This window comes from Arvicola amphibius, chromosome 11 (genome assembly GCF_903992535.2).
Source record: "Arvicola amphibius chromosome 11, mArvAmp1.2, whole genome shotgun sequence".
NCBI classification, from domain to species: Eukaryota; Metazoa; Chordata; class Mammalia; order Rodentia; family Cricetidae; genus Arvicola; species Arvicola amphibius.
The window spans coordinates 95459877-95961954 of NC_052057.2; the positions used below are offsets into that span (position 1 = coordinate 95459877).

General features: G+C 44.1%; 14 protein-coding genes and 1 pseudogene across 28 annotated transcripts; 6 read left to right on the forward strand and 9 right to left on the reverse strand.

Moving 5' to 3' along the window:
* Positions 1 to 765: 765 nt before the first annotated feature.
* Positions 766 to 10484, reverse strand: Fancg (FA complementation group G). Of its 3 annotated transcripts, none has more exons than XM_038347544.1 (14): positions 10021 to 10484; positions 9771 to 9861; positions 8772 to 8903; positions 8328 to 8530; positions 5616 to 5751; positions 5345 to 5475; positions 5110 to 5256; positions 4693 to 4853; positions 3524 to 3590; positions 3067 to 3353; positions 2884 to 2930; positions 2231 to 2386; positions 1718 to 1835; positions 766 to 1580 (listed from the first exon to the last, which is right to left on the reverse strand). In XM_038347544.1, exons 1-14 carry the CDS (start codon positions 10111 to 10113, stop codon positions 1472 to 1474), a joined length of 1878 nt encoding a protein of 625 aa, XP_038203472.1. In that variant the 5' UTR covers positions 10114 to 10484; the 3' UTR covers positions 766 to 1471. The 3 variants fall into 3 exon arrangements, 2 of the variants coding, with proteins under 2 accessions (XP_038203472.1, XP_038203471.1); XM_038347543.1 differs by having other exon boundaries at positions 9771 to 9864; XR_005287397.1 differs by lacking the exon at positions 766 to 1580 and having other exon boundaries at positions 1719 to 1835; positions 3080 to 3353; positions 9771 to 9864.
* An 8378-nt stretch (positions 10485 to 18862) lies between these two features.
* Positions 18863 to 27306, reverse strand: Pigo (phosphatidylinositol glycan anchor biosynthesis class O). 3 transcript variants are annotated; one of them, XM_038347992.2, is made up of 11 exons: positions 26687 to 27306; positions 26086 to 26597; positions 24920 to 25063; positions 24612 to 24735; positions 23967 to 24126; positions 23349 to 23525; positions 21588 to 23115; positions 20930 to 21136; positions 20500 to 20717; positions 19899 to 19969; positions 18863 to 19748 (listed from the first exon to the last, which is right to left on the reverse strand). In XM_038347992.2, the coding sequence occupies exons 2-11, from the start codon at positions 26594 to 26596 to the stop codon at positions 19577 to 19579; spliced, it is 3312 nt and encodes a 1103-aa protein (XP_038203920.1). In that variant the 5' UTR covers position 26597; positions 26687 to 27306; the 3' UTR covers positions 18863 to 19576. The 3 variants fall into 3 exon arrangements, with proteins under 3 accessions (XP_038203920.1, XP_038203919.1, XP_038203921.1); XM_038347991.2 differs by having other exon boundaries at positions 23349 to 23528; XM_038347993.2 differs by lacking the exons at positions 18863 to 19748; positions 19899 to 19969 and having other exon boundaries at positions 20538 to 20721; positions 23349 to 23528.
* A 3773-nt stretch (positions 27307 to 31079) lies between these two features.
* Stoml2 (stomatin like 2) lies at positions 31080 to 34450 on the reverse strand. Its single transcript, XM_038347703.2, has 10 exons — positions 34296 to 34450; positions 33933 to 34070; positions 33369 to 33468; positions 33176 to 33234; positions 32985 to 33086; positions 32710 to 32844; positions 32455 to 32599; positions 32247 to 32326; positions 31923 to 32051; positions 31080 to 31342 (listed from the first exon to the last, which is right to left on the reverse strand). The coding sequence occupies exons 1-10, from the start codon at positions 34338 to 34340 to the stop codon at positions 31214 to 31216; spliced, it is 1062 nt and encodes a 353-aa protein (XP_038203631.1). The 5' UTR covers positions 34341 to 34450; the 3' UTR covers positions 31080 to 31213.
* A 960-nt stretch (positions 34451 to 35410) lies between these two features.
* On the reverse strand, positions 35411 to 48281 carry Fam214b (family with sequence similarity 214 member B). 4 transcript variants are annotated; one of them, XM_038347971.2, is made up of 9 exons: positions 48205 to 48281; positions 39716 to 39859; positions 38503 to 39471; positions 37901 to 37959; positions 37613 to 37718; positions 37328 to 37486; positions 37042 to 37110; positions 36780 to 36955; positions 35411 to 36681 (listed from the first exon to the last, which is right to left on the reverse strand). In XM_038347971.2, exons 3-9 carry the CDS (start codon positions 39394 to 39396, stop codon positions 36528 to 36530), a joined length of 1617 nt encoding a protein of 538 aa, XP_038203899.1. In that variant the 5' UTR covers positions 39397 to 39471; positions 39716 to 39859; positions 48205 to 48281; the 3' UTR covers positions 35411 to 36527. The 4 variants fall into 4 exon arrangements, with proteins under 4 accessions (XP_038203899.1, XP_041911918.1, XP_038203900.1 ...); XM_042055984.1 differs by lacking the exon at positions 48205 to 48281 and adding an exon at positions 48045 to 48117; XM_038347972.1 differs by lacking the exon at positions 48205 to 48281 and adding an exon at positions 42959 to 42980.
* Positions 48282 to 63812: 15531 nt separating this feature from the next.
* Unc13b (unc-13 homolog B) lies at positions 63813 to 264625 on the forward strand. Of its 5 annotated transcripts, none has more exons than XM_038347211.2 (40): positions 63813 to 64139; positions 106466 to 106495; positions 111869 to 111968; positions 117013 to 117130; positions 118113 to 118236; positions 120831 to 120904; positions 128924 to 128981; positions 166430 to 166465; positions 171062 to 171296; positions 184830 to 185144; positions 187018 to 187108; positions 231916 to 231962; positions 233489 to 233567; positions 235806 to 235880; positions 236310 to 236529; positions 238275 to 238502; positions 239105 to 239246; positions 240789 to 240958; positions 241344 to 241459; positions 241754 to 241917; positions 242543 to 242693; positions 244934 to 245002; positions 246783 to 246872; positions 247497 to 247625; positions 251752 to 251882; positions 252488 to 252573; positions 256192 to 256318; positions 256508 to 256604; positions 256813 to 256956; positions 257393 to 257470; positions 257916 to 257993; positions 258477 to 258565; positions 258782 to 258934; positions 259049 to 259172; positions 259271 to 259327; positions 259491 to 259571; positions 260082 to 260229; positions 262445 to 262537; positions 262715 to 262874; positions 263037 to 264625. In XM_038347211.2, exons 1-40 carry the CDS (start codon positions 64118 to 64120, stop codon positions 263320 to 263322), a joined length of 4815 nt encoding a protein of 1604 aa, XP_038203139.1. In that variant the 5' UTR covers positions 63813 to 64117; the 3' UTR covers positions 263323 to 264625. The 5 variants fall into 5 exon arrangements, with proteins under 5 accessions (XP_038203139.1, XP_038203136.1, XP_038203140.1 ...); XM_038347208.2 differs by lacking the exon at positions 166430 to 166465 and adding an exon at positions 174534 to 182540; XM_038347212.2 differs by lacking the exon at positions 166430 to 166465.
* Positions 129170 to 129532, reverse strand: LOC119826150 (cytochrome b-c1 complex subunit 7). Its single transcript, XM_038347213.2, has one exon. The coding sequence runs from the start codon at positions 129517 to 129519 to the stop codon at positions 129184 to 129186; it is 336 nt and encodes a 111-aa protein (XP_038203141.1). The 5' UTR covers positions 129520 to 129532; the 3' UTR covers positions 129170 to 129183.
* Positions 264626 to 270753: 6128 nt separating the features above from the next.
* Positions 270754 to 358902, forward strand: LOC119826289 (phospholipid-transporting ATPase FetA). Its single transcript, XM_038347492.1, has 28 exons — positions 270754 to 270792; positions 280117 to 280197; positions 299905 to 299960; positions 301930 to 302043; positions 303057 to 303155; positions 304912 to 304973; positions 308660 to 308732; positions 309043 to 309113; positions 313749 to 313831; positions 315051 to 315209; positions 317282 to 317370; positions 324626 to 324822; positions 330083 to 330291; positions 331743 to 331786; positions 341431 to 341593; positions 342658 to 342846; positions 343894 to 344009; positions 347047 to 347211; positions 349133 to 349244; positions 350435 to 350540; positions 350860 to 351007; positions 351531 to 351714; positions 353196 to 353419; positions 354826 to 354909; positions 355755 to 356000; positions 356138 to 356276; positions 357685 to 357815; positions 357911 to 358902. The coding sequence occupies exons 1-28, from the start codon at positions 270765 to 270767 to the stop codon at positions 358094 to 358096; spliced, it is 3558 nt and encodes a 1185-aa protein (XP_038203420.1). The 5' UTR covers positions 270754 to 270764; the 3' UTR covers positions 358097 to 358902.
* Positions 358903 to 368261: 9359 nt separating this feature from the next.
* On the forward strand, positions 368262 to 420273 carry Rusc2 (RUN and SH3 domain containing 2). Of its 3 annotated transcripts, XM_038347182.2 has the most exons (13): positions 396744 to 397129; positions 403264 to 403332; positions 407528 to 409624; positions 414884 to 415531; positions 415712 to 415897; positions 416043 to 416183; positions 416862 to 416938; positions 417085 to 417259; positions 417349 to 417454; positions 418055 to 418101; positions 418467 to 419256; positions 419345 to 419482; positions 419561 to 420273. In XM_038347182.2, exons 3-13 carry the CDS (start codon positions 407596 to 407598, stop codon positions 419754 to 419756), a joined length of 4533 nt encoding a protein of 1510 aa, XP_038203110.1. In that variant the 5' UTR covers positions 396744 to 397129; positions 403264 to 403332; positions 407528 to 407595; the 3' UTR covers positions 419757 to 420273. The 3 variants fall into 3 exon arrangements, with proteins under 3 accessions (XP_038203111.1, XP_038203110.1, XP_038203109.1); XM_038347183.1 differs by lacking the exons at positions 396744 to 397129; positions 403264 to 403332 and adding an exon at positions 368262 to 368386; XM_038347181.2 differs by lacking the exon at positions 403264 to 403332 and having other exon boundaries at positions 396745 to 397129.
* Positions 420219 to 442668, reverse strand: Fam166b (family with sequence similarity 166 member B). Of its 2 annotated transcripts, XM_038347186.1 has the most exons (6): positions 442570 to 442668; positions 421553 to 421776; positions 421256 to 421452; positions 421038 to 421089; positions 420689 to 420886; positions 420219 to 420456 (listed from the first exon to the last, which is right to left on the reverse strand). In XM_038347186.1, the coding sequence occupies exons 2-6, from the start codon at positions 421740 to 421742 to the stop codon at positions 420368 to 420370; spliced, it is 726 nt and encodes a 241-aa protein (XP_038203114.1). In that variant the 5' UTR covers positions 421743 to 421776; positions 442570 to 442668; the 3' UTR covers positions 420219 to 420367. The 2 variants fall into 2 exon arrangements, with proteins under 2 accessions (XP_038203114.1, XP_038203112.1); XM_038347184.1 differs by lacking the exon at positions 442570 to 442668 and having other exon boundaries at positions 421553 to 422352.
* Positions 436325 to 436760, forward strand: LOC119826134 (annotated as a pseudogene).
* On the forward strand, positions 438178 to 448274 carry Tesk1 (testis associated actin remodelling kinase 1). The gene is given in 18 exon segments (XM_042055955.1): positions 438178 to 438387; positions 444303 to 444380; positions 444382 to 444411; positions 444413 to 444426; positions 444554 to 444587; positions 444589 to 444603; positions 445133 to 445151; positions 445154 to 445278; positions 445582 to 445664; positions 445813 to 445903; positions 446047 to 446130; positions 446257 to 446314; positions 446317 to 446345; positions 446468 to 446597; positions 447087 to 447301; positions 447303 to 447695; positions 447697 to 447813; positions 447815 to 448274. Coding segments are annotated over 18 exon segments (1890 nt in total). The 3' UTR covers positions 447980 to 448274.
* A 479-nt stretch (positions 448275 to 448753) lies between these two features.
* On the reverse strand, positions 448754 to 455944 carry Cd72 (CD72 molecule). Its single transcript, XM_042055956.1, has 8 exons — positions 455793 to 455944; positions 455599 to 455706; positions 454977 to 455048; positions 454462 to 454551; positions 453693 to 454025; positions 450607 to 450761; positions 450002 to 450090; positions 448754 to 448907 (listed from the first exon to the last, which is right to left on the reverse strand). Exons 1-8 carry the CDS (start codon positions 455872 to 455874, stop codon positions 448754 to 448756), a joined length of 1083 nt encoding a protein of 360 aa, XP_041911890.1. The 5' UTR covers positions 455875 to 455944.
* A 24464-nt stretch (positions 455945 to 480408) lies between these two features.
* Positions 480409 to 486534, reverse strand: Sit1 (signaling threshold regulating transmembrane adaptor 1). Its single transcript, XM_038348098.1, has 6 exons — positions 486485 to 486534; positions 481790 to 481993; positions 481533 to 481668; positions 481398 to 481456; positions 481215 to 481276; positions 480409 to 481124 (listed from the first exon to the last, which is right to left on the reverse strand). Exons 2-6 carry the CDS (start codon positions 481830 to 481832, stop codon positions 480891 to 480893), a joined length of 534 nt encoding a protein of 177 aa, XP_038204026.1. The 5' UTR covers positions 481833 to 481993; positions 486485 to 486534; the 3' UTR covers positions 480409 to 480890.
* A 785-nt stretch (positions 486535 to 487319) lies between these two features.
* Ccdc107 (coiled-coil domain containing 107) lies at positions 487320 to 489856 on the forward strand. The gene is made up of 6 exons (XM_038347911.2): positions 487320 to 487513; positions 487596 to 487747; positions 489156 to 489216; positions 489304 to 489394; positions 489466 to 489572; positions 489645 to 489856. Exons 1-6 carry the CDS (start codon positions 487408 to 487410, stop codon positions 489839 to 489841), a joined length of 714 nt encoding a protein of 237 aa, XP_038203839.1. The 5' UTR covers positions 487320 to 487407; the 3' UTR covers positions 489842 to 489856.
* Positions 489857 to 490708: 852 nt separating this feature from the next.
* On the reverse strand, positions 490709 to 494272 carry Arhgef39 (Rho guanine nucleotide exchange factor 39). The gene is made up of 9 exons (XM_038347953.1): positions 494015 to 494272; positions 493787 to 493881; positions 493456 to 493576; positions 493172 to 493290; positions 492403 to 492473; positions 492034 to 492162; positions 491482 to 491711; positions 491183 to 491271; positions 490709 to 491061 (listed from the first exon to the last, which is right to left on the reverse strand). Exons 1-9 carry the CDS (start codon positions 494150 to 494152, stop codon positions 491046 to 491048), a joined length of 1008 nt encoding a protein of 335 aa, XP_038203881.1. The 5' UTR covers positions 494153 to 494272; the 3' UTR covers positions 490709 to 491045.
* Between the last annotated feature and the right edge of the window lie 7806 nt (positions 494273 to 502078).

A 502078-nucleotide genomic window follows, 5' to 3' on the forward strand; every position in this document is an offset into this window, starting at 1 on the left:
CCCCCAAGCTTCACAGTTTTTTTGGGCTTTGGGAGTCCATACTCCCTGCTGTAGTGTATAAATATCACCTGGGGAGGAGGAGCACTAAGGTTCAGAGAGGTCAGTGACTTCTACAGAACACACAGCACTTCAGCAGTGCCTTAGAGCAAGAAAATCAACCCCAGGCTAGGCTTACGGTCCTTAGGTCCCAAAAGACAATGAATTGGCACTTATTGTAGTCCACAGGCTGTTAGCTCCAGTGGAATCCTGATTCCGTTTACCCTTAACTTCCTACCCCAGACTGATCTCAGACAGTTTGGCTCTAGAGACGGAGCTACTCTAAGAAACATCTCTTTCATTTTTGTTTTGATTTTTTTTTAGACAGGACCTCTCTACATAGCCCTGGCTGTCCAGGAATTCATTGTGTAGACCAGGCTGGCCTCGAACTCCACCTGCCTCTGCCTCCCGAGTGCTGGGATTAAAGCTGTGCACCACTTGTCCCTCCCTTAAGTATCATGTACCCACTCTTCCTTAGTGGCCTGTCAAAATCATTCTTCAGACCTGACCTCACTCACTGTCACCTAGCCCAGATTCCTGTGCTTTCAGATAACAGAGATACAAGATGGTTCCATGGCTAAGAGAATGGAATTGCTCTTCCAGAGAACACAGGGTGGATCCCCAGCACCCATCAGTGGTCACAACCCCCTGTAATTATACTCTGAGGGACACAATGCCTCTGGCCTTCAAAGGCATCCACGCACATATGGATAGCATACACACACATGATTTAAAATAAGTAATTGAAAATTTTAATAATTTTAAAGGACTATGTCACTGCTTCCTTGAAAGGATTAATGTAACATTTTCCTCATATACCTCGAGCGCTTAAGTTAGATGGAGAGGGGCCTGGGTGAGGGATAGGGACTGCAGATTATGTGTGAGAATTTGGAGTTCAGTCTCCACAATCCAACCTTCCAAAAGGAAAGTGGGGGGAAGAGGGGATCTGGGAGGCGGGGAAGGCAGGCAGAAATGGATGTTGGAAAGATAGCATCTTAAAAAACAACATCCAACTAGTCTGCCATGAGCCTTCCCATTCAACCATGTGTAGTAAGCAGATAAGAGATAAATATGAGATTTTACTCAACACACACACCAAAAAGAAAAAGAAACAGAAAGGAAGGAAGGAAGGAAGGAAGGAAGGAAGGAAGGAAGGAAGGAAGGAAGGAAGAAAGAAAGAAAGAAAGAGAGAGAGAGAAAGAAACCGGAAAAAAAGTGTCACGACCAAAGTCAATGATTTGCTCATGAAAGCATTCTGGAACTAGACTGGCAGTAAGCAGACCAAGGTTCATAAGACACCAACCTCCTCAGTGGAAGAATTATTTGGGAACAGTCAGCTCCAGCCATATTATCCAAAGAGGATAAGGCAGAGAAAACCCCTCCCCGCGAAGATGGTCCACAGGGGCCCTAGCTCAAGTTCCTGGGAACAAGGAAACTATAGGTCACAGGACTCCAGCAGAGATGTTCCAAACTCCTCAAGGAGAGCTTCACAGTTAGGGGGATGAATCCAGCTCAAACAGGTTTCTAAATACAGTGGAAGAGACCTGAAAAGCAAGAATGGTGATGCCTAAGAGCGAAAGATGGACAAAGGTTTGACATCCTTCCTTCCTTCTGCTCCTCAATCCCCACCACAGGATTCCAGCTCCCTCCACAGCCCCAAGCCAGGAAGACTCAGTCTTACCAGGTGGCTTCTTCCTGTGTTGGCTGAGTTTGGGCCTTCTGCCAGAAAGCAGCAGCCTCATTCTTCCGTTCCAATCTTTTCAGAGTCTGAAGCAGGTAAAAGGAACCATCTCTGTTGCCTATAGCCCCACCCCAAAGTACAAAGACTTAGTACCTGATTTACAGACCTGGAGAGAGGAAGCATCTTGTCTACACACACACACACGAAACCAAAACTAGATTATTTATAACCATACTCTCCCAGAAGCCACCGCTGCCCAGTACAAAGTGTTCAATTGGCCCTGTTCCTACAAACCCACCCCTACATAGTCCAGATCTTTATGTCTGAGGACAACAGGGAGACCAGGGAATTCTTAGGAGCTTGCATACATGTTTGTTTGTATATGCATACATGGGTACCTCCTGGGTAATACAGTAAAAACCTACCCAGTCTTCCTATATGGGCATACTATGCTTATACTTCTGTCCAAGTACCACCCCTCCTGTACAGCTAACATCATACAAACATACTTACCTGGGCATATCTGCACACTAAGGAGGAAGTCACTTAAGGCTTTGGTATCCTGGTTACTGGCTGCCCATTCCAGCCCACGACTAAGCAGAGCAGCTACTTGAAGATGTTTCAGCGCCACATCAGGCCTACACTTCTGCTCACAGTTGGAGCCTGCCCCTAGAGATCACCACCAAAGTCAGCAAGTATCTTCCTGTCATCCCAGACACAGTCACTAAACTCCCAAGTCCCCATTCTCTGCCTTCCCCAACTTTTTTTTTTTTTTTTTTTTTTTTTTTGAGACAAGGTCTTACCACATAGTCTTGGCTGACCAGAACTCACTATGTACATCAGGAAGGCCTGAAACTCAGAGGCCTACCTGCTGAAGGGCTAGGAATAAAGGCATGTGCTACCATGCCCAGCAGGTCTCCTGAAGTCTCCCAGTCTAGTGGACTGAAGTACAATGGAAAGGGAATCCACAAACCACTTTCAGGAGTTAAGAAAAATTGACAATCTAAATTAAGAGTCAGGCATGCTAGCAAACATTGAGAGGTAGAGGCAGGAGGAATAGAAGGTTATCCTTGACTAAAATAGTAAACTTAAGGCCAGCTGTTCTATATGAGAACCTCTTTTATAAAAAAGAAAAGGAAAAGAGAATTTTTTTTTAATTAAATCACCTTGTTCTTTGTCCTCAGGCAGGGCCCGAAAAAGCAGCTCGAGGCACCTGAAGTAGGGTATAAACAGGGATAAAGAGCTGACCTCGGACATTAAGGTGACTACTGAGAACAAAGTCCACCAACCAAGGTCCCCACCAGAAGTCATCCTTCCACACCTCCCCAGTGCTCTGCTTCCTGACTCACTGGCTAAACTCACTAAGTGCCTCTTTTTGAGCCTTTAGTTGTGACCAGGCCTGGCCCTGAAGCAGGTGGGTGGCAGAGACCCAGATTGGGCAGTATGGTAGTTCTTTGGTTCTTTTTCTGGCATTTTCCCACAAGGACATCTTGGGAAGCAGAGATGAGGTTCGGCTGAGCAGCTCCTCACACACAGTCAAAGCATCTGGGGCCCGGCCTGCCTGGATCAGCGCTGCTGCCGCCTCCAGACACAACTCTGGTATACAAGATCCTGTAGAGGAGGTGGGTGGGGAGAACTGGGGGGAGGGGGGAGACAGTGTCTTGAAGTGGCATGACACCATTCCTGAGCTCATCACCAGGCTCCAGTACCATGCAAAGAGAACTGGTCCCCCAGGGAGACCAATGAATAGGGTGGGGGTGTCTCAACCCACCCACCTAACTACAGAGAACCTTAAGACACACCTACCCCTGGCTCTGAGCCGCCCAGCAACATAGCTAGCAGGTCCAGGTAATGTTCCGCAGCATCTTCTGCCCTGGAGAGGCAGGCAGCCCATGAGTTTCACCAAGGACTCTGCCCCCCCAATAAAGGTTCCAGTAAGAATACTCTCTTTGCTAATGGATGCCTTTGGCCCTGAGGAGTAAAGGGGGAGCAGGGTTTGGGAGCTCCAACCCTGGCTCAGTATAGATCTATCCCATTTCAGGAGAGATGGGGGAGGTTACTGTCTGCATGAGGACTTCTCAGTTAAGGTCCCGTTTTAAGGCAGGAGGCTATGTCTTGCCAATGCTTTAATCACAGGGATAAGCAATCACACAAGAGAAAAGAAGGAGTCTGGGGAACATGGTTCAGTGGACAGTGCTAGTTATGCAACTATGATGAGTTTAGAGCCCCAGTACTCTTGTAAAAATCCAGTACTGCAAAACACTTTTTTCTTTTTCTTTTTTTCTTTTTTTAAGATTTATTATGTATATAGTGTTCTGTCTGTATGTATGTGTGCAGGCCAGAAGAAGGCACCAGATCTCATTACAGATGGTTGCAAGCCACCATGTGGTTACTGGGAATTGAACTCAGTACCTCTGAAAGAGCAGTCAGTGCTCTAAACCTCTGAGTCATCTCTCCAACCACTTGTTTTTGTTTTTATGAGACAAGAGTTTCTCTGTGTAGCCCCGGCTATCCTGGAACTCGTTCTGTAGACCAGGCTGGCCTCAAACTCAGAGATGCACCTGCCTCTGCCTCCCAAGTGCTGGGTTTAAAGGCACACACCACCACCACTCTAGCCACTACCACTAGGCTACAGTACACATTTTTAACCATAGCACTGGGGATGAGGGAGGAGTCAGAGACAGGCAAATCACAAGGCTTCATTGGCCAACCAGTCTAGCCAAAACTAGTGAGGTCCAGGTTCACAGAGAGATCCTGTCTCAAAACTTACAGTATACAGCAATAGAGGAAGATAGAGGAGAAATCTCTAGCTTTCACACACCCCAAAACAGCCAAGTGGAAGCTCCCCCATCCCTGCACACACAGGTATACTACACATACCAAAAATAAATAAAATCTTAGAGAGAGAGAATCACAACCCAGCAAAAGCATCAGAAATGGGAAGAGAGGCTCAGGTGAGCAGCTGGGAGACTCACCTCCCTGTCTGTAGACATCGACTTGCTAGCAAGTGCTTGGCCTGGCTCTGTGTGCCGCAATGAAGAGGAGAGGACGGGCCAGGTTGTGGAAGTAGCAATTCTACCTCAATAAGAAGTTTGAGTGTTGAACTATGGATGGGACTATGAGTGGCACTCAAGGCCTAAAAAGAACAGAAAAACTTTAAATCTTTTTTTTTTTTTTTTTGGTTTTTTTCGAGACAGGGTTTCTCTGTAGCTATGGAGCCTGTCCAGGAACTAGCTCTTGTATACCAGGCTGGCCTCAAACTCACAGAGATCTGCCCAGCAAGAATTTAAATCTTTGAGCCCCACACATCTGTGTACTTCTGTCTTGACGAGTCACCCCAACACAAGCACCTGCGCAGTCCTCCACAAGGTGTCTCCACTGAAGCTCCTCACCTCAACCAGCAGCTCCAGACTCTCCAGCTCTGCTGCTGTGTCTCCTAGTTGCCGATATATTCTGGAAGCCTCCAGAAGTGGAAGGGCACAGGTGGCTCCCACCTTCAGGGCTGCAGTCAAGTACAACAGCGCTCTCTGTGGATTTCCCTATATGAATGGGAAGAGACAAGCCTTGGCTACCCTCACAAAGCATGCTTCCCATGGTTTCTCCCAACCCCTATAGCTTTATCTTTACCATCTTACGAAGACAAGTCCCCAGTGCTGTGTACACCTGGACTAACACAGAAGGTGGACACAGGCCTGAGGCTGCTTCATGCAGGCTGCTTAGTGCACGGGGTAGGCTCCCTGTGATTAGCTCCTGGAGGCCTGGGGGCAATCATGGTACAAGATTTAAAAAGGCAGGAAGCATGATGGGAAACAAGAACCTAGAGAACTCCATGAAGATACAGAGAACATAAGCCCAGAAGACTCCTTAGGAAAAGAAGAGATGAATCAGGTTACTAGACCTTGGCGGCAGGCAAATGCTGTCAAAAAAACATCCCTCAAACTCTCAGCATCCTGTATACTCAATGGGGCATCTGCCTTCTCAGCCGGAGGGCTCCAGGACTTTAGCAGTGGCAGCAGATCCTCAGAGGTCTCTGTCTGGAGAGAGAAGGATAGTCAGAGGCTCTAACCCTATGAGCATCTTGTCTCCTCCTGCCACTCTATCTCTGTGAGCATCCTGTCTCCTGTCAGTCTGTCCCTGTGAGCATCCTGTCTCCTCCTGTCAGTCTGTCCCTGTGAGCATCCTGTCTCCTGTCAGTCTACCCCTGTGAGCATCCTGTCTCCTCCTGTCAGTCTGTCCCTGTGAGCATCCTGTCTCCTCCTGTCAGTCTGTCCCTGTGAGCATCCTGTCTCCTGTCAGTCTGTCCCTGTGAGCATCCTGTCTCCTGTCAGTCTATCCCTGTGAGCATCCTGTCTCCTCCTGTCAGTCTGTCCCTGTGAGCATCCTGTCTCCTGTCAGTCTACCCCTGTGAGCATCCTGTCTCCTCCTGTCAGTCTGTCCCTGTGAGCATCCTGTCTCCTCCTGTCAGTCTGTCCCTGTGAGCATCCTGTCTCCTCCTGTCAGTCTGTCCCTGTGAGCATCCTGTCTCCTCCTGTCAGTCTGTCCCTGTGAACATCCTGTCTCCTCCTGTCAGTCTGTCCCTGTGAGCATCCTGTCTCCTCCTGCCACTCTATCCCAGTCTTTGAGACCAAGAATCCTTCTGATTACTGTTCCCCCATTATAAGAGAAAGATAACTATGGGGAAATGATGTGGGCAGGACAAAAAAATCCTAGAAAGTAATAACTGAAGTTCCCTGTCACTCACATGCCCAGGTGGACCTGGGACATGGAATGTGCTTGGGTTACTATGAAAAGACTGAGGCTAAGGTATCTTCAGCAGTCACAAGAGCCTTATCCTGACTTGGATTTATTAAGCTATTTTTAAAACAGCCCTCAAGAAAAATCCCCCAATGAGGAGCTAACCAAAGAAAGGTCACTCCAAAAAAACAAACAAACAAACAAACAAACAAACCAAAAAACTGGTTTTAGCTGGGCAGTGGTGGCACATGCCTTTAATCCTCCCATTCAAGAAGCGGAGGCAGGCAGATCTTGGTAAGTTTGAGGAAAGCCTGGTCTACAGAGTGAGTTCCAAGACTGTTAGGGCTACACAGAAAATCCCTGTCTCAGGGGGGAGGAAAAAAAACTGGTTTGGTTTTTGTTTTTTAGGGTTTTTTGGGGGGGGGGGGGTATTTGTTTGTTTGTTTGTTTTGTTTGCTTGCTTTTTTTTTGCCAACCATCATAGCAGCCTTCCCAGCATATGACGCTGTAAACTGAGAATGGTGGTACAGGCCTGTTACTCTAGTGATGCAGCCTCTGAACGGTGGTTCTCAAGTTCCTAATGCTGTGACCCTTTCATACGGTTCCTTATGTTATGATGACCCCCCACCATAAAATTATTTTGTTGCTTCTTCATAACTGTAATTTTGCTACTATTATGAATCATAATATAAATATCTGTTTCTGATGGTCTTAGGTGATCCTGTAAAAGGGTTATTTGACCCTCAAAGAGGTCACAGCCCACAGGTTGAGAACCACCACTCTAGCGGCTAAGGCAAAAAGGATCATCTTGAACATGGGCTACAAAGTAAGTTCAAGGCTAGACTGAACAACTTAGTAAAGTTCTATCTCCAATAAAAAACAATGAGAGCTGGGCAGTGGTGGTGCACGCCTTTAATCCCAGCACTAGGGAGGGGAGGCAGATGCAGGCAGATCTCTGTGAGTTCAAGACTAGTCTGGTCTACAAGAGCTAGTTCCAGGACAGGCTCCAAAACTAGAGAAACCCTGTCTTGAAAACCAAAAAAACAAAACAAACAAACAAACAAACAAAAACAATGAGAATCGAGAGCTGGGTATGGTGATTCGCACCTGTAAAGCTCGGCATTGGAGGGGCTGAGCCAAAGAGGACGGCAGCAAGTTTGCGGCCTGGGTATACAGTAAGAGCCTGTCTCAAAAACGATGAGACCTGTCATGATGGCGTAATCCTCTAAACCCAGCACTTAGAGGCAGAGGCAGGAAGATCTTTGTGAGTTTGACACCAACCTGGTCTGCCTTGAGAACTAAGGCTACACAGTGAGACTCTGTTTCAAACAAGGGTGGGTGGGTGGGTGGGTGGGTGGGTGGGGGTGGTGTGGACTGGAGAGATGGCATTTGTTCTTACAGAGGACCCAAATTGGGTTCCCAGCACCCACATGGTGGCTCACAACTATCTGTAACTCCAGTTCCAGGGAATCTGACCCCTTCTTCTGACCTCCATGGGTACCACGTATGAACACTGTTAAATACATACGTATAAGTCAAACACTCCTACATATATACATATAGAAATAGATTTTCTTTTTTTTTTTTTTTTTTTTTTTTTTTTGGTTTTTTGAGACAGGGTTTCTCTGTAGCTTTGGAGCCTGTCCTGGAACTAACTCTTGTAAACCAGGCTGGCCTCGAACTCACAGAGATCCACCTGCTTCTGCCTCCCCTCCTGAGTGCTGGGATTAAAGGCGTGTGCCACCACCGCCCAGATAGAAATAAATTTTCTGAGAGGGTGGGAGGGGAAATGGAAAATGCATGTCTGAGCCCTAGGTAAATACCACAGCTATGAAGACAGGAGGGTAGGCAAGTTCATCTTCATTTCCCCAGTTACCTGGCTGCCATTTAGGGTTTGCAACAGCAAGGCCAGATCCCCCAGGTGGTCAGTACTCATCCAGAGGATAGCCTGAAGGCTGGCCAGGCAGTGTAAGGCAGGTAGCAGCTCCGGCAGAAGGGAGGAGGCAGAGAGGACAGAGTGCCACAGCTCCGGGAGTCTCTGCTGCGACTTGGGCTCCAGCTGATTGTGGGTCTCCAGCACTGTAGAGCACACACACACACACATCCATATCTCAGCTCCCCACTCTCTCTGGTCTAAAATCCCAAAGAAAAGAATAATGCGGCTGGTCTGAGGAACATGCAGAGGACTAGAAAGGGCATCATTCTCAGCGAAGAAAGGGCATCATTCTCAGCGAAGGTTTTGGTGCCTCTCTCTCCTCCTCCAGCCCCTAGCCTCACTTCTAAATCTAAACTGGATTGTTAGGGGCATGGGAGGTCTTACCTCTCTCTAGGCCCCTTTGGACATCCTGGGTAAGGTCTTCAGTGAAATCCTGGGCCAGGCTAGCCCTCAGGATTATATAATTACAGGTGACAGTCAGCTCCAAGGGGAGAGCAGGAACAGCAGCAGGGAGGCCTGGAGCAACAGATGCTGGTCTCTCAGGCTGTCCCATCAAATACAGCCCGAATGCTTTCCATCCCAGAGATCAAGCCCACTCCAACCAAGATGGCTTCAATAAGGAATTCATCTTTTGGTCAGACAACTTGGAGAGAAGATCTCAAAATCTCCTGAAAATCATTCTTCAAATGTTGCAGTGTGTGTGTGTGTGTGTGTGTAGGGTAAGGAGGCATTCACCTATTGAAAGACAATTCCACCCCTGTCTCTTTTGTGCTTTAAACAGTGTAGGGAGACGATTAGTCGAACCATTCGTTGTATCTAGGGTAAACACATCAGAATGAACAGTTGTTTTCTAGAAGTTCTTAGACTTTGAGGAAAACATGTGGAAACAGTGATTGTTCTCTTATCTACAGAGCTGTTTTTTCTGAAGGAGCTGTACACCCTTTGCATTGCTCTGTCGCCCGAGACAGTCCTGGCACACTTGGAGCACCTAGAATTATTGGGCACTACAAACAGTACACAGTAGGGGCTGAAATGACAAGGGTGTGATGCTGTCCTCCAGAAGAGCATGAAGATTAAACCAGGGGCTATTGTATGAGGAGCTTGTTGTACCCAAAAAAGCAACTATTGTGTAACAGTCAACCAATATGCCTTTGCACGGCTGTTCGAGGTTTCGTCCATTGGAGGCTGGACCTCCCTACTGCAAAGAGGCGAAAATTCATCTTGAAGTGACCTTTCTTTCTTTGATCGTCCGCACAATACAGAACACCCTACAAAACAGGGGTCCCTAAGCCCCAGAATACTCACAGTTCCAGAACCACGTAAGAGAAGCTGATCTTTGGCTGCTGGGGAGAGGAAATGAACCTCCTGGAAGCTCTGTCTTACCTTGCAAAGTGATGAGGAGCTCCTTAAACCCTTCCAGTGTGTCTTGAGCCAACTGTTGTCGCCTCAAAGACGGACGAGAATCCCCAGTCAGCTGCTGAAATTAGAAGGTGATGGACACATTTTCCAGCCCCTTCTGGTTCTTCGGATAGAAATCAAGCTCTGCTCCTTTCCCTAAGCTAGTGTGAAATCATTGCAAAACCGCTTTCTGGGATCTTGAGGACACAGGACGAGGGTCCCAGCAACATCTTACCTTAGCCTGTCTAACGAGGTGGTCATTCTTTTCCCTCCACAGGTCCAGGATACTAGATGTTTTGGGGAGGGCTGGAATGATCTGGCTGGACATTGTCGCTGAGGTGGCGCCCCGTTACCCGAAGGGGTTTTCTGATGGGTGAGGCTGGTCCCACCGACGCCTTCACCGTAGCAGCGAGGAGGGTGTCCCTCTCGGTCGCAGCCGGCGGGCTCTCGGTGGCCAGAAGTTCACTCACTCCTCGCCGCCGCCACCGCGGCTCTGGTTGGCCAGGCTGCAAAACTCTCTGCCGCGGTTGGTTCACTTCAAGAGTCGGTTCCCGCGGGAAACTGAAAAGAAACCCGGAACAACGAGTTGGGGAGACAGGCCAGCCACAGGCCAGGTACAGACTGTTGGCCTTGGCGGGGGCCAAAGTAGTGAGACTAGGTTAGAGAGCGAGCCTTGGCCCCAGAGTCTCTGGCCCCCGCTCTGCCTGAGCACCAACGGCAGTCCAGGTTTTCCCCTCCGTGGCAGGCTGGCCCGCGCGATGCCTGCTGGGGGTTGTAGTACTGTGGAGAGAGCCCAAGGAAGGGTTCCCCACCCCCACCTTCACTTATCCCCTCCACCCACCCCCCCCATCAAAGAAATGTCTCCTAAAAGTTAGGGATAGGGGACTGAAGTCCTTGGTAATCTTCCCATCCTTTCTTTTTGAGCAAAAAGCCAGGGGAATCGGACATCCCAAAGCAGAGAGGAGAAAAAAAAAGTACACGACACTGTTATAATTCAAAACGATTCACAGAAGAAATGCAAAATCTCCAAATATAAAGCTTAAAAAACAAGCGATCACCTTCAGGGGTTTAACAAGTTTTGGTTTTGCTTCGCTGTAGTTATTTCTGAAGACTGGTTTTTGTTTTGGTAATGATGTGTATGTGTCTGTTATGAGTAGGTGCATGTGAGTACGTGTACATGAGGCGGCCAATGCCCTGAACCTGAGCTTCAGGCCCGACCCGCCCGACATGGGTACTGGGAATAGAGCACAAGCCTGCAAGAGTACAATATACTCTTACCCCGGAGGGCCATCTGTCCAGCCCAGTGTTATTTTTGAAAAAGTCTCACTATGTAATCCTGCCTGGCCTGGTACTGGCTTTGCAACCTCCAACTGGTGGTAGTCCTTCTGCCTCAGTCTCTCAAGTGCTGGGATCACAGGTGTGTGCCACCATGCCCAGCAAGCAATGAGGGTTTTGTTGTTGTTTTGTTTTCTGAGACAAGGTCTCTCTATGTAGCCTTAGCTACATGGAATTCTCTTCAAAGATTCTCAAACTGTGGTTCTTAACCTATGGTCAAGACCCCTTTGGGGTCCCATATCAGATATTTATGTTATGATTCATAACAGTAGCAAAGTTACAGTTAGGGGCTGGAGAGATGGCTCAGAGTTTAAGAGCACTGGCTGCTCTTCCAGAGGTCCTGAGTTCAATTCCCAGCAACCACATGGTGGCTCATAGCCATCTGTAATGAGATCTGTATGTATGTATGTATGTATACAGACAGACAGAACACTGTATACATAATAAATAAATCTTTTTTTAATATTTATTTATTTATTATGTATACAATATTCTCTCTGCATGTATGCCTGAAGGCCAGAAGAGGGCACCAGACCTTATTACAGATGGTTGTGAGCCACCATGTGGTTGCTGGGAATTGAACTCAGGACCTTTGGAAGAGCAGGCAATGCTCTTAACCGCTGAGCCATCTCTCCAGCCCCACATAATAAATAAATCTTAAAAAAATAAAAAAGAAGCCGGGCGGTGGTGGTGCATGCCTTTAATCCCAGCACTCGGGAGGCAGAGGCAGGCGGATCTCTGTAAGTTCGAGGCCAGCCTGGTCTACAAGAGCTAGTTCCAGGACAGGCTCTAGAAACTACAGGGAAACCCTGTCTCGAAAAACCAAAAAAAATAAAAATAAAAAAATAAAAAAGAAGTAACAGTTAATAATAATTTTATGATTCTGGGGTCACCACAACATGAGGAACAGTATTAAAGAGTTGCAGCATTAGAAAAGGTACGAACCACTGATCTAAAATATCTGGTCTCAAACTCCTAAGGATTTCGCTGCCTGTCTCCCAGTGCTGGGATTAAAATGTGTGCCACCACCTGCCAAAACATTTCTTATTTGGTTCATTCACTTCTGTCTTATGTGTGAGTATTCTACATATTTATGCTATGTAAACCTCAGGCAAGCTTAGTCCTGAGGAGGGTTAGAGGAGGGTATCAGTTCTCCTTGTACTGGATGGATGGTAGCAAACCAACATGTGTGCTGGGAATTGAATCCATATCCTCTACAAGAGCAACAAGTGTTCTTAGCCACTGCACCAACCCTCCAGCCAACAATATGTTCTTAAATCAATTAATAAGCATGAACATTAAATAAGAATGAAAAATGAAGACTAAAAAGTTGAACTTCATTAAAATGGAAAATATTTAAACTGGGAGTAGTGGTGCATGCCTCTGATGGTAGCAGGGTAATGGGAGTGGTGGACCAAGATCTGAGGCAGGAGGATCAACAATTTAAGGCCAGCCTTGATCCACATGAGAGACCCTGAAAACCAAAAAGCAAGCAAACAAACAAAAAAGTAAATAAATTTCATACTCCAAAGAGAAAGGTATCTATCTATAACAAAAATCACACCTTCAATCCCAGCACTCTGGAGGCAGAGGCAGGTTGATCTCTTTGAGTTTGAGGCCAGCCTGGCTGGTCTACAAAGTGAGTTCCAGGACAGCTAGGGCTGTCAAAGAGAAGCCCTGTTTCAGAAAACAAACAAAGAGGGAGGGGGGAGGAAGAGGAGGAGGAAGAGGAGGAGGAAGAGGAGAAGAAGGAGGAGGAGGGGGAGGAGGAGGAGGAGGAAGAGGAGGAAGAAGAGGAGGAAGAGGAGAAGAAAGGGAGAAGAAGGAAAAGGAGAAGGAGAAAAAAAAGAAGTAAAAACTAGGTCTGTGGACAGTTCAATGATAGAGTTCTTGGGTGTTTTTTATTGTTTTGTTCTTGAAACAAGATCTCATTATGTACCTTTGGTTGCCCTGGAACTCTCTACGTAGACAAGGCTGGCCTGAACTCACAGAGCTCCACCTGCCTCTGCATCCCAAGTGCAAGCACCACCACACCTAGCAGTGGCAAAGAAAAAAATTAGACAGAGGATCTGAATGGACATTTCTCTAGTAAGCACAAGAAAAATATTCTACAAGTCCTCAAGAAAAACTAGAATGTAAAACTAAAACACATCTGCTAGGAAGACTGAAAACATCACTAGGAGACAGATAACAAGTATTACACAGATACAGAGAAATCAAAGCCCACATCTGGAGATATGGCTCAGTAGCAAAGCCATTATTCTCAGGAAATGTTAGTCAGTGTTGTGCTGTAGGACTGTAATCCTGCTGTGGTCGGTCCTGCCGAAGCCAGGGTTTAAGTCCTGAGATGGGGAAGGGGCTTTGGTATGAAGAAATGAAGTAGTGTCCGACCTCCAGATGAATTTCACACAAGTGGCTGCCCTGAGTAGCTCTAGGCATCTTTATTTCTTTATTTATACTTCAAAAAAAGGCATATTTTTCCATATTAACAAACATGTTTGTGGTGATATTTTGTTTGTGCTTTAACAAATAAAGCTTACCTGAAGATCAGAGTGTGGAGCTAGCCACACTACTCAGCCATAGATAGAGGCCAGACCTTGGTGGCACGCACCTTTAATCCCAGCACTCAGGAGACAGAGGCAGATGGATCTCTGTTAGTTTAAGGCGATCCTGGGTTACACGAGACATGAATCAGTCTAAAAGAGAAAGAGTCAAGCAGTGGTGGCTCACACCTTTAATCCCAGCACTAGGAAACTGATATGGCTGGGCAGAGAGAGGGCTATAAGGCGGGAGGAGACAGGAGCTCGGGGCATTCAGTCTGAGGACTTGTAGAGACAGGATACCCCATTTGGTAGAGGTAAGAACTAGTGACTGGCTGCTCTGCTTCTCTGATCTTTAAGCATTTACCCCAATATCTGATTCTGGGTTTTTATTAAAACCAATTAGAAATCACACAACACATGCTTTTTTCCACCCTCCAACCTTAACTCCAGCAAAAACAAATACATCAACTGTGTTTTTTTCCAATCTTTACATCAAAATATCTTTTAAATCAAAACAACACTTAAAATTTTGCTAGGCCAAATATCAAGCCACATAATCCTGTCTTTACAAAGCTAAAAGGTAGTAAACATAGGCACACATTCTCAAGAACAGCATCATTCAAAACTTAACAAAGCATATATACAGAAATATTGGGTGATCTATCGCAGATCCTGTCAACACTGAATCAGAACAGCTCCGGAGGTCTGGAGTGACAGCTGTTACCCCCAGACAAGAACCCCGAGAAGCATCAACTCCCAAAGGATTTTAGAAAATATGAGGGAAAAAATGGGTTTTCCAGGAATGATCACATCTGTCCCATGCATGACTAACACTAAAAACCAAGAAAATCATCAATATTACGAGAGAGAAGAGAGCATGCAGGCGGTGCAATCCCAGCAGTATTCTACTGGGATTCTCTGTCTTGAAGTTCACTGGTTCTTGCCGAGTGAGATTGTCTCCTTGGGTTTTGCCTTGGGGAGACCCGTTGGACCAGCACTCACATGCTGATTCAAAGCCAGGCGGAAAGGCTCCCAACATAATCCCAACACTCAAGAGCAGACAAAGGATCAGTAGTTCAAGGCCATCTGTGGCTATAAAGAGAGGTGGAGGCCAGCCTAGGCTCTTGGAGACACTGAGCAACAGAAATAAATGCATACAATGCTGGAGAGAACATAAAAGGGTGTGCAACTTTACAAGAAGTTCTCTGATTTATGCTTTGTTTTTAAGAGAGGGTGTCCTTGAACTCAGGATGAACTCACTTTAATCTCCCAACTGCTGGGGTCACAGGCACGTGCCACTATGCTCAGCAGCCAAGCATATACGACAATCTTATTATTATTATTATTATTATTATTATTTTATAGCTTTTACTTTAAATACTTATTACTTCCTTAAATTTTTTTCATTGGTTTCATTCATTGTACATGGTACTGGCTTCCATAAAGACATTCTCAAACAAGTATAGATGATACTTTGAGCATCTCAGGCCACTCCATACTTCCTATTCTTCCCTCTCTCACTCCCTCCTCTTAGTTCCCTTTGTTTCTCTACCAAGTAAGCTGGACAGGGCTGAGGGCCACATGTGCTATAGGGTAACTATGAATATGGCCCAACACAAAAATCACAAACTTATTTAAAACATTGTGAGATTGTTTTTGCATTTTTTTGTAACTTGGTTATATGGTTCTGAAGTATGGCTTTTGTTGCAATATAAAAAGAGTGAATGAATCTGTGTGGTGACACACACCTTTGAATCCAATATTCCATAGACAGAGACAGGCTTTTCTTTAAGAGTTCATTACTAGTTTGGTCTATAAAGCAAGTTTCAGGACAGCCAGAAGTGACACCCTATCCAAGCGTTTCAGTTTTTGGCACATGTGCATGTGCGTGTGTGCATGTGTATGTGTGCATGTGTATGTGTGCATGTGCTAGCTCAGATTGGCTGAGGAGCAAGCAGCCAAGCTTCCTCCTTAGCCAGTGTCTCAGAAAGACGACTTCTGTTCCGCTATCCCAAATTAAAAAAAAAAAAAAAAAAAAAAAAAAAAAAAAAAAAAAAGGCTGCTAGACTCAAAGTTCCATCTCACTACTTCCTGTTCCTTTCTCTATCCATTTCCTGGCCCCCTCTCAACTCTCTATGGTACTTCCTGTCAGCTAGTTGCTGGCTCCACCTCTTGGTCCAAGGTTGATTTTATTTAATTGATGCAATCTTTGTGTCCACAGTGTGATCAAATATCCACTCAACATTCTACCTCATTCCTTTAGACCAGTGGTTTTTCAACCTGCGGATCTTGATCTTTTTGGGAGGTGAGATGACCCTTTCACAGGGGTCACCATCAGAAAACACAGATATTTACATTATGATTTATAACAGTAGCAAAACTACAGTTATAAAGTAGCAATAAAATAATTTTATGTGTGGGGGTCACTACAACATGAGGAATTGTATTAAATGGTTGCAGCATTAGGAAGGTTGAGAACCACTGCTCTAGATGGTTTCTGTTCTAGAAACTGGTTGTTTGGCTAGACTGCATGGTTAGGAGAGTACTTACTGGGCACAGAGCTTCCTTGGGGGTGAACTGTTCTGGAATTGATAGTTGTCGTCTTTGCTAATTACATACTTATGACCACGGAACTCTACATTTTTTTCTGGTCTTCTGAGACAGTTATCTCACTCTGTAGCTCTGGGTGGTCTACAACTTGCTATGACATTCCAATGGCCTTTTTTTTAAAAGATTTATTTAATTATGTATACAGTGCTCTTCATGCATGTATCCCTGCAGGTCAGAAGAGGGCATCAGATCTTATTACAGATGGTTGTGAGCCACCATGTGGTTGGTGGGAATTGAACTCAGGACCTTTGGAGGAGCAGCCAGTGCTCTTAACCTCTGAGCCATCTCTTCAGCCCCCAGTGGCCTTTAATGTGTGGCAGCTATCCTGCTTCTGCTTACTGTTTGCTGGTAATTATCTATCTATCTATCTATCTATCTATCTATCTATCTATCTATCTATCTATCTTAGATAGATAGATATCTATAGAGATAGATAATATATATTAGATTTATTTATTTAATGTATTTATTTATGTATCTTATGTACTCTGTCTGCATGCCAGAAGAGGGCATTAGATCCCACTATAGAAATGGCTGTGAACTGTCATCTGGTCCATGGGAATTAAAATCAGGACCTCTGGAAAAATAGCCAGTGTTCTTAACTCCTGAGCCATCTCTCAGCCTAAAATTTTTATTTTTTTGAAATTTTTAATTTTCCTGGAGTTTTCATTCTACTTCATTTGGCCATGGAAACTGCACGTATGGGGGTCAGAGGGCAACTTGTGAGAGTCAGTACCAGGGTTCAAATTCACTCTACTTGCTAAGCCATCATCTCTCCACACCCCCTACCCTGACACCTTAAAAAAGTACATACTTCTAAAGGGTGATTTTTTTTTTTTTTTTAATAAATGGATTGGCCCAGTATCTCAGGCTTCTTATTAACTCTTACAACTTACATTAGCCCATTATTCTTATCTGTGTTAGCCACGTGGCTCGGTACCTTATTCAGTGAGGCAGTCACATCTTGCTTCTTTTGTGGTGGGGTCACAATTGCTGAGGAATGGGCTTCCTTCTTCCCAGAATTCTCCTGTTCTCACTGACCTGCCTCTACTTCCTATCTGGTTGTCCCGCCTATACTTCCTGCCTGGCTACTGGCCAATCAGCATTTTATTAAAATATAATTGACAGAATACAGACCATTGTCCCACATCACATCCCCCTCTTTTAAAAAAGAAAAAAGAAAAGAACAAGTCTGAATTTAATATCAGACTCAGAGATCCACCTGCCTCTGCCTTCCCAGTGCTGGGAATAAAGGTGTGCCCCACCACCACACCCAGCTCTAAGTTTTTCTTTTCTTTTCTTTTTTTTATTTTCGAGACAGGGTTTCTCTGTAGTTTTTGGTGCCTGTCCTGGAACTAGCTCTTGTAGACCAGGCTGGCCTCAAACTCACAGAGATCTGCCTGCCTCTGCCTCCCAAGTGCTAGGATTTAAAGACACACGCCACCACCTAAATTTTTCTTTAATTCCTTTCCACAAATTGGAAACTTAGCTAGGTGGGATCTTACCCTGAGGTCACCACTTCCTTTATTTAATTACATAGTCCATTTATCTCCTTGAATACAGGGTTTAGCTCCCTTCCACTTCCTGATGCTCTTTTTCTCCTCAAAATATACTTTTTGTAATTTACCCTGTTCAGCTTGTTTCTTTTCATGGTAAATCATTAGAGTTACCACTAATAACCACATGCAGAGTCTATACTAGGCTGTTTTGAGATTTCCTTTGCCGATAGAAGTAATCCAAATCTCTTCACTTTATTCTCAAGCAGACATTTCAGACAAGGGCAAAAGGCAGCACTTTCTCCACAAAAAATGATTTCTAGACAACATACTAAAATTCCTCTCTTCTGAAGCCTCTTGAGTGAGTCTTTGACAGTTCAAAGAACTCTTAGAACCTCTGTCTTTGATGTTTCTACTAGTATAGCCCATTAAGCAATGCTTAAAGCATCCTATTGTTTTCATAATACAAAGCACCAAAGTCCAAATTTCTCCAAACAAAAGCATGGTCAGGCCTATCACAGAAGTACCCCAGTCCCTGGAACCAACTTTCTGTCTTAGTCAGGGTTTCTAATGCTGTGAAGAGACACTTTGACCATGACAGCTCTTATATGGAAAACATTTAATTGGGGTGGCTCACGTACAGTTTCAGAGGTTCAGTCCATTATCATGGTAGGGAGCATGGCAGCATGCGGGCAGACTTGGTACTGGAGCTGAGAGTGCTACATGTTACAGGCAACAAGTGAACTGTCACACTGGGGGAACTGGAAGCCCGCCCCCAGTGACACACTTCCGCCAACAAGGCCACTCTTCCTAATAGTGCCACTCTTTTTAGGGGCCATTTTCTTTCACACCACCACAGTCACTGTACCTAGCTGTCCCCGTTTTAATATCTGTTCATCTGTCATATAATAGTCCCATCTCCTCCTGACTGGAACACAAACCTCAAGAGCTGTCCCAGCCCCTATCTCCAGAGCCTCTTCCCAAGTCCACGGGTGGACATTTTCAGGACAATGTCACACTGTAAACTTGACATGTGAGTGGTGGGATAAGCAGAGGCACGGGATGAACATAAAAGAGAATCATTAGCCAGGTGTGCTGACACACACCTTTATTCTGACAGGCAGAGGCAGGTGGGTCTCTATGATTTCAAGGCTAGCCTACTCCACATTGAGTTACAAGCTACAGATACACAGCGAGATTGTTTTTAAAAAAGACACATTACATTCATTTCATTTTGGCTTTCAGTTGGGAATAATCAATAGGCAGGTAGATGTGATAAAGGTGACATGGGCTGAAAAACTAGAGAGAGGCTTCTACGGCCGTGGAGGAAAGGTACCAGAGGAAGAAACAGTGCTGCTTAAGGCTTCAGACGCAGACAGACGTCTGCGTGCTTCACGATGCCGGGCTTGTCTTTCTGCTATCAGTTAAAGCACAGAATGACCAAAACCAAACAAACAAGGAGGATGCAGGACAAATGGGATGACTAGAACATTTGGGAAGAACCCGGACAGCTTCTCGCCAAAGAGTTCTCGGGTACAGCAAACCCCGCCTAAGATGACAAAACTGATCGTGCCTGGCGGGAGGGTCTTCCACATCTCAGATGCACACTTACACTGCTATTTGACTCCACCCCTGTAGTCCATCAGATGCATCCACATAAGGAGCAAGGGCTCAGGCTCCACAGTGATTCTGAATTATAAAATGAAGTCCCAGGGTAAGCAGTCTCTGGTTACATGATGGTAAGAGGCGTGTCTGAGTCTCTCTTGCAGAACATCCAGCACCAGTACAGGTCAGGCCAGATGATTCTTTAGCCCTCTCCATGGCCAGGTGCCAACACGCAAGGCCTGGGCTCCCTCTGCTGAGCCAGAACTAATCGTCTGAACCAGGAGCTCACAGCACCATCCACTCGCATCACCAAAGCTATGCCCAGGAGAAGCCCCACACTGCTCACAATGAAACCAATGGCTTCAAAAATGAACCTGTGAAGAAAGATGGAGTATTTCAGGACTCAGGCAGCAATAGGTCGAACGCCATTCCCTAAAGAGGCAAAACCTCGTCAACTTAGGATAGCCATGGTTTCCTCAAAGTCTCCCCCTCCATACCACTTCTTCTCAAGCAAACCCACTTACTTTGGGGCAAACACCTTCCAGACCATGAGATGCCTTCGGAGGATGGAAGCTGCCAAGGCACAGGCTAGAATCTACGGGAAGAGAGGCGGGCAATTACTTTGGAGGAAGCAAGGCAAAGGAGGAAAGCAGTCCCATATCCTCCTGATACCATTGGAATACACCCTGGATTGGGAGTTAGGAAGCCCAGTTCTTGTCCTGGTACAACTACTGACTCCTGTGAACTTGGACCAGTCACTATCACACTGTCTGTAAGGCTGACATTAGTGCTCTGCCTTCCAGCAGGAGGAGACATCAGTAACTCATCTCTGCCTCTGCATCAGTCTGGAAAAGAATTCTGGCCATACCCACGACTTTTCCATTATGTCTGAGAGGCAACGAACAGGACCCGGATCTAGACACAGCAGAGAAGAGATGGTCCAGGATTGGAATAACAAAGCCCAGGCCAGTACGAATCTGCCCTCTGAGGTCTGAATGTAAGCAATCACATCACTGATCTGAACCTCCATCAGGGATCATTCCCCAAGGGATTTGAAACTAAGGAAGAGTGTAAAGTGCGCACTGGGGCAAAGGTCATCAGCTCCCATGTCTCCCCTGCACCCACCTGAACTCCGAGGACAAAGAGGTACTTGAGGCCAAGCTGCAACAGGGCTGCACTGAAGTGATGCGGAGCATCCCGGAGGCGCATCTCCATCAGTGGCTCCTCTTCCTCCTCCTCAGGCCTGACTCTGGCCTCGGCTTCATTCCCTGAGAGCTGCTGCCTCTTCCTTGGCCCCTGACTCTCACACAGAAAGGGCCAGAGCAGGAGCAGTGGGCAACCTACTGCCTCCGGGAGGACAGACTGGCATCAAAGGAGGACCCTGGGACCCGCCCATCCTGATCCCCAACCCCGAGCTGGCTTGGGCTGCAAGGAGCTTAGGGCCGAGGGATTGCAATGAGCCAACAAAAACTGCATCCTCCCTTCCAGATTCAAAGTTTCCCTTTCTTTCCACAAAGCTGGAGTCAACAGAAGTTAGGGAGAAAAACAGAGGTACCTGCAAAGAGGATGTGGGAGGCAAAGGTGTTTGCTCCCACTAGTAAAGCAGGCAACCAAGTAGAAGAGCCATGACCCTCCGGGAATCCCACAAACGCTGCATGCCAGTGGATGGCTGAAAAGACAGGCTGGTGGCCAGTGGAGTAGAAAGTCTGGGTGGCCAGAAGAGCCCACGCTGAGACTGCCTGCCACAGCACAATAAAAGGACCTAGAAGAAAAGACGCATTTCTTTACCATTATATCTCATCAATAGCCTTCTCTTCTGGGACCATCCACTCCAAGTACTTGAGCAGTTTTGTAGATAGTCATAGCTACCCCAACCTTCCTTACAGTCAACATTGCTATTCTCATTGCCTCAGTGTTGCAAGTTATAGCACAAGACCGTAATGTTTGGTTTCTTTTTTCTTCCTCACAAAGCGCTCACCATGCCATAATAATACTCATAGTGTATCACATTTGTAACTGAGGTGCATTTCTCTGAGAAGTGAGTTCTGAAACCCCTCTCTCCCTCTCGGGGGTGGGGAGGGATGAGTACAGTGACGGCAGAGAAGGGAGGACATCAGGAAGATCTTCCCAACTGCAGGGACGTGGGACTGTGGGTCAAGGTGAGAAACACCTGCCTCAAAACAAGATGCATCATGGCTAAGGTTCATATTTACCAGTGGTGGTGACTGATGTCCCAGCAGCAAGCAGATGCAGGAGAAGGAAGCTCTGCAGAAACAGCAGCAGGAACACGAGGCTGACACGCTCTGCGTGCAACAGCAGCAGCGGGAAGGCCAAAAGGATGAGGGCTGTGACCATCGCAGCGGAGTAGACACTTCCCAACTGGTATGCGGCTACAGTGACAGGACCCTGAGATTTGGTCCTCTCTAGCCGGCCCTGGAGCTCTTCCTGCATGTGGCGGTAGATTTGTGGGACCACATAATCTAGGTCAGCCTGAGAAGTAGGGGGACCTGAGAAGGGAGTGAGGATAGTCCTGGTCCTTGAAGCACCAGCCCCAACCTTGACCAGCACCGTCACAGGCCTCCACAGCAGCAGCACGAGCCCTGAGGCAGCCAGTCCTACCACAGCCCGAGGCAGCACGACTGACGCCCCAGAAACCAGGGCCCGGAGACGTGGTGGTGCTTCATCTGCCCCTGATGCCAACGCCCAGTAGGCAGCCGTGCCTAGTACCATGAGGGGCAACCCCCAGCGCACAAAGAGCACAGGAGGCTCAGGACTCTTGAGATTACCATAGCGGCGAAGCCACAGGCGCACAACAACTAACAGAGTCACCAGTGCCCCCACGCAAGCTCCATACCACAAATTCTTGGCTCGACCGCCCACCATAGACGCCAAAGGACTCAGCCAGGGAGAGGAGTGGCAAGCAGGTGTCTCTTCAGGGCAGCGATGGAAAAGCCCAGCTAGCCTTGTACATAAAAGCAACCCAATTCCAAGCCTCAGGGCATATGTGCCACTGTGCCGTGGAGGGCCTGTTGGGGCAGAAGAGCCAAGGCGGGACATTGTAAGCAGTTTAGGTGGCAGTAGCTGGCCCTCCCAGTGAAGATGAGCAACCAGGAATAGGATGAGAGAGCCCAAAAGGAAGGGAGTAGCCCTGGCCTCAGCAACAACAAAACTATCAGAGAAGAAAGTGGCCCAGCGAATGAGCAGGAGCAAGAGAACAGGTCCAGGGACAGGGAGCAGGGGTACCAGGGGCCTACTGGACCCCCAGCTAACCCACACTTTCCACAGAAAAGGGAGGAGTGACCCTGCTGCAGCTACAGCCCCTAGAACCACTGTATCCACCTTTGACCCTGCAGTTACGGCAAGTCCAGAATAAAGTACGGCCCAAATTAGGCCCCAGGCTACAGGTACTAGCAGTAGCGGGCGGAAGGGAAAGCCTGGGGATACTGCCAACTGGGATGCAAGCAGACAGAGAAAGCAGGCAGCAGCCAAGAGAGCAGCACCCCCTGCCATTCGGACCAGAGAGAAACGGGCCCAAGACTCGATGCATATGGCCCGAGCTCCCCGCAGGAACCGCTGCAACTCAGCGGTCAATGTCTTCAGCGATGTCTCAGCCTCCTGGGGATCCTGCAGGAGCTGCTGGTAGCTAGCAGAGGCCTTGGAGAAGAGCTGCTGCAGCTGACGAAGCTCTTTAACCTGGAGATCCTGAGTAGCAGCTGCGTAAGTATGAAGAAATCGCGACACCTGGCAGGAAAGGTCAAACAAACAGGAATGGGTCAGGGAACGAAACTGGGACAGGGGTAAGGACGGGGTAAGGACAGGGGTAAGACTGAGGTACTTGGAAACCTGGGGCCCAAACTCTGTCCAGGATGGGAGAAGGACGTGGCTATGTTATGGAGGCGAGGTGAGGATGGGAAGGACAATGGTGAGTTTCACCCTCGTACTTAAGCACACACAAGTCTAGTCCTTTCACCTACCTGCTGGGCGTTGATGTAAAGGGCTGAGACTTGGGCCAGAGCAGAGGCCTGAGGATGGGAGTCGCTGCCACCCGAGAACAGCTCAGTTATCACTTCCCCGATGTTCCCAAACGGGATGGGCAGGCCCAGCAGCAGTGCTAGTGTGGGCACAAGGCTGACTTGAGGAACAGCCTCTGGCTGCTGGAAGGAGAGGACAGGCATCAGTGGGTTCACCAGGCCTAGGGAAGAACGGTGGGAGGGAGCGTCTGGAGACGGTGCAGCGGGGGAGCACGTTTGCTGCGTGAACAGAAGGACTGGAGTTTGGGTCACAGAATCCATGCATGTCTGCAACCTAGTGCCGTGGTGGGCAGACAGAGAGACCCTGTGTCAGTGGAAGAGGTGGAGCATGCGAGAGCAGGATCCCCCATGTCCCTTGGCCTCCTTGCACACAAGGCATACCAGCACACACATGTGCACATATACCACATACATATACTACACACACACACACACACACACACACACACACACACACAAATAAATAAAATAAATGAGAGTGGGGCCAGATCATGGTTTGGGGAGCCTAAGATGAAGGGACCGCAATGTGGGGAGAGCAGAAGAGGTACAACCAGGCCTCACCTCCGGTGGGACAGTAGGAAAAATGGGGGTGGGGCTGTACAGGAAGAGTGCAGCTGAGACCTCCAGCTCACTGTCCCCTCCATGGTCCCCATTCATGGTCATCCCATGGTCACCGGCTACCACCAGCAGTGTGTCATTCTTCAGACGTTCCAGAAGTCCCCTGAGGGCCAAGAAATGTGTCAGAGGGTAGGGAGAGATAAAGATTCTCCTCGGGGGCCCATTCAGCCCCACCACTGACTTCCATAACAGGCCTCTGTCAAAAAGACATCTCTTCAATCATAACCCTGTAGCCCAGAGCCACACGCCAGGTTATTAAAAATGGATGGTGCCCCTAGGTTTTGGGGAAAATAATTCAGAGCCAGAGCGTGGTAGTACATGCCTTTAATCCCAGCACTTGGAAGCCAGAGGCAGGTGGATCTCTGTGAGTTTCAGTCCAGCCTGATCTGGTTTATATTGCAAGTTCCAGGTCAGCCAGGGCTATATAATGAGACCCTGTCTCAAAATACATACATATATATACATACATGCAAACATACATTTCATCCAGGAAAGAGGCTCCAAATAAGGGTTTTTTCCCTCATAGTATCCTATGTCCCGAGATTCTCAAACGTAAACCCACTCCCCTGGCTAATATCCCGTACTCACTGGATCACCTGGTCCATCTGGCTAAGTTTCTTGGCCATTTCAGGGTGGTGAGGGCCATGCTTGTGACCACAATGATCCACGCCCAGGAAGTGAGCAATCAGCACGTCCCAGGCACCACTGTCCACTGCGGAGGGGAGAACACTGAGCACAGGGCAGCAAGGCCCACTCCTCACCCGAGCCCAGCCTTGGCATTCCTGTATGCCCAGGAGACAGCCACAGGCTCGGCCACAGCCAGCATCTAGAGACTAAAGGCACCCTCTCTGACTTCCAGGGTTGGAAGGCACCAAGCGCTCTCTCCCCATGCTCACTGGTAGGATAGAGGTGTTCTAGGATGCCGTTGTCCACTGTGTGTAGGTCTCTGACATTGAAGGAGGAGAAGAAGAAAGCCTGGGAAAACGCTCCAGGGAAGAGGTCTTTCCAGGTATCATCTCCCATGAACACGATACGCCTTCCTGTAGAGACAAGAGGGGAATCAGAGCAGGGGAGAACATGGGAGAAGACTCTAAAAAGCCCATCAGAGAGCAGGTGCAACAGCTCAGTGGGTCAAAGTGCTTGCCACCAAGTCTGACAACTTGAGTTCAAGACTCAGAACCCACGTGGTGGAAGGAGAGAATCGACTTCTAAAGCTGACCTCTTACCTCCACATGTGGGCCATGGCATGTGCACTTGCACATAGTACGCTGTGTGTGTATATGTATACACACATATCCAATAGAAATGTCTCTCTTTTTATTTTGTTTGAGACAAGGTTTCTCTGTAGCTTTGGAGCCTGTCCTGGAACTAGCTCTTGTAGACCAGGCTGGCCTCGAACTCACAGAGATCCGCCTGCCTCTGCCTTCCGAGTGCTAGGATTAAAGGCATGCAGCACCACCGCCCAGCGTTCCAATAGGAATCCCAACCACACAAACCCAAGTATAGGCATTCATTCAGTATCACCTAAAATTTCCCATCAAGCTTTCTCTGACAACCCCATTCCCTAGACCACATTCCACTCCTACAAAATGATCTGCTACTCCTTGGTCCCTAGGGTTCTGCTGACATGTTTGTTTGCTTTGAGACAGGTCTCACTATACAGACCAGGCTAATCTGGAACTCAGAGATCCTCTTGCTTCTGCCTCCTGAGTGCTGGGATTAAAGGCTTATGCATTATGTTCTGCCTTTGACCTATTTTTTTCACAAGCAGTCAGTGAACACCTCTATTCTTTTCTGCACACTTGCAAGGCAAGACTCCTGCCTTCTTTTCTTCCTTAATTGGGAGTGCCCAAGAGTTTAACAAACATTTTGTGTATATTAGAAGCTTCATCAAGGACAAAAAAAAAAAAATCTCTTGAGCTCTCCACCAGCAAGGTCCCATCTATTTCTACTCCTCAGTTTCCCTACACCATAGTCAAACTTACAGCTGGGTACACTAAGTCCTGGTTCCCCAACTTCTAAAAGCCAGTTACGCCTGGCTTCCAAAGAGGTACATACTGACCTGCACTGTTGAGCTGCTTAATGAGATTATCTTCCACTATAGCATGGCTGGCAAAGTTACTGCCAGCATCAATAAAGGTAGGCAGGGAACCAGTGGTGAGAGCTTTGAGACGCTGCATGGTGGTCGTGGGGGGATCCACCTGAGATCGGTATAGTCGGGCATGGTGGGGTTTATTCTCTAGGATCCTCTGCAAGGAGCGTAATTTTCCCAGAAAAGGCACGGAGTCAGGACGTTCCCCAGATACATGTGAGCGCTGGGGCTGGGCAAAGTCAAATCGCAGAGCGTCTATCAGCACCAACACAACCCTGGAGAACCGGGATGGCATCCAGCAGGCCCCAGATTTTCCTTGGCTCCCCCATGGCAGGGAACCAGGGCCGGGGGGCTCTTGACAGCTGCTTTGGTTGGTAAGCTCCAAACGGGTGAGAAGGAAGCCACTTGTGAAGAGCGCAATGCCAGCGTAGAAAAGAAAACAGACCCAGGCTAAGAAGAGGAGCACGGAGACCTTCTGCATCCTGGTAGAGAAGAGGAAAGTTTTCATTGTGGTGCAAAGAAAGAGTGGACATTTTGTCCCTCAAAACAATACCCAACAACAACCACTTACTGCAATAAGTTTCAGGATGTAAGCAACTCATAGCCAACTCATTCCAGCTGTTTCTACCAATCATACCATCTTGGGCGAGAGATGCAGAGACTCTGGATCTCAACCTGGAACCCACGCTACACCTACTGCTTCGGGCTCTGGGCGTGAGCACAAGAACCTGGGCATATACAGCCAGGAGATCTAATGCTATCAAACCACAGTCTAGAAGCAAGACTATTCCAAACGGCTGGTAGATGGTTCTCTGTCAGTTCATTTCAATGAATCCCTTCGGACTATCTCAACATTGCTAGGGTGGCAATGTTAACAGATAAGTAGCCACACGGAAAACCGGATTGAGTAAACGGCGCCGCCTGGCGGGGGTGGAGGAGACGAGGGGGAGGAGTCACGCGCCGCTTCCGGGCGGCCAGATCAACAGAAAACAGAGGACCAGCGTCCCCAGGAGCCCTGGTCTTGAGCCCGTTGAGCTAAGCTGGGGTCCAGGAGTCCCGGCGGCTCTGTCTCCTCCGGTGGAAACCCGGCCAACACGTGAGCATGCTCACTCCGTGCCGGGCACCCCGGCAGCAAGCTGAGGCACCTGTACTAGGGATGGCTGTGACAGAGGGTTCTCGGGAGACCTTGGCTCACCTGGATCCACGCCCGGAAGTGCAGCGGCGGTGCCTGTAGCCTGACACCACAGAGGTGCGCACGTCGGACAGAGCGCCCTGTAGGAGATTCGTCGCCACCTGCTGGCCGGCGCCAGGGTGGAAGGCTGGCAAGTTTGATCGTAGTTCTGAGTTGGGAGAATTGGGAGGACGACGGGTGTGTACATAAACATGAAAAACAAATTCAGGGAACACTTTTTTTTAAATCCATTTATTTTGTGTGAATGTGTTTTATGTACCTGAATGTATTTGTATACCAAATGCATTTAGTGCTGCAATTGCTCTTAGCCACTAAGCCGTCTTTTGTTCATTTTTTGAGATAAGGTCTATTCTATTATGTAGCTTTGGCTGTTGTGGAACTTGTTATGTAGATCCGCCTGCCTCTGCCTATTTTTTGTTAGCACTTCTGGAGTCAAATTTGCTTAGCTAGACTATTCATATTGTCAAGCTCGGAGTTTAAATACCAGACCCTCCTTCAGTGAGTAAGGTGGACTAAAGATGGAGGATTATTCCACACACATACAAAAACATGGATGCACGCACATGAGACATGGAAAAGACCTTTTTTCTCCTCCGTGTTTAGCTGATTCCACTTGATAGCATTCGTCACTGCTCTCAAAACTATTAGCTGGCCGGGGGGTGGTGGCATACAAAAAACTGTTAGCTGAATCTAAAAATATATTAATAGGGGCTGAAAAGTTGGATCAGTGGTTAAGAGCACTTATTTTTACAGAGGACCTGGGTTCAATTCCCAGCAACCACATGATGGCTCAAAACCATACAGAACTCCAGTTCCAAGAGACCCAAAGCCCTCTTCTGACCTCAAAGGCACCAGGCACACATATGGTGCATATCCATACATGTGAGCAAAAGCACTCATCACATAAAAAAATCTAATTAATAAAAACCAAATAATGCAATTTAAAGATGAACAGCGGGCCTCTAGATACACATAGCTAGTGAACACATGAAAAGATTCTCAATATCATTAGCTATCTGGGAGATGCTAGAAGTAGCATTTTAACTATCCTAGTTTGGACTAGGGTTGTATCTCAGCAGTAGAGTACTGGACTGGCATACACAAGTCTCTGGATTCAGTTCCTATCACACCAGAGAAAACAATAGCTGGAATGGTTGCTTGCAATCCCAGGACTCAGGGAGGAGGATCGCCACATGCTCAAGGCCAGCCTGTGCCAATAGAGACCCACACAAGGAGGAAGAAAGATGGTGACAAGTACTAGCAAGGATGTGCAGAAACTGGAGACTTCACACATGGGCGGAACTGTGAAAGGGCACAGCAGCTTCTCAAAAGGCTTAGCTGCTGTATTGCCCAGAAATTCCACGCCTACATAGATACCAAGGGGTGATGCTTAATGGTAACTGTCAACAGAACCTACAGTCACCTGGGGGATGGGCTTCTGGAGGCGCCTGTGGGGGTTATCTCGGTTATGTTAGCTGAGGTGGGAAGACGATCCACTGTGGATGGCACCATTCCTTAGGCAGGGGGCCCTGAACAGAATAAGAGTAGGCCAATAGTAAGCAGGCTACGAATGCGTACATTCATTGTTCTCTTCTGATTACAGATGTAATGTGACCGCTACAAAAAAACAAAACAAAACAATAAAACTGCTTCAAATTTGTTTGTTTTTTTTTTTTTTTTTAGTTTATTTTTAGTTATATGGGTTTGTGTGTGAGTGCCTCATGGATGGCTTGTCAGGTTCGGATGGAGCTGGAGTTATGTAAGGCTGCCGTTTCCCTGCTGTGGGGGCTGGGAAATGAACTCTAGTCTTCTTCAAGAGCAGTACGTGCTCTGAACCACTGAGCAGTCTCTCCAGTTCTCACTGCTGTGACTTTCCGGCCACGGTGGACTGTGACCTGAAATTGTTCGCTAAATAACCTTTCTCCTTTAGATGTTTTTGCCAGAGCACTTTATCACAGTCACAAAGAGAGAAACTACACACCAAGATAAAAATACATCTAAATAAAAACCTATATGTGCCAGGTGGTGGTGCACACCTTTAAGCCCAATACTTAAGAGGCAGAGGCAGGTGGATCTCTGTGAGCTTGAAGTGAGCCTGGTCTACAGAGCTAGTTCCAGGATAGCCAGGGCTACACAGAGAAACCCTGTCTCCAAAAACCAAAACACCTATATGTAAACATCCAAAGTAGCATCTGTAATTACCAAAAGATCAAAACTCAAATTTCCATTAGTGAATAAACAAAACCCGGCATGTGCAGGCGACAGTGTGCACAGGGAGGGGTCTATGTTCTAAATGTGTGCTCACACAATCTAAGTATATTAAAATTACTGGATTTATTGGTTAATGGAAGATGTACAGAACCCTGAATTAGATCTCCAGCACTCCATAACCTCTGGTATAGTTGCACACATCTGTAATCCTAGCACTTGAGAAGTAGAGGTGGGAGGAACAGACATTCAGGGTCATTCTAGCTTGTTTGGGATCAGTCTGGGATACAGGAAACACTGTCTCAAAAACAGTAAGTAGTTAGCTAACTAAAAGCCTAACATACATAGAATGGGTAAGCTGGCTGAACACGCGGCACATGCCTGTATTAGCACTTGGAAGGTGAAAGCAGGATACCACAAGATCAGCCTGGACTACACAGTGAGCCTACCTCCAGAAACAACAAAAAGGGCAATCTGTATATGTGAGTTGTATCTTGGCAGGAAAAACAACTCAATTTTCTTTTGGTTTCTTAGTAAATATGGGGCACTTTATCTACAGTCCTACAAATGTATTTCTTCCTTTCCCTTAAATATATCCAGTTGCTGCTTCTTGCTTCTGTTACCTGTCCCATCCACAGCAGTTCCTTTCTCGTGTTTATAAGCCAGATGCGCTCCGCCTCTCAGCATTTACACACTGCTTTTACCTTCATTTCCAGATCAGCAGATGGGTCTCTTTCCCTCCTTCATATCTAAGCTATGGTATCATTTTCATTGACGTTTCCTGGAACCCAAGCTAACTTACATTAGTTCTTTCATCAGAGCACTATGACTTAAAGATGACTGTGTGTGCGTGTGCCCTGGTGTGCGTGTGGAGGTTAGAGAACACCTTTTGTGAACTGGCTCTTCTAGCTTTTGCATGGTTCCAGGGAGCCAACCAGGTCATTTGGCTTGCACAGCAAGAGGCTGTAGCCCCTTGGTGACCAGCCCTGCTTATGACTTTATATCACTGTCTACTTCCCTACCTGACTTTGTATTCCAGGAAAGCAGAGGCCACTGGGGTTCAACTTTATTTGCTGTTGCTTTTGGGACAGGGTCTCACTAAGTACTTCAGTCTGGCCTTGAACTCACAATCCTGGTGGGATTTTAGATATGTATTGCCATGGCCGTCTCTTTAAACCCTAGTTGGTATCTTAACATTCTACTTGGTACACAATAGAGATTAAAAGGGTTTGAATGAACAAGATGCACCCTCAGTCCTTCAAGACCACTGAAGTACCATTCTGCCTAGGTAGTCCTCTTTCCCCATGTTTACCCAAACACCTGCACCACTCAGCAGGAAGGGAGGGAACAACTCTCCAGCTCACAGTTCAGTAAACACAAGCTTTAATGCCTCTCCGGTGTAGGCTTCCCTTGAAAACAGGATGATTTCATGTCATATGAAGTTCATTCTTGTGGAGAATCAGCTCCCCAGACCTGCCTGGGCTGAAGGGTGGGAGTGGCCATCCAAAGAAAGCATGAGTGATTTTTCTAACTTCATTCCCTAATCAAAAAGGACAGTTTCCAATTTGCCGCTGATAAGTTTATTACATGATTATTAAGTTCAAATAAAAAAATAAAAACTAAAATTTTAGCAGGGAGGCTAGAGCCAGAATCTGAGAGTAGTTTCCTGTCCCCAGACTCCCTGGCCAAGCCATCTCCTTAACTGAGCTTGACTCTACCCAGTTCTTCCAGACTTGCATCTGTGCCCTGGACATCTCTGCTGTTCTCGCTGGAGTTCTGGGCTCCAGGCACTGGGGTTTTAGTGAGAGCCCCATATACACCCATGGCCTGCGGAGAGAGGGAGAGAGCCATCAGGACACTGCAGAAGATCTGCTCCAGATTTCAAACCGGAGCCACTCCTTTGAGTTTCTTTTGTTTTCCCCTTTCTCTCTCTCTCTTTTTCTTCCTTTCCAGACAAGGTTTCTCTGTAGCTTTGGAACCTGTCCTGGAACTAGCTCCTGTAGACCAGGCTGGCCTCGAACTCAGAGATCCACCTGCCTCTGCCTCCCGAGTGCTGGGATTAAAGGCCTGCGCCACCACCGCCCGGCTCCCTTTTCTCTTTCATCCTTCTCTTCCCCTTCTTCTGAGCCAAGGTTGCATTAGGGAGCCTAGATAGGTTTCTTGCTTGTGAACCTCCGGCATCTTCTCCTGAGTGCTGATATTACAGGCATGTACCACCATCCCCAGCCCCTTGTTTTTTCTTGTTCCTTCAAGTTTCCTAAGCATTGCAGTCAGTGATAAGAATCCTGCAAACCATCACCCCGGGGTGACTCAGAACACTGACACAGGTATCTGCAGGACTGAGTGGAGATTTCCATTCTTAGCTCCTGACACTGTTATTGTATGCTGGTCTTCAAAGAGCTCTAACCTGAGCCACCATACTCGTGACGTCACTGGGGTTGGAGGGCAGGAGGACTGTGTTGGAGTCCTTGGCAAGCTTGGAGAACGCGTTGACATACTGCTCAGCCACAGTCAGTGAAGCTGCTGCATCTCCATTCTGTGGGCACAGGGAGTTAAAAATCAAAGGTCACAAATTTAAGGAGAAAAGAGAAAGGCCAGGTTCCTGGAAATACAAAGCCCATGTTGTCTGTCTTAATGGAGTCCACAGTGTCAGGAGCCATCCATAAGGGTAGAAGAGCGGAACCCTTTAATTGTCTATTCCTACCCCCCATTCCACCCATCGGCCTCTCACATGTTGGGTCAAAGCTGAAGCCAGGATTCGAATCGCTTCAGCTTTAGCCTTGGCCTTGGCCAGAACAGCACTGGCCTCTCCTGGAAAGGGGAAAAAAAAAGACAGTTTGACGCAAGAAATGAGAATACCCCAAAGTTCCTGCTTCAGCACTTACCTCTCAGACCCATGCTGTGTTCCTCCCCCAGCCTCTATGCTATTCACAGCTCACCTGCTGCCTGGTTTATCTGTTCAGCCTTTTCTGCTTCTGAGGCCAGAATCTGGGCCTGCTTCTTCCCCTCTGCCACATTGATAGCTGACTCTCGTGTCCCTTCAGACTCTAGAACTGTGGCCCGTTTCCGCCGCTCTGCCTCCACCTGGAAGCCCCAACAACCCCCATCAAGAAGAAGCCAGGGGAAACTCTACCGAGGACTTACAACTCTGTCTACCACAGCAGGGGATTCTGATCCCACTTCCTGCCCCCCACCTGCATCTGCATAGACTCTTTCACTCGGGGTGGCACATGGATATCCTTGATCTCATAGCGCAGGCAGCGGATCCCCCAGTAGTCAGCGGCTTGGTTGATGGCATCCACAATGTGGGCATTCAGGGACTCCCGCTCCTAGGGATAAATGTGAGCAGGTACAAGTCACTGTAGCTATCAAGAGCCTAAACTGGGAAGGTCCCAGGCTAATCTTCATCTCCAGAAAAGAGCTGGCAGGGCGAGGAATGCGCCAAGCCCTCAGGCCCAGATCTGCTTACTCGAAAAACTTTGTCCAGAGAGAGTTTGCCGAGCTCTGATCTCATCGTCGTCTGAGCTAACTGGGTGACAGCATACTCAGGGTCTTCCACGCCATAACTTGCCTGAAAAAGGCAAGTATAGGGTAAGAAATGAAGATGCAAGATTTTAATGAGGGGCAGTTGAGAAGGCCGGATAAAGCCAGGGCAGATACCTTGTAAGGGTCCATAATCCGTAGGTAAAGGACTCCATCTATTTGCAGAGTTACATTGTCTACAGAAGCAAAAGAAAGAAAAGGAAGGTGGTCAGGCCTCTTGTCCCAACCAGCTCTTTTTACCTAAGCCCCAGATAATAGCAATCACATCCCTAATGCACTTAGTGCATCCCCATCACCCCGCGTCTCTCACCAAGGGTCACAGCTGACTGCTCTGGAACATTGATGACAATTTCCTTGAGACTCTGCACGTATCGGATTCGGTCTAACACAGGGATGAGGATATTCAAGCCCTGGGAAAAGAAGTCATAGATTCTCAGTGGGAGTAATAAACCTGAAATCCAAGCTAAGTTTGGAGTAGGAGAAAGTCGTGTAAGGAACCCAGGAAAGCGATAGCTTCTACCAGGACATGTCCTCAAAGGCTGAGGTGTCATTGATAGGGAAACCTAAGAGCACAAGAATGAAAGACTAGGCCTCTGAATGTCAAGAGAATGGGAGGCAGCAAGAATAGCCATTTTTAGGCAGACAGGTGAGGCTGAGAGGATAGGTAGCTTCAAGAAAGCAGCCTGTTAAATACTTGGGTAAAAGGAACACGGATTGATGGTCAGGGGCTCTGCCAGATCCGGTCCCTGCTAGGAATGGTCCCCTAGTAGTCAAAAGGCAAAAGTGTAGGCAGGGCCCCGGGTAAGTCCCACTCCCACAGGAGTAAGCGACCCGATCACTTGGCTGGCTGGAGGAGGACAAAAGAGGTTCTCACAGGTTCCAGGATCCGGTGGAAACGGCCCATCCGCTCCACCACCCAGGCCTCCTGCTGAGGCACAAACAGCACCACGGTGTTTCGGGGCAGTCCAGAGGAGGCGCGGCGCGGAGCGCGGCCAGAAGCCTGCACAGAGCCCTGAAGAAAGAGCAGAGTCGACTGAGGACGCGGCGTGGAACCCCACTTCTATTCGGAAGGCATCTCCCTAAATCGCGACCCCCAAGGATCCCCGGAGAATGACTCACGTGGGGACCATGACCTCTGACCCCAGTCCTTCCCCAAAGTTGGAATCCCGCTCCTTCCCAGCTGAGGACCCAGGTGATTTCTGTCCCGGGCCTCTGAAGAAGGTTGCCTCGTCCTCACCCTCAGCAGAAGGGCTCCAGTGCCCCGCGCCGCGCGCGCCAGCATTTCCCACAGCCTCAGTGACCTCCGGAACCAACGAGAGGTGGGGCAGAGCGGCCTCGCCTGAAGCCTTCACCCGAGCCCTTCCTCCTGATGTTCCACTCCGCCCGACGTACTTCCGGCGTCTCATTCCACTTTTGCCCTCGTCCGTCCCGCCCCCCCACCGCCCCCCAATCGGTGTACTTAGCAGAGCGTACGTCAAATCGTTCCCTGGGAAACATAGACTTTGAAGAGAGAGCCCGAGGCTGCAAGTTTTTTCTGGGTCTCAAGAAGTTCCTGGGTATTGTAGTCGAAACTGAGGTAATAGTCTGTCTGCAAGTGGTACAGAAACACCTCCCACCAAATTCTGTACCCACAGCCGTGGCTCAGTTTACTCCCCAGCTCGTATAACTGCCCTAATCTGTCACCATAACAATCAGTGGTTTGGCGCTGACTAGTTGCCGTGGTTGCCATAGTGACATTCTTTGGTAGTCTTGCTGTTGTGCCCAACCCACCCACTGGGGACTGACCCCATTCCCGTTGTCATGGTAACTAGGAGGCCTAACTTTGCTTGACGTCTGGGCGGAGATTTTTTTTTCCTTCTTCCCTCTTTTCCCAAGGCGTCAACAGTTCTTTCCATATTTTCTGAGTCAGATACTGTCGGGCGTGATTTCCTACGTTCAGAGGCGAGCAAAGAGCCTCAGTCTTTAATTTTGTCTGCAGCATGTCACCTTGCTCAATCTCTGACACCCTCGAATACATCCCTTAAGCGGCCTGTATTATCATCATGCTCATCCTTGTTTGACATACAAGGACAATGAGGTTCTGAAGGGCTAAAGTGACCTAGGGAATTAGTGCAAGAATCCAGATCCTCAGAGGTTAGCTTCTATAGCTTCACCTTACCTCCCACCCCCAACACCTTATCATATGAAGAGGTATAATAAGACTATGCTCCAAGAATCAGCCCGACCTCGCCGAAGATCCCACGGGGTTAGCAGCCTGTTGCTTCCTCTTTAGAAGAGAGAACAGTTCCAGCTCCAATTAGGCCCTACCTCTCCTTCCACATCCTCTGAACACACACAAAAAGTAGAACTTAGTTCAAGTTTCCAAACAAGAATTTATTTTTTTTTCTAAAAAAATGTACCAGGTACAATTTTTTCCTGTTTTTTGTTTTGTTTTCAAGTTTCAGCAAATGCTTGTTCCCCTCAGTCAAGCCCCAAGAGACAACAGTTGAGGCTGGGTCAGAGTCTTTAGTGGGGAATGTGGTAACTGGAAACCACATGACCGAATAAGAGGGGCACCCCTCATCCCAGCTGAGGTAGGTGGGTCAGAGTCTGGTCAGGTGAGAGGAGGCTCCCCAGTCCTTAGGCCTGACTCTGTCCCTGGACACCTTCCTCAGTCAGGACCGCAAAGCAAGGAAACACAGGCAGGAGGAGAGGGACAACTGAGTCTGAAGCCCCAGGTAAGGGGTGGTTGAACCCCATGTTACACATACATGCACATTCTCTCCCGCACACACATACCCACACAAACCCAAGTTTGTGTGCATGCATATATTTGCATGAGCACTTGCACATGCGCAAACACACACACACACACACACACAATCACATTAGCTTTCAAAGATGGATAGGAGGGGAGGGCAGGTTAGGGAATAGAGGAGAACACGGGAAGCTGAGTCTTTGGCTAGTGACTCAGTTCCTCTGGAATCCACTCTCCGCCCTCAGCCGAGGGAGAGCAGTTCTTCCCTCGCCCCGACATCAGCTTCTTCAAGTCCTGAGGTTGGAGCAGTATCTGAGAGTGGGGTGATGCCAATGATCAGGTTTGGGAGGTCACCAAGGCCATCCAATTTGAATAAATTATAAATTAAAAATAAATAAAATAATAAGTGGCCCCTGCCCAGGACGGGGAGGCAACACTGGCATTACTTGCCTAGGAACTTGGGACAATCTCAGGGTAGCTCTGGTTCCTCCCTGCTACCTAAGCTGGCCTGGAAAACCCAAGGGAGGGGACAGGCACATGGAGGACCCAGAGTAGACAGAGTATGGAAGGATCAGAAGCTTTAAACACCCAAATAGTCAATTTGGGCGTGAGCGTGGTGAGGACTTTTAATTCAAGCCTGAAGGGGCTCTCACCATTTCTCCACGGTTTACCCTATCCAGGATGGAGCAGGCTAGGCAAGCTTTGGGCCCACCTAACTTAAGATGATGTCAATCAGGGCAAAGGTGAATAACGTGGATTATGGGGGGCCTCAGTCACAGCCTGCAGTTCATAGGGGAGCCCTGTGTCCAGCTCCAGGCTCCGGCGGGAAAAAAGCAGGCGGATATCTCCATGCAGGCTTAGGCGGCCTGAACGGGAGCTCCGGAACCTAGGGGACACAGAGCAGACCAAGTCAGCATCCAGACGACTGAGAAGAAAGGAGAGATCCTGACAGTATGGGACAGATTCCCAGGGTCCTGTATTTACCTGAGGTGCAGCAAGTAGCAGAGGAGGCGGTGGGTGGGGTTAGCATTTCCCTCCTCACCTACAGGCACCAAAAAGAGGCGATGGCGCAGGAAGGTCATGTGGGCAGCAGGCATGTCCGAGAAGTCAAAGGTCACAAGGAACATCTTCACCACAGTCTGGTTGGGGTTAAATAAGGTCTGGGGACAGGACAGTCCAAGTCGGTATGGGTTAATTTTCCTCTCTTCCCACATCAACTCCCTCTGGGTACCACTCTCTCACTCACCACTTGGATGGTGCCCACCTTGGGCACACTGTAACCCTTCCTCCCCAGAGGATTCAGGTCCACAACACCCTGGGAAGATCAAAATCCATTAGCAAGGCTAGGAAGTAGAGAGCCATGCACACTAAACCCTGGCTGTTCTGTAATGTCTCCCCTTGGACTTAGCCTCACCCCATAGTAGAGTTTTGCCCACATGACCCTAACTAACTCTTAGAAGAAGAACAAGTAAGGCATACCTTTCCCCACTCCTCCTACCCCCAACCCCTCTGAGGTAACTCTGGGGTCATACCAAGAAGGGGGCCGGGGCATTTTGCTCAGAAACATCAAAAAAGGTGACAGTGACAGGCAGCGTGACATGCTGGGGACAGTAAGACCCACTGGCTCCAATCTCCGCAGTAAAGCCCTCAATGTGGCCAGATGGTGCAAAGCGTCCTCGAAGCAATGATTCCTGGTATTGGGGTGGAGTAGACACAGTCTGAGAGTGACACCAATTCTTTCCTTTGTCTGTTTGAGCCACACTCCACCACTGAATTCCTCCCAGGAACCCCTAGCTACAAAGGCCAAAAGGAGTTACCTCAAAGTTGCCCAGCAGGGTACGGCTGACAGCAGGGGTAGGAAAGGGGGAGGCACTGGGAGGGCTCAGCAGGCCTGGCCCCTTCCGGAGGCTTCGAAGGGAGCTTCTGGTAAGAGAAGGGACACATATGGGTTGGTCCGAGTAGTCTGGATAGTCCTATATCCAATCCTTGGACCCCACTCTTTGCCACTCCCCAGGGCTCCCTACTACATATATAGCGTTGGGAAAAATGACAGACTTCTGCCTGTGCTTTCTCGGCCAGGGTAGAGGAAGAATCTGGTCACTTACAGCTTCAGGCGACGGGCACCTTTCAGCCTCCGCCCCATGGGACTGCAGTCTGTTGGGTCCTATGGTGAAAATATTGAGAAAAGAGACTGCATGAAGACCTGACATATATTTTGGGATAAGGACTTACTACAAGTTCTCTGAAGAACATCTCTGTAGGTCTCCGCCACCTTCACCTACACAGATGTCCACTTAAAAGTGATGAGAGTACGCTGGATGTGGTGACATATGCCTGTAATCTTAGCACTCAGGAGACAGAGGCAGGAGGATGAAGAACTCATGCTTGGCTGCATAGGGAGTTTGAAGTCACTCTAGGCTATCTGAGACTTTGTCTCAAAAACCAAGACCAAGAGACTGGGGATATAGCTCAGTTGATAAGAGTGTTTGCATAGCATGCACACAGCTCTGGGTTCAATCTACAGCACCACAGACACTATGGTGGGGTGGAAGTGGCACATGCCTTGTGTAATCCCAACACTGCAATTGGAAGGTGGAGAAGTCCAAGGTCATCTCTGGCAACCTAGGCTTGCCTGGGATACATAAGACCCTGTCTCCAAAGAAAGAAAAAGAAATAAAAGAATAGATGAAGTCATCCACTGGCTTACCAAAACAGGCTCCTTGGGCCCAGGCAGCAGGTGGCTCCAGAAGGGTGTGGCTTTGGCATCAGAACTATTGGCAGCAAGAGGGCAGCCCAGGGTTCCCCGGCGCCTCCGAGGGGCTGGCCCCTCATCCTCAGAGCTGACATCCAAGGCTTCTCCAGCAGGCAGCAGCCTTCGCTTGGTGGGACAGGGGCCTGGAGGTCCAGGGCCAGGGGGGGTGTGCTCGGGACTGTGCCCATTGGCAGTTTCAGGGGACTCCCTAGGCCAGGGGCTGCTCCCATTGCCCACCCTAGCCACTGGGCTCTTACCCCCTGTTTGTGCAAGATTGTGCAAATCAGTGTCAAGTGTGTGCAGCTGGCCTGAAGGGCCTGGCCCTGGAGACTCCCCCAGGTACCCCTGTCCCCCTTGATCTGGGAAAGCCCAGTCTCTGGTGTGCAAAGTATTGCAGGAAGCATTTGAAGAGGGCCAGGGGGTACTTTGGGTCCCTGAAGTCCAAGGTGAGGTGGCACTACCTCCCTGTTCCACAACACAGAGGCCATGATGGGAAAAATGCTGGCTGGCCACACCCAGTCCCAGACCCAGTCCCTCTGGGCTCAAAGGTCCCACAGTAGATGGTTCTTCAGGGGGTAGTCTCTCTCTGGTCCCCAGCCCAGGGCCTCTCTTCAGCTCCCGGGGACCCTCAGTGGGAGGGGCGGGCCGTTTCAGAGCCCTAGGAGGCTCAGAGGCACCAGCTGGAGGGGAAAAGATGGATACCTGGTAGACCCCGGGGGATGTCGCCCCCCCTGCTGGGCTGTAGCCCATGAGCAGGCCACCCTGGAGGGTCCCCTGTCTGACTGGAGGCTGTGAAGGGCCAGCCTCTGGCTCTGAGGTTGGAGACGGCTCCGCCTGCACGTGGCGCATGAAGCCCCCCTTGGGTCAGGGGGGGCCCCCCACACGGCCTTTATGCTGGGCCTGGGCTGGGGGGCCTGGGGACATCTGTAAAAAAGAAGAAAAGGAGGTCAGGGGAAATCAAGAAGTTTTCTTTCTTCCAGCTGAGTTTCAGACCCTCCTCCATCCTCAGCAGGTGACCTTGAGCAGTGTGTGTGGAGGAAAAGTTGACCAATCCTGGGACAGATTAATATAATTCAGAGGCTACTCTCAGAATTGCAGGCCGAGGTGGGGGCCACGTTCGGCTCCAGATTCTTACTGAACTTGCTATTCCCTCCTTCCTGGAAATTACCCCGATGAAGACGCCTCAAGCCTAGGTGTGTGTCTGCTCTTCCTGTCTGATGTCTTGTCCCTCTAGCTTGCAGTCTGGTCCATGCCCACTGCACTGGCAAGGTGACTGCCACCATTCCGTGCAGCTCCTGGGCTCAGCTGGACCCTGAAAGCAAAGAGAAAATATAAGTCAGGATCCTTGAAGCCAAGGGTAAAGATCCCTCCATTGATCTTGGGCTACTATATTAGCACAGACATTAAGACATCCTCCCCCTTTGCCACAAGCTCTTCTGAAACAGAAGAGGCAGGCTTGAGACCCAGGGCCCAGGTAGAAGAGTTGGGCTACTTGAGGAGTCAACAGAGAAGCAAGTCGTGCCTGACTGTATTTGGGGTGTGAGAAGTGAGTAGAGGCAAGATGAACCATTCGTCCGGGTCACTATCTTGGCAACTGGCCAATAGGGGATAAGATGCCCCAAAGATCAGAGATACCATGTCAGCTAGTAGGTGGATAGGGCAATAATTTACCTCTGTTACTCAAGGCCACCCAGTTACACAACCCACTTCCATACGGCTATCCCAAGGGGCAAGTGCCACCTGAGAGCACTATGGGCAGAGGGGGCAGAGGTCGTGAAGACAGTCACACCCCATCACACGCCTACAAGCCTCAAGTCAACTCCATGCCAGCCTTTCATATCTGAAACCCCAACTGCTCCCAGCAATCTGTCTTCTTAGCAAGAGAAAAGAAATCCAACCAAAAACAAGTGGTAGGAGAGGACCTGGTAGGAAGGCCCTTTCTGGTTCTCACCCTTCCCCCCTAGGCCCTGCACGCCAGAGATAAGGAGGCAGCAGGCAGTGGACTGGAAACAACAGGAGAATCTCTCCACGCCCCTCCCCCAGCGCACAACCAATACTCAAAAAACCTAAACCATTTCTCTGTGCTGCCTGGGCACAAAAGTGTGTTCCTGGGCCAGAAGCCAACATCACAGTGATGAGACCGTCAAGTTGAAGGTCAGCCATCCCAACTGTCATCCTTGTTTGCTCAGAAGCCCGTGAGCACTACCAACCACAACGGCCTTTAGAGGCTGAGGCAGGAGGATCTTGAATTTAGGTCTGGTCTAGCTACATTTTGAGGATCTCTCTCAAAATCAAACAAAACAACAAAAAAGAAACAACAGAAACCAGGTTACATCCAGCCTCCACTACACCAGAGGGTTCAAAGGTCATCTGAGGCTACAAAAGACCCTGTCTCAAACAAAACAAAACAAAAAAAGCTGGGGCAGTGGTGGCGCACACCTTTAATCCCAGCACTCAGGAGGGGGGCAGGCGGATCTCTGAGTTCCAGGCTGGCCTGGTCTACAGAGCAAGTTCCAGGACAGTTAGGGTTACACAGAGAAAACCTGTTGAGAGAGAGAGAGAGAGAGAGAGAGAGAGAGAGAGAGAGAGAGAGAGAACAAGAAACAAACAAATTCCAACAAACTAAACAAAATCCTCTTTCCCACTCCCCTTCCTTGGATAGCTCAAAGCCCATCTACTCTGAAAGTCTCTCCTCTGAGACTTCCCCGTGATGGTCACCACATCCTGCAACCCAATAATACTTCTGTTCACCTTTGATCATGCCAGACCTAAGGACAGGCCCAACTTTAAGCTCAGGAAAAACACACAAGCTTGGAAAAAGCCTAAATACCAGCCCTAGTGAGCTGGGCAGCAGTTCTGACAGAGCAGAGAAAGCCTCCCCGAGTACAGGGAGAATTGTGACAGCAGATGTGGTGGTAGGAGGCAGAGAGAAAGGAGACATTTACACTCAGGGACTGGAAAGCTCTCCTGCGTCAACAACCCCCATCATTGCAGGTCATACGTTCCCATTTCCCCAGACCCTCTTTAACATGGAGATCCTACGAGCATTCTGGTCCTTTATGGTGGGTGGGATGGCTAGAAAAAGGAAGAACACTAATAATGGCAGTGTGTTAAGAGAGTACAATCTGTTCTCATCTCTGCTCCTCCTATTCTCCACCCAGGTCTTAAAGTTCAAGAAGGGCATTTTCCTTAGCATCCCAATTTCCAGGTCATCTCAGTTGGCCTCCCGAGTCCTTGCCTCGAGGAAGTCAGGTGATGGCATGATGCTCTACTTGACCCCAGCATGCCTAGCATCTGCTCATTAACCCAGAGCCTATTAGTTCCCTCCCTGTCAAGAGACGCTCTAAGATTCACTCCTCTGCCACCTAGCCGGTCTGGCTTTAGACCATGGCTTCAAGCTGACTCATGGGGCAGGACTGCAGGGAGGGGGACAGGCCAGGATAAGCCAAACCTCACCCTCCATGCAGGGGATGGGCAGCAGCTGGCATTAAACAGCTGTGCCAGACTGTGGCTGCCAAGGACTACAGCTCCCAACATGCTGAGAACAAGGCCAGCAAAAACAACAAGTCCCAGAATACCATGAGGTCTGTACCCTCAGATACTTGTTAGGCCCAGGAGGTGGGAGAGGTTCTAGTATAGGAAGAATACCTAGGCTCACTCTTTCCTTCCCTTCAGTGTTCACGACACCCATTTCCCCCTGACCAAGAAGTGTTCCGGGAAGAATTCCTATCCATGTGTTTCTCACTCTTATCCTATGTAGAGTACTGCTGCTCACTGCTGTTCGTTTTGTCCTCACACAGGGCTACACACGCTACAGTGTCTGTTTTAAGACCACCACTGTGAGTAGGAAGGTCAGTCTCTGCTTTCGCCCTCCCTCTGGCTCCTGACCTAGAGTCCTTCACCCTTAAGAGAGAGGGAGCCGACTTCAGCAACCCCTTCAAACTCAAACGAGTAGACTCACCTTGGCTCCTGGACTCCTTGTTCTGGACGATCCCCCACCCCCTGTTTAACCTCCCAGGTCGGTTCTCACTCCCTTCCTCTTCACAGCCTGGGGCAGGCCCCATAACCTGCAGAGGCTTTGAAGATCTGCACCTTCCACCTAGTACACACTCACCCCGCTCCCAAATTGGCTCCGCTGCGGTGGCCGCTGCTCCGGGCCCTTCCGTCCCGTCCCGGTCCCTCCCCTCGGATAACCAGTCTCCCCTGTTACGGGCCCCCAACCCAGACAAAGGGTGGCTTAGGCTGAGAGCCTTGCTCTTGCTTGGCTCTTCTCTGATCAGCTTCGTGTGCAGCACTAGCGGGCCCTGGCGTCCGAAGCCCCTCTAGCCGCTGTTGCACCCCTCCCCGCGACGGTCCCTCCCCGGGGCCGCCCCGGCTCCGCGCCGCAGACTCCTCTGCCCCTCTGACTCACAGGCCATTTCCTACCAGCTGATGGGGCCGCCCGCCCCGCCCAGCGCCCGGCCACCCCCGCCACTGCGACCACGGCCGCCACGCCCCCCTCAGACCACACCCTCTTTTGGCAATAAGTATGCTCATTGGCCCAGTGGAGGCCAGCCTCTCAGCAACCTCAAGTGTGAGTCACGCCCTCTCCAAGGGGCGCACATCTATTGGTCCACATAAGGGCAGGCCTACTCAATGTTGCCCCGCCCACCCTCTTAACCCTTTTTTTTTCTGTCCAAGACTAAAGTAATTCTCCGTCCTGTCATTTAACCCTTTCAGACTTCATCCTCACCCGTCTCAACAAACGTTTTTCCTTCACCCTTCCTGTTCTGAGGTAAATTAATAGGAAGCTCCAGCCTATTCTTCTCATACCAAAACCAAAAACCAAGACTAGATAGGTTCCAAGCCTATTCACCTCTCCCAGCATTCCTAAACAGAGCTCCAAGTAAGAGGGTTGTTGCTATCCAGTAAGCTTCCTACTGGTCAGAGGGGAAGAAAAAGACCTAACATCAGAGGCTATCTCCCATACTGAAAGATGACCCCCTTCTCCCACTTTTTTTTTTTTTTTTTTTTTTTTTTTTTTTTTTTTTTTTTTTTTTTTTTTTTTTTTTGGTCTTTGTTTCTAATCCCAGGGAATTCCTGAGACAGGGACTCAGGCCTTATTCTTTGTATCTTGAAACTCTTCTCGGATTGGGCTTTGAAGCACTTTTTGCTGAGAGGCCTCTGCTCTGTTTGAAGAAGCACAGCACCCTAAGAAATGAGTTAAAGAGGCTTCTGCCCAGAGTCACTCCTAAGACGAAGCTGGTCTCCATGACTCAGCTCTCTCAATCTCACCAACCTCCCCCTGAGTCACTGGGTCCCAGGCCCAGCCCTGTCCAGCCAAATCAAGTGGGAGCAGAATTAGCATCCCTAACCTTTGCCCTCTGGCTCTGTACATAACCAGGGTGGAATCTTTGCAAGGACCAGGCTTTCACAGACACGTTTTAGAGGGGCTGCTCTGGAGATAACCTACGAGAATGGATAGCCTTGTCTACTTGTCCTCTGAACTCAACAGCGAGTCAGACAGGTCTTCGTCACCAAGTCAGACCTTTCCTCCCGGTCAGTCACAGAAACAGGAAACAAGAACCAGAGCCAAAAGAAGTAGAGTTCATTCTGTCATAGTTTAAAGGCCCAAGGTCCTTTTCTGCTGAGCCTATGATATGAGTCCCCAGGACCATCAGTTGAAGCTGAACTGTAAAAAGAGACGCCCCCTTACCCCCTGCTTCCTCTCTGTGCTCTACGATTAGCTACAGCAAATAACAGTTTTCTAGGGTTCTTTCTCCTTACCTCTGATGAGCAGGAAGCCCCCACAAAAAGACGTACTTCCCTAAGATTGACCTCCCTGCTACAAGCAGCAGGATTGACAAAATTGCCAAAGCCCTTGCAAAACTGCAGCATATCAAAGTGTGAACCTATTTGCCTTAGTAAAGCTCTCTGGGCACACAGAAGAGACAGAGACCATCATAGGAAAGCCCTCAGCAGCTCTGCCTGGTTCTGTCTTACTATCCTACACTCTCGGTCCTCAGCTTTGTACAAAAATCAGGGGGTAATATTAAAGGAGTCAGGATTGAAAATATTCCAGGCCTCAGTGTGCCCTGGGGAAAGAAGTTCAATCATGCATGAGGTCATACCTAGCTGCGCTAAACTCTGAGTTCAATCATGCATGAGGTCATACCTAGCTGCGCTAAACTCTGAGCTTGCATTTTTGTTGTTGTTTTGAGTTTTAGAGCCAGGATCCTGCTGTGTAACCTAGGCTGACCTTGAACTCATGATCCTCTTGCCTTAGCTTCCAGAAGGTTAGGACTACAGGTTATTGGGTGCTTTGTTTATTGTCTTTGCTTTGTTTCTTTGAGACAGGGTATCTAGTAGCTGAGACTGTCTTTAACACTGGTAATCTCTTGCCTCTGCTGCTGGAGTGCTGGGATTACCTAGACACAGCCTGACATTAAAAATTATATTGTTATTTGGTTATGGTTGTTAGGGCTTTGTGTGTATGTGTGTGTGTGTGTGTGTGTGTGTGTGTGTCTGTGTGTGTGTCTCTGTGTGTGTGTGTGTGTAGCCTTGAACTCACAGAGATCTGCCTGTTTTTAATGAGTTTGAAGCCAGTCTGGTCTACCGAGCAAGTTCCAGGACAGCAGGGTTACACAGAGAGACCCTTTCTCAAAAAGCAAACGAACAAAATTATTCACTGCTGGTAATGGTTACACATGCTTTTATTCCCATCTCTAGGAAGGCAAAGGCAGGCAGATCTCTGGGAGTTTCAGACCAGCCTAGCCTACACACAGAGCTCCAGGCAAGCCAAGGCTATGTAATAAGACCCTCTCTTAAAAAAACAAATATTTTCTACTTTGTTATGATGATGCATGTATATGTGTATGATGTGTGAGGGCAGATCAGAGGACAACCTGGAGAATTTCGTTCTCTTCTTTCACCATGAGGTCAGGGACAGGAATCCGGTCATCAGGATTGTACAGCAAGTGCTTTCCCAAGCTGACTCACCTTACTGCCCACTCCACTTTAAAAATAAATAGCAGTTATCACTAGTTTAGTTCTTTCTGGGGGGGTTTTCTGTTTTGTTTTTGAGACAGGGTTTCTACCCAGAGAAATATGTGTCTCCCTGACTGTCCTGGAACTCATTCTGTAAACCAGGTTGGCCTCAAACTCACAGAGGTCCACCTGCCTCTGCCTCCTGAGTGCTGGGATGAAAGGCGTGCGCCTTAATTTAATTTCTCACAAGTATACTCATTTGTTTGTTTGTGTTATTTCTCTCTCTTTTCCTTCTTACTGGAAACTCCATGAGAACAGCAACTTTGTTCTTAGTGCTAACATTCTCAGAGTCTGGCACATAGTAGGTATTCAATAAAATTTAGTGACGGAAACAGTGGGCCCAGATACTGAACAGCAGTTTGAAAACTTGAATCTTAATTCCTGCTCTCTCAACAAGTAGCCTTAGGAAAAAAGCCAGTTTCTTTGACCACAAATTTGCAAATTTAAAATGAGAGGTTCTGAGCTGGGTTTGGTGGCGTGCATCTCTAATCCCAACATTTGGGAGGAAGACACAGAAAGATTAGGAGTTCAGAGTCATCATCGGCTACATGTGAGATAGTGAGTTTGAGGACAGTCTGGGTTACTTAAAACCCTGTCCCCAAGTCCAAAATAAAAATAAAAAAAAAACAAAAACAAACAGACAAATAAATAAAATAAGGATTCCATTAAACAGTGACCGCTGGGGACATCTACAACCCTGATCTTATAATCCTAATGCACACTCACGTCCATCACAGAGGATAAGCAACTGAATTCCCTGCTGCTGGGAGCAAAGCAGAAAGGCTATATACTCAGCATAGCAAACTGGTGGCTTTTCTCTTTATGCCCCACCCACTCACACAAAATGCCCCAGCCCAGAAGCTTGAATGCCTCTGCCCTAGGCCCGCCCCCCTCTGATAAAGAGCGTCTGGGAAGCAGTGTTGCCATAGAAATCAGTGCCTCCTCAAAAGGCTTCAGTCTGCCCTTCTTTACCCCACCCTACCCCATGGCTTTGTCTGTCTTGAGCACCCCTCCCTTCCTCAGCCAGGCTCTCAGCAACTGGGTGGCTGTGTGAGGAGGCTGGCTTGGGGCCCCTTTTCAGCAACACTGTCACACTCGTTCAGTCACGGTGTGGAAGGCAGCCCTTTCCCACCGTCCCCAAGCCAATCCAGAGGCAAAAAGAACGGTGGCACCACATTGATTCTCTCGGCCCCACTTTGTGTTCTGACAGTCTACTTCCAAACCCAGAGTGTAGGGAGCCACTCTGTTCATCCCCTAGCTGGGCTAGAACCTTTCATCCCTCCCCAGGTCACGCTTGCCACAGTGGCCCACCTTTCAAAGCATACAGGACCTTCACTACCTCTCAGCATTTCTCTCTAGAGAACCCCCAGAATTTCTGAGGATCCTGTAATTCCCCTCACAGGGAAGGACAAAGGTAGAGAAATCAGTTTCTGGCAAGAGGTAAAATGTGGCTACCAGTCACTTGGGATTTCCTGGCAGAGGTGTTGGTGGTAGTAGCATGGTGGGATCTGAGCCTCCATGCTGGTCACCTGGGTCTCTGAACATTAAGTACAAAGTCTGGAACAGGTCACAGATCCTAGACTGGCAAGAACCAGGCCAGGCCCCAGTGTGAGGAAGGAAGTGGGAAATGAGCACACCCAGAGCATAGGGCAGGGCAGGGGGTGGGGTGGGGTGGGCAGAGACCAAAGCAGGCTTCTGTAGGAACAGGAACTAGATTGGGGATTGACAGGAACCCAGTGACAGAAAGGGTCCGGAGAGATACTAGCTGGGGGAAAGTATCGTAGCCTCAGCTAGACAGATTCGAAGTAGGATCTAAAGTCACAGTCACACAAACCCTTGAGGCAAGCAGGGCCTGCCTGCTCTCTGTGTACACAAGTCAGAAGGAGGGGTTAGGAGTTCAGCATCCAGTAGCACTAGATTAGCTTCTTGTTCTATTAAGTTCAGCACCCTCACTCCTAGAACACAGACCACAAATGTCTTCCTGGAGGCCCTACAAAGCAGTAGATTGAATATTACTCTCTAGAAGTTTTAGGGTTCTCCCAATAGGGGTGCCTACAACTCCTGCCCTTCACATAGTACCCTACAACCCATCCCTCTTTCTCCACACAACCCCACCAACTCTCCCATATGCTGGACCACCAGCCAGTTTTCCATCACATAGACGCCCATTCTCCTGAAATTCCTCCAAATCGCTCAAGTATCACCTCTAATCCTTCACATCAGACAGCGATCCTTTTCTCTACCCCTAACCTCCAAATTCACAAAGCACTCCCGCCCTTCCCCCACAACAACCCCTAGAGAGTGCACCTCTTTGCTCACACACTGAACCCCTAACTGCTCCCCCAATTCCGCATCATCCACTCCACAGCAACAATCTCCAAATTCTTTTCTTCGCTAATGGTGGTCCTACTTCAGGTCTGCCCAAGCCCACCCTTGGCCTTTCCTCCTTTTCCACGCGCACCCCACCCCACACCTGTAGTTCCGTGGGTCCTGTTGCACTTGAGAAGGTAGTAGATAGGAGCAGTGACTGAGCAGCCCTAGCTGCAGCCTGGGCCTGTAAACCTCGCCCCTTGGGTCCGAGCCCCGCCCCCGCAACGCCCAGCCCACCCTCTCCCTTGTCCCAGCTCCCACCTTCCCCGGGTTTGTCCCCCTTGCCCCGGTTCTTTAATCCTTCAGACTCCTCCTCTGCAGCAGAAACCACGCCTCTTCCATAACCGCGCCCCTTTCGTCTTCTTTGCATTACCCCAGGATCCTCTGCTTTCCTGAGCTCCACCTCCTGATTCCCGCCCCCTTTGGTTCTCTCCGCCTTTCATCAGGACCCAACCCCTTGGATTACAGCCTGGTGGAACTCCTTCCAGGTCCCTTTCACGTGAACACTGTCCCCTCTGACTGCGGTGACTTTTATCCCCCGCCCCTTCTCCCGCCTGCCTCACCAGAGCACACACGCTCCTTGGCCCGGGTCGGCAGGCTGTGATTGGCGGCGGCTGCCCCAACAGATGACGGAGAAGACAAAGTGACGGCTGCAGGTCGTCTGAGGTCCCACCCCGGCCACGTGCGGCTTCTGTGATGACAGGTCCAGGAGGGCGGGGTTTTGCCTGACCAGTTACAACCCCCAAATGACCAGATCCGGCTGCGGCTGGGGAGCCGGAGTGCCGGCGAAAACTCAATAAACTCTCTCTTTCTAGGTTCCTCTCCCCTCCCCTCCTTTTCGCTCCCGTCCCTTCTCCTTCCCTTCTCTCTCTTCTTCTTTTCCTTTAAGTGACCCATTTTACTGTAAACTGGCCTCTAACTCGCCGTTCTTCTGCCTCCCCCCTCCTCCCAAATGCTTGAGTTCCTGATGTTTTCTTGCTGGTGTGGAAGAGCTTCTTGAGGATCTTGAGCCTCTGTAAAGACTCTGAGTTAGTAATGTGTATTTGCCCTACGAATATCCGGGAGGTTTGCAACATAGTGTATAGGAATCACAGGGGTCTAAGAAAAGTGGAAGAATCTGAAGAGTGGGGTTACAGTTTAGCTAAATTATATGGTCGGGTCTGGGTCCAGGAATGGTCAGTAGGAGTCACGTCTGTTCCTGTTGAGGTGGCTCAAGGAAATGTGTGACCTTGTATCGAAAGTAGGGAGGCAAGACACAGAGGGAATTTTTTTTTCCAGTAGGTTTCTCTAGCAAAAGAAGACTCTCAGTAATAAACAGAGACCTCCCTCAAAGTAGAAAAACACGAATGAAAATACATGGTGCTGTTACTTGAAATGTGAAGTACTGAAATGGGACTATGGGAGCCTGAAACTGATGAAGAAAAATATTGTGCTTTGCAAAGGTACTGAGTGAACTATCTGAAAGCCAGAAAGTAGATGCGTTGCCATGTGGATTTTTTTGAGTCTTCCGGAGGAGATCCAGGAGCGCAGAGAGATGTAGCCTAGATACCGGTAGGTGGCAGCACAGGACACTTGTAGAACTCACTGAGGCTAGCCGCAGAGCCAGTTGGGGGCCTTCCTGGTGCTTTGACAATGTTGGTTCTGATTAATAGAGAAAGAAGTTCTTGGGGGCTTTGATTCTATAGACTCCGTGACTTTAGTTAATGTGTGTGTGTGTTTATTCATTTGTATTGTTTTTGCTTTGAGATGGGGTCTATCTTACTCCAGTGGTACTGGCTTAGAACTCATAGTGTAGCCCAAGCTGGCTTTGAATGTGCCACGATCCTTTTGTCTCAGTCGCTTGTGAAGTAGGATGGGGGGACAGTGAGTAAAGTAAACTGGTCAATTCAGTGCCGAAGGTGTGCTACACAGCTACATACAAAAGAAAAAAAATCTTCACCTTTAAGAAATTCACTTATGCAGTCTGGAGAGTTTGTAGTGACTTGAGCTCAGAACTGTCTGTAACTCCAGCTCTGTAGGACCTGACACTGGCTATTGGCTTTTGCCAGCACGTGCAGGTACAAATGAATAATTATAATCTTTTTAAATTTTTTAAAAAATTTTTTCGAGACAGGATTTTCCTGTGTAGCCCTGACTATTCTCGAACTCAAGTTGTAGACCAGGCTGAATTTACAGAGATCTGCTTTCCTCTGTCTCCCAAGTGCTTGGATTAAAGGTGTGTGCTACCACTGCCTGCTAAAATAAATCTTTAATCCCAGCGTTTGGGAGGGGGAGACAGGCCGATCACTGTGAGTTTGAGGCCAGCCTGGTCTACATAGTAGGATAGTCAGGGTTACATTAAGAGACTTTGTTGCTGTTGTTGTTTTTTAAAAAAAGGATCGTGCTAGTGGAGTTGTGTGTATGCATGTATGTGTGCACATGTGTGTGAGTACAAGCCTGCATGCATGCTCATACCACATGGCATGTGTGAATGTCATAGGAGTCTGTCCTCTTGTACCACCATGTAGGGTCTAGGGACCAAACTCAGGTTGTCAGGCTGAGTCATGATGTGGAATTCCCCTCTGTATGCTGTGAATATGTTTTATTACCATTGGTTAATAAAGAAGCTGCTTTGGCCTATGGCAGGGCAGGATATAGCAAGACGAGAAATCTAAGCAGAGATAAAGGAGGAAAGAAGGCAGAGTTAAGGAGGTGCCATGTAGCTGCCGAAGACACTAGAAACTTACTGGTAAACCATGAGTCTCGTGGTAAAATATAAAATACTAGAAATGGGTTAATTTAAGATGTAAGAGCTAGCTAGCTAGGAGTATGTCTGAGATGTTGACCAAGCAGCATTGTAATTAATATAGTTTTGTGTGATTATTTGGGTCTGGGTGGCCAGGAAATGAAATTGTAATCTCTGATTGCAGAGCCAGCCCACCAGTCCCAGAACAACGTTGTTTTTAGATTTACAGAAGTCTTGTGAAGATGGGATAGTTTCCATACATACCTCAAACCCAGTACCATTATTATTATTATTTCAATACTGGGAGTTAAACTTAGGGCACTGTACATGCCAGGCAAGCAATCCACCACTGACTATTATCAAACTCCGTTTATTATAAAGACCATACAGTATATGGGTCATTTATTAAAATTAAAGAAATAATATTGGTACAGTATCATCGATTAACATTGATGTTTCATACAGCTTTTCTTAGTTTCTTTTTTTCCTGTGTTAGGATTCCTTCCAGGATTGCACATCATATGAAGTAACCTCAGGCTTCTGTTTGGCTGTGACAGCCTTTCAGATTTATTTGATTATTGATGATCTTTAACAGAATCTCAATTTGTGTTCTGACTCAGACTCCCAAGAGCAGGGATTACACATGTGCCCACCACATCCGGATCCTAAGATTCTCCTTTAGTCAGTAGGAACTGAACATGTATTAGAACCTGTAATCCCAATGCTGGGTAGATGCAGAGGCAAGAGGATAAGAGTCAGGGCTAGCCTCTGCTACTTAGACCAGGTGATACAAACCTGCGTTATATATGGCCCTGTTCCAAAGGGGAAAATAGCATCTGGGGAGGGGCTCAGTGGGTAAAGTGTTTGCTGTGTAAACATGAGGGCCAGAGTTTAGACCCCAAGCACCCATATAAATGCCAGGCACGCATGATGGCTCTGCCAATACATTATTTTTTTCCTATAAGACCCATTTTCTGGGTGGTGGTGGCCTTTAATCCCAGCACTTGGAAGGCTGGAAGGATATCTGTGAGTTTGAGGCCAGCCTGGTCTACAGAAGGAGTTCCCAAAGCTACACAGAAACCGTGTCTCAAAAACAACAACAAAAAAAAGACAACCAACTTGGAGTTGGAGAGACGGCTCAGCAGTTAAGAGCACTGACTGCTCTTCCAGAGGTCCTGAATTCAATTCCCAGCAACCATATAGTATATAGTGGCTTACAACCATCTGTAACAAGATCTGGTGCCCTCTTTAGGCCTGCAGGCAGGCATATGGGCAGAACACTGTATTCATAATAAATAAATCTTTAAAAAAAGACCCATTTTCAGATTTCTGAATGAAATAACTTATGAAATGATGAATGTGTGATGTTTAGGCATAAAGTTGTTGACTATTCTTTAAAATATTACATTTTCTTTCTTTCTTTCTTTCTTTCTTTCTTTCTTTCTTTCTTCCTTTTTTTCCTTCTTTATTTATTTTGGTTTTTCAAGACAGGATTTCTTGCCGGACAATGATGGTGCAAGCCTTTAATCCCAGTACTTGGGAGGCAGAAGCAGGGAGATTTCTATGAGTTCAACATTGGCCTGGTCTACATAGTGAGTTCCTAGCCAGCCAGGACTATATAGTGAGACCCTGTCTCAATTTTTTTTTTACTAATAGTAGTAGTATTGGCATTTTATGTGTCTGGGTGTTTTGCCTGCATGTATGTCTGTGTATCATGTGTGTGTCTGGTGTTCAAGAAGGCCAGAAGAGGGTATTGAATTCCCAGGAGCTGGAATTTCAGGCAGTTGTGAGCTGCCATGTGGGTGCTGGAATCAAACCTGAGCCCCTGCCAACATATTTTTTTGAAGAATTTGTAGCAGTTTCAATTCCTAAAGCAACATATGAGAGCTGTACTTTCTTTACACTTTTTCCACCCTTTTCCTCTTGCCAGTGCTTGATGCCAATCTTTTTTTAAAAAAGATTTATGTATTTATTTATTACGGATAGTGTTCTGCTTGCATGTATGCCTGCAGACCAGAAGAGGGCGCCAGATCTTGTTACAGATGGTTTTGAGCAAACACGGTTGCTGGGAATTTAACTCAGGACCTCTGGAAGAGCAGCCAGTGCTCTTAACCTCTGAGACATCTCTCTATCCCCAATGCCAATCTTTTAAATTCAATTATAGTGTATATGTAGTAGTACCTCACTGAGGCTTTAATTTTATTTCAGATGATTCCCTGGAACTGAAGTTACAGACATTGGTGAGTTGCCTTATAAGAGTTCTGAAGAACAACCAGTGCTCTTAGCCAACTCTGCAGCCCCGTACAGGAAACTTTTTTATATATTTTAAGTATATATATATATATATATATATATATATATATATATATATATAGTTTCCTTTGTCATATATATATATATGTCATATATATATATGAAACATCTTTTTTCCACTCTTTGGCTTGTTCCTTTCCTCTTTTTGGAGATAAGAGTTCACTGTGAGCTGGGCCTGTGGAGGCAGAGGCAGGTAGATCTCTGTGAGTTTGAGGCTAGCCAGGACAGAGAAACCCTGTCTTGAAATACACACACACACACACACACACACACACACACACACACACACAAATTGACTGTGTAGTACAGGTTGGCTTTGAATTGAGATCTTTCTACCTCAGCCACTGAAGTGCTAGGTTAGAACTGAGGTTTAATTAGGTCTTCCTCTCTCTCTCCCTCTCTCTCTCTCTCTCTCTCTCTCTCTCTCTCTGGTTTTCTGAGACAGGGTTTCTCTGTATCTTTGGAGCCTGTCCTGGAACTAGCTCTTGTAGACCAGGCTGGCCTCGAACTCACAGAGATCCGCTTGCCTTTGCCTCCCGAGTGCCGGGATTAAAGTGTGCGCCACCACCGCCCGGCCTCTTCCTCTCTCTTTTTCCCTGTCTTCCTCTTCCTCTGGATGTGGATAGAACCCAGGGCCTTGCCCATTCTAGCCATATACACTACCACTGAGCTATAACCCCAATCTATTTAATGGTGTCTTCAATGAACTTAAATTCTCAACTATAATGATATCAAATTGTTACTGAAATCAGGTCTGCTCTGTTCTGCTGAAAACCCAGAAGTCAGATACTAGGGAAAGGAGCAGGGTATGGTAACACACACCTGTAATCTCAGTACCTGGGACATTGAAGCAGGAGGATTACCATAAATTCAAGGTAAGTCTAGAGTACATAGTGCTTGATCAGCGAGAGTTACGTAGCAATAAAACAAATGAGTGGGAGGAAAGCAGGACTAATTAAAGTTGGCCCTGAGGAAAATGGAGGAGACATTTCCAGTGCAAATTTCTATCTTCAGGGGCTCAGGAAGTGCAAGTGGCTGCTATGGGCACAAAAATAAGACAACAGGTGGGAAAGCTGGCTGAATGGGTCTTTCTCTTCAGAGCCATTTCGTCCTCCTTAAGAAAAAAAGATTTATTTTCACTGGGTGGTGGTGGCACACCACCTTTGATCCCAGCACTCAGGAGTCAGATACAGGAGGATCACTGTGAGTTCGAGGCCAGCCTGGTCTACAGAGCTCTTCCAGGACAGTCTCCAAAACTGTGTGCAGAGAAACCCTACCTTGAAAAACAAACAAAAAAATTATTTCATTTTATACTATGTGTATATATGCAGGTTTGTGTGAAGGTATGTGCATGTGAGCCCAGGTGCTTGAGGAGTCAATCCAGAAGAGAGTGACAGATCCCTGGAGCTGGAGCTACAGGGAGTTGTGAGCCACCCCACATATGCTGCAAACCAACCTTGATCCTCTGAAGGAGCAGTATGACCTTTCAGCCCCTCTCCATCTTCCTGAAGCTGGTCTGCACCTTAACCTCCTCTAGCAGTATCAGTGTTTCCTTTTCGATAAAGCAGTTTCTATGAACACGAGAGGAGGAGGCTTTATAAGCAAAGTCCTATGAAAAGGACAGGTGGGGATGGAGAGATAGCTCAGAAGTCAAGAGCACTGGCTGCTCTTTCAAAGGACCTTGGTTTGATTGTCACCTACATGGCAGCTTGAAACTGTAACTCCAGTTCCAAGTGATCCAGTGCCTTCTGGCTTCTGTGTACACTGCATGCAAATGGTTCATAGACATATTTTCATGGAAAACAGCCATACACTATACCACACACACACACACACACACACACACACACACACACACACACACACACACATATATATATCCTTTTTTTTTTGTTTGTTTTTTTCGAGACAGGGTTTCTCTGTAGCTTTGGAGCCTGTCCTGGAACTAGCTCTTGTAGACCAGGCTGGCCTCGAACTCACAGAGATCCGCCTGCCTCTGCCTCCCGAGTGCTGGGATTAAAGGCGTGCGCCACCGCTGCCCGGCTATCCTTTTTTAATAATATGGGATTATAGCATAGTGGTGCCTGGCTATAATCCCAGTGTTTGTGTGGAGGTTAGAGAACAATGATGCTGTCTAGGGATGCAGGAACACATTTGTTTTTTCTGCCAATTAAAATGCAGGAAAGGTAGGCCAGTGGTGGTGCACGCCTTTAATCCAAGCACTCAGGAAGTAGAGACAGGCAGATCTCTTTGAGTTTGAGGCCAGCCTGGTTTACTAAGTGAGTTCCAGGACAGCAGAGCTACCCAGAGAAACCCTGCCTCAAAATAAATAAATAAATAAAATGCAGGAAAGAAGTTTTACTGAAATCTTGGGGGAATACTAGCAGAGCCATCATATAATATCAAAAAAACCAGGGTCCTCGTTCAGGGTTCTTTGTTTCATTAATAAAATAATGCAAAATGAACTTAAACGGAAGCTCATGTACAATTTATTAGAGTTTAAAAAGAAAATCCCAGGGTAGGCAAACTGCAAAGGTTGCAGCATCCGGGGCAGAGGAGGGTGGAGAAGATTAGCTTGGAGGTAAGCCCAGGTGGCAGGCAGCCCCACCTGGAGGAGGGCTTAAGAAAAAGAACGGAAGCACAAAACACTAGTTACAGAGTTTAAAAGCATATTTAGGCTCTGGCCAGTATGTGAGCGAAAAAGACAGAAGAGAAGAAAAAGAAATGGTCAGGCCTCAGAAAGGTGGGCAGAGCCAGAAGAACCTCTTGGTGGCTCTTAGGGACTGCACTAGAGAAGGGAATGCTGGGAAGGAGAACATATTGTGTTAAGGTGAACCTGCCTTCATAGCCAAGACTCTGTCCGGCTCCACTGTAGCAGGGAGGATAAGGGAGCACAGCTCCATCTAGAGGTAGATTCTATTATTTGCAGGAATATGCCGAACTTGGCTTTTCCTTCTTTGAGTCCCAGGTTTGAACTCAGGCCATCAGGATTGGCAGCAAGCCCTGCTACCCACTGGCCCGTCTCACCTATTTCGGAGTTTTACATAAGAAGACCCACCTTGAATGTAGGTGACTCTGTTCCTTGGTCTTAGAGAAAATGGGAAGAATACTCCCATACATACATCTCTCTGAGTTCTGTTCTAGGTTGTGGAGGTAACCAGCTCTCTCAACTCTGCCACTGTGACTTCCCTGCTATGACGGACGTTACTTGGAACTATGATCTAAAATAAACCTTCCTCCCTCTGTGGCTTATTCACTGCAATTGATCACACCAACAGGAAACAAAACTAATAGGTCAGGTGTCCTGTTCTGTCATTCCTTTCTCATTCCCTTGAGGTGGTGTCTCTTACTGAACCAGAAACTCACATTTTACATTTTGCCTGGCTGGCCTGCAAGGCCCAGTGACTCTCTTGTCTCTTTCCCTACCATTTCATACACTCCACAGACACCTGGAAGACTGCTACAGAGGCCATGTGGCTGCTTACTCTGGCTCCTGTGGTGTAGCCTCAGACATGACCGTTTCAAATAGTTTGCATCAGACTTTTTGCTACCACAAGTCTTAGGGACCATACAACAGTTTCCACTCAGGCAAAGTGTGTGTGTGTGTGTGTGTGTGTGTGTGTCTGTGTGTGCACACGCCCTAGCAGATGGACTCTGGTAACTAGTGAAAAGGAACAATGCCAGTAGTGTAAACAATTTGGCACAAAGGTTTTGTTTGGCATGCTTAGTACAAATATTTGTGTTTTTGTTTTGTTTTGTTTGACACAAGGTCTCTCTGTATAGCCTTGGCTGTCCTAGAACTCACTATCTAGACCAGGCCAGCCTCAGTCTCACCGAGATCCATCTACCTTTGCCTCCCAAGTACTGGGATTAAAGGCATGTATCATTGTGCCTGGCCTTGTTTTGTTAGTTTTTCTTTTTGTTTTTTAAAATGTAGCTGGGAGTGGTGGCGCATGCTTTTGATCCCAGCTCTTGGAAGGCAGAGGCAGGCAGATCTCTGAGTTCGAGGATAGCCTGGTCCACAGGATAAGCTCCATGACAGCCAGGGTTACAGGGTTACAGAGAAACTTTGATTCAAAAAACAAAAAAAAATTACATTTAATTAATCTTTAAAACTTAAATTAACGTTAGCTGGGTAATGGTGGCACATACCTTTAATCCCAGCACTCAGGAGGCAGAGGCAGAGGCAGGTGGATCTCTGTGAATTCAAGGCCAGCCTGGTCTACAAGAGCTAGTTCCAGGATAGGCTCCAAAACTACATAGAAACCCTGTCTCAAAAACAAAAAAAATTATTTAAAAAAATTACATTTAGTTAATTACTTAGTTAATTTTGTGTGTGTATGATTGAGGGCAGTTTGTGAGAGTTGGTTCTCTCTATTCACTATGTGAGTTTTAGGGTCATCAGGTTTGTCAGCAAGCCACGTTTAAAGGCTGAGCCATCTCACTAACCCTTGCTTTGGTTTTTTTGTTTTTTGTTTTTTTAAATATTTATTTATTTATTTATTTATTTATTAATTGTGGGTACAATATTCTGTCCTGCAGGCCAGAAGAGGGCACCAGACCTCATTACAGATGGTTGTGAGCCACCATATGGTTGCTGGGAATTGAACTTAGGACCTTTGGAAGAGCAGGCAATGCTCTTAACCTCTGAGCCATCTCTCCAGCCCCTTGCTTTGGTTTTTATTTGCTGGCTAGATAAGAAAGTAGGCCCCCGGGTATTACATTCTTGTTCTTCCTCCTTGACATTGTAACAGAAAACCCTTTCTGATATTTTCAGGAGCAGGCTGAACAAGTAACGTGAAGAAAGAAGCTGCTAAATGAAGTTGGCCATGGTGGTGACACACACACACACATGCACACACATGCACACATGCACACATACACACGGAAGCTGTTGCAGCAGAGCGGCATCTGCAGAGAAGACAGCAGAGCAGCCAGTTCTGATATCCACAGAAGTCGTGTTGTCATAAAAGTGGCCCCAGGGCCGAGGAACTGTGCAGCCTTTCCAGTGGCAGAGGCAGAGCCACCGGAGCAGTGGCAGAGCCACCAGAGCAGTGGCAGTGCTGAAACAAGGGCCCCTGAAGTGCCGGTAATCAGTGCATCAGCAATGACCGTGGCAGAGACAGCACGGTAACTTCCAGAGACAGGGTCTCAGACATCCAAGCTTGGGAACCAGTGCCACTGAGTGCTGTCAAGAGTAGACAAATCAGCCGGGCAGAGGTGGCACACACCTTTAATCCCAGCACTCGGGAGGCAGAAGCAGGCAAATCTCTGTGAGTTCAAGGCCAGCCTGGTCTACAAAGCTAGTTCCAGGCTGGAACTAGCTAAACAGTTAGGGCTGTTACACAGAGAAACCCTGTCTCGAAAAATAGAGTAGACAAATCTCAGGACCCTAGACTTGGGAGCTATAATGAGAAAAGCTGTAGACACAAGCAACTCCCCGGTGCCCTAGACCTGGGTGCTATGATAGCATGAGCTGAGGAATTCTGACACCCCAGGTCTACATACGTGCTCTAAAAATTTTGCTAAAGGTCTTTTATACCCCAGGCCTACAAAAAGAGTAATAAGGGCTAGAGAGATGGCTCAGTGGTTAAGAACATTGCCTGCTCTTCCAAAGGTCCTGAGTTCATTTCCCAGCAACCACATGGTGGCTCACAACTGTCTGTAACGAGGTCTGATGCCCTCTTCTGGAATGTGGGCATACATGTAGACAGAATATTGTATACATAATAAATAAATATTTAAAAAAAAAGAGTAGTAAGATTTGTCATTGTAAGCCTAAGGGTCCTGGTACCTCAGGCCTGCACAAGGAACTGTAATACTAGTATGTGCTAGTATTACCTACTGCTGTTCCCTACCGTTTATTGCCACTATGCTACTGCTCTCTGTCAAAGGCCAAGGGACACAGCAGCTGCCAAACCCAGTACTGTAAGAACTTCACTTACACTTTTCATCCAGGCAGAGGATCCCGAGCCAACTGCTTGACAACACCATGAGGCCTGGGCAGGTTCAGGCAGAGTATGAGGGACTCTAAGTGCCTTTCTCTGGTAAGAGCATCACAAGGGAGTTTGATGTCCTCCAGCGAGTTGACTGATACTTAAGGCAGGGCTTCCTTGTAGTCAAAAGGTTTAGAACTTGGCCCTCGAGCATCGGTTCTCAACCTATGAGTTTTGACCCTTTTGGAGGTTGCATATCAGATATCCTGCTTATTAGGTATTTAAAGTACAATTCATAACAGCAAAAATTACAGATATGAAGTAGCAACGAAATAATTTTATGGTTGGCGGTCACCACAACGTGAGGAACTTTGTATTAAAGGTTTGCAGCTTTAGGAAGGTTGAGAACCACTGCCCTAGAGCCATCTTCCCTATAGAAATGTCTGAAGAAAGAATAGAAGAAGAAAGATGCTTCAAGGCCAGCCTGGTCTACAGAGCTAGTTCCAGGCCAGCCTGGTCTACAGAGTGAGTTCCAGGCCAGCCAGGACTATACAGAGAAACCCTGTCTCAAAAAACCAAGCAAGCAAGCAACCAACCAACCAAACAGAAAGGAAGGAAAGAAGGAAGGGAGGGATGGAGGAAGGGAGGGAGGTAGGGAGGGAGGGAGGGAGGGAGGAACGAAGAAAGGAAGAAAAAGAAGAAAGATGCAGCAAAAGCCCAAGTAAGCTAGCTTGAGTATCCATGGAGACTTCAGGAGCAGCACATAGATGCTGAAGGTTTGAGATGCTGGTGCAAGTTGTTGGACTGGAAGTTACTGTTCATCATTGTCTGATCACCAAGGCCACTGTGAGAGCCTTAGCTTGTTCATCACCCAAATGATTCCTGTTGGTTCTTAGTCCCAAAATGTGGCACTATGGACTAGTTCTCATTTGTGGCCAAGTGAGATGCATTTGCAATAATAAATCATCTTAAGCCAGTGCAGTGCATGCACTTTCCCTCCCTCCCTCCCTCCCTCCCTTCCTCCCTTCCCCTTTCTTCCCTTTTTGGCTCTCATTCCTCTTGATATACAGTTCAGGGGCTGGGCTCACACTTTGATTCTCTTGTTTTTGTCTCCTGAATGTTGGGATCACAGGCATATACTATTTATCATGCCCGGCAGATATCTAAATTGTCCCTTCAATGACTTGGTCTCCTGACAGCATTCATGCATTTGTGCAATTCTTTCTTTTTAACTTGTTTGTTCATTTGTTTTTGCCTTTTTGAGACAAGGTTTCTCTGTGTATCCCTGGCTGTCCTGTAACTCACTCTGTAACTCAGCCTGTTCAAGATCAGGCTGATCTTGAACTCATGAAGCTCCACCTGCTTCTTCCTGCCAAGTGCTAGGATTGAAGGTGTGCGCCATCACCACCTGGGAACATTTTATTGTTAGTGTGTGTGTGTGTGTGTGTGTGTGTGTGTGTGTGTGAATGTACGTATCTCTGTGTGTGTAAGTGGAGGTCAGAGGGAGACAGTAGTGGGAAATAGTTCTCTCATTCCACATTGTGGGTCTCAGGGATCAAACTGGTTATTAGTATTGGTAGCAAGCACCTTTACCCACTGAGCCATCTTGCTAATCCTGTGAGCCACTTTTGATAAATAGAACACACAAAATAAAGAAGGGCGTTGGGGAAATGGATGACTCAGCACTTATGTACTCCTCTTGCAGAAGACTCAAGTTTGGCTCCATGCATCCATGTTTGGTGACACACAGCTGTCTGTAACTCCAGCTTGAGAGATGTTGATTCTTTCGGCCTCTGAGGGCACTTGCACACACACATAATTAAAAATGAAATAAATTGACCTGCTGGGTTCTGCTCAGCCTGGGTAGGTGGAAGACACTCACAGGCCAGTTCGGCACCTTAAGGTGCTGGGCAGGCACCTTTACAATGAGCAACTGTATGGTGGAGAGATGGGAAAGAGAAGCTGAGTGGATCATGTGCTGTGGAGAGGCAGGACTGAACAAGAAGGCAATGGGGAAGAGGCTGAGTGGGTGGTCTGTGCTGCCACCTGGAGTCATGGTGACATCTAGCCAAGGCTGATGCCAAGGGCCATGTCTGGATTGGTGGCCCTAGAGCAGCCAGGGTCTGCATGGATATCTGTGGCTCCTATTACCACCAAAGGTCCTGCAGATCCCCTGGGATCTCTGCTTCCACCTGCTGCCATGTTGGTGTCTGAGAGCTGTTAACTGAGATTTCTGTTCTGCCCGGTCCTGCAGCTGTTCAGTCCCAAAGAAACACACAGAGGTCTACATTAATTATAAACTGATTGGCCTATTAGCTCAGGCTTCTTATTAACTCTTACATCTTAAATTAACCCATAATTTTTTTTATTTATTATGCATACAATATTCTGTCTGTGTGTATGTCTGCAGGACAGAAGAGGGCACCAGACCTCATTACAGATGGTTGTGAGCCACCGTGTGGTTGCCAGGAATTGAACTCAGGACCTTTGGAAGAGCAGGCAATGCTCTTAACCACTGAGCCATCTCTCCAGCCCCAACTAACCCATAATTCTTGTTTGTGTTAGCTACATGGCTTGGTACTTTTTATCAGTGATGCATTCTCATATTGTTTCCTCTGCATCTAGGTGACAACTTCAGACTGAGCCTTTCCTCATCCCAGAATTCTCCTGTTCTGGTCGCCCCGCCTATACTTCCTGCCTGGCTACTGGCCAATCAGCATTTTATTAAACTAGTATGAGTGACAAATCTTTACAGGGTACAAGACCATTGTCCCACAGCAGAGAGCCAGGCCGCCACCTTGCCATGCTGATCTGAGTGGCCTGTACCGTCACCCAGAGCCATGATGACATTTGGCTCGGTCTATGTGTGGGCCTCTGATCTTACCACAGCTGAGGTCTGTGTTGATGTCCGTGGCCTGTGTTGCCACCAAAGACCACATGGATGCCCGGGTTCTGGGTTGCCACCTGCAGCCATGATGATTTCTGAGGGCTTTGCCACCATTGGGGCCATGAAGGTCTGAGTAGCCTTTGCTGCTATCCAGGATCACGATGGCATCTGGCCCGAGCTGCTGCCAAGGGTTATGTTTGGGTCCATAGTCCTGCTGCAGCTGGGGTCTGTGTTAGTGTTCATGGCCAGTGGCCATGCAAACTACATGTGTTGAGATCTGAGGGCCATGCTGAGCTGGCCCTGCCTCTCTCTGGCTGCTGCAGTGGGAGAGCAAGGCCCTGACACACACAGCAAAGCTTGCCCCATGACCCCGGCTCCTCAGCACGTTCACAGGAGAGCTGTCCCTGATGGTGTGTACACAAGAGTGCTGTCTCCACCCCTCTCCTGAGGGAGCTGGTTCCTGCAGAGACCCGGACTGACCAACTCAGCTACCACCCAGGCCCATAACACACCCAGTGCCTGGAGTTGGTCTACCCCAACATCTGCTCCATCTATGACCTGCTACAGCGCTGGAAGGGAGCCATCCTATGGAATCAGAGCTACAGGATCTCTTGACTTGAGGGGGCAGCAGGATGCCCGAGAGGAATTTCAGTGAGGGTCCAGTAGTGATGACGTACCAGAAGCCAGAGGCTTCGAACTGGACCCACAACTCACTGCAGTGACCATTTGCAATTGGACAGGGAGGTTTACTGTGTGACACACCACAGCTCCTAAAGATGGAGAGCGAACCAAGAGGTGATGGAGAGGCAGGAAAGACAGAGGAGCCGAGTGGTTTGTTGTTGTTTTTTATTTATTTATTTTTATTTTTAAGTATTTATTTATTTATTTACTTATTTATTTATTATGTATACAACATTCTGTATGTATGCCTGCAGGCCAGAAGAGGTCACCAGACCCCATTACAGATGGTTGTGAGCCACCATGTGGTTTCTGGGAATTGAACTCAGGACCTTTGGAAGAGCAGACAATACTCTTAACCGTTGAGCCATCTCTCCAGCCCTCAACTCCTTTTGTGTGTGTGTGTGTGTGTGTGTGTGTGTGTGTGTGTGTATGTTTTTGAGAGAGGGTTTTCTGTGTAACAGCCCGGTTGTCCTAGAACTTGCTTTGTAGATCAAGCTGAACTTGAACTCTCAGAGATCCCCCTACCTCTGCCTCCTGAGTGCTGGGATTAAAGGTATGTGCCATCGTGCCCAGTTTAAACTCCTTTTTCAGTTCCTGCTTGCTCTAGAAAAACTATGATAAATAGCTAAATACTCCGACCACGGGTCTTTGAGAACTCTTGACTAGGGTGCCGAGTTAGCTTGCCCCAAATCTTCCCCAGATTTGTAGTTTTACCATTAAGAAAATCAGTCTCTCTCTCTCTCTCTCTCTCTCTCTCTCTCTCTCTCTCTCTCTCTCTCTCTCTCTCTCTCTCTCTCTCTCTCTGTCTGTCTCTCTCTCTCTCTCTTATACAGGGTATCGTGGTTTCGTGTAGCACAGGCTGCCCTCAGATTTACCATTTAGCCTTGAATTTCTAATTCTCAGCCTCCATCTCCGGAAGAGCTGGAATTTTGCCTCACAGCAGCCCAAATGCAATCTTGTGTAATTACTATGGGAAGTACCTCTTCGGTTGTAAGGTGTAGTCTCATTAAAGAAATCCATTGCAAAGTCTTCAATGAAAAGAATCTGTTTTTTTTTTTTTTTGTGTGTGTGTGTGTGAAAAACCCACACGCGCCAAAGGAGCGAAAGGATTCAATTCCCGCCGCTCACAGGTGAGGGTTAGCTCCGCCCACCCTTGCTTTAAAAACCCTTTCAGTGGGCGGAGCTGCTTTCAATCTCTCAGATTAGGAAAATGAAGCGGACCTCGTTGTCGACGCGCTCCTGAGGGGGCGGGGTCGGCAGACTGGGCGCGAGCGGATTGGCTGGGGGCGTGGCCCTGAGGCTTGGCCCCGCCCAGGCCATCGCACGGATCCCTGCCCGAGTGTCGGGAGGGAGCTCTGGTCGCTCCCGCTTCGCAGCTATGGCGCCTCGGGGCCGCGCCCAGTCCTCAGTTGGCCGGCGGAGCCTCAGCCCTTTCCTCTGCTCGCTCCGACCGTGAGAACCCGGGTGGCTCCGAGGGAGCGGGGAACGCGGCCGGCGACGGGCACCATGAGTAGCGGCCGGCCCCGCGAGGCGGACAGCCCGAGGCGGCGCGGCACCTGCTGAGAGAAAAGAGGGAGCGGCCCGGCGCGGCGAGCGGCTGAGGTGTGGCGGAGGCTGGTCCGCGCCTCGGCCATGTCGCTGCTCTGCGTGCGTGGTGAGTGCGCGGCCGGCGGGACCCGAGTCTCCCGCGCCTGCCCCACGCGCTTCTCGGAGCGTCCGGGCACCGCCTCTCCCGAACTTCACTCCTCGTGCGTCCCGGGGTGGGTGCCCAGGAAGGGGATGAGTTCCTCGTCCCGGGTAAACATTCGGCGAGTTCCCCCCCTCTCTTTGACCTCCCTTCTACAGTGGACTGCTGCTCTTCATTCTGACAGCCGGTGACAGTGTTGGCTGGCTTGTCGGGTGCTGTAAACAGTAGACGGGGTCCAAAGAGAGTGGCTTCGTTAGGGGACCGCCAGCCTGTCCGGAGCCGGCAGCCTCGCCTTCTTCCCCCTGCTCTGGGAAAGTATTGGGCTGGAAGCGGCTTCTCTTTGATCGCTCTGGCCGTGTTAGTGGTACAGCTGTCACGTCCCTTAAATTTATTTCTTGATTTGCATCTTACTCTTGTCTGGCTCCTTCCCTTGTCTAGGCTGAGATTATTTTTGCATAACGCTTTGAGGAAGGATATGCTGCCCTCTCTGCTTTGGGAGCAAAGCAAGGCGATATGGTTTATTGTAGTTTAGCTTCTGTCCCTTTCTCTGAGGGCACTTGATCCATCCAGGAAGGGATGTGTGTTTGTGAGTGATTTTTGTTGGTAACAAACAGTATTGTTATGTAGCCCAGGTTGGTTTTGAACTCATTGTGTAGCTCAGGCTGCTTTGGAAGTCGTGATCTAACCGCCTCACCTCCTGGGATTACAGGAAGCTTTGGAGTTTAAGTCGTATGAGGTACAGTGCCCTGGTTGGACGTAGATCTGTGTGAGTAGAGTGTATTCCGAGAGCCAGACTCCGTAAACGTTTTGAATGAATGCAAGAACCGTGATTTTAGAGAGATTATCAGGTCAGAAAGAGTAGGGGCTGGATGACTGAATTTGATCTTGAGAAGCTCAAGCTAGAAGCCAGTCGTGTCTGTGAACAAAATAGTGTGCTAAAGTGGCCTGTTGCGAGAGCACATTTACCCGCTAAGGCCTCCCCAGAGCCTTTTCCTGTCACTTTTTACGGGACAGCCAAGAGTTCATGTTGCTTTTGGCCGTCCAGATTAGAAGCATTGTTGTTTGTGAGCCCTCTGATTACAGGGCTTTCCCCAGCTGCTGGCAAATGGGGCCGCTTTGGGTTGTTCTCTTCCACTGTCTAGTAAAGCTGCGCTAACCCCAAATAGGATTTGGTTACTTCCGGGGATTATGAAGCATACAGTTTTTCTTCTTTAGTGGTTGATTTTTCATTAATGAGAATTTTGCTTTGGTTGTAGGAAGGCATTTTCCCGCAGCAGCTGGGAATCTATTTATTCCTTTAGATCCCTGCTGCCGTGTATCAGGGTTTGGGAGAGGTTGGGTTTGGGAATGCCTCTTGGACAGTTTATTAATTCCCTGCTGCCACACCATACAGAGCTAGACCTTATGAAAGACTCTGTAGGCAGGGGCATTTTAAAACCAGATATTTTCTATCTGAATTTAAATAAGTAGAGAAGCTGCTGTGGTTCTTGTTTGATTGTCTGGACATTCAGCTACCTAGTCTCTCACAGTCTCCAACCCCTCTGCCCCTTCTCCAGCTTTACTCTAGAGTCAGGTCCTCCTACATCCCACTTTCTTGGATTACAGGTTTGCACTACCGTACCTGGTTTGCTTCCTGCTTGTTTGCTGGGGTTTGAATTTGTGCCCTTGGCACGTTAGGCCTGAACTTAACCAAGGATCTAGACCCTTAGCTCCTCTGCTTTTTGAGAGAGGGAGTGGGCAGGGCAGAGTCTTACTTCATAGCCTAGGCTGACCTTGGTCTTCAGAGTTTTTCAGTTGTTGGTGTGAGCTATTACACCTGACAAAAACTAAGTTTTATACAGTGACATTCCTTGCATTATATTCTGTCAGCTGGAATTTGTATTTTTGTTGCCTTTTTATTTTTTGAGATAATGTTTCATTTTGTAGTCCACAATAGCCTACATAACTCATTATGTAGCCCTGGCTGGGTTTGAACTGGTGGTGACTGGTGGTGATCCTCCTGCCTTAGTCTTCTAAATACTGGGATTTGCTATACCTCATCACATACACATTTAATTCCAGAATTTGGGAGGTAGAGACAGGCAGGTCTCTGAGTTTCGGGCCAGCCTGGTCTACATAATGAATTCCCTGCCTGCTGTGGCTACTTAGTGAGACCTTCTCTCTAAAATAAGCAAACAAAACCACAACAAATCCACAAATAAATGCTGGGATTATAGACATATGCCCACCCAGCACCCCTCACTGGGAGGAGCAATGTTACTTATTGTCTGAGAGCATACTATCTAGTGATACTTTTTTAATAACTCAATTTCAATTCATCATGGAGTGGAATTGGGTTAAAAACTTTTCAGTCTGGCATGGTGGCACATGTCTTTAATTGGAAGGCTGAGGTAGTTGGACCTCTGAGTTTGAGGTCACCCTGGTTTACAAAGCAAGTTTCAGGACAGCAGGGCTACACAGAAGAACCCTGTCTCCAAGAGAGAAAAAAAGAGAGAAAGGAAAAAAAAGAAACTTTTCATGTATTTAAATTCAAACTGTAGTTAGCGATATATAAATTGGTAAATTGTGTTTTTTTACTGTTTTGCCTTTGCCTTTATTAATTTATTTGAGACAGTGCCTCTACTTCCAGCCTCTACCTCCTAAGTGCTGGCCAAATTGGCTTTGACCCTTCAATCATGTCTCATTTCCCACAGGTTAAAGACTCTCAGTATCTTGATTCCTGTGTTCTCTCTCATATGCTTATCTTTTAATTTTTATTATATTAGTATGTGTATGAATGTTTTGTCTGCATGTATGTTTGTGTACCACATGTGTGCCTGATGCTGTGGGAGACCAGAAGAGGCCTTGGATCCCAATGGAACTGGTGTTATAGATGGCTGTAAGTTACTATGTGGGACCTGGAATCGAATCCTTGTCCTTTGGAAGAGTAGCTAGTGCTCTTAACTGATGAGCTATCTCCTCAGTCCCTAAAAAGTATTTATTTAGAGTGTGCATATGTGTATGTTCATGCCTTTTGTGGAGGTCAAATGACAACTAGCTGGAGTCAGTTCTTGCCTCCCACCATCTGGGTCTGGAGATGGAAGTCTGGTTATTAGTTTTGGCAGCAAGTGCCTTTGCTTAGTAAGGCCTTGGCTGGCCCTAGCTCTCCTTTTCATATATGTGTTCTTTTTAAGAATGTATTTTAACTTATGTGTATATACGTATGTCTGTATGGGGGTATGTCCCCAGAGTCCAGAATGACAGTTGGATGCTGGAGCTTGAGTTTCAGGAGGGTGAGACACCCCTGTGTGGGTGCAGGCAACTGAATTCAGGTCCTCTACAAGAGCTACAGTATGTGCTCTTAGCTGCTGCAGCATCTCTTCAGAGATGACACTTTTACCAGCACTAACTTTGTTCATTCCTGCATCTACTTTGTTCTGTGCTGGTACCCTCTAAAAGACTTATATCTCCTATTTATCTAAAATACTTCCTTTCACAGTTCAAAGCCTGCCTTTGTTGAAAACTTCCTCAGTCCTCAGTGACCTTTTTCTCCTTTAAACCTTAGAGAACTTGTGGTCTGGGCAGCAGCACTAATTTGGATGTGAATCATGTACTCTGGCATTGGTCTTGTATTATTACACTTAAGGTGACCTGAACAGAGAGACAGCATTGGTCAGATCAAACTGGAATTGTCTTGATCTGGAATAACCCCTTGTAAGAGGCACAATGAAAAACTAGATTGAGGGAATTATTGTTATTATTGAAGAGGAGATTGGTTAGACTAATGAACAGTGTAGAAGCCATTTGAATAACACAGAAAGTTTAATTCTGAGTAGATATAAGATGGAAAGTTTCATAATAACAGATGGAAAATAGTTTAAAAGGTTTTCTAGATCACTTTATCAATAAAAGAATAGAACCAAGATAAATGGGTTAGTGGTTTAAATGATAGGATTTTGTCAGGTGGTGGCTCGTTCCTGTAATCTTAGCACTTGAGAAGCAGAGACAGAAAGATCAGGAGTTCATGACTAGCCTAACAGTTCTGTGAGAGCTTTTGTCAGAAGACCAAATATAAACAAATAACTAATAACTAATAAATTGTAGGAAATTTAATTATAGCTTAACATAAAGAAAACCTTTATGCTAAGGGCTGGGGTTATAGCTGAGTGGTTGAGCTGCCTCCCAGGTCCAGCTCCTGGATTTGATCCCTAACACCACAAAAATGAACACAAACCCCAAAAGAAGAACGTTGACAGTTAGGGTTTTTGTTGAGAAAGAAATATAATAGCCCACTATGAGAACTACTGTATATTGTAAGCAGTAAGTGAGGCAATTGAGGAGTGTCCTAAAAAGAGGTCATCCTTTGGGTAGGGGGTTAGTTTTAGTTGTTTTTTTTTTTTGAAATTTTTCTTTTTTTAAAAAAAAGTCTTATTTTATATACCAATTCCAGTTCCCTCTCCCTCCTGTCCTCCTGCTCCCCCAGCCTTCTCCCCACCCCACCCTCCATCCACTCCTCAGAGAGGGTGAGGCCTACCATGGGGAGTCAACAAAGTCTATCACATCACTTTGAGGCAGGACCAAGACCCTCCCCCTGTATCTAGGCTGAGCAGGGTATTCCTCCATAGGAATCATATGCCACCAACCTTGGTGGAAGGTGAGAACAGACTGAACTCTGGCCTCCACATGTGCCTGTGGCATGTGTACCTCCTACAAGGAAACAAATATATATACATAATAAAGTTTAAAAACTTCTATTCTTCTAAGTGTGACTTGTGATTTATCCATTCTTTTCTGTTTTAAAAATCATTGGTTATTTTGATGTGTATGTATCTGTGCCTACATGAGTTTATGTGTATCTTGTGTGTGTAGAAGTCCAAGAAGAGAACATCAGATTCCTGCAACTGGAGTAATAGATGGTTGTGAGCCACTATGTAATGCTGGGAACCAAACCCAATCTTCTGCAGTAAGTACCACTGAGCCATTTCTCCAGGCTCTCTCTCATAAAAATATAAATATGAATATATATACACATATGAAATATATATAATATATATCATAATATAGGACAAATTATAAATATAATTTAAAAATTGGAAACATGTACAGTGTAGTGCATCTGTGTCACTTCTGTCTCAAACATACAAAATAGATGAATAATAAATGCTTTTAAAAATTTGTGCTTGGTACTGAGAGGAGCTCAGTGACAGAGTTCCTCTCTGTTTCCCCAAGGCTGTGGAGTCATCTGTGTACCACAATTTTTCACATATTGCACAAGTATTGTTTTCATTTTTAAAGTAAAACAATGGTTTTAGTAATGTTAAGTGAACATAGTTGATTTATGTTGCAACTTGCCTTTAAATAGCTTATGATTTATTGTCACTAATTAGTTACCCAATTAATTTAATGGGAAACGCGTAGGTTAACTTTGATGGCTCAAATATTTATAGGACATTTATAATCATCGTGTCCATTCTACTCAGAGATGCCCTGAGGATAAATTTTGGTTTCTAGCCACTCTGGCAAAGTAGGAATGATTTTAATGTTTTAGGCATAAGAATAGATTGATAAAACATTTCTCTTACTTTTCCTTGACAGTGTTGTCATCTGCTTCATCTAGTTTGTTTCTTTCCATCACATTAGAATTCTGGTAATCCCTGTCTTTATAAGTAGAGTAGTTACCGGATTCCTTTTACTTAACCAAGTCACCAGGAAGTTGACGCTGCCTCGTCCTTTCCAGGCACCAGGACAGGGCCAGCTTCCTCTAATATGGCTCATGTCATAAACTGTGTAAGCAGTACGTTCTCTAACTTCTTAGGTTTATTTGCTTGTTTTGTGATAGTCTCATGTTCTTAAGGCTAGTCCTAAAGTCCTGATCCTCCTGCTTCCAATTTCCAAATATTGGGATTCTAGGTGTGTGTCATCACTTTGGTTTAATTTCTTTGTTTATAAAATTATGGTTTCTCTAAGATTCGGGCTTTTCAGGCAAATATGCTAAAGATATGTATAAAATGTATTCCAAACCTAAAGAATTATGTTTTAGCTGAATTTTCAAATCTTATTTACCTGTGCTGTGTGTTTCAGACTTACTTTTCTATAAGTTTGTTTAAAGTTTGGGCTGTGTATCATTTGTAAATATTTGTTGAATACCATCTCTGTGCTTGCTTATGATAGAAATTTGTATTAGATAAGAGGCCATTGACTCTACATGGGTTTTAAAAATAAGTCCTTAGCTGAGTGTGGTAGTGAATGCCAGTAGATAAAGGCAGGAAGACCAAAGACTGCCTAAGCTACATAGCAAGTTCCTGTCTCAAAACAAAAACAGCAGTCTCTGAAATGTCTCAGAAGTTAAAAGTGCTTTGCTGTGCAAGTCTGATGACCATGGCTCTGAATCTGACTCCTGGAACCTGTGGTAGAAAGAAAGAACTGAGTCCCAAAGTTGTCCTCTTATGCACACATACATAACAATGATAAGTAAAATAAAAGTAAAATAAACATTTAAAAATAAAGATGAAAATGTCTATAAATTCAAAGACTATTCTTTTAAAATCTGAGTTAGGATGAGCAAAATAATGTATTTTTTCCTGTACTGTATTGTCTTTTAAAAGCTTGTTTTGTTCTGTTTTCAGTGCTGAAGATTGAACTTGAATCCTTACTCCAAGTGCTCTACCACTGAACTACATTTTCAGCCCTCTTTTCTAATTTTATGTTTGTTTTTGTTTTTGCAACAAGGTTGGCATGTAGAGTGCTAAGATTATACACATATGCAACCTGGGAGGTGTCACACAGATGCTTCCACTTAATGCATATTACAGTAGTGCACTATGCTGTATTCACTGTGCGAATATACCATGGTTTTCTGGATGTACTTATTAGCCTGGTGACAGTGTAGATTGGATGAGGTGGGCAAGTTACTGAAACTAGTTAAGTTAAAACAGGAGTAATTTAGGTTGTCTGTAAAGTTTCTTCTGCTCTCACTGTGTTGCCCAATATGGTTCAGGACGTTCAGTAGTCTGCTTCAACTTCAGGAATTACAGTTGAGTAGCAGCATATCCACATTTTTTTCTTTTTTGCTATACTGTACATTGAACCCAGGGCCTCACACATGGTAGCTATGTAATTTATCACCTCAACCCTTTCTAATCTTAAAAGATGTATCTTACATGTGAGTGCTTTGCCATTTTATTAGCATATGTTGACTATACAGAATAATGGGCGTCATGTTTTTCATCATTTGGAGTCTCCGTTATTTTTCTTCTCCCACCTTAGCTAATCCCTGTAGCCTTCGTTCTACTTTCATGCTTTTGTTGTTGTTAAGTTACCCAATGAGGATCATCAGGATCACTTATAGTAGCCCATATACCCTACCAGTGATTATACCATTGAAGAAAATACACTGCCCCCCCATCAACTGCTAAATTTAAAACTGAAGGAGGAGGGATTGTGTCCTATGAGCCGCTCCTCCTTCTATGACAGAATGTTGACAGGTAGATCTAGTGCAGATAATCATAGCTGCTATTAAGTTCAAGAGTTCAGTACCATGTCATGTGTGGAAGTCAAGTGTTTCACACCACTCCCCAACTTCTTTTGGTTTTTGTTTATTTTTTGCCCCTTCTGTGATATTCCTTGAGCCTTTAAGGAAGTGAAATAGATATTACATTTATGGATTCATTTGTTCTTCCTTTGACCACTATGAATTTCTTCAATCACTGAGAATTTCTGCAGAAAGAAGTTTGTATGGCCAAAGCTGACAGCTTCATGAATATGTAGGCATAAATATAATTATTTAGAAGGCAATTCAACAGGCCCTATTTTAACCTAAAAAAAATCTTCCTTGAGACTGGGTCTTGCTAAATTGTCCAGGTTGGCCTTAAACTTGTGATCCTTCTGCCTCAGCTTTTTACATAATTGGGATTACATTTATTTATTTGAAACATGGTCTCACTGTGTAGATGGACCTTGAACTCCTCATCCTCCTGCCTCAGTCTCTTGAGTAGCTAGATTACAGCCCTTACTCCTGGTCTGTAGGTATAATGATGAGATTTGAACTATCATAGAAAAACTGTGAAATCTATCACTCCCATCTCCTATTTCCCACCTCCCACTTAGTCTCACGTCACACAAGCTGGCCTTGAACTCAGTACATAGCTGAAAATGGCCTTGAACTACTGATCTTTCTGCCTCCTTCTCCCCAGTGCTGCAATTATAGGCATACTCCATTTTTGTTCCTCCCTTTTAAGATTTATTTATTAATTTATATGGGTGTCTGCATGTATATCTGCCTACCAGATGAGGGCATCTGATCTCATGGGACTATAGTTACAGATAGTTGTGAGCCACCATGTGGGTGCTGGCAATTGAACTTAGATTCTCTGGAAGAGTAGTCAGTGCTCTTAACCATTGAATAATCTCTCAGGCCGCTATTTATATAGTTTTTAAGACAAGGTCTTACTGTATAGCTTTGACTTAGTAGTTCTGGCTGTCCTGGAACTCACTCTATAGACCAGACTGGCCTTGAACTCACAGAAATCCTCCTGCCTTTACCTTCCAAGTGCTGAGATTAAAGGCACGTACCACCTTGCACAACCCTGATTTAGCATGTGTTGTTCCTCTGCCCTGACAGGATTTCTCTGTGTAACAGCTCTGGCTGTCCTGGAAATCTCTCTGTAGACTAAACTGGCCTCGAACTCACTGAGATCCGCCTGCTTCTGCCTCCTGAGTGCTGGGATTAAAGGCGTGAGCCACTATTGCCTGCCCTGACTTACATTTTTAAAAGATGAATTTAGTGTTGTGTGTGTATGTGTATATGCATGAGTGTGGGTATGTGAGCGTGTGTTTGGAGGCTAGATGTGATATTTATCTCCTGCTGGTATTTATCAGGAGGGCTGTCTGCCTTATTTTCTGAGTTGATTGCTGATACCTGGGATTCACTTACTAGGCTTGCCTGGTTGGTCAGCAAGTCCTATGGATTCTCCTGTCTCTGCTTCTCCAGTACTGGGATTGCATGGCTTTTTTATGTGGGTGCTGGGGATCAAATTCAAGTCTCCATATATACATAGCAAGTACTTTTTAGTAGATTTTCTCCCCCCATACCCTCATAGGTTTCTCTGCCAGCACAGTAAGCCAGATCAAGCCAAATTGAAAAAATATAACAAGTTTATTCCAGGTGTGTTCTCCAGGCCCAGAGATCAAGGAAGCTGCACCCACAAATGAAATAGGTTGTAGGCAAGGGGTGATGACATGTCCACCACAAGCTGGGTTTGTGCCAAGTATAGTCAAAAACTGGGTGCTTTAGATGGGGGCTTGGGTGGCAACTTAAGGGGAGGAAGCTGCAGTAGCCACTAAGAATGGAGAACTGGGCTTGGTGCCTTTCCTTTGTTCAGAGACTCTCTGAGAGGTGGGGTTTAGAGAGAGAGAGAGAGAGAGAGACAGACAGACAGACACAGAGAGAGAGACAAAAAGACAGGAATGGGGCTTTCTAGATCATGCAGGGGTGAACTGGAGGTTCCAACCCAACACTTTACAGACTGGCTTTTTTTTTTTTTTGCTTGATTTTAAGAGTCTATTTTTTTATGTATGTGTTGATTTGCTGGTACAGGTGCATACAGTTGCCCATGGCGACCAGAAGGGGGTGTCAGATACCTTGGAGCTGGAGTTACAGATAGCTTGAGTCCTTTGCAAGAGCAGCAAGCACTCTTAAACACAGAGCCATCTCTCCAGGGCTCCTGGCTTACTTTTTAAATAGCACTTTAAATTTATTTATTGTGATGTTGGAGGCCATTCTTACACATGTTACATAAGAGCTCTTCACTGACCAATTGGTGGTGATGCACTGACCTTTAATTCCAGCACTTGGGAGGCAGAGGCAGGAGAATTTCTATGAGTTCAAGGCTAGCCTGGTCTATAGAAAAGAGTTCCAGGACAGCCAGGGCTACACAAAGAAACACTGTCTTAGAAGAAAAAAAAAGAGAGAGAGATTTACTACTGGGCCATATTTCCAGGAGCTTGTCCCCCCCTTCCTTGTGCCTTTTGAAAATGGTATCACTTGTAGCTTAAGCTCTCCTGGAACTCAAATTCGCTGTAATCCTTCTGTCTTAGCTCCTGAAGTATTAAGATTACAGGTGTGAGCTACCACACCTAGCTTTGTAAAATTTACCTTTTAAAGAGCTTTACAAACCTTCCCTTTGTACACACTGTCTAGATGTAGCTGCCTGAGGAAGGCTCCTGGCCATCTTTGCATTCTGCTTTCTTGTGATCCTTTCTGTGATTCCTGGGAAATGCAATCAAAATTTAGTCACTAGGTACATTTCTTTTTCTTTTTTTTAAAAATATTTATTTATATATTATGTATACAATATTCTGTCTGTGTGTATGCCTGCTGGCCAGAAGAGGGCACCATACCTCATTACAGATGGTTGTGAGCCACCATGTGGTTGCTGGGAATTGAACTCAGGACCTTTGGAAGAGGAGGCAATGCTCTTAACCTCTGAGCCATCTCTCCAGCCTTTTTTTTTTTTTTTTTTTTTTTTTTTTTTTTGTGTTTCGAGACAGGGTTTCTCTGTAGCTTTGGAGCCTGTCCCGGAACTAGCTCTTGTAGACCAGGCTGGTCTCGAACTCACAGAGATCCGCCTGCCTCTGCCTCCCGAGTGCTGGGATTAAAGGCGTGCGCCACCACCGCCCGGCTCATTTCTTTTTCTTGAGACAATATCTCATGTACCACAGGTTAGCCTTCACTATGCAGTTAAGGATGGCCTTGAATTTCCGATCTCCTGCCTTAACCTCCTGAGTGTTGTTATTACAGGCATGTGCCGACCACCTTGCTGGTTATGTAGCATTCGGGGTTGAATCCTAAACTGCATGCATAGATAAGTACTTGAACAGCTGAGCTACATTCCTGTCCTCATGTTTAAGTTAATAACAACCTTTAGTTATTATTTAGTGAAAGTGCAATATTCTTTCTCAAGTCTACAAAAGCAGTTCTCCTAGTTAGCTTCAGCTGTCAACTTGACATAGCCCAGGATTATCTGAAGGAGTCTCAATTGAGGGATTGCCTTGATCAAATTAGGCCATGTACAAGTTTGTGCTACATTTTAAAAAATGATTTATTTTTATTTTACATGCATTTGTGTTTTGTCTGCATATATATCTGTGTGAGGGTGTTGGGTCCACTGGAATTGTAGTAATACACAGTTGTGAGCTACCATGTGGATGCTGGAATTGAACCCAGGTCCTCTGGAAGAGCAGCCAGTGTTCTTAACCACTGAGCCATCTCCCCATCCCCAATGTGCTGCACTTTTTGATTGTCAGTTGATAAAGGAAGGGCCAGCTCACTGTGTGAGGGCTTCTGGGCTGTACAGGAAAGTTAACTGAACAGACACTGAAAAGCAAGCTATTAAGTAGCCTACCTCTGGTCTCTGCTTCAGTTTTCCCCTACTTTTCTCAAAGATGTACTGTGGCTTGGAAGCTTAAGATGAAATAAACTCTTTTCCCCTTAAATTGCTTTTGGTCAGAGTGGATTATCTAGCAACAGAAGATTCAATGGAACAGCAGCTATCTACGGGATGTGTAGGAGAGGTCCATAGGTTAAAGGAAAAAGAAATGTGAGAGTCTCTTTCTGTGTTGGTGAGTTCCACAGTGATTAAGTGCTTACTTGGTGTTGTGATCAAGACATTTAGGCTTTCTTGCAGTTGTTTTTTTTTGATGTAGACAATACTGCCTTGTAAATGATGCTGAGAAGAAAGAGGTTAGAGGGCAGTGAATGAGGAAGATGTGCTTAGCAACCATGAAGAGGCTGGCATTTGGACACTGGGAAGATAAATACTTGTATATAATTTGAACTGAGTCCTAAATAAGGGGGGAGGGAATTAATAAAAAGAGAAAAACAGGAAACCAAAATACTGCCAGGTAACCTTTAGGACAGGGAACTCTAAGAAGTAGTGATCAGAGGGTAGAGATGAATGATAGTGATTGAATATTAAGAAAAATAAAGAGGTCATTGGGTTTTAGAAATAGAGCAGTTTCAATAATGTGAGGGCAGCACCATATTCCAGGAGTTGAGCATTTGGGAAGCGAAGACATAGAATGAGCAAGTGTAGGCTAGTCAGAAGTTTTGTGATGAAAAGAATGGTTCAGAATAGTCTTAAGAATGAAGGAATTTTAGTGTTTGGAGCCTGAAGGGAAGGACTCAAGAGCTGAGGACTTAGTCTACTGGTAGAGGGCTTGCTTAGCATGCACAAGGCCTTGGAGATTGATTCTCAGTGCCTTAAGAAAACAAAGGGCAAAATCACAATGAGGTGAGAATAGGATTGATGGTAATTGATTTTTTTCTTTTTTTTAGATTTATTTATTTATTATGCATACAACATTCCTTCCATGTTTGCTTGCATGCCAGAAGAGGGCACCAGATCTCATTATAGATGGCTGTGAGCCACCATGTGGTTGCTGGGAATTGAACTCAGGACCTCTGGAAGAGTAGTTAGTGCTCTTAACCTCTGAGCCATCTCTCCAGCCCCCAGTAATTGATTTCTTTATCAAGTGGGATAGAAGATTATTGGTTGGTAATAACATGATGGGAATGAGTCAGAGAACTTAAGAAAAGTGCAAAGGGTTTCATTCATTCATATTTTGTCCCAGCATGTGTTGTACTAGCCTCTTGGGGCAGAAGAATGAAATAGAAATCGCTTCCCCACTTAGAAGTTTTGCTAAAGGCAATGAGAGAGTAGACATTAAGCTAACAAGTATTACACAAATTAATATTAAAGTATAACTGTGGGGTGCTGAGATGGCTCAGCAAATATGGGTGCTTACGATCAAGTCTGATGACCTGAGTTTGATTTCTGGAACCCATATGGACATAGATAACTGACTCTTGCAAGTTGTCCTCTGACCTTTACAAAATAAACTAAAAAAAAAAAAAAAAAACAAAAAAAAAACAACCCACTAAAATTTCAACTAGTAAAAAGACTGACCATTCTGTGAGGTAGTCCATGTTATTATGAGAACAAAAGCTAGGGGAAGTGATCTACTCAGGTCACAGAAACCTTTCCTAATAAAGCTAAGATCTGGAAGAAGAAGAAATCTTATCAAGTGAGAGGAGAACAATGCTGTAGGCAAGCAGAAATGTTTTTAAAGAAAGAGAAGCTGAAAGCAAGCAAGAATAGTTTATAAAGAAGAGAAAAGATGCTTTACTGTGAGGCAAGGGAGATAAGAAAGGCCCAGTTATTACAGGGCTTTGTAAGGCTACATGAAACATGAGATGTTAGTAGAAATGAGATGGAAAAGAGACCAGTAAAGTGTTTGCCCTGCAAGCAGGAGTGTAGGCAAAATATTCTGTCCTGCCAACTAGCTCCCAAAAACCACACAGAGACTTATTATTTATAAACGCTCAGTCAATAGCTTAGGCTTGTTACTACTAACTAGCACTTACAACTTAAACTAATCCATATTTAATCTTTGTTTTGACACATGACTCATGACTTGCTATTTTATTTTCTACACATCCTGCTTCCTCTGTCTGTCTGGCAACTCTGCCTTTCTTCTTCCTAGCGTTCTTAGTCTGGCTTTCCTGCCTAACCTCTTTCTGCCTAGCTGTTGGCCAGCCAATTCTTTATTAAACCAATGAGAGTAGCTAGGTGGTGGTGGTACACATCTTTAATCCCAACATTCAAGAGGCAAAGGCAGGCAGATATCTGTGAGTTCAAGGCTAGCTTGGTCTACAGAGCAAGTTCCAAGACAGGCTCCACAGCTACACAGACCTGTCTCAAGAAACCAAAATCAAACAAACAAACAAACAAACAAAAATACAAACAAAAACAAAAAAAACCCAATGAAAATTATACATATTCACAATGTACAAAAGGATTGCTCCACAGCAATTTCCCCTTTTGTCTGATTAAAAAAAGAAGGTTTTAGTAGAACTGTATATAACAGAAACAGCTATTAAGTAAGAATTACAGTTGTAATATCCAGTTCATTTGTATTTGACAGAATTAAAGAAAATCCCTATTTGTGAGTCTAAAGTTTTATATATAATTTTACCTTTTACTAATGAAAACTTTTTTTAAAAAAATATTTATTTATTTATTATGTATACAGTATTCTGTCTGTGTGTATGCCTGCAGGCCAGAAGAGGACACCAGACCCCTTTACAGATGGTTGTGAGCCACCATGTGGTTGCTGGGAATTGAACTCAGGACCTTTGGAAGAGCAGGCAGTGCTCTTAACCTCTGAGCCATCTCTCCAGCCCTACTAATGAAAACTTTAAGCCTAATTATTTCATCTTTAATTTTCTCAAAAACCCCAGAAGGACGTAATGTTATATAATGACAGGGGCATTTGACTTCCTAGACAGTCACCCAAAGTTCTTCTGTAGCATTGGGCTTCCAACTTTGGCCCACAGGCCTAGTGTATATCTGATGCATGAATTTTGTGAAGCAGGAATTTTGAGGGACTGTATTACCCTGTCTTGGCAAAGTTTGGTAGATGCTTTTCTTTGTGTCCTGCTGGTCCAGTTTGGACAGCATACTGTTAGTAGTCGAAGCAAGGGCAGTTTCTTGCCCAAATGGCTAGCTTTGCCACAAAGAAAGTAAACTCCAATATGGAGATTCTTTGATGCCCATCATCTTCTTTTGAAGTAAATTGGTGCTGTCAGGAGCAGATGTGTCTCACTGTCATGAAAAGCCTTAGGTTTATAAACATCTTAAATGTCATCTTCTGTAGGTTTTTGAAGTATTTGAAGACCATCTATCTATCTAAATATATCTATTTAACCTTGAAAACATACCTAATATGATTACAAGTTTGATTATTATAGATGACTACTAACCTGTAATTATACATTACATTTAAAATTTTTTAAACAATTTTTTAAAAAAATTTTACATACCAATCCCAGTTTCTCCTCCCTCCCCTCCTTCCACTCTGCCCAACTTCTCACTCCACCCCACCCCACCCCCTATCCACTTCTCAGAGGCCTCCCAGGGGGAGTCAACAAAATCTGTCATATCACATTGAGGCAGGACCAAGGCCCTCCCCCTATATGTTAGAGTTTTAAATGAGCCACAAAAGCCCAAACAAGAGTAGAAACATACATATAGTATAACAAAAATAACTTTAAATTTTTATCAATAAACCAAACTCTATACCAATATAAAATATTTAAAATTAATAGTTGCTTTTTGGATTAAAGTAGATTCAATAATCTACACTTTTATCGCATCATTTCTATATTATAGCCCTCTTTTTCCTGTAGAAAGAAATCTTTGAATTTAACTCTTTGTTTTTTTTTTTTTTTGGACCATGACCAATAACAACTTGTAACCAACCCCTCTTAAATGATGACAGATATCCATAACCTATCTTTTGGGAATGTGGGTATTGTTTTCTCTAGACTGCTTCCTGTTGTCTTGGGGTGTTGGTATGTTTGGGGGATATAGTGATAATTTTGTTTGTGATCTAAGAAATAAGGCTTGCCTGAAGATCAGAGTGCAGAGCTAAACCACTAGTTAGCCATAGAGACCAGGCTGTGGTGGCACACATCTTTAATCTCAGCACTCAGGAGACAGAGGCAGCTGGATCTCTCTGAGCTCAAGGCCAGCCTGGCCTACACAAGAATGATTCAGTCTTGGAGAAACAGCCAGGCAGTGGTGGCTCACACCTTTAATCCTAGTATTTGGGAGTCACATGCCTTTAATCCCAGCAATAGGGAGGTAGAGATAGGAGTGATAGATATGATTGGGTGGAGAAAGCAATATAAGGCAGGAGGAGACAGGAGAGCAATGCAGTCTGGACATGCAGTCTGAGGATTCAGAGACAGGATTGCCCCTTCAGTCTGAGCATTGGTAGAAGTAAGAACTCTCTAGTGCCTGGCTGCTCTGCTCCTCTGATCTTCAGCATTAACCCCTATATCTGACTCCGGGCTTTTTATTATTAATAACAATTAGAGTTCGTGTTATAGGGGAACCCTGAGAAAGTCATGATAATGGTCAAGTTCTGACTGGAGTAGTCTGTCAGGCTGCACCATCTCAGCCAACAGCCTTAAAGCTATTCTGGATGCAGAACTCTGAGGAAACTGCAACAGAGGTGTTCTGAGATGTTGGATGACCTGAGCCATTCATTTTTTATTGGTATCTGGTACCCTTGTTCAGAAAACATAAACTTTTACATAACATACACATCTACATTAATATAAATATAGACTGTATGTTGTACACAAGTTAGTCAAAGATGATCTTTTGTTTTATGTTTGAGTTGATAAAATATACATTACATGCCTTGTATTTTTCTAGGTTTATTTCTTTATGTCGGAAGCAAGAATATTCAGAGGTTCTTGACGAAACCTGATCTTCTTCAACCCTGAATGAATCTATAGCCTTTTGTTTTCTGTGGGAACAAAAACATTGCCTCTTCCCCAAAGCAACATACCTTTTGACTTTCATTTTGAAGTCAAGACATTTTAAAAATATATAGGTTGATTTAATTTAGCAGTTTCCATAATCCAGCGTCTCTCAGCAACTATTGTTTGTTCATCAACAATCAAAATTTAAAGACAAAATAATAGTATACAGAATCTAGACTTCCTGTGTATTTCCCATCTCTATGTGACTTATTCTTTTTTATTATTTTACTTTTCTCCTTAAAGATTTTACTTTATTATTTTTAAACTGTTCTTTTTTTCTATGATTGTTTATAGCCTTTCTCTTTTCCTTTTCAAGCCTATGTACATTTTTAAACACACTGTAACATGTTTAGGCTGGTCTGCATAGCAAGTTTCAGTCCAACTAGCTAAGGCTATGTGATGAGACCCTATTTCAAAACAAAAATAAAACTCCAAAAAATCCAACCCCCCTAAAAACCACATACTAATTAAACAAACAACTCAGCCCCCAAACCCCAAAACAAAGCAAGAAAGAAACAAGAACACCAATAACAAAACAAAGAACAACAACAAAACCAGAACCAGTAATGGTACTTATACGTGTAATCTCAAAATTTGGGAGGGGAATGCTGAAGAATTAGAAATACAGGATCACCCTTGACTACATATCTAGTTAATACTAATCTGTTATACATGAGACCCTTTTTCAGAAACACAAAGCCAAAATAAAGATAAAAAAGTGAAGAAAGAAATATAAAGCAAAATAATACTCACAAGAGAAAAATAAAAGTTAATTTAACATGTTTTCTTTTATCTATTTCCTTTTTATCATATACATTAAATTACATTACACTTTATATGTCCTGATTTCTTACCCTTTATTTTTCTTTTATTTTCTGTGTATGGGTGTTTTGACTTTATGTATGTCTACCACTTTAGTGCCTATGAATTCCAGAATAGGACATTAGGTTCCCTGGAACTAGAGTTACAGGCAGTTGTAAGCTACCATGTGAGTGCTGAGTCCTTTGGAAGAGTAGCCAGTCCTTTGATTTCCTTCTTTCATTTTAAAAGATTTATTTATGTATATGTGTTTGTGTCAGTTATGTGCATAAGCAGGTATCCAGGGAAGTCAGAAGAGGGAGTTGGAGTTGGGTCCTGTAAAATTGGAGTTTCAGGTGGTTGAGAGCTACCTGACATAGGTGTTGGGACTTGAACTCTAGTCCTCTGCAGAGCAGTAGATACTCTTAACTGCTAAATCATTTCTCCTGTCATGCTACATTTAGAAAAATCTTGTGTGAGCTGGGCAGTGGTGGTGCACACCTTTTAATCCCAGCACTCGGGAGGCAAACAACAGGTGGATCTCTGTGAGTTTGAGGCCAGCCTAGTCTACAAGAGCTAGTTCCAATACAAACCCCAAAGCTACAGAGAAACCCTGTCTTGAAAAACCAAAAAAAAAATCTTGTGTGTCTTTGAGAGAGAGAGAGAGAGAGAGAGGAGAGAGAGAGAGAGAGAGAGAGAGAGAGAGAGGTGTATCCATATGTAAGCACACATATGAAGGTAACTTTTGGTGTTGTCTCATCTTCCATCTTGTTTGAGTCTGGGCCTTTTTATTGTTCCTGTTTGGAGGATTTTCCTGTCTTTGTTCTCATCTCCTGGGATTAGAGACACATACTACTCGGTCCAACTTTTATGTTGATTCTAAGAATTCAAACTCAGGTTCTCAATCTTTACAGAAAGCATTTTTTTTTTTTTTCCTGAGACAGGGTTTCTCTGTGTAACTTTGGCTGTCCTGGAACTCACGCTATAGATTGGGCTGGCTTCAAACTCAGATATCCACCTGCTTCTGCCTCCCCAGTGCTGGGATTGCCAGTGAGCCATCTTCCTAGCTCCTGATTTAGTAATTCTGATCTGCTTACTATTAATAGAGCACACTAATGAAATCACTATAAATTATTGAAATAAAACAATAAGGAGCCAGTCATTGACATTTAAGGACATTGGTCTGGCAGTATGCTTTTGTGGTATCAGTGTTGCTTGCTTATTAGAATAGGCCAACTGTTTCTAGTAGAAGCCAGTCAGGAGGTCATAACCTCTGCTTCCTAGTCAGATGATGACAGGTGTTTCTTGGTTTCTATGACATCTATGTTGCTTTCTAATTTCCTTGAAATCTAGTTCCATGACTTGTTCTAACTAGAGAGAAGCGGTATGGTAAGCTGTTAACATAGCTCTGAGCACATGCACCTTAATGACTTGAATTCTTACTTGCAGCTTTACCTCATAGGCTACCAGTCTTACATAATATATAATGCTAAATAAGCATTTGATTTGGTTCAATGTGTATATATGTTAGTAACTTAATGAGTTCTGACTTTCCTGTAGGAAAAATGAAATTATTTGGTGGTTGGTTTGTTTGGTTTTGAGATTTTGAATTTGTACTTGTTTTGTATTTGTTTCCAGGCTGGCCTTGAACTCACAGAGATCCACCTGTCTCTGCCTCGTGTGCCATATGCCTGGCTGTTTATTTGGTGTTTTCAGACAGACTAGACTAGACTTAAACTCGCTAGGCTTGACCCTGCTTAACTTCTAAGATCAAAATAGGTTAGATGCATGCAGAGTGCCATGATTATAGATTGGCATTATGTAGGAGAGGATGACCTTGAATTTTTGATTCTCCTACCTCCACCTCCTCTGAATGTTGGGATTGTAGATGTGTGCCATCCCACCCTATTTATGTAGTTCTAGTATCTTCATGCATGCAAGGTAAGCATTCTACCAACTACATCCCCAGCCCTAGTTAATGAATTTTAATAAATACCAATAAATAGGTCTGCTACAGTGATATACAGCTATAGTTCCAGTTATTGGGGAGCCTGAAGTAGGAGAATTTCTTGAGCCTAGAAGTTTGGGGTCAGCTTGGACAACATAGTGAAACCTACCTATAAAATAATAAAATAGCAATTATAATTATGTGCTAGAAAAGAGACTTTTGGTACTGGGACACAATGAATGCTAGGCAAGTACTCTATTCTATAGTTACAACTTTCACCTATGGTTAATTTTTTAAGACAGAGCCTTACCAAGTTAACCCAGGCTGGCCTTGAACTTGGAACTTTCTTGTAGCTGAAGTTATATGCTTGTACCACCAAGCATTTGTAAGAGTGCGCTCTCTCTCTCTCTCTCTCTCTCTCTCTCTCTCTCTCTCTCTCTCTCTCTCTCTCTCTCTCTCTCTCTCTCTCTCTCTCTCATCTCTCATCTCACTATGTAGTTCTATCTGGAATTTACTCTATAGACCAGGCTGGTCTCGAACTCACAGAGCTCCCCCTGCTCTTGCTTCCTGAATGCTGGGATTAAAGGTATGGGCCACCACACCCAGCTTTGTAAGAGATCTTAAAATAACAGTGTTAGCTATTAAGTTAAACATTAAGTTGACTGAATTTGAAAATACCTGAATAATTCATATTATACTCCACTAGAATTGTAATAATCACTTGATTTAGAAAGTAGTTAGGTAGATGGCTGAACTGACCTTGTCCTGTCCATGTGTAAGCAAACTTAAATTGCTTCTGATAAATAGTAACTATAGAAATCTGATAGCATATTAATGTAAACACAACTGAGGCCTACTTATTTATAAAACATTTTAAAAGATACATGAGCACTTGTATGTATTCAATTATAACCTGGATTGTGTTTACTTTAGAATTAGTCATTGGCTTTGTTAGTTGAGGATTGACGTAAGTACTTGTTTGTCTTTTGGTTTGAAAAGGACCTTATAGTTAGTAAATTTTTTTGGCTCTTGGATAAATTATGCTTTTAAAGTACAAGGCAGCATATTTTATATTCTTTATTCTTAGTCTCTTCAAGTTATGATAGAAATATATGAAGTGTAGTAGAAATTTACCAGTGATATTTAAGACTTTTCAGATGGGCTGGGCTTGTAACTCAGTGGTGGAAAGTGCTCCCCAGCATGATAGCCCTGTGTTCAATCCTTGGTATTACTGTAAAAAGAATATAACTCTATAGAATACAAGAATTATATATACATTATTTAGTTTTGTTCACACTAACCATGCTATACAGTATCCATGCTACCTTCCACTTTTATGTGGAATTCAGGGACTGAACTGAGGCTGCCAGGCTTGCCTGGAAAGTGCGTTTACTCACTGTGCCATCTTTTTTTTTTTTTTTTTTTTTTTTTCGAGACAGGGTTTCCCTGTAGTTTCTAGAGCCTGTCCTGGAACTAGCTCTTGTAGACCAGGCTGGCCTCGAACTCAGAGATCCGCCTGCCTCTGCCTCCTGAGTGCTGGGATTAAAGGCGTGCACCACCACCGCCCAGCTCACTGTGCCATCTTGCTGCCTCCCGAGATAGTCTCACTGTTTCCCCCAAGCTAGTATACATTACAGGCTGGTCTGGATCTCTCTGTCTCTGTCTCTGTGTGTGTGTGTGTGTGTGTGTGTGTGTGTGTGTAAGTGTAAGCCAGAGGTCAATCAATGTCAGATGTCTTCATCAGTTGCTCTCTACCTTACTGGGTTAGGGTCTCTCACTGAACGTGGAGCTCGCTGATTTGACTAGGCTAGTTGACTGGTGATGTCCAGAGATCTACCTGTGTCTGATTACCATCCCCCTCCAGTGCTAGAGTTACAGGCACTCACTGCCATGCTGTTTATTTTTATTTTTTATAAATGCTTGGGATATGAACTCAGGCCCTCATGCTTGCATACATAGTAAGTACCTTATTGACTGAGCCATCTTTCAAGCCCTTGGAACGCTAGATCCTGCCTCAGTCTCTTTAGGACTGGGGTTACAGGCATGTGCTACTCTACTATAGCTAGCCATACTACCATATTTTCACAAAATTAATTTTGTTTTTCTTTGACTTGGTTTATGTTGGCATAAATTATAGCTTTAGCTATTTCAGTTGGTGTGGATCTGATATTAGTGCTGCAGTGAGAAAGCTGTGGGCTGCCCAAAGTGTAGGCTTTCAAATCTCGGCTTGAGTTTCAGAGTGTACTGTTTAATTAAGTCTGAGACATTGGGCAGTTGGCTGTGTTTTAATTAATTTTTAAAGAGGAAATTGTATGTTGTATAGTAGGTTTTTCATTCTCTCTCTGTCTCTCTCTCTCTCTCTCCCCCCCCCTCCTCTGAATACCTTTTTCTGTGCTTGGTGTTCAGTGGTAATACATTCAGTAGTTTATTCAGGTTAATATACTCTCCTTATTTTAAGATATGGCTTCTGGTCTGATCCTTTATTTTTATTTATTATTTATTATTTATATTTTTTTTCTAGAGTTCATCAAAGTAGAGACCAGAGGAAGCTTATCTCCCCTGCCTCCCAATGCACACTCTTTTAAGACAGGGTCTCATGTAACTCAGGATGGCCTCAAACTTCCTTTGTAGGTGAATATGACTGATCCTCTGTAACCCCCACTTGGTGGGTCAGCTATTTAGGGTCCTCTGAAGGGGCGCTAACCTGCAAGACATGGGCTGAAGAAGAGGAAGGAGACCAAGCAAGATTCTATTGTCAACGTCTCTGTTTATTGGGGTGAAAGTTACAGCTTATATACCCCTTGAATGGGGTGGAGGTAGGGGTAGGCAGGAACTCTGCCGGGGTAACTGAAGGTCATCAGCCAGCACCTGGTGTAAGCCGAAGCATGTGATTCATTAACATTGGAGTAAGGGGCGGGTTCTGTTAACAGATGTGATCCATTAGCATTGGAGTAAGGGGTGGGTTCTGTTAGTTAACAGAATGTTCTCAATATAGTTGGGATGAGGGGTGGGTTCTTCGTAAACATCCTTCGGGCAATGACCTCTGCTATCCCTGTAAGGACGATGGTCCCTGACAAATCTATCCTTAGGAAAATGGTCCCTGACAATCCTCCTACCTCTACCTCCTAAGTGCTGAGATCACAGGCATGTGCCACATGCCTGACTAAAGCACCCTTGTTTTATATTTCAATTTTAGAGTAAATCCAGGCCTAAATAGCTAGCCACACTTTTTATTTGTTAGGTCATAGGAAGTTTCTAAGTAGAAACCATTATTGGTTCTATCTTGGCAAGAGTACAGAGAAGCTCGTGTGGCAGCATATGCCTGTAATCTTAACAGAGTTTGAGTTGTCATGGGCCAGCCACCTGGTCTACATAATAATGTCTTGTTCCAAACAAAACCACAACAGCAGCAACAACAACAAAGTATACGAAATTTGGGTGTGGTGGCTCAAGCCTTTTTTTTCCACCACTCAGGGTAGAGGCAAGTAGATTCTGAGAGTTAAGCAAATGCCTTTACCTGATGCCATCCCAGTATCTTGATTTTTCTCCTTGTGTTATGTGATACAGTATTTAACAGTAGATATTCTATAAATACTGAAGGAATGTATGCAAAATACAAAAGCGGCTTTGTATTTGAGAGTACTCGTGTTCAACGGGTTTGTGTCTTGGCTTCATAAACTAATGGTTCTGTCTTTCTTTCTTTGTTGAGACAGGGTCTCTAATCCTGGCTGTTCCAAAACTTGCTAGGTAGATGAGGCTTACCTTGATTTCCTAGTGTTGGGATTCATAGATTAATTCTTAATTATTTACCTACTTTATTTTCTCATCCTTTTTTTAAAAAAATCATCTTTACTTCTATTATATTGGTACAAGCCATCATCATTCCTCATCTAGACTACTTCAACAGGTTTTCAGTGTATCATTTTTTTAAAAAAATAATTTATGTACCTGTAAGTGCATTTTCAACATAGTAAACAAGTAGACAGAGATATCTTCTAAAAATGCAAATTAAACCCAGTGGCTTCCCAGTATATATTTCTCATTTTTATTTGTTTATTGTTACTTTTTTTTGGTTTTTCAAGACAGGGTTTTAACTAGCTTAGTAGAGCAGGCTGGCTTCTGCCTCCTGAGTGCTGAGATTAAAGACATGTGTCACCACCACCTGACCTATTTACTGGCTTTAAAAAAGATTTATTTATACCACTTTTAATTTTGTGTAGGTGTATGTATATCTAGGTGTGATTTTGTACATGTGAATGCATGTTCCCGTTGAGTTGAAGTTATGATAATGAGCTGCCTGACATGGGGGCTGGGAACAGAACTTGAGTACTTTGGAAGAGCAACAAATGTCCATAACTACTGAGCTATCTCTCTTGTCCCGTACTAACTTTTCTGAGATAGTGTCTTGCTATGTAGCTCAGACTGGCCTTGAACCTGAGATCTTTCTGCCTGTTTCCTGAGTCTTGTACTACCATGCTCAATTTCATCTCTAGTTTTTAGAATCTATTCCATTCCTGAGTTAGGAGACAGGACATTCTGACATTGATAGTCTATTCAGAAGTATTTCTACTCCTCTCCTCTCCCCAACCAAAACACACAGAAATAAAATATGCCTGGAAAGATGACTCATTAAGAACAGATAGAAAGGCTTCAAAAGAGACTAGAATTTAGGAATTGTCTTAGTTAGGCTTCTATTGCTGTGAAAAGACACTGTGACCATGGCAACTCTTATAAAGGAAAAAAAAAACTTAATTGGGGTGGCTTATATTTTCAGAGGTTTAGTTCATTATCATCATGGTGCGATATGGTGCTGAAGCACATCTTGACCCACAGGCAACAGGAAGTGGTCTGAGATACTGGGCATGGCTTGAGCATATATGAGACTTTAAAGCCTGCCTCTGCAGTGACATATTTCTTCTAAATAAGATTCACCTACTAATACTGCCACTCCCTATAGGCTTATGGGGGCTAATTACATTCAAACTACCACAGGAGTCTATATCCAGAGCTAATATGGCGGTACAGGCTGGTAATCATGTCTGGAGAGGCCCAGACAGCAATGGAAGAACCCTGTCTGTCTTGGTCACTCACATGGAAGTTGTGTACCTTTGCTATCCTCTCCCTCCAGTTTCTTAGGAAAATCCTCTAGCATGCTAATGGGATTGAAGAGATTTTCAAGCTCCACTCACTGTAGAGCTAACAAAGATAGCTACTAGAAAGAAAGATATTCTTATCACTCAGACTAAAGGCATGGGAATCCTTGCAGTCAGAGGACCAGTGACGGAGTCCCAGCTCTATTACTTGGTCTCTGATCTTATGCAAATTGTTTAAATCTCCTAAAACCCAGGTCCTTATCTGTAGCAAGGAAGTACTAGTAGGATTTATCTCAAAGTTTCTGTAGGGATTAGAACATTTAAAATATTAAGTTACTTTCCCACTTGTCTCATGGTTCTGGAAGACCATTGTTGCTCACAGTTATCTCTGCTGTAGCATTTGTATTGTGACTTTGTTTTATTTAGGGGAGTGGTCATGTTTGTGCCATTCCTGAGTGTGTAGACATCAGATGACAATGGAGTCATTCAGGTTCTCTCCTTACACCTGTGGCTTCAGGAGATGAAACTCAGATCATCAACCTAAACCTGTTTTTTTGTTTGTTTTTTAAGATACTTAAGAGACATGTTTTGAAATTTTTATTTAATTATTGTCTAGTATTCTTGACACATAATATGTTTGAGTTCTCTAAATGACTAGGCCTTTGTATAGAATACTTAAAATATGGATAAATTATAAGCAACCTTTAATGCTGTCCTCCAGGATTTGGTTGGGAAGAAATGGCCTTGCCATGCATATATGTAAAAATCTCCTTTTGGTATAGCTGCCCTTTCAGAACATGTACAAAGCTGCTTGCTTCCTACATGTCAAATGTCCTTGGGTCTGACATTTATCCTTGGTGTAATTAAAGGGGACAGAATGATAGGGTCATACTACACATATGAGTACTTTAAAACATGAATTACATTGTGCTGATTTCCTTTTCTCAGGGTTAGCAAGATGCCTAGAACACTATGGACTTCACATGTAAGTGGCAACTGATGGTATAGAATTTCTGGCTTATAGTGCTTTGCTGTTAGACAACGTTGATGGTTGCTTTTCTTGAGATTTTTTAAAAAATATTTTCATTAGTATTATTTGATGTTCTTTGAGAACTCTCAAGTTGCAAATTTAGATCTTTATCTTCAGAAAACTTTCTTCTATATTTGAAATTACTTATGTTATAAGTACTCAGGAAGTTGAAGTGGGAAGACCATATATCACTTGCTTGATATCAGCCTAAGTAACAAACAAATAAAGTGGGGGAATATGAGATGGGGTATAGCTGAGTTGGCAGAACGCATAACCCCAGCTCCCAGAAGTCAGGAAATGGAGGCAGGAGAATCAGAGTTCAGGTCATTCTTGGCTACATAAGGAGTTTGAGGTTAGTCTGGGATACAGGAGACATGAAGAACACAAATGGAAGCCGCTTAAGCTCAGTACAAGTCTTGGCACAAGTTGCTGTGCATCAGGAAAAGCGGCAGGTGGGGGTAACCATGCGAGAGCCTGGGAAATTTTCAAGTCCCCATGTAGCTCTGCTGTGGCGGGGTTTTTGCAAAAAAACGCTTGTAGGTGAAATCAAGACAGACCCTCAGCCACAAACCTTTTGGTCCACCAGGTAGGTGTGGAGTTGGGATTCATGCAGGACACCAGATGAAGATGGACGCTAAAAAGAAATCCCTCACTACCTCAGAATTGAGTATAATAAAGGATTATTTATTTAGGGGTAGACTCACAGATCACAGTCCTTTGCACAAATGGGGAACAGGAACCGAAACCGAATCCAGCAGCTGGAAGAGAGAGCGGGCACACAAGTTTTATAGCTGCACTTATAGTATGAGACCATGCCCAAGTGGGTTGATATCTTAAAGGCTATTGACTGAAGGAGTTCCCACAACAGAGACACATCTCTAGAACAACAAAAGCATTAATAAACAAGTTAACTTAGAAGAAAACTAAAGTGATAATGTGAGGAAAAATTTAAGAAACTTCCAAAGAATAAAGAGATCAGTACAATTTTAAAAGGGGAGGAATCAAATTTAGCATGTAAGCAAAAACCAGAAGTGATAAGTGCCTGTAATCCCAAAAGTTCGAGACCAGAATGAAATGGATTCCAGGTCTTATCTTAAAAAACAAACAAACATTCAATGCAATGCCCATCAAAATCCCAGCAAAATTCTTCAAAGACCTTGAAAGAACAGTACTCAACTTCATATGGAAAAGCAAAAAGCCCAGGATAGCCAAAACAATCTTGTACAATAAAAGAACTTCTTGGAGGCATCACAATCCCCGACTTCAAACTCTACTACAGCGATACAGTACTGAAAACAGCCTGGTATTGGTATAAGAACAGACAGGCGGACCAGTGGAACTGAATACAAGACCCGGATATCAATCCACACATCTTCGAACACCTGATCTTTGATAAAGAAGCAAAAATTATCATACGGAAAAAAGAAAGCATATTTAACAAGTGGTGCTGGCATAACTGGATATCAACATGTAGAAGAATGAAAATTGACCCATATCTATCACCATGCACAAAACTCAAGTCCAAATGGATCAAAGACCTCAATATAAAGCCTGCCACAGTGAACCTTATAGAAAAGGAAGTGGAAAGCACACTTGAACACATTGGCACAGGGAACCACTTCCTAAATATAACCCCAGCAGCACAGACACTGAGAGAAACAATTAATAAATGGGACCTCCTGAAACTGAAAAGCTTCTGTAAAGCAAAGGACACGGTCAACAAGACAAAACAACAGCCTACAGAATGGGAAAAGATCTTCACTAGCCCCACATCAGACAGAGGTCAGATCTCCAAAATATACAAAGAACTCAAGAAAATGAACACCAAAATATCACATAATTCAATAAAAAAAATGGAGTACAGACCTAAACAGAGAAATATCAACAGAGGAATCTAAAATGGCTTAAAGACACTTAAGGAAATGTTCAATATCCTTATAGTCATCAGAGAAATTCAAATCTAAATAACTCTGAGATTCCATCTTATACCTGTAAGAATGGCCAAGATCAAAAACACTGATGACAACTTATGCTGGAGAGGTTGTGGGAAAAAGGGAACATTTCTGCACTGCTGATGGAAATGTAAGCTGGTACAGCCCCTTTGGATATCTGTGGTGATTTCTCGGAAAATTAGGAAACAACTTTCCTCAAGACCCAGTAATACCACTTTTGGGTATATATCCAAAGGATGCTCAATCGTGCCACAAGGACATGTGCTCAACTATGTTCATAGCAGCTTTGTTTGTCATAGCCAGAACCTGGAAACAACCTAAATGCCCCTCGACCAAAGAATGGATAAGGAAAATGTGGTACATTTACACAGTGGAGTACTACACAGAAAAAAAATGACATCTTGAATTTTGCAGGAAAATGGATGGAGCCAGAAAACATTATTTTGAGTGAGGTAACCCAGACCCAGAAAGACAATTATCACATGTACTCACTCCTAAGTGGTTTTTAAACACAAAGCAAAGAAAGCCAGCCTACAAACCACAATCCCAAAGAACTTAGACAACAATGAGGACACTAAGAGAGACTTACATAGATTTAATCTACATGGGAAAGGAAGGTATAAAAAGACAAGATCTCTTTAGTAAATTGGGAGCATGGGGACCTTTGGGGAGGATTGAAGTGGGGAGGGGAGAGATAGGGAAGGGAGCAGAAAAAATGTATTGATATTTTATATCAATAAATATCAATAAAACAAAACAAACCAAAAACAAACCAAAAGTGGTGGCGCACGCCTTTAATTCTAGCACTCGGGAGGCAGAGAGGGGTAGATCTATGTGAGATCAAGGCCAGCCTGGTACAATGAGAAACCAAAAATCAAACAAACAAAAAACCTACCACCACCAACAACAAAACAAAAAAGCAAAACAAAACATCAACAACAAAACCCCAACTCTAACATGAAGGAAGCCAGACTTGCTTGTTTGTTGGGGTTTCTGTCCTGCCCGGTACCCCATAACTGTTTAGCCCCAAAGAAAATAATAGATAGGTCTTTAAAGTTATAAAGCTGAATGGCCCATTAGCTCTAGCCTCTCACTGGCTCTCATTAACCCATTTTTCTGATGTAGTTTAGCCATGTGGCTTAGTACCTTTTTTTCAGTGGTGCAGATTACATCCTGCTGCTTCGGTGGTCTGGGCAGGAGTGGGAGGAATCAACTTCCTCCTTCCCAGAATTTTCCTGTTCTCATTACATCATTTCTACTTCCTGTCTGGTTTTCCCGCCTATGCTTTCTGTCTGGCCACTCAGCGTTTTATTTAAAACATGATTGACAGGTTACAGACAATTCTCCCACACCACCCAACCAGAATCTAGTTAGACCCTAACACAAGGATAACTGGAGCTCTGAATTTGACAGAAGAACAAATGGCCAGGAAGGGTGTGCATGCATAGAACCTAAGCACATGGGAAGTGGAAGTGGGAAGACTAGGAGTTCAAGACCAGCTTCAGCTTCACAGATTTTCATATTTTTCTCCTATTTTGTTAAATAGTCTCATCTCACTAAGTTTCTTTTTATTTAGTCTTTACTTATTTTGTGTAGAGATTCAAACTCAAAGCCTCAAAAATGTTAGGCAGGTGCTGCACTACCTCTTTGATGCCCTCTGCCCCTTTAAATACTTTTTAAAATGTGTGTGTGTGTGTGTGTGTGTGTGTCTGGGTTGATGTGTTGTATGTCACAAATGTGGGTCTCAGATGATAACTTTTACCAGTCAGTTCTCTCCTTCCACTCCTACCCAGGATTAAACTCAGATTGTCAGGTGCACTACCCACTACCCACTGAGCAGTCTCGCTAGTCCCCCTTTAAGTTTAAATTCATTCCTGTCTCTTAGTAGGCATCTTTATTATTGTAGTTTTTAGCCTTTCATCCTTTGTTTCTGTGTCACTTTCTTCTGTTTTGGTATTTTGTTTGTTTATTCATTCATTTATTTATATTTATTTTTGGCCTCAAACTGCTACAAAGCTGAAGATGATCATGAACTTGTTATCTTCTTGTTTCCACCTTCCAAGTTCTGGAATTACAGGTGTGTACCTCCATGCCAGATTTATGCAGCACTAGAGACCGAACACAGGGCTTTGTGCATGCTAGGTTAGCTTTATACATTCCCATTACAATTTGTTTTTGTGATAATGTCTTCTGTTGCCCAATCTGGCATAACATTTCTGGGTTTCAGAGATCTTGGGCTGGAGATGTAACACTCATCTACTATGTAAAGGTACTGGGATAAAAGCTCTAGATTAAACATTGCCTTAAAAAATAGTGGGACATGGTAGTGTATGCGTTTAATCCTAGTACTTGGGAGGACTCAGGAGGCAGAGGCAGGCGGATCTCTGTGAGTTCGAGACCAGCCTGGTCTACAAGAGCTAGTTCCAGGACAGGCTCCAAAGCTGCAGAGAAACCCTGTCTTGAAAAACCAAAAAAAAAAAAAAAGAACTCTTCATGATTTTTTTCTCTTACAGTTTAGAGAGTGTTCATAATTTTTGTTTCCTTTTTAGTATTTTTTTTTATAAGATACAGTGTTTTGCCTGCATGTATGTCTGCACACCAGGAGAGAGCATCAGATCTCATTACAGTTGTGAGCCACCATGTGGCTGGGAACTGAACTCAGGACCTCTGGAAGAGCAGCCAGTGCTCTTAACTCTGGCCGTCTCTCCAGCCCCTTTAGTATTTTTCTAATGGTTATTATACTGAAAATAGTTTTTTCTTTTTGAGACAGGGTCTCATTATGTAGTTCAGACTGTTGTTGAACTTGAGGTCTTGCCTTGGCCTTCTAAGTGCTAGGTTACAGACTTGTTCTACCACACTTGACTAAATCATCACTGTCTTCTCTTTGTCTCTCTCAGATAAGGTCTCACATAGCCTAAGTTGACCTTGAACTCACTATGTAGCCCAGGCTGTTCTTGAACCTGAGGCCTTTTTGCCTCAGTTTCCTCTAAGTGTTGGGATTACAGACACATGCCACCACACTTAGCCATATTACCAAGTTCTTTTCTTCTTTTTTGATATAGGATCTCCTGTAGCCCAGTTTCTCAAACTCACTATATAGCCAAGAATGACCTTAATTTTCCTACCTCCGCTTCTTAAGTGCTGCAATTATAGGTATGGACCACCACACCTGGTTTATTTGGTGCTGAGGACCACACCCAGGACTTTGTGTATATTAGGCAGCACTCTATCGGTGGATGTATGTCCCCTTCCCCACCATTTTTTATTCTGTCCTGGAACTCACTTGGTAGACCAGCCTGGTGTCAAACTCACAGAGGTCTGCTTGCCTCTGTCTCCCAAGTGCTGGGATTAAAGGTGTGTGCTACCACCACTTGGCTCCCCACTATTTTTTTAAGAAGCAATTTTTATACATAATTTTTGCTAGAAGATTAAATTTTATGTCATGAGAACTGAGAGAAGGCATCAAAATACAAATGAAACAAAATGACAATGCTTAAATGTATAGAAATGTGCAAAATCAGAATGCAATAACATAATCAGTAGCATTACTTACCAGAAGGAATACTTCTAGAAATAAATTTGATCAGTACTTCCTTTTTTCTTTTTTTCTTTTTTTTTTTTTTTTTTTGGTTTTTCGAGACAGGGTTTCTCTGTGTCTTTGGAGCCTGTCCTGGAACTAGCTCTTGTAGACCAGGCTGGTCTCGAACTCACAGAGATCCACCTACCTCTGCCTCCCAAGTGCTGGGATTAAAGGCGTGCGCCACCACCGCCCGGCTAGTACTTCCCTTTTTAAAAAATTATTTAAAAGTTCTTTTTTTTCATTTTACATACCAACCACAGTTCCCCCTCCTTCCCCTCCTCCTGCTCCCTCCCCACACCTTTCCCCACCCAACCTTCCTTCCACTCTTTAGAAAGGGTAAGACCTCCCATGAGGAGAAGTCAACAAAGTCTGGTGTATCAAGTTGAGGCAGGACCAAGCCCCTCCCCCTGTATCAAGGCTGAGCAAGGTATCCCTCCATAGGGAATGGGCTCCAAAAAGCCCTGGGATAAATCCTGGTTCAACTGCTAGCGACTCCACAGACTGCCAAAGCCACAGAACTGTCACCTACCTGCAGAGGGCTTCATTTGAGCCTATGTAGATTCCCGAACTATCAGTCCAGAGTCAGTGAACTCCCACTAGCTCAGGTCAGCTGTTTCTGTAGGTTTCTCTGTTGGGGAATATTATTTTCAGGTGTGTGACTTTTGTTCACACTGTATTTGTTTAACTCTGAAGCTGTGTTACTGTGCCTGTCTAAAACACCTGATGGTCCTAATAAGGAGATGAGTGGCCAGGAGCGAGGCAGGAGCAAGGATAGGCAGAACAGGCAGACAGTATAAATAGAAGGAAAAATCTGAGAGAGAACAAGGAGGAGAGGCCATCAGGGGCTAGCCACCCAGCCAGTTATGGAGTAGGAAGGAAAGAAAGGTATACTGAAATAGAGAAAGATAAAAGCCCAGAACCAAAAGGTAGTCAGGATAATTTAAGAAAAGCTGTCAAGAAACAAGCCAAGCTAGAGCTGGGCATTTATAACTAAGAATAAGCCTCCGTGTGTGATTTATTTGGGAGCTGGGTGGCGGGCTCCCCCAAAAACCAAAAGAGCAAAACAACATACATTTCCCCATCTTTATCTTGACCCCGTTTTTCATAGAATCCCTCTTCCCTCTCTTCTGACTGGACTCTAGGAGCTCATCCCAGTGCTTAGCTGTGGATCTCTGCATCTGATCAGCACTTCCTACTAGAATAACAGGAATTAAAAATATCCTGTAAGGGCCATGAGATGGTGGGCAAAGGTACTCTCTACCAAGTCTAACAGCCTGAGTTGGATCCCAGAGACCCACATGGTGGAATCAACTCCTGTAGGTTGTCCTCTTACCTCCACACATCTGTTGTGGTATGTGTGCATGCACACAAAATAAATAAATGCAATAAATTATACCATAAATGGTCATCTGCTAACCTAATCACTTATGACTTTTATTTATTTACTTAGGTTTTTTGAGAGAAGGTTTTGCTGTGTAGCTCTGTAGACCAAGCTGGCCTCGAACTCACAGTGATCGCCTGCCTCTGTCTTCTGATTATTGGGATTAAAGGTGTATACCACCATCCTTGGCAAAACCCTTTGCATATTGAGACAGAATCCTCCTGTGCAGTTCAGGCTGACCTCAAACTTAGGAGTCTTCTGCTTCAGCCTCTCAAACTCTGGAATTACACATTTGTACCATTATGCCTGATTTAAGATAACTTTAAAAAAAGCCAGGTGGTGGTGGCACACGCCTTTAATCCCAGCATTTAGGAGGCAGAGGCAGGTGAATCTCCTGAGTTTGAGGCCAGTCTGGTCTACAGAATAAGTTGTAGGACAGCTGGGGCTACACGGAGAAACCCTGTCTTGAACCCCACCTCAAAAATATTTTAGATTTATTTATTTTATGTGTCTGAATCTTTTGCCTGCTTGTGTATGTATATGTACCAGGTACATGCTTGGTGCTCTGGAGGTCAGAGGGGAGCATTAGATCTAGTAGAACTGGAGGTGTTGGGAATTGAACTTAAGTCCTCTGTAAGAACAAAAGGTGTAAGAACAGAAGGTGGGCTTCCTTCTTCCCAGAATTCTCCTGTTCTCATTGACCCGCCTCTACTTCCTGTCTGGTTGTTCTGCCTATACTTACTGCCTGGCTACTGGCCAATCAGCGTTTATTTAAAATATAATTGACAGAATACAGACCATGGTCCCATACCAAATGAGCTCTTCTGTTTTTCCAAGAGGACCTGTGTTCAGTTCCCAGCACCCAGGTGGTGGCTCACAACTGGCTTACACTGAGCCATATCTTCAACCCTTACGATAACTTTTAAAAACAAGGCCTAAGTGAACTGGGAGACTTAGAGTCAATGGTAGAGCATATGTTTAGCCTAGGAAGCTTGTGAGTTCAATTGTACAACCTGAATATATACTACACTATTTAAAACAGGGTATTTTTAGAACCATTAAAAGTGACAGTTGTAGGCCAGATGGAGTAGTAAATCCCTGTAATTGCAGCACTTAAGAGGCTGAGTGGGGTATACCTTAAGTTCAAAGCCAGCCTGAGCCTGTATAGCTGGCCTCTGTTAAAAAACAAAAGAGACAGTTGTAAAAAATGAGTATTGTCAGGGTTTCTGTGTATTTTTGTCCTGCCTGGTTCCTGCAGTTGTTAAGTCCCAAAGAAATCCACAGAGGTCTACATTAGTTATAAACTGATTGGCCCATTAGCTCAAGCTTCTTGTTAATTCTTATAACTTATATTAGCCCATTCTTGTGTATGTTAGCCACATGGCTCAGTATCTTTTTCAGTGAGGCAGTCATATCTTGCTTCTTCTGTGGCTGGGCAAGGACTGCAGAGGAATGGGCTTCCTTCTTCCCAGAATTCTCCTGTTCTCATTGACCTGCCTCTACTTCCTGTCTGGTTGTTCTGCCTATACTTACTGCCTGGCTACTGGGCAATCAGCGTTTATTTAAAATATAATTGACAGAATACAGACCATGGTCCCATACCAAATGAGCTCTTCTGTTTTTCCAAGAGGACCTGTGTTCAGTTCCCAGCACCCAGGTGGTGGCTCACAACTGTCTGTAATATCAGTTCCAGGGGATCTGACAGCCAGGCTGGCACCAAGTAGGCATGTTGCACACAGACACATATACAGACAAAACACCCATCATACACATTAAGGAAAAGCTGTAAAGATTGAGTAAACTTGGAAAATGTATTTGCTATTCTGTAAGAGAAGAACAATTTTTTCAATATTTGGTTTTCTTTCATTTTGAATATTCAGATTTTGCCTTTCAAGTGTGTGCGTGCGTGCGTGCGTGCGTGTGTGTGTGTGTGTGTGTGTGTGTGTGTGTGTGTGTAGGGCAGAGACTAACTTCTGATGTTGTTCCCTCCTTTCTTCCTTTCTTTTTCTCTTTATCCCCTTCTCCCTCCCCCCTTCCTCCTCCCTCTTCAGAATATCTTTGTTACATAGCCCTGACTGCCCTGGAACTCACCATGCAGACCAGGTTGGCCTTTAACGCACAGAGATCCACTTGCCTTAGCCTCCAAAGTGCTGGGATTAAAGGCGTGCACCATCACTCTTGACTCTAGTGTTATTTCCTGAGAGCAATCTACTTTGATTTTTAGTGATGGCACATACTCTCTTATTTTTGCTATTTACCAGGATTCACTGGGATCTGGGGCTGGTCGATTTGGGTAGTTATTCTGATCTGCGAATCCAACTGATCTGCCTGTCTCTGCCTTCTCAGGGCTGGGATTGCCCGTTTTTTTTTTTTTTTTTTTTTAGATTTGTTTATTTGTTTGTTTATTTATTTTTGGTTTTTCGAGACAGGGTTTCTCTGCAGCTTTAGAGCCTGTCCTGGAGCTCTTGTAGACCAGGCTGGTCTTGAACTCACAGAGATCCGCCTGCCTCTGCCTCCCGAGTGCTGGGATTAAAGGCGTGCGCCACCACCGCCCGGCTAGATTTGTTTATTTAATTATGTTTATTTGTATTTGTTTGCCTATGTGTGAGTGTCTGGAGGCCAAGAAAAGGTCACCAAATCTTCTGGAAGCTATAGCCTCCTGACCATGGGTGCTAGGGGTTGAACTCAGATCCTGTAAGATCCCTTACTCTGTAAGAGTAGTATGATCTCTTAGCCGCTGACCCCTCTCTCTCTCTCTCTCTCTCTCTCTCTCTCTCTCTCTCTCTCTCTCTCTAATGCTGGGGATCAAATTCAGGTGCTCATGCTTGCATGACAAGCAGTTTACTGACTGAACCATCTTTTCAGCCCCAAGGAAAAGGACATCATGCCAACCAGTCTTCATGGTTTTGTCAGTCCCTGTGGTCAGTTGGTTGACAAGTGTTGTAATGCGTCTTTTTTTTTTTTAAAGATTTATTTATTATGTATACAACATTCTGCCTCCATGTATGCCCACCCGCCAGAAGAGGGCGCCAGATCTCATTACAGATGGTTGTGAGCCACCATGTGGTTGCTGGGAATTGAACTCAGGCCCCTTGGAAGAGCAGGCGGTGCTCTTAACCACTGAGCCATCTCTCCAGCCCGTAATGCGTCTTTTATATTCAAATATTTGACAGATGTGAAAGTCAATAAAACATACCATGCAAATTAATCATTATAAGTGTTTGATGTTCACCAGAGATTAATAATAAGGCAGTAGGAATACATATAATTTCTGTTTTAAAAATGTTACCTTTCAAATAAAAAGAAAATGGTAGTTACTGCACTTAAGTGATAGACTTTAATTCTGAGTTCTGAAGCAGGAGGGTAACAAACAAAAGACCAAATTCCATATAGCTTTGGAAATTGTTTCCTGAGAGATCAGGCTTGACCAGGCAGGTTAGTGTCCTTGTGCCTAGAGAACTAGGTCACTGCTTGTGAGTCAATGTGAATAGGATTATCTCCTGTAATCTTAGGAGTACCTGTAGTAGATTTGGTCCTATAGTAAGGTTAGAGAAACGCAGGTGCTAAAGTTAGATTTATTTTTTGAATTATAGGCACATAGTCTCTCTCTCTCTCTCTCTCTTTGCCTTTGTTTGTGAGGAGCCTGGGGAAATGGGTTCTGCCTGGGTCTGTCTTTAACTGAATTGAGGGTTTTCATATCAGCTGTAGTCTTGAAGAACCTCAGTGTTTTGTAATGATTGTTATTTTCCCATCATCTCTGCTTTTTTTTTTTTTTTAAAATAAACAGTAGTGTGGATGAGGAGGAGTAAGCAGAGACAGCTTGCTTGTTTCCCAACTGCTCAGCCCCAAATAATTACACAGAAACTATACTAATTGTAACACTGCTTGACCTATTAGCTCAGGTTTCTTATTAACTAACTCTTACATCTTAAATTAACCAATTTCTTTTAATCTGTGTATTGGCATGAGGCTGTGGCTTACTGGTAAGGATCTGGTGTCTGTCTCCTACAGCACCTACATGGCATCTCCATGACTCTGCCTCCCCCCCCCTCTCTCTATCACTTCCAGCCTGGTTATATTCTGCCCTGCTATAGGCTGAAGTAGCTTCTCTATTAACCAATGGTAATAAAACATATTCATAGCATCAATGAGGGATTTTGTGTTAGAATCCTTAGTAGCTTTGATTTTGAAAACAATTTTAATTTTAAATTAGCTTCATAGATAGTAAATTTGTTTAATATGTTGTTTATAACATTGAGGTTGAGACATATACTTTATTTTGTTTATCAATACATTCTACTTTATCTTTCTATTCATTTGTTTGTTTAGTTTTGAAGCAAGGTCTAGTCTTGAACTTACAATGTACCTGAGGCTGCCTTTGAACTCTTGGTCCTCCTGCCTCTATCTCTCAGCTGCAGGAATTACCAATATGTGCTACCATGCTTGGCTCTGACTGTATTCTTATTTAACTATAATATATTTAATGGATTTTGTTTGTTAGTTTGTTTTTGAGACAGTCTTATTTAGCCAAGGCTGGACTTATATTTGCTATGTAGTTGAGGATGACCTTTAACTTCTGATTTTATTGCCTTCATCCCTCAAGTACTGGGATTAGAACCATGCACCACCATGTCCAGTTTATTTGTTGTTTTTAAAAATGTTGATACCAGGGCCTGGAGGGATGACTTAGAGGTTAAGAGCATTGACCAGTGTTCCAGAGATCCTGAGTTCAAGTCCCAGCAACTACATGGTGGCTCACAACCATCTATAATGAGATCTGATGCTCTCTTCTTGCATGCAGGTATACATGCAGACAGAACACTATATACATAATAAATAAATAAATCCTTTTAAAAAATGTTGAAGCCAGACCTGGTGGTACATGACTTTAATCCCAGCATTTGGAAGGTAGAGGCAGGCAGATCTCTATGAAATCAAGACCAGCCTGGTTTGTAGAGCAAGTTCCATACCAACCAGGGCTCCATAGTGAGATCTATCTTAACCTACCCCCCAAATAATAACAACAACAACAAAAAATAGACAAACAAAACCAAAAAACCCCAAGAGAAATGACAATGAAAATCTTATGTTGAAAGTAATATGGACCTATTTTTATACATGAACAGCATATTTTGTTTTTTGAAAACAAAATAGTATAGGTCTTATAGTGTAGGTTGACCTGAAACTTACTATTTAACTCAAAGATTGTCCTTTGCTCTTGCTCTTACTCTTGCTCTTACTGCCCTCACCTCCCAAATGCTGGGATTAAAGCATGTGCTGCCCCATCTAGATCTAATGTTAGGGTTCAAGAGCTAAAACTATGAGTCAGATGGAGTGGCACACACCTTTAATCTCAGCTCTCAGGAGGCAGAGGCAGGTAGATCTCTGAATTCAAGGCCAAACTGGTCTATATAGCGAGTTCTAGGACAACCAGGGCTACATAGTGAGATCCTGTCTTGAAAAACAAACAAAACCAAAACCCAAAAAACCAAATGGTGATAGCCTCACATCTGAGTGGACATAATCTCTTTGTATGACCCTGACGGGCCTAGAACTCAGATATCTGATTGCCTTTACCTCTCCAGTGCTGGGATCAAAGGTTTGCACCACTGAGCCAGCAAATTTTTTTTTCTTTATGAGACAAGGTCTTACATAATTTAGGGTTTGACATTGTGGGCCTTCTATCTTATCCTCCCAAGTGCCAGGATTACAGTATACACACTGTTGGGTCAATTTTCCTGCTGTGTCTGATTTCTCTCTTCTCAGTCTCCTGCCTTAAAAGCTTAGTTTTCAGGGATGATTATTAGACATAATAATCTACCACACCTATTTATTATAATGAGATAATTTCCATTCCATGTAATGTTACTTTAATTCTCTCCCTTTCTTTTTAAGAAAGGAGCTTTTTAAAATTTTATGTGTTCAAGTGTTCTGCTCACATGTATGTGTGTGCACCATGTGTGTCCTTGGTGCCCAAGGAGAGACCAGGAGAGCGGGTGGGATCTCCTGGAATGAAGTTACACAAGGTTGTGAGCCATCATGTGGGGGCTGGGAACTGAATCCAAGTCTTCTGCAATAGCAGCAAGTGATCTCATTTGATGAGCCATCTTTAGCCCCATTTTTGAAACAGGATTTTACTAAGTAGCTCTTTAATATTTAGAAGTCATTATATGACCTCCAACTTGCATAGATCCTTCTGTTTCTTCCTACCAAGCGATGGGATTATAGGCATTGACCAGTCCAATCAGCTAATTTTTAAAAATTTTAACTGTTTTAAATTTTGTTCGTAGTTTTCATTTATGCTGATTTTATTTGGTTTCATAGGTATTGATAGGACAATGATAAATATTAAAATAGATTAATTTTATTAAGCAGTTTTTTGTTTTTGTTTTTTGAGACAAGTTTTCTTTATGTAACCCTCACTTTGTAGACCAGGCTAGCCTAGATCTCAAAGATATACCTGCCTTTGCTTCCCCAGTGCTGCTGGGACTAAAGATGTGTGCCACTACTGTCTGGCTTTTATCAAACATTTAAAAAACTATATTTTTATTTATTTGGTGTGTGTGTATGTGCATGTCAAAGTGTGCATATGGAGATTAGGGAACAGTTTGGGGAATTGGTGTTCTCTTTTACCATTATGGATCCTGGGAATCAAACTCAAGTGGTCAGACATGGAAATAAGCACCTGTTCACTTAGCTGTCTCTTGAGTCCTGTTAGAGTTTTATGAGAGTCTTGTGTAGCTGAGGCTAACTTCGAACTTTTGTTCTTCCTGCCTCTGCTTTTTTAAAAAATTTAATTTATTTAAAAAAGAAACTATCTTTTCTCATTTTACATGCCAAATCCAGTTCCCACTCCCTCCCCTCCTCCCTCTCTCTCTCCCTCCCCCCCATTCCACCCCTTATCCACTCCTCAGAGAGGATAAGGCTTCCCCTGGGGAGTCAACGAAGTCTAGCACATTGTTTTGAGGCAGGACAAAGGCCCTCCCCACTATATCTAGGCTGAGCAAGGTATCCCTCCAGAGAGAATGGGTTCCAAAAAGTCAGAACAAGCAGTAGGGATAAATCCTGGTCTCACTGCCAGTGGCACCACAGTCTGCCCCAGTCACACAACTGTCACCCAGCACATTCAGTGGACCTAGTTTGGTCTTATGCTGGTTCCCTAAATGTCAGATCAGAGTTGATAGGCTCCCATTAGCTCAGGTAAGCTGATTCAGTGAGTATCCCAATCATGGTCTTGACCTCTTTGCTTGTATTCTCACTCTTCCCACTCTTCAACTGGACTTTGGGAGCTCATCAGCCCAGGGCTCTGCTGTGGATCTCTGCATCTGCTTCCATCAGTTGCTGGATGAAGGTTCTGTGGCAACATTTAGGATAGTCATCAGTCTGACTACAGAGCAAGACCAGTTCAGGCACCCTCTGTACTATTGCTTAGGGTCTTAGCTGGGGTCACCTTGTGGATTCCTGGGAATTTCTCTAGTGCCAGGTTTCTTGTTAGCTCCAGAATGGCTCCTTCAAACAAGATATCTATTTCCTTGTTCTCTGTCTTTGTCCTTCCCCCATCTCGACCACCCTGTTCCCTCAAGTTCTGTCCCCCTCCCCTTCTCCCCTTCTCCTTCCCTTCTGCCTTCCTTTCTCCCCCCACCCTCATGCCCCCAATTTTCTCAGGAGATCTTGTCTCTTTCCCCTTTCCAGAGGAATATATGTATATTTCTCTTAGGGTTCTCCTTGTTACTTAGTTTCTCTGGGGTCATGTACATACCATGTTCACCTTTCAGGGTCTGGATTACGTCACTCAGGATAGTTTTTTTTGTTCCACTCTTTTTTATGCGAATTTCAAGATGTCATTTTTTTTTCTGTTGAGTAGTACTCCCCATTGTGTAAATGTACCACATTTTCTTTATCCAGTCTTTGGTTTTGGGGCATCTAGGTTGTTTCCAGGTTCTGGCTATTGCAACTAATGCTGCTATGAACATAGTTGAACAAATGTCCTTGTATGTGGTTGAACATCCTGGGTATATGCCCAAGAGTGGTATTGCTTGGTCCTGAGGTAGGTTGACCGAGTTTTCTGAGAAACTGCCATACTGATTTCCAGAGTGGTTGTACAAGTTTGCATTCCCACCAGCAATGGAAGCATGTTCCCCTTACTCTGCATCCTCTCCAGCATAAGCTATCATTTGTGTTTTTGATCTTAGTCATTCTAACAGGTGTAAGATGGTATCTCAGAGTCATTTTGATTTGCATTTCCCTGATGGCAAAGGATGTTGAGCATTTCCTTAAGTGTCTCTCAGCCATTTGAGATTCTTCTGTTGAGAATTCTCTGTTTAGATCTGTACTCCATTTTTGGGTTATTTGGAATTTTGATGTCTAATTTCTTGAGTTCTTTATATATTTTGGAGATCAGTCCTCTGTCTGATGTAGGGTTGGTGAAAATCTTTTCCCATTCAGTAGGCTGCCTTTTTGTCTTATTGACTGTGTCCTTTGCTTTACAGAAGCTTCTCAGTTTCAGGAGGTCCCGTTTATTTATTGTTGCTCTTAGTGTCTGTGCTACTGGTGTTATATTGAGGAAGTGATTTCCTGTGCCCATGCATTGAACTGACTCTACTTTTTAAGTGCTAGGATTACAAGCAAGCACTAATAAGCCCAGCTGAAATGTATTCTCTCCCTCTCTCTCACTAAATCCCTCTCTCCCCTCTCTTTCTCTTAATTTTTAGAGACAGGGTTTCACCATGTAGCTCTGGAACTCATTATGCAGACCAGGTTGACTTAAACTCATCCACTAGCATCTGCCTTGCAAGTGTGGGATTAAAGGCGTGCTCTGCATGACCTGCTCTATTTTCTTAACATTTATGAAAAAGAATATTTGGGAAGAGGAGCTGGATTTATGTGAGACTACAGAAGGCATATTTTGGATCAATAAAAAGAAATAGATTTTAATAATAATAAGCACTGACTGAAAGAAATGGAGATTTGATGGCCTTGTGAGGTACTAAGTGACTCATCTCTTGGAAGTACTCAGTGAGGTAGATGCCAATTACTAGCTTTCATTTGTAATTCAGAAGGTAGAGAAAGGCAAATCAAACCTTACATATACTTTCTAGGCACTTTGCTACAACACCCCCCACCCCCACCCTGGCACTTATCCTTAATCTTTATGGAATGATTTTGCTGCTTTCTCACTCTGTAGACCAGGCTGGCCTTGAACGTGCAGCAGTTCTCCTGACTCAGGCTCCCGAGGGCTAGGATTCCAGACTTGAGCCATTAGTCAGCTGTAGCGGTTTCCTTGCATGTATAGTCCTTAGCTTTCCCCAGGAGCTTCGTGCACTGCTCTGGCTCTAGGATTCTCCCTCCTCCTCCTCCTCCTCCTCCTCCTCCTCCTCCTCCTCCTCCTCCTCCTCCTCCTCCTCCTCCTCCTCCTCCTCCTCCTCCTTTCTTTCTTTCTTTCTTTTTTTTTTTTTTAGAAGCAGTTCTGTGTGATTTTGGAAAGGAGCCCCTCTTGATATTTGCTTGTTCTCAGAAGTAACTTATCGCTCTTGTTTGAAAAGCTATCATCTATATTTCTCCAAATCTCTTGTTTTGTTGAGAATCAACTAGAAGGACTTTTCTTTTTTAGAATTTATTTCTTATCCTTTTTGTTTGGCTAAGGATATAATTCAGGGCCTCACACATTCAAGGTAAGTGCTTACTTCCAGCCTGATGATTGCTTTTTAAGTAAAGAACATTTATAACTTAAAACATTTTTAAAAAAGATTTATTTATTTATTTGTGTATGACAGCTCTATCGACTTTATGCCAGAAAAGGACATCAGATCCCACTATAGATGACTGTGAGCATCTATATTCCCATGTAGTTGCTAGGAATTAAACTCAGGACCTCTGGAAGAGCAGCTAGTGCTCTTAAACATTGAGGCATCTCTCTAGACCTATAACTTAAACTTTACAAAGACATCTAGCATAAAACTGATCCCCTACCATTTGGATTTCTCTACCACCTTGTTAGGAGGTGGGAATGGAGGTTTTTATTCCCTTTGGGTATGAGGTTGGGCTGAATACTTTTGAAAAGGTCTTTGATCAAATGTTCAGCTTCTTTTCCCAATAATTAGACTTAACTTCCTAATTTTGTCTCTTTTGTTTTCTTTCAGTTAAAAGAGCCAAATTCCAGGGTTCACCAGGTAAGTCTACTCCTCCATTATTGTTTCCTTTCATGCTTGCTGTGATATAAAGCAGTCTCTATCTCTTCCTACCCCCCCCCCGCCCCGTGTGTGTGTGTGTGTGTGTGTGTGTGTGTGTGTGTGTGTGTGTGTGTGTGTGTGTGTGTGTGCAGGACCCCAAGGAGGCCAGAAAAGAATGTAATATTCCCTGGAACTAGAATTATGGGGTGGTTGTAAACTGTCATGTGGGAGCTGGGATTTGAACCCAGGTGTTCTACAAGAGCAGCTACTGCTCTTAACTACTGAACCATCTCTGTCTGTGTTAAGAAAAATCCTCTCTGCCGGTGCACAGAAATCCAATCAGGCCAAATTAAACCAAATTAAAATGCCCATGTTTTAATAAATGCAGAACTCTCGGGTGACTGAGAGCATGGCAGGGGAGACAGAAAGCCAAGGAGCACGTGCAAAACCCAGGACCACGTGTTTCTACTTGGGCGCGCTCTATTTAAATACCCTGTGGGAGCGGTCCTGGCCCTCTCCCGGGGAGGGGTCAAGACGTGGCATGCTGGGATTAGCAGTTCAGACCAAGGCAACTCCCAGGCTAGGGGTCTGGGATGGATGGGGGTCGGGCTGGGGTGACGCTCGCTCCCAACTTAACTTCACAGTCTCCTTTAGTGCAAGCTTAAAAAAACAAAGCCAAAACCGTAGGCCAGCAGGATGGCTCAGGGACAAAGCCCTCTCTGTGAAAGTCTGATGACCTGAGTACATCTTTGGAGATTCCATTTTCTGCTTCTACCATGTATTTTCCAGAGAATGAAGACAGGTTGTTTCGGCTTCATATCAGGCACTTCTCCCTGTTGAGCCATCTGAAAAGCAATCTTAAAAAAGAATCATTAATTATAAACTGGACATAATGCCGTTTCTATAATCCTGTACTTGGGAGGCTGGTGCAGGAGGATTGTGTGTCCAGGTCAGCCTAGGCTATATAAAGAGACCTTGTCTCAGAAAACAACAATGATTTCATTTAGTTTACTACTTAAATTCATTGGTTTAATTCACTATGTTAATTTATGAAATTATTAATTCATTGCTGTAAAGCATTTAACTTTCTTTTCCTGTATTTTTATTCTTTTACCTGTGTTTATTAAGGAAAAGTTTACCCTTTTCTCTCTTTCCAACCCAATTATACTCCTCTAAAGCAATTACTTAGAAGTTTTTTGTTTACCTTTCCAGATCTTTTTTATATGTATTCTTGTAAACATAAATGAAGCATGATCCTAATTAATTAAACCCAGAATCAGATATCGGGGGTGAAAGCTGAAAGATCAGAGAAGCAGAGCAGCCAGCCACTAGAGACTTTTTATCTCTATGAAATCTCAGAATGAATGGGGGAGATCTTGTCTCTATGAATCGAATCTTCAGACTAAATGGCCCAAGATCTCTACTCGGCTTATATTCCTGCCTCCACCTCCCAAGTGCTGGGATCAAAGGTGTGAGCAACTACTGCCTGGCTCTATTTCTTTTAAAAACTGGTTCAATCTTGCATAGCCCAGAGTGGCTTTGAACTCCTGATCTTCCTGCTTCTTCCTTCCAAGCGCTAGGATTAAAGGTGTTTGCCACCATGGCCTGGCCTCTATGGTTAACTAGTGACTAGCTCTGCCCTCTGATCTCCAGGCAAGCTTTATTTGTCAGAACACAAAATATCACACAACATATAAATGGATCACACAACCATCTGTGTGAAACATGTTTAATTTTCTCAGTGATACATCATGAAAATCCTTTTACATTTGTGTATATCATTTTCTTTTTTCAAAATATTTATTATAGTGTTCTCCCTGCATGTACACCTGCTTGCCAGAAGAGGGCACTAGAGCTTATTACAGATGGCTGTGAGCCACCATGGGAATTGAACTCAGGACCTCTGGAAGAGCAGCCAGTGCGCCTAACCTCTGAGCCATCTCTCCAGCCCCCAGGCATTTTCTTTTAAAGTACTTTGTAGATTTTGTTGTAGATTGTACCCAAGGTCCCTATGGATAAATATTTATTTTTTTAGTGTCTTAGTGTTATAAACAATGAAAGTTATTGTGTATTTATGGCTGTCCAGTTTTGTAAATATATTAATGCTAATGTCTAAAAATATAGTCAGTGGTTCACAGCTATGTATTTTTAAAATATTTGCTTTGCTGAAAATGGTTCTTTTTTTCAAAGATTTATTTCTGTATAATAGTGATCTTTATGCCAGAAGAGAGCATCAGATCCTATAATAGATGGTTGTGAGCCACCATGTGAGTTGCTAGGAATTGAACTCAGGACCTCTGGAAGAGCAGCCAGTGCTCTTAAGCACCAAGCCATTTCTCCAGCCCCTGAATATGGTTCTTAGTTAAAAAAAAATTTAAAGAAAAATGATGTTTTGGTGTTGGCAATTGTTTTGCTGTATTTTGTTTGCATCAAGCACGCCATCTACCTCAGAGTATATCCCCAGCTCTGGAAGCTTAAAATTTTTTTAATTTTTATTAATTTAATTTTCTTTTTTTCTGTGTGTATGCCCATGCATGCTCATGGCACAGCATGTGTATGGAGGTTAGAGGATAACTTTTGGAAGTCATTTCTGACCTTCGCCTATGTGGGTTCTAGAAATCAAATTCAGGATTCAGGTTGCTAGTCTTGGTGGCAAACACGCTTGCCTACCAAGTCATCTTTCTGACTTTAAAAATTCTTTTGAGATAGTTCTCATGTAGCCCAGCATGGCCTTGAGGTTTCTATATAGTTAAGGGTGACTTTGAACTTCTAATCATCTTGCCACACTCTCCCTACTGCTGGGATTATAGATGTGATTCCAGGTCTTTGGTGCTCGAAAATCAAACCCAGGGGCTTATATATCCTAAGTACATACTTTGTCAATCCTCCTTTATTATTTTCTTTCAAAAACAGAGTGTCACTCTGTAGCCCAGGCTGACCTGGAAGTTACTATGTAGCCTAGGATGGATTTTATTTTTCAGTAACTCTGTCTTAGCCTCTGAAGTGTTGTAATTGCAAACATGAGCCACCATTCTTGTCTGGAATATTTTACTGGCATAAAAAATTATATTAGGTTTAAAAATATTAACTGGCCAGGTGTGGTGGCACATACATTTAATCCCAGCACTCTGAGGCAGAGGCAGGAGAATCTGAATTCAAGACCAGCCTGGTCTACATATTTAATTCTAGGACATGTAGGACTACATAGAGAGACCTCTTTTCTAAAAGAAAAGAAAAGATTATTAGTAGCATGCGTATATGTGCATGTGTGTGCAGCTGTGCATGCCTGTACACATGTGTGTGCTTGGAGGCCAGATGTGACCTTGGATCTCTTCCTTAATTGCTTTCCACTTTAGTTTTTGAGACAGGTTTATTTATTTATTTATTTATTTATTTATTTATTTATTTATTTAGTGTGTGTGTGTGTGTGTGTGTGTGTGTGTGTGTGTGTGTGAACCTGGAGTTCCCCAGTTGGTTTGGTTAGATGGTCAGCAAGCCCCTGGGGTCCTCCTATCTCTAGCTTCCAACTGCTAGGATTATAGATGTGTACCACCCAGCCTGGAAAAAATTTAAATTTTGTTTTCTAGTACTGAGGATTAAACCTTGGGACCTCACATTCTGTGAAGATGCTCTACCACTTAGCCCTTCCTCCAGCTCATTTAATATCTTATGATACAAAGTGTAGTTCAGAGGTTGAAGTATAAGTGGGTGCTCAAGGTTTTGGCTAGCCTGTGAGACCCTGGTTTTGATCTCAAACAAGAAAATAAATTAAAAAAAAAACCCAAATTAGAGCTCTGTGGTCTACTGCATCCCTACTTCTGGACATGGGTGAGGGTCCGCTAAATGTGCTGGGTTTTATCATTACTTATCTTCAGTACAATTATAAACCTGCCATCTTGCTACAAAGCTACGTTATTTTGTATGTGTGAGTGCATGTGTATAAGTGCATGCACTTGTGCTTGCATGCGTCCAGGCCAGAGGTCAACACTGGGTATCTCCCTCAATCCTCTGCCATATTCTTTTGAGACAGGGTCCCTCACTATATCTGGATCTAGTTGTTTTGGCTAGACTATCTGACTAGCAAACCCTCAAGATCCACCTGTTTCTATCCCTCTAGAACTGGGTTGTAGACATGTTACCTGCTGCTCCTTTTCAAGGTGCTGGGATCTGAACTCAGGTCCTCATGCTTAAGTGTTTTATCCACTGAGCCGTCTCCCCAGTTCTTTCTGTTTCTGCTTTTGAGATAATCTTGCTTTGTAGCCTAGACTAGCCTGAAATGTGAGTTCTTCCTTGTCTGGCTGAAAATCCCCATACCTTTTAAAGGATATTTGGACAGTTTATTTTCTGATAGTGTATGCCAATACCCTGTTTTCTCATATTATCTAACATTAGGTATTGTTAGATAATTGTTGTAAGCAGTATTTGGCAGTTTGATAAGTTGACATGATAGCTTTTCTTTTCTTTTATTAAATGACTGTCTTATATAAAAAGCAAACCCTCAGGCTACATGTGACTGTACACATGTGTAATCCTACTACTCAGTATGCTGAGGCAGGAGAATCATGAGTTCAAAGTCAGCATAGTGAATTTTAAGACAGCCTGGACTGCAGAGTTGATTAAGTACAAATATGCAGGGGTTCAGACTTCTGAGGTTTGAATTTTAGATTACTCCCTTCTGTGCAGTTTATCCTGTCAGAATTTCCTTTTCTTGACTTTATGATAGTGTTTCTTTTCATGTAAACTATAGATCAAGCTTGAAGTCCAGTTCTTTCATGACAGTTTCCCCTTCAATTTGTGTTCCTCATCAAAGGACACAGCTGTTACCTCTTTCTGTATTTTTATGATTACATATATTTTTGTTGTTGGATTTTTTTTTTGAGAGAATTTCATATAGTCAGTCTGGCCTTGAACTTGCTGTGTAGCTGAGGCTTAAACTCCTGACTCACCTCTGCCTCCTGCTGGTCCTGGGATTATGGATGCTGACCACTTTATCGGCCTCAAATACATGTCTTACAATTTAAAGTAGGTTATATACTTGAAGTTAAGTGTATAGTTTTATACATTTTTGTAGTTCTGCTGTGCCTTGAATTGTATAACATATAGCTTCAGTTTTAATTGCACATTTAATACTTTTATTTGATATTACTTAATTCTGTCTCTTTTTAAAAATTTTATGTGTGTGGATGTTTTGTCTGTATGTGCCTGTGCATCACATGTGTGTCTTGTGCCTATGAAAGCAAGAAGAGGGTGCCAGAACGCCAGAAACTCTTCCTCTTGAAGAGCAGCTAATGTTTTTGAATATTTCTCTAGCTTCTGATATCACATTGGGTAGTACTCTGAATACTATTAACATCTTTGTTTTGCAATTCAAAGATAAATTTAACACATACGTGACCCTGAAAGTCCAGAATGTGAAGAGCACAACTGTAGCAGTTCGTGGTGATCAGCCCTCCTGGGAACAAGATTTCATGTTGTAAGCACTATGCCTAAGTGTTTGTCTGTACATTCCATGTTAGGGATATCAGATAAAACAGTAAATGTGTCTGTGTATGCGAGTGATGTATTAATGTGCTAGCAGTGTTATGGATTTTCTTTTAAATCTGTTACAGGAGCAAGTGAGGCTTGTGTTAGTAGGCAAGATACATTGCAGTTTTATTCTCTCATTGATTTGTAATTTATTCTTGGAGATGAATGATGAATATGAGTAATTTAGTGAGTTGTGGATACTGCCTGCTCAGACTTCTCACTGGTCAATTTAGATGCTGTACAATAGTACACTTAGCATAATGTCAAATGTAACTTTGTCTTTGGTTCTCAGAGGCTAAGGTGGTCATGTGTGTTCAAGACTGTGTATAGTTAAATCATTTCCTTCCTTCCTTCCTTCCTTCCTTCCTTCCTTCCTTCCTTCCTTCCTTCCTTCATTCTTTTGGTTTTTTGAGACATGGTTTCTCTATATAACAGTCCTGGCTGTCCTGGAACTTGCTTTGTAGACCAGGATGGCCTTGAACTCATAGAGATCTGCCTGCCTCTGCCTCCTTTGTGCTGGAATTAAAGGCATACAACACCACTTTCCAACTCCTAAATAATTTCTTTAGAGCATGGTTCTCAAACTGTTTCTATTCTTGACATAGTTTCTCCTAAAAAATAATTATTTGACTTTAAGTATATAGGTATATAAAATAGGTATATAGAGCAGACATTTACAATAATAAATAAATTTAACTTTTCAGGGCTGGGGATATGGCTCAGCTGATAAAGTATTTGCTTAGCATGTTGGATACCTTGGATTCCATATCCCTCCAACAAGTTTTTCTTTTGCATTAGGGATGTAGCTTAGGTACAGTTCTCAGAATTGAAAAAAAATTAATTTTTTTTTTCCAAGACAGGGTTTTTCTGTAGCTTTGGAGCCTGTCCTGGAACTAGCTCTTGTAGACCAGGCTGGCCTCGAACTCACAGAGATCCGCCTGCCTCTGCCTCCCGAGTGCTGGGATTAAAGGCCTGCGCCACCGCCGCCCGGCTGGCAAAATTTTTTTAAATTTATTTATTTATTATGTATACATGTTCTGTCTGCATGTATGCCTGCCCACCAGAAGAGGGCACCAGATCTCATAGATGGTTGTGGGCCACCATGTGGTTGCTGGGAATTGAACTCAGTACCTCTGGAAGAGCAGCAAGTGCTCTTAACCTCTGAGCCATCTCTTTAGCCCCTGGCAAATTTTTTTTTATTAAAAGAATTTACTTTTCATTTTACATACCAATCTAGTTCCCCCTCCCACCCCTTCTCTTGCCCTCCACCTCCCCCTTCATACCTCTCCTCTTCCCATCCTGCAACCACTCCTCAGAGGGGGTAAAGCCTTCCTTGGGGAGTCAACAAGGTCTGGCATACCAACTTGAGACAGGACCAAGTTACCCACCCCCCGTCTCCTCCCTCACCCCCGTATCAAGGCATCATAGGGAATGGGCTCTGAAAAGCTAGTTCATGCACTTGGGATAAATCCTGGTGCCATTGCCAGACCCCCCGCCCCAACAGATGGAGCCACATCACTGCTCACTGTATCCAGAGGGCCCAGGGCAGTCCCACGCAGGCTCCCCAGCTGTATCCAGAGGGCCCAGTGCAGTCCCACGCAGGCTCCCCAGCTGTATCTAGAGGGCCCAGGGCAGTCCCATGCAGGCTCCCCAGCTGTATTCAGAGGGCCCAGTGCAGTCCCGTGCAGGCTCCCCAGCTGTATTCAGAGGGTCCAGGGCAGTCCCATGCAGGCTCCCCAGCTGTATTCAGAGGGTCCAGTGCAGTCCCGTGCAGGCTCCCCAGCTGTCCGTCCGCGAGCTCCCACTAGCTTGGGTCAGCTGTCTCTGTGGTTTTCCCTGTTGCTTTAAAGGAAAATAAAAGAAATTTTACTTTTAAACATTTCTTTGTAGTTAGAGATGAAAGCAGACTGTATACAAATGAGATGGATGTGTATGTTTAATTTTTATGAAAGTCTTCTTAAGAAACAGCAATCCCCAAGGATTGTAACATGTAAAACATGTTAGCATTATACAGTGCAAAGATAAAACTTTTATGTTTCTATGCAGAAGGATGACATAATTAAACCATTGTGAGTCTGTAAGAGAAAATCTTTGCATGTATAATATAATAAAAGAGTACAGTCCAGAGAAAACAGTAGTATTGAATCGGAGGCGAGCTGTTTCAGGACCATTCTTTGGCATTGTGTGGTGCAGTGGCACGCACAGTACAGAGTTGCAGTGACATCAAGTGGTGCAGCACAGGCCAGTACTGCTGGAAACACCTCAGGTTCAGTCCATTGCACTTTGGATGTTGAGTTAATGGTTGGGCATCATGTGTTTGGGAACTTTGACTGTTTGCACATTTTCTGTGACCTCCCAGTTCAATTATGTGGCCACCATATGGTGTAGCAATCCAGAGTCTAAGCAGCTGCCTTAGGAGATGAAGATTCTTTCCTTATACTGCTCCTATTTTAATGAACAAGGTGATAAGCCTCATGTACTTTTTTACATAAGAAATACTATGGCTTTTACAAGCCTCTTCCCCTAGTAACTGTACCATAGTATGGCATGCCAGTCTAGCCTTCCTGTTCTTTCCTGACTTGAGTCCTGTCACAATCCCTCCATTAGAACTCTTCCCACTGTGTGAAAAATTCTGCTCTTCTGTGGTCTCCCTCAATATAGCTAGCTGTATTTGTGCGTGTTTGTTTTCCAGTTGCTCAAAGAATTTTCTTTCAACCTTGCTTTGATTTGTGTGAATTTTTGTCTGTTACCTATATTGAGACGTCATGTGAATTTTGCTTTTTTCACTTTTACACATAGAAGAGAAATCTGTGAAGAATAGATTTTCTTTATCTGTCCATGTCAGGATGTTAAAGACTATGGGCTATTTCTTTTATTTGGCAGCTTGAAATGCAATTTAGGAGTTGCATTGGAACTATATTTATGTATCCCAAGAAATGTTTCATTTTTAGATATTAATGAAAGACACTTCAGATAGATTTATAGATGTTGCGTGTACTTTATTAGCTTGAAAGCCCAGTTTCCCCACCATGAACAGCCTAAGTTAGTGACTGTATTAGTTACCTAGTGTGGCTTTGGACACTTCTCCAGATACCTTGGAAGAGTTTTTGGAGTTGAGAACTGGGTTTGATGTTAAGTGTCCTCCCCCAAAGTACCAATTACATTTAAGTGCTTGGAAAATATTAATTGAAAAGGTAAATGAACTCACCAATATACTCTGTATTCTACTGTATTTATAAAAGGAATACATTTTCTTTGCCTTATATGTTGGCAACATTGTTGGTATGATTTCTGTGACTAAAACTCCACACACCAAATTTTTTTAAAAATTATTTATTTATTCTTATTTTATGTGCACTGTTGTTTTGCCTGAATGTATGTCTGTGTGAGGGGTGTTAGGTACCCTGGAACTGGAGTTACAGACAGTTGTGAGCTGCCATGTGGGTGTTAGGAATTGAACCTGGCTCCTCTGGAAAGAGCAGTCATCTTTTCAGCCCCAACTCCAAACTTTTTATAAGACAACAGAGAGGCCACGCTTTCTCTAAAGCACATATTTGAGCCTCATGTTTTTCTGGACTGTCTGTTTTTTTTTTTATATTGGTAGCAACTGTTACTTATCTTTCTTGCCTTTTTCTTCAAATCACCTTGTGTTCAACAAAAGCTTTCTTGAGAATATTCTTAACACTAATATATGTATTTTTTTTTTTTTTTTTTGGTTTTTCGAGACAGAGTTTCTCTGTGGCTTTTTTGTTCTATTCTTTAACAGTGTGATTGTGCTTGTGATAGCCCCTACAAGCCAGTGTTCTACTGTATGTGACATTGCTTTTATTTATACTTTTTCATTGCTCGAGACAGAACCCAGGGCCTCACACATTAGAAAAGCACTCTACTGCCCAGCCCTCCCTCCCAATTCATGTGTTCTCAGAACCCCTTTCTTCTTCCTGGGTGCTGTTTCATAAATCTTGTAAAGAAGACTTTTCTTCCTGAAAGTTCCTTGTATGTATTCCATAGATTTAAGTTGGGGCAGTGGTAATGTTAACAATAAAACATTTAAAGTTGCTGCACAGGGATAGAAATATAGACAGGGCTGAAAGGACTGCCCAAATCACCTAACCTCATCTTTAATGTGCTGCTGCATTGGTCTGACCATGATAGCATCTCCAGAGGGCAGAGGATATTGCAAAGGTCTTTCTCTTCCTCTTTGCTTCAGTACCTTCATCCCTACAACATCATTCTCTCCTTCCTTCTTTGTTTTTCTTTTGTTTGTTTGGACTTTTTTGAGACAGGGTTTCTCTGTGTGTAGTCTTGGCTGTCCTGGAACTTGCTCTGTAGGCCAGTCTATCCTCAAACTCACAAAGATCCTTTTGCCTCTGCCTCCTGAGTGCAGGAGTTAAAGATGTGTGCTATCACCATCTAGTCCCTTCCTTCTTTCTTATCTCTTTCCCTTCTTTCCTTTTCTGCTTTTGCTGAGGTATAATCACTGTATAAAACTAGACCTATTACATATACAGCACGGGGAGATTGAACATACATACACACTTAAGTTCATAGTAACTTTTTGTTAATAGTAGGTGCTATGTTGTATAGCAGGCCTCTAGATCTTAACTTGAATCATGCATTTTTGGAAACCCTGTCTTAAACAATAGCAATAAAATATAAAAACAATTTTCTCCTTTTGTCTCTCACTCCTCTTTATATCCTCTGCCCCATCCCTTCTATAGTTTATGTAGCACTGACTGTCTTTGAACTTGTAGTTCTCTGGCCTCAGCCTCCTACACTCTGGAATTACAGGCATATACCACCGTGTTCAGCCGTGGATAACTGTTATAGGTTTCTTGAAATGGAAAGTGTGCTTGCAGCATTCAGGGATACTTAGATTTTTCCTAAAATAGATAGTAGTGAAAAGTGTTCAAGGACAGCAAAGCAGGGAATAATAGTGTTTTCTTCCATGTCACCTGGCTCTCCTCAAAGGGCTTTCTTTTTCTCATTAGTGAGATCAGTCGTCTGGACCTGGGCCTAAGTGTGGAGGTGTGGAACAAAGGACTGATATGGGACACAATGGTGGGGACAGTGTGGATCGCATTGAAGACTATTCGTCAGTCAGACGAGGTAAGTCAGTGTGTTGCCTGTTTGGAAGTATGGTTGCCGCCTTTGCCTTCCCTCATCTTAGCTCCACTTCAGCTGATATTTATCCATGCATACCTGATCCTTGTCTAATTAGAGGGCATGTGCTGTCCCCACTTCTGACCTCAACCAGAGGGTTAGGAAATTGTCTTTAAGCTGCTCTTCCCTGTGTGCTGTGACAGGACTATCAGATAGATAGTCTTGTCTCAGTAATGTGTGTGTGGTCTGAAATCCTCATCTTAGACACTGTCTTGGGAAGAATGCCATTAAACCTCCTTAGCCAACTGACTGGATACTATTTTGGGGTTTTCTTTCTCTGAGCTACTCCCCAGGCAACTGGTTTCAGACCAGTTTGGATATAAGGAATTGCCAGATGTGTCTCTCTTCATATTTAGGTCAAAATCTCAGTCCACCATTTCAGATTTGACTTAGATATCACTGTAAATACAAATTTGCAAAGAAGCTGTTCTATTCCTGTTAGCCTGACTGTGCACTAAAAGCTTTCATTGGAAGTGGGGATGTTGAAGGCATTGACTTCATTTTCTATATTTCTTTGAGTTCTGATGAGTCTGCTCCTCTAGGCAGAGAAGCAGCTCATTTTCATAGCAGCTTTATTCAAGTCTTTCAGTGACAATTGCCCAGTGACATAGTCAATAAGACTCACGAGACTGATTATTGGTTCACATTGATGCTTACTTTTAAAGCTTGGTACTCTGGAAAGTCTGTCCTCACCAGGACTTCAGAGCTGAACACACAGTGAAAGCTGACCCCGGAGTCCCCATCTTAGCAGAGAGGAAAGCAGATTCACAGAGCGGGTGGTGGTAATGGTTTTTCCCCCCTATTATCAGGATGTGAGTGGTCCTCTGAAACTCTTGAAGAAGGGAACTCAGGAGAAAGCACCTGGGCTCTTGAACCACAAAGGGAGCCAATAAAGTTTAAAATGTAAACTTAGGCCTTTGTTTCCTAGGAAGGACCTGGGGAGTGGTCTACACTGGAGGCAGAGACATTAATGAAAGATGATGAGATCTGTGGAACTAAAAACCCAACTCCTCATAAAATTTTGCTTGATACAAGATTTGAATTGCCTTTTGGTGAGTCTATTTTGATGAGATTTTAAAATGATTTAATTCTCTTTACGATATTGATTGAGATTGTCTGATAGTTTTGTCAATGTCTGTTTTATCTGCTTAGCCATTTTCTCTAGAGACATACATATTCATCTATTCTTTGCCCCATGGCATTTAACCCAAGGTGAAGTATGCTGGTCTTCATTAAATATTGCACATTATCTGAGTTTGGTGGCTCATGCCTATAATCCTAGTGCTCAGTAAGTGGAATTAGGAGGATCCTTAGAAATACAAGCCCAGGGATTTGAAGAAATGGCTCAGTGGTTAAGAGCACTGACTGTTCTTCCAGAGGTCCTGAGTTTAATTCCCAGCAGCCACATGGTGGCTCACAGTCATTTGTAGTGGGATCTGATGCCCTCTTCCTGGCATAAAGGCTTACATGCAGATAGAGCACCATATATAGAAAATAAATAAATAAAACTTGAAAAAGAAAAAAGAAATACAAGGTCTTCCTAGTCTACACAGCAAGCTTAAGACAGGTCCACACAGTGAGACTCTACTAACAAACAAGAAACACTAAACATAGTGAAGCAGTGGTGGCCTTTAGTCAGCAGAGGCAGGCAGATCTTATCCATGAGCTATAGAATGAGTTCCAGGACAGCCAAATCTACACAGTGAAACTGTCTTAACACCCCTGAAAGAAAAGAAAACACTAAAAAAGTATACTCTTCAAGATGTTACAGGTTTCTGTTACTATTTACTAAATGACATGAAATTTCTAACTTTTAGATTTAGTCTTTAAAAAAAAGACCATCTTGAAGTGAATATTCACTTGGTTTTTGTTAATTTAAGATTAAAGAGCACAGAAAAAAGAATATACTTAATTGATTTTTTAGTTTTTGGATTTTTGAGACCACTCTAAATTCCAGACTAATTTTGAACTCAGAGCAATTGTCCTGCCTCAGCCTCCAGTGGTATGTATCTCCATGGTAAACTTTAATATCTCTTTTGCTGGTTGGAGCATTCACCTTAAATATAATTTGTTCAGTAATCCTTTATTAGTTGGCATGCAGGGTATTCTTTTCTTTTTTTTGCTGTTATGTATTACTGTAACTAACAACATTGTGTATTTGTGATCCTTGTGAGTCTAGGATAAATGTATTAAAGTAGAATTGCAGGGTCAAAAGTTTATACATTATTATTTTTATAGCTATTGCAGAGTTATTTGGTAGAAAGGTTGTATAGTTTATACTCTCACTGTCTGAGGAGTGTCCTGTCTCTGTACATCTTTGCTGATATTTTGTATCTCCCAATTTTAACCTTTGTAATTGGTTTAAGTCAGGAGTGTCCAGCTTTGACTTTGTGATTGACCATTGCCATCTGCGGATGAGCTGGGCTACATTCATAGCTATCCAGGGATGTAGACCGCAGCTTGGACATGACTAGAAATGTTACCTTCTTTTCACTTGAATTATTTTAGTATTCTTTAAATATTTGTCATTTACATTAATGGTGTCCACATTACAATTATTGTGGCTCTTCATCATTTCACTTATTTATTTAGCTGCTTTCAAGTTGACAGTCATGCATCAGACTCTCAGATGCTGGAACCATAGGTTTGTGCCATTATAGCTAGTGTGATTTCAGTTTTGAAACAGGATCTCACTTTGGAGCTCATGTTAGCCTAAAACACAGAGATCCACCTTTCTCTGTCTTCTGAGTTCTGAGATTAAAGGCGTGCACCACCAATCCTGGCTCATTGGTCATAATGGTAATTTTAACAAAAATTAAATGATTTTCCTAACTAGCTCAAAAATAACTAAAGTCAAAATAATTACTATTTCAAAACAGAAAGGAAGAGTTTCTTACATTTGAACAAAAGTAATTTTTCTTTGAATAATACAAAAACATTTAAAAATTCTTCATTCATGGAGGCTGGAGAGGTGATTCAACGGTTAAGAGCACCTAGTTCAATTTCCATCCACTACATGGTAGCTCACAACCATCTGTAATGAGATCTGGTGCCCTCTTTTGACCTTCAGGGATACATGCAGGTAGAACACTATTTATAAATAAATAAATCTTAAAAAAATTCTTCATTCAATTATATATCATCTACTTAAAAAACATTTTTTCAGTTATAAACTAATTGGCCTAGTATCTCAGGCTCTACTTATCAACTCTTTCTTACATTAAGAGTTGATAAGAAGAGCCTGAGATACTAGGCCAATAGTTTATAATTGAAAAAAATGTTTGTTAAGTAGATGATATATAATTGAATGAAGAAAGGTGGTATGGTTACATAAACCATAATTTTGGCATCATACCGACATCAGTTTTAATCATGGCTTATCTGTGGAGGAACTCAGCCATAGATAGAATATATATCCTCTCAGAGCTTTAGTTTCATCCTCCTCAAAAAGAGAATCAGGAACCATAATTTTATTATATTGTCTTTCTGAAATAGAGTCAGTAATGTTCATGGCAACAGTTGAGACACTGTTAAAATTCATCTGTCACTACCACCTTTCTAATTATATTCATTTGTCTAAATAAAGTATTATTTGCTGATGACTGACTTATTACCAGCTAATATCATCTGTTCTTTTTTACTGTAGACATCCCAGAGGAGGAAGCCAGATATTGGACCTACAAATTGGAGCAAATCAATGCCTTCACAGATGATAATGAGGTAGGAACTGCTTTATTTGCAATACTGAAAGATGGGGAAAATCTCTCATCCATTATAGATTTTCCAGGGAGGGGCCAAGAGCATATTGTCTGAGGCATTAAGTTGTGGTAAGAGATTCTAACCCATGGCTTTACATTTCCAGATACATGCTACAACCCACTCTGTAATAATGAAGCTGTCATTATTATGATTTTTAGTTTCTTTTTGAGACAGGGTCTTACTGTATAGCCTTGACTGGTCTTGAACTTGATATCCTACTGCCACAGCTTCCTGAGGGCTGAGAGTACTGGCATGCACACTGTGCCCACTATCATGAACGAGGGCAGGAGAAAATCTGAAATTTCAGTGGAAAGCTCCGTCTCCCACTCTTCCTATTTCTCCCAGTGCTGCTCAGATGGTAGTGCTAGTCTGATTCCGGGCTGTTGAGGAAGGAGCTGATAGCATTCCCTCTTATGTTATGTAGAGGAGTAAAAGGTATTTCTTCTGTTTCTGCTCAGATTATTGGATATTAATTTATCATTATCCTGAAACGTGTACTTTTTAGCACTGTTTAAGCCATTGCTTTGCTTGGTCCTATTGTCAAGACTTATCTCCAGCTCTGAGTCTGATTTGTAAAGAGAAGACAGTCACCTCCATCTGGGGCATCAGGAATGGGAGAGTGCTTTTGTTATTGGCAGTGTAAAGAGATTTACTTTGAGATATGTTAGCTATTAAAAACACAAATTGCCAGGTATGGCTTTCTTTAATTCCAGCAGTCAGGATGCAGAGGCTAACAGATCTCTCTGAGTTCAAGGCCAGCCTGGTCTACAAAGCAAGTTCTAGGATAGCCAAGGCTGTTACATAGAGAAGCCCTATCTTGAAAAACAAAAACAGAAGAAACAAATAGTTATGAGATAGCATTTGAGTGCGATTTTATATATGCTATTTTAGGAGAAATGTGGAAGAAGGCAACCTTTGAGAAACACCTGAGGTTCAGGGTCAAACCAGATGAGGAGCTCAGGTCTCTGTCTGTCTGTCTGTCTGTCTGTCTGTCTGTCTGTCTGTCTGTCTGTCTCTTTTTGTGACAGAGTCTTTCTGTATTGCCCCAAAAGGCATTGAGCTCATCACATAGCCCAGACTGGGCTTGATTTCATGGTGAGCCTCCTGCCTTAGCCTCTTGGTGTTGATATTTCATGTCCGTACCATCATGCTTGTCCCTGTGAATCTTTTGCTTTCTGTTCACTTTCTAGGGAACAGAAGGACTACATTTACTCCTTTATTTTCTGTTCTGCTGCCTTGTTCTTTAACACCTTTATTGAGTCATAATTCATAGCTATCATGCAGTCACCTGTTAAATATACAATTCAGTGGCTTTTAGAGTATTTGCTGAGTTGTCTGTGCATATATCCCTACAATCACTTTTGAACATTTTCATTACAATATAACATAATCTTGTGACCTTAACCATCTTTTTTTTTTGATTCTTCTCCCTTGTCAGCCATAGACAATCACTACATTCTGTTTTTCTATAGCATATTCTGGACATTTCACATAAATGGAATTATGCAGGATTCTTTGTGACCATCTTCTTTCAGCTAGCATGTTTTCAAGATTTTATTGTTGTGGAATATATCAGTACATTCTTTTTTTTTACTGCTAAATAAAACTTTATTGTGTGGATCTTAAGCATTTTGGTTTTGAATCAGGGTCTCACTCTTTAGTGCTGGCTGTCTGGGAACTCACTGTGTAGATGTCATTAATAAGAGGACTTACCATCATGATATACATCTGTCTGAAAGGCTCCTCTTCTTATTGTTTTCTAATGTCGAATTCAAATTTATTTTGTTTGATTTTCATCCCCTGATAATCAATAGTATGTTTTAAAACAATTTCTTGATATTTATGTGTATGGATATTTTTCTGCATGTATAGTGGCGTACCATGTACATTCCTGGTGTATGTGGAAGTCAGAAGAGAGCACTGATGTCCTGGAACTGGAATTAAATAGTTATGAGTCACCCTATGGGATGCTGGAAATCAAATCTGGGTCCTCAGAAGAGCAGTAAGTGCTCTAAACCATTAAGGTGTCTTTTCAACTCCTGATGAATAATAGATTTTTAAAATAAAATTTGTAATAAGTCATCACTATTATTAGTACTTTGATATCTATTTTTAAAATACTTGTCTTACTCAGCAAATCTCATTCTCAAGTTTAATGATTCTTAGCTAGATTTTGCATCTTTCTTTTTGAGACAGTGATATCTCACTACATAGCTCTGCCTATCCTAGAGTTTACTTATACATCCTTGTGTATGCTTCAGATATCTTACCTGGGCATAGTAGTACAGGCCTGTAATTCCAGCACTTTGGAAATAGATACAAGAAGATCCAGAGTTCTGTAGCTTTGGAGCCCGTCATGGAACTCCCTCTATAGACCAGGCTGGCCTTGAACTCACAGAGATCCACCTGCATCTGCCTCCCAAGTGCTGGGATTAAAGACGTGCGTCACTACTGCCCAGCAACAATAAGTGTCTTAAGCATCTGAATTTTGTTTTATGTTGTGGGTATTGTCTTGGAATGTTGACATAACCAGGCTAGCTAAAGGATACAACAATTATATTTTTATTATAAGGGGAAAACTCACAAAACAGGAAATGAGAAATCCAAGCACAGCAGTGTCCTGCGGGAATAGTGCAGAGAGATAGCACCTGGGTGCTACACAGGTTTTTCCTTGGGTCTCAGAAAACTGTGTCTTACCTGGGCTCTACCTCTTAAAGATAATTGGTTAACAAGGTTTTCCCTGTTATTGGAACCATTGTTGGAACTACTGTCCAGTGGATAGAGTGGAAATAAGTATTGTCTCTTTCTCGACATTGAGTTTTTGTTTTTTTTGAGACAGGATCTGACTCTGTGGTTCTAACTGACCTTCAATTTAATGAGATCTTCCTGCCTCAGTATTCCAAGTGCTGGGATTACTGAACTACTGTACCTGGGTTTTCATTATTGTCTTAGTTACTGTTCTATTGCTGTGAGGAGACACCATGACCAAGGATTTAATTGGGTACTCACTTACAGTTTTTTTTTTTTAATATTTATTTATTTATTATGTATACAACACTCTTTCTGTGTGTATGCCTGCAGGCCAGAAGAGGGCACCAGACCCCACTATAGATGGTTGTGAGCCACCATGTGGTTGCTGGGAATTGAACTCAGGACCTTTGGAAGAGCAGGCAATGCTCTTAATCTCTGAGCCGTCTCTCCAGCCCTCACTTACAGTTTTATAGGGTTAGTCCATGCTTATCCTCTTGGGGAGTGTGGTGGATGACAGGCAGGTGTGGCACTGGAGCAGTAGCTGAGAGTATTACGCCCAAAGTCCAGATCCCCAAATTACCACCACAAGACCAGATCTAATGCAAAAACAAAGAGTTTTTATTGCAAGTTGACTTAGATACCTCCATCTGTCCAGAGCTACAGCAGCAGCAGTGGTGATGGCAGCAATAGTAGCAACAGAGTAGGAGAGACCCCGAGTGGTGTGGGGAGGGGACTTTTATAGAGGAGAGGGCTTGGGAAATTCCAAGCCTACAGGATTGTAATTGACTGTCCCCCCATGGGGTGAGAGAAATTTTCAAGTCTACAGGTTTGTGAATGGTTGCCCCCTCATGGGGTGAGGGAAATCCCAAGCCTTGGGATTGGCTGTCCCCTCAGGGCAAAGATCTAGGAAAGTCATGGTACGTCTCTAGACTAGAGGTTACCACTTCCCTACTCAGGGATTGGCTGGTTTTGTGTCAGGGATAGAAATGGGTCTGATTTTAGGGCCAAACTGTGTTTCTCTCATTTTTTTAAAATAGCTTTTAGGCTCCAATTTTAGGGCCAGGATGAATTTCTTTGTCAAAGCTCTGGTTCTAGGGGTAAAGTGTGTTCTTTTGGGCCTGATTTCAGACTCAGGGTATTTTTCTTTGTTTCTGGCTTCAAGGATAAATTGTTTCTTTCACTGTTGCAAGTTCCAAATTCAAGGTGTGTTTCTTTCACTGGCTCTTGCCTGAGAGCCAGGGTACTCAGGGATTGTGCTAGGGCTACAGATCACAGATATGCGGGGGCCTGAATCTCTCAGAGTTTACAATTGATCTTCAAGTTGGAGGCAGACCCAGAGAGAGACATACAGAGAGATACCAGAGACACAGATAGAGACAGACACTAACTGACCAGGCCTGGCTTGGGTTTTAAAATGTTAAAGTACACCCACAAATGACACACCTCTGTTGTAGGAACGAGCGGGCCTGCTTTTCATCCCAGCCACCCAGCTAGCTTACACCTGAAATAATCACACAGAAACTGTATTCATTTAAATTGGCCCATTATCTCTAGCCCTTTATTGGCTAACTCTCACATTTTGACTTATCCCGTTTCTAATAACCTGTGTTCACCACGAGGTCGTGGCTTACCAGGAAAGATTCAGTGTGTCTGACCTGGCATCTCCATGGTGGCTCTCTCTCTGACCTTCTTCCCAGCATTCAGTTCTGCCTACTCTGCCTACTTAAGTGCTGCCCTATCAAAAGGCCAAGGCAGTTTCTTTATTCAACCAATGAAAGCAACACATAGACAGAAGAACCTCCTACACCACATCTCCTCTAACAAGCCCATACCTCCTAATCCTTCTCAAACAGTTCTAGCAACTGTTGGCCAAGCATTCAAATATTTGATCCTATGGATGCCATCACATAAATACCTTTTTTTCCTTCTTATTTTGAGACAGGTTCTAGTTTGTAGCTCTGGCTGACTTAGAACTCACTAAGTAGACCAGACTTGCCTCTAACTCACAGACGTCTGCTTCCCTCTGCCTCCCAAGTTCTGTATATGTGCTAGCTCCTACATCTGGCTGTCTTTATAAGTCTTTAAATTTTTTTACTTACTTTATTACATTTACTATGTGTGCATGCATGAGCATGTACCATGAAATATATTTGGAAGTCAGAGGGGAAGTTGCAGAACTTGAATTTCTCCTGCTGCTGTGTACATCCTGGGGTGGGGGTTGATCTCAGATAGGCTGGACGCAGGTGCATTTACCCACTGAACCATCCTGCTAGAATATACATTTTAAATTTAATTTTAAGTTATAATACAGAATAATATGTTTTAAAAAATTCTCATGTAGCCCAGGCTGGCCTTGAATTAGTTGTAGTCCTCTTGCTTTAGCTTCCCAGGTTCTCCATTTCCTCTCATGATCTCCTTTCTAGTTTACACACACACACACACACACACACACACACACACACAATTTTAAAGTATACTGTTTTGCTATTGATTTTTGTATTTAGGTACGTATTACCATGCCAGGCTGTGGATAGATTTTATTTATTTACCTTATCCATAGCTAGCCAGCTAGCATCTGGCTTATTTATGTTTTTATTTATGTATAGTGCTAAAGATTCAATTTGGGCCTTTGACTTGCTAAACAGGTTTTTAACCACTCAACCACATCCTTGTCTTTTTATTCTTTTTTTTTTTAGACTTATTTTCTTTCACATGTTTGAATATTTTGTCTCTATGTATATATGTACACCATGGGCATACCTGGTACCCATGGAGGTCAGAAGAAGACATCAAATATCTGAGAATTGGCGTTGTGGATGGTTGTGAATCACCATGTAGGTGCTGGAAATCGAACCCTGGTCCTCTTTAGGAGCAGCAAGTACTCTTTAGCCCCCATTTAGCCTTTTAAAAACAAGATTGATTAAATGTAGCTTCTTGAAAGTATCTACTCTGATCTTTTACATGTGAAATCTTCTACTTTAATACTTAAATTTTGGGACTTCTTTCTGTTATTCCTATGTCCTGCCTGAAAAACCATCAGTATTGAAGAGATGCTGGAGAGATGGCTCATTATTAAAGAATACTGATTGCTCTTCTTGAGGACTGGTACCCACATAGTAGGTCATAACTACTTATAACTTCAGTTCTAGGAGATCTGATGACTTCTTATGGCCTCTGCTGGTCCCAGGCAGGCATGTGGTGCATAGATATTCATAAAGGTAAACATCACTCATAGAATAAAAAGAATCACCCATCATTATTTAGAATGGTTATAATTAATAGTTGAGTCCTCTGTCACTTTGGAGTGAGTGTTCAGCCTTGGATTGCTGAGCAGTTTCTTGGTTGTCAGCTTTACTAATGCAGTACTACTGGGTACATTGTGCTTGACTTTTGATATCTCCTACTAGAAGTATTAATATCTACATTTTCTTATATTTGTATTATGGTTTACTGCTTGTGAAATACATTATATACAAAAATTGTTTTGGATCCAACTACTTGAAATATCCTTTGCTACTGAATTCTCATTTATATACAAATCACCAGCTTTTGTCTGGATTATCTTAATGGACAACCCATCATAATTCCCTAACAGTTCATCCCTGTAACAGCTGGTATAGTCATTTTATTTCAATTTTTTAATTTTATGTTTTTGTATCACTTGTGTGCCTGATGCCCAGGGAGGCAAGAAGACAATGTTGATTCCTCTAGAACTGGAGTTACAGACGGTTGTGAGCTGCCATCTGGGTTCTGGGAAACAAACATGGGTCCTCTAGAAGATCAGCTAGTGCTCTTTACCACTGAACTATCTCTCCAGCTCTCTTATGGTCTTTTAAAAGTGTAATTGTTTTAGTTACTTTTCTGTTGCCGTAATAAAACACTGTGACCAAGGTGACTTAGAGAAGAAAAAGTTCATTTGAGCTATTGTTCTAGAGGATAAGGGTCCATCATGGTGTGGAGTCAGGGCAGCAGGCACAGTGACAGGAACAGCTGAGAACTCAAATCTCAAATCAGAAACAGAAAGCAAAGAATGAGTTAAGTGGGAATGACATATGACTTTTGAAAACACACCTATGACATACTCCTTCCAGCAAGGCCACGCCTCTTATACCTACCCAGACAGTTCCAACTGGGAACCAAGATTTCAAATGCCCAAGTCTGTAGGGACAGCTCATCCAAATCAACACAGTAACCAAATCATATTTCTTTCATATTTAAAGCTAGAGGGCCTCCCAATACACTAGCTTAAACTTCAGACTCCTTACTGTGACTTAAACTCTATTTTTCCAACAGGCCTTTGCAAGCAGTGGGTGCTAAGTCAATATTTACTGGATGAGTGACTCATTGGCAGGTTAGCTGTGGCTTGCCCAGAACCTCATAACTTATTAATGATTGGCAAAGTTAGCATGTGAAGGTCAGATACCTTTTTCATGTAGCCCATGATGACCTCTAACTCTTCATGTAGTTGAGGTTTACCTTGCGCTCATGATATCTTCATCCCTTCTGCTGAGTGGAGGGATTAAGCATGTACCACCTTGACTGCTTGGCCCAGATCTTTACACCTTTCCAGTCCTCCACTGTGCTCAAACTGAACTATGTTTCTAAGCTGGGTACATCTGTTGGTTTATATCTTTTTGATTTCTGCCCACTCTCGAAACTTCCCCTTAATTCTGTTCTCTTTTATAGAGAATTTTTTTATGGCCTCAGTACCCTGTACATTTGTATTGTCATTGTAGTGGTTGCGGGTGGCCGTGGAGAGGCTAGAGTGGGAGGGAACTCCCAGATATATCTGAATTCCACCTGTATACTCTCAGATATGCAGTTTCAGTATCCATAAGCATTTGCAAGGGAAGTAGCATTGTTGCCCAAGGATATGCAGACAGCCTGATAGAGGCTTTCAGTTTTACCATTTGGTTTGTAAAATCTCGACGTTGACCACCAGCATGCACAGAAGCCTTAGAAGCACTTCTACAGGCCTTCTGTAGCTTCCTGGCATGTTCTTGGTCAGAATGGTCCCTCTGCTGTACTGCTTTGAGCCAGCACTAACTGAAGATCTAGCCTAAACCAGAATCCCACAGGGAGGATAGCAATGGGAAATTCTGTATGTTCAATAAAAAATTAACCCCAGTGAAGCACTGAATATTTTTTTATAGGTAGCAGAGATTCCCACCCCCTTCTGTACTTGAAACTCTTACTATATATTTTTTTTCTTCTCCTTTCTGCTTCTAGTATTCTAGTCAAGAAGAAAGCCAGAGGAAGACATTGCCCACTGCTGCCGCCCAGTGTTGTAAGTGAGAAATTTGTCTCTGAGCTGGTTTTTTTTTTTTTTTTTTTTTTTTTTTTTTTTTTTTTTTTTTTTTTTTTTGGCTTCAATATACATTTATTTAAAGTGAGGCATCTGCAAATAATTCTTAAATTGTGATTCAGGTTGAAACAACTTCATAAAAATATGCTGAGACCAGGCACATCCACAGATCTCAACCACAAGATCACTTCTTTGCCCATTCTTCTTTCTCTTTTCTTTCCCGAATAACTTCTTTCAGATAGGGTTTAAGGTAGAATTTGTCCTCCTCATATTTTGTCCACTGCTCCTTAGGCAAGATCTGATGCCGCATGCTCAGGTCCAGGGCTCTCTTAATTCGAAACATTCTGTCATTATAAAGATGCTCAGGAAGCCTTCTTATGGCTTCTTTCACATCTTCAGTCTCGTGTAGTGTATCATCTCGCATTAAACCCAGTTTGTTGAATCCAGCAGCATTATAATACCATTTTCGAAAACCATCCAGCCACTTGCTTGATGCTGCAACAGCAGGTCTGCCCGCCATGACGATCTAAGGTCGAAGCTCTGAGCTGGTTTTAATTACGGCTGCCTGTCCTGTCTCCACAAAAGAGGCCTGTGTTGAGTTGAGGAGAGCTGAGCTGTGTAAACAGGCTGTTCCAGAGGTTCTGTGTCCACCCATAAATTTCGGAGGGGGTCTTTTGGTTTGTGTGCTATAATCTGCCCTGCACTGACTAACTCTTACTCCATGGTGCATGGTTTTACCTGCTCTGCCCTTGTTTACCTGCTAGTATATTTTAGGGCTCAGGTTGATCTCTGTGAAAAACTCCTGCTGTTTCATGTTTCACAGTATACTTTACGTTTCTCTTTTATGTTTCCATGTACCATGTATGTGCACTGACAAGATCAGACATTAGAACCTGGGTCTACTTTATTGATACAGTCATTTGGGGTAATTAGAATAGATCTCAGTGTTAGAGGGCTTGTCTAATGGGCACATGACCCTGGCTTGATTCCCAGTACTGAAAAAGAAAAGAGAAACAAAAAGATCATTAGGAACCCCACAAAGTTTTAAAAGACATAGACAGTATTCCATTTTGTATTTCTCGTGTTTAGCTTAATTTTTAGTGCATAGTAAACTTTAATAAAGTTGAGTGAATTAACAAAGGAAGAGAACATGTCATTTTTTTTTCTGAGTTAATTTGTCCAGGTCACAGATTCTTTCTAGGATTGAGTCATGAATTGTTAGTGTGTTGCTAACTTTCTTCAAGTCCTCACAAAACTGCTTGAGAGATACTGAAGGACTACTGTAGAGTTTTAGTTTTTCAACCTGAGAGGAGGTGGTGGTGGTATGTTGTAATTTGCTTTGCCCTCATTTTCCTGAATCAAATGCCAAATTGTATCACCTGCAGATTAAAATTGGCTGTGGTAGCAGTTGTCATAATAGTCCTAGTAATAATAAGAATTATAGGGACACAGGTCAGTCAGCAAACCAACAAACAGTCAAATAATAATAAAAACACAAAAGTAACATATGGAAAGTTAAAATATACAGATGTTCTTCTTAGAGCTTAACTATTATCTGTTCTATTGAACTTACTTACTCTTCACAATAACCCTAAAACAGATTCTGCAGTTCCCTTATCTTAGATGATGAAATTGATGTACGAAGAGGTTGAATAATCTGCTATGACTCCCATAGATTATTAAGTGGTGAATAAATAGTCAAACTGAGGCAATCCTAGTCCATAGCACCTATCTTGAGTGACTGTGTTACATCACTTTCTTCTTATAGTCAGAGAAAAACCTCCATTCAAAGTTTGTACATGCTTTAATACTCTTTCTTGATAAAAGTAAGACTGGTGCAGGTAAGAAAATGTATTTTTTATGTGGTTTGTTGTGATCTTCTGTTGCTGCTAATATTTAGGATCAAATATTTAGGGTCATATAAGGCTGGAAGAATCTGAATAGAAGATTAGACTGTAAGCTAGAATCTAGAAAGCTTTTTCAAAACTTATTGCAATGATTTAATTTTGATCTTTTTCTTAAACCCTTTCTCAGGATCACTAGTCAGAAACAAATGGGATGATTACTTGTTCAAAGCTTCTTTCTTCCTGAACTCGTGTGATGAAGTACAGCTGAAGCAGCAATGCCTTGTAGGCAGGAGGAAATGAAAAGTGATAAATAATCACAGTTTTCATTATGTTGATAGTTTTATTTTTGCTGTGAAACCCTGCTCATCATTTGAAAAAAATCTTAATCTTACAGAAATGTTGCTTAAAAATTCAATGAACAGTCTTTATTGTTCTATTTTTTAAATTTTATTGTATGTAGTAATTGAAGACCCTCGATAAGATGGCCTTTGAGCAGAAGCCAGTACAAGTTAATAATTGTTTGTAGAGAGTGTGTTCCAGTCAGAAGGCACCAGAAGCTGAAAGGACTGATGGGGCCCGGGGTCTGTCAGGAGCTTGAATGCATCTCACCTGGATGTCTTCTGTTATTATGTTCAGGGGTCCCAGACCTTTGGGCCTTAGGGGCCCCTGGTAGTCTTCATCTCTTCTACCAATGACTGACCCAGAACCTTAGCAGAGGCATGTGTGCTATAGCTCATGGAAGCCTAACCTGGTTACCAGCTGCCACTGACCATTTGTGTTGTGACCTTGGATAGGGTACTTCCTTCTCTGAGCTTCCTTTAAAGTGTATCCTAGGTCATTTTGCCCTTTTGGATGCATAGCCCTATCATTCTTTGATCACTGTGTACAATGAATGTTCTAGGATCATCTTCCTTTTCTCGTCTTAGTTTTAGAAGAAGCCATGTCTCCTTGTGAAGCTTTGCTTGAGGAATGGTATTTAGATCCTAGAACTAGTTCTAGGTCATTGCGAGGATTGCTATTGTTCTTAGCTCTCTGAATGGATAGAGCTAGGAAACACACACACACACACACACACACACACACACACACACACACACATACATGTTCATCTGGTACCACCTATTAACTTTCTTGTTTTTTTCTGGTTTTCATTCATATATGTTTTTCGTTCATATATGTATCTTACTTCTCTCTCAATGAGAATTCCTGTTCTTTTTTGTTTGTTTTTGAGACAGGGTTTCTCTGAGTAACCCTGGCTATCCTGGAACTTACTCTGTAGATCAGGCTGGCCTTAGAGATCTGCTAGTGCTGGAATTAAAGGAATGCACCACCACACCCTGCTGAGAAGCTCTGTTGTTAAAAACATAATTACCCATTCATTTCCTGTGTGCTATAATGAATACAAATAGATTTTAGAATATATTATCATTAATACCAAGCTTACTCAGTGAAGTTTAAGATTCTTAAAAGTTTTTTTTTTTTTTTTTTTTTTTTTTTTTTGCCTTGGGAAAGAACTCAAAATAGGATTACAAAATCACTGTCATATCTAATAACAATTTTATGTTACAATGATATCTGTCCTATTTCAATACCCTCATAATCCTAAAACATCCCCCTTTTGTCTCACTATATAACTAAGTCAGGATGCATGGGTTGCATTTTTACGTAGAGTGCGATAACTATCTTTTGTTTGTTTTATTTTATTCAGTGCTGGGGACCAAACCTAGGGCCTGTGCATATTAGGCAAGTGCTTCATCAATAAGTTATGTCCCTGGCCTACAATAAGGTTTAAGATAACCTTTTTGTGTGTGTATTGCCTATTAGCCTGACTTTGTATTTCTGTTAAAATTATTTTGCAGCCAGAGAGATGGCTCATTGGTTAAGAGTGCTATTGATCTTCTAGAGGACTAGAGGTTAGGTGCCAGCACCCATGTTGGACAGATCACAACTATTAAAACTGTAGCTCTAGGAGATCCAATCCCTCTAGCCTCTGTAGGTACCTGTACTCATATGTGCATGTGTGCATGTGTGCGTGTGTGTGTCTGTGTGTATGAGCATGTGCGCACACATTTATAAAATAAATTCTTAAAAAATTATTCTCTGTCACCACTACTGTTGTAAAGAGGATGCTTGTTGCTTCCTGGCTGCTCAGACTCCCAAAATAATCACACAAAAACTATATTATTTAAATCACTGCCTGGTCTGTTGGCTCTAGCTTCTTATTGGCTAACTCTTATATCTTAATTTAACCAATCTCCATTAATCTGTGTATCGCCACATGGCAGTCGCTTACCGGGTAAAGTTCCTGCATCTGTCTTTGGCTGGGCTACATGACTTCTCTCTGACTCCACCTCCTTTCTCCCAGCATTCAGCTTAGTTTTCCCCGCCTACCTCTATTCCCTGTGTAGGCCCAAGACAATTTCTTTATTAACCAATGGTATTCACAGCATACAGAGGGGACTCCCACATCACATTACAGTGTCATATTTCTTTCTTTCCTGGGCTATTTATCAGACTGGGTTTTATATTTGCATTAGAGATTATTATACTTTCTAAAGACATATTTCTCATATATGACATCAGTTTTGAGTTGGTAGCATGCTGCTTTTTGTATGTTTTGACCTCAGAATATCATGCTTTTTGTTGCTTTTCGTACTGGAGTCCCTTTTGTTTCTTAAATGGAAGATAACGAAATGGTATTCTGATCTGTATAGCTTGTGCAGATCTGCTTAGCAACAAATGGTAGAATTGTGAACTATAGCCACAGGGCTAAATATCAGAAGTTTATGTAGAATAGTTTCTGTTACAAATGCATCTAGATCTCTACAGTATTCAACTTTGACTCTTCGATAAAGGTATTCATAAGTATGTCTTGTCCAAGCATGCAGAAACACATCATGGTGCCATACTTAACAAACTCATTGTGAATAAGTTCAGTAGTGGTCTGCTATCCTCAGTTTTTATACATATCAGCTTTGCCCACTCACTGTATTAATGACAGAATTGCTATCTGTAAGTTAGATGAATCAAAAGTGACTCAGTCTCTGGTAAGAATTTGATAAGTATGCATATATCCTGGTACATTGTCCCCAATCTGAAGGAAATGTTCAAGGAAACTAGATGTACAAGGAAAGAATGTATAGCTTTTAAGTAAAAAAAAATTTATTTTTGAGATACAGGAATATTTATGTGAAAAAATTTTAAAGTAGGTGTTAGGAATATTTTCTAACAGAGCCTCTCCCCTGGCGCAAAGGATTTCAATCAGACCAGATTAAACCAAATTAAGTGCCGGTGTTTAATAGACGGTGGTCCTGGGTGGCCAAGAGCATAGCAGGGGGAAGACAGAGGGAGTGCACACGCAAACCCAAAATCACAACTATGTGTTTCTTTTTCCAGCAGGACCCTAAATACCCTGTGGGAGTGGTCCTGACCCTTCCCGGGGAGGGGTCAGCACTTATCAGGCTGGGGGTTGGAGTCCAAGCGCTTGTCAAGCTGGGAATTGGAGTCCACGTGCTTGGCAGGCTGGGGTGATACTTCCTACTCAATATTACAGTTGGGTCTTAAAAGTATTAATATGATTCTAGTTATCTAGGGAAAATATATACACATGAATAGATGAAAACTTCAATGTAGTTTTAGTAGTAGCTCCCAGTGGTAAAATTGTAGTGTATATATGTCTATATATTGGTTTTTCAAGATAGGGTATCTCTGTGTAATAGTCCTGGCTGTTCTGAAATTCCCTCTGTATACCGGGATGACCTCGAACTCACAGAGCAACCTGCTTCTGCCTCCTGAGTGCTGGGATTAAAGCTGTGCACCACCACAGCCCAGCTATATTTTAATATTTTCCTTACTATACAGTACTAATGTTATAATTTAAAAAACGGCGAGAGAGAGAGAGAGAGAGAGAGAGAGAGAGAGAGAGAGAGAGAGACTCCATCCTGCAATAGGGCTCATGTGAAGACTGTTTTTATTGGGGAAAGAGAATTAGAAAGGGAAGAGGGGAGGTAGGAGTCTGACCTCTGAAGACAGGCACAGCAGAAGAGAAGAAAGAAGCAGAGAGAGAGAGATACACGCACAGAGAGACAGGCAGAGAGACAGAGCAAGGAGGTGAGTGGGGCCCGACTTTTAGGGGGCATAACTCATGCTCACAGAGACCAAGTAGTCAGGACCCTGAGCAGGCCAGAGTACTGCCTGAGCACTGGCATGCACATGTGTGTATCCTGCTAGGTCCCCAAGGGCAGGCCAGTGCAGGTGCCTGAATGCTAACATTCCTCCCTTTTGTTTATTATAAAACATTGAGGCGTTAGAAAGAGGTAGCAGATGAGGCGGGATGAGAGTGCCGAGTTCTCCAGACTGCCTCCTGCTTAGCTGGGGGCATCAGAATCTTGGGGGTACCTGAGAAACCTGGAGCGCTGGCCATGTCCAGGAATATCTGGCAGGCTCTGTCTGGCACCATTTGGATCTGGCAAGATGTTGGCAGTGCAGAGCATAAAGTTAAGTTTAGGGATTTTTTTTCTTAGGTCCTGGTAATTGAGGGAGGGGAGTCCCAAGACCAGGGAAAGATGGGGAGGCTTAGGCTGCATTACCAGTACTTGTCTAGAGTGTGTCAGACAGTGCATCTGACCTGTTCAAGGTGGATCCAAGTTGACTTCCTGGAGCGCACAAGAATTCTTTGAGTTTGTGAAAAGATGAGTTTTAGAGACATTTGCGTTCCCACTGTTTGTAACCTATACTGAAATTTATGTTGTAGAAATGGCAATATACTCATGTGAGAAGTGATTCTGGTTGAAAGCATTAACACTCTTTCTTCTATCCAGAAAACTGTGAGAGATGTTTTTAGCACAATGAAAAGCACCTTCTAAGTCTATAGTTAGAAAGCAACTAAAAGGACTTTAAGGTCCTGGGCTTGTGGCTGATTGTATAGTGATATAGTATAGTGGTAGTACTCACCAGAGCTAGATTAACAGCTTATCAGAATCCCATCAAGTACTGTTAAGAATATAACAGTAGCATAGTGAGGGAAAGAAATCTGAAACATTTCATTCGTTATATATCTCAGATCACTTTCTCCTTATCACCACATAAGCTTTCCCATCTTCACAGAAACAAACCTTAAAGTACCTTTCATCTACTTCATCAGATGTAGACGGCTGACCACTGAAAACAGTCACTGCAAAGTTAGTTCCTTTAGACAAAGAAGTGATTAAAAGTGACATTGAAATATGTTTTGTGAGCCTATCTCTTTTTTGAGTATAGTGATGAGGTAAATTGTGTATAGACTTAATATTGGCTTTAGGAGAGTGAGGCCTATGACCTGAGTTTTACACAGAGGACTGAGAAGACAGCTGAAGCCTTGGTTGCTGATGTTAAATTGACAAAGCTACTGCTAGCCTCATCATCAGACAACCTCAGAGTTCTGAGAAGGATAAATTATACCTGAGCTAGCAAATAAAAATGACAGAGATTTGCCAGGTGGTGGTGGCACACTCCTTTAATCCCAGCACTCGGGAGGCGGAGGCAGGCAGATCTCTGTGAGTTCAAGGCCAGTCTGGTCTACAAGAGCTAGCTCCAGGACAGGCTCCAAAGCTACAGAGAAATCCTGTCTTGAAAATAAAAAAAAAAAAAAAGACACTTTCTGACTACCTAGACAGCTACCCCAGGGTCCTCCATAATTGTTGAGGACAGAGGTTTCAGGACAGTGTCAGTCTTTGGCTGGAAGGTCTAGGTCTGCCAGGCCCCAGAAGGTCCGTGTAGCATGGATTCTAATTGGTCTTAATAATAAAAACCCAGAGTCAGATATAGGGGTTAATGCTGAAGATGAGAGAAGCAGTGTAGCCAGCCATTAGAGAGACCCTTTACCTCTACAAAATCCCCTGACTGAAAGGGTGCTCCTGTCCTCAGACTGTTGCCTCAGACAGTCAGTAGGAAAGCCTGCTGAGATCACAGAACCAGTATTGTAATTCAAATGGCAGGTGTGTGAGAGGGAGGGCATCAGGGCTCACCGGATGGTATTTTCCTTGGGGGAAGAGAATGAGAAAGGGGGAGGGAAAGGGGAAGACCAACTTCTGGAGACAGGCACAGCAGAAAAGAGGAAAGAGAGGCAGAAAGATGGAGGGAGAGGAGGTGGGCAGGGCTTACCTTTTAAAGGGGTGTAATGCATGTGCACAGAGACCAAAGAGTTAGGACCCTGAGCAGTCTAGAGTACTGCCTGAGTACTGGCAAGCACATGCATGTAACCTGCTATGTCTCCAAGGGCAGGCCAGTGCAGGTGCCTGAATGCTAACAACTGATTTTTTTTTTTTTTTAAAGGAATTTGTATTTCTAGGCTGGATATGTAGCTCAGTAGAAGAGAGACCTAGGTTCCATCCCCAGTACTGCAAATACAGGAAAAACACAACTGAATACTTTTAAAGACCTGATAATATGAAGGCAATTTGCTGTAAAACTCATTCTTTTAGTTTGGAGTTGGGATTTAGTTAGGCAGAGTTGACCGTTGAGCTTGATACAGTTAACATCAATAGTACCAAAAATTCCTTGATTATACATTCTAAGGAGCTCTGAAGTGTTCTTTATTGATAATACTTCTGTTTTTCCCTCTAATTAGTTTCATTTGGATGTAACAATGTTTTTTTGGAGTCTATGTAGTCCTATGGCAATATGATCCCAACTATAGTTTGAACTTTGTTTTTTAATTTTTAAAAATTTTTCTTAAATGTGTGTAGGTGCATACCTGTCACAGCACATGGAGATCAGACAGCAAGTCTTAGAAGATTTTCTTCTAATGTGGATCCCAGGGACTAAACTTTGATTTCAGCTTTGGTGGCAATTACCCTTACCGGCTGTCTTCGTTTTCTATTGGTGTGATTAAACACCATGACCAAGGAAACTCATAATGAAAGCATTTAATTGGGATTGGGTTTACAGTTCCAGAGGGTTAGCATTCATAATGGTCAGGCAAGGGCACGAGGGTAGACAGTTGAGTAGCAGCTAAGAGATCACATCTTTATCCCCAAGGAGGAGGCAGAGAGCACGCTGAGATTGTCAAGAATCATTTGAAACCTCAAGCCTGACCCCAAGTGACACACCTTCAACTAGGTCACACTTCCTAATCCTGGAATTACTAATTAGGAATAGTACCACCAGCTGGGGACCAAATAGTCAGACAAACGAGCGCCTTTCTTAGTCAAATTACCACATCCCTTGAACCATCTTGTCAGATCCAATCTGAACTTTTATTTGAGATACAGTCCACCATTTGTGTTTCATAGAAATATTTCTGGTTGTCTACAAAGTGTTTGTTTTATTGTTTAAAAAAACTATAGATTATAGGGATATGATACATTTATATGTGCATGTGTGAATATGTATATATATATCTAAAATATCCCAAAATTGAATTAATGTTTTGAATAGGAAAAGGGGTTTATAATTTTGCATATTAGCTTAAAATATTTCTTGAAGAATGAACTGTTCAGAACAGAGGGTGTGAATTAGATCATGAATAACAGCGACCAGACATTCAGAAGTACTGTCAGTAATGCTCTGTGATTTTGCCAATTTGTAACACTTTAATTACCATTGTATCCAAAAGAGACATGTTTATGTAAAGCACTTTACCCTTCTTTATTTTCTTTATATCATGATGGTATTTGTTGGGTCTTAGGAAAGAGAAGTTAGTTTATGCTTTCCACTGTTATTCATCCATCAGTATGTGTTATCTAATGTGCCACACCACATTCAAGTACTTCTCTTAATCCTCCCATTACTCTGTTTCTGTGTAAAGCTGCCCACTGTTGCTATGTGGCCTATAATTTCTAATGTTTACCCTAGAAGGAGGTAGAGAAATGGACTATTCTGTGTATGTAACCAGATATCCACCCCCATGTGGAAGAATAGGATACGGACTGTTCTAATGGATAATGATTTCATTAAAACACAGAATGCAAGTTGGTAATGCTGATCTTAGTCTGCTTCTCTGTTTAACATGAAATGAGCTTTAAGTTTATGAACTATGCTGGATACCTCTCAAAGAGGGCCTTGCATTCCCAATGAGATGATGGTGGATTCCCATAGAACAGATAAGTTTGTCCATCTCTTTCTGGTTCAGAATGCTTTTCTATTCTGGACCCACCCTATCACAGAAGGAGTGGACCCAACTGGTAATTTCTGAATCAAGGCTTGATCATACAGATATGTGATTATTATACCAGCACTTTATGCTGGAGGACACCAAATTGAGAGGACCTGGCACTTCCTCATCATCAGATCTAATCACCTTACAAAGTTTCCAGATGTAAAGGAACATGTGACCTGTTCTGCAGGTGATTTGGTTCCTACTTATATGCATCTCTTGGAGACCTTGTAGTCTCATTTTCTCAAATGGTATTAGAATTCTCTCAAAAGCAAATATGTGAATCCACAAATAAAATATTGTCTATTACCAGCAATCTAGATGGAGCCCCTCACCATAAATTTTGAATTAGAAATCAGTCATCACAATAGTCATTCAGGATGTTTTATTCTTGTCCAAATATATATGCACGCATTGTTTTCTCTCCATCTTTTGAGTTGGCTTTAGAATACAATATACTGTAGTTAAATGTCCACAGTCATCTTATATTTGATATTAATACTTCTTGATTAGTGTCATAGTTAACTTCAACTGTCTGCTGTCAGCTTGACACAAATGTAGAGTTACCTGGGAAGAGGGAACCTCAATTAAAGAATTGCTTCTATATTAGCCTGTGGGTGCATTGTCTATAGGACATTTCTTGATTGTTAACTGACATAGGAAGGACCAGTCCATAGTGAGCAGTACCATGCCTACACCTGGGCTATATACGAAAGGTAGTGTATTCCTTGCCCACCTCTGAGCTTTACCTAGTGTATCAGGCAAATATTCTTGGAATGTTTTAACAGATCACTAGCTTCCACAAACCCAAAAGCTAAAATGCGATCATCAAGCACCATCTGAAACCTACACCCAGAGACTTCCCTGCTTTGTTATGATCCACCCTTTCCACTGCACTGCTTTTGCTCATGATAGCTTATAGCAACAGTAAAACTGTACAAATTAGTGTTCCTGGGATTTTTAACCTTTTTTAAGGAGTTTATTGAATCCCTAAGAAATAGATTTATAGCTGCTTTTCACAATTGAGATATATTTCTGGACTTCTGTCTCAGAATACATTGGGAATGATTCCCGTTTTCCTACAGTGACTTTGATACGTTTGCTATGATCTGAGAATTTTTGACAGTTTGTGTCCATAGTGTGCACCAGTTTCCTCACTGATTCTGAATACTTGGTGATCCCTTTGCCTAGAATAGTGGGAAGGGTTGCTTCCCTCACCCTCAAACACACTAATCCCTGCCTCCTTTTTCTTTATTCATCATTTCTTAAAAAATTATTTATTTATTTTATTCATTCATTCATTCATTTTGCCTCTGGTCAGTGTACCGTCCCTCCTCTTCTCCCAGTCCCTCCCCTCCCCTCTTCTCTGACCCCCCCATCCATTCCTCTTCCATTTCTATTCAGAAAAGGGCAGTTTTTGTTCACGTTTAGTCATTTTTCTCTCTCCCTAGTTGCCTTTCTGCCCCCACATTGTGTGTGTTTCAGAAGACAGCTTTCAGGAGTCCATTTTCCTCACCACATATGAATTCTGATCATCAGACTAGGTGGCCTTTACCACTGAGCCATCTCATCAATCCAAGTTGTGGTTTTTGAAAACAAGCATTTTTTTTTTTTGAGACAAGATTTCTCTGTGTAGCCTCAAAGCTACAGAGAAACCCTGTCTGGAAAAACCAAAAAAAAAAAAAAAAAAAAAAAAAAAGGTTTCTCTGTGTAGCCCTGGCTGTCCCGGAACTCTCTCTATAGACCAGGCTGGTCTCAAACCCAGAGATCCACCTGCCTCTGCCTCCCAAGTGCTAGAATTAAAGGCATGTGACACCACTGCCTGGTGAAATAAGATTTTAAAATGGAACATGTTTACTATAAAATCTTTAAATGACTTTGAAATCTATACTAGAGAGCAAAAACTATACATATCCCATTCTCTACCTTGATATGGCAACTCTTTATGATTTGGTATATACTCTCTCAACTTGTTATGTTTTCATCCTCCTTTCCCTTCTCTTTCTTGGGAGTATAATGCAGTGCTTTGCAGGTATTAGATAAGCACTCTACCACTGTTCTAAAAAAAAAAGAATACAAGTAAGATGCAGGTTGTCCCAAGTAGCATTCCATTATGGATATAGTTTCATGAAGTTTTAAATTTTTTTTAAGATTTATTTATTTATTATGTATACAACATTCTGCCTCCATATATGCCTGCAGGCCAGAAGAGAGCACCAGATCTCATTACAGATGGTTGTGAGCCACCATGTCGTTGCTAGGAATTGAACTCAGGACCTCTGGAAGAGCAGCCACTGCTCTTAACCTCTGAGCCATCTCTCCAGCTCCCAAAGTTTTAAATTTTTATTTATTTAAGTTGCTTATGCACCAAGTTGCACCTTGGTTGCACCTTTGGAGCCAGAGAACAGCTTGTGGAAGTCAGTGCTCTCCTTCTAATATATGGGCCTTGGCCAGGTCTTCAGGCTTAGCCACAAGTGCCTTTATCCACTGAGCCATCTCTTGGCATCATGGTTTATTTTTACTTACAGAACAAAACTTAGGTCATAAATATTTTCAAATATATTGATGGAAACATGAGGTGGGTGGATCGTCGTAAAGCAGGATAGTCTTTGTATAGATTTCAGATGATGCTTGATGACATTTTAGCTTTTGGGTTTGTGGAAGCTAGTTGTCTGGTAATACTTTCTAAATAAGATTACCTGATAGCTATGAGTATGCCATGGGTGGGCTGTGAATGGCTGTCAAGGGACTTGTCCTAGTTTCATTCTGTTGCTATGATGAAACACTGACCAAAAGCCACTTGGGGTTACACTTTTAGGTCACACTTTTTTTCTTTTTAATGTTTTTATTGAGCTATACATTTTCCCCCACTCCCCTTCTTTCCTCCCCTCCCCTGTCTTAATTAAGGTTTCTATTGCTGCAAAGAGACACCATGACTGCAACAACTTCTATAAAGGAAAACATTTAATTGGGTGGCTCACAGTTTCAGAGATTGAGTTCATTATTATCATGACAGGACATGGTGCTGTAGAAGGAGCTGAGAGTTCTACATCTTGATCCATAGGCTACAGCAAGTGGACTGTGTGCCACACTGAGCGTAGCTTGAGGAAAGAAGACCTTAAAGCCCACCCCCACAGTAACACACTTCCTTCAACAAGGCCACACTTACTCCAACAAAGCCACACCTCCTAATAGTGCCACTCCCTTTTGGCGCCATTGTTTTTCAAGCCACCACATAGTTCATTATTAAGGGCAGTCAGGACAGGAACTCAGTGCAAAACAAGTGGAAGAATTCTGCTTGCTGACTTACTTATTCACCGGCTGTGCTCAGCTACCTTTCTTATATAGGCCAGAAACTTTCTACCTAGGGATGATGCCTCCCACTGTAGGCTGGACTCCCCTGTATCAATCTGTAGTCAAGATGGTGCTCCACAGACATGCCCCAGGCAAATCTGAAGGCAGTTCTTCCATTGAGGCTCTCTCTTCCTAGATGTATTTAGTTGACTAAAGAATTAACCAGGACAGGGCTAAGCCCAGGATAAACTGGCTGTGGATCAGTAACTTTGCAGTCTGACACAATCATGAAGTTGGGATCACTTGTAGAATCTTTAATACAGGCACCCCCCTTTCAGAACTTTGACTTACATCAACATTGTACTGTGAACATTTCCTAAAGGAAAAAAAAAACTTTTCAAAAAACCTTTCTTGTTTACTTTTTTTCTGAGTGACGGGATATTCTCTCCATGCAATCCTAAGGACATAATCTTTGATTTCCTAGTCTTACTGTCTGATATTTTAGGTGCTGAGAATTGAAACTTGGTGATTTGCTCCTAAAGGAACTCATCTCTCCTGGATTTTAAAAAAGACTAGCTGGCCTTTTTGAGAAGGGGCGGAAAAAGCATAATTTTAGTACTTATTGAAAGGTGGCTTGGAGGGTCTGGAGAGATGGCTCAGTGGATAAGAGTACTGATTGTTCTTCCAGAGGACCCAGGTTCTGTCTCAAAATAATGAAAAAGCAAAACCTGAAAGCTTTCCAGAGTGGAGTTTAGAAACAACTCAGTCCCTTTGCTCCTGCATACCCTCTCCTTTAAACAGTTTTTTTTTTTTTTTGCTTGTTTTTTGCAGTGCTGGGATCTAGCCTAGATCTTTGCACATGCAAGTACCCTACCCCTGAGCTACATCCCCAGCTTGGAATTTTTAATTTTATTAGACAGGATTTTATGTAATCCAGACTTACCTTTAATTTACTATGTAGTCATAGATGAACTTGAATTCCTGATCCTTGTGCTTCCATCCCCCGGTGCTGGGATTAAGGAATGTATAATGCCTGGCTAGAAATTACTTGAAGATAGAGTATCTTTTAGTTAATTCTTTGACAATTTCATAATATAAACAATGCATCTTTATCATATGCACCCCCAACTTCCTTTTCCCACTCTCCTAGGAAACTTCAACTCTCATATTCTACTCCTTCCAGAAATCCCCAATTCCTCCCTCCTATCCTCCCCAATGAACTTCTAACACATCCTCCTCCCCATTCACATCCTCCTCTTTAAAAATTTAACAACCCACTAAGTTCAGTCAGTGCTGCCTGTTGAAAATTTGACTGATTTTGACTTGATCTTGGGTAAGTAATCATAGCTGTGTGAATTCATGCGTACAGTGGGTCATAGCATATCCCAAAGAAAGCATTTGAGAGCATTCTTCCCCATTCTCTGGTTTTTACAGTTCTTTCAGCCTCTCTTCTGAGATGGTCTCTGAACCTTGTGGTGGGGATATTGCTCCAAATAGCCCTGTTAGACGCTTACTCTCAGTGATTTGAACAATTAATGAGTTTCTACATTAACTATTGACCATTGAAGAGAGAAGTTTCTCAGGTACTAGTCTTTGGGTATAAGCATTAGTATTTAGAAGACAGTTTGATAACCTATTTAGCAAAACAATACAGGTTCCTCCCTAGGGCTTGTGACATCCTACACCTTGGACTCTTGACCAGTTTTAAAGCATCGGGCCTCAATTAGTTCTGGTGGAGGAGGCCTCAAATCCAATCCAAAGCAGTTGGTTACTACCTCCATAATCTTTGTGCTGCTATTGTATCAGAGATCACATCTTGCCTGGCAGGTTGGTATTGTTGCTTTCAGGATTGGTTGGGGGAATACCATTGATGTCTTTCTCCCCTGGCAGCCTGCTCAGCACCTCTTGGATTATGAAAGCTAGTCAGCAGGAAGAAAGTTTTCAGGTCAGTTCCAACTGATTTCTCTATGTTCTGCAAGTAATGTGTGCTACATTTTCAGCAATAGGGTCTTACCCTCTAGTTCAGTGGGTTATCAAGAGTAATGGCACTAGCTTGTGTTGGTCTCTGGATCTCTGGGGCCTTCCTGACCAATAATGTGTAGGGAGCTATCCCATACCTAGTACTGAGATTTTTATTTAGTAATTCATGTCTTCTCAGGGACTCTCTGTTCACTCTTGTAGGAGATATCTATGTTCAGACTTCTATTTTTCAAATTATATTTTTAATTAGCTTACAAAGTAGTAAGTTTCCATAGGGGATTTTCATATAGCCTTTGTTTTGATTAACCCATCCTCATCCATTTCTTTCCCCTTATCCCAATCCCTGCTTAAACTTTTATTCCAGTGTTCTCCCCTCTACCTTCATATCATATATGTAGAAATGACTTTTGAAAGAACTAGTTGAAATGTGTTGATTGAATGGAAAGATTTTTCTTTCTATTAGGGTAACATGAAAAGCACAAGAAAGTCAAGCTATTTCAAGCCATGCTGACTGGGAGGCATAGGATCGTGTTGTAGCTGTGCTACAAGTCTACTGATGGAGATTAGTGACTTGGAAATGTGCAGTTTCCTCCAGTGGACTAGGAAATTCATGACTGCTGTTGTTTGGCAGATTTGTCCTTTTAGGAGACTGTTTACTTAAGACACCTATGCCTCTCAGTTGGTAAAGGGCTTGCCTCGCATACACAAAGTCCTGGGTTCAACTCCTTAGCAGCTATGTAAATGGTATGGTGGTACCCACTTATAATCCTAGAACTTGGGAGGTAGAAGCAGGAGAATCAGTAGTTCAAGGTTGTCCTTAGATACATAAAGAGGCTGCATGAGACCTTGTCTAAAACAGACCCTCTTCCCCCCAAAAAAACCCACTTGATATCCTTTTCACTATTACCTCCTCTCCTTTTAAATTTGCAGAGGATTGAAATTTTTTGCCATTTAAGATTTTGGTGGCTAGAGGCTGGAGAGATGGCTAAGAGCATTGCCTGCTCTTCCAAAGGTCCTGAGTTCAATTCCCAGCAACCACATGGTGGCTCACAACCATCTGTAATGAGGCCTGCAGGAAGAATACTGTATACATAATAAACAAATAAATAAATATTAAAAGATTTTGGTGGCTAGATTATGATTGTTTTGATGGAAGAACTTTCTCTGTGAGTGCTGAGAGCAGAAGAGTAAGCCTTATGTCACTGGCGATTTCTCTGCCTTGGACCACACACCATTCCAGGCAATAGAATTAGGTGGTCAACTGGTCTGTAGCTTGCAAATTCTTCTACCTCACCAGCCCCCCAATTTCTTTTGCTTTTTATTAATAAATTTTATTATTTCACAATTTCATAAACACAACCTATATATTTTGGTTCCCCCCTCAAGCCTCACCATTTTTTTCTTCCTACCACTACCAGCCATTCCTCCTCCAGTCTTCACCCCACCCCCATTTGCTAGTTTAGTTTGATTGTAGCTGTCTGTGAGACGAGTTTGGAGCTAAGCATCAGAGCTTGACGGGACTCACCTGTGCTTTATGCCTGGTGTTTATGCCAGTGCCTCTATTTTTTACTTTTGCCTGGTTCTCCTGTTTTGATTCAGGATGAAAGCATCCTGGTCATTCTGGTGTTGTTCAGGGGGCTGGTTCTTGCTTACTAAGTACTCTATTTCACCCTGTTTATTTTTCTACAGGCAGCGTTGGCTGGCCTGTAGCTTGATATGTAGATCTGGTTGGCCTTGAACCCACAGAAATCCACTCAAATCTGCCTCCTGAGCTCTAGGATTAAAGACATCCACTACCATGCCTGGCCCCATTAAAATATTTTCTTTTAAGTGTTTATTTTGTAACATTTAATATATTTTTAAATTAAGATACAATTACATAATTTCCCCTTTCCCTTTCTTTATGCAACACCCTTCCAGGTACCTACTTCCCACACCTTCTCAATCCACAGCTTCTTTTTCTTTAATTATTGTTGTTATGTATATGTATAAATATAACCTGCTGAGTCTGTTTAGTGTTGCTTATATGTATATAATTTCGGGACTGACCATTTGGAATTGAATAACTAATTAAGGGGCTCATCCCTAGGAGAGACTAATTCTCCCTCTCTCAGCAGTCCTTAGTTGTCTATAGTTCTTTGTCTAGAAGTGGGGTCTCATCCAAGAAAGCATGTCTGTTGATGTTGTCAGTGTTCACGTCCTGTTTAGGCAGCCGTATTAGTGAGGTATCACAGGTGTAGTTTCCTTGTCATTTCTAGGAGACACATTCTCATAGTAGACTTGCTGGGCTTTTGGCTCTTACAGTTCTTTCATTGCCTCTTTTGCAGTGTTCTTTGAACCTTAGGAACTGTGTTGCAAATGTATTCATTGGGTTTGGGAGCTCCACAATCAGTTGTTTTCTGCATTTTGACCAGTTGTGGTTTTCTGTAAGGAACCTTCTTTGATGAGGGTTGAGAACAACACTGACCTGTGAGTACAAGGATTCTTAGCTAGAATGCAGTTAGGAATTATGCAGGCTTGGTAAAGTGGTAGCAGGAGGTTCTCTAAGACTCATGACCTACTTGCTCTGGATCCCAGTGCCAGTGCCTCTGAGAGTAACCAAGGGTAGTTGAAATAGCCTAAAATACTGTTTTGGGAGTCTCTTAGACTACCAACAACTGGAAAGGGTAGTGGGAAGTGAAGTGCTGGCCACTCAGTAGCTTCTTGTGTCCCCAGTCCAGGACTAGTATTCTTAGAAGTCGAACATGTTGTAGCTCTGAGCTCTTTGGAATGCACCAGTGATATGATTTTAGTGGCAGTGCAGTGCAGTCTGTCCAGGGACTTCTGTCAGTAAGAGTGGGTGAGGAGTTTCACACTATACATATGGTAGCAGTGGAAGCGGCTAATATTGATGCTGATTATAGGTGCTGGCAAACAAAGAAAAGGAAGAAACTGTAACAATATGGTTTGGCTGATAAAAATAATGTTAATTGTAGTCTTCTGACTCATTTATTTATTTCTATCCTATCTTCTCCAAGAAGGACTGAGGTAGATAATTGCAGTCATTACATTAACTATGCAGTTATGTTTGTTAAAAATGTCAGTTTAATGTATCAATTTGACTTGATGACAGTAGGTCAGTGTTTTTTTACTGGGCTCAGTATGTGTTGTAAGTGCAGTAAGTATAATTATTTCCATGAATGTTATCTGATGATTTTATAGGTTTCTTTAATATAGAGTGATAAATTTGAGAGAATGCATTTGACACAATAATTGTAAATGTAAACAATTAGCAAAATTGCTCATTACAGAAGCAGTTATTGGGTGTCTTTTTTCTCCTACCAAGAGGCATGGAAAGGGAGCTTAAGTATAGAGAGGGAGGGACATGCAAGCAGTACCATGTGACAAATGATAAAGGTAAATGTTGGTACTGAATGAGACTGGAGAAAGAATATTCAGGTTGGGTATTGTTAAGAAAAGCTTTTCAGGATGCCATGTAGCTTCCTAAGGAGACAGATACCCTGGAACCTTACTGGTAAACCACGAGCCTCATGGTAAAATACAAATTAATAGGAATGGGTTAATTTAAGATGTAAGACCTAGTTAATGAGAAGCTTAGGCTTCTTATTAATTATAACCAAACAGTGTTATAATCAATATAATTTCTGTGTGATTTTTTTTGGGGGGGGGTCTGGGCAGCTGGGAAATGAACGAGCAGTCTCTGACTACAATGGCGCCCATACATTTGGGACTAACCCGCATGGCCAGCCACACACTTCAGGTCAGGTGCTTATATGCCCACTTAAGGTTTGGAGGAAAGTAGCTAAGAACATGCTTGCCCCTCAGCACCCCTGCCTGGACAAGCAGCTGGATCGGTCTGCTAAGTATGCACAGGCAGGAAAGCATGGTGGATTCCCACTGCCATACACAGAGACATTTCCAGGCCACGCAGCTCTCTGCATGTCAGATTTAGCTTTTACTAAGACAAAAAGGGGTTATGTGCTGCATGGTGTTTCCCATAGTCGAGGTGGTGAGTATGGCTCTCACTCAGCAATCCCAGAGCAGGCAGTAAATGTACCTCTGTCATATTGAAAGGCCAAGAGAGGTGGAGCCAGCATCCAGAGCTGCCATAGCCACACTGCTTACCATTTTAAAGTGCTACTTGTCATAAAAGGATTTCAGATACACAATAGTACAGATTCAGACATAAAAGACCTCTAAATGAGATATAGTGTTTTAAAAAATGTACGTAGGTTTAGGAGAGAGAAGAAAAAAAGTATAGACAGTTATAAAAAAGTAAAGTCTTTAAAGAGACAGTAAAAGTAATATAAAAGAGTACAGACAGTCATAGATTAAAGGAGTAAAAAAATAAGCCACATAAAAATGGAATATACACAGAGAGTATTGATTATTTATATCATTGTATTTTCTTTGAATTTTTTGACTGAATGAGATAAGTACAGAGAGACATTTTATTGTACAGGCTGCTAAGCTCAACCAACATATATATTTTAAAGATATCTTGACTTCACAATTTGGGCCTAAGGATATATTACTTTGGAAAAGAGGTTCTGCTTTAGTTTCCACAGAGAACGTGTGGATTCCTTTCAGACTAATGTGGTTTGATGGACCAAGACCCTCGAAAAGTCTTCACAAAGCCCTAAAAATGCTTTGCTCAACAAAAAGCAGGAAGCAGTTTGGAGAAGACTGCACCCAAATTCCCAAATATTATTTATACATGTTTGTTTTCATTTAAAGGAGATTTGATATAGAGATGAATACTTTGCATCCATATGGATCTTGGTCTGTTGATACAGATTTAAGGTCAATTTTTTAATATATATATTTCTGCTCTCGATTAAGGTATTGTATTTGTGCAACTCATTTAAAATATATAATTAAGAAATACAGATTAATAGATAGCCATCTATAATAATCAAACTTGTATTCATGTTAGGTTTTCTAGATGTACAGAGATATATTTCAGATGGATAGGTATTCAAACTTTTTTAAAGACTAACAGAATATGGCATTTAAAATGCTTCAAGAACTGAGGATATTTCATGACAATGAGACATCTGCTCCTGGCAGCACCAATCTACTTTAAGAGGATGATGGGCATCAATGAGGCTCCTTATGGAGTTGGTTAGCCATTTGGGCAAGAAACTGCTCTTGCCTGGACTGCTTGATGGTATGCTGTGTGAACTGGGCATGCAGGACCCACAGAAAAATGACTGCTGAAGTTGCCTACAGAAGGTGAGACAGTCCTTCCGGGTTCCTGCTTCATGAAAGAATCTTACAGACATTCTTCAGGACACAGAAGAAAGTAACTGACAAACTGTCAATATAGGTGGAACTGTCCTTGAAATTTTCTGCTTCATGGATAAGTTTGCCAGATACTATGGGCCTGTAGGCTGAAGATGGATGCCCCAATGTTACAGAAGAACTTTGGGTGACTGTCCAGGCAGCAAGATGTCTCTGTCAATTCTAGAGTGTTAAAAGTTGTTTACAGTACACTTCCTGTTTACTTAGGTAGTATTATATCCTTTTTGAGTCTTTGATGGAGTTGAAGAAAGATAGTTATAATTAAAAAGATAGATTAAACATAAAACTTTAGACTCACAAAGATAGGATAAATGATATTTTCCTTAATTTCCAAATGTAAATGGACTAAATATTGTAATTATAATTCTTGCTTGATAACTTTTGTTGTATGTAATCTTGCTATATTAAAGTTAAAATCTTCCTTTTTATTTAGACAGAAAAGGGGAGGTAATGTGGGATTCCTCTTTGTATCCTTTGAATGTGTTTTATTACCATTGGTTAATAAAGAAGCTACTTTGGACCTATGGCAGTGCGGAATAGAGGAAGGCTGGAATTCCAAACAGAGATAGAGGAGAAAAGAAGGAAGAGTCAGGAGATGAAAAAGCCTTCAACAAAATACAACATTCCTTCATGATAAAGGTCTTGGCGAGAACAGGGATACCTAAACATAATAAAGGCAATACAGATTCAATGCAATGCCCAGCAAAATTCTTCACAGACCTCGAAAGAATAACACTCAACTTCATATGGAAAAGTAAAATACTCAGGATAGCTAAAACAGTCCTGTACAATAAAGGAACTTCTGGAGGCATCACAATCCCTGACTTCAAACTCTACTACAGAGCTACAGTACTGAAAGCAGCCTGGTATTGGCATAAAAACAGACAGGAGGACCAGTGGAACCGAATTGATGACCTGGATATCAAGCCACACACCTATGAACACCTGATTTTGACAAAGGAGCAAAAAATATAAATTGGAAAAAAGAAAACATATTCAGCAAATAATGCTGGCATAACTAGATATCAACATGTAGAAGAATGAAAATAGATCCGTATCTATTGTCATGCATAAAACTCAAGTCCAAATGGATCAAAGACCTCAACATAAAACCCAATGACACTGAGCCTCATAGAAGAGAAAGTGGGAAGTACACTTGAACGCATTGGCACAGGAGACCACTTCCTAAATATGACCCCAGTAGCACACACACCGAGAGAAATAGTTAGTAAATGGGACCTCCTGAAACTGAAATGCTCTGGAAAGCAAATGACACAGTCAATAAGACAAAACGACAGCCTACAGAATGGGAAAAGATCTTCACCAACCCCACACTGGACAGAGGGCTGATCTCCAAAATATATAAAAACTCAAGAAATTGGTCATCAAAAGAAGAAATAATCCAATTTAGAAAATGGGGTACAGACCTAAACAGAGAACTCTCAACAGAGGAATCTAAAATGGCTGAAAGACACTTAAGGAAATGTTCAACACCCTTAGTCATCAGAGGAATGCAAATCAAAACAACGCCAAGATTCCATCTTACCTGTAAGAATGAATGGCCAAGATCAAAAACACTGATGACAGCTTCTGCTGGGGAGGATGTGGGGCAAAGGAACATCCTCCATTGCTGGTGGGAGTGCAAGCTGGTAAAGCCACTTGGATATCAGTATGATGATTTCTCAGAAAATTAGGAAACAACCTACTTCAAGACCCAGCAGTAGCACTTTTGGGTATATACTCAAAGGATGTTCAGTCATACCATAAGGATATGTGCTCGACTATGTTCATAGCAGCATTGTTTGTCATAGCCAGAACATGGAAACAACCTAAATGCCCTTGAACCAAAGAACGGATAAGGAAAACATGGTACAGTTCCAGAATGAGCTACTACACAGAAGAAAAAAATAATGACATCTTAAAATGTGCAGGCAAATATGTGGATCATATTGAGTGAAGTAACTCAGACCCAGAAAGACAAATATTGTATATATTCACTCATAAATGACTTTTAGAAATAAAGCAAAGAAAAACCAGCCTACAATTCACAATCCCAGAGAATCTAGACAACAAAGAGGATTGTAAGAGACACACATGGATTTAATCTACATGGGAAGTAGAAAAAGACAAGATTTCCTACGTAAACTGGGAGCATGGGAATCATGGGAGAAGGTTGAAGGGGAGGGAAGAGAAAAGGAGGGAAGTAGAGAAAAATATATAGCTCAATAAAAACAATTAGAAAAAAAGAGAAAAGAAAATCAATTACTTGATTCTTTGTTTATATGATTTATGTCAAAGCATTACATGATAGAATAAAAAATAATGAACTAAATTCTGAGAGAATAAACTAAGTATTTAATGAAAAAAAGCTTTACAAAGAAAATAATATCTCACCTGAAATCTTCAGCTAACATGGTTTTATCTTGGTATTGTATGTTCTAATGTATTTGATATATGTATAATGACATGTAATCTACAAATATAGTATTATTAGGTTTTAATGTTCTCCAAATCTCCTTTTCACTTGTTCACTTCTTCCTCCTATCAGACCCTAGTATAAATTGAGTCTTAAAGGCTAAGTAGAAGAGTTAAAAGTATAATTATCAGACATGGTGAGTTCTTTACAAGTTGAAATTTCAGAATGACTTGAGGTTAGAGAAATAAGAGTCCAAAGGGGCAGAGAGGAGCGCAGGGGGCTCAGAGAGCTTGTGTCATGAAGACTTTGAATAAGTAGGTGTTTTACTTTATCTTGAAGACAACAAAGAACCTTCAAGGATTTTGTGCAGAGAAATGAAACAATCAGATGTCACTGGTGTTAGTAATATAAGCAATTTGCCCTTTTAAGAAATATTGATTATAGGGCATTGCACACATGTAGACAATATCACAAACAAATGTTTGGTGTAGAGAATTAGTATGAAGGAGAAAACAAGTGTATTTTTATCATCCATCCCAGAAACCTCACTAGTGCCCACTTCACAGTTACAACCCTGTCCTTCCTAAAAGTTACTACTATTTTGGCTTTTTATGTTGACTGATTTTCTTTGTGTATGATTACCCAAGTGTGTATCTATAAACATTATCATTTACTTCAGCCTGTTTGTTATTATTTTTAATTCATTATATAATAATAAAAATATTTTTGAAGCAGAGTTTCGCTAGACAGCCCAGACTGTCCTGAAACTTGAGACTCCTCCCCCGCAGTCTTCTGAGTGCTGGTGTTGCAAGTGTATGCTGTTATCCCAGCCTTTCATAATTCATTAGTTTGGCTAGATTGACTGACTAGAAAGATTCAGAGACTTCCTACCTCTGATCTCTGCCTCTCTATTGCCGGTGTTACAGGTGTACCCCATTAACTTAGCTTTAAAAAAAAGAAAAGATAACCAAACCTTTTTTGGGGGTGTCTGATGTGTGTATGTTTGTATATGTGAGTATGGGCTTTTGTAAGTCCTAGGCACAAATAGAGGTCAGATGACAGCATTGGATATTGATCCTTGCCTTCCACCTTGCTTTCAGACAGTTTCTTGTTATATTACCACTGCATATGCCAGGCTAGCTGGCCTGTGAGTTTCCTAGAATTCTCCTTTCTTGGTCTTTAATCTCATTGTAAGAGTGCTGGGATTTTGATTGCAGATGTCTGTTACTGCACCTGACTTTGCATGGGTTCTGATGTTCCAAATGCAGGGCCTTATATTTGCATGGCAAGTAAAGTACTTTATTCAATGAGCCATCACCTCAACCTCCAAATTTTTTTTTAAAGTGAGTTGTGTGGGATCAAATTTATGTCTTCAAGCTTGCATTGCAAGCACATTATCAGCTGCGTCATCACCCCAAGTCCTCCTATTCTGTATTCTTGTACCTTTTTTTTTATTGTTCATAGTTAGTGTGATTATTTGATTGATTTCTTCTCTAGGTCATAATTTTCATGAGTAGGGAAATGTTTATGTATCTAGAGTAACTATACTTAGTAAATTCATTAAGTATGTGCATTGCTATACATAGAATTAATTTTGTTAGGTACTATCAACTATACTTAAATTTTTAAAAAAATATTTATGTTCCTGTTGATTTTCATATCTAACCACACTGACTCTTCTACCTGGCTGAACCCTTCCTTCTCAATTCTTTCCTTCTATCTACATTTTGTTTTGTATCAGTTTTATTTTTATCTTGTGGATCTTCGGACTGAATTTAGGCCCTAAAGTTGCTAAACAGGCTCTACTATAGAGCCACACTCCTATCCCTTAAACACATTTTTCAGTTTTTGAGACAGCGTCTCACTCTGTAGATTGGCCTTGATCACCCAGAAATCTTCTTGCCTTAGCCTCCCCAATGCCAGATTTCAGGTGTGAGCCACCATGCCATGTTTATGCACATTTTGAGGTATTTACATTCTAGGTTCTGTTCTAGGTGCTTGGGATATATCAGGGAGCAAAACAACACACAAACTTCTTGAGTAGCAGGAGTATAGGCAATGACCACAATGATTAAGGAAGTCATACAACATGTTAGATAGTAGACTAGTGAAAAAATAGATGGGTAAAAGCATCATGGGTAATGTTAGAGCTGGAGATGAATGGTGCCATTAAGTAACATGACAAGAATATAGATCATATTGAACAGATGATATTTGAACAAAGACTTTAAAGAAGTAAGAGAATTAGCATTGGCTCTCCATGGAAAGTATGATTCAGGAAATAGCTGGTTGAAGGTGAGAGTTGCCAGCACAGGGTTGTAGAAGAAGATCTACTAGGTTTGGGGAATGCTTATTCTTCATTTGTATGTTGATTATATGAGTGTGCTCACAGTTTATTCAACAGCACAATTATCATCAAGTACTTTTCTGTGCCTTATATTTCAGTAGAATTTTTATATTTAAGTTAAAAAATAGTCTTAGAAGCCAGGTGGTGGTGGTGCACACCTTTAATCCCAGCACTTGGGAAGCAGAGGCAGGTGAATATCTGTGAACTTGAGGCCAGGCTGGTCTACAAGAGATAGTTCTGGGACAGGCTCTGAAAACTGCAGAGAAACCCTGTCTTGAAAAAAAAAGAAAAGAAATTGTCTTAATTTGCTTTTTATTGCTATGATAAAGACCATAACTAAAATCAACATAGGAAAGAAAAGATTTATTTCAGTATTTCAGCTTAACAATTGTAGTTCATCATGAAGGGAATTCAGGGCAGGAAGTCGAGGCAGGAACTGAAGCAGAAGTCCTGAAAGACTTTGTTTACTGGACTGCTGGGGTGCTTTGTTTCATACCACCCAGAACCACCTGCCCAAGGGTGGTACTGTCCCAAGAGAGCTGGGCCTTCCTGCATCAATCTTTAATGAAGAAAAGGCCCTACAGACAAGACAATCTGATGGAGGCATTTTGCCAGTTGGAAGTTCCTCTTAGCAAATAACTTTAGTTTGCGTCAACTTACAAAAAAAGAAAAAAATCAGGATAGAAGTGAATATTGGACATTTTATAATGCCTTAGTACTAACTCAGTTGTGGGATTTTGATCTCTTTAGCCAGTGGCTTTCCTTCTCAGCTCTTTGGTGGGATTGAAGACTAGATAGTCACAGTTACACTCTTCTCATGTGGTAGCTAGGGCATATTAGGTCCAAGACTTAGAATCTCTAGTATAGGACAGCTGTTGGAATAATCTCTGTTATTTGCGAATTACCTATGGCCTGGACATTTAGAATTGTTTCTTGCTTGATGTTCTTGTTGGTTGTAATTTCATCTTTGATTGTGTTATTTATTACCTTTTCTTTTTCTGCATAGTACTTCATAGTTGTTCTTATTGTATATAATTTTATGTTAGGATTAGAACCTTCTTATTTAGAAAAAAGGGGAAGTGTGAATTTTGATCCTTTTAGCCAATGTTTTTTTGGGATTATGACCCCTTGGGCATGGTCTTGTCTGTGGACATGACGGTTTATAAGCTGAGGGAGAGGGTCTCGCGCTCTCTTGCTCCTGTGCTCTCTTGGGTGGTCAGAATGGAGCAGGTGGCTTGCTCTTCATTTCTGGACAGAACGACTGGACAAAGGCATCTGGATCAGTGGTGGTGTCTAAACCATTCTGTATCAGTGAATGTTTACCCCTATTTTATACCTAAATAAATTCTTGAGAATCTTTAACAGACTCTCATGGTTTCTTGTAACACTGTTTTCTCTTTCTTTCTTTCTTTCTTTCTTTCTTTCTTTCTTTCTTTCTTTCTTTTTATAAAAGATTTGTTTTCTGTTCATTGGTGTTATGCCTGTATGAATGTTTGTGTGAAGGTATTGGATCCCCTGGAACTGGAATTACAGATAGTTGTGAACCACAATGTAGGTGCTGGGAATTGAACCCAGATCCTCTGAAAGAGCAGCCAGTGCTTGTAACCCCTGAGCCATTTCTCTAGCCCAGCTAACTCAGTTTTTCATCAGTGTTTTCTTTTGGTTCATTAATATAATAAATACATTAATCAATTTCTATTGAAAATCATCATCACCTCTTGTTATACACCCTGATTGTTTGTGGTCAGTAGCTTTTTTGCATATTTAATGCTAGTGTTGCTTATATTTCACTTTTGAGTTCTTCATATCTATATTCACAAGTAAGGTTGGCCAGTATTTTGTTTTCTTTTAGTTACTCTTCTATGCTAGGTTTGAAGCATTTTTCTTAATTATAGGTTCTTTTCTATTGTTTTACAAAGAAAGAAGTTCTGTGGTTCTTGTTTAACCTACTGTCTAGCAAAAGGAAAAGGAATAATTTCTACTGCTTGATTTTATGTCCTTTCTGAGCTATCTGATAATTACTACAATTTAGTAATTTAGAAGTGAGTCCTGTCATTGCATGGGCAATGTCTATTCACTTGGAGTCTGGATCTCAAGTATTCTGGCATTGCAGAGTCACAGAAAAAAAAAACTAACTAGCATTGGACTGTTAATTGGTGATGTAACAGTTGCCTGGGGGATGTTCTGTTTGGTAATTATAGACCCTATTTTTTAATGTGACTATTTCTATTTTTTTTACATTGCCACTAGAAACAAGATAAAAAATACAGACCCAGAGAGATGACTCAGTCCATAAAGGCATGTGCCTCAAAGCCTGCCAAACTGAGTTTTGTCTCTGGGATCCATATGGTAGGAGGAGAGAATTGAGTCCTGCAATTTGTTCTTTGACCTCCACACATACCCTGTATTGTATGTATTGTACCCACACAATACATGCATTCACCTAAAATAGATAACCTAAAACTGATAAAAATTTAAAAGATAAAATATACAAAATTAGAGGAATGTGTGTTGATGTAGTCCACATAGCCCAACCAGCCAGCCTGGGCATAAATGACAAAGATTTACCTTTAAAAAAGTATCTGTATTGAATTAGGTTCTAGAGTGGCTAGAATTTCTTATATTACATGGGGGGGGGGCAGAGAGAGGGACAGAGAGGCAGAGAGAGACACCCAGAAAAAGTACACATGTGGAGGCAGGAGGACAGCTCCTGGGGGTTGGTTCGCTCCACCATGTGGGATAAAGCTCAGTCTTCAGCCTTGATGAAAAACTCCCTTACCTGAGCTGCTGAGCCATATATTGGCTCAGTGGCTATAATTTTTTTTAACATATTGTATAATCACAGTGTAGAAGACTTTAGCATAGTAGCGTAGTGTGGGTCTAGCCACCTTCTTCCCTCCATTAGCACAGGAGCACTGTGCTTTGATGTGAGAGACTGGTTTTTTTTCCCATGAAAGAAATTCTGTTGCTTATTTTTCCCAATGCAATTCAAAAATTATTGGCACAAGAATCATCAAGGTGTTCATTAAAGGAAGGTCCATGGCAATAACAACAAATACAAATTCCCAAACCTTTCTCAGCCCTTTGACTCAGAATCTCTGAGAACGGGATCTAGAAATCAGTAATTTTTTTAAAAAAAAACTATTTATTTTTCTGAACCAGGTGGTAGTGGTATACACCTTTAATCCCAGTACTTGGGAGGCAGAGGCAGAGGCAGGTGGATTTCTGAGTTCATTGCCAACCTAGTTTAGAGAGTGAGTTCCAGGACATCAGGGACTACACAAAGAAACACTATCTCAGAAAAACCAAAAAATAAAACATATTTATCTTTAATTTTGTGTTTGCATGTGTGTCTGTGCATAGGTTTGTGCATGTGTGAGTGTGGTTGCTCATGGAGTCCAAAAGAGGGTGTCAGATCTCTTGTGAACTGCCCCCTGTTCATGCTGGGAACTAAACTCAGGATCTCTGTAAAAATAATAACATGCTCTTAGTTGCTGAACTATCTCTTCATCCCCCAAATCTGTATTTTAGCAAGAACCTTGACTAATTCTTATGAAAACCAATGTTCTTGAGATTAAAAAAAAACCTACTTTATCTGATTTGTCATTCATAGGATTTCTATGCCCAACATGGGAGAAACCCAAAGAAAGCCTGTCAGATTTAGCTTTCAGTCATGCTTGGTTATGTATGCTTGTAATCTCAGCATTTGGAAGATTGATCCAGGCCAATTAAGGGTTTAAGGTCATCCTCCAGTACACAATGAGTTTGAGGCCAGCCTGGGTTATCTGAGACTCCAGCGCAAAACAAACAAGTAGATACTTTTCTCTGATGTACTGGGAATTTGCAACATGTGGGGTGTACATAGGATAGGTTAGATCAACAACGAAATAATACAATTTTAAGACAAGCATTAAAAAACAAGTATACTGAGACAACTTATATATGAAAGATGAACTTCTTTTAATAATATAGTTTGATTAATTTAAGGGCCTACAGCTTTACTCAGTGGTTGAACACTTGCCTGGAATGCTTGATGACCCAAATGTAATTTGTTGCTAAATTGTTTTGTTAAAAGCTACAGTAGTGAATTTCTCTATTAGAAAATAGGAGACGACTTAGCAGTACCTTATCCCTTCCTGTACCTCCATATCACTGTCAGTAAGGCCAGTGTCTTTTAATTTTTGTTAATATAATAAGTATATTGTTCTACTTTAGAAAAAAACCACAATTTGATTAGTTTAGTTTTGACTTATACTGTAGTGACATACAAAAATGGAAATACAAAAGACTTTCCATCTCTTGTTTCTTCATGCTCTTGCCATCTCATTACCCCTGTCTCCTGACAACATCTGATGGGCTTTCTGGCACTAGAGATTAAATTTGGCTTCCTAGAATTTTAGTTTGTTTTGTTTTTTAACTTCTCCCATACAGTACATCCCATCAAAGTTTCCCCTCCTTCTACTCCTCCTAGTTCCTTCCTACTTCCCCTCTTCCCTAGATCCACTCTCCTCCTTTTTCCCTCCAGAAAAGAGCAGGCCCTCAAGAGACGACAGTCAGGCTAAAACAAGGTACAAGAAGTCAAGGCAAAGCCCTCATATTGAGATTGGACAAGGCAATCCAATAGGAAAAGCGTCGCAAGAGCAGGCAAAAGAGTCAGAGACACACTCACTCCCACTGTTAGGAGTCTCACAAAAACACCAAGCTAACAGTCATAGCACATATGCAGGGAACCTTGTACAGACCCATGTAGGCCCCCTGCTTGCCTCTTTGGTCTCTGTGAGCCCATGTGAGCCCTGCTTAGTTGACTCAGTGGCCCATGTTCTCCTGGTGTCCTCCATCCCGTCTGACTCCTACAGTCTTTCCTCCCCCTCTTGTGTGGGGCTCTCCCATTTCCAAGGAAGGGACCTGATGGAGACCTCCAATTTAGACTCTCTGCATAATGTCTGGTTGTGAGTCTCTTCAACTACGCCTGTCTGCTGCTGGAGGAAATCTCTCTGACGATGGCTGGACAAGGCACCAGTCTATGAGTATAGCAGAATATCATTAGGAATAATTTCTTTAATTTTTTAAAATTTTAGTTAAATTTTATTTAAAGATTTATTTTTTATTTTGTATACATATGTTTTGCCTATTTATCACACAATTTGCTTATTCATTCACCTATTGATAGATATTCAACTGTGTCCAGTTATGAATAGTACTTTTGTATGATATTTTGTTTGTGTTTTGACAAATATAGCTTGCCTGGATATCAGAGAAGCAGAGCAGCCAGACACTAGAGATTTCTTATACCTCTATGAAATCTTAGACTAAATGAGCAAGATCCTGCCTCCATCTGCCTTATATTCCTGTCTCTATCTCCCTAGTGCTTGGATTGAAGGCGTGAGCCTCCCATGTGCTGGAAGATCAAAGGCAAAAGATCTCAAGTGCTGGAATCAAAGGTGTGAGCCACCACTGCCTAGCTCTGTTTCTCTTTTAGGCTGTTTCAATCTCCTGTAGCCTAGGGTGGCCTTGAACTCCTGATCTTCCTGATTTCTACTCCCAAGTGATGGGATTAAAGGTGTTGCCACCATGGCCTGGCCTCTATGGTTAACTAGTGGCTAGCTCTGCCCTCTGATCTCCAGGCAAGCTTTATTTGTCAGAACACACAAACACACACACACACAAAATCATACAACATAATACTATCATTTTTCACAGCCATACACACACACACACACACACACACACACACACACACACACACACACACATTTTGTTAAAAACCTAGAAGTAGAATGGCTGAGTCACATGGGTAGTAGATAAAGGTGTATATATAACTTGTAAAGAAATTGTCAGTTATTGTTTTGACAATAGAGACATTGGACTAGAGTTACTGAGCATTGTGTAAGAAGAATTAACTGGAGTTTTAGGGTACCTATTATTGGAAGGAGTATTAGGGAACATCTCTTATTACCCATGGTAGCTACATATATGCTGTTTCAATATTTATACAACCTGGGGGAGTAAGTATCATTAATCATTACTTGTAATGAATGAGAAAACAAGGAAAGAGACGGTACCAATCTGAAATGTCATACCTAGTAAGTGATAGCACTGAACCCAGGTTTGTCTGGTTGCAAAACTAGAATACTATGATTTATGCAATGAGCAGTGTTGGGAGCAGAAGTGTGCTTCAGTTTCAGAAGACAAAAGTAGAGGAAATCAGGCTGTTGCTGGCTCCACCTCCTGAGTATGGCAACTGTGAGAACTGAGATACCCATCTTGAGGAACTAAAGCATGAGAGACTGATCACCATTGAGATCTGATGTTTATTTGACTTAAAAGCCATAGAGAGATACTGAATAACCTGTAATAAATTATTAAAAGGACAATATGTGTCTAGAAGTGAGACTAATTTTTTTTTCTAAATCTAGTCGTATGCTAAGTAGATTTAATGGGACAGCAATTAGAAGCCTGGAGGTCTAGCAAAAAGTCTGTAGTAAGCCAGGTATAAAGTCATAATGACAGATGAGACATCATGAAAGGTGAATTAAAACGTTTTAGCGATGGGCCTGTGGTTTATGATTTTGCATTGTTAGAGGTAAAGTTTTAGATACCAATCCAAGTTCCCACTCCCTCCCCTCCTCTCATCTTACTTGCCTTCCCTCCCCCGCATCCACTCCTCAGAGTGGGTAAGGCACATTGCTTTGGGGAATGACCAAGGCCCTCCATACTATATCTAGGCTGAGCAAGGTATCCATCCAAAGAGAATAGGTCCCAAAAAGCCAGTATAAGCAGTAGGGATAAATCCTGGTGCCATTGACAGTGGCCCCACAGTCTGCCCCAGCCACACAACTGTCACCCACATTAAAAGGGTCTGGTTTGGTTGTTTGCTTGTTCCTTCCCAATCCAGCTCCCATTGGTGAGCTCCCATCAGCTCAGGTAAACTGTTTCAGTGGGTATACCCATCAATGTCTTGACCTCTTTGTTCATATTCTCATTCCTCCCACATTTTGGCTAGAGAAATGTTATGTGTTATAACTATGCTTTCAGGAATCATTACTTTAGTTCAAGACATGTTTAGTTCTGTATTGAGTGTGAAAGTAGCAAAAATGGTGAGTTTTCCAGTCTCCCAGAGAGTGCTAGTTAGCTTTTTAGATTCTTTTAACAGGTGCGACTGAGCTAGGAGGGGCTGACTATTCCTCTTCTAAACATGTGAGCCAACAAGGTTTGGGGCTCTTTAGAAGTAGAAACGTTAGTATGCTCATTAAAGTAGACATCTTTAGCTCACTTGGCATGTGTAAATGTCCAGTTTGAGAATGATACTGGTTTAAGTTCTTAGGATACTGTTTACCAATTCTTTTTTTTTTTTTTTTTTTTTTTTTTTTTTTTTTTTTTTGGTTTTTCGAGACAGGGTTTCCCTGTAGTTTCTAGAGCCTGTCCTGGAACTAGCTCTTGTAGACCAGGCTGGCCTCGAACTCAGAGATCCGCCTGCCTCTGCCTCCCGAGTGCTGGGATTAAAGGCGTGCGCCACCACCGCCCGGCTTACCAATTCTTTTATGTAGTACATGTGCTTATTATCTTTTTGTTGCTTGTTTCCTCTTTGGCATCCTATGATAGGTAATACCTTTTCTTCTCTACTCTCATCTGGCATTTTAATTAATTAATTAATTAATTTTTAGTTTTTCGAGAAGGGTTTCTCTGTAGCTTTGGAGCCTGTTCTGGAACTAGCTCTTGTAGACCAGACTGGTCTTGAACTCACAGATATACACCTGCCTCTGCCTCCCCGATTGCTGAGATTAAAGGTGTGCGCCACCACTGCCCACTTTGTTCTTTTTTATCCTTCTCTCATGTATTGTAGCTTTCATTCATTGAAATTCCTCATTGAAGTTTCTGTTAACCTCTTTATTTCTAAATCTACCAGGCCTTATCAGTTTTAATTGTTCTGCTGACCACCTATGTCCTGTCTACATCTTTGCAGAGTCTTGTAACTCTTCTGCTTTTTAAAAAAGACTTGTTTATTAATGTGTAATTTATATATAATAAAATTTGCCTTTTAGTATATAGTTAGAAATTTTAGAGTATTACATAGGTGGTAGATTTAGAAATAAAGAGGTTAACAGAAACTTCAATGAGGAATTTCAATGAATTATAGTTTGTAGCCTCCCCCATAGTTGAGATATACAGCCATATAAATGGAATCACATAACATAGCTTTTTGAGTCTGTCTTCTTTAACTTACAGTGTTTGAGATACACCTGCATGTGGCAGTGGTTCATCCCTTGTTATTCCTGATCAGCATACCCTCTGAATGTGCCAGTTTGTTTACTGATTTGTCAATTGAAGGACATTTCTATTTCCAGTTTTTGTGACTCTAAAAACTGAAACAAACAACTGCAAATATTCCTGTACAGGTTTTTGTGTGAGAATATTTTTGTTTCTTTTGGGTAAAAATCAAGTAGGGATATAACTGGATTGTATGATGTGTGTATAACCTTAAAAGAAATGCCAAGAACATTCTCTAGAATGTTCTGTACTTTGCATTCTTGCTAGAAACGTACAAGAGTCTCAGTGTCTCCATGACCTCACGGTCATTGAAGTTGGCCTCACCCTCCTCTTCTTGTTGAAAAGGTGAGTGGTGTCATTCTTCTCTTTGTAATCCCTCCCCACAAATTGTCTCTTTGGTTTCTTGATGACACAGTCTTGCTTCACAGCCCAGGCTGTTCTTGAATTTGGTATCTTTCTCCTTCAGCTTTCTCAGTGCTGAAATTATAGGTGTGTACCAGCATGACTGGCAGTTAATTTGTTCATTTCTTCTTTCTGTTTTTTTTTTTTGAAAATTTGAGTACGTGCTAATAAAGTGCCCTTCTTTGAGCAATATCCTCAGCTTTTTTGATCTTAATTTGCAATATTCTCCAGTGTTCTTATATATCTACATTTTTGTTTTTATTTATCCATTTACAAGTATTTGCTAGAACTTCTGCTTTAGAAATAATAATAATATTATTGTGTGTGAGAGAAAAAGATTTGACTGTGTGCTTACTATGATATGCATATGGATAGTTTTTCAGGAGTTGATTCTCTCCTCCCATCTTTTTTTAAGGCAGGGTATCTCCCATGCTGCACACACCAACTTCAAGCTGATTCTTCTGTCTTCACATTTCATTTTACCATAGGAGTACTGAGATTGCAGATACCAGCCAGCACATTTGACTTTTAGGTGGCTTTCAGGGTTCAAAATCGAGTCTTCAGGCTTGCAAGTGTTTAGACCCACTGAGCCATTTTATCTGAGCTTCTACTTTCCATTAAATATTATTTAGACACAATACAACAAAGAACAAGACAGAAAAAGGCATTTTTTCATTGGAACTTATATTCTGAAAACTTCAAAATCTCTGCTTTTCCTCTCTTTTCTGAGTACTGTATTCAGATACCCAGTTGTGTGTTAACAGAATTCATTTAATATATTCATTAGATACCCCAAAGTTAATATGCCTCATTTTCACTTGATCATGTCCCTAATCCTGACCCCCAGTTTATGTACCTCTTCTCAGAGATTGTTACATTCATTTACTAGTACAAGCTAAAAAGCTTATTATTCTGTTACTCATCAAGCCTGATTGATTTTTTAAATTATTTATTTATTAAAAACTTCCACCTCCTCCCCTCCTTCCATTTCCCTCTCCCTTCTCCCTCCCCCTTCCTCTCCAGTCCTAAGAGAAGTCAGGGTGCCCTGTCCTGTGGGAAGTCCAAGGCCCTCCCCCCACCATCCAGGTCTAGGAAGGTGTGTATCCAAACAGACTAGGCTCTCAAAAAACCAGTACATGCAGTAGAATCAAAACCCAGTGCCATTATCATTGGCTTCAGTCACTGATCTAATGGGAGCTCACCAAGGCCAGCTGGATTGGGACTGAACAAGCATGTGATCAGACCGGATTCTCTGAATGTGGCTGACAGTGAGCGCTGACTGAAAAGCTAATAATAAAGACTGATTGATTTTTACCTCCAGAATGTCTCATGGATCTATCCATGTCTTCCTACTCTCTGTGTCACATATATAGTTCAGGCTATTGACAAATGTGTGTAACAGCTTCCTTACCAGCCCCACTATACCAGTAGACCATTGACTACACTGCACTGATGTTTTCTTTATGAAATAGACAATTGGATCCTATCTCTTTCCTCTTAAAAGATGTAGTAGCTCTGTATTGCCTTCCTGGTAATTCCACTACTGAAGATGCCCTGTGATTGGGCACTTTCATAGTAAAATTATTCTTAATTGTTGTCTTATTAACTAGTGAGATATACTAATACATTTTTGGGTTGGAAAGAAAACTTGTTTGATTAAACTAGTATTGTTTCTGTTAACAGTGTTACTTGGCTGAAGTAGTGAGAATAGAGAGTAGCTTATTAGAGAGCCTGAGGTGTGGGTTGTGTCCTGTGCTCCCCTCAACCCCAGGTTTAGGATGGTGCCAATAGATGAGTTCAGATTTACACATTCAATTTCTTTATGTAATAGATACATGTTTAATTAGGTAGAAGATGCTATGTTCTGTTGTGGAGTGCTCAAGGAAAGAAGCAGTGTCTGCAGGGAGAGTTGCCTTTGGGCTCAGAGTTAGAGAAACAGTCTTGTCATTTGCTTGGAGCAATGTATGCTAAGATTCTATGTATATTTTTACCCTATTTTTTTTTTAAAAAAAGGTAATTACCCTCTAGCAGTTGCTATTGGCAACAGTACTATAGCCTGGGAGAATTTTCTTTTTGTCTGCTACCCATGACTAGACAATTAACCCAATTATAAAAAAATTTAAATGGCACACTAAACCAATGTACCATCCCTGAGGAAGTATTAAGTGGAGACATATATGGTAGGAAGAGTATGAGTGCCCAGGAAGAAAGGGGTTATCAACTAAAAAGTCTGCAACTTATTAGTAGTCAGGTGAATGCAACCAGCTGGGCTTGCCATCAACTGATGCCCCCAGAATTTTGGGTCTTATTGTGAAATTTCAAGACAGCCACACTCTCAAAATTCCGAGGGTCTTCTGGACCAGACCTTGAATATTCTTCACGGACTTTAGGACTGTCAGAGAGCACAAGTCAAGGAGTTGTTTCCTTTCTGCCATCTGTTATTAGGAACCTATAAGACAAGCAACAGCCTGGCAACCTGACAACCTAACAAATGATAGCTGCTGACCACAGTCGCGGGACTAAGCACTTGGTGTGCATTTTCTCACCTAAGTCTTATAGGGAACAACTCACATTGTTATTCTCATGTTACAAATGAGGACACATCTGCAATGATGTTTTCAAGATTATATTCTTAATAGGTAATAAAGCAGGAGAATTGAGCTTTGACTTTAAAGCTTATGTTCCTAATTAGGAAGCTAAATTATTTCCATTTTTCTAGGAATAACTGCTGATCTTTATCCAATTTTTGTTCCAAATTCAGTTTGGGTATAGGAAAGAATTTAAATTTAACTAATTTTTGACTTTACTTTGAAAAGTAGATAGAAAATGCTTTTATTTTTCTTCAAGTGTATATTTTAATAGTCTTAATTAAAATGTTATATATAATTCAAGAAAAAAGTGGCTTCCTCTGAGGATCCAATATGTTAGGGTATTTTTATTACATATTGGAAAATTAGAGGCTAAATTTTTAAGATAGACATTGTTCTTCCCCATTTTCAAATGTCCTCTGTAGAGAGTAGCAAAGTTGAATCTCAGATGGATGATCACTCATTTGAATGTGTTATGAGAGCTGAGCTTCTCATGGATATACTGTGGCAGGCCCAAGCTTAGAGGACATGTGGACAAGGAAGTACTTTTTTGAGACAGGTGATCAAGGTTTTATTTTGATTAAGCAAAGACATATGAGCTCCTAAATGATGATATTCTGAGAGACCTGGAAGGAAGTTTTAATAGTACCAAATCAGCAAACTGCAAGTAGCAAACTGCTTCATGCTCTTTAGAAGGTATTATAATCTATAATGTAAAGCTCTTGCCCCACAAATATAGCAGGCAGGAGTACAATAAAGCATATAAGAATTGGTGGGGGAGGAATGGTCTTTTAATTATTACTAAAATGATATCTGTCATACTTCTTTTGCTTCTTTGTGGTTTTCTTAGGTCACTGGACCTATTTGGGCTGGGGAGAGCATCAGAGTACGTAAGCATTTCAATTCCTTATCATTTTCTAGACTTTTTTTTGTGTGTGTATAACTATGTGTGCAGCTGTGTGGCACACAAATGTGTGTGTCACAGTGGGAATGTGGAAGTTAAAGCACAACTTGTAGGAGTTGGTTTTCTTCGACCACGTGCACCTTGAGGATTGAACTCAAGTCTGTAGGTACCTTTACCTGCTGAGCCATCTTGCCAGCCAGTTTTCTTGATTTTTTTCCCCCTTTAATGTTTTCCCTGTCAGCTATGAAGCTGAAGCTGGATATTCATGCATACTAGTATATGTAATTCTGTTCTCTTTTCCTTCCTTATTTAAATGGTGGCAAGAGTGGGGTAGGGAGACAAGGAAAAGGAGAAGGTAAGTAAGGAGATTGATTTTGAGTGAGGTTTAAACACCAAAGTTGCAGTTAGAATTCTCATGAACTACAGAACTTTATTCCCTAGACACAAATGGTGCCACTGGCCTTTGGTGTTGGCATTTTTGATCTCCTGACTGACATAGAAGGACTATGACCTTCAGTTCAGAAGAAGGTTTATTCTGAACTGAACTAGAGACAGAGCTGTTGTTGTGAATCTCAGTGTGGCCATGTCATGATAAAGTTGGGAAGATCTAGAGACTAGACTGATGTTTCTGGTTTATTAGTCTAGGTTTGTGTCATTTCAGGAAATGAGAAATAGAGGTTATGGTTTGACTTTTCCTTGAAGCAGCCCACAGAGACCAGAGTCTACTTTTGTTCTGAGCTTGGAGAGCAGGGCACCCAGTTCTTTTCAGCAAAATGGCTCAGTTTTAGACTGATTTTGTCCATGAGCAGGGCAAGAACCAGTCTCAGTGATTAGGTATCCAGCAGATGCATGGCCAGACTTAAATCATCATTGTCATTAGAGTGTCTAAGTACTTCTGTGGATTGAGTGCTAGAGTGGATTTCTGCTGCTAGAGAGCTGCTCAAAATGCCCGAGAAAGACGAGAAATGTTAAGTTTCTCAAGTGGAAAAAAGCAAACCTTAAAGAATATGTGTCAGTTCTCTTGTTTCTTCTCTGACCAATAAACTTCTAGTGGTATTCAGGATTTAGAGACAGTGACCAAATCCAAGACTACTTCAAACCAGAGGGCCACATTCAATATTTCATTCTGTTTTCTTGAGTGTTTTCTGTATGATTGGAGGACTATCTTTGCTGCAGGTTAAATTACCTTACCTATGCTACATTTATTTTCTTTTTTCCCCCAACAAAATGGAAATCTATTTCACAATTGGCAGCAACTGCCTTAAAAAATACAGTTGATATGTAAATGCTTTTCTTTTTATATAAATAACATTTTCACTTTTTACATCTATTTTCTATTATTGCCTTTCATATACTTGCCAAGAGAATTACCAATTTTTCTTAATGTGTGTGTGTGTGTGTGTGTGTATAAACTCAGAGACAGAAATTGGGGATCAAACTGAAGGTCAGAAAAATAAAGCAGTCAGCCAATTGCTTTTATCTCGACCTCAGTCCGAAAATGGTGATCCTGCCTCCAGGAATTTCAGAATGAGACTGAACCTGAGAGCTGAGAGCTGTCTCCTCCCATTTTATAATCCTCTCTAGTTTTGGGATTAAGGGCGTGTACCACTACCACCTGGTTTCTAAGGCAAGCTACTGTGGTTACTGGGATTAAAGGTGTGTGTCATTGATGCCTGATCTGTAAGGCTGGCCAGTGTGACTGTTTTACTTTTCTGATCCTCAGGCAAACTTTATCTATTAGAGTATAAATGCAATGCCACTCCATGTATGTATATACATAAACACATATGTCTCACATATACATATCATATATATATATATATATATGTATATAAGTATATTTTTTCATGATGCCATCTTTCTTATCTGGACTCCAGCAGGTATTCCCTTCCTCCTCCACTCTTACTTACCTACCTACATCTCCATAAAGCTTTCCTTCCTTCCATATCAGGAAGTGAACTTCCTTTCTTTTGAGTGATATATAGCCTGTCTTATGGCATTCTCATGTACTAACTTCCTTGAGTAAAAATTCAGTATTTGGTTATGAGCCTAGCCTTTAACGGCTGAGCCATCTCATTTTAGGCGGGCAATGGTGGCACATGCCTTTAATCCCAGCAATTGGGAGGCAGAGGAAGGTGGATCTCTGTGAGTTCAAGACCAGCCCGGTCTACCAGAGCTAGTTCCAGGACAGCTAGGGCTGTTATACAAAAAGCCTTGTCTCAAAAACAAACAAACAAACAAACAAAAAACAAAAACAAACAAACAAACAAAAAAACCCCAGAGCAGTTAAGAGTACTTAGTCAGATGCAACCAATAGTTTCTAGCTTTGACACATGAGATTTTACCTCTGACTAAGCTCCTCCTTCTGCCTCAATAGGTTGTCTTTTGTGGCCTCTAAAAACTCAAAAGATTCTCTAGCTTACATACTAATATCCTTCTTGTCATGGTTCAGGGAGACTTGACCTCCGCCCCCTCCTCCATATGCATGGGTAGTCCAATACTGACTTCCTCAGAATTACTTTTGTGAGTTCAGAAAGAACTAAGTCTGAGTGGCCATATTGGTTTTGTTTCTAGATCCTTTCTAATTTTCAGAATGAAAAGAATATGAAGGTCTGAATACAGTGCCTCCAAGTCTCTTTTCCTAATGTGTCTTCAGAATGCTTCTAAAGGCAAAGGCTTTGCCCTTCCCAGTTTCTAACCTTTACCACTTTTGTTGTGTTTTTTTCCAAGACAAGATCTCACTCACTCTGTAGCCCTGGTTGTCCTCGAATTCACTCTGTAGACCAGGCTGGCCTTGGCCTGCTTCCCCCTCCCAAGTGCTAGGATTAAAGGTGGATGCCACCACACAGAGTTTCAACAAATTTGTTTTAACTGTTGAGTGTAAGCAGTAATTTCTGACCATTTGAAGTCTAGTCTCATTCTTATTCTCATGTTTTACTGTAGTTTGATGACATTCTCAGGCTTTTTTTAAAAATTTTTTAAGTGTTCATATGTTACCACAAACTAAGTGCAATTTTTTCCTAAGAAGTCCTCGGTGTCCCTAACACCAACCTCACTTTTTCACTAAATACAATAGAAAAGACTCACAAGATCATCTCCTCCTTGTGCCCCAGCTGTACCCACAAAGGTGATTTGGACTTCAGTGCTCAAATACAATTTCTTTCTTCCTCCCATTTGTTTTAGTGGAATTATCATCTGTAGACTAAGGTTGAAGCCTAGGAATTCTTTCCTTATCATTGCTTGTTTTTTTCTTATTTTTAATCAAAACCAGTTTTTAAATATTATATCTCCTTGAATATCTTTGCTCAAACCCCAAATTAAGTTCATCTGGCTAATGCTTCTATTTCTTTCACTTTTTTGAGACACAGCTCACATAGCCCAGGCTGGTCTTAAACTTGCTATGTAGCTGAGGATGGCTTTGAATTCCCAATCCTCCTGCCAGTACATCGCAAGTTCTGGAATTGCAGCTGTGTGTTTCATCAGTTCTGTCTGGATTTTTGTTTGTGTATTTGAGTTCATTGGGTCTTTGCTGTTTCTGCTGTGTGTTCACAAGTCCAGATTTCCTACCCTAGTAAAAGTTTGATGATCTAGTTTTTGGGGAGATTTCTGAAGCCTACAATTCTATGAAGATTATCTTTCAAAATCATTAATATGAGATGCCCATTATATGCTAAAAGTCTTTCCATTTGGGAATGATGAATTTTCCTTTTTTTCATGGTGAGCCAAATAAAAACTTGGCAAAAAAAGGGACACGTGGGACCTTGTTAATCAAGTATGTATGATTATCAGCTATGACTTCTCTATAATGTAGTTTACATACTCTTAGATTCATTCCTTCCCAAACACAGTTTTTATTTATGGTAAACCAGTTGCTGGTTTGAAAAGCAAAACTACTTTGGGCCACTGCTGCTCAGGAAATGTGAACACATTGTCAGTGAGAATGCAAATGGTTTCCTTCCTTCAGCCCGTGCTCCGGGTGGGGATTCTGAGCACAGGCTATAGACTCTTGATAGGAATTGTCTTACAGCAAAACCGTTCTGCTGTTCTTAAACTGCATTTTGAGCCTTTGACTAGACCTGAAAGCCCTGACCTTGGCTGTCCTGATTTCTCGGACCAGATTCTGATATGCTTTGACTCAGCCCGTGTATTTTAAAGGCTGAAAACTCCTGACTAACTTTAAATTAAATTTTATTTTCTTCTAAGACATGGAAAAGGCATTTCCACCCTTTGCTCTTTCCCCTTTGATAATCAGAGAGACCCAGAGTATGTGTGAGACATTTCAAAGCAGAGCTTAATTAAATTATCATAGCTAGAAAACTGGAAGCAGACTTCCAGAGAATTTTGCACTGAGAAAATGCAATTTAGGTGTTCCTCTAAGAATCAACAATAAAATGAAGCAGCCATTTCTTATTTGATAATGAGAGAGACTATTTTGCATGTGTTTTTGATGTCACTGGACTTCTGTGCAGCTCAGTCTTTACTCTTCTAAGCTTCTAGAATATGGCTACCTAAGTTAGAAGCAGGAAATGTTCTGAAGAATTACATAAAACTTAGGCGGTTGATCTGTTTTTTCTACAGCCTTTGAAGACCCTGATAGTGCTGTTGATGACCGAGACAGTGACTATCGCAGTGAGACCAGCAATAGCATCCCACCTCCTTACCATACAACTTCCCAGCCCAACGCTTCTGTGCACCAGTTCCCTGTGCCAGTGCGATTGCCACAGCAGCTGTTTCTTCAAGGCAGTTCCCGGGACTCTTGCAATGATTCTATGCAGAGTTATGACTTTGATTATCCAGAGCGTCGGGCACTCAGGTCGGTATTGATCCAGGTCCCATGATAGCAACTGATAGGCAGGATGCAGGCGTTCTGATGGAGGTGATAGTGGAAGTATAGCAGTATGACAGGCCAGACTATAGAAGCATTTTAATGTAGGTTCTAGGTCTCTTTCCCACACACTTTGGACGTTTCCAGCAGGAATGCTTGTCGTTGTGATCCTATCTGTGAGTACATGCCCACCTGGGATGGTTGGCTGAAAAGAGGCAGGCAGATCTCTGAGTTTGAGACTAGCCTGGTCTACAGAGTGAGTTTCAGGACAGCCAGGGCTACACAGAAAAAGCCAGTCTCAAAAAAAAAAAAAAAAAAAAAAAAAACCTAAAAGAAAAAAAAAATTGTCCTGTCCTATCTCCTTCCTGGATTAGTAATTTTGACATGCTAAGATTAAAACAAATAAAGCCACCAATATAAGTGTTTGAGTAGCCTTTCCTGTTTGAGTATTTCCCTAGAAGTTTCCTAAGAAGACCAATTTAGTCTCATAGCAGATTTGGTATTTTTGCTAGAACTTTATTTTAATTCATTTTATTAATTTCTTAAGTACACAATATTTATGATTAAATAAATTAAGGTACAGTATGGCAGTGAAGAATCTCCCAAGCACACCCATGGTCTTTCTCCAGCCCATCTCCTTCCTGTCTCCTAGTTCTCTTCCTACTGTTACATTCTATGTGCTCTTCTGTAGAATATTGTCACATATTATGAGTATAAAGGAAAATCATACCTTTATGCTCCTCCCATTCCCCAATTTAAATTCCAATAATTAAAAATATATTTTCAACTTAAACTTTGGGGAAATAATACAGTGAATACTTATTGCTTAGATTTATTAGTTGTGTTAACACGTAGTCACATTTATTTGATTTCATGATCACTAAAATATTTTTCCTTCTACAGTGCTGTTTTTCCTGACATCTACAATAAGTTGCAGACATTTTGTTACATCACTAGAAAGTACTTCAGCACATAGCTTCTGAAAATAGGACTTATCTTACATAACCTCAGTGCTCTGATAATACTAAGAAATTTTATAATACAGTGACATTATCTAATACACAAATAATTTCTCCAGTTCTCCCAGTGTTCTTTGTGTGCATTTCTCCTTTTTCAAAATTTTATTGTATTTTGTTTTGAATCAGGATCTCATGATGAAACTCTCTTCTAGTTTTTCTTCTTAAAAATAGTATTTTTCCTTTAAAAATGGTTTATTTATTTTTATTTTATGCATATTTGTCTTTTGGCTGCATAAATATTTGTGAAGGTGTTGCATCCTCTGGAACTGGAGTTACAGACAATGGTGATCTGCCATGTGGGTGCTGGGATTTGAACTGAGGTTCTTTAGAAGAGCAGCCAGTGCTCTTAACCACTGAGCTGTCTCTCCAACCCCTATTTTTTCTTTTTGATGTGTAACTCTAGTCAAAAATCATGAAGCATTATGCTTGCTTTTCCTGTTTCCTTAGTTTTCTTTAATTTAGCAATATTTCTTTGTGTTTTTTCCCTAGCTCAAAAAAATACATTTTTTTTTTTTGAGGAATCAAGGTCTTAATTTGGTCTTATTTGATTGCTTCTTGTTGTTTAGAATCAGTTTAAACATTTTTGGCAGAAATACTAGATAGGGTGCTATTTTCTTCTTAGTTCACCAGGAAATATGTACTTTATCTTATTGTTAGGGACACTTTATTTAATATATTGGTAAAGAAATCTAGCATATGCTGTATTGATCCCCATACTCTTTCTCATTTATAGCGAGTCAATATCCAGGATTACGTCTATAGTGCATTTTCCTAACAAATTTTACCAATAATTTTTAACATCTATTGATTCTTGCTTGAATCATTTATTTTATTGGTGAACGATTAGTTATTTTAAAAAATCATTCCAATTTAGCTGATAATTTTGACTTTTAAAATTCACGAGATCATAGGAATGACCTCACCCTACCCCCATTTCACCAATTGTACACTGGTGAATTTTTATCTGGAGCTTTAAAAGGTCATCTCCTGCTAGAAAATACCATGTGCCAGTTTACTGTCAATGTTGAAAGTATTGTCAATGAAGTTTTTTTATATACCAACTATAGCATTATTTTTCAATCTTCTGAATCTAAAATGAAATAACATTAAGAATCGTATAGAAGTTGGTAACCATTCCTTAATGGTTTATTGGATGAATGTTTGTACTTTTTTGCTTGTTTGTTTGGTTCTGGCAGTGCCAAGAATTGAAATTTCTGCCTTGTGCATGCTAGGGGAAGGATAGTCCTTTATCTTTATGTCCTCAATGCTATATAGCCTTTAGATTTCACAGACAAAAAATTGCAATGCTTCAAATAATTTACTTGTTTGGTGTTATACTCCTGATAGCTGAAAGTTATTTTTGGGATGTGTATATTTTTTCTTTTTTAAAAAATATACATTTGGCTATAATTTTGTGTATACAGCCTCAAATATAACATTCAGCAAGTTAACGTTTAGATTTCCTTTTATGCTCAAACTCATCAACAAATGTAGGTTTCTTGGAATCTTTTAATACCTTTTCTTGTGTATACTTAACAGTTCAAACTTGGGCATTGTATATTCAGTCTGGATATTAATATAACATATATTTTGTATGTTTCTCAGAAAATAAAAGAAACTGAGCAAATAGCAGTGATAAATGGTAACAAGTGAACTTAAAAGTTGTTTTTAAAGCTGTTGTATTTCTTATGTAGAAAAGCTCTGTATTACACAAGATTCATGGACACATGTGGATTTCCTTTTCATGTTTTTTCAGTTTGATTTTTTAAATTGTATTGGCAGTTTTAGTATTCTAAACTCAATGAACAGGTATTCAGTCTTATTACTTATTCCTTCCTTTTCTCTGTTTCTCCTTTTTCATTTCTCTCATTCCTCCAATTTTATCTTCATACATCAGACAAGACTGGCAGGCTAAGAATGACAAAATTAGGATTATTTCAGCTTTTTCTAATGTTAATTATGAAGAGCAAGAAAATAAATATGAGATGAATGGGAAAACATCACAAGACTTTCTAGAAAACAGTGATATAAATTTGAAGGAAGTAGGGGTAAAAGAATCAAGAGCCTTTTCAAAAGCTGATGAGAACCATCACCAACAAAAAAAGCCAGAGGACAGTTTAAGAAAGATATCTCCCAAGAGCAAGCACACAGACTCCTCTGCTGCTTTTACTTTTGACTGTAAGTGTGAAGCACCTACATTTTCCAGATATCCTCAGAAATATCACACAATAGATAAAAGGAGAAAAAAATTCTTATACAGACATTCTGAAGATAATGAAAGATGGCATTATAATACCAAGATTAATCCCAAATGTACATATCCTGATACTGATAATTCTGGCTGTTGTCACATTGAAAAGAAGAAACTGAACTATCCAGTTTTGTTCCCTTACAAAAATGGATTTGTGAAAAGCAGCACCTGGAACATGAACTCAGAAAGCCATGGTTGTGGTCTTCCCTATTGCTTAAAGAACCGTGGAAACTCTTCTGGCTATAACCACCCTGTCACTGATTTTACTCCATTAGATATTCATGAAGATTCTACCAGCAGTACTTCTGAAGAACTTCTAGATTCCCCCACTTCTGATGAGCAGGAAGCCATGTCGCCAACATGGCTTCCATCCAATGTCCATCATATGGAAGACTTTTTTGAAGACTGTTGTGTGGCACATTCAGCATTGCCATTACATAGGATGAACTGTGATACAGTTGGAAATTTGTCCAGATGCTCCATGGAAGATAGGGCCCCTTCCTCTGTCGAGGGACCCAAAGGGAACTACGTTGATACGATGGATGAGCTTCAGTGTTTGGTAGAAACAGTGTCAGAATATTTAGCAGAGAAGGAAGAAGAGATTAATAAATTTGGTTCCCTTTCAAAAACTACAAAATCACACAAACACAACACTACTGTTGATAATGCAGCACAGAAAACACCTGAGGATCAAGCATCACCTTTAACTGTTACCCAGAATGCCAAGGCCAAGGCCGTATCTTTCCCTGAGTTGAATGGAGTAAAATGTGCTGTGGGTTCTTTATTCAGTTCACTATCAGAAAAGGTGGGTTCAGGCACAAAACATCTTACAACCTCGGTGGAAAAACTGGTTCATTTAGTTCCTGAGAGAAAAGAAACTCTTAATCAAACAGAGACAGTTAATTTGGGAACTAGCTCCAGTTCCAGCTCAGTATTAGAGAAGAATCTTTCCGAGCAGTCTTTATTATCCTCTCAAGCAACTGATGATAAGGATGCTGACAGACACAGGAGAACCTCTGAGAGTGAGCACCTGGGTGATGAGACTAGAGGTGTAAGCTTTCAGGACAGCACGGAAACTATGAGAAAGGACTCAGCTGCACAGAGTCAGAGTTCAATTATGAAGTCTGTTTTCAGCATGCTGAATCCATTAAAGATATTTTCTGAGAAAGAGGAAGACCATAACAAAAATGAAGACCATAACAAAGCACTGATGAGGGAAAACTTTGTTGGGTGTGGTTCAGAGTCAGATCAAAGGAAGGGCATTTTTGACAACCAGAGTAGAAGTCTTGTTGCTGTAAGTAGAAGTAAAATAGAAACTACAGATCTCCAAATGCAAGTAAGGGAAGATTTGCTGTCCTTACAAGTGGCCAATGAACCTTCAAACATAGCTAGTGGTACAAGTAAGAAAGGTGATATTGAGAATATATTGGAAGGAAAACCTTGTGTAGAACTTTCTCTGTTACAAGAACAACCAGAACTAAGTGCCAAAGATACTAGGGGGCATCATGATGTAGCTGGTAGTACCCCTACAAATCAAGAGCCTTCTGCCAAGCCAGTAGAGGAAAACAAAGTTAGCAGTGATGATGATCTCCTTGAGCCTCTCAGGAAATCATTTAGTCAGTTTCTGTTTACTTCTTCTGAGACCCATCAAAAGGAAACTTTGTCAGAATCTGTAAAAATTCTTAAGCTGGAGGCAGATAAACAGGAAAAGGGTGCTAAGAAAGATGGGCATTCATTTTCATTTAGCGGAAAACTACGAATTCCATTTTTCAGTGTCCTTAGCCATTCTGAAAAGCATCAGGATATAAAAGAGAAAGGAAGCATTTTTCCTTTGTTTAAATTTCCTCTCACTGACAGTCATAACACTGCTAATAACCAGAGTCTTCAGAGCTCAGTAGCAAGTACTGATAAAGAGAGCCTACAAAATAGCCACATGGGTACCAGACGTAGTTCAGTAAAATCTAGTCCATTTCCAGATAGTCATAATGATCTAGAGAGATTAGGTAGTACTGAGGAATTCAATAAGAATGACCAAATAAATTGTCCTGAAAACGTTGAACTTAATTCATTAAAATCTAGTTCATTTTCAAATATTCATAATGACCCAGAGAAATTTAACAGCATAGAGGAATTTAATAAAAGTGACCAGATACATTGTTCTGAAGATGAAAAACATAATACAGTTTGGTCTAACTCACCTTCTAATATTAATAGTGATTTTAGGAAATTTGGGAGTTTAGAGGAATTGAACCCAAGCAGCCATGCAGCAGTGGAGCACTATGAAAGAGCTGACCCTGAAGTTGTACCTAAAGAACAGGTAACATTAGAGCTCCCAGAAGAACTTGAGACTCTTAAACAAGTGACATTTCCCTCGATACCAGAGTCTTCACTGGAGCTTATTTCTGCCATCTCAACATCCACATTGGCTTATGACATTAATGAAGACAAAGTCAAAGATAAAAGTTCCAAAAATGAAATTCAAAGAGGCTTCCTTTCTGGCCTTTTAAACATGTTTACTTCTCTAGAAAACATGCCTAGTCAACAGGAATCCAATCTGAAAAATGATTGTTCCCATAACAAGATTAATATCTCAAGCCCATTACTCTCTGGACTATTTGGTTTGATATCAAATAGCAGTGTGAATGATTATAATCCAAATGAAGCAAAGCTCATATCTTTAGATAACACAAAAAACTTGGATGGAAGTAAGCATTTATCCACAAATGAAGTCCTTGTTGATTCATGTGTGACTTCTGAGAAGCAGAGGAGCAAGGTTGAAAACAATGAAACATCTAGCTTCATAAAAAGGTCTTTATCACTATTAAAAGAAACCATCCCATCATCTGATGGTTGGGTTGATAATCATCTTTGCCCTTCTACATGGAAAAATCAGGAGAGTGAAAAGCATTGCACTTCTTCTGAGAACATTCTCCATTACAATGAACAGGGTCTTTTAGAGAAATCTTTGGCTAAAAGGCCAACAGCAAACCATATTCTTGAAGCAAAACTTCCTGAAAGGTCAAACAAGTTAAGTTCACCGGTACTTAATACTAACATTTTAAGTAAGTCAAACTGTTATCAGGGTTTTGATGAGGACTGTTTTCAATGGTATCCTGATATAAAAAATTTCTCTAAAAACTCCAGAAGACTTCAACCAGTTTATCCTTTGTTGAATCCAAACACATTTCCATCAGCAGATGCTTTCTTGTGGCCTGACTCAGAAAACCCAGTAATAAATTTGTGCCAAAAAGATCAAAATGCAAATATCTTTGAGTGGGGCACAAATCCAAACAGTGTCATTTCATGTGACTTACCATATGAATCATCAGACCAGTTAACATTTAATGAAGGTTACTTATTAAGAGGTGATATGTGGGCAACCAACTCATTATATGGAAACTCTGGTTATCTTCCAGTTAATGAGACCAAGAATTCACTAGAAGAATTGCCCATTGATTTAAGTTACTCTTCAGATTATGAGAAAATTATGTACTCTCTACTGGAGCAAGAATCAACAAGAATGGATGAAAACTTCCTTTTTTCAAGTTTTGGTTATGAGTACAAGGAGTGGTTATCATGTCTTGAACATGGAGTTTGGTGTCCCTCAGAGGATGGGAATTGTGGATATTATATGTTTCATGATGGTCAGTATATATACTCTCTTCTCACTGATTCTACTGGGCAGTATGTATATTTATTTATACCTGATTATTATTATCATGAATATTTGAATTATAATTTACAAACAGATGATCTCCCAAGTATTATGCTAGATGAAAGCATTATTTCTACCCATAGTCTTAAAGTTCTTGGCAAGGAAGATGATTTAATATGGTATGTTGAAGAAGAACCATTTGAAGATCCTCTTGATTTATCTGTAACTTTGCCAAGAAGTGAAAGGTCATTGTATGTAAATCTAGAAACCTTTTCTCAAGTACTTGAGTCAAGTTTTGATCAAAGGGATAAACCATTAGATTTTTCAGGCTATAATTCTCAAAAATTTAAAAGAGATTTCAGATCTTTCTCAGGAACATCCGATGGTTTGGAAGATTTTGAGTATATTTTGGATCTCAGAAACAAACCTGGAACTATGAGCAATCATGTCTTAAATAGAGGCCAAATTATAGAGAGAGATATGAACTGGCCTTTAGCTAAAAAGTCATCAGCTCACCTTTCCAGGCTCCATTCGCTTCAGCCATCTTCTGAAGAAACGTCCTCTTTAATTCATCCAGAAAGTGTGACTAAGAGTTCACAAAAAGAATATACATCATCAGTGAACAAATTGACACCTGTATTTTCTGTTTTGGGGGCCTTAATTAGAAGTACTTTGAATTTTGACAAAACTGAATCTGTAGAAGCTTTGGTCATGCAGAAAGTAGATCAACAATCAGAATTAGCTGAGCCCGTATGTGCTGATCTTCAGTCACTAATCTTGAGTAAGCAGTTTCCGTGTAACTCCACAAAGGAAGAAGAATGTTATCCTGAGGATTTGGAGAGGCTAACAGTATCCAGTATTCAGCAACCAGAGTTTACAGACAACATAAGGCAAAATGGTCAGATGGAGAAAGAAAGTTTATTAAAATCTAGTTTTCAAGTAAGCCAAACAACTTTTAAAGCTAAAACAGATGTAGATGATGTTAAAATTATTACATCAAAGTCTATTTCAAATCCTCTTGCACCACAGCTTAGTAGGGATGAACATAAAAATTGTGAACCTCTGCAGGACCCATCTTCCAAAGAGTCTGAGAGAACTTTGCTTAAGAGTGCATTGAGACTCTTTGGTTGGGAAGAAGAGTCTTCAGTAAGTCCAGTGACAAATGAAACACAGGCTCTTGGAATTATGGACCTTTTAAAAACCCAAGTGAATAAGGAAGAATCGTCAAACTTGGAAAAGAATGATGATAAAGGTGGAAAGAGTTCATCTCAGGAGAAAAAAGAATCTTCTGGCGTTTCAAATTTTTTTGGTACCTTTGGGGATTTCTTTAAAACTAATGTGTCTCCCAAACAGAAAACTGAAAATAGGTCTGTTTCTTCAGTGACTTATGAGCATGAAGACCGGTCAAGTCCTAACCCTGTGCATCTAGTGGATGAGGATACTGGAAATTTTCCTCCTATATCAGTTTCCTCAAAAAAGAAGATTAGAATTAGAAGTCTGAACAAACAGACCACTGTTGATGACAGTAGGCTAAGTGAGTTATCAACCAGGGAGACGCACAGTAATGATTTGAATGAAAAAGAGGTACCTTTCAGAGACCACCAGGCACAGCAGTCAGCAAGTTCACCTGTCTTAACAGGTGGTCCCAAAGAGTCTTATGCCATATCTGTAGGAATAGAAGTTCCAAGGAATAATAAAAAGTCTTTTGATGCTCTGAGCAGAAGAAATACAAATGAACAGGATCATTTTCCTAACAAAGAATGGAAATTTTCAGCTGCTACATCTCCATCCCAACAAGATCTTCCAACCAGAAAGAATATATTTTCTTTCTTAATTGGATCTGAAAGATCTGAAAACAAAGCCCCTGCAGCTCTCCCAAGGGCCAAATCTCAAGCAGAAGGGCTATTCACACTTCCTTCCTTTTTCTCCACCACTAACTTAAGCATTAAGAAGGACACCTCTCGAAACAGCTCTGCTTTCAGTTTGTTTAACTTGTCTTTTTTGGATGAGAAGCAGCAGACCTCTGAGGAGAAGCAAAGCCTTTCAGCTGTTGCTCCAGTGACTGCCCAGCCCTGTAAGAAGCCATTTGTTTCTGTAGATGGTACAGACACAATGAGGGAAGGTTCTAATAATCATAAAGAAAGCATAGTCCAAAAAGCAGTTCATGAAGAGCAAGTGGCTCCTTGTTTGTCCGTTAACAGCACCACTAAGCTTACTACCTCCCTTGCAGATGAGCTTATAGAGAAAACCCAGGGAAAAGTCAGTTCTAGTAAGGAAAGAGCTGAAGGAGCAACTGTTTCTGATTTTCAAGTGAATCAGTTGCCAGACAACATTGTTCCTCTTTTACCAGAATTTCAGGAACAAGCCCTAAGGGTAGCTCCTCATGAAGAAGAGACTTGCCACCAGGAAACCTTCCTCAAGGACTCAGAGGCTAAGCGTTTTCCTCATGGTAATGGTTTGATTGAAAAACTCAATGATTTAGATGTTTGTACTGAATACCAAAATGAAGGATTTACCAGTGACCCATTGAACTTGCCGTTGGAGAATGCCTCTGATAGTCTTTCAACACAGACCTTGGATTTACCTTCTGCTTCTCCAGAGCCAGGGCATGCAGGGCTCTTCCAGAACCAAGATTCAGATAAATTAGAAGACAGATCAGTATTAGGTTCCAAAGTAGAAATGCTTTCAGGGCTTGTAACCAAAGTAAAATCTTTTTCTGGGTGTCTAATTGAACAGCCTAAGACTCTTTCTGGACTTTTTTCTACTCCTAAATCTCCAAAGAAAAATTCCTTTTTTTCTTTTTCCTCTGATGCATCATCTCAGTCCCTCAAAAGTGAGTTGTTTGGAATTTTCAGAAGTCCCAAACCAGAGACACATAAACAAGAACCATCTGTATCTACTTCATGCCTTCAAAGTGGTTGTTCCAGAGACCCTGTAGGATCAGTACCTCTAGAAAACTTGCATAGACAAGCTGCCTCTGCAGGACTCAATTCAGAATCTGCTCTCAGTGGCTGTAGCATGACTATGGTTGTTGCAAAGACAGAATCAGATACCTTGATGGATAACCCTAAACTAACACCTGAAATGGAGAAAAATAATATTCTTGAAAACATTTCAGAATCCCCAGGTTTTGAAGCACTTGCTACATCTTCTGTCTCAGAGGATGATATGGGGCAAGGAATTTTATCTTTGAGTGATGAAGGAGACATGGGGATGTTGCAGGGCACAGACACAGAGGCATCATTGGAAGCAGAACATATTCTTCCTCCAACACAGCTAAAGCCAGAGCCTGCCTGTGTTGCTGAAGAGATTCCCACTTTAAGCCAACCACTTCTTGAACCAGAGCCAGAGATCCAGATGATTGACACAAACCAAGAATTCTTGGGGCTTGCAAGCTCTTCTCTAGAAACTAATACTTCACTGCTTGATGAGGCAGGAGTCAGTGGGAATACTACACTGGAAATACAAAGGGATCTCTCTTGTTCTTTGCAAGAAGAACCTGTGCTTTTTACCAAAGAACATTCTGGTATACTTCATGCGCAAAAAGATCCACCTGTAGCCCCTCAGGAAACAGAGCAGGCAAGACCTCGTTTTGAGATCCCAAATGTGGCCAGTTGGCCAAAGTTTCACTTCCCATCCACTCCTTCTGACCATGGAAAGACACTGAGTTCTATTTTCAACCCCTCTTGCTCATCTGGTAACACGGTGGTAGAGACTGGGTTAATGTCAAGTTTTAAGAAGTTGTCCACTTTGTTTGAAGGAGCTAGTGAGGGGAGAGGAGGTGTTCTGGGAAATGATCCAAAACTAGTGTTAGGAAATAAACTCAATCTTTCATTTCCATGGTCAAAAGAAAATAAAGGAGCCTCTGAGCACATGCCTAGAGAGTCTTCTCCAGTTTTGGTTGTTAGCAGGGATCAGGACCTTATCATTAGCAAGGCAAACAAAGTTTTAGAATCTTCTCAAATACCTAGTGCTAATCCTGAGCCAGTTGACACCTATACTCAGTCCTCTGGAACCACTGGACAGTTGGAGGACAAGCCAAAGGACTATACTCATGGGCTCTCAAGATCTGGGGAAGTGGAAAGGCAGCTGGAAATTACAGCATTTGGAGAACATTGGGGTACAAACAACGATCTGTCTGAATCTACTTGCCCTTCTGAGAAATACAAGGAAGAACACTGCGATATCTCTGGGCTACTTCAGCCAGAAAAGCAAGAAGAGGAGATATCTGCTAGCACTGGCTCTGCTTTGAATGTGGGGCAGCTAGTCATTCTGGAGGATGTCAAGGAACCAGTGACCAACAAAAGGCCTGTTCTCAAACCAGGCATCATAAATGGTTTTAAGGAATTGACCATTTATGATGCAGATGACTAGTGGTAGATTATCATAGCTTACTTTTGGTCCACCCTGTGTCGTTCCTAGCACCTAAGCTTCATGTTAATTAGCAGCTAAGTGGCAAAATCTAATGTGTGGTGTTTTCCCTTTTCTCACTTTTCTAGTGCCATATATGATTCATTTAGTGGACAGGGAGCATCTAGCATAAATTAAAGAATATTTGCATAGTTTATTTTATTTTGTCTTTTACCAAATGGAATGGAGAAAGGAAAAAGGAAGGGGCAGAGAGCATTTAAGTATCTATTAATTATAATTGTATAACCAGATAGGATGCTTTCTTGGGACTTAGACTCTTATATTACAGTAGATGGGAATAGCTGTGGTTTGCTTTGGTTTTCTAAGTCTTCTAAGATGTCTCCCCAGTGGCTGTGAAGGTATAAAGTAAAATACAAACTGCAAAGGATGACTTAGGAACATATGTATTCCATATCCTAATCCACATGGATTTGTAAAACTTCTTCTAAGGTCTCTGATGTAGACTATCACAGTGCTCTGGACTGAACAACTGTAACAAAGGGTAACCCTGGGTTGCCATGGTACTTTACTCACAGCTGTAGTTCTTTCATCTGGAGCACTGAACAAGGTACATCTGTAGAGGTTGCTACGGTTGCCTCTGAGCATAAGTACTGCAAGTATAGTTTAGGAATGCTACTTTAACCTCTGGCCCAAACATACCCAAAGCATTAGATCTACTTAGAACAGTGAGGAGAGAGACAGACAGACAGAGAGAACATACTGATCTACTTAGAACCCTGATCTGATACATGTTCTGCTAATATGTACTGAAATATCAGAAATCAGCCTGAAAATAGCAGGTAATTGAGAGTGCCCATTGGGAAAATCTCTTCGGGAAACATCAATGCTTTTTTTTCTAATCTGACCAGAGGTAATTATAAGACCTTAAGTTAAAAACTTGACCCTGGGAAAAATAAAATAAAATCAATTCTTTTTGCATAAAAGCTTTCCAAGCAGGATACCTACTAGTAAGAAAACAAGAACTCTTGACTTAGGATTGAAATGTCCAAATAGGCTGGCCTTGTCTCACTCATTTCCAAGTCCATCTGTCTTCATTAAGATTGACTGACATCTTTCCCTTGGAAGATGAGCGTCAGGGTTCCAGGGGGTGTCTTGAAATTTTCTTCTCACTAGTTTGCCTTTCTTGCCACCATCACAGTTACTCTCAGCTACAACTGCTAACTCTCATAGCACGGAACACTTCTTTCTGTGCATGGGAATTCAGGTGATGGAGAGAGGACTGAACTGACCTCCCTTCATAGATAGATAACTTTTATATAGTCCTGATTTAGAGGAGTTGGACATAGTTCACTTTATGTATAACTGAGCCTCTAGACCTGAGACTCAGCTACAGATGAATAGATTTATCTTAGGGATATTTACCATGCCACTGAGGGTATCACTATTGCATTTGTGTTGGTGAGGGCTATAAAATTCCCTGCAGAATTTCTTTTTTTTTTTTTTTTTTGGTTTTTCGAGACAGGGTTTCTCTGTAGCTTTGGAGCCTGTCCTGGAACTAGCTTGTAGACCAGGCTGGTCTCGAACTCACAAAGATCCGCCTGCCTCTGCCTCCCGAGTGCTGGGATTAAAGGCGTGCGCCACCGCCGCCCGGCCCCTGCAGAATTTCTTAATCCTGGTCTTCATCACCTAGTTGCTTCCATACTCCATCCTGCAGAGTGAAGGAACATGCCTTTCTGCTTTGCTAAGGCGCAGGCACATGCATTGTAATTGTAGATGAAGCAGTAAGGACTTTTTATTAATAGAAGGGGGTGAAGCTCATTTACTGTTCTTTACTATGTGGAATTTGGAAAACTTTAATCACAGCCACTGGAAAAGTTTCTTTAGAAGACTGAGTATCATTTCATAAATAAACAACAGGTCAATTTACTATTTCTTAATTCTACTGACAGGTAGCAATTTGGTAAAATATTCTTTAAAGTCAGAGCTGAAGTCATAATTTAAGTGGTGTCAGAGAGCTTAACGTGTTGTCTTTTTTCCTTTTGTGGTTGTGCTGAATGTCTAGAACAATTTTTCTAGATTGAAATGTTTGCCCTCACTTCCTAGAAACCTCCTATTTGTGTTTCTTTCTGCTCCGTGCAATTATTAGTTCCCCAGTGTATCTGTATTTGTGGTCTGGTCCTTGGTTTGCACTTATTTATTAATCTGTTTTGTTTTCATTCTTACAGCCCTGCCAGCAGTAGTAGGTATGACTCCTCCTGTAATGTGAGTCAAGGAAGTTCTTTACTGAGTGAACTAGACCAGTATCATGAACAAGATGATGATCGGCGGGAGAGGGACTCCATTCATTCTAGCCATAGCTATGGCAGCCTCTCCAAAGATGGCCAGGCTGTTTTGGGAGAACAAGAAAAAACCTTGGAGGTGACATGTGAATCAGAGAAGGGGAAAACAGGTGAATCCAAGGAGGTGAGAGAAGATGCCACAGCCCACCCTCTTCCAGATCTGGTGCTACATAAGGACCATTCCTTAGGACCCCAGGAGAGGTAGGTGATGGCTAGCTCACATGATACCTGTTATATCTCTTATTGAATGCAAACACTTTCACTTGTTTCTTGCATCTAGGTAGGGTGGCAACCATGGTTAAGTTGGTTTTCCTTTGAGTTTGATATAATCCCCAAAATATTTGAGGGACTTGTGTTACTGAGGTGCAGGTGCACTGGGACTTCTTGAGTGTGTAACCTTGACCCTACAGATGCATTCTTTGGGTCTGAAAGTGGGCCTGAGCCCCACAGATCATTTAGTTACCATTGCTTAGGGTTCCTTGGCTGTATCCAACTCTATTCATATTTTATTTGTGAACATTGATATTTATTTCTGTTTTACCCTGTCTGGGGAAAAGAATTAAGGATGAACTGACAGATTTCATACATCTGCTTGTAATTAAAAAGTTATTGTACATGGTTTAGCAGTGTGTTTGCCATTTTGTATCCATAATAAGAAAATTTTATAATGTGTCTTTTGGCCAAGTGCAGTGTACACCTATATTTCAGTATTCTGGAGGCTGAAGCAAAGGGTCAGGAGCTTATGACCAATCTGAGCTACACAGGAAGACCTTATCTAAATACAGTGTCAATAATAACTAAAAGTAGTCCTTTTAAGAGTTATATAATAATGTTTAGTATGGAGTTTGAGTGTTCTTTTTATACCCTGAACTAACCTGTTTAGAATAGCTGAGAGGTTTGGGCGTATTAGGTCTCTCAGTTTTAGTATTGTTGATATTTTTGGGAAAATAATTATTATGAGAAACTGCTGTATTCATTTTAGGCACTTGTTTGATTATCTGGCCTTTACACAGAAGATGCTAATAGCAGTGCCCAGACACTGTTAGATAGTTTCCTAAGGACAAAATCCTGTCCCTGCACCAAGTTGAAAACTACTAGGGTAGAATGTTAAGAGGATGGCTTAGATTTTCAGACATCTAGATCTCATCACAGAGCTAAGAGACCAGGAAAGTTAATGCCAGGTGGCTGGATGAATCATGGATCTTCCTGAAGATTGTTATAAAGCTGCTTTCTCTCTTCCCCTATTTTTATTTTGCTTGTTTTTCTTTCTTTTTATAAGATAAGGTCTTATGTTATAGCCCACGCTGGTTACATTCTCATAACTTAACCTCCTGCCTCTGCCTTCTGATTGCTGAGATTATAGGCATAAACTATAATGCTTAGATCCATTCTCAGGTTTTAGTCATCTATTGTGCTTCAGTTAATAATTAAGAGGCCTAGGAGACTTAGGTCCGGACCAGGCCTCCTTCTGGGTCGATGGCCCACCAAAAGGTTGGTTTTGTGGATCTTGAACCTGACATTACTATTGTCAGGGCTGAGCTCTTGGTAGAGGTGAAGTACTTCACATGAATACTTGTTCATCTCTCTTGTTGTCTTCTCTTAGGTCTTAGCTATCTATCTCTACACTTGGAGTTGACTCAGGGCCATTGCCATTGCTTCTTGTTCCATTGCCTCTCAGCATCTATGAACTATTTCATGAACAAAGGAGAAGGAAGGGGGATGAAAAGAGTTGCCATTTTAGAGAGAAATTGTTTTCAAAATAAGTATTCAGAACTATGCTGGTGTTTTAGTTTTTTGAGACAGGGTTTCTCTGTAGCTTTGGAACTCGCTCTGTAGATCAGGCTGGCTTGGAACTCACATAGATCTGCCTGCCTCTGCTTTCTGAGTGCTGGGATTAAAGGCATGTGCCACCATCACCTGTCTTAGAACTATGCTATTTTATGGCCTGAATCACTCGTCATATCTAGGCATAACCACAGAAATATTTTTTCTAGATATTTGGCAGTCTTGTTTTGAATATTGTCACCTCGTTGCCTCTGCTGTTTACAAGAAATATTCTTTGCTTTGTTACAAGTCTTCCCGAGGAGAATGCATCTTCACCATTTACCCAAGCCAGAGCACACTGGATCCGAGCAGTTACCAAGGTTCGACTCCAGCTGCAGGAGGTAGGAAATTTGTTCCAGTAATGGTTGAGACAGTTTTTTCCTTTGAGAAATTTGGGAGACATATGGTGCTGGAGAAGCTGTCAGTGATTAGTCATCTTCTTACAGTATGCTTCTGGAAATGCATGGCAATTAAGCTAGAGCCTTAAGAGATGGGAGGTGGCCTTGGCCTTTTCTAGGCTGCCTAATGAAAATCAAACAGGGATAGGAGGTGGAAGCTTGAAGGCAGGGCTAAATGCCTATTTTCTCTACTATCAACTCTGTTGTTTGATATTATAGTAAGGAACAAGGCCTCTTCAGTAATTTGTTGTATTCTTCACTGGCCAGTTCAAGTACCACTGGCTGATTTTACACAGGGTTGGAAATAGGGTACAGACATTTTTATGGAAAAATTTGGCTCTAATATAAGGCCTAAAACATGGACACTTTAAGATCTGCAATGAGGGGCCTGGAGACATGGCTTAGTGGGTGTATGTACTTTCTGTGCAAACATGAAGATCTGGATTTGGTTCTTGGCAACCATGTAAAAATCTGGGCATGGCTGCATGTATCTGCAACTCCAACTCTATGAAGGGAGGTGATAACAGCAGGATCATGGGGGCGCCCTGGTCCCTATCCTATTTCCAGATCCTGTCAGAGATACTCCTTAGAATAAGGCAGAGATTGATAGTGCAGGACACCTAACTTCTTTTGCCTTCCATGCACCTTTACATATTTGACCACACACAAAAATACACATTGGAGTTGGGAGGGAGCAGGGGACATGGAAAGAGGGGAGAAAAGGTGATAGAGGAAGAAAGCAAGAGTAAATGATATAGTTAGGTTCTATTACTGTTATAAATACCATGACCACAGCTACTTGGTGGGGAAAGAGTTTATTTTACCTTACAGTTTACTTCATGAAGTAAAGACAGGGCAGGAACCTAAGGTAGGAACTGAAGCAGAAGCCATGGAGAAACACTGCTTACTGCCTTGCTCTCCATGCCTTGCTCAGCTACCTTTCTTATGCAGCCCAGGACCACTTGCCCAGGGGCACAGCACTCCGAGTGAGCTGGTCTTCCCATGGCAATTGTTAATTGAGAAAATACCCTACAGGCAAAGTGATGGAGGCATTTTCTCAATCAAGATCCCTCCTCCCAGATAGCTCTGTTTTCATCATATTGGCATAAAATTCACCAGGATAAAAGATTTTTTTTTCACTTTTAGCATTAAAAGTTTCCTCTTCACAAAACATGTTCTTATCTGGGCATTAGAAGATTGGCAGTCTACAAGCAGAAATATAGTTTTTAAATGACAGTAGCAGTAACTAGTATAAAACTTGGCAGATATTAAAAGTTCAAGCATGCTCACATGTGTGCACATACCCTTTAAAGACTAATTTGAAACGTAAGGGAAGCTGTGAGACAGCCATGTAGCTTTGTATCCCTTTATCAAACGCTGCAGCTGTCACCATGTCACATTTGCTTCATTGTTTTCCCTCTATTATGACCAATCTTTCTCTCAATTTGAAAGTTTGTATCCTCCCCTAAAAATAAGGCCACTCTCCAGAATAACCACACTTGTACTATTCAAAGAAAACTTGAACCATCAAGAAAATACCAGCATCAGGACCCCATCAAATTTTCCAGCTGTCCCCCACAAGCTCCCACTTTCCTTTCTGATCCAGACTCTAATGGCCGCTACATTTAATTGGTATCTCTTTTGTCTCCTTCAGCTTGGAACAGTTCTTAGTCTTTGTTATCTTCCACAGTTTTAAATAATGAAGGATTTCATTTTGTAGCATGAGTCCACTCTGTTTCCTCATGTTAGGCTCTGGCCATGCTTTCTTGATAGAAATTAGGAAAGAAATGTCTAATGTGAACCTATCCTGCCATATCTGACATTTGCCTTAATATCTGGCTAAGTTTGTATCAGTCATGTCCCTCCACTGTCAACTCTTTCCCTTTGTAGCAAGAGCCTCTGAGACTGTGTTGCTATCTTGGTCCTCATCAGATCTGTGCCTTCTAGTGATAACACATCTGGACCTACCACTAGTGGTAGTTGCATGTGGTAACTGTTTCCACCATCCTTTCTACAGTGAGGAGTAAAAAAAAAATTCCTTTTCACCTATTAATTTAATTCAGTAAGACTCATAGGTTCTTTAGTGCATCAGTTCTAATATTACCATTTATTTCGATAAATTATTCTAGGTACCCTTTATACACCATTATATACATACATACACATACATACACCTGGTTTTGCAGATTTTTTAATAGATTTTTCAATTTAGCCTTTTTAATTTATTTTACATATCAACCAACTTCCTCTCTTTCCTCTCTTCCTGTCCCCTTCCCTTTTCCATCTACTCCTTCCCCATCCATTCCTCCTCCATCTCCATTCAGAAAGGGGCAGGCCTCCCACAGGCTTGCACAAAGCATGGCACATCAAGTGGAGGCAGGATCTAGCTCCTCCTCTTGAGGCACCCAAGGTAATCCAGCATGGGGAACAAGTTACCAAAAGCCAGCTAAGTACCAGGGAGAGGTCCTGTTCTCACTGTTAGAAGCCTTAGTAAGAGACCGTGCTACACAATTATCACATGCAGTTGGTCCTGTGCAGGCTCCTTAACTGTTGGTCCAGTGTCCATCAGCTTTCTAGAGCTCAGGTCAGCTGTCTCTTTGGGTTCCCCATCATGACCCCCCTGGCTCATACAGTCTCTCCTCGCTTTCTTCTGCAAGACTCTCAGAGCTCAGTTCATTGCTTGTCTGTGGATCTCTGCTTCTGCTTCCATCATTTACTGGATAGAGTGTCTCTGATGGTAATTAGGGTAGTTGCCAATCTGCTTACAGTAGATGGCCAGTTTAGGCACCCTTTCCACTATTGCTAGGAGTTATAGTTGGGGTCATCCTTGTGGGTTCCTGGAGGTTTCCCTGGCATCAGGTTTCTCCCTAACCCTCAAATGCCCCCCTCAATCAAGAGGGCTCTTTTGTTACCTTCCCCCTTCATCCTGCCTCCAACCTGCCTCCTGCACCCAGCCCACTCAATTCATTCCCTCAAATTTCCATTTCCCCTACCCCACCCCCAGAGTGATCTTTTCTACTTCCCCTTCCCAGGGAAATCCATGCATTTCTCTTTGGGCCCTCCTTGTTATCTAGTCTCTCTGGAGCTGTGGATTATAGGTTGGTTATCCTATACTTTACTGATAATATCCTCCTATGAGTGAGTACATACCATGTTTGTCTTTCTGGGTCTAGGCTAACTCACTCAGAATCATTTTTTTTTTCTAGTTCTGTACATTTGCCTGCAAATCTCATGAGGTCATGCATTGGTTTGGTTTTGTTTTGTATTGTTTTTTAAACAGCTGAATAGTACTCCATTGTGGGAATGTATTTGTGGATCATTTTTAAGGGAGGGTCTCCATATATATAGCCTAGGCTAGCTTGGTGTTCCCAAAAGATAGCATTTCATGACTCAGCTTACAAATCTACAGAGAAAGAGTAAATTCTGGGTAGGCTCCGCAGATAAAGCCTGATACACTGAGTCAGGACCCACACGTGGAAGGAGAGAACCAACCTCTGCAAGTTGTCTGCTTACTCACACACATTCACATGCATGTGCACATGCACACATGGTTTTGTGGGTTGTTTGTAAGGCAGGGTCTCTCTATGTAGCCTAGGCTAGCTTGGAGTTTACCATGTATTCTTGGTTTGTCTCAAACTTTCAATCCTCATTCCTAAATCTCTGGAAAATACTGGGATTGTATAATGTGCTGTTATACTCAGCTTGAAAAAATATAACATTTAAATTTAAAAAATTTTTAATTTAATGATTTTGGTTTTTTGAATCAAGGTCTTGTTACACAGGCCAGGTTGGCCACGAATTTATGCTCTTCTCCATCAGCCTTCTGTGTATTGGGATCATAAGTGTGTACTACCATGCCTGTCTTAAAAATGTTAAAAAAATGTTTTTTATCATTAATAAATATTCTTAGATGTCAGCTATTAATTTGTTATGCTTTTCACATTTTTAATTTACATGATGTAATATGTTAATCTAATTGTATGTATATATACTTTTAGGTGAATAATGTGTCTGGGTAATAAAACTGTTGAACTGGACTGACGTGAGGAAAACAAAAATTAAACCGACATTTATAGAGTCAGTGTCATAACGCTAAGTTTTTATTTTGAATGTTTTTAAAGTAAAAGTCCTGAAATTCTTACTATGAAGTAAAATCATCTTCACTGTGTGAAAAGAAAACTCAAAATGAGAATAAGAAGAATGCATTGGTATGAGTTCAATTGGTTATAATATTAAGGAGATAATTGTTGAAAATATTAAACAAAAACAAAATCAAATTAAAAGCCATCCAAAAACTAAAGCTTGTAATTGTCTGGAGAAAGGCCATGATTTATCTTGAATTAAGAGCAATCACTATTTAACTGAATGATGATTCTTAACATAGAGACAGCTGGTCATTGATTAGTAGTGGCCAAAGGGGGAAAGATAAGCTAGAGCTTAAAATGTGTTCCGTTTATGCTTACAATGAGCTTTGTTGACAGAGTGGATGAGATTATAAGACAGAATGAACACAGTACCAAGAATTTTTTCTCCTGAATTATCAAAGTTCAACCTGTGTTGCCCTTTACCTTCTGCTGAAGACAGTAATTTTGATTAGTTTTTTATTTATCATGATAGTCTCTTTATGTAAGCATAAAATCAAATATGATTATACATTCTGCTTTCTGTTTCATATAAAAGGTTATGGTATAGACCTAAAGATCACATTGTGAACCTGGGAGAGTGAGGGCCTGAAAATTAGGGAAACTAAAGTCTGATGCAAAAGCCAACTTTATTCAGAACATCAGACAGTTTATACTCTGAAGGTTAAGAATAATCAGTTGAGTAAAGTTCTCATGAGTTCAAGCTGTTTACAATCACAAGGATAAGCTGCATGTGGCAAAACATTTTTCCAGAGAGACATATAAACAAATAACAAAATCCAGTTGTAATAAATAATCTAAAGTGAACTCACTCCCATTTGATATATCTGAAGGGGCATGAAAGCACATTCTAAGAACAGTTTCATGTTTTTGAAGAAACTAAGGTTATAAGACTCTTGTTTTCTTGGCGATTTCTCACAGACACTCAAGAATTCACCTTGCTTGACTGACTCCATTCTTGGACTGTGTTCCACCAGTATAATATACAAAGGGGGCAGCTTTTGCTTCTTCACTTGAAGACACTCTTATTTATCAGCGCTAAGAACTTGTCCAGTGTGTGACTCCACTGCAGTTATCAGTTCTCTGTTGCTGTCCTTTTGAGCAACAAACCGTGCGAGAAATGAGAATCCTTTTATGTTGATCATTTCACGTGTGTATGTGTGTATGTATGTCTGCAATTTTAAGATACATTACCACATTGTTACTTATTCTTCAATAATTTACAACAAAGGTCTGCTTTAAGTTGTCTTTTATAATGTGGACTGATGGAGCAGCCAGCTTTGGGAACATTGCCAGTTAAATTGCAAAGGGAAAATAAAGATGAGAATTAAATGAGAGCATAGCAAATGACTCTGCAGGTCTGCTTCCACACAGAGATTAGACATGCCACTCTTGTTCACATTTGCCATGCTAGAAGCACTTCACCAACCATCCCTAACTCAGTGAGCAGTCTGAGGACATTTGCTAAAGGTTTTACTGACCACCCCAAAGGGTCTGTGCCTTCCATAGGGCATACTGGCAACTTAGTCCCCTACCAGTAATGCCAGGAGGTGTTTTTCTTTTCTAACCCACCAATAGAGTAATTTGAAAAGTTTTGGGGTTTTGGTATTCTTTTTAGTGGTAGTATCTTAGTAGTTTAAATGTATGGTTCTTGCCAGTAACACATTTTTCTTAAATAGAAAGGCTAATTATAAACTATTTTGTGTGACTAATTTATTCTTTCCTCATCTTTATTGAGTATTTTGCTTGTTTTCTTATTAATCCTCTGGGCTTTTTGTGTTTTAGGGAAATTAAGTCTTTGTTACATGAGTTGCCAGTCTTTTCTCAGTATATCATTGTAAGGAACTGTAAAGAAATTTAAAGAACCATGTTTTTGTAATCCTGGCAATAAAGAGAACAATATCTCTTTGCATTGTAAATTGTCCAGGAAATCCATGACTTTAGAAAAAAATATCTGGAAAGAAAAAAAATGTTCATACTTCATGCACCACTTCGTTTCCATGACACAATAAATTCCTTCTGGTCTAGCTCTACACAGTTCAAAGTGTGAGTCATGGGCTAACACAACTGTTGTTTTTAGTCTTGGATGAAGTAGGTACTAAAATTGGAAGTATGCCTTCAGAGGCAATTTGAATTGCCATGATATCAGTCACATTAAGGCCCAGTCTCATTGAACAGGATATGAACCAAAAGTATCAGACCATGATATTGGAGATGAAAAACTGGGTCCTTAACAAAAAGTAGTTTGGAACACATTAGTCGATACTCGTAAAACATGGAATAATTTATTTTCCCCAAATCCTCAGAGACTTGGTACTTGCAGTTTCTTGTGCCTGGAATTTTTTTCTTAATTCGGTTTGCTAGCTTATCATCCATGTCTTTTAAGACCCAGCCAGATGTGAAGTGTTTGGAGAAAGTTTCCCGACTGTGAAAACCTATTTATTTATTTGTTTGTTTGTTTGTTTGATTATTTATTTATTTATTTTTAAGGCACTTAAGATCATGCTCAACCTCCTTAGCTATCAGGGAAATGCAAATCAAAACAACTTTGAGATACTATCTTACATCTGTCAGATTGGCTAAAACCAAAAACACCAATGATAGCCTTTGCTGGAGAGGATGTGGAGTAAGGGGTACACTCATCCATTGCTGGTGGGAATGCACACTTGTGCAACCACTTTGGAAAGCAGTGTGGCAATTTCTCAGGAAATTCGGGATCAACCTACCCCAGGACCCAGCAATCCCACTATTGGGAATTTACTGAAGAGATGCCCAATCATACTACAAAAGCATTTGTTCAGTTATGTTCATAGCAGCATTATTTGTAATAGCCAGAACCTGGAAACAACCTAGATGTCCTTCAGTGGAAGAATGGATGAAGAAAGTGTGGAATATATACATATTAGAATACTACTCAGCGATAAAAAACAATGACATCTTGAATTTTGCATGCAAATGGATGGAAATAGAAAACACTATTCTAAGTGAGGTAACCCAGACCCAAAAAGATGAACATGAGATGTACTCACTCATAATCGGTTTCTAGCCATAATTAAAGGACATTGAGCCTATAATTCGTGATCCTTGAGAAGATAATAAGAAAGTGAACCCAAAGAAAAACATATAGTTATCCTCCTGAATATTGGAAGTAGACAAGATTGCCAGGCAAAAATTGGGAACTTGGGGGTGGGGTGGGATGGGGGCAAGGGGAGATGGGGAGAGAAAAGCGTGAAGGGGAGGATGGGGAGAGCTTGGGGGAATGGGATGGTTGGGACATAGGAAGGGTGGATAGGGGAGCAGGGAAACATATATCTTAATTAAGGGAGCCATCTTAGGGTTGTCAAGAGACTTGACTCTAGAGGGGTTCCCAGGTATCCAGGGAGATGCCCCCAGCTAGTTCCTTGGGCAGCTGAGGAGAGGGAGCCGGAAAAGGCCAGATCCTATAGCCATACTCGTGAAAACCTATTTATAATTGACACTCATAATGAGATAATGGAGTTATTATTTGCTGATTTGCCTTTCTTTTTTTCTTTTTCTTTCTTTTTTTTTTTTTTTAAACAAGTGTGTGTAAGTTCCTGGGATGTCAAGGATATGCTTTTTTTGTGTGATATTGCCTGGTATAGAATAAGGCAAAGAATGTCTAGCATTCTAGTTATTTAGCTAGCTGAAAATGCCCATCGTTTTCGTAAATGACTCCATGTATAAACTGTTTTTCTGTTGTGATAAAAATACTGTAACCAAAGGCAATTTAAGGAAGAGTTTATTTGGGCTATGGTTTGGTTTCCAAAGCACTAGATAGATGTTGAGGAAGGCATTGTAGCAGGACCCGAAAGCCAAAAGTCATATCACAGCCACGCACAGGAAACAGAGAGAGGGCACTGAAAGTGGGGCAAGTGATGTACTTCCTCCAGCAAGGCTCCCCTCCTAAAAGTTCTGTAACCTCCCCCAAACACACCAACTAGGGATTTAGTCTTTAAATATGAGCCTGTCGGGGACAAATCTCATTCAAACTACTGAAATGTGCTTCCTTATCTTCTAGTTCATCCTGTTTCTCAAGGTCAGCCACTAAAGTTAATAACAGCAAAATATTAACCTTATCATATCAGTTGTTCTCTCCTTTGTGTTTCTTTTGTAAACACAAGTTTACTGACTTATTATAGCATTATATTATATATAAGATTATAGTATGAGTAGTTTTTATTTTCTCAGTTTTTGCAAACTTTATTCTGCGTTAGCAAATGTTTTTGAAAAGCTTAATTAGTAGATTAATAATACCCCACAATATGACTGTTCCTTAGTAGTTGTTTGTACATTGCCATGAATAAGGTTTTAGTAAATGTTGTCATAGAAATATAGTTTCATTTCTGTATATTTCTTTAACTTACCTTAAAATACTCTAAGGACTATTTTTTAAATTAATAAATTCCTAAATTTATTTTAGAAAATATTTTACAGTTTTTGCTTTGAGTGTCAAAATGTGCTGGACCAACTTTGAGTATTAACATTTTTGTCAGTTTGACCAAAGATTAGTAACTGACTTTTAAAATTTACATTTTTTCTGTTGTTTGTGACTTGAGTATTCCCATAATCTTAGAGTCATTTAGACTGAGTTGTTATTACATTAAACAGATTTTAGGGCACTACCCAGAAAGTCAGCTACACTTGTGCTATTCCTATAAAACTATCAGAGACTTAAGGGATTGATTATTCAGGGCCATACTTGTGTCCTCTGAGTACCTGCTCGTCTGAACTTAATAACTGTTTGATGACATTGCTGGTGCTGACAAGGCAGTAGTGTTGGTAGTGTGGGTGGGAATGGGTATGAATCTGTACCTTATTTGGTTTAGTTGCAGAAGAATCTGAGGGAGGAGGTGAGACTTTTAGCTCTAGAAACAGAGACTGCGGTGGCAGCAGGTGGGTGGGTGTTCCAGGTGGAAGGGACAGTAGAGGAGAAGGCATGGAGGCAGGCCATAAGGAAGGCTTGACAGGAGCTCTTAGGCTGAGAAAGCTGAGAAAGGCAAGCCTTGGTAATAAGACACTAAAGTGAACAAAGAGATCAGAAGGCCCACATTTGAATGGAGCTGTCCAAGAGACACAAGGTTGTGGCAGGTCAGCCTGTGAGATGTCGGCAATTTCTCAGGGCAGTCCCTAAAACAAAAACCAAATTGATTGTCTACTGCAAAGTTCTGGTTCCACTTGTAACTTCCTCCAAGCAAAGAAGCTTTCTTCTTGTCTCATAATTGAGGCTGTAAAAAGGTGGTCCTTTAGGGAGACAATGATAAGCCTCAGAGAGAAGTGGGTCTTTGGGGACCTTCCTCTTAGACTAAGGAGCACTAGGAAAACACTTTGTAACCTGATACTCCAGGGTTTCATTTGATCATGACTGCCCATCTTAATTTATCTCAGTCTTTGCCCTTTGATTAAGATCACTAGTTTCCTTTCCCTTTTGGATCACTGAAAGATCACAAGCCTTAGTTGTTGAGAGCACTGACTGAACTTCCAGAAGACCTGAATTGGATTCATAGCACCCATATAGCAGCTTACAATTCTGGGGCACTGCATTTACAAAGCATATATACACACAAGCAAAACATCCATACACATAAAATAAAAAATAAAATTGTTAACAATTGTTTTAAGTAACTAATAAATGTAACAGGATATGAGGCTGAAGATTTGGCTTGGGGGTTCAGAGCACTGACTGTTCTTTTAGAGGACCCAGATTCAACTCCTAGCACCCATATGGCATCTCAAAACTGTATGTAACTCCAGTTCCAGGAGACTGATGCCCTCCATAGCCTTTGCAGTGCTCTAGCTACATACATGGTGCACATACATATATGCAGACAAAATAAACCATACCCATAAAATAATAAAGTATTTAGAAACTTAAAAAAATAAAAGAATAAAAGTAATCAAAATCATGTATATAATGTAAAGGTTTCCTCTTATTCCAGCTCCCAGGTCTCCTACTTCTTCCCCCATTACATTGCTACCCTGTTTTATGAGTTTCCAGAGATAACGTGAACCTTTACAGATGCAAGCTTGTATGTGTATTGCATATTCTCCTTTGCCTTGCTGTAGTTACTGCTATATTTGTGTATTTTCCTTATTAGCTGCATAAAGCTACTGCTTTATTAAGGCTATTAAAAGTGGGTTTTCCTCTGGCACAGAGTTACTGTTTTTTTTTTTAATGTAGGTATTTATTTTGTGAATTATAATTTACATACCTTTTCTCCTATGGATGGATGATGGAGGACTCTCATTGGCTAATAAAGAAACTGCCTGGCCCATTTGATTGGCCAGCCCTTAGGTGGGTGGAGTAGACAGAACAGGAAGAAGGAAGTGAGGTAGATGGCTCAGTCAGATGCCACGCCTCTCCTAAGTGAGATAAATCGCCATGCCTCACCTCTCTGGGCCAGACTGCCGTGCCTCTCCTCAGGGAGACAGACGTGATGAAGCTCCCGCCCAAGATGGAGGTACGCGAGAATCTTTCTGGGTAAGACACCACTCGTGGTGTTACACAGATTATTAGATATGGGTTAATCAAGATGTGAGTAAGAGGCTGAAACTAATGGGCCAGGCAGTGTTTAAAAGAATATAGTTTCCGTGCAATTATTTCTGGGCATAAACTATCCAGGCGGCCGGGAGTCGGGCGGGACGAAAAGCAGGCCTGCCCAAAGCCCTTACTACAGATGGATCTTTGAGTTGTTTCTAATACTATAGTGCAAGTTCTGCCAATGGGTCTAAATACTTGAAGACCTCTTTTGACCACAGGTTTCAGTCTCTGTTCCTCATAAGCTCTTATCCAGAACAGGCCTACTACTACTTCACAAACCAGAGAAAACTCCCCTAGACAAGAACTTTTGCTGCTTCTCTGAATACTGTGAGACTGCCTTTGCTCCTCCTGCCCTTTGACAAACTGAGTTGTTCTTACCTGATATGAGAGACCAAACCTATTTTTTTTTTTAGCATCTAACCTTGACTAAAACCTGGCTATTCTCTCAAATCCTCTTTAGTGAAGACCATGTCTTCTTGTTTGTTTCATGTTTCTACACAGGAGTAAAGCTTAGTTTACTTTGGCTTCTTCTGCCACTTCTAAACCACTAGCATGCCCTATTCTTACTTTCCTAATTGCAATTAGGTTGCAACTTTCTCACAATCCTTTGTTTGTTCAATGGAAACTCTAATACCTATGTCATAGTTTGCATTTTACTCTCAATTACTGCCATAATAATTACCATAATAACCACATTGAATATTATGTCTCAGGCATTGTTAGGTCAGTGATTGTCTCATGATAGTTCTATAATTTATTTAGGATTACATTATTAGCACCACTGAATAGAATAAGTAACTGAATGCCTCGTTGACTTTGTGGTGTGTGCATGAGGGTGTTTATTTGCATGTGCATATGGGGTTCAGAAGTTGACATTGGATGTCTTTATCTTTCTCTACCTTATATTATTTATTTACTTTTGAGACAGGGTCTCACTGTGTAGCTCTAGCTGGCCCAGAACTTGCTATGTAGACCAGGCTGGTTTTAAGCTCTTATAGAGATTCACCTACCTCTGCCTCCCAAGTGTTGACATTAAGGGCGTGTGCCACTATGCACTGCTCCGTTTTATTTTAAAAAATTATAGAGCATGTGTATTTATTTAGAAATTATGGAGCATTATGTGTTTGTGTGTGTGTTTTCATGTGTGTGCATGTGCATGCATGTGTGTGTTCATGAACACTGTGTGGCATACATCTAGAGATAAGAGAACCTTGTAGTAATCAATTCTTTCCTTCCATCATGTGGGTTTTGGAGGTTAAACTCAGGTCTGGTGGCAAACACTTTTACCAGCTGATCCATCATATTGTCTCTTCCCCACCTTAGTTTTTGAGACAGTGTTGCCCACTGAATCTAGGTTCCATTGCTTTTGCTAGACTGGCTGTCCAGTGAAACCAAAAGATCCAATTATCTCTGCCCCACAGCACTGAAGTTACAGGTGTACACATCCACACTCAGTTTTTATGTGGGTGTTGGGGATCCTAACTCCTGTCTTCATGCTTCTGCTACAAGTGCTTTGTCTACTGAGCTATGTCTCAAGTCTAGGAACTCAATGTTTTGTAAGGTAGCACCAGGGTCACCCAGTTAATAAACATAGACCTGAGATTTTAGTCCAGATATGCTTTAACTTGGAAGCTTCCCTGTCTTTTAAACATCATTTTCTAAAGTGTGTTTCATATTATTGAAGTCTAGAGTTGTTAATAGCTGTCAGGTGACATAAGATCTGTGGCCAAAGAAATTTTAGAAACGCTGAGTTCATTAGAATGTAACACTGAACAGATTGCTCTTGGGAGGCAGAGTTGAACCCATTCTTCTCAGAATTTGGATACACTTAGCCCTAAGACTCTTTAAACAGAGACTCTCATAATATACAGCAATTTTGCTCACATACTTGGTAATGAAATCTTATTTTTCAGAAGTGTTTAATTGGACTTATTTTTCAAGGAAATTTTCAAGGAACATTTAGAATTGCACCTCTCAAGGTTATCAGTGAGCTCCCAGCTAAACACAAAGGCAAATGCTGTCCTGTCTTTATCTTACTGCACCCAGTCTGCTGTATTTGATACTCTGAGCACATGCTCCTCTTTGACTTATTAGAACCATCTTCAACTTTCTTCTCTGACCTCACTGCAATCTACTTTGTCTGGTTTCTCTTTTCACATCTTAAATGCTAGTCTTTCTGGGACTCTATACTCAATCTTTTTTTTCATATAGCAGTATTCATCCTTTTATTTATTATGTATTATAATCCCATTTATTATGCCAAGAGCCATATATATTCTTCCTTTTATGTATCTATAGCCCAGATTTCTCTCCTGAACTCCATGTCATGTTTCCAACTACTTCTTAGACAGTCACTTGTCATATCAGCACCCTAGATTCAGCACTTCCTAATGGAGATGTCACTTCTTACTCAACGACCTATTTTACATGTTAGTTTTGATTTCCATGCTCCCCAAATTAATTTTGAACCCATAAGATAAGGCTGGGTCCTTGATTAGTAAAAGAAAGCAAAGCCATTCTTCCTATGAATGGAAGAATTAGAAGGAGGAATTTCACTTATTTCCAAAGCAAGAGAAGGACACAACGACCTTGTACACCAGAGAGGGGCTTGTATATGCTTTATGCAGCAGCAATATCATAGCCAGTGATTTATATATGAGATATGACTATTGCTAATTGAAAATTTTCCCCAGTAGAGACTGCCTTTGATGCAGTTAATGAAAAGTATAGAGTAGGAAGGATAGTTTTCCTAAACTCTGGGGTGTAAATGGAGACTGTTAGTTCATTTCCCAACCATCCGGACCCAAATAATCACAGAGAAAGTTACATTAATTACAACACTCTTTGACCTATTATCTCAGGCTCTTATTAACTAAGTCTTACATCTTAAATTAACCAATTTCTATTAATCTATGTATTACCACGAGGCTGTGGCCTACTGATAAGGTTCCAGTGGCATCTTTCTCCTTCGGCAAGTACATAGTGTCTTCTTGACTCCACCTACCCTCTCTCTTTATCTCTTCCAGCCTGGCTATATTCTGCCCTGCCATAGGCCAAAACAGCTTTATTCATTAACCAATAAGAGCAACACAGAAGGACATCTCACATCACTGGGAATTATGAAGAATAAAGTTTTTCTTAATCAAAGAAGTCACTAAAAAGAGATCATAGTTATATTTTCCCACAGTCATTTTGGCCAAACAATTTAAGCACACACACACACACACACACACACACACACACACACACACACACACACACACACGATCTTTATGAGAGCAAAGAGTTGAAGTAATGGAAGTTAAGATGGGTAGCCATGGTCAGAGAAAATTCTGAAGCCAGAGTTATTACGCAGGGAAACCCTGTCTTGGGGCGGGGGAAGCTAAGTGAAAATTAGCATTGAGAAACAAAATAGAGTCTATCTTTATATTCTGATGTAAACAACAAACTAACAGATATTAGTAGATGGATGAGTAAAATTTTTCCTCAGAATCTTTTTTCATTGCATTTCACTATCAACTTTATAGACTGGCATCAACAACCACCATGACTTGATTCAACATCCTTTTTTAGCCATAGGATAGAATAATAGCTTAGGTCTTGGATTACCCTAGACACATAGTTTAAACAGCTTTATCACTTCCTGCTTATGTAACTTTTGACTTAGGCAAATCACTCAGCCTTTTAAAAACTTAGTTTTCTTCCCCTTTGAAAGAATATCATACTTGCTGACTAATTGCATATGGAATAAAACCTAGCATATTATTAACACCAAATAAATGTTAGTTTGATTTTCTTTTTAACAACATGACTTTTTTCTTCTGTTAATCCCATTTTCTACCTTGAGTGCCCATTCTCTCAAATTTCCATAGTCAAATAATAACCACACTTAAAAATTACTCCTAGAAATTCTAAGAATTATTTCCCCCTTAAATTCTTCTCTTCTCTTCTCTTCTCTTCTCTTCTCTTCTCTTCTCTTCTCTTCTCTTCTCTTCTCTCCTCTCTCTTCTCTCCTCCCCTCCCCTCCCCTCCTCCTCTCCTTTTCTCTTCTCCTTTTTTTCTAGACAGGGTTTCTCTTCACTGTCCTGGATCTCACTCTGTAGACCAGGCTGGCCTAGAACCCATAGGGATCCACCTACCTCTGCCCCCGAATGCTGGAATTAAAGGCATGTGCTGCCAACACATGGCTAAATTCATTTCTATTTTAACTGCTTCTTGTGATACATTTTAGTCTCTCACTATAGTGTTTAGGAGTTGTCGAAGACTGCCTTCTCATTGGAGACCCAAAGATCATTGGCATTCTTTCTAAGCAGGCTGTTGTGAGAGGCAGAGCCCACTCAGTTCAGTAAACTGGTACATGAAAGGGCAGGCTGAAAAAGCTATTTTGGCCCTTTGACATTTATTTTTGTACCAAGAAAAGTTCAGATGTCTAGTCAAGCATGTGGAGTGAGGGTGTCAAATTGTAGACTGTTTGACCCATCTTTTGAATTGGTCTTCTGTTAAAAAGGCCTGTTTCAAAAATAACTTATCTTGTGCACTTGGGATTTACAAAGTGATGCTCGTGGGATACATATAGTGAGTGTGTGATGGTCATTATAATGAAGTGGGTTAACACATAGAGCAGAGCCTCACATATTATAAGCATTCGATAAACATATCTGTTATTGACATGGTCCTTTTTGTAACAAGAGAAGCTAAAATGTATATATTCAACAAAAATCTCTAACACAATTTTATTTACTGTATTCCTCATTTTATACATTAAATTTCTAGACCTATTTGTCTTATATATATACTATTTTATCTTATTTTTGTTACTTTTTATTACATTTTAAAAGTTTATTTGGTATGTGTGGTCATTCATGTATGTGCCTGTATGTATGTGTGCAGGTCAGAGAACAACTTGCATAGGTTCTGTCTTGTCATGTAGATCTTGAAGATCAAATTCAGGTCATTAGACTTGGCAACAAGTGTCCTTACCCATGGAGTGGTTTAACTAGCCATATATTGTTTTATATTTTTTGACCTATATTTCTTCATTTTCTCTACCTATCACTATTTCCCCTATCTGTATTTTTGTTCGTCTTTATTATGTTGCTGAATATTTCTTTTAACTGTCTCTTCTGTTTTTCCATTGTGTTCAGGTATATTTTTAAATTTTGAGATTATAATATAGTTATATCATTTCCCTTTTTCTTCCTCCCTCCAAACCCTCCCATATATCCCTACTTGCTCTCTTTCAAATTCATGGTCTCTTTTTTTTCATTAATTATTGTTATACACACACACACACACATATGGGAGTGCGCACGTGCATGCTCAGCTACTTAAACACAACCTGCTCGGACTCTATACTGTTACTTGTATGTATATATTTTCAGGTCTGACCATTTGGTGTTGGATAACCAATTGGTGTGCTCTTCCCTGAGAAAGACTGTTTCTCCTGCTCTAAATATTCCTTAGTGTCCTGTAGCTTTTTTTTTTATAGGGTTGAAGCCTCCTGGACTTTCCCCTGGCCCCCTTAAAGGTAACGTATTTATTGTCATTGTCCTAGTTCAGCTCCTCACTGGAGAGAAAAGTCATGTTAAGGCAGTCATGTTCGTGAGAGTTTATGGGTACAGCTTCTAACATTTTTTGGAGACACAGTCTCACGGGAAAATTCCTGTTCCTCTGGCTTTTACAATCTTGCTCTCTCTGCTGTGATCCCTAATCTTTAGGGGTGTGAGTTGTACTGTAGTTATAATAGTTGGAACTGGGCTGTACAACTCTGTATTTTGATTGGTTGTGGTTTTTTTTATTTGTCTCTGTTTCCAAAGGGAAGTGTGTTTAAGTCTTAAATTTTGTTTATCCCATCATGTATGTTTGTATGAATGCTTATACATGTATATACAAACACTACATTTTTATTCATGTATTAATAGATGCAAGTATTCTGGCTTATCAAGCTAAGAAGTCAGTCATGACCATAAATAATTCATCGCAAAAGTAATACTTGTAGTGAAAATAGTTAGCCTTGGGCTATCAAATAGCAAATAAGCCTGCTGAGTTAGGCAGTTAGAAAAGTCCTATCAGAGGAACTCCTAGAGAATATTAAACTAGCAGTTATTTTTTAAGTACCAGAAAAATAAAAAAAATAAGATGAGCTTAGAAAGATGAAATCAAGAGTAAACCTGCATCCTGTGTGTATGTTTGTCATAAAGGAGATCCATAGCTTCTTACATGTGCCACTAACCATCAGTTTTAAAAGTGGATACATCTTTTGGGGTGATGGTGGCACATATCTTTAATCCCAGCATTGGGAGGTAGACGCAGGTGGATCTCTGTGAGTTCCAGGTCCAGCCTGATCTATAGAGAAAGTTTCAGGACAACTAGGGTTAAACAGAGAAACCTTGTCTCAAAACAAAACAAAACAAAAGCAAACAAACAAAAAGGAAACATTCTAAAGTTCAACTATACTTTAAACAATAATATAACTGTTGATAGTACTATTATTAGTCTGGGAACCCGCTGAATAGACTGAGCCAACCTCAGACTTGCAGCAACCCTCCTGCCTCAGCCTCCCAAGTGCTGGGATCATATGCCACCACATGCAGCTAGGAGATGGAGAGGTGAATCCACAGTTAAGAGCGCGTGTTGCTCTTGCAGCAGACCCAGGTTTGACTCCCAGTATCTACATGGTGACTTACAACCCTCAGTAACTCCAGTGCCAAGGGATCAACACCCTCTTCTGGTCTCTGTGGGTTCAAGCATGTGGTACTTATACATATACAGGCAAAACACTTATACATTTTTTTTTTAATTTTGGGGAAAAGATAACTTCTTGAAGTCAATTTCTTAGTTTTTTTCAGCTTCCACATCCTGTGGTTGGATGTCATCTTCAGGTATTATAAGAAAATGTATTTATTCAGCATACACCTAAGGACACTTGGGCATAAATAGGTAAAGATGACAAATTGGGAAGGGCATTCCAGATGAGAACGAGCATCCTGAAGCAGTTCTTGACAGGTGAAATAGAAACTGTGCATTGATTTTCCCCAAAGGCACTCTTCCTTCCTGGCATCTGTGATATGTTTTCCTTCAAGTTGTTTCTTATTTTTGACAGTTCAGTTTTTGTTTCCTTCACACCATTTGCTATCTTCTGCTTGTCTCTTAAGCCTCAATGATTCCCAGACTCTGTTTCTCCGTCTTCCTTTTCTCTAGATAATCTAATTTGTGTACTTTCCTGTGACTGATGAATCCCAATTGCAGTCTCGGTTGTCTTTCATGAGCTCCAGACCTACAGCTCCAATTGTCTGTGGATATTGTCACCTGTATGCTCGGGCACCTAATATTTGATCTGTACTCATCTTTTCTTTCTCCGCCATGTCCTCTTCTATATTTTTTTTTCAGTAAATGATACTATCAGTCACCCAAGCACAGCATTTTCCTTCTCCCTCACAATAAGATATGGATATAACAATTGCTTTGTTAGAACATCTCATTCTGTGAACTGCCTTAGACCAAAGATAATGACACCTTTTCACCATGCCTTGTTTAATACCTAGGTAGTTGATTGGTATCCATCTATTATTATATTTTGTTCTTGTTTTATTTCTGTTATTGTTATTTTTTTTAAAAAAAAACTAGCAAAAAGCCAATCAGGGGAGAGAAGGTTTATTTTACCTCATAGTTCCAGTTTACAGTCTATTATTGAAGGGAAATTACATTTGCAGCAGCTTGAGACAGCTGGTCACACATCCACAGTCAAGAGCAGAGAGAAACAACTACATTTATGTTCATGTCTTTGTTCTCAGTTGTATTGTTCCACTCTTTACAGGTCAGTACCCCCTGCATTATAATGGTGCTGCTAAAGTAGACTGGGTCTTCCCACATCAGTTAACTCAGTTAAATGATGTCCAGTAGTCACCCAATGTGGTCAGTTTCTCATTAAGACTCTCTTCTCAGGTGATTCTAGATTGTGTCAAAGTAACAATGAAAGCTATCTCTCTCTCTCTCTCTCTCTCTCTCTCTCTGTGTGTGTGTGTGTGTGTGTGTGTGTGTGTGTGTGTGTGTAATCAATAGTTCTGGAAGATTCTGTTTAGTTTATACTAAGTCTGCCATAGAAGCAAGCCCTTTACCAATTGAGCCTATACTTCCCATTTTTATAAGAATACTGTCAGATTAGAGCCAACTTTGATGAACTGATTGATGACCTTGGTGGCCTTTTTAAAGACCATATCTCCAAATAAAATCACATTATGAGGTAGTAAGAGTTAGGATTTCAAAGTATAAATTGGGAGGGTCAGGTCACAATTTGTTGTAGCCTAGCCTTTCAGAAACAGTTACGATGAACAATGTAATTTATACACAACAAAAGTGCCTTTCAGTTCTGAAAGCTGAGATGTTCAAGATCAAAGCACTGGAAGGCTCCATGTACACACACACACATACATATACACATGTGCATACACACAGTGAGAAAGAGACAGACAGATAGACACATGAAGACACACAGACACACAAACACGGGGGGTGGCTATAGTTCAGGAACTGTATTTTTTTTTAGTCTTGAGGTGGTTTGAATGAAAATAGCCCCCAAAGGCTAGTAGGGAGTGGCACTATTATGAGGTGTGTCCTTGTTGGAGAAAGTTTGTCACTGGGGATGGTCTTTGGGGTTTCTGAAGCCCATACCAGGCTCTTCTTGCTGCGTGCTGATCCTACCTCTCCAGCACCATGTCTGCCTGTGTGCCTCCATGTTTCCCACTATGACAATGAACAAAATCATTAAATTGTAAGCCAGTCCCAATGAAATATTTTACTTTCTAAGAGTTGCTGTGGTCATGGTGTCTCTTTACAGCAATAAAACCCTAGCTAAGAGTCTGGACGCTGTGACGTTTGATCAGGGTTGTGTGAAAGCATAAGCATGTATACTACTTTAAGAGTCTTTAAACAGAGACAAAGGGCTCTTCAAAACCCCTTCAATCATTTGCTTCTGAAATGGACATAGCCCACAGCCTTTGACAGTACAGGCAGAAAACTTAACTCTTTAGTTGGGCAGTCCTGAGCATTTTGTTTATTGTCTCTTTATGCTCAAGATTCTAATTGGGCATGGTACTTGACCTGGTTGTAGAACTGAAGCTTGTCAGCAGTTTGTGACTCCTGAGGCCTGCCTTGCAGCTTGTCAGGTCACATTTGGGCTGTGTGGCAGCTCTGTCTTAGCACATCAGTAAACTCAGCAAGTCCCTGCCAGGTTCATCATTCCCTTAGGGCAGCATGTTCCTGGGGGAAGAAAGAGGAACACCTCCCATTGCCAATCATTCTCTGCTTGTATATAGTTGCTAAATAGTTTGGGGAGAGCATAATTCTATAAGGAGGAGAAAAAAAAAGACTTTTCTCAGGCACCAGAACAAACGATTTTCCCCACGCACAAAAGAAATCCCAGCTGTGTGACCACATGTCAGCCTCTTCGTGATACTTCTGGGTTTTCTTAGTGGTAGAGAAGGAAAATAGTCACAAGCTGACTCCTATATAAAACAGAACTGAGTTTCTCCTTCCTTTGTCTTCATATTTATGACTGCCATCATGGCACCTGCTGGTCCTGACTCAGCCAGTCTCTGGCAGTGACTTCTGGAAAGGGAGGCCAGGTTTGGAGTAGGCATGTTCTTTGCTTCCAAACTAGTTGTGTCTGATCTTAGGGAGCTTTAGACTGGTTACTTGAGGGAGAGAATTATGACTGTAGAGGCCCTCCTGAATGACCCTGTGGTACTACATAATGACTTCGGTTGAAGAGGGTTTTGTGCACCAGGTGGCCTCCTGACTAATCCATCCATTCAGCTCCCCATTAGAGCTCCTGCCACTCTGAACCTTCCTACAACTCTGCGTGAGTGTCAATGTCTCATTTTGAATTTCTATCTTGAATCATCTGTTTCTAGGCGAAAATCCCTGCAAAGACTTAAATTTGGAACTAGACCTTGAGAATGTCTGTTGAAAGCATTTCACAGTTTCTGGAAAAATGACTCTCTCTTCTTAACCCAATCTGTTTTCCTAGCTCTGCCCAGTGCACTCTGGAGCAGGCTAGCTTTGAGGATGTTTCCCAGCTGAGGAGGACACTGTGCTATTTCTTACTAAAAAAAAAAGTACCTGGTCTTCTTAGCCTGCCTAAGATTATCAAGGGTCAGATTCACTGTGACAAAGAGGTCTCTATTGTTGCTCTTACAGCCAAAGAAACAAAAATGGCCTACTACCTATCCCAGAGGAGAACTGATTATTTTGTGGTCATGTGATGTTTGAAACTGAGCCCTGTAGGATTGTGGCTGAAGGAATATCCCCTTCATTATCAGAGCGTTTGCTGACTGCTCTTTACCACATATTATCCTCTGTATTAGTTATTTATTTCATTGCTGTGATAAAATACTTGACCAAAAATCAGCTTCAGGAAGTATTGTGGCTCATACTTTGAGGATGCAGTCTATCTATCATATTGAGAAAGGCGTGGTGGCAGGAGTTCATGTGAAGCAGCTGCTCATATGGAGTTTATAGCTAGTAGGCAGGGAGAGATGAACACTGGCGCTCTATTTACTTTCTCCTTTTTATTCAGTCTTTATTTATTCAGTATCAGTCCAAGAATGGTACCACTTGCATTAAGGGCAGGTCTTTCCACCTCAAAATGCCTTTACAGATGCACTCAGAGATAATGTCATCCAGATGATTTTAAGTCCTAGCAAGTTGACAGGATTAACCATCACATCCTCCTTGCTCTTGCTCAAGCAGGGGGCAGTGGTAAACACAAGAATAATTTGTGGTCAAAGGTGTGAACACTCATGTGAAATCTGAAGGTTCTAATGGGAGATAGATAATTTTGTTGTGCTTCCTGATGTCTTGAACATATCTTCCATTCTCTGAGCCATCCTTTTTCTAAAAAACCAAAACTGCTTAAGAGAGAGGCTGTGCACATTTGTACAGGTGAACCAGACTGGGTCCATTAGCCTCAGGCCGAGGCCTCAGGAACTTGAGGCCCTGAGCAAGCCCTAGAATCCCAGGTATGGATAGGGCATGAAGAAATAGGTTGCTTAGGCAATGCCCTGGCCCTGGCGATCTTCCTCGTTCTTGATAGTGTGAGCTTTCCCTCAATTTAGAATGCCTGGACCCAGACCTCATAAAGGACAGTTACCGCTCTTGACTCCTTATGCTTGGCTGCAGAGCTTGGCAGGGGGAAGGAATTCTGATTTAATCAGTTTTTCCTCTATTTGTGTTAAACCCTGTACCTCTCCTGGCTCAAGCCTGGGAAACTCCACAGTAAATTGGCTGTGATTTCCACTGAAATTTGACAGTTTTCAAGTTATTTTCTTCCTCTGTATTTAGATGTGGTTATAGTTGTGCTGTCAGCCCTTATCTCTTCTGTCATCTAGCCAACTCCCAACTGGGTTAGGAGGTATTTGTTCTGCTGTCAGTGTTGGCTGCATAATGAGGTGGATGGTTAAGAAATGGGTTATTTAGCATCTTCTGGAATCTAATTTTTCTGCCTTGGCTGAGGGGAAATCAGTGTTATTGGAAGAAGGCAACAAGGAGGCAAATGTTGGCTCTGAAACCACCCCTTTCTCCTTGGGATCTTGGATAAGATATGGAGATTATGATTGATTTAAAATCTTGTTTTGAGCCAGACACGATGGCTCAGGAACATGTAATTCTAGCATTGGGAGGCAGAAGCAGGAGGATTATTGCAAGTTCAAAGCTAGCCTGTGCTACAAAATGAGACTCTCCCTCAGACAAGCCAAAATTAAATAAATCAAAGCTTTGTTTTATCTCTCATATAGGACTGCCTGCCCTACAATGACAGATCTCAGGATAGTGCCCACTGACTTACCACCTGGTTTTTGGGTTAGATGGGCAAGATTCTTTTGTGGATTGTTACAAGAATGTTTGAGATAAATTCTGAATCAATTAAGTATGCTGAATCAATCAATTTTGCCACCCTGTTTTTGACCTGAGGTCTGAGGAAGAGGAAGGCTTTTCCTCATGGTGCCTGGTTCAGGGAAGGCCGAAGAGAAGCAATGCTACTGGGTTGTTTCTGGCAGTTCAGGGGTAGGCACAGCAAGCAGTGTTTTACCATCTGTATCTGCAGAGTGTACGAAGGGAGCCTGTTTCATGTACCTGCCATTTTATGTTCCAGAACGTCAATGGTACCTGCATTATACTCAGACATTATGTTACAGTGAGCAGTTTGGGTTGTCTTTGAAGATAGACACTTGATTTTGTAGTACATTCTATAGACTTATGAAATTGTTGGGATTAGGACAACATGAGAACCACTAGACTAGAAAATCTCCATAAAGATTGGGCTGCCATTGGCAAAGGCGAGCTGGAATATTGGGGATCATGGACATAGAACTCTGCATCTTAGACAGCTTTTGATTGATGTTGTATTAATTTGGGTTGCCAAGTTCTGATTTCTGGATTCCAGAAGCAGCCTTTGGTCTTGACTGCTGCAATGAGAGTCCATTTTGGTTTCGTCAGTTTCTCCTCCTCCCTAGTTGCTATATTGTCATAGCCTAAGGGAATTCTTTTGCAGTAGCTGTTCAGGATGTGAACTACAAGAAAATGGCACCATGAGTTGTAAACTGCGCTTGGTCACTGCCCCTGTCCTTCAGCTTCTCTAAAGGCTGGTGACAGACCTTATATATTGTGAGCCAATCCAGAGCTTAATTTAATAGACGAGAAAACTGTCTTTGTATTGTGTGCTAGCCAAATTCTGGGTTCCCTCTGAGATTTGGAGCTCCTCTGAGTTTTCTCTCTCATAAATTCTATGGCTTAGATGTGAAAGGGGTGTATAGAGAGGAAAGAAGGGATAGGGAGGAAAGAAGGAAGAAAATGGGGGAGGGGAGAGAGAGAGTAAGATCTATATTTAGCAGGGAGAGACACTCACCAAGGGTGTGTGAGTGAGCTTGCTGGCAGGATTGTTTGTGCGTGAGTGTGCTGGGAAGGGGGTGTGTGCGCCAGCAACGTGTGAGGAGGGCTGGTGCCCTATGGGAGAGTGCAGGCAGGCAGGAAGCAGCTGGAGAGGAGGAGGAGCAGAAGCGGAGCCGGAGCTGCCCTGCTTTCCTCTCAGTCTCAAAGCCGGGAAAGGATTGAGTTAGAATTCCACATCCAGTTGAAGTTTGCTGCTGTTGCCTTCAGTAGCCCGGTCTTCAGAATCCCCCCTCAGCAGAGAGGTGTGGACCAGATTGGATTCCTAGATTTGCAGCCACCAGACTCCTGCCCCGCCTTCACTGAGGGGATTTCTCAGCTAGGCATTGTTCCTATCATCAACTTTGCACGGAGGAGCCAGCCAGCTAGGTGCAACTGAGAATAACAGCTCCTTGGCTCTGTTTGTCGGTTGGGCAGGCGGCTGTGCTGTGGCTCAGAAAGTTCGTCCTGTGGCTTCTCTGTCAGTCTAAGGAGTGCTTCTAAATGGATTACCTCTTAAAGGCAGCACTTGCATTCTAAAACTTGAGAATCTGTGGCTTTAATGGTTTTTTTCCTCTTTTCATTTCCTTAACCTTATTTTGGTTGCAGCAGTAAGGTAAGTGATATTGAATATATGATTGACTCTGAACGACAAGCAGGAACAAAAGCAAAGCATTTGTGGGTGGAATATGGAACAGCTACATTAATTATATAACTGCTTGAGCCAAGTTACTGGTGGGGGGGTCATTATAATGAGTGAAAAATTGCATACTCAGCAATTAGGGTGGAATATTCACATACACGTGTTTGTGTGCTGATAGTCTGGCCATCCATTCTTCCTGTATACTCTGCTGTATGTCTACAACTACCTGTCCATTCCATTGGATATGTGCATAGTTTCTGTCTTGACATGTCTATATGTGTTTACAACTAACCTACCTGGTCCTCTCCTGTATATACATTGCATATAGATAACCGTTTTATTCATCTTATATAAATATATATTTATATATGCATATATAAACTTATCTCTACCTCTTTGTAATTCATATATAGAGCTCATTTGTCCCTCCATGCATTTATACATGTACTTAGGTAACCTTCCTATTCTTAGGTATATTCAGAAACCTTTGTATATTTCTTCTTACATGTGTGGAGAGGGGCTATACTGTCCAAGTCTGATATGTACACACCTCTCATGTGTACAAATGCCATATAAACAAATGTCCATCCTGAGCATTTCCATCTTTGAATGTATGTACACATACATATAATTTGTCTATTTATGTGTATAGTCAAAGAGCTTTAACTTTGCAAATTGAAAACTTACTTAATCCTGGCCTTTCTTAGTAACCTTGATCAAGTCTAATTTACCCTCTCAAAGCTCTGTTTTTGTCTTCTATGAAATCAAAACAATAATTCTTCTTGCCTTATAGGGTTGTAATAATAAGTGAGAATCATGTAAACTGAAAATTCTAAATAAATGAGTCTTTTGCCATCATTATCTGCCCCTCTAGTAGACAGTGCACCTAGCTGCATTAAGATTACACTCTTGCTCATGCAAGGTCTCCAAACCTTCCATGTCAATGGGTAGCTTCTGCTGAAGTAACAATGTTTGTCTTGTAGTTTTCTCCAGAATATTGGAAAGAAGCTACACAGAGCTGACAAATGGTTGGATTGAGAAGGAAAATAAGGGTCTCATTTTCTTTGCAGTTAGGACTTGATATTTGGTTCTTTGTAGCCTTACGGAGAAGTGAGTGTGTCCACAAACAGAAACGAGCTACTTCCAACTAGGATCAAAGTAAACAGGTAAAAAGCTGAGCGAAAAAACCAGTTCATTGTCACTGCGATGACATTCTTCTCTGCACTCAGAGGCTGTCTAGAGTATTTCCTACCCCAGATTTCTAAGTCCATGTTGTCCAATATCGTAACCACTTACCACACATTACTGTTTAGTCTACTTTGATTTTTTTTGAAACAGAGTCTCATGTAGCTCAGATTGTCCTTGAACTGTATATAGCTCAAGATGACCTTGAAATCTTGCTCCCCTATCTCTGTTTCCTAAGTGTGGAGAGTGGACCAGGCACTTATATTTAGGTCTAATGACCTGAGTCTGATCCTCAGATCCCACAAAATGAGAACCAAATCCCACATGTACCCTGACATATGTACACCTCTGCATGTGTATACACACATACAAATACTTAGGTTACAGATATGTGCTACCATGCCCAACTAGTTAGTCTGCTTTGAGATGTTCTGGGAAATAAGATGTAAAATATGAGATTCAAGGATTTAGTATAAAAAGAGTACAAATATATAATTAATGATATTTTTATTGAACATGTAATAATATTTTGAATTTGTGGTTAAATAATACATATTAAGATTAATTTTACATGCTTTCTTTACTTTTTATGGTTTTTTTCTAGGGAACTAGTTTTGCTAGGATCAGAGCAGCTTTTCTTGCTGAAAGGGCAGGTGAGCCCTTTCAATAGCCCACAACAGCAGTGGGGATTCTCTCTACCAGTCTCATGTGCTAGGGAGATAATAGCTGATACCCTGGTAATTTTTGTCCTAAATAAGTTCTAGAAAATTGTGAATACATGCTATTGGGAAGAGATTTCCAGCTGAGTTTTACAATGGAAGTAGGTTGTTGGTCATTAATCTAGAAGGAAACCTGAACCTTGAAGTTTTCATGTTGTCATGGAAACAGAGGAAGATCAGACTAAATAGGAGACTGCATTCTAATCCAGCTATACCATCAATTCCTCATGGTACTGAGATCTCACTATGTGCCAGTCCCAGTGCTTTTTCATAGTGAGGTCCTGTACTCTAGGTACTAGGAATTTGAACATAAATGAAGAAAATTTATTATGTTCTTATGGTTTATATCAATTATGGGCCCATAAGCAAGAACTTAGTAACAATAAGGATATTCTTCTGACTCAAGGGTTATAATCTTAGGTAATTGGACTTTTGAGAAGCTAGAGTACTTATCCCATCTAAATACTTTCAAGTTAAAAATTTAGAAAAAATACTTTAGTAGCTAAACAGAAGAATTCATTGGTATAGGTAGACCACAAGAATGTTGAGAGATGGTACATCCTAGAAACTGCAGGACTGGGACTAGGCTAAGCTCTTGGTCTAGGGCATTCTTATTTCTTTGTACTAATCTTGCTCTTTATACTTTGGGTCCTGATCTCTTTCTTCTGAAAAGATACTCTAGGAATTGATTCTTTCCCAAAGATCGACATCCTAAGAGTACCCCTACCTGCTGTGACTGGCCCTAGAAATCACTCCTTACGACATTCATCTTACAGCATAATTGGTAAATGGCCCAGGGATCATATAGCCTTGATGGGAGGAGACTTCCCTTGGCGTTTTTGTCCTGCTGCCCTCTGGGATTGCTTCACAGAATTGAGAGACAGCTTGATATATGTTCATAGAATCCTTGCCTGTTTCACAGAGGTCCCTGGTTGTTTCCTTCAAGCCAAGATTTGGGTCAGAGGTATTTTTTTTTTTTTTACAAGAGCTAGTCACATCCTTAATCATGTTTACTTTATAAGTCAGAGAGAAGAGTAAATGAATCAGCCATTTAAGAATACCGAGGAGCGTTTCTCTTGACTTGGTTTTAGTAGGTTGGTGCTGATGAAATGTAATTTAAGTATCTACTCCTGGCCCTAGGTCTTAGATTTCCGTCATTAAATCTTTAGCTTTCTGGTTACTTCACTTTCTTTTTTTTTTTTTTTCTTTTTTTTTTTTTGGTTTTTCAAGACAGGGTTTCTCTGCAGCTTTTTTAGAGCCTGTCCTGGACCTAGCACTTGTAGACCAGGCTGGCCTCGAACTCACAGAGATACGCCTGCCTCTGCCTCCCGAGTGCTGGGATTAAAGGCGTGTGCCACCACCGCCCGGCTTGGTTACTTCACTTTCTTTTCCTGTGTTTTCTTTTCAAATACAGCTAGCTCTTGAAGGAGAGGCTTATTTTTCCCAGCACCAAGCATTCCTCAGGGGAAAAAGTGAATGCTCATTTCAGAGTGAGTGCAGGAAGTTAGAGAGTCATCCACAGTGAACAGGCCAGCAAGACAGGCAGAGTGGTAGCATGAGCACTCTGATGGCAACTGGAGGCCTAGATTGAAGCAGAGGATTCACCAACGGAAGTATTCTCTGTGGCCTATACCTGTCCTGGTTTTATGTATTGCTTCTTTTATATTTTTCACTCCTATAATAAATACTTTTTAATTACAATTTGTCAGTATTATATATCATTTCATATTGTCATTCATTCTCATCGGAATCCCATCCCCCTAACTGTAACATATAAAGAGTAGAGACTATTTCTTATATTCCTAGCATTTAGCTTAATAGCTGGCATCTCCTTTATGTATTTATTAATTCAAATTGACTTGGAGATCAGATGGTCCTTCTACATGGCCCCTGTAATTTCATTCAGTAGTAGCAAAGAGAGCCTGAGGAAGAAGGCTGACTTGAGTCTCCTGGCTTCACAGGTTGCCCCTTTTCTGATAGTCTGTTGAACTCTGAGCAGAGTGGCTGATTAATCCTCAGGTAGTACATTGAACTTATCTTTTGCTTTGGAGCCTAAAAGCCAGGATGGCTGAGTGAATTTGGTGCCATTGTAGAACATGTATGCCCAACAGGTAATTGTTAAATTCAGCCCTTTGAGAGGCAGTGGCTACCAATTGAAAGAAGGTTTGAAGAGTTTTGTTTGTTTGTTTACAGGGAGAAGCTGCTATTAACCTGGCTTCTTGAAACCCAGGGTGTTAATATTCAGGCATTTGTACTGGCCTGCCCTTGGGGTTCTGAAGGGCTCTGTCCTCAGCTGTAGCCACTAAGAGAACCTCCTGTGCACATTCACTACATTCCCTTTTCAAAGGGCCCTGCCCACCTTCCATTTCTCTCTATTTCTGTCTGTCTGTCTCTCTTCTCTTCTGCCACTCCTGTCCCCAGGGGCTAGACTCCCTTTTCCCCTCCCTTCTTTTCCAATTCACTTTCCCTCAATTAAAAAAATAAAAAACCCTCCACCTGAACTTTGTTGATGACATCTTTCTCTTATGCTATGTGCTACTATTTTCTAAATTACAGCACAGGTTAAAGCAGTAATGGGTGGACTGGACATGTTTGTGGCCTCACAAAATACATAATCTACTTAAATGAGGGGTTCTTTTTTAAAGTAGAGTTCTTATAGGAGCTGTCAAGAAGGCAGGGAGCTAGGAAATAAGAGTTCATGTAGTTTCTGTCTCTTAGTTCTTGACCTAGTTATCTCCTGTAAAAGAACCAGCTCATCTTTATCCCAATTCCTATGACTTTTGCTGCTTCTCAATCCAGGGAAGTATAGTGCTTTTAAATTTTAGCCCCATAGACTAATTGTAGATGGTGACTTTTCTTGAAAATGAGTAGCTATCAGGTCAGCTTTGTTCTTTAAGGCAGTTTTCCCTCTTCTAGTAAGGATTTAGAAGACTTACAAATCATGATAAAATCTAAAAGAAAATGAGGGAAACAATCTCATGTCAAATAATTTAAGGGCAGTGTGTCTCCCATTAGCTCATCTTGTCCTTGGTAGGTTGCCTAGCAGGACCATCACGTATTGGTAACCCTGTGCATCTCACGAGTCTCTGTTTTCCCCTTGTACTTTCCACTCTGCTCCTCCCCACATTTTTCATCTTCCTAATAAACAGGAAATGTTTATTACCCTTCCTCTATAAGGTAATAATCAGCTCCACCTCTGTCCTATAGTAGTTACCGTTAATTTAAAGTGCCAGAAGCAAGAATGGTAGGTCTAGCTGCAATTTTTTGGAGAATGGCAAAGCACCCTGTGTCGTATATCCAACTTCCTATTTGTCCCATGCTTTGCTCTCCCCCACCCAGTCAGAGGATTAGCATCCCTATTACCTGAGCTGTACAGTCACATAGCTATAGGGCCTTGGAGGATATATTTAAGCTGCACAATCACATAGATATGGCATATTGAGTCCCAGAAAAACTGAATCAGAATATTGATTGTGCTGCTCCAGGCTGAGCCTGAGCTTCCATCTGACTCTGTTGTGAGTCTATTATTTGTGGGCCTTTAGTTGTCTGTCCCATTAGACTTAAATATGTTGACTGCCAACTGAGTTCTGAACAGTGCTACACCTGTACTTTACCACTGTGTTCTGGAATTAGTTGTAGTGATACTTTTCTTCCTTCAATCTGAAATACTTGCCATGGTCTCTTTTTCAAGTGAATGGCTGCTATCATTAAATAAAGATGAATGATAGAATATCTGAATCCTCATCAGAAAAGCAAAATAGATAAGAAAGAAACATCCTGTGTTGGTCTTTTCATTTTGTGCATGGTGGTTAAACATCTATACAATCATCCCTGAGTCAGAGTCTAATGCTGAATTTTGTGAAGGTTCAGGTAAGAAGTCACTAATTGACCTTAACTTATTCACATTCCAGGAGCTTATCTCAATACTGATACCTTTGTACTTGTTAAGAACATAAAAGACTTGATTTGGTTTTGAATCATTATTTTAAAGGGAGCCAAAGGAAGAGCAGAGATGCCTATAGCTTTTAAGACTGGTCAGGGTAGATTCTTACTGTCTTTGAAGGCATTGTTCTTATCCTGCTTGACAGCTTGGTCTGATTTAAGTTTCCTGTTTCTTTCTGATCTGAGTGTACTATTTTTCTTTTTCATGAGCTACAGGATAAGAGCCAAGCCAGGAACCAGGGGCATGTGTCAGGTTTGAGACCCATACATGAGGTCATTCCAGGCAGCACTGTGGGCTAAGCCAAAGGCCTCAACTAGCAATAATTGCTAAAAACCAGTCAAAAAAAAATAAAGAAGGAAGAAAGAAAAGGAAAACGCAGGACAGGCTCTTCTAAGGCAATTCCTATTAAACATCCCAACAAGAAATAAGAGACAGAAGCAAAGAACCAGCACCTCTCCTAAGGGGGAAAATGAAACGATTGTTACGAGAGTCTGAGGAAGAAATCATGCTCACGTTGGGACCTTCATCCAGCCTCTCACCAGATAAGATTAGGGCAGAGACTATTTGTGGTGTCAAGAGCAAGTCCACAGGCCCTACTGGATCCTTACCAGAAGACAACTTCCTGCCCCCTTGCTGTGAGTCAACAGACTCCACCACTGCTGGAGAGAGAGATGGGGACCTGGGTCAGCTTTGCGTCTTTGAGCAGCAAACTAACAACCAGCTTCCTCTGACTTCTGCTGCCTGTGTTTCAGGGTCTGATTCTCAGGAACTCTCACCTGCCAGCTGTTCAGAGCCTTCAGAAAAAAACCAAGCCAGGCCCCTTTTGTCTAGAGACCCTGGCCAAAACTGTAGCCATGGACAGCAAGAACCTTTGGGAGATGTAGTAGATTATATCATCAGAGAGCTGCAAGGTATCAGTCGTCTTCAGTCTGAGATTGCTGAGCTGCGACAGCACTTGAGCCAAGTTCGGGGCTCTGTGGATGAAGTGTCTAGCTGTGTGGACTCAGTATTGAGTGAAATAGAAGGTTTGCATGTGGGTAGCAGCTCTCTGGCCAAGGTGTGTGATGGGGAAAAGGCCCAAGAACCCCATGTAGAAAGATCCAGAGAGGAAGCCATTCTTTATCTATATGGTCTTCCTGAACATGATGGGGAAAACACCATGGAGCTGGTGGACAGCTTCCTAGCTAAGCACCTCTGTGTTAATGGTATGCAGTGCAACAGGTACATCAGAGAGGCATATAGGGCAGGCACAACTCCTGCCCCCCGGCCCACTGTAGTGAAGCTTGTCCATCTAGAGCACAGGGACCTCATTTTGCAGAAATCCATCCTCTTGCAGAGTGTGGGGGTCAGGGTTGCTACCAGAAAAGAGCCAATATGGCCACAAGGGTGTAAGAATCCCACAAAGGACTCTTTATCATGCTTGCAACAACTTCAAGACCATAGTTGGAACTCTTTAAACCAGGGTAAACCAGCTCTTCAGATGGAAACAGGGAACAGAAGATACATGATGGGACCATACCAGACGAGGATTCAGAATCAACATAGAGGACCCCAGGTTTCTGAGCAGCAAGGCCTTTGCTTCCCACCAAAGGATGGTTTAGCAAAACAGAATAATGTGTCTAAGCTGCAGGGTGAAGTAGGTGCATCAGGAGCATCCCAGGTAATCAATGATCATTGTGCCGAACTATCTCCCCTCTCTCAACTTGGGGAGTCTTCCTCGGTGTTAATGTCAAAAGAGGAAGATTGTGGAAAATCACAGATTTTCAAACAGGGCAGCCAAGAACGTGAAGCATGTAAAGTAACAAAAACACAAACTGACTGCAGCGATAAAAGTAAGGACAGCGCTTGCCTTTCACTGTCCAGCTCCCTGAAAGCAGAGGACACAATTCTAGGCTGTGAAGCTGGCCTTGATGTTCTGAGCTCAAGGCAGCTGGAGGACCTTTTGGCAGACAAGTCTAGAAGGTTTACAACTCTGAGCTCTGACAGCACAGTGGAGGAAATGATCATAGGGCCAGAGACTTTCAGTAACATGGTTCATATTGACCTGAATGAGGAAGAGAACTGTTCTGCCCAGGTCCTTAAGGATGTCTTTGATAAGTCCTCCTGTATTCTAAGTGGCTCCCAGGAGGATGAGGATGTAGAAATTAAATTTTACTCAACTAAACTGAGTCGAGCAATCCACCACTTTCGTTTGGCTCTGCAGGGGGTGTTTCAGAAGCTGGAGAACAATGAATCCATCAGTCCTGAGGACCTGGAAAGCAACGAAAGTGGTTCCCAGTCAGAGAACAGTGATAGACTTCTCAGGACAGCAAGTTCAGGAGGAGCCCATGATTGTTCAGTGGAGAGTCCTGGAAGTCAGGGGAGTGAGAGCTTTCTCAGTGTGGTCTCTGGTGGAGTAGGCATCTCCACACAGGATGATCAGACACCTCAAGACCCAAGCAACATCTCTCTTGTTTCTAATAACTCACCTCTTGCAAACTCCTTGCTCAGTTTTCCTCTAGCCCCATGTCTGGGAAATGAGACTTGTTCCAGGCCTGACTCTCCCGATCAAGGCACACTGAGTTTAGAACAAGTATGTGCAGAGACCATTTACCTCAACAAGTGTATCAACAATTTTAAAAATGTTCTAAAAGAGAAAAGACTGAAGCAGAAAAAACTTTTGCAAGAACTAGTACAGACGGCAAGCCATCTTTCAGTAGAAGACATCCCCTCAGGTATTCTGAGTTTCTGTGTGGGATTCCAGCTGACTCAGTATGGCATTCATCTGCTGATGGGGTTGGTCCATGGCTCCAATCAGTGTAAACTGTTTTAATACATACCTTAAGCAAATCTATGGGAAATAGAAGGAAAGAGGGTGCTAAGGTGGTAGGAGGAAGTTCTAGTCTCTGTCCTTAGGACATTTCCAGTCTATTAGGGAACCATGGGAAGTAGCCTTTCCAAAGAAACCGAAACATTTGGGCCACAGTAGACTGCAGTCGTAGACGTGGGAAGCAAAAATGGAAAATAAAGCACGTTTATTCCTGGGTGCCAGAGGGGCAGAAAAAGAATCCTATGTTGTATTTTAAAATACTTCTTTCTGGTAGTTGATGGTGCTTCTTCATGGCCACTGGAAATTTCCTTACCTCCGCCTCTCCCTGTTGCCATCCTAGTTCTGGCCTTGCCCACACAGAGCACCCAGCAGCTACCTGCTGAGAATACTGGCCCTGCCCAAGGGCCCAGCTGCCCTCCATGGATCATATTCCCCTTTTGCTTTCCCCAAATACCTGAGAACTAAAATGAAATGTGTTTCTTAACAGCAGGAAATGAAAGAACTTGTTTCTAGGCAGTATGGAAATACATGGTTTTACATTTTCTTCTTCCAATCAAAATTAAATTTATCCAAAGAGCATATGCTATATTTATCCAATTTTAAATGTAAATGGGGTTATCCTGTTTTGCATATAACCTGATTCAGTTTCCTAAGACAAAATGAAAATGGAGAAACATATCTTACTGGCAGAGGTGTAAGGGATCAGATACTCATACAATGCTGATGGATGGGATGATGTAGCTTCTAAGGAAAACATTTGGAAAAATGTATCAATGTTATAAATATACACACCTTTTGGGCCCTCAGCCTCACTTCCAGGAATGTATCCTGCAGACATTTTTACATGTGGAAGTGGCATATGTACAAGGCTATTTTTGAAGTATTGTTTTTAATAGTAAGGATTGAAAACAACCTAAATGTCCTTTAAATATATAATAAAATAAAACTTTGGCACAAAAACCAATGGGATGCAGTGCCATGTAGCTATAAAAAAAGTGAGGTAGCTCGTTATCCAAATGGAAAGCTACCTAAGTTTTGTCAACCTGAAAAAAAAAAAAAAAACATAGTGCAGAATGCTATATATGAGATTGTGTGAGATCCTTCTATTTCTATAAGAGAGGGGAAATATTCACCCTCATAGAGCCTGCTATAGTAGATAATACTGAGGGAAAGATACATGAGAAACTGGTATAGTCATGTATTACTTGACAGAAATGCAGCCGGAGAAAAACACTATTGGTAACCTCCTTATTGTGTTAGCACAAAAGTATACATACATAAACCTAGATGGTATTGTCTACAGTAGACCTAGACCACGTGACCTACAGCATTCTTATATGTAGCTTGCTGTTCACTCAAATGATATGTAGCACATGGCCATATGTGGTTCTCCTTGGGAGAAGGTTTATTGGGTAAAAAATTGGTGGAATAGAATGGAGGTTTTTTTTTTTAATTTTAAATACACTATATACCTCTTCATTATTTAGGGATTTAAATAATGTGAATGGTAATGTCAAATCATAAAATTCAATTTAGAAAGAAAAATTGAAATCACTCTTTTCAAATACTCCTAGAGCTCTTCTGATAACTTATATCTGTATAAAACAATCCTAATTCCTTTACTTGTCATTAGTGGTCTCGGGTTTATCTTCTCCTGTTCCACTCTGCTCCTCCCCAAAGGAAACTTCTGTCGTTCAGTTGTCCTTGCTTTTTCTATTTTCAGTGTATTTGTGTATATATGCTTCCTTCTGACCCGAGGCATTGCATTCACCATGTCAGCCTGCCGCATCTTCTCATTCCTCAACAGCCCAAATAATAATTCTTTCTATAATTCCCTGTCTATAAAGGATTTCTTTTCCTCTTTATTCTGAAGTCAGTTTTTTCTTCCTTGAACATCCAGAAATCATTTCTCTGTGCAGCAAGAGAAACACTGTGTTGACAAAGCAGTTCATCCCTACAACTCCTTAAAGCTTGAAGGAGACTGGCTGGGCCAAGAAAGCCTGGAAGTGACTGCCGTACTTTAAACTGCTGGTCAGTTAATCCTCCTGATGAGTCAGTCAGCAACTAGACACAACTGGTAGACATTTTCTTGTTTTTATTATGAGAGCTTTAGCACTGTAATTTACATATCCTAAAATTGCCCTTACATCCCTTCAAAGGTGGTCTGGCATTCTTATTGTTTGTTTGTTTGTTTACATAATTATAAAACCATCCATTATCTAATATATGAACATTTCTAACACCTTAAGAATCCCCATTAACAACCAGTCTCCCACCCCTTTGCCTTCAGCCTCTTAGTTATAATCTACTTTTTTGTGTGTGTCTTCTGCATAGTTTCCATAAATGAATTCCTATAATAGCAGACTCTTTGTGTCTGGTTTCTTTCATTTAGCTTTTTTTTTTAGTCACTAGTGGTTTTGCACATATCAGTGCTTCATTTCTTTTGGAACTGAATAATATTTATTGGGTGCACATTCTGTTGATAGTCATTTGGAGAATTGTTACCACTTCTTGCTCTCAAGAATAATGCACCAGCAGTGGTGGCACATGTCTTTAATCCCAGTACTTGGGAGGCAGAGGCAGGCGGATCTCAGTGAGTTTGAGGACAGCCTGGTCTACAAAACAAGTTCCAGGACAGCCAGGACTGTTTCATAGAGAAACCCTGTCTCCAAAAACAAAAAAAAAAAACACAAACAACAACAACAACAAAAACAACAAAACAATGCTGCTCTGAACACTGGGGTGTGTATCAGTTTTGTGTGAATATGTTTGTTGCTTTTCCTTCTGAGTCAGTACCCAGACTGCTAGGATTATAGGTTTACTGCACCATGTCCACATTGGATATGTTTTCTATTCTCTTAGATTTTTACTCAGAAGTAGAGTTGCTATTTCCTGTGGTAATTCTGTGTTTGATAAGTTAGGGAAATATGAAACTATTTTCTAGTGTGGTTACACTATTATATATCTCTAACAGCAACATAGGGTTTTAATTTCAGACTAGTATTGGCAGCAGTATTTGTCCTTTTGACTACTCTTGTGGTTGTGAAGTTGTTTCTCAGTGAAGTTTTGATTTGCATTTCCATAGTGTCGGATTTTATTAAACACCTTTGCATATGCTTATTGTTCCTTTATATTGCTAAAGTAATGTCACTTAAATTTCTGGCACATTCAAAAAATGGGTTTTTGTTTGTTTGTTATTAAGTTGTATACAAGCTATTTGAATGTTCTGGATATGAGTACATTCATTACCAGCTATATTACTTGTAAATATTTCTGTGATTTTATGTGTTGTTCATTTTCTTTCTTTTTTGGTTTTTTTTTTTTTGGTGTTTTCTGTTTGTTTGTTTGTTTGTTATTTCAAGATGGGGGTTTCTCTGTGCAACATCCCTAGCTGTCCTGGAACTTGCTCTGTAGACCAGACTGGCCTCAAACTCATAGAGATCTGCCTGCCTCTGCCTCTCGAGTGCTGGGATTAAAGGTGTGCGCCCCCACTGCCCAGCCTTATTTTCTTGATGTTGTCTAGGGAAATATTTTTTTTCTGGTAAAAATTTTGTTACTTTAAAAAGTCTTTCTAGAGCTGAGCAGTGGCTCAGCGACTAAGTGCGGCGCTTGCGAGTCCCAAGGTTCCAAGTTCGATTCCCGAGTCCGGTTCCCGTCACAGAGCAGTGTGGGCCGTCTGTCCCGAGTTCTATTCTGTCACAGAGCGGCAGCCCACACCCTCTCGTGGTGTGGGAAAAATAAAATATAAAAAGTCTTTTTATGGAGCTGGGTAGCACACAAAAGTTTTGAGTTTTGATAAAATTCAGTTTTTCAGCATTTTTTTGTGATTATCATGACTAAGATACTATAGTTTAATACAAAATCCCTAAGGTTAATATTGTGTGTGTGTGTATTTGTGTTCTATGTGTGCTGTGTGTGTAGCATCACATTAATTTTATGGTTGAAGATTACAACAACAGGAGGAGCTGTATTTAAGGGTCACAGCATTAGGAAGGTTAAGAAACTCCATTCTATTAATTTCTACCATATGCTTTGAGACAGGATCTGTCTGAGTTTGGAACTCAGTGATTAGCTGTATTCTCTGGCCAGTGAACTCTAAGGATCAGCCTGTCTCCACCCCACCCCACCCCACCCCACACTAAGATTACAGATATGTGCTACCATGCCCTGCTTTGTTTGCTTATTTTTTTATTTTTATTTTTATTTATTTTTTTTGAGATAGGATTTCTTTGTGTAGCCTTGGCTGTCCTGGAACTAGCTCTGTAGATCAGGCTGGCCTCTAATTTGCAGAGATCTACCTACCCCTCTCTTCCAAGTGCTGGGATCAAAGGCATGCATTCAGATTCCCAGCATGCTCTGCTTTTTCATAGATGCTGGGGATCTGACCTCAGGTCCTCATGCTTGCACAGCAGACACTTGACTGGACCATTTCCCCAGCCCCTAATCCTTTGTTTTCTGGAGAGCTTTATAGTTCTAGTTGGTATATTTAGGTCTGTGATCCATTTGTAGTTGTGTGTACATGGTGCAGAGAATGGTCCAACCTCACTCTTATGCATTATGTACATCTATTTGCCCAGCATAATTTATTAAACTATTTGTTTCCTCTAAAACAGCCTTAGCACATTTATCCGACATGAACTGGGCATGAGAGTAAGGGTTTGTTCCTGGACGTTCCTCTTCTTTGATCATATTCTTTTATGCCTCAATTCTTTTTGAGACATTCTCTTTACTTGGCTTCCATAAAAACTGTCTGGCTCTTTATCATTGTAATTTTCTTTTGTCATTGGTTTCAAGTTATGCTTGCCTTTTTTTTTTTTAATCTCTACAACTTTGTAGCACCCTACGGCTCAACCTTGCCACTTTCTCTGTTCATATCCACCTCTGAAATGATAATTTTCTAACTTTATGGATTTTATAGTCATTCTGAGACTTACAGCTCAAATCCAAACATCTTCCACAAATACCACTTCAGATCTATTCAGTATTATGATTATGAGTAAACAGGTGTCTCAGACAGAGCACATCCCAAACCAAACTTTAGATCTTTCGCCTCAATTCCCCATCAACTCTGTTTTTTTATCTAGTTTTCCTTGTCAGTAAATTGTGGTCATTCCTGACTTCTTTTTTTCTCAGAAAACTAACATCCTATCCATTAGTAAATTATGCATTCTCTACCTTCAACTTTATTAACTGATTATTCTCTCTCTCACTTTTTCTCTCTCTGTTTGTGTGTGTACATGTGCATCTGTCAGAGGACAACTTACAGGGGCCAGTTCTTTGTGTTTAGCATATGGGTCCCAGGGGTTTAACTCTGTGCTGAGCCATCCTGCTAACCTATCGTCTACATTTTAAGCAATGATCTCTACCTCCATAACATTCATTTCTGTTTAAGACACATTTTCTTTTATCTAGATTATTGCAGTAGTCTTGGCTGGTCTCCTTGTTTAAACTCCTGTCCCTCTGTAGTCTGTTTTTAAATAGCAATGAAGGTCGTTGTTATTAAAGGTTGCATTGCTTCTTATTAAAAACATTGAGTGATTTTTTTTTCTTCCACCCAGAATGAAAGCCAGAGGTCTTTTGGGGGCTTGAACTGGCTCTTCATTGAAAACTTACTATTTTTCCACACCAGTTTTGTTCTCACCTGAGACTTACACGTGCATGCATTAGACCTAAAATACTTTTCTTCAAGGACTCGAAACGTTATTTTTTATTCTTTTCCTCCACATCTCTGATGAGACCTCCCTGTCACCTTTAATGTAAAAAGTTTGGTCATTTTTTTTTTTCGAGACAACCTTATATATACTACATTGACATTCAGTTCACTGTTTAGCTAAGGATAGCCTTGAACTTCTGATTTTTCTGCCTCTCCCTCTGAAAATGGTACAGGCTTCTGACATATTTTCTTTGGTCCTGGGCAAGAGAGGTTTTCTTTCTTTTTTCCCTTTCCTTTTCTTTCTTTTTTTTTTTTAAAAAAAAACTTTTGTTTTCTAAGTCCTGAAATTTCTAGATTCCTTTTGCTAAATACAATACTTAGGTTTGCCAAGCCTTCTGGCTAAAAAGGTAAGATCAAATATATAGTACTTATTCTCAAGAAGTTCATAGATTCCTTGATCACAAGATGTTCTCAATAAATTCACAGTTCTCAGGCTGGAGGATAACTTACTTGGTACAATGATTGTTTACAAACTTTAGGATCTGAGTTTGATCCTCAGTACTCACATAAAGCACCAGGCATTGAGGTACATACCCCTATAATCCTAGCACTGTGGAGGCAGAGAAAGGAGGCTCTCTAGGGCTTGCTGGCCAGCCAGTCTAACCAAATTTTGAGTTCTAAATTCAGCAAAAGACCCTGTCTCTAAAAGTAATGTAAAAGGCCAGCAAGATAGCTCAGTGGGTAAAGGCTTGTACCTCCAGATTTAACAACCTGGAGTTTGGTCTCTGGAACCCACATGATGGAAAGAAAGAACTGACTCCTCCAGTTTTTTTTTTCTGACTTTCACATATATGCCATGGTACTTGTGAATACCTGCATGATTTATACATACACACACAAATAAATAGATTTTTTTTAAAAAAAGTAAGGTGTAGAATGATTAAGGATAATACTAACCTTGATCTTTGGCATCGACGTACATGTGTATACAATTATGCACACATACGCACAAGTCCATACTTCAGGAGAAGTATAAAGGGGATGTTTATGCAGACAACTGCAATGAAACATACTATTGATAATGTACTGCCACAGGAGAGTCCACACAGAAGAGTGGGTACTGTTGACACATGATGAAGAGATACCTTATTCTGCCCTTGGAAGTCAAATAAGGAAATTTCACGGAAGTTTTAATATTTGATCTCAGTCATGAAGAATAAGCCCTTGTCTGTTCCATGAGGTTGAGAGGGAGATGTGCAGGCATTCAGTGGGCAGCATGCAGTAACACTTTTGCAAATGGGACAGATACAGATGGGAGGCAGAAGGGTAAGTTATAATGGTGTTGAAATTTAAAATGTTGAAGTATATGTTGTAATAAGGCATGGTGAGCCACTGATGCTGCCAAGCAAAGGAAAACTGTGATGAACAGTTTGAAACAGATTATGAAGTATGAATTGGAGAGAGCCATGTCTAGTGCCAAGGGAGGGGAGCATAGAGTTTCTTGTTGTAGTTCAGATGAGAGACAATAAGAGTATGGACTAAGTCAGTGGCAATCTAGAATACATATCAGGAAAAAAATGTCAAAAGATAGTTAGGAGGTAGACTACAGAGGATTGAACTATCAGCCCATACTGTACTAGTTAGGATTTCTACAGCTGTGAAGAGATGCCATGACCACGGCAACTCTTACAAAGGAAAAACATTTAATTGAAGTGGCTTACTTTTCCAGAAATTTAGTCCATTATCATCAGGGCAGGACATGGAGGTGTGTAGAAGACATGGTGCTGGCTACATATTGATCAGAAGCTAACAGGAAGTAGTCTGAGATACTAAGCATGTTTTGAGCATATATGAGACCTCAAAGCCTGCCTCAGCAGTGACCCACTTCCTCCTACAAGGCCATACCTTCTAATAGCACCACTCACTTTGGGGGCCATTTTCTTTCAAACCACCACACATATTTACTGAGTGAAAAGAAGGAAGAATCCAGTTGTCTGGCTGTGGTCGGGGAGGAAAGTAAGAGGAGGTACTTTGTGGTGTGTGTGTGTGTTTTGAAACATCCTCAGTTTAAACTAAGCCTGCGTTATGCAGGTGCTATGCAATAGTCAGTTAATAGTATGCTAGGCTAAGCAGGGATCTGAAGGTATGGTGTAACTACTGTTAATATCCAGCTGAGACTCCACATCTATCTATTTGCCATATTCTCATGTGTGTGATGGTGGAATTTGTCAATATGATATGATAAGTACTAAAAAGAGGACAAAGATAAAAAGATCTTAGATGCCTTAGTAGGACTTAATTAACTACTACCTGGATGGGCATCAGGAAAAGCTATGTCAGGCTGGAAGATGGAATGAGTAAATAAATATGTGGATTTTTGACTATGTGAGAAAATGAGATTGTAAAGTCCAAGAAAGTAGGTGGTAGAGGAAAATTTGGGGATTAGGATCAAATCTTTAAGAGCCTTGATGGCTTTGTCAGCTTATTGTATATTTTAAAAATTTATGTGTGTTTCTGTGTTTACATGTGTGTGCATGTACACATTCTTGGGCCTAAGGTTAATGTCAGGAGTCTTGATTACTTTCCACCTTGGTCATTGAAGCAGGGTTTCAAATGAAACCAGAACTTGCTAATACAGCTAGTCTAGCAAACCAGGTTGTTCCAAAGATCCCACATCTCTGTCTTCCAGATGCTAAAGATGGGCTATATTTCTGTCTGGCATCTGTTTGAGTCTGGAGCTTTTGAACTCCAGTCCTCAGGCCTGTGAAGCAGCATTCTATTCATGGAGCCATTTCCTCACCTGAAATTGATTATATTTTATTCTTGAGAATAAAATTTGGAGAAACCAATGGCAGGGAGGGGGTAATCAGAATATGGTATGATATCTAGGCTGTGTTTAAGAAGTGGAGAAGCAAAGAAACATTTCAATTTGAGTCTTTAGGGTCAAAGTATTTCTTGCCTAATTTTCTTATTCAGAGAGAAAAGGTATCCTCAGGAGGGTGGGATGTGGATGTGAAAGAATTCTGTTCCTGCTCCAGAAAGAACCTATCTTTCAATCCTCACTCACCTTCCTGGTGCCACACTATTGCGGAGGATTCCTATTACAGAATTCATTCTTCTCTCTAAACAAGTGATCCATTTGGCCATCAGAAATAGAACTGAGAACTTATGAATTAGTTTCTTCTATTTGCAATATGATAGTGATGGACTTTTCATATGAAGAGACAAGAAAGCAGAAGGGCCTAGTCGGATGATTTCATAGAGAAGGAAGCCCGTGGGCCTGGCCACATGTGATTCTGTAAAGCAGCATAGTGGCTGGTGAGTGGAAGAGGGACTTTGTCTTCTGCTGTGACTTGCTTGACCAATCTGAAAGTGTCCATTTCCCTTGGAGTATTGCTCTGAGATTAATACATAATAATCAAACCTGAGATTAGAGTTATAGTTTTAGTATCCAGATCATTGTGATTTCTGCTAGAGCAGTTGACACTCCAAGGTCTTTCCATGTTCAACATCCTGATCCTGGCTGTAACTCTAGGTCCTACTTTGGCCCAGCTTCATTTAGTCTGGAGAAAAATGCTCAGGTGCATGGCCAAGTCTGCACTGTGAGATGGAAAGGGATCAGCCACCAAGCTTAGGGCTTGAGGAGCTATATACAGATGAAGTTAGCTCATATGGCTTTTGCAGAAAGAAGGTACTGTGTGCTTAACAGCTAGTGCTGCCTAAAGGAGGAGTCTGATTCTGTAGCCTTGGCAGCCCTGACTGTGAACCCAGACTGCTCTGGTAGAGGAAAAGGACAAGTGGAATCCCCAGGCAGACCTATCCTTTGCATTAAGTACTCCCTGTTTGTTCAGAATAAAAACCAGACCAGCCAACTGGAAGTAAGGATTCTGGGAGTCAGTCAGGTGTCCTTTATGGCCTCTCACAATGTTCAGAGTCCCTCTTCTCCATGTCCCTTTAGGATTAGCTGCCATTCTTTTGGGTTCCTGCAATAGAACTGAACCTACTAACCTTTCTGCCCTTTTTGTTTTTTTTTTCCTGCTCTTTCTCTCCTACAGAAGGGAAGCAAGAAGCTCTTCAGGTTGTGCCTCTGGTCATTTGAGCCTATTTTGTTGTTTATTTTCTACTGCTCTCTGATTACTGTGTGTATGTATATGTGTGCATGATCTGTGCCTCTGAGCTGTGGTTCATGTTAGATAACCTGTTTTTCCAGAAAGAAGTTTGTATGCATGCTTCTGCTGTGTGTGCTCATGCCATCTTCCCTGGAACACAGTGAGAGAATGTGTGTGTGCTGGCATGGATGCACATTCAATATAGCATGTGTGTGCTTCCACTTGTATTCAGTCTGACACTGCAACACACTCGATTGCCCTCCTCTTCTCCTAGTTTGCACAGTGTGTGTCCATTTCCTACTTGTTGCCAACTCTGGCATATATTGTAACCAACCCTGACTGAGCCCAGCATGTTCACATACTTTATATTTGAGTTCGGGAGCTACGACAGATATATTTAGGGTCTGGAACCCTAAGTATGAAAGTGCATTCATGCTTTTGAGCTAACTCCCTGACATCTGGTTGGGCATAAGCCTCTGTATGTATACCTGTTGTGTGGCCATCGCAAGCCTTGTGAAGCACTAATGCCCTGTGCCTGTTAGTTATGGCTCTTGAATTTAGTGAGGATTTATGTTGCTTGTGACTTGGGCTCTAACAAACACTGAATCCTGTTCAGATGAGTTTGTTCATAGGTTCTGAACCTATAAGCACAGGATTCACGTTCACCTGGACTTTTCTTTAGGTATATCTCTGTCTATGAGCATACCTTCTATAAGTATTTGGCTAGACTTCTTCCTGCTCCTTCCTCCTTCCTTCAGTGTGCTGTGAATGCATGCTCTGTGCTTCTGCAGACTGTTGCCCTCTCTGAGCACAGGAAGTGTTCACGATCTGGGCCTAGCTCCCAAAGGCTTTTTTTTTTTTTTTTTTTTTTTTGTCTGTTTTCTGAAGCCAAGTAGTTTCTGGCAAATGTCTAATTCCAAGAATTAAAAAAAAAGAGGTAAGAATCCTTTCAGTGCAGTAGCTGCTTCCAGAGGGAAGATATGGCCTGGTTGGTAGGGTCTAGGGATGCACAGATCTCTGCCTCTGCCCCAGCATCCTTGAGAGACTTGTTTCCCATTGCTCTCACCCACTGTTGTTTTTTTGTTGGCACATTCCTAGCCCTCCCCTTACCACTGTCCTCCCCTCCAGGACTAGGATGGGAGGCAGATGAGCTGGAACAGGGATGGAGTAGACAGATGGGTCTGACAGTGTTTACAAATGAGGACCTCCAATCCTAGGTCCACCTGAACTGTTGCCCTCCTTTCTATCACCCATTAGCACCCCCCCCCCAGAGATAACCACCTTATTTTTGTTCCCTCTGGAGCTCATTTGCACTAGGATAGTTAAGGACCAAGGCAGTTGGGGTGAAAGGAACAAAGCTCGCTAAGAGGTCCCAGACGTGCCAGTATTGATTTCTTGTTCCTCAAAAGCCTGCACGATGGCTTTCCTGGAGACCCCTGTTAACTTTAGAACTCTCTCTTCTTTGCACTGCTTAAAATTTTTTTCTTGTTCATTTGGTTTTGTGCTCTTGTTTTATGTAGAAACCTTTAAAAAGTGGGGTTTTTTTTGTAACTGTTCTTGATTGTTTGGTACCTCAGTTTTCAACTTCTTATCCTAAGTTTTATGTACTGTAAAATCCACCAAAATCATAGCCCAAGTAGTTAATCTGCCCTATGACCTCTTAATAGATAGTTTATAAAATGTAGGGGCTAGACTCATTCTTATCTTTACATAGTGAGCTTGAGGTTCGAGGACCCCAAGCTACACCAAGTTGTCCTTTTACCTCAGTAAATGGGATCCCAAGAAATTCCTTTCTCCTGCTGTCTCCCAATTGCTTATATAAAGAAGGTAAGAGTTCCAGCAGCTAGCTGCTCCCAGTGGATCTCAGCACTGAGATCTTTTTGTTTACTGTGGAGAAGGTACTGCTCACCACAGCAGTCTATTTGATGCCCAAGGTAATAGGGTATTGGCTTAGACTTCAGATTGGCTCTGTCACAAAATGGTTCATGTGACCTATTTTGCTCACTGCCCAACCCATAGGCTCTCTTCCATTTCTCATGAGCTAACTTTTTTCTTCTCTTTTTAAAGATTTCAGATGATGGTGACTCCTCTTTGCCTCAGTGGCTCCCAAACGGGTACGTGGTCCTCTGCAAGTTCCTATGGACTCCATCTTTTCTCTGGGGATATGTGAGACAGCTCCATATGCTGGATTGTGGGAGGGAAAGGAAGAGGTCCCACCATGGGTTGGATGGCTGTCTGGGGTAGAGGAAAGAGCTGCTGACTGACTCCTTAGAGGCTGAAACAGGAACTTCGTGTAACAATCCTTGGACCAGGAGAGGTCACTTTAGCACTGACATCCTTGCCTGTCTAATTTTTCTCTCTCAATTTTTTTTTGCATTGATTTTCTGGTTGCGTGTGTGAGGGTGTAGGATCTCCCAGAACTGGAGTTATAGACAGTTGTGAGCTACCATGTGGGTGCTAGGAATTGAACCACAATCATCTGGAAGAGCCAGTGCTCTTAACCATTGAACAATCATCTCTGAATGTGTATTTTCTTATCTGTCGTATCATAATGGAGATGTGCTTTTTATATATAAAATAAAAGCATTAGAATAAATATATTCATCTGAAATTTTTTCCTATTTCATTGTTGGTGTAGCTGATTGTTTTACTCCCTGGACTCAGTCCTGCTTTAGTTGTGAGTCACTTATTACATGCCACTCCAGTCAAGACACAAGTGGCATCCCTTCTGAGCTCTGGGTTCTGTCTGTACTTTGTTTCTGACCCATGTGATTTCACCAGAGTCATTTTAGAGCTCAACTGCTACCCATAACCTATTGATTGTTCTCAGGAGAGGAGCTCAAGTATCCCCCAGGGCCTCTCCTTCCAGCAGCCCATTTAGTTCTCCGACCTTCCCTTTCCTGTTACCCCACAAAGCTTCTGACATCAGCTTCTCAGCTGCCTCCTCCCACTCTTAGCCAGGGAAGAATGTCAAATCACAAAGTTAGCTACTACATTCTCTCTCTCTGCCTCTCTCTGTCTCTGTCTCTGTCTCTCTCTCTCTCTCTCTCTCTCACACACACACACACACACACACACACACACACACTTTGTCTTCTTTGGTCAAGGCAAGTCGTTTGAAAGAGCCAGCACTTTCCATCTCTTTTTTTTTTTTCAAGAAAAGCATAGTTTTATATATTTACTTATGTAAGTACAACTCTTTTTTATCCATTTTTTTTATTAAAAATTTCTGCCTACTCCCCGCCTCCCATTTACCCCCCTCCCTCCTCCACTCCCCTTCCCTCTCCTGTCCAGAGAGCAGTAAGGGTTCCCTGCCCCATGGGAAGTCCAAGTTCCTCCCCCCTCCATCCAGGTCCAGGAAGGTGAGCATCCAAACAGGCCAGGCCTCCCCAAAGCCAGTATGCGTAGTAGGATCCAAATCCAGTGTCATTGTCCTTGGCTTCTCAGCACCCCTCATTGTCCGCCATTGCTAATCCCTTGGATTTCCTTCCTCTCTTACTGTCTTCCTTAATCTTCTAAAGGTACATGGAGGTTAGTTCATCATTCTCTGAGCAGGAGGAGAGCAAGGATAATAGAATAAAGGATCTGGCAGTAGGACAAAGCTAGGACTAAAGATTCTGATGCTTTCTTCTCTCCTTAGGCCAGCTGGAGGGCTCTATGGCATTGACAGCATGCCAGATCTACGAAGAAAGAAGCCACTGCCACTTGTCAGTGATCTGGTGAGTGAAAACCCTGGCAAACTCTCAGGATTAGAATCAGCCATTTCAGTCTTACTGATACTTAATAATGGCTTCAGTGGATCCTAGTTCTAAATTACTTCTAAGCCAGGACCCTGGGTTCTTCAGTTAGTCAAGTTCCTACCTGGAACATTTGTAGCTTATGCCTTAAATACTGAATTCAAAGATCTTATATCAGGCATCTTAATTCCTCTAGGTAGCTTTGCAACCTTTTCTGATAACCTAGAATGGAAGCTGACCCCAAACCCCTGCCTTTAATTTAGATTACTGACACCTTGGTGTGTGATACAAATAACTAGAGCTTGATCCTTCCTAGAAGTCAAATGAAAACTTCCTAAAACATAAGTTCTGTAGACTATGTCTTAACATTGAAAAGATATGATAAAACATTTGTGGAACTGAATTGCGTTAGGCTTAGGAGTTAAAGGTGCTCTTGGAATCTCAAGGATGACCAAAACCTCCTATTCTAGGCCATTCATTCATTCATTCATTCATTCATTCATTCATTTATGAGACAGGGTTTCTCCGTAGCGTTGGAGCCTGTTCTGGAACTAGCTCTTGTAGACCAGGCTGGCCTCGACTCACAAAGATCTGCCTGCCTCTGCCTCCTGAGTGCTAGGATTAAAGGCGTGTGCCACCACCACCCGGCTTAGGCCATACTTTCTAAAGCAGGATCAATGTGAGGAATTTTCTGTAGCCTGTGAGTGGTAGGAATAGAGTGGAACCTAGGCTTTCCCAGAGGCTCTGAGCTCTAAGGTCAGATATGAGGTGTGAGGATTCAGCAGGATTTGAACCCTCTTCTTTTTCCCATTTTCTACTCCTCTGACTCTTATTTCTCTCTGTTCTGCCCATTCTGGTTTTCCCATCCACTCCTTTTCTTTTTTCTCCTATTCTCTGTTCTCTTTTTCTCCTACCAGTTTCTCTTTCCTTCACTGGGTGAATGAAAATGTCATTTCCCTTATTTTCATCACCATTTCTTTCTTTTTTTACTTCCTACCATATCCGTATCTTCTTTTTCATTCTCTTTTTAGTGTACCTTATCTTCCACCTGCTTCTCATCTAGCTGGTAGAAGGTGAATTCTGATCTCATATTTTCCTTATTATCATTTCCTTTATTATCTCCTTGCTTACTTTTCTTCTTACTCTTTCATCTCTACCTCCCCTCCCTTTCTCCACAAACAGTTCTGGATCTTTTCTTGTTTACCCTCCTCTGTCTTTTAGCTTTGCCTGTTTTTCACTTTGAGACACACTGGCCCTTAGAGTGGGTACTCTCAGCCTGGGCCCTGGGCAGCTCTCTGGATGAGAGACAGTTTTTAGTAGATAGAGTTATTAGAACATGTCTCTGGTAAACTGGAGGAAAGAACCTCTTAGTTGCCTCTGAAAGTTTTTATGCCCTTATGGGACTTTAACATCATGTTGTTCCTTTCTTTGCTTTCCTCTTCACAGGCTATGGTGAGTGCATCCAGGGCCCTTTCCCATCCTCTTAAGAGTCCACATTCCCAAATTATTTGGCCCCCTCTCAACTGATGTTTTTTGCTGAGGCTCATGAGTTCTGCCTGCTCAATTTCTGCTGCCTTAATGAAGTCATGTGTCTTCCAGAGGCCTTCTTTAAGAATTTGGGTTGGCAGAAACATGGAGTTTCTCTACATAAGAAACTGGCTAGTAGTACAGCTCCCGTTACTGAACTTTACTCTCTGTCCTGTTTGCCCTCCACTGCCCCCTTTCATTTGCCAAATACCCTGTTTATTTGGGCTGCTGGCCTTTATTTCCCCATGGATTGGGTGTGGGGAGGTATCTGGGCATAGGAGTTAGCATGGATGGTTCTTATATGTGACTCTGATAACTTATGTGTGTATATCATTCTTATAACCTGTTCCTTACTATATTCTAAGCTTTTCGTTTTTCCTTTGCCTTCTCATAGACAAGGAATTTCTATGGGATAAGACACCCTAAGAATAGTGAAAAGGGAAAGCCCTTTGGATGGTGGATATCCTGAAAGAAATACCATACTAGCCTTGCTAGAACAGTCCCTTGGGGACCTGGGGTGTTACATCTTAACCTGGGCCTCTATTACCTATTACCCAGGGCAGTTTCTGAGTGATAGTAAGAGTAGAAGGTTGTCTGGTATAGTCAAGTGGCATTAGAAACTGAAGCTGTCTCTTCAGGACTTTGCTAGTTTTTTGTGGCAACCAGTGTTGACAGACAGCTCTTCTCTCATAGTCACTGGTTCAGTCACGGAAGGCGGGGATTACTTCTGCAATGGCTACACGTACCTCTCTCAAGGATGAAGAGCTGGTAAGTGACTCATGGACTTTTGTTGAGTCTACTGGCATCAGGATTGATCATCTTTGTAGCCATACTAACTATGAATTTTAAAATTCTGGGCATATATGGTTGCCAAGATAATATCTGGTCTTAATTTTCTACACTGGGAGAAACAAGAGTCCAGACTGGAGTATTAAACCATATGGCCACTGATCTTGGGGTTTTATAGTGAGTCTTTTGCCCTCTTGTTTCTCTAGAGTGAATAAATGTTCAGATTCAACTATGGGCCCACATTGGATTACTAGAAGTAGATTTAGTGGGGCCTTCACTGTGCCAGGCTGGGCTCTGGGCTGGCCCAGGCTAGGTTGTGTTATTCAGAGAAGAAACCAGGTTGCAGCCCTGGCACTTTTCAGCATGGTCGTGCAGTTGTTGGTATGTGATGGGGCATGTGTCTTTCAGAAATCCCATGTGTATAAGAAAACTCTGCAGGCCTTAATCTACCCCATCTCGTGTACCACACCCCACAATTTTGAGGTCTGGTCAGCTACTGCTCCCACCTACTGCTATGAGTGTGAAGGTTTGCTCTGGGGCCTTGCCCGGCAAGGCATGCGCTGCAGCGAGTGTGGAGTCAAGTGCCATGAGAAGTGCCAGGATCTGCTCAATGCCGATTGCCTACAACGTGAGTTGTCTCATGGGATGAGGACTGGGGAGCGGGGGCAACAGGGCCTTTCTAAAACAGTCTGCAGCAAACAGCAGTGGTGTCTGGTTTATTATTTTCTATTCTGATTTACTCTGAGGGCCTTTACTTTTCAGAAAAGTAAGGTGCTGAATCAAGAGATATTGCTTTTCCAAACATTGGGCCTTCCAGTTCCCCCTAACTTCCTTTAGGGAAAATCCTTGAACTTTCTATAGCCTTCTGTTGGAGCTCATGTCTTTTGAAGGATTCATTTGGTTCCAGAGGCTTAACTAGAATAGTATACACCCTTGCTCATGTGACTAGAGCATGTTTAATCAAGGACAAGAAAAGAGTTCTTTGAATTTGAATTTCCAGGCCTCTCAGAGAAGCCTCCCATAGGTCTATCTAGATCCTAGGAGACAGAATTTTTTACTTGTAGACAGATCTTCTAGACAACAGAAGTTTCAGGTAGACGGAGCAACAGTCTATAAGGAAAGTGTACCAGGTGCTCAAAGCTACATATGTCACGTGTGCCGCTGATGGTATTTGCACATAGGAACAGGAAAAGCAACAGGTTCCTAGCAGGGAAGGTGATAGTACTCAAAGTTACTGCCACTCTGCCCAACTTTTACTGAGTTTGCTCTCAATGTAGCCAGACTTCCAGGAAGAATGGCAGTAAAGGAATGTAGGTAAGTGTTCTCTTAGCCCTCCATGTCTCCCAGCTGTTACTCATAATAATGCTGTAAAGGTTGTAGGAGAAGATAAGCAGGTAATAATTGTGACCATTTCTTGAGCAATTGCTGCATGCCGGGAAAGAATGTGTATTATAATACACATGTTGAAAGACTGTGTATCATATTCTTGTGCCAGGCATGATAGGACATGCCCTTGATCCCAGCATTGGGAGGCAGAGGCAGGCAGATCTCTATGAGTTCAAGGCCAGCCTGGTCTACATAGTGAGTTCTAGGACAATTAAGGCTACATAGTGAGACCCTGTCTCAAATTAAAAAAAAAAAAAAAAGTAAAAGAAAGATCCCAAGAGATAAATGCCACTGTTTCCTCACAGAGAGAAAGTAGTTCACAAAACTAGGAGTGGTAGAACTAGGGTTTAAACCCAGGTTTGATACCAAAGGTCCTATTTTCTTTTTCTTTTTTTTTTTTTTTGGTTTTTCGAGACAGGGTTTCCCTGTAGTTTCTAGAGCCTGTCCTTGAACTAGCTCTTGTAGACCAGGCTGGCCTCGAACTCAGAGATCCGCCTGCCTCTGTCTCCCAAGTGCTGGGATTAAAGGCGTGCACCACCACCACCACCACCCCTTCCTATTTTCTTATCATACTACACTATTTGTTGAGATTAAAAGCACTAGAACCATAGACACAACCCAGTTGGCAGTAAGATTAGCTGTATTGTCATGGCCACCTACCATTGCTCCAAAACATCTGAAACACCATTTGAATATATTTTGACCATAGAGTTATAGATTTGATGGAGACTCTTCCAACATTTATCTAAACAGAATAGTATAATGAATTCCCATCATCATTATCAAGATTTTGCTACCTTTCAAATTTCATTTTAAACTCCTCTGGGCAGGCATAAGGCATCACAGTGATCACCTTTTTGAAGGGAGTTCACAGTATCCTTAAGCTTCCCCCATTGTTTCATGCCTCTTCCCAACACTCCTTCCTGGCTTGACCTTGGTCTAGGAGGTAGCCTGTTGCTTAGTTCTGCTTTCTGGGCCATCCTTCAGGGGCTGCTGAAAAGAGCTCTAAACATGGAGCTGAGGACAGGACGCAGAACATCATTATGGCTATGAAGGACCGTATGAAGATTCGAGAACGGAATAAACCAGAGATCTTTGAGGTTATCCGAGATGTCTTCACAGTGAGCAAAGTTGCCCACGTGCAACAGATGAAAACAGTGAAGCAGAGTGTCCTGGATGGCACCTCCAAATGGTCAGCCAAAATTACCATCACTGGTAAGCAAGCTGAAGTTTGAGGGCTTAGGGAGACCGTGGGGAAAGCACGAGAAGGAAGCATCTCAAGTATGAGGGAGCAAGGCGTTGATGAGAAAGAATCAATAACTAAGAAGAAAAGAGAATCCTATCATTCATCACTCCTCTCCCACTTAGACCCTGGTGCTAGAAGAGGCCAGTATTCACAAGCACTATGAACCATAATACAAGCATAGCCAAACAATCTGACATTGTACACTCAGTTGGATTTTTATAAAAACTGGGCATGGGAGGAAAGGGGTAAGGAGGAGACCAAAGACTAGTTGACTGGTGGTTTGCTAGTATGGTGGGCAGAACTGAAGCATGTGTACATTAGAGAGTTAAGGACCAGTGAGGTCAGTGGCCATTGATCAGGAAGTACTCAGGGAAGGGGATGAGATTCTTGGATTAAACTTTGAAGGAGAGGCTGGTAGCCTATGGCTAAGATTAGATGTGGAGAAGTAAGGCTAGACTTGCTGTGCATATATACAGGGGGCTTCTCTAAGCTGGAAAGAATGTGGTCAATGCTATGGGAACTTGTGACTTAACTCTGAAATGTACTTTTCTGATTTGTGCTTGGGTTGCAGTGGTTTGTGCCCAGGGCCTACAAGCCAAAGATAAGACAGGATCCAGTGACCCTTATGTGACTGTGCAAGTTGGAAAAACCAAGAAGCGTACCAAAACCATCTTTGGAAATTTGAATCCTGTTTGGGAAGAGAAGTTCCATTTGTAAGTCACAGAGGGGTGGGCACACATGACTCTCTGTCTGGAAACTTATATATTTTAGAAGCAATATTAGAACCCACTTTTCTGGCTTGAGCCCTAAGACTGGACAAAGACTATGGAGATTCTCACCTGCCTCACTGGGCAGCAGCCATACTTTGGGTTTCTTCATATAGTCTTTGGTAGTTTACCCAAACCCTGTCTTAACTAGGTCAGTTTATGGGTCCTGGTGCTTTTTCTAGCACTAGAACAATTTTGCTACTACCCTGTTACTACTCCCTAACCCTGCCTAGGAAGTATTAAGTTTTTCTCAGGACTGAGGAAAACTGAGACTGAGAAAAAGTTTTTCTCTTGCCTATAACTGGGTAATTGTGCTTGAAAATGGCAATCGGGTCTGGAGACGTTTCCCTTTTTCCTAAGGAAAGTCTTTCTTCCTACCCCAGCACATTCCTCCATTCCTTTCCCCTTACCTCTCTTTCTTATGGACTATTTCACTATATCCTAGAACTTGAATGAAAGTCTAGAGTGGCCAGATGCTTTGTCTTACATCCCTACTCCCCGAAGTATAAGACCAGGACTTTGGCTCTGAATCTGCTGAGCAGGCTGACTATATAGAAAGCAGGTTCTGCTGACTCCTCTGAGCACTCAGGGAAAGGGATTGGGATACAGTGAAATTACTATCCAGTCCAGGTAGCAGTTACTGAGGAAAGCACCTGTGTGTTTGAAAATCTGAGTCGTTCCTTTAGCTACTTTAAAGTGGACTGGTTCACGGTTGTCATCTTTTACTCATTATAGATGAACAATTTATTCAGTTCCTATTTTATGCAAGATACTTTACATGGTACTGTTCATCTCAGAATGAGTGATAGGGTTTCTGTCTTCAAGATGTGCATTGTTGATTTATCCGTTATTTTTCAGTAGAGAGGTAACTACTATAGTTACTTCTATAGTATTTTAATGGAAATATCTTGAATGTAGAAAGATATAAGAACAGAGGGAATTGAGTAAAACATTCTGCTTAGTACTGGTTTGGGGTGAGAGACCAAGATCCAGAAAATAGCTTCTGGGGAGGAGAACAAATGGAGACAGGCACCTCCCTTCTCCAAAGCAAAAACACCACAGAAGAGAACAGCCATTCAAGGGAATAATAGAGTGGTAGAAGTTCATAAGCCCTGAGTTGGGTACATGGGGGAATTAGAAAACTAAGCAGATATAACCTGATCACCCTACCAGGATCGTGTCTTGGACTCTGAGGAAGGAGCTACCAGTTGTTTCTGGAGCCCTGGTGTTGTCCTATTGGAATTTATGATACAGTTAGCTGCCTAAGAAGCCAGACTTGAACATAACTACTCATTTCCTTCCTACCCATAGGGATTAAAAACCTTTTGCTTGGATAGACTAATTCACTTGGAATTTGAGTAACATAATCTGTTGTAATTTTCTTTCTTTTTCAAGTGTATTTGGTGGAGCTTTGGGGGCTGGAAACTGGAAGTGATATCGATGCTGCTAGGCCTGCCCGACCTAATTCTCTACCTGCTTCTTTCTCAGTGAGTGCCACAACTCTTCCGATCGCATCAAGGTACGTGTGTGGGATGAGGATGATGACATCAAATCCAGAGTGAAACAGCGGCTGAAGCGGGAGTCTGATGATTTCCTTGGTCAAACCATCATTGAGGTTCGGACACTCAGTGGAGAGATGGATGTCTGGTACAATCTGGGTGAGGAAACTGAGTCATAAAATGTTACTGTGATTGGAGACCATTCCAAGGGATCTAGGAAATCTATCAAATCACCAAATTCCAGATCGTAGCCTGTATAGAACTTGTCTTACCTTTAGAGAGCTGACCATGGTAATGGTGGAAAACAGAATTGCAATGGCTAAAACTTAGTTCTAGCTTGTACATTCTTCAAGTTTCAGATCTTTTCACCTCCATCCTAATCCCTAATCCCTAATCCCTGTAAGTCTCTGACCACTCCTGTTCTTCCACTTAGTATGGGGTTATTTATAGAATGTTGTTGCCATTCCCCCCCTTGAATTAAACCAGGATAGGGCTATATCTGTAGTTGCATTGCTGTGAATCCCAAGTCTTCTTTCCTTTGTAGAGAAGAGGACAGACAAATCAGCTGTCTCGGGGGCTATTCGACTACAAATCAATGTGGAGATCAAGGGAGAGGAGAAGGTAGCACCATACCATGTGCAATATACATGTCTCCATGAGGTGAGCAGTGCTTTGTAAGTGAAGAGCTGGAAAGCAGGGGTGGGTTTTGAATATAAGAAAGATTTTCAGGTGCTTGGAGACCTAGGACCATTTTTGTTGTTGTTTTATTATTGGTTCATTGTGCTATTTTGGTTAACCTGAGGGACTAGACCTGTGATTCTTTGCTTTCACTATGAGAACTGCCTGCAATGACCTTTGAAAAGACTGAGCAATGATGTAAAGAAAATTTTCTACTGAAATTTTCAGTTATGATGTGCTTGTAACCCTTCGTTCTCTCTACTCTGTGTCCTGCAGAACCTTTTCCATTACCTCACAGACATTCAGGGCAATGGAGGAGTCTGGATCCCAGAGGCTCGGGGTGATGATGCATGGAAGGTGTACTTTGATGAGACAGCCCAAGAAATTGTGGATGAATTTGCTATGCGCTATGGCATCGAGTCCATATATCAGGCCATGACGTGAGGCTCCCCTGGGGTCCTGGGAAGTAGCTACTAATGCTTTGGGTAGCTAATGAAGGCACAAGACATGGTAGACAGGTGCTTAGTAACCATAAAGTGTAGTGATTCCATACTTTCCTCTTTGAACTGGGTGGAGTGTGTCCATGCCTTAATGCAAATAATCATGTATTAGAAAGGGAGTATATTTGCCAGCATCTCAGGAATTTGCCTGTTTACTCACCAAGATCATGATTAGGAAAGGAAAAAGGCGTGAGTAGGAATACAAAGACAGAGACACAGATATCACGTGTCTGAGCAAATACAACATGTTTTTGCCCATGTACGCATATGCATAGCCAACAAGCTGACCTAGATTGACTTAGAGCACTCAACAAAGAGTGCTCTAAGCTGTAGGGAAAATATTTCTCTGTGGAATCCACCAGTGCACCTACAATAGAAATTCTTGTTTATTGGGAGAAACATCAGTTGGTGATATTGCCATAGAGGTGTACATAGGAATCCATACTGCATAAGCAGGGGAAGGTGATTTGACCTGGCTTTACTTCCACAAACCGTAATTGGCTTCTTTCTTGACTTCTACTACAAACTGTGAAGAGTCTTTGAGAATGTGGTTTCTGTTTTTCAGGCATTTTGCATGTTTGTCATCCAAGTACATGTGTCCTGGTGTACCAGCAGTGATGAGCACCTTACTGGCCAACATCAATGCCTATTATGCTCACACAACTGCCTCCACTAATGTCTCTGCATCCGATCGTTTCTCGGCCTCCAACTTTGGGGTGAGAGATGAAATACATGTACCAAAATGCTACCATTTGGTGGTTTGGTGTGTTCTGGCCAGTTGTATAGATTGACTGATGTGCCTAATATTCAGATAGTTGCTACCTTGAAAGATAATCCTTTTTTTCCTTCTAGATAAGGTAATTGATAGACTATCTTAAGACTCTAAGAAGTGATGGTACCACTATGCTCTAGAAGACATTGCTGTGTCAGCCCAGACAAAACTTCTCTAGTCAGGACCATAATTGAATCATAATCTTGTTTAGTCTTGCAGTCTTTACTCAGAATATCACCTGACATAAATTCAGGATAAGCAGGATGAAATGACCTATCACGAATGTTCTGTCTGTAGGCATAAAATTACTGATATCCCCACAGTCTACTGCATCTGTGGTCCCTGACTTTGGGTATTTATAATGTTTTGTTGTTAATTGAGTTTTTCTGTAGATGAGTTAATGATACTGATTAGGCCAATCAGATCCGATTATATATTGACTTAATATCTATTGATGTAATCAATATAATGAATTCTAGAAATGTGCTAACAGCCTACAGGCATGTGATTCTATATTTAACAGCACTTTTTCTATGAAAATCAAACTGTTAAAATAGTACATATTATATATTTTAATATTAAAATATACACTAAGGAAAATTGCTTGAATCTTAGTTAAAAGAGACACTTCTTAATGTCTTTCAGGCATCTTTCAAATACGTCATTATTTTCTCTCTCATCATCATTGCTAGACTGTCTGTTAAGAATGCCCCAGGATAGCTGGGTAATAGTGGTGCATGCCCTTAAGCCCAATACTTGGGACACAAAGTCAGGTGGATCTCTGAGTTCAAGGACAACCTAGTTTACAGAGTGCATTCTAGGACACTCAGGGCTACCCAGAAACCCTGTCTTAAGCCCCCTGCCCAAAGAAGAAGAATACCCAAGAGGCTCTTCGGCATCAAGGTGGCAAGGAAGAGGTGAAGACCCAGTCTCTGTTAGGCCCTTCAGGCCCCAAAGCTATTAGACTGAGTGGACACTGGCCTCACTTTGCTGGCTGCAGCTGTGGAAGGTGGGCTGGGGGGTCTTATAGGGAAGTGAGGCAAGGGGCCTGTGATGGAATGAGGAAGACCCAGAATGTAGTAGTCTGTATAGGAAAGGTGTCCTGAGGGGAGGGAAGTTGGGAGCTTGGGAGTGTCTGATTGGGGCAAGGATTGCAAAGTGAAGGTAGCTAGAAGCAGAGTGTCTTGGGTGCCCACTGCTCTTGTCCATCCGTATGCCTGGCTTCTTACCCCCCCCCCCACTTTGAGTTAATAGCCACTCATTGGCAGGGCTTGGGTATGGGTTGTCTTTTCCCAGCTCTTCCTAGGTCCTCACTACCTGCAAAGAAGCTGGAAGGGCTCTAGAGGGACATTGATGGCCATGGCTCTGAGATACTCTTGAAAACCATACTTGGCCTCTACAGCCTGAGTTCCACATCACCTACCCCTGACAATTCCAGACCTTTCTTCCAATCTCCCTGTGACCTATTTTGGGCTTGTCTCTTCCTCTTAGTCATGAGTCAAACCAAGGATGACTCAGCTAGATGACCCTTATCTTAGGCCTTCCCAGACTCTGCTGCTAGGGTTGGTAAGAGCAAAGAAGGAACTGCCTCTTCAAAGCACCCAGGATGAGGTCCCTTCCCAGCCCTGAGTCTTTTTTTTTCAGTGGACCTTTCCCCAGGTCCTTGGACCCACAAGATGTGGCTGAATCTCAGGGATACCCAGTCCCTTGATCACGTCGCTAATTACTTCCAGTGCTCTCTAGTGTCTTGAAGGTTTCAATCATCTTCTAGATATGGCATGACTAATATATGCACACTGTTTAAGCTTCTGCTCATCAACAAATGCTTTATTTAAAGCTAAAAAAATACACCAACAGAAGCCCAGAGATCTCAGAGACTTAGGAGCAAGTCAGAGAAAGTGTTTGAATTTCCTTTTGCCTGACTAAGATGAATTAAGGTCTCAAACAGACAGTGATATACTTTCTGATCACATTCTTGTGTTTAGGAAGAGATTTTTCCCTTTCCAGGGGTATGAATGTCTCTTTGTCAGCATGAAAAGGTTTCCTAGTTTAAAACAGTGCTGCTGAAAAAGTGGAACAGGGTTCACCTAGTCTGTTGTCCTTTACAGCCATAGTTCCCATGGACAGAGATTAGAAAAGATGTCCCCTCCCACTCCCTTTTTCATTGTTTTTTCTCACCCTCAGAAAGAGAGATTTGTGAAACTGCTGGATCAACTACACAACTCACTGAGAATAGACCTCTCTACATATAGAGTAAGTGAAGACATGCTGTGGGTAGGGCAGTAAGTAATATCAAACTCAGCCTGGAGGACACGGGAAATCTTAGTTATAAGGATGAAAGGCAAAGAAACTGATCTGTGTCATTATGCCCACCTGGATGCCCAATGCCGTAAATACCATGGTTCTTCTGACTCTACGGATCATTACAATCTATAAATAGCACGTATGACGGCTTTTAGTGGACAGGTCGCTTTCCAGCCCTATTCATATCACTCTAGCCAACTTTCTAACAACATAATCTCTCCCAGAACTTCCCTTAAAATATTAGATACTTAGTCATTTTTTTCTTTCTTCCTCCCTCCCTCTCTCCCTCCCTCCCTCTCTCCCTCTCTCCCTCTCTCCTTCCCTCTTTTCCTCCCTCTCTTCCCTCTTCTCGATCCCAAGGAGACATATGAATCTTTGGCCAGGGGAAGAAAGAGTAGTCTGTCTTGGACAAGTAAACTATATTAGGTGTTATACCTTATTCTGGCATAGTAGGAAATAGATGTAGGAGAGTGTATACCCAGGATGATAAAATGGACAGCTTCTCAGCTCCTTTTAAATTGGATCTTACACTGGCTTTATCACTTGCTTCAAATGTCCACAGCAGGCAATATGTGTACATTAGAAAGTAAGTGCAAGAGCAGCCTCCAGCTTAACAAAAGTGAGGCTTTGGTTATCTGTGCCTTCCTTACTCTGCATTTGCACGAATAACAGAGAAGTAACTATAATCTCACCTTTGGCATTAGTAGCCATCTACTGGCTTAAAGCTGACAGAGTGGAGAATAGCTCAGTCTTTCAGTTCAGCTCTCCATGGCAGCTTCCTCCTAAAATTCATGTCAAAGAGAATGATCTGTGACATACAGGAAAGTCCTAAAGAATTTTCAAAGGTTTTGTTCAAAACTCTGCCATCTGCTGGTGTCAGAACACTAGACAAACAGGGTAGATTGAAAGTACAGGTTCTGCATGCAAGCTCACTGACTCAAGACTGACAGCTGGGGAGCCTGGAGGACCAAACTAGGACCTCTGCGTGTGGGTGACAGTTGTGTAGCCTAGACTGTTTGTGGTACCCCTGGCAGTAGGACTAAGATCTATCCCTGGTGTATGAGCTGACTTTTGGGAGCCTTGGAGCCCATTCCATATGATGGGATACCTTGGTCATCCTCGATACAGGGGGAGGGTCTTGGTCCTGCCTCAATGGAACAGGCCAGGCTTTGTTGACTCCCCATGGGAGGCCTTACCCTTTCTGAGGAGTGGATGAGGGGGATGGGTTGAGGGAGGGGAGAGGAAAGAGGTGAGGGAGGGGAAACTGGTTGGTATGTAAAATGGATAAAAGAATTTTAAAAAAGAAAGTACAGGTTCTGGATCTCAGTTTGGTCATTAGCATTCACTTATATTCATGATATACAGTTAGATTGTAGTTTTTGAAGTACTCATTGGGTGTAAGAATCTTCATCCAAGAAGGGGGGGGGATGGAAAGAGGGGGAGGGTGACTGTATCTGTGTTAATCTGAACAAATGCTTACATATTCATGGGAAGCAGATTTGGGAAGAAGTGTTGCTTTCTGAGTTGTAAAGTATTCATCTTGGCACCAGGCAAGGACCTGTCTGCATCAGTAGTGAAGAAAAAAGGAGTCCAGTAGTGTAGGTTGCCCAGCTCAGCTATAGAAAATCCCAGTGGGCAGCAGTTAGGGAAACTGTGGTTTCATTACTTTTGGCAGTGAAAGTTTTGTGTTCCTCTGTTCCTTTCTTAACACTGGCTTAATTTGTAACAGAATAACTTCCCTGCTGGGAGCCCTGAGAGACTTCAGGATTTAAAGTCTACAGTGGACTTACTGACCAGCATTACTTTCTTTAGGATGAAGGTAAGGGTGGACAGAACTGGCTAGTGCTGGCCTGAGGATTTGGCCATGGAAACCTGGAGATTAAGAGTCACTGGACAGTCTGAAGCTACAGGATTCATCCACTTCCAAACACGCCAGTTCCCCAGATTACTTCTAAGAGTGTGCAATCCATAGATGAGTGAGGAAGACCTGGAGGTTCTTCCATCAGCTACCCTGCTGTATCATCATAGGGTGTGCTCACTAGTTTCTAAGGGAAGAGAGATGCATGAGCGGTGCAGGTGCTTAGTCCAGGACAGTAGGAACTTGCTTCTGCTTCTCATATCTTGGTGGATCAGGAAGCAGAGAGCAGAACTGGGAAAGCAGTGCCACACTCTACCCCTCAAAGGTCTGCTCCTGGTGATCTGTGTCTGATAGCTAGACACTGTGACCCAGAGGTTCCACAGCCTCCCAAAACAGTACCTTCAGCATGACACTAAGAAAACATGAGCATTTGGGGGATATTTTCCACTCAAACTATAACAATGGGCAAGGTTTGAAGACCTGGAAAAGGTGAAATAAATCTAAAAAGATTTGCAGGAATGATGGGAGGATATCCCACCTAGGTGAGCAGGACCCTAGATCTGTATTTCTTCTGTTAACTGGCAGGTGCAAGAACTGCAGAGCCCCCCAAGAGCCAGCCAGGTGGTAAAGGATTGTGTGAAAGCCTGCTTGAACTCTACATATGAATATATCTTCAACAACTGCCATGACCTCTACAGTCGCCAGTACCAGCTGGTAAGAGATTTGGGGCTTAGTGAGGTCAGCTGACAGTAGTTCTTTGGGGGCTCAGCTTTTCTTTACTAGAAATTCCTGGTGGAGAGGAGCTCAAAACAAAGTCCTTGATGTTCTCAAGGATGAGTAAGTTGTCGACTTTGGACCATTTGTCTCAGTGTAGATGTCTTTGAATTGACAAAGGACCCTTCGACAAAATGTGACATACACATGCCCGAGTTGAACAGAAATGGCTGTGATAAGTTTTGCTTTGAGCAGTTTGGTAGTTCAATTTGAGTAGAATTCTCAGGCCATCCCAGCATCTTTCTTCTACCTTTGCTGTCTCACAGTTAATTTTGATCAGGTGTATTTGGACCCGTGCAAATTCTGCACTGCCTTCCTCTAAGACTATAGCTGCCTCTGAGCTCGTGGCACAAAGGTTTAACTTTTTCCTTTAGTGACTCATTCTTCTGTACATGCCTTCTGAGATTATATTTGCTGGCTAACTCTCAAGGCTGAGCCTGACGTCCTGTGAAGCTGAACCACTTCACTTATTTTGCGCTAGCATTCTAACTCCATGCTTAGAAACTTAGATCTTTAAACAAGGTTTTATTACATTTATTTGTTTACTTTTTGTGTATGAATGTGTGTACACATATACACATGGGAGTCAGAGGAATATTTGTAGGACTTGCTTCTCTCTTTCTACCATGTTAGTCCCAGGGATCAAACTCAGGACATCAGACTTGGTGGCAGGTACCATACCTTTACTTGCTGAGCTACTTCTCCAGCCCCATCTTTCTAGATATTTCCAACCATATCTCTCCTCTGCCATCTACTTAAAAGCCAGGACTACTTTTTAGTTCCAGTAACTCTGATTACAGTTCATGTTTTAGGACTGCTTCTGCAGATTCACTTTCCTTCAGTGCAATAAACATACACAGTCCAACAAAGTACACACACACACACGTGTGTGTGTGTGTGTGTATGCATGTATATTTATGTAAAATGTTCCAGGCCAAGTCCAAGAAAAGCCTTAAGTACTCCCTCAAGAACTCCCCAGTGTCATGGGCATGCATGTATATTCAGTCAATATGATCTGTTAGAAGTGTTGCCAGGTGGTGGATGTGCACACCTTTAATTCCGGCACTTGGGAGGCAGAGGCAGGCAGATATCTGTGAGTTCAGGCCCCATCTGGTCTACAAAGCAAATTCTAGGAAAGCCAGAGCTGTTACACAAAGAAACCCTGTCTTTACCAAAACAGAAAAAAAAAAGAAAAAAGGAAAAAAAGTATTTTGAGAAAGGAATAGAGTGAAGGGATTCCAAGGAGTGAGAATTTAGTCTTGGTTCAACAATGGGAAAAATGACATAAAAAAAAAAAAGGGAGATAGATCTTGAAAGGCAGTAGAACCAAATGAGGGAAAGCTATTGAACATCTGTCTTCTGGTGAATGTATCTAATCTGTAATGCTTCATCTGAGGACCTTAGTAAATATCTAAGACAATGGTTCTCAACCAGTGTGGTGGAGACCCCTTTGTGGGTTAAGCAACCCTTTCACAGGGGTTGCTTAATTGGAAAGCACAGATATTTATAGTGTGGTTTATAACAGTAACAAAATTACAGTTATGAAGTGGCAATGAAAATAATTTTAGGTTGGGGGTCTCCACAACATGAGGAACTGTATTAAAAGGTCACAGCATTAGGAAGTCTGAGAACCACTGATCTAAGACCTTCTTTCTCCTGCTGCCTTTTCTCATTCTAAAGGTTCTTTTTATGCCAGTCATATATTTAAGGCTTCCTTCTTTAAAGGCTTTATAAAACTTTCTACTGGTTCTGATGTCCATGGGAGGTTTTCCTGGGGCTTTTGTTTAGCTAGGTACATTCTGGGCTTCTCTGTCATCTTTGGATTCTCTTTGGTTAGGGAAGGATACTGTTCTCAGGTTTGATCTTTTAACCATACAGATGTTTTAATATTTGATCTCTCTTTCCCAGCATAATAATGAACTAGACTCTGAATAAGGCCTACAAACTTTACCCTTTTTATTTTACTATTTTTTCCCAATCTCATTTTCATGAGGAAATGTATACATTTGAGTAAACTCTTGGGTATTTTTTGTTCATTAGCTTGTTTTGGTTTAATATTTCAATCTAATCATCTTTAATCATAGGATCATTTATCCACCCATTCACTTAACAAAAATAGAGTATTAGATATGTAAAGTCAAATAAGACATTTCTGTCTTGGGAAAAATTATTGTTTGGTAGAAACTAGGGCAAATTATTACATGTATCATTATTTTGTTTTATTACATTTTATTATAGAATTAGATAGCTGATATACTAATACCAGAAATTCATAGACTATGTTCTGGGAGCTCAGGAGAGAGGCATCTAACTAAGCCAGAAGCATCAGAGACAACTTCATAGAAGTAAAATTCAACTTTATTTTGAGGAAGGGGTAAAAATGATATCAAGAAAGGAGCTGACAGGAAGAGAAGGGGGAAATAGAGTATTTGGAGGCACAGAATTATGCATGAGTATGTTAATTTAAATAAACATAAGCAGTTTTTATTCAGGTGTTTATAATTTCAAACTCTGAAGTTCAACTATTATGGGATCAAATCCTAACTGCTGCTTAGCTCTGAGGCAGTAAGCAAATCATAGACCCTTGCTGTCCTTCAGTCTCCTCGTCCAAAATGAGATGATAGTTACTTGTGCTTGAGTCATCAAGACGATGAAATGAAGCTGGGTGGTGGTGGTGCATGCCTTTAATCCCAGCACTCAGGAGGTAGAGTAGGTAGGAGAATCTTCCTCCTACTAGGTAGGAGAATCTCTGTGAGTTTGAGGTAAACCTTGAATAAGAGCTATTTCTGGGACAGCCAGGGCTGTTATACAGAGAAACCCTGTCTCAAAAAAAAAAAAAGAAAAAGAAAAAAAAACCACACACACAAAAAAAGATGACGATGAAATCAGTGTGTACAAAGCTTTTAACATCCTGCCAGGCTCCACTGTAAGTGGTGATCATGATGCAGTACAACACAAGAGAATTAGGAAGACATGAAGTGGAGAGAGAAAGGTACATTCTGAAGGACCTTTGTGTCCGATGGAGGAGTCCAAACTTAATTGAAGGCTGTGGGAGAGCTTTAAGCCTAAGGTCATACTCCAAGATTTCCCTAATAGAGAAATCACCGACAGCTTGCTGGAGGACATAGTGGATTGAAGTTCAAATGCCAAAGATGTCTTTTGAGTGAGTCTTTGTTGGGATAGTGGCAAAAAAAAAAAAAAAAACTAAAAGAAAAAGATGCATGTAAGTGAAATTGAGGTACAATCAGTAGGCTATAGATTGTGTCCTTGTTTCTACTAACTTCTTGTTGAGGACTTTGGAGACTGCAATGGCATTTAGTATCCACATAAAAGTTCCCATATCTGTTCAGGGCAGCTTTACCTTTGCCTTCGTCCCTGTGAGAGAGATTGTCCATTCCAGTAGCTGCAATGATCACAGCATATCCTTGTCTGGGGTCTGAATGTGAGTGGTTCTTCTTTTCCTGAGATCCACTGTTGTATTCCTTTGTCTTCTTCTAAACAAATCCTCTTCTCCAGCTAGGCAAATAGCTTTCCAGGTGCATTTGTTCCAGCTAATATAACCTTCAAAGGATCCAAAGGGGACCTGCCCCACTGAAAGTTAGGTCAAACTGCACACAGGGTCTGTCTGTTGAGTAGCTCCTGCTCCACTTGAAGGAGCTTCACTTGTGTGTGGTGTGTGAAGTGCGGATCTGAGCAGGGATGCCTGGATGTGGGCAGACCTTACAGAACCAGACCCACTTGAGTGAGGCTAACGGGTGCTCATTTCAGCCAGTCACCTGACCATAGTAACTAAGAGAGGGAGCACAGGTGCCTTTCTCTCTCACATTGTTCAAGGTCACCAGAACAGTGCCCCAGAGCTGAGAATAGCACTTCTCAGTAGTTGAAGGGTCTCCCAGTTGTCATCCCTCAGTGGAACATAGGCAGACATTTAGAAGACATGTGCCAGGAGAGGAAGTATCTCTGACTTGAAAATAACAGACATGGTGAAGGGCAAGAAAAAGGAAGTCTTTTCAATTCTGCTGTGGTTATTTCCCTTTCTCCTCCACTGTCCTGTTCTCTGAACAAGAACCAGGAGCAGCAGCCACTAGAGGAACCAGGGCCCAGCATTCGGAACCTGGACTTCTGGCCCAAACTTATCACACTCATTGTGTCAATCATAGAAGAGGACAAGAATTCCTACACACCTGTTCTGAACCAGTGAGTGTGATTCTACTTGGCTCTGTCTTGTTGATGACTGGTCTGTCCATCTGTCTAACAGCCTCTTTCTTTCCTATCTCTGTATGTTTGCAGTGCCACTTCTTCCAACTGTCCGTCCATCTGTCCTTCTGTCCTTTGTATCTGTCTGAGTAACTGTTTCTGGAGACAGGTGTGGAAACATAAGGGGGCCCAACCCAGAATGGGATAGCCTTCCTAGAGAGAAAAGCTTCTGTGACTGGGACTGCTAAGGGAACTCGAAGGGATCCAGAGACTGTGCATGTGCCTGTCCATATTGACTAAAGCTGGTCTTCTTAAGGCCCACCCCCTGTTCTTTCTCCTCCAGCTAATCTATCCTAGGCCAGCCCTCCAGCCTCAGCCCTTCTCAGAGAGCTAATGCCTTGTCTTACCTTCTGGGCATTCTGTCCTCTGGGCTCATCTTAACTGATAGGGTCCCTTTTGCCCTCATTTATCTTACCAGACTAAACCTAGTCCTGTTCCCTAGGACTCTCCTCTCTTCATTATGTCTTGTAAGAACTAGGTACCTTGGGATAAATAAAATCAAATAGCTCTTGCCTTGATGTTTACTGTGTTTTTCCATCTCTCAGGTTTCCTCAGGAGCTGAATGTAGGAAAAGTCAGTGCAGAAGTGATGTGGCATCTGTTTGCTCAAGACATGAAGTATGCGTTGGAGGGTAAGGGTCTGCCAGACTCCACCCATCTCATAAACTGTCTCTTTCCTTTCCCAGACCACTCCAAGTTCTAGGTAAACAGCGTAATAAGAAATTAGAGGACTTCTAGCTAGCCAGAGTGGCAGGAAAACTAAAGGAGGCATTGCATGGATAAAGCTGTAGCCAGAAGAAATAAGGAAAATGGATGTGCAGATGTAGATTTCTCCTTCCAGCTTTATAACAAATGCTTATCCAAGACCTTTCCAGTCCAGAGAGCTGCTTCACCCATGGTAGGAGCTTAAATATAATATCATTATTTCCTTATACTTACTAGCCTGGCTTTTAAAAAAAACAAAAAACAAACAAACAACAAAACCTTCTCAGAAAGCTTCTTCCCTCACTCTCGTAATGCAGAGCCACAGATAAGTTTTTATTCACTTTGTTCATTCTGCTTACTCTTTTTTCCACTTCTCACCTCCACAAAGATATCATGTTCTATGTCGAACTCTCTCATCTGTACCCATCTGTGCTCACCAATTTAGCTGCCTTTCCTATCTGTATATGTTAGTCTAGCTCCTCAGTCTGTAAAAGTGGATCTAGAAGGAAAAGGAGCCATCTGGGACAAACTCAAAGCAGAGTTTGGATCACTTGCTTGGGAGGAATGAAGACATGGATCACTCTCATACCCTTAAATTTATGAGGTTTAGAATCAGTGATTTTTGAGATTAAAAGACACTTTGAAGGTCTGTGCTAAGTTGTTACAGCCAAACCACATGTGTAGTTTGCATTGTGTAATTCAGCCCCAGAGCAGTGGCTGAGTCTTGCTTACTTTGGACTCATCTTTCTGGGGTGTAGTCCACACATTGGTTGAAAGGCTTATACAGATTTCACCTGACTCCCTACCTTAGTGAGACAGCACTCACCGAGCCTCATGGGAAGTTTTGTGTCAGTTCTTGAAAATATCTATGGTGCACTTAGCAGAAAAAAGTAAATACTTCTGAAAAATAAGCCAATTCATATTCTGTTCAATTTCATTTTGGGGTATTAAGACAGCAAGAGATGGAAAGAAACAAGTTAAACTTAGGCACGGAATTCCATCAGAATCTTTACAGACATTTCCAGAGTTAGAGAGATTTTGCAGAGATCATAAGGTCGAAAGAACCGTCCAGGATTGAAGGATGGATGAAATGAAACAGGGCAGGGGAGATGGCTCGGTAGGTTAGAGCTCTGCCCACATAATTCTGATGACTTCAGTCCCTCAGAATCCATGTAGAAAGCTGGATGCAGGCCAAACATGGTAGTACATAACTTGACCTTGAATCCCAGCATTCAGGAGCAGAGGCAAGAGGATCTTTCTGAGTTTGAGGCCAACCTGGTCTACAAAGCAAATTTCAAGCCAACCAGGGCTATTTAGGAGACCCTGTAAAGGCAGGTGGGAGCAGACAGATGAAACAGGCTGGGTAGCCTGGAGCTACTGCTCCTCAACAGAAGCATCAGAGAAACCCTACTTCAGTGAGGCAGACGACAAGAACCAACTCCCTAACGTTGTCTTCTGACCTCTGCCTATGGATACACACAAATATACAATAGATAATCGAATAAAACAATAAATAAATAAAAGTTTTAATGCCTAAGTCAAGGACAGGTTATGGGCACATTATTGCTCCTTCTGATAGATTAACCCCAATTCGACCACAAGTAACAACAATCTCATGAAATTTGCATACATACATACATACACGTTGTTCATGTGTCATTCAGTGCACATGTGGATTTGTATGCATGTGTGCAGTTCTTAGAAGACAGATATCCAGACCAGTCCTTTGGTGCCTTTTTGTTTGAGACAGAGTCTATCATTGGCTTGGAACTTCAAGCAGGTCAGGTTGGGTAGCCCATGAGCTTTCAGGCGTCTTCCTATTTCTACCTCCCATCTGCTTTCACCTCCCATCTTGCTACCATGCCCAGCTTTTTATATAGATTCTGGGATCTGAACTCAGGTGCTCATGCTAATGAGGTACAAGCCCTTTACCAACTGAGCTATCTTCTGCAATCTTGCTGCAGCATTAACTCTTTGGGTCTTGTTAAAATAAAATGTACGCAATATTTGAAAACTCATCTACTTAGCGTTTATATACTTAGGTTAATGTTTAGTATAAAAATTGTTGGCCTGGTACAGAGGACACATACTGGATTGTCAGAGAGTGTAAGAATTACATTCAAATACAGAAACTTAAAGGTCCTCAAACAAACAAACAAACAAAATGTTCAGAAGTCACCAGGAAGCCCTGCCCCCATTTCCAGTGAGTTGTTAAACAAGCATAAGGGGGAGATGCTGTCATTCTGTGTTTCAAGGTCAGGAACTGGTTCAAGGGCATCAGGGAATGGAGTAGAAAAGAGGGTCTCTTTGCTGTCCTTGATTTTCCTACTCTTTGTTGCTCATTGGCATCTCTGCTTTGTCACAAGCAACTACTATCATTCGTATTCGAAAAGTCTCCTTTGCTGGTGGTAAGAACTTTTGGTTGTCCCCTTGCCTCTAGTTTTATACCCTTCCCTGTGCTGCTTACTGCTTCCTAGAAGAAATGGCAAATGCATTTTCGGGTTACAATGGTCCTACAGTATCAGATGATAAAAGTTCAGGGACCTGAAACCCTTCCAGGCGCTGGCCAGCCCAAACTTCTCTTCCCCTGATGAGTGTCTCCTGTCCTAGTCACTAGAACCAGTATCCCCAGAGTAGATGTTCTGCTCTGACTTAGAGGAGCAATACCTCTGCTATCTCAAAAGTTGAACAATGACATCTCCAAGGATACCAGCTGCTCCTTCTCTCTTGCTTAGTTTCTCCTTCTTTATAACCTTTTTATTGGCACACATTGACTTTTATTATTCAAAATGATACTCCAGCTATAACAGGTAGGTATGATTCTAGTGTGTGGATGTGTGGATGTGACGAGTGCTTTAGACTCTGTATCAGATTGAGATTCAGCGACCTAACCCATCAGATCCATAATAATAGTCCTAGTTGCTATAGCACAATAGCCTGATCTAGGTTTCCATAGTTTCCAAACTGATAATCCTTATTTGCATATTTTCCTGAGAGCTCATTTTCTTTGTTTCAGCTCTTCTTGGGAGCCCTTCACTTTACCTCAGGAGTCTGTCATAACATGGTTGTTCCACTGTCTTTCTGTTTGGTTTTCTGTCTCTCTTGAAGTTCCCATTAACATACTCATGCCATGTACATCTTAATAGCTCTTAATTTAAGACTATTTGATAGAAAAGCTCAGTTCCTAAGATTGAAAACAAACACTAGAAAACCATTGTCTTTCCTTCCCCTCAGCCCTCCTATTCCCTGACAAGCTCCACTAGTTATTATTATCATCCTCTCTTTTCTCCATCTTTGCACTTCTATAGGTTAGAGCAAGAAGACTATAGACTTACTTAACTTAGCCTCTGTAAAGGAATGTTTGGTCTAGGCTCTTAGAGAGTGGCTGAGTAGGGCACTAGTGGAGGTGGAAGGTAGATGTTAGAAGGACTTGTAAATTCCCTGTCTTTTAAGTTATCTGACAGAGCAACCTGTCTAGACCTACTGGCTTAGGAAATCCAGGAACCATGGCTACTGAAACTTGATCTAGCTTCTCTCTTCACTAGAACATGAGAAAGACCGGCTGTGTAAGAGTGCTGACTACATGAACCTGCACTTCAAGGTGAAGTGGCTCCACAATGAATACGTGCGGGATCTGCCTGCCCTCCAGGGACAGGTGCCTGAGTACCCAGCGTGAGTGTGTGGGCAGCAAAGAGGAGGGGATGGGGCAGTTCAGTAGGGCAAGTTCAGATTGCCTGTTGCAGGTACTTCTGTAGAAAGAGGAGAGTTAATGCCCTGCCTTCTGAAAGATTCCATCTGGAGGCATTATGTTATGTACCAGTTAGCTCCAGTCCCTAGTTTTCCTGTTCTGACTAACTACAGGTGGTTTGAGCAGTTTGTGCTACAGTGGCTAGATGAGAATGAAGATGTATCCCTGGAATTCCTGCGAGGGGCCCTGGAACGAGATAAGAAGGATGGGGTAAGTTGGGGACTTGGACTACACAGTGGTTCATCCATGTCTCAGCATTTAGTTATTGGCCAGAAGTTTTTGATTTCTGCTAGGCTAATCTGCCCAATCCCATAGAATCTGCAGGAAAGCTGTGGAGAACACAGAGCCACCTCTGCTAGGCCGAGCTCTTTCATACCCTAAAGCTATGGATGGTTACTCCATGTGTGGTCTTCTTTAGTTCCAGCAGACATCAGAGCATGCACTCTTTTCCTGTTCTGTGGTGGATGTCTTTACGCAACTCAATCAGAGCTTTGAGATCATCCGAAAGTTGGAATGCCCAGACCCCAGCATCCTTGCCCACTACATGAGAAGGTTTGCTAAGGTAACGATGGGCCTCCTAGACCCTTGCCCCTTCACATCACTACACACAGTCACAGGCCTGAGTTCCGCCCTCGTCCATGCTGGTCTTCATGCAAAGCCTATTGTTCCCCCTTTGCCATGTCTAGTTGACAGGTTGTCTGTCTCAGATCTGTTCTGCAATTGAGAGAGTTTTGCTCCTCTTAGTATCTGGGGGGTTTTCTTAGTATTTTGGGATGTTTCATATATTTGAGACCTGATCTTCTATATAGCCCTGGCTGGTTTAGAACCCACAGCATAGCCCAGAGTGGCTTCAAACCTGCAGCAGTCCTCCTGCCTCTGCCTCCAGAGCGCTGGGATTATGTATGTGCTCTCCTGCAGCCAACTTGCTGATATTATTGCAAGATCCCTGTGAAGACATTAAGGATTCTCTCCTCTTTTCTTTTCTTCTCTTTCCTCAGACCATTGGGAAAGTGCTGATGCAGTATGCAGACATATTATCAAAGAGCTTCCCAGCTTACTGCACAAAGGAGAAACTGGTAGGCCCAGCACTGAGAGGAAAGGAGTGGAGGATGTTGAATGTGCCTCAGCTGTTCCATGGCTCACTTCCATGCTTTGCTTGAGACTCATACCACAAGATAATGAGAATTAGCTAGGAGTGCCTCTGAGCCTCCCATTTTTGTGCTTCTTCCTCCACTAAGCATTTGCTTAGTCTTTTTCAATAAAAATTTCAGATATTCAGAGTTATAAATAGAAATATCATGAGTATCTTTGTAACTATCACCTAACCAAAATTTAGGTAAAAATGTTTGCTACTAGTCTTTGTTAAAATAGAATTGTCTGATTTGGCTCCAGATCTCAGTCTTTAGGGTGAGACCTATGCAATGTGAAGTCCCTGTGGCCTTGGAATAGCGTAAAAGAGTGAGGGACCCTAAACTAATGGGCGTTGTGCTAAGACTGAAGAGATCCTGTTTGTCCCCAAAGCCCTGCATCCTGATGAACAACATGCAGCAGCTAAGGGTCCAGCTGGAGAAAATGTTTGAGGCCATGGGAGGCAAAGAGGTAAGTCTTAGGGTCTGTGGTTACTGTACTTTGCCTAGGTTGAGTTGCCTGGTCACAGAACTCTACCCTCTCTCAATTAAGTGTAGGCTAGATGTTTGGCTTCAGACTTAAGGTGGCTGCATTTGAAATAGGCATTGTTGTAAAGTTCTAGAAAGGAAAAGTAGCCACTGGGATATGATACCAACCCAGAGAAACAAGCATAGAGGTAGGGCCCTAAGAGGGAGAACCAGGCATTTGGGATATGGGCCTAGGAAAGAGAATTAGCCATTATGGTAAGAAAGGAGAATTAGGCTTGGGGTGGTGGGGTGTGACCCTAGGAGAGAGGAGCAAACATTGAGGTATAGTTCTAGGAAAGAGGAGAAAGCTTTGGGACATGGTCCTGTGAGGGAAGAACAGGTGTGGGGGTATGGCTCTAAGAGGGAAAGTGGTGGTATATGAAAACGTGAAAGACAGCAGTCTGACCTGGCTACCGCATGAATATAGCTGGACTCTGAAGCTTCAGACAGTCTGAAGGAGCTACAGGTGAAACTGAATACAGTTCTGGATGAGCTCAGCATGGTGTTTGGAAACAGGTAAGTGACCCCCAAAATACACAGCCCTTAGAACCAGGTGAAGTTCCTGGCTACTCCCAGAGCTGCTAGCCAAGCTCATCCATCTGCAGATCTTCCTATATTTCTGCATATTGTCCGTCATAGAGAGGCAACATAAAGAAATGAGTCTAAATTGCTGGTGTCACTCCAGTGTCGGTGTGGGGGGCTGGGAGGGCTGCACTGTGAGCACATGTATAGCTTCCAGGTGCGGATTGATGAATGTGTTCGACAAATGGCTGACATCCTGGGCCAAGTTCGGGGCACGGGAAATGCATCCCCCAACGCCAGGGCCTCAGTGGCTCAGGATGCAGATAGTGTACTGCGACCTCTTATGGATTTCCTGGATGGCAAGTGAGTATAGCACCCTGAGAGGAAAGTGAAGCTGAGGCCATTGGACATAGGAGCCTCTGGGGGAGCAGGCATCCCAGACTTTTCCCTGGCCTCACCTATTGCCTGAATCTGTAGCCTCACGCTCTTTGCCACTGTGTGTGAGAAGACAGTTCTGAAGCGCGTCCTGAAGGAGCTCTGGCGGGTGGTGATGAACACCATGGAACGGGTGATCGTCCTGCCCCCACTCACTGACCAGACAGTAAGAACACCACCCTCCCGGTTGCTCCCATTGTCTTCTTTTCCCTCACTCCCCACTTCCTTTGCAGCCCTGCTTTTGACTGATCTCTTTCTGCCTAGGGTACCCAGATGATCATAACTGCTGCCAAGGAGCTGAGCCAGCTTTCCAAACTCAAGGTTCTTGGGATGTGGGGTCCTCATGAGGCTGCTGGGAGGGTGCCTGGGGGTCTGGAATGGGGACAGAGCAATCACGATGGGGTTATTTGTGAACTGACTGGTGGGGGCACTGCGTTTATGACTTTCTTGGGCTTTCCTGATACTGCTTTTTCTGGGGTTCCAGGACCACATGGTTCGAGAGGAAACACGGAATCTCACTCCAAAGCAGTGTGCTGTCCTTGACCTGGCTTTGGACACCATCAAGGTGAAGATTTTCCCCTTTTCCAGACAGTCTCCCTCTGTACACTTGGCCTTGGCATCCCACCCTGCCAGCCTAGCTATCAGCCTCTTAACATTCCACATCCAGAGAACAAGGCCTAGGCAGTGTCAGGGATACAGAGAGAAAAAGAAACAATCCCAAGTCAAAGACCTAAGACAGGTACATGTGAACTGTGATTGAGGCATCTGGGGAAAGTATGTCTGAGGTATCAAGTTCCCTAAGGTTCAGAGAGGTAAAAGATCACTTTTGGCTCTCCTCCCTACCAAAAGTGCTTCTATCTCATACCGGCCCAGCTAGACAGGCCCTTTCTTCAGACACCACCTCCAGGAATATGTCCCTCCTCTCCTGCTCCTGCCAAATACCCAAATGATGCTGAGGGACTATGGCTGACTCTGTAGGTGCTCTGCCCTTACAGTCCTCTTCTGGCTTCTCTGAGGACAGTTAGGGAGTTGCCTCTCTGTGAGGGGATGAAGCAGGTTCTCATTTATCTTTCAGCAATACTTCCATGCAGGAGGCAATGGTCTGAAGAAAACATTCCTGGAGAAGAGCTCAGACCTGCAGTCTCTACGTTATGCCCTGTCTCTGTACACACAGACTACAGACACTCTCATCAAGACATTTGTGCGCTCACAGACTGCCCAGGGTAAGGGCCTAAGGACTGTATGTTCCCACCTCCCCTCCCATATACAGTGCCTGTAGGGAATTAATATTGTTTAGCCCTTGGAGAGAATCCAATTACTCCTTAAAGCTTGGATTTCAACATTTAGTATTTAACTTCAGTACCTACTGAGGCACATGCCTATACCAGGCAGAAGAATGAGAGTCACAGGGGCTTTGAAAATGTGCCTGGTCTTTATTCCTTTTCCTGGACATTTCCTACCCAGTGCACATTTACTGGACTCAGCTATACCCTATCTGGTAATGGGGAAGAAGAAAAATCTGTGAGGAAGCCTTGACCGGGAATGCTGGATACATACACATGAAGCCTTGTAGCTTTACTTGGTGTTCTGGAGAGAAACAGCAAAGGGCTCCTCATACACTGCAGCATGGATGCAAGGAGAACCAAGGCGAATCATGGGCAGCTGAGGTGCACATAGCAGAGACTGTAGGCTCAAAATGATGCTTATGCACCAGGGACCAGACAACTGGGTTGGTTTGTTTTGGGACTGGGAGCATATTTTTGTCTTGGCAATTTCCAGTCCCTAAATCTACTTCCTGCCACCAGCCAGGCCTGTCCAAATTAAAGCACATCTGCAAAGAGAGGCACATCCTGGGATTCTGACCTGATCCTGCAGCAGGGTCCTTCCAGGAGGCACCTATTCTTAAATGGAGTCCTCCAAGAAAGTTTGGGTGGGTTACCTGGAGTATGAACCTGATAGCATAGCAAGCATGGGAGGCTTGAGTCTTCCCAAGCTGTGGATGTGGACTGTAGAGTTGACCTGGAAGGGAGAAATCAAGCAGCTAAGAATGAAGTGACTGAAGGTGAGAAAATGGAGGGGTCTTGCAGTACTGCTCCATTTCTTACAGCTGTTCACAGTCAAGGGTCTGGAGGAAAAGCAAGAGAAGCAGGCATGGTATGGCTGAAGAGGGAGGGGGACCTTTTGCAGAGCTGAGGATGTGTAAGGCCTGTGATATTAGGGAGGTTCTGAGTTAATCCAGAAAGGCTTCTGGCAGTGTAGTGATACAGCTGGAGAACAGTGAAGAGCGGGCCTACAGTGCTAGCAGGTCTCCACAGGGAGACCGCACCTCCCCCTTCCCCACTGGTCTTAGATACTTTCCATGTTTTCTACTGTTCTGCTGTGAAGTCTAATGTGGAACACTTAGACACTGACCTTGACTCTCAGACCTCTTTCTGTACCGTCCCAGTCTGAGCTTCCTCAGAATGTATTTGGACTCTCATGAATGTCTGTAACTCCTTGACCTCTAACAACTCTTCTTTCTCGTTCTGCTGCTGCTCACCTCTTGACTTGCCTGTCATCCTCGCTCAGTGCATGATGGGAAAGGTATTAGGTTTACTGCTAATGAGGACATTCGTCCAGAAAAGGGTATGTTCTTTTACATTGTGCAGTCATGAATCAAACACTGACTCACCCTGTGAACTACAGTGAAGTGTATGCTTGGGATGGCTGAACCAGCTATCAAAGGTTCAGGAGCTCTATGCTGAATCTTTGACCTTGGCAATGTATTCTTATAGCCCAGGAAGAACTTCTGTTCTTGACCTCTGTCTTGTCCTCCAAATTCCCCCACCATTACACCTCAGGACAAAGGAGGGTTTTCTTTGAGGCACAGGTTAGTGACATGTTCTCAAAATCAGGTGGAGACCCTACTAAGAGACACCTACAGACTGACCCTATGCAGAGATTGTGACTAGAGAGTTGTTCTGTGGGTTTAAGTAGGACAGAGAAGACCTCCCAAGCAGGGGCACCCAGAAATCCTGAAAAAAGCATGAGGTTGCATCTCTTGGCTAGAGCAGTAAGAGATGTCATAAGTCAGCGCACAATAGCACATGCCTATAATCCGAGAAATTAAGAGGCTGAAGCATGAGGCTCTCAAATTCAAGTCCAGCCTGCACTATATAAGGAGTAAGAACAAGTGAAAAGCAGAGAGAAAGAGGGAAGAAGGGAGAGGAAATTCTCAGTGCATGTTTCAGTAACTTTCTTCCAAGATTCTGTCAGCTTATTTTGTGCTAGAGTGCACAGCCTCATTCTTTCTCTCCTGTTGTTTCTTCTCCCATTTTTTACTTCCCCATGACTACTGTGGGTGATATCTTCTTGCTTTAGGGAAGGGTGTAAGGTGGGAGCATTCTAAACTCATTTTACCTGGAACTAGTTCTCTAGCAGACAATCATCTGTCCTCAGGGGCTGGTGTGGATGACCCTGTGGGAGAAGTCTCCATTCAGGTGGACTTGTTTACACATCCTGGCACTGGGGAGCATAAGGTGACAGCGAAAGGTAAGTGCTCTAGACTTGTAAGTTTGGCTTTTTCTCGCTATGACCTCACTCATCCTGTGCAAGCAGGGGCTGCTCATCCCAGTGCTCCAGCTCAGTCCTTCTCAAGGGGAACATGACCTGGGGTTCAAGAACTGGGATACTGGGGGGATCCCTCACAGATCTTCCTTGTTTGGGTAGTGGTAGCAGCCAATGACCTCAAGTGGCAGACAGCGGGTATGTTCCGGCCTTTTGTGGAAGTGACCATGGTTGGCCCACACCAAAGTGATAAGAAGAGGAAGTTCACAACCAAGTCTAAAAGCAACAACTGGACCCCCAAGTACAATGAGACATTCCACTTGTAAGTTACAGTGTTGGAAACCTAAAGGCTCTGGAATGAGGGTGTGCTGGGTGGTAAGGGTGAAGAGACTGGAGATAGATCCATGGGATGGATGTCAAACTTGAATGAATTCATCAGAGAATGTTCATTTCTGGCTTTTTATCCTCTACCCTGTGCTTATAGCCTCCTGGGAAATGAAGAGGGTCCGGAGGCCTATGAGTTACAGATATGCGTGAAGGATTACTGCTTTGCCCGGGAGGATCGTGTGATAGGACTGGCAGTAATGCCTCTGAGGGATGTGGCAGCCAAGGGCAGCTGTGCCTGCTGGTGCCCATTGGGCCGGAAGATCCACATGGATGAGACAGGCATGACCATTCTCCGGATTCTGTCTCAGAGGAGCAATGACGAGGTGGCCCGAGAGTTCGTGAAGCTCAAATCGGAGTCTCGTTCCACAGAGGAAGGGAGTTGAGCATCTTTGGTTTATGTGCCATCCAGACAACACCAACCGCACACATCAGTCAGGGAGAGTTAGCTGTGTAGCCAGCTTAGAGTCCTTGTAGTCAAAAGGCTGACTCTCCCAGTTAAGGATGTTTAAGGAGAATCTTGGGGTAGTAAGACTGTGGCTTTTCAGAGAAAAGTCATGAAACCCAGCCAGTAGGTCTGTGGTGTTAGAAGCTGGGCTGTGGAGCTACTTCCTGGAGAGATATTTCTATAAATGGAGAGGGACAGACATTTCCAAGAATGTCAGCTATTCTTGATAGTCATCTCTCCATTCCACCTCTCACCTCTAGCCTCCTCTAAACTACACTTTGTCCTGTTAGATGCTTACATGTTCATCATTAGAAGATGTTTAGAAGGCCTACAGCTTGTTTCCTGGCTGACCTATTGATGTTCCTGAGCTCCAAGGTCCACACTGGAGATTAGCCAGAGCAGGAATGCACAGACTGGAATTCACCATCCCTTGAACTAGACTGGTTTGTGTGGATCCAGTGAGAACAAGGCTTGGGAACTGAACAAGATACCTTCTGCAAAGGAGTTGGCTGATTTCCTTAGCTCAGACTATCTGTCATGAGTCAGAGAAGGTTCACATGGTGCTTTGGAGCCCTGAGCAGAATATTTCTTTGGAATCCAGGCACCAGGGGTCTTACCTGCCCAGAGTACTCCCGACTCCTTACTCTGTCAGCAGGGATTGATGCTTAGAACACACACACACACACACACACACACACACACACACACACATACACACAATTCTTTTATGTATAGACTTGAGGGCTAATAAGGATCCAAGGATATTTTCTTGAGTAGTCCCTGAACAAAGCCAAAAATCTTGGAAAACTATCTAGAAAGAGCTGTCCTCACCTATGGCCACAACCTTCTGGCTGTCCTTGAAGAAAACATCTAGTCTTTGGCCTTCCTTCTTCTCCTTGGGATCAGTGGCTGTTCCCCATGGATTGGTCAAGCATAAAAAAGGAGCTTGGACTCTCATTCCTCTGTATGAACTGGATGGAGGGAATCCTCAGCACTGGCTTGGAAGGTCAGAGACAAACTTTCAGAGGGTCAGAGGAGCTTCATGGACCCTTGCTCAGAGATGTGACTTGGTCCTTGGATTTCAAGATACTAACTAACTGAAACTGCTGAGGACTCAACATTGTCCACATTACACTGGCCAACACATGAAACAAACCAAGCATTTGTGCTGTTTTTAATTATTATATGTGCCATTGTTACAGAAAATTATAGGTTAGACTGTAATAAATTATCTTATAGCAGCTTTTGGGGTCTGGAATTCTGTGAAGATGTGGAAAACCATAAAACTGACTGTCATATTTAATGATAGCTTTTGGATCAAAAGCCCCCTCCCAACCCCATTATACCCAAATGGTGGGACCTAAAGTGGTTCTGAATGAGCACTGATTCAGCAGTCATTAGACTGAATCATTTTGGTCTTGACTGAGAACCAGTCTGATAACAGTCTTGTGACCTAGGACATCAGCTCCCTGCAAAAGGTCCAGAAAAGAAGGAATCGACATGTGCCATGGGAAGTAGCCCATGCTTCCCCCTTCCTTGTCTAGGATCACTAGGACAGACCACAGCTGTGAAACAGGTAGATATCTGCTAGGGAGACATGCAGAACGTAGCACAGGCCTGAGGCTGCTACGGACAGCACAGATTAGGCTTTTCAGCTCTTTTCAAGGAAGATAAACTGTGATCACAAAACTAAAGAGGCCTTCTGGAATCAGAAAAGATGACACGAGAAATGTAGGCCTCACATACTCCTTCAGACTGCTGTTACCACCTGCAACAAGAAACTAGCGCCATTTCCATTTCTTGCAAAATAGATCCTCTCTATTCAATTGCCAAAGAGTTTTAAAGCTTCTTCCTTCTCCCCCACCCCACCACCAAAGCAGCCACCTTCTGTCATTTCTGCATCAAAACTGCCCTCAGGGGCTGGGCAGGGGAGCTCACACTTTGAGCCCAACAACTGGGAGACAGAGGCATTTGGATCTCTGTGAATTTGAGGCCAGCCATGGCTACAGTTAGACCATGTCTAAAAATGAAATGTCCCCTATGAAGCTACTTTCTATTATCTGGTCCTGCTACCACTAGTTGTTAAGGGTCTTGATTGGTTTCATTTTCTCTACCAGTTAAAGAATTTAAAGACAGGGAATATTTATTGACCATAACAGACAGGTAGCTGTAGAGAAACCACAAACACGGCAAACAGAGGCAGACAGATACAGCAATTAAGAAAACACTCTAACAGTAGGTACACACGAAGAAAGACCCTCTTCAAAGCAGAAGCTCAGCTTCTTGAGGCTTGGACACCTGTAAAGTGTGTGAATGTTTTGCCTGAATGTATGCTTGTGCCCCACCTGGGTGCCTGGTGTCCACAGAGGTCAGAAGGCATCCGACCCTGGAACTGAAATCATGCATGTGTTGAGTCTCTGTATGAGTGCTTGAAATCAAACCCAGGACCTCAGCAAGACCGAGTACTCTTATCGCTGAGCCATCTCTCTGGGGTCCCTCCTCTTTCCTTTCCAAGCTCTCCAGTTAAAAGCTACTCAGTGCTCACCCATGGCTTCCAAGCTGAAACTTAAGACCCTCCAAGAGGACACACCAGCTGTATACCCCACTCCCAATCCTGCAGCTATCTGAATTACCTCTACATGCTTGTGCACTTGTGCCTCTCGGTCCCTTTTACATCGTGTGACCTTATTGAGATGTCAGACATCCCTTTCCACCTCGCTTATCCTTTTACCTCTGGGAAGTCATCGGGATTCAGCCGACTCTAGGCAGCACTCCCCATTGTTAATCTGTCTCTCCTCATCAGCCCATAGTCTCTGCCCCTCTGGCCTCAGCCCTCCCAGGGATTTACCCAATACTTCAAAGCCAGAATTTGATCTGCAGGTTGCTTAAACAGTCACCGGGTAGGGTTGAGTTCCGCAGTAATGGGCCCGGCTTGAGACAGCGCGTGGAGCGCGCCGGTGGGGGTGGAGCAGATCCTTCTCTGGGCGGAAGCTGTGCCTCTGTAGCACCTGCGCAGAAAGATGCGTTAAGATGGAGGTTGCTGGAGTAGAAGGCTGTGAAGCGACGGTAAGCAGGGGGCGCCCAAGAGAAGTTAAGATCTTACTTTATCCGGTGGTTATTCATCTTCCTTCCTTGAGAACTATTGTAATACTTCCCTCTCTGTCAGTACTCCTCAAACATACAAGTTTACCCAGCGCTCTCAGATACTTTTGTCCAGATACTTCCAAAGAGAGTCTTTATCCCCCGCTCCCCAGAGAATTTCCCAAAGGCTCATTTGTCCATTTATTCCATAAAGCAGGTTAACCCTCTCCCCTAGCTGAGTGTGCTTCTTTTCCCAAGACTGTTAAGGTTCTCCTGCATTTTCCATCATTCTCTTCATTTTAATGTCTACCTGGAAAGAAAAACTGTCTACCGCGAACATACTTTCTAATTCAAATAAGTAGCCAGGTATTTATTTATTTATCCAGTATTAACTATAAACTATAACTATAGACATTGTTTGGTTGCTTTGAGACGGGGTCTTGCTGGATAGCCCTAAATGGCTGGAAACTCACTGTGTAGTGGTTCTCCTGCCTCTGCCTGCTGGCTGCTAGGATTTACAAGTATAAATTAACACACCCAGCAGTAACTAAAACCTTTTCCAGCCAGCACTTAAGAGGCTGAGGCAGTTCAAGATCAGTCTGAGCTACATGAAATCCCTCTCAAAAGAAAAAAAAAACCCAAAAAACAAAAAAAAATACCCAACTTTAAAAAAAAAAAAGTTTTAAAATATACATTTTGCAGGTTCACCACACACTGCATTTATTTTCTCATCCTGGGCTGTACATCTAGTAGGCATTTGAATATATGACCCTTAGTTTAGAACTTGGGGTCATTTTCTTAGCTAATATTTAAGCTCCTAATGAAAACAGAAATTCAGATATCATGTGTGTTAAAGTTAACTTCAGCTCCTTTGCTGATTGTAACAGAGGACATCCTAGGAGGTAAAACCAAGGTTGAAATCCATACCAAAATAGTTTGGGTAAGAGAATTCAAGCAAAATATCTGAAAGAGTCATGGTTCATTTGAAGAGGACCCATCCATTTACAATTCCTCTTTGATAGGGCAGGCTAAAGATAAGGTATTATTTTTCTCTCTTGTGGATATGTGGTCATAAAAGTCTGTTCCTATAGTACAATCTCAAATAGTCTGAGTCCAGGCAAGGGTTGTAGCATATGCAAGACACTAGAATTTTAAAAAGATCAAAAATTCTGGCCCTTTCACTCAAGGAGACACAATGGTAACCCTTTGTCTGGAAAATAAGTATCTTTAGGCTGAGTCTAACCACACAGAACAAAACACACCTTCACTAGTGGATATATTAAGAGCTTATGTCATACTCTATGTGTAGAAATACAATGTACATGTTAAATAATATTACAATAGGATGAGTTGATAGTTTTAAAAAATATTTATTTTTATTTGTGTCTCTGGATATTTTAACTTCTTGTTTGTACGCCACATGTATGGGTGCCCTTGGAGGACAGAAGAGGGTATCAGATCTCCTAGGACTGAAGTTAGAGACAGATGTGAGCTGCCATGTGGGTGCTGGGAATCCAACACCACTGAACCATCTCTCCAGCCCCTTGATACAGTTTTAAATAAAAGAAATCAGGAAAACTTTGAGGTTAGACGAGCTAAACTAGTGGGTTTTAAAGGACAGAATAAACATGTGACATACCTGTTCACTGAATGTTTCCCACATGATCTTCTTACACCCAGAAGCAGAAAAGCAAAGATGGTATTGAAGCAGAAATCAGAAGACAGATGTGGGTCTCTGACGCATACTGTTCAGGATCCTGGCCTTTACATAACTGTTTGTTGCAATTGTTACTTGGACTGGTAAATCCTTCCATATCTAACTAAGAGGGGTGAAATGGGCTTATATACATAAGAGCACTTTGAAAACTATACATTTTCTCTATGTGAATAAAGAAACATTATGCAGGATCCCCTGTGTTCTGATAAATTAGCTTCTACAGAATTTGTCTTGTTTAATCACAGGTTCAAGAAAATTACATTTGTTGAACAATTACTATATGTCTGGTATTATCTAGACACAGACCCTAGCATCAAATAAGAGACAAATAACCCTATAAATTTAGGGGTGGTGGTCAGCATATTAATTGCCTACTAAGCATCGAGTGTAGACTTAACACCATATTGAGGAAGAAGGAAAAATCTAAATTCTAGACTTAACTCTGCTGCTATGTAACTATGACAAGGACTTTTGTGTGTCAACCCAGGAATCCTCATCTGTGAAAAAAGGAGGTAAAGTAACCTCACATGTTCTTTACAGTTGAGCTTCCCTAACTTAATATGTTGCCTTTCTACAATGTCCCTGTTGAAAAAGCTGAACAGTTAGAGATCCATAAGGACAAGTACTAAAGTCACGCTAGATTCAGCACAATACTAACAGAGGTACCATGTAGAGTGCTCAGAGAGACTTCATGGAAGACTAGGCAGATTGGGAAGGATGGAGACTTTGGAGTAGAAAAAAGGGAGGAGACTCTTGCATGTACTTGGAAGTTGAGTGGAAGTTCAAAGGAGTAGAGCATTCATCCTTTTTGTCCTATTTTTTTTTTAAAAAAAAAAAAGAGTTAAATTTTAATCATTTGTGTGGGTCTGTGTCCACTGAAGCCAGAGGTGTCAGATGCCCCTGAAGCTGGAGTTACAGACAGTTGTTATAGCCTGATGGAGGTTCTGGGAATCAAACTCTGGTCCTGTAAAAGCAGTACATGCTCTTAACCAATGAGCCATCTCTCCAGCCCAGCCCCCATTATTTTTCTAATGTAGCAGTCAGAGTCTTGGCAGAAAGGCAGTTGATACAGTCATAAAGATTTAACTTAAGGGCCTGGTGAGTAATAAAGGGACTAGCAAGGAGTAAACACAAGAGGAATAGCAACAGAAGCTCTCCTAGGCTAAAGGGATCAAAGGAAAGGATTGTTTATCCTGGAGTCAAGCTAGAGCTACAGCTCTGGGAGAAGAGGCTCCCTGACAGCTATGATCCTAAGTGGTGAGAAACCACTGCAGGGACTTGAGCAAGGTGCAGAGGAATAACTGCCCTAATGTTTCCCTTGTCCTTCAGTTGCCAGCTAGTACTTTTCATTGCTAAGACCTAAATGGCGGTCTAGAGCCAAGAGAGTATGGGGTATATACTTCATAGACGTCAGCTTCCCAGACCAGGACAGATGAGTTGGAGGATGGGGAAAAAATAGCAAACATTTTCTCCAGGAGCAAACCATCATTATAGATGCTTCCCAAATAGTATAGTATCCCCTATGTGAAAATACTGTAAGGTTCAGTGTCCTTAACTGTGTATGAAGATGCTGACACCTTTGTTGAAGAGTTGTTGTGAAGACTCTGTGATGTAATGAAAGTGCCCAGCATCGAGCCTTGATCCTCTGGATCCCCACTTTATATTGGGTCCTTTCTTACATGCCCGGATAGCTCCTTCTCTAGCCAAGGTCTCAAAGTGTAGATGAACTGACTGAATGAAGGGAAAGATAAAGTATATATCCATGGGGCCTATTGCACATTATAGTGACTTCGACTTTTAATGGGAGAAAGCTAAGAAGTCATTGAAAAGTTCTACAGGAGCCTTAACTTCTGACATCAGAGGTTTTTAATCATTTACTAAGGAATCACCTCTTTTTTTATTCAGTGAGCCTTGATCACTTTTAAATTATTTAGGTTTTGGGTTCCTTTTATCTCATATGAGGAAGTATTAATGTACTTAATTAATGTATTAATGGTCCTCAGCTTTGAATACACATTGGAATCTCTTGATATTAGATAATACTGATTCCTTGAATCCACTATTTTGATTTGATTAGTCTTGGTTGCATGCTATGCTTTGAGTTTTTTGTCTGTTTGTTTGTTCATTTTTTTAGTCATGAACTGGGTGCTGCATATGCCTGTAATTCTAGCTATTCAGCAGGCTGAGGAAGGAGATTTTGAGTTCAAGGTCATGGTGCAGCATAATGAAACCAAGTCTCAAAAACAAAGTGAGAGGGGCTGTAGAAATAGCTCATCAGAAGAGTATCCTTGCTGCTCTTCCAGAAGACGCAAGTTCAGTTCCCAGCACCCACAGTCTAATGCAACTCCAGCTTCAGGGAATCTGACACCCTGTTCTGGCCTCCACAGCTGCCTGCATTCAGGTACATTTACTCCCACACAAACACGGGCACATAATTTTAAAATAAAAAGATAACCTCCACAAAGCACTGAGTAGAGTGTCTATTATACTCCATTGTTAATGAGTGGTAGGTATTATAGCATCAGGATGCCAGCTCACTGACAAGCAGTTTTTGTTTCATTCTTAGGTGGTGTTTCTCTGAGATGAAATACATAAAAGTTTTTATTTCAGGTAAGTACTCAGCTCATATCAGTTGAGGCAGAGTTCACAAGCAGTACTAGGATCTGCCTAGTCCTGCACTGTACCACGTTCCACTCACACAGCTTGTGCTTTCCGAACATTTGCTTTTTGTTTTTCTTTGTTTGTTTGGTTGGTTTGCTTTTTCAAGACAAGGTTTCTCTGTAGCTTTGGAGCCTATCCTGGAACTCACGCTGTAGACCAGGCTGGTCTTGAACTCACAGAGACCCGCCTGTCTCCACCTCCCGCATTTGTGCCACCACCGCATTTGTAAGGCATTGAACAGGTGTCTTCCTAGAAGCACCTTACAAATTGGGATCTGCATTGGCTAAAGAAGTATGTTCTCAGTGACAGGAGGCCCGCCTCGCATGCACAGTGCCCTAGGTTCAACCACCAGGTGACCGGAATGGGGGGAATTATATACCTTGCCAGGTGTGGTGACATTTCTAAGCCCAGAATTTGGGAGCTGGAGGAAGGATGATAAAGAACCCAAGGCCAGCCTGAGTAGTTAGTGAGTTCTAGACCAGCTTGAGTTACGAGAGACCTTGTCTTGAAAACAACAAAAACTACAAAAATAGAACTGCAAGAAACTTGACAAGGATTCAAACTTGATTTGCCTCTGACCTTGCCTGGAACTACTTTTTCTGTAGAATCAAGGGTTAAATTTTATAAAATTGAACTTGAGGTTATTATTGAGTTTAGTTATAACCCCTGATGATATTAGTTTATACATGAGAGTAGTGTTTAAGTGTTCTTTTTAGAGGCCAATAAGAGTAATGTTTAACTAAGGAGTTTGTGTTTTCTAAGAGTCGAGAGAAAGTGTATGTATAAAGGAATTTTTTTTTTTGTTTTTCGAGACAGGGTTTCTCTGCAGCTTTTTTAGAGCCTGTCCTGGACCTAGCTCTTGTAGACCAGGCTGGCCTCAAACTCACAGAGATCCGCCTGCCTCTGCCTCCCGAGTGCTGGGATTAAAGGCGTGCGCCACCACCGCCCGGCTTTTTTCTAAAATTTTTATTATTAAAAAATACTTAAATTTTTAAATTTTATTATACATACCCAATCCAAGTTCCTACTCCCTACCCTCCTCCCATTCCCTACACTTACCTCATACTCCCATCCACTCCTCAGAGAGGGTAAGGCACATTGCTTTGGGGAAGGTCCAAGGCCCTCCCTACTATATCTAGGCTGAGCGTGGTGTTCAACCATAGGTTCCCAAAAAGCCAGTACAAGCCATAGGGATAAATCCTGGTGCCATTGCCAGTGGCCCCACAGTCTGCCCCAGCCATGCAACTGTCAACCACATTCAGAGGGACAAGTTTGGACCTATGCTGGTTCCTTCCCAGCCCAGCAGGCGTTGGTGAACTCCCATTAATTCAGGTAAACTGTTTCAGTGGGTGTACCCATCATGGTCTTGACCACTTTTCTCATATTGTCATTACTTCCACTCTTCAGCTGGACTTTGGGAGCTCAGTTCAGTGCTCCGATGTGGGTTTCTGCCTCTGTTTCCATCAGTTGCTGGATGAAGGTTCTATGGTGATATTTAAGATATTCATCAGTCTGACTAAGGGCAAGGCCAATTCAGGCACCCTCCACACACCTATGAACACCTGATTTTTGACAAAGAAGCTAAAATTATACAATGGAAAAAAGAAAGCATCTTCAACAATAGTGCTGGCATAACTGGATGCCAACATGTAGAAGAATACATATCCATATCTATCCTCATGCACAAAACTCCAAGTTCAAATGGATTAAAGACCTCAATATAAATCTGACTACATTATACCTGATAGTAGAGAAAGTGGGAAGTAGCCTTTAGTGCATGGGCACAAGAGACCACTTCCTAAATATAACTCCAGTAGCACAAGACACTAAGAGCAACAATAAATAAATGGGACCTCCTGAAACTGAGAAGCTTCTGTAAAGCAAAGGACACAGTCAATAAAACAAAAAGGCAACCTACTGAATGGAAAAGATCTTCACCAACCCCACATCAGACAGAGGACTGATCTCCAAAATATATAAAGAACTCAAGAAATTAGACATCAAAATTCCAATAACCCAATTAAAAAATGAGGTACAGAACTAAATAGAGAATTCTCAACAGAAGAATCTCAAATGGCCAAAAGACACTTAAGAAAATGCTCAACATCCTTAGCTATCAGGGAAATGCAAATCAAAACAACTCTGAGATACCACCTTACACCTATCAGAATGGCTAAGATCAAAAATGCATAAATGAATTTATAAACAGAGCTGACTGAAAATGGAAAAGTTGTCTGGAGAGATTTATTTTCACTGAAAGTGTTTAAACCAGTTGGACATAGAGGAAAAACTACTCAGGGTAGACAGGTGAAGTAGATAGCTCCCAATGCCCTTCTAATTTTGAAATTTTGCAGTTTCCAGAATCAGAGTAACCATAAAAGGTTATCAGAGATCTAGAATGATTCCTAGACCAGGCATCCTTGGTGGGGATAGAAGGCAATTCTGTGTTTTGCTGTGATTGAGACAGGGATTTACTGGGTAAACCTAACTGGCCTGAAACTCTATGTAGACCAAGCTGCTGTGTTTGAGACAGGGCTTCACTGTGTAGACCTAACTGGCCTGAAATACTCTGCATAGACCAAGCTGACCTCAACCCCACAGAAATCTCCTGCCTCTATCTCCTGAGTACAAAGATTATAGGGGTATATTGCCATGCCCATTTGGAAGGCAATTTTGAATTTAAAAAAAACAAAAAAACAAAACTAACATAAGACGTACTTTAATTTTAGCATGCTCAGTTTGATTTCCTCGTGGACATTTGACTTAGACCCGTTAGAAATGTGCTGCTTTTTACTGTGAAGGACCATGTGAGGCCCAGGGCCCCTAGTGTAGGGGGCTAGATTAAGTTAGTCACAGGAGCACCTCACTCTGTGGCTACCACATTGTCTCTAATGAAGTAGGGCAGCTAAGGATAATGTGCCTTTGGATTGTTTTTAGCTGAGAGACATAAAGGTCCCAGAGCTGATTTTCAGCATCAGACAGATAATGTGCTTGTGTTCTTTGTAGCAATTGTCTGAAGGAATTTATCAGCAGGAGACATCATATAATGAGTGTGTTTCAGGGAGAGTTTCCTTGGACTGGTATTTCAAGTAAGCTCACTCCTTAGTCCATTTCCTTAAAAAACAAAACAAAACAAAACCAAAAACTTCTCCCCTATTTAGAAGACAGGAATGAATATAGTTCCAGTTACTAGACTGGTAAAGAAGAAGATGAAATTAAAAAAATCATAGCACACAGAGCAATGGCTTTTTTTGGAGAATAAAATCAAAGTATTGTGGGAGTTGGAAGGGTAAAGTATTTTTGTATGTGGGAGCATAGATATTTCATTGAGAAGTTCCCAGAATTTGCAATGGCCTTTGTAATATAGCTTTGAAGGAATCATCTTTTTTTTTTCCTGAGTCAGGTTTTCTCTGTAGCATTGGAGCCTGTCCTGGAACTGGCTCTGTAGCCCAGGCTGGCCTCGAACTCCCAGAGATCCCCTGCCTCTGCCTGTGGAGGATTATAAGATGGAGGAAGGCAATACTTTTAGAAGTGACAATATGAAGAGTGCACAGATGAGGAGAAGAGGGTCACATAGACTAGTTTGCATAAAGGTAAGTAGTGGAAGAGAAAAGGAGACAAGTAATTTGGGTACAAATCCAAGCATCTTAGATGATTGTTGATGACTTCGTTGGGTAACACATGGAAACCACTAAGGTTTTTGGCTGGTATCTAAGATACCACAGTAGCTGTTGGTGCTCAGCTCAGCCCTCTCTGTCTAAAGAGCACATTCCTTCTTCCTTGTTTGAGCACTTGGACTTTTGGCTGCTTGTTCTACTACAGTGTCCCATGTGGATGATTTCCATTTGGGAGCACAGGAACATAGGCTGTTGCTGACTTTGACACCAGAGGAAAGTGGAGTCTTCCCAGTAATGTTTGGTGTTGAACATGGTCACCTTTGACTCCAGATAAGATTCTACACTAAACCACCAAATGATGCTGAGAAGGGATACCAAATCTTCACTGCCATGACCACCTCCTTCTGTAGAACACCCCTGTATAGTTGGCTCAGTGGGTAAAGGCACTTGTTATCAAACCCGAAAACCCAAGTTTTGGTGATGGGCTCTCATCCCTGTGGAGTCCAAAGCCTAAGTAAGCCTTTCATTTTATTTATTATCTTGGTTATGGTAATCACAGCTGCAGAAAAGTAACTAATACAAGGGCTCACTGTGGTATAGCCATAGCTGTCTTGGAGCTCACTGTATAGATCAGGCTGGCTGCAAACACACAGAAATCTACCTGCTTATTACGTCTTGGCCAAGTTACATCTTGATTTTACTCCTTAGAGTCATTTGCATAGGAGCAGCTATTTCATACTTTTTTGTGTAAGACATGAGAGTTTTGCTAGTGTATAACTAGAAATGGACTTGTTGAGTTATAAGGTAAGTGTTTTTCATCAGCTTTTAAAAATAAGGCGGAATTATTTTTCTGTAGTGGTTGTCTAAATTTTTGTTGTTGTTGTTTGAATTCGGGGATTGTATCTAGAATCTCACAATAGGGGTGACAGTTAATATTGTCAATTTGCTGGGTTCTAGAATCACATCTGGGTATCCATGTGAGGACTATCTAGGTTAGGTTAATAAGGCAGTAAGGCCTACCTTAAGTGTGAGTGTCACTATTCCCCAGACTCAGGCCCTGGGCTGAATAACAAGGAGAAAGCAAGCTAACCACAGCAGCACTCTCTGCTTCCTGAAATCTGTGGTTTCAGGTGCCAGCCACCTCCAACCCCTGCACCATGACTTCCCGCCATGATGTACTGTGTGCTTGTGCTGTGAGTCAGGCAGTCTTCTCCTTCGGGTGCGTTTATTACAGCAGCAGAAAAGTAAAACAGTAGCCAGGTGCTCTAACACTGGGCTGTGCCCGCAGTCCTATTTTTGTTTTTTTTTTTTTTTTTTTATTTGGAGACAGGGACCCACTAAGTTGCTCAGACTGACTGTGTAGCTCACTGTGGGCTGGTCTTGAACTTGTGTTCCTCTGGCCTTAGCTAGACTTCTAAGTAGTTGTAATTACAGGCCTGTGCCATCATATCTAGCTTGGTCGTTCAATTTTTAATACTATCAACAATATCTATATTCCTGTTTCATTTTCTCCCTAACACAATATTTTAGCTGTATTTTTTCCTAATAAGGTACTTGTAAATATCATTATTGGTTGAATGAATATTTTGTGCAAAGCACTATGGCAGACAGTCCCATAAGCTTACAGTTCTATCTCAGCCTCATAATGGAGACCAGTAATGTATTTTGTTTTTAATTATTACTAAGCATCTCTTTAAAACTTATTCCTAAATTGCTTTCTCCATTCTGCATCTACCAAATTTATTTGTTTTTTGTTTTGTTTTTTTTTGTTGTTGTTGTTGTTTTCTTTTGTTTTGGTTTGGTTTTGGTTTTTTGAGACAGGGTTTCTCTGTGTAGCTTTGGAGCCTGTCCTGGAACTCACTCCGAAGCTCAGGTTGGCCTTGAACTCACAGATATTCCCCTACCTCTGCCTCCTGAGTGTTGGGATTAAAGGTGTGTGCCACCACCACCCAGCTATTTTCCTGGTTTTTAAAAATCATTCACATACAAAAAAATAGTCAAGAAATGGTTAATAACAGTCATTAATTGCTATCAGACTACACAACCCAAATTTCTAGCTCCTAGTCCTCATTTTGTTCCGTCTCTTCCCATTTTCCCCAGAACCCTGTCTTCCTTCTTCCGCTTACATTCCTTCATTTTTTCTTCTAACTTTAACAGCTTCAGTGTTCTTTTCAGTTAGCCACATGTAATATGACGTGCACTCAGATGGGTGAGTGCCTGCCTGGTTCCAGCTCAACAGTCATGACTTAGGCCTCACCAGGCTAAGTGCTTCATGATCACCTCACAGTTCACCCTGTGCTGTGGTGGGGCTTTGGCCAGCCACACTTTCCTGGCTGCTCGCGGCCCTGCAGTTAGCAGTGTTAGAGAACTTCCAGACTTCATATGTGTGTATGCCTGTATGTGTGGGTGTCTGCAGAGGTCAGAAGAAGGCATTGTATCCCCTGGAGCTGGAGTTGTAGGCAATTGTGAATCACCTGATGTAGATGCTGGGAACCAAACTGCAGTCCTGGGCCAAAGCAGCAGCTAGCTTTTAATCTAGCCCCAAACTCTTTTAACACATTTCATTATTAATTTTGTCTCTGTGTGTATATGCGTATGTGTATACACGCATGTGTAGAAGTCATAGAACAATGTTCAGAAGCTGGTTCTTTGAGGTCTGCCAAGTTTTACAACACGAACCTTTACCTGCTAAGCCCTCTCACTGGCCCAGATCATCCTATTCTTTATTCTACATTTTAGGAAGGCTGTCATGGAGGTGTGGCATCCTGAATGAGACTGGCACCTACCCATGTGTTCATATAGCTCATATGTTTGAATGCTTGGTTCCCAATTGGTGGAACTATTTGGTAAGGATTAGGAGGTGTGGCCTTGTTGAAGGACATGTGCCACTGGGGGTAGGCTTTGAGGTTTAAAAGGACTCATGCCATTCCCAGTATGTCTCTCTCTGCCCTGCCTCTTGCTTGCAGATTAAGATGTAAGTCTCAGCTACTGTGGCATTATGCCTGCTATATGCTCCCTGCCATGATTGTCATGATGGATTCTAATCCTTTGAAACCATAAACCCCAAGTAAATTCTTCTATAAATGTGTTGGTCATGGTGTCTTATCATAGACCATGACCAATAGACCAATGGAAACATAACCAATATAGGAGGTGAAACAGTAAGAGAATGGACTATGTACCTAGAGAATTGTGTCTCAGAATTGCCATTATTAAACAGATTCTACTGTCATATCTAAGAACTTTACTCTAGAAATTGGACTAAATAACTTGTAGTCTGCTGGGCAGTGGTGGCGCATGCCTTTAATCCCAGCACTCAGGAGTCAGAGGCAGGTACCTGTTCTACAAATTGAGTTTGGCACAGCTGCAGATATACACAGAGAAACTGTTTCAAAAAACAAAACAAGCAAACAACCCCCAAATAAACAAAACCTATTGTCCACAAGAATTTTGACTTGAACAACATTCAATTTTCTATTCATTTATTTTGGTTTTTTAAGACAAGGTTTTGCTGTAGCTTTCGACCCTGTCCTGGAACTAGCTCTTGTAGACCAGGCTGGCCTTGAACTCACAGAGATTTGCCTGCTTCTGCCTCCCAAGAGCTGGGATTAAAGGTGTGCGCCACCACCACCTGGCAGTTTTCTTTTTAAAAATCTTGATACTTGAGGCTGGCAAGATGAACCAGTAGGTTAGGGCACTTCCTGTCAGCCCTGACAACCTAAGTTCCATCCCTGGGACCCTGTGGTGGAAAGAGAGAACTGACTCTTGTAAGTTGTCCTCTGACCTCCACATACATACCATGCCACACACACAGACATATGTGTATACATGTGCACACATGCAGAGAGAGGCACACAGACACATATTAAATAAATAAAAATTTGAAAATTAAAAATTTAGACATTTTTATAGGAAGCTTGTACTCACTAATTTGTCAAAATACTCAACATTATTTCCTATGGTTTGACAACTAATTTTGCATGTATTTTCATCTAAGCTTTCTTCTAAGTGTATATGTTCTTCTTTGACCCCCCTTCTCTCATCTGTGATGGTTTGAATATTACTCATCTACATGTGGTAACTTGTAGGACCTCAAAGAAACTGGTTAGAATAAATATGTTTTATTGTTATTTTCTCAGTTGTGTTAAAAATAGTATATCAGCTTTCTCATCCCTGGGAGACAGCGTCTGAAATAAACATCTTAAGGGGAAAGGATTTGTTTTAGTTCATTGTTCAGAGTGTTGCTTCCATGGCTGCTTGGCTTTATGTGCTTGGACAGAGCACAATACCAACAGACGTGTAGAGGAGGCTCTTCAGCTCATAGAGGATAAGGAGTAAGGAGCAGGCTGGGGCCTGAGGAGCAGTGTAACCCTCACAGGCTGTACCAGCAGCCTGTTTCCTACACGGCCCTACTCTTAAAGAAATTTCTAAAGTAGCACCACTGGGCGGAAGCAAACATTCAGCACACAAACCATGGAGAACATTTCAGAGTCAAACCATCACGGATGGAGGAGGAGGCCAAAGAGGAACAGACAAACTTAAAAGTTGATAAACTAAAAAAAAAAAAGTTGATAAACTACAATTTTAAAAAAGTTAAACATGATTTCCATATAAAAGGATAGATAACTGGCCAGCAAGATGGCTCAGTGGGTAAAGGTACTTTCCACCAGGCCTGTCGGCTCTAGTTGGAACCCAGAACCCATAAGGTGGGAGAGAGAACCAACTCCTGCAAGGTGTTCTAATCTCACGATTGATTGTGACATTCTCTCTCTCTCTCTCTCTCTCTCTCTCTCTCTCTCTTTCTCTCTCTCTCTCTCTCACACACACACACACACAGGCACATACACACACATATACACTAAATTAATTAATGTAAAAAGCAAATGTCAGAAGACACACTTCTTAGGAAGGCCACAAGGTCAGGCACTTTCTGGGCTACAGTGTGAGTTCAGGGTCAACCTGGGTAACTTAGCGAGAATAAAGAGAAGACATAAAGCCTGGTGATAGAGCTCAGTGGAAGTGTCTGCCTAGAATGTGTGAGACCCTGGTTTCAACATTTAGTGTTGAAGAAAAAGAAATTATTTTATTTGACTGATGAGAGAACCAGTAAGATGTTAAGATCAGCTACAGTGAAAATGTAGGGTATGAATATTTATAGACTATTCAGTAAAGAAATATTAAAGACAGAGGCAAGAAGATTGAAAGTTCAAGGCCAGCCGGACTACATAACAAGACACTAGCACAAAAAAGAAATATTAGGATTTCTGAGGTGATGTAAGTTGGGCAATGGCTAAAGTGCAATGTGCCGCAGCCTTTGGAGTTGTCTTTCATCAACTCTGCTCTGGAGATTAGGAAAGCAGCCAAGGAGGTAAGCCAGAGCTGTGCTGTGGTATCACCCAGCAGTTTCTGATGATTATTTTTCTGACAGATGTAGTCATCTATAAACTTGTTTGCCACAAAGTGAGGCCCGTTTCCCAAGCTCTGAAACTGTCTTTATAATGGGGGTAAATGCAGTGAGTCCTAAAACCTAGTCGTGTGTGTAAGAGGTAGACTTGTGGAGGTTTCAGAAATGGAATTACAAGTTTCTTAAACACGTGTCAGGATGAGATAGTATCAGCATGGACAGTCCTCATTCCGGCCTTTGGTTTCCTTACAGAGATCCCATGGAATTGTAGTTGGCACTACTCTGCAATGTCTGTGCATGAGAGGGAAAACGAAAACAAGCAAAGTGAATATGGTAGGTAAACCTAGAAGAAGAATTTGACGTCTGTACATCCTTACTGTTGCCTCTGAAAAGTGTGCGTGTGCATATTGCATGCACACAAATGTATATGACAGACTCAGCCAGCTGTCCAATCAAAGTAGCAGCCACCAAGAAAATGACCAAGAAAGGAAATATGTTTTGCAGAAGAATATACTTCATGCTTCTAAGCACACAGTCCCCAGCTTTACTATATGAGAATTCTAATTTAAGTAGTTGAAAGTTTTCATTTTTATAATTTCACAACATTTGGAAATTGACCAGGAAAGCTTGTATTTCTTTTCCTCTTTCCATGTTTATATCTACTTTTTGCTAAAAAGAGGAGAGTATTTTTAAAAAATTGCTGAGGCCTCTAACACCCTCAGCAGTCTTTTTGTGAACAAACAAATGGATGTGGTGCTGGGGGAGGGGCTCCAGTATATCGTCCTGTGGTCCTGGGGTGGACAGGGCGGGCATGGGCACAGGGGGCCCGCCCAGCTGTCTTTCAGAGTGGAGCTGCCTGACTTGTAAATAGCAAAATAAGAAATTCTGACATGAAAATTCTGAAAAAGCAAGTCAGAATATCCGTCCAGATTTGGGACCCCTTTTGAGAATTGGGTAAAGTATAGAGATTGAAATTAATTTGCTGATTAAAAACCACACTGCACCTTCTCTCCAGCTTAAGTCTGAACTCTGCTACTTGCTCTTCCCTCTCGCGCAAATCTCTTAGTTCTCTGTGCTCAGTGAAAAAGCATCTGCCAAGTACCCAGCGTCTAACACATGGGGACAAACAGGGCTGTAGTATGGGTGCTTTTGTAACTGGCTTCTTTCCCTTGATGCATCTGTGCTGCAGCCTGCCGCAGTTTGTATTGCATCTCTATGGTCAGTGCTACTCCACTGTGGAGATGCGCCACAGTTTGCTTATCTGTTGCTCAGTTACCAGCATTTGTATAACTTGTACTTTCAGCCATAACACATAATTGTTATGCCACATCCTTGTATATAAATGTTTGTGTGACTATTATTTCGGCTCTCATAGATCTTCGCAGGTCACAGTTGTGTTTGGTGGGGAGGCCTGGAGGACACAGAAGGAAACTTTACATCTTTTCCATATAATTTTGTTTTGGAATCTTCTACAGTGAAAAATGTATTTCATATTACTTTGACTAATATAAAAAACAGGGAAAATAAATTGAAAGGGACAGAAAATAAGAAAGGAACAGAAAGAAGAGACAGAAGAAAGCCATTTGGAAGGAGGAAGACATAATATATGTGGCATGTGGACAAACTCATGAGAGGCTGGAGACACCTCTGCGGGTAAGAGCACGTGTTGTTCTTCAGAGGGCCTGGTCTCAATTCCCAACATCCATCTGTAGCTCCAGTCCCAGGGGATCCAGGACCGTCTCTGACCTCCGTGGTCTGGGCAAGCACAGGGTGCACAGACATACACGCAGGCAGAACACCCATACACACAAAATGAAATTTATAAAACAGTTAAACAGAGCCTTAGAATTAGAGAGCATTTAAATAAACATACACCAAAAATAGACATTTAGGGCACATAACTTCGTCAGTACACTAAAGCTATGGATTATACATTTCAGACGGGTGCATTTTTGTGCTGTGTAAGTTACCCAGCCATCTGAAGTTCCTGGTATTTTGTTTCTTTATCGGTCCTCTTAGGAATAGGTCTGATGGTTCTAAAGTAATTGTTTCTGAGACTTGATTCTGTTTTCCTCCTGTTACTATTTCTTTTTCTCTGGAATTTAAAAAGATGCGAGATCTATTGTCTTGGAATATTTTTCTAGGGAGTCATAAAGAGGTCCACTTGATGAGGAAAGGCAGCTTTCATCACAGTTGTACTTAGGTGAAAAGCTGTTAAATGCAAAGGAAGAGGGGAAATCCTTGCAGACACTACAGTAATATTAGAAATTTCTTCACCTCAGTAGCTGGAAAAAGTTCCTGAGTAAATCTGAGTTTCAGATAAGCAATGCAGGTCTTTATTGTTGAATGTGCCCCATGTAAGCTGTAGACTATCATTATTTGGAATCTCTGTCTTTTATTTGCTAAATCTAGCAACCTTACATAGAAGGGATTGAGTTTTAACTCTGTTAACAGTGAAGTCACTTTGTTGGCATCATCTAGGCATTTGTTCCTAAGGGCAGCCTTTATCATAACTTTCTAGGGAAGGTTTTTGTCTCGACAGCCATGAAAATGATGTCTAGCAGTTTAATCTAGTGGGACTGATTTTATTGTTACCTTATTGGTGAGATGTCACTGGTTCTATTCCAAATGAAGTGGGGTTGGTGAGCAAAGTGTCTCTCCTATCTTCTAAGGGAGTCACTATGAATAATGTCTGTCCACTTCTGCCTCAGAAAGAAGAGGGAAGAGCCCTAAGGTCACACAAAGGCACGGGGGTAGCAAGTCCTGGATTATGCTTCCCAGACCAGTGGGTTTGTTTGCACTTGTTTGCTCATTTGTTTTTGAGACAGACTCTCCTTATGTTGCCCAGGGTGACTTCAATTCCCGAGCTTCCTGCCTCAGCCTCCGAAGTGTTGGGACAGCAGCTGTGCCACCGTGCCGAACTCTAAACCACATTTCTGTGGGACTATGCTAATATAATGGGATTTTTTTTCTTTTATGACATTTTGATTTTCTTTAGGACCTTATCTTTTTATTTTTATTTTTTGCTGGTAGTATTGGGGGTTGAACCTATGGCCTCTTCATACGAGGCATATGCTCTACCATGCTCCCATCAGGACCAAGTCTTCCAACAGATCTACTCTTGATTTCACTGAGCTCATGGAGCAGAATCAGTGATGCTCTTAGGATGTGAGAACAAAGGTGCGGGACTGTGAGGGCTCAGGATGGCACTGCAAAATACCAAAGGCTTCAGTGAGCTTCCTCTCAGGCTCTCCTGGGCAAGGCTGCCCACCGTCTCCAACCATCCTGGAACATCCACCTGCTTGCTGACTGTAGCTTCCCAAGGTCAGCAAGACTCAGCCTTAGCTGAGGGTCCTCCCATGGGGACAGTCTGCAGAGATCTGACCTCAGTGTGACAGAACATGTTTGTAAGCATCTTTTCATGTCATCTTTTCACTGCATAGTCAGTGTGTGTGTGTTGGTTTGCTTGTTTGTTTGGTGAGAACACTAAAATCTATTCTCAACATTTTTCAAGGACGCAATGTATTATCAACTACCATCATCATATTTGAGCAATGGATCTGACAGTCTGGACCCTTTAATCAGCACTTCCCAAACCTTCCCTTATGGCTGCTTCGGCTGGTAACCAGAGTACTGTTCAGCCATTAAAAAAAAAAAAAAAAGTCTTGTAACTTACAACAGCATGTATGACCCTAAATAACACTATGCAACTGAAGTAAGGCACACAAAGAAAAGTGAATACCACATGGTATCATTGTTATATATGCAACCTTTAAAAAAAAAAAGGGTGGGTCAGGGCTGGCCATGCTGGTACAGTTATAATCTCAGCACTTGAAAGTCAGAGGTGGGAGGATCTCATGTTTGAGGCCAGCATGAGCTACATAGTGAGACTCTGGAAAGAGAAAAAAAAAGACAGATCTTATTATCTTTATTTTAAGAACCTGTTTAGTGAAGAAAGGGTGTTTTAGGTCTGATACATGAATGATTGTATCCCACTGGTTACACAGCTGCTATGTAATGATATGAAACTGTAATGAAAGAACAAATTAGTTCATTACATCTTCTTTAGGGCCATAGATTCTGGTCTTCCTTCCCACGACTCTGCTGTGCCACTTGGCTGCTGTCATTATCATTTATGTGGAACATCATCTTGTGGCTGTACTCCATAAATCTCAGAGTTTGAAGTGATTATAAATGTTCTTGCGTGCCCAAGACTATAAGCAATATGGCTAACTAAATCGACTGCTAACTATCCTGTTATATATATGTATAATTTGACTACCATAAATCATAATTATTTAAAATCTAAGACATTCCAGTATTCCTAATACAAGTAGATATCGTCCCCCTAGCAGCTTGTATTTAGACAAGAGGGAGAAGGGACTGTGTCAGTAACAGTTGACATCCACCTCTCCTGCTTATGGAAGCCTGCCAGAAGTCTTCCTCCTTTTCCCTTCCTAGCACCTGAGCTGAATTTAGAGGGCTGGAAGGAGGACTTCCACAGGGGCAGGCCTGAGGGAGCAACCTCCACAGGGGCAGGCCTGAGCCAGAGACCTCTGCAGGACTGGACCTGAGCCAGGGACCTCTGAGGAAGCAGTCCCGAGCTAGAGACCTCTGTGTGACTGGGCCCAAGCCAGGGACATCTGTGGGAACAGGCCTGAGCCAGTGACCTCAGCTGGAGCAGGCCCAAGGCAGCAACCTCCTTGGGAGCAGCGCCAAACAACCCCCAAGATTATGGAGTGACCCCTGGGAGCACTGAGTGTCCTCCAGGAACACAGAGTGATACCACAAGGAGTAACCATCTGAGCACCTGGAAGATCAATCACCAGAGACAGATCCAGCTATATCAATCAGAGGAAAATATGGGTAGACAAGGTAAGAACACACTCACTCAACACCACAAACAGCAACAAGACACCAGCAAAAACTAGTGACCCTACAACAGCAAGGCTTGAACACCCAAATATAGATGAAGCAGAAGAAAATTACCTAAAAATAACTTTATTTTTTTTAAATATTTATTTACTTATTATGTATACAATATTCTGTTTGTGTATATGTCTGCAGGCCAGAAGAGGGCACCAGACCTCATTACAGATGGTTGTGAGCCACCATGTGGTTGTTGGGAATTGAACTCAGGCCCTTTGGAAGAGCAGGCAATGCTCTTAACCACTGAGCCATCTCTCCAGCCCACTAAAAATAACTTTAGGAGAATGTTTGAGGCCCTTAAAGAGAAATTAAAAAATTCCCTCAAATAAATGGAGGGAAAGACAAACAAAAATTGGAAGAAATCAACAAATCCCTTAAAGAAAACCAAGAAAAAGCAACCAAGCAGATGAAAGAAACGATTCAAGATTTGAAAACCAAAATAGAAACAATAAAGAAAACACAAACCGAGGGAATTATAGAAATGGAAATTATGAGAAAACAATCAGGAACCACAAACACAAGCATAAACAGCAGAATACAAGAGATGGAAGAACGAATCTTAAGTGCTGAAGATACAATAGAGGAAATAGACTCATCAGTCAAAAAAAAAACATTAAATCTAACAAAAGCTTAACACAAAATTTCCAGGAAATATGGGACACCATGAAAAGACCAAAACTAAGAATAATAGGGATAGAAGAAGGAGAAGTCCAACTCAAAAGCACAGAAATATATTCAACAAAATCATAGAAGAAGACTTTCCCAACCTAAAGTAAGATATGACTATGAAGATACAAGAAGCTTACAGAACACCAAATAGACTGGATTCAAATAAAAAGTCCCCTCATCACATAATAGTCAAAATACTAAACATACAGAGTAAAGAAAGAATATTAAGAGCACCAAAGGAAAAAGGCCAAGTAACATATAAAGGCAGACCTATCAGAATTACACATGACTTCTCAATTGAAACAATGAAAGCCAGAAGGTCCTGGTCAAGCATTATACAGACATTAAGAGACCACGGATTCCAGCCTAGACTAATTATACCCAGCAAAACTTTCAATCACCATAGACGGACAAAACAAGATATTCCATGACAGAACCAGATTTAACCAATACCTAGCCACAAACCGAGCTCTATACAAAGTACTGGAAGGAAAATTCCAACCTAAGGAAGTTAGCTACATCCACAAAAACACAGACAATAGATAATCTCACAACAGCAAATCCCAAGGGAGGGAAAAAACACACATAATAACATCACCAACAACAAAAACTAAAATAACAGGAACTAGCAATCACTGGTTATTAATATCCATTAATTGGACTCAACTCACCTATAAAAAGACACAGATTAACAGATAGGATACAAAAACAGAATCCATCTTTCTGCTGCATACAAGAAACACACTTCAACCTCAAAGACAGACATCACCTCAGAGTAAAGAGTTGGGAAATTTTTTTCCAATCTGATGTAGGTGTGTCTTCTATCTATTTGATGATTTCATTGGTCAATTAATAAAGAAACTTCTTGGCCTAATAGGTTAGAACATAGGTGGGTGGAGTAGACAGAACAGAATGCTGGGAAGAGGGAAGTGAGGCAGATGCCATGATTCTCCTCTCTGAGCCAGTCGCCATGAAGCCAGCCACCAGGTCAGATATGCTGAATCTTTCCCGGTAAGACACCACTTGTGGTGTTACACAGATTATTAGATACGGGTTAGTCAAGATGTGAGTAAGAGGCTGAAACTAACGGGCCAGGCAGTGTTTAAATGAATACAGTTTGTGTGTTGTTATTTTGGGGCATAAGCTAGCTGGTGGCCGGGAACCAAGTGGGATGAAAAGCAGGCCTGACCGCAGCCCCTCACACTACACCAATCAAATGGACCTAAGAAACAAGCTAGTGTAGCTATCCTAGTATCTAACCAAATAGACTTAAAATTAAAATCAATCAAAAGAGTCAAGGAAGGACATTTCATATTAGTCACAGGAAAAATCCATCAAGAGGAAATCTCAATACTGAACATCTATGCCCCAAATACAAGGGCACCCTCATATGTAAAAGAAATACTACTGAAGCTGAAATCATACATTAAACCCCACACACTAATAGTGGAAGACTCCAACACTCCACTCTCACCACTGGACAGGTCTGTCAGACAGAAAATCAACAGAGAAATAAGGGAACTAAGAGATGTTATGACTCAAGTGGACTTAACAGATATCTATAGAACATTCCATCCAAACATAGAGGGTTGGAAGGAGAAGGTTTGATTAATTCAGCCAGAGACTTACACTTTTGACCATCACTTCATTTTTACCTGGAAAATACCATTTGTATTCATCTCCGATTTTGAGCAAGCAAATAGTCACTGCTGATTTCCTGAGTCAGATGCCTACCCAGCTCACCACGTTTTTCCCTCTTCATAACTCACTTTCCAGCATTTCCAGTTCTCGAGCCTGTGGCCCTGGCATCCTCCATGGCTCCTGCTGAACTTTCTTTGCTGTGAGTGAGTTCCGTGGTCAGAGGTAACACTCTGTGGAAAGGCAAGCATTCCTGGCTTCGAGTTTCTGCTTGGGTTCTTGCTCTGACTTCCCTCAGTGATGGACCATGACCTGGGAATGTGAGCCAAATAACCACTTTTCTTCCACAAGTTGCTTTGGGTCAGTGTTATCTCACAACAGACATGAGACTAGGACCACCATTTCCTTGTCTGGGTTAATTTCCAATTTTCTGTATCTTTAACTTCTAAAACTTAAGATTGGAACACATCAGTATTGTATAAAAACTGTATTTTTTCGTACGTAAGAACACATGCAGGTGCTGACAGGTGTGTGTCCACACTCGTATGTAAGAACACATGCAGGTGCTGACAGGTGTGTGTCCACACTCGTACATAAGAACACATGCAGGTGCTGACAGGTGTGTGTCCACACTTGTACGTAAGAACACATGCAGGTGCTGACAGGTGTGCATACACATTCGTACGTAAGAACACATGCAGGTGCTGACAGGTGTGTGTCCACACTTGTACGTAAGAACACATGCAGGTGCTGACAGGTGTGTGTCCACACTCGTACGTAAGAACACATGCAGGTGCTGACAGGTGTGTGTCCATACTCGTACGTAAGAACACATGCAGGTGCTGACAGGTGTGTGTCCACACTCGTACGTAAGAACACATGCAGGTGCTGACAGGTGTGTGTCCATACTCGTACGTAAGAACACATGCAGGTGCTGACAGGTGTGCATACACATTCGTACGTAAGAACACATGCAGGTGCTGACAGGTGTGTGTCCATACTCGTACGTACCTGTTTGTTTTGCAATGAGAGACAGAAAGTGAGCAGATCTGGATGGGAGGAGAGGTGGGAAGAATTTGGAGCAGTGGGGGGTGGGGGGAGGAGAAACTGTAATCAGAATATGTTATGTAAGAAAAAAATCTACTTTCAATAAAAGGAAAAAAAGAACTAATAAATAATTACAACTTAAAACAAAAACCAGTCATTTGGGTTTCTTAAGCTTGTGGGGGCGGTGTCTGACTCGGTTTGTGGTGACTGGAAAGCACACTTTCCTGTGCAGCTATGCAGCGATGACAAGATTCATGCTAAAGGCTGCCTATGATAGTGGAACGACGGGACTAGAAGGCCATGTGGTGTTATCAACATGTAGCAGACTAAATGCAGACTAAAATGCAGCAGGCTTCCAAAGCAGTTAAGAATATGGACAGTTGAATTGGCTGCTAGGGTTCAAATCTTAGTCCTCCACTTACCGGATATATAGCCTCGAAGAAGCCACTTAACCTCTTTGAGACTCATTTTCCTCATCTATAAAATGGAACTCCTAAATTTACTGTGAGGCTAATGAGCTAAGGCACGTAACACATTTGAAAAGAGATCTTGGCTCATAAAATACACTCGGAAAATTGTAGCAGTTTTATCTGGAGCTTCGACTGGACTTTGAAGTGACTTGGGGCAAGTCATTTTCCATTTCTGAGTTTAAGTTTTTTCTCGTGTAAAATGAGATAGCCAAGCCTGACGATGCACAGGAAAGTGGGGTAGCTAAAACCTACCTCACATGCTAATGTGAAGGCTAAATGTGATGGTGCACCTAAGGACTGTTTCCTGACTGACCATAGTACACATCAAGTGTTATGTTTTGTTCTTGGTCTAACGATAAAGGGTATACCATAAGCACTTGGGAGGCAGAGGCAGGAGGATCTTTGTGAGTTTGAGGCCAGCCTGGTCTACAGAGCGAGTTCCAGGACAGACTCCAAAGCTACAGAGAAAAAAATATATATATTTTATATTATATATATATATATATATAGTTTACTATATATTTATATCTATATATCTATGATAGTAATAAAGTAAAACAAAAACTATCACATCAGAGTTGGATAAAATAAACAGAAGGAAAGGAACCCAAGAGAAGGCATAGGTATCAGAGACCCACTCATTCACACACTCAGGAATCCCATTAAAAACACACATGCTCGGGGACTGGAGAAATGGCTCACTGGTTAAGAGCACTGACTGTTCTTCCAGAGGACCCAGGTTCAATTCCCAGCACCCACATGGCAGCTTACAACTGTCGGTAACTCCAGAATCCAACACCCTCTCACAGACATACGTACAGGAAAAACATTAATGTGTACAAAATAAACTTTAAAAAAATTCACAAAAAGACAAAAGTATCTTTAAACACAGACACACACAGACAGACACACACACACACACACACACACACACACACACACACATTTCTAAACTGGAAGCCATAATATATATGCAGAGGAATTAGTGCAGACCCATGCAGGCCCGATGCTTGCTGCCTCAGTCTCTGAGTTCATATGATTTAGAGGATCTTGTTCTGATGTCCTCCATCCCCTCCAGCTCTTGATTCTTTATGCCTCCTCTTGAGCCTTGAGGAGAGGGATTGATGGAGACATTTTATTTTGGCTGAGTGTTCAAGGTCTTCCACTCTCTACATAATGTCTGGCTGTGGGTCTCTGTATTTTCCCCATCTGCTGCAGGAGGACACTGCTTTGATAATGGCTGAGCAATGAGTTTAGAAGTCACTTTATTGCTGTTTATTTATTTTAGACCAGTAGTGTTTGGTTTTACTTTGGGTTCCTGAGCTATCTATCTAGTCTCTGATTCTTGATCACCCAAGCAGTCAGATATGGGTTCTAGCTTGTGAAATAGGCCTTAAGTCAAATCTGATATTGGTTGGTAACTCTTACAAGCTTTGTGCCACCATTGTCCTAGCTTATCTTGTAGCCAGGACACCATTGTAGATCAAAGGGTTTATGGCAAGATTGGTGTTTGTGTTGGTGTCTTAGTTAAGGTTTCTATTTCTGTGGAGAGACTACAACCACAGCAACTCTTATAAAGGAAAACATTTAATTAAGGTGGTGGCTTACAGTTCAGAGGTTCAATCCATTATCGTCATGGTGGGGAGCATGGCAGCATGCAGGCAGACATGGTGCTGGAGAAGTAGCTGAGAGTTCTACATCTTGCAGGCAACAGGAAGTGGTGTGTCTCCCTGCGTGATACCTTGAGCATATATGAGACATCAAAGTCTACCCCTGCAAATTTAATAATTTAATGGCTAAGTAATTACTCCATTGTGTAAAGGTGCCACAGTTTCTCTATTTATTCTTCTGTTGAGGGACATCTAGGTTGTTTCCAATTCCTGGCTATTATTATTATTGTTATGCCCAAATCTGCAAAGTCCCCTCAAGGCCAACCAGGAAACTGAGTCCCATATGTAAAAGCAAAGAGCCTTTATTTTAATCAAGTTTGCAAACTCGGTCTCTCCGCATTTCCAACATATTAGAATAACCAGAGAGCCCTGAGCTCAATTAGAATTGGGTTTTTATAGTAGTAAAGGTGGGGGTGAGGAGTCTGAGGTTCAGGACCCCTGATTGGCTCACATTTGTCTAGGGGTGTCCTAGTGAGGCGCACTGGCAGGTGATCCTATCTACAGCAGTTGGAATATTAGGCATTTCCTTTGAATGGTGTGTTCCTGGGTGGTGGTCTAGTAATCTCAGCTTGTGGTTTTTTCCTGCTGCCAGGTATTGCTTCAGGGTAAACTACTGAGACTCGGGCCTCTTATTAAATTTATTGAGGGCCGAGTTCTACTCTGGCAGGTGATAATGGTTGGAAGTAAAGAACATCCTTTGGGTTACCTGCCCAGACTTAGCTTATCATGGCTAGCCCTACAATTATTTAGGATTCTTTTAGTTATCCTAGGTTTATTGTGCTTCCATATGAAGCTGAAAATTGTCCTTTCAATATCTGTGAAGACTTGTGTTAGAATTTTGATGAGGATTGCTTTGAATCTGTAGATTGCTTTTGGAAGGATGGCTGTTTTTACTATATAAATCCTATCTATCCATGATCATGAGAGATCTTTCCATCTTCTGATATCTCTTCAATTTCTTTCTTCAATGAATTGAAGTTTTTATTATACAAGTTTTTCACGTGCTTGGTTAGAGTACCCAGAGATATTATATATTATTTGAGGCTATTGTGCAAGATGTTGTTTCCCTGATTTCTTTCTCAATCCATTTCTTATTTGTATATTTATTTTTGTGAGTTAATTTTATATCCAGCTGCTTTGCTGAAAGTGTGTATCAGCTGTAGGAGCTTCCCAGTGAAATTTTTAGGGTCACTTATTTATATTATTATATCATCTGCAAATAAAGATACTTTGGCTTCTTCCTTTCCAATTTGTACCCCATTGACCTATTTTTGTTGTCTTATTGCTCTAGCTAAGACTCAAGAACTATATTGAGTAGATATGGAGAGAGTGGACAGCCTTGTCTTATTCCTGATTTTAGTGAAATTGCCTTGAGTCTCTCCATTGTTTTTAAGTTGTCGCTGGGCATGCTGTAACTGTCTTTATTATGTTCAGTTATGTCCCTCATATCCCTAATCTCTCCAAGACTTTTATTATGGAGGAGTATTATATTTTTGTCAAAGACCTCTTCTGCATCTAATGAGACGATTACGTGGTTTTGTCTGTCAGTTTGTTTATATGGTGGATTACATTTATTGATTACCTTTGTTGTCTGTCAGCTTGTTTGTATGGTGGATTACATTTATCGGTTACCTTTGTTGTCTGTCAGCTTGTTTATATGATGGATTACATTTATCAGTTACCTTTGTTGTCGGTCAGCTTGTTTATATGGTGGATTACATTTATCGATTACCTTTGTTGGACCATCCCTGAGCCTCTGGGATGAAGCCTACTTGATCATGGTGGATGATCTTTTTGATGTGTTCTTGGAATCAGTTTGTAAGCATTTTGGCATGTATGTTCAGGAGGGAATTTGGTCTGCAGTTCTCTTTGTTGGTTCTCTATGTGGCTTGGGTTTTAGGGTAATCATGGCCTCAAAAATGAATTGGGCAATGTTCCTTCTGTTCCTATATTGTGGGCTAATTTAAGGAGTATTAACCTCAACTCTTCTTTGAAAGCTTAGTAGAATTCTGCACTAAACACATTTGACCCTGGCCTTTTTTCATTTGGAAGACTTTTAATGACTACTTCTATTTCACTAAGGCTTATCGGTCTATTTAAATTGTGTTTCTGATCTTGATTTAACTTTGGTAATTGATGTATATCAAGAAAATTATTCATTTCTTTTATATTTTCCAATTTTGTGGAGTACAGGTTTTTAAAGTGTGCCCTTACAATTCTTCAGTGTCTGTTGTTATGTCTACCTGTTCATTCTGGTTTTGTTATTTGATATTCTCTCAATGCCCTTTAGTTAATTTGGATAAATTCTTACTGATTTTCTTCTAAAACCAAATCTTTGTTCTTTGTTTCATTGATTCATTGTGGGGTTTTTTTGTTTCTATTTTATTGATTTCAGATCCAAGTTTTAATGTTTGTTCCTTTAATTGTACAGCAGAACTTCCTTAGACCATTTTCTGGATTCTTCTTACCTAAGCTGATTTCCATTCTTTTCTAATTCTAATCTCCCAAGCATAGGCTACATCCTGTCATTCATGTTTCATATAGGAATAACCAAATGGTAGTAATCTTTTAATTAACAACAGGGAACACTTAGTTCTTTTAGTTTTCTCTTATATTATTTACAAGTTCTTGCGGAGTTTGAATTAATCTTTATTTGCTTTTTTTGGAGGGCGGAAGAACAGGTCTCCCAGACTGGTCTCAAACTTGAATTCTCCTTGCCTCAACCTGCCAAATGTTTGGATTATAGACATGCACCTGGCCTCAAAGGAGTACTTGAGAAAGCTTGTCAACTTTTGACAAGTTGCTAAGTTACAAAAGAGTAAAATAAAATCTATTAAGAAATATGAACTTTAGCAGAAGTATTAGAACCTCATCAAATGTAAAATGACATTAAAATAAATGGAGGGCTATGTTGGTACGTGGAATATGGTTGGAAGGACAAATGACAACTATAACGGGAAAGATGGATTTTATACACCACTGCCTAATAAACTGTGGACGTAGCTTTTACAGTGATTAGATAATCTTAGCAATACTGCCTGGTGCCCTACCTCGAAAGGGTTCTACCATGAAAGACTAAATTCAAGAACTCAGGCTGTGATTAAAGGAGCTTTGGACCCTGGATGTGACTGCATTACCTGGGACACACATGTTCTACCACCTTGGAAAACCTAGACTATAAAGGTTAGCAGAAGCTCTTGCAAATAAGCCACTAGCCAGTCAAAACAGGTATGAGAAAACACCCTTTCAGTCCCCTTTATGTGAGTCTGCAGCTTCTCCACCTTTACTCAGCTTGTAATCCTCCTAGCAATCATTAATTCTGGTGATAACAAAATGAATATAATAAATACATGACTAGAACAAACTATAATTTGTATAGCTGGTTATAAACCCAGCCTTGTTTGTGCATCTTTGGTAAGATCTCTCTCTCTCTCTCTCTCTCTCTCTCTCTCTCTCTCTCTCTCTCTCTCTCTCTCTCTCTCTCTCTCTCTCTCTCTTTCTCTCCCCCTCCCTCCCTCCCTCCCTTCCTCCCTCCCTCCCTCACTCCTGGTTTGGGGAATGGAAGAATATATAGTTTAAGATTAAAGTTATATATTAACATAGGTTAAATAGCTGATTGCATGGGAAATCCAAGGCAAGGTAAGGTTTGTTACATTGTTCTCTTAAAGGCAGGTTAAAGTGAATACACAATAGGACAACATATTGAATACAAAGTCTTAGTAATCTTAAGATACATTATTAACTTGGTTGCAAGATCTAGAAAAAGTTCCCTCTACACACACACACACACACACACACACACACAGAGAGAGAGAGAGAGAGAGAGAGAGAGAGAGAGAGAGAGAGAGAGAGAGAGAGAGAGAGAGAGAGAGAATAAATGATGATAAATGGATGGATAGATAGATGATAGATAGATAGATAGATAGATAGATAGATAGATAGATAGATAGATAGATAGATAGATGTCCCTAGTACCCACCACCAAATATTCCTCTTACAACAGTGACTTGAGTGAGTTCAGAAACAGAGCCTAGTAGGGAATCTTTGAAAATTAAAAAAGGAACTGCCTTTCTACTCTTTGGAACAATCTTAGAGAGCCAGAAAACCTTCCAGGTGAACCCAGTACAATTAAGAGGCAGAGTGGCTGTTAGGGCCTACTCTCTGAGGGAAAAAATCCTATGGAGACATAGCCTGGTAGTTAGTAAAAGTGGAAGGCTTTGCAACAGTCAACCTTCAGCCTAAATTCTGGGTCACCTGGTACAATATGCAGGCTAAGAAGACCTCGAGAGTTCTTTTGTGTGCTATCTAAATAAATGCAGGCATTTTCCCTTCAGTATACTTCCACATCCTACTGCATCCATCCAGCACACCCCCAAACCCTGTATGCTTACATGTATCTCTGCACTTGTTTTTCCTACTAGGATTAGGAAACTGAAGATGATCAGGATGATACTTGCTCCATCTGACAACAGTAAGACATAAAGAGGGCCTCCTGAGCCCTGTCAAAAATTCATTATTCCCTAAATACTATAGTTTAATGAGTATTTAAATGGTGTTTAAATTTATTTGAGTGTTTACTTGAGATTATGTGAAATTTGAAGGAGGGTTACATGAAAATACTATATTATATTATATAAGAGTTTTATTAATTCGGTATCCATGGAGACCTGAAACCAAACCCCACAGATAGAGAGGGACACACACACACACACACACACATATATAAAATCTTAATGGACTCACCATTTTTTATAGTGTGTAACACATCTGGTTTTCATGTGATGATAACACCAGGTGTTGTAGTTAGCAGACTCATTCTGACACAAAGTCCTTTAAAGCCTGGGACTCTGTCTTCCTCAGCTTCCCCACCCCACCCAGCTGGATCATTCTAGCTTCTGCACAATGGAAGCTCAGTGATGATTATTAATTTAAATTACTGGACAGTTTTGTTGGAACTTCTCTCATAACACAGTCAACACAAAGGCTTCTGTGATACTCAGCGATATGGGGCTTTCACCTCAGCAGCAAGAAGGTCATCCCAGAGCAGCAGACCCCAGCTCGGAGTCCACTGGTCCATTAGTCCTTATACTGCCTCCACCTAGACAGTAATGGGCCCCACAAGCTGAAGGGGCTCAGCTGTCCCTACTTAAAGGCAGTCACAAGTCCAGGCCTCTGGAGCTTCTGATGATCTATAAATGGTTTTGGTTGTATTTTTTTATGAGCACCCCTCCCCCAACACACACACAGACTTGATTACTTTGTTAGAACATTACAACTCATGAAAACATCATGCTTAAATTTACTGCTTAATATAAAGAATATCTTAAATAAGAGATATTCTTATTTAAATAAGAGCCAGACTGTGGTGAGCCCACAAGTATTATACAGTAAATGTACAGCTGATGGCTCTACTGGACTATCCACGGGAAGTGTGTATGTACACATCCACTTGGAGGAGCCCATTTTTGCAGAGCTGCTGGGACACCTGACTCTGGATAAGTCACTGTCTGCTCTGTAAAAACATGTGAAATCATGGCATTTCTCCCTTCTATAGTATCCCAGCAGTGTATAAACTGACTTTTCCTGTAAGGCATCCAGATTCCTCCCCCCACACCATGAAGCCACGGTGTGAAAAGGATTCAGTCAAGTCCTTTGTTCTGGTAGCCGAAATCTACAATAGTCCCCCACAAAACTTTATTGACAGTGCTCACTGATGAGAAAGGAGCCTCATACAGGAGGCAATGTGTCTGCTCTAACAACAGACTCAGGAAGGTGGAATCTACTGGTCTGCTCTGACTTAACAGGCTACTATCACTCTGTATTTACCCTTTACCTGAGCCTTCTGCCCTTACCCTATGTCTGATGCCTTGTCCTTAGGCTTATACCCTTACCCTTACGCCTTATGCCCTTACCCTTACGCCTTATGCCCTTATGCTCATTTTCCCCTAAGGAATAAAGATACATTCAGGAGAAACGTGCCTAAGTCAGTCAGTTAGTTAGTTCTACCCCTCAGATCCCATTCACAAGCCAGTTTTCGCTTGTGGAAGAAGTCTCGTTCTGAACCCTGAGGGAGTCCTGTGACTGGTACTCATTAGCTCCTGATACCAGATGAACACACACACACACACACACACACACACTCACACACACGACAAGTATAATCTCAGCCCTGGCATCTTTGGAAACCCACCTCCCCAAGGAGGGTCAAGGAAGTCCACCAAACCTTGACCACTCCCACAGGCTATTTAAACTGCTCCCCAATCTAAACACGTGGTCCTGCCTCTTCCTCTTCGATGGTCTCATTGGCTTTCCGTTTCTCTCTCGGGTCCACCCAAAAGTGCAGACATCCAATTAAACCTGGATGTCTTTTCATTTGGTCTGATTTAGTCTGATAGGGATTATTTACATGGGAAGAGAGGCTTATTCTTAGGAATTATTCCTAACAACAAGGTCTAGAAAAACCATGAGAACAGGAACACCGACCCTGTGGAGTTGAAGTATACTACCTTCCTAACTCATGGATGTGTCCTCGTTCACCTCCCTTCTGGCCTCTACAGCTTCCATGAGCTCTGAACTCTGATCCGTGAGGTTTTTATGGAAGTTTATTGCATGTGCATGATTACTACTAGACTGTATGTATGGAGACCCCAACAAGGCCTGTCTAGACTCTACTCAGCCTCTCTGTGCAGGAGTCCCGCCTCCAGAATAAAGGTCTTTTAAAAAATTTATTTAGATTTTTATTTAGCTCTACATTTTTCTCTGCTTCCCTCCCTGCCTCTCCCCTCCCCTTCAACCCTCTCCCAAGGTCCCCATGCTCCCAATTTACTCAGGACATTTTGTCCTTTTCTGCTTCACATGTCAGTTAGATCTATGTATGTCTCTCCTAGGGTCTTCATTGTTGTCTAGGTTCTCTGGAATTGTGATTTATAGGCTGTTTTTTTTTATTTATGCTTAAAAACCATTTATGAGTGAGTACATGCGATAATCGTCTTTCTGTGTCTGGATTACCTCACTCAAAATGATGTTTTCTAGCTCCATCCATTTGCCTGCAAAATTCAAGATGTCATTATTTTTTTCTGCTGTGTAGTACTCCATTGTGTAAATGTACCACATTTTCCTTATCCATTCTTCGGTCAAGGGGCATTTAGGTTCTTTCCAGGTTCTGGCTATGACAAACAAAGCTGCTATGAACATAGTTGAGCACATGTCCTTGTGACACGATTGAGCATCCTTTGGATATATACCCAAAAGTGGTATTGCTGGCTCTTGAGGAAAGTTGTTTCCTAATTTTCTGAGAAATCACCACATTGACTTCCAAAGGGGTTGTACCAGCTTGCACTCCCACCATAAATGCAGGAGTGTTCCTTTTACCCCACAACCTCTGCAGCATAAGTTGTCATCAGTGTTTTTGATCTTGGCCATTCTTACAGGTATAAGATGGAATCTCAGAGCTGTTTTGATTTGCATTTCTCTGATGACTAAGGATGTTGAGCATTTCCTTAAGTGTTTTTCAGCCATTTTAGATTCCTCTGTTGAGAGTTCTCTGTTTAGGTCTGTACCCCACTTTTTATTGGATTATTTGTTGTTTTGATGACCAATTTCTTGAGTTCTGTATTTTGGAGATCAGACCTCTGTTTGATGTGGGGTTAGTGAAGATCTTTTCCCATTCTGTAGGCTGTTGTTTAGTCTTTTTGACCGTGTCCTTTGCTTTACAGATGCTTTTCAGTCTCAGGAGGTCCCATTTATTAATTGTTTCTCTCAGTGTCTCTGCTACTTGGGTTATGTATAGGAAATGGTCTCCTGTGTCAATGCGTTCAAGTGTACTTCCCCCTTTCTCATCTATGAGGTTCAGTGTGGCTGGCTAATAAAGAAGGTCTTATTACTTAGTCAGGGAATTTCTTTATGGAAAGCCCTGAAAAGTTTTTGCACCCCGATAAGCCTCTCCTCTGGGACAAAAATCCAAATCAGACCAAATTAGAAAAAGCTCAGGTTTATGGATACAAATGTTCCCAGATACTTTCCATCGCCCCAGAGAGGAAAGAAAGACTGGAATTCTACATGTTTATTTTCTGGGGGGCAGTTTAAATAAATAGCCTGTGGGAGTGGTTTTGAGCATCTCTGGGGAAGGGTCACCATTTGGAGGGCTTTCTCAGGGGCAGAGTCTGGACTGAGGCAACTCCCAGGGGAGGGGGCTTGGATGGATCTTCCATCCAAACATTCCAGACTCTTTGGATATATGGATGCCAGGGTTTGGGGTGAGGCCTTTACCCAAACAAGCCCTAAGATCAAAAGGTAGTAGATGAGTAGAGTTTCACGACCTGTATTAGAGAAGATACACGCTGATATTGTGGCCTGCCTCAGGGAGGGAGCCAGGAGCCATAGGTAAAAGCACAGACACAGACACATGACAGTCTGACAGAAACTGTAGGTGAAAAGCCTCGGTTACCCCAAGACAAGGTGTTGACTGTGGGACATAATCAGGGCAGCACTTTTGAAGGATTAATGTATGGATTCCTTTAGAGATATTTGTTTTGTTGTTTCTAGAAAGCTGAATCACTTGAATCTTTTTTCTACTTTACTTTCTTTCTTTTCTTTCTTTCTTTCTTTCTTTCTTTCTTTCTTTCGTCTTCGTCTTCTCCTTCTCCTCTTCCTCCTCCTCCTGCTCCTGTTCTTCCTCCTCTTCCTCCTCCTTCCGTTTTTTTTTAGTGTGTGTGTGTGTGTGTGTGTGTGTGAGAGAGAGAGAGAGAGAGAGAGAGAGAGAGAGAGAGAGAGAGAGAGAGTTAGGATTTCATGGAGCTCAGGTTAGCCTCATATTCATTATATAACTGAGCATGGCTGTGAACTTCTGATTATCTGTCTCCATCTCCTGAGTGTGTGCCATTATGCCTGGTTTTATGTGGTGCTAGGGACCAAACTCAGCGCCTCATGCATACTGGGCAAATAGCTGAGTTATAGTCCTAGCCCTTTTTGTGGCAGGAGGCACCTTGAGTCAAGGCCTTACTATATAGCTCAGGCTTCCCTCCAACCAGATATCCTCCTGCCTCAGCTAAGATTACAAGTGTGCACCACCACTTCACCACTGTCTGTCTATTATATCCCATTTTTGTTTACTTTTTATTTATTTTGAGACAGGGTCTCATGTATCCCAGAGTAGTTTTAAACTCAATATGTAGGTGAAAAGGCCCTTGAATAGAATTCTGATCTTTTGGCATTTCTCAACTGCTGGAATTCAGGCTTCCATCAGAACTGGGGCTCAGACAGAGAGCTTCTTTTTTAACTTTATTTTTATGTGAATTAGTGTTAAGGTATCAAATCCCCGGAACTGGGGCTACAGAGAGTTGTAAACTGCCATGTGGGTGCTGGGAATTGAACCTGGGTCCTCTGGAGGAACAGGCAGTGTCCTTAACCTCTGAGCCATCTCCCCAGCCCCAAGAGAGCTTCTTACCTTAGGTGTGCACGCTACTAACCAAGATGCATTTCCAGCACCTAAAATTGTCTCACAACAGATATCCTCAGCAAGACGGTGTGAGGAGCCTGGGAAGTGTTCACTAGCTCGCATCTTGTGGGCTAGCCTGTGAGGGACAGGCTTCTGACCGTTCCTCTCCTTTCTCTTTCAGAAGAAAGAGTTTTGATGGCCAACAATAGAAAATTCAACTCTCTGTTTCACTATCCGGTAAGTCTCCTGTCCCTGAGTATTTCAGAAGTGGTTAGTGTTCCATGCATTCTCCTTTTGAGAGGAAGACAAAGTTCATTGTTGATGCAGAAACTACAGCTTAAATCCCAACTTCAGCCCCTCTGTAATGAATGGCACAATGAAAGCTCAGAAGCCAAAATTAAGCCAGGAGAATATGTCTCAGATTTGATATTTATGTGTGACCCCCAGAAAGAACTGTTCTAGCTTTCCACACAAATACTTAGACAGCGGTGACGAAGCATGCGTGTTGGCTCCATTTGCTCCCCAGCAGTGTTGTTTCCCACTTTATATTAGTCAGCCTCCCGCTGGAGAACATTTAAAACGCTTCCGGTATGTTTCTATAATAAATGGTCCTGGGTGAACGCCATTCTGCGCATCAGTTGGCACATGTGTGTTTGTGTATATTATGAGCTTTCTGGAAGTGAGTTGTCTAGTCCTAAAGGAAAAAAACAAAAAACAAAAAAGTGACACATTTTCCAGCTTGCTTTCTGAAAGGATTGCATCCATTTATATGTCTACCTGCCGTAGAAAACCACCCGCTTCAGATTCTTGCCAAACCAATTTTGATTGTTGTTGTTGCTTTTCTGAGCTAGGGGTCTCTTTTGTGGCCTCAAATTTGCTAGCTTTCTACCACACCCTGGGATTGCAGCCTTGCAGTTTTTAGGCCTGGGTTAAGCTATTTATTATCAATCTCTTCCATCTTTGCCAGCTCTTAGATGAAAAATGATATTTGCTATCAATTCTTTTAAATTTTTAGTGAAATTAATCATCTTTTTGTTAATTAGGCTTTTGCATTTTTAAAAAAACTATGTGTTAATGATTTTGCCCAGTTTTCTATTTGATTTTTCATTTATTTATTTATGAAGTAATTTATAACATAGCAAATATATTATAAAATCATGCTTCAGCGCCCATCTTTGCTCACATCTACCCCCTTATAGGAGCCACTATGGTTAGTTTCTCATGTATTCATTGGTACCTTTTGTGTACATAAAGGAAATATGAGTATACTCTCTTTTATGTATTTTTACACTCTCTAGACCTTAATACTTTTCAGAGTCCTAATTTTATAATAGCTTTTCTATTTTTCTTTTTTCAGTTATATAGAGTTTTCTCTTTAGATTTGGCTTAAAATGACCCTTTGGGTAATTTTCAGTATTAGTCACAAACAATGCTTTTATTTTCCTTCTTTTGGCTTAGATTTTGAAAGAACGTCTTGCTATGTAATCCAGGCTGGCCTTGAACTCAAAATCCTCCTCCCTCAGCCTACCAGGTGCTAGAATTACAGGCATGTTACACCACATCCACTTCAAACAGTGCTCTTACATACTATTTCCTACATCTATAGCTACACACACACACACACACACACACACACACAATCATGTGTACATTTAACTCTAAGTATATGAAAAATACATAGCCATATATGCTTGTGGTTCCTGCAGGATATTAATTTATGGCTTCTGAGTTAGAGGTTCTGGATAATAACCATGCTTACAGTGTGGCACTGGGAGCAGACTTTGCCTTTCTCTGTATGGAAAACAAAGCAGTAAGATACAGGAAAACAAGCTGTAGATATCAGACGACCTTAGTTTGATTCTAACTGTGCCCCTTACTCACCTTGAGACATTGTACGGGTGTTTAATTTCTCTGATATTTAGTTCATTCATCTATAAATGAATATGGCATCATTCACCATATATGATGGATATGAGAGTTAAATACAATTACACAAATGTTAGTTTTCTTTCTCTATAGTTGTTATCCTGTCTCATTTACTTCTGTACCCATAGTTCTTGGTACATGTTTACTATATAGTCTAAATTCAATAATTATATCCTGAATATTGAGGGAACAAGCAGGTCAGCCAGTTTTGAACTCACTTTCTGGTTCTTCTACTTGTGTTTGCCTTTTGTTGTTATTGTTGTTTGTATTTTACCTACAGGACAATTCCATCAAGACCTCAAAATATAGTTTGTTTAACTTCCTGCCCATAAACCTGTTTGAACAGTTCCAGAGACTCGCCAATGCTTATTTCCTTATTTTGCTGTTCCTACAGGTATGGCCTGCTAAGACATTTTCCAGGGTTTTCTTGTCTTCTCTGGGGGTCAGGCTGTATAATCAGTACCTAGACTGGAAGATAGCCTCTTTATTTTGACATTGACAAATGGATGGCTGGGGTCTTTAACCAGTTCCCTAGTGTAGCAGAAGTCAGAAGTCATCAGTGTGAAGCAAGTCTCTGTATGAAGGAGACAAACTCTGGAGTCCCATGGAGAGGGAGCTCCTTCATCATGACTGTATAGCCACGGTTCGGCTTGATCATAAGAAACCAGAGTCTTTACCCCAGCTCTGGCTACAGTCCTGTTCCTCTCTCTCATGCCAGCCTCTGTGATAGGAAGTTGACTCATACCAAGGGAGAAGAATGGTACAGAATGTAAGAGAGCCAGCCCAGGGAAAGGAATCCATGTAGGGTACTCCCATGTTGAGAGAAGGGGACAGATCATCTCACCCTCCCTTGTACTGAAAATGTGGGTGAGTGCATAGTTTTCCCATGCCCACTGTTTTCAGATTGTTTTAGTTTTATGCATGTGTATAGGTGTTTGCCCACATGTATGTTCATGTGCCACATGTATGCCTGTTACTTATAGAAGAGGGCATCAGAAACCCTAGAATTGGACTTCTAGACTGATGGTGCTGGAAATTGAACCTGAGTCCTCTGGAAGAGCATCCAGTACTTTTGACCACAGATCCCTAGCCTTGCCATGTAAACTCTACACACTCTGCCTTCCAATACCCTTCATTATTGGAGAAGAATGACTCTCTGCCATTAGGACTAAGGCAGAGACATTCACAACATGGAAATGGCAACTTGCATCCTCTTCTTCCTCTTTTGGGAAGTGTTTAAGTGGATTTGGGGATGCAGGGAGGTTAGAATGGTGAAGACTAGCTATGACCTTTGGGTCTATAGTAATAAACCCAGAGAGGTGAAAATGATGGTGGGGGCAAGAAATTTGGGGGAGTATGTTATTCTTTAGGATTCTGACCTGAGATCCCTCTATTTTCTTCTCAAAGTTGATTCCTCAGATCTCCTCCCTGGCATGGTATACAACTGTGATACCCCTGGTCGTGGTGCTAGCCATAACAGGAGTGAAAGATGCCATCGATGATGTGGTGAAGTAGCTTCTGGGCTTCCTTCACTAGACCTAGGAATTGGGCTGTGGGCTGAAAGACTTCCCAGAGCTACATCGTGCCGAGAAATGCTAAATAGAAATATGTTTCTCATACTTATTCCCTTATCTACCCCAGATAGATGTCCACAAGCCCGTGACTCTGCTTGGTCTCTGCTTGGCCAGAAAGGGGCAGTGCAAGGCTTTTCTCTGCCCCACCACTTTTAGCCTTTCCTCCAGGCTTTCTTCCCTCCCTTCTCAGTAGCCCCACCCTTGGTCCCTTTAGCTTCGTCTGGCTTTGCTTCTCCCACTTCATATCCCCTTCCCCTTTCCCTCTGTCCCCATTCCTTCTTTTTCTTGCTCCTCCCTTCTTCTCTCCCTCCACATTCCCCTTCTCTCCAGTATTCTTTTTTTTTCCTTTCCAAATGCTACTTGTGTTTGGCATATACAGCTAGGAGCTTTTTGGTTTTAGAAAGCCCTATGGTGTGATCAAAAACCCCCTCTTTTCCTGGCCTTGGAATGAGAAACTGACCTGGGGGCAGGTTGGGAAGCTGTCCTTGCAGTGTCTTAAAAGAGGCCTGATTTTGGTCAAGACAGATTATGGAGTGACGTTTAAGAGTATGGCATTTCCTACTTTTTTTTTAACTCTGTAAAATACAGGCTTAGCACGTGTAGTGCTAAATTTTAACCACAACCCAGATAAACAAACTGAGCTATATAAACTCATTTTATCTCAGAACCACATACATACCCCTGGTACCATCTCATTCTAGCAAGAGCTGAAAACTCAACATGCCAACGTAGAGCAGTCCAGCTCCGTCTGGTTCAGAACTCAGTCTCTTTAGAATAAATGCTAGGGGAACTTTGAATCGTAGAAAACTGAGTGTTCTGCCTGCCCCTTCCTAGCCCTGTGCTTCTGCAGGGATGGACTCGCCTTGGAAGGAAGCGGTTCCTGTGAGTCCTGTCACTGGGGCAAGTGCTGTATTTGTTCTCCTGCTACCTGCCGGTCTGACTATTGACCTCTTCACTCCCCACATCTGCTGAAGATGCTTCTGTGTGTCCCCGTAGTTCTTTGTGCAGCTCTTGGGATTCCCTAGTGCTGTCAGGCATGTGCCTGTCCTCTTAGCTTTTGACAGAGTTATCCTGGACTTTAGGAATTTTTATATTTAGCACAAAGATTGTGTGTTGCTGGTGACTTTTCTCTTTCCCGCCTGGTCACTGCAGCTGCTTATAAAATAATCACTAAGAGGCTTAATATTAATTATAATTGTTTGGCCAATGGTTCAGACTTCTTATTGGCTAGCTCTACATATAAATTAACCCATTTCTAATAATCTGTGTATTGCCACATACCTTGTGGCTTAACAGAAATGCTCTGGTATCTTACTCCTCCAGAAGCTATTGTCATCTTCCTGACTCTGCCTTCTTTCTTGCTGTCTCCCTGCTTGGATTTCCTGCCTCACTATCTGTTGCCCTGTCATAGGCCAAAGGGGCTTCTTTATTAACCAATGGTAATAAAACATTCGCAACATACAGAGAGAGGGGCATCCCACATCAATTGTGTCTTTTTCACAATTCTTTATACTTTCCTTCTGTTTATACTTTCCTTCCAAGCTTCCATGGAGCCTGGTTTTAATGGTAGGAGGGCTTTGGGATATGGGAGAGGGAAATCACATACAAGAACCACATTTCCAAACTTTTAAATTGTACATGCAGTTTTCTATATGTCTATTTCCTGAACATTCTCTGTGTGGTTTTAGAAAAGACACCAAAGTGACAAGCAAGTCAACAACCGCTCTGTTTTGGTGCTGGTGAATGGCAGGTATGTTCTCTTAGGAAAGCAGTTTAGGTAGGACCAGTCCAGGGAGAGGTCAGCATTGCTAAAATTTGATGCGGTCGTACTTTAGAAAGGTAATTTAGGACAGTAAAAAGAGCCTCATGTTAAACTTTAAAATAATCTGTTTCTATTTCATTGAATTTTTTTGAGGCGCTGTGGATCAAATCCAAGAGACCTCGGGTGTGCTAGGAAAGTGCTCTAAGAATTCACCTATAGATGTGGTCTAGAATACCTGAACCAATTCACCTATAGATGTGGTCTAGCATACCCGAACCAATTCACCTATAGATGTGGTCTAGCATACCCGAACCAATTCACCTATAGATGTGGTCTAGAATACCCGAACCAATTCACCTATAGATGTGGTCTAGAATACCCGAACCAATTCACCTATAGATGTGGTCTAGCATACCTGAACCTGCCGTATTAATTGAGATGCCTCTGGGCTTCGTTTCTATAAAATGGAATTAATATTCTCTGTCTTAGAAGATGCCTGAGAAAATAAAAAGGAAATAATATATCAAAGGAATTGACAAAGTCACAGCATGAAATTAATATGCTGGCAATTGTGATCAGAGCGATTGGCCTCTAGACATTTGCCTCTAGGACATAAAGACCTCCAGCGTGGTTTGCTGGTGAGTCCACTGCAGCTGTTTGGTTGGCGGTCAGTGCAGTCTGACAGACCGAAGACAGTGTCTGTGCCGACTCCACGGCTGTGCTATTTGGCAGTAGGACTGGAATGAGGCAGACATGTTCCTGCAAAAGGCAAAATGTGAAAACCTGTTCGAAGAGGTATGACAAGCTACATAGAGTCGCATCTTACAAACGGGATTAAGGAACACATTCGGGGGTGACATCTGTACCAGGTGTTAAAGACCAGTGTGAGCAGAACATGAGGAGAGAAAACACAAACCTGGCGGAGTCAAGATTGAAGCCCAGCCTTTCTTTCCCACTGTGGCTTCGATGAGTTCTAAGCACCTGTAACTTTGTCAAGTCACAGGTATCCAAGCTTTGGGGCTCTGACACATCTGTTATTGTGTTGCTGACCTTAATCAGAGTGGATTGTTTCCTCCGTGATTCAAATGACCCAAAGTTCTGGAGATATCAAATAGGTGATTTACTATATATAAAAAAAGGTAAAGGAATGACATGGCTTTAAAAAGACAGACCTGTGTGTATTAGAAACTGACCAAACTGGGAGTTACTGACCAAATAAATTTAGTCAGATGAACTCCTTCAAATAGCTCAAGTACTTAGGCTGTACAAGATTTTTAGAGAAGAATTTGTCCCAGAGTTTAGGAGTTATCCAGAAGCCCTGGTTAAACTTTGTAACCAGCAGTGTCTGCTTAGTTTAGAACATACAGGGAAAGCTCATCATGAAATAGCTTCTTTCAAGAAAGCAACTGGAAAGCCGGGCGGTGGTGGCGCACGCCTTTAATCCCAGCACTCGGGAGGCAGAGGCAGGGGATCTCTGTGAGTTCGAGGCCAGCCTGGTCTACAAGAGCTAGTTCCAGGACAGGCTCCAAAAAAGCTACAGAGAAACCCTGTCTCGAAAAACCAAAAAAAGAAAAAGAAAAAAGAAAGCAACTGGAAGGAAAGCTTGAAGATGTGGATCCGTGGCCCGTGGCCCGTGGCCCGTGGCCCGTGGCCCGTGGCCAGTGTGCGAGAGGCAGCCTCTGGCTAGCAAGCTGTGACTTTTGTTTTGTTGGTTTGGGGTGTTTTTGTTTTTTCAGACAGGGTTTCACTCCATAGTAATCTGTTCTAGAATTCACTCTGTAACCCAAACTGGCTCCAATCCATGGCAATCCTCCTGCCTCAGCCTCCCAAGTGCTGGGATTACAGGTGTGAGCCACCACACCCTGCTCTTTTGCCACAGCCCAACAAATGAACTGACTTTACAATGAGTGGCTTATTTTAGGCCATCTTTTCACTAATGGTGTTGTCCTTTGAAGATATTGACTTCAGGAGAGGCTCTTAGTCCCAGTCCACAACCTCTCACTTTAGAAGGAGAAACTGAAAGTCAGGGTAAGAGGTTATTAAAATGACAGTCCCTCCCCTGTCCAGAGCAAGAGCAACATCAGAGCATGCTTACTGTCCTGGACGTCATCCTTCTGTTTCCTGCCTCTTTTACTTCGAGGACAGTCTTGCTTTTGAAAGAGTGCTGGCTTTGTCTTATCTAGTGTTTCTAAATATTTGCAGTGTGAAAGGTACAGGATGTTAAAGAACTCTGGAAGGTACCATTCAGTGGGGCTGTCTTCTTCTCTGTCTAATCTGGGCTCCATTTTTATTAAAATATCCAGGAATGCATTTGTAATAATTTGACAGCTCCTTATAAAATAAAATATAAACTTCAAAGTCTCCAGTAGAAGGGGGAATCTTACAACCCTGCTTTTCCTTCCTGTCTCTTTGGTGAAAATCCTGCTTAGAGAACCCCTGAAGGTAAATGTCAAACCAAGATGAAATTTTCATTCGTCTTTTTCCACAGCTATTGCTACTCTTCAGTGCTACCAGAAAATCCTTAAAACAAAGAGTGAATTTATAGTAAATTCTTTTTAAATAAAATAAGCATAGATGTGGTCTTTCCAGGAATAGCTATGTCTTCATTAGTCTGGTAAAGCAGTGTTGCCTGTGAGAAGCTGCACTGAGAAATGAACTGGAGAGTGGCTGTGCCCTCTCTTCCCCTCTCTTCATGTACTTGGCACAATAGGATTCTTCAAAGGGGCTGGCCATGTTTCCACAGTGTGCGTGTATGCATACATCTAAGCCCTTTACCAGAGAGAGAGAGAGAAAAAAAAAGAGGAGAGACAGAGAATATGGTATTGTTGCTGAATCTGCTCCCTTTTCTAAGAAATGAGGATTTGAAGGGTCAAAGGTGACCCAATGGGAGAACAAAATAAAATCAGTGAAGCTACATGGCAGGATGCGTTTTAATAACAGCACGAGCCGCATCTATACGCGTCCTCTAAGGGGTGCCATTGAGTGAAGAGTGAAGAATTTACTGCTTAACTTTGTTTTTTGAGACAGGGTCTCACTCTATAACCCTGGCTGGCCTGGAACTCAATATGTGGGCAGGCTGGCCCCCAACCCACCCACATACTCCTGCCTCTGCCTCCCAGGTGGTGGGATTAAAAAAAATCTTACTCTATAACTTTGAAGTCTATGTGTTGTAGGGGATTCTATGAATTGATTTTCCTAGAAAAGGGTTTTTATCCTATTTTTTCTTTTGATTTTGTTTTTGTTGTTGGGTTGGTTGGTTTTTTTGTTTTTGTTTTTTGTTTTTTTTTTTATGTTTTTCAAGACAGGTTTTCTCTGTTTGTAGCTCTGTCCTAGAATTTGCTTTGTAGACCAGGCTGGCCTTGAACTCACAGAGATCCACCTGCCTCTGCCTACCAAGTGCTGGGATTAAAGGCGTGTGCCACCACCACCTGGCTTCTAGGAAAGTTTTAAAAATATAGTGGCTATCTCTGAAGAACAAAGCTAAATACTGGGGAAAGAGACTTGTCAAAAGAAACAGAGCTTGTTCTTGACTGCCCAGAGGATGCAACCAAAACCAGTTGGCCCTCCTGAGACATACCTTCATCTATCTTGGCCTTTCCTGTTTCTTTTGCTTTGTTTTGTCTCATTGTCAAAGCAGAAGGTTGGGGGAACTCACAAGGCCCATTTTCTTACAGGGTTGAGGAGCACAAATGGATGAATGTTCACGTGGGAGACATAATAAAACTACAAAATAATCACCCTGTTACCGTGAGTATCTCCTCTCTCCTTGAACTGAGATCAAGGATCCCTGTAGCATTGTTGCCTACACCCCTCTGGGCTATCTCCAGCTGCCTTGCTTTGCAGTGAAGTCACTAGCTCCTCTGCCAGGAAGCTTGTTGTCCGTCTCTCATCATAGTTTCAGGTAGAATGGAGCAGCTTTGAGAGAAGGGCATGGTAGCAGCAATGGGCCACAGATAATGAGAGCAGCCAAGAGTCCAGAAAGTTCTTAGAGTGGACATCTAACTGTAAGGCTAGGGGCCAGCCTCCTGTGCCTCTTCTCTGGCTTTTCTGATTACAGGCAGATGTACTGTTACTTTCTAGCAGTGAGCCATATGGTCTGACATACATTGAAACAGCAGACCTGGATGGGTAAGTGTTTTCTCCTGATACTGCATTAAGAAAATTTAGCCACTTAGAGGGCAAATATGATGAAGGGAGCTAATTTTATTCTCAGTTGAAAGTAGTAGTTTATGTCTGAAAACTAAAGCTATCCAAGTGAGAAGAGACAAGAAACCACAGCCTTGGAACCTTCAAGTCTAAATCTGACCCTGGGCAGCAAGAATGAGCATTCATCGAATACAGGACTGGGAAAATAAACTCCAAATTCTCTAAACTGGGATCAGTCTGCCCTCCCTGTCTTTGAGTTCCATGCCTTGTCTTTAAGAACTACAGAATGAAAATATTTGAAAAAAAAGATTTCTCTGTACTGAATAAGCACAGATTATTTTTCTCATTGGTGTTCCCTAAAAATAAGATAGAACACATATTTACATAGCATTTACATTGTATGAAGAGAGTATTTATTGGTTATATGCAAATGCTGTAGCATTTTATAAAAGGTAGCTGAGCATTGATGGACTTAGGTGTTCACGTAGGGTCCTGGAGCCAATTGCCTGAAGGCAGTGAGGGACAGCTATGTTCCATGATACTGACTAGCATGAAAGAGAATCATAGGATTGCAAAATTTCAGAATGGGGTTACAATGTTTCTAGGAGGAAATTTGAAGGAGGAAGTAATTCTGCTCTAAAAAGAATTCAAAGTGAACTGTTACTTCCTCACAGAAGCTAAGGCTTCACTTGGGAAAATGGAGGCCATTTCAGAGACTTGTCTCATGGCGTTTTACAGCAGTATGCATTCTAGCCTGCAACAGCCATTCTTGGTTGTCAACTTGGCAACATCTGGAATGAATTAAAACCCAAGCAGCTGGGTACACCCATGAGGGAGAGGGATTTTTCTTATTAAATGATTTGAGGAAGGAAGGTAGACCTTTAATCTGAACCACACCTGGAAGCACACTACATAAAGGACATGAAAGAAGGAATTGTTCACCCTTTGTCTGCTTACCCTTGCTCCCGGTTCGTGGGTATTAGAGGCTACTCCTTTGGGATTCCAGTGTATACTGAAGACCAGCTGATACAGCCAGTTTTGTGGACTGAACAGCTACTAGTTTCTTGGACTTTTTCTTGGGAGACAACCAGTGTTGGATTAGCTGGACCACAGCCTGTAAGCCACCATAAGAAATCCCCTTTTCATATATACATGGATTCATTCTGTCAGGTCTGTCCCTCTAAAGAACCAGAGTAATACAGATTTTGGTACCAGAAATGTTTTTAGAGCAGCGGCTCACAATCTTCCTAACACTGTGGCCCTTAATACAGTTCTTCATGCTGTGGTGACCCCAACCATAAAATTGTTTTCATTGCTACTTTAAGATGTAAATATCTGTATTTTCCAATGGTGTTTGGTGACCCTGTGAAAGGGTTGTGGAATCCCCAAAGGGGTCATGACCCACAGGTTGAGAACCACTATTTTAGAGTAAAGAAGTATAAGCTTCTGGACTACGCTTTCCGACTTGCTGACATCTATAGTTACTGAAGACTCCCCGGTAGTAATGGAGCATCTTGAAAGCTATGGTTAGAAATATTTGAAAAGTTTACTGTGTGGAATAAAGAATTTAGTGACTCTCTATATAAAACTTTTTGACAATTTGTGAAAAAATAAGGAAAATGATGCTACTGGTTGTATCCAGCATTTCTGAATCAATTGACGACAGATAAGAATGCATTTATGGATAAAATTAAGCAACTTCTAGTGCCTCAAGAAACAGTGGCAAAGGGAAAGGACAAGCCCAGTAAAACTATTGACTGGCTCCAGATGTGTCTAAAGGTTTCCACGTGTGCCCTGGAAGAGAATCTTCTCTCTAGTAGCCAGAGAGCTCAAGTTGCAGAAAACCAGACCTAAGCCCCCATTATTAGGTTGAATGAATTATAACAAAAATTTAAATCCCAACCTCAGAGGGTGCCAATGGTTAAAGTGGGGGGAGACTTATTGGTAAGTTGGGATCCTTGGACTTGGGATGAGATGTGTGGGTGGACCCTGCTGAGGCTGTAGACTTTGAGCTCTCAGATTCTCACCCAAGGAAGTGGTCTATCCACCCTTAGCAGAGGAAGCATCTTCTGAGGAAAGCAATGCTTCGCTGCTGCCAAGCCAAAAGTAACCTTTCTGAAGGAGACTCCAGCAAGAGAATACCAATATCCCTCAGGGCCCTCTAATAGTCTCTAGATCCACAACCAGACTTAATTTCAAGTTGAAATCTGGGAAATATGTATGAGAGCAGATTTTTAAGGGTATAGGATAACAGGGAAAGAATATAAAACTAGATCAGGCTGAGGCTATTGATATGGGTCCTCAGACTGAAGACTCTGTTTAATATGGAAGCTTGCACAATAAAAATAAAGGTGTCAAATGGTTGGCTGAAGCATTTACAAAAAGATTGCGTACTGAAAAGGAGTTGAAGATGCCAGATTTCCTTTGACTTAGTGTTGACGAAAGGATTTTAAGGCTCAAGGAGATTCCAGTGCTGGAGTAGCTGTGCCGTGCAAGTCTAGTCCTCCACGGTGGGAAGGCCCAGAAGACATGCCCTTTATGAATCCTGTAAGACGCTATCTACAAAAAAATCCACAGCTCTCGGCTTAAAGGGAATAAGCCGTACCCTGGATTCACAAAGTTTTTTTATAATTTTACAGAATAAAGAAAGCCATAAATCAAAGCAACTTTAAATATATTGGTGGAGCTAGGCATGGTGGCATATTTAATAACACTGAGGAGGCAGAGGTAGGCAGAGCTCTGTGAGTTTGAGACCAACCTGGTCTTTATACTGAGTTCCAAGACATCCAGGGCTATGTAGAGAGATCTTGTCTCAAAAACTCTTGAGACAATAGAATAGCTCCTCCACTTTATTGTGCCTGCCTCTGTGGGGTACCCACCAATGTATTTTATTTCATTTGACATTCTTAGCTGTTGGACTGGCGGAAGCTAGTGTTCTCTAAGTCAATAGCTTCAAAGAGGCTTTTAATCATGCTCACAAGTGTTAGCTGATGAGGAGTGGGGCAAGACATGACTGTTCCAGAAGCTAAAACTAGCCCAAGATAAATTAACTAGCCCCAGAACTTACAAAATCCAGTCTCTCCACAGCAATGAAATTCCATTTGTTCTATCAGACTCTGCAGACATAGAAACTCCTTCTAGAAATTTTTTTGTTCACAGCCAGACACAGCTTCCATTCAGGAGTTTTCATTCACAGTGCAAAATGGTGAGAGTGGCAGCAACACATTTGAAGAGTTTCCCTTGTGCCAGACCTTAGGCTGCTGCTCAGTTGGATGAATTAAATGCCATGGGTTTATTTGGGCCTCAGCGTAGCAGGGCCCAGGTGTCAGCACTGAATCACCAAAGGCAAAGTGATAACAGTTACTGAAATGGGCAAGAGAAGCAAAAAAATATCTACAGTAGCCTGACCCATAATGGGCAGCACAGGCAAAGTGATTTTTTATGGTGGTAAGACTCATGAACTCATGGTACAAGATAATCAATCATGGTGATTCTAGGCATGAGAGATAAGGAGCCAACTGCATTTTTGTTTGATCTGTATAAGCAGAAAAAATTTTAAACAAATGAAAAAAAGGCTATATTAGATCATGGCAAGAGAAAATCTCAGCCAATGAACTAATTTCCAGATTTGAGCCAGTTTGCAGACCCAGAATCCTACATCGAGAATTAACTATAACCCAAGCAGCTGGATACACGGGCGACGCATTTTTCTTAACTAAATTTTTTTGAAGTGTGAAGACCTACCTTTAATCCAGATCTTTTGAGGTAGGAAGATCCACCTTTAATCTGAACCACACCTGGTGGCAGCCTACATAAAGGATGTGGAAGAAGGAACTGCTCACCCTTTTCCTGCTTACCCTCATTCTCAATTCACTAGTATTCGCGCTCACTTATTTGGGATTCCAGTGTATACTGAAGATCAACCCAGTCAGCTGCTGCTCTTGACTCGTGGACTTTCCACTGGGAAACAGCCATTGTTGGACTAGCTGGACTATAGTCTGTAGGTCACTCTAATAAATTGGCTTCATATATAGATATAGATAGATAGATAGATAGATAGATAGATAGATAGATAGATAGATACACACACACACACACATAGTCAACCAGTTCTAGTGCTCTAAAGAGCCCTGACTAATCCCCAAAACCAAAAGCTTTTGAAGTCTATAGTTGTTACTATCTCTGTGCGTTCTTGTGTCCAAAAATGGTTAACTGTGATCTTTTCATAGACCCTGTAAATATTTTTTAACCCAGAACCGTGTTTCCTCCAAGGTGTGAGCAAGTTCTCACCAGAACCTGCTCCATCTTCCTGAAGGGAGCAGATGCTTGCCACCTCCAGGTTACTCCCTAACATTCTTAATGTCTACTTCTCCTGTGTTGGTTAAAGTAGTGGTAGTATGTTGTGCAGGGTGACAGGGAGTGAGTGGGTTCCTTACAGTTACCGCTCCTCCATACTACCATGAGAACCAGTGTAACTAGTGTGAGGCGCTCTCTTCAAACCCTTAGCCTGTACTCTGCTGGCAACATTTATGTTCTAAAACCCAGCGAAGTAGCACAAGTTGGTCCCATGCTATTGTTGTGTTTATGCCTCATGCATTTGATGAACCTTTACTCTAGTGAAACCAACCTGAAAGTGAAGCAGGCCATTTCAGTTACCTGTGACATGGAGGATAACCTGCAGCTGCTGTCTGCCTTTGATGGTGAGTCGGGAAATGAGTGGGCTGCCCACCCAAACTTTCATCATTAGAGGACTAGCTAAATAAAGAATGGTACATCCATGCAGGAATTCTATACAGCTCATTTTAAGCAATATGCCAGGTGATAGATAGTCCTTGACATGGAAGAAAACTTACACAACATAATAGGAAAAACATATAGATTACAAAAGCCAGCATGTACACATAATAAACATATTTGGGATGGGACTGGAGAGATGGCTCAGCCCTTCCAGAAGTCCTAAGTTCAATTCCCCCGCAACCACATGGTGTCTCACAACCATCCATAATGAGATCTGGTGCCCTCTTCTGGCATGAAGGCATACATGCAGGCAGAACACTATACATAATAAATAAACCTTAAAAACAAACAAACAAAAGATGCTTTGGGGAAACATGTACAGAATAGAAAGCTTACAGGATGTAATTCAAAGGCTAATAGCCTTTTCTCTAAACAATAAGTAGACTACAATGTTTTCCAAAAGCCTTTAATCCCAGCCCACTGGAGACAGGCCAACATTCTCTGAGTTTAGAGCCAGCCTGGTCTATATAATGAGTTCCAGGCTAGCCAGGGATGCGTAGTAAGGTCCTGTCTCAAAAACGTTTCTTGGTCATTTTAGCATGTTATAAATATTTACAAAGGAGATCCAGCAAGATGGCTCAGAGAATAAAGGCCCTGATCCCAAGCCTGGACCCAGATGGTGGAAGGAGAGAGCCGGCTCCCACATGCTGTCCTCTGGTCTCCACACACGCACCATTGCAAACGTCCCCCCTCTTACATGCAAAGTAAATAAATAAAGCCAATAAACATTTTAAAATATTTACAAAGGATATGTTTACTAATCAGGAAGAAGTCAACTATTTCTATTTTGAGAAAAAATAGTGGTTCCCTTTAGAGTAATATTTTCATTTCTTCAGCTTCACTGACACTGACTGACCTGGCAGTACTGATATTGATCAAGTACCCTACGGTGGTTTCTCCGGGTGATCTATGGCAGTACAGAATTGTTGTTTTGTTTGGGTTAGTGCCCTGAAATATTGTGCTTTCTAAAGGAATTGAGTGCAGGAGGGGGAGTAGCTGAGAAAAGATGGAGAAAAAAATATATGTTGTTGTGTTATATAATGTATGTTGTTTCCTACTTTTCTGCTGAGCATTCTACCAAGGTTACAGAGCTAGCGTCCTTCCTGCTTTCCTTATCTGCAGGAGAAGTTCGGTGCGAGCCCCCCAATAACAAGCTGGACAAGTTTTCCGGAATCCTGACCTATCTGGGGGACAACTACTTCCTGGACCATGACAGGCTTCTGCTCCGGGGCTGCATCATCAGGAACACAGACTGGTGTTACGGTTTGGTGATTTATACTGGTATGCTTCCTGCAGCTAGAGCCAGACCCCGCCCGTTAGAGCCTGCTCACCACCCAGTTATGATTCAGATATAATATTCAAACGTATCAGAAGAGTAGCTTAGTGCTGGATTGGTGCTAGGCGGACAAGTGCCTGGAGAGGAAGTTGAGGGGGAAAGTGGCTTTGTTCCAGGCAATGTGCTTTAAACATATCAGCCCCTTCTTAGAGAACGGCTTTGTGTTTCAACACCATAAGGCATTCATGGGTTTTCCCAACCATACATGCACACAGGAGAGGGTGTTCATATAGAGAAAGTACAACAGAATTAGCATGTGAACATAAGATTACACAGAGATTACGCCCATAAAAAGGGAATATAGACAGCGCTCATTATATAAAATAATAGAAAATATATCATGGAGACTTCATAGAAGAGAAAAGCGCCATGTTAGTGGCCCATATTGAGATGTCATTTCGAATCACAACCTCTGCTCCACTCTGCACCCTTAGTGGCAACAGACACTGATAGCTTTGTTCCTGTTCTATCCCCGGGATAAACTATCTTAGGTTAACTCTTTAGGACGAAAGACTTACTTTTTGCTCAGTTTCCATGGTTGCTTGACCCTATAGCATTGGACCAAACATCACATAGCAAGGCCAAACATCACAGTGGGAATACGTGTTGGGCACAACTGCTCATGTCCTGCTAACAGAGATGCAGAGGAGTGCTGGGAGGGGCCTTCAGGACTGTGCCCCTAATAACTTTCCCTTTAAGTTTCTACTACCTCAATAGCGCCATCTGTTGGATACCAAGCTTTCAACAAATGAGCTCTTAGGACATAATTGAAATGTAGGCATTAACACAACCATAACCACAGTAGAAGAACCGAGAAAGATTTAGCGTAGAGAATATTACTAAACTTGGATTTCTGGAGGTTTTTCCTAGAACATCCACTCTTAAACATGAGACTTAGTTCTCTTTCTGTGGAAAATAAGACAAACAGCTTCTGGAGAAGCTGAAGAGTCCAAGGAAGTCCTGGTAGAACTTGTTTTTGGTTCTTGGTGTGGAATGGCAGCTTCTAAGCTGCTCAGTTTCCACCTCAAATGATGTAGAGGAGACTTACTTCTGTCACCGCATCAGCAGCTACCCACACATAGGAAAACCGCTCCGAGATAGTTCATTTGTTCGGCGGCAGGCTTTCCCCCAAAGCTATAGTAACGATAGTGATGCACTTTGGGGAGCTCTGTGCAGGCGTCTCGTGGTGCAGAGTCCTGAGGCACTCAGTGCAGACCTGTGTCACTGTTGTGTGTGCAGTGCTACCACCATCTCTTCCTCCCTCTTGAAAGCCAGTCTTTCTGCAGTCCTTGAGAGATGTGATTCCTCTACTGCCTCGAACTCTCAAAGACCCAAACCTGTGGAGGATAGAACGCTGCAGCTCTGTGTTCCCAGTGTTTGCTCACAAACCTGCATTAGAACACATGAGAACCCATGTAAAATGGTAGTCAGGGGATAGAAGGCCGGAGAAATTACTACTTACACTTCCTTCCTAAACCCCTTATGAATATTTTCTCTTACACTGCTAGCAATATCTCTGACCAGTAGTCTGCAAGTCAGGCCCGTGCCATTCAAGGCTCCTTTGCTCACTGTCTGAGAGGAAAAGGAACATGGCATCTATGTCTCTCAGCCACAGAGAAGTCTCAGCTCCCAAGCTTCTACTCCAGAAAGAAATCGCTGTCATCGCCACTTCCTTTCTTCCGTTCTCAGGAACTTTGAATATAGCCTGACTCAGCAATGGGTTTCCTCAAAAGAAAGCAGAGTGTCTCCTATCAGAAAATTCCTTCCCTTAGCTAAATAAGCCAGGTGGGGACAAGGACACCCTGTTCTGACTTAGGGAGAATCCAGACAGGAGGTGCTGGTAAGAGAGGAGTCAGTGTGGACACTCAGTAAGGAAACATGTTCCTTTCTGTGTATCGCTGATTGGATTTACATAAGAGCTTAGAATAAGTGAACATAAAGGCGTATGTCAACATAATTTGAAGCTCTGAGTATATTCAGTGATTCTAAGATCTGGAATTCTCCCTGTTTTGCTTAGGGCCAGACACCAAATTAATGCAGAACAGCGGAAAGACCACCTTCAAACGAACACATATAGACCACCTCATGAATGTCCTTGTGGTCTGGGTGAGTGAAACACTTCCCCCTGTGTCTTTGTGTAGACATACGTCCACAGCAGTAGCTGGCACTTCCAAATCAGAATGTAGTTGTTTGAAGTCATGAAAAGTTTAATGACCCCACAAGCTAAGGTGTGAGTCAGGAAAGAACAGACTTAGTGTACAGTATGACCTAGGTTATGCCTTCTATTCAAGATAATGACAGCTGAGAAACTGTTGCCTTTGGTAATGGGACCAGAGCGAATCTAGGACCCTACTTTAGAAGTAAAGATACCTTCTCATGTCAGTTTTGATCATTACTAACCTATCACATAGACTAATGGTACACCTTATTTAAACTGGACGTTTTAAAGCCGTATTTCTCAAAGGAGTCTTAAGGCTGCTGCAGAGGCAGGAGAAGATCTGGTAGCGTTTGCTCTGCCTTTCCTGAGTTCCTGCTTCAAGTAGAGCAACTTCTCATTATACTGTTTTATAACATCTCAATTGGAAGAATAGGGCCTCTTCTGTAAAAATAATAATAATAATAATAATAATAATAATAAATTAAAAATAAATAAATAAATAAAATTAAATCATTAATAAAGAGAATCATGAGAAAGGGAAATGTACCACATTTTTCGTATCCATCGATCAAGGGGCATTTAGGTTGTTTCCAGGTTCTGGTTATGACAAACAATGCTGCTATGAACATAGTAGAGCACATGTCCTTGTGGCACAATTGAGCATCCTTTGGATATATACTCAAAAGTGGTATTGCTGGGTCTTGAGGAAGGTTGTTTCCTAATTTTCTGAGAAATCACCACACTGACTTCCAAAGGGGTTGTACCAGCTTGCATTCCCACCAGCAATGCAGGAGTGTTCCTTTTACCCCACAACCTCTCCAGCATAAGTTGTCATCAGTGTTTTTGATCTTGGCCATTCTTACAAGATGGAATCTCAAAGTTGTTTTGATTTGCATTTCTCTGATGACTAAGGATGTTGAACATTCCTTAAGTGTCTTTCAGCCATTTTAGATTCCTCTGTTGAGAGTTCTCTGTTTGGTCTGTACTCCATTTTTTTTTATTGGATTATGTGTTCTTTTGGTGTCCAATTTCTTGATTTCTTTGTATATTTTAGAGATCAGACCTCTGTCTGATGTGGGGTTAGTGAAGATCTTTTTCCATTCTGTAGGCTGTCGTTTTGTCTTGCTTTTTGTCTTGTGTGTCCTTTGCTTTACAGAGGCTTTTCAGTTTCAGGAGGTCCCATTTATTAATTGTTTATCTCAGTGTCTGTGTTGCTGGAGTTATGTTTAGGAAGTAGTCTCCTGTGTTCAAGTTTACTTCCCACTTTCTCTTCTATAAAGTTCAGTGTGGCTGGTTTTATGTTGAGGTCTTTGATAAATTTGGACTTGAGTTTTGTGCATGGTGATAGATATGGGTCTATTTTCATTCTTCTGCATGTATGCCAGCACCACTTGTTAAATATGTTTTCTTTTTTCCATTTAATATTTTTTGCTTCTTTGTCAAAAATCAAGTGTTCGAAGATGTAGATTGATATCCAGATCTTCTATTCAGTTCCATTGGTCCTCCTGCCTGTTCTTATGCCAATACCAGGCTGTTTTCAGTACTGTATCTCTGTAGTAGAATTTGAAGTCAGGGATTGTGATGCCTCCAGAAGTTCTTTTATTGTACAGGATTGTTTTGGCTATCCTGGCTTTTTTACTTTTCCATATGAAGTAGAGTACTGTTCTTTCAAGGTCTTTAAAGAATTTTGCTGGGATTTTGACAGGCATTGCGTTGAATCTGTAGATTGCTTTTGGTAAGATTGCCATTTTTACTATGTTAATTCTGCATACCCAAGAGCATGGGAGATATTTCCACTTTCTGGTGTCTTCTTCAATTTCTTTCTTCAAAGATTTAAAGTTCTTGTACTTGTTTGGTTAGAGTTACTCTGAGATATTTTGTGCTATTGTGGCTATTGCGAAGGGTGTTGATTCTCTGATTTCTTCCCCAGCTCTTTTATCATCTGTGTACAGGAGGCTACTGATTATTTTGAGTTAATCTTGTGTCCTGCTACATTGCTGAAAGTGTTTATGAGTTGTAGAAGTTCCTTGGTAGAATTTTTGGGATCGTTTGTGTAAACTAGCATATCATCAGCAAACAGTGAGAGTTTGACTTCTTCCTTTCCAATTTGTATCCCCTTGATTTCCTTTTGGTGTCTTATTGCTCTAGCTAGGACCCCAAGCACGATATTGAATAGATATGGAGAGAGTAGACAACCTTGTCTTGTTCCTGATTTCAGTAGAATCGATGGGATTTTCTCTCCATTTAGTTTGATGTTGGCTGTTGGCTTGCTGTATATTGACTTCATAATGTTTAGGTATGTTCCTTGTATCCCTGCTCTCTCCAAGACCTTTATCATGAAGGGATGTTATATTTTGTCAAAGCCCTTTTCAGCATCTAATGAGATGATCATGTGGTTTTTATTTTTCAGCTTGTTTATATGTGGATTACGTGACAGATTTTTGTATGCTGAACCGTCCCTGCATCTGTGGGATGAAGCCGACTTGGTCATGGTGGATGATGGTTCTGATGTGTTCTTGGATTCGATTTGCCAGTATTTTATTTAGTATTTTTGCTTCAGTGTTCATGAGTGAGATTGGTCTTTAATTCTCTTTCTTAGTAATGTCTTTCAGTGGTTTGGGTATCAGGGTAATTGTAGTCTCATAAAAAAGGGTTTAGCGATGTTCCTTCTGTTTCTATTGTGTGGAATAATTTGAGGAGTATTGGTATTAGTTCTTCTTTGAAAGTCTTATAGAATTCTGAGCTGAAACCATCTGGTCGTGGTCTTTTTTGGTTGGGAGATCTTTGATGCCTGCTTCTATTTCTTCAACAGTTATAGGTCTGCTTAATTTGCTTATCTGGTCTTGATTTAATTTTGGTAAGTAATATCCAGAAAGTTGTCCATTTCCTTTAAGTTTTCCAATTTTGTGAGGTACAGGTTTTCGAAATATGAAGTGATGATTCTCTGTATTTCCTCCATGTCTGTTGTTATGTCCCCCTTTTCATTTCTGATTTTCTTAATTTGGATATTCTCTCTCTGCCTTTTGGTTAGTTTGGATAAAGGTTTGTCCATTTTGTTGATTTTCTCAAAGAACCAGCTCTTTGTCTCATTGATTCTTTTTATTGTTTTCTTTGTTTCTATTTTGTTGATTTCAGCTCTCAATTTGATTATTTCCTGCCGTCTAGTTCTCTTAGTTGAGTTTGCTTCTTTTTGTTCTAAAGTTTTCAAATGTTCTGTTAATTCACTAGTGTGGGATTTTTCCAGCTTCCTTATGTAGGTGTTTAGTGCTATGAACTTTCCTCTTAACACTGCTTTTATTGTGTCCCATAAATTTGGGTATGTTGTGTGGTCATTTTCATTGAATTTTAGGAAGTCTTTAATTTCTCCCTTTGTTTCTTCCTGACCCATTGATAATTCAGGTGAGCATTGTTTAATTTCCACGTTTGTGGGTTTTTTGGAATTAGTATTGCTGTTGACTTCTAGTTTTAAATCATGGTGATCTGATAAGGTACATTGGGTTATTCCAGTTTTTTGTATGTGTTGAGGTTTGTTTTGTTACCAAGTATGTGGCCAATTTTTGAGAAGGTTCCATGAGGTGCTGAGAAGAAGGTATATTCTTTTCTGTTTGGATGGAATATTCTATAGATATCTGTTAAGTCCATTTGAGTCATAACATCTGTTAGTTCTCTTATTTCTCTGTTCATTTTTTGTCTGATTGACCTGTCCAGTGAGATAGGAGTGTTGAAGTCTCCCACTATTAGTGTGTGGGGTTTAATGTATGATTTAAGCTTTAGATGTGTTTCTTTTACATATGAGGGTGCCATTGTGTTTGGGGCATAGATGTTCAGTATTGAAATTTCCTTGATGGATTTTTCCTGTGATTAATATGAAATGGCCTTCTTTGTCTCTTTTGACTGATTTTAGTTTGAAGTCCATTTTGTTAGATATTAGGATAGCTACATCCACTTGTTTTTTTAGGTCCATTTGATTGGTACATTTTTTCCCAACCCTTTACTCTGAGATGATGTCTGTCTTTGAGGTTGAGATGTGGTTTTTTGTATGCAGAAGAAGGATGGATTCTGTTTTCGTATCCAATCTGTGCCTTTTTATAGGTGAGTTGAGTCCATTTACATTAAGGGATATTAATGACCAGTGCTTGCTATCTCCTGTTAATTTAGTTTTCATTGTTGGTGATGTTAATTTGTGTGTTTTCCCTTCTTTGGGATTTGCTGCTATGAGACCATCATTGTCTGTGTTTTTGTTGGTGAAGTCAACTTCCTTTGGTTGGAGTTTTCCTTCTAGTATTTTGTGTAGGGCCGGGTTTATGGCTAGGTATTGGTGAAATCTAAATTTGTCATGGAATATCTTGTTTTGTCCTCCTATGGTGATTGAAAGTTTTGCTGGCTATAGTAGTAGTCTGGGCTGGCATTCGTGGTCTCTTAATGTCTGCATAATGCTTGACCACGATCTTCTGGCTTTCATTGTCTCCAATGAGAAGTCAGGTGTAATTATATGTTACTTGGCCTTTTTCCTTTGCAGCTCTTAATATTCTTTCTTTACTCTGTATGTTTAGTGTTTTGATTATTATGTGGCAAGGGGACTTTTTATTTGGATCCAGTCTATTTGGTTTTCTGTAAGCTTGTATCTTCATGGACATATCTTTCTTTAGGTTGGGAAAGTTGTCTTCTATGATTTTGTTAAATATATTTTCTGTGGTTTTGAGTTGAACTTCTTCTTCCTCTATACCTATTATTCTTAGATTTGGCCTTTTCATGGTATCCCATATTTCCTGGATATTTTGTGTTAAGCTTTTGTTATATTTAATGTTTTCTTTAACTGATGAGTCTATTTGCTCTATTGTATCTTCAGTGCTTGAGATTCTCTCTTCCATCTCTTGTATTCTGCTGTTCATGCTTGTGTTTGTGGTTCCTGATTGTTTTCTCATGATTTCTGTTTCTATAATTCCTCCGACTTGCATTTTCTTTATTGTTTCTATTTCAGTTTTCAAGTCCTAAATACTTTCTTTCATATGTTTTATTTCTTTTTCTTGATTTTCTTTAAGTGATTTGTTGATGTCTTTTTGTTGTTGTTGTTTGTCTTTTCCTCTATTTCTTTAAGGGAATTTCTCATTTCATCTTTAAGAGTTTCAAACATTCTCTTGAAGTTATTTTTTTAGTCATTCTTCTGCTTCATCCATATTTGGTTTTTCAGGTCTTGCTGTTGTATGGTCTTTAGGTTTTACTGGTGTTGTGTTGCTCTTTGTGGTGTTGCACATCTACTCATCTTTTTCTCTAATAGGTGTGGTTGGGGTTGTCTGAGATTCTGTTGAATAACCTTCTAGGTGCCAGAGAATCCAAAGCTCAGATGGTTGTTCCTCAGGGTACAGTCAATGTCACAGTTCTAGTTACCCTGTTGGTTACTCTGTATTCCTTGAGATAGCTCAGCGCTTCTGTGCTTTCCTCTGATCCCTTGGAGTTTGCTGTCTCAGGCCTACTTTGGCCTAGGTTGCCAGCTTTGCCCTGTTTCTGTAAATCATGGTCTGGATCCCCTCCTGCAGAAGTCCCTGGAGTTGGACCTAGAAAGGTTTCTGACTCTGGTCTACTTCCTTGGAGGTCCCAGGCTCTGGTGTGCCTGGGCCCGCAGAGGATCTGCTTACTCCCTCTGAGGTCCCAGAGTCATGCATGGGACCGGTAGAGGTTCCAGGTTCCTGCCTATTCCCTTTGATGTCCCAGACCAATGCCTGGGCCCACATAGGTCCTGGCTCAGGCCGACTCCCTCTGAGGTCCCAGACTCAGGCCTGGAATCAGCAGCAGTGGAACCGTGTCAGCGTCTACGACAGTCTGTCCGGAAATTACTTGCAGTCTCTAGTCCAACAACCAGATAAATAGTGAAATACAAATACAAACAAAGTTTGGAGGCTGGAAAGATGGCTCAGTGGCTGAGAGCATTGGCTGATTTTCTAGAGGATCCAAGTTCAATTCCTAGCACCCACGCGGCAGCTCACAGCCATCTGTAACTTCACTCCCAGGGGATATAATGACCTCTTCTGGCTTCTACTGAACAAGATGTGTACATAGTACACATACATATGTGGAGGCAAAATACCCATACACATAAAATAAAAATTAAAAAATGAAGTGTGCCGGGCGGTGGTGGCGCACGCCTTTAATCCCAGCACTCGGGAGGCAGAGGCAGGCGAATCTCTGTGAGTTCGAGACCAGCCTGGTCTACAAGAGCTAGTTCCAGGACAGGCTCCAAAGCCACAGAGAAACCCTGTCTCGAAAAAACAAACAAACAAAAAAAAAATAAATAAAAAATGAAGTGTAAAGAAGTATCTATATGTATCTTTGACCATTATGGAAATGTAAATAAAATTATTTTAGGGGATTAGGGAGCTACACTGAGATCCCATTTCACCTCAGTCAGAATGGCTGTCATCATGAAAAAAAAATAACAAGGACACCATGAAAAAAGAATTCTTATGCTCTACTGATAAGAATATAATTAGTACAACCATTATGAAAAAGCATATATGGAGGTTTCAGAAACACTGGAAGTGGAATTCCCACTTGCTGCAGCTGTACCGTTCCTGAATATAAACCTGAAGGAATCAAAGTCAGCGTTCAGTTGCCAGCATGCCAAGACTTGGATTCTTTCCCGTCACTGCCCTCGAGGAGCTGTAGGTTCAGCAGGCCCATGGTCCACCTTCAGCTTTACCAGATTCTGAACTGCTTGCAAGATTTCATCTTTCTTACTCTTGCATTCAGTTTCCTCACCGTCCTCCCTCCAACTGCTGCCAAAGCCACACAACTCAGTGTGTTGCAGTGATAGCCCCTCCCCCACATCACTGCTGGAGTGATTAAGGACTTGAACTCCTATGCTGTTTCGAACCTGTTTCTTCCTTTCAGACCTAAGTGACTTGTGGTAGAATATTCTCCCACTGTGACTACCAAGTTCCTCGTCTGTCAGGAGTTTCCATCAACATCAAACAACATGGCACAGCTCCTGTTAGTACTTGTAGTCTAGTTGTTATCCCCTCCCTTCAAACTCCCACGGAAGGCTCATGCTGGGCTTCTTCTTTGCCCTTGCCACTCTAGGGTCTCCCTGTCTCCAAGGAAGCACACCGCAGTAGAGCTGAGCTCTAGAGGTAGGTGAAGAAGCACAGCCTTGGATGGATGTTCATTTCATTCATACTTTGCATTCCTGTTTTGTTTTCTATACAGATTTTCCTGGTTTTAGGTGCAATGTGCCTCATGCTATCCATTGGACATGGCATTTGGGAGAGCAACAAAGGCTACTTCTTCCAGGCGTTTCTCCCATGGCAACATTACATAGCTTCATCAGCTACAAGTTCTGCCCTCGTTTTCTGGTCCTACTTCATAGTCCTCAACACCATGGTTCCCATTTCGCTCTATGTCAGGTAGGTGTCTTTGGTGGTTGTGTTCAAGGGCGGGGTGACTTTATACTTCTTGCTTTAATAACCAACTAGAGTATGATCTAATAGGAAATATGAATTACCATCTTTCTTTTCTAAAGATGAGTGCTTGCTATGTTGTCCAGGCCAACTTCAAACTTCAGATCCTCCTGCCTCAGCCTCAGTACTGGGAGTGTCCTAGCTCACTTTGTAGTCTTTACCTCTTTTCTTTCCACAGGCATGGTGTATAAAGCGCTCTGAGGAGTATCTAGAAACTGCATAAATGTCTTTCCTGGCTAGAATACTGCTAGATATTATATGATTTATATAAAAGAATAATTATCTGTACCCTTAGGTAACCTGTAAGTGATGATGCAAACCCATGAAACAGTTGGTATTGCCTAACTATGCCAGACAGCCTTTCCTTACCAATGAGTTAGGTCCCAAACATTCACTCTCATGTCAGTTATGTAGGACTCAGAATACATTTCTTTATTTAAAAAGAAGAGAGAGAGAAAGAGAGAGAGAGAGAGAGAGAGAGAGAGAGAGAGAGAGAGAGAGAGAGAGAGAGAGGAAAACAGGTATGGTAGTTTAAAGAATGGCCCCCACAGGCTCATAAACTTGAATGCTTAGTAGGATTAGGAGGTGTGGCCTTGTTGGAGTAGGTGTGGCCTTGACAAAGGAAGTGTGTCACTGGGGTGGGCTTTGAGGTCTCAGGAGTCCATGCCAGTGCCAGTGTCTCTTTCTCTCCCTGCTGCCTATGGATCAGGATGTAAAGCTCTCAGCCCCAGGGCCATGCCTGCCTGCCTGCCGCCATGCTCCCCGTTATGATGATAATGGACTAACCCTCTGAAACTGTAACCAAGCCCCCAATTAAATGATTTGTCTTTAATATGTGTTGTCTTGGTCACAGTGTCTCTTCAAAAAAATAGAAAGTGACTAAGATAATAGATATATTGACTTATATTGGATTCCAAATATAAGTTGTATAAGTTCTCTTTTTTAAAATTTATAACTTTATTTCATTTATTATTATGAGTTAAAGTTTTCTAAGTTTTCATAATGTTTCTCTGGCTTTCATTGGAGTGTGTTGTAACAATCCCTGTTAAACCTCTAATTTTATTAATTTGAGATTTTTTTCTTTTTCCTTTAATTAGTGTGGCTATGAGTTTGTAAATTTTATTTATCTTTTCAAAGAATGAATGGTGTGTATGGGTGTGTGTGTGTGCGTGCGCACACGCGCGCACATGTGTGTGTGTGTGGTCTGTCCATGTCCTGTCCTCTTTTTCAAGTCTCCTACAATCTGACCTCTGATATCCCACCCAGAAAGCATTCTCCATAACTGAGTTACCTTATTTAATAAATCTTTCTGACTACCAGTATGTGCCAAGTCCTCTACTAGGTACCTAGGTACTAGGGATAGAAATCTGAGTGATAAGACATCACTTTCTTCCTCTCTTCCTTCCTTCCTTCCTTCCTTCCTTCCTTCCTTCCTTCCTTCCTTCCTCTCTTCCTTCCTTCCTTCCTTCCTTCCTTCCTTCCTTCCTCTCTTCCTTCCTTCCTTCCTTCCTTCCTCTCTTCCTTCCTTCCTTCCTCTCTTCCTTCCTTCCTTCCTTCCTTCCTTCCTTCCTCTCTTCCTCTCTTCCTTCCTTCCTTCCTTCCTTCCTTCCTCCCTCCCTCCCTCCCTCCCTTCCTCTCTTCCTTCCTTCCTTCCTTCCTTCCTTCCTTCCTTCCTTCCTTCCTTCCTTTTTATAGAGAAGCTTGCTCGTAGCTGTGGAAACCATACATAATTGTGGTACAATACAAAAATTCTCATAAAATATGCATGAGTATTATAAACACTTTAAGAAGGAATATATTAGTTCTGCCCAGTGATGCTTAGAACAGTTTACAGGAAAGGTAATCCTCAAACTATATTTGAACAGTCCACAGGTGCAAGATGTGGATATTTTCTCAAAGTTGGACCAGATGTTAGATCTAAAAGAACATAAATTACAAGCAAAAGAATTTGGATTTTATCCTATAAGCAGTAAAGAACCAACCAAGATCTAAGAAATAATGTAAATTATTAATATAATTATATATAACCATATAATATTAAGTATGTAATAAAATATTATAATTGGCATATTAATTATATGGTATGTATGTATTATATAATATGTTATATTATTATAATAAACTCTCCCTGTACATGACACAATCTCTCCAGCTCTAAGTACTTTTAGAAGGTCTGAAAAATGGGAGCTGGAGAGGTGGTTCAGTGGTTAAGATCTCCCCTTGTTCTTGTAAAGATTGTAGGGTCAGTTCCTGGCACCTACATGATAGTTCACAAAGATTTGTATTTCCAGTGTCATGGGATCTGTTGCTTTCTTCTGGACTCTGAGGATACCAGGCACACATGGTGTACACACATACATACAGGCAAAACACTAATATACAATAAGAAATTTTTTTAGAATGGCCTAAAAATAAACTACAGCAAGAAGTAGATAAGGAAGAAAAAGAAAAGTACACATCATGACCAACTTGGTTCACCTTGAGATATAAAGATCAAGAAATGTAACACAGCATATAAACAGACTTGACAGAAGTCACTCAGTCATCTCAGTAGATGCAGAGAAAATTGGAGGTGCAGTTGTGCACGGGGGACCCAAGTGGGAACCTGCACCCTGGCCACTTTTCCAGCATCTTGACTCAGCCAAGGATGCCGTAAGTGGGAGGATCTCCTTCATCCCAACCACCCCAGATCCTGAGGGCACATTGACCTCAGTGGTTTGATTCACTAGACCTAAGCAAGGTAAGGAAATAGCAATCCTAATTTCAGACGCACTCCCAAGAACTCTCTTTTAGGAACTGTGTTGGGTATTGAGCCCTCATTTTCTAGTGTTATGTTTTTAAAACAGATGGGGAGAGAAAAGAAAGATTTATCCTTGAAGGAAGATTGGACTGAACATTTAGCCTCTCCTATTAACTTTGCTATATTCTTGAATAAATAAATTTTCTATTAATCATTGAAAGAAAAGAAAAAAGATTTGAGAAAGCTCAGTATCCCTTTGTAGTAAAACCCTGAAGAAAATAGGAAAAGAAGGAAAATACCTCAGCATGGTATGTAACAAACCTAAAACCATAATTGTAGCAAGTGGGAAATACTGACAGCATTTCCTCTAAAATATAGAATGAAGCAAGGATGCCTACTCTCTCCACTGATTTTTTTGCATGTGTATGTGTATACCGTGTGCATGCATGTGTGTATATGCATGGGGGGGGCTGCTTATGCACGTGTGTGGAAACCAAAGCTTAGTACCAGGAGTCTTCCTCAGTCACTCTCTACCATTCATTGAGGTGGATCTCTTGTTGAACCATCTCAGCTGAACCGAGAACTCCCTGACACAGCTGGTCTAGCTAGACTCCTCACTCTGGGGGTGGCCTGTCTTCACCATTCAAGTACTAGAATTGCAGGCAGGTCACCAACCCACAGCCCCAATCCTTAGGATCGCACAGCAAATGTTGTGTCATTAAACTGACATCCTAGCCCTTCACTCTTGTGCAATATAGTCTTTGAAGCCTTAGCTAGAGTGAGACAGGGAAGAGAAATAAGAGAAAAACAATTAGGAAAGGGAGTTAAATAATCCTATTTGCAGATGACATGATCATATAAAGACACTGAAACTTTCATCTTAAAAGGCTTATATCTAATTTTAAAAACCAGTTATTAAAGTATCAGGATACAAAACCAACACACAACTAATGAGTAGCTTTTCTATATGCTGATAATAAAGTTTTCAAGTAAGGAACTGGAGGGAGGGGTTCTCAGTCATAGGCGCACCAAAAAACAAAACACCTAGACGTAAACCTATCTAAGGAGGAAAGACTTCTACAATGAGAACGTTTAAACCCTGAGTAAATGAGTGGAAGAAGACGCTAGAAGAAGGAAAGTCCTCCTGTGCTCCTGGATTGGCAGAATTCATATTGTGAAATTATTAGTGGTATCAAAAGCTGTTTTATAGATTCAACACAATCGCCACCAAGTTCCACTGACATTCTTTATGACTCTAGAAAAAAATCTTTAATGTGGAAGTTTGAAAGATTTTGAGTAGCCAGACAATCCTACACAGGAAGACAGAAAACAAAGAAAACCAAATGCTGAAGTGTCACAGTATATGACCTCACTGTAGAGCTACGGTAACACAAGCAGCATGACGCTAGCACAAACAGGTACGGTGGCTCATACAGTAGGACAGGAGACCTAAAACAGTACCTTAACAAGTGAGCCACAACATACATTGGAGACATGATGGCCTCTTCAAGCTTATGGAAATCATTATAATAAGCAAAATAAGCCAAACTCGGACAATCACTGCATGTTTTCTCACATGTGGAACCTAGATTTAAATTTGTCTGTGTGTGCGTGTATGTGTAGGGGAAAGGAGATTTTAGGGGAGCAGCAGAAAGAGGGTAATGAAGTGTATTTGACATGAAAACAGAAGGTGAAAAGTTCAAGAAGGTGAAGGGACTAGGGAGAGGGTTAAGAGGACAGAAGCTGGTGGGGCAGGGTGAACAAGAACAAGATATTATGAAAACGCTGGAGTGAAGCCCATTACTTGTTACTCAAAAGGTTTTAGTCAGGGTCTTACCATGTGGCCCTGGCTGACCTGGAACTCACAGAGATCTGCCTGCCTCTGCCTTCCGAGAACAGGGATTTAAAGTACGTGCCACCATGCCTGGATATATGCTCACTTAAAACTGGTACGCTGACCTGCATGAGAACCAGTGTTATAGAGAGATCATTTGGAGAGACAGAGCACAGTGGATGAACCCATAAAACAACCTCTGATTTGTACAGCTTCTTCCTTTTTCCTGAAACAAGAATATCTGAATGCTGCAAGTTTTCCTCCCTTTCCAACTTGACCACAATAATAATCTTTCTAATTACACCAACAAATCCTTTTGTAAGTTAACTGTTATTCCAAAGGTATTTTTAATTGACATTTTCTGGATACATTACAGAAGATGAGTGGAAGCAAGGTATGTTTCAGACAAATTAATCAGCTATATCAGGGTCCTGGTGAGAAAACCTTGCGTAATAGTCTGAGTTGTAATGGACTGACTAGTGTGGAAAAGTCCGTATGAAGGTAGACCCAGGGAAGATACCCTTTCCACATGCAGACCCTCCTCTGTCGTGGACCTATAAGCAGGAAACCAAAATAATATATTTGCATGTCCTACTCTGACCAGGACCATTTTTTCCTTTCCTTCCCCTTAGTGTTGAAATAATAAGACTGGGCAACAGTTACTATATCAACTGGGATCGAAAGATGTTTTATGCACCAAAGAACATCCCAGCACAGGCTCGCACTACCACTCTCAATGAAGAACTCGGCCAAGTTAAATATGTGTTCTCTGACAAGACAGGAACTCTGACGGAGAATGTGATGGTCTTCAACAAATGCTCAATCAATGGGAAGACCTATGGTATGTGCACATTCCACTCTCCCTGAGTCAAATATAACTATATCCACAAAGTCTCTGAAATTATATTTACCTTCTCTTCTTACAACCCTTTATTAACTAAGCTGGGAGTGGGAAAGGTGGTCTTCCCCAGGGAAGACCACACCAGTAGGTTGTCCAGTGCCCAATAGCTCTAAAAACATATATACGTGTAGCATTATATGAACTCAGGTTACATTTAGGACTATATCAAATGCATATATGCATATGATAACAATTAGTGAAAAAGAGACCATGGATTTGAAGGAAAATGGGGAGGATTATATAGGAATGGCTAAAAGGGGAACGGGAAGGGAGAAATAATATAATTAGATTATAATCTAACGGAAACACATTTACTTAGCACCTAGTTGATACAATTTATTGTTTTGTGCTTTAATAAGACCAAGATTTACAAGATTTAGTCCCTGTCCTCAAGGGGTTCCCAATATCTTGAAAAATAATATGCTCCATTATTTTAATACAAAATCATATGGAAATTGATAAAAGAGTAGAAATTTTTCATTGAAAAAAGTTTTGAGTCTATTCTTGTATGACTCAAGCTCATTGTCTAAAATAAAAGGAAAAAAACCTAAATGAAGGATGGAAGAAAAGAAAATTATGAATGGTGTGCACGAATGACATCCAGCCTGTCCCCTGGCCTCTGCACACGAGTGTACATATGCATGAATACACAAAAAAATTAGTGCAGGAAAGACTTCTTCTAAATTACCCAGTAATCCCCTTTCTAGAGATCCTCTGAAAGTGGGAAAGGATATTAAAACAGGCGTTTTGCAAATATTCATTGCTTTGTGAATATTGCTCAAAGGTGGAGAGTGGGCATTTTAAAGTCATCCGTAAAATATATGTAGTTGATTTGATCATGAGCAGTCAAGAGTTTGGTACCTGGTACAATCCAGGTTATAAATCTGAGGTATAGTGTGTTGGGTAAATGAGCCAGACACAAAAGGACAAACGCTGTATGCTTCTCCTTAGGCAATGAATACATAACAGGAAAATCCACTGAAATAAAAGCAGAAAAAGGTAGCTAGGGCAGAAATGAGGAGGGATGGGGAGTTTCTGTTTGAAGAACTAAGTGTTGAGGGCGGGAATGCAGTGGAGATGACCGTCTCATAGTCAAGAGGCTCTGTGTGTGATCCTCAGCACTGCCAAAAAGGAGAAAAGGGAGGGAGGGAGGGAGGGAGGGAGGGAGGGGCGAAGGAAGGAAGGAAGGAAGGAAGGAAGGAAGGAAGGAAGGAAGGAAGGAAGGAAGGAAAGATTGCAAATAGATGGTAATGATAATTGCATAACACTGTGGATGTAATTAATACTGCTGAATCTTAACTTAAAAACAGCTAAATGGCAGGTTTATAGCACACACAAAAAGCCTCCTCTAACCCCTTCACTAAATCTCTGCTCTGTATGCTTGTCGATAGGTTATTCCTGTGATTCTGATGGACACTGTGTGCCCGTATCTCCGGTGAGTAATCACAGCTTCTGTGACATACGTGTGGGAGGTGAAGGGAGTATCTTTACACAGCTCAGTCTCTACTCCCGAGATAATAAGCCTTTAGAGCCTAAAATGTTAAAAATGTCTATACATGGCCTATTTTTATTTGAGAAATTTTTGTGAAAATAGTTTTGTTGGTATTGGCTTGCTGTGTTTGCTTCACCTCTCCTCCTTCTCTATCCCTCTCTCTCAACAGAATCTATGTAGATCAGTTCCTCAAAACAATCCATGATCATTGTCTTAGTTCTGTTGCTGTGAAGAGACACCATGTCCAAGGCAATGCTTTTCAGAGAGCATAGTGGAGCTTGCTCAGTTCTGGAGGGCTGGTCTGTGATCATTAAGGCAGGAGGCAGACAGGCACTGTGCTGGGGCAGTGGCTCCAGCTTTACATCCTGATGTGGAAGAAATGGGCAGAGAGAGAGACACCGGGACAGACATGGCCTTTCGAAGCCTCAGAGCCCAACCCAGCAGCACATCTACTCCAATAAGGACACACTTTCCAATCCTTCCAAACAGTTCAACCGGGAGCCAAGCATGCAAATAATTGAGCCTATGGGAGCCTTCTCATTCAAACAACCACATTCCACTCCCTGGCCCCATAGGCTTGTAGCCACATCATAATAAAAAATGCATTTAGTACATCTTCAGAGGTCCCCACAGTCTCAAACAGTTTCAAAGCCCAAAGTCTTTTCTTAGACTCAAGACATTCTCTCTATTGTGAAATCAAAAAGCATCCTTCCAACCTAGAGCGCCCGAGAAGATACATTACCACTGCAGAAGGGAGGGAGCGGTGTGCAGAAACACTGGGCCTAAAAGTGACTGGCTATTCCTGGCTGTCAGTTCAACTGCATCTGGAACTAAAATCCAAGTGGCCGGGCACATCTGTGGGATTTTTTTCTTAAATAATTTTTTAAAATTATTTTTAAAAAATTATACACCATCATGTTTGGTCTATTGTGCTTTTGTGTTATTCTTAAAGTATATCAATATGCTAATTAAAGAAAAATAGCAAATTGAAAAATTATTTTTATTGATTATCTGGGAATCTCATATCATACAACATGATCATGCTCACCTCCCAGTCACCTATGTCTGCCTCTCCACGTAACCTACCCCTATGAGGACACATACACACACACACACACACACACACACACACACACACGGATGTCCCCCAGGGTCTACCAATAGCTGCGGCTACACCTATAACCAAACTAAAGACTAAGCAGGTTCTTGGAGGGGGTGTCAAAAGTCTAGTCCATGAGTGAGTGCACTATCTACTAAAGGCCTCAATGAGTTTGCTAATGCATTCGAGCAGAAGTCTGGGGAACATGTGTGGGAATGGATTTGAAGGGTATGGTAGAAGAAATGTAAACCTGGATTAGGTTGAGTTTATTGATATGGGCCCTCTGAGTGGAGAGTCTAGGTTTAATATGGAAACTCAGACAGTTGGGGGAAAAATGTATCCCAAGTTTATTTGAATAGTTAGCTGAAGCATTTGTCAGAGATGGCCTACTGAAAAGGAGTGGGAGATGCCTGAAACCCCTTGGTTAGTGTTGATAAAGGGATTTTAAGGCTCTGGGAAATTCCAGTGCTAGGGTAGATTTGCTATATAAAACTTAATCCTCTTCATTGGGAAGGCTCCTCCACTAACCCTGTAAGGTGCAGACTGGCGCAAGGGCACCAGCACATCTGAAGAGCTTTGTTGTTGCCCTTTCCTTGTGCCAGGCTTTAGGGTTGGAGGGGCTGCTGCCCAGTTGCATGAATTAAATACAATAAGGTTAACTGGATCCAGAAGTAGCAGGGCCAGGTGGCAGCCCTGAATCCCAAAAGCAAGGTAATTGTTGTTGTAATGCGAAGCTCTACGGCTCTACGGTGCCTGTGGTGGTCAGACAGGCCTCCACAAGAACTCCTCTTACCAGGGCAAGGGCATGGGAATTTAGAAATATTAGTAAAGAATATGAAGACACATGTGAAAATAATAAAACAGAAACCATAGAAAATACCAGTAGGGCATTCTGGTGACTACTGAAATCAACCATGTTTAATTTTCCATACTTTTATACCCCAATACTAAAGGGGAAAGAAGACAACAAAAGACTTCTTTAACGTGATACAAAGGACAGCTCAAACAGTTAATTGCTTTAACACCTTGAGGCACCAAGTCATTAGCATTGTTTAGACTGTGAAGCTACCCTAGACCAAGTATCCTGAAGGCAGCCATTCCCCAGGTGACCTCCAATTACAGAAGAAGGCGCAGAAGTGCACTTGCACGTCCTGACCCTCTGTAGGATGGAATTGGGCTCACATTTTTGGGCATCCACGATTTCTCCCTTTTTATTAATTTTAATAAAGCCTGTGCTTCTGCAACAGGACAGATGATTGTGTCTGCCTTAGGTGAACACTTTCCCATTTCCCAGACTTGTCTGTCTTTGGTACATGTATTCCAATCATACATGTCCATGCCTTAGATGTCTGGGAGGAAAAAGGATCAAACCTGTATTTGCCAACATCTGTAAGCAACTGGTTAAGGAAGAAAGTACTCTTTGTGTACTCTGTGTCTCTGAGCTAAGTTCCTGTCAAGAGTGTTCATCCGCAATTAGACAATGCTTTGTGAAAATACGTGTTCCTATGACTACAGCCTCCTAATTAAAGGAGTTGAAGATCACCAGGGCTGGGAATGCCCTTTACAATTGGTCTAGAGTGTTTCTTAACAAATTTTAGCTGTATCAAAATCTAAATTTCTTTGACCCTTTTTTTTTTTTTTTTTTTTTGGTTTTTCGAGACAGGGTTTCTCTGCAGCTTTTTTAGAGCCTGTCCTGGAACTAGCTCTTGTAGACCAGGCTGGCCTCGAACTCACAGAGATCCGCCTGCCTCTGCCTCCCGAGTGCTGGGATTAAAGGCGTGCGCCACCACCGCCCGGCTCAAAATCTAAATTTCTTATCAAATATGCCAAATCCATGAACTCATTGGAAATGTCAAACTTTTCTTACTATCTTATAGTGATATATCTAAAGCAGTTACAAACATTATCAGGTCAATACCATAATTCTAGAGTGGAAATAATTAACAATAAACACAATTTGTCACATTGCAATTCTCTTAAATCCATTCTAAAGACAAGAGAAGGTTTCTGTGATGGCTGAGAGTCTAATTGTAATTCTGCTTTTAAGTAATTGTCCCAGTCTCTGAGCAGCAGAAAAAAACCCTTAGGCTACCCTTCTCATATTTGATGAGGGGTTTCAGTCACTCTACAATAAGTCCTTTTTACCCCCGAGGGAAAAATTGAGGTCTCAGTTCTCTCACCCTATATTTCAACAGCAGATTGAATACCATACTGGCAAAATGAGTTCTGTGTCCAAAGAGTCAAACAGTCAAATGTTCAGTCTGCATTTCTGGTCTAGATCCAAGGTAAACAGGACTCATTAGGTCTGAAAGTCTGCATAGCAAATCCATCAAGAGGCTGGGAATCACCAGTCATTACCACGATCTTCTCTCCCTTCTCAGACTGCAGCAAGTTGTAGTGAGTCAGGAATACTGGTTCAGGTACCCCTTTCCTTGGCCTGCAGCAAGGTAGTACAAGGAAGTCAGGATCATGGGTTCAGGAACCTCTTTCCACTGCACCTATGGTGTCACCAGTGGCTGCAATGTCATCAGGGCGGGCACTCTTCTACTGTATATGCAGTCATCTCATCCAGCTTTATTTCCTTTTTGTGAAAAAAACCACAAACATATCCTCGACCCCAAATTAATACAGGGTTGGGTATTTTCCATAATCCAGTGTGAGGGTCTCCCCACCTTGCTTTAGCAAAGGTCGCCTTGGTACCATCATGCCAAAATCTATCAGTGGCAGATTGCTCACGGGCACCCATATCTGAGAAGTTTAGCGTAAAAAGTGCATGGCTCAAGGTATTATGTAGCATTTGAGGATATAATTCTCCTGTTTTTATTTTTTGAAGCTGTGTTTTCAAGGAGCCATGGGCACACACCACAATTCCTTGTCCTTGAGGATTATAAGGAATACCTGTCTTATATTCGATATTCCATTGGGAACAAAATCTCTGAAATGCTTTACTAACATATCTGGACTCATTATCTGTCTTTATGACCTTTGGGGTGCTATGGGACAATGGTCTGTACCCTGCCACTTGTATTTTAAATAAATGTTGATTGGCCAGTAGCCAGGCAGAAAGTATAGATGGGGTGACCAGGCAGGAAGTAGAGGTGGGGCAGTGAGAATTCTGGGAAGAGGGAAGTGCAGTCTACAGTCATGACCCAGCCACAGAAGAAGCAAGACATGACTGCTTGCTGAATAAGGTACAAAGCCACGTGGCTAACATAGACAAGAATAATGGGCTAATATATGTTAAAAGAGTTAATAAGAAGCTTGAGCTACTAGGCCAACAAGTTTTATAATTACTGTAGATCTCTGTGTGTTTATTTGGGACTAAACAGCTGCGGGTGGTGTGGCTAACATAGAGGGACCAGGTAGGACAGAAACCTTGGTCAACATTGGGGTTCCCATAAATGAGAAGTATTTTAAGCAATGAGTTATTACATGTTTAGTAGCTTCTCCAGTTTGTGCAGTAGCCATCAAGAATTCTGAATATGTATCACTTGTCATATGTACATATCTTAATTTGTCAAACTCTATGAGTAATATCCATTTGCCATACATGATTAGGAAGTAGTCCTCAGGTCTTTACCCCCAGATGAGGTACAGTTAGATATTGTGGGCATACATCACATTGCTTAACAATTTAGCAAGCAGCTTCCCTTGTTAATCTAAATTGTTTTCTTAAATCTTTACTATTTTGATGATGCAGAGCATGCATTTGCTAAGCAAGCTCAACCTGACATAAAGCGATTATTTTTGTAAGTTTATCAGCTAAAGCATTACCTTCAGCTAATGGACCAGGAAGATTTGAATGCACTCTGAAATGCCCCCACAAAACATGGCAACCTTCTTTGTTGTATGGCATTTTGAATTTGCTGGAACAGCATCTTAACTTGCTTATTGCTAGTCCCAATATATGGGCTGGTCTCTAGGACTTGAAGAACATTAAATGTACACTGGCTGTCAGTGTACAGATTAAACGCCTTTAGGAGTTGAAGAACATTAAATGCTGTCAGTGTACAGATTAAACGCCTTTTGACAAAAAGTTGAAACACGATTGTCACAGCTCGCAGCTCAACTATTTGAGCTGAGGCCAGTTCTCTTTGTACCACATGTCCTTCCCCATTAACCACATATTCAGTCCCCCCATTAGGAGAACCATCCATAAAAGTTAACATAGCATCCTTTAAAGGATCTTTTGCTACAACTTTAGGGAAAATAAAGAAATACAGCTGCACAAATTGCAGCAATGGATCAGTTGGCCTTTAATTATCAATCTGGCCTTTAAGTTGCACAAACGCAATTGCCCAAGAATCACTGTTTTGAAATAAACAATCAGTCTGTTGCTTACTTTAAGGAACATTGATCATAGCCAGTTCTCTGCCAAAGTATCTCCTAGATTCCATCCTGCTCTTCTGTGCTAAGCAAGCTACTGCTTCAAAATAAGGATTTAATACCTTAACTGGCAAAACGGAAAGGTGCAGCCATAGAAGTAGACCGTTTTGCCATAACACTGGTGTAGGAGTTTTGTAGGTTATATAATGCTTGCCAAGGCTGGTCATAATTAATATAATGTACTCTCTGTTTCTATATAGCATACTCTACCTGGGTGAGTACCTATCTGGCTTCTGTAAGCTGTCTACTGGAATTTGGATCTCTGCTCCCTTTAAGAATTTCACTTAGTGGCTCAAGATCTCCCATAGGAAATTTTAAATAAGGTTTTCACCATTGTATGTCTTATTAAAAGTTTGTAATCCTAATTGCAAGTCTGCACTGCCTCACTGACAGGCTTAACATGCTCATTTACATTTCCAGAAACACCTGTCTGGGCTGGAGCTGCAGTAGAACTTTGGGTGGTATACATGTTTGTATATTTTTCTTGGAAGGAGAAATGGCCAGATGTGTGTGGTTGTTCACTGATTCATGGGCTGTAGTCAATGGACTGGTTGGGTGGTTAGGGACTTGGAAAGAGCATGACTGGAAAAATTGGTAAGAAAGACATCTAGGGAAGAAATGTGTAGATAGATCTCTTTGAGCGGGCAAAGGATATGAAGATCCTGTGCCCCATATCAAGTCTCATCAAAGGGTGACTTCAGTTGAGGAAGAGTTTAATAATCAGCCAATAGCATGACCCACTCTGTGGACAGTCTCTTTCCCCAGCCTACCAGTCATTGCCCAGTGGGCTCATGAACAAAGTGGCTATGATGGCAGAGATGGAAGTTCTGCACGAGCTTGACAACATGGACTTCTACTCTTCAGGCTGACCTGCCTACAACTGTTGCTGAGTGCCAGATCTGCCAACACAAAGCCCCAGATAGGGCACCCTTCCCCAGGGTGACCAGTCAGCTACCTGGTGGCAGGTTGACTATGTTGGACCACTTCCCTCTGTGGAAAGGACAATGCTTTGACCTTAATAGAGTAGATCTTATTCTGGTTATGGATTTGCCTTTCCTGAGTATAATGCTTCTGCCAAAACCACTTATCCTTGGATTTGCAGGATGCCTTATCCACCATCATGGTATTGCTTCTGACCAAGGAACTCACTTTACATCCAGAGAAGTGTGACAGTGGGTCCATGTTCATGGAATCCACTGGTCTTACCATGTTTCCCATCATCCTGAAATATCTGGCCTGATAGACATAGTTACAGCACTATTTAGGTGACAGCAGTATGGAGTTCTGGGACAGGATTCTCCAGAAGGCAGTATATTCTTTGAATCAGCATCCACTATATGGCATGGTGTCTCCCATAGCCAGGATCCGTGGGTCCAGGAATTAAGGGGTGAGAAGGAGAGTAGTTCTAATCACTGTCACCCCTAAAACCCACTAGGAAAGTTTTTTGATTCCTGTTTCCATAACCCTAAGTTCTGCTGGCCTAGAAGTTTTGGTTCCAGAGGGGGGAGCACTCCTGCCAGGAGCCACAACAAGCATTCCATTGAACTGGAAGCTCAGGCTTCCCCCTGGTCACTTTGGACTTCTAATGCCCTTAAACCAGCATGCTAAGATAAAGAAATATCAGTGTTAGGAGGAATGATTGACCAAGATTGTCAAGGAAATTGGATTGCTTCTCCACAGTGGAGGTAACTAAAATTGTCTCTGGAGTACAGAGATCCTTTAGGGCAGTGGTTCTCAACTTTCCTAATGCTGTGACCCTTTAATACAGTTCCTCATGTTTTGGTGAACCCCAACCATAAAATTATTTCATTGATATTTCATAACTGTAATTTCTCATTGGTATGAATCATAATTAAACATCTGATATGCAGGATATCTGCTATGCACCCCCTGTAAAAGGGTTGTTCAATTCCCAAGGGCTCATGACCCATGAGTTGAGAACCACTGCTTTAGGGTTTCTCTTGGTGCTACCATGTCCTGTGACTAAAGTCAATGGGAAGCTACAACATCCTAATGGAGGCAGAATGACAAAGGGCACAGACCTGTCAGGAATGGAGATACGGGTCCCTCCAGGAAGAGCCAAGACCTGCTGAGATGCCTGCTGAGGGTGGAAGAAATGTACACTGGATAGTAAAGGAAGGTAACTATAAATACCAGCTAAGTCCACATGACTGTGTGCAGAAACAAGGATTATAACTGACATGGGTGTTTCTGTCATATTTTGTTAAGAATATATTTGTAGAGATATTTGTATTTTTTATTTCTTTATCATATAGTATAACATCAATTAAGAGAATGTCAGTGGTTATCATAGTTAAGTTTGATGTTTTAAAAGAATATCCCTGCCGGGCGGTGGTAGCACACGTCTTTAATCCCAGCACTTGGGAGGCAGAGGCAGGCGGATCTCTGTGAGTTCGAGACCAGCCTGGTCTACAAGAGCTAGCTCCAGGACAGGCTCCAAAGCCACAGAGAAACCCTGTCTCTAAAAACCAACAAAATTAAAAAAAATAAAAGAATATCCCTCACGGGACATTTCCAACTATTTTAAAATTTATAATGAGTTTACAGTTGTACGAGTTATATCATGTTAATTATATCATGTTAGGCATAATTGTGACCTGATTAATATATAATGTGTTTGTGATTGTACACAGATATTTATATCATATTAGGCATTGATTTAATTTGGAACTTAATCACAACATAAGGAGCTATGATTGTGTGTCAGGTTGACAAGGCGTGGGCTTCTGATGGCTATTCTTGTCATGAGTTCTTGGTTGTCAATTTGATGACTTCTGGAATTAAAACCCAAGTGGCTGGATGTACCTGTGAGGGATTTTTTTCTTAAATCATTTTAAGTGGGAAGATCCACCTTTGATTCAGTCCACATCTGCTGGCAGCGCATTAAAGACATAGACCAAGGAAGCTTGTTATCTTTGCCTGCTTGCCCTCACTCTCTGGCAATCCCATCATATCACTGCATTAGAGCCTATTTCTTTGGGATTCTGGTGTATACTAAAGACCAACAGATATCCAGCCTTATGGACTGCACAACTACTTGCTTCTTGGACCTTCTGTTTGTAGACAGCCATTGTTGGACTAACTTGCCACAGCCTGTACGCCATTCTAGTAAATTGCCCCCCTGTCTCTGTCTCTGTCTCTTTCTCTCTCTCTCCCTCTCCCTCTTCCTCTCTTCCTCTCTCTGTTGTTCTCTTTCTATATGTACATATGCATGTGTAAATTATATATATTCTATAAGTTCTATTCTTCTACAGAACCCTGAATAATACACAACATAGTACAACTCTGAAGAACTGGGAAGAGCTGTGTGGATTCTGCTATAGACTAGGCACACGTGTTTGTTAACAGACTGCTGTCTTCAGACCAGTATTTATTCATGGAGACTGCAAGGAGCCTGACCTGACTTCAATGTCTGAAGAGTCAACATCATAACTAGGCAATTAGTCAATTTTAGATCCACAAATTGAGTCAAGGATTAAATAGAAAGAAATGATGTCAGACTGTGAGAGTTAGAGATGGGAAGAGCCAGGTATGCTTATAGATCAGGCAATATTAATATGTAAACAAGCAGATACTGAAGCTTGTCATGTGGTGTTTTTAACATTCTTCTCCAGCCCACTTTCTCTCTGTGGGATCTATTACACTGATACCATTGAACCAGGACTGGTTCTTTTCTCAGCCTCTAAATCAAACAGAAGAAACCAGAAATAAGGAATTCTCAGGTACCAGTTCCTAACAGAGATCAGCTACCCCTTCATACCCTCATGCTTGATTAGCAGATAGGTTTAGGAACTGGAAAAAAGTTTCAAGGTCTCCAATGACCATTTAGACTAGCGGTAGTGCAAGGGGGCAGGAGGTCCACCAAGCCATGTGTGTTCCTGCAGGACGGTTCTTTCCTGGCTCAAGCGAATCCACAGCCCAGGTCAGCAGGCAAAGCCACACTGGTGCATTTGCCAACTCTCTTGCCTTCCCTCTCTCATTTCCTGGCAGATCTTGTCACATCCCAGAAGCAACCCCAATGTGACATTCTGGAAAATGTTCAGCTGTGGTTGAGAACTTTGCTCTGGTGTTTATGTTCTAGAACAACAAGGTCGACTTCTCCTACAACCACCTGGCTGACCCGAAGTTTTCCTTCTATGATAATGCTTTGGTGGAAGCCGTGAAGAGTGAGGACCACTTGGTGTACTTGTTCTTCCTCTGCCTCTCACTGTGCCACACGGTGATGTCCGAAGAGAAGGTGGAAGGTGAGCATAGGCCTGAGCCTCGTGGACTGAGACTGTGCTCCAGAATCAGGACTGGTTGGAAGTGGGGTGGTACCATATGCTCTGAGCAGTCTCAGCTAAGAAAGAACTTTCCAACAAGCAAGTACTAGCCAGCAGTGAAACAGTAAAAACAAGGTGAGGAACGAGTTGGGTTAGGGAAAGAGTCATGGAATAGGGGTCAAACTTGGTGAGGCTCTGTGGGTTCTGAGACAGATCCGTCTAATCAGTCCCACTGTTATTGACGAGACTTCCTGGAGGGCGAGCTGAGCGTGTCTGTTATCACCATGTGTCTTCGTTTCTTTCGTATGACAAAGTCATCTATTAATTTACCCAAGCTTTTTTTAAACAATGAATGAGAAATGCCTGTTTATTCATTATTAAGTCTTTCTTCTTAAAACAATAATGGTTTTAATTTTATTATCATTATTTTAAGTGTATGCACATTTTGCCTACATGTCCATCTGTATGCCACTTATGTTCCTAGTGTTTGTGGGGTCAGAAGAGGGCATTGGATCCCCTGGGACTGGAGTGGAGGTGGTTGTGACCTACCATGTGGGTGCTGGAAATCGAACTTGGGTCCTTTTCTTTGGCAAGGTTTCTCTATGTAGTCCTAGCTGTCTTGGAATTCATTATATAGACCAGGCTGGCTTCAAACTCACAGAGATACTCCTGCGTCTGTCTCCTGTATGCTAGAATTAAAAGTTTGCGCCACTATGCCCAGCTTAAGATTTATTTTTATATGTATGGATTTTTGTCCTGTATGGATGTGTACCATGTATATGCCTGGTACTTAAAGTGGCCAGGAGACGCTGTCAGATCCCCTGGGACTAATATTACAGATGGTTGTGAGCCGCCATGTGAGTGCTGGGGATAGAACCATGGTCCTCTTGAAGAGCGGCCAATGCTCTTAACCTCTTGGGCTAGGCATGTAAGGAAGTTTTGAAGAACTATATCCCCTTCTGGGCTACTTGAAATATGGTTTCGCTTCTGGGTGGACTTAAGTTGCTCATCTCTGTAGGCTCTGTTGCCTTTTTGTTTGTTGTCAGGTGAGCTGGTATACCAGGCCCAGTCACCAGATGAAGGTGCCCTGGTCACTGCTTCTAGGAACTTTGGCTTTGTGTTCAGTTCCCGCACATCTGAGACAATCACAGTGATCGAAATGGGGAAAATCCGAGTTTACCAGCTGCTGGCTATTTTGGACTTCAGCAATGAGCGCAAGAGGATGTCTGTTGTTGGTGGGTGAGCCCTCTGCGTCAGTCTCTGTGGTCCTTTGAGCACATTTGCATGCTGGGTTTCTGTTTCATCTACACATAAATCCTTTCCCCCTCACGTGACTTCTCAAACATACACACTTTCTCTCGTCTCCTTTAAATTGTCTCTTATTTATAAACAGGGCTTACTACTGAGTGCTAAGTCCTTTCTTTAGTATTTCTGCTGGTGACTAGCCAATACGCTCACTGCTAAGATGAGGACATAAATTAATCCATAAAGCCTGAACATGTCATAAGAATGGGAGCCAAGGGCTGGAGAGATGGCTCAGAGGTTAAGAGCACTGGCTGCTCTTCCAGAGGTCCTGAGTTCAATTCCCAGCAACCATATGGTGGCTCACAACCATCTGTAATGAGATCTGGTGCCCTCTTCTGGCCTACAAGTATACATGCAAGCAGAACACTGTATATGTAATAAATCTTAAAAAAAAAAAGAAAACCAATTTAAAAAAATAATGGGAGCCAATAGGATAGTAGCCCTCCTTGCCCATGGAGTCACAGATTCAGCAACTACAGATCAAAAATATTTTTAAAGCTGGGCGGTGGTGGCGCACGCCTTTAATCCCAGCACTCGGGAGGCAGAGGCAGGCGGATCTCTGAGTTCGAGGCCAGCCTGGTCTACAAGAGCTAGTTCCAGGACAGACTCTAGAAACTACAGGGAAACCCTGTCTCGAAAAACCAAAAAAAAAATTTTTAAAATATTTGGGGGCAAGTTACAAGCCCCAGCCTCAGATAATAGTGAGATCCTGCCTCACAACTAAATAACAATCTGCACCACACTCTTCCACGGGGGATAGTGAGCCCACAGAAGGCTTCTTTCAGAAAGTTTCTCTGTCACTATCTGGCCCTTACTACATGATCTATCCTGTGTGACCACGCTGTTGTGTTCTTAGCCTCCAAAGGCAGCAGAAATGAGTGTTACAGGGAACGGCCCCTTACGCCCCTCAGTGAACCCAGACAAATTCCCAAATAGTAGGCCTATGTGGTTATTTTGCTTAATTTACTCATCTTTAGTTCGGACGCCTGAAGATCGGGTCATGTTGTTCTGCAAGGGAGCAGACACCATCATCTATGAGCTGCTCCATCCGTCCTGTGCATCCCTTAGTGAGGTGACCATGGATCATTTGGACGTAAGTGTTTAAGTGGAAGCCGATGGACGTGGGTCTCTGCACCAGCAATGCATCCCTGTGCTAGGGTGTTTCTATACAGGCATGTGTTGGCATCAGTTTTCTTTAGTTGACCAAAAAAAAAAAAACAAAACTTTTTTATTCTGCTGTATTCTCACTGACCATAACTCCAACTTCCGTGTCAAAGAACTGTGTGGGACAAGACCCTGGAGGTATAACGAGGATCATGTCTGTAGGATCATATACAGTGATCAGAATAGTTCTAGGATCCTTGCCTCCAGAGGGCCTCCAGACCTGGTATTTGCTTCAGAATATGATCTGCTAGTATGGAGGCCTTACTCTACAAGACCTGATATGTTATGGTAAGGATCAAAAACAAGCAGTAGGCTGTTTGAGCGACTCTCTGTTATCAAATCCTCAAGGGCAGCTTCCCTCTTCCTATCTCATTCTACTGCCCACCAGCCCTTGGAATACATCATACAAAAAAGAGAGTGGCCTCTGCTTGCTGTCACAAGAATGAGAAACCAGATCGAAGAACTCCGAGGCTTCCAACACTCAACCTGTCAATGTAAGGGGCCAGCAGTATAAGGAAAGAACAAAAGACAGGATGGAGAGGGATGAACAAACCAGTCAAGTATTTCATAAAATAGGTTGTAGAAAATACTATTTTACTAAGTAGTAACACATAGACAGAAGTCAGAGAACAAATATCCAATAAACGCATGAAAAGATGGTTGGCATCATTAGTTATTAGAAAATACAAATAAAAAAACATGAAATACTGCTTTTCTGTACACCAGGATAGTTTAAAACAGATAGCCAGACCATAATAAATGTCATCTAGATGTAAGAAAATATAGTCCTCATATATTGCTGATAAAAAGGTAAAATGGCATGAGCATTTGGGAAAACAGTCTTGCATTTCCACAAAAAAGAATTAAGCATAAAGTTATCATGTGACCCAGAAATTCCATTCTAGTTCTGTTTCCAGAGAAACAAAAACATGTCCACAGGGGAAAAAAATACAGTTGATTATTCATGACTGCAAAATGGCTGAAGTAACCCGAATGTCCGTCAACAGATAAAGGAATAAATAAAATGTGCTTTTTTTCCCTACAAAGCAAAGTTTGACAATAAAAGGGAATAAAGTCCATGTAGCTATAGATGAGCCTTGGAAGCATGCTACCTGAAGAAAGTCCAAAGATAGCATTTCATGACTCAGTGTGCAAATCTACAGAGAAAGAGTAAATTCTGGGTTGGCTCAGCAATAAAGCCTGATACACTGAGTCAGGACCCACACGTGGAAGGAGAGAACCAATGCACGCACACAGAGACACACACACACACGCCGTGTGCGTGTGCGTCACAGTAAATAAATAAACAGGTGTCTTTGTATACAGAGCAGAGGAGGTAAGTTAGTGGCCAGGGTCAGGGGGGAAGGGAGTTGACAACGATGCTGATGGACTTGTGTTTCTCTGGAGATTTATGGATGTGTGCTAGTGTTAGATAATGGTGAGCATTCTACAAACTTGGTGAACTATAAACTAAATTGTGTGTTTTAAAATGGTGAATTTTACAATATGTGGATTATATATCAAGCTTTTAATCTGCATATGTGTGTGGGTAAACGAGTACCATGGCACAGTGTAGTCAGAGGACAGTTTGCTGAGTTGACTCTTTCCTACCATGTGGGTCCTGGGTCCTAACGCAGGTTGTCAGCCTTGCAGAAAGTGTCTTTACCCACTAAGCCATCTTGCCAGCCCGTATCTCGAGTTTTAAGAAGTGAGTTTGTGTCCTACACAAACAGCCCTTCCATCTTATTCTTATTCAGGCCCCAGTATTTTCTCATGGCCTGTTCTCTTACCTAGACTACTTCGCAGAGACCGTTTCCCCAGCCTGGCTTCAAAGAACTGTCATAAAACCTTCTCAGACCTCTGGGCACGTTTCCTGATGCCAGTCTTAACGGTCACTTATCATGTGACTCAGCCCCAGGCCCACTGGAACAGGAATCAGCAAACAGGCCACAGAAGAACAGGTGGCAGGGACAACTTGGGCACCAGGCCATGGTTTGCCCATGCTAAGAGAAAAGAAAAGACACAATTAAGATGAGAGATGTAGCGTGTTCCGCAGTGCTCTGTCCAATGGATTAATGCATCCGTTGGTGTGTTACCTCTTACCTTCTGCCATCATCACGTTTGCCCACAGGACAAACACTTAAGATTTGGCGTTCCCTATGGATATTGCCTTACATTGTTTACACCTGGAAGTTAAACAAGGAATCAGAACAAATTTGTGTTTTCTCTGATCTTATCCTGCCAGTGAATTCTCACTCACTTTACTCTAGCAGGGAGCATGTGGAATCCTGGTGTTTCTAACCCACCCTCAGATAGGTGAACTGCTCTAAACCACACACATTCTCACCCAGGCCGCCTTATGATCAAGCTATACTCCAGCAACATGGCTCCCTATGTCTACCTCAGACATGTCTGTGTCCGAGGAAGAAACATACTAACTCATGCAAGAACATGCCTGCTGTGCTCTCATTAGCACAGTTGTCTGTAGCGGTTCAGCTGAGCCCTAAGATGCAGACAGACTGTATGCATGTGCTATCTAAGTTGTTCATTGAGTGCCTGATAGGGAAAGGATGAGGGGAAAATTGAATGTGGATTTGCTAAAAGTAATAACCTTTTAAAGTAACATTATTTTATAACAGCTCCCTCTTAGTTTATTATTCTCTCAATTTTCATGCCACCATCATCATTATCCTCTCTGTGAGGAGTATATTATTATCCAGATGTTAGAAGGAAATCTAGATGTCGCCTAGGCCAGCCTGAGCTTAGGATCTTTCTATCTCGGTCTTCAAGTGCTATGATTACATACATGATCACCTCACCTGGCTTCCTGGAACACTTTTCTTAGAAAGTACAAGACTAGCCCCAGGAAGTTCTATTGTCCAGGAAGATTGCCCCTATGGTCAGTCTTCCAGTCTCTTTTCTCAGCCTTACCCAGCTCAGACCTGGCACACACGTGTATCTTCCAGGATTTTGCCAGTGAAGGCCTTCGCACCCTCATGGTAGCTTACCGAGAGCTGGATAATACATTTTTCCAGACATGGATTAAAAAGCACAGTGAAGCCTGCCTGACTTTAGAGGATCGGGAAAGAAAATTAAATCTGGTCTATGAAGAGGCTGAAAGAGACTTGATGGTGAGTATAAAGAAGCTCCAGACCAACTGAGGGAGAGACGGTGGGAATGGCAGCAAGGGTTCTAAGAGTGACCTCCACAGGATTGACACATGAGGCTTTCTCTGGGAGGAAGATGAGTAAGCTCAACAAGAAAGCCACAAAATTTTGTCCCTGAGAAACTAAATACAAGGATTCATGTTGCTTAAACAGGCCCAGAATCTTCTAAATCCATTATGAAAAATTGTTCTGGCTACAGTTTTGTTTAAAGTCCTTCTCCTTAGCCCTCAGAATTGCACAGTGAAACCACACGATCTGCAGCCAGGAATGTAGCTCAGTTGGTAACATGCTGGCCTAGCATGCACAGAGCCCTGGGCTCCATCCTCAGTGTGATATAAAGCTGGGTATGGGAACACGAGCCTGTAATTGCAGCGCTGAGGAGGTGGAGGCAGGAGGATTGGAACCTCAGGCTCATCCTCAGCTATATAGCAAAATGAAGATTCTGTTTCAAAATAAAGAGAGGGATGAAGAAGGAAGAAAGGGAAGGAATGGGAATTGATCCAGAAGAAAAAGATCTGAATAATATACAGATTTGGTAATTCGGAATGAATTAATGTCATAGTCAAGACAAAAAAATTTACTCATTCATTCAACATATAAAGGGCTGCCTATGAGCCACTGTGGTCTATGTAACAGTAGAGAAAACAGGCAAAAGGAAATATAATATATATAGTATGTTAGTGGTGAAAATATTACAGGAAAAATGAAATTATGTCAGAGAGAGAAGCACTGTCTCGCTGTGCAGACCAGCTTGTCACACACTGTGAGGGCAATAGGAAAGGCCCCATCAAGGACAGGCTTGACTTTTTAAGGAGCAGATCAGCTGGAATGGGATGAGTGAGGGGGGCAGAAGGTGAGAGTCCTCACAGGCCAGTGTGACACCTGATACTGAAGGAAGCCACAGGAGGGTGGAGCAGAGAAGTCACTTGACAGCTTCTCAAGCCTCCACTCTGCAGAGCAACTGCTGAGAAGGTGGTTACCACAGGGCCCTACACACTTTGCTCTTCTGAAGAGAGCCAATAGGATTTGGACATGGGTTGGATCATAGGCATAAGAAAAAGAGACGTTAAGATGACCCTAAAAGGTGTGTATTTGCTTGTTACCAGACTGACCAGGCTGGCTCTACTAGAAAAAGAGAAATTACTAACAGCCAAAACAAACAAACAAAAAAAGCAAACAGTAGAGACCTCAGCTTTCCTTCCCCCTGCCTTAGTTTACCTGTCTCCCTGCTCCTCAGTTTGGTTGTGGGGCTCATGCCTGTGTCAGCTCTTTAGGATACTGTAAACAAAAGGCTTAGTGTTAGACCAGATTCTCCTGATCCAGTGAGGTGGGAAGTCGTGAAAGCCTCAGGTGCTCTCAGGGGACTCAAACCGGCTCTGATACAAGAAGTAAAGGTTTGGTGTGAGCGCACGGCTTCACATAGGACTTGGACAAGGCTCTTCTGTCTCCAGTTTCTAACGCTGTGTCTCTAAATTTGATTTCGGCGTGTGGTTAAAAAAAACTGCATGTTAAGAGGCCTTACCCTTTCTGAGGAGGGGGGAGGGGTTGGTATGTAAAATGAATAAAAATAAAATAAAATAAAATATAAAAAGCCCTGCATGTTGCCAGGTGTGGTGGCACACCTTTAATCCCAGGCAGAGGCAGGCAGACCTCTGTGAGTTTGTGGCCAGCCTGGTCTACAGAGTGAGTTCTAAGACAGCCAGGGCTGCACAGAGAGACAACAGCTTTGTGTGGCAGAGGCATGGTGTGCTGCCTTTTCCCTCTGGGACCCTCCCAGCAGGAGAGTCAGCTCAGAGTGTTGAGGTGCGCAGGCAGTCTTCAGGCTGCACCTAGTGCGATAGCTCTCTCATCCTGGGCCTCACTCACCAGTGTCTCCTATCTGAAGTTACTAGGGGCCACAGCCATAGAGGACAAGCTTCAATGCGGAGTACCTGAGACTATCTGCACCCTCTCCAAAGCCAAAGTGAAGGTGTGGGTTCTGACTGGAGATAAACAAGGTAAAGGAAACGACTGACCCGGACAAGACCCTTCCTGCCCGGTTTAACCGTGTTTCCCTTTTCGTTTGACGAAAGCTTGCCGGTTACCTGGCTTCCTGCCCACGTTTGTATGTGATTTGTCGTTTACTTTGGATTGGTGGTCACTGGTGACATGACCCATCAGGAAGGAATGGACAGCTTAAGCACTTTATAGTGTTGTCTTTAACAGCCCTTTCTGTTGTCCCGAGATCTGTTTTCTTACCACCTCCCAGCTTCCCTCTGAAAACCCCGACTGCTGCCACCCTTCTTTCCTGCCGTCTGTCCGCTCTTGCCTCTTGTCCTTACTAACTTCAGCGTCATCTGCATGCAACCATCAACTTAACTGTCCTCACATAGACTAACTTCATATTACGCCTCTGCCCAGGGACCTGCAATGACTTCATGATGTAAGCATCCCTTTGGCCTTCCAGGACCTAGGTGGTCTGTTGCTACTCACATGTCTTTATCTCCCCTGTTGTGACCTTTATTTTCATGTGTCCCTCTAAGCTCAGTTCTTACTCCTGGGTTTGGGTTGTTGTCCTACTTAAGGTAGCTTTGCTTCTCCTACACAGTCCTATGAATTCTTCAAGAATTTCCAGTAAGAATTTTCTGGAAAAAAATGCATCTTTCATCTGTATTCTCATTGTAGTTGGGCATTAATTTTATTTTTATTTATTCCAAATCTGAGGTTTCTTAATATAAAAGAAACGATGCAAGATATTTAGCATAGAAATTGGAACCGTACTTTCAACAAAACACATCCACAGGCAAGCAAGATGGACCCAGAGGGGGAAGGAGCTTGCCACTAGGACTGTGACTTCCTGACATCAATCCCTGGAACCCATGTGTCTCCTACGAGTCGTCTTCCAACCTCCACACGTGTGCTGAGGCACACACATACACACTCACCAATAAGGAAAGGCCTTTTAGAGAAGACCAAGTCTGGATGACCCTGGCTACTATAAACAAGCCCCAAGGCAACGCCAAGTAGAAACTCACCTGCTACTGTTAGGTTACAGTCTCCCCTCGCTCATGAAAAACAAATTTTATTTTAATGGATCCAGAGCAAATATGGACGGATGGGCTCAGAGCCTGCTACTGCTGTCCCAGTAGCTTGCCCTAAAGACTCTGTAAGGACCAGTCAAAATGAAACCTTGTTCCCTTTTCCACAGAGACTGCTGTGAACATCGCCTACTCCTGTAGGATATTCAAGGATGAAATGGACGGGGTGTTCGTAGTGGAAGGCACAGACAGGGAAACTGTTCTGCAAGAACTCAGGTACATGTGGGAGGCAGCCTGAGTCCGGATCCCAGATGTGGCCCCTTCCACAGAAGGTGCAGAGAAGAAATTAGGAAAGGGAAACAAACGCCCCAAATAGCTGAAATACTTTTATAAAGAAGTATTTGGCCTGCAGGACCTAGAGTGTGGGTGGGGAAACGGGAAGGCAGCAGCAAAGGCCTCGGAGACCGTGAGTCTAAGGCTGTCTGCTGTTCTGCAGAGGCCTGGGACCTGCCTTGTCCCCTTTACCTTGGACATGTTTTCTTCCTATGTTGTAGGGCTTCAGATGAGACTCTGACCATGGTTTTCTTGTTTCCAGGTCTGCAAGGAACAAGATGAAACCTGAGTCTCTCCTGGAGTCAGATCCTATAAACATTTGTCTTGCCAGGAAAACCAAAGTACCTTTCAGAGTGCTCGACGAGATGCCCAATGGCAGCTATGGCTTGGTCATCAATGGCTGCAGTCTGGTGGGCAACGCAGAACTACCTCTCTGCTCCTTTATTCTGAGTCCTCTACCCCAGGTCCACCCAGCTCCAGGAAACTAAACCTTCTCGATACCTCCCTAGGGTATCGGTCCCTGAAAGACATCTTTCCCCAGGCTACTCTAGACAAGGGTATACTAAGAAAGTGAAGCCAAAGAGAAGAAGAAAAGTCTTCCTTTATTCTTTAGTCAAGTTTTTCCTACTAACCTGGCTTGCTGGTGGGGTAAAGGGGAAAACAAGCAGAACAGGACCCTTCAAATTCACTTGGTCTAATGCCCCACTGACTGTGCTGACCCACTGAGAGGCCATAAGTGGTTTCCCACTGGAGGCCAAACCAGATGTGAGGGAATAATAACTCACGTCTAGAACTAACTCCAGAAGTAGGCCCTGTCAGGGGTAGCACACCTTCTAAGGAGCTAGGCTTGCCCTAGAAAGGAGAGGACAAAGGGAAGGTCCACCCAAGAGACTGTGGGGTAACACCTTGAGTAAATGTGTCTTGACGCTACAGGCCTATGCTCTAGAAGGGAACATGGAGTTGGAGCTGCTGCGGACAGCGTGCATGTGCAAGGGGGTGGTCTGCTGCCGGATGACACCCCTGCAGAAGGCCCAAGTGGTAGACCTGGTGAAGAGGTACAAGAAGGTGGTGACACTGGCCATCGGGGATGGGGCCAATGACATCGGCATGATCAAAGGCATGTGAGGGGAGGTGGGCAGTAGTCCCCATCCACAGCTTATCCCTTCCTTCCTCCATGGGCAAAACTGGTCTAAATGGTATTGTGCTGTTGATTCACTGACTCAGCTCCCACCTGACGTATAAAGTGTGTGACTGATGTGTGCAACCCCACTCACACCCTGCGTACTGAGCTCTCACAGTCCACGTCCACAGGCGTGCACAGCCCACTCACACCCTGTGTACTGAGCTCTCACAATCACGTCCACAGGTGTGCACCAGGTCAGACTCGTTCACTGATACAGTGACGGTAACCCCACACGAACACATTCATCACCACCCTTGCATCACAGCAGGCTGTGCCGCTACTGTGCCATCCATCTGAGATGGCATCAGCTGCACAGAAAGATCCTCTGTGCAGGAGTCAGGCTCTTTCTTTCTGTTGAAGTCTGTGAGCTCAAGGTTGTGCTCCCTAGAACCTACTGGGGCTCTCCTGGCTGGAGGGGAGTAGGTGATTTACTGAACTTCATACAGTAGAAGCAAAGAGCTGAAATTTTCCTGTTTAAATTCCACGTATGTGTCCAGAAACGTGTTGATCTGTGAGGTGTAAACAAAATCTCATACAGGAAGCACCACCAGGTAGTCCAGCCTCTACTTCAGTTCTAGAAAGTGTTCTTGCGTCAGCGTTGAGACTTTAGAAACTTCAGGTGTCCTGGCTGAGCATAGTGCTGCACGCCTTTAACCAGCCTGGTCGACAGAGCAAGTTCCAGTGCAACCAGGACCACACAGAGAAACCCTGTCTCGGGGATGAATGAATGAATGAATGAATGAATGAGAAAAAAGACATTCTAGTTAACCCTATTGAGCAACAATGTAGCTATATGCAAGAGAAAAATCAGTGAAAAATACCAGAACAGTGAATTGTGAGAGTAATTAAAACTTTTAGGAAATTCAGTGTCTTGTGGTCTATCAAATACAATCTTGCTTTATCCAGCAAAATTCACTTTAAGTCCCCCCGGAGAGTTTATTTCTCACTAACAAAGTATATACATTGCTTATCCCTCTGAACAGCTGGGATTTTGCTCCTTGGATAAATGTGGGTGATTAAATATTGTGCTAGATTGGCATTCACCCTGTATTCTTAATTCAATTAAGTAGCTTCTGTGTATAACAAGCGATTTAAATCACAACTATCTGATTAGTAAGAAAGAGTTCAGGTGGCTGGCACGGGACAGAGGACAACCTTCTAGTGCTGACTCTACCAAGCAATCTTAAATGACAGCATCCAAAACAGAATGCAGAATAAGGGGCTTCCCAGCGTGTGGGGAAAGGGCGATCAATCAGAAAAGATTCTACTGTGAAGGTGCCATATTTAACTGGGTCTACCAGTCATCCCAAATGTAAAATAAAAGGCTTGTATCCCCATGCTCCCTTTTCACTTCCCAGGGTAAGAGCCCAGCAAACAGTCTTCCTGTCTTAGGAATCTCTGGGGTTTCATTGCAGCTGCCAATATTGGGGTTGGCATCAGCGGCCATGAAGGGATGCAGGCCATGCTCAACAGTGACTTTTCCTTCTGCCAGTTCCACTACCTTCAGCGCCTCCTCTTGGTCCATGGCCGCTGGTCATACAATCGCATGTGCAAGTTTCTCAGCTACTTCTTTTACAAAAACTTTGCCTTTACACTGGTGCACTTCTGGTATGCTTTCTTCAACGGGTTCTCCGCACAGGTAAGAGAGAAGGCACCGCCTTCCTTCTCAGTATATGTACTATATTATATATGTAGCATATGTGTGCCTGTCTCCTCGCCCTGTGTTAAACCCGCTGTCCAGACCTACACTTCCTCCCGTGTCCGCATTGTGGCTGCTACCTCCAGAACTGCCCCAGGAGCTACACTGACCCTAGAGTTCTCAGCATGAAAAGTCAAGGAAATTAGAGGATCTGGACTTCTTTCGGCATCCAAAGTCATATTTTTGTTTTTGTTGTCCATAATATCTTAACAATTCTCTACTTTTACTATTTTTAGTTTTTTTTATTTTCTATGTTTGAATGTCTTGCCTACATGGATGTATGTGTATACATGCCTGGTATCCTCAAAGGCCAGAAGAGGGTTTCAGATCCTCGGGAACTGGACTGCTCCACTTTTAAATACTGGTTTTAATTTTGTGATTATAATATGGAAGAGCCATCTTTATTTTTAAATCATCAGAATCATATATAAAGTATAATAGTTACATTCTACATCCTTCCGAGGTACTGTACAGTGGTTGTATTTCAAGTCTGTAGATGAATAATGACAACAGTCCGAATATGTCATCCATGCAGCTCAGACTAAATACTGGGCAAGCCTCCGGGAGCTTCTTGGGTCATGACAGACAAGCTGTCATGACATTCCCTTGTACTTAGAACTGCAGCTGCCCAGGAACCCCAACATACACAAAATTGTTCCTTTGATAAATTAATTTCACATTTGAATATGAAACCACAATCTGGCATGGAAATGTAGGTTTTGACATTATAAGAAGAGCCCTTTGTCCTATGAGAAGTCTTTCAGGAGTCTCTCGAGGAATCACAAGAAAAACAACATGAGGACTGGTTATCTCAGGAGATGTCTGCACCAGTCAGCAGACAGGGTAGACTGGTTCACCCCAATCCTAGTCAGGCCAGTCTGGTCTGCGGGAGTGGTCTGACCTCCTGTGGACAGTGAGGAAAGCAGCCCTCCCTCGGTTCCAGATGGAACACTCAACTAGAGAAGCGTCATTGCATCTTTCTCCCTTGCCCTGTTAGTAAATGTTCAGGGCCACAGAAGCCACTGCAAGCCACCAGGCAGATAAAGAAAAGAACCTCAAGGTTCACTGGTCTAGAGGTTCAGGACTATGGCTAGCTTTCCCTGGAAGCCTAGCTGTGTCCTCTCTGTACCCAGAGGGACAGTACAGGTCAATCTTGGAAGCTCAGCATGGCCTTGCCTCAGTCTAAGATGTGGGCTCTAGAGTAAGATCAAAGGAAGACTGAGACTCTACCTAGATTTCAGTCATGCTAGGCAGGGGACCAGGAGAGGGTTGCACTGGACCTGGGAGGCAGCGCTGGGCTTTATGAAGAAAGTAATCTAAAAACAATCTCCTTGGTACTCCTCCAGACAGTTTACGATACCTGGTTCATCACCTGCTACAATCTGATTTACACTTCCCTCCCTGTCCTCGGCTTGAGTCTCTTTGAAAAGGTAAGACCCAGGAGCTTGGCTCTTAGACAGGGCTGAAAGCCTGGACTCACAGAGTGAGGAGGGAAACGAGAGTGAGCTCTCCAAAGTTAAGTGTGAAGAAAATAATTTCTAGAGCAGGGAAAGGAGCTGATCCCCTGGACAGTGGCATAGGGTGAGGAAGGAATCCTCCAAAAATATATGAGAGGAACAGAACCATTAAGCCCAGACTTGGTAGAGCAAAGAACTGAGAAAAGGTGAAGCCTATTCAGAGGTACTAGGATGAGACCACCTGCTGCAGGAAGGCCTCGGTGAGAGTTCTAAGGCCAGCCATGGGGCTGTGGGTACAATACCTTATGTCACAGGGAGCCAGCCCAGGGCTGCTCTGTTCCTGTTAGAGAGTCCCTCTGTAGGAAGAGCCTGATACCTCTTCTCCCAGAGGCTTCTACTTCAGCCTCCATTCTGGGCAGCTCAATAGTTGAAGAGCGGCTTCCAAAGGACTTGCTAATTCTAATTGATTTTCCTGCCTCCGCCCACTGACTTGACATAAAAACTTAACAATAGGAACACTTCTGCCTGGGGACCTACGTCCTAGTTCCACCCCTCACCCACACTCCAGCCCTTCCTCCCAGCTGCCCCTGAGCCAAACTGCCTCCTTTGTCACCCCCAAATCCTAAGTGCCTCCAAGTGCTTCCCAACTTCCTGTCCTTACCTAGAGAGGGCTGTGGTCACTGCTCTGTTCTCTGGTTCTGCTTCTTAAGCACTCCATGAGGAAAGGCCTGGGTAGCCTGGCCACAGACTGAGGGAGACACCCCTGCTCTGAGGAGATGGAAAGGTTCTGACGGTCTCCTTCCCTCTGATGTTCCCAGGATGTGAATGAAACGTGGAGTCTGTACTACCCAGAGCTGTACGAGCCGGGACAGCACAACCTGTATTTCAACAAGAAGGAGTTTCTGAAGTGCTTAGTGCATGGCGTCTTCAGCTCCTTTGTGCTGTTCTTTGTCCCCATGGGGACCGTCTTCAACTCAGAGCGCAGTGATGGAAAAGACATCTCCGACTTCCAGTCGTTCTCCCTGATCGTGCAGTCCACCTTGATCTGGGTGGTGACAATTCAGGTGTGGCCCCTGGTAGAGGGGGCTAGGGGGCTGGGTGGGAAAGGGAGAGAGGGCAGGGAGTGTCTTCCTTTACAGGCTCAGCCAATGCAAGTGGCCGACAAGTTGTACAGCGTTGCCCATGAGCCAGTGCTTTTCAGATCGCCCTGAGGACAAACTTCTGGATGCTGATAAGCCATGCCTTCATCTGGGGTAGCCTGGGCCTCTACTTTTGCATCTTACTCTTCCTGTGTAGTGATGGCTTGTATCTAATGTTCCCCAGCACCTTCCACTTCCTAGGTAAGACCCTGACCAGCAGGTGTTTGTCATGGGGGAGGCCTAATAAAACGCTTATCTAATGTTTACTGAGAAACTATGTGTTACATACTTGGTGCTTAGCTAGAGTATAAATAGATATAGTCTCTGCTCCAAAGGGTGCAAAGCCTTCCTAGGAGAATAATTCACTTTAGAATTTCCATTTTTTTTTCAATAGATTATTTGTTCTTCACAAGTCTCTCTTGAAACAACAGGGCAGCCGGGCAGTGGTGGCGCATGCCTTTAATCCCAACACTCGGGAGGCAGAGGCAGGCGGATCTCTGAGTTCGAGGCCAGCCTGGTCTACAAGAGCTAGTTCCAGGACAGGCTCTAGAAACTACAGGGAAACCCTGTCTCGAAAAACCAAAAAAAGAAAAAAAGAAAAAGAAAAAGAAAAGAAAAAGAAAGAAAGAAACAACAGGGCAAGAATTATTAGCAGAATTCTGGGGGGTTTTGTTTGCTTATGATTTATAATTTTTATTTTATGTGTATTGGTATGTGTTTTGCCTGCATGTGTATCTGTGCAAGACTGTCAGATCCCTGGAACAGGAGTTACAGACAGGCATGAGCTTCCATGTGGGTGCTGGGAATTGAACCCAGGTCCTCTGGAAGAGCAGCCAGTGCTCCTAACCACTGAGCCATCTCTCTAGCCTTTGTGTGTGTGTGTGTGTGTGTGTGTGTGTGTGTGTGTGTGTGTGTGTGTGTGTTTGTTCATTTTCAATTGAATGACTTGAAACTCCAATGCAGACTCCTCTCTGCGGGGGAGCAAACTGTCTTACATTGCTCCGCTCTCTTATTGCCGTGCAAAGACTATGCATGTGTGCTTGCTGTCTGTCTCTTAGCAGACCACTGACTCATTTTTCTTCTCCAAAGCTTTCAATTCTTTTTAAAAATTTTATCACATTCATTATATATTTATTGGGCATGTGAGAGACAGAGAGAAATAACAACTTGAAGGAGTTGGTTCTCACCTTCTATTATATGGGGCCCAGGGATGGAACTCAGGTCGTCAGGCTTGGAGGCATGCTAACCTCTCAACTCTCTTGCTGGCCCCAGTGCCTTCCACTCATTTTTGCATGAACACACTAGGATGCCCTTACAGCCCACCCTTCCTCCTGCTCTGTCCAACCCTGCCTTTAGAGGGAGACAAAGGTATGTGAATTGCATCAGCCCCCAAAGCAACTATTTCCCAGGAAGGGGAAGCTACTGCCCTTGAGTAGCTGTGCAAAGGGAAAACATATAGTGTCTTTGTTTGCATGTATACTACTTCTCAAGGGCCTAGACTGTCTGGAAATCAGTAACTTCCTTCTTGGGCCTGGAGAATGGAGCTGTGCCCTGGCTGATTTCTCCCCAAGCTGTTTGACCCTCTCCTTTCCGGGTTCACTGTTTGCAGGTGTGGCCAGGAACATCCTTAACCAGCCACAGATGTGGCTGTGTCTTGTGCTCAGCACCATCCTCTGCATGATTCCTGTGATTGGATACAACTTCCTCAAATTGCTCCTCTGGCCTGTCAATGTGGACAAGGTGAGTGGAAGCGGGACCCTGCACAGGTAGAATTCACCATCCCCTCTGTCCTGGCCTCCATTCTGAAAACCTTGTCCCCCGTGCTCTGGATATAGGTTTTGAACAGGATTCATTTCTGCTTGAAACATCCGCTGCCACCCCCAGTCAAGGCCAAAGTAAAACACCCAGGCCTTCGACGTTCTGCCTATGCATTCTCCCACAAGCATGGCTTTGGAGCCCTCATCACGTCTGGCAAGACACTGAAGTCCAATACCTTCGAAACAAGCAAGAGGGCCTTGTAAAAAGCAGACGCCCTCAGGAAAATCTCAGTCAGCCATTGCTCTTCCTTTCTTGTATTTATGCAACTCAGTAAAAAGGAATTAGGATCTTCAGACACCAGCATAAAGCAGCTCCAGGGTTTCAGTTTCTTCATTCCCAAGAAAGCTGTACCCAGGAAAGGCAAGGAAAGCGGTAACAGCCCCCAGATATCAGCCAGAGTTACAGCCTCCTGTCGTTCCTCCCATATCGTAATCCAGACAAGCAAATGTGGAAGAGGAGAAGAGGGGCAACAGAGAAGAAGGTAGGGCCCAAGGGCCTCAGTTGGGCCCTGTCTCTCCCTTACCCAGAGCAACTATAAACATTCCCAGAACCCCGCAGGAACATTTCCCCACCCGGACACCATTTTCAGATTTATCTGGAAGAGTCAGGGTGCCAGGGTGAACGTTTGGCTGGCCCTGAGTAGCAAAGGAAGAGGGAGCTGTGAAGACTTGGTCTGAAGAAGCCAAAGGAGAATTTCTGGACCAAACAGAAAAGAAGAAGAAAGGAAAGAAAACGGAGGTGGGGCCTGCCTGGATAGGACAGTGCAAAGTTTTGCCTTCCCCTTCCTAACCCCTTTGATCTAAGAACTGAGGTGTATTCAGGCATTCAGAGCAGGAGGGGAATAACCCATGAGATTTAAAGATTAATTTCTGGATGTGATGTAAGCCATTGCTGGTGAGTATTTGTCTTCCATAAAATGATTTTGAGAAAAAATTGTATGTGTTTGAAAAAAAATGTTTCCAAGAAGTTTGTGGAGAAATAAATGGAGAAATAAATTGCTCATTTAGGAGTCAAGAGATGTGTGTAGTCTGTGGGGGCCAAATGACAGTAACATGATCCAAGCAATAGCACCGTGCAACATACCAACAGAAGCGCAGCCTGTGGGGCCCACATTCCCTGCCCTCCTCCTTCAGCTCTGCTCTGCTTCTCTGCCCCCTAAAGTCTATGTTGGCCTTGGTCTGACCACACATTTTCACACAAGGTTTGTTTATTTGGTTGGTTGGTTTTTTGAGGTGGGCTTTTAAAGACAGGGTTTCTCTGTATATAGCTTTGGCTGTCCTGGAACTCACTTTGTGGACCAGGATGACCTCGAACTCACAGAGATCCACTTGCCTCTGCCTCCTGTGTGCTGGGATTAATGGTGTGTGCCACCACCACCCTGACCACACACTTTTAACTACATAATCCTATCCTGTTCACATATCTTCAGCATATGTCCTGAGAGTTCAGTCCTAGGTCTAAGTTTTCTGAGTATCTTATCTTAACTCATGATATCCCCTACCAACAGAAGACAGTTCTCAACTCTGTAGCCCCCAGCCCTTCTTAGGTCTCAGTCTAAATAGTGAGCTGAATCTGAGATTGTTCACTTAATTGAACCTCTCAAAATGGAAACCCGGCATGCCCAACTTACATATGACCACTTCCCCTGGATACCAGGACATCATCACCATCTCCCGAGTCACCCAAGGCAGGGTGGCTAAATTGGAGGCACCCTTTGCTTTTTCTTCTGGTCATACTCAGTCAGGCATAAAGTCACATGAATTCTTCATCCTTATTTCTTGGTCTTTCTTCCTTCTTATTACTCTAGTATTATTACCTTTGCTCAGATTTTTATCACACTCATGCACACACACACAGGCACACACGCACACAGCTGCACGCACACAGTCACACACACATGCATGCGCACACCAACAAGCCTATTTTGCTGTTTCTTTTCCATCTGCAGCATCTCTTACTATTTCCAGATTAATATTCCTGAGAGGAAAATGTTCATGTCTAGTCCCAGTTTAGCTTTCTGCATAGATTTAAAATTTAGAAACTAAGCCGGGTGGTAGTGACGCACGCCCTTAATCCCAGTACTCGGGAGGCAGGCAGATTTCTGTGAGGTCAAGGCCAGCCTGGGCTACAAGCGCTAGTTCTAGGACAGGCTCCAAAGCTACAGAGAAAGCCTGTCTGGAAAAAGTGTTTTAGAAACTATTATTGGTCTTTCTCAAGCCTTGCTTCAGTCACTGCTCCATCTGCCTTCAGCTGTCCTGAAATTGCTGGGTTTCATGTCATTATGAACATATATTGTTTTTATATCCTCAGATGCTTTTCCCTGCCCTTTTTTTTAAATCTAGTGAACCTAATGCCTATTCTTAAAATCTTGGACTCATCGGAGCTAGATACAATCTGTTAATTTATTAAGTGCCACCTAATTGTACATTATGTGACTTCACCTCACTATGGGACTCACAGACTGGCCTAGAACTGAGTTGCCTAGTCTAGCCTCAAATTTATGATCTTCTTGCCTCCCAAGTGCTGGTGTGATGAGTGTGTGCCACTATACCCTGCTTTAGTACTTGCTCCTGTTTCTGCCTCTGTGGCACTTATCAGACAACGACATGATCCAATTTACTTCCTGTTCCTAGCGTACACCTCTAACAGATGGCTGTTGGATGAATGGGCGAATAAAAAGATTACGAAAAGCCGTTGTTCTACCTATGTATGTTTTTAATATGTGCATGCATGTGGATAAGTGTGTATGTCATGGGTACCCATGCATGTGCAGGCCAGCTACAGGCGTCCTTCTCAGAACTACTGCTCACATCCTTACAACCTTTCATTGGCCCGAAGCTCACCAGTTCAGCCAGGTTGGCTAGCCAGCGCAGCCCAGATCTCCTGAGCATTACAACCACGTATCATCACTTCCCATCGAGACTGAGATGCAGGTCTTCGTGTTTGCAAGGCAAGCACTTTACCAACTGAGCTACCTCCTAGACCTGTATTTCTCTTTTGTTTGCCCAAGCTGACCTGGAACCTAATCTACAGCTCTGGCCAGCCTTGAACTCACAGAAACCTTCCTTCTCATCCTCCCAAGTGCTGGACTCACAGGCCTGAGTCACCAGTCCTGTCCTCTGCCTGTGTTTAGTTCCATGAATAGTGTCAAACCAGACTCCCAGAAGTCTTACTGGACACTGCTCTACCATTTCTCTGAACTGATCTACTCAACTGCCGTGTCATTTCTGAGTTAGAAATGTCTTTAAACCCCTTCCCCCCGCCCCGCCCGCTTATTTGTCTGGACCTTGCTGCTCTCACTAATAACATCTACCTCTCCTGCCTCCTGTTTAGCTTCCTTCCACTCCATCATTTTACAGCATAGAACAGAGTCCTTTACTGCTCATGAAATTTTCCCTGCTTTCCAGTACTGGTGCCCACTTCCTGTTGTACAAAATTCCTCTTGACAAGTCAAACTGTTTCAGTTCCACGATCTTCAGAAGCAGCCATACCTTGCCGCTGTTCTCACCTCTTAGACTATGGTCCCTGTCTTAATTGCTTCTCTATTGCTGTGAAGAGGCACCATGACTAAGTCAACTTATAGAAGAAAAAGTGTGGCCTGGAGGGATGGCTCAGCCGTTGAAGGCTAGGCTTACAACCAAAAATATAAGAGTTCAGTTCCCAGCACCCCACCCACCGCTGTCCCTCCAGGTACCAAAAAAAAAAAAAAAAAAATGTATTAGGGCTTACAGTTTCAGAGGGTGGGTCTGTAACCAGCAGGGGGAGCATGGCAGTCGGAAGGCACGCATGGCATTGAAGCAGTAGGTGAGCGCTTACATCATGATCCACAAACATGAGGCAGAGAGAGGGTGCTAACGGGGAATGGCATGGGCTTTTGAAACCTCAAAGCCCACCACCCCCAGTGACACACCCAACACTCCAACAAGGCCACGCTTCCTAATCCTTCCCAAGCTGTTCCACCAACTGGAGAAGGAGAATCCATACACACGAGCCTATCAGGGTTACTCTCATTCAAACCACCACAACCCTGTCCCGCCTTCGTGTTGCTAAGATTTGTGTGCTCTCAGTTTGGGTCACTCATTTTGCCTTCACTGACAACACAATTTCCCTGTTCTTTGGGGATGCCTCTTCCTTATGTTAGAAAACCTTTCCCATTATTTGAACATTTGATCACTTATAGGCCCAATTTTATGGTGGCTCACTTCTCATGCTTTTTTTTTTGTTTGTTTGTTTGCTTGTTTTTAATTAATTTTTAAATTTATTTTACATACCAACCATGGTTTCCCCTCCCTCATCTCCTCCCATTTCCTTCTCCTACCTCCCTTCTACCTTCCCCAATCCACTCCCCCATCTCCATTCAGAAAGAGTAAGGTCTCCCATGGGAATCAACAAAGCCATAGCACATCAAGTTGAGGCAGGACCAAGCTCCTCCCCACTGCATCAAGACTGAGCAAGGCATCCCTCCATAGGAAATAGGTTGATAAGTTCCAAAAAGCCACCTCATGCACCAGGGTCAGGTCCTGGTCCTGCTGCCAAGGGCCCCACAAACAGATCAAGCTACACAACTGTCACCCACATCAGAGGGTCTAGGTGGGGCCCATGCAGGTTCCCCAGCTGTTGGTCTAGAGTTCATGTGCTCACTTCTCTGCTTTTCACCTAGGTAGGTCCTGAATGAACTCGCTGGGGGAAGTTTTATTTTGTGTTTAATTCTCACCATCCTACAGAAGGCAGATGCTTAATATTTTTTACCATTTTCTTGCCTTTTCCTTTCGAAATGAAGCTCGTGCTTCTGTGGGCAGTTTCCAGTTATTCTTTAGGGGATTCAGGGCCTCTTTTCATGGCACATGGTAACCCATGGTCTCCCACATAAGGCATCTAGAGAAGTAGAGTTTTGACCAGTGTTGTCCTCAGAGCTCCTGGGCAGTCAGCGCCCTCTCTTGATTCTTTACGTGTGTCCTGGCTTGGCTCTCCAAGCCTTGGTCTCTGAAGAAGAGCCAAGGGTTGAGTGCCGCGTTTGGAAGTGTGTGTGCCAAGCAAGTTTGCAGTTCATCATTGCCCGTCCTGCTTTGAGAAAAGGGACAGAAATTTGGATGTCAGCTCTTTGAGGAGAACTGTTAATGGACTTTGAGTTACAGCCTCAGTTGAATCCAAGTTGAGGAGGATACGAGGAAATATTTGGGCAGATTGTTGATACAACTGATAAATACACAAAATATTGATACCCAGCTTGTCAAGAAAAGATAAACTCTCTGTCCAGTGGCAGAGCAGGAAGTGGTATCTGCTATGTGCGCCCATGGATTTCCAGGACAAAATATTACCCTCCAAAAAACATGGAGGCCACATACAAAGAACACACCGTGGCTTTATCTCATCAGATAAGTTATCTGAAATTGTAATACCTCAGAAGAAGGAAGGTGGGGTGTGCGGCTAACTGTCTTGGGATTCAGAATTAGATAAAAAGGAAAGGAGAATGTGAGGCAGATTTTCTGCACCTTGCCAGATGTGGTGGCACACACCTCTGACCAGCACTCAGGAGGCAGAGGCAGATGGATCTCTGTGAGTTCAAGGTCTGCATGGAGAGTTCCAGCCAGAGCCACACAGTGACATTTGTGAAAAGGAAGATTTGCGAGCAACAGAAAAGGGCCCTGGAGGAAAAGCAAGCTATAGGTATTTGCTGAGGCCTGGAAATGGTTTGTGACGGCATATGTCAGGTAAGAATTTTCTTCAGCACTTCTCTCTACTGTCCTAATCAAACCCTGGAGAGATGAGGGCTAGAAAACCAGGAGCTAAGAGAGGTAAGTGGGTCAGCACAAGCATCTACTGAGCTCCACTGTTTCCCACTGGGCATGGCCACCTGCAGTCCGGCAGAGCTAAACAAGGAAAAGCGTGCAGTCAAAGTTTGAAATTTTAAAGATTAATTCAAGGGGCTGGCACAGTGGTAAGATTGCCAAAGACCTGTGTTCGATTCCCAGTACCCACTTAGTGCATAGACATACATACAGGCCAAACACTTAAGCATACAAAACAATAAAAGAAATAAATATAAAAATTATAAACATTAATTCAGGCTTTGTACACCTATAATATCAAACCTTGTGAGGGAAAGGGAAGAAATCAGAAAGGCCATCCTTAGCTATATTATGAGTTCAAGACCAACTTAAGGTATGTGAGGCCCTGTCTCAAAAAACAAACAAACAAACAGAAGATTCCAATTTCATTAAGTCTCTTAATTAATGAATGGAAGCTAAAGTGACGAACGTCAGTTGCTATCTAAAAGTACTGGAAATTTTGTGGACTTCAGATCAAAGAGACAGTCAGAGGCAAATATATCTGCCTTCGTTTCTCAAGTCCTGGAATTATAGGCATATAGCACTATATTTAGCCATGACATGGTTTTCTCTCTCACTCCACAGGTTCCATTCTTCGAAGATTCTAGTTAAATAGACACACACTCTTACAGTTTGCTAATTTGATCTATAAATCTGCTCCATTTGAGCTACTATCTTAGCTCCAGATGTCTCAAAGCACAATTTGTATATAGAATGTTCCGGAGCCTTCTGGAAATTCACTCTCTAGTCCATCATATTCATTTACATACACAGTAAATAGTCATTGAGCACCATGACTTGGGTGCTGGTCTAGATTCTATGGGTACAGGGAAGGGGGAAAACACAAAAGATTTCTGAAGCAGAGAACATGTACTCCAGCAGACACCAACACATAAACATTATCCAATATCCATTTTCTACTGCTGATAATATAATACCACGAACTGGGTAAGCTTGCATTTGTTTTAAAAGAAGCTTTGTTTGAAATAAACAGAAACACGCACACACGAATAAACAACTTTCACATCTAAGGAAAGGAACAGGAGTGGGAATGGTGGTATATGCTTTGAATCCCAGCACACGGGAGGCAGAGGCAGACAGCCTGACATAGCAAGTTCCAGGGCACGCATAAGAATAAACTTTGTAAGGGAAGCCAGTCTGCTGTGTGAAGCTCAGCGCAGGGCTGGGCAGCCAGATAGATGTGCTCGGAAGAGTGGACCATTTAAATCCCATCTGAAAAGATTTTGCTCAGGCTTCTCTAATAGAGAATAAGGGTACAAGGCTGGAGAGATGGCTCAATCATTAAAGGCTAGGCTCACATCCAAAAACATAAGACAACAGGGACAAAGGTGGCATCTGGAAGACTATGAGGCAATTTTATTTTCCTGTGTATGGTACAGTGGGCTGAGGACTAAGACCATAGCAGTGGGGGGGGGGGGCAGGAATCAGTGGGTAAATAGGGTGTATACATCAATTTTTTATAATTTTCCTTTATTTTTATTTTATGCATATGAGTGTTTTACCTGCATGTCTGTACACTTTGTGCATGCCTGGCACCCATGGAGGCAGAAGAAGCATTGGATCCCTGGGGGAAAGGGAACTGGAGTTTCAGAGGGAGGTGAGCTGCCTTGTGAGCGCTGGGAATCAAACCCAGGTCCTCTGGAAGAACAGCCAGTGCCCTTAACAGCTGAGCCATCCCTCCAGCGCCCATAAACAGAGGGGGATATTTTAAAGAGAGATCCAAAGCCCTCTGAGGATTGGCTATGTAAAAACATAGGTAACAATTTATCAGTATCACTGATTTGCTCACTACCTGTCTCTCTAATACCAAGAATATTGAAGCCATTGATTTCTAGCCTTTCCACAGTTGCTGATGAATGAGTGGACGTAGGTGGTTGTAGTTACACCAGCTGACTCCACTACCATGCCTGACCAGGGTGGCTACATAAACCATTGTGGCTTCTGTCTCTGGTGGTTAGATTTGGAGCTCTGAGAAACTAAGTCGGTTATACAGCCGGAGGTAAAAGGTCATGTGATGGGCTGGAGCAATGTCTGCTCTGCCAGAGGTTGCCAGTTTGATTTGAATTTGAGGTGCACAACCTGCAAAACTTACTGATTAAGTGGGAGATAGGTTAAGGGAAAATAGTCTAGGGTCACTTCCTAAATGCTATATATTCCCATCTTAGTTGGAGTTTCTATTGCTGCTGCGAAACCATAACCAATAAGCACACTGGGAGGAAAGGGTTTATTCAGCTTATACTTCCACATTGCTGTTCACCACTGAAGGAAGTCGGGCCAGGAACCTGAAGGTAGGAGCTGATGCAGAGGCTTTGGAGGGGTGCTGCTTACTGGCTTGCTTTCCCCTGGCTTCCTCAGCCTGCTTTCTTATAGAACCCAGGACCACCAACCCAGGGATAGCACCATCCACCATGGGCTGGGCCCTCACCCATTGACCACTAATTGAGAAAGTGCCTTACAGCTGGATCTCATTGAGGCATTTCCTTAACTGAGGCTCCTTCCTCTCTGATAACTCTAGTTCATGTCAAGTTGACCAACAAAGACAGCCAGTATATCCCCCCAAACCGCTTTGTAAGTATCTTAAAATATTTGAGGCTGGAACTGCAGGGGCTAGGAAAGTGTTCCTTGTTTATTGGTTTACATCAGTGGTAAATAAGGTGGTGAAGGAGAAGGTTCAGAGTGAGCTGAGCCTGTCCTCTCCAGGTTTCTGGGAGATGTTAACAATGTGTGCTCTGGATCTCCACCCCAGAGGATAACATTCTCGGTCTCTCAGGTGATGCCTTTCTGACCCAGCTCAGAAAGCCCCTCCTGAGGCTTCCTCCTGGACTGAAACAGTGCTTGACTGTTTCTCTCTTCAGGCACCTGCTTTATTCTCTATGCAGAAGGCTACAGACTTCGGATGATTATTCTGACAAATGCTGGCCACTTTAAATTGGAGACCTCAACTTCTGAAACTACACGGCCTCTTTATTTTTATTATTTTAAATTTTTTATGTATATGGCTGTTTTGCCTACATGTATGTCTGTGTACCACGTGTATGCAGAAAGACCTGGGTTCCATTCCTAGGATCCACACGGTGGCTCACAACCACCTGTAACTGCAGTTCCAAAGGATCTAATGCCCTGTTCTGGCTTCTGCAGGCACTAGGTACCTCCTCATGGCTCCCCCTGTTGGAAGAGTTAACAACCAACTCCACTTCACCCTCAAGAAGCCTGACTTCAAAAGGTTTCAATTGATCTTGCCTGTTTCTGCATAAAGCACTTTATTGGGCCAAGGTGTGGTGGCGCACATTTTTAATCCCAGCACTGGAGAGGCAGGCAGATCTCTGTGAGTCTGAGGCCAGCCTGCACTACATAGAGTTCCAGGTCGGTCAAAAAACCTGCTTCACAAAAAACAAAACAAAACAAACAAACAAACAAAAAAAAAACCCAGAAAAACAAGCAAGACAGAACTTTATTGTCTCTCCATCATTTACAGGTAAGCCCTAAGTCTCCAGCATCCAAACCTGTCCAACTGTTTCCTCCAGGGCTCCACTGCTTCTCACCCCTCAATATCCTTGTTTTGACCCTTTGTCTTTCCTATGCCGATTCCCCCTACAACTGCTTTTGCTGTTTGCTTGCTTTGGGGGATAGGATCCTACTATGTATGTAGCCTTGTCTGTCCTGGAACACACTATAAAAACCAGGCTTAGCTCAAACTCACAGAGATCCGCCTGCCCCGTGGGCCCCGTGGGATTAAAAGCATGTGGCATTAAGCCCGACAAACCTTTCGCCATTCGTTAAACTCAGTTTCCAGCATTTCTGTGACTGGGAGGCTAGGATACATTAACACAGTGTGACTTATCTGCTGCCTTGGCTGCCCTACAAAGGTGGAGCTTCTAAAGGACAGGGTCTCAGGCTCTCGCCATTTCTAGAATGGCTGTCGCTTTACTGGGCTTCCAGTAACTGCCTACAGAACCGCCTGCTCGGCCCGCCCGGAGCAGCAGAGAGGCACCGGCGTCCTTCCCCAGCCCAGCCCGCGCTGCCCTCAAGGAGTGTGGGTACCAAGTTTCATCAGGACGTCTTACCCCTGACTGTGCAGGAGGTATTTTTGAAAACCCCGAAGCCCGAGTGCCCGCCCCGTCCACACCACACCCCAGTGGCCGAGTCCACTGGTCTCAAGGGAGGCTAGGCTCTGGCGTTTTGTCCTTGCTCTGTTTTTCACATTTCTTCACTGCTGCTCTCCCGGAATCCACAGTGAGGCTCTCGCTGCCGAGGCCGAAGCCAGAGGCCACACGCACCTGCCCGCGAGGCCCCGCAGTCTGCGGCCCCCGTCCCCCCACCCCGGCTCGAGCGCAGGGCGGCGCCGCACCCCGGCTGCTGGCTCCGGGCGAGGCTGTGCGCGTGACTCGCGCCGGGCGCAGCGCCGCAGCCGGGGAGGTGGGCGCGCCCGCAGGCTTGGCGGGCCGAACCAACGCGCTCCGCGGAGGGGCCGCACCGGGCTGCCCAGAGCGGACCATCGGCACCACGCCTGCAGGGGGCGCCGGGCGTTACCAACGCCGAGCCGAGGGGAGCGGAGGGGAGCGCCGGCGTGGGCTGCCACGCGACCCCTGGAGGCGCCGGGAGGCGCGAGACGACGCTGCCCGCGCGGAAGGACGTGGCTGACAGGTGAGCAGCGGGCTAGGCGCGCCTCTCCCCGGGCTAGCGGGACCCTGGACTCCCGCTGTCCCCGCGTTGCGAGGGGTCCTTCGGGACGGGGCCTCGGCCTGCCCACTCACCCTGCCCACAGCCAGGCGCTCGGCCTGCCCTCCCCGCCCTCGCGCCTCCCGTCCGCACCCTCTGGTCCCCGGCTGTGCTGCAGACCTTGCTGTTCCGAGGTCCAAGGAACCCTCAAAAACCCAGCATCAGCCAGCTCTTTAGGCACCACCCCGAGTCCACCCCCAACCGTCTCCTCAAACTGTCCCCCTTTCCCCGAGACGCCCGGACTGGCTCGTGCCAGTCATCGCTGAACCCACATCTGTGTCCTCCCGGTGGGAGCACAGCTGCTTGTCGTCTCCGGCAGTGACCGAAGCGGGTCCTCTGCGCCATCCGTCCCTTTGCCTCCTGGTTCCCAAGTTGGTCCTTGCCCAGCGCCAGCTTCGGTCCTCCCTCATTCTTGCCCAGTTTTCCCTGGGAGAAACCTTTAGTTTGCTGCTGCCCTGTTACTGCGCTCACCTGCCATGAAGGACAAGGTGATCCAGTTGTCATAGATTAGCTGTGGTTTGCCAAGGTGGCCCTGCAGACACTGAGAGGACCACACACTGCTCATCTTTGTTACCCCAGCTCCCAGCAAAGTGCCTGGCACATAGTAGCACGGATGAGATACCTAATGGGAAGATGAATGAATACATGAGCCCGATGCAGGGACTGCGGGGCAGGAAAGGTGTGTCTCGTTACATAAAGAAGAAAGGGGGTGTCATTTGGGGTTTGGTTCAGCCTTTCATTCTAGGAATGTGCAGAATTTATCACCTTCCCATGGGTTCTTCCAGTTTCATATGAGCATTAGGACTTCTATGTATCTGCTGTTTATGTGGTTTTGTTTTTGTTTTTGTTTCTTGTTTTAAAGGCAGTCGTAGAGCTGCAGAGGTTCTTATTGGTTGGTGCCTTAGAGGCTACCCAGATAATCTTGAAAGAGCTTTGCCAGGGTTACAGTTCCTCTTCCATGGAGACTAGCTGCTGCCCCTGGGGAAGAACTCTAGAGCCAGCCCCAGCCGGCTAAACCTGACTCTTAACTAGCGAGCAGGTGCTGCAGGCAGGTTGAAGAAGAGAGGGACGTTCGGTTCACGGTTGACCCAGGCTTTCAGGAAAGCAGGCAGTGTTGCTGGGTGCTGAAACGGTGCTGGAAAACGGTAGCCGTTTACAAGCTAAGAAGGGCCTGATAGCGTTCATGTTCCAAGCCTGGCTCAAAGTATTAGCAAGGCTGAGGGGGCTAGGGGTGTAACCCACTGGCAGAGCATTTGCCTGGCATCAAGTCAATGGCTTCAATCTCCAGAAACAAACAAATGAACAAATCATAAATAGCACAGGAGTTCCCTCAGCGGCTCTGTATAATGTAAGCGGTAGTGTGCCTTCAAGGGAAGAAGCTGCTTAGCTATCCCTAGTGCCCCTCCTGCTGCCTGGCTCTGGGCACTTGCATGGTTGTTTCTTCTTTCTGTTGGTTTTTATATTGAAGTCAAAGGACACTTTTTGTTGTTTGGTTGTTTTGTTTTGTTTTTTGGGTTTTGGGTTTTTTGTTTTGTTTTGTTTTGAGACAAGGTCTCACTTTATAGCCCATGCCTTGAACTCAAAGACATCCAACTGCCTCTGCCTCCTGAGGGGTGGAATTAAAGGCTTGGGCCCCCACACACAACTTGACCATCACTTTCAGAAGTCAAGTCTGCCTTAACTTTTCTTTTTTGTAATCAGTAGGTTTCCCAGCATGGGCTCCTTGCAGACCTCAGTCACCCCAGATCAGAACAGCCTGGATTATTGATTTTCTCCTCAATCCCCAGATTTCAGATCACTGCCAGATAAGATAGTAGCCCAGTGAAATTTGAATTGCCAATAAACAACGGAGCCCTATAATTTTACTTGCTAAATCTGGCTACTGTAGTTCACGGGGAGGCTTATGTGTTGTTTTCCTCTCAGGGTTGGCTTGCAAATTTAGGACAATAGCTCACCCTTTTCTTCCTGTCTTCCTGCCTGTTACTCAGAGCAATGACTGTGCATCTGCTAAAAGTCACTTGACCAAAGAGGTCACGCGTGCATGCTTGGGTGAGGTCAGGCTCTGTGAAGGGCTCAGATAGCGCGGTGTTCAGGTTACCGTGAAGGTTCCCACTCCCGCGGTGGTCTGTAATCTTGTTCTTTCTATCCAGTGAGTCTGATTTGCATCTTTTGGAAGGACAGGTGCTAACACTGAGCTAAGACAGCTGGCCCTGGGCACTGGGGTAGAAGGGCAGGTGTGGGATTCTTACCACAGCAGCAAAGCATTAGCCGATAGATAGCACATCGCCATTGTATCAGATCTATGCTGCTTTTCATTGTGATAAAACTTTATGTTCATTTTGTTGTACAGCATCTTCATCCCTTATTAGAATGTTCATCTTTTAAAATTATTGGTTTATTTATTTTTATGTGTATGGGTGTTTGGCCTGCATGTATGTCTGTGTACCACATGCATGCAGAGGGCCCTTGGAGGCCAGAAGAAGGTGTCTAATCCCCCTGGGACTGGGATTACAGAGCATGGAGAGCCAGCATATGGGTGCTAGGAATCAAACCCAGGTCCTCTGGAAGAGCAGCCAGTGCTCCTAACCACTGAGTCATCTCCCTAACTCCTTTATCTTCTAAACTGAGATTCTGTACCAGTAAGACTAACGCCCCGCTTCCCCACTTCTGATCTCCTGGAGTCAGCATCTCAAGGCTGCCTCTGAATTTAGCTGCTGTAGACACCACATAAGTGGACTCGTGGTGATTTGAAATCGTTTCTTTTACCTAACATAACATTTTCAAGTTTGATCCATGTTGCAGCTTGTATCAGAGTTCCTCTCATATTTAAGGCTGAGTACACTTGGCGTGTGTGTGTGTGTGTGTGTGTGTGTGTGTGTGTAAACGCGCGTGCACGCCTGCACACTTTTCTATGTGCACTGGAGAGTGTGTGCATACCACGTTCCATGATACTTGGGTTGCTTTTGTCCTTCCCTGTCATGAATAACACTGGGATGAACATGAGTGTGCAGACGTGTTTGAGTTTCTTCTTTCAATTTTTGTGATTTATACCAAGAAATTAGTTTCTGGGTTATGATAGTTTTATGGGGTATATTTTTATAAGGACCAGTATGGTTTCTCATAAATTTTTGTGCTATTTCTGACTCCCACCAGTGCACAAGGAGTCCTGTCTTCCCATATCCTTGCCAACTCGTGCGATTCTATAGGTTTTAAGTGACCGTCCTCACACGTATAAAGAAATGTCATTGTAGATTTATGTTTGTCTCGCTGTTCGGTTTTACAATGCCAGGGATTACTTCCAAAGCCATTGCTAACAGCACAAGCCCTGTTTGCAGAATGGAGACAAGGTCTGTTCAGGATTGGCCTTGAACTCAGCGTGCAGCCCAAGCAGGCCTTGATCTCAGGCAGCTGGCGTTGTTTTATTATAGCATTTCCAGACGCCTCCCACTGTAAGTTGCCTCCCTCCCTCCCTGCGGTTTGGTCTGCACCCCACTGATGAGAAGATGTGAACATCGTTTGTGTGTTTACTGGCCACGCTTAGCTCCTCTTTAGAGAAATGTCTATTCACGTCCCAGCCCGGCTTTGTACTGGGTTGGTTTCTGTTGCCACGTTATATGTTCTTATGTGAGCCCTAGCCTGCTGTCAGATAAGTACATTGTGATGTTTTTCTCACATTCCATGAGTTGCCGTTTCTCTCTTAATAATTTCTGTTTTATTTAATTAGGGTCTCACTACTTAACCCAGACTGGCTTTGAACTCAGTGTACAGGTCTTTTATTTCTTTGACTAAGTTTTTTCATAAGTGTTTTTTTCTTTTTGATGTTATTAAATATGGAATCAGTTTCTTGACTTCCATTTTGGTTTATTCATGGTTAGTGTATAGAAACAGCTGATTTTTTTATGTGTTATTGTGTGTCCTAAAGTTTTATAAAAATTTGTACTAATGCTTTTTGTGGAATTTTTAGGGTTTCCTGATTGTGGGATCATTTCATTTGGGAATAAAGATAATTTTACTTACTATTTTTTTCAATTTGGATGCCATCTACTTCTTTACTTACTGGCCTCGCTTCTTAGGTGAGGCCTCCTGGTATCTGTTGAATAGAGACGGCAAAGCAAAATGTATTACTCCTAAAACGCAGTCCTTACGGGCTTGATAACCTGGTGTCTGAGTTCTCAGTTAACACCTAGAAGAAAACTGGCCCATCAATCAACGACTGAGAACTGTGGGCCTGGAGAGGTGGCCCAGCAGTTCAGAGCATTGTTGCCCTTTCAGAGGACCAGAGTTCAGTTCCCAGGACCCGTCAAACCCCTCACAACTGTAAGTCCAGCTTCAGGAGATCAGATGCCCTTTTTGGCCTCAGTGAACACCTGCACACACACACACACACACACACACACACACACACACACACATACACACAGACATACACACAGACATGCCTATAGACATGTAAAAAATTTAATCTTTAAAAAACAGAATTGAAAAACAAAACAAAATCATCAAGGAAAGGTTACATTATAACCTATATACTCTAAATAAAACAAAATAATGTAATACATTTTGGAAGGATTTATACCGCAGCGGCTAAGGCTTTTTGTATTTGTGTGTGTATGTGTGTGTGTGTATGTGTGTGCATATATACACACACACATATATATATATATACACACGTGTGGGGGGTTATTTTCTTTTTTAATTTTATTGATTTTTATTGAGCTCTACATTTTTCTCTGCACCCCCCCCCCCGCCTCTCCCCTCCCCTTCAACTCTCTTCCAAGGTCCCCATGCTCCCAATTTACTCAGGAGATCTTTTCTACTTACTATGTCGATTAGATTTATGTATGTTTCTCCTAGGGTCCTCGTTGTTGTCTAGGTTCTCTGGGATTGTGATTTGTGGGCTGGTCTTCTTTGCTTTATGTTTAAAAACCACTTATGAATGAGTACATGTGATAATTGACTTTCTGGGTCTGGGTTACCTCACTCAAAGAGATGTTTTCTAGCTCCGTCCATTTGCCTGCAAAATTCAAGTTGTTATTTTTTTCTGTTGTGTAATACTCCATTGTGTAAATGTACCGCATTTTTCTTATTAATTCTTCGGTCGAGGTGCATTTATATTGTTTCCAGGTTCTGGCTACGGCCTACAAAGCTGCTATGAACATAGTTGAGCACATGTCCTTGTGGCACGATTGAGCATTCTTTGGATATATACCCAAAAGTGGTATTACTGGGTCTTAAGGAAGGTTGTTTTCTAATTTTCTGAGAAATCGCCACACTGAAATCCAGAGGGGTTGTACCAGTTTGCATTCCTACCAGCAATGCAGAAGTGTTCCCTTTTCCCCACAACCTCTCCAGCATAAGTTGTCATCCGTGTTTTTGATCTTGGCCATTCTTACAGGTGTAAGATGGAATCTCAGAGTTATTCTGATTTGCATTTCTCTGTTGACTAAGGATATTGAGCATCTCCGTAAGTGTCTTTCAGCCATTTTAGATTCCTCTGTTGAGAGTTCTCTGTGTAGGTCTTTTCTCAATTTTTTTATTGGATTATGTGATCTTTTGGTGTCCAATTTCTTGAGTTCTTTGTATATTTTAGAGATCAGACCTCTGTCTGATGTGGGGTTGGTAAAGATCTTTTCCCATTCTGTAGGGTGTCTTTTTGTCTTGTTGACCATGTCCTTTGCTTTATAGAAGCTTCTCAGTTTCAGGAGGTCCCATTTATTAATTGTTTATCTCAGTGTCTGTGCTTATATTTAGGAAGTGGTTCCCTGTGCCAATGCGTTCAAGTGTACTTCCCACTTTCTCTTCTATAAGGTTCAGTGTGGCTGGCTTTATGTTGAGGTCTTTGATCCAATTGGACTTGAGTTTTGTGCATGGTGATAGATATGGGTCTATTCTCATTCTTCTACATATTGATATCCAGTTATGCCAGCACCATTTGTTAAATATGCTTTCTTTTTTCCATTTGATATTTTTTTGCTTCCTTGTCAAAAATCAAGTGTTCGAAGATATGTGGGTTGATATCTTCTGTTTGGTTCCATTGGTCCTCCCATCTGTTCTTATGCCAATACCAGGCTGTTTTCAGTACTGTATCTCTGTAGTAGAGTTTGAAGTCATGGATTGTGATGCCTCCAGAAGTTCTTTTATTGTACAGGATTGTTTTGGCTATCCTGGGTCTTTTGCTTTTTCATATGAAATTGAATACTATTCTTTCAAGGTCTGTGAAGAATTTTTCTGGGATTTAATGGGCATTGTATTGAATCTGTAGATTGCTTTTGGTAAGATTGCCATTTTTACTATGTTAATTCTGCCTACCCAAGAGCATGGGAGATATTTCCACTTTCTGGTGTCTTCTTCAATTTCTTTCTTCCAAGATCTAGAGTTCTTGTCATACAAGTCTTCCACTTGCTTGGTTAGAGTTACTCTGAGATGTTTTATGGTATTTGTGGCTATTGTGAAGGGTGTTGTTTCTCTGATTTCTTCCCCAGCCCTTTTATCATCTGTGTACAGGAGGGCTACTGATTATTTTGAGTTAATCTTGTATTCTGCTACCTTACTGAAGGTGTTTGAGATGTAGAAGTAGAATTTTGGGGGTTGCTTATGTAAGCTATGATATCATCAGCAAATAGTGAGAGTTTGACTTCTTCTTTTCTGATTTGCATTTCCTTGATCTCCTTTTGTTGTCTTATTGCTCTAGCTAGGACCTCAAGAACTGTTTTATTTACTTTGACTTTATGTTTTTGACTTTCTTGCCTACGTGTACAGATGCAGGCCTGGTGCCTTGGGAGGCCAAAAGAGGGCATCAGACCCCTGGAACTATCACTACAAACAGTTATAAGTTACCATGTTTGTCCTGGGAACCAAACCCCACTCCTCCACAAGAGCAGCAACTGCTCTTAACCAATGAGCCATCTCTCCGTGGACCCCTTCTGGGTTGGTTTGTTTGTTTGTTTTGGGTTTTTTTTTTTTCTAAGTAATTTGATCCTTAAAAAACCGAAAACCTCTCTTTTTTTGGAATTCTTGGTTTAATAAAAAGTCTCTCATCTTCTCCAAGAATGTCAGACAGTAAGCTGTGTGTTTCAACTTCTTATGTAAGGGCCTGTGGACAAGAACCATGGGTTGATAGCTGATCTTCTGTTGTGTGTCTGGCTCCCTCGGGTAGCTCCAGACCCATGAGCGCAGAGATGGCCCTGGTCAGACTCAGGGGTCATTAAATAAAACAAATGGGCACGAATGTGAGAAAGAGGGATAGGGAGGATGGGATGGAGACTAGACAGGTGGGAGGGAGGAGAGAGGGTGGAGGTGAGAATGACCGTATGCATCGTCCCTGCAGTGATGACTGAGAGTAAGGCCCATCTCACTCTCTGCTAGAATGGAACCACCTAAGGCTCCAAAGGCTAAGCTGATTTGCTATATAACTAAATCAGAAATCTATATTTGATCTGCTTATATGTTTTTATACTTTTGTGTTTTCTTTCATTTCCTGTATAGTTCTTTTTAAAAAGGGAAAGCAGCTTCACATTTCGTGTACTTAAGCAAAAATGGAAAGCTGTTTTTATCCATGTGCAGGTGAGAGGAGAGTTCTCAGAGTGGCACAGCTGGGATTCGGATGAAGTTAGGGTAAAAGGGAAACTTGGAGAGAGCTGAAGAATCTGCTGCTCCTGTTCACCCTGGGGTTGTTTCCCTTCTAAAATAGTCTTACATTTTTCTCAATCTGTTGATTTTTAGATACAGCCAAATTTTATTATACAGAAAAACAATCTTCTGATGGTTCTGAATAGCCAGAGATTTTTCTGTAAGATGCTAAGATTGGTGGTTCTTTTCTGCTGTCTTCCCAAAGGGTTTACTTTCTCACTTACCTATCGCTATGTAGCAGATCATCCCAGAGCAACTTCTGAGAACCGATAGTGGCACTGGGAGACTGGAGCAGGTTTATGAGTTCAAACCTGCCTGGGCTACAGGGAGCCTGTCTCAGACAGCTACAGCTGAGTATGCGCTGGGTCTGATCCAAGTGTCCTAGAATGTTTGCTGTTAATTAGCTTTATAACACGGTCCACTATGCAGCTTAGGCTGGCCTCAAACTCAGGATTCTCTTGCCTCAGTCTCCCAGACTGCTGGGTTTGCAGCATATGCCAGGCCTTGGGAAGCTCTGGCTCTCCCTCTGCGTCATGATTCCCAGCTAGAGACACGGTTGCATTGAGAGCCTGTCACCTGTTAATGAGCTGCACAGCAGTAGCTTAGTGGTGGCTCGAGAGAAGCATTGCCAAAATACCGCAGACATACCGTCCCCAAACTCCTGTGAAACTCGTAGCCTCAAGTCAATGGGCTGTATGAGCCGGATGAACTTACGTCTTCTTTCCTTTTAGTCCAAGGCCTGTACTCGTTTGTCAATTGCTTTTTGTCCAGAGTTAAAAAATGTTTCTCAGACTTTCTTGTTTGCAGTATGACAACTTTGGGGTTTGGAATTTTAAATGTATGTCTGCATGTAGATACTGAACACTGGGGGGTTCTATACCTCCTCTTTGAATATTGTGGCCTTCTTCCTCTGATCTCCTGTAGACATACGCTTTGGGGAAAAAAAAAAGAATCCACCTGCATTACCCCTGAAGTTCTCGTTGGGAAGCCTAACATGAGGCCCAGGTGCTTAGCTTCCTAGAAACATCCCTAGGAAAGGGTCCTGGAGAGGTGGCTCAGCCGGTAAGAGCGCTGGCTGCTCTTCCCGAGGACCTGGGTTTGGTTCCCAGCACCTCTGCCGTGGCAGACCATTTGTGACTCTAGCTCCAAGGGACCCGAAGCTCTCCTCTAGCCTCTGCTGGTGTTGCATGCGCATGGTGCATGGACACACAAAACACTCATGCAACAGATAGAAATTAATCTTTTTTTTTTTTTAAAAATCCCTAGGTAAGGTAGGTTCTGTGGGTTTACGGACCACGCTTTGAGAAGCGCTGCTCTTCCAACTTTAATCTCAACTTATTACTCTGCAGATGTCAGCTCTGACCAATGTAAGGGATTTTCTTCTTCTTTGTTTGTTGTTATTGTTTTGTTTGTTTTGACACAAGGTCTCATTATGAAGTCCTAGCTAGCCTGGAACTCACTCTGTAGACCGGGCTGGCCCTGGACTAGGAATTCACCTCCCCTCCCTCCCAGAGGCCTGTGTCACCACATCCAGCTTTCTTCCCCTAGAAATCAAGCTGTATGGAGCTGGGGAGGTGGCTCAGTTGCTAAGAGCCCTGGCTGCTCTTGCAGAGGACCCAGGTTCAGTTCCAGCATAGCACCACATAGCCCCCTGTGACTCCTGGGATCTGGCCCTTGTCTGGCCTCTAGGCACCCATGTGGTGTACGTACATACATGCAGGCCAAGGATTCATACACATAATTTTTAAAAATTTTTGAGACATAGTCTCACTATTTAGACGTAGGTGTCCTGGAACTTGCTACATCAACCAGACTGGCCTTGAACCCACAGAGATCTGTGGGCCTGTGCCTTCTGAAGTGCTAGGATTAAAGATGTGTTTGTTATACCTGGCAATAAGGGCAGGCATAAAGTCTCTTGAATCCAAGATTTCTCAGAGACCTAGGAAGAACTCAACTTCTTCCAGTTTTTGAACTTCTAAATTTGTTTTAAATGATGGAGGGGTTGGGGAGATGGCTCAGTGGTTCATCATCCAAATGGCGTCTCACAACTGTATCTAACCCCAGTTACACAGAATCCAACACCCTCTTCTGGCCTCAGTACCAGCCATGTAGGTGGTGCACAGACATACATTCAGGCAGAACAAAATTTAAAAAAAAAAATTAAATGTTTAAATGATTAAATTTCAAGCCAGGTTTATAGTTATTGAAGAATGTTTTAAATATTTACATTAATACATTATTTTAATATAAAAATGCTCGAAGCATATACGAAGGTCCCCGAGGCAGGAAAATGATTGGTATTTTAGAAAAACCAACAGCATCAATAATGGCTGAAGTGTCCCTCGTGTTTGCTAACCTGGAGTTCACTGATGGCCCAGACAGTACCAGAGTGGTAACAGGACAACGGAAAGCTGGGGGTAGCACGTGTTACCAGCACTTAGGAGGCTGAGGCAGGAGGGTCGTGAGTTCAAGCCCAGTCTGGACTGTGGAATACATTTGAGACCAGTCTTGGCTCTAGGACCAGATTCCGTCTCAAAGAGGTAGGGAGGGGAGAGCAAGGGTTGACTGGAAAATTAGATAAATAAAGACATCATGGGCAACCAGCGATGCCAGCTGCTAAAGAGAGTAGAGAAATGGGACAGCGCTCTGATGATTTGGGATCGGGGGTTCCCTTTAACGGAAAAGTTAGCTTGGTTATGGAGTCGAGCAGCCCTGTATGGTTTCTCCTGAGCAGCAGCCGTCCCCAGCCAGCGCTGGCTGCACCTGCCCTGCTCTCCAGCGACCACTACTGTTTTGTTTTGCTTTGCTTTATTTCTAGCAGGGCCTTGCTGTGGAACCCTGGCTGGTCTGAATGTGTTATGTAAACTGATGAACATCCTGCCTCTGCGTCACCAGCATGTGCCACAGCACCTGAGACCCCCCTTCCTCTCTTCTCTGGTTTATTTCCCATCCCTTGGTTGTTTGTAGCGTTCCACCCGTAGACTCCAGGTCATGTGCCACCACGCCAGGCCATAACTGCTGTTTTCAGGTCTCTTCACTGTTTTGCTAGCTGTGTCCTCACCTGTAAATAACTACATTTAGTTCGTTGCTTTTATTTGTTCGTTATGTAGCCCAGGTCCCAGTCATCTTTCTGCTTCCACCTTCTAGGTGCTGAGGTTACAGGCTCGGACTACCATGCCTGGTTTATAGCCTCAGTCTGACACATGCCTCTGTGTGTGTGTGTGTGTGTGTGTGTGTGTGTGTTATTGTTATTGTTTTCTTTTCAAGACAGGGTCTACTATGTAGCCCTGACTTCCCTGGGTTTTACTTTGTAGACCAGGCTGGCCTTGAACCCAAAGAGATCCGCCTGCCTCTGTCACTGAAGTACTGGGATAGAAAGCAAAAATAGCATTAATAACCTACCTTCTTTACCTTCTTCTTTGAGGGGAGCTGGTGGCTCATGCCTTTAATCCCAGCACTCAGGAGGCAGAGGCAGGTGGCGCTCTGTGAATTCGAGGCCAGCCTGGTCTACAAAACGAGTTCTAGGACATCCAGGGCTACAGAAAGAAACCCTGTCTTGAGAAAATAATAATAATAATCTACTTTTTTCACAAGCTCCAATTAAATAAGTATCTTGAGACTTGGCCTGTGAACCCTTATTACTGTGGACCTTGTGTAACTTTTAGCACTTTTTATTTGCTCAATTTTCTATATATTTGATCCTGATTCTTCTCGAAGTTCTTTGGCAGAACTGTGAAAACATGTAAGGTATTACATGTTGTTTTCTAACTGGCCAAGCACACTTCTTCCTCCCCTGCCTAGACTCTTGCTGTCAGCCTTCATCTGAGTTCCTTTCAGGCCTCAACTTAAACATCCCTGCTGCAGGGCTTCCTGCCTGCTCATTTCTGACCAGGCCTCTTGCTTGTTCCTTTCTTGTCTGCCTTCCTCTGCAAAATTGTCAACTTTTATCTTTTGCAAGAATTGTTGAGGGTCGAGGGAGTCCCTAAGTAGTCTCAGTCTCTCTCTCTCTCTCTCTCTCTCTCTCTCTCTCTCTCTCTCCCCTCCTTTCTTCCCTTTGTTTCCCTCCCTCTCTTCCTCTCTCTTCCCTCCCCCTTCCCTTCCTTCCTTTCTGTTTTGTTGTTGTTGTTGTTGTTTTTAAGACAGGGCCCCCTCTATCCTCTATGTTGTCCTGACTGACCCAGAACTTAAACCAGGCTGCCGTAGGCTACCTTTTCGGGGTGACTTCTGCCGGGCTCCTAGCCACAGCGGGTGCGTACATTCCAGGGTAGGAGCATGAGGATTAGAATTATTAGGCAAAAGGAACATAGATATAGGAGAAATAGGAGACAGAAACATGGGATAGTACCGGGAGGGTGATCTAGTGAATATTGAAATCTCCCGTGTTTAATTTCCATTTGCTTAAATACCCCGACCCCAAAAGATAAAAGTAAGATTTAAAAAAAAAAAAGCTGCATTCATATGATAGAAGGAGTGAGCAGAATTATGGACTTAATTTTTACTTTAATATTCTGTTGCCAGAACAAGACAAGTAATGCTCATACCATAGACCAAAACATTCTGTTAGCAAACCACTCTCTGAGTGGAATCCATAGCTATCTTCCTAAGGGAGTAGAAGCCTAGTTGGATCCTTAGACTTTTGTTTGAGTAGGAACAGATCTACTTCTTAATTCCTGAAATACCAGGGCTGGATGTTAACCACACCTGTTGACAATAACCTTGAGAGAGCAGAACTGTCTGCTCTAAATCAAGGTGGAATGGAGCCTTGACCTTGGTTTGAGGTAGAAGCAGACTACTTCTTAACACCTGATACCTGATAAACAAGGTGTGGCCGTGAACTGTTGACTATAACCTTGAAGGAACAGAAGTAAGTTCCAACTCTCTGACCCTAGGCATTGTAGAATGGACTCGTACCAAGGGCCCTGTCTCCAGGCTGGCCTCAAGCTCCCAGAGCTCCACCTGCCTCTGCCTTTTAAGTGGTAGGAGTAGAGCCACATGCCAACACTTTGAGCAAAAGCTTTCCAAAGCAGGACTGTGGGGATGATGGCTGTTGTGTGGTATTCTTCATGCTAATAATACGGCTCTTTAAAAGGAGAATCTTGTCAACCCCTGAGTTCATGTGGAAGACTCTCCCACCGTGTTCTGTTGACAGTGGGCTATTTAGGTAGTCATGTACCTAGTGATGTTTATTGGATGGGGAGTTCTTGGTTTGTAGAAAGCTTCAAATTCGCTGTTCCTCTCTTTCTCTGCGTTCTCTTGGGATGTTCCCTATGACCGAGGAGCAAAGAACAGAGCTGCAAAGAGAGGTTAAAGAACGGGAGGCCACTGCCTGTGGAGCAGGAAACAGTGGCTGTGGTAATGACTTGCTTCTCTACTGGCAATTAGTCTCAGAAGGGCAGGAGCAGGGATTTGGAGTCCAGAAAGGAGATTCCTGGTATGTATTTAGTGTAGTTGTTATTTACTGAGCCCTCAGGAAGTGCCAGTCACTGTATTTATCTTTTCTCCTCTCACTTTTCCTTCCACCTCTAAGAAAGGTATTATTATCTCCATTAGAAAATGAATCTGAGGGCTGGAAAGGTGGCTCAGTGGTTAAGAGCACTGGCTGCTCTTAAGGAGAACCTGAGTTTTGGTCCCAGCACACACATGGTGGCTCACGGTCATTGTAACTCCAGGTCCAGGGGACCTGATGCCCTGTTCTGGCCTCCAGTGGTACCCGGTTGTTGATCCCTTCTAGCAACTGTGGAGCCAGCATTTTTAGGTTAAGCACAAACAATTTCAGTGACTAGTACAGTATGTAATGATCTGTTCACACAATATAAGCAGGCTTTAATTCAGAGAGGTGTGAGTACTGGAGAGATGGTTCAGTGGTTAGAAGCACTGGCTGGTTAGCTACTGGACAAAACAGAGAGAGAATTCATGTGCACATAGATGCACAGGTGATGCAGGTACATACATTTGTATGTTTGTGTGTGAGACAGAACAACCTTGGGTGCTTTTCTCATCAGGTGCTGTCCACCTTGTTTTTTGAGACAGGATCTCTCTCTCTCTCTCTGGCCCAGAACTTGGCAGTTAGGCTAACTGCTGTCTGTCTCCACTTCCCCAGCTGTAATTACAAATGCAAGCCAGTTTGGCTGACTTTTCATGTGGGTTTGTTCAAACTCAGATCCTGTTTGTTTGTTTGTTTGTTTGTTTCGAGACGGGTTTCTTTGTAGTTTTGGAGTCTGTCCTGGAACTCGCTCTTTTAGACCAGGCTGGCCTCGAACTCAGAGATCTGCCTGCCTTTGCCTCCCGAGTGCTGGGATTAAAGGTGTGCACCACCACCGCCTGGCCAAACTCAGATCCTTATGTTTGCCCAGCAAGCACTTTAGGGACTGAATTATCACCACAGCTCCAGAGCTGACTGCTGTGATTGATTGATTGATTGATTGATTGATTGATTTTTTTGGTTTTTCGAGACAGGGTTTCTCTGCAGCTTTAGAGCCTGTCCTGGATCTAGCTCTTGTAGACCAGGCTGGTCTCGAACTCACAGAGATCCGCCTGCCTCTGCCTCCCGAGTGCTGTGATTTTTTTAAAGGGTTTGCTTAGGTTAGTTGTGAGTGCTTGGTTGCATATGTGTAGGTATGTACCCGTGGAAGCCAGAAGAGGGCATCAAATAACACCCTGGAACTTACACCTGAAGTTACAGATGGTTGTGAGCCGCCATATCTGTGCTAGGAACACACCCAGGTCCTCTATAAGAGCAGCCAGTGCGCTTACCCGCTGAGCCATCTCTCCAGCTCACTTTAATTGTATTTGAGTGTGTTCGTTACTAAGAGCTGAGCCCAGAAACTTACACACGTCAGACAAGAACTCTGTCTGGATTCATCCCTGTGATTTTTATAATTAACTGTTTACTTATGATTCAGCCTTCCCAAGGCCCATTTGATAGTTTGTATATTCATGTTTTAGTAGGGACTGTGTTAGGGATAAAGCCGCGCCTTTCCCATGTTAGGCAAACGTGCTGCCACTCAACTGCGTGCCCAGACCAGTTGTGCTCAATTGCTTGGTCTGCCTGGATGAGCTGGAAGCTTCATGAAGACAGCCATCGGGTCTGTTTGTCCACACAGTAGAGTACCTGGCACTTCAGAGGCACTCCGTTGTAATTACTGACTGAATTATCTGATTTGGGGATAGGAGTGGCATTGGAGTCCTTAGGACCACAGATTCGCTGTCTGTCTACCTGAGCAGGGAAGGAAACCCTGCCACATAAGCTGTGGGGTTGGGTTGCTGAATTCCAAGATCCTGCTTCTTTTGGAGTGGGGGCCAGAGGCCTGATTCCAGATGGACTTTGTTTGGGCAAAGGGGCTTGTCCTTGTGATGTTTGGCCATAGGTGGATTTTGCAGTGTTCAGCCCCAAGTGAACCCAGTGGGGCTGCAGTTAACCAGGACCTCCCCACCTCTAGACAAGGCCCCAGTATAGGGCGTCCCAGCAGGACATGCCCAGCCCTTCCTTGAAATTCTAAGCAGCCTGAAGACTCTTCCAGATGGAGTTGGATTAGCTCCCAGCGAGGACAGCGGGTCTTATGTAACCTCATAGACTGCCCTCTTTATTCTCCCCTGCCCTTTTAAGGAAAAAAAAAAAATTGTTCCTCAACTAGTACTGGACTTTTTGCCACACATCCTGCATTCTTTCCTCGCTACTCAGCAGCCCCCATGAATAGCTAATGGCAAAATTGAAGACTTGTGAGGTTAAAGGATGAGGTGGGAAGAGAGACGGAAATGGGAAGGAACGTCAGAACACGCTGTTCTGGGTTTCATACTGCAGCCCAGGCCCAGCAGTGAAGCAGCCCCTGGATTACTGCTCTGCGTATCCCAGAAGCCAGCCAGTGAACTTCTTGTTTCCCCTCCAGCACCCCACACCCTGGCAAAGAGAGCTGGAGTCAGACTGCATGAATTGTCCACACTGTGATAGCTGCAGGCCCGTCTGGAGTAAGCCATCCCTCCAGTTTAGCTTAGTGAAGAGTCAATTGCTGGATGCGTTCGAAGAGAGAGTTCTTGCCCAGCATGTGGAAGTTCAGGACACACTTTAAGCATCTGCTGTAGGTTAGGTAGTTACAAAGATGAAGAGCACAGCTGCTGTCTGCAGCATACAACCAAAGAAGAAAGAAAAAAATGCACGAGATATTTAAAATAGTTCCTAGCCCTCAAGCCCAGGTGCATGCATGCTCATGGTGTTATTTTTTTAATAAGGTTGAGCATCCGCTCTGTATTCATCTGAATTATCATGCTATCCAGGATTAACAAAACTCTATGAAAATATGAGGGCTGCATGGAGTTACCTAGACAAATGAGCAGTTTCTAGATATTAGAGAAACCACAGGGCAGAGAGGCTAAAGGGATTGTGAAGAGTCAAGTAAACCTTTGAGGAGTTGGGCTACTTTAGAAATCTTTGAGGATGTTTAAATGGCATAATCGTACAATTGACAAGGCACAGCGTGATGTCTCTATGTATTTCCATAATATAAAATGATCGCATCAGAGTGATTGGCATAGCCTTCATCTTAAACATCTATCCTTGTGTTAGAAATGCTCAATCCTTTCTGCTAGTCATTTTGAAATATTCAGCCAGTTATTCTGTTAAGAGTTTTTAGGCAAGAGAGTAATGTAATAGACTTTGTTTTAAAAGGCTGACTCGGTCTCAAGTGAGACTTGAAGATTCAGACAAGTGATGATTACAGGTTAGGCTTTAGTAGGAATAAGGATGGAGAAAGGGGGCAGGATCAGTAAGGTAGGACATCGAAAGTAGAGTGTGTGTGTGTGTGTGTGTGTGTGTGTGTGTGCCTGTGTGTGCGTGCCTGCATGCGTGCATGTGTGTATAACAGAAGTCCAAAATGTGTGGCTTTGGTAAGATGGAAGCTTTATTTCTCTACCACAGCAGCGGAAGTCCAGCCCTGGGCTAGCGTGGCATTCCATAGTCTCTGCCTTCCCGGCCCCTTCCAGTCTTTTGTTTCCTGGTGCTGCAGAGACCAGTCCTCAGCATCTCAGGAACTGAAGAGGAGACACAGAGTTGGCGGACTAATCGCTCAACTGACTCCCTAGCTGAGAGAGTAAAACTCAATTCTCTGGGGCCAGCAAAAAAAAAAAAAAAAAGCGTGCACACACACGCACACGCACCTCCAACATATCAGGATCTCACCTGGGGTGCTGACCTTCAGCAAGCTCCCAGCAGGTCAGAGAAACTGGAGAGGAGATGCAGAGCAAGAGAACTGCTGGACAGACAGACACATGAGGACTTTTCTGAGCTCAGGCCAAAGCTTAGTTCTTCATTTTATTTTTCTTTCTGTTGGTTGTTCTCCTCTGTTCCTTTACTGCTCTGTTCTTCTACTCTGATGCTTCCCTTCTGCCTCACTTCACTCCCCACAGCTTATATACCCCAGAAAGATCCTTTAGGCAATCTAAAAATTACAGTCTGGTTATGTTCTATTTTTCAAGTTAATGATTACAAGTAAGAAACAGTGTTTCTCGCTTCCCTTACATGATTAAACATTTTATGTGTTACAGGTAAAAAAGAAATTATCCCCGAGAAGTTACATATATTCCTGTCCCAGCAACTTGTTCCAGATTAACAGAGTGTAAGTGAGCGAGGTATTTGTCTCAGGCAGTTCTTTTGCTGCCAGGCTGCATTTTGCAGTTGCAAAGAAAGGATCAGTGATTTCATTATTTATCTCAAAAGGTGATCTTATAAAATCTTAAAAGAATCACAAATCTAAACTTTTATATATGAGAAACAGCCAGTCATTTCTACTTTAAGTCCTCAGGGTGCATACCCACTCAACAACACTAAATCATGTCAGGAAGCTGAGAAGAGGGTGCTCACCAACCCATTCTAGCAAGAAAGGTGCTTCAGCCAGCAATAGCCAGGCTGCCATTGTTCCTGTTCCCTTACCTCAGTGAGTCCCGTGCTCAACTATTAAAAGTGTGCCTTCCTAAACTTTAAATTGTTCCCCAAGGTTTTCTACATCAAAGCCATTACCAAAAGCATCCTAACCTAACTTTACTAACAATCGACATGTCTAAATTCTTTTATTTAAAGGGTGGTGGTTGAATCGTTACTCTACTCCAGCATCAATGTTTGGAAACTGTCAGTCACTGTTATTGTAACTACCAGTAACACTGCCCAGTGAGGGGCTAGAAACCCCTGCGAGTTTTCACACAAATCATAGACATGAGGGACGTGGTGACCACGAAGACAATAACAGAGCTTTGTCCAAGAAGAACATGAAGGCCTCATGAAATTTGGTCTTCTGGCTGTGTGTCTCCAAGGTTCCCTTGGGTGTGGCTTTGCTGACCGCCCAGCTGTGTTCCAAAACTGCTCGTTGTTCCCCTGGTATGTCCCCTGACCGCTTTCCCCAGGCCATCTTTTGGCCCTAGGTAGAAGCTGTAGTTGTCACACCTACCCTAGGGTAGGGAAGAGAGGGAGGTCACATCCCATTCATCCTTCAGAGACTGCCCTAAAGCCTACACACTTCCTCTACAAGCAGGTCACTCCTGCAGTGGAAGTACAAATACTTGTATCCAGCCAAATTACCAAAGCTGAAAAAGAGTAAGAATGAATATTTGATTGACAGCTAACAGTTTGGGGGTTGGGAAGGTAAGGGAACTGATCCAGACAGCCCGAAGTGTTTACAGAGGTGACACCAAGCACTTGAAGAGACTTCTTTAGCCACTAAGCAAAGATGAACATATTTACAGCTTTATTCTTGTGGGGAGTAAATAAATATTGGTTCAGATAAGCCACAAGGTTAAGTGTGACTATAACTGTATTGACTTGGTGTCAGTCACAACCATGGGAAGTTGCCGTGCCTGTGGTTTGTAATATCTTGTCATTTGTTAATAGCCATAGTATTAAAAAGGGCTAACCAACAGATTGCTACTGTTTTAGAACAAAATCTAATCAAGTTTCAAATGAAGGCATTTACTCAGTATTCCCCTCTGCCAAGGGCATTAGAGGATGTTGAGTAAAGACGGGGACTTGGGAGTGAGTGAGACCAGAGTTCAAAGCCCAGCACTGTTCTTCCCAGCTCTGTGATCTTGGATAAACTTAATCCCAGACCGCCTTGGTTTCCTCAGCTGCAGAGTAGGGCTCAAGTGTCTACTCTGCATAGTTATTGTAAAGATCCGAAATGTGTTTATGACCAACACTAGCTCTGTGGGTAGCATAACAAGTAATGGGTAATCTTATAAGGATGAAGTTTTCAGCTGCTAGGCATCTGTTCCTTTCCTGAGACGGGGCTGGCCTCGAACTCACAGAGATCCACCTCCCCTGCCTCCCACGTGCTGGGATTAAAGGCAAGCACCGCCACTGGCTGACTTTTACATTTTTAAAGGATTAGACATTTCACTATTTCTGACAGTGAATATCAGATGTTCTCACCACAGACAATGATCAAGTATTTGAGGTGATGTTAGTATTAAGAAAAACCCTCTCCGCTGGCGCACAGAAATCCAAACAGGCTGAATTAAACCGAATTAAAACGTCCATGTTTTATTAAATGCAGCACTCTCAGGTGGCCGAGAGCATGGCAGGGGAGACAGAAAAAAACGGGAAGCACGTGCAAAACTCAGGACCACGTGTTCCTCCTCTGGGTGTCCCACTTAACTACCCTGTGGGAGTGGTCCTGACCTTCCCCCAGGGAGGGGTCAGGACCTGGCATGCTGGGATTTGGAGTTCAGACCAAGGCAACTCCCCGGCTAGGGTGCTGGGATGGATGCCAGGGACTGGGGCGAAGGTCCCAACTTAACATCACGGTTAGTTCATTTGACTTACTTAGTCCACATTGCATTCATAAATCATAACAAAACTTTGAACCTTAATAGTATACAGCTAAAATGGTCAATTTAAAATAAAGTTTTTAAAGAAAAGAAAAGCCCTCATTGCATACCTATATTACCCTCAGAGCCCAGTCTGCTTCCTGGCCCTTTTCAGGTGGATTTGCTGGTCCCTAAGGCCCCTTCTCTAGAGGCAGGTGGGTGTCACTAGAGCTGGCAGGAGAGGTTCAGATGTCTGCTTTGACTCTTAGGGAAGGCAGTAGCAGTAAACGTGTGTCAGAGAAGACTAGATTCCGTTTCTGAGTTCTAGCCACCTGGCCAGTTGAGGAGTTGCGGGACTGGAAAGAGTGAAGGCTCGTGCTGGCGTGGGTACAGTGCCGCCTTTGTCCCGCTGCACACTGGCGCTCAGTCCTCCCTTCCTGTCGCCTCCCGGGGCCTTTTAAACTGGGTCCAGGAGATCCTGCTGCTGCCTGCATCGTGTGGAGCTCAGCCTCCTCCCAGGGTCCTGGGTCACCCAGTCACAGAGCAGGGATGAGTGGAGGAGCCCCCGCTGCTCTGCCTTCCACCTTCTTTCTTACGCATCATTGGACATCGTGGCCTTCTGTTGAGCTGTTGCTCAGACCCACTCTCCAGCATGGCCACTGTGACCTAGAAGGGGGAGAGCCCGGGAAGAGCCACGGTGCTCTCCCTGGCCACATTGATTACAGTTCTGAAATGCTCTGGTCCAAATGCTTTATTTCATAGCATTTACATTTCCCGTTCTTGATATTTTTCAAATTTTGTTCTTGCTTCGCCAGCAGACAATAACCACGAAGAGACCCTTTTACAGGTGGTAGAACTGGAGCTTGTGAGGACAGGTAGCCTGCCCTTATGACCCAGCACGTCAGGGGATACGCAAGAATGAAAGCAGTGTCCCTGTGTTCGGGCATCCTGCCATGGTCCTAGGATGCCAGCTTCCAGAGGGAGCTGAGCTCAGAGACCTTTATCACTGGTGATCAAACCTGGTTGTCTCTGGGGCTGCATTGTTGTTCTGATGACCAGGTAGATAAGCCTTGAGTGACAGAAAAAGAATGCACTGACTGAGTTCACACCCGGGGCTCCTGGTGCCACTCACGTGGCCGTGGCTGTGAGTCAGCCTCAGCAGGGAGGTGAAGGAGTCCTTGCTGCTCTGGGCTCGCCTGGTTTTTTGCACTTCAGCATTCCTACCTGATGTGTGGGACATTTTTGTCATTCTCTAGCAGGCTGCCGTGAGGAATAGCCCCTCCTTAGGCCTGTCTCCATCTGTTTACATGAGCTGCCCAGCTGTCTGCTTCCCCCAGCACTGTCTGCTTGACTGGCGGGGAGAAGGCTGGTAGGAGCTGCCTTGTAGGGATGCAGGGAAGCCATGGGAACAGCCTCGGGGCTCCACGTGCTGTGGTCAGTATGTGGGCCCCACTCTGTAGGGCCTTGGGAAGAGGTGATGTGGGCGCTGGCTTCTGGCCAGACAGCTGGTTTCTGGGTGGCTCTAGCCCGCTGTGTCCTGTAGGAGTGCCGCTCTAGGAAATGTGGTGTTCCTGCTGGGAATGGCAGATGAGTCGAGGACGGTCTGGGCCTGCTCTTTGTCTCAGGTGTTCTATGATACTCTCCCAAGTAGTCCTTTCTTTTTCTGTCAGCACACAGTGCTGACACAAGTCTGCAACTTGTGACAAGGTCGAGCTTCGGAATGCTGGGTGGGAATCTTCCCTTGACTTGGCTCAGATCACTTCGCACAACAGGTTGTAAGTGTATGTATACCCGTGTCCTGACCGAAACAGCCGTGAGCTCTTCTGGAAGCAGCCTACCCAACTGAGGAGAATGTTGTGGGTGTGGGCAGCAGCCTTCAAGTTGAGGACCTTGTGATTGCAGAGATCTGGGACTAGACACATGGACACCTGGCATCTGCTTGTTTCACTTCTCTGTCAACACTGAACTTTTTTGCCCAAAGCTTGCTACCTTCTGAACCCAGCTTAGCAACCTGGAGAAGCCTGAGGCCACTCCTATAGCAGGAAGCTGCCCTACATTTGGACAGTAACCAGTAGAACTTGATACTGACGCCAGAGTGTAAAAATAAACACCTCGTACAATTCTGTCTTAATCCAGCGCCATCGGGGTTGCTATTTTTAGCCTGTAGGCCAAACAGGCAGCTGTGATTGGGCATACACCAGCCTGGGCAGCCCTATCCTGCCATCTTGGGATCAGGCTGTTCCTCCCCTTCACCTACTGAGAGCTGAGCTGGGGCCCCAGGAAAAGGACCTTCAGTCTGGGAACATGTCTTACAGCAGGTAACACTAGCGATAGTGTGGTGTCTTTGCTCTGGGAGGAAGACTGAGACTCCAGAAGGTTACCAGTGTAGATATGATGGACACAGGATCGCCAGGCCTAGCTCAAGGAGGCGGGGAAGGACATGACTGTCCTTCTGTTCCCTTTGACTCTTTGTGTTTTGACAGTGTCTCTCTCAGTCTAGGTGGGCCTCAACCTTGCTCTGTGGCCGAGGATGGCTGTCTCTTTGTGGCCCGAGGATGGCTGCCTCTCTGTGGTGCTGGGATTACAGCTATGCATCAATAGCCCACTTAGTCCTCTGACTAGTAGATAGTTTGCCCACAAATACCTCAGGCATAAGGCTTTAGATTTCTCTGGAAACTGGGTGAGGAGAAAAGAAACAAGAACACTGGTCATCTGCCAGAGACAGAATAATAATAGTGACATTGCTGAGCACTGATGTCAGGTATGACATGACTCTGTAATTCTCTGAGGGAATGTCACAGCAGTTTACAGCCCAGAGTTTCCCAGAGTTCCATAGCGGGCAGGCTGTGTCTCAGATTGGAACTGATCTTAACACCAAATCCTTGCTCTGTACATTACAGACCCTAACCTCTTGAATCCTCAGAACAAAGCCAGACGCCACACACCTGCATGTTAAATTGTTTTTTTTAAGTGAGCAAGACAAAACTTACGCTAACCTTGGTCTTCTAATTAAAGCAAATACCATTACTGGTGCATAGAAAGCCTTTGCTGCCCCTACAAAGTCCCAGTGCTCTGCCCGAGCGTGGAGAGCTAGCCCTGTAAACTCTACTAGCAAATAAGGCACCTCCAGGGCGGGCTTCCACTGCCGAGAGCCTGGCCAGATGAGCCGGGTTCCCCAGAGAAGCCTGTGAAGGCAGTCACGCAGAGGCAGGGGCGCGCTTGGAGGTTTCCTTGAAAAGCTTCCCTCTGCTCTCTCTCACCTCCCCCCACCCCGGCCCCACAACTGGTTTGTGTAATTCAATCTAGATTCTTCTCATAGCCACTTCTCTCTGCATATGTGCCCTTTTATTTACAGCTCTAGGCAAACCGATTGGCCAGCAGTCTGGCAGCCTGCACGCTTCAGTCCACTGTCTGGGAGGAGGGGGAGCAGGGAACACTGGGGCTGTGCTTTCCAGATCCCAGGAGCCAGAAGGCACTGCCAAAGGATAAGCAAGGTGTTGACCACACTGGACAGTTGAAGCGGCGGAGGGGCCTTGTTTGATCCAGCTGCCTTACTCCCACAAATCAGTGCTTAAGAACTGCCTCTCAGCAAAGCAGGCCACTCCAGCCTTAGCACCCTATTCCTATCTCTAGTCTTGGTGGTTTCTTGCTTTCTCATTTCACCTGCATCTGACATTGGGAGACTTTGTCCTGCGGCCTCGTTGATGCCTGCCTTCTCCATCCCTTCTTCTGAAGAGCTGTTTGCCAAGGTAGGATCTGAATCTTGCCAAGTTCCCCGATGTCCTCCTCTCACTCTAACCTGGCATACCCGCAGAAGGAATAGGGTTTGCAGCAGGCTCTGGATCTCTGGAGACGTAACTGACATTACAAGCCAGCCTCTGAGCCTGAGGGGTGTGCCCGCGCAGTCTGGAATGAAGAGGGCGGGAAGAAGGCTAGACATTAACACCCTGCATAGGGCCTTCCCTGGAGTTAGGATTCGGATTTGGTTTACTTTATGATTATACCTGAAAGGAACCATAAAGGGGTCTCCAGATGACCAGACACTAGAAGCTGAGCTAAGGAAGGGTGACGGCATGACGGGAAAGCAGTGCACCCAGGCTAGACCAGGGGGAAAGACTGTCTTCCTAGGTGCAACCCTTCCCTGCAGAAAGAGACCCTGGAGCCAAGCTCCATTGACTATCAGGCTTTTGTGAAATAAAGAAAAGCAATTCTTGCCGGTGGTGGCGCGATGCACACCTTTAATCCCAGCACTCAGGGAGGAAGAGGCCAGCCTGGTCTACAGAGTGAGTTCCAGGACAGCCAGAGATACAGAGAAATTCTGTTTTGAGAAATGGGGGGCGGGGGGGGGGGGAAGCAGTTCTTGGTCAGCACCGGCTGGCATCTGGCTCTTTTCTAGGTGTAATTGCCCAGTGCTGCAGTCTCCAGTTATGGCACTGGGGCCTCGGGAGCTCAAGCATGAGTTCTGCCACGGGTTCTTTCTATATCTAGCGATATTATAAAGGTGCTGCACATTGTGGTTCATAAGGAAGCACAGACTCGGGGAAAAGACGATGCAGCCACACCAGGTCCTCGGTTCTGCTGCAGCGCCAGGCCTTTGGCAGAGGGCTTGCCTTTGATTGTTAGAGGCAGGCTTTTAGCCGGGCTCATCGGCAGCACACACAAGGAGCCCAAAGCAGAACAACGTCTGTGCTTCGAAAGAGGACACTATATTAGGGAGGCCTAATAAGGAAGCAGCTGGTGTGTCTGGGACAGCCCTTTCAGAACACTCCCAGCATTCTGGCTGGCCTTGCTTGGAGTCCAAAATAACGTGAAACCAGTTAAGAAAAGTATCCTGTTCAGCTAGGAGCAGTTCCACTGCCCAGAGGGAAGTCAGACGACCTTGTGGGTGTTGGCTCCATTCCAATTGTCGAGGCAGACTCTTGAGGCCAGGGCCAGGTGTGCTCAGGCACCTGGCAGCTTGTTTATTTTCCTTGTTACTCAGCCACTGATACCCACTATCAATGCTAGTTCTTACATCTCCAAATTCTCTGAGCATCTCTTGGATATTTCAGGGACAAGCGCTTTCCTCTAGGGAAGGCTGTGCCTTTGTCTGCACTCAGGGCCTCTGAAGACCAGGGAAGGGGGTTCTACAAGAGAACACTCATAAATTCACAGGCAGCATGAAGTGTATTTCTGCTCCAGAAAGCCAGTCTGCTGTTTCATTAACAAGTGATGTAGGAGCCGTGCAGAAAGAGGTGGTTTCTTTGTTTTGAGTATTTGTGTATGTGTTTGAATGTGTACGTTTGTGGGTGTGTGTCTGTGTGTGGGGGTGTCTGTGCATGTGTGCGCACACACGCCGAGCCCAGAGATCCACGTCAGGTGTCTTCCTCGGTCACTTCTTCACCGTGCTGTTTTGAGACAGGGTTTTCACTGAACCTGGAGTTTACCTACGAGGCTAGGCTGTCCAGCAAGCCCCAGGGTCCTCCTCCTTCCCTGGCTCGGGAATTACAGGCATGCTGCCATCATGCCCAGCCTTTTACGGACCTGAATTCAGGCCCTGGAGCTTGCGCTGCCAGCTCCACTGATTCCCCCCCGCCCCAGAGGTGACTTCCTTTATCTCACTCCTCAGACTCTCAAGTCTCGGCAAACCACGTTTGGGCCTATCTTTGCCTTTGCCCTGATGTTTCTGGAATGTTTTTCTTCAAGTGGTAGAATCCCTTTGAATTCTATTTAGACTCCCCACAGTGGGAAAAGGAAGTTGGGGAGCATGGGAGTTTAGCGTCCCATCTTCAACCAGAGCAGACCTGTTTTGTGTATTAAGGCTTGGGGAATACAATTGAAATCCAGCTGTATCACGTTCCCAAGCATAGTGCTGCCCTGCTCCCTGCGGAGGCATAGCATAGTGATCTCAAACTGGGTCCCTTTCCGACACCCCACAGTGCCTAGCACAAGGCAGTCCCATAGATACTTACAGTGTGCTCCTGGAGGCTGGACGGTGGCTCTGTCAGGGAAGCACTAGCCCTGTACACATGAGGGCATGAGTTGGATCCTTAACACCTCTGTAAAAACTGTCATCCCGGCTGCGGGGAGGCAGAAATGGGCAGGTCCCTGGGGCTTCCTGACTAGCTAGTTTTGCTAGCCTTGGTGACATGTGAGCATGTACCCACCAACCCAGCACACACATGCATGCAGCATGCACACTCAGATCTTAAGAGTCTCCGGATGAGCAGTGAGTTGGTTCCATGGGTAAAGGGGCTTGCCACCAAGCCTGCCAACCTGAGTTCAATTCCCAGAATTCATGTGAGGGTAAAGGAGAACTGACTCCTAAAAGCCGTGTCCTAACTTCCATATGTGTCCATGGCATGTTTGCATACACACACATAATGCATACACACACACAAACACACACAATCAATCAGTCAATCATCATCCAATAAATAAATGTAAAAGGATAAATTGCCTCAGGATACTTCAAGATCAGAAGAGTGCAGAGTAGAGTTTATCATAATTTATTCTGACCTGTTTTAATTAAGCATTTCTTATCTTTGTGATTAGATTCAGTCATCCAGTTTGAGGTGAGACATGGACAAACCTGGATTGTCGCTGACGTCAGATATGTCTGACTAGAGCAAAACAAACAAAAGCGCTCCCTTATCTCCAAATAAGCCCCTGAGGTGAAAGGTCCGTGGAGTGATTGTTGGGAGATCAGGGTCAAAGGTGTCATTACATCGTCCTCTTGCTCTGTCCCTTTAGACAGGGTCCTGCCGTGTAATCCAGGCTGACCACAAACAGCCCTCCTGCCTCAGCCTCCCAAATGCTAGGACCACCACACCTGTCTCCTTGTTGTGTTAGGGGCTATCCTCAAAAGTCTAGCATTCCTTAGCTCTGGATTAAATTTGAGAAGGAAACATTAGGAGCGGAAGAGATGGCTCAGGGTTAAAAGCTCCAACTGCTCTTCCAGAGGACCTGAGTTCAGTTCCCACGCAGCAGTTTTAGGAGATCCCACACCTCCTCCGGCCTTCACCAGCACCCGGCGTGCAGTGAGGTTAGGAGGTGGTGACACTGTGGTCTGTGTGTGCTGGGCTAAAGGAAGCCCTGAACATGGGAGAGCTGTCGCCAGTCCTGCCAGTGTGGCCTCAGAGGGGTGTCAGGGACATACCCTGGGCCCAGAGCTCCCGCAGAAATAAGCTAGCACTCCATGCGTCTGATCACAGATGGTGTCACAACCTACAGCAAAGCCCCGCAGTGGTCTCTAGCAGCTCTAGAAGAGGCAAGAGCCCCGTAACCTTTTCAGCCATCCTGAGAGGACCAGTCATGGCTTAACGTTGTGAATTCCTCCCTCTCTCCTTCCTTCCCTTCTCCGTCATTTCCTACTTTGCAGGCTCGGAGGAGACTGCTGTTCCTCAAGCAGGTCAAGGGTGGAGACGGGTCTTCAGTCACTTTGCATCTCTATAATCCTCTAGCTCAGTTCAGTATGGAGTCAGGAGATACACAGGTCTCATGAGGCGTGGAAGCAGCAAGGAAAGGAAAGAGATGAGTGTCATAGCACGTACCTGTGATCCCAGCACTCAGGAGGGTGAGGCAGAAGGATGGCCACAAGTTTGAGACCAGCCTTGACTATACAGCAAGTTGGAGACCTGTCTGAGCCATACACATATGAAGACACTGACTGCCTCCAGAAAGCCCAGGGGAAAGGAGAAGAGAGTTAGCACCCAGACCCATGTTTTCTCCTCCTCACCATGCAGTGACAGCAGCATGGCCGGCCCTCCACCCCATGGGTTCTACATCCACAGATTTCGTCAGCTGGGAGTAGAAATTCTTGGGAGGAGGCTGGGAAGACAGAGCTTGCTTGACACACACAAAGCCTTTGGTTCAGCCCCCCCCCCCCCCTTCTGGAAGATGGGGAAAGGAGAAAGGAAAACAGTTGAGAGGGAAAATCGAATGGGCCACCAAGCCCACCTTGAGAGCTGCTGTTTGGTTGTTGCTTGGTGGGCCTTTAGAGACAGGGTCTCTATGTAGTTCTGGCCACCCTGGAATTTGGGTAGGTAAACCAGGCTGGCTTGAACTCACAGAGATCCGCCTACCTCTTCCCCCTCCCGAGTGCTAGGATTAAAGGTGTGGGCCACCATTTCTGGTCTGAAAGCTGCTATTTTGAAGGATGGCATCGCTGAGCACGGAGTGAACAGAGATGGCATTCGACTTGCCTTTCTTCGGGCTCAGGTGTGGTCCACTAAGGCTCATTATTCTCACAGACTGGACGAGAACCTGAGCGAGGAAGAGATGGAGCTTTCACTGGGTCTATAGACAGAGCAGACATTTTTCTTTGATCTGACAGAAATCAGCCTCTTACTGTAGGCTCCACCTGGTTAAAGGGCTTCTCTCTCCTTATAAGCCCCGCTGGACCCCAAACACTGATGTGACAGGCCCTCCTCTGTGTCAGCTCTTAGACCCTCTGAAGACAGCAGACCCCACCTTGGCTGTAAGCATCGCCACCCTGCTAGGGAAGCCTGCCCAGCCCAGTGCTTTAATGAACAGAACCGCCCTGTGTACGTCAGGCCTGACTAAGACTGGGCTTCAAGAAAGGCGACTGCTCTTCTGTTGGTGGAATGAGGATAGGTGGTTGGGGGGTTTGGGTTTATTTTGTTTTCTCGCAGCCTTTGGGTGGGGCTTCCAAAATCCCTTCCACCCTAACCCAGCTGGAAGCCTTACTAAGGAAAAAACTGGAAAACAAGTCTTTCACAGTAGAAGGAAAGAGAGGGAGGGGCTTAAAGGGGCGGCCTGAGAGGGGAAGGAAGGAAGGAAGGAAGCGAGCTCCCAGGCTCTGCCCAGACTTCTCCCAACACGGAGCCTGGAGAGAAGCTGGGCCCAGCTCTCTCCATTTTTTGCTGCTGTCTGGAAAGTCTCCATCTTCCAGCACCTACTGCCCTCTGTGGCTAACTTCTGTCTCTACTGCCCCCTCCCCCGGGCTAACCGGCCTCTGGTACCGACCGGGAAGCTGAGTGGCTGTACTGTGGGCTTGCCTGCTCCTTTCCCTCCCCCTTGGTAGCGACGTCACCGCAGCCCAGCAGCCGTGGCAGCAGCAGCGGCAAGAAGACAGGCTGAGATTGCGCAGCCTCCCTGCATTAGCTAGGATGCCATTGTATTAGCAGAAAGCAGATCTTAGAAAATCAGCCCAATTCCCCTGTGCGACTGTGGGGACCAGTGATTCAGCTGAGATTGTCGAGATAAAGGTTGGCGGGAGTCACCAGGTCCAGCTCCAGGCTCCTGGCAGAGGTATGGCTCTGGCTGGGGAGGGGGCTAGCTAGCCAGAGGCAGGCTCACCGTTAGCATCTGGCTCTCGGAAAGGAAGAGTGGCAGCAGGCAGCCACAAACTCATTTCTGCATGCATGGGCGGGGGAAAGGGAGAGATTGAGCTAATGCTATTTGTGCTATTTGGTCGAGAAACAAGATCTTTTTCTTCCTTTCGGATATTGCTAAGGAAATGCTGCAGTTGTCAGAGTGAAGGGGTCAGATCTGTACACAAAGGCTGGGCGGGTGGAGACACCTCCACAGCTATTGTAAGTGAATGCTGGAAACAATGCAGGGTCCACACATCCTTTCTTTCCCAGAAGGCTGGTGGCTTTGCCTCACACATGCACACATGTATGCACATAGACACATACCTTGCTCTGCTGGAGAAGCCGCCACACTCCAGGTTTGGATGCCATAGGAAAGAATGTTGTCTAAAATGTCTCCCAGTGCATGGAGAGAGGGACCTGGCCCGTTACACTCAGCCCTCTTACAGAGCCACTGGCTAGCAGGAAGAGACCTAGGCATAAGCTAAACTAATACTCTCAAATCCACCACCCTGCCCTGGGGAAGGCCCAGTCCTGGAGACTGTCAGTCCCACAGTGCCCAGCAGGACCTCAGGTCAAGGTCAGATTACTAAAGAATAGCTGTGACTGCCTTTGCCCGCCCTGCTGGCTCTGAACAAACCAAAAAACAAGGAACTACTGACCAACAGAAGGACCCAGATGGGCACTGACAGAACCTTCTTCTGGAGTTCTCTTGTCCACGGTGGCCTTAGATTCTGTTCCCATCATCCAGTAGAGAACTGAGACACTTAGAAAAGACGGGGCTTCTGCAGTGTATAAATAATCAGTCTGGGAGCACAGGGGGAGAGGGTTAGTTCCCAGGAAGTGTCGAGGAATGTTAGCTCAGAGCAAGGACAGGGGTGTGGGAGCCATGAGTGGGGCAGGATGAGGCAGCCTGGGAACCGTGATGTGAGGGACAGGAAACTGGCTTGGCCAGTGTTGTGAGAACGTGGGGATGCCAACATGAAAGGGGCTGTGGGTTCAGAGTAGGTGATAGTCCCTATTTAAGTGGACTCCGAAGTGAGGGCCTGTCTAGGGAAGTAGGAAGCAGATGTTGTGGGTAAAGGAAAGAACTTGAGGAAGAGGGCGTGACCTCAAGTGCTCCCAACTGAGTTGTGGACGTCCTTGAGAACTGGACTAGCCAGGCCTGGATTCCTTTTAAACTGCGTGGCTGTGACTGTGTAACTGTGACGAACCCACTTCTGCCCTGAGGCCTTGGTTTCCTCCAATCTCAGGAGGCGGAGGCAGGCGTAGTAAGGTTCTGTTTGAGGTCAACCTGGTCTAGATAACAAGTTCCAGGCAGGTCGGTCAGACCTACAAAGTGAGACCCCACCTCAAAGACTTGCCAGGCGGTGGTGGCACATGCCTTTAGTCCCGGCACTCGGGAGGCAGAGGCAGGCAGATCTCTGGGTTCAAGGGCAGCCTGGTCTACAGAGCGGTGCCAGGACAGTCAGGGCTACACAGAGAAACCCTGTCTTGAAAGAAAAGTTAAATAAAGAACGCTCACAATGAGAATGGTTATCCCTGTCTGGGGTGTTAGGATGGAACCGGAGATGACATGTGTGCACCTCTCATGTAAGGCGCAGTAAACGACCACCCTAACAGCATGTGCTGAGCTAGATCATGAGACACCCCGAGGGACGGGCCAGGAAAGGCATTCACAGACGCTTTCCCTGGGTCTGGAGATCGAAGTTCCGCATCTCCACTCTCTCTGCCCAGCTAGGTGTAGCTAGAAGGCTCATCTTCCTTAAGAACGTCCTCCGCCTCCGTCTTTGAGTCTCTCAAAAGCACAACCCTTCCAGTTACACTCATTCATGGTTTCCGTGGTGTTTGAAGCAGAGCCACAAACCTCATTACATTGTTCCTCTTTGTGTTTGAGTCAGAGTCTCGTGTAGCCCAGGTTAGCTTGAACTGACTATATAGCTGTGGCTGCCCTTGAACTCCTAACCCTCCTTCCTGCCCCCCACCTGTTGGTATTATAGGTGTGCATGGTCACCACTCCTGGCTCTCCTTTCATTCTTAACTGATTTTTCAAAATGTTAAAAAGTCAGGGTTCCTGGATCCCGTCTTTATTGTGTTGTTTCTTTGTTTATTGCAGAGCGCTCTGGCCCTGAGCTTTATCTCCATGCCTCTCTTTTCTAGTTTAAAAGTATTTATGTGTGTAAGTGTTGTGCCTGCAAATATGTATATATATATGGGTACCGTGTGCCTGGTACCCACAGAGGTCAAAAGAGAAAGTCGGATCCCCTGGGACTGCAATTTGGGTTGGTTATGAGCTACCACATCAGTGCTGGGAACTGAACCTGGGCCCTCTGTAGCAATGACAAGTATTTTTTTTGACCACCACGTCATCTCTCCGCTCCCCCGCTTTTTTACTTTTTATTTTGAAATAGAGTTTTTGCAAGACTGCGCTGTGCAGTCTGCCTTGAACTCACGTGGTCCCCAGGCAGCCTCAAACTGGAAATCCCACCAGGTATCTGTATCACTAGACCAGACTTACTTATTTTTTAAAATGAAGATGGCCCTGCCATCTTTGATCTTCATGACCAAATATGCAATATTCCAGTTTAAAGTGCTCTGTACAGCCAGGGATGTGTCGGTGATGTTGGTCTGCCTTCCTTAGGGCCTTGGTTTAGTCCCCTGCACGACCAAAGCAAAGTGTTAATGTGAGAATTTGAAGGGGAGCCAGGTTTGGTGACGTGCTCCTTTAATCCCAGCACCCAGTAAGTGGTGTCAGGGGCAGCCTGAGCTACACACGCACACACGCACGCGCACACACACACACACACACACACACCTCTAAAACAGACTTAACACTTAGAGATCCAAAACAAAAATGTCCTTGTGAACTTTCTGCTGGCTGACCTGCAGCCAGTAGTAAACAAAGGAATAGGGGTCAGGGAAGGGGTGGGGTGAGGTGGGGGACTCAGAGAAACAGACAGATTCTAAACCACAGATTTAGAGAAAACATTGCAAGACAGATATCTGATAGAGGACTTATATCTGGCAGAATAAAATTTTAAAATACTGCAGCTCAGAAATAAGGAGTCTTTTTTTTTTAAATAAGTAAAATGGTCCACTACCAGGTTCCAAGTGCCACAGAGCCGATTATGTCTCTGACCTCTGACCTGCATTCTACTCTGGGGGAGAGAAGTAAACACAACTGTCATCACCCTCACCCCCCAGGGGTCCTCTGAACCCTCCCAAGTGTACTTGCTGTGTTCCTGGTCAGAGGGTCCATTTCTTAGACTCTGTCTGAGAGTTTGTTCTTCCATGTAAATGTATATGTGTTCAACAAACAGTTTGGGAGACTAGAACAAGAAATTGTTTGTTTGTTTGTTTGTTTGTTTTAGACAGGATCTCACTCTGTAGACCAGGCTGGCTGGCCTGAAACTCACAGAGATCCACCTGCCTCTGCCTCCCAAGTGCTGGGATTAAAGGTATGTGCCACCATGCCTGACCTACCTTCCTGCCTTCCTCCTTTCCTTCCTTCCTTTCTTCCTTTTTTTTGTTTTGTTTTCTTGAGACAGGGTTTCTCAGTAGCTTTGGAGCTTGTCCTGGAACTAGCTCTTTTAGACCAGGCTGTTCTCCAACTCACAGAGATCTGCCTGCCTCTGCCTCCCGAGTGCTAGGATTAAAGGTGCCTTCCTTTCTTAATTATGTGTTTACTTGTAAATGTCTCTTGTAAGTCAGGTGCCTTACAGTGGGGAGGAGCTCCCACTGAAGATCAATGATGGTTGTATCCCAGAAGCACCCTTAAAGTTGTTGTTCTGTATCCATGTACTTCTTAGTCCAGCCTGGGATTATAGCCTGGATCCTAAGGAGAAATCTAATATTATATATAAGGAGAAACCTTCTCAGAGAAACTGTTATTTATGTACATGGTGTGTATTTACTATACACAAACTAGATATGCAGATGAAGCAGAAGAAGGTGAGAATCATCCAGAATTAGTCAACAGAGGTCAGCATTGTAAATATTTTGTGTGTTTTAAATTTTCTTCCATTCATATAAACATAAAAATAACTTAGAATAACATCATAGTATATACATTTCATTTTCCCCTTTAAGTCAGTGCTCCTATTTCTACATTATGATCGTCTTGAGCCATGGTCTCACTGTATTGCCCAATCTGGCTCCGAGTCCTGGGTTGGAGAAATTCCTTTGCCTTCTGAGTAGCTGGAACCACAGGACACCACCATACTCAGCTAGTAACACAGAATTGTTTTAATCGTGCATGCACATGTGCGCACACACACACACACACAGACACATTTGGGGATGGGTAGGGTTTCACTCTGTAGCCCTGGAAGGGCCTGATTAAAAGTGTACACTACACCTGGCTTTATAATTTTTAATTGACCATTATTGGAATTTTAGAGTAGTCCCAACGTTTAATCTTTGTTATCCTTATAGCATATAATGAACATATGACCCAAAATAATCATTCATATATATATATATATGTATATGTATATATGTATATATATATATGTTGTATGTATGTGTATATATGTGTGTGTGTGTGTATATATTGTGTATATATGGGGAGATAGGAAGAAGGAAGTAAAGAGAAAACTGTGTCGTGTCTCTCATATCAGAGCATCCTAAAAAGTCCTCTTCCTTATTCCCCAAGATGGCCGTTAAGCAATCGTTCCCCATTCCCTGTCTGTTCTCACCTATTTCTGCGCATGCCCAACCCCTGCAGCCGTCCCAGTCCCCTCCGTCCCCAGCCATCTGCTGCAGCATCATTTCTTCCTCACTCCTCTTCACATGCATCCAATCTTCTGTGGCTTTTGTTTGGTTTGGTTTGGTTTCTCTGTGGCTTTGGAGCCTGTCCTGGAACTAGCTCTTGTAGACCAGGCTGGTCCCGAACTCACAGAGATCCGCCTGCCTCTGCCTCCCGAGTGCTGGGATTAAAGGCGTGCGCTACCACCGCCCGGCTGTTTTTTTTTGTTTTTTATTTTGCTTTTTGAGACAAGATTTCACAATGTAGCCTTGATTGCCTGGAATGTCCTTATTGAGATACAATTCATATACCAGTTGTCTTTTTTGTTGTAGAGAGCCGGCTTGTTTGTTTGTCCCCAGCTGCGCAGCCCCGAAGTAATCACACAAAAACTATATTATTTGCAATACTGTTTGGCCAATAGTTTAAGCATATTCTGGCTAACTCATATCTTAAATTAACCCATCTCCATTAATCTGTGTATCTCCACGAGGCTGTGGCTTATGGTAGGGTTACATGACCTCTCTCTAACTTTGCTTCCTTCTCTCAGCATTCAGTTTAGTTTTCCCCACCTAGCTCTGTTCTGCCCTGCTCTGTTATAGGCTCAAAGCAGTTTCTTTATTTAACCAATGGTAATCACAGCATGCAGAGGGGAATCCCACGTCAGTCTTAGTTGGGGTTTTTATTGCTGTGAAGCGAGATACCATGACCACAACTCTTATAAAGGAAAATATTATAATTGGGTGGCTTGCAGTTCAGAGAGTCAGTCCATTATCATGGTGGGACATGGCAGTGCACAGACAGACATGGTGCTGGAGAAGGAGCCAAGAGTCCTACATCTTGATCTTTAGGCAACAGGAAGTGAACTGAGACACTGGGTGCGGCTTAAGCATACAGGAGACCTCAAAGCCCGCCTCCACAGTGACACACTCCCTCCAACAAAGCCACACTTCCTAATGGTGCCACTCCCTTTGGGGGGCATTTTTTTTCAATCTACCACACCAGTATGTTTACCAGTATAAAATGTGTAACCATTACCAGTGTCTGATCACCCCACAGAGACCCCCCTTTGCCCTGAAGCAGTTGCTTCCCATCTGCCGGCCCTTACAGATTACTAACCTACCTTCCGTCAGTTGGTTTCCTGTTTGAGTCTGTGACGGCTCCTTTTCCCAGTATTACCTTTAAAGGTCCATCCGTGTGGTAGCATGGCCTAGTGCCCCGCTCCTCTTGTTGCCCAATGGTCCATTGTGTGCGTGCCACATTGTTGCTGATTTTTAGCTGGTATATAAATGACAGGAGACAGACTCTCTTCCTTTTCCATTCATCAGCTGGCTTGGAGCCCCGGCCACCCTCTGGGTTACTGTGAACGAAGCGGCTGTGACGTTTCCAGCTTCTGTGTGAGTGTGCTCTCCTGCCCTTTGAGTGTAATCTTAGAAGTGGGGAAATGTAGGTAACGTTCTGAGGGGCTGTTTGACAGTTCCCCCAAGGGCCTGCGCCATTTTACCGTGCCCTCGGCAGTGGGTGGGGTGCTCGTTCTCCATGTGGTCATCGACACTTGTTGCCTATGTATTTTGGTTTGGGCATCCTGGTGGGAGTGCACTGGTGTCTCACTGGGGCTCTTATTTTCTTAATGACTAATGATATCGCCCATCTTTTCATCTTGCTAAGCACACATAGGTCTTCTCTACAGAAATATCTATTCAGTGCTGGGCATGGTAGCACATACTTTCAATCCCAGTTCTCTGTGGGCAAAGGCAGGTAGATCTCTGAGTTCAAAGACACCTTGAGTCCAAGGCTGGCCAGAGATAGCGAGGCCCTGTCTTAAAATAAAATAAATTGTTAGAGTTCTTTGTAAATTTTGATTAGAAACCACTGTCAGAAGTATGATCTAAAAAGAGTTCCTCCCGTTCTATGGGTTGGCTTTTCACTTTTGTGTGTCTGTCTGAGTGAGCGCACATAGGCCAGAAGTCAGCCCCAGGGGTCATTCCTGGGGACCTTGTTTTCTGAGACAGGCCCTCTCTGTGGTGTGGGGTTTACCACATCTGCTGGCCTGGCTCACCGAGAGTCCTAAACTGTTTCCTGTCTTTAGTGGTGGATTTACAGCTGGGTGCCTTGCTTTCCAATACAGATTCTGGGGCTCAGCCTCAGGTCCCCATGGTCACAATGCACAAAGCACCTTCCTACCTGACCTCCCTCCTGGCTCTCTTCTCACTTTTTCAGTGATTTCCTTTGAAGCAGGAGGATGTTTGGTTAGGTAAGAAGCCATCACCTTTAGGTTTGGTTTACCAAGGTTTCCTCTTGAGTTGAGGATGCAGCTCAGGTGGTCATGCTTGCTTAGCATCCATGAAGACCTGGGTAAAGGCCTTAGCACCATATAAACTGGGCATGGTGGTACCTGCTTATAATCCTAGCACATGGGCAGTGGAGGCGGGAAGACCAGGATTCAAGGTCATCCTTGGCTAGATATGGATTTGGAGGCCAGGCTGTAATACATGAGACCCTGTCTCAAAAAAAGATTTCTTATTCTTATTTTTTCTGTAACTCTTAATCTTGTAACTTAGTTTGCCTTCTCTAGTTTTTGCTTTTCCACATCCATGTTGATGATCATACTCAACACAATAGGGATTACAAATCCAATACAGGAGAGTTCCTCTCAGAAGTCTTCATTTTAATGTGATTTAACATACATAATTATAATATATAATCATATTTAATTAAAACTTTCTATAATTGTCCCTCATGCATATAGTTATTGGTCATTGGCATTTTCCCTTTGACTAATTTTCTGTATGCCCTTACTGTATTCCACATGAAGAGCTTGGCCCTTTGGTCTAAATTAGTTAAAATTTAAGATAATGGTGGTATCAAGGGTTCAGTTAAATGATTAAGTAAGAGAAAGTAAACAAGGGATTTAGGGTCAGAATACCAAAGGGAAAATAGGGATCAGAAGGGAGAGAAGAGAGATGAATGGATCAGAAGAAATTAGACATGGGGAGTCTAGGAGAGAGAGGGCCTGAATCGGACAGCTCAGGACAGTTTGAGAGGTCATTCCTCTGCAGGGTGGCCAAGAGACCAGAATCCTCACCACCCAAGGAACGTTAACTTATCAGAGGTAAAACTTGGCTAGAGGAGACTCCAGGGGATCCCCAATAGTGATGGTTCTCTGGAGAGCAGAGCCAGTTGGGGCACTTTGAATATTCTAAACGCTGGCCTAAACAAGCATCGAGATTGGATGAGGCCCATGCGTGCCAGGTGTGGTGTCAGAGTGTGGTTGGCTGATGCAGGGGGGTAGAAGACGGCGAGGTTGGCGTCAGCCAGACTTGCAGTCACCCCACCTGTGTGTGTGCATGAAGCTCCGTTACAGTATAAGAATAGGAGGAGTATGTAGTCCACCATCATCAGAGGGGGAGAAAGGGTCAGCTCTGGTAGTCTTTGGTCAACTGGTTTAGTATGTTCTAAAATATATTTCTTGTAAATGACCACTGATTTCTGTGAGCATATGATGTCTGTCCAGTTTTTCTCCTCCGTGTAAACTTGTCTGCTGTAGCTGTGCAGACATTGCTGTCCTTTTCTCAGTGCCTTGTGCTCTCCAGACATCCCACATGGTGTTCTCAGTTATGTCACTCTTCCACCTTGTGTGCAGGTGTGCATTTGTCTGTGTGTGCGTGCATGTCTGTGCATGTCTGTATGTCTGTGTGCATATGTGTGTCTGTGTGTGCATATGTCTGTGCGTGCATGTGTGTGTTTCTCTGTGTGTGTATATGTGTATCCATGTGTATGCGTGTGTATCTACATGTGTGTATCTCTCTGTGTACGTATGTCTGTATGTGTGTATATGTGTCAGTGTGTATGTGTGTGTATCTGTGTGTGCATGTATACGTATATCTGTGTGTGCATGTCTGTCTTTTTGTGTGTGCATGTCTGTGTATGTGTGTGCATGTGTGTATCTGTGTCTGTGTGTGCATGTCTGTATGTCTGTGCATGTCTGTCTACATGTGTATGCATATTCTCTGTGTGCATATATCTGTGTGTGCATGTGTGTGTGTCTATGTCTGTGTGCATATGTGTATCTGTGTGTCTCTGTGTTCTGTGTGTGCATGTGTCTGTGAGTCTGTGTGCACATGTGTGTGTGAATGTGTGTACATGCCTGTCTCTGTTGGATGCTGTTTCTTCATTTCCCGGCTGCCTAGACCCAAAATAATCACACTGAAACTACACACACACACACACATACATTTGTTTTGTTTTTGTTTTTTGAGACAAAGTTTCGCTGTAGCTTTGAGCCTGTCCTGAACTAGCTTTTATAGACCAGGCTGGCCTCGAACTCACAGAGATCCGCCTGCCTCTGCCTCCCAGGTGCTGGGATTAAAGGCGTGTGTCACCACCGCCCAGCTATAAACTGAAACTATATTAATTATAATACTGTTTGGCCAATAGCTTATTTCTAGCTAGCTCTTACATCTTAATTACATCTTAAATTAACCCATTTCTGTTATTTTATATATTACCATGAGGCTTTTGGCTTACTAGAAAGGTTCCAGCTGGTAGCTCGCATCTTTCTCCTCTGGCAGCTTCTGACTCCACCTACTCTTTTTTTATATATCTCTTCCAGCCTGGCTATATTCTGCCCTGCTATAGGCTGAAACAGCTTCTTTTATTAACCAATGGTACTGTATATATGAATATATATTCACAGTATACAGAGGGGAATCCCACATCATGTCTCTGTCTCTGTGTGTGCATGCATCTGTGTGTACGTGCATGTATGTGTCTGTTTGTGTGTGTCTATGTCCGTGTGTGTCTGTGTCTGTGTGCATGTGTGTACATGTCTGTGTGTGCATCTATGTATGTCCATGTATGCGTGTGTATTTGTGAGTGTTTATGTGTATGCGTGTATCTGTGTGATTTGTCAGTATTTACCGCTTAAAAGAGAATGGGAACCCTGAGAGGTCTCAACTGGTAAAGACACTTCCCATGAGTTCACTCCCTGAGTTCACATGGTAGAAGGAGAGAATAGACTTCCACAGGTTGTCCTCTGACCTCCACACACATGCTGTGTCACACACACACACACACACACACAACCACACACCCTCTCTAAATAAATAAAGGTAATTTTTTTTTCTTTTTTTTGGTTTTTCAAGACAGGGTTTCTCTGCAGCTTTTTTAGAGCCTGTCCTGGACCTAGCACTTGTAGACCAGGCTGGCCTCGAACTCACAGAGATCCGCCTGCCTCTGCCTCCCGAGTGCTGGGATTAAAGGCGTGCGCCACCACCGCCCGGCTAAGGTAATTTTTTCATAAAGAGGGAGGAACATGTTGTCCCCGAGTTCCCCATACCTTCATATGTGTCATTAAAAGAGGCCTGGCCTCTTGTTGCAGTTGAACACACAGTGACCTTGAAATGGACAGGGCCCCGAGACCTGGACCTGCACAAGGCAGAGTCTGTTGTAGGGCCTGGGCTGTCAGAACCCCACCTGACCAGAGCCTTTACTCCTCTTGGACTCTCGTTCATCTGAAAATAACCTGGGGGAGGCCCTGTCCCTGATTTCCAGGGAGGTGACCTTAGGTTCCCTTTCTCTTCCTCTCTCCAGGTGCCAAGCTCTCCTCATGAAATGTGTTCTGCCCCACTGGGCTCCCAAGGCAGTGTCTGGTGCTGTTGATGCCCTTGTTGGAACTTTCCAGAATGGATAGCCCCCCTAAGCTGACTGGAGAGACCCTCATCGTCCACCATATCCCTTTAGTGCACTGTCAAGTCCCAGACAGGCAGTGCTGCGGGGTGGCAGGCGGAGGCAGCGGGAGCACAAGACCCAACCCCTTCTGTTCGCCCGAGCTGGGCCTCACTAAGTCAGACCAGGACCTGGGACAAGCCGACTCCCTGCTGTTCAACAGTCTGCACCCTGCCCCGGGGGCATCTTCGCGCTCTTCAGACAGTGTCAAGAGTAGGGGTCGGGATGGCCGCGGCCCTGGAGCTTCCAAACGGCACAACCCCTTCTTGGTGCAGGAAGGTGTGGGCGAAACAGGACTTGGTGACCTGCGTGGCGACACTGGAGAGAGTGCCACCCAGCAGTCCTTCCACCTGCACAGCGCCAGCCAGCCCGCCTTCCATCTGTCTTCTTTCCAGCTGCCATCATCGGGCCCTGGCCTGCGCAGGCCATGGGGCGCAACACGCAGCCGGCCTGGAGTGGTGGAGGGGCAGGAACGGGAGCCAGCAGCAGTCTTGGGGACCCAGCAGGGCAGCACCAGCCACTGCTGCCAGCCAGAGCCCGACTCTGAGACCATGGAGCTGGATGAGTGTGGGGGACCTGGTGGGGGTGGCAGCGGAGAGGGAACCCGTGATACCTCTGCCTTTTCCTTTGAGCAAGAGTGGAAGCTCAGTTCAGACGAATCCCCGAGAAACCCTGGGCGCTCGGGGTCGGGGGCTCAGCATTGCCACTGCAGCAGCGCGTCCAGTCAGTCCGAGGCGGCCGACCAGTCCATGGGCTATGTCAGTGACTCCTCCTGCAACAGTTCAGACGGCGTGCTAGTCACCTTCAGCACCCTCTACAACAAGACGCACGGCAGCTCCCATGCCACCCTCAACTCTGTCCCTCAGTCCTGCAGCGATTCTTCCTTCTGCAGCCAGTCCGACCCTGGGGCCTTTTACCTGGACCTGCAGCCCTCCCCAGCTGAGTCGAAAATGTCCTGTGAGTCCCACCACCCCGAGACTGGGGACGGGGAGGAGGGCTGTGGTTGTCCTCATGCCTCGTCCCCTGAGCTCGATGCCAACTGCAACTCCTACCGCCCACACTGTGAGCCCTGCCCAGCTGTGGCTGACCTCACAGCCTGCTTCCAGAGCCAGGCCCGCCTTGTGGTGGCCACACAAAATTACTATAAACTCGTCACCTGTGACCTGTCCTCGCAGTCCTCCCCAAGCCCGGCTGGCTCTTCCATCACCAGCTGCTCTGAAGAACACACCAAGATCAGTCCTCCACCAGGCCCTGGCTCGGAGCCAGACCCCAGCCAGCCCTCTGAGTATTACCTCTTCCAGAAGCCAGACACCCAGCCCGAGGAACAAGGAGGAGTGGCTTCCTCGACGGAAGCAGCAACTGCCATGGGCCCCACTGTACTCGAAGGGCAAGTGTACACAAATACTTCACCCCCCAACCTAAGCACCGGCCGGCAGCGCTCTCGAAGCTATGATCGGAGCCTGGAGCGCAGCCCCTCTGTCCGCCTGGGCTCGCTGGAGCGCATGCTAAGTTGCCCAGTACGCTTGAGCGAGGGCCCTGCAGCCTTAGCTGGGCCTGCTTCCCCACCCAGGAGGGTTACCTCTTTTGCCGAATTGGCCAAAGGCCGGAAGAAAACTGCGTCAGGCTCTGGCTCGCCACCACTCCGGGTAAGCGTCGGAGACTCCTCCCAGGACTTCTCGCCCATCCAGGAAGCCCAACACGACAGAGCCAGCCCGCTTGATGAAGGCACTCGATGCAGCCACAGTCTGCCAGCCATGCCCTTGGGGCCAAGCCTGGACCTCCTTGGCCCAGAACCCTGGTCCACCCAGCTTTGTCAGGGCGCCCAGTCCAGCGAGATGCCACTTCCTAGCCTCAGAGCTGCTGGGCAGGGCCCCTTGGCCCAGCTGATGGATCCCGGGCCTGCTCTCCCAGGGAGCCCAGCCAACAGCCATACCCAGAGGGATGCAAGAGCTAGAGCTGACGGTAAGGAACTTGGAGAACGCCAGGCTGCGCATCAGTTCTGTACCAGCCTGGACCTCGTTCCCTGGGGGTGGAGACAGGAAGAAGAGAATACCAAATAGATGGGTCACTAGGACTTGGAGTCTGGTACCCTGGGAAACCCTGAAGCTGAAGTACAGGCCCTTAAACCAGAAGTGGAATTGCTAACAGAGGCAAGGCGTGTGGTCAGTTGTAGACACACAGGGATTTACAGTGCTTGGGGCAGCTGAGGGACATGTCCAACAGGGAGACCGCGGTGGAAAATGGTGAAGTCTGTTCTTTGATTATTAGTGAAGAGCCTGACGTGGCATGTGCCTCTGCAGACTGAGGCAGGAGAATTGCTTGAGGCCAGCTAGCATGGGCAACAAGGTGAGACCCCCCTCTTTAAGAAAAAAAAAAAAAAAAAAAAAAAACGGAAACCTCAGAACTGACCGTTGCCCTGACCTTTTAGCTCCCTAAGCCAATCCTTTCATTATTGATTCCATTTCAAGTAATTGTTTATACCCCAGTCTGTCCTGGCGGTGCTAGCGAGATAACCTGACCTGGAGGGATTCCAATGAAGGACAGAAACAAAAAGCGGCCACTCAGGTACAAAGGTGGCAGTGTAAGGTTTGAGTCACCCGGAGTAGTGCAGTCAGACTGGGACTGAGAGGACTGAACGGTCTGGAGGAGAGGTTAGGGTTAGATTTTGTCCTTTCTTAGAAGAACATTCTAGGCTCACAAGAGTCTGTACAAAACCGCACGGGCTCGGAATCTGATTCTTTCCAGGAACTGCAGAAGACTAATTTAGCATAACCACTAGGATGGGGCGAGCCCCCTCAAGGGTTGGCATCAGAGCAACTGTGTTGTTACTGTTTGGTTTGGTTTTCTATTTGCTTAATGGCACGTTTTGACTTGCATTTCTAGAAAGATCCTTGGTGGTTTGGGTGGAAGGTGTGAAGTGCCTTCCTGAATGGAGAGACTGCTGACTTGAGTGGTAGTGGACCTCCCCTCCGCGAGTTCTCAGTCAGCTCTTCTACTTAGTGACAGCCCCGCTGGGGCTCTACAGTGAGACCCTGGGCGGGGCAAGGCGAGGTGGGGGTGGGGTGGCAGTTAAAACTGGTCGTCCAGGAAGATGTGTGGACTTAGCAAGTAAAGAGGAAGAGAGTCTGACCAGAGTGTGATTTAAGGGCTTAGCAGAGCGACCCTAACGGTCAGTTGGGGATGAGGCTGGACTTGATGGGCACATCCTGTAATCCTAGCATTTAGGAAGTGAAGGTGGGAGAGTCAGGAGTTCAAGGTTGGGCCAGTGAGATGACCAGGCAGGTATAGGCACTTAGAGTCCAAGCTCAGCAACCTGAGTGAACTCCCTGGAACTCAGACAGCGGTGAAAGGAAAGTACCAACTCCTCAGTTGTCCTCTGCCTCCCACACTTGTGCACACTTAAAATGATAATTAAAATGCATGCTTTAGCCAGGCGTGATGTCACACGCCTTTAATCCCAGCACTCAGGAGGCAGAGGATCCGGGATCTTGTGCCAGCTCCTTACACACAGTGAGTTTCAGGCCAGTCAGGGCTACATTGTCTCAAAGTGTTAAAGTAAAGGCAGTCTGGAGAGGTGGCTTAGTGATGAAAGCGCCTGCCAGGTATCACTGTCCCCACCCACAAAACTGCAGATGCCACCAATGCCTGGTGATGTGGTAGCCCACCTGTAACCCCGGTCTCAGACAGCAGAGAGATGCCCAGGACAAGCTAGCTGTCAATACTGACTCTATCCAAGAGCTCTGGGTTTGATTGAGTTATCCTGCCTTGGTGAAAAAGGTAGATGAGTGATCAAGGGTGATTCCCAGTATCACTCATACGTGTGCAAACATGCACATACATATTATACACGTACTCATACATGTGCAAGCATATACACATACATACCACATAAACAAAAATGGAAAAATGAAAAAAAGAGATGGAGAGAAAGAGATAGGTAGGAGAGGGCCATTAAAGTATCTTTACTATACTAAAAATTTTTTAATACTTTTTAAATATAAGTATTTTTATTGTGTCAGTGAGATGGTTCAGCTGAGAAAGGCATTGGCAGAGTTGTTCGATCCTGTTGTCCACGTGCCCCCTCCCGTACACACACAATAAGGTTGTGAAACTACCTTTGACACTGTTTTGCGGCAGGGTCTTCTCCATCCCAGATTAGCCTCGAACTGTGCAGCTGAGGACAACCTTGAGTTTCTGATTCTGCTGCCTCTACCTCCTGCTGGGATCATAGGAATGAGCCTCAGATTTATTCGGTCCTCAGGACTGGCCAGGGCTTCCTGCCTTCCAGGGCAGCACTACCAACTGAGCTCCGTCCCCAGTCCCCGTACGACCTTTGTATCAAAGTTGTGTGTTGTCCCATAATCTCCAGTGAAATGCCACAGGTTCTCTCTTGACTGTACACACCCTTCTTTAAATCAGTAAGTGAACCGACAGTCCATTGAATGCATGGATGACCCAGGAAGAAGCTGAAATGCCCCCCTCCGCCCCCCACTGAGAACCTGAGCAGCGGGGTCCACATTGAGTAAAGGAGCTTGTTAAATCTTGATAGAACAAAACTAATAAAGCAGAGGGCAAGGTGAAATTTGATTTGTAAAGTCTCCTTGAGTTGATTTTGGGCCAATAATTGATTGCAGACCCATGAGTCAGCAGTTCTGAAAAGCCCTGCACAAAGGTCACATGCCAGGCGTGCTAGGGGATTGCAGGGACAGCCCACCCCTGCTTTGAAACCGCAGCACTGGCTTCCCGTGGAACTCTGCAGGCGACATTTTTAAGAAGGAACTAAGGAACTAGGGCTGCTTCTCCCAGATACACATGTGGCATGATCTCTGCCTAGGGTTTTCTTAAGAGTCCTCTCATAGGAAAGTGAGAGAACTTGTTTTGGGTCCCAGGGGTAAAACTAACACCTGTTCCTCAAGGTGATCTCCCTTCTAAATTAATCTTATTCTTATGCCTCTTACCATATATTGGGAATAGCAGGGAGGATTTTGGTTTTGGAAGCAGGATCTCCCCATGTAGCCCAGGCTAGCTTCAAATTTGAGATACCCCTGCCTCAGCCTTCCAAGTGCTGGAGATGGTAGGCACATACATCAGAGGAGTGTTTCCTTAGAGGGTAGGACTAGGTATATAGTCCAGATATGCTTTAGTAGGACCAGATAGATAGTTCAGATATGCTTTAGTAGGACCAGATAGATAGTCCGGATATGCTCTACTAGGACTAGATAGACAGTCCGGATATGCTCTACTAGGACTAGATAGACAGTCCGGGTGCTGATAAATGGGTGCTGATAAAGCTGAGAAGACCCAGTCAGCCTTGAAGTGTGATTAGTGGAAGGAAGACATCCCTAATGGAGAGAGCCGTACTCAAAAATGGGGCTGAAGGAAGAGGGCAGGGATAAGGTTGTGACAGCCCTTGGCCTAGTACAGCAGGGACTAGACTGAGCCCCCGGAGGGGAGAGAGGAGAGTCAGAATGGCTAGTATGGGAATTTGAGGAGAGAGCAACCCAGTCTATGGTGTGGCTGTGCCTGCAAACGTCGTCTTTATTCTTTGAGCACTGACCACAGAAGATAAGATACATTAATTTTTTTAAGAAACTAGGTTTATAAAAGGTGTTTTGAGACAGGAGACTGGAATGAATCAGAAGTAGAGATTCATTCATTTAACTGTTCATTTCCTGGACCCTGGAGATACAACAACCAATAGGATTTGGCCCCCACTTTGCTGGGCCGCTGTGAAGAGTCACAGCGCAAGCACATGGAGAAAGAAACTTCCCATGCTTTACAGACGAAATGAGACCCTGTCAGAGGGCTCCTTGGCCAGGGGTCTGGGCAGGAAGTATGGGGATGAGATCTCAGGCAGAAGGGACAGCAGGATGGCCGTGAGTGTGCTGTAGTGAAGGACTGGATGAAGTATGGCACATAGCAAGGAGAAGGGCAGAGTGTCCTCTCAGCACTAGGGTTGACAGTCTCCCCAGCATGATTCTGAGGCGCTTCTCTGAGGCTGTGCACCCATCCCTCATGACTCATCGATGTAAATAAGAAAGACGCACGGCAAACCCAGCCTGGTTCACTGCATGTGTGATGTGGTGGAGCACACGGCCCCAGAGCCAAAGTCTGGCTTGGATAAAATTCTGGCTTGCCATTTCCTAGCTGAATGATCTTAACCTGAGACGATGACTTAATGTCTCTAATTTTAAAATTTCCTGATCTATGTGTGGCAGGGTGGCTCGTACCTATAATGCCAGCACTTGGAGGTTGAGACAGGAGGATCAGAAATCCAAGGCCAATCTTGGCTACAAAGCAAGATCCAAATAAGCCTGAACTACGTAAGATCCTGTCTCAAAAAAGAAAAAATGAAAAAATTCTTAACTGTGGAGAAGTCCTGCCTCTTACAGAGGTTGAGCCACGCCCAGGGTTTTATGTCCTGTAAGGGTTATGGCACCATCTTGTGTTCATTCAGATATCTGCAGCATGTGCTGTGTCCCCCTGCATTGCTCTGGACCAACTCCGGCACACTGACCTGGAAGGGGCCCCCAGGGTTGGGGAGCACATTCCTGTGCAGGAAGAGTACACATGGACACTGAGGTTCTTAGGGGGATCATGGAAAAGCGAGAATGTGGGTGCAGAGCGTATGTGAGCAAACTGAGTAGAGACAGGTGAGAGCTTGAAGTCAGCAGCGTCTTGACACCGAGTCTGCGACTCTTACAGTCTGTGGGTGATCCCACCATCGAAAGAATGGAGGCATCAGGAAAATGGGCAAAGCTGGTTAGGTGGATGGCGGTAGGGTCCGAGTGTCTCCCAGGACATGGTTTGGGACTGCCTTTCTAGTGAGACTGTTTTTATGTAAAATGAAAGCAAAACCCATGGCAAGGTGATCTAAGATAAGAAGATGAACTTAGTGCTGGGAGCTTGGGCACCTGCGTGAAAGTCTGAAATCTAGCTCCCTTTGCAAGGGAGAGCATGTTTGGTGTGAGGAAAGGTCTGAGCCTCTGACACACCTTAAGACCTGTGGAGCTCAGAAAGTGGAGAGGCAGAAGGCAGTCCAGACCGTAACACATAGGGAAGGTCTTACAAGGAGGAGCAGTGCCCCCTCCACCAGTGTGGGTCCAGCAGCCCAGGCTTGCCTACCTTTCCATCGGGTATCACATGGCTGCCCTTGGTTTTCCCTCTTACGTGGGTTTCAGTGCCCCTCTGGCTCAGTCCTTCTCCATCCTGTTGCTGCAGGGGGCGGCACTGAGAGCCGACCAGTGCTTCGCTACAGCAAGGAGCAGAGGCCGACCACGCTGCCTATCCAGCCCTTCGTGTTCCAGCATCACTTCCCCAAGCAGCTGGCCAAGGCCCGTGCCCTCCACAGCCTCTCCCAGCTCTACAGTCTCTCGGGCTGCAGCCGTGCGCAGCCGCAGCCGCAGCCTGTCTCGCTGGTTATCTCCACCACTCGAGGCCCAGCCCCAGCTCCCTCAGGAGAGCCACAGCCATTCACACCCCAGACCTCTGGCAGGGGTGCCAGAAAAGCTGGGCCTGAGCCCGAGACCTCAAGGCCGTCCCCCCTGGGAAGCTACTCCCCTATCCGGAGTGCCGGCCCCTTTGGGCCCAGCACTGACTCGTCCACCTCCACCTCCTGCTCTCCTCCTCCAGAGCAGGCCACAGCAGCAGAAAGTCTCCCCCCGTGGAGCCACCCTTGTCCTCCCGTGCGGCCTGCCACCTCCCAGCAGCCACTGAAGGAGGACCAGAAGATTCCGACCTTGACTGAGTACCGGCTTCATGGCACGGGAAGCTTGCCACCTCTGGGCTCCTGGAGATCTGGCTTTTCCCGGGCAGAGAGCCTGGCTCGAGGAGGTGGTGAGGGCAGCATGGCCTCCCGGCCCAACAATGGTATGAGCTTCATCTGTAGCCCAATCCTTCCACTCCTTTGAATGGCTTCTTATGTGTTCAGCGTGGGTCACACCCTCAGCATCTGGCGTATTTGCCACATCTTCTCGACCCTAGCATTTTATGTGGGCCCCTGCGTGGATGTGAAATGCCGTCTCTTAACTCTGCCTGTTCTGCCCCCAGCCAACCACCTATCCCCTCAAGCCCTCAAGTGGCGGGAATACAGGAGGAAGAACCCATTAGGACCCCCCGGTTTGTCAGGAAGCCTAGATCGAAGGCCACAGGAAGCTCGGCTGGCCCGCAGGAACCCCATCTTTGAGTTCCCCGGTTCTTTTGGCCCTGCCAGCCATCTGAATTACCGGCTGAACGGTGCGTGACCGCGGTCCCTGGTATACCCAGGACAAGCTGGGGTAGGCTTGGAAAGGGGTCAGTTAGTCTAGAGGGTGGAGGGCACCCAGCTGAACCAAGAACTCTCGGGAAGAGCTTCAGGGTAAGGTTTTTCTTTCCTTTTCAGGTCAGGTAGCAAAGCCGTTACCACTGACCTGCCCTGACCTCCAGGACCCCTTCTCCTTAACGGAGAAGCCTCCAGCTGAGTTTTGTCTGTCTCCAGATGGCAGCTCGGAGGCCATTTCCATTGACGTGCTTCAGAAGAAAGGTTTGTATCATCCTGGTCAGGGGTTCTGCTCTCACTACCCGCTGTGCCTGGTACCCTGGCTATACCTCCAGAAGGAGTCTGTGGGCGTTAGGGCAAGAGGTAGAAGTTTGTGTGGTATATTGCGTGAGGGTCGTATGTCAGGAACCTAAGAATCGGCTCCAGCCCTTCCTTCAGCAATGAGAGAGACTGTTCCATAGTTTCTAAAAGTTTACAGGAGTCTGGTGAGGTGGGAGACAGGGGCAGGTGGATCTCTGAGTTCAAGGCCAGCCTGGGTAACACAGTGAGACCATCTCAAAAACTCCAAACAAAAAGTCCCTAAGTGCTGAAGGTATGGCTACCTGGGTGCACTTGTTGGTGCCATCTGAGACAATGAGAACTGACAGGAACACGCTGTTAGCAGCGACCAGTGACCGCTGAGCAACGTTAGGGAGATGCTGAGAAAGGAACCGAGCATAAGCGTGGGCAAAGGGCAGGGCTGGCAAAGGAGAAGCTGCAGTTCCTTGTAGCGAGTAGACACAAAAGGTAGAGAGGGAGGGGAGAGCCCTCTGTGGGGAGAGCAGCCACCCATGGGTGGGGACAGGCATGAGTGGGGCTCCCTCTTCCCCACCAAGGGGTCAGCCTCCGTTGGCTGGGCTAGAGTCTTGAGAACAGCACAGTCACCCAGCTCCTTCCTCACAGGGCTGGTGAAAGCTGTCAACACTGCCGTCGATCTTATCGTGGCCCATTTTGGCACAAGCCGGGATCCTGGGGTCAAGGTAGGCTGGAGCTCTAAAGAGCTGAGCTGCGCCCTGCAGACTAGACTCGGCTGTTTGTGTCCAGGGATGGAGATGGCCAGAGGGAACCGGGGGGCTGGCTGATTGAGAACCAGGTCAGGCTTCTCATGTTGCCCTGTGATCTGCAGGCAAAGCTGGGGAACAGCTCTGTAAGCCCCAATGTGGGCCACCTGGTTCTGAAGTACCTGTGTCCTGCGGTCCAAGCCGTGCTGGAGGATGGGCTCAAGGCCTTCGTGCTGGACGTGATCATTGGACAGCGTAAGAACACGCCTTGGAGCGTGGTGGAGGCTTCCACTCAGCTAGGTAGGAGCCGGACTGCGACTCTGGGCCCCAGGCTGAATTCGGAGTTCCAGAGACTAGAAATGCGATCTCCAACCCTGTCTCCTTCCCAGGCCCGTCCACCAAGGTCCTGCATGGTCTCTACAACAAGGTCAGCCAGTTCCCGGAACTCACCAGCCACACTATGCGCTTCAACGCCTTCATCCTCGGCCTGCTCAAGTAAGTGTGTAGGATGCAGGGTCTAAGCAGCCAGCCCCACCATAGATAGCTCTGCATCCTCTAGAGGGCTGGCTGCCGGGAATGAGGCAGTGTTTGTGTGAGGCCTCGGCATGCCTTTACCCCACCTCGCTGCAGCCTCTCGGCAGCCACTGCTTTCTCCCTCTGCACTCACCCACAAGCCCGTCCACTTTCACAGGCCCGTGGCCTGGCCTATTTAGAAACTAACTGGGTTTCTCAGTGTTCAGGGTCTTGCGAAGTGTGATCCTCTCAATCCCAGCTCTGCTCCTAAATCTGGCCTCAGACCGTGTGCCATAGAGTAGCATGTCCCACGTATCAGCCTGGTCTTTACCTTTGGCCCAGAGCAGCCTGTTCTCACTCAGCAGTCACTGACTTATGTCTGCTGCCCCATTCCAAGAAGAAACGACTGGCTTGTGAATTCCATGTCCGCCAACTCCCCACATCCTCATTGGCTTTCCAGAATTACAAGATGAACCGGCAGCAGCCGGCCATAAATGTCCATCTGTATTTCCTCCCTGTATCTGACCTTCTGCCTTGTCTGTGTTCATGCGAGACTTAACCCTTTCACCTCTCCCTCTCCAGCATCCGGTCCCTAGAGTTCTGGTTTAATCACCTGTACAACCATGAAGGTAATGCCGCAGCCTGCTCCGGCTCACCGGCTAGAGTAGGAGGGGAGGAAAGGGGTTGGGAGGGGAGGGGAGGGGAGGCCCACCCACACTTTCATTCTCGGAGTCTGGGGCTTCTCCTTGACTCAGAGCTGGGGAGGCCCTAGCAGACTTAGGGGGTCCAACAGCTAGGGTGGCCGTGAGCCCCAGCATTTCTCTGACCTCAGAGCTGTCGCTTCGGTGACAGGATGCACGCACCGCACGCTGCAGCTGGCTTTGTGTGAACTGAAGCAGAGCACAGCCTGTGCAGAAGCATGCAGACCTTGCTGTGTCCCTCTCAGACCAGATCCCACTTCTGTGCACGAATCCGTCACCCTCTCTTTCTCTAGATATTATCCAGACCCATTACCAGCCCTGGGGCTTCCTGCGTGCCGCTCACACAGTGTGCCCTGGCCTCTTCGAGGAGCTGCTGCTGCTGCTCCAGCCCTTAGCCCTGCTGCCCTTCAGCCTTGACGTGCTGTTCCAGCACCGGCTGCTGCAGAGCGGGCAGCAGCAGCGGCAGCACAAGGAACTGCTGCGGGTGTCCCAGGACCTGCTGCTCTCTGCACACTCGACACTGCAGCTGGCCCGGGCCCGAGGCCAGGAGGGGCCTGGGGAGCGTGTGAAGGGTGTGGGCGCCTCAGAAGGTGGAGAAGAGGATGAGGAAGACACCGAAGAGGCGGCCGTGGCTGGGGGGAGCTCTGAGCATGCCAGGTGGACCCGAGGGGGTCAGGCGGGCTGGTGGTACCAGCTCATGCAGAGCTCCCAGGTCTACATCGATGGCGCTACCGAGGGCTCTAGATTCCCTCGCAGTAGCAGTGCTGGCAGTGAGAAAAAGAAAGGGGTAGGCAGTGGGGGGCCTTCCCAGGCTCCGCCGCCACGGGAAGGTGTAGTAGAGGGGGCTGAGGCCTGCCCTGCCCCCGAGGAGGCCCTTGGCCAAGAAAGGGGCTGGCCTTTCTGGATGGGGAGCCCCCCTGACTCTGTGCTAGCTGAGCTGAGGCGGAGTCGAGAGAGGGAAGGGCCTGTTGCGCCACCAACAGAAAATGAAGACGGGACCACGGAGCCTTCCTCCGGAGGCATCAAATGGGGACACCTCTTTGGTTCTCGGAAAGCTCAGCGGGAAGCCCGGCCTGCAAACAGGTGAGAGCCGCTGGCATAGACAGTGGTGTGGGAAGCCTGGTCTAAATGTGGACACGGGCAGAACCCGAATGTGTCTCCTCCCCCCTAGGCTGCCTTCAGACTGGCTGAGCTTGGACAGGTCTGTGTTCCAGCTGGTAGCGCAGACAATGGGGTCCCGTCGGGAGCCGGAGCCCAGGGAGAACCTGCACGAGTCACACTCTCCAGCCCTGCCCTCCAAACCTCCGTGGTACGCCCAGGGGAATGAAGTATTGGGGAGCTTGACCGGCTTCTCAGAGGCCTTCTCTGACCTCCGTTGTTTCTCCAGTGAGGTGCAGGCGCTGTGCCACCATCTGGCCACAGGCCCTGGACAACTGAGCTTCCACAAAGGCGACGTCCTGCGGGTGCTGGGACCAGCCGGAGGAGACTGGCTGCACTGCAGCCGGGGCCCTGACACGGGCTTGGTACCTCTGGCCTATGTGACATTGACTCCAACTCCACCACCTGGAAGCAGCCAGAACTGAGGCCTTATGCATGCTGGTGGCCTCAGGGACCCTGATATCCCCCGAGACTCAGAGTCCGAGAGTTCTTCCCAAGCCCTTAGGCTTGGCTGCAAAAAGTAGACTGAGAGCCGGGGGCCACGTACCCCTGTGCTGGCACCTGCTCCCTGTGCTCAGTATTAATTACTCCTCCTCAACCGTCCCAGCGACTTTGTCCAAACCTCCACCCAGGAGAGGAGGGGAGGACACAGCGCTGGGCTGCCAAGATCTTTCCTGGCCCCTCTGGGCCAATACTTCCATGGGTGTAGACAAGTCTCCAGAGGGATGTGGCCCAGAGGCCATTTGTGGGTTTACTAGGCCGAGTGACAATGAGGATGGATAAACAGTATTGGGCCCAGAGCCCTGAGCCCCCCATGCTGTAAATAGACAGTGACCAGTGCCTGGTCGTCAGAATAGGAGGAGGAGCCCAGGCTTCTGTTTATGTATTTATGTATTTATTTATTTATTACGCCTATTAATAAAAAGGTGCTCAGCCTCTAAACTGTTTTCTTTGTGCCCCTCCCCCTACCTGCCTCTCTTCCTTACAAAAAGATCACCAGGATAAGACAAAAAGAGAGACCTTGAAATCCTGGTACTTAAGCCAGGAACTGTTTCTGAGTGGAGCTGAGGCCCAGAGCATCATGGGTGAGGTGTCCAAATGTACCACCAAACTGGAACTTATACCCTGTGTGGCCAAGAGAGTCCGTCATGTGTAGGCAGAGGCATGAAAATTCCATTTAATTCCCAGCCAGCTGCGTGGACTCTCCAAACTGCCCTCTGAAGTCTGCTCTCAACTCTCTGAGTGCCTCTCTAAAGCTAAATCACAGAACCTGACATCCTCCTTATCTGCTTATTCCAGTTCCCCAAACCACGCCCACCCCACACCCACACACATCCCAGTTCCCAAAGCCTCTCACCTGGCACGTAGCCGCTGTAGTGAGGAAGGAGACCCAGGTTCTGGAAGTTGGGCCTGGGGAGTGGGGAAAGAGGTTTGGGATCCTTCTGCACTCTGCCCTTTGAGCACGTCTGCCCAAATTCCTGCAGTGCCTGGTTGGTGAGCACCGGAAAGCTGGAGCCAAAGAGGAAGCGGGCACGGGGCACATAGCCAGTGAAGCCTGGGGGGGGGGGGGGGGGGGGAGATGCTGAGTCAAGACATCTGGGGGTAGGGGAGATGCTGAGTCAAGACATCTGGGGGTAGGGGAGATGCTGAATCAAGACATCCTGGGGATCGCCCCATGCCTTTGGTCATTATCCACGTCCTCTTACCTGACATGAAGAATTTCTGGGGATCTGTGTCATCCATGGAGTAGGGGGACGTCTAACGAGAGATGTTAATGAAGGAAAAATAGGATTGCAAGTTCAGGCTCCCAGGAGACAGAGCTGGCAGCCAATCCCCATGTCCGGTATCCACAACCACGTTCCCCATGGGGCCCCCAGGCCTGAGCCCAGACTCCCACCCCCATCACTAGCCTTCCCCAGCTCACTTGGGCCACCTCCTGCTTCAGCTCGGGCTCTTCTGCCTGGGGCCCTTGGTCTTTCTTGGCCTCTTTTCCTCCCTCGGCCTCCTTTGACAGCTCATGACTCTCCTGCTGCCCACGCCTTTGCGTAAAGTTATTCATAGCTTCAGCCCAAACCTGGTTGCAGTTCTTGGCAAACATGAACTGTGCCTGCGGTATAAAACCTAGCAGAAAGAACGTGTGTGTGTGTGTGTGTGTGTGTGTGTGTGTGTGTTCAGGACACACCCTGTGGGGAGGGGACCCCGTTCAGGCCGCCATACAGACCTGTGTACCCAGGGACTATGCTGGAGCTGAGCCTTTCATGCCCGCGCCTGGGAGGTAGCCTCCCCCCGGAAATCCCAGGAGACCTTGGAGACTGGATGGGAGGCAGAAGCTTGCGGTGAGCAGGAGGCCAGGCTAGGCCAGGAGGGCCTCGAAGTAGCTGACCGGTCACCTGCCCGTAGGTCTGGCCCATGCTGTACCGAAGTAGTGGGCAGTGTCCTGTGTACCTGAAGCACAGGACCGGCCCCTGAGCTCCACGGCTGATCGCCACTGTCACCATCATCCTGACACAGCCACAAAACCCTGCTCTTGGTCTGTACTTGGAGCAAGTGTTTGTTTCCCTCTGTGTGTTTCTTTATAGACAGGGTCTCTGTGGCCCAGGCTGACCAAACTCCTTTTGTTCCTTCTGCGTCCCACCCACTGCTGGGATCAGGCAGGTACCAACCACCCCTCACCCCCAGCTTTAGTCTATAGGTCGTTTTTGCTCATTTCTTTGTTTTCCCTACTAGAGCCTTGTGCATGCTAGGTAAGCATTAAACCACTAGAGCTGCTACTTGCCTGGCCCCGAGCAAGTGTGTCTAGGCCCTCTGCCTGGGTTTCAATCCTCCCACCCTGCTTCTACCTTGTTTCCATGGAGAAGACAACACAAACCTTGGTTAGACCCAGCTATTCCACGTCCCATTTCCCCTTTCCATACAATACCACAGGTACCCCCGTTCTCAAACCAAGATGTCAGCTTGACCCAGGGTCTAAGTGAACCAACTCCTATCCCCAAACCCCCATTCCCCAAAGCAGGCGGAAGAGCCCTGTGGGAAGACATCTTACCCTGGAATATAATGAGGATTCTGAGGGCTGAGTCCTGGAATGTCGGTATTGACCACAGCCATGGGAACCCAAAGAGTTCCTTTTATTTCCCTTCCAGAAGGGACTCTGGGCCGTGTGTACTGTATCCAGGGCTATGGAGCCAGAGGAAGGGGTGGGGCTGAAGGTGGAGAGGGGAGGTACTGGTGTGGAGCAAAGCCAGCAGAGCCAGAGAGGAGCAGACTTCTTGGTCTGCCCTGAGACTAATGCCATCCTGTCACATGGGGCAAGGCAGAAACTGAGGGGTACACCTGCTTTACTCCATCCCAAGAAAGCTGCTAGGTGGGCAGTGAGGAGATGAGAGAGACCTATAGGGTTATTCGGCTTTGTGTCGGAAGACTTCCTGCTTAAGGCCCTCCCTGCCTGAAGAGAGGTGGCTGTGGTGCCCCATGAGGTACCTGTGGAAAGAGCTGGGTTTGTGTAGAGAGGCTTCAAGGAGAATGTGAGTCGTCCAAAGGGGAAAGTCTGAGGGTGGGAGGACAGTGGGGTCCTAAGCTCCTAGGCAGGATCACTGAAATGATTTGCGTTAACAAAGGATTAGCTGGAAGCTGCTATAACATGAATCTTCCATTCCTCCGTGCTCTGCTCAGCACCCTGCGATGGCGGGACTCGGGAATGGAATCCCACAGGCCCCTGGGTACAACTGAGTCACTGTTCCCTCTCACAGCCACAGGTGGCACTGTTTACACCTTCCACTCTGAAGCCCAAATCAATGTATACAGATGTTTATTTTTTCCAGTGCAAGACTGGAAATCCCAGGCCGCGCGCATGCTAGGCAAGTCCTCTACCGCTCATGTGTGTCTCAGGACACAGATAGCTTTTAATTCAAGAAAGTATGAAGCCAGAATTTTGGAGTAGGGGCATGAGGCCAGGCAGGCTTCGACTCCTATCCTGAAGGCCCTAGCCTCATGGAGCAGGGACCTTAACTTCCTTTGGTCCCAAATTCTCCAGACTCCATTGTGAAGGTTACTGAGGCTCTAGGGCAGTGACCTCAGTGAGGTGAGTGAAGGATGTGGCTGCCAAGACTGACTTTTCGGTGGCAGCATTCAGGGGCAGAGGCAGGTGGATCTCTGTAAGTTCAAAGCTACCCTGGTCAAAGCGAGTTCCAGGACAGCCAGGACTGTTTTAAAAAAAAAAAAAAAAAAAAAACAGGAAGGAAGGAAGGAAGGAAGGAAGGAAGAAAGAAAGAAAAAGAAAGGGAGGGAGGAAGGAAGGAAGGAAGAAGACTGATTTTCCTCTCATCGGCTTATGACACCTCAGCTTCCAACAAAGAAGGTCAGTGAGTGGGGACCCAGCAGATGTGATGGAGGGGTGTTCCTACTCAAGGGGTTCAGGGAAGGAGACTCATATAAGGATAAGACCAGCAGACAAGTCAACTTTGCTCTTAAAAGATGGTCCAGACCCGAAACCTGAGCTTCTGGCCCTCCGGACAAGATGGAGAGGATCTGCTGCCACCGGGAAGGGTGGTGGGGCAGGGGGAAGTCTCGGCTCCTCAGAAAGAGACCCATGAGAGGAAATGAGGTCGTTTCCTGATTCTAGGCCAACCTTGGTGTGATGTTGGAACACTTCGGCAGGCATCTTGAATCCTTGGGAAAGCTTACTGGGGGCAAGGCCCCAATGCATCTGGGATGGACAGATAGAGCAGAAAGGCCACTGTGGTGGTACATTCCTCTAATGCTTTGGAGGCTGAGGCAGGAGGATGCATAACAAGACCCTGTCTTAGAACAAGCAGCTGCCTCAGGTTTTGACTTCAGTTGCTACGGACCTTGGGCACATTCAGTACGCCTCAGTTTCCTTGACTGTACCACAGGAACCACCACGGTTAGTTTTGAGCCTGTTTAGTTTTAAAGGTTTTTAGGTCATGATGCTTTGGGCTCTAAGTGAGAGAAAGTGGCCTTAACAACGGAATAGAAAGCTGGTCAGGTCAGCTGCTCCATGTTTACCTTTGGGACTTGGCCTGCCTTCCTCCCTCCCTTTTGTCAAAATCCCAGCTTCTCTTTGGAACGGTGTTTCACATTGTGTATTATAATACATCATGCTAAACAGGTTGTGATAAGAGTCAGACTCCAAAAATGATACTGATGTACCCGTGACACGAGACCCCCAAACAAGACCACCACAGAACCGGTATCTGACACAAACACAAAGGAGTTTAATTGATTTCAAGCTTGAACTTGGTCCACTGTCTAGCACTATGGCCTAGCGGGTGGAGGAAAGTAGCCTTGAGCATTTATAGGTTAGTGTTTATCTAGGGAAAACCACAGGGGAAACCCCAGGTGGCTCACAGCCTGGTCAGAGGGTCTTGGGGTAGCTGACATTTAACCTCATTGGTTACAGTGAGGGGAAGTACAGAATTGAAGAGTAAAGTAGTTAAAAATACATCAGGCGTGGTTGAGACATGTGGTTAGTGGCTGTCATTAGCCACGCGGTTAGTGGCTGTCATTAGCCACGTGGTTAGTGGCTGTCATTAGCCACGCGATTAGTGGCTGTCATTAGCCATGCGGTTAGTGGCTGTCATTAGCCACGTGGTTAGTGGCTGTCATTAGCCAGTCATACCCGCATCAGTCATGCCCAGGGTGGAGTTCAACTCGTTTGGAATCTGGGGTCATGGAGAAAGCATAAGAGGGGTGGTCTTAGTTGAGTTCAGATTTGACCCTCACAGATGCAACTCTGTTTGTGGTCCAGAGTGGAGGAAACTACTAGAATCAGCCAGGACTACTGGTGCAGGGTTGTAATCCCAGCTACTCAGGAGACCAGATCACAAGAATCAGGTCAGCCCGGGCTGCACAGTGAGACCCTGTCTCAAAATGGAAAATGTAAATAGTGGTCCAGGGATGCAGTTCAAGAGCAGAGCATTCGCCTAACATGGATGAGACTCCAGGTTCATCCCCAATACCCAAAAGAAAAAAAATAAACAGAAACAGTGATATCTAGACATATCAAAGGAAAGAAAATGGTACAATATCTGCCTGTTTTACATTTATAACATTCTTCAAATCCACAATAATCAATATTCATTGGTTATTTGTTTGGCAATTATAATGAAATATGCATTCAAACTCTCATGGCTTACTTATCCAGCACTAAAATTAAAGGACACGCTGAAGGGCTTCACTATGCCCAAAATTATAACCAGAAACAAAGATAGAATCAAATCCACAGAAACTCTAGATAATTACCAGTTGTTCCAGATATTTATCAGGGTTTCTCTGTGTAGCCCTGGCTACCCTGGAACTCACTCATAGACCAGGCTGGCCTTGAACTCAGAGATATACCTGCCTCTGCCCCCTATTGCAATCTGGCAAGGCCCTGTATTTCAATGGTCAAAAAAGTTCAACATTTTCTCAAAAAGTTAAACATGCTTCTCTATCCTGAGAAGCCATCCTTAGCATTGTCTTAGTTAGGGTTGCTATTGCTGTGATTAAACACCATGACCGGAGCAAAGGAAAGGGTCTATTTAGCTTACATAGCGTGAATCACAGTCCACTGAGGGAAGTCAAGACCCGAACTCAAACAGGGCAGGAAGCTGGAGGCGGGAACTGACACAGAGGCCATGGAGGGGAGCTGTTTACTGGCTTCTCCTAATGGCTTGCTCAGCCTGCTTTCTTATAAGGACCCCCAGCCCAGGGATGGAATCATCTACAATGGGCTGGGCTCTTCCCATCCTTTAATTTTAGTGCTGGATAAGTAAGCCATGGGAGTTTGAATGCATATTTCATTGTAATTACCAAACAAATAACCAATTACTAATTAAGAAAATGTCCTAGAGGCTTGTCCGTGTCCCCATCCTACGGAGGCATCTTCTCAATTGAGGTTCCGTCCTTTCAGATGACTCTAGCGTGTGTCAAGTGTACAAGAAACTAGCCAGCACAAGCATGTGCATCCATGTACATATTCGGCATACAAGATAGAAGTATGGACATCCATGTATATATTTGGCATACAAGATATAGCAGAGTTATTTGACGATTTACAAGGTCTTGTATTTACCCTCAGCAGTTTGACTATGATTGTAATTCCTAGAACATCCCCTAAGAAGTTACTAAATAGTGTAGTACTGTACTTATCTGTATGTAAGTGCAGTGTTCGGTTTAACGTTAGAAAACGACCTCATATGTCATTGTTTAGACTATGCTCTCTCTATTTTGAACTTAACTTGGAATACTGGAATTTGGGCAGGCATGATGTGAATCAGAGACCTCAAAAGCACCTTCCCACAGACTTTCCCCCAATATCTGGCAGGAACAACACAATGGAGGAAGAATTTCTTCTGTTCATAATTTCACAGACCTCAGCCCATCGTGGCTGGGAGTGCATGGAGGAGCAGCTGGCATCAGGGGTGCAGCTCGGCTGGAGCAGAACCACTAAGAGGAAGGGGCAGAAACAAGGAGTCAGCTACTGCTTCCTCCCGGCCCCACTTTGCACAGTTCACCACCTCCCAGTGGTGAACTCGACTTTCTAATCCCTCAGTGGGCTAGAGTACTATTTGGAGAGGAGCCCTCGGGGTCTAACCTCTGGAAACAACGCTCACTGGAGCATCTAGCTGTGTACTCTAGTGAGTACCTAAGTGTCTTTAAATGTTAAATCAAGTTGGCAACCAGAGGCTCCACAGATATCCGCTGGTGCTCCTGCACTTCCCCCCATCACCGTGCCCATCACCATGCCCAGGCTGGTCTAGGAGGGAAACCGGAGGAGGGTGGAAAGGGGGTGGCACCCCTAACAAACCCCACATTAGAAAGCCAAACTTCAGTCATCCCAGACTGTGAGAGTAGCTGTTGTTTTGTAGCGCTGTTTGGGACAGGGGCGTTTTGTTTTGATTGGTTTAGGTTTTGTTTGTTTGTAGTTTAGTTTGTTATTTGGTGTATGTGAGTGCTTTGCCTGCACGTATGTCTGTCTGTGTACCACATGCATGCCTGGTTCCTGAGGAGGTTTTGACCTCCACATAAGTGCTGGGAATCGAACCCCGGTCCTTTGTAAGAAACACATGCTTTAATCACTAAGTCAACTCTCCAGTCCCTAGTTTAGTTTTTGAAACAGTTTCACATGGTCTCCTGTTCACTATGTGGTTGAGGCTGGCCTTGAACTCCTATTTGCCTGCTTCTATCTTCCAAGTAATTATAATTACAGGTATGTACCACTATGCCCGGGTACATCATTGAGATCTGATATAGCCTGTTACATGGCACTCTTGTGGTAATAGGTCATTGATATAAATTACTATCCAAAACACCCATATAGTAAACACTACACTTAAATGTTAGAGCATTCCTTTAAGGATCGAGGGCCAGTAAGATTTCTCAGCAGGTAAAGGTGCTTGCCTCCAAGCCTGAAGGCTTGCATTTGATTCCTGGGACCCACACCTACAGGAGAGAACTCTGCTCCTACACATTGTCCTCTGGCCTCCAAATGTACACCAGGACATGAGTGTTTACATACACATACACACATACACACACACACAGACACACACACATGCACAAATAGCCATAAACACAACTTAAATCTAATGTTCAGGGCTAGGTGTGGTAGTGCATGAATTTAATCCCAGCCCTTGGGAGGTAGGTGCAGGCAGATCTCTGTGAATGTGAGGCCAGCCAAGTCTACTTAGTAAGTTCCAGGAGAGCCAGAGCTACATAGACAGACCCTGACTAGATAGATAGATAGATAGATAGATAGATAGATAGATAGATAGATAGATAGATAGATAGATAGATAGATAGATAGATAGATAGATAGAGATAGAGAGATAGAGAGAGATAGAGAGAGATAGAGAGAGAGAGAGAGAGAGAGAGAGACAGAGAGATAATAAATACATGCATACATAAATAGAAAGGATCTAAACCTATCATCCCATCACTCAGGAGACTAACTCAGGAGGCTTGCCAAGAGTTTGACACCAGCCTGTGCTATAGAGTGAGACCTCTTTTTAAAAAAGTCAGAAGCAAGGTAAGACTGCCGACTATCTCCTGCCACCATTTCACACTTTATGTTGGAGATCTTAGGCAAGAAACTCGAAACCAAACATGTGAATATCAGATGGAAAGAAGACTATAGAGAATTTTTTAACTGGATTTTGAGTGCAGGTTTTGCACACACAGGTAAAATATCAGAATTAATATTTTAAAAAGACCATTCCTGGGGGGCAGCAGGTACAGTTCTAGTAAGTACTTGCCTGGCCCTGGGTTTGAATTTCTAGAAGTGAAAACATACAAAACAAAACCCTCTTTGTAGAGCAGTGGTTTTGGTTCTCTGTGGGTCACGACCCCTTTGAGGATCGAACAACCCTTTCACAGGGGTCACCTAAGACCACTGGAAAACACAGATATTCACATTACAATTCATAACAGTAGCAAATTACAGTTATGAAGTAACAAAAATAATTTTATGGTTGCTGGTCATCACAACATAAGGAACTGTATTAAAGGGTCACAGAATAGGAACTGAAAATCACTGCTATAGAGAGTAAGTTACAGAAGGACAAAGGCATTCATTAACATGGAGACCTGAAAAGAAGGTTGCTTCCAGAGTCCAGGCAAGGGATGTGGTGTGGCTCACTGAGTCTGAGGTAGCAGTACTCATGCCACAGACACATCCCAGAGGTGCCTCCTGTAGCATGTGCCGATGGCCGGATACAAGACAAGGGCTCAGGTGTAGGGAGGAGCTGCGGTCTGTGTTCCCACCCGGCTCCCAGCTGCCTGGCTAGCGTATGCCCCAAAAGAACAACACACAAATGTATTCTTTTAAACACTGTCTGGCCCATTAGTTTCAGCCTCTTACTCACATCTTGACTAACCCATATCTAATAATCTATGTAACACCGCGAGCGGTTTTCTTTTGTACCAGGAAATATTCAGCATGTCTGACCTGGTGGCTGGCTTCATCGCATCTCTCTCCCTGAAGAGAGGCACGGCAGTCTGCCCGAGAGAGGAGAGGCGGGGCAACTGTCTGAGCCATCTACCTCACTTCCTTTTTCCTGTTCTGTCTACTCCACCTATCTAAATTTTGCCCTATCAAAAAGCCAAGGCAGTTTGTTTATTAGCCAATGAGAATCCTCCATCACTCAGGGCTAAGTCGGCTTTCTCACTGAGCATTTAGTGAGCATTATCGAGGTAGTGACACTTAGAGGCAAGTAGGGATTACAGGAGGAATCAGTGTTTGTGCCAAGCATGGCGGCACACATCTTTAGTCCCAGCCCTCAAGATCTGAGGGCTAGGCCAGTGTGGTCTATCTAGCAAGTTCTAAGACAGCCAGGGCTACATAGAGAGACCCTGTCTTATGTCGGGGACCAGCTTCAACAAGGGTACCACTTGCCAGGGTAGAGGCATGGGGATTAGAAAAAGAAGTAAAGAGAATGAAGATGTGAGTGAAAATAATAACAGAAGCATGGTATAGTACCGGGAGGGGCTCCAGTGAACACTGAAACCTGCCCACGTTTAATTTCCCATACACTTTTCTACCCCAGTACAACAGGGGGAAGAAGACAAAAGACTGCTTTCACATGATACAGAGGACAACTAGAACAGTTACTGCTGCAATACTTGAGACATCAAGTCATTAATTCATGAGAAAAGCATTCTGTAGTTTAGGCAGTGAACCTATCCCAGACCAAGTATCCTGAAGGCAGCCACTCTCTAGGTCAAACCTCTTTATTCAAAGGAAGGAGCAGAAGTATGCTTGAATTCTCTGACCTTTGGTCAGGGTGGAGTGATCTATCTGTATGGGCCATCTTAATGTTAAAAAGACCAAGTAACCACAACTTAGGTCAGTGTGGAGTAGCCACACTTTTTTCAGCAACTGTGAGCACACTGAAACTCTCTGACCCTCAGACAGGGTGGAAATAAGCTCACATTTTTGGGCCTCCACATATCCCTCCATTTTATTAATTTTAATAAAGCCTGTACTTCTGCAGCAGAACAGATGATTGTGTCTGCCTTAGGTGAACACTTTCCTGTATTTCCAGACTTACCCGTCTTCAGTACATGCATTCCAATCATACATGCCCATGTCTTAGGCGCGCCTAGCCGGGGGAGATAAGGATCTTACCCATTTCTGACTGATGACATCTGTAAACAAAGGTTTAAGGGAGAAAGCAAGTCTAGGTGCCCTGTGCCTTTGAGACAAATTTTTGTCAAGAGAGTTCACCAATAGTGAGGTAATCATGGGCAAGCAGATGCTCTGTGATATATGTTTCCTATGGCTACAGCATCACCTAAAGGAGTGGAGGATCACCGGGGTGGGAAAGCCCTTTTGAATTGGGTGTAGGGTGTTTCTCAGCAGTTTTTCAGCTGTATCTAAATTTGTCTTATTAAACATGGTCAAACCCAGGAGCAGGAACTTATTGGTAATGTCAAAAGACAATTTTTAATCTTTTTCTAATCATTATAATCTCATAGTGAACTAAAACAGTTACAAAAATTACTAATACCATAATTCTAGCATAAATATTAACAATAAACATGCAATTTGTCAAATCACAATTCTCTTAAATCTGTTCTAATCAAAGGACAAGAAAAGGTTTCTGTGATTGGGTGAGAGTCCAATTGCAATGCTGCTTTTTAAAAATTGTCCCCAGTCTCTGAGCAGCAGAAAAAAACCCTCAGGTTATCCTCCTCATCTCTGAAGAGGGGCTTCAGTCACCCCTTGTAATGAATCTTTTTTCCCCCAGGGGAGAAAATTGAGGTTTCAGTTTTTAGGTCCCCTATTTCAATGGAAGATTGAATATCATACTGGCAAAATGAGTTCTGTAGCCCAAGGTATAAAACAGTCAAATGTTCAATCAGCGTTTTGGGGTAACAAAAGGTAAACAGGACACACTGGATCTGAAAATTTGCACAAGTCCATCAAGAGACTAGGAATCACCAGCCGTCACTGTTGGGTCCATAGGGATCCAACAAAGATAGGGGACAGACCACCAAAGTCTCATAAACCATGGGCAAACTTTATTCCAGGAAAAAGAAAAAAATAAAATCTCCATGGGACACAAAAATAAAATCTCCATGGAGCACAAAGAGCTTATCAGCTAGCTGTGACCACAGCCAGAAATGGACTTGGATGTGGCCATGGGCTGTTTATAGCAAGAAGCAAGCATTAGGCATGAACAAAAGAATTTTTACAATCTCAAGGTAAAACGCAGATACAAATTGCTTTTTTTTTTTTTTTTTTTTTACAATTTCCATTAACAGGGATTTTTAGTTAAACTCGTGTTTGTATTTAGTTCAATATTTCTCTCTGGCACTTTCTGATGGTGTGTACCAAAACGCTACACTCCCCTGATACTGCCAGTTTTGTGTGGCAGGGTAGGGTAAGGGACAATGAACAACCAGAAAGTCAGGAACATCCCATCATTTAAGGTTTAACTCAGCTCAACATCAGTTGCTGGTCATGAATGGCCAGGGGGGGTATCTAAAAGCTGACCCTCAGTTTGCAGAGGAACTCTCAGTTTACAGAGGGCCCCATCAGCCTTGCAGACAGAGCTGTGGATTGTAAAGCAAAGTAACCCACTGTTAATAGTTAACCCCTAAACTGCTGACAGCCTGCTCTCATTTTCCTAGGCGTACAACTTATTTTTAAACTCTTTATTCTGGAATCTACATTTCTATATTCTTATTCTTGCATTCTTCAGGCACCACGATCTTCCTTCCCTTCTCCACCTGCAGCATGGTGGGGAAGTCAGGAACACAGACTCTCATTCCGACTCTTGGGGGGGGGGGGGCTTAGCAGCTACAATGTCATCAGGACTGACACTTCAGTTGTACATGCAATCTTCTCAAGAAAACAAAAAAGGTCCCCAGCTTGCTCCTTGAGCAGCTGAGGAGAGGGGGGCTGAACTGGCCCTTTACTATAGCCACACTGATGATTATCTTGCATTGGAACTTTCATCTGGCATCGGATGGAGATAAAGACAGAGACCCACATTGGAGCACTGGACTGAGCTCCCGAGGTCCAAATGAGGAGCAGAAGGAGAGAGAACATGAGCAAGGAAGTCAGGACCGTGAGGGGTGCTTCCATTCACCAAGACAATGGGACTGATCTAATGGGAGCTCAACAAGGCCAACTGGACTGGGACTGATGGAGCATGTGATCAAACCGGACTCTCTGAACGTAGCTGACAAGGAGGGCTGACTGAGAAGCCAAGGACAATGGCACTGGGTTTTGATTCTACTGCATGTACTGGCTTTGTGGGAACCTAGGCTGTTGGATCCTCACCTTCCTAGACCTGGGTGGATGGGGGAGGAACTTGGACTTCCCACAGGGCAGGGAACCCTGACTTCTCCTTGGACTGGAGAGGGAGGGGGAGGGGGGAGGGAAAAGGAAATGGGAGGAGGTGAACATTTGTAAAATTATATAATTTAATTAAAAAAAAAGAAAAAAAACAAAAAAGCTTTATTTTCTTCCTGTGAAAAAAATCACAGACATATTTTCAACCCCAAATTAGTACAGGGTTGGGTCCTTCCCATAATCCAGTGCAAGAGTCTTTCCATTTAGCAAATGTCACCTTGGTGCCGTCATGCCAATATCTATCCATGGCAGACTGCTCATGGGTATAAAAAGGGCACGATTTAAGGCATTTTGTAGTGACTGAGTGTATAACTCCTCTTATTTTTTTTGAAGTTGTGTTATATGGGCACACTAATTGCATGCCTTCTTAGAGACAGCATTTTGTGAGCTGCCTGGGAATTAGAATCATTACTCCCCATAATAATCTCATGGAAGGGATAAGATCCCCTGTAAACAATAATAAGCAGGACCACAACCACTGGATTTATTACTAAAAGTTTGTAAGCTATTTTTCTTTCTAATCCAAATTGCAAATCTGCCTAGCTGACAGACTCAACTTGCTCATTTACATTTGCACAGACACTTGCTGAGCCAGGAGCTGAAGTTCCCGAAGGCTACTTTTTTGTAGCTTGGCTGTCAGGTTGGGAATCAGGATCTCTGCTAGCAGCTGAAGCCGAGCTACATGGCAGGGCAAAGCTATCCTCTCTCCACCACTTGGCAGTCCCACCTCGGGACTTGGGACCAGGAGCCCCAGTCCCTCCTTACTTGCTGTGCCCTGGGCAGGCACAGGCCATGCAACTCTGAGACCACCAGCATACTTATGATTCCTTCTTTTGAATAAAGAGGTTTGACCTAGAGAGTGGCTGCCTTCAGGATACTTGGTCTGGGATAGGTTCACTGCCTAAACTACAGAATGCTTTTCTCATGAATTAATGACTTGATGTCTCAAGTATTACAGTAAGTAACTGTTCTAGTTGTCCTCTGTATCATGTGAAAGCAGTCTTTTGTCTTCTTCCCCCTGTTGTACTGGGGTAGAAAAGTGTATGGGAAATTAAACGTGGGCAGGTTTTCAGTGTTCACTGGAGCCCCCTCCCGGGTACTATACCATGCTTCTGTTATTATTTTTCACTCACATCTTCATTCTCTTCTTTTTCTAATCCCCATGGCCTCTACCCTGGTAAATGGTACCTTTATTGAAGTTGGTCCACCAACAGTCTTAAAAGACAGAGTTTTTTATACCCACTGATTTCTTTTGTTTGTTTTGCTTGAGATAGCCCAGTCTGAAGAATGCCCTTGAATACTGATTCTCCCGCCTCCACCTTCCAAGTGCTGGGATTATACCCATTCATTTTTTAAAAACAGATATTCAGGTGAAGATAATAAGGCTATCAATATCACTTAAGACTCAGAAGCCTCCGAGGCAATATCAGGCCATGATAAAGGAGAGTTCTTCAGCACAGTCTTTAACTTTTGGGATCAATGATTTGCTCTACAGCATGTGTACAGAAAGGAGGAGGTACTCCTGGTGGAGGAACAGGGAGCTGAAGAAAGCACAGCAAAAACCACATGGAAACAGAAGCCAGTGACTTATGAAATCAGTCAAGAACTGATGAAGAAACTAAGTCAAGACACAATATGACAGCATATGTTACTACATAGGCCATCAGTTATTTTTTCTGCTGCTATGATAAAATGCCCTGGCACAAGCAACTTAATGCAGAAAAGGGTTATTTTGGCCACAGTGATGGTTGCAGGTTTGTCATGAGGATTCAAGGCAGCAGGAGCTGAAGCAGCTGGCCACATTGTGTCTGCTGTCAGGAAGGGGCAAGCCATTGAAAGATTGTGCAAACTTCCTCCCTTCTGCAGTCCAGGGCCCTAGCCCAAGGAATGATTGCACATCTTCCATTAGAGTGGCTCTTCCTCAACAGCCCCAATCAAGACCATCCCTCACAGCTGTGTCTAGAGACCTGCCTCCTAGATGATTCCAGACCCCTACCAGTTGACTGTCAACATCAGCCATCACAGGAGACAGTGCTAAACACGTTTCATGGTTTCAGGCAATTTAACTTCAAATGATATGATAATATTTTTTTCTTTTTTCCATTTTCATGTGTGTGTGGTGTGCACGAGTATGCATGTTTTACATGTGTGTTGGCCCACTAGTATGTGGGGGGGTGTTGTACATGCATGTAGAGGCCTGAGGCTGATATGAAGCATCCATCATTCTGGATCATTCTTCCACTTTATTAACTTAAGTATGGTCTCTCAATCAAACCCAGAGCTGGCCAACATGGTTAATCCTGCTTTTCAGTTTGCCCTATGGGTCCCCTGTTCAGCTGCCATTCCACATGGACTTACATGGATTATGGAGATCCAAACTCCCATATACATGCTCTGTGAGGGCAGCCCTTTAAGCACCGAGCCTTCTCCAGCCCTACAATAAGACTATAAACTGTATTATGTAAACCATACTTTTCCTATCATGTTACAGACAGATGTGATGAGTGCCACGACCCTGCATATCTAGGCAACGGATACGCAGGTGTTCCGTGTGCATCTTCACAATAAAGACACGGAGAGGTTGTTTTGAAAGGGTCCATTATTGACTATATTCAGTTTGCCTGTCCTTCCTAATGTCAAATACTCATCAATTCCTGGTACCTCATCTTTGTGTTATAAATGCTATTCCTTTTTTGAACAAAGGGAAATATCACTGTAAAGATAGCTGGTCTAGATAGGTACAAAACAAACATTTTCTAAGATAAAACATATCATAAGAGCAAAAAGCTGGAATTGGGTGATGTGCACCTATGAATCTCAGCACACAGGTGTTGTGGAATATTATTTAAGATGTGTTACATTTGTTTATGCTGTGGAACATGTTTAATGATACAAAGGTGTGATGCAATCTTTTTATTCTTTGGTTTTTTTCGAGGCAGGGTTTTTCTGTAGCTTTGGAGCCTGTCCTGGAACTAGCTCTTGTAGACCAGGCTGGCCTCGAACTCACAGAGATCCTCCTGCCTCTGCCTCCCGAGTGCTGGGATTAAAGGCGTGCGCCACCACTGCCTGGCACATTTTTTTATGTTGCATTTGTTTAACTTCATGAGGCTGTGTTACTTTGCCTATCTAAAACACCTGATTGGTCTAATAAAGAGCTGACTGGCCAATAGCTGGCAGAGAAAGGATAGGCGGGTCTGGTGGCAGAGAAAATAAATAGAAGAAAAATGGCAGGGGAGAAGGAGAAGCAAGAAAAGGAGAGGAGGACACTAGGGGGCCAGGCTTCTAGCTACATAGCCAGCCACAGAGTAAGAAGGAAAAAAAAAGGTATACAGAATAGAGAAAGATAAAAGCACCGAAGCAAAAGGTAGATGGGATAATTTAAGTTAAGAAAAGCTGGCAAGAACAGCCCGGCTAAGGCCGGGCATTCATAAGAAAGAAATAAACTCCCGTGTATTCATTTATTTGGGAGCTGGGTGGCAGCCCCCAAAGAGTAAAAAAAACAACTATACACAGGAGATAATCAGGAGGAGAGTTCAAGGCTAACTTTGGAAATCAATATGGCAATTTCTCGGAAAATTAAGAATCAATCTACCTCCTCTTTCCTTTTGCAGCCATCGCTGGATCGTAGCCACCAAAATGAAGTTCAATCCTGTTGTGACTTCTGACTGAAGCAAGAAACCATAAACCAGCATTTCAGTACACCTTCTCACATTTGGAGGAAGATTGTGTCTTCCCCCCTTTCCAAAGAGCTAAGACAGAAGCACAGTGTTTGATCTATGCCCATTCGAAAGGATGAGGAAGCTCAGGTTGTCCAAGGGCACTACAAAGGCCAGAAGATTGGCAAAGGGGTACAGGTGTACGGGAAGAAACACGCATCCACATTGAACAGGTGCAGCGAGAAAAGGCTAATGGCAAACTGTCCATTTGGGCATCCACCCCAGCAGGGTGGTTATCACCAGGATAAACTAGACAAGGACCGCAAGAAGACCCTGGAAAGAAAAGCCAAGTCTCAGCAGGTAGGAAAGGAGAGGGCAAATCCAAGGAAGAAATGATGGAGAAGATGCAGGAGTAGGGGCGTCTCAGACAGTTTTCATCACACACACACACACACACACACACAGAGACAATCTACCTCAAGATCCAGCTATACCACTCCTGGGCATACATGCAAAGGACACTCCATCCCACCACAAGGACACTGTACTCAACTATGTTCAAAAGCAGCTTATTCTAATAGTCAGAAACTGGAAACAACCTAGATGCCCCTCAATAGAAGGATGGCTAAAGAAAATGTGGTACATTTCTACAATGGAGTATTACTTAGCTGTTAAAAACAAAGACATCATGAAATTTCCAGGCTAATGGATGGAACTAGAAAAAAAAAAAAAACCAGCCTACGCTAGATAGCCCAGACCAGAATGAGAAACATGATATGTACTTATTTATAAGTAAACATTAGCTGTAAAGGAAAAAAAATAATCATGCTACAGTCCACAGACCCAGAGAGTCTAAGGAATGAGGGCTTCAGGGCAACACAAGGATCTCCCCGTGGAAGGGAAATAGAACAGATTTCAAGGGTGGACTTGGGGTGGCTGAGGAACACGGAGTCCTGAAATGGCCATCTTCTGTAAACCAGGCAATGCCTGAAGGATTGGAACACCAACCTTGCCACAGAACCTTGGACCTACTGCCTAGAAGAACTGTCATCACAGAGACCAGAAAGACTTCATCCACACTGATGGGAGTGGATGCAGAGTCCAACAGCCACACATTAGGCAGAGCTCAGGGAGCCCTGTAGCGGTAGTGGGAGGAAGAATGGGAGGGATCAGAGGAACAGGGACACCATGAGAGCCAGAATCAACTGGCTGGGTCTTGGGGGGCCTCCCAGAGATCAGGGAGGCCTGCGGAGGTCTGGTCTAGGTCCTCTGCATGCAGGCTAACTGCTGAGCACTCCATGTTCTTGTGGGATTCCCAACAGTGGGAACAGGGGCTTCTCTATGACTTTTGCCTGCTTTGGGGACCCTTTCCTCCTACTGGGTTGCTTCGTCCAGCCTTGATGTGATGGTTTGTGCCTGGTCATATTGTAGCATGTTTATTCAATGTCTTGTGATGTCCCTGGAAGGCCTGCTCTTTTCAGAGGGGAAATGGAAGTGGGTGGATCTGGGGAAGAGGGGAGGTAGGGGAGGGGAAGAAGGGAAAACTGCAGTCAGGATGGAAGAATTTTTAAAAAAAAATTCAAGGCTAGCTTCAATGACTACGGAAGTTCAAAGCTTAGCATGGGCTATAAGGGACCATGTCATTTAAAAAGAATGAGAAGGGGCAGGAAGAGAGGAATGATGTGAGGGGAGGGAGGGGAAAGAGGGAGAGAAGGAAGGGGAGAAGGAAGGAGATAGCAAGATGGAGAGTTATCATAGTCCCTTGCTTTGCTTCTGTCATCAACTACGACAGGACCACCACCATCTATCAACAACAGAAGACACTGTTGGGTCATGGCTCTGGAGACGGGAATTCCTAAACATGGTATCAGCATCAGGCAAGGAGCTTCACGCTGCACTATAACATGCGGAGAGCAAGAAACAGGAAGGAGACAGAGAAACTTCAGGATGCATCTGTGGAGAATCAGTGGGTCGGGTGACTCCATCAGTACACTCCTGAGGGTTGTACCCCTGAGAGCTAATCGTCCCCATCATCTCCCAAGGGTCTGTCTGCCTCTCAATAGCAGTTTAAATTTGACATGTGTGTCAAAGGCAACATCCACACCATAGTGTTGGGAGCAGTGAGACCCCAGATCCTGAATATCTTGTAATTCCCTGATCTGAGTGCCTACAGCTGCTCTGAGCACGAGACCTTCAGAGTTTCCTGATGGCAGGAGAGTGGTTTCTGGTGGGTTTGGGCTGGGGCGTGGCTATCTGTAGTGTGGAGGCGAGCAGGCCTGCTTTTCATCCTGCCCAGCTCCCAGCCACCGGCTAGCCTTAGTGCCCCGAAATAACAACACACAAATTGTATTCTTTTAAATACTGCTTGGCCCATTATTTTCAGCCTCTTACTCACATCTTGACTAACCCATATCTAATAATCTTTGTAACACCACGAATGGTGTCTTACCGGGAAAGATTCAGCACGTCTGTCCTGGTGGCTGGCTTCATCGCATCTCACTGAGGAGAGGCAGGGCAGTCTGCCTAACTCAGAGAGGCGTTGGCATCTGACTGAGCCATCTACCTCACTTCCTTCTTCCTGTTCTCTCTACTCCACCCACCTAAGGGCTGGCCCATTTAAATGAAGCCAGGCAGGTTTGTTTATTAGCCAATGAGAATCCTCCATCAGCTATCTCTATATAATCTGGCCCCTGAACACAATAAAGGGGGCATTCTTGGGGGAAAAATGTGGTGAAACAATTCCATGGTTACATGAATTAGCCTTTGAAATGTTAAAAAATTAGCACACCAGATTGTAACTGTTTAGCCAAAGGGATGGTTGAATTATTCATAGCCCAAATGGGAGGCTGGGTCCAGTGGTTGATTGGGGACCCTATTGCTGGTAATCTTAATGCCTGTTGCCATGGGCATTCATCTTTAAAATCCTGTGTAAGATCAGACAACCCATGAGAATGCAGCATATGGTCCACTTTGCAGAAGCAGGATCAGCTGGGCTGCTAGGGAAGCCGAAAAAGGTGCACGAGTGAGAAGGTGTCTTCCATGCACTCAGCTGACAAGAATGAATGTGCCACGGGGGTATGGCAGCTGGGGTATGTTATTTAGGGGACTGCTGAAGGAGCAGTGGGTTTCTGACTGCTCCTGGGGTCATGGCAAAGCCACTCCTAAAAGTCCCGAGTCTGATATGGTCACACACCTCTGTTCACTTGAGGGGAAAAGGGTGTGTGGAAATAATATGAGGAACCAACTCAGTCTCTGGGATACTTGAATCTACCTGTCTTACAGGCTTAAATTGCTCTCTTGTGTTCCCTAAAAGCCAGTATTCTCCTGAGGAGATGCTGTCACTCTCTCCTGAGTACAGGTTCAAAGTGACAAAAGGCTGTGTGGTCAGGAGGGTCTTCTGGTTTTAATAAAAAAATTTAGGGGGGGAGATGGTTGGGAGCAGTGAGACCCCCAGATCCTGAATTTCTTGTAATCCCCTGATCTGAGTGCCTACAGCTGCTCTGAGCACGAGACCTCAGGAGTTCCTATAGCAGGAGAGTGGTTTTCTGGTGGGTTTTGCTGGAGCGTAGCTATCTCTATATAATCTGCCCATGAACACAATAAAGGGGGGCATTCTTGGGGAATTCAAGGGGTGACCTGTGGTCGCTGTCTCTCTGTCTGTGTGTGTTTGTGTATTTTAACCTCCAGCCCCTTGCCCAAAGCTCGCGAACTGGGTGTTAGCGCACAGAGCGCAGACACGGGGGTGCGGTGCGCAGCACCATAGTATGTCAGAAGAACTTTGGCATCACCTTGGGGAGGTCCCCATGACCAAAACAAAATAGATGAACCAGCATCAAAATTTACTTCAGCTACCAACACCTGAGCGCATGGCATGCGTTCAATTATGAGCTCATGGTGTATACACGGGAGTCTTCACTGGCTCCCTTGAAGAGGCTAGGACACCAACACTATCTGAAAGTTGGCTAAAGGAAACATTTATCCAGCTTCTCCTGGAATTGCATCTCTGGATAACAAAGAGTTAATGTGGAAACCATGTTAGATTTTTGTTTGTTTTGTTTTCTGTCCCAGTGTCAAGCCCTGAGAGAGCCTTGTGTCTAGAGGAATTTATTCTGGCTCTGGGTTCGGTGGCTTCTGTCTCTCTAGTGAGGCAGAACTGTGCAGCTCCTGAGACAGGAGAGGATTCCTGTCTGTGAGGGTCCCCAGACCCCACTCAGACCCCAGACTACAGGATGGTGCCACCCACATTCTAGGTGTGTGTGTTCCCCCCAAAATCCTCTCTGGAGATGCCTTCACAGACACACCCTAAGCAGTGCTGACGGACATAGGTGCTGCTCAACTCAGTCAAGTGGATACAATTAATCACTAGAGAAAGGGGTTTCTCCCACCCCCAGTGCAGAACCCAGGGCCTCAAGCAAGCCAGGCATGCGCTCTACTTGCCCAGTTATATATACCCAGCCTGAAAAGTTTCTATTACAGCCTAGTTAGTCCCCAAATTCAAAATCCTCCTTCCTTTGTGTCCTAAGTGCTGGTATTCTAGCTGTGCACCACTATGCTCCAATTCTTATAGCTTCTTAAAAATTAATAATAATAATAATAAAATAATATAATAATAAAATAATAAATAATAATATAGAACCTGGAGAGAAGCTCAACAGTTACAAGCACTGGCTGTTCTTCCAGAGGACCAGGGTTCAGTCCCCAGCACTCACATGGGGCTCACAACTGTCTGTCACCACAGTTCCAGGGGATCCAATGGCCTCTTCTGACCTCCTTGAGTACCAGCATGTATACTGCACACTGATACGCATGCAGGTAAAACATGAATACACATAAAATAATAAAAATTGTTAACTAATAATGGAAAAAGATGGAGAATCAGACAAGACGTTTGTAAGATTAAGAGCTATTTCAGGAGCAAAGTAAGGATCTCATTTAGATTTTGATAAAAAATAGATAATTTCGAAAATCCAACATAAAGAAAAAAGTGAACAGCTAGATACTCGATATTAAATCACTGTTTGGTTTGATTTGGCTTGATTTCTAAAATAAGTTCCTGCTATGTAGCCTAAACTGGCCTCAAACTCATGATCCTCTTGCCTCTACCTCCTAACTACTGGTTAGGATAAGTATTTATCTGACTTTTACTATTGTTTTTAATTTTATTTCTATCATTGTATGCATGTATGGTGTGAGAGCACACACATGTCAAGACACATGTAGAGGTCGGAGGACAAGACTGTGGAGTTGATTCTCTCCTTCCACTTGGCATGCATTCCAGGTATCAAACTCAGGTCACAAGGTTTTTGAAGCAAACACTACCCACTGAGCCATCTTGCCAGCCCTATCATTAGTGTTTAAAGGCACAACAATGACACTATGATTTGTTTTAATGAAGAATCCTTATTTTTATCAGTAAAATACTGATAAAAATATATGAACCAAATAACTGGGGGGAGGGGACAGACATATGGATGAAACAAGATTGTCCGTGAATTACCCCTGGGAGAGTTTACAGGCACAGAAGGTATCTGCAAGCAGTGAGATAGAAGGGTGTGTGTGTGTGTGTGTGTGTGTGATGACAATAATCTTCCTCCCACCCGCATCCGCATCAACTTTTAAAGACGGGTGCCATCACACACTAAGCTAGAAACCTAACGGAGCACTGGCTGCAGCAGTTCCCCCACGGGCTTTGCTATCGCACCTCCCAAGCTAGCTAACATTCTCTCTTTCGTTAGTCCTGCCCTAGTTCAGTCTCTAGCCCCGGCAGATGGAACTACCACACGACCTCCTTGCAAAACATTCTCCCTCACTACAACCGGCTCTTCGGCCTGAGATTACTGTCACCAACATTACTATTACCTCAAATATGAATCCAGTGTCGATTAAGCTTACTATAAAGAGGGTGATTATTCTATAGACACACACTCGGAATGTCTCTAGACCCTGCGCGAACTACAGAAAACCAATTCCCTCCAGGCATGGTAGCACATACTTGGAATCCCAGTACAGGAGGAGTCTTCATGAGTTCAAAGCCGGGCCCAATCTCTACCCAAAAGATCACCATCAGTTTCTCAGTTAACTCTCACATAATGTGAAGAGTATGTTTTTGCTGAGACCAAAGTCCCCGGAAAACTGAACGGGCATCGGCCTACCCCACTGTCTCTGGAACATGATTCTATTCTCTCTCCAAACCTGCGCGATTCTTGCCCTTATACGGTGCCCTACCTCCTCAAGCCCGCCTTGCACAGTCACAGCCTCTCCCGCCGCGCTCCACGCCGCCGCGAGGTGGCAGGAGTCCCAAGGCTGCAGGCCGGGAGACCGCCGCCGGGATGCAGTGACGTCACGCAACCCCGGCGCTGATTGGCTGGTTCCCCGACCTTGAGAGGGGAGGAGCCCGCGGCCGAGCCGGAAACGTGGGGCGCAGCGAAAGCCACGTCCCGAGACTGGGCGTGCGCACGCCGAGGAGCCCAACCGCTGTGGCAGCCTCTGCACCTCCTCCCCTGGCCTGAGGGGGCACACTCGCTGCTCTACGACCCGGGGCGCCACCTGCTGAAGGGGTCACACGGCCGCGGGCTGGGCGATCGCGAGGGGAGGAGTCACCTTGAGAGGAGGGACACAGAGGCGAGCCGAGTGCCCCGGGAAGGGCTCGCTTAGCGAGAGGAACACAAAGAGGAGGGGTGCAGCGCCGAGGGGACTCGGGTACACGGAGGTGGCAGTGTCATCCCCAGGAAAAGTTCCCCCAAAAAGGACAGCGGCCTCCGAGGGGGCGGGATCTCGCCGAGGGGTTGGGCTCCGGCGGAGGGAGGGGCTCCCCTGCAGGGTGAGGCTGCTCTTAGAGAGGGTCATTAGGACAAAGAAGTAAGGGGTGGTCAGCGGGAGGAACCCCGGAATCGGAACTTCCCTTAGGGGAATCGGGATGGAGTGAGGAAGGGGTCGGGGCAGAGCAGGGGATGCGCCCAGAGGCTCCCTACACCGCCGACCGCCCGAGAGGCAGGTGTTAGCGAGCCCCGAGATTGAGGGTGTCGGGACCCTAGAAATGGGCAGTCGGGGTGGGACGCAGGGCCAGGGCAGGCAGCGGGGCTTGATCGTGCAGCCCAGGGCGGAGGCGGCCCCGCGCCCGCCGTCCACCCCTAAGACCCCCCGTTCTTCACGCCCGGCCTACCGCGCGGGTGCGTACCTGAGGGGGGCGTGGCCGGGCCGCAGCCCGGGCCTCCAAGGAGTTAAACGCGAACCGGGGCCCAGCCCCGCCCCGGGCAGGCCGCGCAGCCTGAGCCCCGCGGCGAAGCGGTGCAGCAGCCGTCCGCCCGCCTCCGCCCGCGGGGGAGCCCGCCCGCCGGCGCCCCCTGAGCGCCGCCGCCCGCCCGGCCCATGCCCGGCCCAGGCCCCGTTCCGAGCGGAGATCCGCGGCGTTTCCACCGGGCCCAGCTCGCCGGCGCTGCGGTGTGCGGGGCCCAGGACCTTCGGCAGGTCCTCCGTACCTCCGGTCGGGAGCGGTGAGTCCCCGGCACCCGGTGATCGGACTGGGCCTGCGGCCCATGGCGAGCGCGGCCTGCCCGGGTCCCGGGGACCCGGCCATGTGAAGCAGGCCCCGGGCTGGGGGCCCGGCCATGGCTGGGGGAACGCCCCCACTGCGGGGCCCCGTGCCGGGAGAGGCGCCGGGGGAGGGGCCGGGGGCGCAGGGCGGTGGCCCGGCATGGGCCCGGCCCTCCTCTACCTGGCCCTCCGCAGCGCCGTGTCCAGCCTGGCGCGTTGTGGACGATTTCGACTGCGCAGAGAAGGATCGGAGCCGGTTTCTTCTCTGAGGTCTACAAGGTAGGACCCACAGACGAGAGGGTAGAGGGGCGGGACCCAGCCTTAAACGGGAGGCCTAGAACTTAGAGGCCCACAACCTGGGTTAGAGATGCAGTACTTGAGCTAGCCACCCAACTTCCGGCACACACCGATCCTTGCCGCCCCAGGTTCGGCACCGACAGTCGGGGCAAGTCATGTGCTTGAAGATGAACAAGCTTCCCAGTAACCGGAGCAACACGCTAAGGGGAGGTGCAGCTGATGAACCGGCTCCGGCACCCCTAACATCCTCAGGTTAGGATTATGGCCTAGCCAGTTGCTGGGCAGGAGGGGAAAGGAAAGGTCCCTCGGGAAAGGAGGGATATGCGGTGGAGCCCAGGATCTCACAGCCTACCCTTCTATCCTCTCCATCGTCTTTCAGGTTCATGGGGGTCTGTGTGCACCAGGGGCAGCTGCAACGCTCTTACGGAGGTAAGCACTAGGCGTAGGCCAGAAAGAGGGAAGCACACACACCTCCAAGGTGGAAGTGTCAGCAGGCTTGGTGGATCTGCGGGGAGATTAAATAGGAGTCACCCGGGACCTTGGGACCTCGGGACCTCCTCCAACAGGAGGCTTCCTGAACTTCCTTTGGGCACACCACATACCAGAATCCTCAGCTAGTCATTCCGTGTAGGACCCGTAGAACTTTCTGCAGGGATGGAGATATTTTGTATCTGTGGCCACACAGGAGCCAACCAGCCACACATGGGCCTGGCTAAAGCCAAAGCTACTGTGACAGAATATCTGATTGTATTTAAATGCACTAGCTGCCATAGCTAGCTTGCACGTCGTGCTAGCTACCGTGATGGACGGGTGGCAGCCTAGGCTATAAGTGGGAACCTTAGAGCACAGGCTGGCCCTTCTCACCTTTGTGAGTGTCACCTGGCTCATGAGTGGCAGGCATAGAATACAGATTGATGCTTTGACAGTCATTCCTCTTCTCTTTCCCCTGTGTCCCCAGTATATGAATGGGGGCACCCTTGACAGCTGCTGAGCTCCCCAGAACCCCTATCTTGGCCAGTCAGGCTCCACCTAGCACTGGACATTGCCCAAGGCCTACGGTACCTACATGCCAAAGGTGTGTTTCACCGAGACCTCACATCCAAGGTAGGCTGGCCAAGGTGGGCGGGAAAATGAAAGAGGGTTTGTGCCTATGAAGCCGTGATCGGCCTGTGGATCGGATGTTGGCATGTGGGGTAGTAGATAAGCTCAGATGTTGGGGTGACAGGGTGCTGGAAATTGTTAAAGAATAGGGTTAGGTGTCACACCGAGTGTTGAGTGACGTCGCAATAATGGGGTGCGTTGGAGAACTGGGAGGGAAGGTTGAGGTGATGACACTGGGCTTTGGGTATACACTGGGAGACCAGAGAGCAGGTGATGGGTGTGTGAGGATGCCTATGTGTGTGTCAGAACTGTCTGGTCCGAAGGGAAGACCGAGGCTTCACAGCTGTCGTGGGTGACTTCGGACTGGCTGAAAAGATTCCTGTGTATAGGTGAGGTGAATGCCCTTCATACCCCAAGCCTCCCAGGGATCCCCTATACAGTGACATTTTCTGTGGGTGGGAGAGAGGGCTCACCCCAACCATCTTTTCCTGTGGGGAGATGTCTGAATAGGAGGTTCTGACTGCCCTGCTCCTACAGGGAAGGGGCAAGGAAGGAGCCGTTGGCTGTGGTGGGCTCCCCATACTGGATGGCTCCAGAGGTGTTGCGGGGAGAGCTGTATGATGAGAAGGTAAGAGACCTTGACTAGAGCCCTATCCTGCAACAACCCTACTAACATTCAGACCCCCCCTTCTCCACATCCCTCACTGTCACCCTTCCAACACAAGATAACTGCCAACTCCGCCCCCTGGCATGGCCATCTCCTACCTCCAGGCTGACGTCTTCGCCTTTGGGATTGTCCTCTGTGAACTCATTGCCCGAGTACCTGCGGACCCTGACTACCTGCCCCGCACTGAGGTGAAGTAACCTCCACACTAGGTGCCTCTTAATCAAGGAGGGCTCCCTGGAGGCTGACGTCCTCACAGGGGGCACAGACAGAGCCCAAGGAAGGCTAACTTGGCAGTTCCTCCTCTGTCCCCACAGGACTTTGGCCTGGATGTGCCTGCTTTTCGAACACTGGTGGGAAATGACTGCCCACTGCCTTCCTGCTTCTGGCCATCCACTGCTGCAGCGTAAGCTTCCCGCCCCACCCCACCCCATCCATGAGTTGTCTTCCAAGTCCTGGGTGAGAAGGGGAGGGGAACTTCCTCTCTTCCTGAGCCCCGAGTGGAGCTGCCCTGTCTTTACCCATCAGATGGAACCCAGCACCCGTGCCCCTTTTACTGAAATCACCCAGCACCTGGAGCAGATCTTGGAGCAGCTGCCTGAGCCTGCTCCCCTCTCCAAGACACCCCTCACTAAGGCTCCCTTGACGTACAATCAGGGTAAGTGAGCATGACCTTGACCCAACAGAAGTCCTGCCTCTCCTGAGAATCAGTTGTCTGGAGGAGGCTGAGTGGATCTACTGGCTTTGGAAAGACTCGGAGTCAGGTGAAGTGGGGTGGGATGGAGAGGCTTCTCAGCCCAAGGGAGCAGAGGTAGGGAAGAAAAAGTAGAAAGATAGCTGGGGGAGGGGCTGCTGGTCATCAGGTCAAGGCGCTTGCATAAGGACCCAAGTCCTGAAAGTCTCCTCTGACCTCTGACCTCCACCTACAGCTCCATCATCCTATGGTTCACACAGGTGTACACATAGACATGAGTACATCTTTTTCTTCCCCCTAAGGAAAATGGTAGCTGGAAATAGTAGCCCTCCCTTCCAGAGCACCTGTAGGTGCCCTCTCTCAGCTCTTGCCCCACCACCTTCCTGGGAAATAAGGGCCTCACTCTTTGTGAGCAGATGCAGAAAACAGGGTCACACACCTCTCTTTCTACAGGGTCTGTTTCAAGAGGAGGTCCCTCTGCCACACTTCCCAGGCCAGACCCCCGGCTCTCCCGCAGCCGGTCAGACCTCTTCCTGCCACCTTCACCAGAATCACCCCCCAGTTGGGGGGACAATCTAACACGAGTCAACCCCTTCTCACTGCGGGAAGACCTCAGGGGTGGCAAGATCAAACTCCTGGACACACCCTGCAAGCCGGCCACTCCACTGCCCTGGTACCACGCCATCACCACTGACCTCGGCCCAGCTGCCCTTGGTGACCACTCCAGAGACCTTGGTCCAGCCTGAGACACCTGCCCGCCGCTGTCGCTCACTACCTTCATCCCCTGAGCTCCCCCGGCGGATGGAGACTGCACTGCCAGGTCCTGGCCCTTCCCCCGTGGGCCCCTCGGCTGAAGAAAAGATGGAGTGTGAGGGCAGCAGCCCTGAGCCAGAGCCCCCAGGGCCAGCTCCCCAGCTGCCTCTGGCTGTGGCCACTGACAACTTCATCAGTACTTGTTCCTCAGCCTCTCAACCCTGGTCTCCCAGATCAGGACCTCCCCTCAATAATAACCCCCCTACAGTGGTGGTCAGTTCCCCGCAAGGATGGACTGGGGAACCCTGGAAACCGAGCACAGCATAGCCTTCCCCGGGCAGCAGCCCTGGAGCGGACAGAACCCTCGCCACCCCCCCATCAGCTCCTCGGGAGCCCGAGGAGGGCCCTGCCCTGCCCTGGCTGCTGCCCTTGGCCCCTTCAGCTTTGCTTCCTATCCATGTGCCCCCCGCCCCACCCCAGCTGTTGCCCGCTACCGCAACCTGAACTGTGAGGCGGGCAGTCTTCTCTGCCACCGAGGGCACCATGCCAAGCCACCCACACCCAGCCTGCAGCTGCCTGGGGCACGCTCTTAGCAGTGAGGCCTGCGACCTCAGGCTTCCAGCCTTGGCCTTCAGGATAGCCTGTAAGGACAGAGCGCACTTGCTGGACAATGCCAGCCCCAGATGGGCTGACTGGCTCTTCTCCCCGTCTAGGGGAGCCTCAGCATGGTCCCAGTGGACAGAGCACTTCCTATCTGACTCCTGGGTTTGCCTTCCCATGGGGATCACTGAACTAGACACAGCATTGCTGACACACAAGACTAACACGTGCAAATTATTTAAAAATATTTCAATAAAACTGCCTGGCTGGCTCCGGGCCATCCATCCACTCAGCGGTGCGCCCTCCTCCCCTGACCCATCTCCAGTTTGGGAAGTTCTTAAGGGAGGCCAGGTCCACTCCCTTCCCAGGAATAGTCCAGTTTCTGGGCGACTTCGAAGCAGGCAGCAGGTTGCCAGGCCAGGATCAGCCCTTAGCTGAGCATGCCCAAGAGTGAGGGAATGCTGGAGGAGTCGCAGGCCACAGGTTAAGGATGTAGGTCACAAGCTCTTGTTCCTGTGTCTGGAAAAATAAAGCAGCAGTGAGCTCCAGGTGACTGTCACTAACCCTCGTCCAGTTCACCCTGTCTTCCTTCCCGCTCCCCTGTTCAGGACGTACCTGTCTCCTTTCTCTGCCTAGACTGGCCCTACATAAGCAGACTGAGCCCCTGGAGTTGTGGTTGTGACAAATTTGGGAACAAATTTTCCCTCTGGGCCTCTGTCCCCATGCACACAACTATGCCTGCTCTCCATCCCTCAAGCTTACCCGTTTCAGTGCAGGTGGTCCCCATCAGGAAACCGGAAAGCTTCCCGCTCACAAATGGAAGGATAAGACTCTGTACACTTTGAGAAATATCTTTTCCATGATCCTTTCCCTTTCTCTAGCGGCCTACATTGTGGACTTTGAGAATAAGATGCAGGAGATCTGTAAGATATGGTTAGTAGAATTGGGATACACTCTGAACCCCTTCTTTCCCCTTGCTCTTTGTAAAACGTAGTCCAAGTCCTATCACCTGCTAAGGCCACATGGTTTAGGAACAGATTTCTGAATTTAACTCAACAGCCGTTAAGGCCACAGAGAAAAGCTTACCAAAGTCATAAAAGACTAAGGAGCTGGGTGCACTGGTACATGCCTTTAATGTTTTTAAGCCCAGGAGACAGGTGGGGCCACACTACATAGACAGGACCATCTCAAAATCATAGAACATGAAATAGCCATGCTACTTTAGGGTTCCTACAGCTACTCATTCTGCTGCTCTCTGCTTGGGGCAGTTCTAGTGGCCCAGTTGGCCTGAGCTAAGTAAGCAGCTGCAGTTGAGCAGCTTGTCAAGGCCTAGAGAGTTCAATGCCAGCAGCACTTCTCACTGGCTGTGACAGATGACACAGACCTCAGATGACCAGACCTCAACCTTTTTTGTTTGGGTTTTTTTGTTTGTTTTTCAAGATGGGGTTTCTCTGTAGCTTTGGAACCTGTCCTAGAATTCGCTCTGTAGACAAGGCTGGCCTTGAACTCACAGAAATCCACCTGCCTCTGCTTCCCAAAAGGTGGCATTTAAAGGCGTGTGGCACCACTGCCTGGCTTTGTTTTCATGTTTTTGAGAAGGGGAGTCTAGCCCAGGCTGGCCTTAACTCCCAATCCTACCTCAGCCTCCTAGGTGCTAGGATTATAGGAATATGCCATTGCAACTTTTTTAAGTATGTGCTAGAGACCTCCAGGCGCTGTGGGTGGAATGTGGGATAAGAGTGCAGGTTGATGCCACAGCTTAGCGGGTCATGGCACTAAGCCTAGTGACCCGAGTGTAGTCCCTGAGGGCCACATGGCAGGAGAGAACTGACTCCTGCCTGCCACACGGCACCCTTCCCTCAACACACATTCTTTTAAATAAAGACATCTTAAACATTTAAGTAGAAGAAACAAATTACAATGCTGATTTGTGGAAAAGTTTTGGGAGCAGGGCTTAGGGAAGAAATATTACGTCTTTATGAGAGACTGACAACTTCTAAATCTTCCCAACTTACCGGTAGTATTCTTCAATATAGCTTGGCTGCTGGATCCAATATGACTTTGAATCATTTAGCAACTCTGCTAAGCCACTGGGAAGAAAGACCTGAGGGGATTCAGAGAAGTGTGTGAAAAGTAGTGAGAATGTGGAACAAAATGGGGACACGCTAGGAGGCCTAGGAGTTTACTTAGCAAGGGACCTTGCCCATTTAGTACTCGAATTAGTTGCTCCTGCATCCTTGCAGGGCTGCCAGATACGGCCCACTCTCCATTTCACCTCTGGAGTGGAGTCAGTCTGTGAACTTCTGGTCTCGGGCAATGGAGTGTCCGGGTCTGGCCCCACTGCAGTCAAGGGCAGGCCAGCAAGGCACACACTAAAGTGGAGATGGCTCAGAATTCACCCTCACCAGTGCTAAGCAATAGGAGCCATGGGACAACACAAGACTGAGAAGATGCCGAAGCCAGTGCCACATCTGGCAAATGGTGTGACTGTCCATATCTGTCACGGGGAAGCAATGCAAACCATGGCATGTGGCAGACATGCACTGCCACTCCTGACTCAATGACATACCTCCCTTTACCAGTGGCACCCACTTCAGGATGTGGATAAGGGCATGCTCACTTGATAAAAATACTTATCCGATTCTTTGGCTACAGCAGCCAGTCGGGAGGACAGAGATGTGCAGTATTTCTGGCTCTCTTGCAAACTCCTGAGAGTGCATGAGATGTAAAAGCATCTTTCCTCGTGCTGTGTCCATCCCAGCGGACAGCAGGTGTCTACAAAGCAGAAGGAATATGACAGCCACACTTGGAATAAAGTGACCAGTTGGCCAGCTGGTTGCTAACAGTAGTCCCTCGGGTCTACTCTGATGTCTTCATCAACTTTAGCCTTCATTTTTGCCTTTTCGGGACACATATTTCTTAAAGATATGGGAAGCTTATTTGAGTGGAGCTAGTGTTCCTGTCCCTGGCTTCTGAAAGGTTAAAATATGCCCTAACACTGGCCAACCTTGCCTGGGCTTCCACATTGGAAAAAGGACTTCTCATTCATTCATTCATTCATTCATTCCTTAACACATCTCCACTGCACATTCAAAGTTTTGCCTCACTCCTCTGGCCCCTGGCCACATCTCTCCCCACAACTCCATAAGCAGACAGACTTGGTTCCCCTTTTTCTGAAGTTATGAACACTGTCTATTTCCATATTTCCACACCTGTCTCTGTTGATTTCCAGGTTACCTTTAAGGGATCAACATCCTCCTTAACATCCCACACTCCACTCTGCTCTTGATCCCAGTCACCTTTCCTATTTCCGTTTGATCCATGAGTCCTCGCTCCGTCACTCACAAAGCATTCCCTATCTCCTCCCTCCCCCCTCTCATCTACATAGTCTTATGTCTCCATCACACTTCCCTTATTGATCTGCATTGTGACTTAAAGGAGATTTTTTTATTTGATCTGACTGAGTTGAAGAACGTGAGAGAATAAGAAACATGCTGAAAGGTCTTGAAAGTCGTGTGTGTGTGTGTGTGTGTGTGTGAGAGAGAGAGAGAGAGAGAGAGAGAGAGAGAGAGAGAGAGAGAAGACAGATCTCATCATGTAGCCTAGGCTGAGCTCAAATTCCTCATCCTCTTGCCTTAGCTTCCTAAATGCTGAAGTTACAATGTGGTCACCATGTCTGACTCAGGATTCTTTTGACATATTATGAGGAAGAGAAAAATAATGTCGGATTTTGCATAAAGGAGTTTTGCTCTCCACACCTCATGTCTGCACACATACTGGAGTGTGTTATGCCCATCATTGCTTAGGTAACTAGTTAGAATGGCATGGCCAGGACAGGACAGCGTGGTCAGATTTATGGGTTTTTAAGGATTTTACCAGAAACCTGAATATGGTGGCTTGAATAGAATGGCCCCCATGGGCTCAATATATTTGAATGCTTGGTCCCCATTTGGTGGAACTGTTTGGGAAGGACTAGGGGGTGTGGCCTGTGGAAGGAGGCGTGTCAGTGGAGTCAGGCTTTGATAGGTTTCAGAAGACTTCTGCTACTCCCAAGTGCTCTCTCTGTCTCCCACTTGAGAAGCAAGCTGCAAGCTCTCAGCTGTTCCTGTCGCCATACGTTTGCTCTGCCATCATGGACTCTGACCCACTGAAACCACAGACCCAATTAAACGCTTTCTTTTGTAGGTTGCCTTGGTCTTGGTGTTTTGTCACAGCGGTAGAAAAGTCACTAAGACCCCAAGTGAGTACCAGGTGAGTGGCAGCCATCCTATCTGACCTGCCTTGGAAGGCACGTCAGAGAATCCCCACAGAAAGCTGGCACTAGCCATATTGATGCACTCTGGGTTTGATTGAGAGATCCTGCCTCAATGAATAAAGTAGATTAGCAATCAAGGATGAATCTCTGCATCGACCTGTGCACACACAAATACATGCATACATATACACATGCAACACAGACACACGAAAATGGACGAGGGGGAAATTGGTGCCATTGTGAAGAATGTCCTCCACTTGGGTCGGGTGAGGGTAGTTAAGAAGAACACCCAGCGGTGGCAGTTGTCCTTAAAAGATCAGGATCTGCAGAACACAAATGCCCAGACAGACTTGGTGGAATCTTTCTGATGAGCTGATGGTGGCGGCACCCACTGAACATGCTGGAAAAGCAGTGGGGAAGGAGTCCCTGTGGAAAGCACGCTGGCTGCTGCAGAGCAGAGCCTCAGTGGCACCAAGCTGTCATCTGTACAATGGGTCACACCTGATGAACGCCTATACTACACTGTCAGCTGGGTTCATCCAGGGTCGAGTTTTTAATCAGTCTAGTGCACCAGAACCAGGGAACAAAAGAGTAAGTGATTGGGTAATAGACTCTGGAACCCAAGACGCGTAGGAAGAGAAGCAAGGATAAGAGAGGGCTGTTGAGAAGAAAGAAAACTGGGACTCCACAGGCCAGATGCCTTGGGAAGGCTGGAGAGGTGTAGAGAACCCTGTTGGGCTGGGTAGCTGCAACCAGAGTAGATGTCTGCAACCCAGCTGTGGACAGATGCGCACCATGGGATGTCAGGGTCTGAAGTGTAGCTATGGGAATGGCGAGGGACTGAAAGTCGTGGAAAATAAGACAGTTAAGGAGAGGGGCTGGGAGATGGCTGTTAATGTGTTTGCCACAAAAGCGTGAGGACTTTAGTTAAGGTACCCAGCACCCATAGAAAAAGTAGAGCTGATCACGGCCGTGCTTGAGGTTGTGTGGAGAGATTCTATCTCAGAAACTAATCTGCAATGGCACACATGGGGGTGGGGAGGGGAGAGGAAGAGAAAAGGCACCCGCGAATGCACGCTCTCACGCACGCACACAGAACAGGAGCATACGGAAATGACAGCCATGAGTGTGTGCCTGCCATCTTGCTGTCTCAAGTTTGGTGGAAGCATCTAGATGCCTCTGGGTCAGAAAGAGATTTGGACAATGTGATATGGGATCTATGGAGAGTACTTTCTTCCCCACCCCCCTACATCATCCACCATAGAGCTGAGTGCATCCCCCTAAACCCAGCGTTCAGCTTGGTCCTTCTCAATAACCAAGTCACAGCCCAGATCAGTCCCTGCACCGGCTCACGGCCCCTTTCCTGAACAACTCACTGAGCTCTGGGCAGACCGACCACTAGAGACTCCTGGATTCAGTACGCCCCACCTCCCTGATCCCAGAGCAGATACCTGAGGAACAGGAGAAAAAGCGCCTCAGTGTGTCCCGCATGTTGACCAGCTTCTGGTTCAAGTCCCTCCTCTGCTGCTCCTCCCTTTCCAAGTTCTCCTTGGTCCTCTGTCCCTCAGACTGGCAGGCCTGTAGTTGCTGCTCCGTGACCTCATGAATCTTCTGCTTCTCCTGTAAAGCGCCCTGACTCAGGGACAGCTCTGTCCGAGACTCCTGCAGATCCACCTCCTTCTGCCCCAGCTGAGCTGTCTTCTGCCTGAGCTGCTGCTGCAAGCTGCTGTTGGTGGCTTCCAAAATCATGGTTACCTGCTGGAATTGCTGAGACACCTGTAGATCTGGTAGGCCATAGAAGAGACTGGTTGGGTGTAGCAATGCACACCTGTATCCCTGCCTAGGGAAGGCTGAGATAGGAAGATAGCAAGTTCGAGGCCAGCTTGGGCTACATATGAAGAACCTTGGCCAGGAGAGCAGGGAGCCTGAAGATACTTCTTCCAGCTGGTACTCTAAGACTATAGTATCAACCTTTTCGGCTTCTTGTAACTTCTTGTATAATGTGCTGAATTTAAGATCTGGCTGCCAGTGTTTAAGGAACTCCTAACTGGGTAAGGATAATTTAGGAAGGCAGAATACTCCAGGACAGACCTGGCTGGAAACCAGACCCAAAAGTCAAGGATGTCGGGACAGTGTCTTTGAGCTTTCCCCATGAAAGGCCAAATAGGGGGGAGAGAAGAGATGTTTAGAATGAGTGGGGAAAGGGGTACCCATACTCACAGCGAACTCCCAGGCAGATAGCAGCCACCCCTAACATCAGACAGGCCAGGAGAAGGCCCAGCAAGAAGTACTGCAAGCCGACTGTGGGACCTTAAGGGACAGGGATGAGGGGCAGTCAGTCCCAGGGAAGAATATACTCATTGAGACACGGAGAGGATGGGAAGCACTCCTAAAGCCGGCTGTAACTGGTGAAAAGGATTGAGGGGGCATTACCGGACAGAGGGAGCTAAATTTCACACAGGGAAAGGGACCTGGAGTCATGTGACTAGGGGCCATCCGAACAGGGAATTGTGATATGGATTGACTCCGGGTGCAAACAATCACTAGCGGGATGAGGTAGGTTGTGGAGGGGCTGAGCTGTCGTTGAAACCCCAAAGGCTCAATTCCAGAAAGAGTAACACAGGGCATAAGCCAGCATCCCTGTCGGGCATCCGCGGGTGCGCTGCTGGTGAGTGGCGCGCTGGGGCTGCGGGGGGGGGGGGGGGGAGGGGCTAGGTGGGGGTGGGGATACGCACAACGGGAAATCCACCCTACAGCAGGCGACTTCACGGAGCTCCAGGATGCAGCTGGCTGCTCTGACCTGACGCCTGCCGAAGGGGAGCGTCCGAAGTGAGGTTGGAAAGTCCCGGTAACCTCCCTTCTCCCCAGTACCACACCATGCTGAGACCTTGGCCTGTGCTGGGCTAAGTGCTGTGGGACAGTCACTCTCGGTACTTCCTCTGCCGCCCCGGGACTCATGCCCCTGTTGCCTTTGGTGGTTTTGCGGATGGACCCTGCTCATCTCCTGCTTGCTCCTCAGAACTACCACACAGGGAGGTCCACACTCGGAAGCCCTTCTTGGATTGCCTTCTCCACACTCCCCTCATATTCCTCATTTCTCTCCTGGCTCCTCCTTTCCTTATCATTTCCTCAGGGTCGTGACTCTCATTCCTCTTCCCACTCTTGTTCCCCACCCATCTAGTACCGGCTGCCCTGATCCTGCCCCCAGCTTACCGCGAGGACCCTTCTGGGACCGTTCATTTTGCCCCTGGCTCTCAGAGAACTTGTCCTCAAGATGGCCCTGCCACTTTCTCCAAGACTGCTCTTCGCTCCCCAGATAAAGGTGCCCGTCCTAAACACATCCCTGAACCTCCATACCTGCTTTGTCCACTAGGGCAGAGGAAGCCAAGCCTGATGCCCCTCCTGGGACTGGAGACACTTGCACATTCTCGTAGGTGAGTTCTCCATCCTCGTAAGCCTCACAGTCTGAAGAGGAAAGGTCCCAAGGAGTCAGGAATGAGGTCTGGAATGGGAGTGGAATATGAAGAAGGGGGGCGATAAGCAGGACTTACCCTGTCCGAGGTGATTAGAGACGCTGTTCTTCAAGGGCACCTTCACAAAGCGCAGGTCTGCGTAGGTGATGGCGTCAGCCATGGCATTTGGCACTTCTGCCAAAGGTCTTTCAGCTAATCCACTGGCCCACACCTCCCTGGCCACTCTCCTCCCTTAGGCATTGAGTTCTCTCTGTGACTGTAAGGCTCAGTGCTTTGCAGTGTGACCCCAAACCAAAAAAGAGGAAGGCTTCTGGCAGATGGACTCAACGAAGCAGAAGAGATCCCCGGGTTGAAGCCAGAGGGCCACGGAGGGACACAGAGGGCCACGGAGGTCTAAGGAGGTCCAAAACACAGGTGTTGAAGCTAGCCTGGACCTGTGTCCAGCAGCGCCCCTCCCCATGTATCCTAGACTCACTTTGGCCTCCACACAGTCCTGTATGTTCCCTGGTTGGCCACTCCCCTCCTGACCAGTCCTGTATGTTCCCTGCTTGGCCACTCCCCTCCTGACGGTCATTTACTGAGATCTATCAATATATGTTTGGGACTCTTATTCTCAGCTGACCCAGGGCACATCCCCTTCTCTGCTCCAGATTGCAGCTTCATCTTCAATCATCAGATTGGGGTTCCTACCCTGGAACCTTAGCTCCTCCTCATTCTGGGGGTTCCAGTAGGCCCATGACTTAGCAGGAGGGGGGTCCTTAGTTTGGTAACTTACATAAGGCTCATGTCTCCCGTTTAGCATGGAGCACTTCTGAGGTGAGCCTCTCCTGCTTGCTGAACCTAGAAACCATTCCTGGGAATGTGACGGCTTGTTTGAGGACACAAGCAAGGCAGGAACATGCTGGTTTTCCTCTGTGAACACCCCAGATTCCCCACTTCACACCTTTTTCCTGCTGTCTACCTGATCACACCTGTGACCAGGTGTCTGCGTCCGTCATGCATCCTTCCCTTAACAACCTGTGGCATCCTCTGTGTCCCCACACCAGAGCCATATCAGGAATCAGTGTGTCCACTCGGCAGGGGTTCAGGAGCAGCTCTGGGCTGCGTTGAAGGGCTAACCTGGAGCAACCATAGTCCGTACATCCCTCCAGGAGGGATGAAAGGAAACTGTGGGCATGATTTCAAGAAGGGATAAGGTGCGTTGGAGAGATGGCTCAGTGGTTAAGAATACTGGTTCCATTCACAACCATCTGTGACCCCCTCAGTCATTAGCCCGGCACATGGTCTACAGACATACCTACAGGCAAAACACTCATATACATAAAAAGAAAATAAAACTTAGAAAAAGGGGTGGCCATGGCTTCCTAGGCCGAAGTGAGGCAAAGAAATGCCCCCTTGTTGTAATTCCCCCTTTAGAGGTCCTGGGGACTGGAGGTGTAGGCTCCATGGAACACGGGGAGTGTGATGGTCTGGCCTCACTTCCCAGCGCACACAGACACGCATACAGTCCAAACATTGCCCCATCATTCATCCCCAGAGAAAATGGCCTCTTGTGTCAAGTGTGGTGGGACACACCTTCAGTCTTAGAAATCAGGAGGCAGAGGCAGGCACAGATGTAGCCTGTGAGCCAGAGGCCAGCCTGGTCTACACCATGAGTTCCAGGCTGGCCAGGGTTATATAGTGAGACCCTATCTCAGAGAGAGAGAGAGAAACAGAGAGAGACACACAAAGAAACAGAGACCCAGAGCCAGCAGAGGCATTTGCCGAGGAGACCACCAAACCTACGAAACTGTTGTAGGTGATGAGGTGAAGAAGGCCTGGTTGACAGTGGGGCTGAGCGGAGCAGCGCCCGCAGGGCCTATCTAGTGTTCTCTCACTGCAATATAGCCTGTTAAAGGAATCCCAAAAGGCCTTCATGGTTGGGGGGGCGGGGTTGGAACCGGATGAGGTGTGAAGGTGAGAAAACCCCACCCCCTTTTGGGCCACATCCGCCCCGCCCCACCCCCACCAGCTGTCCTGTAGCTGCTGGTAGAAAGAAAGAAAAGGTGAAGTTCCTCACCACGTGCTACCCACTCATGTGACTAGTGGTGTTGGGCGGGGCCAGATGATGTTGGGAGAGCTTCCTTGCAGTAAGTAGCCTGGTGGAGCCTGCCTGCCCCAGAGAAAGTGTGGCCCCTGGGGGTGATGGGCAAACACACTGTCACCTGAACAAAGCGTCTGAGGAGAGGCAGGTGCACGCACACGTCTGTGTGTGCCTGCGTGTGCACAGCCCCTCCCCCCCACCCCCGCGCGCAGTTTGTGGCCTGTTAGGGGTGTCTGTGGGAGGGGTGGAGTGTCTATGCCAAAGCCACCCCAGGAGAATGAAACAATGAAACACAGTGCGTCCTGTGGGCTGAGGTGGCTGGTGAGAGCTGTCATCGTTTGCCACGACGGGAAATGATAAGAGAGCCCCTTCAGAAAAGCCTTCATAGATCAAGACAGCAGGTTTTACAAGTACTTCCTTTCTGAGATTCGTTTGTGTTTTAAGGGTTCTCTGCAACAGCTGTTAACGGTCCCTGCTTGACTAAAGTTTCCAGCACCTTCCTCCAGGCACCGTCTCAGGTCCTCCCCCAGATGCTGGCAGCGGACTGGTGACTCCCTGGGGGTTTGTGGGGGCGTGTGGGAGTGAGTGCGAGGGTTCAGAGCAGCTGGTGTCAGGAATGGGTGGGGACAGTGAGGGCGCTGCATCTGCGGTACACACGTGGGCATGGGCAGGGCCGGTGACTCTAGGACACTGGCATGGACTGCAGACGGTGTCTCAGTTTCCAGAACCCCGCTACACAGGTGAAAAGATGCCCCAGCCTGGCTTCTAATTTGCACTGGAAACAGCATCAGGGACCCTCACGCTGTTACCAAGAAAGTGTCACTGAATGGAGCTGGGCTGAGGGGCGCAGCTCACCTCCATAGCCTTAGAGTCTTCATCAGGCGTGGTCTGGGCTTCGCTCCTCCTTAGCCCTTTGGTGATGGTGAACCATCTCTTCACGACATTCTGCAGTCCCTTCTGTCTTAGGCCAGCTTGTAGTGTAAGGGATGAGATGGAACAGATCCTGAGGATGCCCAGGAGAGCTGCTGTCTGTATACCTTGATTGACTTCTAAGTGCTCTTGTATTTTACAGAGGGGAAATTTATTGGGGGGTGCCATTCTCGCCTTTCCTGGGTGTGTACGAAAGTCTGCAGTATTGGCATTACCTTTCAAAGCTGAACACCTAGACATCTGGAACTCAGCTCTCGACACTGCCCAGACGTCAGGAACACTGGAGATCAGAACTGTGCGGTTCAGGACCACGACCTGAAATCTGATACCACGAGGACAAACACCACAGCCTTGCCTTGCCCTGCCCGCCTTCCGCTTACTGTGGAGAATGGCTTTTCTGACTAGGACAGGGGGACTGACTGTGAACTTGCTCTGTGTTATTTTGGTCATGCAATTCCAACAGACATCAGGAGATTCTGAGCTAGACTGTACCTTCATCACCACTGTGAGTACTGGCCTCGGGGGACCCTAACCTAATGACAGTGGCAGACTAAGGACATCCCAGAAGTTCATACACTAGTCCAATGTGTGTATGCCTGTGAATATGTGGCTTTACGTGAGGAAGTGTAGACATGCTTAAGAAACGGCCCTTTAGACAGGCGGCCACCCTTTCTATTCTGGGAGTTCCAGTTTAATTTCAGGGAACCTCAAAGGAAGGTTAGGGGAAGAAAGACATTCTAAAAGGAGGAAGAGTCAGAGAGGCGAGAGGCAAAAGCTCAGCCCTTGCTGTTTTTAAAGGGAAGGGGCCAATAAGCCAGGGAGTCCAGGCAGCTTTCAGAAACCAGTAGAATAAGGAAGCATGTTCCTCTTGAGCCCCCACAAATCCACCAGCCCTTTGGATACCTTGACTTGAGTCTGCCACTGTCATCAGTGTTCTGGTCTCTGGACCCACAAGGCGATGTATTTGTAGGGGCTGGAGACAGCTCAGCTGGTTAACAGCACTGTGTGTTACTCTTGCTACTTGTGGTACTTGAGTTCAGTTCCCACATCTCACACCTTAGAAATGCATGTAACCCCAGCAGGAAATCCCCTGGGGTGTCCTATGTTCTGTGGCCTCCTTAGGTGTGTGCATGTGCACACCACACACACACACACACACACACACTTAATTTTTTAAAATTATCTTTTTTTAAAGATTTATTTATTATGTATACAACATTCCTTCCATGTCTGCCTGCACGCCAGAAGAAGGCACCAGATCTCATTACAGATGGTTGTGAGCCACCATGTGGTTGTTGGGAATTGAACTCAGGACCTCTGGAAGAGCAGGCAGTGCTCTTAACCTCTGAGCCATCTCTCCAGCCCTAAAATTATCTTTTAAGTAAAACTTTCAGGCTCATTTTATTTTATGTGGATGTTTTGCCTGCATGTATATGCAGAAGAGGCCACTGGAACTAGAATTACAGATGGTTGTGAACTGCCCCGTGGATGCTGAGAATTGAATCTGGGTCCTCTGCAAAAGTAGCCAGTGCTTTTAACCACTGAGCCGTCTCTCCAGCCTTCCAAATACAACAATAGAAGGTCATTGGGGATGTGGACCCATCCTTCAGAAACAGCAGCCTGCAGAATCAGGCTTGGAAATGCAGGACTTTTGATGACTGATCGGCAGAGGGGGACACCTTTGTCGTAACTCTGACCTGGTGGAGATGGGACACTGTGCACTCTGGAAGGTCAGTAATAGATAACTATCAAAACCTTACAAGAGTGTTGCTCAGCTGTAGGATTTCTAGTAAAGAACAAAGATATACCATACCATTGTCCCTTCCCTTAAGAGTAAATTCAAGCTGGACATTGGTGGAGAACACCCTTAACCCCAGCACTGGGGAGGTAGATACAGGTAGACTCTATGAGTTCAAGGCCAGCCTGATCTATATCAGTGAGTTCCGGTACAGTCAGAGGTACAGAGAGACCATGTATAAAATAAAATTTTTAAAAAATGTAGAAAGAAAGGAAACGAAGCCGTTAAGCCACCAAGTTTATACCACTTTGCTCTGGCAGCAGGAGGTAAATTTTTTGGTTAGCAGCAAAGGTATCAGCACATGACTGCAGATATGAAGATCAGCTCTGCACTGTGTCACTTTGGACAAGTTACAGTTGCTTTTCCTTTGGGCAGGGAGGAGGGAAGCGGGAGGGGGACAGTGTCTCATGTAGCCCAGGCTGGCATTGAACTTGCTAGGTCTCCACAGCCTACTACTTCCTAACTGTAAATAAGAGATAATCTAGAATTCCGTCAAGGAGGAGGTACTAGTATCTGCAAAGGCCGCTAAAAATCACAGCCCAGCATTAAGTCAAAAGGGTCATAAGTTCAAAGCCAACCTGGTATCTGCAGGGCTGGTGGATTTATGGGGACTCAAGAGGAACATGCTTCCTTGTTCTACTGGTTTCTGAAAGCTGCCTGGACTCCCTGGCTTATTGGCCCCTTCCCTTCAAAATGAGCAAGGGCTGAGCTTTTGCCCTCACCTCTCTGACCCTTCCTCCTTCTGGAATGTCTTTCTTCCCCTAACTGGGAAATTACCTCCTTTGAGGTCCCCAGTGTTCAGTTGGAGCTCCTCCAAACCCCACCTGCTCAGAGAATCTCCAAACAAAGGAAAAACACCCAAAAGCCAAATTCTGCATTCCTCCCCTGTTGCAGCCAGCCATTCAAGTCCCCTCCTAAGCACTCAGCTTTTGACCATACCTGGGCACCAACCCTGCTTTGGCAGACACGTCATCACCCCTCACCTACAATCTATAAAACCCCCTGCCTTAGTTCCAGTGTACAACTTCTCTAGCCTCAATCTCTGAGACCTGTGACCCTGCCCAAGAGTTACTTTTCTCAATAAACCTGTTACACTTTTTCAATTCTGCTACTCTTTTTCAATTCAGCTTGATCTGGCTTACTGTGTCGGTGGAGAAACTTATGATGGGGGAAGCAGAAAACCTGTTACTTTGAAATTAAGCTGGGACTACCAGGCTAGAAAGGGTGATCATCCATCTAAGGGACCTTCACTAAAGGAAAGCACACCTACATTTGTCAGGTAAAGTCACACATTCATAGATGGCTGGAATGGGTATATGAATATTTTGGGATGTCCTTATTCTGTCACTATTGGTAGATTAGGGTTTCCCAGAGGCAATGGTTGCAGTGATGTTTCAGGCCAACAAGGCCTGAGATGCTTTTCTTTCTTTTTTTTTCTCTTTCTTTCTCTTTTTGAGACAGGTTTCTGTCTCAAAACCTGAAACTCACTGTGTAGACCAGGCTGGCCTGGAACTCACAAAGGCCACTTGCCTCCACCTCCCAAGTGCTGGTATTAAAGTTGTGTGTAGCATGAATAATAAAAACCCAGAGACAGATACTGGAGTTCAACCTGAAAATCAGAAAAACAAAGCAGCCAGCTACAGGCCTTTACCTCTACCTCAAACCGAAATGGCAATCCTCAGAATGAGACTGAGCCTGAGATCTGTCTCCTCCCATTTTATATTCCTCTCTAGTGATGGGATTAAAGGCGTGCACCACCACTGCCCTACCTCTATGGCTAACTAGTTAGTGTAGCTTCTGGGATTAAAAGTGTTTGTTACTGCTGCCTGGCCTGTATGGCTACTAGTGTGGCTGCTTTGCACTGACCTTCAGGCAAGCTTTTTTTATTAAAACACAAATATTATACCTCTACAGTCATGTACCCATGCCTACCAGGATCTTCTTTCTTTTTTATTTATTTTTCTCTCATATTACATTCCAGCCACAGTTTCTCCTCTCATTCCCTCCCACCTCCTCCCTTCTCCCCTGGATCCTCTCCTCCTCCATTTCCCTTCAGAAAAGAGCAGGGCCTCCCAGGGATGTAAACCAAATGGCATGACAAGCTACAGTAAGACCAGGTACATACCTCATATCAAGCCTGGGTGAGGCAACTCAGTAGGAGGAAAAAGGTCCCAAAAGCAGGTAAAAGAGTAAGAGACACCCCAACTTCCACTGTTAGGAGCCCCACAAGAACACCAAGCTACAGAACCACAGCATCTATGCAGAGGGCTGAGGTAAAATCCATACAGGCTCCCCGACTGTTGGTTCAGTCTCTGTAAGCCCGTATGCACCCAGGTTAGTTGATTCTGTAGGCCGTTTTCTTGTGGTATCCTGGACCCTCTGCCTTCTACAATTCTTCCTCGCCCTCTTCCACAGGATTCCCTGAGCTCCACCTAATGTTTGGCTATGGGTCTCTACATCTGGTCCCATCAGTTGCTGGGTGAAGCCTCTCTGATGACAATTACATTGGGTTCCAGGCAAGACCTTTCCTTAAATAAATACATAACCAAAACCTGTGACATAGCTTCAGAGTCAGAACACCTGTGGGCATCTGGTGGCATCGTGAAAGGGACTTGTGGCTGTTTGCTCCCTGAACCTCAAGACTCCCAGCAGATCTCCGGTGACTTTGTCTCTACTTCTTTGGTCTTGCCTTGAACAGCGACACATAAGACACCCTGATTCAAGCAGATGACGATCATTTGAGAAGAAGCTCCAACACTGTACATGGAATGGCAAACTCGAGATCCAGACACTGGCACATGTCTATAATTCAAACCTGTGGGAAGTAGAGGCAGGACCACTGGTCAGCCAAGACCACATAGCAAGACCCTATGAAGAAGAAGATGGGGGAGGGAGGGAGGAGAGTGGGGAGGAAGAAGTCAAAGAAGATGATGGGGAAGGAGTGAGGAGAAGTTGATGATGATGGTAATGAAGAAAGTCGGACAAAATGATACAAAGTGATACAAAATGATGGCTCAAAGCCCAGAATGCAGTGTCAGAAGGAAACAGGGCTGGCATTTAAAGAAAAATAAAAACCGGGGGCTCAAAACTCATTTACAGTCCCTAGGATGGAAGGAATCGGGGCTAACAACAATTTATGTACCAAAGCTCAAGAAACTGGTCATGGTGGCGCATGCCTTTAGTCCTAGCCCTCGGGAGACTGAGGTAGTGGGTCTCTGTGAGCTCAAGGTGACCCAGTCTCCATAGTGAGCTCTGACCAGCCAGGACCAGATAGCGCAGTGGTTCGCAGCCTTCCTAACGCTGCGATCCTTTGACGCAGCTCCTCATCCTGTAGTGACCCCAACCATAAAATTGTTTTTGTTGCCACTTCAGCAAGTCTTCTAAGGGGCAAAACCCTGCCAGTAAGACAGTCCTGGACCCTACTACTGTGGTTTGTCACCTCTCAGCTCCTCGGCTCCAGCTGGCTGAAAGAAGCAAGTGGGGAACTGAGCAGTCCACCATCAGCCAACGGTCTAGAAGTTGGTAGTGGTGTTACCTCACCCGGAGGTCGTTCTCAGAAAGTTAAGTGGAGATCATGCAGATGACCACTCAGCAGGAGCTGGTGTTGACGCATGTGTCGACATAACCTCTCTTGACCCACTGAGTAGAGCCTGCCACTCACAGCAACTGTGCCTGACTCCCGACTCCCACACTGACTGAGGTGGGTGAGGAGCCTGGCAGGGGTTCTTGCCCTGATTATGACCTGGAGACAGACAGATCCAGAACAGGAGCACCCAGTAGGGATGCTCCAGTGTCTCTTGGTGCCCTGTGCCCCAAAATTCATCCGCAAATGGGCAACTTCGACTACCAACTGGAAAAGAGCCCAGTAGAGCAGGCTCAGAACCCTCAGGGATGAAGCCTAGGTTAGACCATGCAAGTTGCCTTGTCCATTAAGTGCTGCTTGAGTCCAGAACAGATGGCAGTAGAGGAAAAAGAAGATCAGCTCAGCTTTAGAACCGACTGCACAGCTGGGGGTTTTATGTTCCACGGGCCTCTTGCTGATGTCTTATTTCTCTTCCTCCTTCTTTTTAAAGAAGCAATGGCTGCATAAATTTAATTTCTGAGCCAGCTGTGGAGGTGGCAGACACTGGGAGGGCATGGACTGGTATATGAACTCACCAGGGGCCTCATTCCCAGGGATGAGAGATGCTTCAGAGGGCACAGATTCTGAAGCGGCTCTCAGAGCACTTCAGAGGTCTTCAGCTTGCTTCCGCCCTGGATAGAAAGCGGATCCCGTTTTTAGGTTAAATTGTGCATCTGGACACCTAGTGAATTTGTATACGCTTTCATGTCTCTTAGTAAGTTGAATTTGATCTGTTGAAGTTATAACAAAATCCTTTGCACACATTCTTTCGCCATAATTTTACTTTGAAAAAAAATGTAAAGCCTAAAGGAAAGCTGAAAGAATAGTACAGTGAGCACCCTGTATTCTTCATCCGGTATGCCAGTCAGTCCGGCCCAGTTACAGAAGTGCAGTCCTTAGGATATGTGTGTTCCTTTACATATGCATACGGTTACATGCCGTAGAACAGTCTGAGATGGTTTGGGTTTTTGTTCGTTTGTTTGTTTGCATGACTTGATTTTACTTTGAGACAAGGTCTCATGCTGACCCATGGGCCGGCTTTGAACTCGCAGTGATCATTCTGCTGCCTTCATCTCCCGAGCTCTGAGACTGCACGCATGTCCCGCCACACCTGTCTTCACAATACCATATAACCAACGCCACCTAAGTTTCAGTATGTCCTGTGGAGGTTACACAAGAACAAAATTCTCTAAGTTCTCAAATGTGTTAGATATCACATGCCTCTGTACATACTCTCTCTCTCTCACACACACACACACCCTCACACACACACACACACACACACACGCCCCTTTCCTTCTGAGGGTGAAACTTGGAATCTGCAGAGTAGGCAATGGGGATGGGAAAATGGGGGTGATTAAGGATAAGCTAGGACCCATGGGAACAGACTGGAACCCGAATCACCCTCTTGGGCGGTGATGATGTAAAAATTAAAAAAGTTGTGTTTTTACCCAGCATGCTCCATTTCCAACTTGGGATGCAAGCCCTCCATCAACACCGAGATCGTTTCCATTCCCGCCCAGTGGAACTGTCGTGGCTTTGCACAAATACTCACCTACTCACCTCTCTCTTTCATCCCCTTGGTCAATGCTGCTCTCCCAGCCTAACAGCCACTAGCATCTCATCAGGGCAGCTATGACTGCTTACAGGAAGCTTTCAGGGTCAGGCATGTTGTCTTTCCCCATAGAAGAGGGCAGAGGGGTCATGAGACCCTCAGCTGAGATCCCAGCCACTCTTTCCTTCACCGTCATCCCAGATGTGTGCAATCCTGCACTGGCTGCAGGAACTTCAGAAGGTGCTAGAGTGTACACAGATGGCTAACTGAAGGGGGACCCCACCTGTACTGCTATGGAGAAGTTGTCATCCATGCTGGGTTCAGACTCCTCAGTGGCATGGCTGCTCTGAAGACACCCATGCTTTTGTAAGAAACTCCTCATTCAAGCTCGGTAAGTGGACCAAATAAACTCACTACCTCACGAAGTTGAACATCAGTAGAATCGTACTTTGGTCTGTTGTTGGCACCCTATGTGGGTCGAGTACGTGTTTATTTATATTACCCAGGAAATGTTCGAGAAGCACTCGGTGCAGAACCTAGGATGAGTCTGGGGGAACCCAGTGGCTTTGTTTCTCTGCCATAGGTGATGAGGTGTGTAACTGAAGCCTAACGGTCATCTGAGGGTGGGATATCTTCAGGAGAACCCTGAGGTGAGCATCTTCATATGCTGTGGAATTGCATTGTTCCCTTGTTCCCTTGCTGTAGTGGCATATGCATGACCCCTTTAAGAACTGCAATTGAGGACAGTGGTGGCGCACGCCTTTAATCCCAGAACTTGGGAGGCAGAGGCAGGCGGATCTCTGTGAGTTCAAGACCAGCCTGGTCTACAAGAGCTAGTTCCAGGACAGCTAGGAAAGAGAGAGAGAGAGAGAGGGAGGGAGGGAGGGAGGGAGGGAGGGAGGGAGGGAGGGAGAGAGAGAGAGAGAGAGAGAGAGAGAGCTGCAGTTGAGGCTGGATTTTCTTCCCAGAAGGAAAATCTTCAAGAACATTTGTGAGGGCTATTTTAGCAGGGCTCATCTTCTATGTGTAATGGGGGTGGCATGCCTCCTTGGTGAATTTGCTTGCCAGGTGGGGGTAGAGCTATCCCAATAATGGCTGATAGACCAGTGAGTATCTTTCAGCCTCCAAAGGTAGAATGCACAAAAGGTTTAAGGAAGCTGCAGCAGAAGTGAGGCAGGAGCTCAGCCAAGTAGGAGCTGAAGCAGAACCCATGGAGGAATGTGGCTTACTAGCTCACTCGCCAGTTCCTGCTCAACTGGATTTCTTTTTTGGTTTTTCGAGACAGGGTTTCTCTGTAGCTTTGGTGCCTGTCCTGGAACTAGCTCTTGTAGACCAGTCTGGCCTCGAACTCACAGAGATCCACCTGCCTCGCCTCCCAAGTGCTGGAATTAAAGGCATGCACCACCACCATCCGGCCTTAACTGGACTTCTTTATAAGTCCAAGCCCACTTGCCTAGGGAATGGTGCAGCCTACAGTGGGCTGGCCCCACTCCCATCAATCATCAGTCAAGCCAGTCTCTCACAGTTGTGGCTGTAGACCACCCTGATCTGGGAAATTTCCCACTTGAGACTCCCTCAGAGGAATCTGTGCCAAGGTGACAAACTAGGACAGTCACCAAGAGAACTAGATGTTATGCCCCGTTGATGAAGACATCGCACGCTTGGGTTGCAGAATCTGAAGAGATCAAGATGGAATGTGGCTTGTGGTTCCCTCCCTGCCGACTAGTTCACACGGTGCTGTCAGGCTGCTATGCAGATTGGTGGGGGAGAAGTGTTCCCCATGGTCTGAGGCTTGGGCCCCGGAGCTGTGGAAACGCTACCTGGGTTGTGCCAAGCAACTTCCTGATTGGATTTCAGGTTTACTCCAGAGGGCAGAATTTACATCAGGTGCTGTAAAACAGGACAAAAACCTGTGACTAAAGATGTCACAGGCTCTAGTGAGGAAGCAAGAGCTTTGTTAACTGAATGTTTGTTTTTCAACAAACATTCAAATTTTTCTTCTAAATATTTAATTTTTTTTCTTTTTTTTGGTTTTTCGAGACAGGGTTTCTCTGCAATAAATATTTAATTTTTAGATCCATAGTTTATTGTGGCTATCAGAATTAGCCAAGGAAGCTTATTGTTTTTTTTTCCTGGGGTTTTGTTGTTGTTTTATGATTTTGGTTTTTTGTTTTGTTTTCTTTTGTTTTGTTTTGTTTTGTTTTTCAAGATGGAGTTTCTCTCTGTCACTTTGGCTGTCCTGGAACTCACTTTATAAACCAGGATAGCCTCAAACTCATAGAGATCCACCTGCCTCTGCCTTCCAAGTGCTGGGATTAAGGGCGTGCGCCACTACTGCCCGGCAGAAGCTTGTTTTTTTTTTAAGTGAATAATATTTATTGTAAAGATTTACATTCTGGGGCTGGCAAGATGACTCAGCCCAGCAGGAAAAGGCCCTGTCATTGAGCATCACACCTGAGTTCAATCCCCAGAGTCTACATAATGGAAGGAGAGAACCAACTCTCTCACACTGTCTTCTGACACACACACCCCACGAAATACAATTTAAAAACTTATATTCAGTAAAACTTCTGGGGTTTTGTTTTGTTTTTTTGAGACAGGGTTTCACTGTGTGAACCTGGCTGTCCTTGAATTTGCTTTGTAGAACTGGCTGGCTTCAGACTCACAGAGATCTGCCTGCCTCTGCCTCTGCCTCCTGAGTGCTGGGATTAAAGGTGTACACCACTACTGCTCAGCTTCAATAAAATTTCTGAAGATGACTGTTCCTGTATCGTGGCCCAATGTTCAGTGACAAGTGGAAGAAAATAACCAGGCGTATATCTCTCCCCCTTCCAAGGCTCAGAGACCGCTACAGGAGGGAGGCAGAAGGAACATAAGAGACACAGGAAGGGGTGGGATGCTGTGGAATGCTGTCTTCCCAGGATAGCAGCCATGATCATCCTCAGAACAGCTGCAACTACTTGCAAAGACCCTCCAGACCAAGCCTGTTAACACCCCCAATGAAGACAGGGTGGAGCAGGTCCCTGGATCCCGGTCCAAGATTCCCACCGCGCCTTACACTCACATCCCAGCTGTGTGTAATTCTGTAGCTGCTGCTCTCTGGAAGTGATAGAGTCTATTCAGTGAGGACATTGTTGACTGAAGAGGGAGCTCCATCTGTGTGGCCTACTCGGTTGAGCCTTTCAGGGGTGTGACTGCTTTGGGGTCACTCATTCTCCTCTAAGTGGCCCCTACCCATGCTCTATAAGTGAGCCCTATAAACTCATTAGCCTCCCAACTTGGGTGTCAGAAGTGTCACACTTTGGTTTGTCACTGGTGCCCCATCCGGAAAGAGTAGAAATTTGTTGATGTTTTTTCCAGAAAAGTTCACACAACTGATATTTGGTAAAATTTTCTCACTATTCTCTTATGGTGCTGGCGATTGAATCCAGGGTCTCCCCCGTGCTGGGCAAGCACAGTGCCACTGGGATGCATCCCTAGCTCTCCCTCAGTAAACTTTAAAAATAAGCGTTGTGTGTGCACATGTTTGTATGTATGAGTTTGGGCATGCGCAGGCCGCTACCTCCCATCTCTCTGTAGGAGCGCTGAGATTGTACTCCTGCCACCGCTTCACATGAAGTCTGAGGATTCAAACTCGGGTCCTCGGGCTTGAACCGCGACATTTCTCCAGCCCTCTCTTGGCCAATTTTTCAAAAAAAAAAATTTCCTGGTCCATTTTTTGTAATTATATTAACTATACACTTTAATTTTGGAAAGCTGACTTTTTAAAATTATTCATTGTCTAGGGCCAGGACAGGCTCTAAAAAAAGCTGCAGAGAAACCCTGTCTCGAAAAACCAAAAAAAAAAAAAAAAAAAAAAAATTATTCATTGTCCTAGCTGATGAGATGGCTCGGCCAGCAAAGGCACGTGCTGCCAAGCCTGAGGACCTGCATTCAATGCCCCAGTATCTACATGGTAGGAAGAGAACCAACCCCCCAAAGTTATCTTCTGAGCGCCACATGCACACCCACTCCCTCCAAAAATAAACAAATAGTGTAATTAATTGTTTAAAGGAAAGGGGGGCTGGTAAGTTGGTTCATTGGTTAAGAGCACTTGTTGCTCTTGCGGAGGGCCTGGGTTCAGTTCCCAGCACCCACATGGGGGCTCACATCATTCATAACTGCAGGAGAGCCGGCACTCTCTTCTGACCTCTGCAGGCATCGTGCACACGTGAGTGCACATAGGAGCATGGGGGCAAAACAACACAGAAAACAAAGTAGATCTTAAAAAAAAAAAAGGAAATGAAAAAAGTTAAGAAAGAAAATTCTTATTGCCTCCTAACTTCGTCTAGTTTCTTTGAAGGCAATCGTCCTCTGAATCCCCCACCCTCAAGCCTGGGCTATAGATTGAATTCTACTGGTTTGAAATCAGCATACATCTGTCTTTTTTGTTGTTGTTGTTTGAAACAGGGTTTCTCTGTAGCTTTGGATCCTGTCCTGGAACTAGCTATTGTAGACCAAGTTGGCCTCGAACTCACAGAGATCTGTCTGCCTCTGCCTCCAGAGTGCTGGGATTAAAGGCGTGCACCACTGCCGCCCAGCTCATGCATCTGTCTTTGTTTGTTTGTTCGGTTTTCTTCTAGTATCTCTCTTCCAGATCTTTATTTCAGAGCTCTATCACTTTGCTGTAAGTTTCTCTTAAGTAAGCATTCACCTGAATTTGATTTTTGGAACAACTAGTCTTTCAATAGCAAAATTCAGTTCACTTGTATTTACTCTCGAGTAAATGTGGTTCTCCATATCATTTGCTCTGTTCTATTTCCAGCACCCACAAGGCTGAGGCTTAAAGGCTGGGAGCTTGAGGCCATCGTGGGCTACATACCAAGACTCGTCTAAAAAAAAAAAAAAAAACAAAAAACGCATCAACAAAAACATTCAGAGAATTACATCCCCGGTCTGTGCTCACAGACACACAATTCTGCTAGCATATAAAAACACAGCAATTTCCAAAGTGTTGTGACTATCCTCCCACCCCAGTATAATGTGCTCCTTCTATTACGGTCACTTGTTATCCTTCCCTGTCTCCTAACCCTCTCCTCTTTTAAACATCTGGAGCATGTTTGCCTGCCTCCCTGGAATTCCCACCCCTCGATTCCAGAATTTAATTGAGATCACTTAGTCCTTGTTAGAATTTCCCTTACAGTGTGTTCCATCTGTCTTGCGTTATTTAGCATGTATATTACATGTTATAAATAGATTTAGATATAAATATATAGGTCATGCTTCGTTGCCCCCCCCACTGCTCTTGTTCCTCTCCATTTTCTCATCTTGACATCTCTGCTCTGATTGCTCTGTTGTTTGCTTAGGGTGTTTTCTCGAAACCGATCGCAGATGGGATACTTCTTGACATCTGAAAGCCTTCACAGCTCCTCCATCCCCCCCCCCACCCCCCCCCACCCCCCCCCCCCCCCCCCCCCGCCTTGGCTGGGTCCATGTTGCAGGTTGTTTCTCTCATTAGCCCACTTTCAATTTCGGTGAACCAGAGCTGCAGGTAAAGGAACCTGCTTGCTGGCTGCAAGGGTGTAAGATTTTCTACATCACTTTGAGTTTCGAGACTTTCTTTTTATTTGTGCATGGCTGAGCGTGTTTCTATCAGGCTGGTCTGGAGGGTAAGTGTTCCCTCAGTCCAGGGCGACGTCAGCTACCCTTTAGTTACAGCCTTTCTCTCTGGGAAGCCACAGCCTTTGCATGGTGCCCTTCCTGGTTCTGTTCCGATCCCATCGTTCACCACAGAATTTGCATGTCTATATTTTTGTCTAATGCTTTGAGATATTTCTTTTTTTTTAACCTAGGCTTGTTTAGGGATTTCAGCAAAGAATCCCCCTTTGATTTATCTATAGTAATTGTAAGCTATGAGATCATGGTCTTTGGTTCAAGGAAATATTTTGCGTTTGTGCTTCCAAACTCACATATTTTCTGGCAGGGATTTACCCATCTCTGCCAGCAGGTTCCTCTGCCCTCGGGTTTGTTTGCATTCTCCTCATTAGAAAGTCTGAGAAATACAACCTCTCATTAGTTTTGGGGGAAGTCATGGAGACCCAGGGCTTCTTATCAGACCGCTGTCTTCCAAACAGTCCTTGGCCTTGGCTCTGAGGCTGTCCTCCAGAACTGTCTGCAGGGAATTTTCTCTGCTGGAGAGCAGCAGAGCTGGGTTAACTCCTGGCCTGTAGTTGGGAGTTGTCAAAGGGGGTGTGGAAGGAATGACCTCATCACAGAGATCCACATGCTTCTGCCTCCGGTGCTGGGATTGAAGGCGTATGCCACTGTGCCAGGCACGTGTGTATACTATATCAATAAATGTTCAACTGAGGCCACAGGCAAAGGAAGAAATGCGCAGCTGTTGTGAGAGAGTAGACAACATTCAGTGAAGGCTAGGGAAGCGGGTTTGCAAACTGGGAAAAAGCAAGAAAGAATTCGAGATGGAGAGAGCATCTCAGAGGGAGCAGGAGCATGAAGGCATCTTCCAGTCCCGGAGGCTGCACTGCAGGTCCTTGTACCACAGCCACAGTTCCGACATCCCCATTCTGTGAGGTCTCCAATTTCCCCAGTTGTTCTTTCAGGATAAACCCTCTTCACGTGGTCTATTCTTTTTTTTTTTTTTTTTTTTTTTGGTTTTTCAAGACAGGGTTTCCCTGTAGTTTCTAGAGCCTGTCCTGGAACTAGCTCTTGTAGACCAGGCTGGCCTCGAACTCAGAGATTCGCCTGCCTCTGCCTCCTGAGTGCTGGGATTAAAGGCGTGCGCCACCACCGCCCGGCACATGTGGTCTATTCTTACAAAGGCTTTTTGTTTCTTGACTTTGTTCCTAATCAAAGCGTGGGGCTGGAACCTTATTCACGTCTAAGAAGCACTCTTGTTTTTCAAGACAGGGTTTCTCTGTGTAGCCCTGGCTGTCCTGGAACTCTGTAGACCAGGCTGGCCTCGAACTCAGAGACCCGCCTGCCTCTGCCTCCCGAGTGCTGGGATTAAAGGTGTGCGCCACCACTGCCCATCTTAGAATGTAGTTTGTAAAAAGTTAAAAAAAACAAAACAGAACACCATTTAGGCGATTCTCTTCCCAGGAGCGACCTCGGTTCCTCTAGGTTGCTGCTTACAGGAGGAAGCGAGAAGACTGGTGGCTCCTCAGACGGCAGGAGCGGAAGAAAAACGACGAGGAGGCAGATTTGGTTCAAAATCTTAAAAGTTCTATGGTTACAAAGATTGGAAATGAGTGCTTGGCCAAGCAATAAAGTCCCCCAACTCTGGAAATGCTTGCGGGGAAGCCTGGAGGGTGGCTCCTATAAACAGTACAAGTTTAGAGCAGATCTTCCAACCTCTCCCTAACTAAATAATTCTAGAAATTGATCAATTAGGCTGGAGAACAAGTTAACCAACACGTTAAACAAAAATATTATTACCAGGAGCTGGAGAGGTGGCTAAGAGGTTAGGAGGACTGACTGCTCTTCAGAGGGCCCAGGTTCAACTCCCAGCACTCATATAACAGCTCACAATCATCTGTAACTCTAGTCTCAGGGCATCCAGCATCCTCTTCTGGCCTCCTCCAGTACAGGTGGCACACATGCACACACGCCAGTGAAATACTCATACACAAAAAATAAAATAAACTTTAGAAATGATATTACCAGAGCCCGAGGACAAAGGGTAGAGAAACAAGCTTTAATCAACACGGCCATGCTGAAAATAAAGAGGTTCAGTGATCCCCCAAGTTAATTTTCTTTTTTTTCTTTTTTTTTTTTTTTTTTTTTTTTTTTTTTTGTTTTTCGAGACAGGGTTTTCCTGTAGTTTCTAGAGCCTGTCCTAGAACTAGCTCTTGTAGACCAGGCTGGCCTCGAACTCAGAGATCCGCCTGCCTCTGCCTCCCGAGTGCTGGGATTAAAGGTGTGCACCACCACCGCCCAGCTTCCAAGTTAATTTTCAAGGGCCTAATGGAAACTTTTAGCTTTAAAGGAAGCAGGGCACCCAGGGTTTGCACCTCTGACTGGAGTGGGGTGGTCTGACAGATTACTGTCTCAGTTATGGCTCTCCAGGGAGCTCTGAAGAAGCTGTTAATGCCTTCACTTGAGGGCCAGTCTGTCTCCAGGATGCAGCCTCACAGTGTGGATGACTGCCCTTACTCAGGGGGAGGGGTGATCTGTCCTGCAAAGTTTGCTGTTACTTGGGGGAGGGGTGTCAGCCCTTGTAATAAAGGTGTTTCTCAATTAGCCCTCTTCTTCCTGCTGTTTGTAGGAAGAGAGTGACCCAGGATATCAGAGCTAATGATCCAGACCTATAATCCCAGACATTTAGGAGGCTGAGGCAAAAAGAACCCAAGTTCGAGACCAGCTGTTGAGACTCATGGAGAGGAAGGGACAGTCTCAGAAGGAGAAAAACTGTTGAGAGGCAAAAATCGAGTCAGAGTGGAACAAAATGATTTTATCTGGTGTCCCCTTCAATATCTTAAATCCCACAACATCTTATCAGTTAGTGAAGGCACTTGCCACCAGGCCTGGTGATCTAAATTCATTTCCCAGGATACACATGGTAGAAAAGATAACCAACTCTCAAAGGTTTTCCTCTAACTTCCCCTTGTTCACCATGACTTGTACATACCTACACACACACACACACACACACACACACACAAATACAGGCCAGACTCACAGAGATCCACCTGCCTCTGCCTCCCGAGTGCTGGGATTAAAGGCGTGTGCCACCAGTGCCCTACATGGTTGTGTTTTTGCTTGTATTTTGTTTTAAATATCATAGGGCCAAGTGGCATGACAGTGCATTTGAGTCTGGAGCCGAGGGGCTCATGGAGGAACTGGGCAATGAGTGAAGATGCCAGTGGTCCCGCATCTTACATTCTTATCTGCTGATCTTTTCGAAGAAACTTATTCAGAACTCATGTGATTACAGGATGGAAAACCTAACTTTGACTGAAACAAACTAGGGAATTTATTAGTTTATGTGGCCAAAAGCCCCAGAAGGCAGATCTAGCTCTGCCCATGGTGGAATCCAAGACTCAAAGTGAAGTCACCAAGACCTGGCTCATACAGCTGCCCAGCTCTGCCTCCCTCCTGATGGGCAAAGCCATCTTGGAATTTAAACCCATCTTGTCGGACTGAGAAGGCAAGGCTAAAGATGGAGACCTAGCATAGATAGCTTCTGATATGGCATGCAGGCCTTAGCACCTGTATGTGAGGACACTTCAGAATTTCCTGCTGTTGACCCTTGGTCCCAAAGACTCTTCTGCTGGCCCTAAATTTACAACTGTCATCAAAGACGAGATCTCAGGCCAGGCAGTGGTGGCGCACGCCTTTAATCCCAGCACTCGGGAGACAGAGGCAGGCGGATCTCTGAGTTCGAGGCCAGCCTGGTCTACAAGAGCTAGTTCCAGGACAGGCTCTAGAAACTACAGGGAAACCCTGTCTCCAAAAAAAAAGCCAAAAAAAGACGAGATCTCAGCAAGAGGACCCAGAGGGCTATAGGGATGTCCCTTAGAAATCTGCACCCCACCCCATGATTTACCCAACCTGAATGATACACCAAAAAGGCAAAGGAATCCACAAAGAATGGAACTCGAGCTGGAGACATGCTAAATAATAAATACTCGTTTTTTTTTTTTTTTTAAAGAGAACACAAGAAAAGGTAAAGAAGTCAGACATAGTGACACACACCTTTAATCCTAGCACTTGGAGAGCAGAAGTAGACAGAGATCTCTAAATTTGAGGCCAGGCCAGGTCTACAAAGCAATTTCCAGGACAGCCAGAGCTACACAGAGAAACCCTGTTTTTTTTTTTTTTTTTTTTTTTCGAGACAGGGTTTCCCTGTAGTTTCTAGAGCCTGTCCTGGAGCTAGCTCTTGTAGACCAGGCTGGCCTCGAACTCAGAGATCCGCCTGCCTCTGTCTCCCGAGTGCTGGGATTAAAGGCGTGCGCCACCACCGCCCGGCCGAGAAACCCTGTCTTAAAGAGAAGAAGAAAAGAGAAAAGAGAAGGAAGGAAGGAAGGAAGGAGGGGGGCGGTTAGGAGCGTGGGTCAGTGGAAAATCACTTGCCTGGAATGAATGAGGCCGGTGGGTTTGATTCCTAGCACCGAGGGCCTAGGGAGGGATGGGAAGAGAATGCATAGAACACAGGCTTCAGGAACCGTAAGAAAAACAAAGTTCAGATCATACTCCACTGCAGTTACACATAAAATAAAACAACAACAAAACTATCGTATTACAGAAATTCAGTTAAAGAGCAGTGTTTGGCCAGCTCCAAATCCATTGAACCAAACATATAGACCTGAGTCGGATTCTGGGGCAAAGCCAAACCAGGGGACTACAATTCCCAGGATGCTATGGGTCAGACTGCATTACGCCTGCGCAGAAGTGGTGCGTTGCCGACACACGCCGGGCGAGAGCACTGAAGCTTACTTGGTTCTGCGTGCTTTGAGTTCAAACTAAACCCAGTCTTGGAACGTCGTCAGTCAGTTTACCATGCTGGAGCCTCAGATCCCTCAATCCTAATTCCCGCTAACGCGTGTGAGCTATTCCTGTCATCTGCACTTCCAAGCCTAAGATCTCGCGTCCTTCTGGTGCAGACCCTGAACCAGCAGAAGCACAATAGCCCCCAGAAACCCACTTTCCGATGCAGTGGTTCCCCTCATCCAGAGTCCGCCCACCAAACCACCCTTCCTCCTACACAACTGTCTGTCCTTGATTGTGACCTAGGTGTCTCCAAGGGAGACCCAAGTTGGCATCCTCAGAGATGCAGAGACCAGAGGGTCCCTGCTACCACCTTTCTCACGTTCACCCCGTGTCTACCAAGTGCAAGGTTCCCTGTTCTCTGGTTGTTTTTGGAACTGTGTAAATGGAAAGGAGAAAGGCGTGGGATGAAAACCTCGGCGTCCTATTTCTTCTGTCCTTCGAACCTCAGAAAGGTTGGCAGAGCTGGTCAGAGGCTCTTGCCAGAGAGGGGGCTGGAGCTCCAGCTGAAGGTGATTTCTTGTTTTCCCTGTTATGCCGTGGGAAGCTGGAGCTGAGAAGGAGCTCACCAGGTTCAACTTTTTGCCACAGTGGATCATAAATGGGCTACAAGGAAGTTGGAGGAGAGCAACCAATAGCGTGTGAGGGTTAGACAGAGCGGTGAGCCGCGTGTCACTGTCGGGGGTGTTGCAGAGAAAGCTTAAGCAGTTTGGAACTGGGCTATATTTCTGTGACGGGGCTCAGACCACAAAGATGGATAAGATAGATGACTCTTTGTTTTAAAACCTAAACATTTCCAACCCATTATCTCCTTTCCATCCCTCCTGCGACTGTGTGTGTGTGTGTGTGTGTGTGACATTTTTTACTTCTTTGTAAGGGCCTGCCTAGCTTCACGCTACAGGCCTCCAGGCGCCGCAGCGGCCACTGAAGCTCATCCCTAGCTTCACTCGGCGACTCCTTTCCACCTCACTAGAAGCAGAAAATCCAAACTCTGGCATGACTGGTTTCTGTCACCCCGCCAGACTCACCTTGCCCTTTTCCTTTCCGTTGCCCCTTTCCTTCTCGGCCCATCAGTAACTCTCTAGAAGCCTCTTCTTCTCTGCCTTGTGGTGCCCCCTGCTGGACTGTGTTCTGCTCTTTCATTTTCCCTGTAACCTGTGATGTTTCTCTGCTTAGTCACTTCACCTATGAATTCCTCCACAGGACCCTGTGTTTTCCTGATCTTAATAATTCCAAGAGTTATTTAAATCACACAACTTTTTTTTAATGAACAAAGGATCTGGAGAGATGACACAGCCATTAAGCGCACTTGCAGAGGAACTGTTGCAGAGGGTCCTGGTTTGGTTCCCAGCACCCACATGGTGGCTCACAACCAACTATAACTTCTGTTCCAGGAGACCCAACGCCCTCTTCTGGCTTCCATGGGCACTGCATAAACATGGAGACAACATCCATAAACAAAAATAAAGGTTCAATTTTAAAAATAGTTTTATGGGGCTGTAGAGATGGTTCAGCAGTTAGAGCACTTGTTACTCTTTTTTTAAAATATTTATTTATTATGTATACAGTGTTCTGTCTGCATGCATGTCTGCAGGCCAGAAGAGAGCACCAGATCTCATTACAGATGGTGGTGAGTCACCATGTGGTTGCTGGGAATTGAACTCAGGACCTCTGGAAGAGTAGTCAGTGATCTTAACTGCTGAGTCATCTCTGTAGCCCACACTTGTTACTCTTGCAGAGGACCCTGGTTTGGGTCCCAGCATCCACATGGTGGTTCAGACATACATGCAAGCAAGACACTCATCCACATAAATATTAATAGAGATAATAAGAATCTTAAAAAGGCTAGGAAGATAGCTCAGAAGACAAAGTGCTTGCTTTGCACGCATGGGGATCTGATCTCGATCCCAGCACCCACATAAAAGAGCAGGGCACAGTGGCGTATGTTTGTAATCCCAGAATGAATTCCAGGACAGGCGGATCCCTGAAGCTTGAAGACCAGCCAGCTGGCCTAGGCCGCTAGCCTCAGGGCCCAATAATAGACGGTCTCAAAAGCACAGATAGGAACTGTAAGTGGAATTTCTCTTTTCCTTGGCAGCTGCTCTCAAGTTACCATGCGGAGACTTATTATCAATTATAAATGCTCAGTCAGTAGCACAGGCTCGTTACTAGCTAACACTTACATTTTAAATTAACCCATATTTTTTATCCCCCCTCTGCCACATAGCTGCACCTTCTTCCTACACAGCATGTTCATCTTGCTTCTCTCTGTGTCTCTCAAGACTCCTGAGACTCCGCCCTTCTTCTTCCCAGCATTCTCTCTGCCCTGAAAACCTTGTCTAGCTATCAACCAATCAATTTTAAATTAACAATGAAAGCAACACGTATTTCCAGTGTACCAAGATTGTTCCACAGCAAGGACCTGACAAAATGGCTGGAGCCGCAAGGCTTGGTTGGGGAAGAGCAAGGGCCTTTGCTGACAGATCAGATAGCCTGAGTTCAATCCCTGGGTATGACCTAGTAGAAGGAGAGAACCAAATTCTGTACACCTCCATTCCCTCATCACCCTCTCCCATGAACACCACCACTAATAATAATAATAAATGTGATTTTTTAAAAAAATTTAAATCTAACAAGATAAGCCATGCCTAACTAGGAGCACCCAGGGTTAGTCTCTGGCCTCTACATACACACACACACACACACACACAAAAGCTTGCATGCATCATATATGTGCCCTCCCTTGTAAACACATGCATATGTATACACACAGCAGCAGCAGCAGCATAATAATAATAAATGATAAGAATATCTCCCCATCAAACAGGATCAGAAATGGAGGCCCAGTTGCTTAGGTATAGTGGGAGGCTTATGGGCGCAAATCTGTTGGAGGAGAGAGCCGCTTGTTGGTTCCCAACTCCTCAGCCCTGAAATAATCACACAGAAGCCATACTAATTAAATCACTGCTTGGCCGCTAACTTCTTATCGGCTAGCTCTTACATTTTAATTTAACCCATTTCTATTCATCTGTGTATCGCCACATGGCAGTGGCTTACCGGCAAAGTTTCGGATGCCTGACTGGTGGCGGCTCCATGGCATCTCTCTGACTCAGCCCTTTTCTCTCCCAGGATACAGCCTAACTTTCCCTGCTTAGTTCTGCTCTTCCCTGCCATAGGCACAAAGCAGTTCTTTATTCATTAACCAATAAAAGCAACACACAGACAGAAGGACCTTCCACACCACTTAGGAACACAGGTAGCCAATGGAAGCTGTAGGATTTGAACTCAGGCAGTATGGCTCCCAAGCCCACAGTTCTAACCTGGTTGCCAATCTGCCTGTTACCACTGCATGGTATATAGTGCAGGAGGTGCAGGTTAAGAATAAAGCAGGTGGGGCTGGAGAGATGGCTCAGAGGTTAAGAGCATTGCCTGCTCTTCCAAAGGTCCTGAGTTCAATTCCCAGCAACCACATGGTGGCTCACAACCATCTGTAATGGGGTCTGGTGCCCTCTTCTGGCCTGAAGGCATACACACAGACAGAATATTGTATACATAATAAATAAATAAATAAATATTTTTTTAAAAGAGGGTCTATCTTCCCTCCTTAAAAAAAAAAAAAAGAATAAAGCAGGTGATGGGTAGACAGGCAGGCATATTGGATAGGGGTTTTAAATACAAAGAGTGAGGAGCAAAAAAATTGTTGCCAGGACTATAGGTGACAACAGAGAAGGTGGAGTAGATCATTCCCATAATGGTAGAGTGACGAGGAAGCAAATAGAGGTGTTCGTCAGGCAGAATAAAGACAGGGCAAGGGATGCCACTGATAGGGAGCTAGGTAGCACTCAGTGGGGACAGGGAAGAATGGGTGTGGAAACTGATGAAGGCACTAGGCCAGCAGGCAGGGGGACACAGTTACTGAAGCCATGGAGAGAGTACTTCGGGACTGGTGAGGTTTCAGACCCCAGTAGCAATGGGATGGCTCTGAACAGAAATCTTGTGACTGTTCTAGAATCAGGAATAGCACCCGAGCAACTGGGCTCCGATCCTTTAGCCTCGGCAACGACCTCTCCAGTCGTTTCCCAGCTAGGCAACCCCAGAAATCCTCTACACAAGGTCAAAGCTCCCACCCCCACCCTTGGGGGGTCTGTTACAGACCGGCAGCCTCTGGTTAAAATGCAAAACGTTTTTGAGATGCTTTATTGAAAACCAGGGGATGCCAGAGACAGCAGCATGGAGACCATGCTCTGTCCAGGGTTTTCAGGCCAGTTATCAAGACCGAGGCTCCAGAAGCCTTTCAGTGTGGGCTCCCATACATGGTACCCACCCACATCCTCTCTGGCTCTTACCACCTCCTCCCTGCCCACTTCCTGTGTCTGAGAAGACAATGAGGTATCTGATAAGCTGAGAAGGGGAGATAGGGAACCCGGCTAAACCCCGGAAGGAGGAAAAAGTGTGAAGCAGGGAGTTTGGGGGCTTACAGGAACACATAGAAAAGATAAGTGGAAGGGGGTGGGGTCTTGCAACTCCATCCTCAGGCAGTCAGGAACCTTCATACTCTGAGATGCGTGCCTTGCAAGGGCACTAAGTAACATCAACTGTCACAACCTCCTGGGGGTAGTCGGGAAGGAGGCATGCACTAGCCAAGGTGGCGGGAGTCCCTGATCCAGTAGCGAGCCATGGTTGCCCACAGTTGCAGGTCCTCCTCAGCTGGGTGCAGGCTGACTGTTGGCATAGGCCTGATCTGGGAAGGAAGCCCGGGCTCTGCGTGTCTGGGCGCACACTGAGGCATAGAGTTCCGGCTCAGGGCCCGGGGCCTGGGGCTTTGGCTCAGAGTCCAGCACCACCTCACAGTACTTTATGGGGGTCCCAGAGCTGGGGATCCGACCTTGTGCAGGTCGCAGCTGCAGGCTAGTGTAGCACGTCGCCTCCTCTGTAGCCTGGAGATGCGAGGATGTTAGACGTTCTCTGGACCCTCGGGAACGATCCCCATTTCCTTCCCTCCCCTTTTCTTCGGCCAGCTGACTCACCCTGGCAGGGCCTCCAGAAGATGGGTCCTGCCCTTCTGGCCTTGGCTCTTCAGACAGCCGTCCTGGCACAAGGGAACAGGAATCTGGTCAGCTCCTGTTAGCCCCTGGCATCTCTACATCTGCATCCCACCTACTAAGAGCAGGCCCTGTGTTCTGTTCCTCCCGTCCGTCCGCAGTACCTACCTGTCTGTAAATAGTGCAGGTTCCCATACAGGGGAATTTCTTCCACGGACCCTCCGGAGCTGTGGCACAGAGTTTGGAGACTTTTTAGTTAAGAGGGAGTACTCCATTAACCCATCCCAGTTATCCTTTACTCACTGTCCCTGCCCCTCCTGGCTCCTGCTCCGACGGCTGGTCCACTGGGACAAGAGTACAGCCAGCGAAATGAGAAGCAACACTGTCACAACCCCTAAGAGGGCCCACAGTCCCCACGCAAACGTCATGGAGGGGATCCCTGTGGATGTGAATGGAGGGGACTGTTACTGCCGTGCACAAACCCCTTCCCCAACCAGCATCAGATAGGACACAGAGCCACATAACCCCTCCCCCAGGAGCCCCTGCCCCGCCCAGCTCACCCAATGCTAGTAGGTGGCCTGTGCAGTTGCTACCGCTACTCATGTCTGCCGCCGGTCGGTGTTAGAGTCGGCTTCACGCTGTCCTGAGTCACGAGTCTGCCCTACTCATGGCCTGAGAGCTGTCACAGCCCTCCGCAACCCCACTGTCTTCTTAAACCTGGCCCCCACAGCTCAGCATCGCCAATACTGACGGTGGCAAAGTTGCTGGTTTCCGGAGAGGAAGGCAGAGAGGAGGGATCAGCAAAAGAACAAAGACCCCGCCCTGTGCCTGCACCTGCAACACCCTGAGCTCTCAACTCTCTGACATCCCCAACGGCCCTGAGTCCCCCTTTTCACAGAGTAGTCACAGGTCTGAGTGTCCTGTGCCATGACAGGTGAGTCCCCAAAGACTCCGAAGAGTACAGGTGGCCTGTTATGCGACTAGCAAGGACAGGAGCCCTTATAATGGGATGTCCATCTTTTCTCTCTGGCTCACGTTGCCATGAAGGAGATGTCTGCCTCGGTGAGCATGCTCAGACTTCACGGTTCTACTCCAAGAAATAGATGTATTTATTTATGTAGTCCAGGCTGGCCTCAAACTCAATATGAACTCGAACTCCTGCGCTTTCTTCAGCTACCTCCCTACCTAGTTCTGAAATTACAGGCATGTACCACCATGCCCAGCTGAGAAGATATCTGTATATTATTGCTATTACTTGCATTATACTCGGGAATAGGAAGATAGAGGAGGATTCCTTCCTCACAGCCTAACTCATCCCACTGTCCGTAAGAACCTGACACTCTATTAATTGCATTAAGGGAATCTCTGTTCCAGGCTAATTCAGGCAAATTAGGCCTGTCTTTAAAGTTATTCACTTGCGCTAGAGAGAGCCGCAGCAAGTTCCAGGGCTACGTAGTGAAACCCTGTCTAGGCAGGGAAGACATCCTTCACAAGGATTGGCTGGGAGACAGGTCAATGGGTGGAGTCCTTGCCTAGTAACTGTGAGGACCTGAGTTTGGATCTCCAACACCCACACAAAAGCCAGGCTTAGTGCACACGTCTGTAACCTCAGCTTAACCTGGTGCCAGGGAGGCAGGTTGATCACTAGAGCTCGCTGGCCTGTCTAGCTGAATCAGTGAGCTCCCTGTACTGTGAGAGACCCTGTCAAAGAATAGAGTGGAGCCCAGCTGTGATGGTGCACGCCTTTAATCCCTTGGGAGGTGGAGGCAGGCAGACCTTTGTGAGTCTAAGGCCAGCCTGATACACAAAGTGAGTTTCAGGACAGCCAGGGCTACAAAGAGAAACCCTCAAAAAACTAAAAAATAAAATAGAAAAAAAGAAAAGAGTGGAGAATACTGGAGCCGGACACAGGAAGTTGGTTTCCAGGCTCCACAGGGACGTGTGGATGCACACACGCAATTTTTAAAAATGTTTTATAGATCTTAGTTCTAAATTGTTATGAACAGCAATGAGGTCCTATGGTGTGTATGCTCCAGATTAGCATAGGGTGGGGCACAGTCTTATTTGTTCAGTGGAGACTGGCTTTGAACGGCTGCTCTGCCTGTTGAGGGCTAACTCAGCCAACCCAGCTGTTGCTTCACTTCTTAAAAACAGGTGTGGGGGCCCATGCCCATAATTCCGGGAACACTGACTAAGGGGCCAGCTGGACTATATAGAGAGTGCTATAAACAAATAAATAAACCAAAACACTGACTCTCCATAGAAGCTGATTCAGAGAACATCTAGTCATGCAAGGTTCCTGGCATTTTAAATTGTTCAGGTTTCTTTTAGGCTCAGTGTCTCCAATTCCACAGATAACTAAATATTTTTACTCTTTGACTACTGGGCATGATGGATGGCACATGCCTTTAAAACCAGCATTCAAAAGACAGAGGCAGGCAGAGAGCTGTGAGTTCAAGGCCAGCCTATCTACACTAGAGGGTTCCAGGCCAGGCAGGGCTATGAGACCTTGCATACATACATATATATACACACACATATATACATACATACATACATACATAAAACAAATAGCAAGGAACTAAGGGTACACAGTTCATTGGTAGAATTCGTCCTAAGTGCGCTCAACTTTGGGTTCAGCCATCAACCCCAAACCCTAGCCCAAAATTTAAAACAAACAAAGTAGGGACTGGAGTGTCTGACTCAGAGGTTAAGAGCACTTGCTGCTCGTGCAAAGAACCCAGGTTGACATCCATATGGAGGCTCACAACCATCTGTTACTCCAGTTCCAGAAGATCCAATGTTCTCTTCTGACCACCAAGGGCATCAAACACAAATGTCTCACACAGGCATATATGTGGAAACAAAAGGTTCCAGTGGCTCAGCCACGAAGATTGCTCATTGCTCTTCTAGAGGTTCAGAGTCTGATACCTAGCACCCATAGGGTAGCTCACAACCATCTCTAAATCCAGTTCCAGGGACTCTGATGCCCACTTCTAGCCACTGTGGGTACCAGGCATGCAAGTGGTACACAGACAGATATGTATGTACCCATATCATACATGAATAAAAATTTTAAGTTCTTTTAAAAATATTTATTTATTTATTATGTATACAATATTCTGTCTGCGTGTATGCCTGAAGGCCAGAAGAGGGCACCGGACCTCATTACAGATGTGTTGCTGGGAATTGAACTCAGGACCTTTGCTTAACCACTGAGCCATCTCTCCAGCCCGTCCACCAGTCTTGATATGAGGGTTTGTGCTGGTCTTGTATCTTATGCTGTATTCACTTGATATCCCTGGGAGTCCTGCTCTTTGTGTTTGAGACAGGGTTTCTCTGTAACTTTGATTGTCCTGAAACTTGAGCCTGTAGACCAGGCTGGCCTCTGATTCATAGAGATCTGTCTGCCTGCCTCCCTAGTGCTGGAATTAAAGGCGTGTGCCACTACTGCCTGGAAATAAATAAGAGTTTTAAAATATTTTTGAGAGTCTCCTTGTGTGGCTCTGGTTGTACTGGAACTCAATATATAGACCAGCTTGGCCTTAAACTCACAGAGATCCTCCTCGCTCTGCCTCATGAGTGCTGAGATCAAAGGCGTGTGCACTGTGGCCTGTGGCCTGACAGTTCTTTTTTTTTTTTTTTTTTTTTGGTTTTTCGAGACAGGGTTTCCCTTTAGTTTCTAGAGCCTGTCCTGGAATTAGCTCTTTTAGACCAGGCTGGCCTTGAACTCAGGGATCCGCCTGCCTCTGCCTCCCAAATGCTGGGATTAAAGGCATGCACCACCACCGCCCGGCCCCTGACAGTTCTTTAAAATCCTGATTGACTGATTCTTTGGAGGAAAAAAAACAGAGTTGGAAGATCCGGCAATAGTGGGCAAGAGTTCTCTGAGGCAGCAGTCTGAGCCAGGTCTCTGGGCTATCTAACTTGACACATGTTCAGAAGGCTAGGGCAGAAGGATTTCGAGTTTGAATCTAGCCTGGGCTATAGATTGAGACCCTGTCTCAAACTAAAACAAAGACAGCAGCTAGGGTTTCAGCTAAGTGGCAGAATACTTGCCTACCATGTGTGAGGACATTGGCTAGACCCCCAGTACCACCTAAAGTAATGAAACCTTATTCTGAAGACCAGGTTTGCTGGCACACACTTATAGTCCCAGTGCACAGGTTGGAAAAGCAGGCGGTCCAGAAGTTCAAAGCCATCCTTGGCTTTATACACAGTGAGTTCTGAGGCCAGCCTGGACTACATGACTCAAAAAATCGAAAAACAGACAAAAAGGCAGCCCTCAGTTGAGAGTGATGTAAACCATAGAATGAGCCCGGACTTATTTACATGGCACTGTGCCAACCGCCATCACTCCAGATTTGAATTACCCCACCTTCCCATCCCAGCTATCTTGGGGCAATCAGACGTTGACAGCTCCCGTTGCCCTGCTCTTCTGTTTCTCTTTCTGGAAAAACAAGCATCGGTCCCCACATTTTATTCATTTATTTAATACATGTGTACCTCTTGCCTGGTGATTGACAAGTCCTGAAGACAGAGAAGCAAATGGAGCATGTGTCTTCCCTTAGCGAGCTAATGATCTAGTTGAGAAGATGGCCCAGTGTTGCCCAGTTAAACGTTAACAGGGAAAGTTGGGCATGCTGTCTGCGTACCTTGTAACCCAACACTCCATAGACTACAGTAAGAGGAAGAGGATCTTGGACTTTAGGCCAGCATGGGCTACTGAGACTGTCTCACACAAAGATAGGACGGAGGGTGTAACACCATGTCCTAGTTTCTTGGTTGTTTTCAAGTCAGGGTCTCCCTCTATGTAGACCAGTCTGGGCCTTGAACTCATAGAGATCTGCCTGCTTTTGCCACCCAGTGCTGGGATTAAAGGAGTGTGGTACCACGTCTGGCATTTCTAATTATTTAATTTTTTTTTTATTTTTTTGGTTTTTCGAGACAGGGTTTCTCTGTGGCTTTGGAGCCTGTCCTGGAACTAGCTCTTGTAGACCAGGCTGGTCTCGAACTCACAGAGATCCGCCTGCCTCTGCCTCTGCCTCCCGAGTGCTGGGATTAAAGGCGTGCGCCACCACCGCCCGGCCTGGCATTTCTAATTATTAACCTTGTGTGGGTACTGCATGACTAGAAACCCCGCTTTCGGGAAGTGGAAGCAGGAGGATCAGAAGTTCTAGGCCAGCACCAGCTACATAGAGAGTTTAAAGCCAGCCTAGGCTACAAGAGACCCAGAAGAACCTAGTTATATTTACCTTTTGGGTTGTTGTGAACATTCATTCATTCCATTCCATTCCGTTCCTCAAGTACCCGCTAGTGTTTTTGCTAGGATCGTACAGTAAAACAGGAAAAGAGATACGGCGATATGCTCTCTTGGCACTAGCAGCATAATAAAGAAAGAATAAATTAGAAGTTAAGATATTTTTTTCCTTTCTTCTATTGGCAAATGTGTCTCATGTCTTGAGGGTGGAGTTGACTTTGAGTTCCACGAAGATTACCGGTCTACACCACATCTGTAATTTCTACACACAAGAAAAGAAGCAGCCGCGCTGAGAATGAGCCCCGTTCGGTTGGTGCGCCGAGGCGCACTGCCTGCGTCACTAGGAGAGCTGACGGATGACGTCCCGCCGCACGCCGCTCGGCTCACCCGAAGGATCGCTTCTTGGCGGGCTAGCTGTGACTCGCGGGGGTAGTCTGCGCGCGTGCGCACGCGGCACTCTCTGCCTGTGGTCCGGGGACTTTCCCCTAGGCGAAAGGATAAGGAACTGGTCCCTCGTGTGTAGCCTAGGAAACAGGCCTTCAGAGCGAGCTGCTCGATGTGCAGCAACGCGGCCATTTTATAGCTCTAAAACAGTTCTAGCTTTACGCTTATGGTGAGGAAATTGGTCCGTTCAGTTCTAAATACAGCGAGCCACTGTTTTACGCACGATACTTTATACTTATAGATCCTGGAGCCATTCTTGCTTAAGGAATATATAAATAGATAGGAAATTAACTAATATAGGAAAGTCAGCTGGGCGTGGTGTTATGCAAATATTACTTGACCCGCCCTGTGCAATGGGCGTGACCACCCGAGGCGCCCTACAGCGGGAGCTGCGGTCGCGTGCGCGTGCGCACTACGGCGGGACGCCAACGCTGGGACGTGGGGGTTCTGGTGCACCTCCGCGGTGAGCCAGGGATGGCGGGCGCGGACCCCGTGTCGAGTGTGCTGGGGCTGCTGCTTGTGTCTGCGCTGTTTGGGGTCCTGGGAGAGCGCCCCAGCCCCGATCTGGGGGCACACCCAGGTACCAGCGAGGGCTGCTGGAGGGAGGTTTGGACTGCCTGGGAGAAGCGTCCTGTCCCCTGACGGGTGTCTTTAATCCACAGAACACCGCTCCCAAGTCGGTCCCGGTGCCACCGAACCCCGACGGCGGCCGCCACCCAAGGACCAGCGCGAGCGGGCCCGGGCCGGAGCGCTGCCTTTGGGGGCGCTGTACACTGCTGCCGTCGTGGCTTTTGTGCTGTACAAGTGTTTGCAGGTGCGGTTTGGCCGTGGGTTGGGGGGAGTCCTGGGCCTCAATCTCCTGGGGGCGCCATGGTGCCAAGAACAAGACCCCGCTTCCCGGCCGCCAGTGAAATGAACATCTTGGGGGTTCGAGGAGCTAGAGAAGTAATGGGTGTAAGGTGCCTGGGAGATGATAGCTAATGACCGTTACGTTTAATCCTCCCACAGTCCAGTGAAGAGCGATTTTTTTTAACTCGAGATCATTCACCTAGTGTCTGTTGAAAGTGAGGTTTTGTTTTTGTTTTTTGTTTTTGGTTTTTCGAGACAGGGTTTCTCTGTGGCTTTGGAGCCTGTCCTGGAGCTAGCGCTTGTAGACCAGGCTGGCCTCGAACTCACAGAGATCCGTCTGCTTCTGCCTCCCGAGTGCTGGGATTAAAGGCGTGCGCTACCACCGCCCGGCTGGAAGTGAGATTTTTAACCCAACCATAGTGTCTATATGCGAAACAATGCAGTTACTGCAGAGGCTCCAACTTTGGCCCAAGAGGGTGTTAGTGTGCCAGACACCAAGCCTTTCATGTTCTTGGAAAGGAAGGCCTGAAATGTGAACTAACAGTACATACTGACGGGGCTGAAATAGAGTTACCACTATTATTACTACCTAGGGCTGTATCTTCGGTTCTGATCAATTACTTGTATTAGGAAATAGAGACTGAACTAATTAGTGACAGAAAACTAGCTGAGATGGCGAGCCAGGCAGACTAGACAGGCTGGAATGAGGATTAATAAATGCTAGTCCTGTCTTATGAATGGAGCTAAGCGGTCAGGGAGACAAGCTGCAGGGCCTTTGGAAGAGATGTAGGCATTGCAGTTGATAGGTTCACGGTGTGTTATAATAACCTACTTTGCAATTAAAGGGTCTGCCCGTCTGGACAGTGAGAGAATTGTATCCTAAAACCTTAGGGCACTGCCTTTAAGAGCACTATATATTCAGTAAAATCTGGAAGGGGGGGTGATGTAAATTGAAAACTAACTTGACAGACTGGGGACTTGATACCAGCAGAAACTGAGGGAGCTGGACCTAGTGGTCCAGCTACTTGTTAACCCAGCTACTCCAGAGGTGGAGGCAGGAGGATTGTAAGTTTAAAACCTGTCTGGGCAATTTAACAAGACCCTATCTCAAAGGCAACACAGAGGGTGGGGGATGCTAAACAAGGAAGCAGGAGTATGGCCGGCCAGTCTTCAGATTCCTGCTGTAGAGTCTCACATTCCAAGGAGTGCTTTGGCGGTGTAGCCATATGTGGGCATATCGGCGTGTTCTTTCATGTTCTGGGAAGCAGCTGGCCTAGAAACTATTGTGATTCTGGGGTGAATGCCCAGAGCTTCCTCTGGTCCCTGTCTTTACTGCCGTTGAGGACTGTTACCCTTTCCCGCTTCCACCGCAGGGCCCGGATGAGGCTGCCATTCTCCAAGAGGAAAAAAACAAGAAGAAATCCTTGCAGGCAGGTGGGTTGAGCAGCTGTAGTGGTGGTTTTTGTGGGGGAGTCGGTCAGGGGACTCCGGGAGGAACCATCCCATCTACCTTCCTCCCAGAGCAACAACTGGTGCAGTTGACACAGCAGCTGGCCCAGACAGAACAGCATCTCAACAACCTCATGACCCAGCTGGACCCCCTTTTTGAGCGGTGAGAATCTGCGGGGTGAGTGGGGAGCCACAGAGACAGATTGAGCAGCCCCTGAGTGGATATTTCTGCAGGGTGACTACACTGGTTGGAACCCAGCGGGAACTCCTCAGCGTGAAGCTCAAGACCGTCCACCAGCTCCTCCAAGACCGCAAGCCTGACGCGGGTGTGCAAGTTCCAGGTAAACGATCGGGAGGTGAGGGCTGGGAGACAAAGCCTGTGAAACTGGAACCAGCTGATCTTTCCCTCACAGAGGCCAGCGTACCCTTTCCTAAGGACCAGCAAGAAGCTAGCAACAGTCAGACCTGCGAGGGGCCCACAATCTGGAGCCCAGATTCATGGAACCTAGCTCCTTCCTGGGAGGTGGAGCAGGGACTGAGGCGAAGATGGCACAAGACTGTCACAAAGGACCCAGCAATGAAGTGGGGGCAGCCACTGAAGGGTCAGTAAAACCCAATCACCTTGCCCTGGGTGTGCCTCTGTGTTTTTCCTGCTCCCAGCTGGTCCAACACAGGAATACTAGGTGCCTAAGCCAGCTGGGCCTCCCAGAAAAGGTTCCCTTATTAGGAAAAGAGACTGCTTTCCAGAATTCAGAGAAGACAAGGAGCTACAGTCCTTCCCTGTACTCCGGAGGCTACTGAATGCCAGCCATCAAGGCTTAAACTCCTTTTTCTCATGGTTTAGACAGAAAGTTCTTTCCAAAAACACAACAAAACAGCACTTTATTAAGATCCAGTGGGGAAATAAATTATAGAACTTTTAAAACATAGGAGGTAGTTCAGGAAGATCTGGAGTTCAAGGCCAGCTTGGGCTACATGAAATCTTGTCTCAAGAAAAGAAAAACTATATAGTAGCTAGGTGTGGCAGCATACACCTGGTAAACCCAACACTTGAAAGGCTGAGGCAGGAGGAATTCAAGTTCACATCAGCCTGGGTCACAAAGGAAGACCCTGTCTCAAAAATAAAACAAGAAACCATCGATAACAAAAAGGGCCTCCTATAAAAAGTTACAAATTGAATAAACAGTGAGGCTCCCGGTGGCATGGTCTCAAAAGAGCTGGATCAGCTGGGGCTCAGCTAGGTTCAAGCCTGCTTTCTAATTCTTGTTTTGTTTTTTTAAAACAAGACAGGGGGGCCGGGCGGTGGTGGCGCTTGCCTTTAATCCCAGCACTTGGGAGGCAGAGGCAGGCGGATCTCTGTGAGTTCGAGACCAGCCTGGTCTATAAGAGCTAGCTCCAGGACAGGCTCTAAAGCTGCAGAGAAATCCTGTCTCGAAAAAAAAACAAACAAACAAAAAAAAAGACAGGGTTTCTCTTATGTAGCCCTGGACGTCCTAGAATTCGCTGTGTAGACAATGCTGGCCTAGAACTCAGATCAGCCTGTCTCTGCCTCCCAAGCACTGGGATTAAAGGCATGCACCACCACTGCCAGCTTGGCTTTGATAAACTAGTTAAATGGCTCGTGTCAGCCCACGGAGGATCCTGTGGTTCCAGTGTTGAATTCAATTTCCTTTTGTTCTTGGCTCTGCCCTATCCCTAAGTATCCTGAATTCTGGAATTTTAAGATTCTTCTTAGGCATGCCCAGCTGCCACGTATATCCCAGGATAGCACATTTGTAGATGACAGCATCATGTTGCAGAAAGGTTGGACGCTTCTAGCTCTTCTGACTTCTGTGGGAAGAGAGAAATAGTTCAGGTTGGAATGCGTGCTCTGTTCAGTCGTCCGTGGGGATGGGGGAGCCCGGCGATGAGAGAAGCACTCCTTTCCAGCTCAGGAAAGGGCACAGCTTACCTGATGGCCACGGTCAGGCTGTGGTACCATCGTGACAGCTCCTCGTGGTCAGTGGACATGAGCAGTAGCTTCTCATGGGGGAAGGACAACTAGGGAGAAACCGCTTTAGTTCAGAACAAGCCAGGCCGAAGTGGTGACTGGTTCCACGGCAGTCACTCAGGGATAAGAGGATGACTAAAAGGAGAGCTTGTCCCCAGCCATGCCCTCACTCTCATGGAAAGGGACCCAGGACAAGTGACACGCTGGTCTCTGAGTGCCTGTCGTGTATCTGAGGCCCAGATTTCCCATCTACAACTTACACTGAGCAGACCACCACAAGTTCCTCCCGAATGGCCGAAGACCCTGTTAAGTTGACACTGGGACATAGGGTACAGGGCCCTGCAGACAAAGGTGCCACTCTTCAGCAGGTGCAATGGGGGTCGAGGCTTGGTCATGAGGAGCACATCAGAGAAGAGGAAGAACATGCGGGGCCGGGGCTCCCCGGTGGGAGGCACCACTAAAAGCCAGCCCTGTCGCAGGAACCATCGCCCTAGAAAATGAGAGCCGTTATCTTGTACAGCTTCAGAATCCACGGGGACACAAAAGGGCAGGAAATGCAGGGGCAGGGAGGTATATGCTGGCTTTGAAGTTTTTGTTTTTTAAATTATCATATGTATATAGAGAGGTCAGGGGACAACTCAGGGGAGTCAGTTCTTTCCAGCTACCTTTACGTGGGTCCTGGGATTAACTCAGTTCATCCAGCAAGTGCTTTCAGCCATCTTGCTAGCCCAATAATACGCTGGCTTTGTAGAGGAAGAGAAGCAAGTAGGAAGGGGGCAATGAGGACAGAAAAGACAAAGTCCACGGTCTACCTGAGGTAAGCCCTTTTGCCTTGCGTCCACTGAGAAGAGCCTGGACACGCAGGAGGTGCTGGTCATTCTTCTGGCTCTGGCCAATGGCATGGACTCTCTGGGCAGTCTTGCTCACCAGGCGGGCAGCCCCTGGAACAACACTCTCTCGTTTGCAACAGGACTTAGGCTCTGCGTGGCTACTGGTGGTAAAAGGCAAGCTAGCCTGGAGGGGCCTGCATCAGATTCTAGCTTCTTGCAGAGGCAGGACACTTAGGGACACTATACATGTTATAGGACATGGGAACATACCAGGCATTGTTGGAGGTCAGAACCAGAAAGGCTTTCAGGACAGGCAGCCTCTGCCTGAGTTGGAGAAGAACAAGAACCTACGTGTGAGCTGTTGGTAGTCAGGGCTGTTGGGGACTGTGTTTTCGGCCAAGGCCACGATGAGATTCTCGTACCTGGAAGTGGACAATTGGAAGAAAAGGGAAGTAGAGCCAGGCAAAATGCCCCGGTTTCAAATGATCTGAAGAGCACCTCCCAGATGTTCATCCCTTAATTATAAAGTCAGAAAAGGCCTGGCTGCTCTGCTGCCCTCTCTAACCTAGGACTCAGAATCTGGGCTCACACTATGCAGGCCACTTCCATCCCACACTGAAGAATCAGTGGCCGACTGTAGTTCAGGAGGCTGGGTCAGAAGATGGAACTTAAACCAAGGAGGCTACCACAGACAACCTGGGAACCCTGGAATAGAACTTTGGGACTAGGCTAACCCCAGACCCCAATGAGCTTTTCCAGACAGCCTGTCTATGCCTTAGTGCAGGTTCCCTCTCTTCAGTATGCAGTCCCATGGTCCCAGACTGAAGCTGCAGGCACTAGGTCTCCCTGTACTTCAAGATACAGTCCCACAGCCCCAGTCTGAGACTACAGGCCCTGGGTACCCCTGTACATCAGCACACAGTCCCACAGCCCCAGGTCTCAGGCTGCAGCCCGTGGGTACCCCTGAGGGTTCACATTCACTCCAGTAAAAACGCCTTAGAAGATACTGGGCTCAGAGGGGCAGAGCTGGGATAGAACCTATGACATCCCCTACAAAGCTGTAGGCAGAGCTATGTATGCAGCCGGAGGAAATAATTCTAGTCTAGAGGGGTCCACTCACTGCTGGAGCCGCTGCAGAGGCAGAGGGAGCAGGTCCTGGAGTTGAAGACCCCTAAATTCAGGGCGGCCTTCCTGAAGCCTCACGAACCTCCGAAAACGTTTATTCTTCTTCAGCTGCGCCTGAATCCATAGGGAGAGTTTGCATCAGGAAGAGAAACCACTTTCTTATATTACACTCTGTGTATACACGCTCAGCCTTCAGCAAGCGGTGTGCACTCCTGAGGTTCGAAATGCAAAACACTATTTAGGTCTCTAGATTAAGAAGGGAAGGAGGAAGAGAGTTACCTGAAGGATGGTCTGAGAACTCTCTGCATTGGCAGCAAACTGGGTGTAGAGCTCCAGGTGGGAGCAGAAGCCCTCTAGCCCCGGTCCCCAGTGCCCTTCTTCCAAGTAGGGAAGCAGCTCTCTGTGTGGGCAAAGGACAGTAAAAAGGCAGGCCAGCAACTACTCAAGCTCTCCCACATATACCTCCCACAACCCTGTCTCGGAGGCAATGCTATTATCCCATTTTACAACTGGAGCGCAGGCAGGTTGAGGCATTGGGCCAAGGCCACAGGTGAAAAAGTTGGCAGATGAACTTGGCCTTTCCGACTAGTCGACTTATGCTTCCACTCACAGGCTGGCGGCATAGATAAGCTCCCAGTTCCCAAACAGGGCCTGGCGCTCTGGTGGTCGTAGTGTCCCCTTGGCTTTCAGGATCCCCAGGAAGTACTGTGAAGGGAACGAATACAGTGTTCTCGACTGTATGTAGCAAGAGGAAGCCAACGTCGAGGTGCATCCAGAAACTGCAGATATCAGTCCGAAGCAAGGTCTGAGACCCTCCCATACCCCCGCAGAGCCCCACCGTGGCCACAAGGCCCAGTTGTTCCTGGTAGCGACGCTCGGTCTCCAGCAGCTCCCGAGCGGTGCAGACACGTTTCCGTTCCCAACGAGCACGCTGCTGTCGCACCGGGCAGTGCGCGGTGGAGCCTGGGCTCTCCATGCCTGAGCCAGGGTTCCAGGCTTCCCGCAGCGTCGCGCCGGAGATTCAAATTCCAACCGCTCGGGGGGCGGGGCCGCGGAGATGCGGCCCGGGAGCACAGAGCGTGCGCGGGCTGCGGCCCGCGGGGCGGGTCCCCTCTGCTATGTCTGCCCCATCCGCCAGGGCGGCGCTCTAGGTGCGCTGCGACGTCGCGCAAATGCCAGGTGTGGCCGCTGTGCACCGGTGCAAGGCACGAAGGAGCCACAGCTGTCTGAACACGGAGACAGGAGACTGCAAAATGCAGACGTTGACAAGGACTCTGTCTAACTGCATAATTGGGAATGTGGGGATAAGTACCGTCCATACTACGTCTTTAACCCATGCCAGAGAGAAGCAGTTGGCCAGTCATTCCCAGTGCTTTCACCAGCTAGGAACCTTTGAGCTTTGGACCAAAGTGCGCAAGTTTTAAGTTACTGTGTTTCTTCATTTAATTTTTTATTGAGATAGGTTCCTATAATGTAGACTGGCCTTGAACTGAATTTGAGGTTGACCTTGGTTTTAGCTGCCTGCCTTCAGCTTCTAAATGCTGAAATTAGTTTTGCAGCGTCATACCTGGCTTATGAGGGGCTGAGATGGAACCCACTCGTGCATACTAGGCAAGCACTCTACAGCGACATCCCAGTCCTGGTTTTGTTGTTGTTTTGTTTCTTTTCGTTTCATACTGATCGAAACTTGATCACAAACTAGCTTCAGGTGAGGAGTCGGTAACGTGGTAGTTTGGGTTTACTAGAGTTTTTTTTTTTTTTTTTAAATTTTTCTCGCATAAAATACATTCCAACCACAGTTTCCCCTCCCTGCACTCCTCTCAATCCCCCCCCCATACTTCCTCTCTCCCTCATTCTGATCAAGGACAAAAGCTTTTTTTTATCAGAAGGAGAATGTTCTAAATTTTCCTTAGGACTTTGAGGAATTGGGTATACCCCCGTAAGGTAAATTTGCTGGAACATTTTGTCAATATGTCAGGAATCTCTTTTTAAAGATTTTTATTTTAAAAAACTATATGTTCACATGGGAGGGTACGTGTATGTGAGAGTGGGGTGTGTGTACATCTGAATGCCAGTGCCCTGAGTCCAGAAAGAGATGTCCCAGGAGCTGGAGTCATGGGCAGTGTGGTCACCCAGTGTGGGTGCTGGGAATCAAATCCTGGTCTTCTGAGAAAGCAGGGAGCACTCTTAACTCCCCAAGCATCTCTCATACAGATAGACAAATATTTTTAAAATAATAAAAATAAATATTTTTAAACAAGGGGAGGGGGCTGGAGAGATAGTTTATTAGTTAAGAGTGCTGGCTACTCTTCCAAAGAACTCAGGTTGAATTCCCACTACCCACATGATGGCCCATAACCATCTACACCTCTAGTTTCAGGGGATCAGGCACCCTCTTGTGGCTGTCTCAGGCATCAGGCATGCATATGGTACACAGACATATGTAATTGAACATTTCTCTCCAACCCACCAGTTCACAAATACCTGGCAGCCATTTCCCAAATAATTGACTCAAAAGGAGGCTTACTATAAATTATAAATGCGTGGCCTATAGCTTAGGCTTATTACTAACTAGTTCTTACATTAAGTTAACCCTTATTCTTTATTTACGCACTGCCATGTGGGGGTACCTTTATTAACATGGTACATTCATCTGCTCCCTCTGCATCTGACTGGCAACTCCTTACTCCACTCTTTCCTTCCCATCATCCTTAATTTGGTCACCCCACCTATACTTCCTGCCTGGCTGCTGGCCAATTAGCATTTTATACCAATTCAAGTGACAAATCTTTACAGTGTATAAGAGGATTATTCCACAGTAGACAAAGGCAAAATACCCATACCTATAAAATAATAAAATAAGGGGGAGGAGTGGGAAGAGAGGAGGGAGGGGGAACTGGGATTGGAATATAAAAATAAATGAATTTTAAAAAATAAAATAATTTTTAAAAAGTATTTATTATGTATACAGTGTTCTGCTTTCACATATTCCTGCACACCAGAAGAGGGCACCAGATCTCATTATAGATGATTGTGAGCCACTATGTGGTGGCTGGGAATAGAACTCAGGACTTCTGGAAGAGCAGCCAATGTTCTTAACCTCTCCAATCCAATAAAATAAGTATATTATATTATATTACATATAATAATTTATAATTTTATTAATATGTTATATATTTATAAAATTTTATTTATATTTTATTTGTATTTATGTATAAAATATTAAAAAGTTTAGCTAAATGTGGTGGTGCACACCTTTAATCCCAGCACTAGGGAGACAGAGGCAAGAGGATCTTTGTGAGTTCAAGGCCAGCCTGGTCTACAGAGCTAGTTCCTGGACAGACAGGGCTATACAGAGAAACTCTGCCTCAAAAAAACAAAACAAATTCTCTCTCTCTGAGAGAGAGAGAGAGAGAGAGAGAGAGAGAGAGAGAGAGAGAGAGAGAGAGAGAGATCTACGTATGTCTATATATATATATATATATTTTACTTAAGGTCTACAGAACACTGAGATTTTAAAAAAGCATTATCTTAAGACACCTGATTTATGGATATTGTTTAAAAACATCAAAACACTCATAGTAAATATAACGCCGAGAGAGGAGAAAAGGCAAGCTACAGAGAGCTGTGTGTGTAATGTGATTCCCTCTGCATAAAAAGGTAATGAAAGGCCGGAAGGCTAAGCAATCAAACCTAATTGTGGTTTTTATCTCTGGGGGATGAGACGGAATATAATTGGACAAATGAGTGTCTACCTGTGCCAGGCAGTGGCATCCTGAGGATAAGGTCTAAGTGAGAAGTAGGGAGATATTTTAATTCCCTGAGACCCTTCTTCCTGCATTGGCTATGCACTATTTTGAAATTATAAAATACATTTTATATTGGGATACTAAATGTAAGAAACATTAGACCCCATTTCTTCCTTTTGGACTCTTAGGAATCTGGGCCCCAAGCCAAGAAGCAGGGGATTGCCAGGGTTCTAAGCTCCCCCAGCTCAGATATTCTAAGAATCCTGAAAATGTTAAATGCTGGGCTTAGACCAGAGGAGAACAGCCTGGAAACCTTGGAGAAATGGAGAGTTTGGAGCATACTATTTCTTTGGTTTGGGTTCCAAGAGAACTGGTGTCATCAGGTTAAGAGCCAGTAACACTGTCTCAGGTGAATGCAGAGAGACTGGCCTGGTGGTTTATGTCTACAATCCCAGCATGAAGAAAGCCGAGGCAGAAGGATTGAGGCAGAAGGATTGCTGCAAGTCTGAGAATAGCCTGGGCCATATATTGAGACCCTGTCTCAAGAAAAATTAACTTTTTTTTCAATCTTTTTCTTTTTTCTTTTCTTTTCTTTTTCAAGAAAAATTAAAACAAAAGAGAAGCAAATGAAGGGCAGCCCATGCTAATACAGCTCAAATGTGGGTGAGCACAGATAATCCCCTGGGGATCCTGTGAACCTAAGCAGTAAGAATAGAGGGGCTACAGACACGGCTCAGAGGCTAAAAGCACTGACTGCTCTTGTAGAAGACCTGGGTTCAGTTCTCAGGGTCTGATACCCTCTTCTGGCCTCCTAGGGCTTCTGCATGCATGTGGTATTCATGCACACACATACACACAGAGAATGGAAGAATTGGAGGTGGAGGAGGGGGTGGAGGAAGAGGGGGGTATGTTTGAGTATGTCACCAGTCTGTGGGTGGGAAAGGAGATGGAATAGAGCTCACTATGAACTCAGGTTGGGCACACTGTCTAATTGGTAGAAGAGGGCAAGGCTGAGGATGAGGAGACACACTAAGGACTTCTTGGAATGTATCCATTTTGGTTCTGCTACCCGGTGGCCACATAAAGACATGTCCATAGCCAACGAGTGTAACCTTACCTGGAGAAGGGGTTTTTGCAGATATAACTAAGAATTTTTGTTGTTGCAACATGTTGTTATTTATTATTATTGTTGTTATTGTTATTATTATTACTTGAGACAGGGTCTCACCATGTAGCTCTGCTGGCTTCAAACTCACAAAGATCTGCCTGCCTCTACCTCTCAAGTAATGGGACCCAAGGTATGCACCACCAGAATCCAGGAATGAACAAAAGAGGCTCTACCAGAGCCTCCAAGGTAGCCTGGTCCTGCCAATACAACTTCAAATGTAAGGCCTACAGAACGTTGAGAGTTTTAAAAATTGAATTGCCATAAGACACCTGGTTTATGGGTTTATGGTGATTTTTATGATAGCCCTAGCAATAATAGTATGATGGGCCAGCCTTAAGACCTCAAAACAGCTTTGGTCTTGTCTTCCAATCCATGACTAGGGAGAAGGGGGCTTCTCTCCCGCTCTACCAGTGAGTGGGTCCCTCTTCTGTAACCCAGGGCTAATCAGAAATCTGATTTAGGAATGTGTTTGTCTAGGTTTAGAAACACAGATCCCAGTGACCAAAGACTTGGCTTTAAAAACACGGAGGTGTCCTGTGCCAGGCAGGGAGTGTCCCACGTGGTTAGATTCGGGATAAAAGGACTCTGAGAGCTCAAGCTTTAGGGTTTGGCAGATTCCTGAGTTATAAAGGTGTGATCCAGGATCAGAGTCCACATCTCCACCCACGGCAAGGAAACGGCCGCATGGAGAGATAGAAGGGCATGGAACTGTAGAGGACATCCGGAAAGTTAGCAAATGCTGCAGATCTGTGCTCGGAAACACAGGCGCAAAGCCCTACAAAGGAGAGGAGGAGAGGTGGGATCATGGTGCTGTTGGAAGAAAAAGGAGTAAAAGCTGAGTTTGGTGTTAGAGAAAGGGATCCATGCAGCCCCCAAGCTCCAGTGTACAGTAGGGTCCTCTGTTCCCATGGCCTCTCCCTCCCAGACTAGTTTAGCTACTACCACAGTCTGCCTTCAGCAAGCCCCTCCAATTCAGATATTACCATGATCCTTCCACGTGCCAGAGTCCAAACAAGGTTCTGAAAACAGCCGACCCTCCATGGTACATGATGGGTCAAATGTCATGGATGGTGCTGAATTTGGCTTCAGAAAGGCCAGCAGGGCCTTGTGCACGAGGCAAGTGCTCTGCCACTGAACTGCATCCACATCCACTCACACAAAGGTTTTTTTTTGGGGGGGGGATGTTATGGTCTGGCATGCACAAGTCATTGACAATGAGCCCCTAAAATATAAGGACCTGGCAAGGTGTTCTACAATGAGAAAATGCTTGATGATAACTGTTGAATAAAAACTGACTCAAATTTTGAACCCTGCCCTCATGGCCTCAAGGAACACAAGGTATAGTAGAACAGATAAAATGTCATATATCATCGTAATATGATTAAATTGTGAGCAAGATTATTACTGGGGTCAAGTGCAGTATGGTGGTAGTTCAGAGGTACCAATGAACTCTCCCAGATTGGAGGCAGAGGGTTGGTAAAGAAAGGTAGCTGGGTGGTGGTGGCGCACGCCTTTAATCCCAGCACTCAGGAGGCAGAGGCAGGTGGATTGCTGTGCATTTGAGGCCAGCCTGGTCTACAAAGCGAGTTCCAGGATAACCAGGGCTACACACAGAGAAACTGTATCTCAAAACAAACAAACAAGCAAACAAACAAAAAAGGTTTCCTTAGGTTAGCAAGATGGTTTGGCAGATAAAGCCACTTGCCTTCCAAGCCTGAAGTGCTGGAGGAAGCCTACAAGTGGAGCAGAGATGCATCTAGAAATGTGGGATCAGGGAGCTGCCGGAAGTATCCAGAGATCCTGACAGGCTGAGATGCTCAGACTATGTAGAGAAAAGGAAAATGAACAAAAGCTGAGATCAGTGTTGGAAGAAAGTATCCATGCAGCCCCCAAGCTCCAGTTTAGAGTATGGTCCTCTCTGCTCCTACAGCCGGTGACCATCTGAGTTTGGCCCCTGGCATCCACATAAAGGTAGAAGAGAACTGACCCCATAAAGTTGCCCTCTGCCTCCACATCCAAATGCACACAAGCCCCTCACATGCACATAGGAACCCCACACTTCTGACTTCTGAGGGTAACTGAGCTCTCTTTCTTCCTCCCTCTCCCTCCCCCCCTCACACACACACACTTTAAAATAAAAATTCAAAGCATGGTGATGAATGCCTTTAATCCCAGCACTCAGGTGGCAGAGGCAGGAATATCTCTGTGAGTTCCAGGACAGCTTTGTCTACAGAGTGAGTTCCAGGACAGACAGGGCTGTTACACAGAGAAACCCTGTCTCGAAAAACCAAAACGAAAAGAAAAGCTTCCTGGAGAAGTTGCCTGGCATCTGAGTTAGAACAGAAGGTATTTAGAAGAGAAAGATAATGAAAACATTTAGCACCATGGTGGTTTACAAACATTAATAACCAAAGTCAAACCTGATTGGGTTCCTCCAATGAGGCCTCTTGGACCCTTCTAAACTAGGCATTACCCTTTAGATCAGGAATCGTCTAGAAGGTTCTCAAAGAGAATCTGGGATAGCAGAATTACCTGGAGCCATGGGATGTGGTTGTATGCTGCAGAATTAAAACTAATTCGATACATTCAATTAACCTATACAACCACCTTGCTGAATGTTCACTGAACAATCCTCAATATGGACATAACACGACCTTACTTTGTGATTTGTTGCTGCCATGGGGAGCCCCTGAGAATGAGGTGCAGAACTAACAGCTGTCCTCTATACTATGCTGAGTACCTGGGAACAAGGACTGGAAGAGCCTCGGTAAATGCTCATTAAACAGACAGACCGCAGCCCCACGTCCATTCTCATGCAGTCCCAGTTCTTCACACCCAGTCTCTCTGCCCAATCCATGCTTACAGCAGTCTTCAACATGGCCTAATATGAAAACTGGACTCGGTCACACTCTGCAAAGAATTTCTTTTTACATCTCTTTACTTATTACATGTGTATTTGCACACATGCGTGTGTCATGGCCCTCTTGGGGGACAGAGGACAACTCGGAGGAGATGGGTCTCTTCTTCCACCATGTCAATTCTGGGGGGTCCAACTCAGATCATCAGACTTGGTACCCTCTGAGCCATCTGGCCAGCCTCTGCTCAAAATATCCCACGCCTCTTCTTGGCCTAGAACACGATTCTCCTTACTGTGGCTACCATCCACCTTCCCATGGAGCTCCTACCTCTTCTTCGAAGGTGGGATCGTATTTTGCCCACTTCCATACTTTCTTAGGCAGAATTATAATATTTGTCCTCACTCACTGGAGTGAGAGCACCTCAGGCAGGGACTCTTCATCTTGATTTCCCTGTCCCCAGTCCACAGCCTAGCATTGCCATAGGTATTAACTAAATACGGAATGCAAACGTGAGTGGCGTTCTAGGCACCGAGACTTAGATTTTCAAAGGCAGTAAAAAGTTTGGAGGGGAAAAATGAGTATTTTAGGACTGAGAGTACTTGCTTGGCTCCTATGTCCCTGGATTTAGTCTCCAGCACGGAAAATCAAGAATGGCAGTGGCAGAGCTGGCGGGGGGGTGGGAGGGAGAAGACGACAAAAAAGTATAATCTAACTGCAACATTAGGGGGAAAGCAAGAGACAAAACAGAGTGGTTTCTTGGGTGAGGTTTTGCAGACCTGGAAGTTGGAAAAAGAAAATGGTCATACTTTGGCCGGCAATGGGGGAGCCATCACAGTCTCTCATATATATATATAATCAAACATTCGTGCTCAAATTTGCCTCCTACTTACCCGTGGGCCTACTCAACCCTAGGCTCCCCCAGTGTCTTTACCTGCCCCCTTTACCGGAGACCTGCCTGTGGCAGGATTTAGACACAAGTTTCTTGTCTCCTCAGCCCGACTACACCAGGGCCCCAGCTCCCCTTCTTTCCCCTTCCCTCCCGAGGCTGGGAAGCAAGCCAGGCCTAGCAGAGACTGGCAGGCAGGAGCTGGGTGGTGCCACGGAGAACCTATACAGTGCCAGGTGGT

Bases quoted from the DNA above. Each gene is read 5' to 3' on its own strand.
- Rusc2 (XM_038347183.1), top strand. From the start codon at position 407,596: ATGCCCTTGTTGGAACTTTCCAGAATGGATAGCCCCCCTAAGCTGACT. The intron at 415,898-416,042 runs GTGCGTGACCGC...TTTCCTTTTCAG, and splicing joins TCTGAATTACCGGCTGAACG to GTCAGGTAGCAAAGCCGTTA. The intron at 416,184-416,861 runs GTTTGTATCATC...CCTTCCTCACAG, and splicing joins TGACGTGCTTCAGAAGAAAG to GGCTGGTGAAAGCTGTCAAC.
- Sit1 (XM_038348098.1), bottom strand. From the start codon at position 481,832: ATGAGTAGCGGTAGCAACTGCACAGGCCACCTACTAGCATTGG. The intron at 481,669-481,789 runs GTGAGCTGGGCG...TCACATCCACAG, and splicing joins AGGCCACCTACTAGCATTGG to GGATCCCCTCCATGACGTTT. The intron at 481,277-481,397 runs GTAGGTACTGCG...CCCTTGTGCCAG, and splicing joins CCTGCACTATTTACAGACAG to GACGGCTGTCTGAAGAGCCA.
- Stoml2 (XM_038347703.2), bottom strand. From the start codon at position 34,340: ATGCTGGCGCGCGCGGCGCGGGGCACTGGAGCCCTTCTGCTGAGG. The intron at 33,469-33,932 runs GTGAGAACCTCT...TTCTTTTCCCAG, and splicing joins TCCACCGGATCCTGGAACCT to GGCTTGAATATCCTCATCCC. The intron at 32,600-32,709 runs GTGGGGGGCAGG...TGGGGCTTCCAG, and splicing joins AAGAGTCTATGCAGATGCAG to GTGGAGGCAGAGCGGCGGAA.
- Fam166b (XM_038347184.1), bottom strand. From the start codon at position 421,832: ATGATGGTGACAGTGGCGATCAGCCGTGGAGCTCAGGGGCCGGTCCTG. The intron at 421,090-421,255 runs GTGAGCTGGGGA...ATCTCTCGTTAG, and splicing joins TGAAGCAGGAGGTGGCCCAA to ACGTCCCCCTACTCCATGGA. The intron at 420,887-421,037 runs GTAAGAGGACGT...CCCCCCCCCCAG, and splicing joins CCAGAAATTCTTCATGTCAG to GCTTCACTGGCTATGTGCCC.
- Cd72 (XM_042055956.1), bottom strand. From the start codon at position 455,874: ATGGCTGACGCCATCACCTACGCAGACCTGCGCTTTGTGAAGGTGCCC. The intron at 455,707-455,792 runs GTAAGTCCTGCT...TTTCCTCTTCAG, and splicing joins CTCTAATCACCTCGGACAGG to ACTGTGAGGCTTACGAGGAT. The intron at 450,091-450,606 runs GTGAGCATGCCC...GAATCCCCTCAG, and splicing joins CGGATAAGTATTTTTATCAA to GTCTTTCTTCCCAGTGGCTT.
- Ccdc107 (XM_038347911.2), top strand. From the start codon at position 487,408: ATGGCGGGCGCGGACCCCGTGTCGAGTGTGCTGGGGCTGCTGCTTGTG. The intron at 487,514-487,595 runs GTACCAGCGAGG...TTTAATCCACAG, and splicing joins CGATCTGGGGGCACACCCAG to AACACCGCTCCCAAGTCGGT. The intron at 487,748-489,155 runs GTGCGGTTTGGC...CTTCCACCGCAG, and splicing joins TGCTGTACAAGTGTTTGCAG to GGCCCGGATGAGGCTGCCAT.
- Unc13b (XM_038347208.2), top strand. From the start codon at position 64,118: ATGTCGCTGCTCTGCGTGCGTG. The intron at 258,935-259,048 runs GTGAGTATAGCA...CTGAATCTGTAG, and splicing joins ATGGATTTCCTGGATGGCAA to CCTCACGCTCTTTGCCACTG. The intron at 262,875-263,036 runs GTAAGTTACAGT...CTGTGCTTATAG, and splicing joins TACAATGAGACATTCCACTT to CCTCCTGGGAAATGAAGAGG.
- Fancg (XM_038347543.1), bottom strand. From the start codon at position 10,113: ATGTCCAGCCAGATCATTCCAGCCCTCCCCAAAACATCTAGTATCCTG. The intron at 5,752-8,327 runs GTAACTGGGGAA...TTCTCTCTCCAG, and splicing joins AAACCCTAAATGGCAGCCAG to ACAGAGACCTCTGAGGATCT. The intron at 5,257-5,344 runs GTAAAGATAAAG...CCATTCATATAG, and splicing joins GGACTTGTCTTCGTAAGATG to GGAAATCCACAGAGAGCGCT.
- Arhgef39 (XM_038347953.1), bottom strand. From the start codon at position 494,152: ATGGAGAGCCCAGGCTCCACCGCGCACTGCCCGGTGCGACAGCAGCGT. The intron at 493,291-493,455 runs GTAACTCTCTTC...CTATGGATTCAG, and splicing joins GTTCTCAGACCATCCTTCAG to GCGCAGCTGAAGAAGAATAA. The intron at 492,474-493,171 runs GTGAGTGGACCC...GTCCACTTCCAG, and splicing joins CCTCTGCAGCGGCTCCAGCA to GTACGAGAATCTCATCGTGG.
- Pigo (XM_038347991.2), bottom strand. From the start codon at position 26,596: ATGCAGAAGGTCTCCGTGCTCCTCTTCTTAGCCTGGGTCTGTTTTCTT. The intron at 24,736-24,919 runs GTGAGCATGGGG...TCCCCTCCGCAG, and splicing joins AGAACACCTCTATCCTACCA to TGGACAGTGGTGCCTGGGAC. The intron at 24,127-24,611 runs GTGAGTACGGGA...CTTGGCCCTCAG, and splicing joins CAGATGGACCAGGTGATCCA to GGGACTTCTGGAACGTCTGA.
- LOC119826289 (XM_038347492.1), top strand. From the start codon at position 270,765: ATGAAATACATAAAAGTTTTTATTTCAG. The intron at 341,594-342,657 runs GTGAGCATAGGC...GTTTGTTGTCAG, and splicing joins GTCCGAAGAGAAGGTGGAAG to GTGAGCTGGTATACCAGGCC. The intron at 357,816-357,910 runs GTGAGTGGAAGC...CTCTGGATATAG, and splicing joins GGCCTGTCAATGTGGACAAG to GTTTTGAACAGGATTCATTT.
- LOC119826150 (XM_038347213.2), bottom strand. From the start codon at position 129,519: ATGGCGGGCAGACCTGCTGTTGCAGCATCAAGCAAGTGGCTGGATGGT.
- Fam214b (XM_038347971.2), bottom strand. From the start codon at position 39,396: ATGCGCCACGTGCAGGCGGAGCCGTCTCCAACCTCAGAGCCAGAGGCT. The intron at 37,487-37,612 runs GTAACTCCTTTT...CCCCAATACCAG, and splicing joins CCCTGCTGGGCAACTTTGAG to GAATCATTGCTTCGAGGACG. The intron at 37,111-37,327 runs GTATGACCCCAG...TGATCTTCCCAG, and splicing joins ATGCCCCGGCCCCCTTCTTG to GGTGTTGTGGACCTGAATCC.